Below are 542,750 nucleotides of genomic sequence, written 5' to 3'. Positions count from 1 at the left end.
GTTAATTGTAATCAAAAAAATGTGCTACTTGAATGATGAAAATAATTTTTCCCGATAGAACTTTTTCTGTCTTACATTCAATATTTACAAAGCAAAATTTACACATCTACACAAATGCTCATTCTTTGGTACATCCGGATGGTAATTACCGCATACTGGTGTTTCTTCTTTCGTTTTCCTTGAGTTCGGTTTTGACTGCGAGTGATGACGGACGTTCCTGCGCTTACTCGCGGTTAAGTTGGACAACTCGTTAAATGCAGTATTAGCGGAAGACATTGATTATGATCGTATGGAGGTAGTGTCGCGCAATGATGTAAAGCGGAAAAGCATAAGTGAAACCAGTGATCTGATTGAACGAACAAACAAATCATGCAAGCGTGACGTCCGTTTAAGTAATTCCTTGGGCGAAGACATGTCCGGCGACGGACGAGGCCGGGTGGCCGATCAACAACGTGGAAGTGGGTATGTACCAGGTGGGAGCGCACGTTACCCTGATACCTGTAGCGGTCCTTTCATTGTAGTAGTGGAATCCCTTGATAGTAATATTGGAAACTTCCACCCGATTTCTTTAGGTAAAAGATTGCACCCTAATCGTTATATATTGCAAATCCAACAAGCAGGTCCAAAACGGCTGAAAATGTACTTTAGTACGGCGACAGCTGCCAATCAATTTCTGGACTCTGATACTCCAGGCAAGATGAACCTGCGAGCGAGCATCCCCATGGGTCTGACGAGGAAACAGGGAATCATATATGGTGTTCCTTTGGATGTTAGTATGGAAGAGGTCCTCGACGGATATGAAAGCGCTACCCATAAACTCCTGCATGCGGAACGTCTCACCAAGCATATCCAACGCGATGGGCAGGATCTTCGGGTACCCATCAAGCTCCTCAGTCTCACCTTTGAAGGGCAAACGCTGCCTCCATATATTAGTATTTTTAAAGAAATATACAAAGTGACCCCTAAAGTCTAGAGCGTCACCATGTGTTATCAGTGCCACCGATTTGGTCACACTGCCAAAAACTGTCGTTCCACGACTCCTCGGTGTGCTACCTGCCTTCTTGTCCATGGACAGGCCTGCCCGACAGTTGGTACACCACAATGTGTTAACTGCCGGGGACCACACTTGGCTCTCAATAAAAAGCTCTGCCCCATGTGGGAACGTGAACGTGAAATCAAACGGCTAATGGCTTATCATAATCTTTCGTATGCAGATGCGACAAAGATGTTACCACCCAGTCCGTGTGTACCGGAACAACAGGTCCATTATCCTATAATAGGGTTCCCTGTTCTGCAACCCCATCTCCCACATACAGTTTCCACCTACAACAGTACACCTGCAGAGGTTCCCGCACCACAGCCGACGTTTGCTCATGTGACCCAAAGCACCATGCGACGTAAGACTGTGCCTACACGGCCCGATGGCTATACCACTTGTTACAAGGCGATCCCACCCGTCATTCCGCTGGACTCCCACACAAATGGCGACATTCGCCAATATTACGCGCAGTTCCGTCCTGAAGTGCCAGACATCACTATCGGACCAGTACACAATCCACACGCAGGTGAACACAACCTTGAACAACCGCCATCTACCCCTACAGGCACCGAGCACACTGTTCCTAATGAGAAAGTCCAGAATATCGTTGATATGATTGAGGGCTTGGTCAGCACTGCAAAGACCGATCATACGTTCGCCGTCAACAAGGATACCTTGATGGAGGTTCTCCTCCGCATTTTGAACCTATAATTTAATCTTCTTGTACCATCTCACTTCCTTTCAACCTTAAGATACTACAATGGAACGCTAGGTCATTGATCGCTAATCGATATCCCATGGAACACTATCTACACCTACACAACATTGATATTATATTGCTATGTGAAACCAGACTTACGGACAAATATACAGTCAGGATACCAGGATATCACCTATACAGATCTCACAAACCTGACCGGGGTACTGCTATTTTCGTGAATAAAAATTTTAGTGTAGCGGAAATATCGATTCAATATCCACACCGTGCTGACAATATTGATGCTGTCGCTATTCAGATCCATCACCGACACTTCGTATGGGCCATAGTGTCGCTCTATGTCCACCCCAACTCCTCCATTGATGCTGATACATGGGACCTTTTCTTCCGCCAATTTCCCACCCCTGTAGTGATAGGTGGGGATTTTAATAGCCACCATTCATCTTGGGGTAATGCTTTTTGTGATGCAGCAGGCCGGACGTTGCTTGAATTTCTTCATACCTCGAGCTATATGGTCATGAATGACAAACGCCACACTCGGTTAGGTTGCTACCAACAACAATCTACTGCTATAGACCTAACTCTCATTTCTACAGATCTCGCGGGGCAACTTACCTGGACTGTCTTAGAGGACAATTGGGGGAGTGATCATTTTCCCATATTGTTGACTACGCAGGTCTGCCAACCTTTACCTCCTCAACAGTCTCCAGCAACAGCCCAGTTTCGTACCCGTCAAGCTGACTGGAGTAAATTCCGCGGCCTTCTGGCCGATATCGCCCCTTTTGCGGTCATAGGCCCAGGAACGGTAAATGCATGTTACGACTATTTCTACACGCAAATCTTGCATGCCGCTCATCAAGCCATCCCTATAACGTGCCAGACCGCTTGTCGTAAACGTAAACCCACTTGGTGGGATGATAAATGTCAGACTACAAATACTGCACGCCTTATGGCCCTTAAAACTTATAAACACTGCTCCACTCTCAGTAACTACATCGCATTACAGAAAGCACAGGCGGTGGCGAAACGGACATGGAAGGGGGTGAAAAAGGAAAAGTGGCACGCCTTCTGCACATCGTTTTCGCGGTCTACTCCCCTGCCACAATTATGGAGGAAGTTTAAACAATTTCGGTCTAGCAAAGATTTCTCTTATGTGACTCCTATCCCTGATGTCATAGTACCGGCCTTTATGCGGCATATTGCCCCGGATTATGTTCCCAATGCAGATATACATTTCACTCCGCCTAAGCCGCCCCTGAATAGGTATATAGATCATACTGCCTTAATTATGCCTTTTACGCAGCAGGAACTACAAACTTGTATACGTCATACTCCTAACACGGCGCCGGGACTTGACAAAATCCCATATGTGATGATCCGGAATCTCCCTGAGAACTGTACTTCATACTTATTACAACTATATAATCACATTTTCGTTCATGGTGTAACTCCGTTAGCCTGGCGGGAATTCATCGTACTTCCTATTAAGAAGCAGAATAAACCGCTATTAGCCCCTACTTCTTACCGGCCCATTGCACTCCGCTCATGTCTTGCAAAGGTTTTTGAAAAACTATTGAAAAATCGGTTACAGTGGTGGTTGGAAAAGAATAAGCTCATCCGGCCTGAGCAGTTTGGATTTCGGCCAGGTATTGGATCACACGAGGCCATTCTATCCTTATTGTCCAAAATTCATGTTGCCTCCAAGCTAAAGAAAATATGTACCGCGCTCTTTGTCGACCTGGTATCCGCTTTCGATAATGTTAACTTGACTGTATTGTATGAGTAGTTGTGCCATATTGGAATTCCCACTCAAATTATTGAATGTGTACACGCTCTTTTTTCTGTCCGTCACTATTACCCAATCACGTCACAGACACCATCGTCTGCACGCATCGTCTATACTGGCCTTTCACAAGGCAGTACATTGAGCCCACTCCTGTTCCTTTTGTATACCCAAGACTTAGTTTATCACATTGGGTGTACTTCCTATAACATTACTTATGCAGATGATATCGTGATATGGGCCTATAATACAACATATCAGGGAGCTCAGGACACGCTGTGTGACACTCTCCACAGGCTTCAGGCATGGACTGATAGCAATGGATTAGAAATATCCCCAACGAAAAGTAAGGTCGTGTTTTTTACGAGGAAATATAAACCGCACAATTTTCCACCCTTCCAACTGCTGGGTCAACCCTTACCGTTTGTGACAGAAATTAAATACCTAGGTGTGGTATTTGATCATCGTTTGACGGGTAAAGCCCACATTAAATATCTAACGCATAAATGTCGGAAGCGCATTGATCTGTTAAAAGCTCTAACACACCGCACGTGGGGTGCGGAGGTAAAATTATTAAAACTATTTTATGTTACCACTATTCGGTCGGTGCTCGATTATGGCTGTTGTGTTCTTTACAACCTCTCTCCCACCAGGAGTTATGAACTGGAGAAGATACAGAACGTTAGTATGCGGATCATTTTAGGTGCCTTCCCTTCGACGCCTATCTCATGTATGCAATTCGAACTGGGACTTTTGCCACTAACCCTCCATAGAAAGTGCTTCCTGGGGAAACTTTGGATACGCTCAAGGGCATCTCATGTTGCCGGTTATATGCGGGCGGTGGACAAACTGGATTTGGATATTCCGGACGCTCTTAAACGAGCAGAGTCCCATATCGTTTCTACGCCCTGTTTAAACAAATATACTTTAACATATGATATTACGTTTCAACCGCTGCGAACTCAGGTCATAGGTAGTAAGGGACAACCGTCATATCTAACCGCTCAGGAGTTCTATGAAAGCGTGAATCATGTGCATTTGCATCGAACTATATATACAGATGCTTCCAAAACCGACACATGGGTAGGAGCTGCCTATTACGATAGTCACACTAAAACTACTGGCTTATATAAACTGCCCCCTATAACTACCATTTACTATGCTGAGGCGTATGCGGTATATAAGGCATTGCAATATGTGCTCCGGAAAAAAATTCACCAATCTATTATTGTGACAGATTCATATAGTTTAATTCAGTCTCTCAATTCCACCCCTCTTCCTCGAGAACCTGTGGTCTGGCTTATTAAGGAACTTACACTCACCTTGTGTAGACTTAACATCAGTGTACAATTTTTCTGGATACCTAGTCATATCGGGATTCACGGGAATGAAATGGTAGACCGCCTGGCCAATTTGGCTCGATGCTGTGGTAGTACGGTTCCGGCGGTATTATATAATGTCCTTCTCCCTTACCTCGACCGGCTCATTATGGAGGAGTGGGATGCCGTATGGCGACGCTATGCCAGGGATAACGCAACCGTTTACGCGTCCTTATATCGACGTAGACCGGTCAGCACGGATATCGTCTTTGATAATCAGCCGCGTCACCTCGCTGTCTTATCATTTCGACTCCGATCCAATCATACTGCTGCCCCTGCCCATTTGCATAAACTCGGTATTCAAGACAATTCTGACTGCACATGTGGTGCTGTCCTGGCGGATGTTAATCATTTACTATTTGAATGTCGTTGTGTCCGTTCGCGGGATAACCTCTATGCTCAACTTAAGAGTCTTAATTTGCCTTTGCCCATGGCGTACCCTTCCTTGTTGTTTACGTCTACTTGTGAGGTCTGTATCGTGCTGTCCCATTTCCTATTCGAGAATGGCATCCACATATGAGTTAATGGTAACGTCCTTGGGTCCCCTGTCCTTGGTGACCGGTGTATTATATTGACATTTGACCTTATTCCATGGCCTTCTTTCCATTGGTCGATGGGCCTCGACCGAGAAGATAGTTAGCAATGAATAGTTCCTGCTAGGTATTCCTACTATGCCCCTCCGCCTACGTGCGCTCCGCCTGGTATATATTTCAGTTGGATCCCGCTGGTGTTGATCTCTAGAAGAGGTGGTTTTTTGCAGCGTGATATTGAAGACATCTGGTTGTGAGGGACCATAAGACGTGTTGACCACGTGCGAGTATAGTTCTGGTTGTGGGCGAAAGCCGTTAACCAAAAAAAAAAAAAAATTTCGTTTTCCTTGCGAGAACAAAGGTTGCGTACGAAACGGAAGGAAATGTAAGTAATCATTTAATATTTCTGTAATTGTGCTTCCATGTGTAATGAGAAACGATGAGTATCGGCCGTAGAAATGCGCAGGGCGTTTGCCCCATTTCATTCGCCAAGTTGCTGCATACTCGGTACAAAGATATTGCAGAAATTGATAGGCTGCGATGTGAGAAACACGGAATTTTTGGCGAATTGGCACAAACATTTCTCAGAAGTAATTGCAAAAAGAATAGGTTGTTATTTATGCAAAAATGGCGGCAAAATATTGGTAATGTCAGGACATATTTCGAAGATCTCTGTAAGTCAGATGTTTCACCTATGTTAAATAACAGTCATAAAATGGCAAGTTCTATTGTGAAACACGCGGCGTGTGTCTCGGAAGTTAATCAAGCTAATACTTCCGTGAATTCTTTGTGGGCATTGGTGTGTAGCGATATTGGTGTTTTTAACAACAGAAAAAATAGGTTAAGACTGTATGAGGGTTGGAAAAGAAACAGAAACAACATTTGTGAACTGGTCGAGACAATTTTCACTAACTCTATTGTTATGTCCAATGTAGGTAGTCACCATTTGCCAGACTATGTAGCTTCACCTGAAAATCTTGAAAAACCAGCCCAAAAAAAATTGCACATTTCTTCAACAGCTGTGCAAGGTGGTACATCTAATAGCAACACGGTTAAACATCTCGAAGGAGCCACAGTAAGTGCAGGAACAGGAAATAGCAATGCAAATTTGGTGGATATAGGAAGTTCAGAAATCTATAACATGGTATGTTTCTCTTCCAATGATATGTTGGACCATTTGCAATGCACTTCAGAGAAAAATGATAGTTTGTGCGGTACTGAACGTTGCAAAGTCATAAATAATAATGAATATTTCCTAGATGGTTCATTGGCAGTTCGTGTAGATCGCTCAGTAGTCACTGACAATTTGGATAAATTGCACATCAATTTCCCAGATTCAATACCGATTTACATAGAGCAATCCGTGCAGTATGATACTTCAGATTTTGCAGATAATGTTCCTAATGAAAATTGTAACGTACAACAAAGGTGTCATACCCCTGACCTCAAAAAACCAGAGCATACCACTGCACTTGAAAATAGTGTGAACGGTGTCCCAAACATATTACAAAGTACTGATATTGTCGGAAAGCCTGTGTATCGATCAAAAACCTTAGATTTATATCCGGTTGCTTATGGTAGTTGCACTATAGTCAATTCAGAGTTGCCTACTCTTTCCTCAAATGCTCGGCTATCACGTTTTGATAAAGATAAAATACACTGTTCTTTAAAAGCTGCCCTAATGGAAAAGTTAAATATAATTTGTGTGTATAAGTTTTGTTGCTTTCAAATTCGTTCTAAGGGAAATGCAGTTGACTATGCATCTTGTAAAGATAAAAATTGTAATAATATGTATAGGATTGACATGTCGAATCCAACACCAGGTACGTACGTTATACATGTTAGGGCTAGAAATATGCAGGGAGACAACCATGATAGGAAGACGTGGGATGTAAGAGGTTGGCAACGTCAGCAACTGAAAAAAAAACTGAAAGAGAAGAGACCAACCACGTATCGCTATGAGACTATCGACAGTATGGATGAACATATACTTAATTTGGGAAACATGCAAGATGTGAAAAGCATGAGTGTGGTAAAGAAAGTAAGGTGTGAGGCCCTTGCAGAAGATGACTTAGATAAGGATGATGTTAAGGATTTGTTAGAACAGTTTTTGCAGGGTGAAAATGATGGATCAAAATATTTGCAGGAAATTTCTTTACCTTTGGGAGTTTTAATGTTTTCTAAAGATCAGTTTGATGTTATTAAAAAGTACAAAAAAGATATTTCAGTTTTGTTTCTCGATGCCACTGGATCCGTAGTACGAAGGCCCACAACTTTCAAATCTGCAATTTATTATTATGCCGGAGTAGTTAATATTTCAGGTACAGTTTTGCCCCTTTTAGAATTTATTTCTGCTCAGCACTCTGCAGCAGCCATATCAAATTATTTAATAAAATTTAAGCGTTGCATTTTAAAAGAGGTAGGTTCATGGCCTGTGTTCAATAAGGTTGTTGTAGATTATAGTTTTGCGTTAATGAAGGCCATAATGTTAGGTTGGAATGAAATTACGCTTGCCAGGTATCTGAAAGTAACGCATAACCTTTGCCAAACAAATGACGATTCTGCTTTGCATTCTCTCGTGACTGTTCATATTTGCTGCAGTCATTTTGTCTATTTAATAGCAAGGCGATTGAAAAAAAACAATACACCTAAGAAAGTTAGGCCATTCATATTGAAAGTTATATGCATGCTCATAGTTGCGAGAAGTATAGATGAGCAAAAAGCAATTTTTTCATTATTAATAATTGTACTTACGAACCATACTGTTACAAAAAATGTCATAATTAGTCTTGAAGCACTGTCTAACATTTCAAAAAAGGAAAAAGTCCAAAACATTCTGGCAGAATTAATTCCTGAAAGCATATCATTAAATGTGAGCGTTCAAAATGACGATATAGAATCATTTTTTTTAGAAAATTTACATAAAAATAGTCCATTTCATAAAGAATTTAAAGAAATTTATGACATTATTTTGGAAAAAAATTCGCATGCAGCAGAAAGTGCAAGTAAAAATATTTATTTCATGCCTTCCTTTGGAAAAGAACTAGTTGATCGGTACATGCCCATGTCACCCTTGTGGTCTCAAATTCTTCCCAACTGTTCTCAACGGTATAGTAATTCCAATGTTGAAAACTGGTTCTTTCAAACAAAAAGTAATATCCTGAATGGACTCACGCATTTGAAAGTAGGTCGTTTTGTTAGACACATGTGTGCCCGTGTTAAAGTAATTTGCAAAATGTTGAGGAATGATATACCACGAACATTTGCTAGGGAAAGGAAAGCAAACAGACAAACAACACCAACAATTTTAGGCTGTAGCGAAGTTAAAGATTCAGACCCAGATGATCCGGACAGTATCATTGTCGAAGAAGTTTGGCAAAAAACGTGTAAGAAACCAAAGACGTATTTTGAACCAATGTGTGTCGCAGACAGTAAAATGGCGTTGGTTCCAAGTGTACCCACAATTTTAAAATACAATAATAAGGGGTCTGTCAAAGCATGGCATTATACTGATTTAATGCAAACATGTATTGGATTGTACGGAGAAGATGTATTTGCAGAAGAGGATTTTAAGACATTGTTTGGAAGTACGTGGTTGACAGGTGCCGCTATTGATGCTTGTGTTGCCTTACTACTAACAGAATTTAAAGCTGAAGATATTATATACATACCTGCTGAATGGCTTGGAAGTTTTGTCATTTTTGGGCAAACTCTTGAGCAGGGAGCCGAAATAAACAACATTAAATTAAGCTGTGCTAGTAAATGCATCATTCCGTACAATACCAATCAGCACTGGACACTGATTACGGCAGATTTTAATAAAAAAATATTTTCCTACATAGATCCCATAGGTGAAGAGGATAGTGTTTTACCAAACAAGACTACTTCAAAGGCAGATGAAGCATTTAAAGTGTTCAAAAAATTGCTGTCCGAAAGAAATAAATTCAGCCCAGAAAAAGTAAATACAGACAACTGGAATTCCAGAAGTTGCGCTTATCACCAAATTCAAACAGATTCCAATAATTGCGGAATTTTTGTGATATTTTTCATTCAACAAATAATAAAGGGAGCCCCATTAAATGAGAATTTCAAACCAAACATTATGCGAAAAGAACTCGTAAATAAACTATGTAGCTTTACACAGTCGGGTAAAAAGGTTAAACTCACGCTAGATAAACTTGATGTAAAGAAGGACTATCCTCATCCATTGGCTATGGATAATGGTCTCTTTAATAACACGGAGTACTATCGTCATCCAATATTTGAAGTTGTAGTAGCTTTGTTCAGTGATATCTGCCGTAATACAATAAGGGTTCGGGGTTCAGATTACTGCACTTTTTTTTAATGGGGGTGAACTTACTAACACTGCCGTAGATGCAGGTATCTCAGTTTTCATTAAGAGATTAAAAAAAATTTGATAACATATTCTACCAAAACATTGAATATATCACTGTCTTCGAAAGTAACATATGTTTAGATAAACCGCATGCTTTGGAACTTTTGTACATCATAAAGCTACGTGATTTGAACAAAAAGAATTTATTAATAATGCCTTACTGCGTAAATGATAATCACTGGTGTCTGTTACTGGCTAACTTAAAATCATTTGAGCTTTATCATTTGGACCCGCTAAAAGGCAATGGGGGAAACAAAATTCTGAGTCGATTTGTTAATTTTTTGCAATATCGAAATAAACTATGTCAAACAAAGATAAACATTAGTAGATGGTGTGTCAAAAATATAAATGATAATATTCCAGTACAAAAAGATAATGTTAGTTGCAGAGTTTTTGTAATATTTTATGTGTCTGTGTTTTTAAAACAAAATAAATTTGAAAGTGATCTGAATGTAAAAAATTTCCGTAAAATGTTAGCTGAATCAGTTATACAGGATTCTGATGTAGTCACTGACCTATGCTTCTATTGTGGAACTAAAGGAAACCGAAAACAAACACGATGGATAATGTGTCAGATTTGTCGTAGGTGGGTTCACTACGAGCAATGTTTTAAAAATAACATAAATTTTGAAGATATATCTAGGCCAGAATATAAATTTATATGCAAAATATGTAATGTGAGTAACCCATTTCCGCAAAACAGTTTCCCATAGTATCATGTATATTATTTTCAAGTGAAATTTTAAATTTGCCAGGACCGAGTGAAAGGGTAACTGCGACAAATGTTACTCCTATGCCGAATGGAGGCGTGTCGTATGTTACATTTAGGGTCCCGTTTATTTTTTTTTCAAATGAAATGTTAAATGTGACAGGGCTGAGTGAAAGGGTAACTGCGACAGATGTTACTCCTATGCCGAATGGAGGCGTGTCGTATGTTACATTTAGGGTCTTGTTTATTTTTTTTCAAATGAAATGTTAAATTTGCCAGGGCCGAGTGAAAGGGTAACTGCGACAGATGTTACTCCTATGCCGAATGGAGGCGTGTCGTATGTTACATTTAGGGTCTTGTTTATTTTTTTTCAAATGAAATGTTAAATTTGCCAGGGCCGAGTGAAAGGGTAACTGCGACAGATGTTACTCCTATGCCGAATGGAGGCGTGTCGTATGTTACATTTAGGGTCTTGTTTATTTTTTTTCAAATGAAATGTTAAATTTGCCAGGGCCGAGTGAAAGGGTAACTGCGACAGATGTTACTCCTATGCCGAATGGAGGCGTGTCGTATGTTACATTTAGGGTCCCGTTTATTTTTTTTCAAATGAAATGTTAAATTTGCCAGGTCCGAGTGAAAGGGTAACTGCGACAAATGTTACTCCTATGCCGAATGGAGGCGTGTCGTATGTTACATTTAGGGTCCCGTTTATTTTTTTTTCAAATGAAATGTTAAATGTGACAGGGCTGAGTGAAAGGGTAACTGCGACAGATGTTACTCCTATGCCGAATGGAGGCGTGTCGTATGTTATATTTAGGGTCTTGTTTATTTTTTTTCAAATGAAATGTTAAATTTGCCAGGGCCGAGTGAAAGGGTAACTGCGACAAATGTTACTCCTTTGCCGAATGGAGGCGTGTCGTATGTTACATTTAGGGTCCCGTTTATTTTTTTTTTCAAATGAAATGTTAAATGTGACAGGGCTGAGTGAAAGGGTAACTGCGACAGATGTTACTCCTATGCCGAATGGAGGCGTGTCGTATGTTACATTTAGGGTCTTGTTTATTTTTTTTTCAAATGAAATGTTAAATTTGCCAGGGCCGAGTGAAAGGGTAACTGCGACAAATGTTACTCCTTTGCCGAATGGAGGCGTGTCGTATGTTACATTTAGGGTCCCGTTTATTTTTTTTTTCAAATGAAATGTTAAATGTGACAGGGCTGAGTGAAAGGGTAACTGCGACAGATGTTACTCCTATGCCGAATGGAGGCGTGTCGTATGTTACATTTAGGGTCCCGTTTATTTTTTTTTTCAAATGAAATGTTAAATGTGACAGGGCTGAGTGAAAGGGTAACTGCGACAGATGTTACTCCTATGCCGAATGGAGGCGTGTCGTATGTTACATTTAGGGTCTTGTTTATTTTTTTTCAAATGAAATGTTAAATTTGCCAGGGCCGAGTGAAAGGGTAACTGCGACAGATGTTACTCCTATGCCGAATGGAGGCGTGTCGTATGTTACATTTAGGGTATTGTTTATTTTTTTTTCAAATGAAATGTTAAATTTGCCAGGGCCGAGTGAAAGTGTAACTGCGACAAATGTTACTCCTTTGCCGAATGGAGGCGTGTCGTATGTTACATTTAGGGTCCCGTTTATTTTTTTTTTTCAAATGAAATGTTAAATGTGACAGGGCTGAGTGAAAGGGTAACTGCGACAGATGTTACTCCTATGCCGAATGGAGGCGTGTCGTATGTGTCATTTAGGGTCCCGTTTATTTTTTTTTCAAATGAAATGTTAAATGTGACAGGGCTGAGTGAAAGGGTAACTGCGACAGATGTTACTCCTATGCCGAATGGAGGCGTGTCGTGTGTTACATTTAGGGTCCCGTTTATTTTTTTTCAAATGAAATGTTAAATTTGCCAGGGCCGAGTGAAAGGGTAACTGCGACAAATGTTACTCCTATGCTGAATGGAGGCGTGTCGTATGTTACATTTAGGGTCCCGTTTATTTTTTTTTCAAATGAAATGTTAAATTTGCCAGGGCCGAGTGAAAGGGTAACTGCGACAGATGTTACTCCTATGCCGAATGGAGGCGTGTCGTATGTTACATTTTGGGTCTCGTTTATTTTTTTTTAAATGAAATTTTAAATTTGCCAGGGCCGAGTGAAAGGGTAACTGCGACAAATGTTACTCCAATGCCGAATGGAGGCGTGTCGTATGTTATCTTTAAAGGTTTTATTAAGTTTCATTCTTGTTTATTTTTGCACAGTTACAAAATATTAAATTGATTACAGATTTGTTTCGAATACTTAATAATCTGCTTTTTTAAAAGCTGTATGTTGGTAGTAGATATTGTATATTGTTTTATGTCTTTTTTTTTAAAAGAGATAATTTTCACAAAATCAAACAGTCCTGTATTTTGAAACAATTCAAATGTTGGTTTCACGATTCAGTATTCTTTGCTTTACGGTGACATGGTAATAGGCCTCTTGGGGAACTCGCCATGTAAAATAAAGAGTAACGAGTTGTGTGCTATACCTCCTGATGTATACCACCTGTGGTAAACTTCTAAGGTGACTTGGAAACTGGCACAGGTAGCAGGGGCCGTTTGGTTTTGTTCCTGTGACTTAATGCACTTGCATCTCTAGGGTCTCCCTCAGAAGTGAAGTGTTTGTATAAATCAAAACCTAATTTTTCTGAATTACGGCTCAGTCTCAGGCCGAATACGATATTTCCTTTTCTTCTGGATCAATCATTTCATCAATGTTTTTTTATGACGTCACGTTAAAGTATCGTCCGTAAACAGACTTTACAGACAACCAATTTTGTTATTTCTTGTGTTTCATGCATCTAAGGATTATACTATCTGAAAATAACATTGTTCGTAGGCACATGAAAACAAATTTAAACTTAACATGATATTATTGATTGTTGATGTGTAGATGGTCCTCATAAATGCGGAACTTCGTATCGGATGTCTTCTGGCTATAAAAACTTGGGGTCTCCTTTTCAGCTAGTGGAGCCTGTGACAATGAAGACAAATGGTCACCTGAGAATTGGAGTATTTTATGTCCATTGAAGTCGGAACTTAGATATAAGCATTTGAAAGTTCAAATAACTAGGAATATCATGACATAGATAGAACAAAATAATATTGGTCTTAAATTGAGAAGAAACATTTTTATGTGCGTAGACGTGTGTGGATAATGTCGCGGTCTGGAAATTTCATTATTTTTTTTTCTTAAATTTTATTTTACTTTTGTATCTCGTTAGGTTAACGTGTTGGTGTACGTGCACGTTTCCAGGCTCGGCCGGTTGATTTCGACACGCGGGTATTGGAATATAGGTTGCTGCGACATTAGTTTACAGGCACCGCGGACTTTTGCGAGGCTGCGTGGTTAGCTGATTCTCGCGGGTCGCTGGCCAGGGCCCGCTGAGAGGTTGCAACACGCCGTTCCAGAAAAACCCGCTGTGTAACGTCGATTTTGTTTGTTCTGCCACGCGAGGCTTTTGTGTACTCGTTTCGAGGACTCTGTCCTGATTAGTGTTGCCATCTGGCGTCCGACTTTGGAAACGTAGACTGAAAAAAACAATCGAGCAGCGCAAGAGGGAGAGGGGGAAACTCGCTCGCGCCTGCGCAAAAGGAACAGCCTACTTCACTTGTTTTTCATTTTTTCCTTGTGGGAAGGGGGGACAGCCAGTTCCCCCTAGGCTAAGTTTTCCCGGTGTTCGTGTTTTTTTTTTTCGGAGTGGCCCAGTTTTGTAGTTAAAACCTCCTTCCAGGGAGGGGCCGAGGCTTTTTGCCTGGGGACCTCTCTGGAAGCCGGGTCCACGTCGGTTTGAGACAACTTTTCTCCGTCTCCAGTCAGAGGGTAAGTGATTGGCCGTGATGGATAGGGAGATTAAGCTTCGGGCTGGACGATCTTCGTCCTGTACTTAATCTTTTAAGTAATAATGTAGTATTATTCCATCCCTATTATTTATTATTTGGTTTTTTGGGAAAAATCGACGTCTGGTTATAAGCATGTATGTAGTGGTAACTGGGAAGTGTACTGTTCCTCAGCGGAGCTGCGGCGACGGCCATGTTGTTGTAGCGATAATTGTTTGCCGGCTGACTTCACTGTAATGTGTATTTAATGTATGTATTTATTCGTTAATGCCTTTGTTAAATGATTTATTATTAATTTGTTAATCAAATATTTGTTTAATTATTTTTTTTTATCCTAGTGAATAAACTCTGTGCTTGAATGAACTAATCACGTCTCTTTTCAGTACATAAATTATACCCTACACTTTCTGTATAGGGAGAAGACTTGATCTCGAGTACCCTGCCTACCAACGAGCTACAGTACCACCCCCCCCCCCCCCCCCAATGTTATAGGTTATTTATTATTTTGTGTATAGATGTACGCGGGACGTCTGACGGAGTCACGTCACAATATAGTACAAATGAATAATTTCGTGTCCATAGCATTAAAAAACCTAAAAAGTGGACATAGACAACAACAATTTTCAGCCGGCGAAATGTTAAGATATTTTACATAACTTTATTTAAAAAAAAATTGAAAACACACCACCCAATTATCGCAACTGCATTAATTTATTTCTGTCGTACACATTTATCAAATACTACATTTCTTATAATAAAAATTAATAAAACATCAATAAAACTACAAGCCGCCCTTCAAAATTACTGTACACTGATCTCTATTTATGTCTAACTTATCTTTACTTCCATAGACAGAAATTCTATGAAATACCTTAGCACAAACAATAGCGTGTTGTCTTAAACATATAACTTAAACTATATGGATACATACACCACAAAACTTAATTAAAAATTTTTCCTGAACTTATTCCTGTAACAAACGAAATTTACAAAACAATTTTTACAGCCTATTAAATGAACTTTGTCTAACATATACATTACTTAGAAATGTAACAAAATTCTAAAATTTACTAAATCAAAACTGTTCATAAACAAATTTTCAAGTCAAATATTTACCGTTCAAATATTCTATGTCACCCCACACACAATATAAACCACAATTCGACTGTGTATATATGTTTCTTAGCAAACGTGCCCCATAATAATCTCCACACTGTACCTTGTATTATTATTACTTAAAAATTGAAATATATTTGAACTGAAAACACGTAACCCATCATTAGTCTACCCCAATGGAAAAGTCGCCAGGTAACTGTTCAACAGCTGTGCTTGTCGTCGACTCCAGGGTCACCAAAGCCAACAACCATCAGGGTGCCGTCGTCCGGGGTCTCGGGCTCGAGTCCCGGTGTGGCTCCTAGTGGGAAAAGGCGGTCCTTGATCTGTGTTGTCCGGGTGGGCGCCAGACTAGCTCGTTTCTAGTCGTGAATTTGTGGTCGTGGATGTATGTGCCCCTGCGTGGCCCACTAGGGCCGGCGGCGGTGTTGCGTGAGATGATTTTAAATAAGAGACGTGGAGTTGAGGTGGTGGTGTCGTACCTTTTATTCAGAGGAGCGAGTCGTACACAATACAACACTCTACAGAGGTCCCCGGGGGGTTGTTACTTGTTATTCCGTGGCGCCGTATTGTTTGTGTTCCGCGTTACGTGGCCTCGGATGCTGTTATGTCTCAGACGTCTCACTGGGTACGCAGGTAACGTAATTTCGTAACACAAAGGCGGGACACAAAATACGCTGAATTAAGGGGGCGCGTACAGGTTACGTGGCACTCGTTACTCGGGTAACGTAAGTTAGCAATACAAAATACGGGATACAAAAATACACTGAATTAAGGGGGTGCGCACAAGTTACGTGGCACTCGTTACTCGGGTAACGTAAGTTAGCAGTACAAAATACGGGATACAAAAATACACTGAATTAAGGGGGCGGGCGATTGGAGACGGCCAATCCCGTATGCAAATGTCTCGGCGCGGGTGTTGTGCCCACTGTGGTGAAACACGCACCGCAATTAAGTTTGTCCAAGTTCCCTTGCGGGTTTGTGGTCAGCGCCGTGCGCGTGACCTTAAATAAAGTTCTGTACGTTGCGGGAGACGGCCCGTGCCGTATGCTGAAGAGCAGCCCCGTTGACCAAGTGTGGTGCGGGGTGTCCTTAAGTGTATGCGGCCGGATTAGGTCCTGGACCGAAAAAAGGGACCGGGTACTCACGGAGAGGTTAAGTAATAAAGGGGGTTTTGTTAATTAGTGACTATATTTACCGGACGTTACTTTCAATGTAGACAAAGGATGTTGCCTCTCCGTGGGACGTAGGTCCGCCCCGGTCCATGAGCTGCGCTGAACTGCCGAACTGGCATGGCGTCCGTGGGAGGCTCGGCCTCTCTCGCGCCAGGCGTGACCTCATTACGCTAGACTCCAAACGGGTGTGTCTGGAAGAGATTTTACTGTCGCTAAAATCCTAATTTAATGTTTCAGGAGGAATGGGTACGGTTCTTCTCTTGTCTACTCAGGTTTCCGCGGTTTTGCCTTTAATTGCTGTTCGGCTCGCCTGACTCGGGTGGGCCATGGCCAGGGGTGTGTTCCGTTAGCGGGAGCGTATACTGGCGGGTGCAGGTCGGGCTCTGGGGTGGTCGTCGGCCAGACGACGTCAAGGGTATCCAACATACTACATATGGATCGCACTCCACCAGAACGTAGCAGCACCATGACTGGCTGAAAAGCCCTCAGTCTACATAAAAACGAGTCTGTAACGATTAAAATATGTTGCCATGAATATGATACACTGGATTGCACCCACATGTGTGTACTTTAAGGTGTACTAAGCGTGCATAATGTAGAAAGTCTGTTTTTAATTTTAAGGCGTCATAAACTTGGCGATTTATTCTGCAATGGAGGTGAAAATCACAAGTTCGAAGGCGTCTTAAAAAAAAACCAGAGTACATAACCCCGAAGCTGATACACTGGATTGCACCCACATGTGTGTACATTAATGTGTGCTAAGCGTGCATAATGTAGAAAGTCTGTTTTTAATTTTAAGGCGTCATAAACTTGGCGATTTATTCTGCAATGGAGGTGAAAATCACAAGTTCGAAGGGGTCTTAAAAAAACACCAGAGTACATAACCCCGAAGCTGATACACTGGGTCGCACCCACATGTGTGTACTTTAAGGTGTACTAAGCGTGCATAATGTAGAAAGTCTGTTTTTAATTTTAAGGCGTCCTGGACTTGGCGATTTATTCTGCAATGGAGGTGAAAATCACAAGTTCGAAGGCGTCTTAAAAAAAACACCAGAGTACATAACCCCGAAGCTGATACACTGGGTCGCACCCACATGTGTGTACTTTAAGGTGTACTAAGCGTGCATAATGTAGAAAGTCTGTTTTTAATTTTAAGGCGTCATAAACGTGGCGATTTATTCTGCAATGGAGGTGAAAATCGCAAGTTCGAAGGCGTCTTAAAAACAAACCAGAGTACATAACCCCGAAGCTGATACACTGGATTGCACCCACATGTGTGTACTTTAAGGTGTACTAAGCGTGCATAATGTAGAAAGTCGGTTTTAAATTGTAAGGCGTCCTGGACTTGGCGATTTATTCTGCAATGGAGGTGAAAATCGCAAGTTCGAAGGCGTCTTAAAAAAAAAACCAGAGTATATAACCCCGAAGCTGATACACAGGATTGCACCCACATGTGTGTACATTAATGTGTACTAAGCGTGCATAATGTAGAAAGTCTGTTTTAAGTTTTAAGGCGTCATGGACTTGGCTATTTTGCCGCGTTGGAGGTATAAATCAATAGCATGATCACACACACACCACAAGAGTGACATTGTAGGTTAATTTTTATCAATATTTTATAATTACGTTACAGTTTATATATATATATATATATATATATATATATATGTGTGTGTATATATATATATATATATATATATATATATATATATATATATATATGTACATATTTTTTAATTGGAAGGTTAAGTTGCATCAAATTTTAACAATTTGAGTTAGGCCTGTATTGCACCAACGTCTTTCGTCGTTTACCCGATTTTTATGGTACGGTATTGTAACTATGGAACCTCTTGGGAAATGAATCCAGGATTCGAAGCTAACTTATCCTCAGTGTGCAGCTGCCTGTGAAATTGGTTCAGAAATGTGTTGCCTACGGTTGTAATGAAAAATCTGTCAAAGGAGCATCGGTGTCGTTTCACAGGTAAGTGTATTTATCAAATTTATGGTGTATTTTGGGATTTTATGTCAAAATTGTTCTGAAATATTTATACTACTTTTACGTTTTGGTTGCATGATAGTTTGACTTAAAAATTAATTTATATTTACGTTAAATGTGGGGTATATGTATGGTATAACTATTGGTTACATGTTTTTATCGGAATTGTGTGTTATATTTGTGTGTTTAGTTTTCCTGGAGATGAATTGACGAAGAAGTGAACTCTTTCTGAGGCGGGAAAGTTTTGTGCCATCCAAGCATTTCAGAATTTGTTCTAAACACTTCTCCCAAGATTGTTTTGACAAGGAAGTTTGTTCCAACTGTTTTTGACTTACCGGCACACTTACAGCCTAAAAATGCCAAGAGGAAAGCACCTACCGAGAGAAGCCAAATTGTGGCTGTATCCGAATACATAGGGATGCGTCCTTAGCACACACATCCCTACATCCCTTACCAAATGCAGCCACAATTAGAGGACGCATTTCTAATGAATGGATAATATCCGAATACTTTTACTGCTAGCACCACCTGTTGACTGTCAGTCGTACTAATGTTCACGCAGCCATTTTGTGTAGGGATATCTACGAATATTCAGCAAAACGTAAATAATAAATACCTACCAATTAAAAAAATAATGTAACGTGTATGTTATACATGTTAGCGATCCAAATTAAATACATTTTATAAATTGTTAACTTTAAAAATACTTATGAGTTTTGAATTATCCTTTAAGTTTAAATTCGTATTTTTATTATATTTATTAACGTCTTCATTTGTCTCTGTTTAAGTTATCACTTTCGCTTATAATGCTTTAAACAAATCTTATGCTGAAAATCTGAAGTAATATTATACACAAACAAAATAAAACCAGATTCCGAAGCTAATGGATGTAGGGACGCGTTAGTGGATGCGAGTGTCGCATCCCTAGAAATCTCGAATTAGTGGATGCGTGAAGGGATGCATCGGCATCCCTTGTGAGAATTCGGATTCAACACAAAGATGGCTGCGTCCACTACGATGCACTTTTAGTGGATCCCTTAGCTAAGGGATCCATTAGGCCAGTATTCGGATACAGCTTGTCAGCCGCATGAAAACGCCACCACCTCGCAGCAATCCACTACCAAGTATGTGATTCAGAAATATTTTTTAAATTTTATATATATATTTAAATTTATTTAAATTTTAAGGTTTAAGACTATGTTTAAAGACATTTAACTATTAGCCGTAAACTTAAATATACAATCATTACAGCTTTTGGCCTAAAAGTAGGGATTGGGTTAGGTTAGGTTGCTCCTGAACTAGGTACTTTGTATTTTATCTTGGAATGAATTTTCAAAGTTCTTCAGGAATATATCAAGAACTGTGTTACATTATATATTTACATCCTCACCTTCGAACAAGTTCCCCCAGTTATTGCATGACAATGAAGGTATTGATTTGAAATTCAGTAAATTTTCTAGTAATATATTTTCATGTTTTTTGTTTCGAGTCTATACATTTCACTGGCAAGTCAATTATTTGAGCCAAGTGATCTGAGCATCCTAATACAACATTTTCTACTTTAAGGAAAAAGATGTTTGTAATGATGAAATCCAAGGGTGTCGCCAGGGGTGGTGGGTAGGGGGGCAGTTGCCCCCCCCCCCCTAGTGCCCTAGAGATTCAACAAAGTGTAGCAAACTGCAAAAAAATACATACTTTTCCCACAACTTGCCCCCCTCCAGGTCATCGGCCGGCCATCGGCTGGCGACGCCCTTGATGAAATCTATTGTATTTTTTGATTGTGCTGTTTAGCACGTATAGCCAAACACTCTTTTTCAAATTGCATGTGCACATAATCTCTACAAGCCTGGTACCTACATAATATGTTCATAGGTTAGCAAAATAATAATTACAAACATAATTTTTTTTTACAGGGATATTCATACAGTTGGAAAAAAGTTAAGATTGGCATATCTAGGTGACTTCAATGAGAAGAACCTGACTTCCCAGCAGAAGTAAGAAGTGCCTTGGTGCTGCAAAGGAAATAAGATTAAAATACCATAAGAAACTGAAACTCCTTCATCAGCGGTGTAAACGAGCCACTGCAAAAATAGTGAGCCTTCAGGCAGTTATCTCGCATCTGCAGGACAAGAAACTGATGGGTGATGTTGCTGCAGATACACTACAGGTAATGCCACTTCAAATAGCTCAGCTCAATACCTATTAGCACCTGGACACCTGAACACATTGTCACTAACTATTAGATTTATTCCCTCAGCTTTCCTTTTGTCTAAAATATATCATAATTCAATTTTTAGTAATAATAACACAATAAGTTCTCTCTGAAACTTGGTTAAAGAGATATGTAAGGGTTTGAATAACCAGGATCTAAACTATACTTATGGTCAGAACTGTATATGATTATTCACACGTTTATAAATTTAGTGGTCTGAGTTATTGAGAAAATTATCAAGTACATTATGCAAAATTTCAAACTACATTTTTGTTAGGAGAAATGACAATTTGTAATGCGTCTGCTAGTTGCGTCCTTTATTGAAAGACCAGCTTTGACAGAAAATTCCTAGTAGACATTTAAGCTGTTATACATTATGCAAGTTAATATATTATTTGCAGATGCTGAAACAGCAATAACTTAAACCAGCTGTAACAACCCAGATTACAGCCTTCCTCATGCAATCTAGTAATTATCTTTTATTATAAATTTTTTTTTGTCAAATTTCAGGTTAGGTTTTCAAATTATGTAAAGTATTTCCTTTTAAAAATTTTTGTAAACGTAATTCTCTTGGTTTATTGTTTTTATTTTTTACAATGCATAAGTTTATTTTTGAAGTATTTTTTTTGCTGGCTTCTTTGTGTGGGAAGGCGTGCTGACATGATTTTCCTTCGTTATTTCCACGACCGAGGCTTTGTTTCACACGCTAGGCATGTGTGTCACGGTCACGGGAGTGTGAGAAAGATACAAAATTGCTGCGTCGTGGGAACAGAAGTAAGCATTTCGTGGGAGCTTCTGTTTCTATGCGCAGTGATTGGCTGAAAATTACGTCAGCGAGCCCATGACACTGCCCGCACGAAGGAAAGGAAAACTGTAAAATCAGACATTGTCTGAGCACCGTGCCGAGAGGTCGTGGTCGGGCGATGGCTCGCATCATTTAACAATGTAATATTGAACTACAACTTAGCGGCTACGGTGCGAGCGACGCCTAACAACCTTTTTTTTTTTTTTCTTTGGACATTTAAATAAATTAGAAATTTTTGACCGTAGTCTTAGGCAAAGCTCACAGCGAGGCAACAAAGTGTTTTGTCCAGCCGTCGCTGCCCGGAACTGATCTGGGCAATATAATGTAGTCGTAGTAAGAATCTACGTGTTTTTTCTCCTTTATGGAGGTACAGTTTAAATTTTTTTTGTGTGCTCTGTTATACGGAATATGGTGCGATTTTATCATGAATAAAAGAAACAGGTAATCCATCAAACATTGAGCAGTAATTTCTTCGTGACCTGCTTCTAACCTGTATGTTCCACTCATCACCAAATTTGAGCTAGCCGGAGGTGGTGGGTGTTGACACAGTTTCTTTTAACCTAATTTTAAAGGTAAATTCTGTTGCACTATAACACAATTAAGATCATTGGTTTCAGAAATATTTGCCACCTGCTGTTGCGGATCTCATCCAGCGATGGAAGAAGGGGCCAACCAGAGAAGCCTATCCTCCAGAGCTGAGGACGTTTGCTCTGACACTGAATTTCTACTCGGTAAATATGTAGTTAAGCGGTATTTGCGAAAAAAAAATGTTAAAAATCTGAAAATACTTTTATTGTATGCTCTTCAACTTCCTCTTTTCATTAAAAGCGGCGGAGATAAGAAATTCCAAATACTTTAGGAGATATTGCCGTTCTTATTTTGCTATGCAAGACCTGTGTAATCATTCGACCATCGCAATTTTTTTATTGCCATGTGTTTGTGAATGCCTAATTAATGAAAATGGTTGATTAGGTCAGGTCAGTTACATTATAAATACTTTGAAACTAAGCGTACATAAAAAATAATATGAATTAATTTCAATGGTTTTTTAGTTTTAAAGTATTTATAATGTTACTTACCTGACCTAACAAACCGGGACAAAGGATGAACAGTAACAACTCACGTAAAATTATTTTGTTACTTATTACTTGCGCAACAATATCCAAATAACAAATAAAACTTTAAAATTAGAAACGTTAAAAGCTCACCTAAGTTGGAGGCGGTAATTAAACACTGTTTTAAACAATAAATGAACTAAAAAATAACATATTGGTTCATTTGAATTCTGGCCTATCACGAACAATCACGTGACATCATTATCCAATAAAAAAATAGATACTCGTAAACAAGAAACAATGTTGAATGCCACATGAATGCACTGGTATTGTGATGAAATTTAAAAATTCGATATCTCCTAAAGTATTTGGAATTTCTTATCTCCCCTGCTTTTAATGAAAATAGGAAGTTGAAGAGCATATAATAAAGGTATTTTCGGATTTTTAACATTTTTTTTTCGCAAATACCGCTGAACTACATATGATGAAATTAAAAAATATATCTCCTAAAGTATTTGGAATTTCTTACCTCAACCGCTTTTAATGAAAAGAGGAAGTTAAAGAGCATATAATGAAGGTATTTTCTGATTTTTTACATTTTTTTTCTCGAATACCGCTCAACTACATATTTACCTTCTACTCTCCTAAGGCGTACAATTATGTTAGAAAAATGTTCATGAAGTGTTTGCCACATCCTGTTACACTGCAGAAGTGGTATTCAACTGTTGATGGAAAGCCAAGCTTCAGTACTGAGGCTTGTACAGCATTGAAACTGAAGACAGCAGAAAATGTTACTTGTGGTAAACCTACATTATGTTCTTTGATGTTAGATGAAATGGCCATACGTAAACATATAGAATTTGATGGTCAGAGTTTCATTGGATATACTGACTTCGGTACAGGGTTGGATGATGATTCCCTACCTGAAGCAAGGGAAGCATTGGTGTTCATGGCTGTTGCTCTAAATGGTAGCTGGAAGATCCCAGTAGGGTATTTCTTGATTGCTGGTCTGCTTGTATAATAGTCTACCTCAGCATGTTAAAAATATCAATAGTAAAAAATAATTTGCAATAGAGTTAAAAAAAAATAGCAGAAGAACTGTTTTTCTATTCCTTCAAAGATATTGAAGACTATGAAAATAAAAAATAATAGTAAATATTTTATAGGGTAATTTCAAACCCACTTGTAATTTATGCTATTACTATCTTTATTGCATACTAATTATGTTATATATGTTCTGTTTCACTTTTAATTATACTTTCAGTAGTTTCATATGCTGTAATTAATAACTTATAAGTAAAATGTAATTGTATATTTTGTTTTGTGAAATTGTATATTTTATGTTTTTGTTTTTTGTGATATTGTGTATTTTGTGTTTTGTTTTTGTGAAACTTTATATATATACATATATATATATTATATGTACTGGACATTTATCATACCCCAGAAATGGGGTCAAAGGATATGAAATAAAAAATAAAAATATAAAATAAAATGGTATGACAATGGCAAGACAATGCTTGAAGATTCTTTTTGATTGTGGCATAGTTGTAGCATCAATGACATTTGATGGTGCTGCATCAAACTTATCTATGGCTGAACATTTTGGAGCCAAGTTTTCAGTACCTGATATGAAAACTTGGATCACAGATTCTCATACAGGTAAGCCTATAGGTATACCTGTTTCTTGACCCATGTCACATTTTGAAACTTGTCAGGAACTGTTTGGCCAGCAAGGGTAGTTTAGTGGATGAGAATGGAATTATTCTGTGGAGGGTTATTGAGGAATTAGAAAAACCTTCAAAGGTCTCAAGGTTTACATGCGGCAACAAAATTGGGAAAACGCCACATAAATTGGTCTAGCGAAAAGATGAAAGTGAAGTTAGCTGCACAAACATTCAGCCAGTGTTGCTGATGCTTTAAAATTTTATAGCCAAGATTTACAGTTGGTTGAATTTGAAGGATCTGAGTCTACCTTCAGATTTATAGAAGTTTTCAATAATTTATTAGATATTTTCAACAGTCGAAATTTGCTAGCAAAGTGTTACAAAGCACCTCTATCTGAACAAAACATTGACAAAGTGAAGGAATTCTTGGTGTCGCAAAGAATTATATATTGACATTATGTGAATCATCAGGTGGGAAACCAATGCATTTGAGCAACAGAAAGACAGGTTTCATTGGATTCCTTGTATGTATTGAAAGTTTATTGTGTTTGTATGATTATGTGGTAAAAATAAAACGATGACATTTCTGTTGACATACTGTCGTCGCCCAGGTTTTTCCCCAGGAACAGTGCAGCTGCCCGGCTGCTCGTGGTAGAGGGGGTTCAGGCCTCGTGGCCTCCGGGGAACGTCAACCTGGTGCCCGAAATGACTAATACCAAATTCAACGGTCGACTCATGATTTATTAACCCACCAACACGGAATACTTGGGGCTGGCCCCGTTCCTGCCTGCGTACGTCTGGGGTGAAGCCCGGCTCCGCGGGCTGTGCCACGCCGTTCCGTACCGCACCGAAAGTCCGTGCGACGCTGGCACTGACACGATAACTATTACTTCCCGATGTTCAGGATAGGTTTTAAGTCTCTGTAGGTTGCAAGTCTTCTCCCGCGTCTCAATCGTGACCGCTTGTTAGACAACCGCGCCACGAGAATCTCCTGCGATTCACACGACTACTCCGCGACTACTCCTCGGGGCCGTCTGCCCAGCGACTGTGCGACTACTCGCGACCGTGTCTCCCTCGCGACTGACTCGACTGAGCGCTCCGCGCGTGGCGCTTCCCCTCCCGGCGCGTCTCTCCCTCCCCTCGACGTCTCCCACGGAGCACATGACGTTTCGCAGGCAGGGCGGGACCTCAGTCGCCCGGTGTACAAATACAACAATACCCTTCAAAAATATAAAAGATTACAGTCCGCTGAAAAAAAAAAACACACACTGGTATATCATTATGCCTAACTGGCAGGAGAGGCGTTGCCTCGTCATAACGGCCTGTAGGGAGCTAGGTAGGCACTTGGGTCGACGTCAAATGCCCCCCCTCCCACGAGGCCGCTATGCGCGGCAACGTCTCTCAGTTAGGTATCACTCGACGCACTTGGGGATAATTCAAACACTGTGTGGTCACACTGGGGGTCAACCACGCACTGCTCCGAGGAGGGTAACAGGCTCATCACGCTGCACCTGGGTATGGGTACGTCGTGGCGCACTGGCATGGTCAGAGTGGGGCACACGTAATCTTTCAGATATTCAGGGGCCCTGCGGGTCCTGGAGAGACGAGATGGTGTAGCGGGTTTGTTTACTACGAGCGCGGCGGGGCCTGCCTGAGGGGGAAAATCTGCGTGCGGACTCGCCTTAGGTGTGGATGCAGCCTGTGGAAACAGGTCGAACAGGGTGGGGGTCGGGTCATCCGAACGGCACTCACCCCCGGTCCACTGCATCTGTTGGCGCAGGCGGCGCTCCTCCTCGTCCCCTGTGTTCGCCTCAACATCTGTTCCCAGACACTCAGAAATGTCGCAACCGCCCCCAGAGATTTGGCGGGGAAGGCCCTGCTCCTCACTGACCCCCTCCCCTTCATCATCCGACTCTGGTTCCGTGACCATTTCCCGTGACCCGTCCCGGTACGCCTGCCGCCCCGTGTCAAGGGCGGGCCACCCCTTCCAACCCCTCTCCAGAGAGTCTAACGTTGTCTCCAGGTACTGCCACAGCTCCCGGCTATAAGGCCACTGCTCTGCCTCCTCCCCTTCAGCCCTGCCTGGTGTCCTGTCTCCCGCAGCCGCGGAAGTCACGTCTCGTGTCTCGTCATCCGGGATCACGTCCTCTGTCGCGTCTGTTGGCCTTGTCTCCAGTATGTCCGTGGACGTTGGTGCTGGAGTGATGTCTGTGGGAGTAACGTCTGGCACATTTTCCCTTGCCTCCCCCGGGGCCTGGGGGCCTATCGGACCACGTGGCTCTGACGTCCGGGACGCTCCCTGGGGCGTGTTCGCCGGCAATGCTGGCGGCCAATCCGGACTCCCGGGCTGCTCTGTGTCCGTTTCCACGTCCGTCGCACGTCTGAGGTCGTCCCTATGAATTTTGGTACGCCCTCCATTGGGCGTCCGTACTATGTACGACGTTGGTCCTGCCTGACGTAGAATGGGCCGGGGCCCCGCCCATTTTGGCGCTAACCCAGCGCAGAACTTTTTGGCTCCGGGTGACAGGTTGTGTTGGCGCACAAACGCCTGCTCCCCCGGCGCTAGCACGGGCGGTGGCCTATCCGTCTGTGGCGTGTGCTTGCGGAGGTAGGTTTCTTGATGTTGCCTTGCCTGCTCCCGTTTCTCCGACAGCTCTGCCCGCCGCGACTCGCCCCACTCCCCTGCTGTAGCGGCCGCCGCCACGCGGCGTTCGCCTGGCAGCGCCAAGTTCTGCCCCTGGACTAGTTCTGCCGGTGTGTACCCCGTAACCGCATTCGTCCTTCGTCTCAGACTGTACAGGAGAGCCGGAATATGCAAGTCCCACTTGCTGTGGTCCTCGCCCAATCGGAGACGGAGCTGCGCCTTAATTTCCTGGTTCCGTCTCTCGGTTGGGTTGGCCCTTGGGTGGTATGTGGGGGTAGTATGATGGTCCACCCCCCATCTTCGACATGCCTGCTTCCATCTGGCACCCGTGAACTGGCATCCATTATCACTCAAAACTACTGCCGGGTATCCAAACCGGGGAAAAACCTCCCCGTCCAACAGGGCGATTAGTGTACCCGAACGGACGTTGGAGACAGGGTAGGCCTCCACCCACCTGGTGAACAAGTCTGTGACTACCACGAGGAACCTCCTTCCCTTGCTGCTCCGAGGATAAGGACCCATGATGTCTAGCGCTATGGTGTGGAAGGGGTGTTGGGGCCGCCTCGGTCGCTGCTGCTCCTCACCATCTGTCCTCCTCGCCTTGCAGTGTTGACAGCGGAGACAATTTCTCACATACTCCCGGACGTCCCGGGCCACCCCCGGCCAGTGAAACGTGGTGCGCAGCGCCTCCGCCGTCTGCTCTGCGCCGGGGTGACCCGCGAGCCGGTGGTCATGGAAGTAGGCGAGGATGGCGGATCGGGCTCCCTCCGGGGCATAAATTCGCCATGACTCCATATCCCCAGGTGCCCTACTCTGCAGGACCCCGTCTACCACCCTCTGGTACGATGTCACCTGGGCGCCACACGCCTCGACAGCGGCCCTGGCGGCGGCGTCTCCCCGCTGTACCTGCTGGACAGCATTGATGAGGTCGGCTAGTGTGTCTACAGACTCGCGACCGAGTCTCTGGGGCTGGTGAGTCACAGCGTACAGGGCGGCACGCCCGGATGACTCCCCTATAGCTGAGGAGTGACCCTGTGGAGGAAGCAGGTCCTCCCAGGATCCTCCGTCCTCGTAGACGTTTGCCGGGTCAGGGTGCCGGAAAAGCTCGCTTTCCCCGGCACATGCTCGACTTGGAAGGCATAGTTCTGTAGCGTCATGGCCCCAGTGGCGTAGCCAGGGGGGGGTTTTAGGGGTTCAAACCCCCCCCTTAGCACCAAACCTTTAATTAATTTCTTATTCATCACTCAAACAAATTTCATATTCAAATTAATAAAATTTTTACCATTACAATATTTAAATTTAAGTACCGAAAACTGCTAAAATAGCACTATTTTACACCTTAAAATCCAAATTTCCCCGGGGGAGGACCCCCGGACCCCCCGCTTCAATACGGTGGAGATGGGGGGGGGGGCATGCTTCTTAACACCCCCCATACACAAATCCTGGCTACGCCACTGCATGGCCGACCTGGTAAATTTATATTTGCGGCCCTGCATCGTGTTTAGCCATTTGAGGCATTGACTGTCTGTCCTAAGGGTGAACTCTTTGCCCTCAAGGTAGTGCCGGTAGCGACTAACCGCCCACACTACCGCCAAGCATTCCTGCTCATTTACGTCATAGTTCCTCGCGGCCGGCCCGAATTTGGAGCTGGCATATTCCAACACTCTCCGCTCGCCGTCGGGGCCGACCTGGTATAGCACCGCCCCCATACCCACCTTGCTGGCATCCGTCTGCAGGTACAGGGGCTCCCCTGATGCCATACGGGCGAGGACATGACTTCCCCGGAACAGGCGCTTGACGGCCTCCAGGGCGCAGTCTGCCTCGGCTGTCCACCTGTACTTTGTCTTGGGCGAGAGCAAGTCGGTGATAGGAGCAGTCACCGTCGCGAAATCCGGAACGAAGGAGCGTAGCCAATTTAAGAGGCCCATTAAGCGCTGCAACTCCTTCCTCGTGCGTGGTGCTGACTTAGTTTCTATGAGGTCTAAGTGCTTCGGTAGACGTCGGCAACCCGCGGCATTCACAATATGCCCCAGGTATTCGTGCTCCGCCGCCCCGATGCGACACTTATGTGGTGCGCAGGTGAGGCTGTGCCTGGCCAACCGTTCGAGGACCAAAGCAAAATGTCGTGCATGGTCCTCCCACGATCTGGACCAGACGATCACGTCGTCCAGGTAGGCCGTGACGAATTCGCCCACGAACCCATCCAGGACGCGGACCATCATGGTCTGAAACGTCGTGGGGGCGTCCATCAGCCCGAACGGCATGGCGCAGAACTGGAATCGGCGACCATCCGGGGCGGTAAAGGCTGTTTTGGGGCGGTCCTCGGGTTTGACAGGGACCTGCCAGTACCCGCTCTTTAAGTCTAGTGATGTGAAAATAGTGGCGTCCCCCAATCCCGCGAGGTAATCTGCAATGTTTATGAGGGGTGGGGGTGCAGGGATTGTTACTGAGTTCACCGGCTTAAAATTCACACAAAAACGAAGAGACCCGTCCTTCTTGGTTGCCATAACCACTTGGCTGTTGTAAGGGGACTCGCTTGGCTCGATCACCCCGTCCCTGAGCATCTCTGTAATCTGCTCCTGTATGGCCACCCGCTCGACTGGTCCAAAACCATGGGGCTTTACAAAAATGGGTTGGTGGGGCCGGGTAGGTATAGAATGCTCCGCCATTGTCGTGCGTCTTAGCATGTCTGTGGCTGCGAAGACTTGAAGGTGCTGTGACAACACGTCCTCGAACAGGGTGACAAACTCAGGGGGCACGTCATTGGTAATGTCCGCCAGTCGGACTGGGTTGGCTGGAGGGGCGGGAACTGCTCGACCCACGCCGTACACCGTGCGACGGCCCCGTTGACCCACGTGCAGCCTACCTTGTCTGATGTCGATGGTGGCGTCCTCCTGGACCAACCAGGGTAAGCCCAGGATCAGGTCATCTCGGAGTCCTTGGACGACCAGGGCGCTCGTCTGACTAGACTGGTCACGTATGCCGATGGTTACCTGGGCGCGCCCAGAGGTGGGCGCGCTGGTCCCCTCGGTGGCCAGTAAGACGGTCCCCTCGTACTGCTCCAGGTCCCCCTCCGGCACCAGGTGGGCAGCGACGTACGAGTGGCTCGCCGCCGTGTCCACCAGAGCATGGACGGGGTGCCCGTTCAGGAGCACCGGGACTCGGAGCAGAGTAGCCTCGTCGTCCCCCAGCCGTCCTAGGCAGGCAGGTGCGGCCCAGCTGGCTGCCGGTGCGCCTGACGGCCGGGTGGGTTCGGCCGTGCTGGCCAGTGACGTGATGCCGGCGGCTGCTGGTACCGGTACGTCGCTGACGTCCTCTGGTGGTGCCAGCTGTGCTGGTACACCCTGATGTGCTGCGGATGACGTCGCGACCTCTGATGACGTTTGCCCGTTCGCCCTGTTCCCCGTGAATCTGGCTGAAGATTCCTGTCGGCGACCCCTCTCTCTGTCCGCCCGGCAGTGACTGATTCGTGATCGTCGGGCGGGTGCGTTGGGGACAGTGGCCGACTAAATCGCTGCCCCCTACTGGAAGTTTCCCGGCCGGCGTCCCTCGGCCTCCATCTTCCGCCACACTTGTTCCCGTGTCGGATAGTCCACGTGCCAGTGGTATTGCTCAGAGGTGCAATATTGACACCGCGGTGGCCTGCTGTCACTCGCCCTTCTGTCCGCATACCGCCCGTCCCGCCTGGCTGCTTGTTCCGGTCTAGCCTCGAGTTGCAGTCTTGAGTGACGTGGGGGAGGCTGGGCCCCATAGGGCACCAAGGCCATAGCGTCCCCTGGCGCCACCTGTCCCTGAACACGAGTCTCGCGCCTCGGGCGCAACGGCGTCCTCTCCTCCCGGTTGGCACGCAAGTCGCCTTCCACCTCCCTTGCCCGCTCGACAAACTCGGACAGCTCCAAATCGGTCGCGCCCCGCATGAATGGTCTCAAGTCCGGTGACAGCTGCTCGCAGATGAGTGGGAGGATCTCGCTCGTCGGCCTCCCAGTGTCCAAACGGCGATAGAGTCGCATTTTCATGTGCACAAATGCCTCGACGCTTTCACTGTCCGCCTGCGTCGTGCAGTACAGCTGCCGATGACAGCTGGCCCGCGCCTGTGGCCCGTTGAAGCGCCTCTCGAACGTCCGCACAAACTCCTCCCATCCTGTGAGGTAATCGCCGGTGTCCGTCCACCAGGTTCGTGCACGGCCCCGTAGCTGCCCGCTGACCTTGGGCACCCAACTGTCCCTCGGCACACTCGCCAATCTGTCCCGGCATGCGGCTAGGAAGGCCCGCGGACATTCGTGTAATTCTCCCGAAAACTCCGGCAACACGACGGCGACCTCTGTCACTCGCATCACTATAGGTGAATGTCCGTGATTCTGTCCGTCACTCTCCCGCGTCACTCCCGGATTCCCTGTCTTGTTCCACGGACAGGTGCACACTTCACTGTCCTCCGTTTTTACGCCGCCCAGTTTTGCGGTAAAAACTAGCCCGCAACACGCGCACCTATCTCCCCCTTCCATATTTGTTGCGTCGGAGTCCATGCCGCCACTGCGTCCCTCCGACCCGGCTGAACCGGCAGGCCCGTCCATTATCGCTCGCACGATAAGCTTTGTAAGCGAATACGCGCCGACACTCAACACCGCCGTGCGACACTTCACTCGCAGCTCGCTATCTCGCCGCGCGATCTGATCCCTGCGTGAGACGCGACGTGCTATCGTCCGCAGCTCGCTATCTCGCCGCGCGATCTGATCCCGGCGTAAGACGCGACGTGCTTTCGCCCGCTGTCGCGCCGCACTGGCGCGCCTGCTTCCGCTCCCCGTGTCTCTTGCTTCCCTGCGTACTTTCACGGCCCGTCCTACGACTCTGCACGTCACTGAAATTACTCACTACTGTGTGTAAAATAATGAGAGGCCTCGATCTATCTCCGTTCCCTGTGCTAGATGAACATATACTGTTTCAGCAATCCTTACATAACCATGATAAGATACAACTTTTAAAGTCCATACTTACCAGATAGTACATAAAAATTAGATTGTATCACACAGGAAAACAATATTCAGATCCTTGTATCAGGAGAGAGTTAGGAGTGTGTGCACCAAGTTAGTGCTGTTTAAAAATCAGTAAACCTGTGTACGTAAGTATTTATTTGGTGCATATTCAGAACCATTGGTGGTAATTTTAATTATGTGAAACCACGAAGTCATGCATTTCGTAACACTAACACTAAATAGTTAATGCTACTGAGAAATTCTTTGAACATTCACAAAAAATTTTCCGTGCAATATATGGTTTTAGATTGAGAATCTATACTGCCCAGATCTGTCATTCTATAACCTAACGAAATATTTTTTTAGACATTTGATAAAAGTACAATTAGTTAATTAATATACTTTAATTTTAGCAACTTTTTTGTATATTTCATCCCAGCTCAACATGCCGAACGAGACGCTATCATAACATTATTGTAAATTTAAAACTTCATTATGCCAACACTGAGTTAACATTTTAGGTTTTCAAGTTTATAATTATTCTATAATTGAACAAAACACGCAATATAATAGTGTTAAAGTAATTCTAAGTAAAACACATTCGAAAAAAAAATTATGCTGTGAGAAGGACGATTACTTAACACTTCGCATTAAGCTACAAAATACGCCGTACATCAGTAAAATGATATAAATAAACCACAGGAATATTTAAAGCACCTTTATTGACGTGTAAGTAATTTAATTATCACTATATCTTACAGCAAATACACGCATATGTATTCTAATTAATTCAGAACCATGTTTCGTATCACGAATTGCCATTACGTTGCAAACAATAACAAACCCGAGTGGCCCACAATCAGCTGTTTTATGTTGACCTCAAGGCGGTTGTTTGGAGCGCATAGACGACGCAGGGTCTATGATATACATATGTCGTTGCTCATAACACATGTCAACTGAATGTTATCTAAGCATAATAATTTTACACAGAGAAAGTAAGCTCTACCTAGTAAATTGTCTAACCCCAAAGTGAGGCTTTGACCTCCAGCAAGTAGAGAGAGGTGCCCTACAACATGTTCTGGAGTACAGCCCCCGAGTTAGTTAGTTGTGCTTGCTCACTACCTTACTCAAACATCTTGGAATACCGCCTTGAGACAAAACTGGCTACATGGATGCACAAATCATTAAAAAATTCTAACAAATGGAACCAATAAATGAAAAGAATTTCAAAGCAAACAGCTTAATAAGTGTTCCTATCTCCCACCCCCTCCAACAAAAATAAAATTCTGCTTATGCTGGCGATGCAATATTTAGAAAGATAAAATTGTGGCAGTCTATCGGCCTTTCTGCACATAAAAACAAATGAGAAAAAATAAAAGTGGTTTGTATCATAGGAATATTAACAATTTAGTTCTTTGGATCGCGAAGACAAAAACAAAGGTAAATATGTATTGTACGGATTAGCGCCAAAAAAAATCGTACAAATATGAAATAACTTTCATTATATGCTCTTTTACGTCCTCTTTTCAAAACCGCCTGCGGAGATTAAAAATTCCAATTACTTTTGGAGATATCGCCGTTCTTATTTTGCAATACAAGCCCTATATAATCATTCAACAGACGCCATTTTATATTTTGCCGTGCGTGCGTGAATGCCTAAATAACAGAAATTTTCTATTAGGTAAGGTTAGTTACATGATAAATACTTCAAAATAAACGGAAATTAAAAATAATATCAATTAATTTTACTTGTATAGTTTTAAGTATTTATAATGTTCTGAAAAGAGGACGTAAGATAGCATATAATGAAAGTTATTTCATATTTGTACGATTTTTTTTGGCGCTAATCCGTACAATACATATTTACCAAAACAAATGCCGGGAAATAACTTTGAGCAATGGGAAGCTCGCATTTCACTGGCCGATCAGTCTCCTGTGTAACTTAGCAGCCAGAAGATAACAACCTACATTTTGCGAGATTTCTGACGTAGGAAACTTGCACTCCTGAGAAATAAAAGTGAGTGATTCTTTCAGTGTTTCCCAGTGATGTGTAACATCTTACCACGGTAATGAGCAAATTCAAGTGTTCTCGTTTTGCAAATAAGTGAATAGTATTTAACTTGGACACAAAATTTAATGTAGATTTTTAAAAAAAAAATAATGCCGAATGTGATAAATATTTGCCAATTGTGTTTTCAACTATATTTCTGAAAGCAAAACATGCATAGTTTCCACATCTGCCGCTGGAATTTGCTGCTTGAGCAGCTATGTGGACTACCGAATCATTCGATTTGGAGACCGAAATTTTAAACTATATAATAAAACTGACCCTATAGAAGCGAAAAGATTGTTTAAAAAAATACTACTTGTTATGCTGCGTTGCTGTGCACTTTGGCTTGCCACAGACACCAGTGAGACAACAGCTATCGGCGATGCGGTGGTGAAGGCGAGTGAGAGCTGTTGCTCCAATGGGAGAGTCAAAGTGTCTTCGTCTTGGCCAACCCATTTAGGCACACGTCGGCGACAGAGCATCGCATCCTTACCATACATGATCAGCCTGTCTAGGAACATCCCAAATCATTATCTGAGAGAATTTGAAGAAAATGTTGCACTGTGGAGTGATAGAGCTTCCCACAAGCGCATACAATGCCCTGATAGTGTTAGCCCCTAAAAAGATGGATTTAAGTTCGCTGAACAGCAAAACTGTGAGTTCACCGCCCCCACAGTTCTGTCTCGAAGATGTGTTAACTGGCCTGGGACACGCCCACATTTTCACAACCCTGGACCTGCATTCCGGCTACTGGCAAGTGACTGTTAGAAAGACCAGAAGAATACTGCATTCACATTCCTGAATGGGAAACAATTCCAATTACGTGCCATGTCTTTCGGGCTTAAGTACGAACCAGTAAATTTTCAAACAATTATGGTCTGCGTGCTTAAAGGGTACCTAGGCCATATTGTGATAGCCTACCTGGACTATGCGATGGTGTATTCAAAGAACTTGAATAATCACATGTACCACCTATCACTGGTCCTGAAAAGGTTACAGACACGCCACATACCTGTGCCACCGTAAATATCACAGAGGACTGGGTGAGGTAGTTTTCCTGGAACACATGATGGGTACAGACAGAATCGTTCCCATCCTATGCACCTAGAAATAATCGCTGTGGAAGAAACACCAAAAATGCATAAATAATTGCAGAATTTTTTAGGACTGGCCAAATGGCTTACAAATTATATCCCAGACTTTTCAACCACTGCAGCTCCCCTGACAGTCTTACTGTCACTAAGGCAGTTATACAGGTGGACCCCAGAGGTACAGAGGGTACTCAATGACCTCAAGATGGCCTCCCCCAACCTTCATCCCCTGCTGTGCATATAGCCAGTATGTATGCTGTACGTTCAAACAGACACAAGCACAGAGGGGGTGGGAGCGGTGCTTTACCAGGTAGACGACAAAGGGGGTCGTCAAATCATATATTACAACAGCGCGAAGTTTGGCCAGATTGAAAAAAACTACCATACAATGGCGGTAGTTTGGGCCTTAAAGTATCACCTCACCTGGAAGGCAGACAGTTCGTGCTGAGGCCAGAAAATCAGTACCTGACATGGTACGGAAACACTAGGGGCGAAAAAACCAATTGTTCAGGTAGGCACTGTTGTTTAAGTCTTTCACTGTAGAGCATCCTATGGGCATGGAAAATCAGCTGCCCAAAACCCTCTTCTATGAACCAAATTACTGAACCGACACAGAGGACAACATCAAGTGGTAAAGAATTTTACCATCCAGCAGGGAACCACAACACCACCAAGCTGCCGACAATTGCATACTACTAAATTCGGGAGTGGACAACGACCCGCCTCTGGAAGACCTGGTTAAGTGAAGTTGTGGGTACTACACACCAAGAACACATCACGAAACAGAACGATTCCAAACCCAATAGTAGGAACAAGCCAAGTTACAAATGGATGGTGGAGGATGAGATGGTGTACACTAAGGGGACCAGACCAGAGCAGGATTGGTACATATAAGTCCACCTGAAAGCATGGGAGGCGATGCTGCAGTTCATGCATGACCAGAATGTTGGTATTATTCAATTTTGATGTGTATGAAAATTTGTCATTATGTTTAATGCTCAGTTGGTGGTACTGATTTGTGTATTACCTGGAAGAAGTGATTTTGCAATAAACGAAGTCTTGGTGAATGTTACATGTCGTCTGCGTGTCTGTTTTGTGCTCCGACTTTCCCATAACAGTGGTTATGCGCCCAGACAAGCTTGGTTTAATGTGGCTGTGACTGCTTGAAAGTCGTAATGCATGTTAGGAGTATATTTGCCATTGCAGTGGTCGGTATATTTGCAATTGCTGCTGTTTTTTGTGATCGTGTGTGGTGTGGGCAGGTGGCCACGTTTCCTGCAACAGTTGTAGGATTTCCACAACTTACGAATACTAACTTCTCCAATTGGCTATGGAGAGTAGAGAGGTTTTTGACCAAAGAGGGAGTAGACGACGTGATAAATATCTCGGACATCACCAAAGGGGAATTGTCAGCGGAAGAAAGACTCCAGTTTGATGTGCGTGATAAAAAGGCTAAATGGGTCATAGCTCAATGTGTATCAGATAAACACCTGGAGATAGTGAAAGGACAACCTCAGCTAAAGAAATTATGGTTTCGTTAAAGAATGTTTTTTTTTTTTCGGAAGAGCCCCATTTCCAAATTATTTGTGATAAAGAAACTCTTGAAATTGAAGTTTTACTAAGGTGAGCTGCAGGAACTATGCTTAGCTAGTTAGAAGCATTGGGGGCAGTTTAAAACAAAACAGATAAGGTCTACTATCTATTATTGACTATGCCGGGGAAATTTAGCAGTGTTATCACAGCCATTGAGACGATGGTTCAAACATAACTTTAGAGTTCGTGAAGGGACAACTCCTAGATGCAGAACTTCGAATGGTGGACGGTCATATGTCACCATCCCAGGTGTCCGGCTCTTCGTTTGCAGCGAAGAGATTAAAGGTGAAGTGTTTCGGCTGTGGTGAATATGGTCATTACAAGAGACAGTGTCCAGTGTTAAAGCGGAGAGGTTCGCTTTCCTATATGCCTCGGAAGGGTTTCCGTGGCGGGAGACATGATTTACAAAAGGTAAACGTTGCAGATGGAATGCCACCGGTGCTGAACAGAATGATGTGGTGTTAATAGCTTCAACCTCTTTGATGAGTAACGATGAACAATCTCACGCCATTACTTTTGTGTTTGACTCTGGTGCATCCGAGCATATATTAAATACTGATTATAGGTCTCTCATTACAGGCATTGAGACATTAAAGGAACCTTTTGCTATTGTTGTAGCAGATGGAAGTAAAATGCTCATTACAAATGAAAAGGGAAAAATTGTTTTTGATAAATGTACATTGACAAATGTTTTGATTGTAAATAACTTGAGATACAATCTTCTTTCTATATCAAGGATGTGTGCAGTTGGGTATCAAACAACCTTTCTTAATGATAAGATGATAATAACCAATGAAAGGATACCTGTTCTCGTAGGCCAAAAAATTGGTAAACTATATGTAGTAGGGCTGAATTGTTCGGTAGTTGTAAGTGAACCTGTGCCCAGTGTAGGGATGTCTACTTGGCATGCATGAGAGGTTAGGTCACCCAGGTGAGGAGGCAATGAGGACATTGGGTAAGATGACAGGAATTAAAGGTATGAAAGCAGTAAGAGATTGTAAAGTATGTATTGAGAGTAAGTTGACGAGACAACCATTTAATTCGATAAGCCCTAAAGGAAAAAGGTGTCTTGAGATAATATGCAGTGACTTGTGTGGTCCCGTTAAGCCTACTACGTTTGATGGGTATAATTATTTTCAGACAAAAACAGATGCATATTCTGGTTTTTGTACGGTGTTTATGTTGAGGAGTAAAGATGAAGCCTATGAAAATGTGAAAAGCTTTATGAAATCAGCAGAAAGGCAGTTTTCTTTAGATAATCGGAAGGTTTTGAGAATACAATGTGATAATGGGTGTGAATTTTGTTCTGCAAGTTTTCAAGGCTGGTGTTTCAGGATCAGGAAAGGTATTCAGCTGGAATATACTCCTGTCTATACACCTCAGTTGGATGGATAAAGTGAGAGAATGAATACAACTTTCTTAGAGAAATCCTGGTTTTTGATAGGACACTTATCTAAATACCTATGGGGGGAAGCTGTTAGGACAGCAGAATTCTTGTATAATAGAACCCCTAGGTACAATGGCCTAGTACCAGCTGAAACATGGTATGGGGGAAAGTCAATTACCATAAGGTCAGGTTGTTTGGGAGTAAAGCTTTCATTAAGGACAATCATCCATCTCTGGGGAAATTGGATAAGAGAAGCATTGAGGTTTATATGGTAGGGTACGCTACAAATGCTTACATGTTTTTTGACCCAAGCAAGAGACAAATTGTGGTGTCAAGAGATGCAAAGTTTCTGGAGGATGAGACGTACTATGAATCACAATATGAGGCAGAACCATTAAAAGTAAAGGTAAATGGCGTGGACAGGTTAGAAACAGTATCATGTGATATTCAAAAGAAGAGAACGTCTGATGAGGGTATAGAGGAAGGAGGAAGGAGATCGGAAAGAACTAGGGTACCTCCAGTGTGGCATAAAGACTACATTACTGAGGACTATACAACACAAATAGCATTGATGCATGGGGGTTTCTCGACCCTAATGTTCCCTTGACAGTGTCTGATTTGAAAGATAACAGAGACAAGGAGTCATGGGAAGACGCAATTCACGAGCAGATACGTGCCCTAGAAAAGAACCATACTTGGGAGATAGTTGAAAAACCAAGTGGTAAGACAGTAATAGACTCCAAATGGGTTTTCTCAGAAAAAGAAGTAAAAGGGAAATTAATCAAGAAGGCAAGATTAGTTGCCAGAGGATGTTTTCAGGAAGGGAAACCATATGAAGAAATATATGCCCCTGTAGATAGGATGCCTACTATTAGAATTTTGTTATCACTATAATTACAGATGGGCTGGGTTATTGACCAATTAGATGTCAGAAGTGCATTTTTGTATGGAGAACTAAATGATCCAGTTTTCATGAAAGTTCCTGGAGGGATTTGTGGGTCTGAAAAAAATAATTATTTTTTTTTGCAAATTAAGGAAGGCTTTGTATGGTCTGAAACAATCCCCCAGATGCGGGTACGAAAGATTAAGCAAGGAACTATTAAGACTTGGCTGTAAGCGATCAAACTCTGATCCTTGCTTTTTTTTAAGAAGAGCTTATACATTTTGGTCTATGTTGATGATGTAATGGTTTTTTCTGTTGATAAAGAAAGTAATAAAGACCTTATAGTGACTTTAAAAGAAAAATTTGAGATGAAGGAAATGAGTGAGGGAACTGGAGTTTTTAATTTCCTTGGGTTAGAAATTATTTGTACAGATGAGTGTATATCTATTAGGCAACAAAAATTGATTGAAAAAATACTTAAAAGATTTCAAATGAAAGAGTGTAAATTCTCAGACTTGCCAATGGAAATTAAATTAGACTGCAACCTTCAGATAAATGTGACAATAATGTGCCGTATAGAGAACTTATTGGGATTTTGATGTATGTAATGCTGGGTACTCGACCATATTTGAGTTTTCCTATTGTATATTTCAGTAAGTTTCAGAATTGTTTTGAAACAGTCATTTTAAGTATTTGAAAGACATCCTAAGATATTTAAACAAAACAAAGGAGTATGGACTTAGATAGTCTAAACAAGTGTGCCGTCGTCCGGGTTCTCGTGTTCGAGACCGGGCGTGGATCCTAGCGGGAAGACTGGCTCTTAATGAAAATGTGTCCGGGAGGATGCCAGGCTAGCTCTGTGTCTAACCAAAAGTTGGGTCGGTGGGTGCGAATGCCCTTGCGTGGCACGCTAGGACCGTCGACGATGGTTGTGGTTGTTGGGATCCCTGGCTATTGACACGTTACAGGCCCTAAAACACGCTGATTCCTGGCTGAATTAGGGAGGTTCACACAACAATACACACGAATTCGGTTTTGTACTGTCGGTGACACGTCGCGCACGGAGTGTGTGGAGTGGATGTTTAATTGGTTCGAACAGTTACAATTACAGTTTACACTTACACGATGCACATTGAATTACCCTACGAAATTACATTAAATTAACACTGGGCGCTCTGACGTGCCGGTACTAATCTTAAACCCTCACACCAGTCGAAGTTAAGGGGGAGGTCGATTGGAGGCGGCCAATCCCGAAAGTTGCTTAAGTGGCAGTACCCGGGTCCACCTGTGTGGACTGCGGCTCACAGTTAAATTAGTTTCAAGTTCTATGCGTCGTTGTTGCCGGTGCCTGTGCACTCGACGATTATAAAAAAAGTCATTGGTGGCGGGAGTCGGCCCGTGCCGTATACTGAACTGCCCCGCGTAAAGTTTAGTGCAGGGAGTTTATGCTTAAGCGGCTGGATTATGCCCTACACCGTAAAAATGACCGGGTACACACGAGGAGTTTAAGCAACGAAAATGATTTGAATTAATGACTATAGTTACCAGTAGTGAATTTCAGTGGAGACAAAGGATGATGACTCCCGGTGGAACGCACGTGTGCCCCGGTCCGCGAGCCGCTCGGTACTGGCGTCTGGCCTTGGCGCGAGGGGAGGCCTCAGCGTTCTCTCGCGCCAAAGTTTCTAAAGTTCCGTTATTCGGAAATTATTTCAATTACAAGAGACTGAGAGTGACTTGAAATTCGTACATTAAATAACAAAGATTATCCTAATTTGCAGATACTCTCTAAGAATTAGATTTAACAAGTTTACATAAATTAAGTTTAAATAATACGAGTCACACCAGAGACTGTTCGTCACTTGTTGCCTGTTCCAGTGGCGAGTTATACACAAAAAAACAGGGAGGTCATAATTACGTTACACAATACTCTAATAAATTTAGGCTGAAGGCCGCAAGGGAGAACTCCTACGTCGCACTTTCCTTGGGCAATGTTTTTAATAAAAAGTGGCGTAACTATTAAATTGTGTCTGATATCTAATGAACTGGGGTCGAGGTGGCTGATTAATTTAGACATGGCCCTTGATTCTACCTTGTCCTCCGGGGCTCGCCTGACTCGGTGGGCCATGGCTAGGGGTGCGTTCTGTTAGCGGGGTCGGATGCTGGCGGTTGCAGGTTGGGCTTTGGGGTGGCCTTCGGCCGGACGACGTCAAGTGTGTAATGTGATAGAGTCATACGTAAATGCAGACTATGCAAATGATAAAAGTGATAGGAAAAGTATTACATGGTACTTCATTAGGATATTTGGTAATAATGTGATATGGAAATGTAAAAAACAGAGTTGTGTTAGTCTATCCAGCACTGCTGCTACAGAGTGTATCTTTCTGAAAAAGATGTTGACAGAACTTTTAGAATTAAAGAATATTGAAGTGATTATGTATGAGGAAAATCAATCCTGTATAAAATTGGCATGTACTCTTGAGACAAAAAGATTTAAGCATATTCATGTGAAATACAATTTTATAAAAGAGCTTGTACAAGAGAATATTGTAAAACTTGTGTAGTATGTTGATTCAGATAACCAAATAAGTGATTTTAACCAAACAGGTATCCTACTGTTAATGTTAATTTGACAGATTTGTTTCTGAGTTAGGGTTGTCAAAATTGGGGGAAGGTGTTGGTATTAGTCAATTTTGATGTGTATGATAATTTGTCATTAGGTTTAATGCTTAGTTGGTCGTACTGATTTGTGTATTACCTGGAAGAAGTGATTTTGCAATAAATGAAGTCTTGGTGAAAGTTACACGTCGTCTGCATGTCTGTTTTGTGCTCCGACTTTCCCATAACACAGAACTTAGCGGGGCACCCAGTAGGCCACCAGTTGCAAAGAGCTGTAAGTTGGCACTAGCACAGTCCAGCCATGGCCTGCGACATGCGGAAGTATGTACTAATATGCGAGACTTGTTAGGTGCGCAAGGCATAGTGGAGTAACAGGATGAAGTAACAACAGCCTCACTTTCCATGTAGTACCCCTACATGTCTAAAAGGAAGCACTTTGTCTTAGTTATCACAGACCTATTCACTGACTGTGTGGGCAGGGCTGTAACTAGGGGGGAGCAAGCGGGGCATACGCCCCGGGCGCAAAGCTGTGGGGGCGCCGAAATCGCTTGCATTGCAATTCCTACTACAACTGGTAACTGGTAAAATGTTTTTTTAACTTTCGTGCCAGGAATGTCTAATCTGATTTACAATATAACGTCTCAACATATTTAATGAACAAGTCTAGTGATTATACGGACTACTTTATGGACATAGTGGGTTCATGCATGGAAGGTACAGTAGCACAGAAACTGTTACATGTAGGTATGGAAAATATTTAAATAGCACCATTTTTCCGTGAGAGGGCCCCCGGACCCCCAGCTTTATTGGTTTGGTATGTGCAAAAAAAGAGGGGGGGGGGCACATGAATACATTCATGCCCCGGGTGCCAGAGACTCTAGTTGCGGCCCTGTGTGTGGGGGCCTACCTCGTCTCGTCAGCAACATTCGCGCCAGTACTATCGGTAATGTGCTCCAGCTAGAATGGTTCTGTAGGTGGTGGTATCCCCATGATGACCTTACTGACAATGGCATCCAGTTCCTCGGGAGGAAGTAGCAGGAGCAATACACAGCGTCGCGCTTCCACCAACAGACGAAGCCCGCCTATCACAGTGTATTATTTACATTTGTTTTGAAAGATTATATATATTTCAAAATTGACTCTTTTATATGCAAGGCAAGTTTTAAGTAATTTTTTTTAGTTTCTTGCAAAATGACTGACAAGTATAGTTTTTTTTAATACATTTTCATAACATGACAAGCAGAAGTGACGGAATGTAACCCCTGTCGTCGTTCCTGACCAGTCAACTACTGAAAACAGTCCATGTTTCACATATCTACTATTATTATTTTATTTTAACTGATTTAATGATTATAGTTTTTCGGCAATCTGTTTTAAAACTACAAAATTTTTTCTCGATCTCTGTGTACCTCTCGTCAGGTTTTGAGAGGAGGGCTGCACCCTTCCCCCAACCCTTCCCCCATTATCTGCTGTGAACCATTGGTTGGTGGGCCGAAAAAATTCAATTAACTGGCAGAAACCTGTTTTTTTTTTTTTTCAGATTTAAAACTCAGGTTACAATTGGATGCTAAAACAACTTTTATCGGACAGATGGCCAGTGCCAATTACTGTGTAAATTTCCACACAAAGAAAGTGTGGTGACATCCGTTGGTGAACCCCGAGCAAACAGGTCAGTATAGCACATTGCCGCCTCTCCCTGATGTGAGCGACCAGAATTCCAACTTAGTTCAGGGAGATTGAGTTCAGCGCGATAAGCACAAGCCACCCAAAAAAATCGATTATCATTCAGGTGACACCTCATATATATTGTTATTTGACTCAGTAAGCAAGTTTTAGAGAAGGTTTTTTTGCAGAGAACACTAGTTATTAAAGTAACCTGATTATGACCGCATGAGTAGAATGAGGGCATGACGCTCGGTATACTGGTAATATTGTATTTATTGATCAGAGGCCCTTTTGCATGCGCTGCTCAGTGCATGGCCTGGTTACTTTGAGAGCCGGGGCTCCATGTGACATGCTTGTTAAGTTTATGTTAACGTGACTACACTGAGTTACATGTTAATCTGTGAATGTTTATTTACGGGCTCTCTATCCTTCGTCTATAAATTGATAGGACAGACACTCTCTATGTCATGCATTGACTTGAAATGTAAAATTCCACACACATGGTGTGACTCCGCAACACTACACATAACTAATGAGACAATTGCAAAATACACAATAAGTTACATGTAGCGGCTATCCCCCAATAACCACGAAATAACAAATACAAATACTCTAAACACAAAAGACAAACGAAATGACCACTTGACTCGTGGGCTACTAGTGTTATTTATTAAACATAAAGATTGCTGTGGCTTAACACCGTAAGTTAAGAACTATGCCATGTGGATGGAACTAAATGTGGGCCCCAAAAGCCCTCGGGCCATATCAGTTGAAAATATTTGATGCTGTATTTCGCCAAACCGGTAGCCCTGCGCAGACGAAACTCAGAACGTCTCGATGACTAAGTCCTAATCGTTGCAGTCTGGGTCACGATGCGCACCCAGACAAAAATGCAAAATAAATATGTACATCTCACACGAGGGCAGACATAATTTACATAGCCAGTGAGTTCCAGCTAGCCTTGCAGACTGTCCGCGGGGCCAGATGCAGAAGTATTAAAAACTTATGGTATTACAATGGTAAATTCAGAGAACAAAGTTTGATTGGGTTCGCGGGCGATACATGCCAGGTATGCTTCAAGAATGATGGTTTACTAATGAGGCATTGGATTCTGCAAGACACCACAAGCTCTTTCCCAAATAAACATGCAAAATGCAAAAGAGTAATTTTAGACCATGCTCTCAGCCTAATCGCTCTAAGACAGATAGTGTTCATTATTTATTACATAATTAATTATTGTAATGAAAATTGTCTAATAAATTACTTGTTTAATTTTGAACAGTATTAATGAGGAGCAAATTAACACTAAAAAAAAGTGGTCGATTCTGCTCTGGTGATATCAATATGCCGGTGAAGGTTGAAGCACATAGCAAAACAATCTCCTGCCTTGCATTGCACTGGGCGCATTTGAGTCCAACATGCTCGGGCGAGGCAGTGATATGCCAAAATGGCCTGTGCGAACTAAATGACAACCGACTGTTTGGCATCAGTATTATTTATTGTGGAATAAATCAAAAGGATCCTTGCAATACTGATAAATAATACCTATAATTAAGAACTAAAAATTGTGTGTGTCTATAATGGTTTGGGTTGGTTTTAAACCAAAAGATAGCTACTCTAACAACTATAAAGGGATATTATATATATATATTCTTATCCCTGTTAGCGGGACAAGGCCGTGGTGAGTCTTAGTCTGGGCATTGCGCACCTAAGTGTCGCTGTCGAAGATCTACAGCCGTGCGACGCACCTGGCCGAGATGGGCTGTGGCCGTGGTTCTCTGGGTCGATCACCAGCCATGCAGGGTCCCGGCGGATGACAGTTATGAGGGGGCAATCGTCACAGCCACCATTATGGCCTCGGCCGACACTCCAAAACGACGACCAATCCCCCCCCTCCACAAGCTACTTCGATGCCTACCTCAACATGGCCGCATCTCAGAGCAACCATTAACAACATTCCCTTTCTGATACTCTATGCAAATATTGCATAGCAAGAAGGACGGTAGTGCTCCCATTTTTCATAGATGGCAGGTCACGAAGAATGGGTATTAAGTAAATCATCCAAATGTCATGGGACATCCAGAGCCATAATAGACATAATAAATGTAGTAATAATATGTAATATAATTGTAGAAGCTAATGTATGATAAACCTGAATTGGTTTAATTGAGTTGCTACTTTCTTCTACCTTCCTTCCTTATCTCTCTCTCTCTCTCCCCCCCCCCCTTATTCTCTCCCCTGGAGCGGCCTTCGGGAGCTCGCTCTAGGATCCCCGCTCTCCCCTGGAGCGGCCTTCAGGAGCTCGCTCTAGGATCCCCCTCCCTCCACCCTGGAGCGGCCTTCAGGAGCACGCTCTAGGAACATCTCCCCTCCCCCCTGGAGAGGCCTTCAGGAGCTCACTCTGGGATCCTCCTGTCCACGACCCCTGCTAATCCTTACATGCCAAGCAAGAGGGCTGGTAAGAGGCACAGCAAGAGGTGTGGCGCCCATCTCAGCAAGGATCAGGAGCAGCTGCACACATACCATCTGGGCTACTTCTTGGCACCTGAGAACCCAGTGGTGCCCAGCCCAATGTACAGCCCCCTGCATTCCTTCGACTTCGCGCTGGTCCCCTACTCCCCCAAGCACCCACCGACTACTGAGACGCTGTTCTCCCATCCCTCGAATCTCCTCTCCCCAGTCAAATCACCCACCTGCCCCCTCATCCTCATCGATATCCTGCCCCCTCATACCCGGCGTCCACCGGGATGCTGCATTGCTGGTGATCGAACTAGAGACGCACGGCCACAGCTCGTCTCGGCCAGGTGCATCGCACGGCTGCAGGAGATCTTCGACAATGACACTTAGGCGCGCAATGCCCAGGGTGTTTTGACCCCCACCTGAGACTCACCACGGCCTTGTCCCACAACCAGGGATAAGACAATTTGGCGCCCAATGTGGGGCACATTAGTCTAGAAAGACTGAAGGACCCATCACCTGCTACCAGAGCCCCATCCACTTCCAGGAGTGCAGCAAACACCTGGTGGCACCTGCCCCTGCTACTCTGATGGAGGTTATAAATATGCTGCAGCAGGCTGCCATGCACAGGAGGGACCAAGCCTCCCCTGTGCATGTTACGGAACCCCATTACATCTTCTGTATCTGGGGAAGATAAATCAAGACATCGAGCCCCAAGACTTTATCCACATATGTCGCCCCTGCCAAGAACAGCTGCGGGATCGGAAACCGACGCCCGTGGTACCACAGCGATGCTTCGCCCCCGACTGCCCACAGACGGCCATATTCTTTACTACCTGCCAAAGTTGCCATAGAGAGTATCATTTGTCATGCTTGTGTGGGAAGACACCCTGCTGAAACATTCAGAACTCTCCTTCAAATGTGGAATATGTAGAAGTCCACAAGAAATTCCCAGAAGTACTGAAAACAAGATAGCCCCAAGACCCTTCCGGGGCCAGGACCATGAGGACCCTGTCCAACAGCTGTTGACTGGTAACAGGCCTTACAGTCCCAGGGTACTCCCCAAGCCGAGTGGGTCGATCACATCGGAGGGATACTAATGGGGGATGCTAACAAGTGGTGGAAAACTCATGAAGGGCTATACGACACCTGGGAGGATTTCACCTCAAGTTTTGCAAAAGGGTATGGTAGCTCACCCCGAATTGCGGAACTTACTTCACAGTTGTTCAGCCACAAGCAGAAAGAAGGCGAGGACATAGAAAGCTTCCTGATCCGCAAGAAGAAACTTTTTGAATGGCTCTACCCTGACAGGGATGCCAAGGAGTTCATTGCCACGGCCCTGGAATTGGTGAAACCCAACCTGCGGCCATTCCTCAGACACCCACCACCCAAGGACTGGTCCGAACTCAAAACTCCGCCTCTGGGCTGCAGCAGTACAACGCGACTGCCAGGAGACCCGAGGCAACTCTGCGAGCAGAGTAGGGGCTCTGCCCACCCGGGAGAAAGAGAATTTCGCCGATCGCCAAGAGGGTCTAAAATGCTGGTATTGCCCCGAAAGGCACTTTAATGCAGACTGCCCTGTCCGACGCCACAAGCGAGGTACCCAGAACAAGAAAGTACCACAGGGAAACGCCTAAGGGGAAGGAAACTCACCTCCAGATCCTCCCCCAAGAAAGTGGAGGAATTCCTGGACCAGCTTGCCTCATCAGGAGCCGCAGAGGGAGCCAAGCAAGTAACAAGCATCCAGCATGATTACCCTTGGATCCTACCCCGCCTGTCGCTACATCTGGGGAATCACCAGATATATGCTCTGCTAGATTCTGCAGCCACCACCAGTTACATGGCAACCCATTGGGTCCAACAGACTGGCAGTACGCGCAACTGGCACTAGGAGACCTCCGTATTCCACTTCAGGGCATGACCTCCTTAAAATGCCACATCGGAGACAGGGAAATGACCGATCCTGCTGGGTAGCAGAGGACCTCCACGCAGACTTAATATTAGGGCAGGATTAACTCATCGAACAGAAAGCGCTAATGGATTTCGAAGCACAGCGGGTATGTTTTGTATAGCTCCACACCAAACACTCTACTGGGTAACCCGGAGAGTAACCAAGATGGCCCCAAAATTACTATCATTGGCTGATCTACAGCAAGGATTTCCTGAGGTTCTTCAACAAAAACTGTTGGATACCCTCCAACCCTATGGAACTGTATTTATACTCCAAGGGAATCTACCACGGAATTTAAGTGCATGCCACCAGATCATGCTGAAGGACAAACGCCCAATCCACAGCCGACCAGGGGCTCCATCACACCACAAACGAACTTTGATTGCAGAGCAGGTGGCAGAAATGCGGGCGGCTGATATCATAGAGCCCAGTCTGTCTCCCTTCAACTCCCAAATTGTGATTGTAGCTAAAAAGGGGACAAGACTCCATGATTTTGCATCAACTTCCAGCCACTGAATCAGGCCACAGTGCAGTGCCACCAGCGGTAAACATCCATGATACCCTCAAAGCCATTGGAACGGCATGAGTGTTTTCCACCCTGGACCTCAAATCCGGATATTGGCAGATACCCATGCATCCCGACTCCAAACATTTGATAACATTCACCACACCTACAGGGGAACATTATCAATGTTGGCCTCAAGAATGCCCCGAGCACCTTCCAACAAATGATGACCCAGGATGTGCTGCCCGACCTTATTGGGCGATGCTGCTTCGCATACCTTGATGACATCATCATTTTTTCAAACTATTGGGAGGAACACCTCACCCATTTGGCACAAGTACTCGAGTGGTGTCAGATACACCAGCCTGATTTGCCATCTAAGCAAGTGCCACTTTAGGAATAAACAGTTGCAATACCTTGGACACCTGGTGTTAGCAGAGGGGAATGAAGCCACCCAGAGAAGATAGTGGCTATTATGGAAGCCGAAGCTCCACGAACCCTACATCAAGTCCAGAAGATACTGGGCCTCTGCAATTGGATAAGGGAATTTGTACCACACTTCTCCAGTATCTGCCAACCCATTACCGACTTACTCAGCCCCCAAGTGTGCTTCCATTGGGGAGCCGACCAGGAGAACGCTCTAGCAACTCTCCGGGAACAATTCGCCTAGATCAAGAAGCTCGGCCGACCTAACACAACTCAGCCATTCACCCTACAAAAAGATACCAGTCAACGAGGACTCGGAGCAGTACTATACCAGGAACCAACGCCCGGGAGCCGAGAGGTTATATCATATGCCAGTGCCAAACTCTCACATACCGAAAGAAAATACCACAGCAATGAGCTGGAATGCTTGGCAATCATGTAGGCTAGAAAGTGCTTCCAAGCTTACCTGAAAGACTGGCATTTCACTCTGCGATCATACGATAGGGCACTAACCTGGCTTAGCTCCATGAAGGACAGTAAGGCTAAACTCGACCGCTGGGCTTTACTGCTACAGGAGTACGACTTCACCATTGAGCATTGTCCTGGGAAGGAAAACAAGTTCGCAGATGCCTTTTCCAGGGCGCACACCGGTCCACAGCTGGAAGACAATTTCCAAGACTATGAGAGGATGGTCGCAGCCACGGATGGAAGAGATGAGCCTTCGACAAACCGGAACCCCGGGGAAACCCTCTACCAGGCCGTGGCACGGGGCCAACAATCTGACCCAGGGATTTGCAAGTTAGTGCAATGTCTGCAAGGCATCCGGGACACCCCGTCGTCACAGTGGTCACCCACCGGTCAACAGTTTGCCCAGACCCACCATCTACACCCAAGCAGCCTAGTGAGATGGCCAGAAAACGGGAACAATCCGCAGCTACTAGTTCCCCAAGCCCTAAGACCAAAGGTGTTATGGGAATACCACGATGCGGACCTCGCCGGTTATCCAGACATGGCTGAGACAAGGAGGGCCATACAGAAGGGATAATCCTGGGAGGGGCTTAAAAAGGAAGTGGAAAATTACGTTAGACAGTGCCATCTATGCAACAGCACCAAAGTCCACCACCCCACCGCGCCCAACCACTTTCATCCTCACTGCCCCAAGAAACTATGGGAAATAGTAGCCGCTGACCTCATGGGACCATATCCTAAGAATACTGAGGTGAACCGCTTCCTGTTGGTAATCACAGACCTGTTCTCCCGATGGGTGGAAGCCTTCGCACTAAGGACCTCTAAGTCACCAAAGCTAATCCAAATCCTGGAGAGTGAAGTCTTCTCCCACTGGGGATACCCGAAAAGATTCTTACAGATAATGGGAAACAATTCACTGGAGAACATTGGAAAATGGCCTGTAAGCGATGGCGAGTAAAACGATGGACAAACGCACTCTACCATCCCCAGGAAATCCCTACGGAGCGAAGGAATCAGTAAATCAAGAAAGGACTACGCCTGCGGCTCAGGGAGGACCACCGTCAATGCGATGAACACATCCCAGCGAAATTATTCTCACAGCGAAGCAGGCACAATGAAGCGATAGGCTGTAGGCCCAGCCATCTGATACTGGGGAACAACCTATCCTGGCCAGGTGACTGGGAACTCCCTGCTTCCCAAGCCCAACACAACGAAGTAACCCACGTAGAAAGACCCTGCCCTGGAGCCAAAAACAGACAACAGGTCGCCCTAGACCATCAGCACCCATACCACCAAAGGACCCAACCTGCACTTCCTGAAGAAGTGCCGGAAGCAGCACTTCAAGTAAGGGACCACGCCTACTGGCGAACGCACCCCCTGTCATCGCAAGAGGATAACTTCTGTGCCAGCCTCTCCCCTAAATGACAGGGACCTTACCGAATAGTGCAGAGACACGGGCAAGTATTTTACCTAGAGCTGAATCCACGGAAAACTATCAAAGTTCACCAAAAAACTACGAAAGGCATGGCGAGGAGGCCCCAGCGAGACACCTTATCCAGATCCAGCTAACCACCCAGAACCCCAGCAACATGAAGCCTAAGCAACTGAACCTCAGGACACTCAGCCCACCGTCTGCACCATTCCAAGCGGACACCATAGTCCGGACAGGCGACTACGACTACAAGGACACCTTGTAAAACCGGCACGGTACCGACTGACCTAAGGTCCAGTGGTCCAGTACAGTGGCCTGTGTAGAGGGGCCAGCCCTGGGACTGAAGACCAGCGTACTGACCCCAGGCAAGTAAAATGAAAAAAAAAAAAAAATATGTAAATAACCAGCCGAGGCCAAAGAAGGGGAGTGGGGGTTAATTGTCACATCCACCATTATGGCCTCGGCCGACACTCCAAGCCAACGACCAATACTACTTTGTTGCCTACCGCAACATGGCCGCATCCCGGAGCAACCATAAACGACATTCCCGTCTGATACTCTATGCAAACATTGCATAGCAAGTAGTACGGTCCTGCTCCCGTTGTTCATAGATAGCAGGTCACGAAGAATGGGTATTAAGTGAAATTATCCAAATGTCATGGGACATCCAGAGCCATAATAGATATAATAAATGTAGTAATAATATGTAATATAATTGTAGAAGCTAATGTATGATAAACCTGAATTGGTTTTATTGAGTTTCTACTTTCTTCTACCTTCCTTCCTTATCTCTCTCTCTCTCCCCCCCCCCTTTATTCTCTCCCCTGGATCGGCCTTCAGGAGCTCGCTCTAGGATCCCCCTCCCTCCACCCTGGAGAGGCCATCAGGAGCTCACTCTGGGATCCTCCTGTCCACCACCCCTTCTCTTGTGCTGATCCTTACATGCCAAGCAAGAGGGCTGGTAAGAGGCATGGCAAGAGGTGTGGCACCCATCTCAGCAAGGATCAGGAGCAGCTGCCCACATACCATCTGGGCTACTTCTCGGCACCTGACGACCCGGTGGCGCCCAGCCCAACGTACAGCCCCCTGCATTCCTTCGACTTTGCACCAGTCCCCTACCCACCCAAGTACCCACCGACTACTGAGACGCTGTTCCCCCATCCCCCGACTCTCCTCTCCCAGTCAAACCACACACATGTCCCCTCATCCTCATCGATATCCCGCCCCCTCATACCCGGCGTCCACCAGGACCTTGCATTGCTGGTGATCGACCCAGAGACCCACGGCCACAGCCCGTCTCGGCCTGTTGCGTGGCAAGGCTGCAGGAGATCTTCGACAGTGGCACTTAGTAGGTGCGCAATGCCCAGGTTTTTTTTACCCCCACCTGAGCCCCACCACGGCCTTGTCCCGTAACCAGGGATAAGATAATTTGTGTATATATATATATATATATATATATATATATATATATATATATATATATATATATGTGTGTGTGTGTGTGTGTGTGTGTGTGTGTGTGTCTGTGTGTGTGTATGTGTGTATGTGTGTGTATAACATTCATCCACTTTAAAAACATACTACTTAATTAAAATTGTAAATAAAAACTATTTTTAAATTTTATCACATAAAATTATATTATGAAATATTCGTTGATAAAAAGTATAATTTCTACATTTATTTGGTGGAAACGCAAGCAGAAATACATATTCCTTTAGTACATTCTAAATTTAGTTAAATCTGATGCGGTCCCAGCTGCCTGATTTCCGATTTAATGAATTTAGAATTTTAACTCGAGGGCGGGTTTTTTGCCTCGTGTCTGCAGGCAGGGACGCATCGACAAAGGATGCCGGGCTACCCAGGATGCTGTGATGATTAAACGAAAACACTTGAGTCCAACTGAATTTATTAACACGTCATATTATACATGGTGCCATTACGCCAATGGCCGTATCATTGTCTACCTTTTCATCTCCGCACACGCAGCCCTCGATTGGCGGCACTGGGAAGCGTCTTGCGGAAACAGCGAAATACCCAACCAAGTTGGTGCAAGCTATCCTAAGGCTAGTGATACGAGAGTTGGCAGCGCGGGACACGTCGGGGGGATAATCTTAAGAGCTCGCCGGACGGCGGAGTAGTTGAGCACAAGACTAAATAATTAGAATGCCTACACTTTACCCTAAAGAATTACGAAGTTACAAGTACACGTGGCGGACATTTCCGCACTTAGCACGCCCTTGACACAGGTGGACACCACATGTGGCTGATGGCCGAAACTAACCCTAGGATTACCACCGTATGACTAATCCCGACAGGGAAGCGCTCTGAGGAGCGAAATAAATCCGTTAGGATGTAGAGTTCAGGTTGGATTGGAAATATTTACCAGAGTTCCATCCTCGCTGTGGTGTAGCGGGCACGAGTGCTGGGCGCCAGTGGCGGATCCAGGATTTTGGTTTGGGAGGGGTTTGACCCAGCTGAGGCTAGGCTTTATCAAGGCAAACACTAAAACAATAGTGGATCCAGATGCTATTGGATGGGGCTTGAGCCCCTTAGCCCCCCCCTCTAGATCTGCTACTGCTGGGCCCGGATGCGGCGGTTACAGTGTCACGGAAAACACACACGCGGCCACTACACATCCCAGAAACACATTCGTTATTAAATGTCGGTGAACGCGTTTAGCTAGAGAAGCAGCCCCGCGTGGGCAAAGTCCAAACTCCTAGCATGGCATGAAGCACGGGCCCATCGGCGTGGTACCCTTACAAAGAGAAATTACGTAAAATGAGATAAATGTTCATGGCTGAGCCATAATCAACTAGTTAAGGACCGCGCGAAATCTCGCACGGTCGGTTAGGGCCGGCAGTGGAACGGATAAAAACGGATTAGGAAAATTTACCTATTGAACACTACATGTTGGTTTTGGCGCGAAGATGAAAGCTCCACGTGCGCAGGGCTACCGGCCCTGATGAGTGCTTGACTGCGACTGACTTCGCTCCCTGGCAACCCGGCCAGGGAAGGATCGACTTCCCGCGGAAAGTTACGGAGCGCGGGAAGATGGTGACGGTCAGCTTTGTAACACAAAAGCACCTGGAACAACATGAATTAATTAGTTAGGGCGGTATTCCAAGACGTTTGAGTAATGTAGCGAATATGCACTGCCTTGTTGGGCAACTGCCGTACCCTAACTCTCGGGTCATATTCCAAAACATGTCATAACTGAACCCTTGTAAGGTATCGGATCGGCAGCCGTTTTAATAAACGAGGACTTATGCGAGGCTATAAACAGTTGTACTTCGTGGAATCATCATAATTTTAGCTTATTTTTTTAAAACTATGGAATTATAATGTGAAATAAAATATTTAATTTTGAATGTGCAAGAATAAACTATGAATTTTTGGCCGTATTTATGTCTGCTGTTTTTAAGATATTAGGGGGGAAATTGTAATCGTAAAAGTTCCGTTAAAGTTCATTAAAAAGGAAAAAATATGTATACAGTTATGTATCTAATCGGCAACAGATAGGTCACCAAAAATCAGTGCCCTAAAAATAAGGGACTGGCCTTGTCTTATCGTGCACTTGGAATATGGTTAGGATACATGTATTTCATATTCAACACTTAAAACCTTATTTTTGTGTCTTGGAATACGGCCCTTAGAGTTTTTAAAAAAATTAAAAGTTTTTTTTTCTCTCTGAATTAAAATTACATGTGCACTATGTTTTGATGGCGCAGCACCACACCTGGCCGGGTGCGTCGCACAACACAGCCGGCCGTGACTAATGTCACGCCGTTCGGCGCACTGCTCTAACTCACCCTTCCTGGCACGCGCGGGCGTGTTCTTTGCACTCGTCCTGATCAAGTGTTGAGGACACATAACGACCTGTGCGATCAAAGGGAGCCCCGATGGGCGGCGTCAAATCACGCATTTAAATTATTATTATAACCATTATATTTAATAAATTTTTCTTGCTTATAAATAAGTAGTTATAAAAATGTGTATTGTTTTGTTTTCCCATATAAGCTGTAACTATTGTGCGGCCGTTTTGGTGTGTTAAGAAGTTAAATGACCGAAATCGCATAGGATTTAGATTTTAAATTTTTTATCTGTCTTAAGTCTGATTTCACCACCAAGTATAAGGGCTTAAACAAAGGTTTAACAACACATCAATTGTTTAGTAAAGTATAATATTACACAAATAGTAACCAGTTTAAGATAAATAACCAAATCTTCATTTAAACTGTGTTTGAATTGGTTTATCTTTGTAACAGGAATTTAGCACACACCAAAATGCCGCACAATAGTGTCGATTGATTCTTGATGTTATAATAAGACACTTATTTAACCTTCAAATTTATCAGCAAGAAAAAACAGATAATATGTTGGTAGGATTATGATTTAAATACATGTTTTAACCAACATTTCACGGCACACTTTCCTTTGTAGGCGCTATGGGGAGGAAGTTACTTTAATTCTTGTGAGAATCATTTAAGATCACATGATATTTGGAACAACATACATGACACTTATATATTTCTTGCATGTTTACAGTATTGTTTCTTTTATTCATGCTGCTGGATGGGATGGTGCGTTTCGTCAGCAGGCACTTGTATTTGTGAAATGGGGACTGGGCCTATCTGCCGCCGGCGGCCCGATGTAATTAACAACATAGATTATATTTAATACTTACTAACCATCATCAGACAGCATCAAGCACCAATTACACAATGTTTTGAGCGGGACAATATGGCGAAGGCGAGGTTAAAAAGAGACTTCATCTTTGTCACATCATGCCATCTCATGACATTTCTTAAATCCATCCCCCTTTGTTTATATTTTAACAATTGTCAACTTGAAAATACTCAATGCATCGTCATAGGTTATGATGAGGGTGGGAGGTAATATGTACATTTCGGTGTCGGGATGGCCTACGAATAAGCATGATACTTGGACTTTCGGTATAGTTCTAGGGGTACGATCTAAATCTACCTGACCCCTTTTAAATTTCTCATAAGTATAAATAATTAACAAGGCTAAGCTCAAAATTTTGAAATAAAATATTTTGCTTTTTTAGTACATAAAATAGACGAAAAAAATAATGTAATATTTTCATAAATAATTTTAAAGTACTTATTTTTGTTTGAAAAACAAAATATTGTGTGAGGGAATTTATAGATGTTGGTTGGCAATGTTGATGATTGTATTTACATTTGAAGCGGATGAATATAAGCATTTTTATTAATTATGAATATTATTTCTTCTAGAAAGACTAAAAAATAAATAATTGAGAAATATTTAGTGTTAAATACCAATGTTTTGTTCAGTTTTTATTCTATTTGCGTCAAGTGATTGAGTTAACATAGCCCTATTTTACATTGCGGATTCATTTTCGTTCACCTTGCGTATGCGTCAACACACCTGTAATGACTTACGTGATTTGTTGCATAGCGAGAAGTAAATTTCGATACGTTTGTATGTTGGTTGTATGTGTATGTGTGTGTATGCGTTTGTGACATCAAATTAAAATGGCGACGTTGAGTGTGATTTGGTTACAAACACTCGCGAGAGTGTAAGTGTGTAGTGTTGTCGTATTTTATACGTTTGTGTTCCAAAACGGAGCATAATAAATACTATGTCATGAAACGTTTTTAGTTTCAAAAATTTGTTCGTTTTGTTTCTTCCAGACTTGAAAACAGATAGTCAAACATAGCCCACCTGATGAATGTGTCAACTTTAACCTATGTCTGCTGTAATGTTGTGGTTTTGAAAGTAAATTTATTTTAAGAATGTTGTAAATATTTCAGAAAACTGTTAGTTTACTTATATGTGTGCGTTTCGTGGGTACTCATGTGTAAACATTCTTGTGCAAGACAATAACACTTCCTGTACAACCTGTACAGGTGGATTTTTTGTTTTGCGAATAAAAGAAGTTTTTTTAACGAATTATGGCCTTCAATGAGGTGAGTGATAAACATTTTATTTAGTATTTATGTTTTACGTCCTGTAAGTTAATTATTGAACTGTCACATTCATATGATGGCTGAGTTGTGATTTTCAGACGCATACACATGTTGGTTTAAAAGCGTGCAGTTATTCAATTTGATTATGTACTGATTATGTATTTGAGTTACGAACTGTTTGTGCAAATCAAATATAGTATGATATTATGATTTCTGGGGAATTGGGAATGGATCTAAAAAGAAAAACACCCATAGGTTTTTTTTTAACTACCAAGTAGATTTATTTCTACTGTGTGCGTTTTTGTTCAGCCTAATTGAGATCTTTCAGGAGCTATGAGCACAGTATCCTTAATGCTCAAAAATAAGATACAATATTGCTTGAGCTGTTGCTGAGGTACTAAGTGCATTTTGTCTGTTTTGCTATTTTACACTGAATGCATATTCTCCAATGCATACTGAAACATCAGTGATAAATTTACCTAATCTAATAATAATTGCTTTTAATAGGTAATTATTAACAAAGTGTCTTTAAAGGGAGAGAAGTTATTTGCAACATATGGAAAAGTTTGTGTAACTACCTATAGGAAAATAGCCAAAATAAAATGTTTCTTGGAGTTTTTCATATTAACTTAAAACCTTGGGTAATTTTAAAGGAAAACTTGTTTTAAAAATAAAAATAAAAATAGATTTTTTTTTTTTACTTGTTGACATGTAAAACATTCTCTAAGAGAGCATTGTGATACTTCAAGTCGTTAGGTTAGGCTGGGTTTATATATTACAATTACCTACTTTGATATTGTTAGAGTGGTTTGTTGAATTAGGTTAGTTACATTAAATTTTTTAAAAAAAATTAAAAAATTAGTTGTTTAGGTTACCTTACTCATCTTAACCAACTATCATTACTGTCCTTAAGTTTTTTAATGAAGCTTACCTAATATAACCAAAGGTTCACACAATTTTAGAGTAGTTTTAATGTACCTAACTTAAACTAACCACTCATTAAAACAGAAAACTATTGGTAAATTACTTGGAAGTATCTGGGTTTATAAACTATGTATGGAACACAAGAAACACGAGACAAAAATTTCAGTAATGATGTACTCAAATACTTGTTTATAAACTATGTAAGACACAAAAATTCAGCGCAATTATCTGCCAACTTTTGACTTCTTGCATTTCAGCTGGTGTTTCCGCCTTCCATTTTTGAAGTGAAGTGTTGATGAGAGAGACTCTAAGTGCAAGGAAGTCCATGATGTTTTCATTATAAACATAACAATTTTACTTTGTTTTTTGCATAATAAAAAAAATAGCATTAATTTTTTTTTTATTATTTCAAATGTGTTTATGATAAACATGAATTAAGTAAAAAGAAGCTCGGGAAAGAATTTTGTTTTCCACTGTTTTACAATTTTTCATTTGTAGGGTTGCTGATGCCTCGCAACTTTCGTGCTTTATAATTACAGAGGTTTTCTTGTGTTGGTTGTATGTTGTGTTGGTGTGCTCCTTGCATGGCTTATACACTTGGCCTTAGAGAATAATTGTAAAACATTTTTACTGAGTTTACCTTAGTAGTAGGTAGAATGAAAATTAAAAGTCTGCTGGTAATATGATTCATTGGAAACTTTAGAAGTTATGCAATATGTGCAGATCACGTTTACAGTCTTTAGATTTTTATTCAGTTAGTGGGGTTTGAAAGTTGTACATTAAATAATGGGGAAGAAGCCCTACAAAATTATTTGCCCATGATTCATTATTTTCTCTCGACGGTTAGTTTGTTGATATTGCTTTGTGCAATTGTAGCAAGCCCTGTTAAATAACATGTAGTTATTTTTATGTATTTTTTGGTTTTGTTACAACTGGGAAAACAGGTTTGAAAAGAATAGCCAAATTATAAAAATAAATTTTTATTACTAATATTTACATTATTGATTAAATTACAACACTGAAAATGTCTGTACTCAAATTAATCACTCTTTCATTTAGTCCACAGTTCACACTCCGCACTGGAGCTCGACTCGACATTAGCTCTCCCTACTGTTCGTCTCTTGCCACCCACCTCTGTCCCAATGCTTTGCCTCGCACTACTCACTCGTCCATCGCACACACAACACAGTCCCGATGCACCAGTCTCAGCACACAAAAGCCGTCGCTTGTTATCCGCTTTCGCTTACCAAGGGTCACTTGCCCTCTTCACTTCACTACCTCGGAGGCTGGCATCGCCATTTTCATAACCCTCAGCCCCCTTCTGAAATGGTCTTGCACCCCTTTGAAGTATCGTGTCATCAGGGTCAACTTGACACCTGAAGCTCCCAGAACGATGGTGTCCTAGTTATGTCTCTTCTTGCAGGCAGGGCTCTGGAAATGTGCTGAACCCTCCAGAGGTGCGGAGGGTTCATTGAGAAGGGGGGAGGAGATATGGGTAACAAAGAGTTGTGGCCAATCCGATCTAGGCATGCTGCAAAACTAATGGACCACGGGCTAACTGGCCGGCTGGCCCACTCCACGACCCCGCCTCCAGTATACTTGTAACAGTATACATATTTGTGTTAGAAATGCTAATGTTCATTGTGGAAAAGTATGTAATAGAAACATGATTTCCTGGTATAAAGGCAAATAGTAAAATTTTTCTATGATAAAGCATATTTTACCTCTGGTATCAGTAAAATAATGGTTACCCACTGGAGAATACTTTAAGATTGAAGAATTTTGCAAAATAATTAATAAATTGGTAGGAAATTTGACTTTTGAATTCTCACCATTGAACATTCATAACATACAATTTTATTCTCTGGTCCTGTCTGGAACTTAACATAGAGTGAAATTGAGAAGGCCAGCAATATAGCAATGGTGTCAGCACAGACTAAAATGAAGAAGTCAAGTATCTTAAAAAATGAATCACAAGGTGAGGAGTGGGGAAGAAATTTTTAAATCTACTCTGCGGTGTCAGAAACTACTCATATCAAATTAATACAACTAAAAACTGCTTATTTGTGTTGTGTTGTACACATTCTGCATAATCCTGTTTCTATTACTCAAGAAGGACGAAGAACTGCTTTAGATCAAGCACAGGCTAGCAAAGCCTTACGGATCTGAAAACAGTCTGCATTAAATTGAGAATTGTAGAGTTATTGCATTCTGATTCCATTCTTGAAATTTTCTTGGCTAGGAAAAAAAAGTAATCAAAGTTTTTAAATTTGTTAAGTATTGTTTAGTTTTAAAGTGAGTTAACGTTCAATTTTTGCCTTATGTTTTTGTCTTATATATTGAGTCACAAATATTGTTTTCTGAAGAGAAACATCAAAAAAATATTCTTAAAATGTTGTTCAAATTTACGTAGTACTGTACTGTTTACATAGCAATATAATTTATTAAAGTTTTACAGTCTTAGAATTTTTTTTAATTGTTAGTTCTTTGAAAAGTTTCACATTAAGGGTTAACAAAATGATTTGCTCCTGGGCCCTGAAATTCCCTCCTTTACGACAGGTGAGTCCAGACCTTCGGCTATTATGCAACAACCTAGTCTAACTATGTAAATGCAGGTTTAATCTAGCAATTTTTATTACATAGAGCATAAAAGGGTTGTACTGTGTAAGATTTAGCCTAGTAAACACTTTTGCCAGCCAATTCTAGAAATGTATTTGAAAGCACACTTTTGGCTTTTTTTCTGCTCTGGATCATTATTGGTCATTTTGAGTCCAGTATTCCTAAACCCACAGTGGTATCTGGTTTCTGGTGCCTGTTACACAAGTGTATAGTTGTGAGCAAACCTAACGTTCATTTGCCAAATTCATGTTTCTACGAGATATGTTTTTAATCATACAAATAAATTAATAATTTTTCTATCTTTTAAATGTGGAGAATGGATCATGATAATAATGAAAAAGCTCCAAAATAAACTTTTAACTATTTTAGAATTCACAAAACTTAAATTTCACATAGCCTTTTGCTATCTTGATATTTTGTTTTTTGATGCCTCACTTCAGTTCAGAGTGGTATATTTAATATAAACATATGGAGACTGCCCATATAATTCACGTGGAAATTATTTCAGAAAAAGTTTTAACATTATAACCAAAAAATTAATATTTTTTTTTGAAATAATACTTGATTATATTTTGTGTAACATTTGCCCATGTTTAATTTTGCTCAAATCATATATAGAAATCATAATATAGTTAAAAAAAATAGTACAATATTTAAAAAAGGTACCTAATGAAATTGGTTCACTGGGGACCTATTGGTAGTCATACTGTTTGCATTCTGCAATGAAACTCACAAAACAACATAATTTACCCAATAAGTGAATCCCCAACATTTCCGTAATAAAGAAAGCCAATTGCCTCGCATGTTTATATTGTAAATTATTCAAAATCCCTAGAGAAAAGTTATGGGATGGTTCATCACCAAATGCCATTGCCTATTCTATTCCTTATTCTTGTACGTATTTGTGTTGTGTATCTTGGTCACTGTCTCCACCCCTAGTGTTCTAGGGGTCACCGACCTTGACTTCTAGTCCTGAAATGTGAATTCCTAGTCCCACCTCGGACATGGGTGTGTTTGGTGGAGCTCCCACGAAGCCTCCTGCATGGTGGAGCCATTAATATCCTCAAAAATATTAATCTATCGCGTTGTCAACAAGGTAGAAAGCTATAAACAAAAAATATATATATACATTTAACCTTTTACTGTTAATATATAGCATACAAATACTATGTTATATGTTAACCCTTTTAAAAACAATCACTACAAAAAGAAAATTATTTGTAATTTTTAGGCATTATTAATGTCATGTCTTAAATGAAACTGCAATCAATAAAGACATTGAATTTACTTAAAATATGAATATTATAAAACCTAAACATTTAAGCAGTGCACCCCAAAGTTTTTACTTTTCTTGGGTCATGTTTCAGTGGTGCGACAGCGAAAAATTGCACTCAATATGAGCTGTTGGTTAACATGTACACACTCCTAATTTTTTGGTTGCCTTAGGCAGTTTTCTTTCATTAATTTATCATCAATATGAGCATACATTAATGCTATGGGACTTAGTCCATGTTAATTATGCATAATAAATACACAAAAATATATACATACCTAAGAACTAAAATTACACATATGGAATGCAAATACAATTTTTGTGCTGTAGTAGTATATCACTCTTTGCAGGTTGGAAACCTATATTAGTCTATTTGTCTTGGCCATGAGAGAAATAATCATAAACAAATTAATATTATAAAGTGATGTCTTCAGCACTATATCAGTAATTTGTTTTGTAGATTAAATATACCATCATAGGTGGTACATTTATATCATCTAATATTTTGGTTATGATTTCCAAGGGCATGTTCACTTTGTCACATCAAATGTACCTCATGACTGGCAATAATCTTTAATTTCTGATACAACTTTAAATAATTTTTTTTGCCATAATTTTTTTTCTCTGCATGTTTCAGTTAATTAATGTGTCTTTATGAAAAATCATAATGAAAATCTCTAATCTAGGTAGTTTGAAATAGCACTATTGCTGCCAAATTACATAATCTTCCTATAAAAAATATATTTTATACCATATTGTTTTGTAAAGAAATAATTATTTTGTTTATTTTTTATGTGACTTAAATTCTCAAAGACAGTGAGGTAATGCAAGATGGAAATACAATACAGGATGTACCAAAAATACACTTCAAACTGGCTACTCATGCAAGATATGTAGAGAAGGCAAAAAAATCAATGAACGTAGGGTCAATAATGCTTCTGTTTATTACTATATGTGTTACAGTGTTCAGAATGCACAGTGTACAGAATACCTGAAGGTATGGTTAGTTGTGTTATTGCTGATATAGTAAACAGAATGATTTCAGGATGAATTCTCATTGACATTTATGACTTAATTTTATGTTATAATACATATGTGCACTCAATTTTGACGCTTAATTTTAGATACAGGCTTTGCATGTGTGTAACAACATGTACTTGACATGAATCCTACATGTAGGCTTGTAGAAACCATGTTCCTTAAAATACTTGCAGCTTGGACACTCAAGGGAAATATCAGTATGTAAGGTAAATGCTGCTAATAAAATATTATTCTTTCATTCTTAGTTAAAATTATCTTCTCATGTATACAAATTATTTAAATTTTTATTGTATTTATTCACACTTTTCTTTTTAATTGGATATTGGGGACAGCTAAACTCATAATGCAGCTGGTAGCAGATAAATGAATTAAAATTTTTGGAACAATATTTGGTTCATATTATTTATTGTCATTTTACTACTGCATTTTTGTATAAACATTACTCTCCAGTATGTTTGTGCAAACTGGTACATACTAAAAAGGATTTACTGGATGCAATTAAATACAAAGTGTTTGCAAGTTTTTGCAGTTCTGAAAGACGATTAAAATAAATTAGTAGAAATTTTTACTGTATCTTTTACATGCTTGAGGGTTTGAATTTCCATGTCTTTTGTAACTATAAAGAGTATTTTTCATTAATAATGGCATGCCTCTATAACACAGATACTGAAAAGGAGTAAGTTCAAAAACATTCATCCTTACAACAATAACTTGTCTTTTTAACCTGATTCTGAGTAAGTACCCATATACTAGGTGTTTTTGAAAGGTAAGGTAGCAAAACTGAGTAATATAGTAAAATACGCTCTGTAATACATAATATTGTCATGTTTTTGATGTATTTACTGTTTTATGATATAAAATAGGTCATTCATTGTCGAAATGCTCTATTCACAAATTTTTTTAAAATGGGTTATTCTGGAGTGCAGATAAATTAATATCATATTTATCAGGAAAACCTATTTTTAATATTTGGTTACCTTTCGAACATTTTATTGAATTTTTATTTGTGAAAGGTAAGTTTCCCACAAAATTTTTTGCCGCCTTCATAAGTTATTCTTTACTTCCACCGTTCATTGCAAATATGTAAATGTATATTTTTATGATCAATGAAATTAATTATAATAAAATAAAATCCTACAGTAAATTAATTACAAATAATTATTTTTTTCCTTGCTCCTGCAGTTTCTAAAGCCTGCTGTACTTTATGTACATTTGGAAGAAAACAATTATTATCCTTCAAGTGAATTTGCATTTTGTACATATTCATTGATTTATTTGTATGTCAAATGCAAAAGTCACAAAATAGGATTAAGGTACAGAAAAAATTATAAGTAATTTATTATATCATTCTATTGAAATTATTATCACTCTAATATTAGATTTTGAATAAATCAGAGTAATTGATTTCACCTGCTATTAATTTAAGCAAGCTTCTAACATATATTTAGTTGTGAGAGTAAATTATCCAATTTAATGCAGTACAAAAATATACTTGTGTAATAAATGTAACAAACATGTCAGAATCAATAGATTATTTACAGTATGGGAAAGGAACCTTACTTTACATAATATAATATTGGTTATAAATATCTACATGCCTGAGGGTTGTTTTTTAAACACTCCAGCAACGAAAATTGTGCTATGAGTGGTCATGTTAAAATTTAATGTCCCGCCATTTTTCTAAATAACTCTCGTGAAGTCCATGGATTCCATGTTTCTCCATGAACCATTTTTTGTTGTTGCATGAAATACAATATTTAAAATGGAACACTGAGCTTCTATATAATTTACAATTGAACAGATTTCCACAACCACTACAAAGCCTTGTCGCTATCGCAAAATAATTTATTTGAAATGTTGTTTCCCCAAAATTTTCAAAGAAAGGTGTATAACAGCGACAAGTTTTTCAGTGGTTGTAGACGTTTGTTCAATTAAGCATCATCCAGATGTCCAGTAGTAGCTTGGCTTCTGGGTTGTAGCCGCGTCCTTGGCGAATAATTCACCGACGTTTCGGTCGACATTGCAGTCGTAATCATCAGGTAGCAGTTACCTACTGAGGTTCTTACAATTTTTTTCCTAACCTAACTAAATACTAAGTGTGTTGGGGAGGGTTCCGGGTTAGGGAGGGAGACTAAGTGCGTCTCAGGCAGAAGCCCATACGCTCTAAACATGCAGGGGTTAGCCATGCAGGAGGGGTAGCATGCATCGTGTGCTAGGAGGGGATTGGCCAGCCATGGCAGCGATTTGCGCCATGACTAACTTCCCTCACTGACTATACTAGACTAAAACTAGATAATTTGAACCCAGGTAAAACCTGCATAGACACAGGGAAAACCCTGGGCTCTGACATGTGGGATGAAAAAATTCCATGCATTAAAATCAAGCAGGATGCTTACGGGAGACAGAAGGATGGATCTGGAAGAAGAGTTGGACAGAGTAGAAAAGAGTCTACCATGCAGGGGGTTAGGGGCTCGGACATTGCTGTCCGCATTGGTTGGGATGGCACTGGTTGTTTCGGGGGCGACTTTAGTCGTTTCCCACCGGGCTGCCAGCCAGCCCAGAGGTTCTTACCGCCGTTTCCTCATATGCTCGGCCGGGAGCGTGTGACAGCGATACCGGGAACTATTACGTTCCCATAACTCGCTATGTGGTCGCCAATATAAATAGTGCAACCCCGTCACTTTGATCGAATCATTGGAAACGTCGGCGGGGCGCGATGTGTGTGATTTTAAGATTAAAGGTGGCTCACGGTCCAGAAGAAGTAAAATAGCTGTCGCATGTTGCTTGGCTCTATTTTTAATAGTGTAGGTGTCAGGCGGGGGGAGGTCACCCTTTCCCCTCAGTTAGTTGGCTAACTGATGCATGAGAGTGTCGTGATGTCTGTATTTAGAGGCGTGTGGAGTGTGCGCAAAAATGGCCTAATTAATTTCGTTGTGTGAGTGTAGTGTATAGCTCCAAGGCCGCACATACCCGGCTGACCAAGCAGGCATATCATCGTGTAAGTTTACCGATGTGTAGGAGAAATTACATAGATTAGTAAACACCTGGCCGCCTTAAGGACCGAACTATTGCGTTCCAGTATAGTTCGGTCAAAGTTAGGCTAAACCAGTATTGCTGTAGTTAGCCCCCAGGCTGTTGTCGTCTAAACCTGAAAAATAGAGAGTGAAATTAGTAAATGAATGTCATCCTATTCTATTATTGTTCGAGCAGAGAGATGCCCTCGTCCAGTGGTTTTTTTTTTTTTTTTTTTTTTTCGCAATTCAAAAACCCATGCCTTCCGAAACGCGGCCGGCACTGGAGGTGAAGCCTCCCAGGCGGGTCTCGCCCTTCAGGCATACGGAGTCAGCCCTAACACACAGGCAGTGGACCGCTGCATGGGTCAAAACCTACACCTGCATGCTTCGGACCATTTCGAATTAGCAAGAAAATGAAAGTTACATTAATGAATTAATTAATAATGGCTGGGGAAAACAACTAGCAAGGACTAGTGGAGGAGGTGGGGGAAGGAAAGATTTGGTAATTAAAGGAATTTGGGCCTGCGGTCGAGTTGTCGCTGGTTTATAATTAGAGCCCCGCTGGGTCAAAGGTAGTGTTGACGCAATAAAATAGAGCCCCGCTGGGCCAAAAGTAGTGTTGACGCAATGTTTACGAGTCCTGGGCATGTCAATCATTGGCTAGTCCAATGTTGATTATTTGCACCGCAGGACGTAGACAGGCACATCGGGGCCAGAGAGAAACGTCTGCTATGTTTGCTAAGTTGCCCTGCGTACATGGGATGTGTGGATTCTAGTATAACCTGGCTTAGGCAAGTCGCGGTTTTTTAAACTGTCGCTGTGCAGCTGGGTCGTAGTCCGGAAGTGAATTCATATAAGTATTGGCATGTTCAGGGAGCTGGCCATAAAAAGACCTGTTTTGCCGTTTTATATATTCCTCTACATATTCTACTTTGAGTAGCTGGTGTACTTCTAGTGTGCTGGTGTACCAGCCGCAATCTGCAATGGCTCTAAGAAATTTATTTTGAGTGACCTGTACTTTATCGATATGGCATTTTGCTGCATAGCCCCAGATTTCGCAAGCATATAATAATTGAGGGCGAACTATTTGTAAATACAGCTGTAATTTTTTCTTTCTAGGAAATTGGGGGGCCTTAAACATTGAGTATAGGCTGCGCAAAGTGCCTCGCGCAAACTGTGTCACCTTAGTGGTGTGAACTTTCCAGGTGAGCCTGGTATCTAGAGTTAAACCTAAATATCTAGCCGATTTAACAAATGGTATGGCTTGATTAAAAAATTTTAATTCGCGGTCGGGGGCGGTGTATTTTTTAGTTAAAATTAAAGTTGTGGACTTGGCTCCATTTATTTTAATGCGCCAGCGAGTGTACCATTGTTCGAGTGAGGTAAGCTGCCTCTGAACTTTGGTTAAAGCAAACTTCAAATTCGGGGATTGATATATTATTGCAGTGTCGTCTGCATATAATTGCACGTGGGCATGTTCCCGCGGGATGTCGGCTGTGTAAACATTATAGAAAAAGGGTGAGAGTGGGGACCCCTGCGGCACACCTGCTGTCAGCTCCCGAGTGGATGATTTCGCCCCCTCTATTGATACAAAAAATTTTCGACGCCATAAATAGTGGGCCACCAGATGAATATACGTGTCTGGAAAGTTAAATGTAATTAATTTTTGAATTAAGCCAGGTATCCAAACTTTGTCGAAAGCTTTTTCCGCGTCTAGCATCGTTGCGACAGTAAATTTCGCTCGTGAGTTAAAACCGTCAGTGGCCTTTTCAATGAGCTTAATTAGGGGGTGAGAGGTAGAGTGGCCCCTTCTAAAACCAAATTGGTTATCTGGAATGACTTCGTGTTCGTCCGAATGGTGTTGAAGTCGTTTGAGTAAAATTTTTTCGAAAATTTTACTCATGCTATTTAGGAGGCTAATAGGTCGCCTGTTTTGTGGTAGTGACGCATTTTTTCCCGGTTTCGGAATGGTGATAACTTTAGCTAGTTTCCATGACGCTGGGTAGGATTTAAGAATTTATTATTTTAAGAAAGTATTGTATAGCCTGAAATGATAATTTCTTTAAAGTATCAAAATTTATTCCGTCAGGTCCGCCTGCTTTATTTTTTGGTCGCGAGTGAATAGCTTCTAAGAGCTCTTTAATTGTTACGAGTTCCGGCTCGGCTTGTGGAACGATTTGTAAATAGTTATTAACAGCTACTGTCGTGGTCCTAGTAAACTGAGGCTCGTTTATGTCCTCGTTTGGTGAAAATTGTTTTTCAAAAATGTCTGCTATAGCATTTGCTTTATCTATCGCGTCATATTTAATGCCCGCGTTTGTAACAATGGCCGGTGTGGAGATAAATTTATTTTTCCCTCGTAAATTGCGTGTGAGCCGCCACATTTGCCGAGGTTGAGTTGCGCACTCTGTTATTAAGTTTCCGTATTTTTCTATTTTTAAATCTTTAAGTTTTCGCGAGACTTGAGCTTTAAGGCGATTGTATTCAGTCCTAGCTTGCGGTGTTCTCGTTCGTTGATAAGTGTTGCGCGCCTGCCGTTTTAATACGATTAGCATGTCTACATCTGGGTAATTTATTCGCGTAAATTCTCTTTTATTCACGATTTTCGTGTGTTTTTTGCGCACGTCTGTAATTGTATCGGTGAAAAGTTTTACGTGAGTTTCGAGCTCATCTGCTGTGTCTATCGCTGGAGTTTCTGTAAAAGTTAATTCCAGGTCTTCGCGAAATTTGTCCCAGTCGGGAATACCAAAAGTGCGGCTAAATATCGCTGCGCAAAATTGAGCATTAAAAGTTAATTGAATAAGTACCGGAAAATGGTCTGAGTCAAGCTCATCTAATTTTTCTGAAATAACCTGCGCACCTGGTATGTTTGTAAGAGCTATATCTAATATGTCAGGCATGCCACCATTCGTTGGATAGCAAGTTGGCGAGCCTGGAGCAAAAATTTCGTAATTATTTGCTACCGAATGATCTAATAATTTTCTGCCTGCTGGGTTAGTATTTTTGCATCCCCAGTCTTCGTTTTTGCTGTTTAAATCGCCTGCGATGAAAAAGTGTTGCTGTGGATTAATTAATTTATTTAAATCCCTAGAAAGTAGTGGCTTATCTGGGGGTTTATATACTGCCGACATGCAGACATGCGCATTTTTATTACGAATATTTATGCTGGTGGCCTCTAGGTGCTCTAAGCCAGTTATTTCTATCGGATGGTGATGAATCCCGTGTTTAATTAATATAGCTGTGCCGCCCCCACGAGTGGCGCGGTCAGTGCGGTAAGTGGTGTAACCACAAATATTAAATCGATGATGCGGTGATAGGTGAGTCTCGGTAATGAATGCCACATCAATCCCATATATTACAAGGCACTGTTCCAACTCGTACGACCGAAGGCGGAGACCACATGCATTAAAGTTTAGGAGTTGTAGTGTTTTCCCCATGTTTACTGCCATTTACTGGAGCACTGTCGCGAGTGCTTCCAATAGAATGGTTTGGCGGTATTTAATGCTCTCGGTGGAGCGGATGCGTGCGTAATACGGTTCGAGTGCCTTCACTAAATTCCAATAATCGCACATGCGCAAGATCTCTGCGAGTTCCGCGAGGCTAGTGATATTATTATTTGGCTGTGCTTCTGGCGCGGTTTCTGTTCTATGCTGCTGGCTCTTCTCGACGCGAGCCTGCACGATTTCCGTTGCCGTGCGCCGCGGTGCGCTTACGCCTGACGTAGCTGCCGCGTATGACGTGGAAGCTACTGCCTGTGTTTGATTTATGCCCGGTTGGCTGGCCTGCTCGCTGGGCCGTGCGTTTCGCGGACTGCGCTCTGTTGTTGTTGTTGTTGCCCGGTGCACTTGTTCCCTGGTGGGCGCGGGGGGAGGGGGGAAACTTTCCCGCGTCGGTGCGGCCGGCTGTGCTCGCGAGGCTGTGCGCGCAGCTTTCTGTGCTGCCTGTTCCGCGGCGGCCTGTCTCCGCGACTCTACGATCTTCAAAAACGCGGGGCACTGTCGCCAGGCCGCGGTGTGGCCTGTCTCTTTACAGTTCGAGCACACCTTTGGTGCCTCCTCTGGGACTGGGCATTCGCTGCGGGGATGCGAACCCGCGCACCTGATGCATTTAGGTACTTCTGAACAGTTTCCGGTGGTGTGTCCGAAGGAACTACACCTCTTACAGAGCGGGACGTCTTCCGCGCGAGTCGTGTACCGCTCAATCTTTATACCACTTGTGTAGTATAGTTGTTTGACGGCGTAGATGTCGTGCGCGCTAGGTGCCACGCACACCACGAATGACGGTGTTGGCTCGAAAAACTCTTGCCCTGAGTTGCGGTCTGTTAGCCGCCGACTGAGCTGTTTGATGAAATTTACTTTAAACCCGAGCGCGGTGAGCTCCTCAGAAATCGCATCAACCGGCGTGAATTTACTCAAATTCTTTATCACTACTTTTTCCCCTCGCTCGCTGGGCTGGGAGAAAGTGTGGAAAGGCACATCGTTTGCCTTAAACCAAGCGGTCGCTTTGTCTTGGTCCAATTTGCCATCAACAGTTATGCGCACTTCTTGACGCTTCGTCAGCGTCATTCGGTTTTTGATGCCGAGTCGCGCGAAGGCAGGGCCCAAGCTGCCGATTGCCTGACTGTTGCGGATTACGAATGGTACGCGTTTGTAGCGCGGAGCCTCGTCAGTCGGTGTCCGTTGTTGCGGTGTCGGTACCGCTTGTGACGCATCGCTATTACGAGTGGTATATAGGGAAGCGGCTACTCAGAATCCGGCGCGAGCAGCACAAAATACCTCTAGCCTGGGCGGAGTTTAGCCTTGGAGGAGTGGCCTACTAGGAGCGCGTCCTGGCGAAATGATGTCGGTGGAGGGGATAGACTCGGTTTACCCTCCCTCACTCCGTGGTCATTCCCTCCTCATGACGGCGCGGTACGGGTCGGGATGTCTCGACAGCATTGCTACCTGCCTGCCTGCCTTCCCCGTAGGAGCGGAGCGCCGCGCGAGCTAACAGTGGCTACACACGTTTCATTCAACTCAAATGTCAAATAACGCGAAAAGTATGTTTATCGTAATGGTAGCATATTTTTTACGCGTGTTTAGTAGTTCATAAGTAAAAAAAAAGATAAAATGCATTACTTTGTTTTTGCTAAAAACACCAACTTTTACATGAAATGGGAAAAGTGACATTACATCGTAATTTTCGAAGTCACGTGGATATTAAACGTTACATATCCTCCAAGAAACATTAACTTACCTTATTCTGCAAACAAATCTTGCCGAAGTTAAATATATTTCCCGAATCGATGTTATGTATTTTTTATAACTCGCATCTGTCAATGATAGTTGTAAAAGCGTTTCGAAATACATACATCTTATGTATTATTTAAAAAAAAAAGTGTTCGTGACTTTATAAGATGGAAAAATCTCCTTTATAATTGTTTCACTTGTGTCATGGCAATGAGTTATCATGCAGGTAGCATATATTTTATTTGGACGTGGTAGAAAAAGGCACTATACAAGAAATCGTTACATAATTACACATTAAAAAACATGTATTTATTTCACATGTAATTCATACATTTTGTTTCACACCAATAGACAATGTTCATTATGTTATAAAAGACAAAGAAATTTAAAAAGAGCACTATAAATTAAACCAACGTGCGCACGATTTACTTCCAAGAAAGACAAATTAAAAAAAAACTGTACGGTATAATAGACATTTCAAACACAAATATTTTTACATCACAAATTTTTTTTCAAAACTGTTTGCAGAAAAGTCCAACAATCTTAAAAGTATGTAGATGGCCTTTAGAGAGGTACTTAAGAGAAACAAATGCTTAAATAGAAATAATTTTACAAATCCGATACAGTAAACGACAACAGATTATTTAAACAAGTTTAGTAGAAATACACACAAATTGGTTTTACCTGTGACGCACAAAAAATGTACATAAGCTTTATATTTTTAACTAGACAGGCATTTATACTATTTGATTTAATGCACACACACTTTTAAAACAACAAAACACAGAATTTAATTTTGCTTACCACTGAAGCAAAATATTTTTATGGTCGCTATTATACATTATTTAACGAAATTTATTTCGTTTCTCCTTTTTGTTAGGACTTACAAGACAAGAAGTTTATGCATACCGAACACTCTTTTTAGGAAATTCTCTTGTTTCTCATTTACAAATTTTACAAATTTCTCAATTGGCTGCCAAATGAATTATTTCCTTCAAACTAAGTAACAGTTACGACCACCTCAGTATTTATTCAGCTAAACAAGCAATGTCTTCTATAATTTTGAAGCACCATTGCTCACTTGAGCATTTAACCATTCTGGAAAGATTAACTCAGCTTTAAAACTTACATTATAGGTAAGACATTTTATTTTTTTACATGTCCAAAATAATTACGGTAATGATTCTATAGGTAGGCACTGAACGTGACCACACGGCCTATACTTTCTTATGCACATGTAGGTGCTGGCATACTAAAAATGAAGGTTCATGGAAACAATGAGCAAGAATAATTTCCAGTATGAAAGGTGACAGTTTATGAAGCTAAGTGAGCAGGCGACTTAGATTGATAAATCAAACAGGTCACTATAAAAATTAGTTTGAATGATTATCCAAGACCAACATTTTCTTGAAAGTTCTGCAAAAGCTTGAAAAATGTTCACGTTTAATGTAATCAGGGTGTAATATTCGGTTTTGTTTCGGACTATCTTCGTTTTCCCATGCATTTTATCTTATGGCTTCTGATAGCCTCTGTTATGTGCGGTGGATCCCGAATTTCCATATTTCTTGTGTGTCTAGGATCAACTAATTCCGGAAGAACGCATAGTGTGTAAAATAAAACGAGTTTTGGCTCCATTTTTTCTTTCCAGAATGTGTCGTCTCTGAAAATTTCCAATAGGTACTTTTAATTTCTTTTGGCTCGAAGTACAGATGCCTAACTAGCAAATATCCCTTCTGGTTATGTGAAGCTGATTCTGGACTTGATAGAAATATTCATGATCTTTTTTAAATGAAATGACAGTAGGACTTTCTTCAGAATATTTCAAATACTTTATTTTGCCTTCTCGCATGGCTTCATTTATGTCCATTCCATATGCCGAAGCAGGACACTTAATTTCTACGAGACGGCCTTCGCCAACAAGGACATCGGATGTTGCGGCAAGAAATGGGTGTTCTTGGTCAATAAAAAGACCAGCTTTACTTATATTAATTTTTTCCTGGTCTTCTAGCTGTTTGATAACTATTTCTTCGGACTGCCTGCCATGTTGTACTGATGGAACATTAAGTATGTCATGAGAGTATATTATGGCTCTTACTAGGTTCTAGCAGGTTGTTGTTGGCTTCAAATAGGTTCAAACGTTTTATTACAAAAATTCTAAATCAGCGATAAATGTTTGTTCTAAATACCTCTCTTTCCTGTTGAATACTGCTCATTTCATACGTCATTTTATTAAGTTTTCAACGATGTTGTTTTCTATGATGATGGTGTCAGACACTTCCGTGGACCAATGAAAAACACCGGCTTCCGTTTCCAGCAGTTGGATTGGTGGCTGAAGTTTGGCGTACGATTTGGTGACTGTCCTGCAAAGATTAAAACAAAATATATTTGTGACATGTCGAGTATCAAAATTCCAAAAGTAACGAAATTTCCTATTTTGGCTCTAATATTTGAGTACAATTTTATAGTTGTGTGTTCCGCTCAAAATGTTGATGAATTTCTCTTTAAAGGTAGTGACATATTCAGTTAATTCTATAATCCTGCCTATAAACACTACCACTGTTCGCAAACTAATCAGTAAGTGTGGGATATGATGTAAGAGAGTTTTATTGTACACTAATATGACAAGTCTAATTCCAGAATGTAAGTACAGAACGAGATACGGGCATACACATGCATGCACGTACAAACTTGCATAGAAACAAGTAACATTCAAAAACAAGAAATGCCTACGTGGAACAATAATAATTTATGTCATCATATATTTACTGAATGTTTTGTTTGCAGGAGAGCCATATTGTATATCGTCCTTTACTAGAAAGCCTACAAGGGGAAAATTTTTCGCACTCAATATTTTTTATAAGGAAACATGGAAAATCACCCAATGACGCAGTTGAATATTACAACATACAGCAGTAAGGATTCCTGGCATTTTTCCAGCCAAGCGGCTACCACAAGTAACAATAATTTGTTGATAGTCGAACGCATTTGTAAACTGAGACACGCTCAAACAAGGGAAATGAGGTGGGGGATGAAGAAACTGTCTTTTGGAACCGAACACAGTGAGTCATCAATAGCTTGCCTTCCATTCTCGCAATTATTCCCCCACCCTCATAACTTCGCCCATACTGATTTATTTAATTATCTTTCGGCTTGTTTTATAATAGCACTAGTATTTTTCACATCACATGGACTTTTCTAGGACTGGATTAATGCCCTATTAGTTCACTTTTTAAAATTACTAATTGAAATTGATAATCGATGACGTATGTATGGTCGTCAAGCCATAATAACTTCCAATGACTTACATACAAAAGTAATAACGAGTATCTAACTTTTCTTTAATCTGTCCGTAACACTAGGCGTATATATATTATTTTCCTAAAACAAATCCATAGAAGTTAATTACTGGACTGAAAATTATTTATATGAAAAATTTAAGCCTTTCATTAGACTCCGAACGTAATAAAATGCTAATTCTAAATGTTATCGTTAAATACAGTTCGCAGTTTGTGTAGTATAAAGCACTGGCTACTTACTCCTCATCAGGATTCAGAACCATATTTTCATTCTCTGCGTTGCTTTATCTTGGTAAAGAAAAATGAGCCGTCAAGTTAGCCGTTTGGGGATCAGTTACTGTGCTGCACCATATTCTTCAACTCTTCGGATTTTTCTAAAAAATTTAATGCATTGTACAAACTAATTTGTAACATATGTTTCTTAAAATAGTTTTTAGCCGGGTTTGGAATTCTCCGGTGTTCTTTTACATTAATAAAAGAAAAATTAATATCGGTATCGCTATATCTTACCTTTGTTTCTGGTACTCCATCAGAGCTGTTGCTCTTCTTTTCTTCCGTTTCGCACTTAAATAAAGTCGCCCTAACTTACCGATTCGTTTGTCTTGCTTTTTTTTCATGCGTACCGACTAACAGATAATTGCGTCTTTTTTATATTATGCGAAAGCTCACAAACAGCATTAACGAACCATTGAACGAATCAACAGACTTAAAAATCTTGTACAATGTAGGTTGCTACCGAGTGAAGATTCTTTTCAAGCTACTCGCCATGATAGTCCAGGAAAGATATGAAAAAAACATGGACAAATTGCAAGAAAAGTTTTTTTTACATCAAAATTCACAGAAAAATTCGTAGAATAACATATCCAAAATCCACCGAAATCCACTTTCTTTTGGTAACTTTTTTCCGGGTTTTGTTCCGGAAAAACGCGAAATAAAATAATAACTCAAAAACGGTGCATCTGACGACAAAACCTGTAGAGACAAAAATTAAAGAACATTATCTTTTCCATAACATATCCAAAGTTCAAGAAAATCATCTTATAAATTCTGCTTCGTTTTCCGGGATTAGTCCCGGAAAAAATATTAAAAATGAAATAAATCGAAAATTGTGCACTTTACAGTATAATGGGTTAGGAAAAAGATAAAGTAAACAATGTTTTTCATAATATATGAGAATTTAACACAGATCAACATTTAATTGTTTTTTTTTTGTTTTCCAGGAAATGTTCCGGAAAAAATTTATCTAAAGAAAAAAAAACGGAAACCGTGCACCGTACTTCAAAATAAATCGTGAATTAAATTAAGGGCAACAAAATTGCATTATATAATTGACCTTTATCAAAATGTGCTTAAAATTTATGTACTATTGTCCTGGTATATGTAGTTACTATTTATACGATTGAATTCCCATTCCCTTGTACTGAGTGATTTTATGTATCCATGTGTTATAACTCTGCAAACGATAAAATATATAAAATTAAATTAAATATGTCATTGACGGAGGATATTTACTTCATCAGTTACCTTGGTCCCATACTGCAACATACAACGAGATCGCTCAGCTGTACGTGAGTTTCATCTTGAAAAATTATGGATTAGCAACTACTGTATTTGATGGATATGGGAAAACTCACAGTACTAAAGACACAGCACATATTAGAAGAGCAAGAGGTAATGCATCACCTGTAGTTGAATTCACAGGAGAAATGCAGCTATCACTCCGTAAAGATATGTTTTTTTTTTGAACGAGCGAAATAAAGGACAATTTTTAAGGTTATTAGCAATACATGTACGCGAAGAAAATGTCCTGTTGTCGAAGCACCAGGTGATGCAGATATTTACATTGTCCAAGAAGCTTTAAATGTGCAAAAGAACAATTGACAATAGTTATAGGAACAGACACAGATTTACTTGTCCTTTTACTCTAATATTTTGGCTCACAATCACATAACTGTTTGTGTTTAAAAAGTGAACAAAGGCAGAAGAAAACATATCACATTAAGGAGCTAAAGCTGAAGCTCGGTGATGAAATTTGTAGTAATATTCTTTTCTGTCATGCATTCATGGGATGTGACACGACATCACACATCTATGGTATAAAGGGGAAAATATTGGATCTTCTCCAGAATGACAGTGCCTTCAGGCAACTTGCGAAAGTATTTTCAGATAGCATTCCCAGTGTGTCAAAAGAAGACACTGTAAAATCGGCAGAACAGCTGTAGTACGCCTGTACAATGGGTCAAGAAGTGACACTTTCGACACTTTGCGTTGTAAAGTGTTAAGTGAGAATGCAGCTACTAGTTCTAAATGTGTACAACCAGAACAGTTACCTCCAACTAGTGCTTCAGCTCGTTTCCATTTCTTAAGGGTTTTCTATCAGATACAAGAATGGAAGGGAATTAAGATGAATCCAGAAGAATGGGGATGGAGACAATTTGCCAATTTCGACAGACAAGCCAACAGTTATGGAATGCCTTTTGAAGGTAATCAGGTGCACTTGCAACGAAGATGGTTGCGGTGCATCCAACTGCAGTTGTAGGAAACACGGCATCCCATGTTCTTCGGCTTGTGGAAACTGTCATGGATCAACCTGTAAAAACCGGCGCGAATTACCTCCCGAGGACTGCAATTACTGTGACGGCTTTTTAGGTAGGGTGTTCCTACATATCCATGCAAATTAGCCTGTTTTCCTAACCAAATACAATGATATTTAATGCTGTGACCTTATACTTGTAATATACCATTTTGTTCAGAAAAATATAATCTTTTCCAATATAGATTCAAATTTTCATTTTTCTCATCGAATAACTAGAAAATTATCAACAAATTGCTTGTTTTTACCATTTTTTTAAATATATTTTGCGTCACGATTTCCAAAATATAAAACTATATTGGAAAAACTGCATTACTTTTCTCGTCAGATTAATAATCTGGAAGCTGTAGCTATCATAATTCTCGAGAAAATAGGCTAGTAGTGGACGCATGTATAACTGGTTTTAAAAATGGGTATATAACGCTCTTAAACAGGATGATTCTATTAAATAACATTTCGAGCTGATATGCAGGTTATTTTCCGAATTTTTGGATCAGTTTAACATTAATAGAAATATAAAATCACGCTGATGTTTGTTTAGGTAACCTATATTTTAAATTAAAGTACTTATGTATGTTACCTAATGCATATTTATTCAGTATTGTGTGTTACAGAGTGCATCCCAATGTGTGTATATTTTTCTATTTCTTCTCGATACAGGTCACTGGAAATCTTGTGTAAATTTAATTGTATGATATGTTTTGTGAGAATGGACGTGTCAAATTTTTCTTTCAAACAATAAGCAGTTGAAATGAGTCTGATTTTTTTTTGGTAGATTTCAAAAACGTTTTAACACATCACTAACTGAAAAAGGAATATAATTTAAGTGACTTTAAAATACTTGTATATTATGGAAATTAAATATAGTTCGGATCCGACAATTTTACATGGGATACAATGCTTTCTGTTATTTTGCCTACATATTCAATACTTTTTCCGTGGCCGATCACAAAATAAAATCTATATACCAGATTTCAGTGAATTTAGGATCTGGTATAGGAAATCTTGTGTGCTTCTGTTTGTCCCACCGAAACTTTTTCAATACGATGTTCCGTTTTCGTTTTATTGAATTTTTAAAGATTTTCCAGGACGAGTCACAAAAAAAACTCTTTACATATGTAAATATATATTTATATATATGAGCAGATTTTGTTGAAATGAAATTATATTTAATACAAAAAAGTCTTTAATTTTAGTCACGAATTTCTTTGACGTACGATACGTTTTCGTTTTGTCCTTTTTTTTTTCAGGAAATTTTCTGGAAAACCAAAAACCTATTTTGTGTTTATTTTTGTGAATTTGCAATATACTATGAAAATCGTTGTTTACTTTAACTTTGTCCTGAAACATGCTGTAAAATGCGCCATTTTCAATTTATTTCAATATTTTAGGTTTTTCCGTGACGAATTCCAGAAAACAAAACAGTAGTTATTAATGAATGTTTGTAAAATTTTGATATGTTATGGTAAATTTGGCTCTCTTTAATTTTAGTGTCTATACCTTTCTTCGTAGAACGCACCGTTTTACAGTTATTAATTTATTCCGCATTTTTCCGGGACAAATCCCGGGAAAAACGTTACCAAAATAAAGTGGATTTCGGTGGATTTTGGATATGTTATTCTACAAATTTGTCTGCAAATTTTGATATAGTAAAACCTTTTCTCGCAATTTGTCCATAAATCGACCCCTTTTTCTCATAAAATGCCTGGACTATGAATCCTTTAGAGAAATGGTGTTGCTGTGAAGCGGGAGGAGGAAGAAGGGAGGAGGAGGTTTATCACCGTTACAGATCAGCACTTCCCCTACCGCGGGCGACGTTGAGGCGTGTCAGTGTCATCCCCACCCTGCTCGTCTTCCCGGAGCTTGGCGTCAACTTTCCCGTCGAGCAGCACAAGGCAGACACTAAAAATGCCAAATTAGCCAGTTTTCCTAACCAAATACACAGATATTTAATGCTGTGACCTTATACTTTTAATATACCATTTTATTCAGAAAAATATAATCTTTTCCAATATAGATTCAAATTTTCATTTTTCTCATCGAATAACTAGAAATTCGTCAACGAATTTCTTGTTTTTACCATTTTTTTAAATATATTTTGCGTCACGATTTCCAAAATATAAAACTATATTGGAAAAACTGCATTACTTTTCTCGTCAGATTAATAATCTGAAAGCTGTAGCTATCATAATTCTCGAGAAAATAGGCTAGTAGTGGACGCATGTATAACTGGTTTTAAAAAGGGGTATATACCACTCTTAAGCCTGCGTTGTCTACGCTCAACAGTGATGAAGCCACTGTTGTCGTCCTCGGTTGTGGTGGGCTGGAGCCCTGACGGTTTTTTAGACTGAACAGAGTGTTCAGTCTCTGAGTCGCTGCCCTCATGCGTGCGCTTCGTCGCGGTGCCGACCTCCATCTCCTCGTCGCTACTACTCATCGCAAGTAGGTGCCCCGCCTTGAAAAAAGCAGGGCACACAACAGGCGTATCGTCCGACCTAACTAGCGTGGTATTCCTATCTGTTCGCCGCGTCCTAGCTACCTATCGAACCTAGCACCTTACGCACTGGCCACTGACCTGAGCTTCCTTTTTAGGAACGCCAGGCTAGGCAAAGAGAGAGGCTGACCCTTCTCCGACCAGCACGCGGTAAAGAATGTGAGGTTCTTACAAGTTATCCTGCCTCTATATACTCTCGCCTGAAAAGGTGCTTCCCGATTGGCTGCAGCTGTGGACCAATCAGAGCCTTCTTTTCTTCTGGTTGGCTGGGCTGTTTTGCTAATCAGGGGCGTCTGATGTTGGATGTGGAGCTATGTTTTAAGGATTTCTAAAGAGTGGGGTTCATATTTTGCTTAATTTGTAGCCATCTTCTCTATTAATGTTTGCTAGGTGTTTTGATATTTCTACCGATTCTCGAATTTATCTTTTCTTGTATTGTCGGATGTTGGATATGGTGGTAGGTAACTGCTCACTGATGATGGCGACTGCAATGTCGACCAAAACGTCGGTGAATTATTTGCCAAGGACGCGGCTACAACCTAGAAGCCAAGCTACTTCAGACAATGGCCGTGAAAGCCTGCGAACATCAGATGTCCAGTGTTCCAACTTAAAAACGTTCTGAATTATTCTATATATAGTTACGTCCATCACACATTCACTGACTGTAATGCTGTGAGATAGCGCCTGCCTGCAGAATGCCTGCGTGCGACGGGAAGTCGCCCACAGGAGTCTGCAGGTAGCCGCACTTGCTGTTTTACACACAGCAACACTTTCATATTTTATATATTTGAAGACGTGCATTTGAATTTATCACCAAAAGATGGGGTCAGAATTTAAAGAACAGCTTTAATTTTTATTTAACTTGTGAGATTTTAATCGTTCTTTTACTTTTCTAATTTGAATAATTAACTTCGCGAATTAAGTAAATATTCAATTTACCTCTGTAAATCAATTTTGATTACGCGAGTATGTCAGTATAATTCATTAAATATTATTGAATGAGACAATTCACACGCAATGAAGTTATTCAAGAGGTTATTCATTAAAAACTATTTTTTGTCAAATACTTTTTTTATCATTATATATATCGGAAATAATTTTCATTTGCTCAGTTTTATAATAAATTGAAAATATTTCGTGTATATTAAATTGTTATTTTATATTAATGATTTTTCAACGGGTGCCTTGCCCTTAGGCGTCTTACAACTAACTAGTATGTAATAAACCAGGTAATCAGCTCCAATTTCAAAGGCTTATAAGTTTTGGAAACCATCATAAGTCGTATGGATATGTTTTAATTTACATTTTTCATAATGAACCTGCTGCTGAGGTTCGTCAGTCGAATTCCAGCTCATTCTGTATATGGTGTTTTGACACGCATTGCGGTGTTATTGCGGTTCCGTCGAAATGATTGTATTATTCTAACCTAATTGGCGTTGTGGGTAGAAAAGGGGGAGGGGGCAGGGCCCTCTTGCTTGTGTTTGCAGAACCGTAACTGTGAAACGTAATAATAACAGCTAAACTATGTTTTAAGGAAAACATTCTGAACATCATATATTTATCCACTTGTTGCACGCATATAGGTCTGATCGGCCTAGTAGTTTTAACTTGAGTTTTACACTGCATACATGTCGGATTATCATTACGATCATTATAACGGAAAAATAAATTCCCTACGACGGATAAAATTTTTTTTTTTCTTTTGTCATGTCTGTACATTCTCACTCACAATTTCCGTTAACATACCCCCTCCCCTTTAAGTGCAAGTGGTGGTGCAGGGTTTTCCAACTGAACTTCGCTCCCCTCCCCCCCTCTACGATTGCTCTTCTAGGGAATCCTACAGACTTGCGCCCCTCGTCTACTAGGGCGATATTGCTCCTGCAGGACGGCAAGCAGTGAACCTATCGTAGCTATACACATTATCTGATCTTAATAGCACTTTAAAATATTTTCTGTCTTTGTTGCGGAAGGAAAAAAAAGGGGGAGGGTAGCAAAATTTTTAATGTTTTCTAAATGTGACCATTTAATAGTTTAATTATAATTATTTAGTTTGTGTTCTTTGAACACATTCTGGCAAACTCTGTGATACAGTCGGCTTGGACATGGATGATAATGAAATAAACATTATAATAAATTAAAAAAACTGCAGAATACAATGTGGAAAAAAAAAAGTGAAAAACCTATTTGTTTCAGCCATTGATGTTTTAGGAAGACTGTAATTTATTACTCGTGTGCGAATCTGTTAAGGGGCCCGCCTAGTCAGGGGTGTATATGGGTTATTAAAGCTGGATAGGTGCGAACCTCGCTGGTACTTCTAGCGCGGTGTCGCCTCTAAGCGCAATGCTTTTTACTGGCGTGCTGTCTTCTCGTCGTGAATTGGCCAACTGTGAGATTTCAGCGGCAACCATAACATTGTACGGCGGAGAAATGAAGATAAGGTGTAATGCAAGTCCCTCTAGTGCTATTTAGAATTTCTGTACCGGGCGCTTCGTGTCTAAAAATTATTCTGAAAACATGCGTTTATTTAGCCATTTTCACTCTCCTAAAAATAGTTTAATGACAAAATGCGGAAACAGAACTACCCATCCGTCCTCAACGTATTCTTAGATGCTTTTCGTAAAGAGAACCCAGTCGGATGTTTTGAGCAGTTCAGGATTCACGTTGTTTCTTCGGAAGCTCTGCACACCGTATAGGCGAGGCCTTGGAAAAGTTGATCACGTGGGGGTAGAGCTGGACTCTGGCGCTCGTGACTGACGTAGTTTGGGCACGCGTACAACCACTACGTCAACGATAAGACGTGATTTATGACCAGCCATCGGTAAGCAAAGACGTGTGTTTCCAAGTTAGCGGATTTCAGGCATTAACTGTCGCACCGGATTCGGTTTATCACCACCTCGGGAGTTTTTTTTTATCGGCCAAGGGGGGGAGGGGGGTGACAACGGCTCGATTAGATAATTGTAATGAAGCTGCATATTTTTCGTTTATCGGTAGAGATAGCGCTTTTCATCGTTCCCCCCCCCCCCCCCTTCTCACCACGCGCGAGGCACCGCTGCGACAGTCGCGGTCGGTAGTTGGTCGGCGCTGGTCGCAGCCCACGTGACCCGCGTGACCCGCGATATGCCGTCCAATGGCAGCTCGACGGAACCTCTGGGTGGCCGTGCGCTGCTGCAAGACCAGCGGCTGGAGGTGAGGCGCAGCGCTCTTCACATGATGGCCAGAATATTGTCACCCTGTCGCCCTGCAAAACATGTTTTTTTTTGACGTGACAACGTCTAATGAATGGATGAACGCCGGCTGCACGCACGAAAGTGTCCCGTTACGTACATTGTCCCGTTACGCTCATTGTACGCTTGCGCCGCATCTATCTCTCTTCCACTCGATTGGAAGAACCATCGATTTGACTTTTTCGAGCCACATTAAACTTGAAACACTCCCATTCGTTTCCTACTTTTCTTATCATCGTCCTATCATTAACAGAATAACACAGATTGGAAGAAGTTAAATAGCAAACATGTATACAAGTTATAGTTAAAATAATCTCTTCGTTAAAGTAATAAACATATTTGAATTAATGAGTGCAAATAAAAGTAAATATATCAATTAAATTGTATATTTCATTTCACTCCTTCTTTGTATCCATACAAAATAGTGATAATTCAATAAAAATAATTCAATTTTATTCATAAAAGTATGCAATCATTTCATGAATGTTTTGTTATGATGATGTAACGTTAAACTATCGTCCGTAAACCGACTTTACAGACAACCAATTTTTTATAGATGGAAAAATCTTTCAAAGACACCGCCTTGAGGGATGATGCATGATGGTCGGTAGTGTAGGATTTCCACCCACTAAAAAAAAACCCTCTCCTCCACTTTCCCAAGTATCGTAGGGGAGACTGGCCTGGAATCGCGTTATCATTACTTCAACCCAGTCATTGTTGCGTCAAGCGACGTTCGCTCCTGTTTCACTGGTCTCTCTCTCTCTCAGATATTTTTTTTCCTTTGAGAAATGCACCGCACGTAGGCAGCGATTTCTTCCCAGTTTTCTTCTCTTTGTATCATGAGGTTCACTAGGCTCGCAGGATTGAGAGTCTTGTCTTTTTGTTGCTTCGGTGTGTGGCTCTGTGGTTCTTCCATCGTTCGCACTCGAAAAACGTGTGCTGCCAAATGTGTGTCCCCAGTATACCTCACAACACAGTCGGAGGGGTTTTATTGGACGGAAAAATGGCTTCCGATTTTCTCCATCAAAAATAATTGTGCAGATGACGTCCAATATGTTTCAAATCCCGTCACACTATCAAAGTTTATATTTTGTCCCAAGCTATCCCGAACTGTACAATTTTTAAAATCTATATTTTGAAATTAAATAATGCATCACAGCTCTGGACGGAATTTTTAAACTTATTATGTTTGTGCATTTTTTAAAGAAAAATTTGAACGTGAATAAATTTAAATCAATACTAATCGTTGTATAATAAAATAATTTTTCTAAGATTTTTTAAAGTTATAGAAACATAATTTCATTTTTACACATAAAAAGGTTTTCGCATACGACAAACATATTAACCTTATTTTAGTTGTAACCATATTTCTTTTTACCACTTTAACTGGCCATGTGCTCTTCGCCATTTTAAAGAATAATTTAGACGGGAACTGATGCCATTTCCGTTTTCGCTTGGCACGATTTCGATTGGCTCGATTTTTGATGGCTGGTCGCATCCAACACCCAACTTATTTTGGAACCCGTCCTATATGAAAATTATTTTATGGGAACTCAAGTCATCCAACTTGTCAAACAAACGTGGCTGATCCAGAGACGTTTGCGGTGACGTCATAACCCTCCAACTTCATTTGACACATAACATTGGAAGGTATCGGAAGTGAAAATTTGACAGTGTGACAGGGCCCAAAGAAAACGAAATTGTGCATCCGATATGTCCAGTCAATACAGTAGCTGTCCCAGATATATATTTTTTTTGAAAGGGGAGGGGGGGGGGAGGTGACCTGAGGGTTTTGCACGGGGTAGAATATGCCTTCCAGTTAAATGCGAGTCTGAAATATTGAAAAACATAATTTTTAAAAATGCCCCACAAAAGGCGATTTTTGACGTGACGACTAATAAATCGATGAACGCCGGCTGCACGCACGAAAAAGTGTCCCGTAACGCACATTGTCCCGTTACGCTGTGTCCCTTTACGCTCATTGTACGCTTGCGCCGCATCTGTCTCTCTTCCACTCGATTGGAACAACCATCGATTTGACTTTTTCGAGGCACATTAAACTTGAAACACTCCCATTCGTTTCCTACTTTTCCTATCATCGTCCTATCCTTAACAGAATAACACAGATTGAAAGAAGTTAAATAGCAAACATGTATACAAGTTATAGTTAAAATAATCTCTTCGTTAACGTAATAAACATATTTGAATTAATGAGTGCAAAGAAAAGCAAATTTATCAATTAAATTGTATATTTCATTTCACTCCTTCTTTGTATCCATACAAAGTAGTGATAATTCAATAAAAATGATTCAATTTTATTCATAAAAGTATGCAATCAGTTCATCAATGTTTTTTTATGATTTTGTCACGTTAAACTATCGTCCGTAAACCGACTTTACAGACAACCATTTTTTTTTGAAGGGGGAAGGGGGGAGGTGACCTGAGGGTTTTGCACGGGGTAGAATATGCCTCCCAGTTAAATGCGAGTCTGAAATATTGAAAAATATAATTTTTTAAAAATTCCCCACAAAAGGCGTTTTTTTTGAACGCATTTCTGTTTTGAAAGCCCCGTCTACCTGAGAAGATGTGCAGAGCTTCAGATAAAACCACGCGATTTCCTGAAACTGCTCAGTGGTGTCTGCTCACGAAAAACATTCGAGAATACGCTGAGGACGGATGAGTAGTTTTGTTTCCGTGTTTTGTTTTCAAAACCGTTTTTAGGAAGAGTGAAACATTGCTAAATCTCTGTGTTTTCAGAATATTTTTTAGACATGTAAAGCCCGGTACAGATTATTAAAAAAACACTCTTAAGGGCGCCGCCTATGTCCGTGGGAAAATCACTTCGCGCGCTTGGACGGGCTCATCTTCGTGCAGGAATCGCGGCAGACGCTGGAACTACTCGCCGTGGCTTTCCGCCCCTCGAAAGGCGGGATGTAGTGATGGGTCGTTCGTTAACGATTCGTTCAAAAAGAACGAATCTTTGAGAGAACGAAATCTTGCGATTCGTTCGCGATGTAAAGAACCGGCTCTTTGAGAGCCGGTACCTTGAAAGATTCGGAAGAACGAAAACGCGGAGAGAACGAGAGAACGAGATGAGAGAACCGGTCACGCGCCCGGTCTGATTCGTTCGTAAGATTCATGACGTCAGGAGTCTGAAGAATTAGTAATCACAGCGTGCGCATGTTCACAAGAGCAAACGATAACTGATCAAATAAAATAGGGTAACATGAAAAGTATCTATACCTGAAAATGTCAACTGTTAAGTAGTGGTTTAAAATTGCTTTTTCACATTCACATACACAAATTTGGAAATAAAAAACTAAAAAAAAAAACCGTATGAATTAAAAAATAACAGGGAAAGTAACTACAAATGTTCACACTTACCATTTTTGGGTTAATTAATGTAGGGGAGAGTTGGGTAAAACAGGGTAGTTGGGTAGAACGGGGTACCACTGTTATTTTCCGTACACGTGGTGCTATCTGTGTGTACGTTTGGTAAGTTACTCCTCTATACGTCGTCACTAGAGTGAGGTAGTATGAAGTGTCGCACAGTATTCTTTCGTGCGTAATAATGGAAATTACAAATTTATGAAGTTTCACTAAAATGTTTAGCGTGTATTGGCTATACAATATTTAATCAGTGGTTGCAGATATATTTTATGGTAAGTTGTATTCAAGTAAAGTATTATATTTGCTATGTTGTGCCATAGTAACCGATGTAATTGACGGGTGTTAAGATTTTCTGTTGTCTTTTTGCTTGAGAACCTGCATGTAGGGTAAAACAGGGTACACAGGTAATGGGTAAAACGGGGTAGTACCTCGTTCTGTCCAACCAGTTTCCTGTTTTAATCATCTTTTCGATCAATTGTGCAAATGACTTTTATAATTAAAAACAGTTTTGTTATGCATACTAAATGTTATACAGAGTTACCTACAGTACATTTATACAGTCAACCAAAAGTCTTGTATCGGTGAGGAAAAAAATTGGAAACGTAAAAATGTTGTAGGCCCATGTAATTAAATTGTAATTTGACTTTATCTTTTTTTCTATTTTTAAAAATAAAAACCATGCTCGAAAAAACCATGTCGTCCTATTGTGTTTTCCCCCACACTGCACCCATAGGTTGCAGCCCTTAGATGTTTCCTTCATGTCCCCATTGATGCAGTATTATAGTGATGAAGCAAGGAAATGGGTTCGTTTACATCCTGGACGTCCCATTACAATTAACCAGATCGGGAAACTCTATGGCGCTGCATTTATGAAGGCCGCTTCTATGGAAACTGCGGTAAATGGTTTCAGAAGAACTGGAATATTTCCCCTTGATGCAAGTATCTTCCCAGATTGGATGTTTTAGCCAGCGGCAACAACTGACCGAGCTAACTCCAGGCCTTCAGAACCGAGTGGAAATGACACTGTTGGTGATATTCCACTGACTGCTGCAACAACTGACCGAGCTAACTCCAGGCCTTCAAAACCGAGTGGAAATGACAGTGTAGGTGATATTCCAGTGACTGCTGCAACAACTGATCGAGCTTACACAATGCCTTCAGAGTCCCATGGAAATGTCAGTGTTGGTAATATTCCTGGGACATCTGGTTTGGTATCTTCACCAACTGAATCTCGTTTAGGCCTATCTGATAAAAACAATCGAAATGCTTCATCAAACAGTAGCTTCACAATTCCACCGACTACAGTGATGCCGATTTCCCATGTCAAAAGGAATCCTGCAGAAGGAAGAGGACGACGACGTGGCAAGGCAGCTGTGCTGACCGACTCGCCATATAAGAACGAACTAATTATTATTCAGTCAGCTTCACCAAAATCTTTAAAAAGGAAAAATTCTGGTGTGTCTAAATCTCAAAACAGTTCTAAAACACATAAGAATAAAGAAGACAGCAACAAATCCATACCAACAGTAACTTTGCGTGTGTCTGATGATGATGACGTTCCTTGCATTTATTGCGCTGAACAGTTCTCCACTTCAAAATCAGCCGAAAGTTGGGTGCAATGATTAAAGTGTCATTCTTGGAGCCATGAAGGATGTGCTGGTGTAGACACAGATGACTGTAGGCCATTTGAATGTGATTTCTGCCAGTTTGGAATAAAGACTCTGGCCTTATTTTGTGTTCTGATGGGCCTACTATGCCATATTAGGCTAATTAAACAATCATATGTTTTGTCAGATATTTGGGTTCACCGCATATGCAAGTTTGTATTATACATAGTAAGATTATGCTTTTAGACTAACCACTTCCTCAAAATTAACAGTGTTGTGTTATTGTTGTTCAAACAATGTTTGTGATTTTCCGCAAACCAATGTTTTTGTGAAGTTTTACTGCAAATACAGAGGAAAATGTAAGGTGAAGGCTTATAATTGATTTTTTTTTAAATTCTCATATTTTTACTGACATTTGTATTTATTTTTCATACTACATGTTGTTCAGAATTTTTTATAGTGCACATGTAAAATCATTTTAAAAATCTGCTTTCTGTACCCCGTTTTACCCAACCAGTTGGGTAAAACAGGGTAGTGTGCATACATTCAAATAAATAAATATCTCTGCAAGAATAATATTTCAGAAGACACGGTACTAGTTGCAGAATTAAACTCACATTCTAATCTACGCATGCTGATGTTTTCAGACAGATACAGCAATATTAAAACAATAAATTAAAGCGATTTATACTAAGTACCCCGTTATACCCTACTCTCCCCTACTTCATTTGTTTCTCTTCATACTGAATTGCAGTAGTATTAAATTTTTGTCTTTTTTCTCTAAATGTGTTGGTCTACATGTAAACACTTTACTGTCACTAGAGTGTAAATAGCATATATATTAATATTTGTAACTTAAAAAGTAATAAAATATAAATAATCTTGTTTCATATACGCAACTGTGATTCACTGGCTACGGAAAGCAATGTTCAAATTCAAATACAAAAACACGTACGTAATACTCTAAAGGATGAACGAGTTACGACACCTGATAAAAGAGCCAGATCCCATACACAGAAAAGAACGAATTGACCGAGATGAACGAATCGTTCTGAACGAATCATCTCACGGTACTGATCCAAAAGAACCGATTCGGTCAAAAGATCCGTTCTGCCCATCACTAGCGGGATGGTGTCTTCCCCCACCCGACCGCCGAGCAGACACCTGGGTGGGAGAGTGCGGGGGCAGGGGAAAGGGCGCGAGGCAGATAGTGAACGTGGTGTCCGCTTCCCGGCACCGAGCCGGCACCTCGAGACACTTGGCTGGCGCATGCGGCGGAATGTCATTGTTTAGGATTTCCGCGCTGAACTAAGGCCAGATTACACTTCAGAGAATCGTGAAAGATATTTTTATGCCATGATACTTTCTTTTGGAATGAAGAAACTATAATATAATTATTATTACCCATTAAACGAATGCTCTGTTGCTTTTAAAGTTGTGTTTGTATGCAATATTTTGCAGCTGATGAAACAATCGCCGTTTATTGTTCTGCAGTAAAATACATCTAGCATATTTCATTTCGGACGCTATTGTTTTCAGCCGTTCTTATAAATCATTAGGTCCGTTCTACAGTGAACGCACAAAAACGAATATTTTAATATACTTGCAACAGTGGACGCAAGCGGACACGGAAACGCTTCGGCATGAGATTGGCAACACAACTCTTGCGATTGCGTTTGAGTTTCCGTTATGCGTTTCCGTTGCTTACGGTTCCGTGTCACTGTAGAACAGGCTTTAGTAAAAATGGTTAACGAATAAAGATATATTTTCCTATTCAAACTCGGAAAATATAAGTGGCCTTTTATAATGAATGCCGTAACTGCATGCAATGATATGAAAGGCTTAGAATGATAGTGGAATAAGGCACATTACCAATTTTTAACAAAACAATTATTTGTTATGATATTTAAAAGACAGAACCAACTAAGTGCTTGAATGATTGTGAGAAAGTTAATAAATATTAAATAATTTAGAGGGGCTTTCGTATGAAACATATTTAATGTAACACTAGTGCTTCGGAATATAAGTGACTTACACCATTATCAATATTAGCCTCTCATATGTTACGTAAACGATGATTGCCTCACTCCTTATATGGTTGGCTGTGAATTAACAAATGGTGTTTCAAATTTGTGGTACTTTAAAACAACTATCTACATTTGCTATCAAATGAGATCGTTTTGTTTCTATTGCATTTAATAACAAATAATTTAGATTATTACCGACTGAACTATTAAACTTGCTACGCATTAGCGTACACTGATTGGCTAAATTTATTCTTATATGTTCGTCAGCCTGTGTGCTGCTTAGCGCTACAGCTCACAATTTTTAAGAGATAGTGCGGAAAACGATGTCTAGAAAGAACATAGCGAATGCAATTTTATTTCAGGACAAAAAAAAACTGTAAATTTCACTGCGGGTCATAAATAAACTTATGAAATATTTTATAAAAAATTAAGACATGTTTAGTTTTTGTTCTACTGTAAGTTAACTAGTAGTCTAATGTTTATTCGTTTGTGTACTCGTATAGGCCTTTCTATATTGCCTGAGTTTATTCTTATGATTGTCTTAGATTATTCAATGACCTAGTGAGTGTACTAAAGGATTAATTTGTCATGTAATATATGACAATGTTACTCAACGTACTACATCCCTATTTATTGTCGTCGGTCTTAAGTAATGTAAACTCTGTAATGTGTCTAATCTTAATGTATTTATATATTATTCTTATTTTAATATGGGTAATACCATGTGTGTTTGTGATCCTTCTTAATGTAACAAATACTATAATGTATGTTTTCTTCATATTCCTACTTAATTTTAAAGTACCAGATGTGTGAATTTAATATTCGTTCACTATTACAATAATAATGTACTACAGAGGCACATGTATCCACAAATGTAAACCTCTTGTAGGCACTTTGTAAAGATTGGTAGTAAATCGTAATTAAACTTTTCCTTTGGCAGTGTATACAAAATGCCAAAATAAAATGGAAGGGTATGTAATGAAATCACTTGCTGCAAAGTGTGTATGGATATGTGTATATTTTACAACATATGTATATAAATATCTTTCTTGTAAATTACAACATTCATAACAAAATATATTATTCACACAACACCTAATGCTCATTCAACAATACCACATTTACATATTTTATTTACATTTTATATCTATGAGAATTGTTATGTTCATTCTTAATACAGGTTATACATCTATGTAATTTGTACCACAAAATAAGACAGTTGTCACCATGAATCAGCTTAAGTAAATGGTAAAAAACTGGCTTAATGTTTTGAAACTGTTGAGACAATAGCTACAATACAATAGCTCTGAACATACATACTAATTGTTTACACAAAAAAATATTCCACCTTACATATTTAAACATACAAAAATAAATATATTCATACAACTATTTCAGATTCAGTATAACAAATTATTTCGTTTCGAACACTCTTGATAAATAATACGGTGCAAATACAAATAATGAAACTAATGTTAATACATCAAAACCAAAAATAAAAATAAACAGCTGCTCGATACTAGTAGTAAACTATCAGCGCACAATATAACATGTAGAGTGAAACAAACATTTTACGTATATCTTTTAAAACGATTCACAATGAGATACGGCCCATAATAATATAATCTAAGTGCAAAGTTATAAGACACTGCATGCCAATTACACTGTTACATTATATTGATTTAAGTATTTCACAGCATACACAAACATAAGGTTTTTTTTCTGTTGGCACGGAAACTGGCAACTGGGCACTTGTCTGTATAACTGTATCATTTCAAACATCTTTCGTCAAACTAGTACGCCAATTTTCTATGTTTCAATTGTTTATTGGACTAGAAAACAAAAATCTATAGGCCTAACTGTAATCTTTATGAAATCATTTTTGTTGTTAATATCCTTCTTTAAAAATGGGAATTTACCTGTACTGTTTGTGGTAATTTTGGCTTACATGTAAGGCTATTGTCCATCAATTGTTTACAGTGTATTATCAGGTTCCCTGATTTCCATATTCCTAGGATAACGTGGATCTATTATTTCCGGTAGAAGGCACGTCATGTAAAACTGTGTCAGTTTGTTGATCATTTTTTCTTTCCAGAAACTGTTCTCTCTTTCAATTTGTTGCACTAGTAAGCCACGTGGTGTCCAAAGGACGAAATAACAGTACTTACGATTGGTAATATGCAGTTGTCCCTGCACTTGGTACATGTAAGCATGTCCTTTCTTCAGAAACATTTTACCATCCACAATGTTACAAAATGTTACTTTTTTCTGTTCCACTGCTTCTTGTGGAGACATTCTGGCAGCTACGGCAGGACATTTTACTTCAAGGATACCATCATCTCCAACAAGACCGTCAGGTGTTGCTGCCAGCCATGGGTGTTCCTTATCGACGAATAAGCCACAGCGAGCCACCTTCTTACCAAAGTTCACTTCAAAATCCTGAATGGCGCTATGCTCATTTTCCAATCCATACCTTGTGGCCTCCGTCCCTGAAAACCTACTGTACAATATATTGACAACGGATTTTGCTCGCTTAGTGGATTTCTTCATGTTACAGATTCTACCGAAATTTGATGCTGTCAGTCGCTTGATTCTTTCTGATTTCCAGAGAACAGAATCATTTTGCCCTTTGGTAGCGATTTGTAGATTTTCTCGTTCTTCATCCGTTTTACAAAGACTAGCGAGAAATTCCTGTGTCTGTCTTGCATATTCGTCTGGTTCCATGTCAGGTATGCGTTGTTCTACACAGCCATAATCCTTGTCAGGACCTGTCACATACAACTTTCTGCGCTTAAATGTTTGTGGGTTTGTCAGCCTCCTGAGCTTTCTTTTCTCTGATGAACGTTCCTTGCGCTGTATGTGAGCTTTAGTGATGTTTCCAGGACTACTGTTTGTTAAACCTTTATGGATAAAGGACTGTGTTTGAGGACCTGAATTAAAAGAAATTACAGAGAGCTCGCTTCTTGTTTGGTAGCCACCACTCAAACAAAAGTTTACTCGTTTACTTGAAACATGCTTGCAAACCACATTATTGAAAGACTCTGCTGTATTAGTATTGACATTATGTAAAAGGCTTACAGCATGATGTGCAACAATGTTTCGAGCTGCTATTATTTCTGACCATATACCTGCCTCTTGAAGAGGCGGTACAAGGTTTTCCTCGTTTTCTTTCAATCCGCTACAGAAATAACCTCTAATTGCGCATCCTGAGTGGTCACCAAATACGTGAAATGGACCATTGTAAATGTCAAGTTTTAACTCCTCAATTTTTCTGTGAATTGGAAACTCTTTTTGAGCACGCCTATGCTGCACAGCTCCGGTGACTGCAGCTCGAAGGCGGAGTTGTTTGTCAGATACAGCCTTTCGTAGAACAGGAGAAACGGAACCAATTTCGTTTTTCGTCTTTTGAGCAATACAACGTATCCTTCGAAGGTAATTTCGCAGTATGTGGTTAGTACATTCAATTTTGGTGATTGTAAAATTTGGACCATATGGCTGAGCCTTCACCAACTGGGTCATAATGCTGCTATCGCCATCTCCTGAAAATGTTTACAACACGCTACGTACTAATGTGATAAATGTATAGGTATTTATTTATATACGAAAAAAAATACAAGGCCATGTTGCAGCGTTTCGAAAATAATGAGTTAAATTTATCAGTTAGTTTCCAATGTAATGAATTGAGAAAATTCTAGACTCCGTGAAATGAAACTGTGAACAAATCCTTAGAAGCTATTTAAATCTACCACGTATAATTCGGCCGCATGCATTATTTTGTCATTCTTTATCTCATTTTCGGGCAAAAAATTGGCGTTAACTTATTTAGAAATATTGGAAAAAAACTGTTATGTTTATTGGTATGACAATACTTTAATAAAACGTTTAAGGTGGTATTGTTAAAACTGGGTGATTTTTCTGTATAGACAAAACATTGATTAAAAATTATTGTTTTTGAAGGGCCGTTAAACGCTGTAACATGGCCTTAAACAAGATAAGACTTCAATACTCTATTTCTCACAAATATTAAAACTAAGGCCGCATACTTTACAATATTTTTGGGTCCTTTTTTCGGCTAAATGGAAAACTTTATACCTTGCATACCCTTTAAAAATATTCCTAAGAACCATACCAAGACATAAATCTGCAGTTAAGCTCTCAAAGAAGTACATATATTAACATAGTGGTAGGCTCTGAATTGTATGGCTATGCTATTTCTGGGGTATGAAATACAAGTGCAAGACAACATTTCTTTAATTAACACAACTACTTACATACAATGGCTCACTGAAAAATACCTACAGAAAACTACCAAATCATTTTTAACTCGAAATGGCCACATATGCACGTTCTTCTTGTAGGCATATCAGAGCGCTCGGTTACTGCTCTGAGGCTAACTATTTTCATATAGTTCACAATATTTAGTACCTACTCTTCGCGAGGTTACATTTATAAACATTGTAGAGCTAATACCTTTCTGTATATTTAGGAAGTAGCTGTTACAAAAGCGCTACATTTCAGTTCGTTACAATATGCAGCATTGTATGAAAACATATGAAACGTGCGACGTCGGAAATAAAAACATTAAATACCACACGGCATTGAAATTATTTCGAAAATATACTATCGACACAAATACATAATAATTAATAACATCTGAAATTAACTGATCACCTTGTGACTCACCAATCAGCTGATGATATTTCAGGTTATGCATGGAAACACTGCATTTGAAACCTTCCACTATGATGTCAGATTCCATGGCATTTGAAGACTTGTTCCAATTTTTGAAACAGACGTGGTCCTTTGGCGTCTCATTTTTACTGTTTGCTCGTGAACATATGCAGCAGTATCGATTCCTAGTGCTTGCGAAGATAACTTTTTTTGTTTCTTTTCCTACTATGCAAGCCTATAAGAAAAAAAAACAAGCATATTTAATCTGTTCGCTGTAAAACTTAATGTAAGGTAACGAACATTGTATAATCAGGATAATTACATTATTTCGAATGTCTGGCATTATGCCAATAGGCTCTAAGTATATGGCTCTATGCCGGTAGGCCTAAAAGACTTTCATACTAGCAAACAGGTCTATCACAAAATAACTATACAATGTTTGCACTTATAAAGAATTTAAATTGTCGCATTTATCTACAAAAGAAGGAAATATTAACAAAATAACTATTACGTGTTGTTCACACTGTCATGAACTTATTTTAGTTACTAATAATACATAATTACTGATATAACACAGATTGCCTACAAATTATTATTCAACACGCAATAAGATTACGTAATACACAAACTTACCACCCCAGAAAGAGCATCATATTTGTTTCCATACGATCGTTTACACCAAGCTCCATCAGTGACAACTGCTATGAGAGGAACTCCGTCGACATCCACACTGCCATTTTCTACTGCCAATCTTGCTTCTTCTTTGCCAGCGGCTTCCATACTTTGACATGCGACATCGTGTATAACAGAAGATAGGGATTTTTGACATTTGTTGAAAGTCTCCTTGGCCATGCAAGGCATTTCCAAAGTTGAAGTTATGTCTTGTAACTGTGTAAAACTTTGGCCCGTTAACAACATACTGTTCACCCATGCCATGTTACAGTTGACTTTATTTGTTTGGGGGTCCTCCGAGAAAATAGATTCAACAGTACCACACATATTACACTTGAAATCAAATTTACTTATCATTCCATTTTTATGTTCTTTTATTAATCGCATATTTTCAAACGAACACTGAAACACTTTGTTATGTTGGCTGATGCGCGACATTTCTTTGAATAGAAAGTCAACATCAAACAGTCGACGGCCTTGTATCGGAAAGGTTGATGATTCAGAGCTGAAAGTTTTTTTAGGAGAGGTTTGTTCTGGTGAAGATGCTGGTGACGAAAGTTTCTCCACGCCTTCAAGAAGCTGAGCGTAGTCACATGTGACCGATTTTGACTCTTGTTCCGTGTCTGAAAATATTCCAGTAACATCATATTCTTCTGTAGGATAATCAGTAGTTGTGACTTTCTGCGGTGTCGCCAATATTTCGTTTGTCCAAAACGAACAACCTGCTCCATCGATGTCTACTTGATCATGTGAAGCAGTATCGCCGGGAGAGGTGGAACACCTAAAACAAAACAAAATTAAAGATATGATTTTCCTTGAAATAATAATCAAATACGCTATTAAAATTGTAAACAACTATTATTGTTGACATAATTAGTAGGCTAAAATTAATAATATATTTCATTAATTATGTCGCAAAGTTTGGCTCAATGTTCCAATTGTGAAATTACAACATTGCTGTGTAAAACAAAAATACCACGTCTCAGAATATTTTAATTATATAACCGTTAAAACAAAATAATTTATTAACTGTAGGCGTAATGGAAGATATGTTAAACAGTATTTGAATACAGCAAACAACAACACTTCCAACCGCTCAGCGATGGTAACAGTAAAAAGCTATAAACAAATAATATTTTGAAAACGCTCACATAAGTTATATACAATTGTTACTAGGTATAACCCTTCAACTTTCTTTTAACATAAAATGTAACTACGCAACTGAAGTACTATTTATAAGTGTTAATAAAGATCTAAATTTTAATCATAAGTAATTAAAATAAAAAATGAAAGATTATATTCTTTTATTTCTTCCATATTCCTATGTTTGTAGAATACTGTTACCTACTTTACAATTTGCTAACGAGTTTATCGGAAGAATGATTTGATCCGTGTTGTCTGCAGCCGAAAGCCGATGACCTGACCACTACGCTACCATTTCTTATGATAGTAGTTGAGTTAGATATAATATTTAGGTTGAATTTAAAAGTATGTGGACTGAAAACACTAATATTATATTATGAAAAAATACCGCCTCATAAATTGAGCGCGAAATCTTACAAATTAAATTTGCGAATTAATATGTTTCACTATTTCAATTATTGGTTTAACAAAGTTAATATGTAGTTTTCTACAGTTTACTGATTGAGATGTTTCATCAAATTGAATCTGTGAAAAATCGTAAGTAATAACGAATATTTACTGATTCCGATGTAGAGTCAATTAATTTTCAGTTCTCAGTCATAAAATGATGGAACGTATTTATGTAAGCTATTATAAATACATACACACACGACATTTAAGAGAAATGTGTCAAGAACAGGCATATTACTTTTTTATTAATTTTCATTCAGTGCAGAAGTATTTGGAAACATTTAAGGAAACGTTTCATGAATCTCATACGGGAAAGCATGCTATAAAACTATGCAGTAATGTAGTGGACTATTTTATGTATGTGTATAGGCCTACGTAATATTCATATACAGGTATTCATGCGTTATAGACGTTTTATCCGTGCTAGAAAAGTAAGAGAGACACATTCTTTCGGCATTTTGCCCTTTAATTATTCTTAAGTAATTGTTGAAAAAAACTATTATTCAAACCTTGCTGGAGACAACGTTATGTAGCAAGTCTCACTGTCTGTCTGGGTTTTCCTTTCAACAGCATTTTCTATATTCCCCGCGTGTTTGGATGTACTGAAAGACTCATGTGAAGTATAGTTGGAAAACCTTGTTTCATGGTTTTTCACGTAACGCAGCCTGTGAAAGAAAGAACATTTAAATTTAATACAGCTTAAATGGATAGTAAATGAATATAAAAAAATTATGCTATATAAACTTTTCAACTGAAAGTGAAGGCTTACATGTTTCTTAATAAATGTACAACACACTTACCTGCCGTCAACTAAACGTAAAACTTTCCCTTTGTTCCATTTCCTTTTCTTTCGAACTGCATTCAGACGCAAGTGACGTTTTTTACCTCTTCTTTTGTCTTCATTCAAAACTTGCTTTCTCGCAGATTCCATACCTTTGTAAATCAAACCTTTCTAAATGGGTATAAAGGCTAAACGTTCTACTGGCACTTGACGCGAGTCAATTCACCCACACACATTCACAAGTATCAGAGCACGCACGCAGGATGATGGATGTACGAACTATTATCTCGCACCTCGCACTGTGCGTCTGTCAAAGACAGCTACTGCCCTAGACTCAGGTTAGCGACACGCAGCAGCTGGGCACTCCCCCTACCAGCCGGATCTTTTCCCCCCGCATACCCACCTTCCCGCCGCTCAAGGCTACTTCCCCTCCCGGACTGATAGCGGCCGAGCGGAGCGCGTGGTGGCGCCACTTCACTGGAGTGTCTTACTGGCATGCAGTGCTTTAGAACTGCATCGTAGAACCATCGATTTTCATCTACGAAACTATATTTTTTTTATCACGCGACGCAAGACAAAGGTGCATTCTACGGGTCTATAATTTTCCGAAGCCCGGGAAAATGAATCTTCTTACCTAAATCTCGCCGCAAAAAGTGCCGTTTTAGCCATTTTCACAGTCAAAACTTACCTATTAGTAAGGGAAAATAGAACGTCTCACTATTATAGGCCTGTAAGCTGTTCCTTAAATGCTTTTCGTAGCCAAACCGCAAAACAATACGTGGAATAGTTTTCGAATAAAAGCCGGATTTCCAAGGCTCTGCACGTCTCTGCGCTCTCCAAGTAGGCGGCGCCCTTAAGGGGCCCGCCTACCTGGGCACACATACGGTGTGCAGAGCTTCAGGAAAAACAACGCGATTTCAAAACTACTCAAGATATCCGAGTGGGGCCTATTTACGAATAGCATTTAAGAGTTCGCTTAGGCCCGAAAAGTACTTTTAATTTCGGATTAAGTTTTTAAACTGTATTTTTAGAAGCGTTAAAATGCCTAAAACGCGTGTTTTCAGAGTAATTTTTAGGCATACAACAATCAGTACAGACTCTTGAAAGCACTTAAGGGGCTTGCATAACACCTTTATCTTCATTACTCCGCCATATAATGTTACGGTCACCGCTCAAATTTCACAGTTATCCTGTGACGACGAGACGAATGCGCGCCAGTTCAGAGACTCGCGCTTAGAGGCTATACCGCGCTGGAAGCACCAGCGAGCGTCGCGCTTATCATCCCGCCTCACTAACACACATACACCCCTGACGAGGCGGGCCCCTTAAGGACTTTCTTTACAACTTAATCTTTATTTCTCCGCCGTTAATGTTATTGATGCTGCTCGGATATCATAGCTGTCTTGTAATCCCGCCTCACTGACACAGATACACCCCTGACTAGGTGGGCCCCTTAAGTCAACAGGAGTTAAATAAACCAATAGCACTTAAAATGTATAGCAATATATTTTTACAAAAATAAAATAAGAAATTAAATTTTCACACTTCAGTAATCTATTTGAAAGATAAAACAGTACAAATGAAATAATTCACTTGAACGATAAAATCTAAACAGTAAAGTACCCCGTTAAGGGGGGGGGGGGGGAAGAGAGGATGGTTCTCACTAAAGATTTACAATTCTTACAAACATGGCATCGAAAAAAACCTGCAAAGAGCCTCACAGTGGTCGGACTCTACTTAATTCGTTATTTTCCTAATCGAGCCCTCGCTCCTGAGCGTTGCATCTTTCGTTACACTCGAGTCATCGCCTCGACTTACTCTTATAGCTGTTAAGCAGTTTCACTTAAAAAAAAAATACTAACTTACTTCTAAGCTCCTAGTGTGTCCCGGAGAAGATTTATTTTTGTCACTTCAGTTTTTAATTTTAGTTCTGAGGTCTCCCGTTGAACCACCACTGATGTTTTGTTTACCACGCCACTGTAAAAAAAAATGCTGTTTTTCAAAGAAATTCTTTGGATGCTAGCTGCCACAATATTTAATTGTGATGATCAAGGGCGTAGTCAGGGAGACAACATGGCTGCCTACAGCCACTCATTTACAAGCTTCGGATGACTAATATGTGGCTCATTTTATGGCCACTGAATGTGCATTTTGATTTGATACAATTTCTTGACATTGCAGTTTTGCACTGTTTGTCACGGGAAAAAAAAATTCTCTAATGCATAATAAGAAATGAAAAAGACATAAAAAAACCGAAATCAGCTGAAATCAAACAGATAAACCCACGATAATCCTAAACAGGAATATCAGACAGCACAATAATTCCGTGGAAGTAATTCAGCACAGACGAACACAATGGGCTAACAACGACGAGACAGTTTCAACGAGAACAGTAAATGTAGACAGACAACAAAACCTGGACAACGCAGTAAATATAAGAACACAACGATGAAGATAGATATTATGGATAACACAACGACAACACCGACGAAGACAGTTGGTTTCGTATGACAAAACATTTGCGACGTTTCGGGAACTGTGTTCGTGTGTCCTGTTATTACTTTTTCATGACTAAATTCCTACAGCGGAATTCTTGTGCTGTCTGATATTTAAGTTTGAATGTGTTTGTCTGTGCTGTCGTCATTGTGTGTTGTCCGCAATACATGTTTAGCAGTTAGGCCTATTTAGGCTTTTCTATGGGTTTATTTTTTCATTTCTTATTTTGCATTCATAAATTTTTTCCCCGTAACAAACAGTAAAAAACAGCAATGGCGTATGTCAAGAAATTGTATCAAATAAAAATTACCCATGGCATAAATCATTTAAAGAACGAATATGCATATATTAGAACATAATCATCGGCAGTGGCATTGTATGGATATGCCTTTCATAAGTGGCACTTCAAATTTGAAAACTTCAGGTTATTAAGAAGACGCTAGCCTGAAAAGGCGTTAAAGAGAATCTCTATTTGAAAATTTCCCGGAGGAGGACCCCTCGCTGTAATGGGGGTACACCATACCCCTCACCATCCCCTCCACAAACTGGCTATCAACAATACATTCTTTTAGCTTCTTTCGTCCCCCCCCCCCCCTTTTCCATGCTACAAGAAAACATTTTCAAATTTTCAGTGAAACGTACAAAATGTATGTTATAACTTATTAATTGTTATAAATTGGGATACTCGCTACACTTTGTATATTAAAAAGATTTTTTTTGAAGGTATACTTCTTTAGACGCGTTATGAAAGAGTGATGAGAGTGAATTTTTACAATGCGCGCGCACCATGCAATGAAATTTTCACAGGATGAAAAAAGGGCTACATACATTTAAAGAATTATATACGTGCTTTTAAATCTTATACTTTAGCTATCGAGATCGAATTCTGGTCCATATCTTTAAAAAAATCATTTATATATTGTGAATATTAGTGATGGAAATTGTTTGTATAAACTTTTTCAAATGCATTCATATAAGGGAAGTTATTTTCCCGTATGTATAATTAGTTTGCTTTATAAATTATCACTTATGTTAGTAAATAATTCAAATTAATAAATGGGATTAAACATTTAGTATATTTATTGATTTTAATTATTAATTAAAATTTATCTCGATAGTTTTATTAAATGAAGTAATTAATCTTATGCACGAGTTTGTATTAATATTGAATACTGAGTATTGATTTAATTTTTTAAAATTTTTATTAAATTTATATTTTACCAACCGTGTTTAAAAATCACTGCAGTCCTTTCTTATTTTGTGTGTATTATTTATTTGCATGCAAAATTAAAGTTTTTTGTTACATCAAGTAAGTATAGCTTTTAACGCGGGTACATAAGAAGTACACGCACCCATTTTTTTTTTTAATGAGTAGTAAGTAAGTCCAGTTTCTGAAATCTGGCAGTTTTGAAATAACTAGGATAAAGAGAATGTTTTCTGTGTTCCGAAGAAGTTGGTTGTGCAAAGCATATTTTTAATGTGATTTATTCTTAAAAAACCTTTCTGCTAGTACAGTTACAGTTGTGTCTCATTGTTAACTGCTAAATACTTATGCCTATTTGTGTCTGTTGCCATTTTGTTTCTAGCAACTCTCTCAATATTTTGGCAATTATTTTCAGTAAAAAAATATTTGTGGAATAATGTTCTTAATTGTATATACACTTTGCCATAAGCAGGTAGGGTTTCTTAGGGTACTCTGTCTTCACTTCCCCCCCCCCCCTCCGGTCCAAACTCCTTCACCATCCAATTCATGCGTACCATCGAAGCTTTATCCTCATAACATTGTTTTTTATCGTAGCTAATGATCTCGGTTCCGACGAGGGATTTAAGCCCCAATCCACAGTCAAGAAGCGCAATTTAAGTCACAGGAACCCCCATGAAGGAACTCGAAAATATTTTCTATTGACTAAAGGAAATTGTAGTAAATTTGTTGCACCGTTTTGTTTTATTTATGATGTCGAAAGTGATCACTCTTTATATCATAGACCTAACTTTTTATTTGCAATCAATACAGATAATCTCGATGTGCTTCGGTATTGTTTTGCGTATGCATGAGAAGTCATAACAATTAAATAAACATCTTTGTAGTGTCAGCGGAAAGATTGCTTACCGTACACTTAAGTCATTTCTACATTTTGGAGTGATGTAAACATAAAACAGCTGATTATGAGGCAAGTTTTCGTAAAATGGCTAAGTGTGTGTCCATGGTAACTCACGTTACGGTTTGACAATTAATTTGAAGTATATTGTGTTATTATTATCATCATTCTAAGACAAGGAAAATGTTTAAAAATGTAAGAAAACATCCATTTTGTATTTATGAAGAATATCCTCAATTTTCATGTACTTCTGATTAATATTGCACTTAATAATAAACCAAATTGTCTAGTAACTCACGTTACATAAAAGGGACATCACATTCTCAAATTATATCTCCGATGCTAATTTTCTGCTCATATAGTCAGTTTAAAAATTAAATGCTATTTATCCTGCCAAATATACAGTTACAAATTTCAATCAGTAAAGTTACAGAATCATATAGCCTATAATACCTCAATTGTCAAAATAAAATGTAAGCACTAACATGTTGGTAACTCACGTTACGGTAACTAACGTTACATTTTGTCTTCGTATCAATTTTGGACTTAAAACTTTAAAGCACAAATAAAACAAACGAAAAATTAAGTAAAGGTGCTTTGTCAATGCATTAGGCCTACTGTATAAATGAGTTGGTATTGTGTTACTACAACTTATGTAATAAAAATTTCTGTTTTCTATCATATATGTATGCACAGTCTAATCATTAGAAAGAACTACTTTTCTTTAATGTTAATATTTTCCTTGAATTTGTAATGCATCCGCTTTCCTCGCATGACAATTTCTGGACAATGTAAAACTTTGACAATTTGAATTTCTTTGACAAAAGTGATGTATTCTTCATCAATTTTAAAAACTTGCTTGCTGTTGTGGACACTTTTAAGAGACATTATATTGGCATTATACTGCTCATCGATTTCGCTTTAACATATTGCCACATATCGAAACTTAATATGCGAGTTTTTCTCTTCACTGAATTCAACAAGAACAAAACTTCCATTTGTTATTGCAACTTTTGAGATGGAACCCACCGGTTCCACATCATCATCATCAGATGAGTTATCTTCACTGTCATATATAAGGTTATAAACCGGAACTCTGTGATTTTTTTCAAAGTTTGAAGGAAAACTATAAATTGACTGTGAGATTTTGTTTGTGTGGGTATAGGTCTTCAAGCATTTCTTTTCCCAAATGATGCAATGTGCTTTCGTAATTCCTGGAACAGTGTCAGCCTCCTCAAATATGCTTTTCACGTCCAGTTGCTTATTCAGCGAATCAATTTCGTTAACAAGACATGTGCAATACAGTGACATTACTGACTTGCTTCGCTAAGCTGCAAAAATCAGAAGCATTATAAATAACACATTTTTCACTCAACACTGCCTGTCGAACTTGCCTCTTAACAGATTCTCCAATAACGTCTACCGGTCCCTTACCATGCATGTGATGTTGCAAAATAATTCCACATGATTTTCTTCTTGTGTCTCTTTTCAAGAGGCTTCAAGCTGGCAGCAATAAATTTATTCTTGAATTGAGAACTTGGTCCATCTGACCATACTCTGACTTCGCTTACTTCTGTGGGAATCTCATCAAAAATTCTGGGCATGTAGGCAACAATGGTATCTTTTGAATGGTTTAAATTATCAGAAACAATAACAATAGGGTGATGCTTTCCTTCATAGCACAGACTACAAGTGAACAAAGATACTTGTGGCTGGTTCCAATGATAACTTTGTATTTCCTGTTGGGCAATGCAAGTGTAATTTTCCGAGAAGTCTACCTGTACCAGTGCAATTTTCTTTTCGTGGTGTGGAGAGGTAGTCTTAGATCGGTCAATTCGATAACTATTAGTTTATTCCCTTTTTGTGTATGAGTGTTTTAGAAATTCATTACAAATACTGTTGATATATGCTACGAGTGTTTCTGCGCTGTCAACCTCTACAACCTTGCGTAGACCTTCTGGTAGCTCTTTCCAAACATGCCACTTGACATCACATGATGCACCATTCTCCTCTAACAGTTTTGCCATACACTTATGGAGCTTATTTTTACAGTCTTCACAATTACTTAGCCAGCAATCTTCTCTGTGAGGTTGACAGAGATATTTATCCCAGAAATTTTGAGTGTACTTGGGAAAGCAAGGAAAAGTAGAATGCAAGGCATTTATAGTCAAAATGAAATTTTCATGGTATTTGCATAAAAAAACGTTGTGTGGCAACATACTGGAATATTTTACATGTTTAGGTCGCAGTTCGCTAAATTTGCTTTTACCTATAATTATTATAGTCTCTCTATTCTCTTCGCAAAACAAAGCATGAGTTTCGCGATTTGATGAGAAAAGGTGTCGAGTTTGGAGCTTTTGTTTAGAACCATCACTATGCTTTACTGTTGTTACATCTTTCAGACCAGGGGCTAGTCTACTAATGTCATCACGTTAATAAAACTCAATGACTACTAATAGTCTTTGAACTTAAAGACAATGAATTTGTGTGCTTAGTTTGATTAATATCGTTGATGCCTGGGATGGATTCTAACAATTTTTTTACTACATATGCTTTCTTACGTGGTGATTTTGGTAGTGCCATTTTAGCAAGTTTAATGGCTTTTCCCGATGAACATGCACTCTTATACATGACACATGGAGAAGCTTGACTTCTCTGTCTTTCTTTCTTTAAGCATCTATGTCTAGCTACTCTCTTTTTTCCCTTCTTTCTTCCAATCTTATAGCCTCTTGTCTTCTTTTTTTGAGCTTTGAAAGCTGTTGTTTTTCCTTGTCTCTGACTTTCTTCATTTGTTGTCTCTGCTTCTCTTTGTATTCTTCATACTTCCCCTCTTATTTTAATTTATGTCGCCGCCTTCTCATCTTTTCTGCTGCACTTAACGCCATGTCTCTGTAAAAAATAATTCTGTAACATAAAATTATGTTTTCAGAATAAATTTGCAACCTACATTAAGCCTACCACAAACCTATATACTTTATTAACGAACAAGACCCTATTAACCTTTATTAATGAATCTAAGATGCCCGTCTTGGCTTTGACATATGCTTCTACCGGTCCTGTAATAAAATATTGGAAGGAAACTCTATAGCCAGCAAATGGGTCATGATATTAAAAACATCATTCTAGGCCTAGGTAAATGGTAACTCAAGTTACACAAATGTAAGACTGAAATATTAATATTGAGGTTATGTAAAAAAAATTATTTCAGTCTTGGAGTCACTTTGAACAAATATCTTGCAGTAATTCTGACAGTTCTTTTATTTCATATAAATATTTATCATTTTAAAATTAAAAATGTTTGTTTTTGGTAACTCACGTTACATTGCATGACCTGATATTGATCAAGCATTAAGGATATATACTAAATTCAAATAAATCAAAATGAAATATTTATTTACACTTACATTTTATCCTAGTTATTTTCATGTTACATCCAGTTATCTTCCGTCTTTCATAAAAGTAAAGATAAATTCAATTACAGATCAGGTTAATGTATCACTTCAACAGTACTGTGTACTCACAATCAGCTGTTAATAATACAAGTAAACATTTTTCCCCTCGAAAATATCAAGGCAGCCAAGATACTCTCTGAAAAACATTAAATTGTATGCATAAAAAATATTTTTGAAAAAATGTTTTAGTCCACTTTCTTGTGGACAGACCCTAAATGTGTTTTGTTTATTTTTTGTTTATTGCTGTTAGAAGATGTGGAGTTAAAAAAAAAGTTTGTCAATCAGGCATGACAAAACATTCTTGTTCTACAGCCATTTTCACAAAGCCTTTCAGAATTTTATATTCTTTATTTTAATATTTATTCCTTTTCAGAGTAGGTAATTAAATTAAGATCCTCAAATAAAAAAAATGGCTCTCATTGAATAATGTCCATGTGTCGTTGAGGTAAGAGTAGGTACTTCTCCGTATTTCACCAAGTTTTAATAGAAAATATTAGTTTATAATATTAATGAAAGTTCGATTACACAGATATTACAATATCAAATCTGTATGATTAGTGGACCAGTGTGATTGCTCAGCTTCACGCGATAGAAGGTGCTTGGGCGCGGAATGCTGGGTAGAACTCGAGTCTTGGGCGGCAAACGCTAAGCCAATCACTCGCGTCTAATTCGGCGTAAGCGACGTGCAATTGGCGTGATTGGCCAATTCCCGCGCGGACGTGCGCGGCGCCGCGCGACTGCCCGGAACGAGTGTTAGCTGCCCCCCGCGGCAGCGAAGTGGAATTGGAAGAGCAGGTCAGGGTGGGGTGACTTCGCGAGACGTTGATGGCACACGTTGACTTCGTGGACAATTAATGTGAATATCTTATGACTAGAGACCTGCATAATTCGCGGATTCATTGACCTCTAGGAACTAGGATATACTCCACAGTCCTTTAAATACTCGCGGAAATGACACATGTTCATTGGATACTGACGCGTGAGACGTCTAAACTAGGCTGTCCGTATTTCGGCACTTTCTTGGTTTAGTGTTTCCCATTGGCTCACAGTTACCCGGATAAAATGTGGGCCAATCGCAGAAGCGGTACGAAGGTATAGTTGTTTTGATGCTAGCCTATCGCGAAATGAATCCGCGAATTTTGCATGTCTCTACTTATGACTAGAGACCGCTAAAATTACCGATTTCAATGGCCTGTAGGATAAACTCCATGATCCTCTATGCACGCGAGAAAATTACATTTGCTCATTAGCTACTGGCTCGTGTCACCTGTTAACTGGGACGTTAGTGATTCGATACTTCTTTTGTTAAAGTTTTTCATTGGCCAAGTGCCATTCAGATAAACTGTGGTCCAATCACTGATGCTGTAAAAAAGACAAACGTTTTTGGATTCTAGACTATCACGAAATGAATCCGCGAATTTTTCCTGTCTCTACTTATTATGACTAGAGACCGGAAAAAATTCCGGGATACTTTTCCGCGTTATGCTAGAATCCAAACACATGTAACTTTGCATTGCTTCTGTGATTGGCTCACAGTGGATCCTCAGCCAAAGAAGTATCGAATCGCAAGCATTCCAGTTGGCAGGTCTCACACGAGTCAGTAGCCAATGAGCAGGTGGCATTTACCCGAGTTGTAGGGGATCGTGGAGGTAATTGAAAAACCGAATTTTTCCAGTTCTTACTTTTGAACCATGCACGTACTGTTTTGTCTTCAGTTCGGAATGACTGTTTACAATCATCAGTCCTAGTTGCGATGTGGTCGAGTGTACCTACACCTCTAGAAAGTTCTCTTGGGGGGAGGAATAAAGTCATCAGTTGATGCACTGTAAGTTTACCCAAAAGAATGCCACAATGACTAATGCATAGATGAAAAAACTTACTTGCAGCTTTTAAATAAAATCTATCCTAAAATCATGAAAAATGACACAATACCCGTCAATACACTGTTAAAAAATTTTACCTTCAATTTTTGAAGAATGCTGGTTACAAATTATCCAGGGATATTCGTAAATTTATGACTAGCTTCTAAAATTAACGTACACAGAGTTCACTAACTTATTATATGAATCCAAAAGAATATTCTTGGTGTATTAACCAAACATTAAAAAAACTGGTTAAGTCTACAGTAAGAACACACCAGGCGTGTGTTTACCTTTGTTTGGAACGAAATATACAACTCAGAATTTGATAAACAGCGTAGTTTCTGCGAAGATTCAGATTTGAAATTACGGATAACTCTTCGTTTATTTCAGTTCATTTCTTTGTTAAAAAAAAGTCCGCAAATTTACTGTAATTTCTGGCAATGTACCATTACGAAATTCTTACATAACATTTTCTGTTCTTGAACATTTAGTTCAATTACTGTAATACATTTTCCACCATTGTTTTGATAAAAAAAAGTGTTAAAATGTAAGTCATTGAAACTTTGTTTATAAGTTTACAAGTTGTGAAATTGTACAGGCTTAGTAAAGGTATGTAAACTGAAGGAAGTTAACAAGTTGTGAAATTGTATAGGTTTAGTAAAGGTGTGTAAACTGAAGGAAGTTAACATGTTGTGAAATTTTACAGGTTTAGTAAATGTATGTAAACTGAAGGAGGTTAACAAGTTGTGAAATTGTACAGGTTTAGTAAAGGTGTGTAAACTGAAGGAAGACTCGGCCGGTGGATCGGCCATCCCCCAGACAGATCAGTTCCGCCCGTGGACCCACAGACCAGTTCGGCCGGCAGCCCCATGTGCGTTTGTTCTGCCTGCCAGGCCAGGCCAGGCCAGGCCAGGCCTGTTCTGGACGACCAGAAGGCCGAAATGCACTTGCCACCAGCAGTCCTGGTGCGCAGCTTGATTAGCGCGCAGCTTGATTAGCGCGCAGTTGGCTGGAGCGAGCAAGGTGCTGCTATTACATACTTGAGACGAACAGCAATAGCACGGTAGGCTTCACATTCGCAGAGATGACCAATGTTGAACGGGCAGGGCGATAAAAAAAAATGGACGCTTGTACTTACGTACGCGCGTTCGAAGTTATACTTTAAAAAAAAAATTTGCGTGCAAATAATTAATAGGAATAAAATAATAAAATGCCTGGAGTGATATTATAAGTATTAATATTTAAAGTATTAATTATATCAAATTAAATTTTTAAAATAAATACTTGGTGTTCAATATTAATATAAATATGTATAAAATGAATTATTTAATTTAGTGAAATAATCGAGATAAAATTTTATTTGTAATGAAAATCAATAAACATGCTTAATTTTTAATTGTAATTTATTATTTTTTTATTGTTTACTAAGTAGTAAAGTAATATGTAATGCAAAACAATTATACATACGGGAACATAACTTCACTTAAACAAATTAATACACATGAAAAAATTTATGTATTTAATACACTTGAAAAAATTTATAAATAGAATTTTTATCACTAATAAACGTTTTTCATCATATGAACCCGCATTCAATAGCAATCACTGAAGTATACGAGTACATATATGATTTTTGATTGTATATTTTTTATGTAGTCTTTTTTTTTTCGTCCTGTGGAAATTTCGTTGCATGGTGCGCGCGGATAGTAAAAATTCACTGTCATCATTTTTTTTTTCATAACGCGCATAAATAACTATAAATTAAAAAAAAATCTGCAGAAGGATCAGTGTGCATTTACCAAGGGCGCTCTAGCAACAGACGTGTACCGAACAGGAAGACCTTCGTACGGCTTAACCAGAGTCTGCTTGAAGGTGGGAGTTTCGCACCTCCAAACTGCTCCTGACTCGTCGCCTGCATACCGCGGGAGTTTGCGAACGTCACAGCGCTGCGATCGCGCGCCCTCTCAGCCAATAGAGCGGTCCCCTGAAGCCCGCCAGATTCAAATTGGCGCGCTACTGTTCGCACCTGCAATTGCAGGGTACGTGTTTCTTAACAAACAAGGGATTTTTTTTTTTGCCATTCCCTGCGACACAACAATTTATCTTCCGCAATCTGTCAACACTGTAATATATATATATATATATATATATATATATATATATATATATATATATATACATACACATACACGTGAGCAAGGCCGGGACACGTGCAGGTGCAGAGCTGGCTGGCGGCTGCCGCAACATGAGATGCACCGCGCGCGCCTGGAAGATAACAAGGATTGTCGCTTTCCCGCCTCCTTCCCACCCACTCCCCGCACGGCGCCCTGTCTTTGACACGTAACTGACACCGGACAGCTGGGAGTTACGCGAGCCGCCGACACGTGTTTCGATAGATTTCTGCCGTTGGGTCGGCGCGGAATGGCGCGACTGGCCCCGGCCGCGCTCGCGAGTTCTGGAAATTGCGGCTGATAGATAAAACGAGGACGGCGGCCTCGAGAGAGTTAGTCTGAGGGGAGTGGAGAGAGAGAGAGAGAGTGAAGTCGGGAGTTTTCCCGCGGCGGAGTTTCCTGGCGATAGAGCAGCGAAGTCCCTGGACGAAGGTTCCAGGGCGAAGAGTTCAGTTCCGGGCGATAGTGTCGCGGGCGCGGCGGAGTGCGGCGACGTAGGCCCGAATTCAGAGTTGACCTTCGAAAGCGCATCCAACTCTCATTCATCTGGCAGACTCTCCACCTCTCATACTTCAAAAACGCCTTTCGAATGACTGCCAGCTGAAAGCTTGTTCCCATCCACTTTCAGTGAAGATCTGGCAACATGGCACAAAAATTTTCTTAGATCAAGTACTTGGAGTGTGTGTGGAAAAGCGCCCTATTTAATTTCGATTGTCTTTTGTTTGCTCTCCCGCTGAAAATAATATTTTGTTTGGATTGGACACGAGGTTAGGGTTACCAGACACTGATAATAAAAAAGGACGACATTCATCTCGCAAAAGGAGGACATTTCACTAAAAAGGAGGACAATATATATATTTTTTTAAAAAAGCCATGAATTAATTACAATGGAGTACGATATTTTACAATGTTTTTGCATTTAATACAGTTTCAGTATAAAGAATCAAACAAACTACGCATATACAGCATATTAAAAACACGTGCTTCTGCATGTGCTGCTACCTGTCAAGCTGTCATAGTACTACTTACTAGTGGGATGACTCTGCGGACAGCGCGCGCTTGCCCAGAATGTAACTGCAGAAATTATCTCACTTTATAAAAAAGCCGGACATTTTGGAGCATTAAGGAAAATCCGGCCGGACGCAAAAAAATACATAAAAAGGAGGACATGTCCTCCTTTTGCCGGACGTCTGGTAACCCTACGACGAGGTTGAGAAATGTTCTTAAGATGGATACGTTGCCTAAAATTATAGTGTTTTCTCCAGATGAGAAAGCGATTATTTTTGATCTCGTGAGAAAGCACAAAACCGTAATGAAAACAAAACAAAAAAATAACAGATGCAGTTTCTTACAGAGAAAAAAAATTGTGTTTCGAACTCTTGATCCCGACAAAAATAAAACGGGTCTGCTAAATTTCTTATATAGCTTCGCGGAACTGGATTTTCATTTTTAAGTTCATCAAAAAATTCAAAAACCTCGTCAATGTGATTTGGAAATTCATCCAAATCTTCTGCCATCGCTACAAAACACATGTCTGATGCACACTTTGCGGGCGAAACGATTTCTTTAAAAACGCATATTTAATTCCAAACCAAATTTTACATATCTGCCATATGACAAAAATGTTTTAAACAATTACAAACATACATGAACACGTTTTTATGTGGGAATTATATATTAAAACCATCAACTGCTCCGCCGATTTTCAACTGAACAGGCATTCGAATGAGCTTCAGACCACATTCACTTTCAAGTGGTTGTCTCTCCTTATCCAACAGTCAACCAACCACTGAAAAACGTCTCTGCCGAGCAGCTTCAATGGAAAAGCCTTTCGGTGTGTGGATAACCGTCGAAAGAGCTCTCTGAATTCGGCCCGTAGTCCCGCGGCGGAGACCCACGAGGGATGCTGCGGCGAGAGTTGCGCCAGAGGTGCGGGCCAGCGAGGAGTGTGGAAACTGAGTGACTGGGGAAGAAACATTTTTAAGTGCAATTGATTATTTGCCATTTTAGAAGATTATTTGTAAGTGACATAAGAAGTGGCCATCAATAAAACTGTTTAGTGATAAAATCGTTAATTGGGCTATCCTTTACGAACCCGTAAATGGTAACAATATATATAGTTGACTTTTTTTCCACGAATAGTATACAATAATTCTATTAGAAGTAAAAATTACAATTTGCTGTTTATGGGTATTTTGTATTTTTAAACTTAGAAATTAATGTTTAATTCAAAATAACATCTTGGTTTTAATTCATTTGAGATTGGACGTGGGCGCGAAATTTACTTTATTTAATTTTACACTTAATATATTCATATGTTATTTCCGTATGAAATTTTAAAATCATACAGAGGGGGAAAGAGCAGAATGGATGGATATAATATGTTACAATGTATGAGTTTTATTTTAAGTTTACTTCTTAACACTATTCTGCAGGTTCAGCTCATATAAACTTAAAGAAAAAAGTGAGTACTAGACGGGAATACTAAATCTCAAAGCGGGGTAAAAATTTGCATGCTTATGAAGCCGTGTTCCGATTTCCCATCATCTCGTGACCAAGCTAAGATCAATCAAGTCGTCAGTGTTTAATTTTGTTTTACAAACCTACCTGAATTTAGATGAAACTTTTAAAATTAGATACAAATTGAATAATAAAGCACATTCTGGTTTTTAGGTTAATGGGAAGCGACGATTACTGACAAGTTTAGTGACCGAAACCTGAATCTCCTCAATATGGCAAATCCTGACGTGACTTTCAAACTTTTACTGGTCTATTTTTAGCAGAGGTTATGCAACGGTACGATGCTTTGTGTCCACTCCGCTTTCATTTATTATTAATTTTTTTTTAATTGACGTATGAGAAAAAAAATTGATTTGTTCTCTTGCGTATGAATTTTGTTTAAAAACGAGACATTGATTTATGTATCGAAAGTATTATGTTTGTGCGAAGGCGTGTAGTTTTTTTTTTATATATAGCGTTATCCCAATACCCGGATTAAAAAGAATGGACGAGATGAAATAAACGCACCTGCTACTCCGCGCGTATTTTGTTTTCGGTCCCGTAATCAAAAGAATTCGGCGTCCGGGTGGGGTTTGGTGGTTGGGGGGGGGGGGGTGTCGTGTTTAATGTGGCGGGTTGGCGGAAAAGCGTAGTCGGGCTCATTAAGCGAGTTGCGCGCGCCATTCGTTAGCCGAGAAAAGGTTTTCCCGAGTATTTTCCGTGCGAGCGGTTTCCTGCCGTGCCGCCGAGCTGCAAGGCTGCCGTCACGACGACACGACGGGCAACTACACGCTCAGCAGCCAATGAAACACAAGGTCGCCGTGACGTCACCCTGATAAAATACGCGTCCCGACGCGACGGCCCGCACGGAATACATCCTATTTCTGATTGCGTCGTGTCGTGCTGCCCGACAGAAACCTTACAGAACTAAACTTCCAAAAATATTTACCTGCTTGGTAAGTCTTTATTATGAAAAATATTTCGTTTTACGTGTGGGTACACTTTAATATTTGTAGCTTTATATAAACGGATATCATCGTATATAATCGTGTTTATTATCAATGTTGTTATTCCAGATTGGTGGTAAATATTTAATTTAAGAATGGACGAGTTCAGCGAAGAACTTTTAATTAATAAATTCCAGACTCGTGCTATTCTGTGTCACATTGGGTTGAAGAACTACAGAAATCAACAAAAAAAAAAATAGCATGGGTTGATTTAGCATGTTATTTTTCTCTTCTACGCAGGTTTTAGCGCATTTTATACTTTATTTTATGGAAGTATTTGGCTTGGAACGACAGCCAAATCAAAAATCGTCGGGTTAATGTTCGTGGTATTGTGGCCCTACGCTATTAAAATGTGCTGGAACACTGCACGACGGTTTGTCTTGTCGTATTGGTGGTGGCATTACGATCCCAGCTTAAGGTATCTCTACCCTCCACCCCCATCCCTCTACTTTTTTTTCATTAATATCCTCTTTCACATTTCCCTTACTTTTCCGCCGCTTTCCTCTTTGCCGATAATTGTTTTCTGGTCTCCCGTTCTTTGTTTATGCGGTGTTTACAGGGCTGCCACCTGTGTTCAGTGCGAATGCGCGCACGGAAATTTGTTAAGAGTTTTTTTTTGTTTTCAGTTTTGCCAACTGTTTTCAGCGAGCACGTACAAATAGCGGAGTTATAGTCTTCTAAAGAGGAGGTAAATGAACTGAGAGACGCCATATTGTTTTCAACAACTTGTTTACCGTAACAGTTTTTTTTTTTTTCATTGTTTGATGTTAAATCGTTAAGGCTGAAATCACACGATTTAAGATTTTCGTGCTATTGCAGTTATAGTTATCCAATAATGAATTCAATCATAAACGCCAGTGGCGTCAACAGGGGAAACAATTTTTAGCATTCGTCCACCTTTGATTTCGGGCATACCACTAGAACAAGTACTGGGCTTAAATGAAGCCAAATTTTGAATGTCCAACGATAGAAGATCATATGAAATTGTAACTGTTTTAACCAAGATGGCGCCTTTCGGTTCCTACTCTCCACTTGGACAGTCGCCGAATCGCTGTGGCTGAAAGTAGAAAGCTTTAATATTATTACACAAAATAAATTGTTTCTGTCAGGTTTTTTATTCGGGCTTATTAATGACCCCGCCTACCTGGGCACACGCATGGTGTGCATAGCTTCAGAAAAAAAACACGCGATTAAAAACCGCCCAAATTATCTGAGTGGTGTCCGTTTACGAAAAACATTCAATAATACGCTAGGGCGGATATAGTAGTTCTGTTCCCAGATTTCTTTTTTAAATTGTATTTTTATATTGGCTAAAACGCATATTTTCAGAAATATATTTAGGCGTGAAAAATCCGGTAATAATTCTTGAGAGCATTGAAAGGACTTGATTACATTTTCTTCATATCTCCGTCATATAAATTCATGGTTACCGCCCTAATCTCATAGTTGTCCCTTGCATGACGAGAAGACTGCGCGCTAGTTCAGAACCTTGCGCTTAGAGGCGATACCGCGTTAGAAGCACCAGCAAGCGTCTCACCTACCATCACGCCTTCACCAAAACAAATACACCCCTTAAACGCCTTTCCGTGTACAGGCAGGCTGACATATATTATTACAATGTGATGGGATGGGATATATGTTGGCAGCGAGGCCCATTATAGACGGGTGGGTGACACACGTAACAACTCAGGGACCTGGGTTGTTGTGTCCGAACTGACAGTTTGGAATGATCAGTCTGAACTGATGGACTGACGAACTGATGGCTTTCCAGCCCTCAGTCCAAACTGCCGTGTGTGGGAACAGCGTCTCGCCAATCCAAACTGTCAGTTCATACAGTCAGCCCGTCAGCTGAGTGTCGTGGCAGGCATCTTTATTTATACTCTTTGGTTGCTTTGTTATTTCTTTCCTTTCTTTTTTATAACTAAAAGTTTAACTGCAATTGCAACATCCAAAGTTTCTTTAATATTCTACGATGATACGATACATTCACAGCAACAGCAACCGCAAGACTGATCGTGTGTGCAAAGGGCCTCAATTCAGTCCGAACTGTCAATTTGTGTGCTGAGCAGTGCGAACTGGGAGCTGAACTGATCGTGCGTGTGTTGGTGGGGGCGGGGGGGGAGGGGTGGTGGTTGCAGGAACCACCTGAGCATTTGCCTGGTGTTATTCGGGGAATATTTGGGGCACGGAAATGCAGTTTGTCCGGGAAGGGGGCTTTGCACCTTGGTCTTCCGTAATGTGATATTGTGTTGCCGCTGCGTCATCTGGTTTTCTGATGAAACGTACTCTGGATCGTAAGAATAGCTAAACATAACTTTTTTATAGTTAAATAAACGATTGCTCGTAGTTAATAATTAAATATCTTTATATTTCATTGTGCGATTTTAAAAAAATGTGCGTGACGTGCACGTGCGACAGAAGTAAAAACTTCTTGCTTATTAGGTACAGACAGAGATAAATTATTGGAATTTTTTTTTGTATTGAACAAGAGACAATAATTGAGGATAGTAAGGATGCGGGCATGATCTCAAGTGAAAAAATGCCTTTTACTGCGATATGTAATCTCGTATCAGTTCAATGGCATTTTTTTAGCGCCTCTTTTGGCAGTTTATTCCCACGCTGCCTTTTGTAATACTTCTTATCTGCTTCTGCCTTTTTATTTTTTTTAAGTATGATGTTAAATTACAATCTCCAGCTGAATCAGATGACAGAATGCAAAAACACTACAATCAAACATAAATTACACTTACAGATTCTATCTCACAATTCTATAAGTTTTTTTGACATTTAAAATCACAGTGTTCACATATGAAAAATAAATTACATTTATAAAGCTAACATCTTAAACCTATAAAGTATTTTTTACATTTTCACTCACACTATTCTCTTAGAAATAAATTATGCCTATAAAGTTAATTGTGCAAATCAATACTCTTTTCCACATCAATAAATAAATTGTAAATACTTTAAATTAAATAAAAGAAATATATTAGCGTCAAACGTTAGCCTTTTCGGAAACTGAGGAGTAGACAAACACAAGCAGCGTGATGAGAATTCCGTATCATCAATGCTGCGTCATTTCTACCTCTTCCCTCCTGTTTCCCTTCCGGCCGTTACAACTACGTACGTACCTATTCCCCCTCCTTGGCGTCTTTTATCACTATACCGCTAGCGCATGCGTTGGAGTGGCGTCGCCGCTGACGCACTCTGATCTACCGGTTCCCCCGCCACGTACTAGCTATTCCCCTCTTGAAATCGGAATTTTCGTAATGCTCGACAATTGTAGCCTACTTAGCAAAGAAGTTTCACTTAAAAATACAACCGGGGTGGGAACAAGTTTGGTGGGGGGGGGGGGGGTTATTTGTTGAACGTACAGTTTTCTGGCTTCTCGCCATGTTCGAGGGTCATGCTCGGTATTTGTCTTCAAGTAGGAAACGTGGCGGACGTTTCCGCAAGCCGGTTTGGTTCCTGGAGGTGCTTGCTTCTGGTCGTTAAGCCCTCATTCTTCTCTGACGACCCGCGATGTCGCGGTGGCGTCAAGGCTTAACTCAACCAACAATTCGACAAGGGCGTATGTATGTAGTAGTATCCTAAATTAGTTTGCTCCTAATATTTTATGTTTTGCACATGATTTTAAATAATTTACTAATATAACCCTATTAAATTGTTTATGAAATTCCCACTCTCCTTTTCTAAACAAGCCCTTAATTAATGTATTTTATGAACAAAGGCAAAATTTAATGCCAGTCTTAGCGTGTACTAGTATGTAACTTGTTAAATCATCAAAGAAATAGGTTTTCCCAAAACCATGGCAACCAGAGTTTTTCGGGGTTATGTGAAAACCTAACTTTTATTGATTAAATTGATTATATACCTGCTCAAAAAAAAAGATTTTAGGATAATTACGTACATACAAACGGTTAATCCAAAAACTGTGCATAAAATGAATTCATCCTTTCAGCATATGATCAATGACATAAAAATTACCCTAAGATTATAAAACCCATTAAATAAGAACAGTGGAAAAAGCATTTTATAAAAAAATTATAAATGGTTTTATTATCAACTTGTTTTAAATCATGTGCAAAAACACGAATTATTAGAAGCAAACTGTTTTAGGGTACTGCTCCTATATAATGCCCCATGTTCGTTTTTAACAACCAGTGAGCACCAGAGTAGCGTGTGAGGTTTTTCCCGAACTGCGTAGCTACGCACGCACAATATAAAGCGTGTCTCACGCAGAATTTTCATTACAGAGTAAATGGCTTTCACTGTTGCCAGATTGATATTCCCTGGTTTGTTAACATAAAACAATCTATCTTTATCGTTGTTCATTATAATCAGTGTTAATGCATTTTTAATTTTATAAATTATTGATTTTTCTAATATATAAACGTGTATATTGACAGTACTATTACAGGTGCAGTTATTCCAAAAGAAAAGAATTATAAATGTTAAACACTTAATATTATTTCAGAGGAGAAACTATTTTTAGCAGTCTGTCACTATTAATAACCATTAATTCCATTAAATTATCTGATTTTCTTAAACAGTCAAAATTTTTAATATTAAATTATACAAAAAATTGTTAGCAAAATAGTTGGAAACTAAAATAGCGTCTTTCTGTTACGTCTCCTTAGAAGTAAAAATTTAAAAATAATATTAGATGATGCTTTTGATGAAATACAAGAAAATGTAGGTATTTATAAAAGACTCATTCCAAATTTTTCTTTACAAAATTCTATGTTTCAGATATATTTAAAAAAAAAATCAATAAACTATATAGTTGTGTTTAAATAAAAACCTTTCGTGCTCTATGGTAGCAGAAGACTCACGTAAACAGAGACAGCGGTGATGGCAGAAATCGTGCATTGGAAAGAGTAAATTCCCATGAAAATGTACACAATATTAAGGATGAAACATGACATTAAGGGGGGGGGGGGGTACTTCAAATATTTTGTTTCTATGATTTTTTAAATTTTTAAAATGATCCAATTGAATCTATAATATAACTTTAATTGGTAGTTTATGAACGGTTTTATCATTTCAATAATTTTATTTCAGTGATTTTGAGTATCTAAATGGTCAATTTATATTTCAAAACCTAGTATGTATTAAGAGCATTAAATCACAGAAGTCGTAATTTTTTGTATAGCTCAGATACAAAAAAGTATTAGTTATTCCTAAAAACCTTGACAATCATCGGTTTCTAGGCCTTTTTTAAAACAAATTTTTTATTTATTTACGAATGGTATCTGAAAAATTAAAAAGTTTTGACGATAAAGACCACGTACAAACGTTTAATTCATATTTGTATACAAGAAGATTACCTGCTTTTTGTCCATGCTAAGATTAAAATAAATTGGCCTCTATGTTTCTCATAACCTTCAAATAAACACTTTTTTAAATTGATTACCTTATTTATAAAGAACGACCCATCGTTATGTTATTTATTTAAATAATGAACAAAGTTGAATTAATAGAAGCATAATTTAGGATACTACTCCCTTAAATCGTGCTATTATGAAACTGTAGAAGAAAGTTATAAAGGTCGGTGATTCTATACTCAATTATTCAAGAACAAAAGTTGGGTTGTTTGGGGTAGAGAAGGGGTGATGATGGTTGCACAGTGGAGAGAGAGAGAGAGAGAGAACTTTGAAGGGGGAGGGTGTGAGGGGGAAATGTACTTACCCTGCCCTCTTAACCTAGCCTAGAGTATTGCCATGTTTTTGCATGTGTTCTTCATACCATAGCTGAACTAAATCATCGTATAACATGCCATACTATATTGTACACACTCAAAAAGTATCTTACTTTTACCGTTGGCCGCTACGACATTCTACCTTCTCTATCGGTCTAGCAAGATATTTTTGTGTGTTTATTACCCGCTTTTAATTATATCTTCAGAGCGTGTTAACACCCATGTGCCTAACCCTGAAATGGCAGACATAACAACGGTTCCAACCAGTTTAACTTTCTAAAGAGTCACCTAAAGACAAGAAAGTGACGAATGAGACTTGGTATCTGATCAGCTTGACGTAACCAACTACTTCCCCCCCTTTCCTACTTAACAACCTTGCTATAAGTAGGGTGTTCACGAACATGTTAGACGTGTACTTTGAGAAAATTCGTTCGAAAAAGCTGAGAAATAATAGTTCTCATCTTACGTGATTCTTCCATCGTACGATTAGTTCCATTCCGTGTGGTTTTTAATGTCAACATCGTGCAGTTTCGTGTGTAACTTAGCACAGAAGCCTTCACGCCTTAGACACAAATGTTAATGTATTCACAGTGAAGCAAATTATCGATATGTTGAGTGAAAGTCGAACTTGATCTATGGGGAAAAGTTAATAGTTGAAAAATACCCACTTTACATGATAAAATTTTGGGAATTGTAAAAATTTTATCATAGAAAAGGTTTCTTACAAAAATTGTGTATATATTAACAAATTATAATTAAAATGGCAGCTATTGTTGTGATTAGCAACTGATAACAAAGAGCTTTTCAACTTTTTGAACTATCCCCTTAAGACTACTACCCCATTAGGTTTAAATTTTTGAGTAAGATTTAAATGTTCTCTTTCAGATCAATAATGTATATTTTATTTTACTCTGGTCACAATATTTTTATAAGGCATCACAGAAAGTGTCAAATTAGGCCTCACAATTTTGTGTATTAAGTTTTTTTCTAAATAATTTGGTTATTCTCACATAACTTTGCAGGAAGAAAATGTGCCTCCCCCCCCCCCCCCACCCCCGCCGCCAAATATAAAGTGTTACGGAGCCAAATATATTTACAAAGACGTTAAACGTAAACAATATTTGAGGTTAGGAACTATAAACAGCATTTTTGTTTTCTTTTCATGTTTGCTATGGCAGTATATACATATTGCAACATTGACGAAACAAAATTATTTTATTGCATATCTAACCTAAATAATCATAAACAAATCAGCGATAGTTTTAAATGCTTGAAACAAGAAAATAAAACACTGAAACTAAATTTAAGTTATCAGTGAAAAAAAATTGACATATTTAGTTTATTCAACAAATACATCCAGATTTCAGTGGTTCCTTGCACAGCGGCGGTCAAGTCAACGCGGATTTTAAGAAATGTTGGTGCTAGTCATGGGATGCGGCACATACGTGTTCCGAGTGTCACACTGTGTATACGCGATCGGTCGTACTCAACCCGGTTGAGTTCAACAATTTTTCTAATGGGTAAGTTTACCCTGACCGCATGGTGATGCAATTTATAAGTCCATTGCTAATATAATCCTGTGGGAACCCAAGAAGTTAATGCTAATACGCTAATATTACGTTTAAGTTGAAACCCCACCTGTTTCAATAATTAATAAAATTAATGAGGAACTTATAATTTTACGAATCATTTTACAAATTACTCAGGAATCTTAGTTAATTTTAGTTACCTCCGTAAAATAACGGGTAATGATTTCACTTACATTGAACACGAATCCACAGTGATTAATATTGGTATACCACAAAAACATTCAAAAACTTGTTAAGTGAACAGCAAGAACACCCTACTTCCTCGGATCTTGCCAGTTTATACCCTGTTTACTAACACCCTTCTTCCTCGGCACTTGCCTGATTAGACACTGTTTACTAACACCCTTCTTCCTCGGAACTTGCCAGTTTATACCCTGTTTACTATCACCCTTCTTCCTCGGAACTTGCCAGTTTATACCCTGTTTACTAACACCCTTATTCCTCGGCACTTGCCTGTTTATACCCTGTTTACTAACACCCTTCTTCCTCGGCACTTGCCTGTTTATACCCTGTTTACTATCACCCTTCTTCCTCGGAACTTGCCAATTTTTTACCCTGTTTACTAACACCCTTCTTCCTTGGCACTTGCCTGATTAGACACTGTTTACTAACACCCTTCTTCCTCGGAACTTGCCAGTTTATACCCAGTTTACTAACACCCTTCTTCCTCGGCACTTGCCTGTTTATACCCTGTTTACTATCACCCTTCTTCCTCGGAACTTGCCAGTTTATACCCTGTTTACTATCACCCTTCTTCCTCGGAACTTGCCAATTTTTTACCCTGTTTACTAACACCCTTCTTCCTCGGCACTTGCCTGTTTATACCCTGTTTACTATCACCCTTCTTCCTCGGAACTTGCCAGTTTATACCCTGTTTACTAACACCCTTATTCCTCGGCACTTGCCTGTTTATACCCTGTTTACTAACACCCTTCTTCCTCGGCACTTGCCTGTTTATACCCTGTTTACTATCACCCTTCTTCCTCGGAACTTGCCAATTTTTTACCCTGTTTACTAACACCCTTCTTCCTTGGCACTTGCCTGATTAGACACTGTTTACTAACACCCTTCTTCCTCGGAACTTGCCAGTTTATACCCAGTTTACTAACACCCTTCTTCCTCGGCACTTGCCTGTTTATACCCTGTTTACTATCACCCTTCTTCCTCGGAACTTGCCAGTTTATACCCTGTTTACTATCACCCTTCTTCCTCGGAACTTGCCAATTTTTTACCCTGTTTACTAACACCCTTCTTCCTCGGCACTTGCCTGTTTATACCCTGTTTACTATCACCCTTCTTCCTCGGAACTTGCCAGTTTATACCCTGTTTACTATCACCCTTCTTCCTCGGAACTTGCCAATTTTTTACCCTGTTTACTAACACCCTTCTTCCTTGGCACTTGCCTGATTAGACACTGTTTACTAACACCCTTCTTCCTCGGCACTTGCCTGTTTATACCTTGTTCACTAACAGTGTAGGGGCATAGCGAGGGCATCAATATGTGTGCCGTTAACGCACCGTCACGCTCCGAATGTGTGTGTGTGTGTGTAGCGATCGCCCGTTCCGTACGTGCTGCTGCGTTTTGAGATAAATCAACGCACGGGAGCGATTTCGCCCGGACTAGTGAGTCGCAGTTACGCGAGTGACGCTAGCCGTGATTTACAGCGGTGACGTAGCCTAGCTTGGTCTTGTTCGACCCAGCACTGCATCTTGATGAATTGTACCGCGGTTGCAGGAAGCAGGAACGTTCTACTCGCAACAATCTAAAGCATTAGCTACATATGTAATTTTAATGCCAGACTCCCAAGTTAGTTAAGTGTTCGTTTCCGAAATGGGATGAAACCAAATGATTTCTTTTAAATGGAACAGTAGGTAAAATTTCAGTTTATTAATTTTTTCATACAATACATTTCTTAAATTTGACTTGTGTACGTAGGCCATCTGTATATTAAAAAAAAATCGTAAGGTGAAAAGGCGATTAGAACTTTTTTTGGTTAATTTTCTTTTATTTGTGACATTGCCCAATTACTAATCCATCTTTTATCGTCGTGAGTAAGGAAACAGCTGTTCAGACTTTGATGGATGGGCTTTTGCAGCATTAAATTAGAGGCTTGGAGTGTAATGGATTGGGAGGGGAGGATGTATGTGTTCGTTGTATTGCGTAATAACAGTCGTGTAACCGATTAATATACTTTATTGTGGTCTCAGTCGCTGTGTGCACAGAACTGTAAATACTGTATTTAGCAGTATTTATACTGATAAGTGGCGCTAGGATTCAAAATGCCTGAAAGATAAAAATAACCAGGGCTGAATACAGCAAACAACCAATATTCTTTGACTCTGTATTATTTCAGTATATTTAAATACACATCATGCATCTAAGTACTTTATTTGTTAAACCATTCTTTCTATTTCCGTCCATATTATGTGCTCTTTTCAAGTAGGTTCTTGGATTCAGCGTCTGCCATGTTCCACGAAATTTGATGCCCAGCTACCAAATCGATCAATTGTTCATTCCTCTACCGCAGGGAATCGAACCGCAGACATATTCTAGGTTGTTCACAGGAAACTTATTTCAAGCACAGCAAACTTTCTCCACGCACCCAACGCAGTTAGCCACGTAGCGCACGACGGCTTATCATGGTGACGGGGTCGTCACCACAACGCCGAAATACCATAACGCCGAATGTCAAAATTGACCACAACGCCGACAGCTAGAAAACTACTGTGTACCGCAACGCCGAAATAACAACTGAATGAATTTGTGTGTGTTTCTTAAATGTACTTTAACGCCGAAATACCACAATCAAACCTAACCTTACCTAACCTTACCTAACCTAACCTAACCTAACCTAACAGTCTAACCTAACCTAGTCTAACCTAACCTAACCTTTGTTGCAGTCCTGCAATGACATTTTTCGGCGTTGTGGTAATTCGGCGTTGTGGTACACAGCAGTTTTCTAGCTGTCGGCGTTGTGGTCAATTTGCCATTTCGGCGTTGTGGTATTTCGGCGTTGTGGTGCGTCCCCACGGTGACGTATGACGTCGGGAGGGGCGCGTCATCCTCTGTAGGAAAACACTGTCGGTTTGTTCCACGGCCTTAGTGGCAGAGTAGTGCGATGGCCGTTTTCTATCCTCCGCTACTGATAAAACCCGTCGCTAGGAAAAGTCGCCTTCAGGGTCCTCCCTAGTAAATTTTTTTTATCACTTTGGGCTACTGGCCACGTGTTGCAGCTATTGAATGGGCGGAGCGAAGTATCTGAGCTTCTTTTGTGGAAGGGGAAGAAGCAAGGGAGAGGCTGAATGGGAGGTTTGGTGGGGAAGGCTCTTTTGTCATTGTATCTGCTGGAGTCCAGTTGCTGCGTTATCTGCGACCAAGGTATTGGCAAGGCGGGTGACTGCCTACAGTTACGTACACCAATCGTATCCACTTGCTTGCTTTTCGACAGTATTTATTAATTGAAAGAAAAATAAGTTTAGTGTTACGCTGCAGACTATATCCATGAATTGCAAACAACTTTAATTCGTGTTTAAAATGTTTTTTTTTTAAATTAATGTACTAAATAATTAAAGCTATTTACATTCATTACAAAAAATATCACCAAAAATCAACGAATTTCTCGTGGTTTCATAACGTCGAATGCTACTTAATAAAGTTTATTAAATCACTAAAATTCTCCAAAAATTTTAATTCCGAAATAATATTTAAGTGATGAATGGCTTTTCACGCACAGTCACATATTTATAAAAATATTCCGGACCGCGACGAAAAATCACGTTCTTCTAATAGATTGTTTTCTAAAACTGGGAATAATATGAAAAAATTAAATGTTTTTACTAGCATACATCAAATTAAAATTGCAATATTTAAACTACAAACAAATTTTTAAACTACTTCCTGAATAAAGTGCAAGCCAAACTCACTTTTCAATTCTGTAAAGAACAAAATAATGCCGGCAAGTAGGTACATGTGCGCACCGACGACACATTGTCAATTTTGTATTCTAGGTCTCAGATCGTGTTTAGTTACACAATATACTTTACGGACACGGCATATTAACTATATTCCGGCACTTTTTACATGTTTACCATTTGATTTTTCAGCATTATATATTTTTAAAACGACTTTAATGATGCACAATAAGATTAATATTTGAACATAAACAAACTGGGATCCCGTTCAGAGCTTTAATAGAGAAGGTTAATGTGTGGTATTGATTTTTCTAGATGTTGCAAAAGCGGTCTACGGGTGGATTCAGACGTCATGCTTACTCAGTCACGTTGAAGTCCACCTGAGTTCACATATGATCCAAGGAGTTCGGGTGGTATGGTCATGGAAGAACTCAGTGTGCACTGACTGTTGTGCTAAAGGTGTCAGTGAATGTATAGTTGGAATAAATTTTTAGCCTAAGTAGGTACGTTATTTGGCGCGGCACTTAGGCTATTAAAGAAGGTTCAAAAGATGGCTGCATCGATGTTTGATAAGAACTACTTTTTTTTCTGAAAAAGTATCTCCAGCGACACCCCTAAATATACCACTTCTATTGTTGGATTTTCTATACAATTTATCAAAACATTTTTTTTTGATTCGTCACTGTTACTAGCTGGTCTTGTATCATACGAAAAATTGTATGTTTTGTCTATTTATTAATGACATTTAGCTCAGTGTCAAAACGTTAGTCATACATTGGTAAAAATTATAATTTTATTTAGAATTTAGTATAAGCAAGGTAGAATACAGTGGCTAATTTTAATTAACATTCTAAAACGGGATCAAGTTTTTTGTTGCTAAGAGAAGTTCAGATTTTTGAATCTGCTAAAATTGAAAAAAAAAAAAAAATACAATTTTTTCTAAAAAGTTAAATAGCGCTTTATAAGATCATACACATCCTTCCAGATATATTTTAACGCCAACATTTCAAATGTATGTTTCACTTGTGATAAAATATAATTTAACTACAGCAACACGCTTAATGGAAATAATACACTACAATTAGTGATTTATGTTTTTTTATGCCGTTAATAACTACACCACACACGAGCAGATTTCAATAGACATAAAACTAAGGAATGCTGCATAATATCTCGGTTGACAGGCACCTTCTTGGGAGTGCCCACAGTCCGGTAAGCCTTCATTTCACAGACGAGAGAGCCACACCCGAAGTTCCCCGAAGTTCATGCTCGCTTTTTTTTCCGTTCTATCTCATTGTATAAACCGGTGTGGCATTAAATTTTGCGGTCGATTAGGATAGGTTAGCTACATTATAAATACTTCAAAACATTGTGGATCGTTGGTTATATTAGGTAAGTAGGGGAGAGTTGGGTAAAACTGGGTAGTTGGGTAGAACGGGGTACCACTGTTATTTTCCGTACACGTGTTGCTATCTGTGTGTACGATTGGTAAGTTACTCCTCTACACGTCGTCACTAGAGTGAGGTAGTATGAAGTGTTGCACAGTATTCTTTCGTGAATAATAATGGAAATTACAAATTTATGATGTTTCACTAAAATGTTTAGCGTGTATTGGCTATACAATATTTAATCAGTGGTTGCAGATATATTTTATAGTAAGTTGTATTCAAGTAAAGTATTATATTTTCTATGTTGTGCCATAGTAACCGATGTAATTTACGGGTGTTAAGATTTTCTGTTGTAGTTTTTGCTTCAGAACCTGCATGTAGGGTAAAACAGGGTACACAGGTAATGGGTAAAACGGGGTAGTACCCCGTTCTGCCCAACCAGTTTCCTGTTTTAACCATCTTTTCGATCAATTGTGCAAATGACTTTTAAAATTAAAAACAGTTTTTTAATGCATACTAAATGTTATACAGAGTTACCTACAGTACATTTATACAGTCACCCAAAAGACAACTGACCGAGCTAACTCCAGACCTTCAGAACCGAGTGGAAATGACACTGTCGGTGATATTCCACTGGCTGCTGCAACAACTGACCGAGCTAACTCCAGGCCTTCAGAACCGAGTGGAAATGACACTGTCGGTGATATTCCAGTGACTGCTGTAACAACTGACCGAGCTTACACAAGGCCTTCAGAGTCCCATGGAAATGTCAGTGTTGGTAATATTCCTGGGACATCTGGTTTGGTATCTTCACCAACTGAATCTAGATTAGGCGTATCTGATAAAAACAATCGAAATGCTTCATCAAACTGTAGCTTCACAATTCCACCGACTACAGTGATGCCGATTCCCCATGCCAAAATAAATCCTGCAGAAGGAAGACGACGACGACGTGGCAAGGCAGCTGTGCTGACCGAGTCGCCATATAAGAACGAACTAATTATTATTCAGTCAGCTTCACCAAAATCTTTAAAAAGGAAAAATTCTGGTGTGTCTAAATCTAAAAACAGTTCTAAAAAACATAAAATAAAGAAGACAGCAACAAATTCATACTAACAGTAACTTTGCATGTGTCTGATGATGATGACGTTCTTTGCATGGATTGCGCTGAACAGTTCTCCACTTCAAAATCAGCCGAAAGTTGGGTGCAATGCTTAAAGTGTCATTCTTGGAGCCATGAAGGGTGTGCTGGTGTAGACACAGATGACTGTAGGCCATTTGAATGTGATTTCTGCCAGTTTGGAATATAGACTCTGGCCTTATTTTGTGTTCTGACGGGCCTACTAAGCCATATTAGGCTAATTAAACAATCATATGTTTTGTCAGATATTTGGGTTAACCGCATATGCAAGGTTGTATTATACATAATTAGATTATGCTATTAGACTAACCACTTCCTCAAAATTAACAGTGATGTGTTATTGTTGTTCAAACAATGTTTGTGATTTTCCGCAAACCAATGTTTTTGTGAAGTTTTACTGCAAATACAAAGGAACATGTAAGGTGAAGGCTTATAATTGAATTTTTTTTAATTCTCATATTTTTACTGACACTTGTATTTATTTGTCATACTACATGTTGTTCAGAATTGTTTATAATGCACATATTTAATCATTTAAAAATCTGCTTTCTGTACCCCGTTTTACCCAACCAGTTGGGTAAAACAGGGTAGTGTGCATACATTCAAATAATGAAAAATCTCTGCAATAATAATATTTCAGAATACACGGTACTAGTTGCAGAATTAAACTCACATTCTAATCTACGCATGCTGATGGTTTCAGACAGTTACCGCAATATTAAAACAATAAATTAAAGCGATTTATACTAAGTACCCCCGTTATACCCTACTCTCCCCTATAGCTACATTAAAAATACTGTTAAATCATTTTATGGTTGCTTAGCAAATAACTTTTTAATATGTATAGGTATCCAGCGCATGATTTCACAGTATCTTTAATGTAGCTATCCTAACCAAATCAACCGTCCACAATGTTTTAAAGTATTTATAATGTAGCTAAACTAACCTTTTACAATGAACAAAAAAAAACCCGAAGATGCACGATCGAACGTTTGGCTCTCTCGTCTGTGAAAAGAAGGCTTCCCCCCACAGTCCCGTCAGGCTGGCAGCCCCATTGACGTCAGTGTTGCCTGCCAGGCATGGAGGCCGCGAGCTCCTCTGGCGTGACGGGCGCAACCCGCTCGTGTTGGTGTGCGGCGTGTGTCGGGAGTGTCCCCGACGCATCTTTCTTCGACCGTGACTCAACTATACCGCCATCTTCGGGAAGGAGCGCCCGAGAACCGGACAGGGACACGGGAGTTGGTGGCGCGTCGTGACTCCAAGAGCGATACCAACCACGGACAAGTTCCCGATGCCAGAACTTGTGTTCGTCAGATATCCTGTGATTGCGGATGCACAGACATTGGAGAACCTGGCCGAGTCCTTTCGAAACTCTGGGATAATGCTAATTCACTCGTACAGGAAGAACACCCAGTCAAAAGGAAAATAATTAGAGTTCAGCATTTATTGTCAGCAATAAAAATGTTACCAGTTCACAAAATATTGAATTGAAAAATATTTGGATACCTTAAATACAAAATTAAACTAATTTATCACGAAACACAATTGCAAACTAACTACCATCACAGCAAGACACCAGCCAATCACATCAGCTCTTAGGTGCACGGCCAATCAGAGGACTTCCCGTCTGTCATTGGCCGTGCTAGGAGAGGGGGGTTGAAGGTACATAAACCACTTGTTTTCCAGTGTCCCCTGTTCCAGTGTCAGTCTGTTTGTGCCAGAGGACGGAACAGATCGCAGTTCACTTAAAGCTTGCTGCGTTCGTCTGTGGTGTCGTCGGTGTGTTGTCTGAATACCTGTTTGATTTCATCTGGGTTCGCATTTGCGTCGCGTTATTGTCGGTATTTTTTTCTGTTCATTATCATTGTTGGTTGGGTTACTTTGTCTGTCGCTGTTTTGTCCATTTTTTTTTGCTGTAGCTGTCTCGTCTTAGTCAGTCCACTGTGTTCGGCTGTGCTGTAATATTTTACCATCCACGGCTTTACATTTAACATTGGCTGAATTTGGATGGTTTTCTGTGTGTTTGTGTATTAATATTTGTATGTCTGTTCACCGGGTTTTCTCTGACATACAGTTCAAACTAGTAATAATGTATGCCCAAAGTAAGTATACAAATCAGAGGTATATCTTGTTAAAACGTCAGAACGATAAAACGACAAAATCAATTTGGTTTGTGAAACCGAGCCTTGGGTTTGCTGCTTCTTCGACTATCCGATGTTCGTGCAGAAGAGGACCTTCTACCCCGACAGCAAATCTGCCGTTGAAGAAATTCCGAATTACAGAGGGACATATAGTCGATCCCGCAGGTCTTCGGATTACGAATTTATAGCAGCACTAGTTGAATTACCCGGCATTGCCCGGGCTAAATCACCGCTTGGAGCTTTGTTTTTTTTTTAAAAAAAGATTGGTTCTCAGTTGATCCTTTTGTAATGTAAAGAACTTCACTGCTGAATTTCAAATCTTTAGGACATATACTTGAAAGGCGGTACCCGCCTAGGTAGCTGATTAAGATCTGAAAGTGAGTAAAGAATGAAAATTAAAAGACGTCACCAGGAGAAGCAGAAGGCATCAACAACGCAATAGCCGTTGTCGTGGAAACGAAAAAAAAAAAAAAAATTAATACTCTTATCATTGAAAAATAGGGAACTTTTAATCTTTAAACACCCTCCCCCCCCCCCCCCCCCAATTCCTCATTCGGAGCTGATTTTCGTGAAATTCTTTCTTAGCGGATCCCTACGTAGCAAAAGGAATACACGTACCAAGTTTATAGTTCCTGAGAAATTCGTGATGAGTGAGTCATTGAGTGGTATTTCGCTTCATACAAACTTTAAAACCTCTTTCCTTCATTTACGGATGTAATTTCAAAGAAATCCCTCATTAGGGCACCCCTAAGGTTCTTAAGGAATATTTCCTCCAAATTACAAATCTCTAGTTCCACCTTAAAGCTAGGTTTTCTGTCAGTCAGTGTTAAAGAGTTTTATTAAGTAGATGATAATTTGGGATACTAAATGGAACACGTTTCAATGTCGGCTGCCGGTAAATAAAATATATATTTCTTGAGGTCATTCAACTCGCGAAAATGTTTTTCCTGTATCCAGTCATGACACATCTTTCCACCTCTTTCTAGCCAGACCTCTTCATACTGGGAAGTGTAGCGGTACTTTTTGTTTTGACTCTCAGCTCATGAGTTAATAGTGGCGTAGTCGTGGAGTGTTGAGGCTGAATACGTACCGCGGCGAAGATGGCGTATGATTGCGAGGCCAGTCAGATGGACGATCTTCTGATTTCCGGCTCTCTCGTGGGCACTAATACAGGATAGCCCAGAATAAACAACATATTCTCACCTGAAATGACATTAAAATAAGCGGGGTTTCCACATTTTGAAAAGTATGGGGAATTGGAATTGGTCAAGGTAGGACAGGGATTTTACTTTTAAATCTTGGAAAAGTCATGAAAATTCTCTAGTGAGGGAGATTGCCATCACCCAGACTGTGAAAGCCAATTTTTATATGATTTTTAGTGCATAGTTATACACACTATAAAATGGCTTATGTAATGTTCTGTTTGAAACCAAAAAAAAAGTGGATAACTATGCCAATTAAGGGAATGTCATAGGCGGGTTTTTCTTTATTTATTTTTAAAAAATGACAACATAGGTAAAATCTTAAAACATATATATATATACCTATAGTGAGGGAAATTGGAAAATTTGGTCAGAATAGCCAGATAAATTTTATCACAAATTTGTGTGGACACTCTGTGAAGTGTTTGATCAAAATAGGAACAAAGTTAAGTTTTTGATATAAATGAAATCAAACGAATCCAGGATTTAAAAAACTCTATAGTTTCCTATGCATGTTCAAAATGTTATTTTATTGTAATTCCGAGTGATTCTCCCCCCCCCCCCCCCCTTTTCGTCAAGCTATTGTTAACTGTTTCCTGATGTTAGCCCCTCAATGGCCGCGGTTCTAAGGCTTTGCGCTCACGTGTAATGATTAGTAGGTGTTTAGATTAATGACCCTGAATGCGGTAGCCAAGTAGGTAGTTAGGAACTCACCTTAATCCTGGGAGGTCTTGTCACCTTTAGCCTTTGTTCATTACCGTGCGACGTTTAACTCTACTTACACCTTTAAGGGCCGGTTTCACAAAGTCTGGTTATCGTCCGGTTATCTTCTGATTAAAATTTAAGTGCTGGTTAGCAGAATTACCTGTTTCTCAATATAGGGTTAACAGTAATCGGCCGATTAACTGATGGTAACCAATGGTTAAGTTAAACACAAGAAGAGGTTCTGATTAGTTGGCTACTGCTGATAGTTTTGAGGTTATGTATATTTTTGAAGCTGTTTGAAACCACATAGTGTGCAAAACAGAGATAATTGATTGAAGTGCCGCAGTGATGATGGCGAATGAATTGAACATTTTGTTTGAAGATGATGATGAAGAAATTGTTGATTATTTAAATAGACCACGAATATTTCGAGTAAGGCCAAATCACTTTCAAATGAATGACAGTGAATTTGCAATGAGGTTTCGGCTTAGCAAAAATACGGTCCTAGCACTGTTGCTTTGTGCCATATTTTTTGTATATTAAGCGCCCCATGCTTTTTTCTCATTTATACTAGTATTGCTTATATACTATTGTCATAAATTAAATTTTAAAATTTTTTTTTAGTTTGATAATCTTTAAAAGCATATTTCTTTAGTTTTTTAAACTATATTTATTTTTAACTTTTTAGTTTGATATTCTTTAAAAGCATGTTTGTTTTTGTTTTTTAAACTATATTTATGTATAATTATCATAGGGAAATGAGTTACCGACACTACCTATTACCATCTGAGATAACTATTTGGAGTTGCAACGTCACAAAGAAATGGTAAAGTCTCTCCGAATCATTTACAGTTAGATGTATGGATATAATCTTAGAATTTACCGGGAAAAAAAATTTTTTTTTTTCGGCGTGGTCGGGTGTAGAACCCACGAACGCTGAATCCGAAAGCTGACGTTACAGAAGTCGCGCGCCTTAGACCGCTCGGCTAACGAACGTAATGAAATTGGTGGGACATTTTACAGTGATGAGCCACAGTTACAGACGGACAGACAAACAAACATACAGGTGAAGCTAATATAAAGCATGTAAAATAGAAAGACAGTTGGAAGTGTTTGACATTGTTTTAGGTAAAATTTTCCACTAAAGATATAAGTAATTCCGTTTCCGAAGCAAGAAAATTTCCGGATCGTGGCCGCTTATTTTCGTCCATATTGATGTTTGTTTGCAATTTTCTCTAACCGAACCTTAAACACTGGCCAAAAGTAACAAACGAAGGTAGCACGACAGCCAATCGCGATCCAATACGTCATCGCCTGGTTGCCATATTTCCCTTAACCGTTGTTTAGTTAAACACTTGTTAAAAATACATTGGGAAACAGTCAAATGATAATCAGTACTTTAATGTCCTGTTTAAATTAATCGTTCGATTGGATAACCGAAACTTTAAACAGACTTTGTGAAACCGGCCCTAAAGCTCTTGCCTTATGTGCCATGTCGGTTATTATCATTAGTGTTATTAAATCAAAGAGGATTCTTTTTAAATGTATTACGATAGCAATCGTGCATTCTGTGTTTCTTCACAAATGTCACTAGTTTATTACTAAATATTATAGTGGCAAAATGTCACGTTGCGTGACATTTAACTGTTCTCAGCTAACTCTTAGTAAATATCTTGTGATAAAATTTGGTATGTGAAACCGAGCCTCTAAGGCCGATACACATTGCATTTGACTGTGTTCTTGTCCCATTTCGAGCCAAAAAAAAATCGTCTTTTCATACAACTTGCATACTATGTTGGATACATCTTCCAAGTATAAGCTAGTACTATTTAACTATCTAATAATTTTGTAATTTAAGTGATGCTAAATCTATATAAAAAAAAAGTGAGCTAGTCTTTCAGTACTTGCCAGTATAATGCAAAATACGGACACGAAATTAACATAGAATTCTTTAAAATATGACGAGCGTAATGAATATAAAAAAAACTGTGTTTAAATTACATTTATTGACGCGAATCACACGTGGTTTCAGCACCCGCCGTTAGAATTCGTTGGTGGAGCAGCTACGTCGACTATTGAGGAATTTAATTAGCAGACCGAAATTTTAAACTATATTATAAAACGGCTCCGATGACATTAAAAGAATACTAAACCACGTTTGTGGACGTGCTTTTCGACAAGAAATTTTATTAAAATACTGCCCATCTTGTTAAAATTCATTAAACATTTAATACATTAAAATTTCCTTTTGACTTTGTAAACTTTTGTTAGCGCCATCCGCCACAGATGGCAGCACCGTTGTCACACATTTCCGTTCCATTACTTCCGTCGCATTCATAAAATTACTCCCACCAAATGTGTACTGAGAGCCAAGATGTTAAAATTAAAAAATAATTGCATAAAACATGCAACTTTGCACACGATATTCAGTTAACTGAATATAATATTTAAAAATAAAACCATAGCAGATTACGCCGTAGTTTTATACACGAAATCAAGTCAAAACGGGTTCGATCACATCATTAAATTGTATTCGGTTTACAGGAACTGTTATGTAATTTCGCGCAACACTTCCTCTAGATGAGGCCAGGAGTATTTTGCACGTTTCGTGTTCAAACCACCTTAACCTTGAACCCTATGAATCTCTCCTAAGAGCCTGCCTAGTCAGGTGCTTATTTGTGTTAGTGAGGCGGGTTGATAAGTGCGACGCTCGCTGGTACTTCTATCGCGGTATCGCCACTAAGCGCAAGGCTGGGAACTGGTGCGCAGTATACTCATCGTGCATAGGAAAAGTGTTAAATTTGAGTGGTGACAGTGACATGAGATGCCGTATAAATTGAGATAAAGGTGCAATGCATGTTCTTGAGTGTTTTTAAGAATCTCTACTGTTTGTTTACCCAAAAATTATTCTGAAAACAAACGTTTTAGTCACTTCACTCTTCTTAAAATAAAATTTACGAATTAAATACGGAAACATAACCACTCATCCACGTATTATTAAATTTTTTTTTTTTCGTAAACAGACTCTATTCTGATTGTGGCGTATTTTTTTTAAATAGCGTTGTTTTTTTTTTCTGATGGCCTGCACACCGTGTGTGTGTTTGGGGTGGCGGGGCCCTTAACTAGAGGCTCGTTATGTTAGCTTTGCGTTATCGATATATCCAGCTGTCGGCCACAATTAAAAGTTTTCACATCAATTTTTGTGACTTAAAAAGTATAAATTATTGTAACGTGGATCCAACTTCAACGTAACGTAAAGGTAACGTAGCAACGACAAAGCAAAGCAGCTGTATTATTTTGTTTATTTCGTGTTATGTATTCTGTATTCATTTCCTCTTTTAACAATGTCGACATTTACTTGGGATGACAGCATTTGTTAGTAAATTCTCTTCTTTATGTGAGCATAAATGTTTAATGGCGAAATATACGAAATAGTTGCCAACAAGAGTTACTTTAAATGTCCTCATTTATTACGGTATCGCTGAAGTGTAACAATTGTTTATGTTTACGGAATGCATTTTCAGAATTAGAGTCGAAAGTCTTTTGATACAAAAATTTGCACGTTCAATTTTATAATGCCTTCAGCATGATTCAAAATATTTTCAGTAGTTCTCCATAGCCATAAAACACTAACTGAAATGTGTACTTAGTTAATTATTTTATTGCAAAAAAGATTCGTGTTCATTTTACAAGCAACTTACGTTAAATTTTCAACAGCTAATATCAGGACCTATAAATAAAACCTTTCTAATTAATTGATTCTTTTCATAAAAAATATATATTGAAACGTGAAATTACTTATGGTGATATGTTTTTAAACTGTAGAGGAATACATTTGGCCTAAGTCTCGGAAGTTGCAGACGGAGATGATTTACTGGACATGATCAGTCTGTTTGTGCCTGATGACAGAGGCAGAAGCCAGTTCCTGAAACGTTGCAGTTGTTTTGTATTAGGAAGCCTACTGTGTTCGTTTTTCTTGTCCATTCGTGTGGTTTCTCCATGACACGGTGAAAGCCAGAAATTGCTATGACCTCAGAAATGTTCTATATCTGATTCCAAGTGTTCAGAATAGCTTAACTACCATGTACTCCGCCTTAAATCGACCTCGGATCTGACGTGAAATCCCGGATGTGCCCGATAGAGCAGATCGAACCTTGATGTTATTCTTTTTTTATTTGTTGCGTCCTTGGCATTGAAACGCACGCACAGGACGTTTATTTCTTCTTCTTCCCCCCCTCCCCCCCCCGTGGAGCGCGTGATGGCGCGCGCTCGCGGCGTCGGAATATAACTTGCGTTGGCGGTGACATTCGCCCACGTGAACGGCGTGGGTGGGCGACTACCCCCTCCTCCTTCCTTCATCCAGCCCTCAACGCATTCCCTTAGCGATCACGCCCCCCCCCCCCCCCAAGAGGGATCAATACCCGCCCGCAATGCAGCAGCCCCCCTGTACCCTCTCCACATTCCCCTTCCTGCCCCTAAAGGCTGTCACACTGTCAAATATTTGTCTCCCTCTGTATTTGAGAGTTGGTGTTGTACGGTAAATGACTTCCAATTTTCTTCATCAAATAAATTTGGAAAGATAATCTCAAATGTGCTTTAAATAATGTCACACTACCAACGTTTACTTTTGGTCCCAGCTACCTAAAATTTTTCATTTATAAGCTCCATTTTGAAAATAAATAATGCATCACACTGCTGGATGGAATATTTGAACTTGTTATATTATTTGTGCATTTTTAACATGTATAAATTTAACACACAGCATTTTTTTAAAAGTTATAGAAACGTAATTTCCTTTTTACCCATAACATTATTTCGCATACGACATTCCTATTAACATTATTTTAGTTATTTCACTTGTATAACCTCTTTAATCTCTCACGTGTTCTTGGCCATTTTAAAGATTCGTTGTGACTGAAACTGGTGTAATTTCCGTTTTATATATGCAAAATATTTGATGGAAACTCGTCATCCAACTTGTCAAAGAAACATAGCTGCGCTAGTAGTGATTTCGGTGACGTCTTAACTCTCCAACTTTGACACAACATATTGGAGGGTGTTGGGAGTGAACATCTGATAGTGTGACAAGGCTTTAAAGGGACGTGCGTAATGCCGTGACCTTCGAGGTTCTTCGCCGTCACGTCACTGCAGAAAAGGTCGCCTCATCACACCGCGCTACCGTCGCGTCCACACATCACTACATGTCCATCTGATGACTCGCGCAATTTTCGCTGGACACCCGAAACTTTGGCCGAACTGTATGTTTGCTCTGCGGAGACAGGTTCACAGGACTGAACTTCACGGCAGTGACTGTTTGACGACGGAAGTTGTAATCCGTACTTGCTGTGCTCACACACACAGTGTGCAGAGCTTCAGAAGACACTGCGTGATTTAAAAAAAAATATGCTCAAGACATCAGAGTGGTGTCTGTTCACGAATAGCATTTCAGAATAATATTGGTAGGTATAAAACTCCCGGGGTTGAAATATTTGAAAGCGCCCAAGTGTTTTGCATTATATCTTTATCTTCGTTTTTTCTCCTATCTAATGTTACCGTTACCGCTCAGATTTCACAGTTGTCCCGTGCATGACCAGAAGACTGCGCGCCAGTTCAGAGCATTTACAGGAACAACCAGCATCCGTCACACTCACCAACATTGATTCACCCCTGACAAGGCGGGCCCCATTTCCTCAATTATTTTGGGGGGTTGGTGATACGACGAAGGTGAGCTGTAAAGTGACCAACTACGTCACAGCGTGCAGTGGACTGTCATATCCCTCCCTCCACCCCCCATCATCACTCTTACTTTTCTTCTCCCAGTTTATTACCTTATCTAATGGGGAGTTACAAAAATCAAGGTATGATAGTTCTTTTCTGTCGACAGTGCCGAGAGGTCAGATAACTCGTCCCCTGAACGGATCACTACGTCTCCTATATGCCTTTTGTCAACAAAGGCATGCCGTAGTGTGTTTTTAGCTGACTAATTGAAAATGTTATTTTCCATTTTTAGTTTAATTTTTGTGAAAATATCCACTTGTAAAGTATTTCGATTGATTTTTTCTCATTATGGATCTGATTGCAGATCGATCGGTAGGCTTAGTGCAGGAAAGACCAACTGTATATAATCCGTCTTTGAAGGAGTATCGTTACAGCAATTTGATTTCAAGAATACGTGAAGGAATAACGTGACGGAAATTCTGTGCTGTTTCTTCGCCGTGTGGCGTCGCGTCTGATTCTGTGTGCGCCCAGACTTGGTGAAGGCGGGATGATGAGAGCGACGCTCGCTGGTGCTTCTAGCGCGGCATCGCCTGTAAGCGCATGGGGCAACCGTGAGATCTGAGCGGTGACCGTAACAATATGTGGCATAGAAATGAAGATAAAGGTGTAATGAATGCTTTATTCTGAAAACACGAGTTTTAACCAGTTTTACTCCTCTTAAAAATACAGATTAAAATATAAATACAGAAGCAGAACCACTCACACTTCCTCAGCGTATTATTAAATGCTTTTCTTAAACACCACTCGGATATCTTGCGCAGTTATAGCACACCGTACGTGTGCCCAGGTATAGGCGGGGCTCTTAAACAATGAACTTCACCATGAAGGGAGTTACAGTTACGATATAAGAGAAATCATATAAAATGTTACCTTCGATATTGTAATGATCACACGCGGAAGAGAGAGGGCTGGAGTCTCGGTTGTGGAGATATGCGGGCGTGAACCTTGTCCCGTGCGCAGGGAGGGTTTTAGCGGGTAAGGAGCGACACAGAAGCAGTCGGCGGCCGGATGTAAGATGGGTCCACTTTCCCGCGGCCGTTTTTCCTCGGTTGTGTTGTGTTGTGTTACAGTTGCTCGTTTGGTCCGCGGGGGGGGGGGGGGGGGACGTGCGTTCTCTCGGGAGAAAGGAGGCCCGGCTTGGTTCTGGGCAAGGGGGCGGGTGTGGCTCGTGAAAACACGGACATGCATTTCGATGAGGAGAGCTATCTCCCGCGACAGCCGGCCATTTTCCCGTCCGGAGTGGAGCAGTCGAGTCACGCGATCCTTTCCGTTTGCGAAACTATTCTTTCCCCTCCTCCTCCTCCTCTTCTTCCTCCTCTTCTTCCTCCTCCTCCTTCCCAGCTCATCCCCCCCCCCCCCTTTTCGTTATGCAATGTTTCGCTGTTTCACGTCGATTAGAACTGATCCGTTTGACTTCCTGGGAAAAAAAGTAAAGAAACCAACAGTCGCCCATGTCGGTGTCGTAAGAACAAGCTCAATTGGAAAAACATTTTTTTTTTGGCCAGGAGGCGAGACTCGGTAAAATCACACAGTTGTTCAGATAAAAAAATTATCCCCCAGAGAACTCAGCGACTTTCTGGGAATCGTTGCGGTATTGTAAGGTTTTGCGTGTGTGTGTTTTCCTCCTGAAATTAAGTTTCTAATGATAAAAAAAAAGTAGTTTAAAAGGAAAAGTATAGAAGTTGTCAAAAGATTAAATGCGAGTTTTTGACTTGTTTCCTGTCTTGTTCGTCTGTTCTTGAGGTTTCTCTGGGACATACAGTGTAAAAACAGCAATGGCAAATGTCCAGAAAAAAAAATCGCTGTAAATCAATTTTCCCCCATTTCAAGAATCATTCAAAAAAGTAAAAAAAAAAGTTGTATTTTCCTGATGTGTTTGATTGGTCTGGATGATAAGTGGAGGTTCGCATTTATCTGTCACAGTGATTATTGTAGAACTATCTGAGGCTTTACAAAAAAATTGAATAAATTGTGACTAAGTCATTCAGTACTTTCCAGAGATGTGTAACATCTAACCTCGGTAACAAGAAAATTCATCTGTCTCATGTTGCAATATACTTATAATATTAAACCTGGCACGAAATGTAACGTAGAATTCTTTAAAATAATGCCGAGCGTGATAGATATTGTTTTCAGCTAAATTTCTGGACACGAATCACACGTAGTTTCCGCACCCGCCAGTATATTTCTCTGCCGGATTAGTTACGTCTGCTATCGAATCATTTAATTAGCAAAGCTTAATTTTAACTATAGAATAAAACGGCTCCGAAAAAAGCGGAAACGACTTGGAAAAAAAAATACTAAACCCCGGTTTTGGACCTGATTTTCGGCAAGGAATTTTATTAATTATTGTCCATATTTTTAAATTCGCTGAAAAGTTAATGCTATGAAGTTTCCATTTGTCTCTGTGAACTTTGGTTCGCGACATCCGCCACAGATTGCAGCGCCGTGGCTACACATTTCCGTTCCATGCGTCTTCCGTTTCATTCACGAAATTACTCCCATGAAATGTCATATCCGGAGAGCTAAAATGTTACACATAAAAAAACCCGTTGAAATCAATATGGCGTTTTTAGGTTTTCATCCCTACCCTTCAAAACTGAACGTTTTACTTTTTTCGTGCGTGATCTCGTACCGACCTAAAGGTTCTCACACACCGGAGCAGTGGCGGGCGCGGTGGCGGTAAAACGCGACGTATGTAATGAAACGGACATGTTCAGACCAGGGCCGTAGCCAGGGGGGGGGGGGGGGGGGGGGGGGGGGTTAGTGGTTCAACCCCCCCCCCCCCCCCCTTAGCATCAAATATTTAATTTTATTTCTTATTCGTCACCTACATAAATTTCATATTAAAATTAATAAAAATTTTACCATTACAATATTTAAATTTAAGTACCGAAAACTGCTAAAATAGCACTATTTTACACATTAAAATACAAATTTTCCCGGGGGAGGACCCCCGGACCCCCCGCTTTAATACGGAGGAGGGGGGGGGCATGCTTCTTAACACCCCCCATACACAAATCCTGGCTACGCCACTAGTTCAGACCAGCCGCGAACACACGAGCGCGGACGCGGCCTGTGCTGCGTTCACCCCGCGGTGGCGGCCAGAACGCAGCAGGTTGCGTTAGCCCGCAGGCCGTCTTGTGTAGTGGTGTGATATCACACAATGACAAGTGCTACAGTGAAGGCAAACATTGTGTTATGTGATATGTCAGATCCTGAGTACAGGAATATCAGAAGAAAAGATGTGGTTTGGAATGAAATATGCAAAACGCTAGGAATAGATGGTACGGTTGCTGCTCATCTTCGATTACAGCTGCAAGAAGTAATGTTTCCTCTACTAGGTCCGGCCGGTCCATTTATGCGCAATACAGAGACTCGTGTGCTACCGCGCCCGCCGCAGTGTATGCCACGTTGATCGCTACCGCTACCGCCTCGTCACCGCCACCGCTAACGCAGGTGCGTTCGGAATAGTAGGTACGGGCGTAGCAGGCTGTTCTCTCCCCCCCCCCCCTCAACACTTCCTCGTGTGGTTCGTTTTCGACGGAAGCGGCGGCCATTATTCGTGTTTTTTTAATGGCGGAAGCGGTTCGTGTCGCCGACGCAAGCTTCCGGCCTTTGGAAAATGTGGAGCGCGTTATGCTCGACCCCGGACATGGAGGGCTTTTGAAGCGACCGTCAAAGACCCCTAAGGTTAATGCTTGCAGCGTCGTTTCGGGAGAAAACTAACCCGTCTTCTTGCTCTTCGATTCTCGCTTGCCTGATGATCGATCATCTCTGCTGTGAATCGTTCCTGATATTAACTTGAATAATATGAAAAAATAAAAATAATTTATTGCTTCAAAAAAAATTCGCGCAAATAATTTTGTCAATTATTTTTCAAAATACAAACTTTAACGTTTTGGCTGCCTACCCCCCCCCCCCCCAAAAAAAAAATATATATATATATATATATATATTAGAACACACACTCGACTACTGACTTGAAACTCTCCAGGATGAAAGTCGAATTTACTGGTATTTCATTCAATATTTATTAAATACATGAAATAAATTCATCCAACTTCATTGCGGCGTAAAAACTTCTCAAATACGAGTATACCAGTAATATTGCCGTCAAAATCAATTTTCACAAACCTCTCTTGCAGAAAATATAAATAATTTCATGAAGTAGCTAGCCAGTAGCGTTGTCTTTTAAACTGGAACATTTTAAACCTGTAATCCATTTAATTATATTTTAACGATTTGCCAGAATTTTAAAAATGTGACTTGACAGCTATGGTGCAAAATATAAGCAACGGATGTATATTTTAAATTTTTTGTTTTGTAAATGACATAATTTAAAACGGTCTTTATGGGTAGCAGCGATTTGCGTACATTTTAGGTGGCAAACGTCCGTAGGGAGAGGTCATTAAAGTTTAAAAAATAATAGTAATGACGGTTTTTATAGTTTTATAAAGAGTGGAAAGAAAAAAAAACGAAATATGCACTCAATTCAATAGTGTCTTACGGGGAGAAATAGGTACTGAAAGACGCCAAATTGGTTTCAACCGTTTTTATGTCATAACAAATTTTTTGAGGTTTAATACAGAAAATGGTAGAGATCATACGTTCAGAGATTTCAAAAGGCCAGGTCATTATTTAACATTTCCATTACACACGGTACACTTGCCGACTTTTTGAGTGTCTGAACTTCCACGAAATGAATATATCATAATTTTATATACTATATTATATCATACTTATGTAATAATTAGCGGTCAAAGTTGCATCTTAAGGTTTTTGTGCAGTATGGACAAGGATAATATGATAATAAGCTGGAAATTAGAAATAAACCTTTTAGGTTTAAAGTTAATTGTACTGACCACTAAGTGATGTAATTGAACTTATTTCAGAAAAAAATTTTTTTTAGCTAGTCTTTTAAATTCTCCTGAATATGATTTTAAAAGGTTAAATAAAATGAAACAAATTTTTCTGAAGGAAATTTGAAACACACCACGCACTGTTTTAAACCAAAAAAATTTCCGTTGTTTATTCAATTTGGTTCTTCTTGTCCATACTCCACAAAAATGTAAAAAAAAAAATTCGACTTTGCCTGCTAATTATGCAAAAAGTAAGGATTACATATTTTTGTTCACTTTGTTGAAATTCGGCCACTAAAAAGTTTCCGATAACAACCTGTTAAAATCTCAAATAAATACCTGGAACGGGACCTACACCCTTAAACAAAAGTAAATTCAATACTAAACGCCAATCAATGAGGTTACAGGGAAAACTAGTTGTAGCAGCCAGTTACAAGACGGGAAATTTATATGGCATAAAAGCTGTTGAAACTAATATGGAGTTAATTGGGTTCCCATCCTTCGCAATTAATAGGGACGTAGTGCGATGGTTGCTATTAAAAAAAACTTTCCCGCCCATCTTCACAGCGTATAATTTCTAGTAGTAAAGGGAATGCGGACACTGTGCACGCGTTTAATGATGCGTGAGACGTAGCACATGACTTATGATTAGAGACCTGTAAAATTCGCGGATTCATTCGGTGATAGGCTAGAATTCAAACACATATACCTCTTAGATAATTTTGCTATTGGCTTACTGTTCATCTGGACGAATCTCAACCAGTTATAAACCCTCAACCAAAGAAGGATCGAATCACGGATAAACCAGCTGAGATGACTTACAAGTCGGCAGCCAATGAACTTGCGTTATTTGCCCGAGTGTACAGGAGTATGTGCAGTCTATCCTGAAGGCCATCGAAACCGCGAATTTTGCAGGTCTCTACTCATGACTTGTTATCGGAAGTGGAGGTACATAGCAAGCTCACAGGCTCGGCTTCACCGTAAATGTTGATTTTTTTTATTTGTACAAATTCCAGATTTTTATGAGAAAAAAAATGTTTGGGACGTTGAACCACGGGACCCGCCTTGTCGGTGGAATATTTGTGTTAGAGAGGCGGGCTGATAAGTGCGACGCTCGCTGGTGCTTCTAAGCGCGATATCGCATCCAAGCGCAAGACTTCTAGTAGTACATGGGGCAACTATGATGATTCGAGCGGCAACCATAACATTGTACGGCGGAGAAATGAAGATAAATGTGTAATGCAAGTCTCTCGAGTGGCATCGAGAATCTTTATGGAGCGTTCCATGTCTAAAATTTACTTTGAAAACACGCGTATGACCTATTTTCACTCTTATAAAAAAATATACTTAAAAAAAATTGGTGTTTGTAAAGTCGGTTTACGGACGATAGTTTAACGTGACAACGTCATAACAAAACATTGATGAAATGATTGCATACTTTATGAATAAAATTGAATCATTTTTATTTTAATAATAAAAGAATAAATACTTGAAATTATACTAGTAATCAGATTTTTAAAATGCAAGAATAATTAACCTTTATTGCCGAAATTGTTGTTGTAATAAGCAATGAAAAACACATTAACTTATCACTTCACTTTATAAACAGTCGAGTGGAAGAGAGATAGATGCGGCGCAAGCGTACAATGAGCGTAACGTGACACTTTTCGTGCGTGCAGCCTGCGTTCATCGATTGATTAGTCTTTGTCACGTCAATAAAATTCCTATAGCAGAACTAATTGTCCGCCCTCAGCGTATTCGTATCTTTTATTCGTAAACAGACATCACTCTGATATCTTGAGCAGTCTTCAAATCGCGTTGTTTCTTGTGAAGCTCTGCACACCATGTTACCCAAGTAGGCGGGGGCCTTGAATTGGTCGGGTTTATTACACCCCCCCCCCTCCTTTCTTGGTTATCCAGAGCTGAGGAAACTCGGCATAAATTTTAATTATGAATATTTTCCCGACTTTGAAATGGAGCACGTAACGGGTAGATTGTATATGACGCCAAAAATGTTCCTAAATTGCTACATAGTGCAATGCTTATACTGGATAAGTTGGAATTCAACCGCCACACCTCGGCTGCAGGTTCCTCACGAGACCACAAAAATTGGCAGCTGTCGTAAAGTGGTTTCAGTTTCAAATTAATATTTCTGACGCGTTGTTAACCTCGGAATCATTCCAAAGAAATAATTTTACGACAGCTACAAGTTTATTCGGTCGTTGTAAAATTTGTTCCGTAAAAAACTATTCAGACATACTGTGTTCCAGTGGCGCCCTTAATGATACGCTAAGGACGGATGAGTAGTTCTGTTTTAAAAAAAACCGTATTGTTAGAAGTGGGAAAATAATTAAAAACAGGTTTTTTTTTTCTCAATTTAATATTTAGGTATGAAACTTATATGGTAGAGATTCTCGCAAGCACTCGAGGGACTGTAACTTCGTCTTCATTTCACCGCCTTATATGTGATGGTGAACGCTCAAGATCTTTTAAGTTGCCCTAATACGCACGACGTGTAGTCTGCGGGATAGTTCACAGCCTCGCGCTCAAGAGGCGATACCGCGCTAGAAGCACTAATACACCCCCCATCCATTGGAAGTTGTTTCTTTTGACCCGAGCGCCGGCGTGCATCTCCGCTGCTGGACCCGACCGGGTGTTTAGGCACCTCTCGCGCCCTCGTGTAGGGGGGGGGGGGGACTGTATCGACAGCCGCGTTATCTCACCCCCCCCCCCCTCTCCCACCACCTCCACCTGGGACGAATGTTTACGGCCACTTTGGTTAAAAGCCCGCGCGCGAGGCCGCGCCGACATGGCAAGCGGTGGTCGGGGAGTGCGGACCTTTGGTGCCTGGAAGGGGGGGGGGGAGGCCTATCAGCTCGAGTTTCCGCGCCGGGGCCAGATAACACAAGGTGCCGCGGTCTTGCCCCCCCTCCTTTTTTTTTTCACTCCCACTCTTCCACACCTCCTCTTCGAGCGCTGGTAAATAAACTCCTTTTAGCCCGCCTGAACGGCTGTGCAGCCAGCCGACCGCAGCTGCGACCCTCCGTGGCTGGCCCGAGGACAGCCGCGACGGGCGGCGACGTGCGGAGTCGGGGCTTCTGGCGCCGGTCGCCGCGATGTCTTCGCCTGCCCAGACATTCCTCCGCCAAGTCTGGCCAAGTCTGAAGACAATCCGGCAGTGCGTTAGACGTGAATAATAATCATCACAGAATCACCATTAACTCTTAATAATGTTACGCAGGCTGAAGTAGCTTGGCTTCTGGGTTGTGACCGTGTCCTTGGCGAATAATAATTCACCGACGTTTCGGTAGACACTGCAATCGCCATCATCAGGGAGCAGTTACGTACCGAGGTTCTTACCAGTTGTATATAAAGGCAGGACAACTTGGTAAGAACCTCGGTAGGTAACTGCTCCCTGATGATGGCGACTGCAATGACGACCGAAACGTCGGTGAATTATTTGCCAAGGACACGGCTACAACCCAGAAGCCAAGCTACACTATTAACTCTTGCCAGATAAGTTTTAATTAATAATTAAAATCAATATATGTAACGTTTGTTTAATATGATTTTTTAATTTTTAATTATTATTTTAAATAAAGGTGATAATCTATAATGCAAACAAATTATACGTACGGGAAAATAAATTCACTAATATAAATATATTTGAAAAAGTTTATACAAACAATTTCCAATACTAATATTCACAATAATGGACCAGAATTCAACATCGATAGCTAAAATATAAGATTTAAAAACACGTATATAACTGATGTTCTCAAAAAAAATTCATTAATAACGATAAAAATTCAAGTGGGTAAACATTGAAAGTGGAAGAGACGGGGGATAGTCAGCCATGTACCCGACCCGCCGGTTTTGGGTTGTTTTTTTTTATTAATATAAATAACAATTTTAACAATATAAATTAGCATGTGTTATTAGAGTTTACAAAATACTTACGTAAATTACTTCAGGTACACACTAAAGTACAAAACACAGACTGCTTTCAGCTTATTGTAACTAACCCTAAAAACTCATACGTATTATAGATAAATAATATTTTATTTAGGAAAACTAAGATGTAGACAAATAAACAGAACGTTTTCAGTAGGCTTAATATTAACAAGTTAATTATATTAGAAAATCTTTTCCAGAGAACCCACCAAGAAGCAGACTGTTTGAATAAAAAAAGGCAATGTCAGACACCCCGAAAAAACACATGGGTTTGGTTAAAAAAAAAGTTCGGAATTTTGCGAATACTAGTTGGAGGCGCATTAACAATTCCTGCTTTTCCCATGGAACAGCTTTATGTTACCTGTGATAGTGTCGAGTGTTTAAAATTTACGTTTTCGCTGAACACAATAAGTCGTTGGATAAAGTAGTTTAGAGATGTGTTGCAATAAAGTTATGAACTCCGGGTAGAACCGTGTAAAGTTTATAATTTAATTTGTATGCTATTACTTTGCCCTTGGGGCGGTTTCTTATTTCTGTAAATTTTAACACTCTGTCTTTCATTTTTAACAGAACAACAAATGCAATTTTGCAGAAACAGTCCTTAAACAATAAAAATGAAGAGAAAAAGAAGAGAAAAAAAATCAAAGTGGTGAGAGACCTAGCCGTGAGCTATGGGCCTTAACCACGTGTACCACACGTACGAACCCTGTTGAAAAACGTTAGTATAAAATAATAATATGGTTTGCCCTCACTTTTTTTCATATTGGTCGTGTCCTGCTTTTAGAGGTGAGAACTTTGAAATCAAAGCTGCAACTAGATGATCTCACAGTAGCCTAATTCGTGGTTTTCATTTCAAACAAGTCAATATAAATTTAATATTTATCTATGCCCATTGTTATTAGTTTCATTGATCCTTTGTAAATATTTTAAAAGTTTTTGAAAAATATTGTTTAATTGTGTGTATGATCATGTTCAGTAGTTTAGAATTTTGCTACAAATCATAACAATGAGCAACTCTTCGGTTATGATGTATTGACTCTTTTTTTTTTTTTTACAATAGAACTTTTCTCCCTTAAATCAGCATTTCCTTTTTACAAAATACCATCTTAATTTCAAAACTCATATTCTAAGAATCGTACCTAATAAAGTTTGGGGGAGGGGGAAATAAAATATTAGCAGGGGCCGTACATTTTTCGTGAAAAGATTGTGGGACTATCTGAGAATTAATAATACTGCAGCATAGCCTGTGTTTCGTGATTGGTCGGGTTTCTGTCAGGCGCATGGCCACTGACGGACTCACTAATCACAGCAGTTCAGTGCGGAAGTAAACGAGTCCTAAATGGCCCCCGTGAAATAAATCGATGGCTATATACCTGCAAAATTCGCGGTTTCGATGGCCTTCAGGATAGACTGCACATACCCCTGTACACTCGGGCAAATAAGGCAAGTTCATTGGCTGCCGACTTGTAAGTCGTCTCAGCTGGTTTGTCCGTGATTCGATCCTTCTTTGGTTGAGGGTTTATAACTGGTTGAGATTCGTCCATATGAACAGTAATCCAATAGCAAAATTATCTAAGAGGTATATGTGTTTGAATTCTAGCCTATCACCGAATGAATCCGCGAATTTTGCAGGTCTCTAGCGATGGCTTCTCTTGCATACGGCCGCCAATCTAGCGCGGGCACATCTTGTTGCAGTCTAATGAGCTTTAAGATTGTTCCATCCCCCCCCCCCCGCGAAGAATACGTGCGTCTAGTTATCGGCTGTTCCCGCATTAAAACTTGCTGGTTGAAACGTTTTGGGATGGTGTATAGGTAGGGGCAGGCATTTTTCGTGAATAAATCTGAACGCCTATTAGACTGCAACAAAGTATATCTGCACCAGCGGTTTCTGCGAGAGAAGTCGTTGCCTTATTTGACCGAGCCAATCAGGACGCGTTTGCTTCCGCCCTGAATTACTGTCATTGGTAGAGACCGGAAAAATTCGCGAGTTAATTTCACGATAGGCTAAAATAAAAATAGTTATACCCCAGTGCTGCCTCTGCTATTGGCTTTCAACTCACCTGGATGACTCTGGGCCAACGAGAAACACCCAACGAAAGCTTTATCGAATCACAGGCTGCTACGTTGGGACGTCTCACAAGACAGCAGCCAATGAGTGGGTGACATTTGAACTAGTGTACGTAGAACTATGGAGTTCATCCTACAGGTCATTGAACCCGCGATTTTTTCCGGTCCCTATGTATAGGTAGGGGCAGGCAATTTTCGCGAATAAATCTGAACGCCTATTAGGCTGCAACAAGGTGTATCCGCACCAGCGGTTTCTGCGAGAGAAGTCGTTGCCTTATTTGACCGAGCCAATCAGGATGCGTTTGCTTCCGCGATCGAATTACTGTAATTGGTAAAGACCGGAAATATTCGCGATTTCAATGTTCTAAAGGATGGATTCCACGATCCTCTATGCACTCTGGCAAATTACATCTGCTCATTGGCTAATGACTAGGGACCGGAAAAATTCGCAGGTTCAATGACCTGCAGGATGAACTCCACAGTTCTACGTACACTCGGTCAAATGTCACCTACTCATTGGCTGCTGTATTGTGAGACGTCCCAACGTAGCAGCTGTGATTTGATAAAGCTTTGGTTGGGTGTTTCTAATTGGCCCAGAGTCATCCAGATGAGTTGTGAGCCAATAGCAGAGGCAGCACTGAGGTATAACTATTTGTATTTTAGCCTATCGTGAAATTAACTCGCGAATTTTTCCTGTCTCTACTAATGACTCATAACACCTGCTAAAAGATATGCTTGTGATTCGATACTGCTTTTGGTGAAGGTTTTTAATTGGCATAGAGTTCTTCAGATAAATTTTGGACCAACCGTATTGGGCAAACGTATTCAGAATCTAGCTTTTCGCGAAATGAAACCCCGAATTTTTCAGGTCTGCAGTTATTGGTGTTGTAATAATCGACGTGGAACTGAAATAAACTCACCCAACCACGAAACACAGACGATGCTACGGTGTTTTAACTTTCAGCTAGTCGCGGGATCTTGTCGCGAAATATGCATGCCCCTTTGTGTAGGTTAAGCTGATAACCGTTATTTCTTCGCTTTTTCCGCGTCGCGCTAGTGAGGTTCTTTTACGACAAAGGAGCGGCGGACAGCGCGCGCGAATGTGTGTGTGTGGTTGTGACGACCTTGCTGAACCAACAAATGCTTGTCCCGGCAGCAGAAGTGGTCTTGCGTCACGTGTTTGTTGACAATTCTGTCGCGTTGGCTTGGGAGCGCGGGGCCACTGACGTAAAGCGCCCTTGGTAGTGTGTGTGTGTATGTGTGTGTGTGTGTGGAGGGGGGGGGGGACTGCGCACCAACTACGCAGCAGTTTTACGATATGGTTTCACAAACAAAGAGGTTGCGAGTTATCTGGTTGAAATTCCTGGCATTAGTAGAAAATCGAAGCTGATTTGAACTCTTATAAGTAGAGACCGGAAAAATTCGTAGATTCATTTCGCGATAGTCTGAAATTCATGTACATACACCTTTAAGCTGCTTTTGCTATTGGCTCGCTGTTCGTCTGGGTGACTTTGGGCCAATGAGAAACCCTCAACCAAAGAAGTTACGAACTGGCGTTATTTGCCCGAGTATACAGTGGACTGTGTAGACTATCTTGAAGGTCACTGAAACCGCGAATTTTTCATGTCCCTACTTATAAACCATTTGGTGTTGCGTTGATAACACCTGACGTTCTGCTTATTGTCTACCGACTTCGTTAATCGAGGCGGTGTGGTAAACATCTGCATTCCTGCTTCTCCGTTCCAGAATGGCGTGCCGACGTTGGTATTCTAATAGACGGTAGTCAATCCTCCATGGTGCATTTGGTTCGAGTGCTGATGAAATTGCATGTTAAACTGCAGGTGAGCAACTGCTCACGAACCAAGCGTAAAACATGGCTGCAACGAGGAAATTACTTCAGGTTTTAAGGCTAGGTCTGACTCGTCGTGTTAATCATTTCATTTCATCGGCAATACTGTCGTTTGAGGACTTCTATTAATGTATCTCGATATCTCTTTCGCTCATTTTGAACTCTTGTTAATGTAACTCGATATCAATTCGTCTTAACGTTTCTCAACATATATATTCTAAAATTGTCTAGTAACTGTAAAAGGCAAGAGTTGAAAAGCTGTCATCCAAAAACAAATGCAAGAAATTGGTCTGAATGAATTTGCAGGAAAATCCTTCAGTTGATAGTAATGACGAGGTAAGGGTATTATATTAACCCACTTGGCGTGTAGACCGAGCCTTAAAATGTAATATGAAGTTATTCAACTGTTTTGCATCTATATCGTAACCTTAAAATGCAGGATGGCAGCTTTCCGTTTTGGTCCCGTTCATCTCCTTTATCGCTTATCAGCGAAAGGATGGTTTACATTGTTTTTCATGAGTTTTGACTTTTAAAAAACTACAATTGGTAGGTAATCTTTGGGTTTTATTCGGAGTAAGCCGTTATATGAGGAATTGGTCATTCGAAAAAGAGTTTTCAGATTAATTAGGTATTAGGCACCTGGTAGAGGTTCTTGAAAGCATTCAAGGAACTTGAATTACACCTTATCATTTCTCCGCCATATAATCTCATAGTTGCCCCATACACGACGAAATAACCGCGCGTCAGTCCACAGCCTTGCCCTTAGAGGCGATGACGTGCTAGAAGCACCGGTGACCGTCGACCTTATCATCTCACTACTAACGCAATAATATTTTTGATTATGAGAGCCCTTTAAACTAGTGTCAGTGCGCAATTGCAATTACTGAAACCGCGTGTCCTCGACATTAGGGTGTTTATTTCATTGTCTTCGTAGCTCGTGCGAGGTCATAATAGCGTTATGTTAAGAAAAAAAAAGTATTGTTTCAGATGTCTGCATTTCGAACCATTTCCCACAGTCATCTTTGTCAATTATTGAGTGTTCGTTTTATTTCGGAGAAGTAAAATAATGGTACATTTTCGTATCGTGATGACTTAAAATTGGTACCGCACCATGAAAACGTCGTGTTAACAACTTACCCTGCTACACTGTTAAAATTATTCATCTCAAATCCACGAAGACCGTTGGTTACAAATTATCCGGCGATCATCATCAATTTATTTTTAGCTTCGTATATTTACTGGTACGAAGTTCACTTATTTTGAACTTGAACATATATGAATGATCTTGGCATATAATAAAACATGCAAAACTGGTTAAGAATCTACAAAAACACACATTCCTTCAACTTTTGCGTTTACTCTGTTTATACCGGAGAACAGAATCCCGCAGTTGAAATTCTGCGTAGTATGTACAAAGATCAAGTTATTTGAAATTACTAAGAACTCTTCGTTTATTTCATTGGAATTCTTCGTTGAGAAGTCTCTTAATTTACTATAACTTACAGCAGTGTACTCGTGCTCTGGGACGGAGATAAAGTCAGTTGTGTGCACTTGACGGGGTTGCGTCATCATGCTGTGATTCTAGCATGCTGAAGCAGTTGCGGCCAGGGTCGCCAACTTATGGACTTTGTCACTGCATGCAGACACATTTCCACGCGACAATTTTTTTTTATTTTTACCGATCAGCGAGGTTTCCAGCGACGGGACCAAAATTGTTTGAATCGGCGATTTTTAACGACTTGTTTATCTGGTGTAAAATTTTTAATTAATTTATTTAGGGAGTTACATAAACGTCTTCCCACTCGGCTAGACTGTCAAAATGTTGAAGATGATGGTAGTTGCCATTTTATCTTCAGGAATAAATAATTTTTTTTATATATATATTTACGGGATATATCTGTACACCCAAGTGGTTCAAGACGAAATTCGTGCGCTAAATCTTAATATTATTACTATTTTTTGTTTGATGTGATGTTCTGTATAGATTCTCTGGTCACGCGCCATACGTTTATTCTGTAGGTTTCTATAACTGGGAAACTCACACGAATTTTCTTTCATAATCCTCGAAACATTTCTTCATAAAAATCTATAGTAATTACGAAACAATATATATTAAACTTTTTAAAAATGATTCTTGCTTTGGGGGATATTGATTTAAAAAAAAATTTATGGACCATAGCCATTGCTGGTTCACACTGTACGTAATAGAAAAAACAAAGACAAATAAATACACGAACACGAGGACCAACCAAAGATCAGCTGATGTCAAATGTCAAACACCTCTATAGAACAGAGAATTCCTTAGTTCGAATTTAGTCATATTTCTCTGTGCTGTCTAGATATTTAATATTTGACATCAGGTGATATTGCATAGTTCTCCGTGTGTTTATGTATTTATCATTGATGTCCATTATATTGTTTTTTTTCTATGACATACAATTTACCAGAATTGGCGTAAATAAAAAAAAATCATGGTGGCGTGGCCGCTACGTGCTTTAGAAGTGAAACTTCAGACAAGAGAGATAGGGCACTATAATATTTGAAACACGCGTAGTAATGCATTGAAAATAAATCTTGCTTTTACTAGCATCCGTCCGTGTCTTCAGTGAAATCTGAGAATGATTTAATGGGTTTGTGATAGCTACTCATATGATATACGTAACCCGATTGGAAATATCTTGACAAATTGTCACAATTCTAATGCTAACACTGGATCCAACCTCAAGAGTTAATGATGTAACGCAGCGAATTACTATTTTCGAAAATATGCAAAAGTAGGATAAAGTATGTAAACATTTACAAAAGTATTGGAAAGCATACGAAATCATGCGTTGTTGCTGCCATCTGTAACCGGATGTGAATATATTTCAGTTCAAAACCTTTTTCTTTTAACCCCGCGCCATTGAGTAATGTTCGTTACATAAGTTACACACGTTAACTCCTTTACCTACTCACGCTACCCTGTGATTCTTATATTACTCTACCAACTATATAAAAAAAATCACCTCAACAAAATCAACATGGCGTTTAAGACGAATGTTGACCATCCGACTTCGGAAGCACAGCATATTCAGACGAATGCAATATAATATATTAGTGTTCATGAACAGTAGTCAATCCATAGCTTACATACAAATATAATTCCCTTTTTGGTATACTGTGGCATTCACTATCACTAGGGACCGGAAAAATTCGCGGGTTCAATGCGGGATGAACTCCATAGTTCTGTGTACACTCGGTCAAATGCCACCCACTCATTGGCTGCTGTCGTGTGAGACGTCCCAGCGTAGCAGCTTGTGATTCGATAAAGCTTTGGTTGGGTGTTTCTCAATTGGCCCAGCAGCGTCATCCAGGTGAGTTGTGAGCCAATAGCAGAGGCAGCACTGAGGTATAACTGTTTGTATTTTAGCCTATCGCGATGTGAATTCGCGAATTTTTCCGGTCTCTAACTATCACTACCAACCTGCACTCTGCTAAAGCCACTTGGTTGTCCTTGTTGACGTAGGCGGTTTCCCCCTGTGGAACGTTCCGCCGCAGGTGTCTTTAACGGCGCGATCGAAAACGGGCAGAGCTTCCTGCTCGGCGCAGAACTACCGCGACCGAGCGGTTAATCAACCCCCGGGGCGCAGCGATTCGTCTCACGCGCCACGCGTGACGTGACTCGCAGAAGAGGCGCCTTCTCATTGGCGGCCGAAGCCTTTGGTTGGCCGGACGTGTGCGAACGGGGGCTGCGTCGGCCGACCGAGAATCGTATGGCCGACAGGCAGCGGACGAAAGTCGTTTAACCGATAAGCAGCAGACATAAAGTATTCACGAAAGTGTATCATATACAACATATATATAACAACAATAAAACAAATTGGGTGGAGCTCATGAACTTTTTGTTTAATTTATGAGTCTAGGAAGCAAGTTATGTTTGCACGGGTCTACCAGTCAGTAGACCGAACGTCATTTGCTGGAGAAATGACTGCCAGTCAAATGACTTTCAGGTATGCATATGTCGGTATGAGTGTTTATGCATATATATATATATGTGTATACATATATAGGTATGTACAAATGCATATATGTGTGCATCTGTGTATGTGTATATGCATATACTCACATACCGGAAAGTCATTTGACTGACAGTCATTTCTCCGGCAAATGACTTTCGGTCTACTGACTGGTAGACCCGTGCAAAAATAACTTGCTTCGTGGACTTACAAATTAAAAATAGTTAATGTGTTCCACCCATTTTTATTGTTGTTGTTTTGTCGGCGAACAGTATTTAATCTCCAGTGGGTTCGAACCAGATTATCCTGCCTCACTAACACACACACACAACCCTGACTAGGCGGGTCCCTCAAGTGCATTTGTTCGTTTCTCTTGTACTTCTGCCTATTTCATATTAACGGGACACACGGTTCTACTTCCAGACTATTGAAATAATGTAATTTTTATGCGATTAAAATTTTTTTCGTCGCACCCCTCCCTCCCGGGTTATTACCTTTCGGAGTTCCCTAAAAAAATCTGGCTGCCTGCCCAAAAGAAGATTTGCTTGAATTATAGGATTAAAACTTTCCAGTTTATAAAGTCACTGCTTCTCACTACGTCATTCTCACTACGTCATTCTCACTACTCAGTTTCAACTTCTCTGAGAGAGGTATTCATTAAACTTTATTTTAGTGTCAAAATTCTTGAATATTGGAGAATTTAGACACCTTAGTTGTGTCAGATAAATAATAATTATTGAAGTGAAGTGGCCGACGATATACTGACTTTATATGCCGGAGGGTTTCCATTTTGATAGTCGTTTAGTTTTCCTATTGGGTAAGCGACCAGAATTTTTGAAGTGTAGTATTGCTATTTATGCAATAATTTTTTTCCCCCCTGAAGTGAAACTTTTTAACATCCAAAGGGAATAAGGTAGGTTAAGTATAGGTGATGGATCACGTCATCATAACGTAATGTAAGATTTACGTCCAGAGAGTTAGGAACATTGCAACGCAAATTTATAATATTCTATCTGTCTTTATTACCTGCCGAAAACGGCAGATGGCAGCAGCAGCCACCACGCTGGATGGCATGTTCACATTATAGCATACTTCCATACTTCCATACTCGCATACGTTCGCACTCGGACACACATCCACACATTCTTACACTCTCGCGTGCCTGTACATCCTCGTACATGCGTTTCAAATGTTTGTGCACTCTAAACATTTCTTATCTCTAGTTCTGTGATGGCGTGACCTCTAACACGCATGGCTTTTTTAGTTACACAAAAATGTCATTATTTAAGACTGTTCAAGTAGAGCAGTGTTCTATTTAAATATTACACAGCGACCTGCCAGTCGGCTTAAGTGGGTTTACGTTTGAAAAAACTTAAGTACGTCGACGAGCAAGCGGTTAAGTAATACTGCTAAATGTGTTTGATTGACTGAGTGGTCGTTAATTCCATCAAGGGAAATCAGGCAAGAATGCAGCTATGTTATTATAAGCTGGATTTTTGAATTTGTATTAATCGTCTGCATTTTAGTTGCGTTTTGGTTAGGAATCGCCGATTTAAAATTAGTTCAGTGTATCATTTTCATCGATTGTGAAATTGTTTATGTACCGCACCTACTTGAAATATGAGATACATGGCTACGATAGAACCAAAAAACTGCAATTAAGCTCGTAACCTAGAATTCTTACACAAATCAGTATCACAATTATTTAACTTTAATATATAAAAACTATTTAATGTAATGCTATTATCATTTTTTCAATACCAACACAAAATGGCTGTACAGTTTAAATTTTCATTAATTGGGAATACATTTGTATAGTCTCGTGCGATAGAGAAAAAAAAACAAGAAATACATCGGAATTGTAATTACCGAAATCACAATAACTGAGTTTTTTTTAAATATTTTGTGCAATTTTCTTTTAATTATCTTATAGTTTCTTTACATTATGATGATAATTTCTTATTTCGTACTATCTATATCATGACCTTCATTCCCTGAAGATACACAGTGAATTGTGTTCGGCTGATTGACGCTTCCCACAATTCTTAAGGAAAAGAATAAAATTTAACCATCTCTGTTAAGTCCTAAAGTCAACATTTATGATTCGCACACGACCTGTCAAAACTCATGCACGACTATCCTAAACCGCCCCACTAGTGTACATGGTAGAGACCGGAAAAATTCGCGAATTCATTTCGCGACAGATTAAATTGAAATAGTTATTCCTCGGTGATACCTCTGCTATTGGCTCACCACAACTCACCTGGATGACTCTGGGCCAATGAGAAACACCCGACCAAAGCTTTATCGAATCACAGGCTGCTACGTTGGGACGTCTCACAAGACAGCAGCCAATGAGTGGGTGGCATTTGACCGAGTGTACTTAGAACTATGGAGTTCATCCTGCAGGTCATTGAACCTGCGAATTTTTCCGGTCCCTAGTACATGGTAATGCTGGGTACACTAATAATTCTTAATTTTCAATCGTGAACCCACCTTCACGGTCTCTGACGTAGCGCGGGAAAACGTAGGCGGCGGTGGCGCCTCTAGCGGCCGATGGCCGCATCTCCGCCGCCGTGACTCAGCGGCGCTTCCAAGGCCAGCCGAGCAACAAGGTCTCTACAGTGTTGCCAGCTGGGGCGAGAAGTAGCTGTATGCTGGCACCTTACTTGTAGAGCTGGACCCAGCAATGATACGCACGTCCTTCAAACACTTCTCCACCAGCCTAAAGGCTTAATTTAAGTAGTGGTGAAAATGCCCATTGTATAGGTGCATGAAAGTTTAGCTGAAATCATATTTGTACGCTCTAATTTTTATCAATATATTTTCAGTTTAAACCAAACGTAATTACACTTCTATGCCTCGGTCCATTTTTGTATCAAACTTCAAACTTTGATTTGTGCACAAACGTAAGTTAAAAGCATTTAATGGAAGCATCTATATAAAAAAACTTCAAAACATTTTAATATATTAAATATTTGCAATCCTTTGCTAATATTTTGGAGGATATAATTCCATCCATCCATCCATCCATCCATCCATCCATCCAGCCATCCATCCATCCATCCATCCATCCATCCATCCATCAATCCATCAATCCATCAATCCATCAATCCATCCATCCATCCATCCATCCATCCATCCATCCATCCATCCATCGATCCATCCATCCATCGTTCCATCGATCCATCGATCCATCCATCCATCGATCCATCCATCCATCGATCCATCGAAAATTAAAGCTTGCGAAACTTTGATGAACGGGAATTTTTTTCGGGACTTCTGTTTGGCTTTGGCTTTGGCTTTAGGCTTGACGGACGGATGGGAAACGGTCCAACGCGACGGATCAAAGTGAGTTCAGCTTGAACTTCAGACGGACTGACTAATAAAATTTCAACCTCAAAAATGTTCGCCAAGCCATTGCCATTGTCTTGGGACGTTTAGAAGTTTAACTATTTGTTTAGCTGCTCCCATAACATTTTTTTTAATTTGCTTCGAACACGTTTTGAAGTTTGATATTTGAAACAAAAATCTACCAAGACAAAAAAAAATTGTGATTAATAGTGTACGGTAATTTGAATAGATACATTAAAAACATCAGAGCAAAACAAATGTGATTTAAATTAATTGCAAACTTACTCAGCTTACATGATCGTCATTTGGCAGCATCCAACTGGAAAAAAAAATATTATGACGGAAGTGGGAGAGCGGAGTGTCATTAATCGGTCGGCTAATTAACGATTAACGGATAGCGGACGGACGGATTATTGAGAGCAGACTGTAAGTTTCAGTAGTTGACTGGCAGCAGGGAAATGGGGGGGGGGGGGGGGGGCAATAACTATATTCTACAAGCCACTGGCTACGAAACTCATGATCGCACAAAAGATCTTTCAATGCGGTTGATCATGTCCGAGCGCACTACTTGTGCATGGTGGAAATATTTATGCTCTGTCTTAACTTCTCGCGGACCAACCTCGTTTGTCTGGTGCTTAACCTGCTTGCTTGATGCTTGCCACATTGAATCCCGCATTAATGTGCCCAGGGGTTTCCCTGTGTCAATGCAGGTTTTACCAGGGCATCAGTCGCCGCCATGGCTGGCAAATCCCCCAATTAAAGTGCATGACGCATGTTACCCTTCGTGGTTGAAACCTCGCATTGTAGTCCTGAGACGTGCTTAGTATTCTCTAACCCTAACCCTGACCCTTCCCAACCTACATCGTAGGACAGTCTCAGGGATGAAAGCCACAACCACAACCAGAACAGTTACGCGAGCGATCGGCAAATTTCGGATAACTTCGGAACTGTTCGGGTGTGGCTCTCATCCTTGCGAACTGTAGGCTTCCCAAAACGGTATGTTTGTTTACCGCAAACTTTTAGTTTAGGCGTTATTTTTACAACTTGGGCTATTTGGTCTTTTTTTATCTCTTACCTGTAATGTATGTTTAATAATGCATTCTTTTGAATAAGTTTATTTTGATTGGATAGTTGACCAGCATGAGAAGGGTTCTGTATTTAAAACCAAATAAATCGTTGCCAGTGTGCACAACATCATCCACCAATTTGTTACAACCAAGAAAAGGTATAAGGTTTCAAAAATTTATATAAAAAGCGATATTAAAATATTTAACAACTCTCACATGAGCATGTACAATTTTATTTTCTCCGAGGAAAATAAAGTCGCCTTTAACTAATTGCAGTGAAATTTTTTTTGACACCTTAGTGTTTTATTTCAGCTAATTTTTTTTATAAGATTCTCGGGTAAATTTCATAAAATACACGTGGCAACACTGCCCGGGTAGAGGGGGAGCCCAGACCGAAGCTCACGTGTCGCGCGCACACAATCAGACAGACGCGACACGACACAGCGCGAGAACACACGGTGCCTCGCGACAACTAAACACAGTATCTTCCTTACGTTATTTGTTCCCACATTCTTGAAATGAAATTTATTGTCGTAATATCCTTCCAAAGATGGTGTATTAAAAAAATGGTCTGTAAAGTCGGTTTACGGACGATAGTTTAACGTGACAACGTCATAATAAAACATTAATGAAATGATTGCATACTTTTATGAATAAAATTGAATCATTTTTATTTTAATAATAAATAAAAGAATAAATACTTGAAATTATACTAGTAATCAAATTTTTAAAATGCAAGAATAATTAACCTTTATTGCCGAAATTTTTGTTGTTATAAGCAATGAAAACCACATTAACTTTTCACTTCACTTTATAAACAGTCGACGTGTAGATGACTTGTAATTAATTTTAAAAACTGGCGTTTAGCTATAAAGTTTAAATATAATTATGAACAAGTTTTCATATAAATAAACTGTAATCAAATATCTATAATCATTTATATGACTCACCATAATTTTTTAGTGAATTGTAAAATAACCTATTATTACTGCACTCGCCGACAGCGTAACGGAATACAGCGTAACGGAACAATTAGCGTAACAGGACACAGCGTAACGGAACAATGAGCGTAACGGGACACAGCGTAAAGGAACAATGTGCGGAACGGGACACTTTTTCGTGCGTGCAGCCGGCGTTCATCGATTTATTAGACGTCACGTCAAAAAAATTGACATTTCCTGTATTAAACATAGCGTCCTGCTCAGTTTTGAGGAAAATTAAATTAATGAAAAACAGTATTTATTCAGATAAGTCATGCCTTTGTTGACGTAATTGTTCTCACTCGCGACGAAGTTGGAGCTGTCACTCGATGTTGTCGCCTCGTGTCTGATCGCGACAGTGTTGTGGCGCCGTGCCGCGTCTGATTCTGTGCGCGTCGCTTGTATACTTATACCTGGAGGTCAACTACTGTCGGACAAAATGTAGTGTCGTGTCGTGTCGTGTCGTGTCGTGTCGTGTCGTGCCGTGCCTCGTTCTGTGCGTGCCAGGCCTTACTCGTCACCGGTCCACGTGACCGCGACGGAATAGTTTCCAACAGTGAGGTCAGTCGGTTGAGACCAAGGCCAGTGAGAGACTACAGTGTGTGCCGCGCCTAGATTGCAGTAAAGGGCAAGTGGCGACCTGTCTTTCCAGATTGTAACCACCCGACTCGTTAACATTAAAAATATTCTCTTGTATACTATCTTTAATAATAATTAGTGTTACTATTTTTTTAAGTTTTAATAAATTTTAATTTTAATTTTGTAAGACCATAAATTAGTGTCTGTTAACGGTTTATCACAGTTTTAGTCATTCCGATAAAATTCATTTATTTCTTAACAGAATAAACTATATAAAGCTGTCTGTCACTATTAATAACAAGATATATATAATTTATGTGCTGTGCTGAAAAATGTAAAAAAAAAAAAAATTGACAAAATTAATTGAAACCAAAATGACGTCTTTCAATTACAACTCCGTAGTAATGAAATTTTAATATCATCAGGTTATTCTCATGATGAAATATAACATATTACAAATTTTACTTTAAAATAAAAAATACGATATCTAAGATACATTCTAATACATTTTTATTACCTTGCAAAGTTGTTCTAAAACTATTATGCTCTCTGGTGTATATGTGGCAACAGAGCATGCCCATACAGAACAGCGCTAATGCCAGAAATCGTGCATTGGAAAGAGAAAATAAATGCCCATTTAAATGCACAGTGCGTTAGTTGTTCACATTGCGGTAACGAACGTTTTTGGGGCAGTTCAGGTGTTACCGTGAAACGACGTAATTTCTAGTCTCTTGAGTGTAAACAATCTTGATTAGTCGTATGGGAATTTAGTGCATTGATCATTTGAATTCGTTTAAAAATTTCTAGGGTTCGGTGTACTGTTGGTATTTATTAAAATACTTTACAAATAACCTACAATGAAGACACCACACACATTCAGCATGATAGAATTCCGAAAAATTATGTTGTAAAGTTTTGTATAATATTAACTTGCTGTTAAAAAGAAATATGTTATGCAAATGTGAACTTAAGAGCTGTTTACATATTATTATTATTTTTTCTTACATTGTAGAAAGATACGAGACTAAGGCCCTTTCTAGAATGTCACGGAAACGTAGATGGATCGTCTGGAACATTTCTCTATTGCGTCTGCTGCTTCCGCAATACACGGAAACGTAAAAAAATGGCAACTGATGAGATTGCATTTCAAGGTTACGAAATAATAATTTAATTAAAATAATATATACAATGGCGCCCCTGGCCAGAATCGAAAATGGCGCCCCCTCTTGGATGGGGTGTTCAGTAACGCGAAACCGTCGCGGCGGCGCCTCCCCCCCCCCCCCCCCCCTTGTAGCCCAGGAAAAGAAGGTTTTATGTCGGGAAAAATTAGAGACAAGCTGATATTTTCGCAAGTGTTAGGACCTAACTAGAGGTATATTTTCCCAAAAGTCCCCACCCCTCCCCTTTGTGCTTCCCACCCTACCCATCCTTAAACATCCGATTTGCAAGCATTTGGATTACCCTTCATATCTACGTTGTTATTTATCAGAGTCAAATTTTTTATATGTAGTTTTATTCCTTATATTATTATCTACAATTAAGTTATTTATAGTTTTGTTCTAAGATTAGCCGTTAACTAGATATTAGCTGAGGAATTTAAATTTTTACAATTTTATGTTAAGTTTGTTAAGAATATTTAAGCTTAAAATTTTATTTGGGACAATTTCATGAAACACTTAAGATAAAAAGTGTAGAATGATTCTTTAGCTTTCCAACGGTATTAATTTTTCATATTTTGGATGACGATAACATGTGTATAACGCTAGATTATGTGAGGAAGGCGCTGCATTTTGTTCTACCCTTGGTGCGTGCTGCAGTGGGTGGCCTCAGGAGGCTAAACAACAGGCTAACAATCAAGAGCGAGTGAACTGGCATTTTGAGTCATGGAAATGTCCCTAACCACCCCCGACCATAAATTTCTTAAGACATGTATACTGCCTTGAGTAACCCGTCTTCCAGAGACTAGTTCTTGGAGTAGTTTTGAAGCGTGCGGTAACGTTCTAGCGTGTATGTGCGTGATTTTCTAAAACTTCCACTTACTCTACGTCACATAATAACGTGAAGTACTAGAAAGTACGGTGTTCATTTTTAATAACTGAAGAAATTTTGCAACAGCTTCTCGCAAATCTAAGAAGGTAAGAATGTTTTCAATAACAAAAGCTAAGTATTATTGTAATAAAAAACCACTTCTTCCCGTGGGCTGTTGCTATTCAGTGGTTATAGTGCTGTTCTCCTACCAAGACGATTTGGGTTTGGTTCCCGGATAGGACCACTCCTTTTTTTTTATTTTTTTATTTGTACCACTGCATGTTCGGCTGTCGATTTTTTTTTTCCTTCTTCGGAGCCTTGTGCTATCCTCCACCCTAGCACTCCGGCCCTGCTTCATTCGCATATTATCATCGATTGTAGATGCTCCACGTCTTAAGATCCACCAGGACATCTTTTAAAATATTATAAATTATAAATGTCGGCTTTATTGCAGTTTTCTTACTTTTTTAATTTGTATCACGTAAATGTGATTTCTATTGCAACACAAATATCAAATACCGTTAGGCCTATTGATGTGTGTGTCAATACACTGTTTTTGAAGTTAAGGAAATTAATAGATCATATAACTTAAATATTTTTACATTTTTGTGTGAGATTTGTAGTAAAATCTTTTCAAAAATTTAATTATAAACTGATTCAATTCAAAATCGTGACTATTTATCGTAATGTTTTTATGGTTCTTCAGAATACCAAACTTACATTTTAAGTAAATAATTATACTATTAAAATGCGCATTTGTCAGTCTATGGTAACTTTTTACTATTCGACAATTGCAAATCAACAACTTTCTAAGTGATGAGTAATTACGTCTTCGTATGTTTCAGGACTGAATATACCTACCATGTTATAACAAGAATTCATACTAACCAAAATTTAAATGGAACATTTAACCTCTTCATGCATAACGGTGTCAAATGACAACACCCTATCTTGTCCGTGATAAAAATAGAAGCTCGAACCAAAGAGATCCACAAACGCATGGCGATGTCACTTGACAACAGCATGAAGTTTACCAGCCGTTCCAGAGATCGCAGCACATGTCTCAGCCGCTCCAGCAGCTTTAATAGTGAAGTTCGTGCTGGTATGGCGCCATCTTGTGGTTTATGAGAAAATGAAAATATTTTTCACACATTTATGTGCGGTTTAGAAGTAAGTAAAAATTATTTTGGTATGCATGCAAATGTAAATATAGAGGCTATAATTTTTAACCACAATAATTGTTATTGTTGATTATTAATAATTTGTAATATTATTATGGTGGCATATGCCACCACCATGCATAAACGGAAAATAGTGACAAATTATTGTAAAATTATGATCGTGTCATATGCCACCACCATGCATAAACGGAACATATTGACAAATTATTTTTTTAACTTTTTATTTAATTTATAGCCATATTTTAAAGGGAATAACCAAATAAGTGTTCGGATTTTATATGTACGGTGTTGAAATATGTTTTAGGACTGTTATGGCGAATTTAAGAATGACAAAGGATGAGGCCTTACACTATTTCTTTTCGCTTGGAGAATCAGATATTCCATCTGGATCTGAAGCCAGTTTCTGCAGCGATGAAGATGGTGAGGACTGTGGTGAAAGGCAAGATTGTTCAGGTATTTTTAATTCTGATTATGAAGCTGCACATATACCGACTTCCAATAATTTGGTTTCCAACACAAAAGCTGCAGTACCCCCAGCCCCACCAACTGCAGATCATGTTAGGGAAAGAACTGTGTGGCATGCTGGAAGAGACAATGCTTTCAGTAGTAATGTTCCCCCTCCAGCATTTACTGGAAGTCACAGTGTGAATGTTCAAGGAAATGTTCCTTATGATTTTTTGAAATCATTTTTCCCAGATGACTTGATTGATAGAATTGTATTTGAGACAAACCAATATGCCTTCCAGTGTGGTAAAATAAATTTCAAAGTGACGAAGAAGGAAATACAAACTTTTCTTGGCATAAATATTATCATGACCTACATTCATTACCCAAGTGTGAGAATGTATTGGAGTTCAATTCAGGGTATGCGGTTTGACTTGATCTGTAATGCAATGTCTCTAAATCGCTTTGAGGAAATAAAACGCTTTCTTCATTTTGTAAACAATGAGTCTAAGCCTACAGATGAAGCTTCAGATCGTTTCTGGAAGTTGACACCTGTCATTACTGCCCTACATAATTCATTCCATGCTGGCCAGAGCCCTGAAGAAAATCTTGCAATTGACGAGATGATAATACCTTTCAAGGGCAGGAGTAGAATGAAACAATATATTAGAGGGAAACCAAAAAGATGGGGTTTCAAAGTCTGGGTTAGAGCAAGCTCTTCTGGATACATACAGTGTTTCGAGTTTTACAGTGGGAAAGATAAGAATAGTCGCAGCACTTTGGGCCCAGTTGGTGATACTGTAATGAGGTTATGTCATGATATCAAAGGCAAGAACCACAAACTGTTCATAGACAATTTATTCACAAGTCTACCATTGATTCGCAAACTAAGGAGTGATGATATTTTGGTTTTGGGGACCCTCAGAATAAATAGGGCTCCAGGGGTTGCAGAGAAACTAGTTCCAGGAAAACTTCTACAGAGAGGAAGTTCTACAGTTGCGACATCTGATGATAACATTACAGTGGTTATATGGATGGACAACAAAGAAGTTCACACAATATCTTCTTTTGCTGGAGCTCAACCTGAAAGTGAGGTACACAGATGGGACCGTAAAGCAAAGGCCATTTTGGAAATACCGCGTCCATTCTCTATTGGAGAATACAATAGACACATGGGTGGGGTCGACTTAGCTGACAGAATGATTGCTCACTACCCACATGGATTCAAGTCAAAGAAATGGTATTTGCGTGTATTTTTCCATCTCCTGAACATGGCATTGGTAAATGCGTGGATTTCATACAAAGAAGCAAAGAATGAAAAAATTCCATTTGTGACCTTCAAAGCATCTGTGGCACATACACTTATTGCTCTTGGTACAACTGAAGTAAGAAAAAGAGGTCGACCGTCTTGTTTGGAAGAAGCTGTACTATCAAAAAAGAAGACGGTACCACTCACAGTAACACCGCAGGTGCGATTTGATGGCTATGAACACTGGCCTAAGAAAGCAGAAGGACGTGAAATGAGATGCCGTAATGATACATGCAAGAAGAGGACACGATATATCTGTAGCAAGTGTCAGGTGGCTGTTTGTCCAGACTGCATGCAAAGTTTCCATACACAGTAAAAAGGGTAAATTGTCATAGCAAAAATATTTCAACTAAAAAAATGACTGTTATTTCTCAAGTAATATGATTTGTGTTTAATACTGCGTGTAACTTTCATGTTCTAAGTGTTATGTCTTTATTCACATTCTATTTAGTCAGATACTTGTTTTAATTGTATTACGTTTGTAATTATTTTATCAATTGCTACGTTTTATACATCCTGTATAATGTTGTACATAAATGCATGGTGGTGGCAAATGACAACACATCAATAAATCATAAATTATTAATGTAAAAATTCTGAAAAAAATTATTTACTTCATTATTTTAGTAGTTCTTTCAGAAAAATTCAAAGCAAAATTTTTGTATTTACAATTTCATAATTCATGCATGAAGAGGTTAAGTTTACTTTGTATTCTATGCGGTAAAGATGCGGAAGGAGATACTGTTGTTGTTACAAAAGGGTTGAAGACAATAACAGAAGCAAGCATTCTATGAAAGGATGGGCTCCACGAGAACTTGAAAGGAAAATCAAGTGTTCGAGTACACAAACCGTGTAGGTAAAACTATACGAGACCATCAAGTATTAAAGCTGCAACTACATCATCACTAAGTCCTCCTTCAAAATTATCGCCTGTTTTGCGAAGTGTAGGAAATAATTTTGACTACAAAAATGATTGCATTTTTTTTTGTGGGGAAGAGGCAATTGTCGATTCTGCTTTGTATCGTAGGAAAAAAGTTCGTATGGTAGCAACATTAGAAATTAAAGATAGTTTGTTGCAGAGATGTGAAGATCGGAGCGATGAATGGGGAGATCAAGTGAAAGCACGCATTTTAAATGTAAGTGACCTTGTAGCCCCAGAAGCACGATACCATAAAAACAGCCATGACACTTTTTCAAAGACAAACCCAAGTGAAGGATTTGTGGGCAGACCAATGACGGATAAAGAATATTTTTTAATGTTGTGCAGTTACATTGAACAAAGCGATGAATGCCAATATTCAATTCAAGAGTTGCAAGATATAATGGCATGCATTTCAGGGAAAAAAGGTACATATTCCGACAAACACCTGAAATATCTTCTTCTAGAACACTTTAAAGAACGCAATATGGTATCTAATGTCTCAGGTAGAAAAAAACATTGTGTGTTTGTCTGATACTGTCCATAAAATTTTTGAGACCTGGTACAAAGAAAGAGATAGGAACCTAGATGGGCCATTCCATTGTCACGGGTGGGACACTTGTGCAGCATTTAATTTATTCAGGGATTTAAAATAAGCTTCAAAAAATATTTATTGTATATTATCTTTGCAGTGTGTGAACTACAGTCACAATGCTATTTATTGGTTAATGGTTTACTTTTAAATCTTCTTATGATAATTAAATACTAGTGCCTAAACATTTGTCACGGGTGGGACAGAAAAAAGACATAGCCTTAGACACAACAAGTTTCTCGGAAAAAACTGTGAATTTATGAGTGTAACACAATTGAACTCATAATAATCTTATATGGGAGGCATTGATCTATACATTACCACATGAGAGGAGGAGCTAAAACACTAATATTGAAAATAATATACAACTTTGTTCTGTCACAGGTGGGACCACTCCGTGTCACGGGTGGGACACAATGAGAATTAATCAAGTAAATAAAATTTTAGACCAACTAAAAACTGCATGTTTAACAGTGAATAACTTTGAAAGACAAATTCTACACTTGTGAGAAATTAAAAATAATATAATCAAAGTAATAGTAGTAACAAAAACAAAATGCCCAAAATAATATGTTGTTGGCAAAAGTTTTCTTTTTAACTAAGTTCATGTTTGTTCATAGACATCCAACTGGCAAGGAAAGTCATAAATAACACTATTTCTTATGTTTTTCACTTCAGGTGTTGGCAACAGAGAAAGAACCTGTTCAAATTGCACATAGGAGACATATTTTTCATCGGCCCTAAATAGTTTGCCACTCTCTCCAACAGTTCTCATGCACATGATTTTCAGTTCTCCATCACCTTCTACTTCACTTTGACAAATGGCTGCATACTTATACTTGACAGCATTCTTCTTGCTGGTCGTGACGAATTCTACGAGCAAAAATGTTCCTGGCACTACATTGGCAACATCTGGTTTTGCAACAAATTGAAGAACATCTGGTTGTTCTTGGGAATCTTTGCAGCACTGGCTATTATCATCGTGATTATTTTCAGAATCTGAGTACACATCTGAATATCTTAGTTTAAAGACTCTACATTTCAATACTTGCATTCTTTTTCTTTTGCCTGTATTTTCTTTTTCTGTCAGCATCTTTCCGTCTTCTTTCCTTACACAGCCGAATAGATGACATTTCTTTCCTTTTCATCTTCTCTCGCCGGATCCTATCTCTTTCTCGTTCCTTTTCTCGATGACTTCTATATATTTTCTCATCCTCTTTAAGCTTTTTTCTGAGCTTTCTCATCCTCTCAGCTGATGTAGTTTTCCCCATGCCTGCACAAACAATACCCCAGAAAATTGTAGATATATACTGCAATACATTTTAAAGACAAATTTAAACCAATTAATGAGATCAATAATTATTACCTACAATATTGGACTTGAAATTAAAACTGCAAAATGAGTTACTGTACTATTGGCATAATTAGGAAAAAATGTCAAAAAGGAGGGCATTGTCCTCTTTTAAAATAATAGGTATAATCTATGAATTTAGCTGACAGTTAGTTAATGCATCACCAGCGCCACTGATCTTGTCACGGGTGGGACAGGTCAAAATGTTTATATATATACATAATTGTACTATCTTCATCTGTCCAAATTTTTTGCAACATGATTCACTCAACTAAATCCTTACTTCCACAACATTATAACCCTAACCTCAAACTGGGTTTTACACAAGATACACTTAAGTAAGTTTTTTGTCACGGGTGGGACAACTAAGCACATGCTTTTCTTTTTTCGATAATATCACAAAAATGGCTTACCTTACAAAACAAACTTCATATGCAGCTTGAAGAACAAGATATTAACTTCACTATGAATAAACTGAGAACACTGAAAGTAAGTAATGAAGTATCTACAATGTTGCCAAACTAGACAACAAAAATTGTGTCACAAGCTGACAACTTTCAACACTTAAGACACAACCAATTACTTTCATACATTTAAATATATTTTCAACTTTTTTGTTTTGGCAAATTAACATAGCATATATTTACTTCTCATTTCCCTGAATAATAAACAATTATTCACATTTTTAAAATTTTGGCTCCAGGCTCACTTTGTTATGGAATGGCCCAGATACAGAAAAACTTAGGAATGTATTGGCTGCAGCTGACATCATTAAAGAAGATATTCAAAAGAAGGCATATGATCATGAAACATATCCAGGTACCAGTGACATTACATGTGGAGGAGAACATTTAATACCAAATACATTAGCTGCTTTCACACAAAGAGTTACGAAAAATAAAAACGTTTCAGAGTTTTAAATGGTAGACAGAAAATGTGTAGTCATAAACCATGCTATTATATCAGCTGTAAGACCCAGATCATTTTTGTTACCACTTCACATTGGCTTAGCTCTAACACTACATCGTTATCTTCTATGGGTATTTGTGCATCCTATTAAGAAGCTTCCGTGTACATTAATGCTCTCATAAATTCAGGATCACTAAATGTCAATGAAGATGCTTTCATACAGCATGATTTTGATAATGCTGATGTCAATGTTCGAACACTGGATGGCGTGAACACGTTTCATGCAATGGGCGGGGTCCAAACTATTACCCCAGATTCTAGTGTTGAAACTCAAGTAAAGGTTGCATGGAAATCTTCTGGAACATTTAATCCAGAAAGCATTAGGATACGATCTTACCCAAAGAAAAAAGCCCACAACGGACTTAGTAGCATTACTGTGAAAGACTACAACGAATTAAAAGCTGAGCTGAAAAATTCAGACTTCACAGTAGCAACCATGTTTCCTCTAAACTATATTTGGCTTTCTGGAATGAATGTCCAAGCAGGATGGAATGGTTTCATGAACCCCATTAACAGCAGAAGGGGAAAATGTGACTCAACATATGTCATGGCTCTTCCATTTATTATTTTGGATAAGTGTGTAAGAGAAGCTGGATGCGAGAGAAACGTACTTAAGCCAATTACCACATCTAAGCCTTTTGCACCAAACGATCTGTTGCACTTAGTGTCATGTTCATGTAAATCTGCATGTGGGAACTATTGTGGATGTCAAAAGACAGGTTTACATTGCTCATCTATGTGTGAACACTGCAATGGTCTTTCGTGTAACAATGCAACAGCCATAGATGAAGATGAAGATGCAATTGATGATGTATAATTATGTATGTAGGCGTTGAGTCGAAAACGTTATGAATAGATCTGTTTGTAAAATACATTGAAGTATTTTTGTTGTAAGTAGAAATTGTCTATACAAATTAAATAGCATGATGTGTAAATAATAGCAAAGTTTTTAAATGAAAAATGCACATAAAGAAGTGAATAATTCAGTAAATGTCACAACAGCTTGAAGTGGTGGGTGGGTGGGTGGTCCGTGATGCGGTGGATGATACTGATCGCTCTTTATCACATACTGTGAATAAGCAGTCATGTATTTTGGTTCACAGCTGCGGTTGTTGCCCAGTCCGGGACACAGCGGGTCCATAGGTGGTGGATAATTGAACGATCCTATGTGGGTTAGGGTTGACGCCCCTCCGAACCAAAACTGGCAAAAATAATACATTAAACCAACTTTGTTTCTGTATTCTGAACTAAAATTGTATATATAATTTATTTAGAATAATTAGGAAGAATTACAAGTAACGTTTAAGGCCAGCGGAGCGAGCTTGAATAGGGTGCGGCAGATTGCTTTTAAGTCCGGGTTGCGAGAGGCGAGTTCTTAAGTCTACTTCATGCTATCGTCATCCAAACTATGAAAAATTAATACTGTTAGAAAGCTAAAGAATCATTCTACACTTTTTATCTTAAGTGTTTCGTGAAATTGTCCCAAATAAAAATTTAAACTTAAATATTCTTAACAAACTTTACATAAAATTGTAAAAATTTACATTCCTCAGCTAATATCTAGTTAACTGCTAATCTTAGAACAAAACTATATATATTTTTATTGTAGATAATAACATAAGGAATAAAACTATATATAGAAAATTTGACTGTGATAAATAACAACGGAGATATGAAGGGTAATCCAAATGCTTGCAAATCGGATGTTTAAGGATGGGTAGGGGGGTAAGCACAAAGGGAAGGGGTGGGGACTTTTGGGAAAATACACCTCTTTTTGGGTCCTAACACCTGCCAAAAGTTCAGCTTGTCTCTAATTTTTCCCGACATTTATACATTTTTTCCTTTCATTTCCTGGGCTACTGCTCCGGCGCCCCTGGCGGGGGCCATCCCTGCCACCCGCTTGCTACACCACTGCATGGCACGGGCAGAATTTACATATGCAATCAAAATAAACTACAAGGGCAAAATAGAACACTAGATGTGTTTCGGACTTATTTTTAACGTATTTAGGACGTAAAACAAACAGGTCTACCACCGCAGCAAAATACTCGGCTTCTGTTGGTCGCACGGAGCGACGTAAACAGAAGAGCTCAACATTGCCGAGCTGATCCGTACGGCTCCGTCTCTGTCTGCGTGTTGCCGTAGAAACTGAGATCCTACATGTTCTTTCTCCGTTTCCGCGGCATTGGTAAACGGACCTGTCTGCCCAGAGGATTGGAAGAGAAGTGACATTTGAGAGACGTGGCATTTGCGCGGGCTTCTTCCCGCGGCGAGTGTTTTCTTCACGGAATCGACCACCCACGGTGTTGGCCGGTTTAGATTTTGCGTCACGGCGGCTGTCATCCGCCCGAAGACCAGGCGACCTTTGCGCGAGGTCGCTGGCTCGCCGTGTCCGGACCACATGCTGCCGGGTTCCTGTCTCGCTTCCGGCAGGCGTGCGGAACAACCATCACGGCCCGCACCGAAGTGGTAGATTGCACCGACGTTTCGCCCTGAACTTTTACAAACGATTCCTTTGGAAACCAGTTGCCAAGATATTGCAACTTCGTGCAACACATGGCTATGGTTATTTTTTAGCACCATAAAAATACGGGTTTTCCGAGATAATGCTGAGTATTTCTTTCGAAAATTGGCGCGTAATTTTATATTTTTTTACGTTTAATTCAAGCATGAATTTTTCAAACCATCGAAAATATAATAGAATATTCAATCATTTGGCTTTATTTTGTTTTATTGTGCTTATTAATGTGCGCAGTTGATAGCGGAAAGTTATTCAAAGAACGGTTTACAAATAACTTATAACTATTGGCGGTACTAAACCCAGTATTACAGCGATCACTATTTTCTAGTGGTAGGTACTGTTGTTTTAATGTAAATTTACAAATATATGTAATTTTTACATGAATATTTGCTCCATTTACAAAAAAAACTACAGTCTAGTAGGTGGTAAGGCTCTGTATATACGGTCAGTCAGGAGAGGCCTCTTGGTGGTATACACAGAACCTTACGCTTTAGTTGATTTCTCAACCCTGAAGACGCCTTGCTGCAATGCTAAGCGAAACGTCGGTACAATATTCCACTTGGACGCGGCTTAAGATAGTTTATTAGACAATGGGTGCGAAAGTCGGCACTATACTTTAACACTATCTTAGTTACAAAGAAGTGTCGTATGATTTTTCATATTATGTAGTATCTTAATGTCCTGAAACCAGTATGTAATTTCATCATACATTAGTAAGTCGTAAATTATCCCTGTTTGTTTCTTACTTACATGAAATAAACGCAGTGTTTTCAAATAACTGTGCATTAATTTGAAGCAAATTCTCTTGCTTATAATCTATTATATATAATTACAAAGTTTTATCAAACAAGTATATTCGTTTTCTTTTATCAGACTGGCAGAATTGATTTTGTTATGTTGATGGTAATAACAGTGCAAACGGTATAGTTTGCGGGAAGATATTTTATAGTCAATTCTGAATTTTAATGTTTACTGGAATGTGTTTTGATAATAATGTGTATTTTAATACATCTATAGGCAGATGAGATGGAGAAAAATTTTAAAATGGACAGAAAAAAACAGGAAACACTCAGGGTAATCGGTTAAAGTAAGAAAGTGATAACCCTGTTTACACTTGAATAAAATAATATCAGTGTAGTTATTAAACGTTGCTGGTAAAATATTTCCCATAAAAATAGTGAAATAAAATTTGGGTGTGTATACTAATGTACGCTCGTTAGAAGTTATAATTACGTGGCGTAATAAAAAAATAACTTTAATTTTGCATGCAAATAATTAATAGAAATAAAGTAATAAAATTACTGGAATGATATTGTAAATACTGTTGCTATGGCATAAATTCAGTCACTTTAAAAAAAAAATAATAAATACTGACTATTCAATATTAATATAATTCATGTATAAATTTAATTATTTAATTTAGTAAAATAATCGACATAAATTTTAATTAAGGCATTGTCACGAAAGTGCTGTATGTTTATTCTAATTAATTATAATTATTTATTAAATAATATAATCATTTATAAAGCAAATAAATTAAACATACGGAAACATAACCTCACTTGTATAAATACACTTGAAAAAGTTTATAAAAACAATTTATTTTACTAATATTCACAATAAATGTATTTTTATTAATATGGACCAGTATTCAATATAAAATTAAGTAAAAACTACATAAATAATTTTTATGTAACCTTTTTTTTTCATCCAGTGAAAATTTCTTTGCATAGTACGCGTGTATCGTAAAAATTCACCCATTATTTTTTCATGAGCCGAAAAAAAGTATAACTTTAAAAATAAAACAAACAACTGCGTTCACAGCTCCTTTCGAGAGTTTTTTCGTACTTAGGATTGAAGGTGGTTTGTTATAGTTATGAATTTCGGTAAATATTTGAAAACAATTACGAGTACATATATTTGTGTAAACTGATATTTAAAAATTTTTTTATGACTTCGGTGTGCATATAAATCAGTAATTGCAGAATGAAGAATTATGCGATGATTTGGCCGGTAATCGAATGTGTTTTGTTTTTTTCTCGTAGCGTGTACCAATCAGCTGGGGTATACTGGTATGGATCCGATGCACGGCCAAACCGGCACAAAATTTCCCATTTACGTCTGTAATAATTAATTACAGGGTGACAAAGAATGCAAAATTATTCTCTGCATTTGTAAACATATTTCGCTTCAAAATATTCTACTTATGCAAGTACCAAAAAATTAAAGAAGGTTGCTGCAACAAGGGCCCATGCTCCAAAACAATGCTCTGAGATGCCAAGGTGCAAAGTTTTCGTGGAGGCACACATTAAGTCGGAGCACAGTTACTCCAATAAACACATGCGTACAGAAGTTATTGAACAATATCCTGTAACTTACTAAATAAATGTTTTCCCAATCTTTCACCACTAATACACAAACACACAAAAAATAGTAAGTAATCTATTTATCTGGAAAAAAAATCTTTTTCAACAATTAAAATGGTTCTCTTCAATAAGGGCTCATAACATCATCACATAAAACTTTTCATACCAACACAACAAATTAAAATTTCTGGATAATGTTTGGTGACCATAGAGATTAGGATATGTGGAATTCTTTTTTTTGTATTCTTCCCAAATAAAGGGCCCGTGGTCCCATAGGCCCTTATTGCAGCAACCTCCTCAATTTCGAGACCCCAGCTGACGTCCCTCTGCTTGCCAAGGCAGGGTTGTGCAATTGCCAGTCCCTTCCCCGGCCGGGAATCGAACCCGGGTCCTCTTGGCCGCCAGCCGGACGCATTAGCCACTTTTTTTTTTTTTTTTTTTTTTTAAATGTTTGGCTGGCTGGTGATTTCCATCATCATCAACCAGCCAACCATCCCCCCTTTATTTATTTATTATTTCTTATAGTTCGAGTGTTTAGTGTGACAATTGTATTGACTTGGATAAATCGGTGACAAATTTTAACATTTACAAATTTACACCCATGCATTACCCGGGACTCGAACTCAGAACCCCTCGCACCGCTAGCCAGTGCGTACCCGACTACGCTACGGAGGTCGGCTGCCACTGTACCAGGCGGGGCGGACATTTTAGTTATAGTTCACGCTAAACTTGCATCACTCGTTAGGAATTGTACTTGTTCGTCTTGGCCTTAAATTGAAAACGAGATTCCTTCGGCCACAGCGGAATTCCGGACAGTGTTCGTGTACGCGAGCTGGTTGGTATTCCGTGGAATGCCGGTCCCCCCCCCCCCCTTTACCATCCCTTTCTTCCCTTTCTCAAATTTGGCGCCTGGGACACACAAACCCACTCCACCGCGACTTGGGGGGCGTGCGTGACCGCCGCCCGTTTGGTCACAATTAAGCGCGGAACACATTTAGATTGGACGATAGTCTGCGAGAGAGCCCCTTCGGCGAGCCACTATTCCCTCTATTTCGAGTTCTCCTTCCCGGAAAGCCATTTTCGGACCGCGCCAACAATTTTGGCTATTTTGAAGTTGTCGATTAGTTCCTTGAAACGAGTCAATGCTCTGTATGGTAAATTTGGAGTTCAGAGATTCATTGGTAAAATTTGAAGTCTAAGATTCATTTTGTTGATGTTAAAGAGTTAATGCGTAGTAGTATTTGAAGCTACATTTTTCTCTGTGCTAAAAACGTTTTGATGATTTTTTTTCTTTTCTTTAATGAGTACACATTTGTTTCGGAAACTTACCAGTGCAGCTACTGTAATTTGTGTAGTTTCCGTTTTTTTTTTTTTTAATGTTGAGACAACGTTTTACTTGCAAAATTTAAATGGATGGTGATCATATATACGTGTAAATCAGTCTTGAGAGTGGCAGATGTTATGAATCACTGGTATGAGTAATGACTAGAGATGATGGTTTATGGGGTTTTAAATTTGACTGTATAAGAAGTTCCAAAACGTAATGTTCACCTTTTGCAATATTTCTTTCCTTATCGGCTCTTATCTTTGAAAGAAGCTGGTTCCACTTTAAACACAACCCATAAGGCGGTAAACGGATAATCAATCCACATGGAGTATGTTTATGTGCTAGCATGCATTATTCTTGTTTTCGTAGCGTTCTTAAAAATCGGTCGAAGAAACAGTAAGGTTATTAATTAAAGTTCTTTATTAGGATGTCTAGAGGTTTGGTGACAATTGATTTACTAGATGAAAAAAAAAATATGGATGTGTCAAGTACACAGCAGAGGGTGCTATTGAAGTAAATTTTTTAAAAATTCATTTCTTAATTTCTTATACGTAATTTCTTGATTAATATCTTATATGTTTCAATTTGTTCTTTTTTATACTTGCTTGCATTTGTTTATTTAGTTTGAAATGTAATTGTGTTTACTTTCTTCGTTGTGTTAACTTAGTTGTATACGTTATTTTGATTTTATTATCACTTTACTCATGTTCTTTGTAAGTATATGTCTAGTAAAGTAGTAGACAACTTCGCCAATAAAATAAATAATTAAATGTTTTGTAATGTAAGCTTACAATTTTTCTTAACTATGAAACACTCAACTCATCTAGGAGTATAATTGAAATATAAAGAGATTAGTTATTAATCATTATAATCTCAATAAAAAAGTGGGTTACTGAGTGATCTTGATCGCTAACGCGTCTCACTCAGTTGTGAGAGTCGTGTTAGATAACCGAGTGGTCCTAAGCCCACTATAGTCACGAAGATTCCATGCATAATCGTGTGACGTAAAACTCTATGTACAAACAAAGCAGAAGAAAAATAAAGTTGGCTCGAAGCAGGACACACTCCGAGTATATTTAACTGTGTTCCCAATATAAAAAAAAAGTACCGGCAAACCATCCACACGTCCTAAAGCACACTAATGTGCGAAATGGATTCACAATCGAATTCTTATGTGTTAAATTTAGCCAATTAAATTTCGCCATAAATATAACTTATGTTGGTAGTGTTAAGAATTAAAATATTTAAGTGTGATTTTTCATGCGACAGCTGACAAAAAGCCTGTAAACAGTATTTTCCAATTCACACATTTTATTATGTTTAGACAGAGCATGCAACAATTTTAGTTAAAATTCAAGGAACCTAAAATAAAAATGAAAAAAATTAATATGAATTTATCATGAGTCAGTTATATAAATAAATATCGTTATAATTCTCCGTTCCCGATTTCTGCCAAAATTGTATACTACTCTGCTCTCATTGTCTGTTGCGCCATGCGTCCGTAGCATTTCCCTCCCATGTACACTACCTCTCTCCCATGCATACGACCGTTCCGTGTGCTGTTGTGAGTGGTTGAACTGTGTCAGCAGCTATCGCGATAGCAACTCGGGAGTCTCGAGTGTAACCACCTTACCTTCGTGTCAGCATATATCGCGATAGCAACTCTGGAGTTTCGAGTGTAACTTAACTTTGTGTCAGCAGCTATCGCAATAGCAACTCAGGAGTCTCGAGTGTAACCACCTTACCTTTGTGTCAGCAGCTATCGCAATAGCAACTCTGGAGTCTCGAGTGTAACTTAACTTTGTGTCAGCAGCTATCGCGATAGCAACTCGGGAGTCCCGAGTGTAACATCTTCGTGTCAGCAGCTATCGCAATAGCAACTCAGGAGTCTCGAGTGTAACTTACCTTACCTTCGCGTCAGCATCTATCGCGATAGCAACTCTGGAGTCTCGAGTGTAACTAACTTCGTATCATCGAGACACGTCGCAATGCGAATGAAGAGTTTATCGCGACCGTAAATTTCGTTCTTTCTTTCAAGACAGCTATTGTCGCGTCATCCAGAAGTAGTGTCGCCTAACTGTATCTTAAACACTTCGTATAGCTGTTAAGAGCGATACGTTGTGTATTCGTAGTCTCTAGTCAGCGAAACGAAAAAGAAAAATTGTGTGGCCGCCATGGCCGTTGCAAGTGAAACTTCACAGATAGAGGAATTGGATATTTTTAGGGCACACGTATATGAAACACGTGTGATTTTTCGTTAGTTTAAATTTTTATGAAACAAATTTTTTCATTCAAAAAGTACCCAATAACACACTACCGTAAAAACACACGCTATTGGAAAGTTTCCATACAATTTTCCACGAGTCTAATTGAATTAAAATTAATTTTCTAAAGAGGAAACTAGTTGTTTCGAACTACCAAAAAAAAGGCATCACTTCAGCGTCTCTTCACTAACGTAGGGGAGGACGGGGCAAGTTGACGAGCGGGGCAAGACGACGAATGACTTAGTTCCACGTCATGTTATTAGATAGCACCACCTAACAGACACTACTAGCGCTCCACACTGGTGGGCACTAAAGAATCGCACAGTGAAGCCGCTGCCACCATTTAGTTGTTTGTTAGATGATGTTCTTACATTTGGTCTGACATATTGTAATTTTCAAGAACTTCGAAGTAATATCTCATGGACAAACAGGTAAGATATTTGGTTATTCAATGCCACACATTATTACCTTAGACAATATACTTTTATTAACCACTATATATTGTTAACCTTTTATATTTTTTCCTAGCGAAAAAATCCAATACTAATAACATTGCTGATCGGGGCAAGTTGACTGGGGCAAGATGACGAGTCGAGTGCTTTTTTACAGTTGTTTTTTAATTGTTCATGCTCTACAGGCTTTCATTAAACAAACATTCTAATTAAAAAGTATTTAGCCTACCTAATTGTATTTTCTTCCTAGGAAATGCCTATTCATGGTGGAAGATTTCGAGAAGTTTTCACTGAAGAGCAGCTAGAATATTTAAGGAACTACTCGACAACAGCAACGGATAACATGTTTTTTGGGATGACAAAGCAGCAATGTAGAAAACTTGTGTTTTACTTTGCAGAATATAGTGGAATTTCGCATCCGTTCAATGTGGAGACCAGGATGGCAGGTGAGGATTGGTTGGCTAGTTTTATGAAAAAATGTAAGTTCAGTTTTCGGAGACCAGAGGAAACATTTATTGCCAGAGCAATGGGCTTTAACAAGCCAAATGTTGACAAGTTTTTCTTAATTTTGAAATAAGTGCGGGAAAAACATAGATTTCCAGCTTCTGCTATTTACAATGCAGATGAATCTGCACTTTCCACTGTATCTAATAGGCTACCAAAGGTTATTTCACCCACAGGAATTAAGAGTGTTTCCAAGATCGTTTCGGCAGAGAGAGGAAGAAATGTTACTATTATTTGTTGCATTAATTCTTGCGGATATTACCTGCCCCCTTTTTTGGTTTTCGCAAGAAAACGGATGCGACCTGAACTTGTGGAAAGAGCCCCTCCGGGAACCGTTGGACATTGCAGTGATAATGGTTGGAGCAATGGAGAAATATTTGTGTTGTTTTTGAAACATTTCGAACTACATGTGAAACCAACCAGTGAATTTCACGTGCTGTTGCTTGTTGACAACCATAAAACACACGTAACACTGGAGGCTATAAACTTTTGCCGGGAAAATCACATCGTTATGGTCGGATTTCCACCCCACACTACCCATCGTCTTCAAATGCTGGATGTTTCCTTTTTTGGGCCATTAAAAACCTATTACAGTCAAGCTTGTGACAACTTAATGGTCACTAATCCAGGGCAAGCCATAACTGACAAAAAAAATTGGTGAGCTACTAAGCACTGCTTATTTAAAAGCAGCTACAGTCGGTAATGCAGTCAATGGGTTCCGAGAATGTGGAATTGAGCCTTATGATCCCCTTTTGTTTACTGAGCATGATTTAGCAGCAGCGAACCCCACCGATCATGATCTTGCTATGGAAAAAGCAGTTAATGAACATCAGGCAGAGAAAACTGAAGAACCAGGACCTTCAAGAAATGCTACTTCCATTGAGCCAGGACCATTAAGAAATGCTATTCCCATTGAGCCAGGACCTTCAAGAAATGACATTTCCATTAAACCAGGATCTTCAAGAAATATTTCTCCGATTGAGCCAGGACCTTCAATAAATACTTCTCCCGCAGCTTCCATTGAGCCAGGACCTTCAAGAAATTCTACTCCCGTTGAGCCAGGACTTTCAAGAAATGCTACTCTCATTAAGATAGGGCCTATAAGAAATACTACTCCTGTTAAGCCAAAACTGTGCCGAAGTGTTTTCGATTTCAAACCATTGCCTAAAGAAAGATCATATGTGAGAAAAAGGATAAGTCATAAGCAATGTGCAAGTGTCATCACAAGCTCACCCATGAAAGCGATGCTGGTTCAGAGAAAAGCTCAGAGGATAGAACAAGAACGTTTGAAGCAATAAAGACATGAGTCTCGAGATGCAAAAAAAAGGAACTGTTACTAAGAAACTGTAGTTCGATTCTCGAGAAAAATCCAAGAAGCTCCAACTTTCGCCAGGCATGACTTCAGCTCAAATATCCGAAGTGCAGTGTCTTGTGTGTGATGAGATTTATGTCGACTTTCCATCAGAAGATTGGATCGAGTGTTGCAAATGCCACATATGGTGGCATGAGGACTGCTCGAACTTTGAAGGAGGAAAATTTGTTTGCGATTATTGTTTATAAAAACACCAACTCTGAATTAGTTATGTAAGTTAACTATTAATTGTAATTTTCAACAAACCAAGCCTTTAATAATATGCCATATATGTAAAAAAAAGCATGTAACAATGTTAAATTAGTTAATTTACATTAGTTTGCATTCTAAGAATAAATATGTTTAAACTTGTGCAGAAATGTCATCTTACCCCGTAGTCAAAGCACATTTGCATTATATTTTTAAAAGGGCAGAATTTTGGAGATAATATAGAAATATAGATTTTTCCATGTAGTTACACCATGACAAAAGACTATTCTAATCGTGTGTGGAAAGAAGGAAATCGTATTTCCAAAATTAAAATTATAAAAAATGACGAACTCTTAACATCGCCAACTTGCCCCGTCCTCCACTACTTAATATTCACATTTCCCCTCTCCGCCGTTGATGACCTACTTTTAAGCGTTGTACTTTTCGTTACCCTCTAAAATAGTCTTCGCCTCGTTTTAACCTACCAACTGTAAAGAAGTTTCACTTTAAAATAATGTTTTAATCTGTATTATCAGGGTCCTGAGGGGTGGGATGCATACCCGCTGGACCAACTCTTTATGCGCGCGCAATTCGAAATTCCACCAGGCTCCCCCCCCCCCTTCCGCGATACTAAAAACAGGGATGCTCTTATCGATCGCACACTCCTGTCACTTGAAGTTATAAATATTTGTGCCGTCAATATTGCCTCGCATCTCGTGTTTCATTTCCTTCCCTCCCCCCCGAACTTTTATATATCTGGGCGAATGACATCTGCCTTTTGGACTCGTGTGCGCCCGTAGATATGTGGTCCAGGTGGGGGGAAAAACCCCCGTTAAATTTTCATGAACACTCGATGGTTGTCTCAAATCTTCCCGCGCTATATTCTCCTGTTTCGCTTTTCAGCCCCGTGCGAGGACTCCGTTTCGAACATTATAAACCGGTGCTATTTTGAGTTATAAGTCACTCCCATTTTAAAATTTAGAACCGAGAAATATGTGGGGGGAAAAAAACAGGACACAGAGAAATAATTTTCTGTTTACTAAATTATAACATCTTTTTTTTTAAATTACAGAGTTGGCCTCAAAAAGGCAATCGTTAAGGGGTTCGGCTAGTCGAGAGGGTATTTGTATTAGTGAAGTGGGATGATAAGCGCGACGCTTGCTGGTGCTTCTAACACGGTATCGTCTCAGAGCGCAAGGATCTGAACTGGCGCGCAGTCTTCTCGTCGTGCATAGGGCGACTATGAGATACGAGCGGAAACCAATAAAGGTGTTATGCAAGTCCCTAGAGTCCTTTCAAGAATCTGTACCGGGTGTTTCATGCCATAATTGTTCTGAAAACACAAGTTTTAACAATATTCGCTTCCCTAGGAATACAGTTTAAAAAGAAATTACGGTTACAGAACTGCTCATCCGCCTTCAGCGTATTCTGAAATGATTTTCGTAGACACCACACCACACCACACCACACCACACCACACCACACCACACAGCTCGAGCTGTTTTCAAATCGCGTGGTTTATTTTTGAAGCTATGCAGACCGTATGTGTGCCGAGGTACCCACTCCAAGATTACTGTTTTTATTATTTTATAACATAAAATAATTTTACTATGTAAATGACCTTTTTTAAAAAAACCTAGCAGAAGTTCAAGACAACAGAATTAATACGAGTTTGTTTAGATGGTGTGCCGCCATTTAACTGAAACTTTGTTAATTTACAACTCACAATATTTTTCAGTGCTTTTTTTAATTTAAAACTGGTAATTTTCCTCGATGATGAAGTGTTTCTTCATTTATTGAAAACGTTTTTAACGTTGGTTGTCTTAACGTTGCCAAATAATCTTTTTAATCTGGATAATTTTGCTAATAACTCCTTTGAAATCACGTCAGGGTGGACTTTGTATCTAAGCTGTAATAATTCACCGACCAAAAGTGTAAAGAAAACCATCGCCTGAATGTATTGGGAGATACCATCGCAGCGATTCTTTTCTGCTATTGCAAGTGTAAAAAACGGAGGGTGTACACAAATGTTTCTGTAAAGTTACAAAAACTTTTATTACTTAAAAAAAAACTTGGTTGCTGTGTTTACAAATTTTTGACGTGTAAACATCTTAGCTCTCGGAATTCGGCATTCGGTAGGAATAAGTTCTTAAATGTAACGGAAGTCTAATGAACGGAAATGTGTAACCACGGTGCCCAAGTCATCAAGAGGCGGAACCACGTGTAGCAACATAAACCCGCATATAGTCACTTTCGTAAACATTGGGGGACATACCAACCGTATTGGTGTGCCAAATGAAACTTTTGATAGTGAAACTACGCCTGACTTTACTTGGTAAACTAAAATAGTTAAAGTAAAAAGTTATTACAATTTTCAAAATACGTAAGAAAACTGCCACTACAATGATGATTATACATATTCTCCTCGCAAAATCCCAATAGGCTCGGTAGAACAGTGGTAGAGCGTGCTCTTATGAAGCTCAAGGGCGAATTTTTACGTGTTTTAAACCTCGTCACTGGAAAAATATTTAATTGTTTTATTAACTTATTATAATATTATGTAATAATAATTTCGAATCAGCTCAGTAAGGTTAAGGTTTGTTTGTAGTAAGTACTCACACACTGACTTCAGTCTACGCGAAAACAAATGTGACATACTTATACTCAGAGTTATGTGTTTTGAAATGTTTCAGTATTTTAATAAAATTCCTGGTAGAACATAAGGTCCAAAGGCGAGGTTTAGGATTTTTTAAAGTCGTTTTCGCTTTTATCGGAGCCGTTTCTTATACTTTTAAGAATTGCGTCTGTTTCATGCTGATATCTGCGCATGATGGTAGGTAGCATCGTTTTAAGATTCAGGTAGCGTATTCTAGCGGCGGGCGCTGGAATTATGTGTGTGATTCGCATCCAGAAATTTTGGTATTTGAAACACGAATATTTTATTAATCATTATATTTATCACAAAGAGGCATTATTTAAAGGATTCTGTCAAATTTCGTGTCCGAGTTTCGTATTATAAATTTATTTGCAACATGAACTACATGAGAACACATGAATTTGCTCGTTACCGTGGTTAGATGTTTACAACATCACTGGCGAGTACTGGAAGACTAGCTCACTTTTTTTTTTATATTATGTACTGTTGAATAGATTAGATCTTGGAGCTTTTGCCCAACGGAACCTTAAAAGATTCAATCCAGCGTTGTGTTATTTCGTTGCTTCTCTTAATGGGATAAGCACCACAGGATCGGGTTTTAAAGTACCTACTGGTTCTTCTGAAATATACTGGAGTCGAGTCACGGACTTCACGGACTTCCGTATGTGGATTAAATCTATAGAAAGAGCAGTTGTTTTCAGAACCGGTTCAGAAACTGGTTGGTTTGCTGTAAGCTGTTAGGTTGGCTTAGCTTCTGAGCAGTGACAGCAACATTCTTCAAGGCGGTAAACGGTTTATCAATCCACATCGAGGATGTTTGGTTATGTGCTAGCATGCATGATTCTTGTTTTGGTAGCGTTCGTAAAAATCGGTAAAAGAAACGGTAAGCTTATTAATTAAAGTGCTCTAACTAACCTGAAGGACTGGTCACGAGTCACAAAAAAGTCACGGAAGCTACAGCAAAAATGCTGAAAGTTTCCTGTACCTTATTTTTTTTTTGCAGACTTGCATCTGGTATTTTGACGCCTCACTTCATTTTAAGTCGTACATTAAATATAAATAGTTGGCGACTGTCCACTTGAATTATGTGGAAATTATGTATCTCTGGAAAAGGTTTTAACCGTCTGTCTATACTATTATTAAAACTGTAACTGTTTGGTTGTTCGAGCATCACGCAAACAGTAATGAAGAGATTTTGATAAGACATTTGATTAGATTTAAAAAAACAGGATACATATTTTATCTCGCTGCCATGATGGAAGCCGGAGATATAACAATAAAACCACAATTTTATCAGAACAAAGTGCAACCAACATAAGGTGAGCTCCCATTTCCAGTTCATTCATATTAAAAGGGGGTTAGTTTTGTGTGGCATCTTGCACTACAATGCCACGTGGGTGGAGCTGTAGTATACCAAAAATATTAAAAATTAAAAAAAAAAATGATTTGAAAGAATTCCTGAAATGTTCTTTTGAGTTTCCGTTGGTTTTGCTTCGATCTTGATGAAATGTTGCACGAGGAAGGTTAACTAGACCTAGACTCTAGGTGATATTTCGAGGAAAGCACACCTAAAGCAGAATTGAATTATTCTTGATGAAATTTGGGCATTTAATTGTTAATGCCTTCTGCGTATCCATGGCAACTGTTTTTGCAACGACAGTGGCGTACCCACAGGAGGGGCGTGTATAATGAGCAGTGCGAGTGTGTTCTGTCGGTAGACTGCCGTAGCGAAGCATGGGTACTCGGCTAGTGTAACATAAAAATCTACACGTTCCTGCAAATAGTTTATTTTTTGTATTAGTTTAATTATGTATAATTTAAGTTTTAAAAAGTTGTGAAAAATTATATTGAAATATTTTTGAAAAATTATGAAATAGATTTACCAGGTATTTAAAGACACTCTCTGGCCACGATAGCCCTACATACACGTAGGTTATGTTTGACGTAAACACGTGGAACTGTTCCGAGTTATCTGGGCGAACTTCGGCGACTTTTAAGGTGAATTACATGCACGAGGCTTCACGCCTTGAAAATTAAACGTGAAACTACTGAAGATCAGAGAAATTTCCTTCAAACTGCTCCAAACAAACTTCATGATGGAACTAGTTTTAAACAGTTTTCCAGTGGTTTTTACAGTTAAATACTTACAGTGCATATTCGCTTGGATACCCTGGATGAGGCTGAATCCGAGACTGGCAGACACATAGGTACAGGATGATTGTAAACGCCTTTGGAAATATAAATTTCTGATGTTTAGTTTTAAGAACAATGAAAACTTCTCGAGATGAACAATGAAATTTAGAGTTTTTTTTTTTTTTTTTTTTTTTTTTTTTTTTTTTTTTTTAGAATTTACGCTTTCAGTAGATTAAAAATGAATGGTGGCGAAATCCCGTAGAAAATACGTTCTATAAATGGTTCATGCAATGGGGAATTTAGATTTAATAAAATTTCTTGGACATACGCCATTGCAGTCATACTGTGTGTGTCAGATGACGACGGGAACAAATGCCAGTTCCCGAAACGTCGCAACTGTTTTGCTATAGGATACCTACTGTATTCGTCGGTGTTGTCGTTGGGATTGTCCATAATATGTTTTATCTTCATCGTTGTGTTCGTATATTTGCTGCGTTGTCCAGGTTTTGTTGTCTCTCTGCATTTACTGTTCTCGTTGAAACTGTCTCGTCTTTTTTGTTAGCCCACTGTGTTCGTCTGTGCTGTTATTATTTTTTTTATGAAAAAATTCCTTTTACTGAATTCTTGTGCTGACTGATATTTAAGCTTGAATGTGTTCATCTGCGCTGTAGGCGTTTGGTTGTCCGCAATACCTGTTTAGTTTCATTGTTGGGTGTATCTGTTTTCGTCAGCTGATTTAGGCTTGTTTTCTGTGGGTTTATATTTTAATTTTAAATTATTATTTTGCATTTATAAATTTTTTCATGATGAACAGTGCAAAACTGCAATGACGTTTGTTCAAGAAATTTTATTTAATCACGTAGCGAATGCTTTGTTGTTATTTTATAAATAATGTAGGAGCTCGTTGAATTTTTAAACACGTATCGAATTCGCCCTGGGATGGAACGAGGTTGCGTAGTGGTAGGACACTAAGACTCGCGTTCCGGAACACCTGGGTAATCCTGTTCTGGCAGCATAGTTTCCCTGAATCACTCATGACGGTCCGTCACAATAAATAGGCCGTGGTTGATTTCTTCTATATGTGTGCCGTCGTCTCGAATGACCACGCTGTCGACAAGACAGACTTTTTATCCTCTTGGGAAAAGAGTCACGAAAATTTGAAGAACATTCGTGGTCACCGGCTAAGATATGTTGAAACTAGGAAAGCATTCACTTGGCCGGCTTAGTTGGCGGCATAGTGAAACTAGAAGAGCATTTTAGTGGTCGATGGGCAAAGGTAATGTTGAAACTTGCGGGTTGCTTGCGAACACTCAGGCAGACATGCGGTGTCGTGTGTGTTTCGTTATAATCCGCGGGACTTGTGAGTCACGGTTAAATTCATTGACGTCAAAGACAAGCAACCACTGATTACTTAAATGTGTGCGTCAGGTAAACTATTTTTTTTTTATTTCAGTGTTACGTAAATATTTATTGACGTGACAACGTCTAATAAATCGATGAACGCCGGCTGCACGCACGAAGAAGTGTCCCGTTCCGCACATTGTCCCGTTACGCTGTGTCCCATTACGCTCATTGTACGCTTGCGCCGCATCTATCTCTCTTCCACTCGATTAGAACAACCGTCGATTTGACTTTTTCGAGGCACATTAAACTTGAAACACTCCCATTCGTTTCCTACTTTTCCTATCATCGTCCTATCCTTAACAGAATAACACAGATTGGAAGAAGTTAAATAGCAAACATGTATACAAGTTATAGTTAAAATAATCTGTTCGTTAAAGTAATAAACATATTTGAATTAATGAGTGCAAATATAAGTAAATTTATCAATTATATTGTAGATTTCATTTCACTCCTTTGTATCCATACAAAATAGTGATAATTCAATAAAAATGATTCAATTTTATTCATAAAAGTATGCAATCATTTCATCAATGTTTTGTTATGACGTTGTCACGTTAAACTATCGTCCGTATACCGACTTTACAGACAACAAATTTTTTTAGATTTAAATTTGTTTCAAGCATTTAAAACTATCTGTGCTTTGTTCAATGATAATTTCATTTAAAAATGGGTTAAAATAATTTCGTGTCGTCAATGTTACAATACCTATGTTTAGCCATGGGAAACATAAATCCATAGATATAAGTACTGCGGTAACAGTTCCTTACCTCAAATATGGTTTACGTTAAACTTCATTGCAAATGGGTTTGGTTCCTAACACACCCAGCTGTGTTAAAAGAAAGTCGTGCTCCTAATATTTAACATTATTTAATACTTATACTTAAATTACATCGCTAACCTCTTATTCGTTTTACACCACCAACTAATACACACGTGGTATATTACGTTGCACCGGTGCGATAAATACCGGCCGAAATGTGTGTATATACTCAATGATTACGGTACATACCGTCACAACGTTATCAATAATTGTGTCCGTACTCACACGGTAACCTCCACGACCTTTCTTGCTTACCGTGTCTTGTGTCGCGACTTGTGTTCATAGTCACCCCGCTGAAAAGCATTTTTGGCGGCTTAGAAAAAGTTGAGAATCTCTATCGAAGGCTTATTGAAAATATAGCATTTTAGCAGTTGATGGCTGTATTGGTGAAACTAGAAACGTATTCAGTGGTGGGCTTAGTTGGTGGCGTAGTGAAACTACAGACGCATTTTAGCAGTCGATGACCACGTTGGTGAAACCCGTAAAGCACTCTCAGAAGTGAAATTAGAAAAGCATTATCGGTGGCTTATTGTTAATATATCATTTTATCGGTAGACTGATATGTTGATGAAACTATAAAATCGTTCACAGTGGCTTACTTGGTAGCAAAGTGAACCCACAATTTAGCGGTCGATGGCCACGGTGGTGGAAGCAGGAAAACATCGGTGGCTTAGGGAAAGTATAAAAGCATTCTCGGTGGCTTAGCAGTCGACCGTTTATATTGGTGGAACTAGAAAATCATCTGCAGTGGCCAGCTTATTTGGATGCATTGCGAAACTTAAAAAAAAAAAAAAAGTTAACGACAATGTTAACTAGAAAAGCATTCTAGCGGTCGCCAGCTAGTTGGTGAAACAAGGAAAACATTTTTTGGTGGGTGGATCTTCACTTCCTTACGACGTATTGATCCCCGCGCGGGCGCATTTGGCACGAGCTCTTGCAAATGTGCGCCAAGTTTTCCTCGACTCTCCCTCCTCCCCCCCTCCAACCCAGACACCACCTCTCCATAGTACGGCCAAGAAATATATCGACCGTGACCTCGACCCAAGTACCCTGATCGCAGACGCTTCTTTCGCCGCCAGTCCCCTGAGGAATCCTTGACCGCGTTCTGTTTTCGGCATAAACGATGCTTGGTTATCATAGTGTAATTATCACCAATCGTGCTCTGGTTCAGGCATTCTGAAAATAAAATAAAAGACTCCTACATGCTGTACACAACAGTGTTGGCATGGCTTAAGGCACGTGGCAATACCTCTTCCCCCCCCCCCCCCTCTTTGTTCCTTATCTTTTACTTCGGCTTTTACCAGCTTGCAATGGGCTCATAAAAATCAAAGTGTTGCCTAATTGTGATTTTTTTACATAAATATTATGAGTTTAATTTTATGTAAACATTCAAAATAAGTATGAAATAAATTTTGAATAAAATACATATAACTATGGTTACCAATATTGAATTAACAGAGGTTTATGAATTGTGGTTTTTATTTTTAAAATGAACACGATAATTAATTAAAAAATTATTATTCTCGTAATTTTCTTCTTGCCTGTTACATTTTACTCAGTTCTTGCCTGTTCCTCCTTGTTTTTCCAAGTTATTACAAGTTCTAACCATTTTAAAGCACTGCCAAGACATTTAAAGTCATTTTTTGTTGCGAATTTTTCGCCAGCTGCATGCTACATGATGTTTGCTATTTGTCAAAAAAAATTGGTAAGTACCTATTCACGATTGCCACGTTTGGTTTGACTTAGTTTGACTGATAGCGTCACGGCTTAACTCATAGAAGTTCATCTTCTGTTTTTCCTAGAGTGCTAAGTGCATACAGTTGAACATGTATGGCTACGTTTTTAAAAATGTTTATTCGTAAAAAAAAATTACGAAATAAACAATAAAAAAGAGCGCGTGTAACTCCATAAAGTAATAGGAGGAAATTTAATAAACAATTCAAACCTCGACTAGTAAGTATATCATGAACAAAACGGTAGAGAGGGTGAAGGAGAAGACAAATTTTCAAACCAATAGTATTCACTGTTAAAATACAACATAAAGATCAGCTGTTAGTGTTACTGTTTCTTCAAACAATTCTGCCATTTGAGAACACGCCAAATCTGAACGAAATATAAAATTCATAACATGTAGCGTTATCTATGCGAGAAATGCAGGGACTGTCTCATTAGCGCTCTCTGCGCTGTTATTCTCTGTCCTTTTCGCGTTAGAAACGTTTCATACGTTTCACGAGAACGTTGCATTAAAATTCGGCCTTGAAATTTTACTCTCATCGCGCCCGAAGAAGTTTCGCTTCAAAAAACCCCTGAAGGATGTGGAGGATGAAGTCTCCTCGATGAATTCGGCCAGTGTCTTTGTGCACGGAAGAAGCAAACGTCAGCAGTCTTCGCCGCCAGGGACCTTCAGACCTTCAGACAGGCTCTTAAAATCCCGGAAGCCAGATCGTTTTAAATGTTCGTAGCTGGTTGACTGACTTCTTGCCTAGATCCAAAAATATAACTATTCATTGGTTTTGACAACAACATAAATTTTAGCGGTAACAAGTTCCTGTTGTACAGAAATGACTGGGTCCAAGAAAACGGGATGGGTTTGAACTAATACGCGTATATTTTGTCTGTGGTGCGTAGCACAACATGCGCTAGATAAATAAAGTACTTGGTACAGATTAGTCTGCACTCACCGAAAAAATAGCACCTGTGAGCCCCGAACGCGTGGCAACATTGCATATTTACAATATGCAATATGCGTGGCAGTTAGTTGAACTCTACAGTTTTGTGGTGAAACAAGTCTTGCGAAATAAACGCTGTATAGCCAGTGAATACAGGGTACATCTATAATGCACGCCAAAACTGGGTACACGTTCAGGAAGCAGCCAATGTGGTCGGTTTTTTCTAGTTTTAGATACGAATATTAATATCTCAAAAAAGCATTGAAGTAAATAAAATGAATAGCTTATCTCAATCTGAAATAACTGTTGCTTCAAAACAGTGAATGAATTTTTGGAGTGTGGAATGATTCTGTAGTTTTCGCGCTTACCTTATACAAAATAACAAACCTACAATCTCTGTTTATAGTGTTTTATAAGTAAATATGTATTTAAAATAATGAACCTGTATTTATCACACAATCTCTTGGATGTTACTTCATTTATTCCTGATAAATAAACCATAATAAACTGATAAATACTTCCTGATAAACCATAGGTATATGACAATCATAAATATTAACTATTTACATATACATATCGTTTATTTTTATTGTTATATTGAAGTATTTAGTTAATATTTCCAAAATAAAATATAGCTTTTGTCCATCTGAAAAAATTACCTTCATAGCAGTGAAAGAATTTTTGAAATCGGTCCCGTAGTTTTCGAGTTTACGTCTTACAAGCAACCCACACTCTCTTTTTACATTAGTTAGTGTGGCTAATGGCTCATACATCCTTGGTACATACCAAAAGGTAAATATGTAGAATTGATGTTGCGTTACCAGGCGGCGAATGGTGCCAAGTATGAATTGGTTGGGAAATAGAACTTCGACGTTTCTCGTGAGTTTTCATTGAACTTTAGTGTGGAATTTCACACGCATTCGTGAAACAATATTTTTTTTTCATTGTGTTAGGGCAAGAGATATTTTAGTGTGTTATCTTAATTCTCACGTTTCTTTTTGGTACAGGAGCCATTTTTTTCTGCTCAGTTTAGCTGGAGCATCACCGACGGAAGTAAATTTTAGTAGTTAATTTTTTTGCATATATGGTCGCGGTATTGTTATTATTCGGTCAGAAACTTGCAAAACGTTGACTTCTGAGACAGTTTCTTTGATTTTTTTTTTTGGCATATTTAGAAGTCATCCGCATATCTAACCTCACAAACAGGAACGATTACAAGAAAAAAAAAAGAGAGAGAAGGAGAGTGAGAAAGCGTGTGAGAGAATGAGAGTGTGTGTCAGAAAAAGGAGAGAGATATATCATTAATAAATAATTAAAGATTAGGTTTTCCCAAAACCACAGAAATCTGAGCTTTTCAGGGTTTTGGGGAAATCTATGTTTTTTAAATGTATGAATGATGTACTAAAAAGTGTTTCAAGACGAAGACTACATAAATGAACGGTTAATACAAAATGTACACATGATTTCATGCTTTCTATACGTGCTAGAATTGGTAAAAAAAAATTGTCCTGAAGTTCGTAAAAAAACTGTTAAATAATGACTTTTATAAATAATTAAAAATGGTTATATTATGAAAAACACAAAATACTAGAAGCAAAATAATTTAGACTACCCTCTTGTTCGGAACCTTTTTGGTACCGACTCATTGCTGATGAGTGCGAGTCAGTCTGGAGGTTGAGCCATAGCCCGCGACCATATTCACATCAGCCTGATGTGTTAGCGATCACGTACACCATGGACCTTTATTAATTTTAAACGAGGAGTTGTTTTGTTTTTCTGTTGCTTAAAACATATTTTAATGTACCTGGAGTGAATGAAACACTTTTTCAAGTAGTGATTATTAAATTGAAACTGCTTGATAACTTATGACAAACCAAGCAATTGTAACATAATTTTCCACATTTTTTGTGGAATGATGCCTTTTGCCGTGAAATATTTCAGACCTTTAAATTACTGTTGGAATAAGAAGGCATATTATTACATTATGCATTGGGGTGTCGAGTACCTATGTTTATTACCTTATTTTTGAACAAAAAAAATTCAATTTTTAAATAAGAAAATAAAAATCCTTGTACAAAGAAAAATTTGCCCTGGGAAACGCGATGGTAATTTATTCGGCCATCGGAGAAGGCCAACTTTGAAGGCTGACCGGCTGACGCTTCGAGACGATAAATTGTAGCTTCGCGTGGGAATAAAAAAAACCGATGATGTTCGGAAGTCGACTCTCTTCGTTGTTTGTTCCATCACGATCCTCGTTTTTACCGGCCTTGTTCATCGAGCTGTGTCTGTGTCGACGTCGCCATGTTAGGTCGATGGGTCGTTATTGTTTTGAAATTTGGTTCGACGTCTCGAGGGTGACATCTCAAAGCCGATATTTTCGAGGCCTGTGTTTCGAGACTGACGTGTCGAGAACCGACGTGACGAGGTGGAAATTTTCCCAACCGTGGCTGAAATCGTCACTGCCGACTTGTAAATGTTTTAATCGACACGCGAAAGATGACGTCGGAGAGAAGGCAGACCCGGATACGACAGATACAAACCCTGAATGCCCCCGGTTTGGCGGGAGATGGATTTGGCAGCAGTGATTGCGGTCTGATTGGTTGCTTTTAGCCACCCATTATTCGAGTAGATATATTTTGCCTAATATCCGCTTGTCGTAACTTCCCTTAGTTTATTATCTTTTATAAATCCCATAAAGCCACGAACCTTATGCCTTAAAAAAATTAATTTATAAAACAAGATTTTAATGTAATATAACACAAAACCTAACATCATTAGCACTCATAGCCATATGGAAGGTGAAGTATAAAAAAAAGGGAAATGACCCATATTGAGTTTGCTAATCATGTGCAGTGTTTTACTATTAACTGATGTTCATTTTTGTACACGGGTAACATCTTGATGGTGTGTCACTTCTTTTGAGCGTGCGTTCAACGCAAATAAATTTCACTTCAGTTTCCACCACAAGTTGAATGTCGTCTTCGTTCATACACATCATCCAGCTTACACTAACAAGGTCATGATTTTGATCTCGATCGATAACGTTTTTTTTCTTGCATTGTTTTATTCGAATGTTTTCCATTGCCCATTTCACCAGCACCTAGAAACTAATATTATATACATATAATACATATTCTTGTGTTTTGTGTGTATTGCGTTATACTTCTGTATTTAGTGTTCCAGAACCATAACAATTCCTAGCGCCTGAGAGACACTCTTTTCATTCACCCGAGATCTTTCTGATGATTTCGTCTCGGTATGTTCCCGCGCCAAATCAAGTGCATCAATAGCCACAAGAAATTCAGACATAGATATGTTCTACTATTACATCCATATTTCGGTACCTTTTCCTAAGATGAACCACAGTAGTTAGTGACAAGGCCACTTTCTCTTTCTCTCTCCCTCTGTCGCCTCCTTTCCGTCAAAGCGATCCGGTTTTGATTTACGCTGGAGATATACTATTGGATTTTTTTTTGAAAAAAACAGGGTGTCTCCATGTCACGAAAGTCTCGAAAACGTCCCGAAATAAACGGTAACTATGCAGGAAATTTCGAAACTTGAATTCTATTTCAGACTTGGGGTTGGTGGAGACTGGATTTGATTGAATTCTTAAAATTAAAAAAAAAATTAAAAAGAGGCAAATTTAAAAAAAAAAATAGTCAGGGAAATTTTTTTATCAGATTTGTGTGGGCACCCTGTTTTAGCTTTCTGATTTTGAAATCGGCACGTTGCAACACATAGTAGATTATTCTTATTACGTTTAATTTGGCCTATCGTGTGAAAAAAGACTGTGATAAAAAATTGTAAAAAAATTGTATTAAAATGTAGGTAATGAAAAGGTTATAAAAATGGTTCACCATAGGTATTTGGATACTCTTTGCGTTAGAGACACGAAAATTTGCGAATTCATTTGATTTTAAGTCAAACCCAAGCACGCCTATGATTATGCATGCGGGCCGCTTTTTTTAAAACTGCCTTTGAGGTGCCTTTTGCCAATAACAAACCCGTTGCATTCGAGTGGATTAAGTTTCATCAAACCCAGTAGAGATTGAAGTTGGATCCTTAATGAAGACAGCTGCTAATGAACGAATTACTAAGGCTCGAATAAACCCGAAAGTCTAGCTTTGAATTTTACTCACAAACTTTCCGGATCCATAATTTTCACCCCGAAAAAGATTTTTTTAGCTATGGCCTGTGAACGATTGTTTTTTTATTGTGTTTCTGTACGCTGAACTAAATCTGTAATATTTTAAATTTCGTTTTTTGCGTAATAGCAACCGCTCTATTTACACCACCCACTTCCCCCCCCCCCCCCAAGAATTGGTGTTGTTTTTTTCTTTCTTAAGTATTTGAGATAGGAACTGAGAGCCGTCATTTTGGTTTCAACAGGTTTTGTGCTATAAAAATGTTAATGTCAAGTATTGAAAGTTGCCTTTGTTAAAGGAGGTATCACGCATTAAGATATTTACATTGTGTAGGTATATTGACAGTTGTAGTGATTCCGTAAAAGAACTTAACTTCTAAACGCCGAAGTCTTCGCAGGGAGGGAATATGTATTTGTAACAGCCAGTCATTATTGTCGTCAGGCATACCATTGAATTAAATACTATACTTAAACAAAGACAAAATTATATTATAAAATGATAGAAAATTGTTAATAAAACTGTTAAAGCCAAGATTTAAAAACTGCTCAAGATATCCGAGTGGTATTTACTGCTTACGAAAAACAGTTAGGAATACTCTTACAAATTCTGTTTTCTGATTTCGTTTTTTTTAACTGTATTTTTAGAAGAGTGAATATGGCTAACACGCGTGTTTTCAGAGTAATGTTTACGCGAAACACCCAGTCAAGATTCTTGATAGCACTCAAGGGACATGCATTATACCTTTATTTTCAGCCATTATGATGGTATGGTTACGGCCCAAATCTCACAGTAGTTATATGCACTACGAAGAGACTGGGCGCCGCTCGGCAAAAAAAAAGGTGTAATTTTACACCAATGCAGGTAGCAGCGGTATCTCCACTGATGTAGGTGTATTTTTATTCCACAGGTGTAAGTATATTTTTACCTACACAGCATGTATTAAAACACAATTTTGTTTGCAAAATAACACCATCAAAGTAGTTGTAATTTTACGTATCACTGACAGGTTATTTAACAGTTAGCATTAACATTCACAGATATACTGTATGCGTGATTTTACACGGTTTTGATGAGCAATTTTAATGTAAATTTACACGTACATCTGCTATTTAATTATGCAGTGAATGTATGTGTAACATAGTGTAAAATAATACCCCTTGTATCTGTGTAAAATTACTCTATAATTCATAAAATACAATCTTTAAACCCATTTTGCATTTTTTATGACATCATGAAAGATTCTGTAGTTTGGTATTAGGTTTAGCTAGTATACCTACGTGTAGAATTTTTTTTTTATAAAATACCGTGTGCGGTGTCGTGGGCTCAAACTATGATCGCAGATGCTCATCTCGTGATCCGAAAGCAACGACCTTCACCATAAGTCTAATTAATAAGTTGGAGGTTCCGGAATTAAATAAGGTATATAAACTAAGAATAATTGTTTAAATTACACTCGGAGAGTTTTTTTTAACTTACCATACTTAACGTGTAAAAATTGTACCTACTTCAATGTGAAAAATAACTTTTTTTTACAATGTTGGCACACGGGGATACAAGTAAGTAAACTAACACTTGTTGATAGTGTTTTACAATGCATGCTGATATATTATTATTATCATAACACAAAGGGTTATTTTACTTTATATTAATGTAATATTACTAGAACATTTTGGGTGTAAAACTATGATAAGAATCGTCCATTTAATTGTTTTTTTTCTTTCACAAATTAAGTTTCCAACATCAATATTTATTGTAATTTTTTTTACACACCATTAAATGTTAGACGTACAAACAATATCTTGGGGAATGGTAACAGGATAGGAATGAAGAGGTTATCAATTTTGACTTAACAGAGATGGTTATATTTTTCCTTAAGAATTATGGGAAGTGTCAATCAGAGCGAAATTAATGTTTCGTTGGTAATTCAGGTTATAAAGTAGTACGGAAGGAGTAGGAAACTCGGAATTACCAGCCTCATGTTAAGAAATAAGATACTTGGAAGAATATTGCGCGAAACATAAAAAAAAAAACCTGATTGGAATATTTATTTCGTATTAAGATTAGGGATATTAATTATTCTGATGTGTTTCTGGTTAATATTTGCTATTAAATGAATATGTAATGTTTTTTACAACTCATTGATATATTTTATAACTATAAGACAGTTTATGATGATATTAACATTAGAGAACTAGTATTTGTATATTAAAGTTATTATAGATATTTATCTTCGATTCTGATTTGTGTAAAGATTCTAGGTAACGAGCTGAAAAATTGAAATTTGTAGGTTCAGTCGCAAGTAGGTAAATAACCAATTTTACCATTGATGAAAATGTTACGTTGAAGAATTATCAATCGGCAACGATTCCAAACCACAATACGAATCCAAAAATTTAAACTTAAATAACATGGTTGCTTTCTCGCCCGTTTTTACGACCACTAATTAATTCATGAAGTGGATATTACTTAACCACGAGCTCGTCGGCGTGCAAGTTAAGTTTATAATTTTTAAGTTTTTTTGACGCGACAACGTCTAATAAATCGATGAACGCCGGCTGCACGCACGAAAAAGTGTCCCGTTACGCACATTGTCCCGTTGCGTTCATTGTACGCTTGCGCCGCATCTATCTCTCTTCCACTCGATTGGAACAACCATCGATTTGACTTTTTCGAGGCATATTAAACTTGAAACACTCCCATTCGTTTCCTACTTTACCTATCATAGTCCTATCCTTAACAGAATAACACAGATTGGAAGAAGTTAAAAAGCAAACATGCATAAAAGTTATAGTTAAAATAATCTCTTCGTTAGAGTAATAAACATATTTGAATTAATGAGTGTAAATAAAAGTAAATTTATCAATTAATTTGTGGATTTCATTTATTTCCTTCTTTGTATCCATACAAAATAGTGATAATTCAATAAAGTATGCAATCATTTCATCAATGTTTTGTTATGACGTCACGTTAAACTATCGTCCGTAAACCGACTTTACAGACAACCAATTTTTTTTTTCATCGTGAACCAATCTTCACAGGGCGCCGCCTCGCTGGGTTTCCAAGATGGAGGAAGGCGTCTGCCCTCGGGGGAGGATTGACGCGTCGCCGCGATGTCCTACCCCTTCCACCCCGAACACTTGGCAGGGGGAAGGGGGTGGTAGTCTGCCGCGGAATGTTCTCTCCCCTCTCTCTTCCCCAACCCCCTTTCCTAGGAAGACGCAGACGGGTTCATAAACGACGCCAGAAACGCAATAACGCAACGCAAGCGTATTTTATCAAATTCCCAGCTTTCTTGCGGGTTTTCGACGGCCACATTAGAGGTCAAGTGTTCCGAAAACGTTTAAAGACGCAGTCGTTAATGTGCACAGAAGGCCACGTTGAATATATTATGCGCCAGCACCGTGCAATGAAATTTTCACAGGATGAAATAAAGACTAAGTACATACAAATAAAAATGATGTATGTGCTTTTAAATCTTGTACTTACGTGATTGATAATGAATACTGGTCCATATAATTAAAAAAAAATGTATTGTGAATGTTAGTGATAAAAATTATGTTAATAAACGGTTTCAAGCGCATTTATATATAGGTTTATGTTCCCTTATTTATAATTTATTTGCATTATAAATTATTACATTATATGCGAATAAATAACTAAAATTAATAAATAAGATTAAACATTCACCATATTTATCGAACTTCAATATTAATTATAATTTATCTTGATTATTTTACTAAATTAAATAATATATTTTTTACAAGTATTTTTTTATTAATAATGAATACAGAGTATTTCTTTTTAATTATTCATTTTATATTTAAGAAAATGTATTTATTAGAAAGCTAAATTAAAGTTAGTTTTTTTATTACGCCAAGTATGTAAAACATATAACTTAAAAAAAAAATAAACATGAGGTTTTCACTTGTTTAACTTTGGTAGGTACAGTGAAAATGTCGTATGTTTCTATGAAGTTAAAAATAACTTGAATGAACAAAAAAGAAGCTCCAGGGAAGCCATTCCGTTTTTTCAACTGTTTCGCAATGTTGAGCTGCCGGGTGTGAGCGGGATGGGTCGGGACGCCACGTGGTGACGCGGTGGCGCAGGCGTGGTCCGGGGAATCAATAGGCCCCCGGCGCGGAGGAAGGAAGGGCGCAGGACCCTTCGCCGTGCCTTGCCTTGTTGCCAGCCGGCGTGGGGCAGTTCGCGACGGTCTGTCCGTCGGCGCAGTCCTCGCCGGGAGAGAGCGGCCCGGCCGAGGGGCGGATGTCAGGGCCAGCAGGTGACCGCCGCCGTGACCTATCGCCTCTCAAGTCTCCTCACACCTTTATCTTTGGTCATTTCACTAGGAAAAAATTAAAACTATCTGCCAAAATATTTTCCCGGTGACTGAACAAATAGCACAGCGTAAGTTGCGCGGTATGTTCGCTTGTCGGAATTCAACCGATAGATAAACTTCCACTGCAGGTTCATCAGCCGGGGGGGGGGGGGGGGATGGAATTGAAAACGTACATTTAACTTACGGTTTAAAGTCCTTTTGAAGTTTGGGACCGAAAGCATTTTTTGAACGGATGCAGTTATTTAAGATGTAACGCTGGGCGTCTGTGTGTCATATTTTAACGGAAAAATTTTCTGCATCCGCAGCGGAACTGGTCGCTGTCGTGAAGTGATTTCTTTTTTTTTATAATTGGGGTTGACACCCCTCAGTATTTCCAACATTTATCGTGTTTATGCTTTCAACTTATTTGTCCCACGATGCAGGCCTACCTGTAGTTGATGTTGGGCAAATTTTTGACTTATCCTGTTTGTACAACTGGATGCACTTTGGGAGCTTTGTTTGAAAAAAAAAATAATTTGTGGTCACTTTTAAGAAGAATAAATGTAGAAAATAACGGTGCCGAATAATGCGAATAAATGTAACTTTAAAATTTTATCCGTTGTGAAAATAGCTGTAAAAATATTATTTTTTGCTTGGTTTCTTCTCTCACAGGCCGACTGCGTCCAACCATTTGTTATCCGAACCAAGTAAGTATAAATATTGTATTACAATGTACGTAATACGTTTTCTGCCTCCTACGACATTGCGTTAGTATTTTATTTGTACCATTACGATAAAAGTATTGATTTGGCAACATGTTTAAGAAGAATTTCCTTGTGGAACGACAAAATGTTTTTTTTTTACTGCCCAGGACCCAGCATATCTTAGTTCGTGTCGCCAGTATTACTACCAGAAGCGAATTTACACATAGGTTGGCCTTCCGAATATTTGCGACTTAAACTAAGTATCAAATAATATCTTGCTCCTTTACAGGAAAAGAAGGTTATCGTTGACGGAAAATCCGGAAAACGGCGAAAATACAGAATTTTGAACATTTGTCTCCAAACCGGGAAAACCCACGGAAACTAACAATATATTATTTGCCTAACAGTATATGTAAGTTTTCGTACTTCTCGTATGTAGTTGTATGTTGATTCCTTTAAACCGTGATTTATTTTAATCGTAAATGCGTGTGTCGCTAATAATCCCTATACCTACCTACATGTGCTCTTTTAAAGAGAATAGGACCCGTTCGTCTTGGATTATGTATTTCTTTAAAACCAATTTTCTGGGTTTAATGTTTATATATGTGCGTGTGTGCCCCATCAAGACTTATGGTATCGGTTCTTTTAAAAATTCACAATGAGCTAGTTGCAGTTTTTTTTGTCTCAAATGTAACAATAAAAAGCAATTTTTTTAAATTATTTATTTATAACAAATTATGAAACTCAATCTGTGGGTACTAGTTAAACTCTTGAGAGGATTATTTACCCCACGGAAAACAGACAGGTTTTTTCTTTCTCTCTCTCTCTCTCTCTCTCTCTCTCTCTCTCTCTCTCTCTCTCTCTCTCTCCCCCCCCCCCTGCATTAATTCACTTGTAAAGAAATTCACGAAAGGATCCAAGAGATTCGAGGTGGAGGGTATCTCTCACTTTAAGACTTGCTGTTAAACCGCTGAGTTGGGTGGTTTATGTTATTGTTATTAGGTACTTACTAGGCTATTAATAATGGTATTTTCCTGTTTTTTTTTCTCGTTAGCGTTTGTTGTTTGGTCTCAAATTTTCTCACCAAATACTTACTAAAATTTGTTTTTAAAGGTCACTCTAGTGGTGATAATTACGAACACGTACGTGACGGTTGTCGCTGATGGATGGTATTTAGTAAGCATATTTTAATAAAATGTGAGAGGAAAATTATTTTAGAGAGCTTGAGTGATAAATGTACAGGAAAAGTCTTTAAGGATAAGGTTGGTGTCACACTATGCGTTTCTGCCGCTGCGGGTAAGACTTCCGCAGCGTTTTTTTCTGCTAGATATTCTTTCGACCACTTTTCTTTGAGGACTGCACAGTCTAAACACGCACACCCTGCTAACCCCCCCCCCCCCTCCTTCCAGCGATTGGTGAAATTTTGACCTTGACGATGAAGTTCATCTGTGACGTACTGGGTTTAAAGCGCTCTTCCACCCCCACCCCCCTTCCCAACCCCCCAAAAAAAAATTCATTGAGGCACAGAAAAGCCTGGTCGCTTTCAGAGTTCGTGGGTGAATCTTATTACTTTTTTTTTTAAATTAACTGGCTTGTGAAATCTACCCTTAAAAATACGTGCATACTTAAAAAAAATATTTTTAGTAAAATTTAGAAATTTTTTTGTTAATATTCGCACTCATCCACATTGATGTCTAGACAGCTGTCTTTCTTCGGCCGGTTCTCGTTTAAAAAAAAAAATCCGTCTTTAGAAGAAATAGGTTTTGGCATAAATGAGACTATTGACTGCAAGCTACTTATTAATTTGATGTTTAACGTTTTATCAAAGCCGTAACGCTTAAATTATTGGAGATCTTATATTAATATGTATAGTCGTGTACGTATGTTACAGCTTCTGTGACAGATTTTTGGGTATAAGTCACCATGTCCGACGCAATATTGATTTTTTTTTCTTTTGCCTAACGTCATTTAGTTATTTTTTTGATAACATGTTTCTGTTTCTGAATGGAGTCTGATTGCAGGCGAGAATCGTTTGCGTGTTAATTCTGTTAGTAATTTTTTAGAAGTGTTCTATAGACCCATCTCGAGTGACAAAAATATGGTCTTTTTCATTAAACCGCTTGAATACGATTGTAAATATAAGAACCATTTTTTTTTCGCCCGTGTTATAAATAGTATTTATTAAACTATTGATTAATTTTCAAACCTGTAATGCTATTTTGTTAAAAATAAAATAAGAAATACACCGTCCTTCGTGTATGGTTTTTAGCTAACTGAAAAATAAATAATTTAAAAATAAAACCTTATCAAATCAGGTCTTTTTTTTCCAGTTTACAGAAAATTTGACGCTGAAACCATACCTTGACCTTGAACCCAATAAATCACATTCTAATCTGACAGCTCTCAAAAGTTGTATCAGTTTTACCCATTTCCCCAACTGGTTCTTGCAAAGCATCACATTATGTTTTATGTTTGTTTACAAACACTGTAGACAGAACAGCAGTGGCTGGTTGTACTTTTGAGAACTCTCAAAATGTAGACAAGTTACATTACATAGACTATATTCGTTTATCGGGTGCATGTCAGAACTGAATGTATTAATTGAAACGTGTTATTTAATTAACTTTAATTTGTGTTTTTATATAATAAACCAATAACCACTCCACCAGGAAACAGGTTGGATCGGATTCAACAGTTTTCCAGTGATATTCCATGCCAGTAGTGCTAACATTTTCATATTTTGCGTGCGATAGGGCCGTTGGATAAGCCAGTACATCGGACACAATACGATATTTTGCAGATATCGAAAATGCATTTTGGTGAAAAAACTTGGGTGATGTATCGCATATCGAGATATTGGCAATAATTTCAGTATCAATATTTTCTTACTGAATTTTTATTCTCTTTTTGGGTTTTGTGATATTTGCAACAAAAAAATTCCGATAGGTCGTATATATAAATACCGAAATTTGCTGTTGTAAGAAAGTTTTGCAACTCCATTACTGCCGAAATCATTATTTATTGCTGATAAAGTGGCGGTATCAATGTCCTGCGGTTATTGGGAAACATGATTCTAAATATATTTAAATGGTTTTGACAATTGCATAGTAAATGTTTAAATAAGTTAAAATTAGCTTAAAATTAAGACAAATGTCGTTTCGAAGATTTTTTTTTATCATAGAGGCTTTTCTTATGTGATATTAATAATTTTACAACCAAAATTTTTAATGTTTGTTTATGCTTTGGTTTTAAGTCCGTATTTTATGAAGAAAAAAAAAGTTTGCAATTTTTCGTGTTGACTTATTTCTGACATTCAAATCTCCGCATTGAAAATATCTAGTCGACTAAACCAACCCCATCGAATTCTTTTCAGATTATAATATTGAAAATATTTCGTCAGTGGCAAAGCACAGCATGTCCCCCCACATTCGATTACGGGCCCTGGACCCAGGATCGGAGACGGCCCCCCCACACCCCCACAATTTCACAGTCACGTGCCACATTATAATTGCATGGTTATTTCTTACCTACACTCTTTTTAAAATGTTTGTTAACCTGAAAATACAGGGTAAAAATATGGTTACTATTTTATAAGTCCAAACTAAGCTTTATTTGTAAAATTATTTCACTTTAAAGTAACCACAGCGAGTACGTATATTTATTTCACACACTGAGATAAAAATAAACGGGGCTTGGCCCGGGCCCTGTATCCAGGGGTCCATCCAGCCCCACCCTTGTGGGGTCCATGTAGCACAGTCTGAATGCTATTACAAAACTGCAAACATACATGTGTTTGTCTATTTGTTCGAGCATCACGCAAAAAAACTATTCGACCGATTTTGATGAAACTTTTGTGATTGAAAGCCTGTGAATAGACATAAAAAAAACATTGTATATATTTTATCTCGCTACGATAACGGGAGCTGGAGAAGTAACAATAAAACCACACTTTGCAGCAAATATAAGGCGATCTCCCATTTCCAGTTCATTCATATTAAAAGGGGGTTAGTTTTGTGTGGCATCTTGCACTACAATGCCACGTGGGTGGAGCTGTAGTATACCAAAAATATTAAAAATTAAAAAAAAAAAATGATTTGAAAGAATTCCTGAAATGTTCTTTTGAGTTTCCGTTGGTTTTGCTTCGATCTTGATGAAATGTTGCACGAGGAAGGTTAACTAGACCTAGACTCTAGGTGATATTTCGAGAAAAGTACACCTAAAGTAGAATTTAATCATTCCTGATGAAATTTCGCCATTTCATTGTTAATGCCTACTGCGTATCCATGGCAACTGTTTTTGCAACGACAGTGGCGTACCCACGAGGAGGGGCGTGTTTAATGAGCAGTGTGGGTGTGTTCTGTCTGCAGACTGCCGTAGCGAAGCACGGATACTCCGGCTAGTAGTTCCATGAGTTAAATAAACGAATTAAATTATTGTAAACGCAGAGGCGAATTTAAATTTAATAATATTCATATAGCTATACGTGAACTATTAAAATGCTTGAAAATCTCTTTTAAGAGCTCCATAATTTTTATTAATGCATAAAGGTACAAAGAATGTGCATTTGCGCCGAGTATTATGGTTTTTCAGTTATTATTACTGATATAGACTTCTAGCTACCGAGATACTGAGTGTTGTGCAATTTATTACGAATCAGACGTCTCAAAATCAGCGTTTTGCCAATAGATATCGCTCACATATCTCTTGTAATAGGAAGGTAAAACTTTTGTTTAGTACCTAACCTAAATGTGACGCCTGAAACTTTTTATCTTTTTAATTGTTGAGTGGTTTGCAAGCCTGTGTAATATTTAAATTTCTTTTTAGATGGATTATTTCGTAACTGTACAGGAGCGGTGTTGATTATTTTTTTAGAGTGTAGTATCATAGCGTTTAAAACGTGTTGAATTGTATGAATACATGTGGTTGTTGATGGGTGTGCCTGTAAGTTGGCAGTACTGCGGGATGTTTCTCCGGAGCCCTCGGTTTGCAAAGAGGGGATGTTCCCCCTGCGCCGGTCGGCGGGGTCAGCGGTGTTGGGTCAGCACCGCCGTCAACCGACCGGGAGAAAGTGAAAGGGACCGGCGCGAGTCGCCTTATTTTCTTTTCGGATTCCTCCTTCCGCGTTCTTTTCCTCCGTGCAGTTGCGAACCCTGCCTCTACGTCATAGTCGCAACGGCACACGGACATGAACTAAAAAAGAAATACATGGTCGCGTGACCGCCACGCGCCAAGTAAGACGGATGGGCAACTTCTAGGCTACTGTAATATTTTAAACACGCGTACTCGTGCGTTGAAAATGCCAGTGTCTGTCCGTGTCTTTAGTGGAATTGATTAATGAATTAGCGGGTTTATGATGGCTAAAATATGATACACAACCCTGTTGGAAATGTCTTTACAGATTCTCGCAATTATAATGCTAACATCTTATCCATCCTCATAGAGGTGAGTATGTAAACGGTTACAAAAGTGTTGGAAAGTACCTATACGAAATCTGCCACGTGTAACCGGCTGTAAAGTTGCTTCAACTCAAAACATTTTTTTTTAAATCCCGCACCAACGAGCAATATTTGTTACATTACGTTACACACGTTAACTCCGTTTCCTTTTCACTTCCGTTACCCTGTGATTCTGATATTACTCTACCGGCTATAAATAAAAGTTTAAATTAAATTTAAGAACAAACTGGCCTTTCTGTCTGGAGGACTTGTTTGTACCCGGTAGGGTACGTCGAGGCGAGGTCTCATACAGAGCTTAGCCCTGGAGTGGGGCGCTCGATGGCGGAGAGGGTTAGGGGAATATCGATCGCCTCACACTTCTCTCTCTCTCTCACTCTCTCTCCCTCTCTCTCTGGCAAGCGTTGGTGAAACGTCTTCCGTTACGCTGGAAATAAAAATGTTTTCTCTTTAAATAATGAATTTAAATTCAGTGACAGTTGTAAAAATGCATATAGAATCCTCCAATAGTGTTAATGTGCCCTTTTTATTGTTAGTGTTATCGTTTAATTAAATTACTTAACATTTTATTTCATCGTTCAAGCGGATTATTGAATGTGAGGTTTCACTTCTGTCGGAAGATACCTTGACGGTCTATGTGCGTTCAGGTCAAGAAAGACACAAAAAAAATTTTTCTATAAATAAACAGATACGGTACTGGAAATCACGTAACTTTAATTTCGAGCAGCGTCTTTTTTTTTAACGTATGATTTCAGTTTTTCGGTTTATAGTGCCGCACATAATAAATAGTTGGACGTACTTATAAAAATTCGCACGTTCATGGGAATGGTAGGGTGTTTAGTATTAGTTTGAATTTTATTTACCATGTTATTTAAAAAAAAGCGTTAGAAAATCTTTTTAAAATGTCATGAAAATGTCATGAAATTGATTCACTAAACATGTTTAGACATCCTGTTACTATCCAAATACTTTTTTTTTTAATAATCATTACAGTGATAATGTTCGCAGGCTTTCACGGCCATTGTCTGAAGTAGATTGGCTTCTGGATTGTAGCCGTGTCCTTGGCAAATAATTCACCAACGTTTCGGTCGACGTTGCATTATTTGCCAAGGACGCGGCTACAACCCAGAAGCCAAGGTACTTCAATCATTCCAGTGGTTGAGCGTGGAACCCGCCGAGAAGATGGTTAGAGGAAAGGTAAAGCACGTAGCTGGCTGCGAAGGGATCGCAGCAGCCGGCGCGTGTTCGCGCATGTCGACGTGTTCCGCTTCCAGCATCTCCCGTCCCGTCTCTCGGCGCTGTTTGTCCCCCGCGTCTGTCTGCTCGGTCTGCCTCCTGGCCGTCAGGCGCCGACCTTTGCCGAGCTCTTGAAACATCCGCGTTCCTCCGCGCGGCCCGAAGGCCGCCGAGCGCCGCGCGCGGCAGGCGTGTCTGAGCACGGGGAAACCGGGGTGACTTCCGCCCGCACGCGGGCGCGTGTGTGAATATCTATACAAATATAACTGTAAGTGTTCGTTCGTTCTAAATCTCAAATCCCAGAAAGTTCCTCACCGATTGCTTTGAAACTGTTACGCGATGTTGCATTCGAATACGCGCGTGTTTTCGTACCCATGCCACACCTGTGACTTGTAAAAAAAAGATGGATAAAAATATAGACGGATAAAAACATTGATTTGTAATGTTTTCATTATTATAGAGTGACATATGTATATACAGGTATATAGAGGAGTTAAAGAGAGAGGTATGCATATGTATATAATGTAGATGGAGATATAGAGATATACAGAATTAGAGGGAGACAGAGAGACGCTTTGTATATGTGTACCTACTCCAAAAAAATTACAAAAAAAAATTGTTTAGGCATTTGCAACGCATGTTGAGCATTTAGCTAGTCTGTGTATATACATACATAATTGTATATATTACATACTTGAAACATTTCCTCTGGCTCACCAGCCATGAGCTCTAACCCCTAACCTTTTAATGACTTGTTTATATTTGGACAGTTGTAGTGACGGTGACAGGTGTTTGGAGTGAAGCTGGACTCAAAATGATCCGTCGCGTCCCTCGTAATATTTTGTTTGCATTTAGTTGCTGCCAACTAACAATTACGGCTTACATTTCTGAGAAAATATCTATCTCTATTAAATGTTTACAAGTTTGACGATTATGTACGCTAGAACTTTATAAACGATTAAACAGACTCTAACATATTTATTTAAATATATTTTGGAGTTACTGTGAATTATTAATTACTTCATAGGCAAGTTAAACACATATTACGGAAATAGTTCAACAAATAAAGTATTTAATTTTTTTTTTTAAATAAAGGCAATTCCTTTCAGACATTTTCGAGGTTATTATTTCATCCGTCAGTCCGTCCATCGCAAGTTAAAGCTTGACGAGGTTTTTACGGACAGACCAGGCGGATGGAATTTTTCGGCTACCTGCATGACGGACGGGTGAAACAGATTATTGGGAGCCCACCTAAATGTGGACACTTATAAATGGACACCAATGTCTTAACCCGGGACTCGAACCCAGAACCCCCTTCACCGTTAGCTGGCGTGCGCCCGACTGCGCTATGGAGGTTGGCCTTGGTTAAAACATCTGACAAAAAAAACGAATTATTGAATAAGCGCTTAACGTCTCATCGTCGATATTATTAGAGACGATGTTGGGGCGATGAGAATGGAGCATTCATGGTGAGAATGGGCGGGGTAGTTCATTTAGAAAACCCACCAGATAAGGATCAACATAACTTAAAACAGTTATAAGTTTGATTATTTAGGAAAAATCCACATATATTAGAATTGTCATGAGTTAGAAACACGCAACGCCGAATCACACTACTTAGAAATGTCGTAACTTAGAAAATTATATCTTGCAACAATCACAACGTAGAAACAAACAACTAAGAACGGTCATTACTTAGAGACACGTAAGTTTAGAAATACACAACGCTGAACTACAGCACGTATAAATGCCAAAACTTAGATACACACACAGAACTTGGAACTATTACAACTTAGAAACGCACAACGCTGAATCATACAACTTATAACGGTCATAACTAATGACACACAACGCCAAAACACTTAGAAACATCATAAATTAGAAACACATCACTTATAACAGAAACATCATAAATTAGAAACACATCACTTATAACTACCATAACTTAGAAAAAACAATCATAAGTTGAAAAAACCAACATAGAACAGACGTAATTTAGAAAATTATTTCTCGTGCGTTTCTACGTTATGTTTTTCCAAGTGTATTGTGAATATTACAGTGTTACAAGAAGATTGTTTAGCGTCTAGCCCCCAAAGAATTTTGTATCTGTAGTTGCTATTACTGTTACAGTGCGTTTTCATAATTCTTTTACTACTGATAAGATAGTAATATGCGTTTTTTTATCTTGTCGAATTTTTTTTTGTTGCAAAAATGTACCGTTGATAAATGTTGCTACTATATAACTCGATGATAAGAATGTGTTATCTTGATCATCACGCGTTGCTTTATTCTGCTTTGTTCTCATTTGCAACAGCTGCTATTTTCATTCCGCAAGCAAGTAAAGTTATTTATAATGGACTAGCGGACCCGACAGACGTTTTTCTGCACGAACTTACTTTTCGTGCGATTGGTAGTAAGTATTTCTACGCTGTGGATCCACTGAACCACATGTACACCAAAAATGGACCGCGAGTAACAGAGGAATATGACGCATTACCAATAACATACGATGCAAATTTGGACGATTTTCATTTTGATTAAATAATAGCAAACAAAGAAAAAACTCAAATCATTTCCATGAGTCATATTTTTATTAGTGTAAAAAATAAGTTTTGAAATAAATGTTGATTTTTAATACTGAAAGAAATAACGTATGTATTGTTTTTATCTTAATTAGAGATAATGAACAATGTTTTTCGTCAATCCCTGAAGCGTATGAATGAACAAACTTGATGGTTTGCCAACGCGAGAACACGGAACATATAATTGGCGATATGAGAAGCACGGATTTTCTAGATCCGACCCACAAGTGGACATTGTTTGGCATCGTGACAAGCCATTGCGAATGCCAAGCGAATTGGAAATTGCAGCCGTCTGAATTGAATGGGCGAGTGTGAAGGGAACATTGGGATCCGTGGCAGGAGAACAACTTCACCTTGAAACTTGCCGTTCAAAATGATAGCTTCAAGAACATTGACCACGATTTTTTGACGTGAATACGTCTAAAAAATTGCTTCTATAGTGGGAGGCAATTCAAAAAAAGGAATGATAACAAAATGGGGGGATACAGTTTGGTGTTGCAGCTGCTACATATCTATCATATCCATCCAAAATTTAATTACACCACTGGATAGCTAAAGGATCAATGAATTCGTTACGCTAAGTGAGGACTGTAACGCATCGCGCGCGGTGGAGGGGGATGCGCCGCCATTTTGAGGTCATTTTGTTGCGTTAAGAGATTTCCATTTAGTATAACTTTTGACTCTGAGAACCTACGACGTTCGAGTTTCAATCGATTGCATATATAAAACATTAGTGTAAACTAGTTACAGTGAATATATATGGTGTTAAAATAAAAAAAATTACCTGTTACGTACATGTATTCACGTACAACACACGGCCGTGTCCATGACACAGCCACACCCAATTTTTTTATGATCAATTGCTTGCCATTGCATAGATAAGGTGCATTTAAATTCAGAAGTAAAATGATTGGTGAACGAATTCGGCTCGTGTATGTAGCAGAAAAATAGAACACGTTCTATTACGGTTTTGGCTAAGGCTTCGGGTGTGAAAACTTTTATACCTAGAGCCAGACCCCTTGGAAGGGTGCTGGAATGTTACCTGCACGAAAGCAGGCGAGCTGACAGAAATTGGTTTTGTGTGGGGCTGGCTTAGTTAGAGGCCCACGCTTTTTTAGAGCTCGTGTGCATTTAGTTTACATTTTCTGCCCATCGGTTCTTTTACATCCAGTGGAATATTTGTTGGGCGCGATGCAGCACTTCTCCAGGATCGGCAGGCCACGGAATGAGAACGAACTGACCGAAATGAACGAACGGCTTTTGTCCTCTTGTTTGGTCTCGGTTGCTGCGTCGCGGGTTGATTCATGTCAGGGTCGAGCGAAGCACGCAGGCCTTGAACGAGATGGGCTGGTTCGGCATGACATTCCAGGCAGCTGAACTTGAATCTTCAGACTCGGCGATTCAGAATCTTCAGACTCGGCGATTCAGAATCTTCAGACTCGGCGATTCAGAATCTTAAGACTCGGCGATTCATCACATTTCTCCGCGTACTGCGATTTAAACATGGAAAAAAAAAAAAAACACAAGTTTGCGTTAGCGAGTAAATTATTTGCTAACCGAGTGGCTTAAAGCTTTCGTAATTATTGGCCGGTGTTAATTGTGTGTGCTGACTGATCTGTAGACTAAATTGCCATAGACCAATGCAAACCCCCCCACCCCCCCTTTTTTTTAAGGATTTCTTTCTTGAGAAAATTAATTGGCCGTGATGTAAAGACAATTTTTTTTTAATAATTCACGTTTATTTTCAATTTTAGAGTGGTAAAAAAATAACGAAAATGGAACGCATTTAAAGCACTGTTTATATAAAGGTGTTTTGACTAAATTACGTGGAAGGAATGTATAGTCATGAAAAAATATCAGCACAAGACGAACACAGCCTGTCTGATATCTGAAGTTTGAATGTGTTCGTCTGTGCTGTGGTCGTTGTGTTGTCAATAATACTTGTTCTAATTTCATCGTTGGGTCCATCTGTTCGACATCAGCTGATTTAGGCTTGTTCTTTGTGGGTCTGTGTTTTAATTTTATTTCTTAATTAGCATTCTTAAATTTTTTTCCCCGTGACAAACAGTGTAGTGGGATATGTCCAAAACTATATATTAAACCCCTGCCACTCTCACTACAGCTGTCTTTACCGCTACAACTACAGCTGCTAGCCAATAGGTACACGCATTGATAATAGAGTTACATTCTAGTACGTGGTTAGGCTGAAAATGTCTGCCCTGTTACGGGATGTTCTTTTATTTTAAAGGTTGAGTGTAATATTTCATAATTAATTACGTTAAATTTACAGAGAACACTGTTTATAAACTATCTATGAATATTGTTACTTTTTGCTTTCGGATATCGGATGATATTGATTCACTAACTGATGTACCCGTGCTTCACTAAGGGCGTCTGCTGGCAGACGTGGGTACGCCGACGAATTATAAAGTATTAACTATGTATAAGAGATTGCCAGGAGACGAATAAAGCTTTACAAAAAAATATTGCCGTTGCCATGGTTACGAAGAAAGTATAAAAAATTCTATAGCGAAATTTCATCAAAAAGAATCAAAATTCTTCTTCCAAGGGGTGATTTTCTCGAAGAATAAAAAAACACGTAGACAGTGATCTTCCCAGTGTTTTGAAGGTAAAGTGTCACGTGTGCAACATTTCATCGAGATCGGAGTAAAAATAATTTGTATAAGAAACAAAATAGATGAACTAAGCCTCTAAAAGCTTAGTCTACAAAACGTTTGGTACATTTATAGAGTAGCGGCTTTTCCGGAAATAAATAAAAAATAGAATTCCACTGGATTCTGAGAAACTCGCGGCTATAGTTAAATAAGTGTATCGTGTGCATTGGCGAGCTAGCCGCCAAGTTGTGCTTTAATAGCGTGCTAGAGAAACAATCAGAAATTTTTCTCACGGAAAAAACGTCTAAGCTGCGATATTAAACCACAACATAAATTTACTTCATAATACGCCATACGTAATCTACGCCAGCCGCTCTACTTCACAGTCTACCTGGATAAATTTTTCTTTGGAAGCACGAAAACGCGTGTTAGATTACTCATTAATACAAATTCACACTTGACACAAGTAGTACTAAAACAGATACACACACGCAGTTAAACATCGCGGTAATGTCATACTGACGTCAATGCATCACTTCGCCTATGAAAGTGAGTTCCTCGAAATCTAGTAGCAAATTTTCAAATGCTGTTTTTAGAATACTCTAGAATTAATAGAGTAAGGGCTGTAGTGTTGAAAAACACAACTTTTCGTATTTTTTCTACGGAAAAGCAGCGAGACTAGAAATTTCCGTAAGGTTTTATGTCTTCTCACACGTGCACGTTTACACTGTTAATAACAGAACACAACGTAAGTCTTAATCCGGCGTAGTTGTTTCGAAGATACGCGGATCTACGAAAGAAAATTTCGTTTATTTGGATGAGTCCTCCTTTGAAAACTCCGCAAATTTTCTTTAATTTTTGACAGTGTATAGCTAAGATATAGGGATCACTCGTGGAAAATGAATGTACATTTAGCGCTTACGAGTGAGGATAGCTTTTAGGGTTAGAGTTCACGCTCCTGTTTTATCAGTTGACCGTTAGTAGTTAAATGGCCTTCGGATAGTACTTATCGTATAATTCTATGTAACCCTAAAGCGTTGTTTTCCGGCCTAGATTTTATAATTGATTTTTTTTTCAGCAGTAAATCAATAATTGAGTCACATGGCCAGCCTTTGACGTCAAACATGTTTTGTGAAGATATTTCCATCTGTTACGCAGTTTCAAAACCACACAAAAATACGCACAGTGAATGGTTTCAGATGTTTTGCGTTATATTTAAAAAAATTCGTATGTTATATTCCAAGTCATCCACTCCAGTTGTAGTCGCACGGTCAGGCGTATCTTCGTGTTTGAAACGCGCGCACACGATGTCATAGATATGTATACCAAAGGGATGCTCGTATTTTTCGAAACTTGTATTCGGCCTTAGCTCATGTTAACACATTCGAGTTAAACCTTGAATTTCTGTTGGCATTTAATGTCTTTTTACGCTTCCGGGCGATGTCTATAAACAGCGACTTATACTTCCGGTCATTTTGTGTTATATCACCGCACCTGTTAGCCGTGGGCGGTGCTAGAAGGAAAAGAAGGGGGGGGGGGGAGTAGTATAGGAATGGGCATACTGGGACTGGGTTCTGGGTGTGGATTGTGATTGTCGGTGTCCGCCATATTGGATTGTGACGTCACGGCGGCCATCTTGGACGAGCGTAACGGGACACAACGTAACGGGACATAACGTAACGGGACAAGTAGATCACGGCGGCCATTTTGGATCCGCCATCTTGGATCCGCCATTTTGGATGACGTCATTGTGTTCTCGAACATTCCGGCGATGTGTTTTCCGCCATATTGGATTATGACGTCACCGTTGCAATTTGGACGCCATCTTTAACTTTTTTATTTATTATCCGATTTTAATGAAATTTTTTTTAAAAATTATAAAAAAAATTAAATAATAAAATTTTAGTAAAATAGTTATAAGAAATATATTTTTACGACACGGAGTTCGGAGTCCTCGGTTCGAACCCGGTGAGGGCAAAAAAAATTAAAAATGGCGACAGGCTCCTTCCTCAATGGTGGGTGCTAGCAGACTGACCCCCACCACTTCCTACCATGTGCATATATGAACTTACACCCCCACCCCCCTCCACCCCCCCCCACCCCTCCCTTCCTAAAATATTATTTTTTTTCGCACATGACGACCAACCCCTCCCCTTTTTTATTTTATTATTATTTTCATCGTAATAGCCACCCTCCTCCACCACTCCCTCCCTCACCCTACCGTCATTCCCACCCCTACCCTCCTCCTCACCCCTATTCTACCTTTTAGCCTATAAATACCGGCCGCAGGACCCGGGAGCCGTCAGTGTTTGCAGTAGCTCCCAGCCTGAAGGAAAGACGATGTTTGCTTGTTGTGCGAGCGGAGCAAAGATCTTGTCGGCCATCTTAGCTTATGGTAAAGTGCGCACGCTTGCGGCACTGGATAAGGAGACGGAGTTACCTTACCTACCAAAGGAGTTTCTCCTGGTATACGCCCCGTACGAGATAAGATACGTGTACGAGTTCCTGCCGGTGTACCTGCAGCTAGACCCAGACATCCAAGACTGTCTACCATGCACCGAGTGCGACAGAGGAAGCTCCAGCGTCCCCGACACACCGCACATGAAGTCATGGTGCAAGAAGCGACGAGATGCGCGGCGGCGGCAGCAGCAGCCTAGATCCTGAGCGCCGTGCCACAGTCGACATCTAGGTACCACTCCAGCATTTCTGCAGAGCCAGCATCTTAGCCACGTCACTCCAGCCTCGTCGTATGCGTAACTGTGAGTAATGACAATATGACACTCTTTCTTGTCAACGTCCAGTGTCTTACGTCCCAAAAGGGGCCTGTAGTGAAGCAACTGTCCGTGACGTCCGTCATTGGTGGTGACGAAGTCAAGACTAACGAATACATCTTTAAACCACCGTGTGACTGGACTAAGCTAGACAGATTCTCTCAACGCGAGAACCGACGTCTAACCTATGAAGTGAACGGACTCTCGTGGAATGAAGGTGATGTGGACTATGAACAACTTACATCCGTGCTACGTGATCTCGTCGAGCCGGAAGACGACGCTGTTTACGTCCGTGGTAATGAACAGAAACGTATTGTGAGTGATCTGTGTAGTGCCAATGTAATTGACCTACGTAAACAAGGCAACTGTCCTGGCTTCAAAACACTGTTAAAAATGTACGGAAACCAAATTGAAAAGTGTGATAAATTCTATAATGGTTTCCACTGTGCACATTGTAATAGCCAGTTACTGAAACTGTGGCTCTATGAGCATCCTTATTACTACAGTGATGTTTAAATTTTTTTACTCCTTTTTGTAATTGAAAATGTTTCCAATGTCATCGACTGATGAAATTATGTAAATAAAAAAAAATGATTACCAATGTATTTGTTTTATTCTTTTCACCTTTATTTCATTGTAGTTCTTTTTGTAAAGTTTATTTATTATACTCTTTCGAAAAAAAAATTAAAATATAATAATCATTTTACATTATTCTCATCAATTAAATTCCAAGCATAAATTATATTAAAAAATTAGCAATTTAAAAAACAAGGGTATTAGTAGTATAGAAATAAAACTCAAAGTTCAAAAAAAATTTTACAGATATATTTTCGTTAACATATACAATTAAATATATATCCATATTTTATTTAACATGTATGCATGTGTGTTTAGATTCGCAAGTCTCTCTCTCTCTTCCCAGCAGACCATTCTCGCCCCGACGTCTCTCTCGCCATCTCACCAGCTCTCTCTCTTCCTCACGCTGAATCTCTCTCTCTCTCTCTCCATCTCAGCAACTGCTCACCTGCTAAATACTTAAACAGAATATTAGTAACCAAACAAAAAGATTGCATCGCAGCTCTCTGTGTTCGGAACGGGCTTGAGACCGACACCGCTAAACAGGCTGGTCACGCACAAGCCCCTTGCCTCCATATGCAATATACGTCACATATGTAGTCAAGTACTTATGAGCAACATCTCTATTTAGCCGTGGCCCATTACAACGATGCAAGCCTACCAGAAAGAACTAGCATATGATACATTGACACAAAGCACGTGCTTAAATTAGCATATGTCACATACAAACGCTGAAATTGTCCAGTAACAACGATGTATCAACGCCGAAATCTTGCATGCCAACGACTGTGGAACCCAGCGACGTAACAGTCCAGCGTTGACACACAACGCCGAAATCTTGCATGCCAACGACTGTGGAACCCAGCGACGTAACAGTCCAGCGTTGACACACAACGCCGAAATCTTGCATGCCAACGACCGTGGAAACCAGCGGCGTAACAGTCCAGCGTTGACACACAACGCCGAAATCTTGCATGCCAACGACCGTGGAAACCAGCGACGTAACAGTCCAGCGTTGACACACAACGCCGAAATCTTGCATGCCAACGACCGTGGAAACCAGCGACGTAACAGTCCAGCGTTGACACACAACGCCGAAATCTTGCATGCCAACGACTGTGGAACCCAGCGGCGTAACAGTCCAGCGTTGACACCAGCATCACGACACCATCGATGTTAGGAGCCCATCGTCTTGACACCATCGACGTAAGGAGCCCAGCGAAGCATTAAAAAAACGCATTGGTGTAAAAAAACGCATCAGTGTAAAACGCATTGGTGTAAAAAAACGCATCGGTGTAAAAAAAAATGTATTGCACCAAAATCAACATAGGTGCATGAAACCACCACTTCCATCCCAACCAACCAACCAAGAAAAAACGTAGCACCACAAATCAACGTAGGTGCAAAACACCACCACTTCCAACCCAACCAACCAACCAAAAAATGTAGCACCACAAAACAACGAGGATGCAAAACACCGCCACTTCCATCCCAACCAACCAACCAAAAAATGTAGCATCGCAAACAACGAGGATGCAAAACACCACCACTTCCATCCCAACCAACCAACCAAAAAAACGTAGCATCACAAACAACGATGATGCAAAACACCACCACTTCCACCCCAACCAACCAACCAAAAAAACGTAGCATCGCAAACAACGAGGATGCAAAACACCACCACTTCCATCCCAACCAACCAACCAAGAGAGCACAGCACCACAAAACAACGAGGATGCAAAACACCACCACTTCCATCCCAACCAACCAACCAAAAAACGTAGCATCGCAAACAACGAGGATGCAAAACACCACCACTTCCATCCCAACCAACCAACCAAGAAAAAACGTAGCACCACAAAACAACGTAGGTGCATAAAACCACCACTTCCATCCCAACCAACCAACCAAAAATGCAGCACCACAAATCAACGAGGATGCAAAACACCACCACTTCCATCCCAACCAACCAACCAAAAAAACGTAGCATCACAAACGAGGATGCAAAACACCACCACTGCCATCCCAACCAACCAACCAAAAAAAATGCAATCTTCGTCGCCAACCACAAATGCTATATCGCAGCGAAGCTGACACATTCTAGTGACGTCAGTCGCCTAGTGAGCAGACGAGGATGCAAAACACCACCACTTCCATCCCAACCATCCAACCAAATAAGCACCACGAATATTGTGGGTGCATGAACAAAACAAAACGCACCACGAAACAGCGTGGGTGCAAAAAATTAAGGTAAAAAAGCATCAGAAAACCATAAAAATGTAGGAGCAAAAAAAAAATCAATAAAAAAGATAGCACCACGAAACAGAAAACCAAAAAGTCTAGGTGCAAAAAAATTTAAAAAAAAAAGAGCACCACGAAACAGTGTGGGTGCAACACAATTACAACGAGCGGACTCAGGAAACCAACGATGAAAAATCCAACGGTGAAGGCTATGTACAACATCATCAACAGGTACATGAGTGGCTAGCAAGTGGCAAACACCGGCTCTGTGCTCGCACATTCCGGTTCAGATTCCCGTCAAGGTCTTTTTCTCGGCTACTACAGCAGAAGCCTGGGACCCCGACAGAGAATCCTGTGCGAAACGTACGAGCACAGACGCAAGTTTCAACATTTCATGTTATAAGGTTTTTTATGTGGAGAAAAAAATTCATTAAAAACCATTCAGTCTTTATAGCATTCTCTTTTTTTTCGCGTATGTATATAATTATATTCAGGCCATATATCCGTACGGTAATGTATGAATTCCATCGTCGCATATTATGCGTTTATCGTCGTGCCATGTTAGTGCTAATTTATTTGAACATTCTGTATATAAGACCATATTATGTGAACGTATGGACCGGACGTTTGCGCGCTTCTCCGTGTGCTGCTCCAGGACCTCGAGGAAATCTTCAAACGATATTTTATTTCTCACCACACACTTCTGTATACCTTTGGCCCTTTTTGTGATATTACTATTGTATTTGTAGGTGTACAGCTTTGCCCTTAGGCCGACGAACTCCTCCATTGCCACTCCACTGCACTCGTCTTTGAACTTGCCTACTACCTTCTTGTTCGTAGGGGAGTAGCAGGGGTGGTCAATGGGATAGCTGCTGGTGTCAAACTCGTCCAGGAGCGCAGCGTCGTCGGCCAGGTCCTGGTAGAAGTCGCGCGTCTTGATCTCGTATATGAAGCTGTCCGTGTCCATGTACGCCAGCGTGATGTCATCCTTATATTTTTCTTTCATTGTGTCGTAATGAAACCCATACATTAACGTCTTGGACAAGTCCAGGACCGCGAACCCCGCATATATTGGGCGGTCAAGAAAGATGGTTTCTTGCTGTAGTCTCACCAGCGTCAGAGACTCATCAAGGATGGTTCGGTCCTGGAACGCTGGCTTGACAATAACCTTTCGGAGCCTCGCCTCGCTGCATACGAGCTCCATACGCTGCCGCTTGAATTTATTTTCCATGAGCTTGCCAAAGCAGGAGTTATTTGCCAGCTTGAAGAATTCCTTTTCAAAGTCGTTTGTAGCTGCCTGACGTTTCAACGTATTTTTCGTAATGAATGGCTCCATCCAGGCACGCTGCTTGAATTCGAGGACTCTATGAATTTTCTTGAGTCTCAGTCCGTGCTGGATGGCCTGTTTCAGGTTTCTAAAATGAATTATATAATTTTCTTTGGATTCCAGTGTTGTGATTAATTTAGTTTGACGCGATCCGGGTGGGCACTGGCTGACGGGCAGGAACGGTAGATCTTTGTGGTCCTCGTGGAGGGCAGACGGATACTCCACATCGACTTCAAGGATGTAGCCCGTCTGCCCCTCGTCAGGTATCGACATCACGTCGATATCAGCGCCCACCCACTTGAAGCCGCTGACTGGAAGAGGCAACGACATGGCCCACCCATACAGATTGTTGGCGTCCAGGTACGCAACATGAGTTGATGGTTGGCTGGGATCGTAGGTTTGGGGCAGGCAGATGTTGTTCGCCTTGCAGTGTCTCTTTATCACTTGCGCGACCCCACCCCTGATCCCAGCTTCGACGAACATGTACATATCGTAATCTATCATCAACTCAAGTCGTACCCCCGTCTGCCTCAACATTGCGTCGAACGCGAACCCTGGTGCGCTGACGTAATGGCTGCAGTCAAGGCCGTACGTCTGCAGGCACAGCCGACGAAAGTTCTCAAACACGTCAGTCAGCAGCAGCACGTCCGTCTTGAGGTAGACGTTGCTGTAGTCGCCCAGGGTCACGCAGCCGAATGTTTCCCACACTGCCTTTGCATGTTCGTAGTCATCATTAGTTATGTTGCTGTCATTTAATATATTATAAAAGTTATCTTGTGGTGGCAGTTGCGGCTCGTCCAGTTTCTCCCAGCTGGAAACATAGTCATACGGGAACACACCCTTCCTCGTGACGAGGGCCATTTCGTCACGAGTAAAAAATTTCATGGTGTCCGTGAATTGGTCGGCTGGCAGGTACGAGGCAAGGGACGCCAAACTGTGAGCCATGAACCTGAAACTATCGACAAACTGTACGGAGAATTTGTTGCCCAGACTTTTCGAGAAGGTAATCATTTTTTCCTGCGTGTGGGGGATGATGAATATTTCCTTGTTGTCGAAGCCCAGCTGTTTTATTATGAACTTCTCATCATAGGCCAGATTGTGGAAGTAAACCACGAGTTTCTTGGGCCGCCTGCGCAGAAGATTGCAGCTGTTGCAGGCGGCGCCAAGGTACTTCCCACTGAAGTGGTCGTGGTCTCGGACCTTGTAATTACCCATGGTAAATACTGCATTGCAGTAGCAGCACTGATGGGCTGCGGCGAAGCTGGCATACTCCTGTGCCGTCAGCGTCGTCATTGGCAGGCTTGTCTCGTATATGTCCTTAACCTTTTTACCAATGTCAACAATGGTCTCCACGAATTTTGCCTCAGCATCGGGGCCCCTGTACAGAATCGGCTCTTGCGGCAGCGAGGAAGTGAGCGTGGCTGGGATCACGCTATTGTCGACTTTTACATAGATACAATAGCTGTATGCCTCGTGTTTTTGGTACGCATGAGTGCTTGACTGCTGGGGGTCCTGCTGGCATGTCTGTACGGGCACTAGCATGGCCTCAAAATCCGCATAAACAACGATTGGCATCTTGGACATGTGGTGATAGTTTTTAAACTCCAGGACTGGGGGCTGGCCGTTCTTGTCTGGCTTCGGCATCTCGACGCGCACGGGAGCATGGGTTTTGCAGAATTTCTTGTGCGCGTCGAGACACTGCTGCCCTGACAGTCCTGATTCACGTGGCAAATCATGATAATAGGTGAAGCACCTCTTGCAGACATGTATATTCGCATGATGGGCTGTGATCTGAGGCCGGACGAGTCTTGAGAAATTTTTTATAAAGCAGAAATGAGAGTTGTTTTCTTCGGACGTTAGCAACAGGAGGTCGAAATGGTGTTGCTTTTCCTCCTTCCCCACACGCACCGGCGCGATCTTGTTGTCCTCGTCAATGCTGTAGACGTTGACGGACACATCAGGATTGTTCCTCTCGAAGATCTTGATTTGGTGGAGGGGGGTAGGGAACTCGAGTCCTGAAAAATCGAATTTTCCCTCCAGGTCGTGGTACCTCTTGTCCACACGTTCAGCATGTACCCCCTCCACATATCGCGCCAGTATGGCCCACTTGAAGCATTCGTTATCTTCCAGGTTCATGGGATTTATTACTGCTTTCCTGTTCCTGATGGCGGCAGGCAGGTCAATGTAGGAGGAGACTCGAAGAGGGACAAGCCTGTTGAAGCGGAGCTGGATTCGCTTCACGACAGACAAGGTCCATCCAGATCCCTTGCTGACGTAGTCCTCCTCTTCTTTACATATTTTCAATATACTTTCATCGATGGCCTCTTCAATATCGCTCACTTCGTAAATAGGAATATTTTTGGTTTTGAACGCTCTTTTGTCGACACCTTCATCAAAGGGAGCAGGCTTTGCATAGTCGCACTCGAGCCAGATATTGAATTTTACTGGACCATTTTCATTGACTTCATTGGTTGTCTGATTTATTAGGTTATTCTTCATTTGGACCATGTAAGTACAAATATCTTTTGTCGCACCATTATTTTCTGCAACATACGTCTTTAAATTTCTGCGGAACGCAGTCTCCGCCTCAACGAACCCGGTACCGCCTGCCTCCAAGTCAACCTGAGCCTGGTCAGGCGCTTGCGCCTCCAAGTCTACTCGAGCCTGGTCGGGCACACTCGCCACGTATTGCGGACGAGTGCTGGGGCCGGGCTGTTGCAGGCCGGAGGTTGCGTCCGTGCGCCGTCTCTTAGGAGCCAGGCCCTTGCACGTCTTGCTGTGCACAAACAGCGTATCTTTACGCATAAATTCTCCCTGGCATTTCGTACATGTGAATGTAATGCGGTCGGGATTGAACAGGCACTGGCTCTGCTCGTGGCGTCTGGCATGGTGGCTATGTTCAAATTGCTGCCCGTAGTGAATGCACCTCGAGCCTGTGCTGTGCTCGACGGTGCCCTCACAAGTTCGCATATGGCGGGTCAAGCTGTCTTTGCGGCTAACTATCTTGCCGCAAGTATGGCACTGGCTGGCGGTAGTACAGTCGGGATTAGCTGCACACACTTTCTCGTGCCGTCTAGCATTTTGGGTATTGGTAAAACCTTTGCCACAGAAAGCACACCCATTCCTTGGTGGTGTTGGTGCACATACCTGTGCTGGCCCCGATGTCGAGGGATGGACGGCTCCGGAGGCGGGCTGGCAGGCTCCCGAAGTCGAGGGCTGGCCGGCTGCCACGGGAACACCAGACGCGGTCCTCTTCATGATGAAGTCTGTAACACCAACGGAAAAATTATAGCAACAAGAATATCATAATTATCACACACAAACACAAACATACAGAAACGTGCATAAATACAACCACGCACACACACACACACACACAATTTCAAGCATGAATGCACACACAAACAAATACACGTGCATAACTACAACCACACCTACACACAAACAAAATACACTTGCATAAAGACAATTACACGCACGTACAAACACACACACACACACACACAACTACATACACCTACACACACACGCAAACACACACGCAAACACATGCGCGCACAAAAACACATGCACACAAACATGTACGAGCATACACACCAACATGTACGAGCATACACACCAACATGTACGAGCATACACACCAACATGTTCACAAGCACACATACATGTATACAAGTCAAAGTTGAAATTTAAAAAACAATCAACTCACCAGAAGAACACAGGAACGACTCTGTGTGTACTGCACGCACGCACAACGAGGAGGGCTGGAACGCCGTACAGCACACAGGAACCTGTAACACAGAAAAGAGACCACCTGGCTTAGCACTCGAATTTTTTTTTTTTTTTTTTTCAAGACAGCGCAAAGACACTGACGTCAAAATTACTATGTTTTATGTACTGACCGGAAACGTGGCAGAACCGCACGGAACTCCAGAGGGCAGACAGGCGTTCTCCAAGCGGATCACACTGGGAAGTAGCTCGACGCAAGGAGAAGCACTGAATACCTGCAACACATACAATATTTTTTACGTAAATGTACTCCTTTTTTTTTTATTTATGTGAAAATATATTTATGTATTTAGTTGCGATTAGATATTCTGTATTTTATTAAGTATAAAAAAAATTCTATTTTTTTTATGAAACAAATTTATTTTTTCTATTTGATTATGATAGCGAGTGCGCGTGCATCTGTTATTTTTTTTTTTTGGGCCAGGCGAGGGGGCAGGCAGGACGACTTGAGCGCTCCATGCGGCGGTGCGCTGTAACTAGCCAGACGTAAGCCGCACGGTGCGGCGGAAACATCGCTCCGCGCACCACGGGTGAAGGGGTGAAGCAGGGAGGGGGGAGGGCACGCTCTGCGCGCGCTGACCCCGTCGGTAGGACACGGGTGTGCACGACATCCATCTTGTTTCAAGCTAAGACGTTCATGCATGAATAATAACTAACATGTATGCCAGGAGAACAAAAATATTATTTCAAGATGTAATATACTGCAACTGATGGCTCTAATAATTTCGACTAGAAGAAAAAATTGTAATAATCGCGACTGTAAAATATTAATACTGAACCTAACGCAGACGTAACATCTAAAACAGTTCCACTCGCACACATCATCTAAACAGTACCAATCATGGACGTAAAAAAAAATAAACACACTCAAAAGTTCTTAAAAATTTTTGGAAAACAGATGATTACTACTCCTCGTGCGTACGTCTTGCTTCTTTATTATTTCTACTCTCTCTCTGCCGGCCGGCTGGCCGGGGAGCCGGCGGGTGTCGCGTCAGCCGTGCGCGCGCTCGCTCGGGTGTTATCACTACGTCACGTACTAGCTGGCTCAGCAGCGGCCTTCACCCAGTGGCCAGCTGTTAGGCTTGCTGACTGAGTGAAGGACGTAGCGAAGGCGTACACACACGCGAAACCGTAATGTTAAAATAAAAAAAATTTCAAAGATGAAAACGTTCGGAAAAATTTTCAAAGTTGGAAACGTTCGGAAAAAATTCAAAGTTGAAACGTTCGGAAAAATTTCAAAGTTGAAAACGTTCGGAAAAAAATTTTCAAAGTTGAAATTTACGGAAAAAATTTACAAAGTTAAAATTTACGAAAAAATTTCAAAGTTAAAATTTACGAAAAAATTTTCAAAGTTAAAATTTACGGAGAAGTTGTACTTACCAAGCTGCTGGAGTTGAAGAGGCGGAAGGAGTCGCAACGAAGCTCAAACGGGAACATACGGTGACGGCGGCAAGACCAAAAGTGAAGCCCCCGACATCTCACACGTCAATTTATAGGTAAATTCCCCCCTTGAACACAGACTCTAGCCAATCAGGCCCTGCGGAAACTGCAGCATGGTCAGGACGATTTTTTGCAATCAGGGGAAGGGTGGAGGGAAAAGTGGGCGGAGCGAATGTTGCGGGAATCGGGAGGGCGGCTGACAATCCCCGCCTAGGGCCGACGGCACGGTGGGGATATCCACTGGCCAATCAGATTCACTCAGCTCCTGGCGGCTGGAAGATTCACCACGATACTCGGTTTGCTCCAAAGGAAAAAAATTATTAAGTTATTGAAAATTTATATATTATGAAACTTTATAGAATAGGTTATTTTCATCACTTTCATATTTACATAACTGACTGTAATATATATATATATATTTTTAATTTTACGATTATCTTTTCAATATCAATTTATTATTTTTTTAAACGGAAGGGGAAATAAATAAAAAGTCATTACAATAGTTTTTAATTTTTTTTTATTACTTCAAAACATCTAGCAAGGCAGAGAGTACAGAACACAGGGCGGTACGAATGGTTTTTACAGAATCAAATTCGTAAAAGTCCGTAGCATTATCACTGTAGATCTGCGGCGTATCGACGCTCAATCCACGTTTCTTGATGCTGCGGCGACGGGTTGTCGGTTCGAGTCTGGGAGAGGGTCGACGACGAGTCCTAGTCTTGAGTTCAGGTCTGGACATGACGCTGCGCTTCGAAGCGACGAGTTTGGACAGGTCGCTGCGCTTCGAAACCTCGGGTTTGGACTGCTCACTGCAGCCCGGGGTGCCAGGATTGATACCGCTACAGTCTTCTGGCGTGCAGTCGGATGCGTGTAGAGTTGTACCGAGAATTTCTTCCTTGGTGCATGGAAGAACGGATGTTGGTCTGAGGTTAAACACGACGCACTTTTCCGCTCCGCAACAGTTTATTTGTTGTTGTGATGGCTCATGACTGCGTGGTGAATGAGCCATTAGGAAATGCAAGACTCCACCGTAACATATTTCCGTATATGTGCGTAAATTTTCTTCTTCATCCAGGAAACTGTATTCAATACAGCTGTAGTCTGGTTTAGCACTCAGGTACTCGGTTTCCGGGTTAAACGTCGTCATCGTGTCCGAACGTCAACTGATTGATAGAGCATGGTTTTCGAGCTATTTATAGTAAAAAAATAAAATTCAGGTGTGCCAATATTTGACAAAAAAAATCGGGTTTGCCAATATTTAAAAAAAAAAAGTTATTCGCACTGCTGCGCGTGCCATTTCTGCATTAGCTGCGAGTTTGAACAGGCACAGACACGTTCAAACTTGTCGTTTGGATGCTTGGCTTCGTACATTGCACAGAGTTTGCGCAGGGAAGGACAGCCGTAGTCGGTCTGTATATCCACGATTTCAGCTGCTCCGTCGTCACACAGTCCTCGTAGCCATTTCTTCTGTTCGGGTCCGGCAACGTAGATTATTTCGTTTTGCAGTAGTAAATCTTGAAGTGTGTTTTTCACTTGGTGGTACGGAATTTTTCCTTCGTCCCACTCTAGTCCGTGATAGTATTTACATAACCATTCGTTCGACCGTTTACTTTTTTCGTCTAGTAGTTTCCACGGATACGGAGGTCGGAAGCTGCGGGTTCGAGTCCGGCCGTCGTGAGTGACGGCAATTTCCTTGAGCACGAATCCATTTTGGCTCTGGAAACCTTGCAGGTTGCAGTACATTCTGAAACCGACTGATGATGGGATGATACATGCAGACGTATTTATATCTAGTTCAATATTTTCACGAGACCTGAAAACGCGTCGTAATTAATTACTCTGTCGTGTAGGATTAGACAGTACGCCGTTGTGAGTGGCGGTACGTCATCTTTCGTGGAAATTTCCAATCGACAATCAATCATAGAACTGCGAATCGATTCGTCTTGTTTGCTCACGTCAAATACGATTAGCGGAGCTAATGTTTTATAGGTGTCTGGACTCAGAATCGGGTGCGATTCTCGTCCGTGGTACGAAGATTGGAACTGCGTGTACATGTGATACGGCAAGGAAATACCACCATTTTCAAAATCAATGTTCATGTCCACGTACGGGTAACTTTCGCTGTTTAAAAATAATTTTACATTTTCCATAAAACAGTGGTCAAACACCGACCTGTCGGCTTTCAAGTTCATTTGTCTGTCTGTCTGCAAAGCTAATATTATATATCTAGGTTTTTCCGTACTGCTCGACGTCTTGACGACCCAGTGATTGCGTCTATTCTGGGTCAGTAAGGGGCACGTTACGAGATTCCAGCTCCTGAACGCAATTTCGACCGTCTTGTCCTTTTTCACGTAACTTAAAAGTCTGACTCTTTCTTTCGTGCTGACGGTTATGTGCGGAACAAACCACTCGGTGCTCGTGACGGTGACTGCGACCGGCTGGGGGTCGTTTCCGGGTGCTCCCACGACGGCATTCAGGTGCGTTGTCGCTAGAATTAACACGAGTTCTTGGCGGGCTTGAATCAATATTTTCTTGTAATCCTCCGCGAAGCCGAGAAGCATCGAAAGCGGTATGCTAACTTCGAATTTTCCAGATTCGAAGATGGGAATTTTGAAATCGGGTTCCATTCCAAACCCTGCGATTTTGGTCGCGCTCAGGTCGTTCGGTGTTAGAGACAGGTAATTTTTCATCGTGGCGGTAATGCCCAAGTCCCACGATTCATCGATCGCAATATTATTCAATTCGAAAATAACTCGTTCGAATAAATGTAATATTCCGTTTCGACCGAAATATGCAGTTGTGGGATGTGTTCCGTCCGCCTTTGTCAGCGTGCCTCTTATACGAATAAACGATTGGCAGGGTAGAGTATAAACGTCTTGTTTCTGTACCGGGATGCGTATTTCCCTACCGGGTATGTACGGCCCTTGGAGGTAGGGAGCGTAGCAGTGATATTCAAATTTATTTACATCGTCGCTAAACTGAGCTTTTTCTGACACGTTTAAATAATCTTCCATGCTTGTGAACTTTGTAGCCTAAACTGCGGAGATACTTAACGTTAAGAGGTGTTAACGCGCCGCGGCCTCGCAACAGACGGGTCCTGGGTTCGTGTCGCTTCTTTGATTTATAGGTCTTGAAAATCAGTCCCATCGCTTCAAGTGCAGACGTAGTGTAATTTCTTCGTTTCTAAAATTTACTAGTTTATCGTTTTGATCGACAATGTCCACTACCACTTCGTGTACTGTTTTGGCGAGCACAGGGGCGTAAATGATACTTTGCGGTACTTCGACCAGTTTATATCCGGGCGAAACCGTCGGCGAAAACTCGTGTACCATGTTGTTTAGTTTTCCGTCGAGGTACGTTCCACTTGCCAAATTACAGTTTATGCGTATTACATTTGTCGACATGATATTTACAGGTCGCGTGGAGACGTGCAAGGTCTTGGCTGCGTATATTTTCGGTTCGAATCCGAGCATGGTACCTATGGTGCCAGGTTTCGTAAAGTCGACATTTTCACTGCAGTAAAGTTCGCACTGTAGCGTGTTTGGATTATCTCGCAATTCGAATATTGTGTTTGGAGACAGGGCTTGCTTGATGTAATTTGTAATATCGCTCAACTCGTATGCACCGGTAGGTATGACAACTTCCCGAGCTGTTGTTCCATCACTTTTCAAGAAGCACATTTTGCAGTTTTCCTCGTCGATATTAGGTATGGCATTATAAGTTTGAAAATCTACGAGTCCGATACACCATTCCCCGACTAAATCCAGAGGCGGGTAGAATGTGGCTCGTAGCTGCGAGCTACGACCTGTCAATATGAGTGTTACGGACATGACTGATTGTTTTTCGCTACTGTTCATTTATTTTATACTTAGGAATCTCAAGCACAAGTGACCACAGTTTGTTTGATTAGGCCTCTGTTCCGTTTCGTAATTGTAAAACAACGTAGTGGTCCGACCCAGGTACCACCTAAGTTCGGGCGGAGGGCGTAAATTACCGAAACTGTCGTAGTAAGTTGCTTTTTTTCCCGTCTTTACATAGGCCACCCAGTGCGTGCCGCGACCCGCCGACGTGTCTAAATTAATTATGGCGCACTCACGTGTGTTTGGCTTGCTGGGCAAAGTGTCTCGCATAAACACGCCGCGGAAATTTGGTATTTTAAGTTTTCGAGCGTACTTTATTAAATCTACGTTGGTGAGCGGTCGTTTCGGTAGGGAACTTAGGATTTTCTCTTTACACGTTTCTTTTTCATGCCTCGGCCTGCCTTGTGAGGCCGTAGGTACAGTCCTGCGCCGTTTTTTTTTTTACCGATGGCAATGGCTTCCATGCTTGAATTATGTCTACGTGCTTCCTCCAACTGCTTTCGCTGGTTCTTGCTAGTGTTGACTGCTCTAGCGATATTTGCCGCGGCTGCTGCGATCCCGCCTAGTGCACCTATCGCAGGCACCAGCAGCGGTAAAAACCCGCCCTTTTTCTTATTGGATCTTTGTATCTTGCGCTTCTTGGTCTTGCGAGACCTGGTCCGGCGACGAGCACCCATTCCTAATTTCGTCTTTGCCTTCATGATTTTAGATACGCTCCAGGCCGCGATTTTCTCTCCTAGTCCCGCGGCAGGCGATTTGCTTATTACCTCGGCTTCCTGTGCCAATATCTGATCTGCTCTGTGCCTAGATTCCAGATCCTTGCTTAATGAATATGCGATATCGTGCTGCTTGCACTTTTCGTCGAGAGAATTAATGCCCACGTCACCGCGAGCTAACCTTTTCGCTAGTTTCGTGCCGGGGCCGCAAAATCTGTAGCCGGGAATGTGTAGCTCGAATGGTAGGTTGTTTATCAGCGAGTTTACGAGTCCCGCGCCGATGTGTTGTTTGTTCCTGCCTCTTCGAGACATTACATGCAACTGACCTAAAATCAATATATACGATTGCTCTTATAGAATTTACGTCAGTACGATGGAGGTGGTCAAGCAAGATGTTTGTTTGCCAGTGTGCATTACGCAGGACGATGAAACTGTCGGTCGTGAATCACGACATGGTATATTATTACCGTCCACCGTACGTTGCATCATAGCGGGGCCGTCAAACTGCGGTAAAACATGCGTTTTACTGAGTTTACTGGAGGAGCCAAACGGTCTTCGGTTCGAGAACGTTTACTTGTATTCCAAGTCGTTGCAACAGCCAAAGTACCAGCGCTTGGCCGCTGTTCTACGCTCGGTGGATGGTCTGGAGTATTTTCCGTTTAGCGATAATACCGATGTGGTGTCTACCGACGAGGCAAAGCCTAATTCCGTGTTTGTGTTCGATGATGTGGCTTGTGAGAAACAAGGCATAATACAAGAGTACTTTTCCATGGGCAGACACGCCAAGGTAGACTGCGTATACCTGTGTCAGACGTACGGTAGAATACCCAAACATTTGCTGCGTGATAATGCGAATGTCATAGTTTTGTTTCGCATGGACGAACTTAATTTACGTCACGCTTACGACGATCACGTAAACACCGACATGTCGTTTCAGGAATTTAAAGACATGTGTTCCTTGTGTTGGAAAGAAGAACACGGATTTCTAGTCATCGTAAAGGACTGGCCTCTATATAAGGGCAGGTACAGACAGGGTTTCGATCAGTTTATCGTCAAACATGAATCATAGCATTTCGAAATTTGGACGTAGCAGTCGAGCTCCGCGTACCGAACTATGCACCGTGAAACACGATGATGAAATACGTAAATACATTTCGCTACTCGGCCAAGAAATAAAACGCGCAAAGGACGAAATAATAGTGTACCTCGTAGCCATAGACCAGCGCGTGGAAGCTACTGATTCTCGAATTCGCGACATGATCGAAGTTTCGAATGCACAAAGACGCGACGACCTAAAGTCGCTTCTGTCAAAACTTAATTCACGTCTGGTGTCTAAAGGTGCTTCGAGATAAACAGTATGGATGTTAACACCGATTTGGCTAAGCAACTGCACGATGTCATCGAGGCCATACGAACAAAGTACTTGCTCGCCAAGCAACATAGATTAAGCGACGAGGTTCGAAGAGAGGAAAAATTGAAGCCCTTGAGTGCCCGTCTGGATAGTTTCATAGCCAGGCGAGGGGTTGTCGAAAACGAGAAACCGACTAAAATCGAAATAAAGAGGAGCCGTCAACTACGTCCGCGGGCAAACGAAAGCGAAGTCCACAATTAACAGACGATACCAACGTATCTACTAGCGAAGACGAAGTTCGTGTCGGTCGAACTCTTAGGAAGAAACCTCGAAATAAAAAAGGTTTCGAAGTCGGTCCTCTCGCTAGCGAGTACCTGGCCTCCTCTGTGCCTCGAAACAGCGATGCGACGTATGGCGTGCATAAACGAGGTAGTAAATGGGTCCTTGGTTCGAAGGAAGTACATTTCGTGTCCGGCGATAATATTGAATGTGGCAAAGAGGTGATAAAACTTACTCGCGGATTATGCGAACTTTTGTTTCGTAAAAAACCGCGACGATATTCAGAGGTGGATTTGCGAAAATATAGAAGATTGCAAGATGCTTCCAACGCCGTTTACGCGAAAAATGACCCGAAAACAGGTCGATTCAAAGATTATGAACATGAGAAATATCCTTTGATAGCTAGTCTTTTCTTAGACATCGAAGGGGCCGGAATTTATAAACTCGACACTGGTAGAAAATTGGACTATGTATATTATGACGACCCCAATGAAATAGTTGATCGTCTTAGACTGCTGCAGGCATCTCAGAGCGTGGGAAATAATTCGCACAGCAACGAAATCACTTCCATACTTGAAGAATTACGGGAAGCGGGATATATTGAATAGTGATCATGTCAAAGTTTGCCATTGCGGGCGAGTTGCATAAACCCGCAAGACTTAATTATCCGCGACGAAAAATAAAAATCAAAGGATTAGACGACAATTGGCAGTCTGACCTGATCGAGATGATTGAGTATTCGCGTGTGAACAAGGGCTACAGGTACATTCTCATAGTCATAGACACTTATTCAAAGTTCCTGTGGGCTAGACCCTTAAAACGAAAAACCGCCGTGGAAGTTACGAATGCCATGGCGGATATTTTGAAACATAAACGAAGACCTTCGATACTGCAGACTGACGACGGGAAAGAATTCTACAATGCATCATTCAAGACATTGATGAAAAAGTTTGACATTACGCATTATTCTACGTTTAGCGGTGTCAAAGCGTCAATGGCAGAACGTGTGATTCGTACGATGAAGAATAAACTGTATAGGAATTTTACAGCGAACGGTAATTACAAGTGGCTGAATTTACTTCCTAAACTCGTGCGAGAATACAATTCTACTGTGCATTCTACCACGAAAATGAAGCCAAAGGACGTAAAGGACAATCGACTGCTTCGAACTGTGTACTCCAAGACGAATATACTAGATTCGCGAAAGAAAAAAGCGAATATCGGCGACATTGTGCGGATTTCGAAAAATCGCGGAATTTTTCACAGACCTTACAAGGGGAATTGGACTGGTGAACTATTTCGTGTATGTAGAATAAAAAATACGTATCCGCGTACTTATTTTCTCGAGGATCTGAAGGGAAAACGTATAACAGGGGCGTTTTATGGAGAAGAGATTATGAAAACTAAATATCCAGATACTTTTCTCGTTGAAAAAGTGTTACGGCGTAAGAAGGGTAAGGTCTCAATACGATGGTTGCATCATGGACCAGAGTTTGACTCGTGGATTGATGAAAAGGATATTTTAAAACAATGAGTTTGTGTAAATACTTGTGTGTGTAAAACATATTTTGTGTGTAAATAAATCTTTGTATGTAATAAATTGTATTTTTTTTATTTCTGTACGTGTATACATGCGTCATGCGGGGAGCGTGCGAGAAGCGCGGCTGCTCCGTTACGCGGTCGGCCGGACAGTGAGGCGACTTTTACCCCCTCCACAGCGCCTGTGGCATGTGGTGGGGGCCTAGCGTCCCCTGGCCGCGGCGGTGGAGGCGGGGTGGAGGTGGTGGGAATCTTACTTTGCAAAAATTTCCCTCCTCTCCCCTGGACCAGGAAGGTGCATCTTCCCCCTCCATGTGGCTCGCCGAACCGTGGGACCCGGCGCTGGGGGCAGAGACCTAACGTCCTCTTCAAGGACACGTGTGCTGGTCGCCACGTGCTAACAATATATTAAAAAATTATTTTATAAAGAATAACTTTTAATATTTATTCCAAGTATAAAGAATTTATTTTCTTTACATGTATAAAGAATTATTTTTTTTTTACAAGTATAAGGATGTATAATTTTTTTTCCAAGTATAAATATGTATCATTTTTTTTACAAGTATAAATATGCATAATTTTTTTTCCAAGTATAAAGATGAATAATTTTTTTTTCCAAGTATAAAGCTGAAAAGAATTAATTTTTTTCCAAGTATAACAATGTATAATTTTTTTTTCAAGTATAAACATGAAGAGATTTTTTTTTGTTTTTAAAAACAATGTGTGTATAGTGACTTGGGGGATTTATTAATACGATAAAACACAAACATTAAAAATTTTTTTTTCCATTTTATTTTCTCTGCGTTTCATACATACATATATATACATCGCTCACACATTAGTTTTTGTCCCAATTCCCCCTCCTCCCTACCGAGTACCTTCTTCGTACCGTTTAGACGTAGATTTTTTTTTATATTCATTTGTTTAACAAGTTTTTTTATACATACTTTAACATCAAAAACATTATAAGAATTTTAATTTAGTTTTGTAGATATACATTTTTTAAAAAAAATATTTCTTGATTACAAAGTTTTTTTTTTTTACAAAGATGCAAAAAACAAAATAATTGTAAGAACATGTCAATTTTTTTCTTCGTTCACGTTTTGATTAAAAAGTTACAACATCAAAATAATAATATTTATAAAGTATATGACGGTTGAATTTTGCATTGCCTATGAATATGCATTGCCGCGTTAAAGTTAGCGTCGCACAATAGTTTTGATCTGACCACGGGACACAGTTCACGACAGCAAGGTGTCTCAAACTTTGAACAATAACCTAAATCATCGTGGTACATGTACGTACAATGTTTTAGTCCAGCGCACTGTTCACTGTAGCGATATTTACGATTACCGATTTTCGATGTCTTTAGTTCATCAATCGAACACGGAAAATACGCTTGCGGATGGCATAGTTTGATTACACAATTTGGGTTCGTACAGTCATATGCGATTATAGGTTTCACGGTACCGAAGGGATCCTTGGAATCCCATTTAAGCCTAAAGTGCGTGTCGTCACGACAAGATTCAAAATACGTAATTTCAGTGGTGAACACGTCGGTAGTGGAACCGTAATAAAACACTTGATATTGAACACACTGCTGTCCTGATCGTACGAAAGAATAGTTTTCTTGACCGATGTCGAACAAGGTACACTTTTCAGTCTCGTGAGGGCGTGGGTCCGGACAGAGGTCCCAGCACCACGTGATGACATCTTCGTCATCGTCGTTGTCGACGACGTCGTCGACGTTGTCGACGTGATCCACAAAGTCTAGGTACCTGATAGAAGATGTCCTCTGGGCGAACCACGTTGACGATCTCCGGGGCAGCTGTCGCGTCACGACGGCTGAGACGTCCTCGTTTGGGACGCGCGGCTGCCACGGCCCCTCTGCGAAAGATGTCCAAAACGTGTCGGACGATGGCGACATCGATGGGCTTCGACGATGACCCTCGTCGACGCTGTCACCCGGCGTCGACATGTTGTTACGGGGATGCCGCGACGATGGCGCCTCACTCTTCGATGCCGGAGTCTTGTGCGTCTTGCTGCTGCTGCTGCCGTAGCTCTATGGCCGCCTCCACCGTACACAGGATGCGGTGGTGTAGGTACAGGATGAATTCCTCGCATCCGGGAAATGCTTCGAGGGTACTTATGATGGTTGCAGTTAGTGACTGGCGAATTTGATCGAACGACATCCCTTCATAACCTGCGATTAGTTCACCGATGAAATCATGCATTTCAGCAAGCGAAACCATGATTATATTTATTACGTGAAAAAAAATAAACATCAGTCTCCGCGACACGAAGTAAGTACTCGGCGTCTCCGCGGCACGAAGTAAGTACTCGGTAGCGGAGGAGGAACTGAGGCAAAAAACTGAAGGCTCCCGGGTCCTGCGGCCGGTATTTATACTTTAAAAGGTAGAATAGGGGTGAGGAGTAGGGTAGGGGTGGGAATGACGGTAGGGTGAGGGAGGGAGTGGTGGAGGAGGGTGACTATTACGATGAAAAAATAATAATAAATTAAAAAAGGGGAGGGGTTGGTCGTCATGTGCGAGAAAAATAATTTTTTTAGGGGGGGTGGGGGGGTGGAGGGGGGTGGGGGTGGGGGGGTGGAGAGGGGTGGGGGTGTAAGTTCATATATGCACATGGTAGGAAGTGGTGGGGGTCAGTCTGCTAGCACCCACCATTGAGGAAGGAGCCTGTCGCCATTTTTAATTTTTTTTGACCTCGTCGGGTTCGAACCGAGGACTCCGAACTCCGTGTCGTAAAAATATATTTCTTATAACTATTTTACTAAAATTTTATTATTTAATTGTTTTTATAATTTTTAAAAAAAATTTCATTAAAATCGGATAATAAATAAAAAAGTTAAAGATGGCGTCCAAATTGCAACGGTGACGTCATAAACCAATATGGCGGAAAACACATCGCCGGAATGTTCGAGAACACAATGACGTCATCCAAAATGGCGGATCCAAGATGGCGGATCCAAAATGGCCGCCGTGATCTACTTGTCCCGTTACGTTATGTCCCGTTACGTTGTGTCCCGTTACGCTGTGTCCCGTTACGCTCGTCCAAGATGGCCGCCGTGACGTCACAATCCAAGATGGCGGACCGACAATCACAATCCACACCCAGAACCCAGTCCCAGTATGCCCATTCCTATACTACTGGGGGGCGTTGTCTTTCAATAATATTTTGTTTGGGATATTACTAGGGACTGGAAAATTTATCGTTTTCAATGTCCTGAGTATAAACTCCACGATCCTCTATGTACTTGTGCAAATTACATCTGCTCAGTGGCTAACTAACCAGTGACACACGCCAGCTGGAATGCTTGTGATTTGGTACTTTTTTTGGTTGGGGTTTTTCATCGGTAGAGTCCAATCACTGAATCAGCATGAATGTGAACGAGCTTGGATTCTAGTCTGTCGAGAAATGATTCCAACAAGTTTTCCGGTCTCTAGATATTACCAATGATTGAATTTCAACTTGAGTTTCTCGAGTTCATGATGTAATGGCTCAGCGTTGTTGCTTGTGAGATTTCGTTTCTGCGATGGGACGATCTCCTAAAGGGGGTTTTACTTTTGAGGCCGGTCCACACGCAACGTTTTGTACACAGTTTTGACTGCGCAGACAAAATTGTGCAAACAAAAGGTTGCAGTTTAGCAGTGTCCACACAACACAGTTGCAGCCAAGTTTTATCCTATCAGTTGCGAAAATTCCTTACTTTGGTCAATTATTTCCGGTATACCGACCACAAAGAATTAATTTGTTTTTGTGATTTTATCTCTGTTAGCCTTGATGTCAACCTCTTTTTATTTTTGCACAAGTGCTTCATACGCTTGACTTGTTTTGTCCCTATCGCTATATTCTTTTGATTTGACTCGACACAAACACGGAAAGGACTTGTACAGACCAATGAACTCTGTTAGAAATTCACGTGAACGCTGTCGCAAATCGGCTATCGTTGAACAGGTAACACAGTTCCGGCACAAATACCGAGGGAGAACTGAGTGAACCCCGTGTACGGAGAAGACGGAGGAAGTGTCCACACGCTACAAGTCTGTGCAGGTCGACTAAACTGCGCGGACATAAATGATCTTGACCACAGTTTTCCTTCTCCGTGTTCACAAAACTGCGCAGTTTTCCTGTCTACACGCTACGTCTTGTCTACAACGATGTGACCTGCGCAGGTAAATCTTTGCTGAAAACGTAGCGTGTGGACCGGCCTTTACGAACATCGCGTAAAATGTTTTCGTTACATATTTCGCCGCCAGATACGCGCTACGTCGTCGTCTTGATATTCGAGGGAAAGTCAGGCACGTAGTCTGTCTGTGCCTGAGGACGGGAACAGATCTCAGTTCCCGAAAAGCTTTTCATTTAACGTATTGCGTCGTGGTAGCTCGCTAGAAGATCGTTTTATGCGTTTCCCGCAACTGGGTGGTGATTACATTACATTCGACTTTCGCGTGGTCTAAACTTTGGAAATGTCGCTTCGTTTAGTCTGTGTCGATGTGACTCGTCTCAGATTTGACTGTACTCGAAAGTACGTTTCCCAACTGTCCGCTGCAAAGCATCGCGTGTGCTGTTGCTCACTAACACAGTTGACAAGATCAACAGTGGCAGTAGGATAAGCAGTCAGAATGTACTACTTTTTAAAACCGTCAAATGTAAGACAGTTAAATGACAACAGACCCAATAATCTGGATTCCAAAATGCCGTGGGCGGGGGGGTTGGTTGTTCACAATTGCGAGTGAGGTCAAGCTTTGAAGAGATTGAACTAGGCGGCACACTGACGTTGCGTTTGAAGAGTTTTCAGATAGGGGCGATGGAAACAACCCCGGGGGAGGGGAGGGGGATGTTTGCAGTTGGCCGCTCTGTTATCGGATTGGTCCCAGAGGTCGCCCGCTCCGTACGAAGCGAGCACACGCGCTCTAGACCGTTTTTTTTTTCGGCACAGCACAGCGTACCTGGATAAAACAGGTGCGTTGGGGGTTTATTTTCCCCCTGGTAGCCTACGAGCCTTTGAACACTTTTAACGCTTAGCAAAATAAAGAGGACGTGAGAGAGATAGTGAGAGAGAAAGGTGCATGCTGGGCTATCGTCTTTTTTTTTTTTTGCCTCGCGTGCGTTCCCGTCATACTTTGCGCTGGGGGGGGGGGGGGGCATTTATCTTGTGTGGTTCACGAGCTGGGGCATAATTTGCTTTCGGTGCGTGGGTATCTATTTTTTTGCGACATCGGTAAGGTATTTTATAGGGCTCCCCACCTTTGTCAAATTTAGACATCGTGTAGTTAATTTTTTAGTTACCTGCATAAAATCGCCTGGGTGGATTCCATGTTATTTTAGAAAGTCAAGACTGACATTTATTTGTCGATTGACTGTTGCCATAATTTCCCCCCTCCCCCTTTTATATATATTTATTTGTTTTTATAAATGAAAACACGCTTCTGGTACTTTAGTGTGTGTCAAATATCTCATCAACGAATAGGAGCAGTGATGATTAAATAAAGAGTACATTTATTTGTTTGTTGCAAACCAATGACGCGAATTTTGTATATCCCTATTAACTAATGGCATACATAGTGCTTTACAGATAATTCGAACACTTTAGAATACTTGGAAGTGTTTTACTTCGGCCAAGATAGTGTTGAAATGTAAAGACACATGTGATTAAGTAATGCGATAGGCTACGTGTAAGTTAATTTTGTTTGGTGCATTTGTTGGCAGAAATGGTTGTTAGAAATTCATTACAAAATGTTCCAATTAGCTGGCGTACACTATTAATACAGTCATGTAGGCCTAAAATAAATTAAATGTAACAGTTTTTGTTTAATTTTTTCAACCATCGTAAATTGACTTAAACTAAGGTATAATATATATCTAGCATAATTGTTTAGTTGCAATGCTTATCCCAGGAATTAATATTGTTACGATTTACCGCGGGTTCGTAAAGGATAGCCAAATTAAAGATTTTATTACATTACACAGTTTTATTTATTGCCTCTACTTATGTCACTTACAAAAATCTTCTAAAATGGCAAATAATTAATTACACTTAAAGAAATGTCAATTCCCCAGTCACTCGTCCCACACACCTCGCTGGGCCACACCTCTGGCGCAACTCTCGCCGCAGTACCCCTCGTGGGTCTCCGCCGCGGGACTCCGTCGCCGCACTCCGCCGCCGCCGACACACTTCCCCTTCGCTCGGGACTCCGCTCGACTCTTCCGTGCCAGCGACTCTATCGCCCGGAAACTCCGCCGCGGGAGAACTCCCGACTGAACACTCCGAACTGACTCACTCCCTGACGTCCTCGGGCATATATATAGGCCCCGGCGCAATTCGAGAACTCACGAGAGCGGCCGGGGCCAGTCGCGTCATCGCGAGCCGTCCCGACGGCAGAAATCTCTCGAAAACACGTGTCGGCGGCTCGCGTAACTCCGCAGCTGGCAGGTTTCGGATGTCAAACTAACAGTGCCGCGCGGGGGGAGAGGAGGGCTGGAGGGAGATAAAGCGGTGATCCAGGTGCGCACAGCACATCTCATGTTATGGCGGCATGTGATGCAGCCCAGCTAGCTCTGCACCTGCGCGTGACGTGGCCTTGCTAACGTTCGTAACAATATATTAAATTCCACAGTTGGAATGTGAACGCCGTAGTTGTCAGGTTGACACTGCCCAGCGCGTTAACATTAAAAGTCTAATTTTTATTTGATCAATAATTAAAATAAGTTTACATATCATCGTGTCATTTGATAACATTATTGAATCGTAAACATTCTCAAAGAGAAAAAAAGCAATTCTAAACAAAAAATATTATTTTACAGAATAAAATTTTTGTAGCCTTTGGTTTTTACTAACAACAATTTATTTCATTACTCTAGTCAAACAAAGCCAAAAAAAAATTAGTATTAAAATTTTTTTTAAAAATAATGATGGGAAAATGTTGGAACCAAGATAACGTCTTTCAGTAACGTTTCCCTAGACGTAATAATTGAATATTGTTATGGGTGGGGAAACAGGTTCCTAAGAATAGCCCAGTTAATTTTTATACAGTTTAATTTACAACTAATATTTACATTACTAATTAAATCACCACACCTAATGTCAGTTCAAAAATCACTCGCACCTAAAAGACCTGCTCACACACCTCGCGGGAGCTAGGCTCAACAGTGGTTCGTCCCTTACTTCGCACCTGTCCACACACACAGTCTCGCGATACTCGTGTACACTCGCATGGTCCCGTCGCTCCGCGTCGCGCCGCTCGCAAAGAGGCGTCTCTCGTCCTCCTCGCCGAACTCGCACTTCACTTCCCCTGTTGGAACTCTCGGAACTCCCGCGGAGACCGGCGTCGCCTCTTTTATACCCTCGGCAGTCTTTCTGGAACCGACTGGAGTGGTTGTGACGTGTCGCGTTATCCTAGTCCGACCCGACGCTCGAAGCATCCAGAATACCGGCGCTTATTCGCGCCGCTACGCGGTGGCCTCAGTAGGCCCGCGGAATTTTCTGGCCGCTAAGGGATAGAGGACGCTTGGGCATGGGGGTGGCGAGGATGGCAATTAAAAATGTTGTGTCTAAAAATGTGTTCTTAGGGGTATATTTGGCAACAGAACACACTAAAGCAAGGACAGCGCTAATAGAAGATACAGTGCATTGAAAAGATATAGAGTATTTGCACACTGCAAACTAAGGATGAAACACACTATAAGCAGCCGAATGTTTGCAGGCCTACTGGCAGCCATTGTGTAGGGGCGTGGTTTTACCAGAGGGTCGCTTCGCCAAGCTATACGGAAAGTTTGTGGGTTATTTTGGTCAAATTTTCCCCAAGCGGTTATGTATATTTTATCGTGTATTGTAATCCTGTGTGCTATGGTATCCCTTGTATATTTATTCGTGTTATGTACTGCAATAAGAGACAATGGAAAAAGCGTCTGGCATTGCAGCTGTGTGTATGTATAGTGTTTATTTATTTACTAATAATGTTATTGTATTTCTTGGCTTATGCCAGCTGTAATCTACTTCCGATAAATAAAAAAATTTATAAAACCAAACCAAACCTATGCGGAAAGAGAGGGACTAAAGCCAGGCGCTAGGAAAACGACCCTTCAAGATTTTAAACAACAACAGTACAGAGATCATGAAAAGCTTCTGTTAATCGCCAGAGTCATTACCGTTTACAGTGAGATATACTGGATCTTTGCTATTTAAAATGCCAAATCGGATATCGTGCATATGGTAAACAACTCGCCATACGCGTGGTTAGTTATTATCTTGTCAGCATGGCTGTACTTGCGCCGGCGTGATGCACAAGCCTGTACTGCTACGGTCCTATTTTTGGAAATAGTACATATTCATAAAGATCTGGGCCACACCATATTTTTGTGTTTCAATATTGCACATTTGGATTCGTTAAAACATTGATTATAATTTAAGTGACTGAAGTTAATAGTTTCTACTTGTGAAGTGTTTTGCATATAGTTTAGAATTTATTTTGAGAATACCTGCAACTGTAGTAATATGTCAGTATACACTATTTTCTACTGTCAGAAAATATCAGTATTACACGATAAGCAATTGAATTATTTTCTTTAAAAATTTACCTTAGCGTCATTTGGGAAGTCGTCAGAAAAATTTTAGACAGTGCTTTCTAATTAATCTGTTCGCTTCGTTGGCTATATTGATTTGTCAGGTTGACAAATCAATACAAATATTATTTTTTTCGTACGTACGTTTTCTGGGAAATCAGTATGAATCTCACATTTTTCTTATGACTTCCTTAATGGCGCTCAGGTACATTTTTACATTAACTAATTCAATTGTTGTTGGCAAAAAAAAAGAAACGAAAATGGCGTCTGCTGGTCCTGTCTCTCACCCTTGACGGCGCGGCGTAGCGAGAGCTACGAGAGAGTTTTCTCGTTTGCCCAAGATCCCACCCCACAACCATCATCATCATCATCATCATCATCATCATCATCATCATCATCATCACCACCATCACCACCATCACCACCATCACCACCACCCCCCTCGCGAGACCCCAACCTCCTGCGCGGGGGAAAGTTGTATCACTGGCCGTAAGTACCGCTGTAATAGCTTCAGTGGGAACCGCCATTCCTGTTGGCTCAGACGGGGCTCCCGTTAAACTCCGTTTTTCGTTTTGAAGTGGTTGCATTTCCTGACAGCGGTCTTGCTGTTGCATCTCAGGCCGGTCAGACTGGAAACCGTTCCTGGTCAGTAACTTGCATGCTCTTTCTGGAAAAGGTTGTGGAGAGGGAGGGGGGGGGGGGTTTGGAAACAAGAAAAAACAGGAGCCCCGCATAGTTATCCGAAAAGATTCGATAAATTACAGGAACCTTTTTTTGTGGTTTCTCGGCACATAGTGTTATTATTACTGTGTTTCCTCCCCCCCTCCCCACATTTTCCCTTCCTAGTTGTGATTAACACTTTACAAACAAAATTTAAACATTTTCTCCATCATCACAAAAATATTAATTTTCTGTTTATCTTTGTTTGTGCGCAGTTATCAGTTACATTTTTTATTTTATGGTTAAGTGTTATGTAACTGAAACAACATTAAGGGGAAAATTTTACCGCTGTAAATATTAAGATAATATGCTCAATTTATATAGCGATATTTATTGTTATCAACTTTAGTTAATAAGTATGTAGTTTTTAATCATAACCATTTGCCATTTTTATTACCTTTTAAAAAGCTAATAGTTTTTCCAATCTATTGGCCTACCTACTAAAATGTATCTCATAACTATTCGCGTTTTATCTGAGATTTAAATTTTTTCGATTGTAAGTAGTTTTAATGATAAAAATTTTTGTAACAGTAAAAAGAGACAAAAATACCCAAAAAATACAATGTAAAAATTATATGTATAACGTATTTACATGTTTGCACCTTTAAAAGAAACCAGGAACAATAAATGGGTTTTTCAAAATGCTGCCATTTTAACATGCTACCATGGCAACTCAGCAAAACATAAAAAAAAAGTTTTATTTTATGCTGACATTAAAGTTTTAAGCACGTTTTGATTGCATTTCGTATAGTCAGCTCCAACAAAAATTAGTTTCATTATTGTTTGTACCGTTGTAACGGAATTTTAGTCGTATACGCGCTTTTACAAGTAGCTTCTCATGGAATACAGGTGTGTGTGGGGGGGGGGGGAATTGGATAGCTGTTCGTTTACAGACTATGGTAGTACTAGTACAGGATAATGCACTCAACAATTAATTGAATTAGCATGCAGCCAAAACAAGTTTATTCCTAACGGACACACGTACAGACAAAGGTTGCTTGGCTTCTGGGTTACTAGCCCTATCCTATCTAACCCTAGGCGAATCTTCGTGTTTGAAACGCGCGCACACGACGTCACATATATGTATACTAAAGGGATGCTCGTATTTTTCGAAACCGGCATTCGGCTTTAGCTCATGTTAACATTTTGGAGTTTCAACTTGAATTCATTTTGGCATTTAATGTCGTTTTATGGTTCCGGGCGATGTCTATAAACAGCGACTGATACTTCCGGTCATTGCGACGTAGTGCCTTGACCACACTTGCTAGCCGTGGGGGGTGTTGGAGGGGGGAGGAGGGGCGGTGTCGTCTTTCAGTAATATTTGTCTTGGGATATTACTAGGGACTGGAAAAATTCGCGGTTTCAATGGCCTTAGGATAAACTCCCCTGCATAATGTTGAGTTACCTACCTTGGATACTGTATAGTCGCGTATTGAAAAGTTTACTTAAAACTCTGTAGGTTGGAAATAAAATGTGTAGGTGGAAATTACTTTTACATACAAACAGTGAATTTTTAGTTAGGCCGTCAGTTTCCATTAAGTCCAAACAAATTAAATGCCCATATTTATGTATTTAATGTATATATTTCTTATTAATTTAAAGGGCTGAACTCCCTCTAGAGGGGTTGGAGGTGGGGCAAATAATCACTTAGGTCCCTTACAGTGATGCATATGTGTGTTGGTATGTCACCTGCTCTGTCGAAAGCTTCGCTCATGCAGATTTTGTGGAAAATATTTTATTAGATAGCTAACCATCAAAACTATTTATGTTAAAAATTTTTATAACATGCGTGTAGGATTTGCATTTGGCACTGAATAATCAATTTATACGCAGTAAGAAAACTAAACCTAATGCAAACAATATGGATAAAGAATTTGAAAACCAGAGCCTATCAAGAACCCACTGCAACCTTCAAGCAAAACCAAATAACTTACGGAGTGCAGGAAGTATTGTTATCATGATGAAGGCCGTTAGGCAAAGTGAGTTACTGTATAAATTTTATAAAAAATCGTTATTATTTGAGAGTTAATGACACAAACAGTTTCTGTTCATCTCATGGGATTAGTAACATTGGTCAAATGTGTTTAGGCCAAAACATACATTAGATTTTTGTTCTTCACTTTAGCGTACTACCTATTGTAGCCGTTACCAACGTGCGACTTCTTGAAAAATTGTATATTATTTTTCGTTTCATGGTTCATAGACCGCAAATCCATCGTCAACTCAAAAGAACATGATAACTGCCGTAATTTTTCACAAATGACTTCCAAACCGATACATAAAACAAATCATCGAAAATCTCGGTCGAGTTCGTTATTGGGCAATATCCGACTAAAGGAGCAGAAATAGGGAAGTTTTTTTTTGAAAAAAAAAAAAATCGCTGTTACTCCCAAAATATGATGAATATCACATCCGTTTGAACGTAATATAACTCGTAGGGGTAGTACCAAAAACTTTCGTCTAAATACATTTTTGATGCGACCAACTATAACTGCAAAAGGTGAAAAAAAAAAAAAAAAAGGTTGAATGACAAAAAAATTTCATAACTCCGTTAGTAGGCACATTATCAAATCCGTTCAAATTGTTTGCAAACCCTGCAAATATTACCTTAAACATTTGTCTGAAACAATTTCTGATAGAATCAACCACTGCAAAGGGTAGATAAAAAGGGGTTAAAATACGAAAATAAATCCATTACTCCCTTAGAAAGCACACTATAAAATCCGTTCAGATTGTTTGAAAATCTTTTAAAGTTTATCCAAAACTTTTGTCTGAAACGATTTGTGATGATACAAACAATTATTGCAAGTGATAAAATTACCTGGGGATTGAAATAAAGAAAATAAATAAATCTTCACTACAATGTACGTTATCGTATTCATTCTTATTTTTGTGTTAACTTTCTAAATATTGTCTAAAACTTTTGTTAAATTAAATTGTTATCCATCAAACCATTACTACAAGGGGTGGAAATAACAAGGTTGGAAAGTATACTATCAAATCCGTTATAATTTAATGTATGAATACTAAAATTGATCTAAAACTTTGGCTGAAATAGTTATTAATGAAACGAATTATTACCGTAAAAACAGGGGATGAAATTAAAAAGAAATCAAACTTTCTTAGAATTAAATCTGTTCGAATTTATTTAAAACGATCTTATTATTATCTTACTTAAACCATCTTATTATTATATTAAACCTGGGTGAAAAGCAAATTTTTATGCGACCACGTTATTAGTCTGAGGGATGAAAAATACTATCTGAAGGTCAAAAAAATTAAATAATAACCTTAGTTGGCATTATATGTAATTATTTCTAAGCTATTAAATGCTGGATGCATTGCGTTCAAAACATTCATAATATTTTTGCTGCACGGAAACTGAAAAAAAAAAAAGTTTATTCCATAATTTTGTACTATTGGAGAACATAAATACGTTATGTACATTAAGTTCTTAAAATATTCCAGAAAATTTGAAGTTTCCAAAAATTTTCCAGAAGATATAGGTACTTCAAAATATACCTACGCGTGTAGGCTGTGCTGAAAGGGATTTTTACAGTTGTAGTCATTCCCAAAAATGATTTAAACACTAAACGCTAATAACTTATAGCAGTCAGTCTCTATTAACTTTAGACATTCCATTTAATTATATATTATGCTGTAACGAAGCCGTCTCCTAGGCATATTGAGGCGCCAGCCCACTTCGATGTAAAGGGTCTTGGGTTCTATCCCGGGTAAGAGCGGAAGTGTTTAATAGTAATTGTACTTGAAGTTGGTTTCTAGGCCGTAGTTTAGCCGGCTACGGTATAAGCGGGGACGTTAATAAACAATATAAAATAAATGTAAAAAATCTTCATAAAATACAAGATCGCCAAGTAGATCTTTCCATTCCTTTGTAAATTGTATTGGTACTGGGTAAAAGAACAAAACAAAATCATTAACGGAAATAAAATTAATAAATCCGTGCTGCGGCCAAACTACATAGGCTACAATAATAACTTCTATACATAATTATTTTTTCTCCTTTCCCGACTTCAATTCGACGTTTTCTATAATTTTTTGCCATCACATTATTCCAATAAGGTAGAGAATTGTTTAGGCTGTTAGCAGTTTCACGGGAAAAGCTGTTTTGAAAATTTTTGCTGTTTGAAAAAGAAGTCAGTTATGTCGGTTGATTTTATGTATTTATTTTTTTATCGTTTACGGAGAGTATTTATTTAAAAATAATCATCCTTTTTGTTTTTGTGAAGTATTTTTCTGCTACAGTGTACTGCATATAAAATCTTTTGTCACTCAAGTGTTTCCCAATTTCCGTGAGAGACGTATATGGCTCGCCAAGGTTTATCCCCTTCAGCGATGACCTGAGAGAGCCAGCCCGCTGTGTGCTGTTTGCGACGGCCTGAAGAGGCTGCGACCCTAACTTAGCCCCAGGGATCGTTTGAAGGGTCAGGGTTTGGCGCAGGCAGACTAGCGGGATCTAAGGGGCGGTACATAATTAATTGCTGTCTTCAGCAAGGTCGCCAACTTGGGGGGAGCCAAGAGAGGAGGGAGTGAGCCAGCAAGATTACCAGCGAGATCCCTTAACACCCGCAAGAAACTTGTAGGGCAGGATTGTTCGTCTACTCAAAGCATAGTAAACCACCTACATGTTATGTTCTTTGAATTATTCTTGCAATGGGGAACATTTATTTAAACGTTTTTGATTTCTTTCTCAATTGCGTGTTAACACTGTATCTAATATAAAACCCCAATAACTGACAAAAAGAGATGAAAACGCTAACACACTGAAACCAATGTGAAACGTTAAATGTATAAATAAACAGCACAGATAATTCCTTGGAAGGAATTAACCAGGGAAAAATAAATCACAGAACTGTGGGGTACGTTGTACTGGTACTAGCCTTATCCTTTGATTATCCTCTTGTATCCATTCGTCAAACTGCTGCAGCTGAATTCCTTCCTGAACATGTCTTTCCATATATAGGAGGCTTCCTTATTTTCAACAATGTCATCAAGACTGTCCGGGTTAGTCCGTTGGATTTTTACCTGGTATTCGGTTGTAATGTCAATATATTTATGGCAGTGAAGTAATTGGTGCTCTGGCGTGTCTTCCTGGTCACAGACGATGCAATTAGGTGATTGTGAAATGTTGAATGTCTATAGCTTGCTTTTAAAATTCCCATGTCCTGATAGATTTTAGGATTCATAATGTTCCACAGTTATCCAAGGGTGTTTCTCATTCGGTCTTGTACATTCGGAAATGTATCGTATGTGTATCTTCCTTTTTCAGAGATACTCCAAAGTTCTTGCCCGGATTCCAGAACGAACCTTTGTAATTCTCTTCTATCTTCTGTCGTGAATCTACGTGCAGCTCCAATTTTTGCAATAGATGCGCGTCGTATTATTTCCTGGTCTACAGGAGAGGATCCTGCTATTACTTGCAAGCATCAGTGGATATTGTAGCGCCGATATTTAACGTGAATAAACAACATAATCTTTGTTCATACAACTAGTACCGCAGTCTGTACCGAGTAGCGTCCTTGGTTCGTTAACTCTATGTGAGTCGGTACTTAGTGACTCGGAGAGTGTTGTATTGTTATTTACCTTTACGTTTAATTATTTGAATTGCTTCTCACAATGAATTTATTAAGCGACTATTGTTTTGCCAGTGAGTGGAATATATTGGTATTTAGTTGTTTATTTAATTGGAAATACATTATGATCACAGCTAATTCAGTGCAATTATTTTTATTCACTTTGACAGTATGGCAGTCAGATTTTCATCATTTAGAGAATGTTTTTAAAATTATTTGTATGCATACCAGTGGAATTAACGAAGATGCATGCCAATATTCTTATAAATCACTTTCTTGACTAATTTCCAACTGTTGGGATTACATGCACAGTGTATTAACATAAAATCACCTATGTTTCATTAACTATTTATTGTAGTATTATCTACAACCAAATATTTGTGCACACAACATTCCCGAACAACTGAATGGACATCTCATAAGTAGTTAAGACGACCGCGCAGGCGCACAAATATCAGCGTGCTCCCGGTTCTGGAGAAAACCCAGAACAATGTTCTAATATAAACGGGCATTGTTCTGGGGTATGTTACGGGTACACTTTAAACTCGCCACAAGACCAAAGCTCGTTACCAATAAAATCCTGAGAAAGTAAACTACTTCAGTTCTCCGTGCACCAGACATAGATCGGTTGTTAGCTCACAGGGCCATCTCAGTGAGTTGCTGTTCATCCAAAGTTACATTGTCTTGAGCATCGGTGACAGCTGGTGACAGTGAAGTGACTGTCAGTATTCTTTAACTAAGCATTCGAAGTGTCGACACGCCCCACCGACTCTGCGGACGAAAAACCAGTAGCTCCGCATCCTCTGGTGTCGGGACCAGTAGGTACTCGCTCACGGACTCCTCATCCGGACAGGGGCTGTGGCCACTGGGAGGTGGACGGCTTCATCTCGCTCGCTCCCGTTACTCGCTCCTCCCTGGCGAGCAGGTCCTTCTTCTGTCGGCTCGCTGTAGCGACCGGAAAACCACTCGTCCGCTCGGCTGGGACTCGTCGACGACACGGCTCCCAGTCCCCAGGCCGCCTCAACCGCAGTTACTCGCTCGTCACCCAGTGTCTCGCGCTACGTCACGTGCGCTGCTGTAGTCACAGCATGACGGCTCTCTGCGAAGGTCTCTTCAAGTCCTATCTGTTTGTGCTCGCCAGTCCCTTCTGACGTCACACGACGATTTATTTGCTGCGCATTTCACCTTCGGAATGTCTGGCTCACCGCCTAAGTTACATGGTCCGAAGGTTACACTAGGCGAGTCTCGTTCCCTGCCGATATTTTCCATGGCTGTAAAATCGTCATGCATATGAGTAACGAACGGAGTAGAAGGCGCACGCCCCGTTACACACTTATATATATATATATATATATATATATATGTGTGTGTGTGTGTATATAACATTTACTGAGCTTATAAACCAATACCAGAATATGATACTGATGCACGATAGGATAAATAATTAGGACTCAACATTTCTTTAATAATTTAGCGGTGTATTGACGGGTTTGTTGGAGTTACGCTTCTTTTGGCTCATTGAGGGTTAAATTTTAGTAAGCAACGTAAATACAATGAAGTGCGCGCCCACCATTTACATAAGTTTGACACGGAGAAGAAGTCTAATGCGCATGCGCTGAATCATCGAGACACTGGTTGATCAGTATCCGAACTCTCCTGTAGTTATAACGATCATCGTCGTCGTGTAAGTGTAAATCTTTGTGTATCTGGTGATACGTAAAAGTATATCGTAAGGAATGTATACAATTGTGCTGCAAACTTTTTATCTATGCCAACAATTATGTAACCAAATTTCGATATTTTTTTTGGTATGTAAATTTTAATTTCAAAAGGTTTTAGTGTATTATATTAATCAAAAATATGTATAACTTATAACGCGCATGCATGAGCACAAGCACTTTTTTTTTTACGTTCCATTAACTTTGTGAATTTTATTGGCGCAGTTTTCCGCGTCATCAGATCCGTCTCTTGCTCGATTCCTCTTCGTCTCATCTCCAGAACGCGTCTTTCTTTGCAGATTGATTCCCTCGAATAATCCAGCCAAAGTTACGGCTCGTTGGTATTCTCGGCAGAAGGCTGAGCCGTGTCGCCGGGAATTTCGTGTTATTTCCAGTAAATACAGCGAACCAGACGAGCTGATTTGCCTGCAGAATATACACTACCAGAGAAACCGAACCGCACATTTCACACTTGGGAACACCACTACCTTCTCAGTATGCCGCGAAGCCCTCTTCTTTCGTATTGATTTTTTTTTCAATAAGTACCTAGATTACCAAGACCTTCTTCGCCCGCGATGAGGTTGTGACTCCAGACCACTATCTAGATATTTGATATCTGTATCACGGGACGGATGCTGGGCGCACGAGCTCTCAAAGCGCTGAGGGCGCTAAGGGTCACGCTGGCTCGCGCATCACACGCCTCTTCGCAGGAACAGAACTGGCTGCAGTATTTGCGTCGGTAACTTTAAGCGTTGACTCTAGAATTATATGCTAGACTATTAAAGATAAAGGCTCTCCTTACTTTCCATTACCACTAACAGTAGTAGTTTACAAATTTACATACCTAAAAACGCCTGAGAAAACTCCCATTTTAAACCTTTTTCACAGTAAAAAAAAATTGGTTTTCTGTAAAGTCGGTTTAAGGACGATAGTTTAACGTAACAACGTCATAACAAAACATTGATGAAGTGATTGCATACTTTTATGAATAAAATTGAATCATTTTTATTGAATTATCACTATTTTGTATGGATACAAAGAAGGAGTGAAATGAAATCTACAATATAATTGATAAATTTACTTATATTTGCACTCATTAATTCAAATATGTTTATTACTTTAACGAAATTATTTTAACTATAACTTTTATACATGTTTGCTATTTAACTTCTTCCAATCTGTGTTATTCTGTTTAGGATAGGACGATGATAGGAAAAGTAGGAAACGAATGGGAGTGTTTCAAGTTTAATGTGCCTCGAAAAAGTCAAATCGGTGGTTGTTCCAATCGAATGGAAGAGAGATAGATGCGGCGCAAGCGTACAATGAGCATAACGGTACACAGCGTAACGGCACAATGTGCGTAACGGGACACTTTTTCGTGCGTGCAGCCGGCGTTCATCGATTTATTAGACGTTGTCACGTCAAAAATACACTTTGAAGGAAATCATGGAAATAAACTTGTACAAAGCTTTTTAATGCTATTTGTAATCAGGCCTATGCAAGAAATCTGTGAGCGCTTTGCAAAAGGTGCGTCGACACACCTGGATTTCTGCACGCCATTGGCCAGGCGGCCACCTCAAGGGAAACCTCCTCAGTTCGCTCTCCCGAAATGGGCTATTTGTGAATCGACCTTCGTTTGTCCTTTTCGCAGGTCCAGCAGGTTGAGCGAAGGGTTGGTTGTGATAAAGAGTAGCCACACTACATGCAACACCCATGCTTTCCAGAAGCGGAATCCCGAAGTTGCACGAACGCGGATTTTTCGGGCGTGTGACTGAAGACGAGTGCGTTCTAGGTCTTCCAATTCTGTAGGGAGCTTGATTTATTTTTCGCTTTCATTGTTGAACCCCCCCCCCCTTTTTTTTTTGTAATTTTATTTTTTAATTTTATGACTATATTTAACTACAGGATCTAAACTATGGACGCTTGTTGGAAGACAAAATTCGTTGTCGCAGCCTGAAATAATTAGAAATTTCCTCCCGATAGTTAATGGATCTTTTCAGTCACACTAAACGGTAACGACGTAAAACTAAAAGCATGAAAAAATATTTTTAATGCGTTTTAATGCCAATAATTACACAATATTGATATAATTATTTACCCAAAAATGTAATCGATTATTATTTTTATTTCCCCCAAAAATGCATAGAAGTTATTAACGTTTACAATTGGATGGAAAAAGCAAGATTCAAATGTGGAACCACTTCTACAAGCTTTGGAAGTGCACCATATTTGCATGGTAAATTTCCCATATAGTTAAATAGGTTTTAAAATTTCATTAGCAGCTTAGAAATTTTCATGTATATAAAATGTGTGATAAATATTACAAAATTTCACAGCGAAAACTGTTGTTTAAGTTTACTTAAATCACCGCAGGCATTGCTAGGATGGTTCCTCTATCTCTCTCGCGTCCCTACGGTTTTTTTTACGTGATTTTAAAACTGCTCACGATATCCGATGGGGTCATGTTTAAGAAAAGCATTTAAGAATACACCGAGGACGGATGAGTTATTCTATTTACGTATTTTATTTTTAAAGTGTATTTTTAGGAGAGTGAAAATGGCTAAAAGCCCGCGTTTTCAGAATACTTCTAGGCGTGAAAACTCCCGGTACAGATTCTTGAAAGCACTCAAGCGACTTGCACTACACCTTTATCTTAATATAGTTACCTCTCATATCTCGATAGTCGCCCAGTGCACGGCTGGAAGACTGATATTAGAGGCGATACCGCGCTGCAAACATCAGCGTACACAAGTTCACCTCTGACTAGGGCGGGCGCCAGTTCAATGGATGATTTAAAAATGCCGTGTTCGCCTCGGGCCACTGCTCCAAGGACTCCCAGGACTCGTGGAAGCTGGCGGCGTTCACAGGGGGCGTCGCTGCGCACGTGCCGCGGAGAGAAGGCGCCTGATTGGCCCTGACAAGGACTTAAGTAGAGCGTGGTGACCAGAGGTTCGCACAGTTTCTCCGCCGCCGGAGCCTCTGTGCGTCCCCAAGCGCGCGCACTAGCAGCCGATAACATCTCAGCTCTCGCTGTACGGCGTTTTGGCGGGAGTCATTTCGCGAACGAAACGGAGGTCGCGCGTGGAACGGAAACGTGTAACCGCGGTGCTGCCATCTGTGGCGGATGGCGCGAACCAATGTTCACTAAACCAACGTTGTTGTACTAACTACATACTTAACGAATTTTAACCAGATAAGCAGTATTTTAATAAAATTCCTCGTGGAAAATCAAATCCAATGCTGGGGTTTAGTATTTTTTCAAGTCGTTTTCGCTTTTATCGGAACCGTTTCATTTTATAATTTAAAATTTCGGTCTACTAATGAAATGATTCAATAGTCGACGTGGCTGATCCGGCAGGGAATTCTAGCGGCGACTGCGTGTAATTTACGTTTATAAAATATGGTTGGAAACACTTAATTGCGTACATTTTTGACGCTGGTAATTATTTGAGAGAATTCTACGTTAAATATCTTGTTCGATTTTCGTATTTTAAGTGTATTTGCAATATGAGAACACATGGAATTTACTCGTTACCAGAGTTAGATTTGCTCGTCTCTAACGAGTACTGAAAACGCGCTCACATTTAGAAAAAAAAAATTATATAAGTAATAAAAAAAATGGTTTTGTCTTGTCTACGAGGTACATTGCAGACCATGGTTGGCCAACCTTTAAAAAATGAACGGCTTGTTACGAGCATTAGCAAAAAAGCTAGCGAGTTTGGTGTTGATATCTAAAAGAACATACAACCTTCCTGCTAACTCGCATCGTGTATGGATATCAACACCAAACTCGCGCTGGGTAAAACAATTTTTGGAAACCCCTGCGTTTCAACTCAAAGGATGGATGAAAATTTTTGAGGCGACGCGCCCAATATGTAGACAACCACCGCAAACTCGTTTGTTCAGTTGGCAGCCATGGAAGAATGGTACAGTGCCACGCATTGTGTCCTGCGGTGTTGACAGTGCGATAGAGAAGCGAGCAAACAAACCATGCTGCTTAGGTACTACTCGCGAGAAGAGGAAATCGCCGTGAGAGGGAACAAGGATTCGTCCCAGGTAACTAGAAGAGTTTTTTTTGACGTGAATACGTATAATAAATCGATGAACGCCGGCTGCACGCACGAAAACGTGTCCCGTTGGTTACGCTCATTGTACGTTTGCGCCGCATCTATCTCTCTTCCACTCGATTGGAACAACCATCGATTTGACTTTTTCGAGGCACATTAAACTTGAAACACTCCCATTCGTTTCCTACTTTTCCTATCATCGTCCTATCCTTAACAGAATAACACCGATTGGAAGAAGTTAAATAGCAAACATTATAAAAGTTATAGTTAATATAATCTCTTCGTTAAAGTAATAAACATATTTGAATTAATGAGTGCAAATAAAAATAAATTTATCAATTAAATTGTAGATTTCATTTCACTCCTTCTTTGTATACATAGTTCAATGAAAATGATTCTATTTTATTCATAAAAGTATGCAATCATTTCATCAATGTTTTGTTATGACGTTGTCACGTTAAACTATCGTCCGTAAACCGACTTTACAGACAACCAATTTTTTTGACGTGAATACGTCTTTAAAATTGCTTCCGTAGTGGGAGGTAATTAAAAATTACTAATGACAACAAAATCGGGCGGATACAGTTTGTTGTTGCAGCTAGCTTCATATCTATCATCTCCATCCAAAAGTTTAATTACACCACAGGATAGCTAAGGGATCAAAGAATTCGTTACGCTAAGTGAGGACTGTGACGCATCGCGCGCGGTGGAGGGGGAATCGCCACCATTTTGAGGTCATTTTGCTGCGTTTCGAGATTTCCATTTAGCATAACTTTTGACTCGGAGAAGCTACGACGTTCGTTTGAGTTTCAAACGTCAGCTCTCGTCAAAATCTATCGATTGCATATTTTAAACATTGGTGTAAATTAGTTACAGTGAATATATATGGTGTTAAAATAAAAACATGATTATAGCATTTATAAAATTGCGTATTGTCTATTTTGTGTAGAAAATATTACCTGTTACGTACACGTATTCACGTACAACACACGGCCGTGTCCATGGCAAAGCCATACCCCATTTTTTTTTTCAAGATTTTTTTTTCATTAGAAGGGCTTAGGAGTAAAGGAGGAAGATGCTGAAGTCCTCTAAGTTTAATGGCGTTGCCGCTGTAGGCTTATAATAAATACGAGAATTAAAAATTAACGAGTTTCATTGCCACGAATGTCAACAGAAACACGAAGTACAAAATTAATGGAAAATTATCACGAGACATGCTATAACGGGGGATGTTTAGGTCGTAACCGAATCCAAGCACACATTTATGTACTTGCAACCTCGCTTATTTCTCTTGCTCTTGTGGTTTACCAGAGCCAGAGCTGCCAACCATTACGGATTTTCCGTAATTATTACGGATTTTAACCCCGAATTACGGAATTACGGAACATCGATGGTTTATTACGGAAACGAGGGTTTGTGCTGCATGGTAACGGAGAAAATTCCGTTTCTGCTGTGCTTGTTTCGTGAACGCAGTTTGAATACATCGCTTGGTTGCACAAATAACGGAACTAGTAAGAGTGCGCATGTACGATGTACTGTCGAAATAAGTAAATTAATTCTCGTGTTTTCAAATAATAATGGGATGGTATTACGTCCGTTGTACGATACAACTAGTACATATTCTCGGACTTATCGTTTGAAGGCTACTTAAATCACGATAATTTTTGTACGGTACTTTGGCTAACCTGTGTTGTGTTAATTTATTTCTTGAAAGCCATTTTTTCCATATTAGTGTTTTTGTCGTGTCTACAGACGTGGATTTTTTTTATGTTTTTCGATAGTGATGTGTTCTTCAGTGCCGGTTTTAGAAATGAAGCGTGTGACAGAATAATGTGTATCTGGGGAAAAAAAACACGCAAGTCTTAGGAACTTTCGACTTAAATATTCAAAAGAATGGCCATGCTTGTCGTTTTCAAATGTTTGGAACGCCACGGTTTTGTAATGTATGCACGTGTGACTTTTCGATTGCATATGGTGGAAGGGATGACTGTAGACGGCATATTGAATCAAAGAAACATGCAGAACATTTTAAAGCCGTGACGAGCAATAAATCTATATCTTCGTTTTTTCGCTACATCTGAAGAAACGAAAGTAACGAACGCAGTTACTGTTTACAAGTCCTTGTGTTTGTCTTGCTGTTTGTTTACATGACATTTCTTATTCAACCAGGATAAAAAAAAAGCAAATAAAAAGACAGTTGCTTTAAAGTTTAACTTTGAATACTTTGAATTGAAGATTCAAAATATCCAGTAAAATTATTAATATTTCTTACATATTCAGATGATTGTATTGTTCTAATAGATTTTTTTTTATTCATTAATATGCATTGTATTCATATTTTTCTTTTTCTATTGCATATTATTGTCCTTGTTTTATCTTGAGAGTGTGTTATAATGCCCCAGGAAAAATTTATCGTGCATGATTTACGCGTACTTTTTTCATATACCTAATTGCCATTACTGATGGGTGTGATTTGAGGTTGGCAGCTCTGCAGAGCTTTTCGGACGTACAGACCTTTTGGCTTCTATAAGTAGTTTTTCCCAGCTAAACAGGTTTCAAACATCCACAGTTAAAAACACACGAATTTATGACAATATTAAAGTTTATACATTTATTTCCAAAATTACAATTGTCGCATGTGTTTGTTGAAACTTCCTTATTAATGAGCGAATTAAAAAAATTTTTTTTTTTTTTTAAATCATGGTAAGTGGGGAGGTGAAAATTATGTTTCGAGTATTTTAAGTCCGAAAGTGTTGTACCATACATAACCTACAAAAATATCCTCGAAATGGAGATTTTTTTTTTTTTAACCTGAAAATAGGTGAGAAGTGCGCAGGTTCGCTTACTTGCGATCCTGCACACTTCACTTTTAGTTCGGACAGCCGTAGTGACGTCATTTACGTGGAAAATTTAAGTGCAAGTGTATAATCAATGGGAATTCTGTCACGGCCTTGGGATTGAAAGCACGGAGCGATGACTTCTTTTCATCTGTTACTTGTAAAAAAAAAGCCAAGGAAATGTTTAGGTATAGCAAAAAGTTTCGCATGTTTAATTTTTATTGGTCACACCCTTGAATTTATTTTTCAGGCTTTCCGCAGCTGAGTAAAGTACTTTATGCCCAGTTTTTAAACTACGCAAGAACGCAAGAAGAAGGAAAATATCAACAGAAACGTTTTAAAAGACCCTAGTTATAAACTACGTGCGGTGCAAACGTTCAACGCAAGCATCGGCTCAACTTCTTGCGTTTCGCCTTTTATATTTGGAGTACAGTGTTCCGTAAACTCCTAAAGACACGCGTCATGTGCATAGAAGGCAAACTATGTTTTTATTTTATGCATCACGTTTGCACTTGTTAAATTTCCGCACAGTGAACGAAAATAACCTTTTAAAATTAAATTAGTGAATATTTCGTATATTTTCATGATTAATATAATATGAATCAAAAAACGAATTCTAGTGTGCAAGGAATTGGTTTTGTACTGTTTTACGATTTCGAGTTTTAGGTTTGGTGATGTCTTGGGACTTTCATGCTTCATAAACGACAGTGATATTCTTGCGTTGGTTGCGTCGTTGCGTCCCCTGTTTAGTTTATAAACGCGACCTAATGTCGTTGTTCCCGTGCAGTGGCCAGAGCTTATTTTGAGTACAAGCATGCTCGTTTGTCACCTGTGTCCAAACGTCATTTTTCAGCCTCAGATGCGAGATGCTATTCATCTTCTAGCCAAATGTAGCCGGGCCGTTCTCCCCCTCCCCCCTAAGCTACCCTTCCATTATTGTTTTTCTTGGAGCGGACTGATGTTTAATTTTTACAAACCAAAATTCGATAACTAGCTGTCCGTCGTCTTCATTTTACTGTTTATTTTCTCGGTTTCGTTTTTCCTTGTTTCCCTTGTTGCCAAGGAACATGATTTTAATGTCCATGATTTAACTTTATGAATTGCGCATTTCTTTCATAATGAAACCGTCATGACATCTACTGTTTCGTAATTTTCACTTGCGTTGTATATTTGAATGAACTGTACACAATGTTTTACCCGATTATCTTGATTGTATACTATTTTTTTTAGTATACAGATTAGAGGAATACATACATATCTGTCTGGGCTCTCGTAGACGGAAATGTTTGGAAATAGGCAAGACTCAGGGTATTGAAAATTTCTTCAGAACCTGGAAGAAAAAAAGGAAGAGGGAAATTAACAGTATATTGGTTAATAAGCAGGATTTAATTTTTAATACTAGTGCATTCATTTTTCTTAAAACAGTTTGTATTTTAATGACAAATTCATATGTAGTTGAAAAACCCAACTGTTTCTGTTTTCCATAATTAATTAGATGTAAGATAAACAATTAACGAGTCAAACGCAATCAGTTGTCGATGGTCATTGCCCTCGGTAACAGGCACGTAACTAGACTAGTTTCCACCCGGGGCAAGAACTCATCTTGTACTACCCCCCCCCCTTTTTTTTTTCTCCCAAGCCAACCAACCATAACCTCCCGACAACACCACATATTAATTCCACTACAGTATTACAAATATATTTGTGATTTAACTTAGATTGTAAATAGATAGATTTATTTGTTGTAATTACATTTTTAATACATCCCAAGTTGGATAGAACGCGAAAAAAAACAGGTTTTTAAAAATTCGATGATTTACATGTATGTATCTTTCAATTAAAATAATTCAGATCATCTGCTCTCCAACATTTTTTATTTTCTTACATTACGATTTTCAAGTAATCATCTATAGTAAAAATGACTCTGCCAGTTTAGCCCCCCCCCCCCCCTTCTCCCCGAAATGCGCGCCCGGGGCACTAACTCCGTCTGCCCCCCTCTAGTTATGACCCTGCCTAGTAACAGTAAAATATACGCCGTTTCTAAGTTTGTTTCAAAGTCAGGGTCCTCATATCAGAGATAAGCAGCGCTGTTTCCATGCCATTGATGGAAGTAACAATGCAAAACATTGGGCGAGAAATGCTCTTATGGTCAGTTTGACCGAATGTGGGGGTGAAAATTTTATAAGTATTTATATGTAGTTTAATATATTTGTGTTATCTTGAATTATGAGACAGGAAAAAAAAAAGGGAAATTGTTTAAAGCCAAGAGAGAGTGGGAACCCTGTTTGCGTACGTGATAAAACGCGCACGTAAGAGTTTTGCGGCGGCAGCGTAAGTAAAGCAGAGAATCGCAGGAACACGTATGTGATTATTTTTTTCCGAGTCTGGCGATTTCGTTTTTTTTTACAGGAAAAAAACTTACTGTAGTAATAAGTGACAAACTTAACATGATTTAATGAATAAAAGTTTTCGAATTGTGCGCTCTTACTGTTTCGTAAAACTTTTTTTTTTCCCGCGGAAAAGTGCTGAAAGTGGAACTAGCAAACTTTTTTTTTTTTTTTTGCTTACGGTGGCTTGAAAAATAAAAAGCTGTAGTTTTCTCGTTGCTCGCCCGGGCGGCATCGTGGTTAGGTCTTTGAATGGCGTGGTTTTAGTTTGGTTCCCACTGATCCCACGGGCAGCCAGCCTTCTTTTCACAGACGAGAGAGCCAAACGCCCGATCGTGCTTCTTCGGTTTTTTTTTTGGTTCATTGTAAATAAATATGGCGGTGTTGATAAACGGATACTAATGGTCGATTAGGTTAAGTTAGCTACATTATAAATGCTTTAAAACATTGTGGACGGTTGATTTGGTTAGGATAGCTACATTAAAGATACGGGGAAAAAAACATGAACTTCGGTGAACTTCGGGTTTTGGCTCTCTCGTCTGTGAAAAGAAGGCTGCCCCTGCGGGTTTTGGCTCTCTCGCCTGTGAAATAATGCTGCCCCTGATCCCACAGTTCCCTCCCTCCATCTCAACCACCACCACCACCACCACCACCACCACCACCACGAAAAGAGCCTCTGCTTCGACCCCATATGGAATATGGACCGCACGCAGCGTGGGGTCTCCAATTATCTCCCAGGAGGCGCACACGCACTCGAATCCAGGCATCTTTTTTTTTTTACATTTCCATTTTCTCTCGTATTTCCATTAGCCCGCGCACTCGCTTTCCGAACCCTCTTCCCCTCGGCAATTCATTCCCGGCGGTTAAATGACTTGAAACTCCACCCAACGCGGCAGTTGATCGATGGATCGATCCATCGAAAGGGGTCGATCGCGCGCGAGACGCCTCGTTTACTCGCCGGATCGGCCGTTTGAAATGCGGGAGATTGTGCGTGGTTTCAGATATTCTGCTCGCGGAGTATCTGTGTGTGTGTGTGTTGTCGTGTCGTTAGAGTCCACGATTAGTTTTGGGGATTACGAACAAGCGGTGGGATCCCACGAATATACTCGCTGCAGGCCTCCAGACTAAAGAGAAGTTTATCGATATCTCCCGTTTAGGTTTTTTCGGGAAAAGAGAAAAATCATGTCCCTGATGCTGTATTTTGTCTCTCACCCGCTAATATTATTGTCCAATTAAAAAAAAAAAATAATTGAAGTTTTTTTTTAAAGTTTTAGAACGCCTTGTGCGGGAAAAAAAAAGTAACCTTTAATTATACAATCTAAAACGACACCACACTTATTTAATGTTTATCGGTGAAAATCGTCTCTTAGTGCTTGGTATCACACATGTTAATTTTTGTTTCTTAATTTTCTCGTCGTTATAATTATTTAAGAGACATTCCTACAAATTTAACACGATGTCTCCCTTGCATTTTTGTTGTTCTATAACAAGAATTTTAAAACAGATGTTCACTAAGTGTAATTTAATTGGTGTAAACTGTCGCGCAAGTTGTAATAGTTACGAAAAACTTGCGCGCCTTAAAAAATATTTGATTACACTAAGTGAAATTGTGTTTTAGTATTTGTTACAGAACAACTACTGCAAGAGAGGTATTTAGATAAAATTAAAATTTTTATTCCTTAAATAATTGTTATTACGAGAAAATAATTTAAAAAAATTCAACATGGCCGATGGAGTGGCCTGCCTACCGGGTCCACACTCTTGTGTGCAGAGCCTCAGGAGAAACGAAACTATTTGGAAAACTACTCGAGTTATCCGAGCGGTGCGCCGAGGGCGTATGTGTAGTTATGTTTCCGTTTCCGTTTTTTTAAATTGTATTTTTAAGAGAGTGCTTGGACATGAAACCCCTCGGGGAAAGATTGTAGAGTTGCAAGTACACGCTAAAGACGAAACTTAGGAACGGAACTTGTATAGTCAAGTGCAATGGCTGTTAAAATATATTCGTAATCAGACACATTAAATAACTCTCGAGCGGTTTGTAAATGGCGCGTCAACACCTGGAGATCTGCACACCATAAGGCAGCCCTAAACACCCAGTATCTGCAATTATTGTTTTTCTATGATTTCATGTTCATTTTGATTATTTTTGATTGATATGTAATTTAACTTTTTTGATTATAAAATGTTTCATAATTTAAAGAAATCGAAAAGCAAATATAAATTTAACGTTAGCATGAATTCTGGCCATGATTGAATTAACCGTTCGCCTGTCGTAAAATTATTTGTTGTTAGGATACCATTCGTAAACCTTAAAAAAAATTTGGTTTCCCCGAAGTCATAGAAACCTACGTTTTCCGGATTTTGGGTAGACACATTTTTTGTTAATTTTTTAATGCTAGATAAAAAATAATGAGTTTCACGACTGAAGTATAATAAAAAAATGTTGACCAACACGATTTCTTGCCGTATTAAAATATAAATTGTCCTTGTAGGTCCTCTAAACCAGTTAACTAACACGTATATACCTGATAAAACCATTTACAACGTATCAACTAAAATAATACTTAAATGGTATGCGTTAATGGAAGCAATTTCAGGTCGACAGGGAACGTGTTATTTCTCTGTTAATTACGTATTGAGTGAATTTGCATTAATGTGCGTTAATTTTCTGATACTTATTTACTGGATCTGTCATCCGGAAAGCTTTTGTTAAAGTGTTTATTTGTTAAATATTATAACGGTAGAAATGTTTTGCATCCCAAGTTGTCGGTTCCTTTCTTTGAATGGTTCTTGACATGGGGTAGATTAATTTAAAACAATTGCTTGGACATACGCTGGTTTTTCTGACATAGGCTACATTGTAACAAGAAATGTCCAAGTTCATGAAAATAATTGAAATAATCTGTATATTACATAGATATTGCCTGAGCAACATCTTATGAATGCCGGATTCGTTTAGGTTTAAAAATTTAAAATATTGTTTTGTAATAACTTGGTGCATTAATGTTTTTAGTTTGTGGTAGCGAAAGATGAAAACTGGTGCCGTAGTTAGGTTGTTTGAAATGACTTAATAGAGTTTATAAATTATGTTTTAATGGCGTGTTGACTTGCGGAGAGAATTGTCTGTCTTTAAGTGCCGAAGAGCGCTTCGTGTAGCCTTGGAAGTGTTCGGCTTACCATTGCAAGCCACGGAGAGTGCGCAGGTATTCAGTGCTGTCGAAGTACGACCACAAGTTCCGCAGCTCGTAATTACGAACCGCGCGTTTGCTTATTTATGGCCGGTATATTTCCATTAGTTATTCAGTCAGACCATTCGAAATTAAAGCAACATTAAGGGTGCAAACATATCACGATTATATCTCCGTGTGGAGCACGTACGCTTCCAGTCTGGCGTGTTTGACGTTCGAACGAAAGATTATCTCCACATTTATGGGTCAGATAATTGTAAATAATTTATAATACAATCTTCTGGACATACGCCATTGTAGTTTCGCACTTTTTGTCGTGGAAAAAAATTCAGAAATGCAAAATAAAAAAAATAAAATTGTAAACATAACCTTTCAGAGAACAAAAAAGCCTAAATCAGCCGATGCCGAACAAATGGGCTCAACGCTGAAACTAAACAGGTATTATGGACAACACCACGAAGACAACACAGACTAACACATTGAAACTTTTAATGTCAGACAGCACAAGAATTCCGTCGAAGAAATTTAGTAATGGAAAATTAACAGCACAGACGAACTCTGTGGGCTAGCAGCGGAATTTTTGTGCTGTGTGCGTGTTTGAATTTATTTGTCTTTGCTGTCCATAATACGTGTTTAGTTTCATAGTTGCGTTGGTTTCATCTGTTCGACATCAGCTGATTTAGGCTTGTTCTTGGTGGGTTTATGTTTTCATTTTTAGTTCTTGTTTTGCATTCTGAAATTTTTTTCCATGACAAACAGTGCAAAACGGCAATGGATATTGTCCAAAAAAAATTATTAAATCATAATACCCTATTGCTAGGGCCATGCGTATTTCGCAAAAAGATTCCGAGATTAGTTATAAGTTAAAACACTGTAGCATCGTCTATGTTTCGTGATTGGGCGAATTTCTTTCAGGCGCATGTCGATTGTTACAACACCAATCGCCGTAGTTCAGTGCGGAAGCAAACGCGTCCTGAGTGGCTCGGTCAAATAAGGAAATGACTTCTCCTGCAGACGGCCGCCAATCATAAGTGAGAAACCACTGTTGCAGTCGAATAGGCGTTTAGATTTATTTGCGAAAAATGCCTGGGCCTACATATTGCATGAATCATTTAAAGAATGTAAACAACTCTAACCTTCAGGATGTTTGCTTAGTGTCCCCTTTATTATAGCAAGGACTAATTAGTACTACAAATACTTTATTCCTATAATAAATTCTGATATATGGCTACATATAATACTATATTATTTTATATATTGTGCTGTTACTATTTTCATAATGCACAGAAAGTTATGACTTATTTTAATGATATTATTATTTATGAAAACTTATTATATTGACTGTTATTATTATTATGAAATTTTATTATTTAATTTGTATATTGTTCGCCCGCAAAAGTTATTTAAATATATTTTTTATTAATTATGTATATCTACGAGAGCTATGCTCTATGACCTGAAATGGAATTATATGGACAGTCAATTGAGTATACCCCTCTAAGGACTAATGAACTTAACGAATAAACGATGATTTTATTCGGGGTATTACTTAAAGAAATTTTCATTGTTGGAAATTTTCGTTTTAAATTTACCGCATTTTTGTGTTTTCAATTGTATTAATAAGTGTTATTTACGGTATTTATATTGTAAATTACGCTAACCGATTTTGGTTTCGGCCAATGAGAGGCCGTGTTTTAGATGTGAGGCGTCTAGAACGTATTAATTAGGAGGTTGGTTGTATGAAGGCGTCTGATGCCGACGCAAAGGCGCGAGGCCTATTTTAAATTTGAAATATAGCTAGCTAGATTATGCCATCCGACACTCAGGATGAGCTTAAACGACGTATAAATAAATAATGTGTAAGATTATAAGGGCATATTCTGACGGATATGTTATTAGGAGTGAAAATCTGTAAGTAAAGATCTTGCATTTTGTATCGCCCATAGACATACCCAGCTGTATGTAATTTCGTCGTAAATAACTCCGATTTGACTAAAAACTGATTAGTTTTCACGTAAAAGGTGTCAATTATCCTGAACTACGTCATGAATTATTAGTTCCAAGATTTAAATTATTATTTTATTTTGTGATACCCAGAGGTGAAATGGGAGTACAAGTTTCGTGTCTCTACCATATAAACTGAGTTAAGCCAAGGCAAATACGAACCCAAATATAAACATAAACAGTAATCATACTAGTTATTAATTGTGCTATGATTTCAAACATTTTCTGGTATGTAAGAATGCGTCCGTAAAAACATCATTTGATTTATTTTCTGAACATACACTAACGAACTTTTGTGAACGATTCATGTGTGCTACGTATTTTCCTGATGTTTTAATTTACATAAGCGCATATCCACGAGTCATGTTCAGTATCGTTAGGATTGTTTTTCTGTGATTTTTTTTTATCTAATTATATTAATATTGATTTTTATCTCTACACATATGTTAGTTGTCCCTGATGAATAGCAATTTTTATTATTAATAAAAACCTGAATTCTATCCCTATGTGTTGATATATGTTACCTAGCTACCTGTGTCCAAGAGTGTGTGTTTTATGATAAATAACATTTTTTTTGCATGTTTCTAAGGGTCAGAGTACAAGAGCATAACAGTACCATTGACACATATATATATGTCTATATATATATTTTGAAAAATAGTGACAGCCAGTGTATATCGTCCCGACAACACACACACAACAAAAGGGTCTATATATAAATAAACGAGTACTATTAATGGTACTGGCACCAGCAGTAAGAACACACCGAAGAAGTTTAGCAGCAGTATAGTATTTGTTATAACTACGGCCTAGTAGTGCTATTATTTTATATATTAGTGGATGATAATTTACAGTAATTCAAGGATGATTGTCTTTTCGTAGTCAACCGTAATAAAAAAATATAACTAAACAAATAAATAAGCGTTGTAGATTATTGCCACAAGTTATTTACAAAGACGACGTCGTTTCCTTTATTTGAAGCACACGAGAAGCCTGCACGCAGTTTCATTTAGTTGCATACTTGCATACTTGCATACTTGCATACCTCGCTTAATGTTTAGACACACTATGCGTCAGTTGGGGAACACGCACGCTTAAGTATATACTTCAGTCAAATGTGATCCGTCTTGTCCGTCTAAAATCCGTCCACCCACCATCCGTTCGTCCGTCAACTAGCCGAGCGAGTTTGTCATCATATATATTTTTTATTTCAATGCTGCCAATTGATAAGAGTGCTTATATTTTGGAGGAAAAAAAATCTTGTGAAGGCAGATTAGTTAGACTGTCATGTAAGCTAAGCACATATAAACTCGATTTTTTATAGCTTTTATACATATTTATATATGTACCTCGGAGCCATAATACACTGTGTCACAAAACCCATATTTTTCATAAGTGCAGTTTAAAGAATTTCAAAGAGTACCTCCCTTATTTACTCAACTAATTTCTACCCAAAATATGTGAATGTTTGATATATTGTAGATCCCACTGTAAAGAACGTCAAACGATGGTCAAGTTGATAGTTAAAAGTGCATTTGGTCCTAAAGTGGACATATTTCCCAATGCCTCTGAGGTACCGATATGTTGTAGCAGTAACGGAATTTCTGTGTCAAATTGTTGTTCTCCAAAAAATCTAATTTCAAAATGTGTTCAAACATTAGTTAAAATTTTGTAATGGAGGCAGCCAAACAATTAAACTTCATAACCTGTTTAAGCCAGTAATATTTAATAGGAAATACCTTGCAATCATTCTGGAGGTTATATCTTAATCTGTTCTGTCCGTCGAGAGTTAAAGCTTGTCGAGGTTTTGACGTGCGGAAGGACGGACGAACGAATGTAAAATTAAGGGCGCTGTGATTGGCTTGAGGTCACGTTATTTGCGGACGGACGCGAGTCCAGTTGGCCGGAAGAGTAATAGTTTTTTGAAAACAACTATCATGTATGCTTGCTTTTTATTAAAGTTGTGTTTTAAAATCTAGCCAATAAATTTATTTCTTATTTTTTGTTGCATTTTTTTATAAAAGAGTATTTGAAAAATGTCGTTATTGAACTGTTTGCGTCGTGCGTTTCTCGCGTTATTGCGTTTCTTACGTATCTGACTCAAAATACTCGTATTCAGTATCAGATTACCGTTTTGCCGCACCGCCACAAGGTAGTAGTCCGTTTCTTTATTTAGAACATGTCATCCGCTGCAGGCTTTGTTGATCGACCGAACCCTGTGAGGCAGTTTCCTAAGCAGTCTTCATTTACCTAAGACGACCGTAGGAACACGACTTGGCAGTATTCTCACGACGTCTGGGAACTGGAAGAAGGACGGCTGAAGGGTGGGGGAGGAAAGGCGATTGCGTTTTACGTGACGCGATTTTAGAGCAGACTGTCAAGGGCAAAAATGTGCTTGGGGGGGGGGGGGGCGCTGGGTCAGCCCACGATGGCCTGTGACTAATGGCAGAAAAGGAGGAGAATGGCGGAAAATACTTAAAAGGGAATTTTTTTTTGTGTGGACGACCTTCTAGTTTTTCAACGGTTTCCGTCGTGGGTTTTGAAACATAATCAACACTCTCCGAATTTTGTCAAATGAAATTTTTTTACTATAAATATTAAATCGAAACATTCCAGAGAAAATAAACAGTTTAACTTCTATGGTTTCAATTTGAAACATGTCTATATAACCAGGAATTTTAAAAAAAAAATCTGGTGGAGAAAAAGTGAACAAACTACCATATCAGTCGCGTACATTAATTATGGATATTATTTGTCTCTACGCACGATGTTAACATTGGTTTTCGATTTGGTATCAGAACTGTCAACTTTGAGCTAATGCAAACAAAGCAATGCGCACTTTTTACAAATTTGCACTTTAACAGACGTCGTCTTAGTTGAAATTATCAGATGTAAAGTACTTAGTAGTGAAGCTGAACGTATTCAAATGCACTATCAATGAAATACCAAACATGATTCCATTGGAATTTTTAAACTAAGACGAGAGAAACTAAGGGCCAGAGGACAAATAATTTTGTTGGCGGCCCCCTCCCCTTCCCCATTACTTAAATACAACTTTTCTTTTCATATCCCACAACAACAGAAAATACAATAAAAACATTGAACTTACCATGGATATAACAGTAATAATGAATCGTGTGTATCGTATAACTTGTAAAATTTCCAATGAATTTATTAGTAATGGACTTGCAATTTTCTTCATATTATTAGGTTAAACACAACCCCCACCCCACACTCCCCATTCCTACGGAGAGTGCTACGAGATTATCTAACTCTGTGTTGGGCACATTGAATAATTATTTTATTTTATTTATAAACAATTTGTTACGTGCATAACAAAACTTAACAGAAGAACAAAACAAACAACGTACAAGGACAGGAACAATAAAAGCATCCAAACCTTTCAGAAAACGTAGTTGAGAAAAGCATAATTTGTATAATACATACATAGCTACGTACATAACTATTGAAAGTATTGAGGGTAGAAATCATGAATATGGTAAAATGTTTCTCAGTTGGTTACGTGAAAATGAATTAATTATTGGTAGTGTGAAAGTACGTATAACTTTAAACAAAAAATAACTAAACTCTTAGTTATTAGTTTATAAATATAAGTATTTCTATTTTGTGTTCACAAATTAGATGTTAAAAAATTGTTTGTCTGTAAAGTCGGTTTACGGACGATAGTTTAACGTGACAACGTCATAACAAAACATTGATGAAATGATTGCATACTTTTATGAATAAAATTGAATAATGTTTATTGAATTATCACTATTTTGCATGGATACAAGGAAGGAGTGAAATGAAATCTACAATTTAGTTGATGAATTTACTTTTATTTGCACTCATTAATTCAAATACGTTTTTTCAGACCTGCCAACTCTCACGATTTTGGTGTGAGGCTCACGATTTTAAGGTCCATCTCACGCCCTCACGCCAAAATAGTGTTTCCTCACGATTTTTCGGGGCCCCAAGATTTTGTTTGTAAAAGTTACAAAACAAGTTTTACGAAAGCTTACAGTAACGAGTTTCCATCAATACTCGAGTCACGTAAAGGAAGCAATTTTGTGTTTTGTAGCATGTGCCGTGCTGATTTTTCTATTTTTCTATCTCGCATAGTGGAAGAGGAGACATTGTGAAACATGTCGCTACAAAAAACACAACTAACTCGTGAAGTGTATTGCTTCCAATAAAACAATTAATTTTGCTGTGAACAGTGATAATAGTGTTACGCGAGCAGAATGTTATTTTACAGCTTTTTTAGTTGCGGCCCTGCATGATCACTACACGACAGCGCTAAATTATGTTCATCTAAATTAAATCTGCAACCTATAATTTGTTGAAATAAATTTTGAAGCAGTGGCCATGTAACACATGTACAGGTATGTCACTTAAATTTAAAGATTCTCATTTGTTGTTTTTTATATCTAACCTGTATTTATGGGCCTGAAATTTTTATTGAGGACCTCATGATTTTTTTAATTTGAATGTTGGCAGGTCTGGTTTTTTACTTTAACGAACAGATTATTTTAACTATAACTTTTATACATGTTTGCTATTTAACTTCTTCCAATCTATGTTATTCTGTTAAGGATATGACGATGATAGGAAAAGTAGGAAACGAATGGGAGTGTTTCAAGTTTAATGTGCCTCGAAAAAGTCAAATCGATGGTTGTTCCAATCGAGTGGAAGAGAGATAGATGCGGCGCAAGCGTACAATGAGCGTAACGGGACACAGCGTAACGGAACAATGTGCGTAACGGGACACTTTTTCGTGCGTGCAGCCGGCGTTCAGCGATTTATTAGACGTCACGTCAAAAACTACTATGAAATTGGGAACTGTTTATCAAGTATTTATTTTATCCAGTGTAGCCCGGACCCCCTGGAATCAAGAAGTCCCTTACTGAGGAGGCCAGCTTTCGCTTGCAAAATCGTGACTGTGAAACCGGGTTGATAAACGTAAAAACGACAAAAACGTGTTTTTTTTAATGGAAAACTTTCTGTATGTGTTAAGGTTTCCTGCTAAGCGTATGCACATGTGAGCAGTGCACAGCTTGCAAGCGCACCCTATCCAGCGATGACTCTGGGACGTTGCGGGCCAACCTTGTTTATCCGGGAATCCTTCTTTTCACAGACGAGAGAGCCGAACGCCCGATCGTGCATCTTCGGTTTTTTTTTGTTCATTGTAAATAAATATGGCGGTGTTGATAAAAGGATACTAATGGTCAATTAGGTTTAGGTTAACTACATTATAAATACTTTAAAACGTTGTGGACGGTTGATTTTGTTAGGATAGCTACATAAAAGATAAGGAAAAAAAAAGCATGAACTTCGGGGAACCAGTAGCCAGGATTTGTGTATGGGGGGTGTTGAGAAGCATAGCCCCCCGTATTAAAGCGGGGGGTCCTGGGGTCCTCCCCCGGGAAAATTTGGATTTTAAAGTGTAAAATAGTGCTATTTTAGCAGTTTTCTGTTCTTAAATTTAAATATTGTAATGGTAAATTTTTTATTAATTTTAATATGAAATTTGTTTGAGTGATGAATAAGAAATTTATTAAAGATTTGGTGTTAAAGGGGGGGGGGGGGGGTTGAACCCCTAACCCCCCCCCCACCCTGGTTACGCCCCTGCGGGGGAACTTCGGGTTTTGGCTCTCTCGTCTGTGGAAAGAAGGCTTCCCGTGCCTATCCCGCCGTGCAGTCGGCTCGCGCAGTCTCGCGCGCCGCAGCTGTGATTGGCCGGAGGTGCGACGGCGTGCTACTACGGTGCCGTGACGCGGGCCCGACAGAGGGTGGCGCGGCGACCCGACCCCTGGTGTTGTCTTGCAACCTGTCCGGGCGGTGTCTCCTGCCGCTGCTCCGTCCTCCTTCGCGCCTCGCGGGCGTCGCGTCGCAGGCTGGGAAGTGGACCACGGAGTACAGACCGGAAAAATTCGCGGATTCATTTCACGATATGCCAGAATCCAAAGAACTGTACATTTATATTGCTCCTGTGATTGACTCACAGTTTATCTGAAGGACTTTTAGCCAATGGGAAACCTTCAACCAAAAAAGTATCGAATCGCAAGCGTTCCAGTTGACAAGTGTCACGAGTCAATAGCCAACGAGCAAGTGGCATTTGCCTGAGTATGTAGAGGGTTGTGGAGTCTATCCTAGAAATAATCGAAAGCGCGAATTTTTCCAGTCTCTACCACGGAGTTGTTCCTTACACTGAGAAAAAGGTTTGTTTGCCTTTGACAAAATATTTGTTTGTACATGGCGAAATAAACATATTTTGTTGATTCGAACAAATATTTTGTAGTTGTAGGAAAGATTCTGTTGACCCAACAAAATGATTATGTCAACTCAAATATATATATTTGGTTAGGTAGTAACAAATCATTTTTGTTACTTACCGAGTATGGTCAAGCTAACAAAATGTTTTGTTCCACCAAGTAAACATTTGTTTCGCCATATATAAACAAACATTTGTTCGATTGAAACAAACCTTTTTTCTCTGTGTACCCTGCCGCAATTTCAGTGCTTCGACACCACCTGTTGTTGACATGGTTTTGTTTTTAATCTCCAGCTCTTTAATCTCCGCTTATTGTTTTTGTATTTTTCAAATAGCAATTTTCAAGTTCTCCCAAAAATCATATGCAGATTTTTTTTTTAGTATTTAAAAAGCTAGTTAGATTAACTGCGTTTTTAATTGTACCGTTCGCACAATAGCGTTCAAGTACGAGATAGCCCATATTTTATTTTCTCACTGAAGATGGTCTTGTGAAGGCAGATTAGTTAGGGTAAATGCGGGATAGACGCCACAGCGGGAGTGATGCCACACTCAGCGTAGTTCTCAGTTCACTTACTAGATGGTGCGGTCATTGCATCCATAGTATCCCTACAGATTGCACAGTAATCCTCTAGCAGTCAGAGGCGCTTCTGTGAACGAGTAAGAACTGCGCTGGCGTTTATTCACTCGTAAGTATTGTTTCTAGCTTTGAAATATTTTATTATCTGTTCGTTATTTTGCATTTATTAAACAAAAATTAAAATATATCTCAATATTATAGTTGTATGTGTTTGTTCCGTTGTTGGAACATACTATGGTAGTATATTTTGATATATCAACACCGTTAACACACTTTGGTGTAGTATGGCATCTTTCCTTAGATTTTGGGAGAGATGCCATAGCTTGTTATGGGCAGAGATGCCACATCGGCTATATAAAATCACGCCTAGGGAGGGATGCCACATTTTTATATGACTTTATATTCTATGGAAAAAATTAATAATTTCTCTACATAGTAAATAAATTTACCAGATTATATGCTGGATTAGGCCTAAAATGGTACTGGTATGCTATAATTATTATGTGTTAGTATCAAAATTGTCTTGGGTGAAGCTAAGATTAGTGGCTCATATTCAGCGTTTAGCCAAAGCTGGTTTTGCTCCTGATCGACAGACAGTTCGTCACCTGGCATATCAGTTTGCTGAGAAGATTGTAATTAAGCACAAATTCTCCCATGTCACAAAATTGTCAGGTTATGCCTGGCTATCTTCATTCTTGGAGAGGAATTATGAAATATATGTGCTTCAAGCTGAGGGATTGTCGGTAGCCAGGGCCCAACACATGTCTCGTCCAGAAGCAGATGGGTTTTATAAGGTGCTGAAAGAAGTCATGGTTAGCCAAAATTTGATGGATAAGCCTCAAAATATTTTCAACATGGATGAAAGTGGTATTCAGTTGACAAACAAACCAGGGAAGGTTTTGACAATGAAAGGTGCCAAGGATGTCCACATTTGACTCCTCGTGAGAGAAGTGAAGACATAACTGTAATTGCATGTTGCAATGCAGAAGGAGTATTTCTACCACCAGTTCTTTTGATGAAAGGAGTGAATAAGAAAAAATAATTCTTAGATGGACTCCCTCGTGGATCAGATGTTTACATGAACCCAAAGTCGTCGTTCATAACCACAGAATTGTTTTTCAAATGGTTTGAGGAGCATTTCCTACCCCAGAAACCTCCTGGTGAGACTGTTTTGAATTTGGATGGCCATGCATCACATTACAACGCATTCGACATGTTGAGTCTGGCTGACAAGAATGATGTGATCATAGTATGTTTGCCTAGTCACACAACACAGGCTCTCCAGCCACTGGATCGTACATTTTTTGGTCCGCTTAAGGTCTTTTACAACAACGAGGCCAAAGTATGGATGCAACATCATAAGGACAGAAATATCTCTAGATATCAGGCTGGATATCTCATTGGCAAAGCCTGGGAGAAGGTAGCATCAGTTGGTAATGCAGTTGCGGGGATCAAAGCAACAGGAATATATCCCCTTAATCCCGACATTGTACCAGAGCACTTTTACGCAATATCTGATGCATCTGTTTCCACATTGACAACTATCAACACGCCACTTACTTCTAGCAGCCCTGTTTCATCAGCTCCCACAACTTATTCTACAGCACTTTCAGCTGCCATTCCATCAACATTTCGACCCTCAAATCCAACCATCAGGATCTTCCACATTTGTTTCGACTTCAACCCCTGAAAGTGAATCTCTCCATACACGAACGAAATATCTTCATGAGGTTAGTCCCGTGCCAACTGCTCCAGTTTCTCTCAGCAAGAAAAGAAAACAATCTGCAGCAGTTTTGACATCGCCAGAACACATTCAGAAATGCAAAGATTCCAAAGAGAAGAAGCAAAAGAAACTAGAAAGACAGCTCAACACCAATAAATGTAAGAAGAAGGTACCAAAGAAGAAAAGTAAACATGCGAAAGTCGAAGAAGCAAGCGATTTTTCAAATTTGGTATCAACGAGACACTTGCTACAAGTGAAGATGACGTGAGTACCAACAATTGTGTAGAATGCTGGGAAAATTACTACACCACCAAAGAGAAGGCAGACTGGATTCGGTGCGAGGTGTGCCACAAGTGGCTCCACGAGTCATGTACGATGTATGGGCTCATGTGCAACACTTGCGGAAGAGAAGTGAAGAGACAGGACGTGAATAAAGTAAAAAAAAAAACATCAAGTGAGGCATGTTTCCCGATTTCCGTGGCATCTCTCCCTTAGCCTGTGGGAGAGATGCCCAAAAATAATTTTCATTGTAATTTAATTTTTATAGGGTTTTTTAATTATGTTATTATCTTTTAATATTTTATCCAAGTGAGTACACTTCTCTGACATTATTTGAGAATTTTTTTAATGTATTAAAAATAATTTTATAGAATTTGTGATTTTTTTTTCAAAATGTGTGGCATCTCTCCTGCAATTACCCTAGATGATCATGTAAATTAAGCACTTATAAATCTATCATTTTTTAGCTCTTATTTTTTGTGTGTATAATTACTTCTGTGTCGGTCATTTTTTGTTTCTAATATGAAACCCTAAAATTTGTTCAAACGGAAGTTTAAAAAAAGCTTGTTATGAAGACAAAAAAAAAAAACAAATGATCTTCGAAACCTCTCAAGTGATTGCAAACTTTTTGGAATTTACTATTTTCATCCGTTAGTTAATCAGAACATCGGAAAACTTTCGACGGACGGAGGGATGAAAAAATAAAGGGTTCTGTGATTGGCTTGAGGTCATGTGATTGTCTGATGGACGGGAGACCAGCAGATAACGGTTAATTATTTCGAAAGGGGATAAAGAAACTGTACTAAACATACAAAGAAACTGAGGTCAACAACAAAGGGTTTGGACAGTTACGTTATCATTCTCAAATTGCACCACCGCCTTTTGTGGTTTTTGATTCCATTTTAAAGAATCGTAGAGATGGAAACGGATGTCAGTTCCGATTTCCCTAGGCACTATTGTAATTGGCCAAATTCATAAAATATCCAACATATTTTAAGACCTGCCCTATATGAAAAAAATATTTAATAGAAACTCAAGACATCCAACTTTTCAAGCAAACATGCCTGTGCTGGTGACTTTTTCGGTGAAGTCATAACTAGAGACCTGCAAAATTCGCGGTTTCGATGGCCTTCAGGATAGACTGCACATACCCCTGTACACTCGGGCAAATAACGCAAGTTCATTGGCTGCCGACTTGTAAGTCGTCTCAGCTGGTTTGTCTGTGATTCGATCCTTCTTTGGTTGAGGGGTTATAACTGGTTGAGATTCGTCCAGATGAACAGTAAGCCAATAGCAAAATTATCTAAGAGGTATATGTGTTTGAATTCCAGCCTATCACCGAATGAATCCGCGAATTTTGCAGGTCTCTAGTCATAACCATCCAACTTTATTTGACACAACATATTGGGAGGTGTTGTAAGGGAAAGTTTGACAGTGTGACGGCCTTTACAGTGCCTGCGCACTCGGCGGCCAGACATGTCGCTGCGACCCGAAGGTGGTTGCAGCTGCACACGCGGCCAGCTGGCCGCCGATGACGTCATTTGTGTGATTCTGGCTGCACTGGGTGAGACATCTGTTTTCTTCAAAGGCCGGTGTCACACTATGCGTTTCTGGCGCTGCGACTAAAATTTATGCAGCGTTTTTTGTGCTCAATATCATTTCGACCGCTTTTCTCATGGTGCACAAAACAGGTCTATCAAGAATGCACTTTTTTTTTGGCTCTGTATTCTTTTTACTGCTTTTCTTATAGTGCAAAATGCAAGTTTATCAAGAATGCGTTTTTTGGCCCAATTTTCTTTCTACCGCTTTTCTTATAGTCCCACAATCCAGGTCTATCAAGAATGCAATTTTTTTTGTTCAATAGTCTCTTCGTCAGCTTTTCTCATAGTGCATAATGCAGGTATACCAAGAATGCACTTTTTTGTTCCATGTCCTTTCGACAGCTTTTCTTTTAACAATTCAGGGCTATCAATAATGCCTTAAGTTAATTTATCGAAACAGAACATGTGAACGTTTGATCTAGAAGAAATCACCAAGTGGATCCTCGAACCACTCCGGTTCAACAGTATATTGCAGGGTTGCTGCAACGGAAAATCTGGAACACGTTAAACTCAGGGAATTTGTAATGTATATAAACGACGCTGTATTAATGTGAAACACAAATAAAATATCCAATTGTTGAAACAAATATATTAGTTGTATTTTTCGGATTGGCAGTGTTTGTTTGGTAAAAAAATTATGAAGGTGTAAACTGTGTGTAGTAATACATCTGTATCATGCCAGATTCTGATAACAGCGGAAACAATGTTAGATGGGACAGGGAAAAGCCAGGGAAAGTGGTTGAAGGAATGGTTTGGGAACTCTGATAGTTGTGACACCGGCCTAAGGCCCCCCACAAGCTACCAGTCCAACTGCCAGTTCGAACTGACAGTTTGGACCGAATTGAAGCCTTCCCCAGTCTTGATGTAGCCGTTTTATCGTTTCACCGTAGAACATGGAAGAAAATTTGGATGTTGCAGTTGAAGATGCACTTTTAGTTGGAAAAAAAGGGGGGGGGGGGGTTGTCTGTAAAGTCGGTTTACGGACGATAATTTTACGTGATAACATCATAAGAAAACATTGATGAAAAGTTGCATACTTTTTAATTTTCAAATATTATTTACAGTTTTTGCAAATTTAATTTAAATAATTTGTTAAAATATAATCACGAACAATTAGTTAAAAAGCCCGCCTTAACCTGTTCGATATTATAGAAGATTTTCTCGCACGGTGGTTGGCCGGTTCATGCACGCTCGTCTCAGGCGGAACGTGACAATTTTTCGTGCGTGCAGCCGGCGTTCATCGATTTATAAGACGTTATCACGTCAAAAGGGGGGAAAATAGCAAAGCAAACAAAGAGTGAAATCGATGTCTGCCGCGACACTCAGCTGATGGACTGTGTGGCGAGACGCTGTCCCCACACACGGGGAACTCTCTCGAGTTGTTCACAGTTCGATGTGATGGGAAGCCATCAGTTCCCAATGATCAGCACACACACGATAGTCCCGACTCGTAAGTCCAGTTCGGACTGATCAGCACACAGACGGCAGTTCCGACTGATCAGTACACACACGATAGTTCCGACTCGTAAGTCCAGTTCGGACTGATCAGCACACAGACGGCAGTTCCGGCTGGTAAGTCCAGTTCCGACTGATCAGCACACACACGGCAGTTCCGACTGAACAGCACACAGACGGCAGTTCCGACTGATCAGTACACACACGATAGTTCCGACTCGTAAGTCCAGTTCGGACTGATCAGCACACAGACGGCAGTTCCGGCTGGTAAGTCCAGTTCCGACTGATCAGCACACACACGGCAGTTCCGACTGAACAGCACACAGACGGCAGTTCAGACTGATCAGCATACACACGATAGTTCCAACTGGTAAGTCCAGTTCGGACTGATGGGGCGCGAGGTGCACGCCCTGGCCGAACAGTCGCGGTCAGTGTGCCGGGGGTCTCGGGGTCTCGCCTGGTAGGGTCGCCGATGCGAGCCGGAGTTGGCACGGGGCTTTCGGGAACAGCAGCGCGGTCTTAATTCGGGGCGACGGACGTCAGACGCGACCTTGCTTGCGCCCCGTCGGGAGCACGGACAAAGGTGTGTATTGTCGTAGCTGCAGAGTAGGTAAACATAGAAGACGTCACTCCCATGTTGGCGAATGTTCCTCATTGGATAGTCTCGCTTTATGTACCAACCTGAGTCAGTAATGACACGAATCGAAATCATAGAATATTACGAAGAATATCTTTTGAGTATTATAAAACGAGTCGCCATCCGCGTCTGTCTGTTCGCTTACTTCTTCCAAGCCACACAATGGATTGTGATGCTGTTTACACTGTCATTAATATTCGTTGTGACGGAAACATGTATTTTCCGTTTTTATATAGGCGCGATTTTGATTGCTGATTGCATCCAACATCCAACATATTTTAGAACCTGTTCTACAGTATTATGAAAATAATTTGGTGGAAACTCAAGTCATCCAACTTGTCAAACAAACACGACTGCGGTATTGGCGTTTTCGGTGACGTCATAACCCTCCAACTTTACTTAACACAACATATGGGAAAGTTTTAGAAGCTAAAATTTGACATTGTGACGGGGCTTTTAGCAGCATTGCTTCAAATTTCACTTATAAACGTGAAAAAAATATATCCCTGAATGATAAAATACATTATTTAGCTTTTAACTGGTATACCATTTTTATTGTATCATTTGCTCTCCTTTGTAGGCTTCTATCTGAACAGTCCATACCTATAGTTTATATTGGCATTTACACTTTTTTTGGTCCGTCTTTCGTTTTATATGCATTGAAATAATCTGCTGTTGGATCTCAAGGGGGAAAAAAAAGCTTCGCTTTTGAGTTAAGGTTTTTAATTATTATTTTTTTTACGTTTGAAAATGTGGTTTTAATTACTCGATTTAGAAGACGCGTAATGCAGGAAAGTTCTCGCTGCGTTTGACCAGGAAGATTCGATACATCGATATATTTAATGCTTGTTCCGAAGCTGGTTATGTTAATGCAGCTAGATGAAGTTCATTGGTCGCTGTCGCGATTTATTAAAAAAGAATTGAGAATTTGTGATACATATTTCTTTAGACTCGCCCGAACACTGCGTCATTAGCAGAAACTAGTCCCCCCCCCCCCCCCTTTTCTGAAAGAGCAGTTAGCAATTATCGTGACAAGCGGCAAATTAAAGCAACGTTTAAACCTTTTTATCTTCAATTGCCTTGCTCTCGCTTTTTTACACTGATAATATATGGAAAGTTTGGTTTTTTTTCTTATGAAATATCTCATACAAAAGCTCTTGCTTGCTGTTATTTCCTTATTTTGTTTACTAGTTGAAATTTTTTTGTTTCTTTTAGGTGGATTTCAAAGAAATACTATCTATTGTAGCCGTTACCATGGTGCGACTTTCGGAAACTTTTTATGTGTTTTTCGTTTCATGGTTCATAGACAGCAAAACCATCGTCAACTCAAAAGTTTATATATGTAACAATTTTGTAGACACGATAACTGTCGCAATTTTTTCACAAATTACTTCAAAACTGTTATATAAACTAAGTAGTGAATAATCTCGGTCGAGTTCGATAATGGGCAATATCCGACCAAAGGGGTAGAGATGGGGAAGTTTTTTTTTTTTGAAAAAGAGAAAAATCGTTGTAATTCCCATATTATGGAAAATATCACATTCGTTTGAACGTATCATAACTCTGAGTAATACCAAAATCTTTTGTGTGAATAAGTTTTTGATACGAGCAACCGTAACTGCAAGGAGTTGAATAAACAAGGGTTGGAGGACAAAAAAAATCTTAACTACCTTCTTAGGCACAACATTGAAACCATTACTGCAAGAGGTGAAAATAACAAGGGTATTAAGACTAAATGTCAAATTTTTTTGTTTCAGTCAAAGGTTTTACATATAATTGAGGTGTTTTACAATAAATAATAATTGTGATAGGATATTATTATTTTTGAAATTGACATTTAGTCTTTATACCCTTTATACGCCTAACTTTCTTAGTATCAAATTCGTCGGAATTTATTAACAATCACTTTAATTTTACATTAAACCTTTGTCAAAAACATTTACACGATCACGTATTAGCGCAAGGGATGAAAAGTAGTGTTTGAAGATCAAAAATAATTGCAAAACTTCCTTAGTAGGCATAGTATGAAATAACTTTAAGACGTGCAATGCTGGCTGCATGAGTTTAAAAACATTCAAAATATTTTCGCTGCATGGAATATGAAAAAATGTTAAATCCATCTTTTTTTTTTTACATTGGCAAATATATAAGATGTTATGCAGGCTAAATTATGTTCTCAAAATGTTCCGGGAGTTAATAAACGTTTCCAAAATATTTCCAGAAGAAATAGGTTCTTCGAAATCTACATACGCCTGTAGGCTGTGCCGAAAGGGATTTTTTAAAATTAGTTGCGACCGAAGTCAAGCGAATATACAGGTTTTTCTTCTTTTTTAAAAAAAAAAGTTGTCATGGGGAAAACCGCGGGGGAAAAGTGCTTCGGTCGACGACCGAAAGTAACCTGATTCCGATCAAAAATGTGTACCTATAAGTAAAGGAAGATCAGTATTTTTTTGAAGTGTGCTTCATCATAAACCTAGTTTATTATGTAGCTACGTACATACTAAAGGAAACTAGGAACGTTAATCGTCCGTTGTGTTTTAATGTAGGCATCAACGTTAACTTAAGGGGGATTATGCCTCGCCATCTTGCGATTTCAAATATTTTAATACCACTTGCAATAAAGCTTCCGTACAACATATTTTGGGTCGACATGGCAAGGACTAAGCTTTGGCTACTTATTATCATGATATGCCCGCGTGAAATAGTTGTTTCCTCGCGGCGCTTACAGACAAGAGCCTGTTAGTAAATATATGGTTGCAACAATGTATAGGAGTCTGGGTGATATGATTTATGCCTTGACATGCCAAACATTTGGAATAAATAGTTAAAAATTAGAAATACAGCAGAAACATGGAATAATCCAAAATGGCGGGACCTAATCCCCGCATACTGTATTATGTTTAGTCATGTCTGTGATAATCACGGCTTGAGCAAGATAGGCACAACTTGTATCACGTACACATTTTTTTAAAAGGGAGATATCAGGGCCTGCCACTTTGGAATTTATTCTGTTTTGTTTTCTAAGATTTTAATTTTGAGCAGTTTATCCAAATATTTTCCTTGTAAAGGTGTCCAGAGCTTCAGAAGAAACCACGTGATTTGGAAACTGCTCGTGATATCCCAGTGGTTTACGAAAAACATTTAAGAATCCGCTGAGGACGTATAAGTAGTTCTGTTCGCATGCTTTGTTTTTTAACTTTATTATTAGAAGAATAAATCTGGCTAAAACGCGTGTTTCAAGAATCCTTTTTTGACATTAATTGCCCGGTACATATTCTTGAAACCACACAACAAGGAACTTGCGTTGCACCTTTATCTTCATTTATCCGCCATATAATGTTCTATAATGTTATGGTTACCGCTCAAATCTCATAGTTGGCCAATGCACGACGAGAAGGCTTGCGCGCCAGTAAAAACCATTGCGCTTTAGAAGCGATACTGCGCTAGAGGCACCAGTGAGGGTCGCACTTATCATCCCTCTTACTAACACAATTACACCCCTTACTAGGCAATTCTCTGAATTCCTTGTTACAATGCTATTTACTCACATGTTGTTGTTTGCAACCTTCGGAAGGAAAAAAAAATATTTCACGCGAGCGAGTACAACTGTTGTAATAATTACACTAGTACACAAGTTTTGAAATAATTTATTAACGTGTTTTACATAACAAAAATATAGTATTGTTCATACATGTAGCATTAAAAATAATTGTTATTTTTAGAGAATTTTTTTAATATAAATGGTATGTATAGTAAAAACTCTTCACGTAGACAAAAGTAAACTTTTGTGTTAGATTGCCTATAAACTGTGTATTTGAGAAAATTATGCAAGAAAAAAAGAAAAAAATCTAGGTTCTCGGTCATGTCGTACTGAACTGTACTGTGGTAAAATATTTTAAACAAGAGATTGAGGCCAAATTCCCCTTAAGTTCATCCTTGTACAGGATGTTTGTGAGTAAGAAGTTCTTTGAAATTAGATTTTTATGTGCTTTTTTTTTCTTTCTGATTATAATCAATGAAGTGCTGGCGAATACTGTTTCGGAATTTTTTCCAACGAGAGACAACCAAATTTTTAAAAATTCTTTTTAGCACAGTGGGCACATGTATTTTTAGGAAGGAAAAATGAGGCGGATTAAAAACAGCTAGAGCACATTATGGACAGTTTGGGGCATATTGCAGCCTCTGATATTCGCCATGTCAGAAAAGCTTGTGTGGTGTGTTTTGTGGACGTTAGATCTTCGAGTTCGATCACAAAGAAATTTTCATTTCAGCAATTTCATGTCTGACCATACGGCAAACGTTTGTTTCCATCTCATTTTCGAGCGAAAGTGCAATAACAGTGAGATAATGTGCGCTATCTTAATCATCCTTAAACATCACGTAACCCATTCATTAAATGGCGTGACAGTTACATATTTGTTAAGGCTATCTTAATATTGCGTGAAAGTAAACGATCATTCAACTGTTTTAAATATCTTCGATAAGTAAGGACATAAAAAATACATATTTGGAAATGAATGTCTGATGACAAGGAGACGGAGACAGTAATTTTTTAAACGTCTGTTCATAATGGATTAGGGAAGTTATTTTCCATTGGCCTAGAAACGTAGAAAATATACGGTAAATTTTTCGTATTTGTCTCGGAAACATTATCGTATAATTATTCACGAAGCAAATTTACGTAGCGTTTTGTAATTTTTAGAAAAAATAAACACGCGCCATTGTTCAATTATGATGCTGTAGGGTTTTTAAAAATATTTTTTTATGTGAGCTTACAATTCTTTGGTGGTTCTAATCGCCTGCTATATATATATATATATATATATATATATATATATATATATATTTATATATATATATATATATATATATATATATATACACACACACATACAACTTTTAAAATAATTTTTGAACCAATGTCCGTAAACATGTATCGTTTTCTAAAATTAGAGGCGCGAAATCCTAACCATCTTATCCTCCCTTATTGGTAAATGAATATTGAAATTGGATGGATGCTTTTGTCCGTGCAAACTACTTCACCGTGTTTACTTCTCCTCCCCCGTTCTCTATGTAGGATTAGTGTTCTATAAGTGTGTTTTTGAGTGCACCATTGACATATGATGGCATATTACTGTTTTACATCTTTAGGTTATTTGGATCCTACACCTTTGGACTTGGGTGGTGCGGTATTGCGTTTTTTAGATGTCGTTTAGAAAAAAAATGGGTACATGTACTTATGTGCGCGCATTAGAAGTTATATTTACTTGGCTAGTAAAAAAGTAACTTAGTTTTGCATGCAGATAAATAATATATATATATATATATATATATATATATATATAATAAAAGGACTGGAGTGATTGCTAAAGTAAAAATTCAATAAACTTAACAAAAATTCAATAAATACTTTGTAGTCATTATTGAAATAAATATATGTATTAAATTAATTATTTAATCTAGTAAAATAATCGAAGTTAATTATAATTAGTAATGAAAATCAATAAATATGCTGTTTGTTTATTCTAATTTATTAATTTTAATTATTTATTAAATAATAATGTAATAGTTTATAACGAAAGTAAATTATACACACAGTAACAAAACTTCACTCACATAAATACACTTTGAAAAAGTTTATAAACACAATTTCTATCGCTAATATTTACAATAAATAAATGTTTTTTTTTTTTTAATTAATACCTTATGTATAATTTTTAAAAGAATATAAATAATTTTTATTTGTATGTAGCTTTTTTTTCCTTTGAAAATTTCTTTGAGGTGCGCGCGCATCGTAGAAATTCACTCGTAAATTTTTTTATATCCACAAAGCGCCTAAAGAAGTATAAATAGAAAAACAAGGCTCGAATAAAGAGTTTGTACCACAATTCAGAAGTCATTTTTTTTACAAATTTTTTATGTGTGAAATTAACTTCAGTGTATTCATATAATATGCTTTCCGTAGACACCACTAGAATATCTTGAGGCAGTTTTTAAATCGCGAGGTTTTTTTTTGAAGTTGTGCACCCCGCGCGCGGCCAGGCAGGCGGGACCCTGAAATCAGTGGAAATTATTTATAAAATAATAATGCAAGTGGATTGTACGTTGTTGGTGTATCTGAAGCTGGTGTGTTGTTTGTCCGCACAGCGGCCCACAGCTCGGCCCGGCCGCGCCTGTAACGGCGAGGCCGTTATCTGCGCGATAAGCGCGATGACTCGCTCTCTGCGGCGATCGGCCGGCCGCCGGCTTATCTCCCGCGTGAGTCACCTGCCGCTCGTCGGCGCGTACTGCCGGGGCCGAGGGCCGACGCTAACACGCTACTCGGCATCCCTATCAGCTAGAGACCGGAAAAATTCGCGGATTCATTTCACGACAGTCTAAAATTCATATAGTTACACCTCGGTGCTGCCTCTGCTATTAGCTCACAACTTACGACGACTCCGGGCCAATGAGAAACACTCAACCGAAGCTGAGTCGAATCACAGGCCACTACATTGGGACACCTTCACAAGACAGCAGCCAATGAGAGGGTGGCATTTGACCGAGTGTACGTAGAACTATAAAGTTCATCCTAGAGGTCATTGAACCCGCGAATTTTTCTGGTCCCTACCTATCACGAAATCATCAAAACACCAGCTTCAGTACATTCGACACCGGAGGTTAGGGTCGACACTCCCGTCGCCTGGTTCGATGCCCCAGCACGGTATTCGGCCTCGTGGTGCGTCCACCTCAAGTTTCCGGAAGAACGCTGGTTACAAACTATGCAGGGATGTTCCCAGATCAACGGTTATCTTCGTGTGTTGACGGGTGCTGAGTTCACCTTGTTTGAACGCGAATCAACAATAGTAATCTTATTTAAGTAACGAAACAATGCAAAAAGTTTTGATTCTACAGGAAGGACAAGAATCTTCTTTTTTGACGCGATAACGTCTTATAAATCGATGAACGCCGGCTGCACGCACGAAAAAGCACGACTCATTGTCACGTTCCGCCTGAGCCGAGCGTGCAAGAACCGGCCAACCACCGTGCGAGAAAATATTCTATAATATCAAACAGGTTAAGGCGGGCCTTTTTAACTAATTGTTCGTGATTATATTTAAACAAATTATTTAAATTAAAATTTGCAAAAACTGTAAATAATATTTGAAAATAAAAAAATGTATGCAATTTTTCATCAATGTTTTCATATGACGTTATCACTTAAAATTATCGTTCGTAAACCGACTTTACGGACAACCCCCTTTTTCCTTCTTCCGCGAGTGTGTTGAAAAGCCCGTAAATGTAATGTGATTCCTGAAATTGTGAAGGCTGCCCGAAACTGCTTCAGTAAGCAACTGTTCTGAGCGGGGCCTGGCCCGACCCGTGGACTCGAGTTATCTCTGGGTCGTGCCCCTTGTTGCTAGATGGCACCTGGCGGCAGGCCCCTAGCGTAGTGTGGTCGAACCGGAGCGGTCGCCGGTTCATTATACTCTACACTCAGCGCTTCCCAAACGTTGGGTCGCGACTCGATCCTAAAACTATCAGAAACCATAGAATAAACCATCAGAACATAAAAGAAAAATCGAAACAAATCGAATTGTGTGCAAACACATATCTATTGCTAAATATATGTTTTGCTACAATGTGCTTTATTTTGTCAACCATTTTCAAATCAGAGCACAAATTGTTTATCACTAATCAATCGGTAACTTAAAAAAAGCATTATATATATGTATGAAATATTTGATGGTAAATTGTATATACATAAGGAAGGGATATGATAAAAATAAGGTTTTTTACTCCACCATGGACCGATAGACCGTGAAGGTATTCCTTTAAGAAAAGGTGGGTCGCCAGCTGAAAAAGTTTGGGAAGCACTGCTCTACAGCATTTTTTTACATGTTCGATTTGGATATATATTTACTCAGTACATTTTTTGAGAGACCTGCATTGTGCACTCTATGAAAAACGGCCGAAAGAATTTCCAGCCAAAAAATTAAACTGCATAAGTTTTAGCCGCAGCGCCAGAAACGCATAGTGTGACGCCAGCCTTAAGAGATTGCCATTTTGGAGTTTATAGTGACGAAAGTGGTGGGTGGGTTTCTGCAACACCGTTTGTCAATAAACATTAAGACGATATCGTGAAGTATAAATTTTATACCCGATTTAAGTTGAAACACCCGAAAATATATTTTAAATCCTAATTTGATCGGAATCAGGTGACTTTTTAGTAAACTCCCCCCCCCCCCCCCCCCCGTTTTTTTCTCGCGCTGTTTGCTGTTAGAAATCATGAATATTGTTTTATGATTCCATGTTTATTAACATTTCTTCGAAAATGAACAATGAATGGGTCTCGCTTCGTTAGGGGATCCCACATCGCCATTTTCTGTAAATTGGAAACGTTCCAAGCATTCCACAGCTGTTGGAACCGTAGCCAAGTGACTGTCGCTGCGATTTGGAGTGCAGACAGGGACACGTTGTCCAGCCGGGGGACGCACCACAACGCCGAAATACCACAACGCCGAAATGCCAAATTGACCACAACGCCGACAGCTAGAAAACTTCTGTGTACCAGAACGCCGAATTACCACAACTCCGAAATACACTAACGCCGAAAAATGTCATATCAGGACTACCACAAAGGTTAGGTTAAGTTAGACTAGGTTAGGTTAGACTAGGTTAGTTTAGGTTTGATTGTGGTATTTCGGCGTTAAGGTACATTTAAGAAACACACACAAATTCATTCTGTTGTTATTTCGGCGTTGTGGTACACAGCAGTTTTCTAGCTGTCGGCGTTGTGGTCAATTTTGACATTCGGCGTAGTGATAACGACCCGTCCAGCCGAAGACCAGTAGGCGCAGCACAGCACGGTTTGGGGGGGGGGGGGATGCAGAAGGTGTAGAAGCACGTGTGTGTTGACGGCCGGGGAACGGCAGGCGCGCGGCGGGTCACCTGGTGCTAGTGCGAGCCTCGCTGGACTCGGCGAAGGAGTGTCGCGCGCGCACCGCCGGCGGGCGCCTGCTGCGAGCCCTCGTGCAGGTGCTGCGAGCCGCCATGGTGCTGCACAAGGACGGCGCCCGGCCGGACAACTGGAGCGCCGCCCTCAGGACGGTATGGACACCTCTCCATCTGTTAGCTGGGCCCCTGACCACCGCCAGACTTCATTACTTCACGACCTATTGCTCAGTAACAGAGTTTCAAACTCTGCGATAACATGATAAAGCATGTTCTATATAAATTAGTGGGAGATACAAAATACAGATATGTGCATGCACACGGCTGTGATGCATTTGTTTGTTGTGTAAACAATGTTACGGTCACAGCTCAAATTTCTCAGTTGTCCTATGGACGACGAGAAAACTGTGCGCCAGTCTATAGCCTTGCGCTTAAGAGGCGATACTGCGCTAGAAGCACCAGCGAGTATTGCGCTTATGATCCCAACTCACTAACACCCTGACCAGAAGGAAGGGCCCCTTAAACATTAAGTCTTCCCAATTCCAACTAGACCCATCATTAAGTTTGAGCAAAACCACTTTACAAGTACCTACAGTGTAACAATGTTTTCCATCCACCGTTCACTGCAAGGCATTTACAATTCGTCGTATTAATATTTTAATATTGCGACCAATACCTACACTCATGTGACATATTGCTCTCGTAATGACTAAGCCTTTGCATCATCCGGTACAATTATTTTTTTAAAAACAAATGTTAATTTGTATACTTTTCCAAAAAAAAAAAAAAAAGAAACTATAAAACGAAAAAAAAAACTATTGTGTTTGTTTCGTCTTTTCGTTTTGCTGTGTTTTTTTCTCGTTTCAACTGTTGTGCTGAATTTTTTGGGTTCGGTATTTTTGTGCTGTCATCATTTGTGTTTTTTTTTCGTTCCGTCAGTCCATTTTTCTTTGTTTTTCTTTATTTGTTGACCATATTCCTGTTGTGGAGTATTGTGTGGCGTTAAATCCTGACAACAGCAAATTTTTTGCTTAATTTGTGTTTTTTTTTGTAGTTTTCTTCTACATACATACATGTGCTAAGCAATGGCGTATGTCGAAAAGCCTACATAAAGTCATAAATTTTTATATCCTAAAAACTGTTGAAACAAAAAAATATGTCCTTCCCCACCCCCTCAATAAAAAAACTGCAAGACCATTACTGGTGTAATATAAACTTTCCAATAATATTTATTGTAGAGCGATGGATAGTTTCATAGATAACAGTACCACAACTTAAGCGCTTTCTCTTTTTTTTTTCCTGGATATCCCCCTTAATTAAATTTCATGATGCAGACAACGAGCTTGAAAGGCTTTCATCTTCGTGGAAACCTCATTTCTGGAGATGGTCAAGAGTAGGTGAATGGCATCGGGAATGAGTTCCTGGTCAGAGTGCTGTGGTCTCGCTCTTACGTTCGCGGAAAAAAAAATCATTCTTCGCGAATCTTCATTGTGTGGCATTTTACTTGTACTTTGCGTTGAATTAAATGGAAGATTGAGAGTTACACGTTGTTGCGAATTAAGAGGAGAAACTGGAGGCAACCGAAAATTACTAAGAACGTACCCTCCCCCCCTCCAAGGTCTCTAACCACATTGCGGAATGCTCAGAATTTATAATGACTTAATTACGGGAGTGTTTCGTGCAGAAGGTAGGGTGAGTCGAGGCATGTTAACGTCATCAGAGCGTAACCAAAGCGTACCGCTCAGACGGTAACTGAAAGTACAACGATTGGGATGGTGAGAGTCAATGGCATGTTTGCATTATAGTACACTTGCACACATTCGTATACATTATTATGCCTTTATCTGTGTAGTTTCGCTTCTAAATCGCATGGTTGTCACGCTCTCGTTTTTTTTCCTTCTAAAGTTAGCCATAGATCGCGTTATTTTCACGGCTGCGAGATCTAGACTGGATTACTAAATCGACAGTCTTTTGGGGCTGTGGGTATCGAAATTGGTCCCAACATCCTACCTTTTCCCCGCCATAGAACACTAATTTTTTTGGTGTGTTTTTCCGAAATTTAGATTTATACACACACGCACATTGTGATGAAAATTTGTAACACATATGGTACGATTTATATGTTTTAAAAATTTTCTGTACAAATTTAGGAGATGATGATAATAATAATATAATAATAATAATAATACAAATAACAGCAAATTTCCCTTGAAGATATCTGCATCATGGCATGTTTTTCACAGACTTCGACTCAAATACCCAAAAGACAAGTCAAAATCTGTTCCCTGTAAAGCTGGACTCAAATGATCCGTCGCAATGCAATGAAATAAGCGCGCATTACACAACTGAAATTTTACAAGTTGAAAGTTCTTTGCTTATGCATGCAGAAACTGTTATAGCCACGTGTCAAAGTTCCTTAGCCACGAGGGTGTGGTAACATGTACCCGTACATATTTACTTTAGTGAACACCTGTCCGTCAGCAGGCCGAGCGATTCACAATGATGCGTACGTCTGTCTAATACTTGTCCATCTTAACGCTGCCAACAGACTATCAGTAGTATAGAAATGGGGCTACTGGCACAGGCTCCAGGCGGTGGTGCCGGTGGTGCCGACCGCCATCTTGGATTGTGACGTCACGGCGGCCATCTTGGATGGTTGCGACCTTGACCCTTGACCTTGACCCCGGCGGCCATTTTGGATCCGCCATCTTGAATACGCCATTTTGGATGACGTAATTGTGTGTTCTCGAAAATTGTGTGTTCTCGAAAATTCCGGTGATGTGTTTTCCGCCATTTTGAAATATGACGTCACCGTTGCAATTTTTGTTACGGTCGCCATCTTTAACTTTTTTATTTACTATCCGATTTTAATTAAATTTTTTTAAAAAATATAAAAAATTCAAATAATAAAAATTTAATGAAAAATATTTAAAAAACAAACATAACGACATGGAGTTCGGAGTCCGCGGTTCGAACCCGGTGAGGGCAAAAAAAATGGCGACCGATCCAACCCTCACAGTGGCTGCTGGCAGACTTACCCCCACCACTTATGTCAAAGTACATATATCGTCACCTAGTATGACGTCATGTCTGCCATCTTGAAAATCCGTAATTTTTATGTTAGAAAAACAGGAAAAAATTTTAAAATCATTAAAAAAACTAACTAATCAAATTAAATAATAAAAATATTTATTTTTTCAAAATTCATTAAATAAATTTGCAACCAATAAAATGATTAATTAGATCGACTTAGGTCCTTGGTACGATTCGGAATGAAGATCGTTGCAGATTTTCACATGTCGTCGCAAACTATCATGACACCCATCGCAGCGAAACTTTATACAAGATGGATTCTTCTTACATTTACTCCGCTCATGTCTTCGTGCATCATGGGAAAATGCGAATGACATATCACAGTAGCTGCAAGGATACCGGGATGATGAAGACGAGCCTTTCAGACCCGATCCAGATACTAACGTTGCAACAGTAGTACCATTTCCAGGCATACTCTTATGAACATCAATGCATCGTTGTTGCACCGAAACCTTTACTTTCTGCCGCACAGCAGGACCTTTGCATGTCTTCATGTGCGTATTCATATTATCTTGTCTTGGAAATTGCTTGTGACATTTCTCACAAACAAACATTTTACGATAAAGGTTCTTGACACATTCTCTCTTCTCATGCCGTCGAACATTGCTGTTGTTTGTGAAAATCTTGTCACAGTAACGACACCGATGTTCGTTAGTTGTTGAATCACCAGACATTGAAGTCTCCATCGAGGGCGAAACGAAGTTCGTCGAGTTTTCCTGTGTAGACAGCACCACAGGAATTAAAGTCTCTTCTGCTGGTGGTACCGCGACTGTTGAAGTCCCCTTCAATGTTGACATCGTCGTTGCCGTCGGGATCTGCTCCTTCTTCGTCACCGCTGACGTTAGGGTTCCCGTAGACGATGGTACAACGTCCATCAAGTCCGTCGTTAAAGTCGGTAAAGATGCCATCGAGTTCACAAGAACAGGCAATTACACGACGTATGCACCAGAAGAATCAAACTAGGTGATCCTTACACCGCCGACGTCAGTAACAAACTGAGCGACCTGCTGTCTAGGACTCTTTTATATACATGCACCGGTTGGAATAATACGCTAGTCAAATCAAGAACAATTTACTATAATACTCGAGTCAAAACATCATTTAAAAAAGAAGCACACCAAAATAAGGTAACACATTTGGAAGAAAATTCGACAAATGAAATGGACACGCAATGCACGCACTTGCAGCTTTCATCACAAAGTTAACATTTAAATTTCATTCAAGCGAAGTATCTGGCCAATGTCACATCATATTAACATCCTATTGGCCATACTATCCTTAAAATTTCACAGTGTTATAAATCACACCAGTTATAGAAGGACTTAATAGTTTTTAACACACATCATTTCAGTCATTGATCGTTAACAAATTCGAATTTAAAAATGCAAAATATACATGCTAAACGAAGAACGAGGTACGTAAATATTTTATATACTTTATGGACACTGTAAACACCAAGAGAATTAAAGTACATATGAGTAGTATGTAAATGGGGCTACTAGATCAGGCGCCAGGCGGTGGTGGTGGTGTCGGTGTCCGCCATATTGGATTGTGACGTCACGGCGGCCACCTTGGATGGTTGTGACCTTGACCCTTGACCTTGAATTTGATCCTCAAAAATCGCCAAAATTGGGCAAAATTTGCCCAAAATTCCTCAAAAATCGCCAAAATTTCCATTTCTGTGGAAAAAAGTTCCGCCAAAAAATCTCAAAAAATTCCACAAATTAAAAATTTCTCATTTCGAGGGAAAAATTTCTCGTTTCGAGGGAAAAATTCCCGTTTTTAGTCCTTAAAAATCCCAGCGGCTGAAAATTCCTAAAACTGGCTTAAGCATCCTTAACTCAAGCCTCAGTTAAGCCATTTCTAGGAATAAGGATACCATGACCGCCATCTTGGATTATGTCGTCACCGTTGCAATTTTCCTTACAGTCGCCAGCTTTAACTTTTTTATTATTCGATTTTAATAAAAAAAATTAAAATTTATTAAAAAAATTCAAATAATAAAAATTTAATAAAAATATTTAAAAAGCATACTTTTTCGACACGGAGCGCGGAGTCCTCGGTTCGAACCCGACGAATGCAAAAAAATAAAAATGACGACCGATCCTTCCCTCGTGGTGGGTGCTGGCAGACTGACTCCCACCACTTTTTATCATCATCTAGTATGACGTCATGGCCGCCATCTTGTCTTCGATGCTGGAAGCCATCATCATATTATCGTCGGCTAGAGTGCACCGATGACATGTTAGTTTAATTCGTATCCGCTAGAGTGCAGTAATCATTTATTACTGTGACATCCGCCATCTTGTCATTTGGCCGCCATCTTGAAAATCCGTAATTATCTAGCTAGAAGTTCGGGAAAAGTTCCAAAATTCATTAAATAAATCACTCATTAATTTACATATTGATTCGATCGATTCCCATCCTCGGTTCGATACCCGATCGTTGCAATAATGTTTAATCTTATGTAAAAAAAATAATTTTAATAAACCATGTTCAACATTCGTAAAGAGACTCTAAATTCTCTACGACCACCATCCTATCAGACATCAAGACCACCATATTGGAAATGTGTAATTTTAATGCTAGAGATCCGGGAAAAAGTTCAGAAATCATTAAATAAATTTCCGATCAATATACTGATTAATTAGATCGACTAAGGTCCTTGGTACGATCTAGGATGATGCAAAAAAATTAAATATAACATCAATTTAACATAATAGTAACAGGTTCAAGGAATTAAACACCGCAAGTTCTTTTACAAACATAATATTTATTACATAATTTCTATTCTACTACAGGATCACTTACAAAAGCCAGCAATCTTATAATCATTTAGTTCCGCAGCGGTGTGAAATGACTAATTCTTAGCTCCAATCGGTTTATACTAGACAGAGTCCAGCCAGAACCTTTACAGACATAGTCCACCTCTTCTTGACAGAGTTTCTGGATACCGTTTTTAACAGTTTGCTTCACATCGTTAGAACTGTAAATTACTGCAGCCGATGTCTTGAATGCACACTTCTTCACTTCGTCATCGAACGGATATGGCTTTCCATATATACAGTCCAACCACAAGTTATATTTCAAAGGTCCGTTTGTTGCTACTTCATCAGTAAGCTGATTGATTATCTTCTGTCTGATATCGTCAAGAAAATTACAAATGTCCTTCGACTCACCGAACGTATTTAGATAATAGTAGTCTTTCAACGTTCCACGAAATGCAGACTGCGCCAAGTAGAAGCCATAATCGTTCACTTGTAATGCTCCGAACACAGTCTTAGGTTTAGTTCCATGTTCAGACGTCATAACAATCGGTTGCTGGGCATCTGTTTTTTTGGTTGTACGCTTTCGTGTCTCCAATCTAAAGCGAGGAGTCGAAATGTCGGCAGGTAGTTCAGAAGTAGGAGCACAGACTCCACCTTTACATGTTTTCGCATGATGTCGCAAACTGTCAATTCGAGTAAACCATTTAAGGCACTCATCACATCGAAACTTCATGCGAGAAGGATTCTTCGCGCATTTGCTCCGCTGATGTCTTCGTGCATCATGGGAAAATGCGAACGACGTATCACAGTAGCTGCAAGGATACCGTGGTGATGAAGACGATCCTTTCAGACCCGATCCAGATACAGGCGTTGCAACAGTAGTACCATTTCCAGGCATTCTCTTATGCACATCGATGCATCGTTGTTGCGCCGAAACCTTTACTTTCTGCCGCACAGCAGGACCTTTGCATGCCTTCATGTGCGTTTTCATATTATCTTTTCTGGCAAACTGCTTATGACATTTCTCACAAACAAACATTTTAAGATATAGGTTCTTGACACATTCGCTCCTCTCGTGTCGCCGAGCATTGCTGTTGTTTGAGAAAATCTTGTCACAGTAACAGCACCGATGTTCGCTAGTTGTCAAATCAGCATCCATTGAAGTCTCCATCGAGGTCGTATCGTCGATCGTCGTGGTTTCCTGCACATCCAGCTCAGTAGTCATTAAGCTATATTCTGCTGGTGGTATCACATCTGTTGAAATCTCCTCCAATGTTGACGTCGTCGTCGTTGCCAACGGGATCTGCTCCACCATTGTCGTCGCTGTCGTCAAGGTTCCCATAGACGATGGTACAACGTCCATCGAGTTCGGCGTTAAAGTCGGTAAATATGCCACCGAGTTCTCAAGAACAGGTAATTACACGACTTATGCACCAGATGAAATAATCTAGGTGATCCTTACACCGTCGACGACAGTAACAAACTGAGCGACCTGCTGTCTAGGACTCGCTTATATACATGCACCGGATGGAATAATACGCAAGTCAAATCAAGAACCATTTACTATAATACCAGAGTCAAAACAACATTAAAAATAGAAGGACCATCAACGAAAAGGCAGCACATTTGGAAGCACCGACAACGAAAAGGCAGCACATTCGGAAGCACCGACAACGAAAAGGCAGCACCGACAACGAAAAGGCAGCACATTTGGAAGCACCGACAACGAAAAGGCAGCACCGACAACGAAAAGGCAGCACCGACAACGAAAAGGCAGCACATTTGGAAGCACCGACAAAGAAAAGGCAGCACCGCCAACGAAAAGGAAGCACATTTGGAAGCACCGACAAAGAAAAGGCAGCACCGCCAACGAAAAGGAAGCACATTTGGAAACACCGACAACGAAAATGCAGCACCGCCAAAGAAAAGACAGCACATTTGGAAGCACCGACAACGAAAAGGAAGCACCATCAACGAAAAGGCCGCAACGCCAACGAAAAGGAAGCACATTTGGAAGCACCGACAAAGAAAAGGCAGCACCGCCAACGAAAAGGAAGCACATTTGGAAGCACCGACAAAGAAAAGGCAGCACCGCCAACGAAAAGGAAGCACATTTGGAAGCACCGACAACGAAAAGGCAGCACCATCGACGAAAAGGAAGCACATTAATTTGTCACTGACTCCAATATTCATTGGCTCCAATATTCATTGGCTCCAATATTCATTGGCTCCAATATTCATTGGCTCCAATATTCATTGACTCCAATATCCATGAGCTCCAATATCAATTGGCTCGAATTGCTCCAAAAGGTTCCATCAGCCTTTTGGCTCCGATAGTCATTGGCTCCAATAGTCATTGGCTACAATATTCATTGGCTTTAATAATCATTGACTGCAATATTCATTGGTTCCAATATTCATTGGCTCCAATATTCATTGGCTCCAATATTCAATGGCTCCAATATTCATTGACTCTAATATTCATTGGCTCCATCAGTCATTGACACCTACAGTCTTTTGGTTCCAAAAGTCTTTTGGCTCCAAATATATTAGGCTAGAATTCTTCGAGTCTAAGAGACTGTGAGACTACATGGCTACGAGTCTAAAATGATCTAGCTGGTTACGAGTTATACATGGCTTGCGAGGCTACAGAGATACGAAGTTTCTAGTACACAGGTTTACATGACTGCGAGGATACAGGACTACAAGTCTGCAAGAGTACTTGACTACGAAGGTACTCGTCTACATGACTCCAGTTACCGCATCTGTCTTCGACAGAATTCTCTCTTTTGCTCCAACTGCTCCATCAGCATTATGTTATAAGATTACAAGGCCTCTTGCTTACGTAGCTTCAAGTCTACGAGCCTCCAATGCATCATGACTACGAGCCTACGAGCCATGAGGTTACGAAGCTATGCGATTGCGAGTCTTCTAGGTTACGTGATCGCGAGGCTATAGGACTACGAAGCTTCCAGAACGCATGGTTACGAGACTGCGGGGCTACAATTCTACGAGGTCCTAAGACATCCTGGCTACGCGACTACGAGCCATGAGGTTACGAGACTACGTGACTACGAATCTTCAAGTTTACGAGACTGCGAGGCTACAGAGCTACGAAGCCTCTAGTACAAATGTTTACGTGACTGCGAGGATACAGGACTACCAGTCTGCATGAGTACTTGACTACGAAGCTACTCATCTACAAGGCTACAATTACAGCATCTGTTTTCGTCAGAATTTTCTCTTTTGCTCCAACTGCACCACCAGCATTATGTTATAAGATTACAAGGCCGCTTGCTTACGTAGCTTTAAGTCTACGAGGATACTTGGATACGTAGCTTCAATTCTACGAGGTCCTAAGACTTCATGACTACGCGACTTCGAGCCATGAGGTTACGAGATTACGTGACTACGAATCTTCATGTTTACGAGACTGCGAGGCTACAGAGCTACGAAGCCTCTAGAAAACGAGTTTACGTGACTGCGTGAATACAGGAATACAAGTCTGCATGAGTTCTTGACTACGAAGCTACTCGTCTACAAGGCTCCAATTGACACATCTGTCTTCGATGGAATTTTCTCTTTTGCTACATCTACGCCATCAGCATTATGTTGTAAGATTACAAAGCTACTTGCTTACGTAGCTTCAAGTCTACGAGGCTCCAATACATCATGACTACGAGACTACGAGCCATGAGGTTACGAGACTATGCGATTGCAAGTCTTCAAGGTTACGTCATCGCGAGGCTATAGGACTACGAAGCTTCCAGAACGCATGGTTACGAGAATGCATGACTAATTGGCTGCATGGCTACGAAACTTTATGTCTCTAACTGACTACAATAGCACTATTCAGTGGTGAGAGTTAATTTATTTCATGCAAAGGTACTTGCTGCAAGCAGTTCCGCTTTTCAACATCAGATGACGTCACGTTTTGCTTGCAGGTAAAATAATATTTATTTATTTTATGCGGGATGCGGGTTGTTCACTATCGATCGCATAAGAAGAATGGCATCGATAGTCTTCAAGGAGAAGGAAGTTCGTCCTTCCTGCTAGTGCTTCTCAGATTTCTCACGGTCCGCCATATTGGATTGCGACGTCATGGCTGCCATCTTGGATGGGTGTGACTTTGACCTTTGACCGAAACCGCAGGAATGATCGCAAGCACACAGATTAACCATCAAAATATTGATAAGAATAATCAGGGGCACACAGAGAAAACCATCATAATATTGGCAAGAATAATCAGGAGCACACGGAGAAAAACGACACATGTTTTCTATGATATCATAAAATTACAGAAAAAAAAAATGTTTAAAAATGAAAATAAATTAATAAAAAAATTTAAAATAAAAAGAAAAAATACATAAAATTCTGGCTTGTACTAGAACTCTATCTTTGCTCAACAATGATAGAGTTCTAGTACAAGCCAGAATCTGGAGCCTCGTAGACTTGAAGCTATGTAAGCAAGTAGCTCTGTAATCTTATAACATAATGCTGATGGCGTAGATGTAGCAAAAGAGAAAATTCCATCGAAGACAGATGTGTCAATTGGAGCCTTGTAGACGAGTAGCTTCGTAGTCAAGAACTCATGCAGACTTGTATTCCTGTATCCACGCAGTCACGTAAACTCGTTTTCTAGAGGCTTCGTAGCTCTGTAGCCTCGCAGTCTCGTAAACATGAAGATTCGTAGTCACGTAATCTCGTAACCTCATGGCTCGAAGTCGCGTAGTCATGAAGTCTTAGGACCTCGTAGAATTGAAGCTACGTATCCAAGTATCCTCGTAGACTTGAAGCTACGTAAGCAAGCGGCCTTGTAATCTTATAACATAATGCTGGTGGTGCAGTTGGAGCAAAAGAGAAAATTCTGACGAAAACAGATGCTGTAATTGTAGCCTTGTAGATGAGTAGCTTCGTAGTCAAGTACTCATGCAGACTGGTAGTCCTGTATCCTCGCAGTCACGTAAACATTTGTACTAGAGGCTTCGTAGCTCTGTAGCCTCGCAGTCTCGTAAACTTGAAGATTCGTAGTCACATAGTCTCGTAACCTCATGGCTCGTAGTCGCGTAGCCAGGATGTCTTAGGACCTCGTAGAATTGTAGCCCCGCAGTCTCGTAACCATGCGTTCTGGAAGCTTCGTAGTCCTATAGCCTCGCGATCACGTAACCTAGAAGACTCGCAATCGCATAGCTTCGTAACCTCATGGCTCGTAGGCTCGTAGTCATGATGCATTGGAGGCTCGTAGACTTGAAGCTACGTAAGCAAGAGGCCTTGTAATCTTATAACATAATGCTGATGGAGCAGTTGGAGCAAAAGAGAGAATTCTGTCGAAGACAGATGCGGTAACTGGAGTCATGTAGACGAGTACCTTCGTAGTCAAGTACTCTTGCAGACTTGTAGTCCTGTATCCTCGCAGTCATGTAAACCTGTGTACTAGAAACTTCGTAGCTCTGTAGCCTCGCAAGCCATGTATAACTCGTAACCAGCTAGATCATTTTAGACTCGTAGCCATGTGGTCTCATAGTCTCTTAGACTCGAAGAATTCTAGCCTAATATATTTGGAGCCAAAAGACTTTTGGAACCAAAAGACTGTAGGTGTCAATGACTGATGGAGCCAATGAATATTAGAGTCAATGAATATTGGAGCCACTGAATATTGGAGCCAATGAATATTGGAGCCAATGAATATTGGAACCAATGAATATTGCAGTCAATGATTATTAAAGCCAATGAATATTGTAGCCAATGACTATTGGAGCCAATGACTATCGGAGCCAAAACGCTGATGGAACCTTTTGGAGCAATTCGAGCCAATTGATATTGGAGCTCATGGATATTGGAGTCAATGAATATTGGAGCCAATGAATATTGGAGCCAATGAATATTGGAGCCAATGAATATTGGAGCCAATGAATATTGGAGCCAATGAATATTGGAGTCAGTGACAAATTAATGTGCTTCCTTTTCGTCGATGGTGCTGCCTTTTCGTTGTCGGTGCTTCCAAATGTGCTTCCTTTTCGTTGGCGGTGCTGCCTTTTCTTTGTCGGTGCTTCCAAATGTGCTTCCTTTTCGTTGGCGGTGCTGCCTTTTCTTTGTCGGTGCTTCCAAATGTGCTTCCTTTTCGTTGGCGTTGCGGCCTTTTCGTTGATGGTGCTTCCTTTTCGTTGTCGGTGCTTCCAAATGTGCTGTCTTTTCTTTGGCGGTGCTGCATTTTCGTTGTCGGTGTTTCCAAATGTGCTTCCTTTTCGTTGGCGGTGCTGCCTTTTCTTTGTCGGTGCTTCCAAATGTGCTTCCTTTTCGTTGGCAGTGCTGCCTTTTCTTTGTCGGTGCTTCCAAATGTGCTGCCTTTTCGTTGTCGGTGCTGCCTTTTCGTTGTCGGTGCTTGCAAATGTGCTGCCTTTTCGTTGTCGGTGCTTCCAAATGTGCTGCCTTTTCGTTGTCGGTGCTGCCTTTTCGTTGTCGGTGCTTCCAAATGTGCTGCCTTTTCGTTGATGGTCCTTCTATTTTTAATGTTGTTTTGAGTCTGGTATTATAGTAAATGGTTCTTGATTTGACTTGCGTATTATTCCATCCGGTGCATATATATAAGCGAGTCCTAGACAGCAGGTCGCTCAGTTTGTTACTGTCGTCGACGGTGTAAGGATCACCTAGATTATTTCATCTGGTGCATAAGTCGTGTAATTGCCTGTTCTTGAGAACTCGATGGCATATTTACCGACTTTAACGCCGAACTCGATGGACGTTGTACCATCGTCTACGGGAACCTTGACGACAGCGACGACAATGGTGGAGCAGATCCCGTTGGCAACAACGACGACGTCAACATTGGAGGAGATTTCAACAGATGTGATACCACCAGCAGAATATAGCTTAATGACTACTGAGCTGGATGTGCAGGAAACCACGACGATCGACGATACGACCTCGATGGAGACTTCAATGGATGCTGATTTGACAACTAGCGAACATCGGTGCTGTTACTGTGACAAGATTTTCTCAAACAACAGCAATGCTCGGCGACACGAGAGGAGCGAATGTGTCAAGAACCTATATCTTAAAATGTTTGTTTGTGAGAAATATCATAAGCAGTTTGCCAGAAAAGATAATATGAAAACGCACATGAAAGCATGCAAAGGTCCTGCTGTGCGGCAGAAAGTAAAGGTTTCGGCGCAACAACGATGCATCGATGTGTATAAGAGAATGCCTGGAAATGGTACTACTGTTGCAACGCCTGTATCTGGATCGGGTCTGAATGGATCGTCTTTATCACCACGGTATCCTTGCAGCTACTGTGATACGTCGTTCGCATTTTCCCATGATGCACGAAGACATGAGCGGAGCAAATGCGCGAAGAATCCTTCTCGCATGAAGTTTCGATGTGATGAGTGCCTTAAATGGTTTACTCGAATTGACAGTTTGTGACATCATGCGAAAAAATGTAAAGGTGGAGTCTGTGCTCCTACTGCTGAACTACCTGCCGACATTTTGACTCCTCGCTTTAGATTGGAGACACGAAAGCGTACAAAAAAAAAAAAACAGATGCCCAGCAACCGATTGTTATGACGTCTGAACATGGAACTAAACCTAAGACTGTGTTCGGAGCATTACAAGTGAACGATTATGGCTTCTACTTGGCGCAGTCTGCATTTCGTGGAACGTTGAAAGACTACTATTATCTAAATACATTCGGTGAGTCGAAGGACATTTGTAATTTTCTTGACGATATCAGACAGAAGATAATCAATCAGCTTACTGATGAAGTAGCAACAAACGGACCTTTGAAATATAACTTGTGGTTGGACTGTATATATGGAAAGCCATATCCGTTCGATGACGAAGTGAAGAAGTGTGCATTCAAGACATCGGCTGCAGTAATTTACAGTTCTAACAATGTGAAGCAAACTGTTAAAAACGGTATCCAGAAACTCTGTCAAGAAGAGGTGGACTATGTCTGTAAAGGTTCTGGCTGGACTCTGTCTAGTATAAACCGATTGGAGCTAAGAATTAGTCATTTCACACCGCTGCGGAACTAAATGATTATAAGATTGCTGGCTTTCGTAAGTGATCCTGTAGTAGAAGAGAAATTATGTAATAAATATTATGTTTGTAAAAGAACTTGCGGTGTTTATTCCTCGAACCTGTTACTATTATGTTAAATTGATGTTATATTTAATTTTTTTGCATCATCCTAGATCGTATCAAGGACCTTAGTCGATCTAATTAATCAGTATATTGATCGGAAATTTATTTAATGATTTCTGAACTTTTTCCCGGATCTCTAGCATTAAAATTACGCATTTCCAATATGGTGGTCTTGATGTCTGATAGGATGGTGGTCGTAGAGAATTTAGAGTCTCTTTACGAATGTTGAACATGGTTTATTAAAATTATTTTTTTTACATAAGATTAAACATTATTGCAACGTACGGGTATCGAACCGAGGACGGGAATCGATCGAATCAATATTTAAATTAATGAGTGATTTATTTAATGAATTTTGGAACTTTTCTCGAATTTCTAGCTAAATAATTACAGATTTTCAAGATGGCGGATAAATGACAAGATGGCGGATGTCACAGTAATAAATGATTACTGCATTCTAGCGGATACGAATAAAACTAACATGTCATCGGCGCACTCTAGCCGACGATACAATGATGATGGCTTCCAGCATCGAAGACAAGATGGCGGCCATGACGTCATACTAGATGATAATAAAAAGTGGTGGGAGTCAGTCTGCCAGCACCCACCACGAGGGAAGGATCGGTCGTCATTTTAATTTTTTTGCATTCGTCGGGTTCGAACCGAGGACTCCGCGCTCCGTGTCGATAAAGTATGCTTTTTAAATATTTTTATTAAATTTTTATTATTTGAATTTTTTTAATAAATTTTAATTTTTTTTATTAAAATCGGATAATAAAAAAGTTAAAGCTGGCGACTGTAAGGAAAATTGCAACGGTGACGACATAATCCAAGATGGCGGTCATGGTATCCTTATTCCTAGAAATGGCTTAACTGAGGCTTGAGTTAAGGATGCTTAAGCCAGTTTTAGGAATTTTCAGCCGCTGGGATTTTTAAGGACTAAAAACGGGAATTTTTCCCTCGAAACGGGAAATTTTTCCCTCGAAATGAGAAATTTTTAATTTGTGGAATTTTTTGAGATTTTTTGGTGGAACTTTTTTCCACAGAAATGGAAATTTTGGCGATTTTTGAGGAATTTTGGGCAAATTTTGCCCAATTTTGGCGTATTTTGGCGATATCTAAGATGGCCGCCGTGACGTCACAATCCAATATGGCGGACACCGACACCACCACCACCGCCTGGCGCCTGATCTAGTAGCCCCATTTACATACTACTCATATGTAAGAATGATTTTTAATAAAACTAATATTAAATTGTATATTTAATCACAATAATATACATCAGATCAAAAAAAGTAAACCCTACATTTTGTAGTTCATGTTTCTTTGAGGATGTATAAATTTTGAACATATCGCGAACCAAGTAGAAGTTTTAGCCTATTCTCCAATCATTTGGATGACCAATTTGGTCTCGCGTGCTACGGCTCTAATCTTCTTTACATATATGTTATTATTAGTCTTAAAATCTTCAAGTCCGTGCCACTATCACAGACGTAAAGGCATCATCACGGTAGCTACCAGTTATAATACCAGGAGCTGCATCAATATCACTCATTTTATGATATCGTCTCCTTATTTCTGGTATCAGAGATGTACCACAATCTATGATCTTGTGAGCTTCACAATACTTTCTATTGTTTTCTAGACATGGTTAGCTCCATTCTCATTTTCTGTAAAAGCCTATGTGTCAAGTTTTATTATTTATTCCTTCAACCCATCATCCCAAACCCAATTAAATATTTAATTATATAGATCAAAAATCATCAAAGTTCCTTTCATTTAATCATAGGAACCACATCATCCTTTTCCACCTTTATTATAGTTTCTTGAGCCCAAGAGTCTTTCATTATATACCATGCAGTGTTCTTCAAGAGTTGTGGTATACCTCCATTCCTACATACAAATCCATCCTATCAATGATTTGTTTACACATTAGAAAAAAACCTTTACGTTATTTTTACATGTTTTATTAAATTATCACTTTGACTAAAATAATTAACACTCATAGTAATTTCTACAAAGAACTCTTTTCCCAAGACATTTTAACCATTTTAACCATTTCATTTGATGAATTTGTTTCCAAATGTGTTACCTTATTTTGGTGTGCTTCTTTTTTAAATGATGTTTTGACTCGAGTACTATAGTAATTGGTTCTTGATTTGACTAGCGTATTATTCCAACCGGTGCATGTATATAAGCGAGTCCTAGACATCAGGTTGCTCAGTTTGTTACTGTCGTCGACGGTGTAAGGATCACCTAGTTTATTCTTCTGGTGCATAAGTCGCGTAATTACTTGTTCTTGCGAACTCGATGGCATCTTTACCGACTTTAACGACGAACTTGATGGACGTTGTACCATCGTCTACGGGAACCCTAACGTCAGTGGTGACGAAGAAGGAGCAGATCCCGAGGGCAACGACGATGTCAACATTGAAGGGGACTTCAACAGTCGCGGTACCACCAGCAGAAGAGACTTAAATTCCTGTGGTGCTGTCTACACAGGAAAACTCGACGAACTTCGTTTCGCCCTCGATGGACACTCCAATGTCTGGTGATTCAACAACTAACGAACATCGGTGTCGTTACTGTGACAAGATTTTCACAAACAACAGCAATGTTCGACGGCATGAGAAGAGAGAATGTGTCAAGAACCTTTATCGTAAAATGTTTGTGAGAAATGTCACAAGCAATTTGCAAGACAAGATAATATGAATACGCACATGAAGACATGCAAAGGTCCTGCTGCGCGGCAGAAAGTAAAGGTTTCGGTGCAACAACGATGCATTGATGTTCATAAGAGTATGCCTGGAGATGGCACAACTGCGGCAACGTTAGTATCTGGATCGGGTCTGAAAGGCTCGTCTTCATCACCCCGGTATCCTTGCAGCTACTGTGATATGACGTTCACATTTTCCCATGATGCACGAAGACATGAACGGAGTAAATGCAAGAAGAATCCATCTCGTATAAAGTTTCGCTGTGATGGGTGTCATGAATGGTTTACACGTATTGATAGTTTGCGACGACATGTGAAAAAATGCAACAGTAAAGTCTGTGTGTCTACTGAAGAACTACCTGTAGAAATTTCGACTACTCGCTTTAGATTGGAGACTCGTAAGAGAACAAGCAAGAAAACCGATGTGCAGCAACCGATTGCTATAACGTCTGGACATGAAAATAAACCTAAGTTTGTGTTCGGCGCATTACAAGTGAATGATAATGGGTTCTACTTGGCGCAGTCTGCATTTCGTGGAACATTGAAAGACTACTATTATTTAAATACTTTAGGTGAGTCGAAAGACATTTGTAATTTTCTTGATGATATCAGAGAGGACATTATCAATCAGCTTACTGATGACGTAGCAACAAACGGACCATTAAAATATAACTTGTGGTTGGACTGTATATATGGAAAGCCGTATCCATTCGCAGACGAAGTGAAGAAGTGTGCATTCAAGACATCGGCTGCAGTAATTTACAATTCTGACGATGTGAAGCAAACTTTTAAAAACCGTATCCAGAGGCTCTGTCAAGAAGAGGAGGACTATGTATGTAAAGGTTCTGGCTGGACTCTTTCTAGTATAAACCGATTGGAGCTAAGAATTAGTCATTTCACGCCTATGCAGACCTAAATGATTATAAGATTACTAACCTTCGCAAGTGGTCCTGTAGTAAAGTAGAAATTATGTAATAAATAATATGATTGTACAAGAACTTGTGTTGTTTTCTTTCTCGAACCTGCCACTATTATGTTAAATTGTTGTTATATTTAATTTTTTTATTTTCATTCCGAATAGTACCAAGGACCTAAGTCGATATAACTAATAATTTGATTGTTTGCAAATTTATTTAATGAATTTTGTACATTTTCCCGAGTTAAATCTAAATAATTACGAATTTCTAAGATGATGGACATGATGGCTTATAAGATGATGGTAGTAGAGGATATTAAGCCTCTTTAAGAATTTTGATCATGATTTATTGAAATTATTATTTTTTAAATAATATTAATATGTTTTGCATCAACCAAAGATAGAACCAAGGACAGGAAACGATCGAATCAATCAGTATATTGCTTACAATTTATTTGATGAATTTTGGAATTTTTCTCGAATCTCTAGCATTAAAATTATGGATTTTCAAGATGGTGGTCGTAACGAAAAGTGAAACGGTATTTCTAAAGATTTCTATTATTTAATTAGATTGATTAATTTTTTTAATGATTTTTTAATTTTTTTTTAAGTTTTTCTAACATAAAAATTACGGATTTTCAAGATGGCGGACATGACATCATTCTAGGTGACGATATATATACTTTGACATAAGTGGTGAGGGTCAGTATGCCAGCAGCCACTGTGAGGGAAGGATCGGTCGTCATTATTATTTTTTTGCCCTCACCGAGGAGTCCGTACTCCGTGTCCTAAAAGTAAATTTTAAAAAAAATTTTATTAAAATTTTATTAATTGAATTTTTTTTTTATAAATTTTAATATTTTTTTATTAAAATCGGATAGTAAATAAAGATTTTGAAGATGGTGGCCGTAACGATAATTACAACGGTGACGTCATAATTCAAAATGGCGGAAAACACATCGCCGGAATTTTCGAGAACACAATTTTCGAGAACACACAATTACGTCATCCAAAATGGCGGATCCAAGATGGCGGATCCAAAATGGCCGCCGGGGTCAAGGTCAAGGTCACAACCATCCAAAATGGCCGCCGTGACGTCAAAATCCAAGATGGCGGTGGCACCACCGCCTGGAGCCTGTGCCAGTGCCCCATTTACATACTACTTGTATCTTTTATAGATGTATTGTATTGACGATCATGAAAGTTAGGCATTTAATAAATAATCAAACTCAATTTTTCTCGCTCTGATATTTATTACAATATTTTTAGTTGTTAAAAATAAAGTTTGCCGGCAGTAAGTATCTTGCAAACATTTAGGAGGTTATTCCATCCGTCCGTCCCATCGAATGTCAAGGCTTGGTAATGTTTTGACGGACGGACGGATGGATGGAACTTTACGGGCCAATTTGATTGGCTGCAGATCACGTGATTGATGGACGGACGGATGGGACGGATGTTTGTTGAGTCCAGCTTAACTTGACAAGATCTCGAAAGTAGTTTCAGTGGTGCCCATCTTCCTAACTGTCACTTGCAAATCTTCACGCAATGTTTGTTCACGACATGAACACTGTCGACCGATGGTCCTACCTGTGAGAACTCTCAAAGTTGAGACAAGTTACGCGAGCCAGATAATACCACGGATTAATGGGAAATATATTTATAATTTGTAAACTTATTTTCAAGTCCATGATAGTGGGGATCCGAAAATAACCAGAATCGTAATGATGTGTATCATTACTCGTAGCAGCAGTTTTCGCCGCTAGCGAGGAAACGACGAGTGTGGTTTGTCTGGCGCTTCTGTATGTGTCTCTAGTGCATTCGTGACCAAGGGTGGATCCAGAATGAAGGGCATGGAAGGGTCGAAGTAAATTTTCTTATACAATTTTAGTACATTTAGATTTGAAATATTTTTTACATTTTATTTGTAGTTTAAAAACGTTATATTATTTATAACACTGCAGTAAAATAATAGTTTAGTAAGGTTGATAACTCTGATGAGGAATTAGGAAAAAAATATAAAAAATATTTCAGGGTTTGGTTTGGGGGGGGGGGGGGTTATCCCCTCTAGATTCGCAACTGCCCGTGACACAAAAAAAGTCTTCTGTTTATTTTTTATTTTTTGCTGGACAAGAACGTGAGAATTAGCCTTTTTTTCGTGTCACGAGTGCACTAAACAAACACACGTACGCACGGACGCACGCACAGAAATGCCAAAGAAAGCACATTTTTCTTTTTCAGTTGACGCCACTTGACAGACTGCCTCAGACGAGTTGGAAGAACTGGTGCTACAAGTACATAATGCGGAACATTACGCTTCCGGTTATTTTCTGTTCCCCCCCCCCCCCCCTCTCGTACGTTAGTTTGATTTTTAATTATTCTTGCAATGGGGAAGATAGATTAAAAATAATTTTGTGGACAAGCGCCATTGAGATTGTTGTAGAAAAAAAAAGCCCATGAATTCACTGCTGATATCAAATGTTAGATGCATATATAAAACAGAGAATTTCATCATAAATAATTTAGTGAGAAAGAATTACAGAAAAACATGAACCTATCTATAAAACCCAACATATTATCATATACTACTTTATTCATCCGTGTTGTCGTTGTGATGGTACAGATTATCTGTTAAGTTTTATCGTTTTGTTTGTGTCTCTTTTTTTTCCTCTGTATTTACTGTTCTTCTTGCAACTGTTTTGTCAATGTCTCTGTTTTCGTCGGGGCTGTAAATTTTTTTTCCCCCTTCTACGGGATATAACATTTGACATCAGCTGCTATCGGCCGGAAAAATTCGCTGGTTCAGTGACCTCTATGATAGTGTCTACAGTCCTCTGTACACTCGGGCAAAAGTTCCGTGCTCATTTGGGACTTATCTTGGGAGTATGTGATTCGATACGTCTTTGGCCGAGGGTCTCCCATTGGCCCGCGGTCATGAAACTGTGAACCAGTAGCAGAAGCAGCACAATTTAATTTTAGCCTATCGCGGAATGAATCTACGAATCATCCCAGTTCTCTACTTAATGTATTTTACGGTCAGTGCAACCAGCAATGATTAGAGACCGGAAAAATTCGCGGGAGACAGGCTGGAATCCAAACTCGTTTAGCTTAATGCTGCGTCAGTGATTGGACCGCAATTTACCTGAAGGACTCTGAACCAATGGCAAACACTCAACAAAAGAAGTATCGAATCATAAGAATCGCAGTAAACAGGTGTCCCGAGTCTGTAGCCAATGACCAGGTGATAGTTGCCCGAGTACATAGAGAATCGTGGAGTCTATCCTAGTGGTCATTGAAACCGCGAATTTTCCAGTCTCTAGCAATGATGTGGTTTGTTTTTAATCATACGTTAGCGTGATAGGTTCCAGAACGGTATATCACGGCGCGAATCTCGGGGAAATCGCGCACTACTTTTTTTTTGTTAGCATAAAGACGGCTTTCTTCCCGCGGCGCGGATCCTTCACGGCGCGACGAGAGTGAGATATGCGCGCGGGGTGGAAGGGAAAGCGGGTCGGCCATTTTCCGCGTGGCAAAGCGCTCCGCGGTCACGTGCGCATGCGTCTTCTTCGTCTCTCGGACGCGATGGTCGGCGGGCCGAAAAGCCGAGCCCCCGCGCGGGAGGCGACCGTTCGACTGGCCGAATGAGGAACAGGGCCGTCGAGAGAAAACCAAGGACCCAGGTTGGTTGGGGGGGTGAGGGGTGATAATTTTCTCGTATTTCCTCCCCGAGCATGAGACACCCGGTCCATGCTTTACACCTTTATCTCCATTTACCCGCCGTATAATGTAGTGGTTACCGGTCAGATCTCATAGTTGCGCCATGCACGACGAGAAGACTGCGCGCCAGTCCAGAGGCGACACCGCGCTAGAAGCACCAGCGAGCGTCGCGCTTATCATCACTCCTCACTAACACACATACACCCCTGACTAGGCGGTCCCCCTTACTGTACAAATTTTTTTTTCAAACGCCACAATATTTAAAGAAATGAAGTGCCACTCCACGTGCTTCTGCCGCTGCAGCTTTTTTTTTTGGCGGAATATTCTTTCGACCGCTTTTTCTTGAAGTGCGAATGCAGGTCTCTCAATAATTCACCCTACATTTATCAAAATCGGCCATGCAAACAATCGATCTAGGAGAAATCGCTGAGTAGAAACTGGCAACCGGTTCGGTTGGCACAAGTCGCCAGCCCAGGTTAAAATTTCTAATACGGTTTTGAGGTAGTTGGTTAATTCACCGCCGCAATCGCCACCATCTCTAGGGCATCGACTTGTGGTGGTCCCTAGTGGACAAGTGTCGAACTCTTCAAACACCCCTTCCCCCTCCTGTTGAACGACGTTGAGCTGCAGTGAATGATGGATGAGGGGTGCGGGGTATGACAGCAAGCGACAGCGCTGCGCTCTAACGTGTAAATAACAACTAAGACGATACAGGGCGTTACGACAGCGCACTGCAGCGGTGAAGTTCCCAAGCTGCTCATCATACGCTTCTGAAAAACGTAGAGTAAATCCTATCCACTCGCGACTTCTATACAGTATATATATTCAAAGCTCAGAGTCTTATAAAATTTCTAAAATCAAATTATATTAGGTAATTTTACAGCTTGGCTTCACAACCGCAACCAGTTCCTTTCTTTATTTTAATATTTCATTTTAAAATACAACTGATTATGCAATAGTGACCTAAAGACTGTAAACTGTTTCCCTGACTATAATAATTGTAAACGTGATATGCAGGTGTCGTATGACTTATGAGATTCCCAATGGATTAAGTGTTTTCGCCCTTCCATCAGGGTAAACTCACGCATTGAAAATGAATCTTGAAACTCTACCGAACTAGGATCCCGGGGCTTTTACCCATCCCCCTCCCTCTTTTCTATCTCCCGCTCCTTCCCCCCCCCCCCCCCCCATCGCAAGGACCTGATGAGAAGAGACCGTGTGGGGAGTCGCGGCTGACGGAGGAATGTGTTCAAGGCCGCCAGCTACGCTCTGTTAATGATTGAATTAATGAAGTAGGGTTTATTGTATTTTAATGCAATTTTTTTTTATCGAGAACAATTTCGCTGTATTGCATTTATCACCCTGTATAAGTTAATTTCATGGGTTTCCACAACTGCATAACGTCCATCGTATTTAAGAAATATTTATTCTTAAAAATTCTTCAATTAGCGAGGGGAATAAAAACAGCTCGCATCATTTATCCTCAACCTTTTTCTTCTCACTATATTTAGCGGTGGTTTTTCCCCCTACTATATAAGCATCGTAAATTAATTTTGTTCTTAACTTTCGTGCTGTTTTGTTCTAAAAGTTTTCTACTATTTGTAAAATAAAGATCATCCATATGTTTATCGCTTAGCAGAGGTTTCGTGTTTTTTTAAATTACATTTTTGAAATATTTCTTCACAATTATCTGAAATTAGAATAAACAAAAAAGGTGAAAAGAGGGGGGGGGGGGCTGCAGCGTAGCCGACTGTTTACGTTTCGCTGAAATCGGGGGCTTTAGAGACTGAGAAGACCGATGAAGTGAGGATGGAGCGTTGTTGGAATGAATGGGTGGGGTGAGTGGGGATAAAATATAGCACTGGACAAAATGATGTGAGCGAGTCTTCCAGTACTCGTCTGAGATGTGTAACATCTAACCTCGGTAACGAGCAAATTCATGTGTTCTCATGTTGCAAATAAACTTCATAATACGAAACTCGGACATTAAATTAAACGTTTAATTCTTTCAAATAATCCCTAGCGTAGTAAATATACGCAAATTGTGTTTCTACATTCCTGGACGCAAATCACACGTTTCCGCACCCGCCACTAGAATTCGTTGCCGGAATAGCTACGTTGACTATCGAATCATTCGATTTGCAGAGTGAAAGGTTAAACTATTATGATGCTCCGATAAAAACTTGAAAAAAATACTGAACCCCATGCTTTGGATCTGATATTTGATCAAATATTATGTTAAAATACTGCCCATCTGGTTAAAATTCATTAAACCGCCAATAGGTACTATAAGTTTTCCTTTGGATTTGTGATCTCTGTTTCGCGATATTCATAACAAATGGCCGCACCGTTCCATGCGACTTCTGTTCCATTCACGAAATTACTCCCACCGAATGCCGTATACAATGAGTAGAGACCTGCAAAATTCTCCAGGATAGACTCTACTACACTCTACACACTCGGTCACATGCCACCTGTTTATTGGCTGCTGACTTGTGAGTCGTCTCGACCGAGTGTCTGTGATTCGACACTTCTTTGAGCGAGGGTCTCTAATTGGCCTTCATTACTCCAGATTAACAGTGAACCAATTGCAGAAGCAGCGCTAAGGTATAATTATTTGGATTGTATCATATCACGAAATGAATCCGCGAATTTTGCATGTCTCAAACAATGAGTTAAGATGTTTCACATCAAAACACAATGGTTCCCGTCGCCGTCCGTCGTTACTTCCCCCACTTTCGAGACATATTTCTGGTCTAAGGCCGGGTTTATGAGCTACGCAAAGGACGCAACGGAGCAGCAACGCAACGCGTAAGAACATCTCGGTCGTTTATAAAGCCAAAAGTTGCAAGACTTCACCAACCCCACAAATTAAACTTGTAAAATGTAGAATACAAATTTTATATTCCAGGCTTCTTTTTATGATTCATGTTTGTCAAGAAAACATAAAACACAATGAATTGCCAATAATTTAATCTAAAAGTGTTATTTTCTTTCACTGTGCTTTAATTGAACTAATGAAAATGCGATGTATGCAATTAAACACAATCGTTGCCACTGATGCACATAACGTCAGCGTCTTTAAACTTCTTGAAATATGGAAGGCGTAAACGCAAGCCGAAACGTAAGATGTTGAATTTTGTTCGATACTTGCGTGGCGTTTTTTTTTATAAACGAGTAACTGGCAACGTTGTTGTTTACCTGTTTGCATCTTGCGTTCCTTGCGTAGTTCATAAATCCGGCGTAAGTCAATCAAGTAGTCATCACATTGTTCCTAGAATCCATAGGTGGCCGTCAATTATAGGGGAACAATCGCTAGCGCATCAGGCAGACTAATGAGCGATCAGATTATTTCGCGAAACAATACACGCTCCTTTTTATTAACTACGCAAGAAATACAAGAATCAGAAAAGTAAATATCTAAAATTTCAATAACCCGTTTATAAACTACGCAAAACGAAAACAAAACGCAACTCATGCACTGGTGGACCTTAATCTTAATGCCCCCACACACGATCAGTCCAACTCCCAGTTTGTACTGCTCAGTCCGAACTGACTGTTTGGACTGAATTGAAGCCCTCTACATGCACGATCAGTCCAGGTGCTCAGTTCAGACCGAACAGTCCGAACTGACTGTTTGGACTGAACTGAAGCCTTCCCCACGCACGATCAATCTTGTAGTTGCTGTTGCTGTTGGATGCATCGTTTCATCGTAGAATATGGAAGAAACATTGGATGTTGTAGTTGCAGTTGCACTTTTAGTAAGAAAAAAGAAAAAAATAACAAAGCAACCAAAGATGTCTGCCACGATCTCAGCTGATGGACTTGATGTTTGGACTGGCAGTTTGGACTGGCGAGACGCTGATCCCACACACGGCAGTTCGGACTGAGGGCTCTCGAGCCCACACTCCGATTTGATGGGGAGCCATCAGTTCGTCAGTCCATCAGTACCGACTGATCAGTCCATCGTCCTTGTTCACACACGGCAGTTTCGACTGTTCAGTTCCAGCTGATAGGTCCGGACTGACAGTTCGGATTCATCGTGTGTGGAGGCCTTTACGTTTCCGACTTTCATATTTGAATAGAGTTCCGAAAACTTTCAGCGATGAGGACGTTATTTGTTTAGAGTGCCAAAATGCTCTTTTTATTTTATACGAAAGAATCACGTTTTCACATTTCAAACTTTCGCACAGTGAAAGAAGATAACACTTCTGATTATAACAATTGTCAGAATCTTTTTTTTTTGTTTTCATAATAAATATGAGTTATCGAAGGAAGTCCGGGAGAAAAATTAGTTTTCTTCTGTTTAACAATTTTAAGTTGTAGGGTTGGTGAAGTCTTGCGATTTGCCTGCTATCAAACGGCCTTGATTATCTTGCATTTTTGCGTTATTATGTTCATTGAGTAGTTTATAAAACTAGCCTAACATATGCACATTGTGATTACACCCAATGTTTATGTAACTATTTTCTACAATTAACCTTTGTTATCAGCTCCTTCATTTATTCCACTTCATCACAAAAATTCTTTGTTTATTTGGCCGATAATTTTTTTTAATGTAGAATTTTAGCTAAGTACTTCGAACTTTTACATTTTATTTACTTTTTCGTAAAGCATATTTTTACTTTAACTTTTAAACAACACTTTGCTACCCTTGAAACTCTTAGAATCCCCTGTACAGAATAATAAATCACTCTTTATGGGAATCAAGTGTTTCATCAAGTGTTTTTACTTAAACATGTCGTGATCCATCGACTCAGTTGCTAGAGCTCCCAACTGATGGGTTCCGTATTCGATTACCGGCCGGGTACGGGGATTTTTTTTTTTTCCCCACTTATAAGAAAGATTTCTCTCCCGGGTTCAAGGATCGGGTGTTTCGTTGACCTTTGACATCTGTGCCGCGGAAGTCAGGAGCAAACCACGGCGGAATCATGTCGTCTAGTACAGCACGATCAATTGCGATGGCTGGGGATTCCTGACCTGAGCTTGGACGGATCAACCCATCATCCTCTTGTCTTCGCCTTTCCCAAGTAAGCGCGTTCTTCATTTTTTTTAATGGCCTCGTTTGACAAAATGTCGCTCCGGCGCGGCTCGGGAGGAATCCAATTTCCCCCTCGGGCGCCGTCACTCGGTCCGACGCGTCGCGCCGCTGTGTCGCGACTAATGAAATTCCCTTTCCCCTCGAACCTCACCCTCCCCGTTTTCACCCCTTTTACCCCTTTCCAACACTTTCCTCTATCGCCGGTGGGATTTTTCCCGACGTCATATGATTTAAGCTGGGTGCACAGTTGAAAATGTAACAGTAACAGTAGGTCGTCTGCACAAGACTTGAAGGCCATGTTTTAGAACCTACTGATTCACAACAACACACAGGACGATCGTTGGCATGGGAGGGAAATGAATGTTGTTTATTTCTGTCACGGACGCATGGCGCAACAGCCAATGAGAGTGGAGTAGGATGCAGTTAAGGCGGGACTCAAGAGGACTGTTTGAAGTGGCGGATCCAGGATTTTGGTTTGGGAGGGGCTTGACCCAGCTGAGGCTAAGCTTTATCAAGGCAAACACTAAAACAATAGTGGACCCAGATGCTTTTGGAGGGGGCTTGAGCCCCTTAGCACCCCCTCTGGATCCGCTACTGACTGTTTGTAATTATCAATTGTGTTGTGGCAAGAAATCGTCGAGATATTACAATGCTCAGGTGTATGTAGTTCTTGCTTTTTTTAAAAAAAACATTGATTACTATTGCTCATTAAAAGTCACTAGCATTAATGTAAAGAAATTTTAACAATGTTTAATGGGGAGATTTGGTAGTCAAAAATATTTACAGAACCCAAATTAATTTATATGTTGGAAAACTGTGTTCACAAATTGCTGGGTCAGATGTCGTGGGAATATTTGGTAGTTACTATAGGTGTTTACTAACACTACCAACAGATGTCGGATGCATCGGCTGAAATTAACAGATATCAATTATTGTGAACCGATTTCTCGGCCTGCTGTGCATTCGCGTGCGTTTTTTTAATTGTGAACCCGACGAGTAATCAAAATACATTTTTGGCCGACAATTGAATGCTTCATCGAAGGCTTTCAATATTTTTACCCTACATATTTTTTTCTGACCCCACTGAGAAACTATTAAGTTGATGATGATGATGATGATGTTGATGATGTTGATGATGTCCGAGCTCTAGGACCTCCGGATAACGGCGCGATGGTAGAAGCGACAGCGCTCCTGAAGAGTGCTTTTCCTGCGGTGGTTCTACATTCCATTCCGCAGTACGGAAGTCGAAGATGCAACATCGTGTCGTTTTATCTGAAGAGACAATTTTTTGAGATCCCAAATCATGACTAAAAAAAGGAGTTACAGCATGTACTTTAAAATCTATTATAAAAAGCTTAACCAAATTGTTATTTTTTAAATTGTAAACCTACTAACTACAATAACATATTTTTGCAAGTAAGATTCTAAAAAATTTATTTATAGTGGTACGAAAAAATCTTTTTAGTGTAGGGAAGTTACTTTCCATTGTGTATTGTACATCTTAATTTAGCAAGCCAGAGTATTTCGTAGTTTTTGGCAGTTTTTCACTACGGTGATTTACATAAATTGCTATTCATGTGGCGTTGAAATGATTTCAACTCTGTCATTAGTATGGGTCGTCTGTTTAGTTTATCGTTAAAACCATAAAAGAATGCCCAAGTTTCAATTTTTTTTTACAAATGTTCAATATGTGCAACTTTAGCTATACGCCACCCATTAAACCCAAATTCAAATTCTTCCCACACTTTGGAGTAATGGAAGCAATAATAGCCTCTTCATTTCTGAGTCTCAACTCTGGCAAATCATTAGGTAGTGGCATAACGTAGATACGATCTTTTTTAAAGCTCCAAAGGAAAAAAATAATCGCATGACGTTATGTCGGTTGAACGTGGAGGCTTGTGAAAAAGAGCTCTGTCGGCTTGACTATTACGACCAATCGAACGGCCAGGGATTTCGACGTTATAACCATTCTCGTACAAAGCGATTGCGATGGAGAAGTGCTCTCTTGTTGCCAAAAAAAGTTTAAAAGTCCACTTTCTGCTAATTGGTGAACGAGCCATTCTTTCGCGCTGCAAGCGAGAAAACAACAAAGCATTACTCGCGCATGCGCTTATCTGATCCAACATTCTACAAAGCTTAACAGTTGGATACTATTAAATTCTATGAATGGGTTGAACGTATTGTATATTGAATTGACTGTGTTGAGCTCATTCTATTATTAGTCTTTAATCACGCATTCTATATTTCGGTACATTCTGTAATCCGGCACCAAACGTGCCACTAGCGTTCAGATTTTTTCGAGTGGATTCTAGCTCTTGCCTGCCAGGTCCGACTGCTGCGAGGCCGGAGTTTTTATTTCGCTCAGATGTGTCGTTATCAGTAGCGTAGCCAGGATTTGTGTATGGGGGGGGGGGGTTAAGAAGCATGGTCCCCCTCCATTAAAGTAGGGGGTCCGGGGGTTCCCCCCCGGAAAAATTCGGATTTTAAGATGTAAAATAGTGCTATTTGAGCAGTTTTCGGTACTTAACTTTAAATATTGTAATGGTAAAAATATAATTAATTTTTTAATAAAAAAATTGTTTGAGTGATAAAGTAACAAATTAATTAAAGATATTTTAATCAATCCAAGTGCTTTGTCCACGTCCACTCAAAATCATAAATCATGCTCGAAGCTCGACAATACAAATAAAAATGTTTGGGTTTCGGCAGAACTGGCCTATTCCTGGAAACAATTAGCTTCAGCTTGAAGAGTTACACGGTCACCACCTGCTTATAATTACCGCGCTGGTTAATTAAATAGGTGTAATATATTTGAAAGCTTGGGACCCGTCACGGCGTCACAACCTTATAGCTTCTGCTCGTGACAGGGTAGGGGAAGGGAAGGAGAAACGGCAGGGCTCGCTTACTCTTTCTCTCCAGTGCAGTGGCCGGTTATAGCAGTAAGACACCCAGGCTTTTAGCTAGCCTGCTTTCAGATAGGAAAAAAAGGTGGGCTAAGGGGGGTGGGGGTTAGAACCCCTACCCCCCCCCCCCTGGCTACGCCCCTGGTCGTTATTGTCGGTTTGCATTTTGGCATAGTGTTTCCGGTTTTATAGCGGTTACGTTTCACATTTCTGTTTTTTTTTTAATGACTAACGCTCATCGGTATTTTTTTTATTTTTATAAAATAGCTTGTTTCAACTTGTTTTAAATAATTTAGTTCTGCGTATAACTTATATTTTGAAATATTAGTTAAAACTGTATTGAAGTTCTGTAATCTGTTATTGACGTAGTCCCGCCTTGAAGTTTTGACTCTAATCTGACATCGGTGATATTATTTACTACCCAAGTGATGCCGTATTGGAGCCAGCGTTGACACCGTTGTGTTTGTGTGAGAAAAACGTATTTAATAATCATTAGTTAATATCAAGACGGCATGCGATGTCTCTTCGTATAAACAGAAGATGATATTTTGGAAATGACGTTTCTCAGGTAAGTATATCTTCCCACAAAAAAAAAAAAAAAGACCGGCTGCCGTAATTCCATCTGCTCCGCCGCAAGTCGATGGTTGTGATGCCACTCCCGTTACTGCCTCTCTCTTTCTCTCTCTCTTTCTCTCTCTTTCTCTCTCTTTCTATCTCTTTCTCTCTCTTTCTCTCTCTTTCTCTCTCTCTTTCTCTCTCTTTCATGCCTCTCAGAGATATGTATGCCGCGCGGCGAGATGTGCATCATCACAGCCTTTTAATCTCAGCCTTCCTCTCTCTCTGTCTCTGTCCCTCTATCGGTCTCTCTATGTCTCTCTTTATCTCTCTGTCTCTGTCTCTCTCTTTTTCTCTCTATGTCTCTCTCCCTCTCCCTTCTTATTTCTCCCGCAGTACGGTGCAGTTTGTGGCGTCCGTGTAACCAAGACCAGTCTGCTGTGTTCGTGGCGGCCCCCCCCCCCCCCACTCAAGCCGTACCCCGATGAGGGGGTGAATTTGTGGTCGTTATTGGAAGAGACTTACCAATCCGTGACACACTTGACTGCCAGGCCAGGCTGCGCTGTTGTGCGCGTGCCCCGTGGAGACTAGTGATGTGGTTTAAAATTATCGGGAATTTCAAGCAGCGGCCTGTTATTTTTGTTGCTACCGATTCCTCGCTGTTATTTTAAAAAAAAAAAGTTGCTATGGGCGAATGATATTTGACGGTGGGGTTTCGTATCAAAAACTTATATTTTTTGATTATTGAATGTCATAAAATTCTATATCGTTGAATCATAAAGAAGTGCAAGAAAATAAGCTTTGTTGGTTGGAACTGTACGTACATTGTTGGGGTTTTTTCTCGTTCCGGAAGTGCAGTAACTATAATATTATAAATATATATATATATATATTTTTTTTCACAGACGGAGATTCTTTAGAACAGATCTCTATTGAGTTCAGTTTTTTACAACGTACCAATTGTAAACCAGCCTAGAGCTGAATTTAACCGTGAATAAATAAATGAATAAATAAATAAATAAATAAATACTGCATCTAAGGGTGAGACAGACTATAGGTGGTAAGCAGGGGCGGATTCAAAGGGGGGGGGGGGGGAAATTGGGGAAATTCTCCCCCCCCCCCCCAAAAGCCAGTGGCAAAAAAAATGGAATGCTGTTTTTTTATCACCGTACCTACATCATTGAATATATATAACTTATAGAAGTCGCGAGGGGATAGGATTTATTATTCCAATTTTCGGATCCAAAACTGAGGTAGTTGTTAGCTCCGCCGCTAGACAGCTCTTCTTTCCACAAGAGGGTACTCGTAGTTACCAGCTTCCACGCCAGAGCGCTGTAGCGTCGCTTTTTTCAAGGTCGTGCGCGTAATTCTCTGTTACACTCTATCGAGAGGCGGTGCCTTTTGTTGAAATCCGAGCGCTTAGATACCGGCGGGCGCAACTGAATTGGAGGAGTACGGCCACCGGGGGAAAAAAAAAAGTGCGGTTAAAAGATGCCAACATCAAAAATTAAGTTTTAATAATAAGAAAACTACAGAAATTTCTTAAAGCGTATCAGATTGGAATGTACAGTATAGTGTACATTCCCACTGACATTCGTAGTTCAGAATTTATAAAATGTTGTGTTAACGGAGTGGCGCATTGAGTAAAATGGCAAAACATAATTTGGAATAATTCTTGACAACGTTGAATGATTTTGGTAGCTATGAAACAACTATGGCTGCGATGACTGTTCAAACGCGTGCACGTGTTGTTATTAGTAACTGAAACTAATGGTATGATGTCATACTTTGTGGCTATGCAGTTTATAATTTTTTTAACATAAGATGAAGCATTTCTACATAATGTTTTGGTTGTTTCGTAATTCAAAATAAATAATCTTAAACGTTATATGGTGAATATTCCCAGTAGCGAATGACCACAAAAAAAATCAATTTTGCCAACATAGATCTGAAAAGTTAACGATTTACTATGTTAAGTTGCTTATAAATAACGCACATTTCCCGGATCTCCAAAGAAAATAAGAGTGTTTGTTATAGCATTGAGTTCCCACTCTTTATATTCCTTGCTTTGAGGTTAGATACACAAGTTAAGCCCGGGCTACATTCGCAATAGCAAGCAAACAGCACAGACGCACAGAAGTTCAACATACACTATTAGATATGAGCTGCCACATTGGCAAATAGCACGCGCACAGAAAAATAGCACAGGATCGGCGCACAGAAAGTTCATTAACTTTTAACTTTTAGGTTATTTTCTGTGCGCGACCATGGTGGTAGCCAATCAGCAAACAGTTTAAGTACTTCTCTAGTGGGCTTATAAAAGAACAATTGTCACGAAAGTATTGGTGCTCTTGACTTGAGTAGTTTGTTATTGTTTTCAAACATGCGATAACATAAAAATGGAAGGCACATTTGATAGCTTTTTGATAGCTGTAATAGAAAGTAAAAATATTTTGTATGACAGGGGATCCGCAGGATACAAAAATGAAGACGCTAAATTAAATGCTTGGAAGTCTGTGTCTGAATGTGTTAAAGAAGCCGGATTTGAAATAAACAGTGATATATATTTTTGAATGCTCATTGTGTTTTGTATGTAAACTTTGAAATATTTAAAATATTTCTGGGTTTAACGAAAACCGTACCACAATAACAACACACGAATCTAAACAAACGTCACGTATGCCAACTTCAGTGACCAAAATTGTGAACGGGAGTTTTACATTTAAAAAACTTTTTTGAATGCTTCCGGTATTATTTTGTGTTGTGTTGTGCGTGAATTTAGCATCAAGCTCTGTGCTATCTCTGTGCGTGTGTGCTATCTGTGTGCTGTTTGCGTGCTATTGCGAATGTATCCCGGCCTTTATGCTCGTAAAAACGATGCGCAAGTATTTTGAATACAAATATATTTTCTTTTAATAACCGAAAGGTAAATATTATTTCCATGAAATATAATACAATTCTTTAAACACAGACAACATATAAGAGCTATTTTTTGTTTATTATTCCATCTGGCGTGATAAATATTATATTTTAAAAACGGTTTGTGGATTTTTAATATAAAATAATTATTTATTTATGACATCAATTTAAGTTGTTCGAAAAATTCACTTTGGTATGAATTAAACCAAATTCATGTTATCCAGGGCACAAAATTAGAAACTACCAAAAAAGATTATTTACATTGCTGTTTTGTGTAAATCTGTGCACGGACTTAGTAAGTGACATATTTATAATTCCTCATTTTAGCAACCCATTTTAACACAAGAGAAAAATGATTTTATACTAAAAAATTATTATTTTAAACCATTAATTAGCAGGAAACATGTATGAATAATCTATTTAAATTTGCATTTGAACAGTGAATATTATTTTGCAATAATAAATATTTTTATCATCGTATATTACTGATGAAAAGTTTGTATTTCCATCTAATCAGAAGTATTATGACACAGTTAATTAAATTGCTTTACAAGTTTTTATTCACATGAAAATCATTAAAAATTGGTTGGGAAGTTATATAAATATACAAAAACAAATCATTATACATACAATTTTATTATCTTAGTGGATTTAAATTAATGGTCTCCCAGTGACTACTGCGAAGAAAAAAGTCTTGCGAAAGGTTTCCTCGTAATTGAAATTCGTCAAAAAAAACTATCTCTCATTTTTGGTGACATTTCTGACAAGTGGTACGATGAAATTTGAGACTGGCAAATGAATGTTGTGAAGCAATAAACAAAATATCACATTCGTGAACTACAAATGCATAATTGTTTTTATTTTATAATAAAAGTGTATCTAATAACCCGTGGCTTTGCTCACGTAATTTCCGGGTATTGCTGATATTCTACCATTTTAAGAAAATATGTATTAAATTTCAAAGATTTTTGAAGAATTATACACAAAGAACTGTCAAGTATAGAACATATTTAATAAATAAAAATATTTTTACGACTTATTTTTAATTGGTTTAGCGTAAGTCTATTTTAACTTTTATTTAAAATTAAGTACCTACCTTATTTTCTATCTCCCGGTTTAGTGACTTAGAGAATATATTTTTCCTTGATGAAATCTTAACTCTTTTCCATCTGACGAAGAAGCCAATTAAAAAATAAACTAAGACTCGCGCACTTATTGTATGTTAAGACTGCCATCGTTTTAAATTACTGTAATTTTTTTAGTTATAGTCATGCTTAGTATAATAACATAATTGCCTTATTACATTTCAGTATTCATGAAACCAATGCATTTTTATTTGAAATGTAGAGCTGTTACCAAATTTGTTATCTCGCATATTGATCTTTTGGTATGGCTAGTATTACTTAAACTAAATTTTTGAATTTTCACTGATGCACTGTTTTCCCTTTTCTATGTGATTTAGAAAATATAGCAATATACGTAAACCAATTAAACCAAAATCATCCTGAATTTTTATTACCGAAAAAAGTTAATTACAAAAAATTTTAATGTGCGTATTTTAATATTGAATTTATATATATCTTGCCAATACTGATTTAGTGGGTTACATTTTTTTTATTTTTAAAAATAATATCTACCCCTTTTACTACTTAATAGATAACGTTGAATAAGAGAAGGTTGTTTAAGGTATGTTGATTTTCTTTGCCAATATCTAAAAGTAAATTTGTACAAACGCGAAATATAGTTTAAATAAGTATTTTACTTTTAAAATAAAACCATATTTTGAACGTAACACTGACTATTGGCCCAATACAAAGTTTTAATAGCTAATTTTCACTTCACTCGGGTACAGAATCCCATCATTCAGTGATTTCCGTGGCTAGCTTCTTTTGGGATTTCATCATTCTCAAACGACGGTAAGGGAAGCTCCTCTTCAAGGTCGCCTAACGATGCTGATAAGACCTGCCGGGTAATTTGAATCGTTGGTCTGGGATTTTCGGTGGGGGGGGGGGGGTGAAGGATGAAACCTAGTTCTGCCAAATACCGCCAGGGGCGTATACGGCCGATACCCAGCGATGAAAGCGATCGCAGCGGCGGAGCTTGGAACTACAATTCTTCTAAGAAACCGGACAGAAAATTTAACCTGGGCTCGCGACTTCTATACATTATATATATTCAATGCCTACATTCATTTGTCAAAGGATCTGAAAATATTTTTTGTATCAAATATTACAATTTTATGATTTTGTCGAGGAATTTATTACAGCTAAATTGAGAACATTGCTTGGTAACAACTGTATAATTATAGCATGTATCTTGAATGGGAAATTTGTGCTTTTTTGTTTTTTTGAAGGATTTCTCAATTCGGATGTGGCAACTCTGCTTGATAACTGTAGTGTCTGAGATTGTTTCGCGAGCTTTAAAAGAAAACTAGCAGAAAGACAGTGATAGAAAATGTAACAGTGAGTGTTCAGTAAATCGTGTTTTTGTGAGGTGTATGGTGGCAAGCATTACTCGAGCATGGTGAGAGTCTCTTAGACTAGCCTACTGTAGCTACACAGATGCCTTTCAGTGAAGTCAACACAAGTTTTTGCGATATACCAGGCGCAAGCATCTCATTATTTTATACAGTACAAGTCAATTAAGCATTTTAAAATAAATTAGAACTTTTTTGTACATCTGATCGGACCATAAAATTAGTTTTTAAATGACAATAATCCTGCCAGAATGTGTGTATCAATATCTAACACGCATTTTTTTTACATGATTTTGACTTTTTTTCAACTTAACATTAATTTAACCTGAAATATTTAAGTTATTTTAATAACTTTTGTATTATTATGATTTTTTTAAATTGTGAAATACGAATATTATAGTGAGAAAAAATAACGCATGTGTTACGTATGTAGAGAGAAATACATTGTCGTAAAGATTTTACTAAAGTTGTATTCAGCTCAAAAATAAAACCCGTAGTAAATATTTTCAGTTCTATTTATATTAATTTTGCGCAAATTAGCTTTGAATAAGATCCCATGAACCTGCTTCAAGTGTGGTGGAATTACGTGATACTGCACTGACGATATGCTATTGCAACTAAAAGAGCAGACTGTTGTAGCATCTAGCGGCAGACTTGGAACTAAGTATAGTTTGTTACACCATGACCAGTGCCTCACTTCATGACTTCATCAGCAAACAACTCTGGCTCTCTGGCCACAGTCCCAAACAGTAAACTTTCTAAAATTTATGAAAAATTATTTATTCAAATATTCTAACTTTCAAAAATTATAAAAAAAGCAAAAACAATAAGCAGAAGCAAACCGAAATGTTATGAATAGAATAGAATTAATTAAAACAAAAAAATAACATCTGAAGTTAATAATATTTTTACCAGTATGTTTAATACACCAACCACAGTTAAAAACTGTTTAAAAAGTCTCATCTGGCGAATATTAAATTGTAACCTAGCTAAGAAATTCGCATGTAAATAATTTCTTAGTCAAATGCAAAAAAAAACAACTATTAAATGTGCATTTATAAAGTAATAATTAATAAAAAAGGGCAGTCAGCAGAATTCAACTTAACTGTGATACAAAGTCAAAGGTGACCACGTATTTTATAAATATTAAAAAGCATTATAAATATAATAGTTTATATAAAGACCTTAAAACAACTACTAACCGCCCAAGCCAACTGTGATCCCGAGGAGGGGAGTGACGGGAGCGCTAGTGTCGCAGTGTGAGAGGGGTGGGGAATGAGGAGAGGTTGGCAGTAGGGGAATACCGTTAGCTGTTGAAGCAAGGAGTATACACATGCGTTCATAAGTGTATGCAACGATGGCCATGAAGCGCAGTCGTGCAGTAAGAAATGTTGTGATAAGGTGAAGGTACAGTTGTATGAAACAGCGAAACACAGTGTCTACGAAGATGTCACAGTGTGTACCAAAGTGTCTCACAGCATCACATCGTACCGTCTGTGTTATAATAATTATTTCACTTAGCACTATATTTAACATAAAAGTCGGTATACATATGCCTATAATCAAAGAAAATATTGTTTGTGTGATTAATTAATGAAAAAAATGCAAGAAACATTTCAACTCAGTTTCGTGCATAGTGCACGTAACAAACGCCCACTCAGGCATTTAGTTCTTCAATTCCTGATATGTTACCATTGGAATATGTGCTGCTGTTGTCCGAAAAGTCCCATTCACTGTCTGAGCTGGACTCGCCAAAGTTAACAACAATTTTCTCAATTTCGTGCTCTATTAGACAGTCACCTGTCCAGTACTCTGCTTTTGTATGTTTTACATGTTAAATAGCATTTTGCCATTCTTCTTTGGTGACGCTATTGATTGCTTCTGTTGTGATGTTTTCAATGGTACGTGATGATTGAGCGACATTTTTTTCAGCAACACGTGATTTCACAATGTTCCATACATAATAGCATTAAGCTCACAGTGGTATGGTGGTAATCTTATTACTTCATGCCCATGTTCTTCTAACATCTCATCTATGCGAAACCTGGGAGGTGGACGTCGACCACGAACGAGCTGGAGGAGTTCACATTTTGTCATATCATTGTCATGCCGAATGTTGTTGTTCTGTAACCATTGGATGATATCTTGTTTTCTTGTACCGGCTGTTGGTGGCTTATTTAATTGGACGGAATGATAAGGGGCATTATCCATTACAACCAACGAATTAGTAGGCAGATTTGGAATAAGCTTGTCTTGCACCCATCTGGAAAAGTAACCGGCTATGTAACTGGCTATGTATAGTTTTTTGTTTTGTTGTACTGCCCTATGCCATTTGTCAATACACGTTATATTGACTTGATGTAAGCTTTTGGACATACGCCATTGCTTAGCACATGTATGTCTGTAGAAGAAAACTACAAAAAAACACAAATGACAAAAAACACAAATTAAGAAAAAATTGCTGTTGTCAGGATTTAACGCCACACAATACTCCACAACAGGGATATGGCCAACAAACAAAGAAAAACAAAGAAAAATGGACTAACAGAACGAAAAAAAAAAAAAACACAAATGATGACTGCACAAAAATATCGAACCCAAAAAATTCAGCACAAAAGTTGAAACGAGACATAAACACAGCAAAACGAAAAGACGAAACAAACACAATAGTTTTCCAAAAAATAATAAACAAAATAGAAACGAAAAAACCCCCACAAATAATGACAGCACAAAATATTGAACCCAAACAATTCAGCACAACAGTCAAAATGAGACAAAAACACGACCAAACAAAAATATGAAACAAACACGACAGTTTTCTAAAACAGAAACTAGCGACGTTTCGGGAACTGCTATCTGCTCCCGTCCTCAGGCAGAGACGCACCTGTGCTTCCATACCATATGCGTCTCTGCCTGAGGACGGGAGCAGATAGCAGTTCCCGAAACGTCGCTAGTTTCTGTTTTAGAAAACTGTTGTGTTTGTTTCATATTTTTGTTTGGTCGTGTTTTTGTCTCATTTTGACTGTTGTGCTGAATTGTTTTGGGTTCAATATTTTGTGTTGTCATCATTTGTGTTTTTTTTTTCGTTTCTCTTTTGTTTATTATTTTTTGGAAAACTATTGTGTTTGTTTCGTCTTTTCGTTTTGCTGTGTTTCTGTCTCGTTTCAACTGTTGTGCTGAATTTTGTGGGTTCGGTATTTTTGTGCTGTCATCATTTGTGGTTTTTTTTCGTTCTGTTAAGTAGTATATAATAGCCGGAGCTGGCACAGGGTCCAGGGTGAGGATTGAGGAGTGGGATTGTCGATCCGCCATCTTGGATTGTGACGTCACGGCGGCCATCTTGGATGGTTGTGACCTTGTCCCTTGACCTTGACCCCGGCGGCCATTTTGGATCCGCCATTTTGTATCCGCCATTTTGGATGACGTCATTGTGTTCTAGAAAATTCCGACATTGTGTTATCCGCCATTTTGAATTATAAAAAAATAGAAGCACCATCAACAAAAAAGGAAGCACATTTGGAAGCACCTTCAAAAAAGGAAAAACAATAGGAAGCACCGACTACGAAAAAACAGCACATTTGGAAGCACCGTCATCGAAAAGGCAGCACATTTGGAAGCACCATCTACGAAAAGGCAGCACATTTGGAAGCACCGACAACGAAAAGGCAGCACATTTGGAAGCACCGACAACGAAAAGGCAGCACATTTGGAAGCACCGACTACGAAAAGGCAGCACATTTGACAGCACCGACAACGAAAAGGCAGCACATTTGGAAGCACCGACTACGAAAAGGCAGCACGTTTGACAGCACCGACAACGAAAAGGCAGCACATTTGGAAGCACCGACTACGAAAAGGCAGCACATTTGACAGCACCGACAACGAAAAGGCAGCACATTTGGAAGCACTAACTACGAAAAGGCAGCACATTTGGAAGCACCGACAACGAAAAGGCAGCACATTTGGAAGCACCGACAACGAAAAGGCAGCACATTTGGAAGCACCGACAACGAAAAGGCAGCACATTTGGAAGCACCGACAACGAAAAGGCAGCACATTTGGAAGCACCGACTACGAAAAGGCAGCACATATGGCAGCACCAACAACGAAAAGGCAGCACATTTGGAAGCACCGACTACGAAAAGACAGCACATTTGGAAGCACCGACAACGAAAAGGCAGCATATTTGGAAGCTCCATCAACAAAAAAAAAAAGGCAAAAAGGAAGCACAAGTTACGAGATCTAAGTCTTAGTTAGAAATCAGAATACAAGAAATAAAAACATTAAATTCTTATAATTTAAATTATTTATTTTATTGCTTTACATTATACAAATGCAAGTAAAACAAGCCATTATTGTATGTAGCCAGAATTCCTCAGTTCCTTGAGTAGGAAGGATATTTCTTTGATGCACGAATAGTTTCCTGCACAAAGCGAACCATGTAGAAGTCTTAGCCGGTCAACCAATATGTTTGGATCTTTCCATGATGTGTAATCATTCTCTTCTACCACCATCTTCCTTGCACCTTTATAATAAATATTATGATCTCTGGTGTCTTCCGTTTTACCACCAACCTCAGGGTAACTTTCATGTTTGAGACGGTGATCATCACAAGCTTGAACAGATTTATTTAATATATTACATCGTTTCCACCGTTTCGGTCTCAGGACACCGCCACATTCTTCGATCTTGGCAGCTTTAGGTGCTTCATCATAGTCTATGTCTTTGTCAACAGCCTCAGAGCCACTGTAACAATCACCGTAGAAGGAATCGTCTTCACCCAATTTACCGTAATAATTCGATGTTGATGATGTTGAAGTGTCTTCATCGTTTTCATGCTTCCTTTTTAGGAGTCCATCATTTTTACAAAGTAGGAAAGATCTACTTGAATTCGGCTGGAATATATTCTCACTTTTCACGTTAAGGATTCTTCCATTCTCTTCATTCTTCCGTAAATCATCAACCTCCTTCAATTTAAGTTCTTTGTCGAGATCGGAAGAGCCAAGAAAATTATTGTCGTAATGCAGATCACTCTTCCTTAGGCTAGTAGATTCATCGTTGTCCTCTAGCTTGTACGCAGGCTTGGCGCTACAAGTTCTGCCATGTCTTTTTAGGCTCTCTCTCCGCGTAAACGACTTGCTACATCGAACACAACTTATCATATTGCGCAGTGGATTTTTAACACAGTCATTCTTCTCGTGTTGTCTTTTATTCTTTCTCAAGATAAACTCTTTACTGCAAAACTTACACCTATGTTCTTTCGATACAGCGTCAGATCCCAAATCGGAATTCATATTAGTTACTGAGACTAATGCCAGATACCAATTGAGTGTTTTAAATTAGATCCAATACTTAAATAGAAATTTTTTCATATTTCATCAGCGAGAATTAATATATCTCATGCAAAAGTACTTTATGCATGTAGTTCTGCTTTTTAACAACAGATGTCGCCACATGTTGCTTGCAGATAAATAATATTTAGTTCTTTTATGCGGGATGCGGGATGCTCACTAACGATCGCAAAAGAAGGATGGCTTCGCTAGACTCCAAGGAAAAGGAAGTTCGTCTTGCATGTTGGTGCTCCACAGATGTCTCATGGCGTAATATTAATTTGACTGAGTAATGATATTTGTTAATTACACCTGATAAAAATATTGCAAGTTTTGATTTAGTAGCAGAAATAATCGAATTAAATGTAACTCCAAATAAAATGACATGTCTCAATAGACCAAAAAAAATCCATGCAGAGAGCGGTTTCTCAGAATAGTCAGAAACACTTGAAGAAACCACAGGAATGATTGCAAGCACACGGAAAAAACCACCGAAATATTGACAAGAATAATCAGGAGCACACGGAGAAAACCATCATAATATTGACAAGAATAATCAGGAGCACACGGAGAAAACCATCATAATATTGACCAGATTAATCAGAAGTACTCGGAGAAAACCACCACATGTTTTCCTTGATATCATAAAATTACAGGAAAAAATATTTAAAAATAAAAATAAATTAATAAAAAAATTTAAAAAAATAAAAAAAATTCATAAATTTCTGGCTTGTACAAGAACTCTATCTTTGCTTAACAATGATAAGTTTACAAGCTAGCAGAAAATGCATTTTTTTATTTTTTTAAATTTTTTTATTAATTTATTTTTATTTTTAAATATTTTTTCCTGTAATTTTATGATATCAAGGAAAACATGTGGTGGTTTTCTCCGAGTACTTCTGATTAATCTGGTCAATATTATGATGGTTTTCTCCGTGTGCTCCTGATTATTCTTGTCATTATTATGATGGTTTTCTCCGTGTGCTCCTGATTATTCTTGTCAATATTTCGGTGGTTTTTTCCGTGTGCTTGCAATCATTCCTGTGGTTTCTTCAAGTGTTTCTGACTATTCTGAGAAACCGCTCTCTGCATGGATTTTTTTTGGTCTATTGAGACATGTCATTTTATTTGGAGTTACATTTAATTCGATTATTTCTGCTACTAAATCAAACCTTGCAATATTTTTATCAGGTGTAATTAACAAATATCATTACTCAGTCAAATTAATATTACGCCATGAGACATCTGTGGAGCACCAACATGCAAGACGAACTTCCTTTTCCTTGGAGTCTAGCGAAGCCATCCTTCTTTTGCGATCGTTAGTGAGCATCCCGCATCCCGCATAAAAGAACTAAATATTATTTATCTGCAAGCAACATGTGGCGACATCTGTTGTTAAAAAGCAGAACTACATGCATAAAGTACTTTTGCATGAGATATATTAATTCTCGCTGATGAAATATGAAAAAATTTATATTTAAGTATTGGATCTAATTTAAAACACTCAATTGGTATCTGGCATTAGTCTCAGTAACTAATATGAATTCCGATTTGGGATCTGACGCTGTATCGAAAGAACATAGGTGTAAGTTTTGCAGTAAAGAGTTTATCTTGAGAAAGAATAAAAGACAACACGAGAAGAATGACTGTGTTAAAAATCCACTGCGCAATATGATAAGTTGTGTTCGATGTAGCAAGTCGTTTACGCGGAGAGAGAGCCTAAAAAGACATGGCAGAACTTGTAGCGCCAAGCCTGCGTACAAGCTAGAGGACAACGATGAATCTACTAGCCTAAGGAAGAGTGATCTGCATTACGACAATAATTTTCTTGGCTCTTCCGATCTCGACAAAGAACTTAAATTGAAGGAGGTTGATGATTTACGGAAGAATGAAGAGAATGGAAGAATCCTTAACGTGAAAAGTGAGAATATATTCCAGCCGAATTCAAGTAGATCTTTGCTACTTTGTAAAAATGATGGACTCCTAAAAAGGAAGCATGAAAACGATGAAGACACTTCAACATCATCAACATCGAATTATTACGATAAATTGGGTGAAGACGATTCCTTCTACGGTGATTGTTACAGTGACTCTGAGGCTGTTGACAAAGACGTAGACTATGATGAAGCACCTGAAGCTGCCAAGATCGAAGAATGTGGCGGTGTCCTGAGACCGAAACGGTGGAAACGATGTGATATATTAAATAAATCTGTTCAAGCTTGTGATGATCACCGTCTCAAACATGAAAGTTACCCTGAGGTTGGTGGTAAAACGGAAGACACCAGAGATCATAATATTTATTATAAAGGTGCAAGGAAGATGGTGGTAGAAGAGAATGATTACACATCATGGAAAGATCCAAACATATTGGTTGACCGGCTAAGACTTCTACATGGTTCGCTTTGTGCAGGAAACTATTCGTACATCAAAGAAATATCCTTCCTACTCAAGGAACTGAGGAATTCTGGCTACATACAATAATGGCTTGTTTTACTTGCATTTGTATAATGTAAAGCAATAAAATAAATAATTTAAATTATAAGAATTTAATGTTTTTATTTCTTGTATTCTGATTTCTAACTAAGACTTAGATCTCGTAACTTGTGCTTCCTTTTTGCCTTTTTTTTTGTTGATGGAGCTTCCAAATATGCTGCCTTTTCGTTGTCGGTGCTTCCAAATGTGCTGCCTTTTCGTTGTCGGTGCTTCCAAATGTGCTGCCTTTTCGTTGTCGGTGCTTCCAAATGTGCTGCCTTTTCGTAGTTGGTGCTTCCAAATGTGCTGCCTTTTCGTTGTCGGAGCTGTCAAATGTGCTGCCTTTTCGTAGTCGGTGCTTCCAAATGTGCTGCCTTTTCGTTGTCGGTGCTGCCAAATGTGCTGCCTTTTCGTAGTCGGTGCTTCCAAATGTGCTGCCTTTTCGTTGTCGGTGCTGTCAAATGTGCTGCCTTTTCGTAGTCGGTGCTTCCAAATGTGCTGCCTTTTCGTTGTCGGTGCTTCCAAATGTGCTGCCTTTTCGTTGTCGGTGCTTCCAAATGTGCTGCCTTTTCGTAGATGGTGCTTCCAAATGTGCTGCCTTTTCGATGACGGTGCTTCCAAATGTGCTGTTTTTTCGTAGTCGGTGCTTCCTATTGTTTTTCCTTTTTTGAAGGTGCTTCCAAATGTGCTTCCTTTTTTGTTGATGGTGCTTCTATTTTTTTAATGTTGTTTTGACTCTAGTATTTTAGTAAATTGTTCTTGATTTGACTAGCGTATTATTGAAACCGGTTAATGTATATAAACGAGTCCTAGACAGCAGGACGCTTAGTTTGTTACTGCCGTCGACGGTGTACGGATCACCTAGTTTGTTTCTTCTGGTGCATAAGTCGCGTAATTGCCTGTTCTTGATACTTCGATGGCATCTTTACCGACTTTAACGTCGTACTCGATGGAGGATGTACCATCGACTACGGGAACCATGACATCGGCGCCGACGATGTTGGAGCAGATCCCGTTGGCAACGCCTCTGACAACACTGGAGGAGACTTCGATATGTGCTGTTCCACCATCAGCTGAAGTTTCATCAGCATTGAATACTTCAATTAATGAAGAGCGTACTTCGCATCAGTGCAAATACTGTGGTGCATCATTTACTATCACCTCAAATGCTCGCAGGCATGAAAGAAGCGGTTGTTCTAATAATGTTCAAAGAATACAATTTCAGTGCAATAAGTGTAATAAACTAATTTCACATCTCGATAGCTTACATCGTCATTATAAAAAATGCTCCGAGACGTATAATGAACATGGTTATTGATTTGACTCATGTGTTGTACCGGCTAATGAGACTATATATAAGTGCTATGAACTTCAGTCCGTCTATGGCTGTGGTGATGAACGGATCGGATAGACATTTAAAGTCATGTAAAAAGGCTTAGTCCGTACAATAAGAAGACTGTTTGAATCGAGGAATCCAAAAGGCTTTGGTAATTTGTCAGTGTTTTTTTTTGTATTTGTAGTAGTGTATTGAATTTATGTAATAAATTTTTTTTAAAAGAACTTGTGGTGTTTTTATTTTCTCAAACCTAACATTTTTTTAGTATTTTTTTTAAATTAAAGTTGTTTTGTATCGGCCAGGGATCGAACCAAGGACCTTAGTCGATCCAATCAATCATTATATGGATTACTAATTTATTTAATGAATTTTGGATTTTTTCTCGCTCTTCTAGCTACATTATTACATGATTTCAAGATGGCGGCCGAATTTCAAGATGGTGGGGGCCACCTCCATAATAAATGATTACTGCACTGTAGCGGGTTAGAATAAAATTATCCAGATGGAAATGTACTCTATAATACAAGTACACACACAATATGGCGTACTCCAGCAGGTGGTAGCTCCTGGTAGCATGTACTGAACATAAAATGTCGGATCCATGATGGTCAACAAGGACAAAGTAAAATTTCAAGGTCAAGGTCAAATTTCAAGGTCAAGGTCTAATTTCAAGGTCAAGGTCAAATTTCAAGGTCAAGGTCAAATTTCAAGGTCAAGGTCAAAGGTGTGGTGACCAGATAATTATACTACATGGTATCGGCACACTCTAGCAGACGAAAACAATATGGTGGTCTCCAGTGGATGAAGACAAGATGGCGGACATGTTGTCATACCAGTTGATGATATATACCTTGGTACTGGTGGTGGTAGATCAGTCTAGGTAGCTTTCATGGAGGAAGGATCGACCGTTTACTCTCGCCGGGAATCGAACCAAGGACGTACATCGATATAATCAAACAGAATTCAAATACGTTAATTTTTTGATGAATTTTGGAATTTTTTTCATTAAAATCGGATAATAAATAAAGATTTTCAAGATGGCGTCCAAATTTCAAGATGGCGGACATGACGTCATACTAGGTGACGATATATATGCTTTGAAAAAGTGGTGGGAGTCAGTCTGCCTGCAACTACCATTGAGGAAGGATCGGTCGCCATTTTTTTTTGCCCTCACCGGGTTCGAACCGAGGACTCTGAACTCCGTGTCGTAAAAGTACATTATTTATAAATATTTTATTAAAATTTTATTATTTGAATTTTTTTATAATTTTTAAAAAAAATTTCATTAAAATCGGATAATAAATAAAAAAGTTAAAGATGGCGACCGTAACGGAAATTGCAACGGTGACGTCATAATTCAAAATGGCGGATAACACAAAGTCGGAATTTTCTAGAACACAATGACGTCATCCAAAATGGCGGATACAAAATGGCGGATCCAAGATGGCGGATCCAAAATGGCCGCCGGGGTCAAGGTCAAGGGACAAGGTCACAGCCATCCAAGATGGCCGCCGTGACGTCACAATCCAAGATGGCGGACCGACAATCCCACTCCTCAATCCTCACCCTGGACCCTGTGCCAGCTCCGGCTATTATATACTACTCTGTTAGTCCATTTTTCTTTGTTTTACTTTGTTTGTTGACCATATTCCTGTTGTGGAGTATTGTGTGGCGTTAGATCCTGACAACAGCAATTTTTTGCTTAATTTGTGTTTTTTGTCATTTGTGTTTTTTTTGTAGTTTTCTTCTACAGACATACATGTGCTAAGCAATGGCGTATGTCCAAAAGCTTACATAAAGTCATGCACTCCCATTGCACAAATCTTTCAAAAATAACACGTTATATTACAGTCACGCACGCTTCGAAACCTTGCTCCGCTTTCAAAGGATCCGTGAAATACTTGAACAGCGATACGTATCCGCGCACTGTGTCGTGACTTATGGTGACAACTCTACTTGCCGTCCCACCCGCGACATGACGCGCTTCGACCATTGAGGCGGACTAGGTAAAGGGAGGGGACAGTGTGGCGGAAGGGATGACGGCGGAGGGAGGGGTTCGTCTGACCTTGGGTAGTTCACATTTTTCCCGGGACCACAGTTGGCTTGGGCGTGTAGTACATCCAAAGCATTACAAATTACAAAACACTCCATCGTTTCATATTATAACATCAAAGACACATTTAAATTGCTCGCAGTAAGTGACATTTTATAACTGTTTTCTTACTCTTCACAAATTACCACAGTCTAATACTGTTACAAAATTATGTATATGATATGTGCGGATTTATACAGTTAACCCAAACATGTTTAATGCTGTGTCTCGCGCAAGTTCATTAAATTAGGGGCCTACCGCCTACATAAATTTGCGGGTATGATGTATACTCGAGTGTTCCACCAAACTAAATATATTATTGTCAGCTGCTGAAGTAATATCCACAAGGTGTTGGTAAATTAATATATCGCAAATACTTAACACCTGTTTAAAATTACACATTACACTCGTGTCCAAGCTAATTTGTCGTGAAGGGGCTAGCTCAAAATAGGCATGGCAAAAGTGCAACAAATTGCCAAACACTTTCTTGTGTTGGTTTCACTGTTTCACAGAAACTCAAAATGTTGATTTGCAACATTCTTTTGTACTAGTTTATGATTTTTTTTTCTAAACAGGCTGTTCAACAAGGAGGAAAACAAAGCTTGCTATCTTCTTTCTTTGGGCCACCTCAGAAGAAGTCACGTGTGGAAGTGAATTCTGAGGATGCCTCAGAATCAGTTGAGCAGCCCACTGATTTTAATTGTGGTAAAACACACAATGATATTGTTTTGGAAGATGATTTTACATCGATTATCAATAATGATGAGAAAGTTGCATCATCTTCAAGCTCTTCTGACCAATATCATATCCAAAAGCCTTATCCAGATGAGGTTAACAATGGCATATTACATTCAGCATTACTTAGCTCTTCGTCTTCTGTTGGAAGTGTTTCCAGTGACATTGGCCACTTTGTTGGAGGAAATATTGATGACTACACTAATTCCGTTCTGCTAGAAAATCCGTGGCAACCACCAGAATCTTATGTCTTTCCACATTCCACCCGTGTTGTCTCTGGAAAGCCTGTGCGGAATTTTGTGAGGCGGAGTCATCTGCAAACCTACAAAGAATGGCTGGTTCTATCAGATGTTAAAAAAGGTCTGTTTTGTAAATATTGTCCATGGTTTACAACTAGGAATAAAGGTGGGTACTGCAGAAATGTTCCTCTCAAAACTTTAGTTACAGAACCTCTTACAAATTTTAAAGATTTGATTGGAGCTAAAGGTTACTTGGAACAACATGCAAGCCATCAATACCATATGACTGCAGTTGCCATGGGGAAGAACTTCCTTAAGACATATCATAATCCTTGCTCCGAGGTATAGAGCATCCCACTCTTAGATTGCAGTGTGGAAGTAAATGGGCGCATTCTCTCTCTCTCTCTAACACACGCCGATTGCCGTTAGCACTGTCCTTGTTTCTTCGTGCATTGTTGCCAAATATCAAACGAAATTTAAAATTTAATTTTTGGACCAAGCTTTTTTTCATATTGTATAGAATCAAAATACGCATCAGGCAATGCTTATTTTGAATACTTAACAATATTTTAAGTGTCCGAAAAAATTAAAAAACATAACTTATTCGCTGCGAACTGTTTTGAAGTATTCCGATATGTTTCACATCAAAAAAAGAAAACCTACATGTGTATTTCATTCAGATTTTTTTTATTAGTAAATTAATGCCTTAGGACGCCACCGAACAAATGTTAAGACAAAAACTGTACAGGTTTCACTTAAATAATTTTTTTAATATATTGAAATGCATTTTCTCACAAACTGAAACATCAAAAAGTTGACCCGCGGAAAAAATTTTTCTATTAAAGATAGATGGGGGACGAAAGCGAGAAAAATGTTCACAATGAATTGAATTAGTTTTTAAAAGCAGCCCCATCTCAATTGCTTCTACAGTTTCCGTGGAAATAGCTGTTAAAGATGTGTCTTATCAGTACAAGAGCGCGCGCTGCAGTCGTAAGAGGAAACAGGGTCGTGTGTTTAGATAAGTGGGGTTCTGTCCTACAAGCAATTTCAAATACATGGCTTCCTTAGTCAACAAAAAATATTATAATCGATTCTTGAACATAATATGTAAAATGTATGAAATAAATACGAAGGAATTCAATAGCGATCATGGTACAAAATTTTGAATTACTTTTCTATCCTTCTCAACACCAAGCATCTTATCAAACATTGTTTTAGACAAAGTTTTGGAAAATAACTATGATATTATTACAAACAATTTAAACAGATTTGATAAGGTGTCTACTAAGGCAGTTACGTTTTTTTGTCCGGTGAAAATTTTTTTCGAACCCATGCAGTTATGGCTGGTCGTATCAAAAATGTATTTAGAAAACATTTTTCGGCATTAGGTAATCCGAGTTATCATACTGTTACGATCGCGCTTGGCTGCAGTGCTGGCGTTGCCGCGCTCGTTCGGCCTGTCTGCGCCCCCTTCCACCTGCATCCTCTCCCTGCTATATCGTGTCATACTATCTCGCTACATCCTGACCGTCGCAGCGCGCACCTGCCTCAGATCGGGTTACTTAAAAGAGGCCGCACTGCGGAATAAAAGGACTCAGACGCCTTTATCGGCGTTCTTAGAGCAGCCATCGCGTCCTTCGAGGACTCACGACGCGTTTCTGGGCATTTCGACGGCGAAGGTCGCGCGATATCTCGGAGACATGCCCGATTGTTCTGGACGGGAACCCAAGGGCTATATAAGGTGGTTGAGTCTGAGTCAGTCAGTCAGTCGGTGACTGAGTGAGTTCTCCCGCGGCGGAGTTTCCGGGCGATAGTGCCGCGGGTGCGGCAGAGTGGCGAAGTCCTTGGACGAAGGTTCCAGGGCAGGGAGTGAGAGAGCTCAGTGGAGTCGGGAGTTTTCCCGCGGTGGAGTTTCCGGGCGATAGAGTCGCGGGCGCGGCGGAGTCCCGAGTGAAGTTGCGAGCGAGTCGTCGTGTGGGATCTCGGCGAAGAGTGTGACGGCAGCGGCGGAGTGCGGCGACGGAGTCCCGCGGCGGAGACCCACGAGGGGTGCTGCGGTCAGAGTTGCGCCGGAAGTGCGGCCCAGCGAGGTGTGTGAAACGAGTGACTGGGGAATTGGCATTTCTTTACCTGTAATTAATTATCTGCCATCTTAGAAGATTATTTGTAAGTGACAAGTAGTGGTAATAAATAAAACTGTGTGTGGAATAAAATCTATTAATTGAGCTATCCTTACGAACCCGCAGGGAAATCGTAACAATACGTTAAAACGGATTCGATATTATTCATATTATGGGAGTTGTTGCGATTTTCCTGTTTTTCAAAAAATCTTCCCCATTTCGAACCAATTGTTAGGATTTTTCCCATAACTTACTCGACCGAGAATTTCCATTACTGTATTTTATTTATCATTTTGGACATGACTTGTCCAAAAATACGGCATTTATCGGGCCCATGAAAATGTGATATATATATATATGTGTGTATATATATATATATATATATATATATATATACACATATATATATGGGATTTTTAGAACAGAAAAGCAAACTATAAGAAATTTTCGTCTACAATAGGTAGTTTTTATTTGAAATTTACATAAAAGTGGCATTATTACAATTTTATATGTGTAATAGTATAAAATATTATAAATTACGATATGATTTCTTAAAATGCTTCTTGTTCGATCCAAATTACAAATACACGCATCTCCTGAAATTCGTAATGTGTTAGAGATTTGGCAACAGCGCGCGCCATAAGCCGTGTACTGCAATCTAAGAGTGGGACGGGCTATAGTAAGTCTTGTCAAAGAACAACATTTGGAAGAGGCTGAGGAAAATCGGAAAAAACTACTACCGATTGTGAAAACAGTTATATACTTGGAAGACAAAATATTCCTTTCCGTGGTCATCGGGATGATGGTCCACTTACTACCGATGCTCCATCTCATAATGAAGGAAATTTCCGGGCAATGCTTCGTTTTCGGGTGGATGCTGGAGATAAACTACTTGAAAATCACATTAAAACTGCTCATTTTAATGCTACGTATATCAGCAAAACTGTGCAAAACGAGCGTATCGACTGCTGTGGACTAGACATATTAGATACAATTCTCAAGAGAGTTAGATTATCTGGGTTTTATGCTATTATATTTGACGAAACCAGTGACATGTCAAATAAATCCCAAGTGAGTCTTGTCCTTCGCTATGTACATTTTGGTCAGAAGATGGTTGTAGGGAAGATTTTGTTTCATTTATAGATGCATTTGGTGATATGTCAGAAACCACAGCTCTTCAAACAAACAACAAATTTGCAATACTTGAGAATGGTACCGAAGATAATTCAACAAACAAACCAGTCACAACGGCTACTGAAGAACTGTATCTTACAGGAAAGTCACTAGGCCAAATTATTATTAGGAAAATAAAATCATTGCAGCTTCTTCCCCTCCAGTGTGTAGCAATTGGTACTGATAGCTGATCTGTCATGTTATCAGAAGACAGAGGTGCAGTAAAGGAAGTGCAGAGTTTGACAACCAATGCTGTGGAAATGCCATGTTACAATCACAAACTTAACAATTCTCTATCTCAGTCTTCAAAGATACATGTGGTCCAAAATGCAGTGGGTATCATGAAAGAAACTATCTCTTTCTTTTCTTTTCCAAAACGCAGTAAAACTCTTCTTCAGTTTCTTGGGAAAAAACTAGCTCATTTATCAGATACAAGATGGGTTGAACGACATGACTGTGTACTTCAGTTTGTTTTTGATTTGCCAGAAATAATAGAAGCTCTCGAGAAGATTTCTAGCTGGAAAGACAAATCTGTAGCTGGAAAAGCAGCATCACTTATAGCTGCTCTATGTGAAAGTAAATTTTTGGTTGTTGTCTTCTGCCTCAGTAATGTTCTGGCCCTTACACTTCCTTTGAGCAAACTTCTTCAAAAAGAAACACTTGACCTTGTACATGCTTCTAAGAGTATTACAAATGTTATTTCGGTCTTAGAGACTCGTCGTGCGGATTGTGACAATTACTTCAAAGAAATTTATGCCGAGACAGAGAAAATGGCAGAGAAACTTAATTTTGAGCTTCGGAAACCCAGGACTGTTGGGCGACAGGTTCATCGCAGTAACTACCCGGTACCAGTAGAGTCGCAATCTTTACAGGATTATTACAGAATTTCAGTATTCATACCACTTCTAGATGGCATATTACAAGATATCAAGACATGATTTTCTTCTAAAGTCCTTGATATATTTAGACTCCCAGTTCTACTTCCACAGTTGATAGTGAACACAACCTTAGCTGAAATAAACGATTCAATTCGGTTCTTGGTAAACAAGTTTTCTCAATTACTAGAGGGCACCAAAGAAATTCAGCTAATAAAGTTAAAAGGTGAAATTTTTCACTGGCAGCAGACATGGAAAACTGAAAAAGCTCGTGGTCCCGAACTTCCCAAAACAGCTATTGATGCACTTGCTGCTTATGACAAGGACACATACAACATTATTTATACACTGCTTCATGTTCTTTGCACGTTTCCAGTCAGCAATGCCAGCGCAGAGAGAACTTTCTCAACGTTACGTCGCACTAAAACGAGGCTCCGAACTACAATGATTGAGAGACGACTTGAGGGTCTCGCTCTTCTCCATATTCATTATGACATACCAGTGGACGCTTTTCACGTGATTCAGCGTTTCTCAAAATCTGGCAAACGCCGTATATTTCTCTAATTATATATTTTTACTTCATGATGATTCTTAAATTGCAATATGATGCAAAATAATTTATTTCATATGCTTTTATTCAGCAAATATTACATGTTCTATGTCATGTCATATTTATACAATGAATATTATTACATTAATATAAAATAATACACAATACAGTGTATATTTCATTAATTGAAGTGTTTTTATTCAAAACCAGCTCAATCTATTTTTAAAGATTTACGGGAATTGCCAAACATATTTTACAGCCAAAAAACAATGTTTAAATTTTTTTAATTTTATTTTATTGGAAACGAGGAAGGTCTCTAAGAATTTAAAATTGCAGTACTTTCAAATTAGCTAGATTTTGTAATTAGCCAGTTTTGAAGTAATCCAGTTAGATAACCAATTTCTTTCATGGATAATTTGCAATTACTCCCACTTCATTTCCCCATGACTTTGTAAATGCCCCAATTATTACATTCTACTTGAGATAAATTGTTCCAGTAATAAAACTTTTGCTTCCTAATTTTAATATTTAATTTTTCAAAATTAATTTTTGATTTTTTTTTCTTCTGGTTAGTGTTATTATATGCCTATGTTATATTCTATAACAATTATTTTATGCCCAGGATTCCATAAGAACCATGTCAATACCGTTCAATGTTCTTCGGGCACCAGTTCCCCCCCCCCCCCCCAAAACTGATCACTGGATCCGCCCCTGGTGGTAAGTAGACTTATGTTCGCTCACACGAGGCTGTGCTGTCGGTGATGACATAGCTCATCCCTACCTTTGAATCCTACTACCGAGGACTCCCGTTCTCTTCACTGACTGCTGCTTGTAAAAAGTCTCTCAATGTCTCAAAGTTTTTTTCTTTGCAAACGTAGAAGAAATAAAACGCGTTCAAAGTTAGCAAGATGTGGATTTTTTTTTACGCTTTCACCCAAATGGTTCGAAATTCTCTGCAGAGAAAATTTGTAGAAGTGTTCTTTCAGCTCACGTCAAACACAATTGCCACACTTTCATTCGAGAAAGAAGATAGTTTGTAACTGAAGATGCGTGATTCAGCGGCCTCGTCAATACACCAGGGGGCAAGGTGTGGTGAAATTGCTTTTTTCTTGGATATATGTTCGTGTCGGCATTTATCAAGTGTCGGAAGTCAGTAGCCGAGAAATAAATCTTCCACCTAGCTCCATTCTGAAGAGTCTAGTTTAACTGTTGTCGACGAGAATTCCCGTGTGTTCAGTTTAGTCGAACATAGTGCATAATTTATATCACTGCATATATATTTATTTAAATGACATATTTAGAAGAGAAATCTCAAAGGCGATCTTTGTTTACTGCCATGTACGTCAGAAGTGTGGGAAAAGTCATCTGAAGTTACGGCTTGTATAAGGATGAGGTGTCCACATTTTGGAAATTAGGGGAAATCTGGGGAAAGTCAGGGAAGTAGTAATTGTTCAGTGAAAGTGAGGGAATTTACTCGAGATCCCGTAAAAGTCATGGGAGTTCCCCACTGATAGCAATTTGAAGAGAGAGAGAAGAGAGAGAGAAGAGAGAGAGAGAAAGAGAGAAGAGAGAGAGAAGAGAGAGAGAGAAGAGAGAGAGAGAGAGAAGAGAGAGAGAGAGAGAGTCAGTCATGTTCCAGACTGTCATCACCTTGATTGTGAAAAAGAAGCTAGAACTTCATCCAACCATGGCGTGGACCATGAGCTGGACGAAAATACGGAATTCACGCAGTACCTATCTGTGTAGTTGATGCATGCGTGTGGGGCCACCTCCCCATTTGCGTTTTACGGCGTGGTTTTCGTAACACGGCCCCAACGTAGCAAACGCGGTTTCGAAGACGCCGTTAAAAACCAAACCGCATCGTAGATAGCTAGCGGCTCCGAATCTTCTGCCAAGCGACCGTGTTCGCCATTTTCCACGTTTTTTTTAGTATCGTCCGCGAACGAGCGGGCGTTGACCGTTACCCGGCCGGAGATAATGGCGGAGTTTGTGGAAGGAGAGGGGGGACACAAAGAGAGCGACAGTGAGATGTATAGAGAGAGAGAGAGAGAGAGAGAGAGAGAGAGACAGAGAAAGGACCGTTTGACGGCGAACCCGAGACGGCTAGTACTTGGGTTTCCTTCGGTGAGTATCGCCTTTCATCCCCCCCTCTTTTTTTCTCTTCTTTCCTGTTTTGCTACGGTATTCACCAAAGAGATATCATACACCCAGCATGGAAACAGAACGCGTCTTCAGTCGTTGTTAAAAGTAGTGGGATCTTCTTCAAATCGGAAAATTTCCCACCAAACCAGTTGGAATTGCTCAATAGAAATCATTTAAATCCCACTATTCCAATGTCGGGAACGCTTTTTTTTCCAACTAGTTCCTCTTTTTTTCACATAGGTACTTATTAATTTTGGTTGCAAAATTACAGAAATAAATGGTAAAAATATTCTCCAGGGACCTCGCAAAGTCAGAAGATTTTCTGTAAATCCACGGAACTTTCCTAAATTATTAGTCTACTGTTATTTTATTATTTTTTGTCTAGGAAATATAATTTTTGAAAATCAATATTTTTTTTATAAGGAAAGTGCACTTTATGAAAACAAATGAAGTAAAAAAAAATTGTTTGAATTTGTTTGGTTTTAAGCTCGAACAAAAAAAAAGTTTTTGTCTTTATCTAAACTTCACCCAACGACGCCCAATTACGAAATATTGTGGAATGTCGTAATTTATATAGCTGCATGTCCGGACAATGGCTTTTTTTAATGTTAATATTGAGAACTTTCACGTGGTTTCTTTTATTTCTTGTGTTATACGCCACATTTTTGTACCTAGAGAAGTAAGTACATGTGGTTTAATTGTCTTAAGTGCGATAGTAATGAGATTTTCGAGCTTCGCCAGGCATAGGAGTACTTCGGGTACTCTCGACAATATTCGTCATCGACACCCGAAGCTGCGGTAAACATGGAAAGTTCCGTGCCCATGAAGAGTTTAATTTAAAGTGCTAAGGGTTAGAGATAAATGAAAGTGCTAAGGTTTAAGATTAAAGTTGGCGTGCCTAGTAAATTTTGTGTTTGTTTAAATGGGTTTTTAACAATAATGTGCATTGGCATCTATCGGTAATCTTGCCAGATCGTCGGCTAAAGCCAAAGCCACATAGTAAGCTACGTTATGTTCGCTATGTTCGCTATGTTCTCTATGTTCGCTATGTTCTCTATGTTCGCTATGTTCGCTATGTTCGCTATGTTCTCTATGTTCGCTGCGCCAGGTGACCAGACAGGATAGTCCAGTTCGCGATGTCGGAGAGACGAATGTCGTGGAATTCGATTGATGATTCCGACGGTGATAATATTCTACTGGGTCTCACAGTATGTGAACTGAAAAAGAAATGGGTTCTTGAATTTAATATAACAACAAAAGAATTTGTGAGTACGAAACAAAATTTATGGATTATTTCAGGATAAATTAAACTCAGTCTGATAGCATTCCCCTTGATTCAAATCCCAGGCATTGTCCTGCATTGTCCTTCTATTTTTTTCCATCGATTTATTCCATAAACATGGATATTTTCGTAATCTTTCAACTGACCTTTCCGTCGACTTGGCTATTTAAATCGCAATACTGACAAGAGATAAATTAAACTTCGTAAAAAGCAAACACAATCCCACACGAAAACATATGTTTTTGTTTATCTGCGCATGCGCGAAGTCAGCGACGTTTCAGAAAAAATAGCTGAGAACAAAACACCTGGTGACGTCGACAACATAGCGAACATAGCGAACACAGATTGGCGTGGCCAGTGATACCTAAGATGCAGCTGGCTATATTTTACTCGCTTAGCGAACTTTGCGAACATATCGAGCATAGCGCCGTGACAGGGGGGGGGGGGGAAATAAGATGGGTCAGGGGAAGCAAGGAAAACTCAGGGAAATTGACTGAAGAAGAGAGTAGGAACTCTGATGATAGATGCTTGATTTATTTCGAAGCTACACGTGGCGGTATATTTTACCACCAAGATAGATACCCTTCAAACACGTGTGCGTTTCTTCTCGTATGATTGGACCATTAACCACACAAGCCTTATGCTAGAATCACAATGCCCCGACGGCCCCGACACGACAGGCCCGACAAGTTCAATAGCCAATGAAATACAAGCTCGCCGTGACGTCAGCCCGACAAAATACGCACCCCGACGGCCCGCAAGGAATAGATTCTATTTCTAATTTCGTCGTGTCGGGCTCCCGACAGAAAAGAAAACGGCAACGGAAAGGAAACAGTACAGAACTAAATTTCAAAAATATTTACCTACTTGGTAATTCTTTTTTACTGAAAAGTGAAATTTCGTTTTACGTGTGGGTGAATTTAAAATTTTGTAGCTTGCCTTAGCCTGTTTGTATAAACATAAACAGATATCATCGTGTTTATGGTTAGTGACGTTATTTTAGAATCCATTTTTTAACATTTCGTTTCTTTTTAATTCTTCGCACAGCTAACATCAGGACTATTTTTCTGTCCCTCACTGACATATCTTTATCTTGTTTCCTTGTTACTATAACAAACTACTATTTGTTTTACGAATCAACTTAACCTTACTTCGTATCGCAGACGACTAAATGTTTTTTTGCACTTCAACTGTCAATAATAAATAAAAGAGCCTACTTTTTTTTAGCGCTTTCTATAATGCATTTTAATTGAAGTATTTAGCTTGGCACGATTTGCCGAAGGCCAAATTGAAAATCGTCGGGTTATTTTTGTCGTGGTATTGTGACCCTACGCTTTTAAATCTGTCGTGCTGAGATGCTGCACGACAGTTTGTCGGGCCTGTCGTGTCGGGCCCGTCGGGGCATTGTGATTCCAGCTTTAGAAGACTCTCGAGCAATTAGTAGGGGCAGGTATTTTCAACGAAAAAAAAAAATCTTAATGCTGACTAGACTGCAATAAAGTATGCCCGCACGAGCAGTTTCTTCCTTCTGATTGGCGGCCGTCTGCAAGACAATCCGTTGCCGTATTTGGCCGGACCATTCAGGACGTGTTTGCTTCCACACAAAATTGCTGCGATTCGTTGCCGACAGTAGGCATATACATGAAAGAAACCCAACGAATCATGAAACGCAGACGATGGGTGCAGTGTTGTAACACACAGCTGGTGGGGAAATTTTTTCGCGGGAAAAAAAAAAAAAACATGACCCCAAGCCATTGATAAACTCCTTGCTCTCGGGAGTGCGTATTTCTTGTGATACGAGTCAAAGTAAAATATCGTGCCTTGTAGCCATCCAGTATTTTATCAACAGTTTGGCGTTTCTCGAGCACTTGTGTAGCGAATTTCAGCTGATCTGAACTCTTTGAAACATTTGCTAAGTAGGTAATTTATTTCTGCCAAGAATACAATCACAATGAGATCTCTCTTGTCCTAATATATAGTCAAAACAGGTGTAAGGTCCATCTTAACGTTCGGTCTCTCACGTGATTTGTTTTTAATTTTCTCGTTATTACTAGGGATGGGCCAATCAAATCCTCAAATCCTATCAAATCATTAGTACTCGAAGGATTCGATATTCGAGAAAACAAAGCTAGTTAAAAAAAATTCATCACTGACAATCTCTCAAGGGTAGGTACTAGGTCAACTGTTTACTTCATACTTATCCTGTTACCATTCCGCAAGATATTATACTTTTAAACATGTAATTAAATATAAATAAATTTTCGATATGTATTGATTCCGAAAACTTTGTTTGTGAAACGAAAATTTAAAGGCTTCATTGTTTCATCTTGTACATTAATTTATTTTGGACTCTTGAGACCAAGATTCGGATTCGAAGATTATATTGGAGGTACTCTTTGGGATTATAATTTGAAATTCGTATTCGAGAAAGTTATTACTATTTTTAAGGTATATTTCTTAAAATTTAACACGATACCTCTTTTGCATATTTCCCACAGATTTTAACGGTGTAATGGGTGTGAAAGGTCGCACATATGATGATAATAATTAAGAACACTCGCGCGACTTTTAACGGCTATTTCGGTTGAAAATATTAGTGACATAACAAATGAAAGTGAGATGTCGTGTTAAAATTTCCATAAATAGCCCTTAAATAAGAGTAGGCTATGATGAATGAAAAAAAAATCAGCATGGTGTATGAGTCCGAGTCTTAAGGGGATTGGTGCAGGACAAAAAACAGACATTCGTCAGAATTTGTTGGAAATGAGCTTAAGTGTTTTATAAATGCTTGTTTATTACTACTGTACGGCCAGCCAGCACGTATATAAGCTAGCGGGTGAGATTTGGCAAGTTAGTGGCGAGAGAGCTTCCGTGAGGGGAGGTTGTCGAATATTGCAGCTCTGAGGCCTGCCATCTAGCGGGAATCTTTCGAAGGTCTTCCACAATATCGCCTTTCTCTCTCTCGCTCTCTCTCCAACACGGAAACCCAACCAGCTCTTATCTTCGCTTCCCATCTCATCCTATACTTCATTCTCGGATCAGGTAGCCGCCCTTCCCCGCGTAGACTTTCGTGTTACTGAAAAATTTGTCCAAAGCTGAATTTTTGTACTGTGGTAGAGTTGACTATGCTTAATAACATACCGAAAGTTTACCGCTGTAGACCTTGTGCGTTATCACCGAAAATTTGCATTTAAGTCCTAGGTGACAGCAACTTGCATCAGTCCATTAAAATGCTACCCATTTATACAGTTTTTATTTTTGACTGTCCGTAAACTTAGCAAAATAATCTAGAAACTGTAATACACCCATTAATGTTAGAAAAAATTTAAATTTTTAATATTTAAGATATGATATAAAGCGATTAATTCACGACATATATATTTTTTTATCTTTGCCACCCAGATAAAAATACGATTTACACCGATTTGAAGAGCCCAATGCGAAAAAATGTCTAAATAAATGTTTTTAATTATACTTTTAGCTTTAAGATAGTATATTTATAAAGAGTCTAGCATAATTAGTTGCCTCATTAAAGCTGCCCGAGCGTTGCAGTGTACTGCGGCCGTACTGATCTTTCACGGCCGGCGGGCTTTGAAACACGCTGCGTACTGCGACACTCAATAAACTTGGTCTGATTTAGGGATTACTTAAAATATAGTTCATGCATATGATAGGGTGTATTCATGTTACATCTATTGAGATATACATATTCTTTTTTCTTATATGTATGAATGATTTTTGATACAATACAATTAACAATAAACAATTTCTGCTGGGAACTTGTAAATCAAAATTCCAGAGGACCTCTGGTTTTATATGTGTTCGTATTTTGTTACAAAAATTTTATTATTAAAAATTATTTTAATACCAAAAAATATAATTATTTTTTATTTCTAATACATTAAGTATATTATTTTACATCAGAACTGTGCAAAATTTAATGTAGCCTATATTATAAAATATATATATTTAATGGTATGAAATTAGTTTACTACATAACAATTGAAGAAAACGATACACCGTAAATGTGCTTATTGAGTTTTGTCACTTTTATAACATAATTCGTATGATAATATTATTTTTTTCCAGAAAATAAATAAAACATAAGTTTTGTTGTAAAATGTATTGATAGAATTACATATTTAGTATTTTTTTTCTAAGTTAATTCATTGGAGTGCTGCGCCTAGCTTACTTCGTTGAATTGCTAGTGGCAAAGAGCGGTGGTGGATGTTTTTTCAAGAGTTTGACCGTATTTTATGACCCCAGCTGTGAGAGGGTGTTCGTCCCAGAAATCCTAACGGTCAAGGAAAATAGCCTTTCTCTGTAGTCACGTACGGGTCTGCTACTCGCTTAATATCGTCAGTTTATCACAACTTTCCGGGAAGTTCTATTGTTGTTATTTATTTATAATTTAGAAATTAAAGAGTCGATCATACTAATATTTTTACCTAAGCAAATCGCATCCTGGAAGATTTTTATCTACGTTTGCAGCAAAAATCACTTGCAGTTAGAAAACTTTTATTCTTTCAGAGTAAAATTCAGTCTGGAATTACCATACATTAAAAACCTTAGTTTTCTGGAGCAAAAAACGTCCCAGCACGAGCGACTTTAACACTGCTGCACACACACTACGCAGCTTGAAATACATCAGTGGTCAGACTATTGTACCAGACACTCAAAATATACATATTTAAACCTTACAAAAAAAACACAGACAATATTTATGAAGTGATTTTTACGCTACGCTCAACATATTTATGTAACATGTAGTCAAATTTCTATAAAAAAAAAATATTTCTTACCTTTTATGATTAAAATTACCAATTTAATAATAGGACGTTTAAACGTTGAGGTGTTTATCACAGTTACCATGTAGGACATTCTTTTATATTACTTTGGTGCCATAATGAGAACCGGCTTAAAAAAGTATTAAAGTTATTAAATTTACGAAACATTTTTGTGGATCATTGTAGAAATTATCATTAAGGACTCAACTGCTCATTATTAGTGTGATCACAAGGTTTCATCGGTAAACTTTTGACGTGTTACTAAGAAATGTTCATTCTACTACTGTACAAAATTTTTGCTTTGGGATAATTTTCCATGCATTAAAAATTTTTGTTTCTTAACAGCGAAATTCGTTCCGACCCGAGCCTACTTCGACAACCTCGCAGTAGTATACACTACGCGGCTCGGATCGCTTTAGTGGTCAGACTAATTGTATGAGACACTTAAAAAATATACCAATTTAAAGATGAATAAATATGCAACAACGTTTACTCTAAGCGATTTCCACGTTGGGCTCTTTAATTTTATGTAAGATGTATTTATATTTCCTTAAAATTGAATGAAAGTGAATTCGTTAACTTTAATGATTTAAAAGGTCTATTTTATAGAAACATGTTTAAACTTTGTGCTTTTTATCAGTATCCTCAGATGGGGCAATGTTTCTAGATTATTTTGGGTTCCATACTGACGGTCTACTCCATAAACTGCATTTGCAATATCCATTATTGAGGATCGTTGCAAAAAATTGTCATTTTGGACTTAACTGCTCGTTTTTGGTGTGACGCACAAGGTTTGCGGCAGTACTTAAACTTTTGTCGTGTTACTAAGAAATGCTAATTCTACTACTGTACAAATTTTCGGCTTTGGGATAATTTTCCATGTATTTAAAACCTTTTGTTTCTTCACAGCGAAATTCGTCCCGACCCGAGCCTACATCGGCAACCTCGCAGTAGTATACACTACGCGGCTCGGATCACTTTAGTGGTCAGACACATTGTACCAGGCTCTCAACAAATAAACTAATTTAAAATTTAAGAACTAAATCGTGATCGTAAAATGGCCGCCATGGTGATTTGCGAATTTATGGAGAAATAAAAGCAGCTAAAATCTTATGTAGTTTCCAAGAGACATTATTACATCACCAATCGTCTAAAATAACAGGTTTACAAAATTTCAACATATTCAGTAACTAGTCAGTTTTTTCAAATGTGTTAGTATTAACAATCTGGACCATATCTAGTCGGTGAGGTCTGTATTGTTACAGACTATCTGTATTCTGGTATTTGGATTTTGAAGCTACTTAATGATTCGCTTTCAATGTCTATTAAAATATACCTAATGCTAATTGCAGGAATATTTCTACTCGATTTCAAAATTATAATTCCTGAAAATTTGTAGCGGACACATTTCAATGTAACACTTATTGATTTTCGAGTTATGTTGAAGTTTCACATGTCACTTCGTGTACACGAGATGGCCCCTGCTCTGTTAGCAATGAGTCATCACAACCGGTGCCGTCTGTACGAGCGTCTTCACAAGTTATCCTGAAATATGTTCTTAAATAATAATTCAAGTGAATTCTTAAAATCCTACACACCTTATCTTAAGTGTCGTAAATAAATCGTTATATTTAGTAAATCCATATAATATAGGAGCCAACATGGCGCGAAGCGATGGACGCGATACGAATAATATTTTTTTTTTACCAACCACTACATCAGTAAATATTTGTGGTTTCCATTCGCTATGAATTCAAGCATGTAACATGTGTACTGCTTCTTCAATTCGGCCACAGTCAAATGGGAGGCTCTGAATCACTGAAAACTCCTCAACCAAATCAACGATGAATCACAGGCATTACAACAAACAGTTGTCACAAGTCAAGTAGCCAATGAGCAGGTGACATTTTTCGAGTCCGTAGAGGATTGTTGAAACTATCCTACAGGTCAATGGCAACGCGCCCTTACGCGCATGGTTAATGCATGAGTAGAGTGTAAAGGCGTAAGCCTGAGACATATCTAGGTCCTCATCTAACCGCGCACACTTAGATTTAACTCAGGATAGGGTGAAAAATATTTAATAATTTTGCAGTCCTAACAGTCACCAACGAATAGCCAGCAAAATACATAAATAAGCTCACGAATATTGTTCGTGAATGAAGGCGATGCTGATACTTTGGAAACGTTACCAGCAGATATTAAATAATGTTTAACTATTATTTACGTTGCTTACTTCTTAAAACTGCATTCATGTAAACTGATTTTGTGTGAGACTATGTTGAGTGTTTTCTGCTACACTTAGTTTTCTGAAAAAAGTATATTGTGGCTTAATAAACTTGTTAACATTGATGCCTGTCATAAAAAAAAATCAAACTTAATTATACGGATACATGTTGAGTATAGTTTATGAATGGTTTACGCATTGCTGAAAAAAAAACATGTTTACAATTTTACACATCTTTTTGTTGTCGCATCGTGTCCATCGCGTTGTACATACGCAACTCTGAAAAATAAATATATGGTAAAAAAAAGCTATATTAAAATAATCTCTTATTTTTTTTATTCTTTTTTCGAAGCGCTCTAATGGCTTTCGATAGTTTTGTTATTTTGTGTACTCTGCTTGGTGGAGGTTTCTTCTGCATTTTATTCCTGAATAAATCTTACGCTTGCAACAAAAAACATCTAGCTAAATCACTGTGCTAAATAATAACAGAGAATAACCATTCAATTATACGCCGAGCTAAACCAAACACGTTCTCTTATCTACTGAAAATGAGTACGTTGACCTTCATATCAGTTTCCCGCGAAATCCCGTCTCCTCTTCGTAAACAGCAGACAGCTGTGGCAGAGTGGGAACGAGCTGCAAAAAGTTTGGAAAACTGTCGCAAGGTGTCACTACTGTCCAGCGCGCTCCATAATTCCTCGTATCCGAGCTTGCACGCGGCTCAAATTTCTACAGCTACGTTTTTACTTTAGGTCCGACTGCAATAAGCTAAAGACTAAAATAAAGTCAATCATTCAGCCGACATATATGTAGGCGTTTGAATTACAAATGAAAACGCGAATGTTATTAAATTCGCAAATGAATATCACGCAATTTCGTAGCAGCTCAGTTATTAAAATTCAAATTGTAATTACGTTAAATTAATAATGATTACAGATAAAATAATGGTCACAGTCATATCTCCCGTGTCTGAAAATTTATCTGCGAAAGTTTTACCACTGAAATCTTTATAGTTTTTTAATAAAGCTTGAATTTAAAAAATTCCCGAAAATCAGCAATAACTTAATTAAAATAAATAATAAAAAAATAAATTTTACACCAGAATGGTTCAAATCTTCTCTAGCAGCTGAATCATTAACAAATATATTGTTTTTTTTAATACGATGCTGGTGCACCAATCCCCTTAAGAGGCCGTGTCAGTAAATTTTTATTTCCAATATTCTGGTCTAGAAGTTCTCTCTTTTAACAGTGAGATTTAGTGGCTTATTCAACCGAAGTAACTGTAACCGCAGCGCGTGATAAAGCTACTATACCGCCAGCTTACTCGACGAAAAATGTATCTGGTTCCTCGACAATCTGAGAGGATGACAATCTGACCGGCGCACAGTGGGAGATTTGCCCGAAAACGTGGTCAAAAATACAAAAACCAATGTTATGTCATACAAACTTCATTATAGGGGTTTTCGAGGTCGCTGATTACGAATTTAATGTTAAAATCAATAAATGGTCGTTCATATTATAGTGGCTAAAATAACAAAAAATACATATAATTTGTAGTCTATAATATGCATATTAAATGTTTGTAATTTTATTTAAAATTGCTCATCATGGTAAATAATATTTTGTATATAACAGATATCTCATTCCGATTTATTGTTACAGTCAGTGGAACAAGTGATTCAATTTTCTGCTCGATATAGTTTTTTTTTCTCTTACAATGCATTGAGTGTTTTCATGGAGAAACTGCAGTCTGATTGGCCTACAAAACCTGGGAGATGAAGGCCTCGGATTCTTCCATTTAACAATTTCGTCCCAAGATTTCAGTTCAGAAGAAACAAGTTGCAATGGTACAAAAGACGTTTAGAACACATTTGCATCCGAATCAGAATCGTTGTTGAATCTTTGCTTGTACTCAATGTGTCCCGAGCTCCCATCACATTCCCATTTACAAATTAAACTTAATACACGCACATCGTCAGGATGTAAACTTTGTATCACTTCTTCTTGGACTAGTAAAATACATTGACAGGTGTGATCTAACAGACTTTTAAACTTTACTTCTGCACTTTTCTCAGTAACTAATACTCGTACGTGGTACACAACACCTCGATTTCGCTTCCCTTACTGCCTCATAACTGGGATACAATTTGCAGTTGTGTTTTCGCGCTGTTGATCTAATTACACTGTATTGATGCCTACTCAATTTAGCTTCAACCATTGTAGACAAAGCCTCATCTGCAGATATTGTCTTCTCGACTTGCATACTATATAACGAGTCCGATATTTCGAAGCTCTTGTTGGGGTAGTTGTGGTTATGTCTTTTACTATGTTGGCAGCATCTATATTACCAGACAAATGAAGGCTCATCTGAGTGGCATAAGACAGCATCGACATGTCTACATTTGTACGTAGTTGCTCTGTTCTCCTTCGTTTCGTTCGTTCACTACTTGAACAAAATTCCACGGAAGGGCATCCACGTTTCTTTGCCGACTCTCCAGAACTGGGATAACTTACCGGAATACAAATGTTCTTGCTGAGCCATGCTTGATTTTTATTCAGAAAATATTCAATGTTTCTTGAAGATTCTTTCCATTTAGTGTTTAGCTTAGAAAAAAACGTGGACAAAGCAGGCCTTGCACTCGCAGGTATTGTTATAATGCAACCCCGTTTCTCAGACAACACTTTCTGTAGGTGTTCCAGACTAGTTCTTGTATCTGTAATTAAGAAGCCCTTCAGCATCAAGAATAGCTCCCTCCTAGTATATGCCAGTTCTTCTTCTCCTGATCCTAAAATGAAAACTTTGCATGACTGCAATGCAATGGCACTTATTAAAACCATTGGGCAGGTAAAAAAGTTCAGATCGGGGAAAGAGGGAAATTGGTTTGCAAGTAATGGAGTCCTTTCTTGGATTATTATCTGTATGAATAGAGTAACATAGATTAAAAACAATTTGTAATATTAAAAACATAATATTCACAAATTATTAATACCATTTTGTTGAATATAATTACAATAGTGTAATAAAATGCACTGATATTTTTATGTCATTCTGTTATAGTGAAAAAAGAAAATACCAAAGAAATAGTCAACAAAATTCTACCATAATTAATATGTCAAAAATTGTTCATTATTTGTGCTGTTTTTGGCGAATTCGTTTACAAGTTCTTTGTTCAGTGCTCATTTGCGTTCGCAACAGTAGACCCTTACGAATAATGTCTTATTCGCGGGATTCATTCTTGGTTATGGTCGATCCGGAATTTCTTAAGGGGGGAAATGTAACTGACTTGGCCCTAGAAGAGCTAGTTTTCTCGGAGTGCTTCCCATTTCACTGTTGTATTCCATTCATGCTTCGATTCTACCCCAAATCACAGTCACTGGCACTGAAGACCTAGGCTGTTAAACTTCGCTCAAATTTCTCAATTGTTGCCATTTCTTCCATCCCATCATTCCATACAGTCTCGTGAACTAATTTAGGAAGATTCTTCATCTCATTAGATAACAATCATTGAATTGTAAAACAACACAAGACATAAACTTAATAAATTCCTTATGGGTTTGTGTGTACCCACCCATCATTATATGGTTATTTTACAGCTGGAAAATCTAAAACAATTGTCCTTCTTAGTGAACAACTTTGAAGGACTTTAGATTTGTTTCTTACCAGCAGTAAAAAATTCTGTATCAATAAAAAATCGCACTATACCAACACTACATGTGGTTTTCATCAAAGATTTCCGAAAGGCTAGACCACCACTAGTAAACTTCTCCAGACTTTAACAGACATCAATGACGATGTCGAGAATGAACTGACAATTAGTGAAGCTTATGAAGGAATAAGAAAAAAGGCATCTGGTATTAGACGGGCTATGCACATTGTCGACAATGATGGGTCGGCTTAGACCCGCCATAGCCTCAGGGAGTCGCCACCAGTGCAGCAATGAAGGAAAAAATATCGTACACAAAGGGTAGCACATATTAGCAGCTAGTTATTGTAAATTCGTATTACTAAAACAATAAACTAAACGCTCTATTTCGAAAGAAAGGTGCATAATGTGGCATGCCCAACTAAAAGCCTCGATGTAATATGATAAAACTAAATTTTCATTATGTTCACAAAGTAGCTTTAGAAAATAAAACAAAGAAACATTACAGCTTTATATATAACAGCATAAGGCAGCGATATAGACGCCATATCTCCAGGAATTGCATCCATTTTTCAGAACTCAAAAATATAAATTTTTACGGTCGCGACATTCACTTTAGTACAGCATGGAATTATCTTCAACATAGTTAGGTCCGCCCAACGCACTCGACCCTCACTTGTCAGCTGCCGTGAAACCTCAGGATGTGGGAATTTCTTATTGCCATATCCGGTTTCCAATGCAGGGATGATCTAACATTACTACCACATCGCCAGTTTGGTCGGGATTTTAAGTTCGAAATTTGCATTTTGACCACGTTTTCGGGCAAATCTCCCACTGTGCGGCGGCTCACTAGGAAATTGCGGATGCAGGGATTCAGAATCAAGAAATCTCACATTTACAACTGTAGTATGAGTCGTATCTAAAAATTTTAATACTTTAAATGTATCGGAATACAATTAATCTTCAAACATTGGTAATTATTCTTTATCTGGATGTAATATTCCGTGAAAAATAATGTTAGTTGACATTAAAAAGTATACGAAATTCATAGTGTAACGTTTTAAAAGGATAATACCTAAATTCTTATGCTTAGATATTGCATATGCATTACACACAATCTAAATACAATCTCACTAAGTCAGACTACCTAATTTTTTACAATGCACCATCATACAGTTTAACAGAGGTAGGAGAACCTCTTATCGATGTTGTTTCAAAGAATCTAAATTTACAAATATTACTATTTATCTTATTATGATATGTATCTTTATGAATAAGAATTTACAAAAAAAAAATGAATTGATTACATTACACTTTAACATTACAAAAGACTAAAACACTAACAAAACTTAGTTTTATATATTGCTGTAGCATATTAGAAGACGAAATAACTCACTAGACTAACATTAAGAGGGCTGTATCACAAATTTACTTTACAGAGGAGAAAATATCTTTTAAAGATATTTCATTACCTCATTGATTACATAATACTGCCGTTGATGTGATCGTAGATATAAAGTATTGAAAAATTAGATTTCATTATGTTTATGTAAATATTTAGAAAACGTTATTGCTTATAGATGCTCATTATTTAAATAATAAAGAATCTTTTACTTTTATGTACTGGACAAACAAAATACTTATAAGTTAATAAGCTTAGTTGAATAACATCTTCAATTTGTATTGAATTCAATGTAAAAATTGAAAATCATGTACAATGAATGCAACTGATTGAATTCAATATATATTTGATCTTGTGAAACGGCCATAATGGTGATGTAGATAATTATAGATACTCACATGCATTTTGAGAGTCCTTATAAAGCCTATTACAATTCTATAAGTATACATTAAAGTGCTTTTAAAATAGACATGTGTAATATAATTAAAACTTGTTTAAATAAGATCATAACAAAAAAAATAAATGAAAATCCTTCAACAGTAAGTTATGTTTTATAAGATTTTAACAAAACACACATACCATAAGAGAATATTAATCATGCCACATAATTCAACACAAAATATTCATTCCAATAGGCGCTACGTAAAAATAACTTCTATTTTTATGCTGATAACTTTGCATTGTTTTATATATATCATTATTTCTAACTTTTAATATTCTCCACACATTAACTGAAATTAAGTATTTTCAGAGTCTTAGCAAATGTTGGTCTGTACCACATACAGTTCGTACGATATCTCTACGTGAAACACATACAGTTCATTATTAGTAATTTCAATTATATTTCCATGAACATAATGAAATTAGTATAGGGCCTAGGTTGTTCACTGTTGAGTACTTCTGAAGTATTTTCATTGTGAGTTAACATACATACCAAATGCCATTCTTCCAGTAAAGTTACAAAGAAGACAACAAGATAATATATGTATAATATATATAATATGTATAATATATATAATATGTATGTAGTACCATATTTTAAACCCCTATTAAATGAATAATAACTCAATCTCTTTTCTGGACTATTAAGTAATAGTTTTTGAATACTGTTATTTGTAACTTAAATAAAATGAAAACTAACAAATTAGTAAAATATATATTTACGTGCGATATAGTGTGACCGTTTTACTTGGACGGCAAACGAATATAATAAAATGTCTATGACAATGTTAACTTTACTCATTATTATGGGAAGAAACAAAATGGGCAGATAAGCATATTCTACGCTGACATTTAAAAATGCTCAATTCAAAATGAACATTTCTTCCCGATGACAAACAAAAAAGTTGTATGGTCGCGAATAATACATTCGTATGGCGTCACATCAGCGGAATATTCCCTTGGCATAAATGTGTGAAGTCTGTGACACAAAAACAAATGAACGAACAGCTTTTTTTTTATCGGATGTGCAATCGGAGACCCTTGGGGTGGTTGAAGAGTGTCATGTCGGTCGCCAGACCAGATAGTAAAAGCTCAGGGGCTTAGGATAGAAAATGCCTATCTCCAAATTATTAAGTATAAATGTCATGAAATAGTTAAAGACTTGATTACACCCAGGTTTATAAACCCATCATGATCATGAAGACACTGATCGGAAGGTAATGTACAATACATTTCAATGGCCTTTTCAGTTTTTGCTAAATAATTATAAATATAAGCGAAATTTCACTGTATCTGGACAAATCAAAATATTGATTATATTTTTTTCATCACAGAAATAATATATGATATGATAACTAAATTTGAAAAAAGCAGTTATGTTAAATGTATTGTATACTTTCAGTAGGCAAAATTTCTGGCCCCTACCTCTTATAGACTTTGAGAAAAACTGCCTTTTAAAATAACATTGATATAGATAGGAGCGCAAATTTGTGACACGGCCTCTTAAATTTGAATTTTGTGTCGTTAGAAGGGAATGACTAATAAATCGGCTACAAACTATTCCGGTTAGGTGGGATGCACTATAGATATTTATAGCTAAAATATTTTGTGTCAAATTGGTTGGAAGAAATATTTTTGACAGGGCTAAGGAATGTAAACTCTGGATTCTCATTGATAGAGACCGGAAAAATTCGCGGATTCATTTCGCGATGGGCTCGAATTAAAATACGTGTATCACTGCTTTTGTTATTGGCTAACTGTTCACCTGTTCAACTCTGGGCCAATGACGGTCAACTCAGTTCAGACGGCTCGCAAGTCAGCAGCCAAAGAACCGGCGTTATTTCCCCGAGTGTACGCAGAACTGTGCAGTCTCTCCTGAACGTAATATAAACTGCGTGTTTTTTCAGTCTCTACATTGGCTCATTCAAGAGCCGTGCAAGTTCATTTGACCTGACAGAGCCAGTAAGTTAAGGATGGGAAACAACGACCTGTAGGATAGACTCCACAGTCCTTTGCATGCTCGGGTTAGAGTCATCTGTTCATTGGCTGTCAGCTTGCGAGATGTACCATACTCATTGGGCCAGAGTCCGCTAGAGAAACACTGAGAGAACAGCAGAAATAGCTCAAGGCATGTATTTGAAATTCAGCCTGTCGCGAATGAATCCGCGAATTTTTTTTTTCCGTAGGTACCTGCCAAATGTTATAACCAATACATTTTGCTGATGTAATAAAAAGCGTAATAAACCCAACAAACAGTCGAATTCTCCTTGCCATAAAGCATCGTCTCTGACAGTAGGACTGTTGTGTCTAGCTTGGTAGTTTATTACTCTAATGTACTGCAAAGTTGTAAAATCTTCGGTAGAAAAAAAATCCCTTTTTTTTAATTACCGGAACAAAATAATTCATTGGTTTCTCTTTCTCCTCTTACGAATAAACAAGTGTTTCCACAGACATCTAGAAAACGGATAACTCAAGAGAATATCAAAGATGTATTTAAAATCTGGAAAACGCTGGGAAAGTAATACTTTAAAATCTGGAAAAGTCTGGGGTAGTAATAATACCTTATTTACGCAAACGTATTTTCGGTTTCTTAATATGACGCATCTTAGTGTGTTAAAAACGGTAAGGAATTTAATCATGAATTCGTGTGCTGTTGGTAATCCGTATCTTTTTTTAACAATAAATGTTGATAAATGTTATCAACGTTAGCGATAAAAAACGGTTATTGATTTGGAGCACTATCAGTCTTTAGCCTGATCATTATCAATAATGTAGGCGTATCGTTTTAAAGTGAGATCAGGAAAACAAATATATCTGTTTTTTTTTTCAGACTGGCAGAGTTCACGTAATGTTGATGGAAATGAATAACATTGTGTGTGTTGTGTAGGTGTGTGTTAGTTGAAATGTGTATTCCTAAGTAAAGTAACGACGATTTTGTAGAGCCGCACTGTAGATAGGTCACTGACTCTTAATGTCCGACACCACCAGAGTAAACTCTGGAAGGAGGAGGGGGGATGAGGTTGGCGAGTGTATTGACCCTTAGTGGGCGCAATTCGGATCTCTGCATCCTTGCACTTACCATTCAAGGATTTGCCTCATTACTCAAAAAACTAGTCCACGCCCCTTCGGTTCCGTAAACGGGCTATTTTTTTTCCAGTTCATGGATCTGGCCTTTTCAGCTTCGGTCGCTGGATGCTCTTCACTCTTGTCTAGCATCGAACCTGAGACCCCCAGAGTGCAGTGCCTCAAAGGGACTGTCGGGCAGGCAGGCAACCCGCTGTACTCGCTGATGACCCAACATTCTGCCGCGCAAGTCGATCTTAACGCGCTTCTCGGCAGAACCATCGTTACTTTTTGATATCTGCTAGACATCACTCCATCTGCACGTGTCCAACTGAAGGCGCGGGGGGGGGGGGGGTTGTGATAAGTTTCTGCGCAGTGGCCACACGACACGCCTCCAGCGACGGCAAACTACGAGCTGACGAGGCGAACACACACAACCTCGCCCGCCGCCGACCACCTTGTAATGATTCCAATATTAACTTCCCTTACGCAAATGTCACATGTGTTATCTTCTAAGGTGGGGCCTATGGGACAAAAGGGATGTCGGGCGAGACGGGAAAATAAACAGGGAAGACGCACGGGGAATTTACCGTGAGTGGGAGTGTGGGAACCCTGGTGAATGGCGGAGAAGCTGCGGAAAGCCAGGGTCCGCACGTCACGTCGGCGCGAGGCTGGTTCCACGCGGGCCGCTCGAAGCGTCCCGTGTCGGGCCATAGCGTTCCGTGGCCGCCATGTGTGTTTTAGGAGGCCATATCTACGGGCAGTGGTGTATCGTGAAGGGTGACGGAAGCACAGACCCACCCTTCTCCCTACCTCCTTGGAGGGTAAAATATGCAATGGATAAAAAAAAAACCTGAAATAAATTTTGGGCTATTTTTGTACTAAACAGTGGTGTGACACCCCTACTAACTGTGTGTGTGTGTATATATATATACACAAACACACCAATCAAATGTAAGGATTTTAAAGAAAACAGGGGGTAAAGTGGTTCTCTCTCTTCTCTTTCTCTGTCTCCGTTTTCGAAATGAAATTATGTGTATGTTCCGGATATTAAATACTTATCAAAGACGGACGTGTAACTATTAATAACGTAATGTGGATCTAATTGGTATCTAGAATAAGTTATTAGGAACTAGATCTTAAGTCTTGTTACCAATATTTGATTTGGTGGGTGGGTGTGGGAGGGGGGTTAATAATACTTCCAGTGCCTCTCCCGGAAGTAAGTCCCGTATCGTCCACTCCCTGCGGGAGTTTCACCATGACCGTGTTCTCGAATTGGCCAATTGAGGAGTAGTGTTTATTGTTGCTGGGCCATTCCACTTTCCCAACTCTTTCCCAATTTTTAATGTACTGCCGTTGAGTTTTCAATTTGTATACATCATGAGCAAAATAAATTAGGATACAGGATTGACACGAATGAACACGCTAAAATATTGTTTAATCCAGGGATGTGGTCTCCAATTCTTGATTCGGGACACCCCTGCGTCACGCGGGCCGGTACTGGGTTGATCGTGTCGCGAGCAGCGGCGTGTGAAATTGTGTGGCGGGTCCGCCACCGCTCCCCTCCATTACCCTTCTTTCCCCTCCGCTGTTTGCAGGAAGTTGGTCGTTGGGGATGTCGCACTCATTTTTTTTTTTCTTCCTTGTTGCAGGTGAGTACTGCAGCCGTGTTCGGCCGAGGGCGACGAACCCGCCCGCCTGTGTTCGGCTCGCTTTCCAACCCGCCTCTGATAGCGCCTCGCGAGGGCCTTATCGACGAACGGTACGTGGACAAGCCCCCTCTCCTCCCGACAAGCCTGTTAGCAGTGGCGGATCCAGAGGTTCACTCTAGGATTTCAGAATAGCCAGAGAGAAAAAATGTCTTAAAATTACTAAATTTGTATTTAATCTACTCACACTACACATAACATCCAACCACCATGAATTTATGATTCTACAAGAAATACATTAATTATATTAAAATATTTTATTGGCTTCAGAAACAATCATTTTGGCCGGCAATATTAATGTAGCAGACAACAGTTTATCCGGGGGGGGGGGAACTTGCCCCTAGTGCGCCCCCCCCCCCCCCAATTGGATCCGCCACTGCCTGTTAGTCGCCTCCACCGAGCGTGAGTCACGGCAGATGCGGGGGGTTTGTAAAATGACGCCACGTTAAGTTCGGACGCAGTTGCGCGAGCTGGAACCAACTTGAAAAATAAAAACCTTCATTGTTCTACAGCCATTTACACAAATGCTTGCTTAAAATAAATAAATAAATAAACCCCTGCTTCACAGCACAGCCGAATCATATTAGGCATCATTATTATCCTAATAAAAAAAGCGTAATCTTACAAAAGATTCTTTTGGAAGCCATTTGTACAGCACACATTTTTTTTTTGCACATATGAAATAATATTTTCAAGATAATATTGAGCATTTCATACGGTATTGGCGCATTAATTTGATATTTTAACTAATGTTTCACTCAAGAATAATATATAAATTTTAATCACGGAAAAAAGGTAATCGAATATTCAATAACTAGACTTAAGCTTATTAATGTGTGCATTTGATACTGAAAAGCTATTCAGGGAACGGTTTACAAATAAATTTTAACTATTGGAGCTACTGGGACAACACAAAACATAAATGCCAGGGTAAGAATCCGAACCCAGAATTGCTGCGAACACTTATTTTGAAATAACAGAGTTTTTTTTTCATGTAAATGTACGAATTCACAAATATGGTGTGTAATTTTACATGAATATTTCTGTTCCATATACAAAAAAAAATGCAGTGCACATTGATTATCTTTCAAAAGTGTTTTTTTTGGAACAAGATTCCAAATTTAAGAAATGTCAGTTTGTTCCTTTTTGCATAACTGCGCCCAGTCAATGGACTTGAGTTTGAAAATAATTTTGTGCAGTGGTGCGGTTTTACTGTGCGCAGTGTTATTTTAAACCAGGGGCGCAAATCTCTAGGGTTCTGGGGGGGGGGGGGGGGGGTGCCCGACACATGTCATCTCTGGATACGGTGCTCGTATGCTGTACACTACCCATATTTTGGCCTGCATGCATGCAATAAACAGAAAACTTTTCCATAAAACATAGATTTGACGTTTACGTTTATCAATCCCGTTTCGCAGTCTCGATTTTGCAAGCGCAAGGGGTCTCCTCATTGAGGGCTTCGTAATTCCAGCCCCCAGCCCCCCCCCCCCCCATTTCCCATTGTATCTACGCTCATACTTAAAACTGGTTTTGATGTCGGGGCTCTAAAATTGAGTCTGCTTTGGGGAGTTGAGTACTGCTTTATATATAGTAACTAGCAGACCCGGCCACGCGTTGCTGTGGCTGAGTGATTTAAAAAGGATTTAAAAGACAAAATTAAACACAGATTAACATAACGTTTTCAATTCTATTTTATTATTAAATACTCTGATTACCTTTACTTATAATAAATCACAGTTCATTTTATTAATAAATACTCTGATTATATCTGTAGATTGACAGCTGAAGATAGATATCAATAATTGTAAACACGTGAGAATAAAATCAAAAATAATACAAAAAAAGCGAGGTTACGTAGTAAATTGATCAACGAAAATGTGCACAACATGGAGAAAAATAAAATTTGATTTGAAACGTAGCGCCATCTATGAGATATTTATGTCAGACAGTACAACAGTTGTCTGTAAAAAACTGATTTAAGGCGCCATCTGTTTGAGACTTATGAAACTTACGATTAATAACACCAATCAACATTGATAATCAGTTTATTATTAATTATAAATTATTAAGACCATTAATCGAAATAAAAACTATCCTTTCTCTCAAGTTGGAAAAAAATTACACATAAATGCCAATTTTCATCGAGGTTCACTTGGTGAAGAGTTCACTGGAAACAAACATCAGGACACTGGATTTATATATATTAAGAAAAATTCATCCTTTAAGTATTCGTAACATTGCACGGAACATTTGGCTTGCCAAATTATGTAAGAAAAATGTGATTTTCGTTTTATAATCTATGATTTTCAGAGCCTGTGTTGACTAATATAGTGGTTGGTGTGGGAGTCACTGCCTATAAATGGGTCTTTTTTCTCTCTTTATTTATTCTGCTCCTTTTTGTTTTATGGCTTAGTCATGCTACCTTGAAAAAAATTGTCTTTTTTTTACTAACAGGCTATAATTTTTCGAAGGAATGCTTTTAAGATTAGTTCAAGACCGACTTCAAATTTGGTGCTTTTGGAATGCAAAATTAACTCAAGTCTTTTTTTTTTAATTCTAAAATAAATTAATGTTTCGATCGTCAGATGTCAGACCCACAGACTCGCTCCAATATTTTTCATTGTGTAAGAACCCTTCGTTCATTCGAGGACATTCTTAGTTGTTAATTGAATGCTATTCCTAACGTCCATATGCTACCATTTCGTCATTATGATATTTTTAACGTATTATGTTTTATTTACACCCTGCTGGAGTTTACGTCCAAGACATTCGCAAGTAAACGTTACTATGTTTCGACCACTTCAATCAACAAATGAACGTTATTTCAATTTTATTTAATTTTTTTTTGTTCCGCAAAGTATTATAATTTTTACTTTCTGCACTGGTGTAGGGTAAGGAAAGAGGGACAGAGAAAAAAAATCGACCAGATGAGCTTTCGTGCCGTTTCAGACGACTTCTTCTGCCGTCGCAACCCCTAGTCTCGGGGGAGTGATTAGAAAAGTTAAATGTTGATTAAAAAAGTTCAATCGGGTAGACGTAATGAAGAAAAAGGGGGAGGGGGTGGAAGTAATAAAAGAGGAAGGAAGGGAGTCTTTCCAACTCTCCTACTTCATGGTCGTGTCTGACCTTGGGAGGTAAATAAGGTGTTGAGGGGGGTGGAGGGTGATTTTGGTGCCGCAATGTTGTAGTTCTCCCAGATTTTGTCCCTGCTCTACCTTAAAATATCGATGAAGACATACACACCAGGTGGAAATGAACTGCCCATTATAAAAAAAAAAAGATAAATTATATCCCTATCTCCGTACTAAATTTCGATTAAAAAAACAAACTTAAAATGTGATTTTAGTGGATCTCCTTTAGAAGGAAAGTCATATCTGGTGTGAGGAATATGCTAGCCACTGAGCAAACTGGAAAATTATATTATGTCTTCTATCTGCTCTCCCCCTACTAGATAATGAACAACCCCGACGACAGTCTTTTATCTCCGGCCATGGCAGCGGGGATGTGGTAACGATGTTACCAGGGCAGACTAGGCCAGGTGAGTCTGCAATGGCTCGCCAGTGCCTTCTGCAGTGCTGAAGCTAAGGCACCGGTCAAAATCCAGTTCTGGGGAATTTTCTCAAGTGAAAAAAATTAATAAATAATTAAATCTCGACCCGTGGTGTTTAACCAGGGCTGCTGCAGACAGGGAAAACATGGTAAAAAGGGAGAACTCAGGGAATTGAAAACAAAATGTGTCCTGATAACCTGGGAAACACAGGGAAATTGTCAGTATCCAAATACAAAACATCTTTTGCAATTTCCATGCTACGCAGTATATTGATTTCTTGAAACTGACTGTATTTTAACTATAAATTAAATTGCTATTAGTTATCCGTATCTAAATTTCACTAACATTAACTTGTATTAATTTGATGAAGAATAAAATACACATTGGCCAAGTCTTACGTTTTGTCAGTCAAATGTTTTCATTCACTCTATCAGCAGTGGTGACCTTAGAGTATGCGGGCCTGGCCGTTTATATTGTGCGGAGAACCTGCGTGAAGGAAGTTTAAGGGAGGTTCCTAAAAAAACAAAAAAAAAACACGAATAAATGTATAATAATTTAACAGTTCCACTATGGTTTTGCTAATTTATCTTAAGTAATAGTTTTATAAATGCTAACGATCGAAGTCCGGTGAAATAATATTCTATGAGCCAAATAATAATTTATAGTTTTTCTTATACAAAATAATAAAAACTAAATAGTGGAAATAACCTGGGTAGAAAGAATGCAATTACTTTTTTTTTAAAAATATATATACTATCGAATCCATTATCATTATTGTAAAATGCCTAAACGTTGTCTACAACCTTTGGCTTAAACATTTTTTGATGAAAAACAGGGGTTGAAATTTTCAAAAATAATACTTTCTTAGTTTAAAATTCGTCGAAATTTATTGATAACCATCTTAATATGACCTTAAACATTTGTCCAAAATAAATGTATACGACCACGTATTAGTGCAAGGGAATAAAATTGGTGTTTGAAGATCAAAAATACATAATTGCATAACTGCCTTTGTAGGAATAATATGAAATTCGTTAATAGTGTATACATTAAGTTAAAAACATTAAAAATATTTTCGCTGCATGGAATATGAGTAAATGTTGATTCGATCTTTTTTTTTTTTTAATATTGGCGAACATATATGATGTTATGTGGCTACATTAAGTTCTTAAAATGTTCCAGGAGTTTATACACAATTTAGGCTGTGCTGAAAAGGATTTTTTTTTTTAAATACAGATTAAAATATAAAGTAGCTTGGCATCTGGGTTGTAGCCGCGTCTTTGGCGAATAATTCACCGACGTTTCGGTTTGACATTGCAGTCGCCATAATCAGGGTGCAGTTATCTAGTCAGTAGGTAACTGCTCCCTGATGATGGCGACTGCAATGTTGACCGAAACGTCGGTGAATTAATCGCCAAGGACGCGGCCACAACCCAGAAGCCAAGCTACTTCAGACAATGGCCGTGAAAGGCTGCGAACATTATCAGGTTAAAATATGTATGTAAAAATTACCGCGTATTGTTTAACCAGGTATTCATAGACTCCCTGTTATAACTGGAAGCGATGGAAGCGTTGCGCTGTAAGTCTCCAGTCTCTTGTAAGGCTGGACAGCCTGGCGGAATGGATGAACGGTGTACCGAAATCTCTCTCTACAAGTTTGACTTCCGGAGCGTCTTGGCAAGCCTCTGCTCTGTCTTTGAGACGAGTAGCTCCCTCGGTTAACATCCCCCTCCCCCATGCCCATTACACATTCAACCCTCTTTTAAACAAAACTTTCCCCTTCTCTCTCCTTTTCACGTTCTCCGCCGTGCAAGAAACGTACCATTCACCGACCTGCGAGTCACAAGCCAGAATATCCGCGATCGTGCATCTGCGGATATACAGCGTGTTCTATAACTCAACGTCGAGCCGAGAACTGTTGATAGGCCAATCAGTCACGGTTCTTAATATAAAAAAATTTAAAAATGTAATTTTTGAGTTATGAGTTTTATATCCCATTCTGCACCTTATTATTAGATACCGTGACTAAAATGTTTGGTACGCAATTATAAATAACGAGACTACTTTGGGGTTGCTGTTGAAGGGGGGGGGGATTATTTGCGCGGCTAATGCGGCAACACTATTTTTGACTATTCACACTAAAAAACATTTGCTGACTTAGCATGTTATTTGCTTTGAGTAGCCATTTTTTTTAAATAACTTGCTAAGTTATTAAAGTATTTTTTTGCAGTATGACTGGACAAATTTGCGTGATTAAAAATATTTTACAGCATATATATTCCAAACATATATTTTTTCCTTAAATGTATAGTATGTTTGTTTTTATTTTGAATTGTTATAATAGTAGGGTTAAGGTTGCTTAAAAAAAATATTTAGTGACAGTATTAATTTTATGCAACGTGGTGATTTAAAAACTTTTGAAAATTTGTCTATAACTTGAAAGCTACTACACTTTTTTATTTTTGTTTTTTAAATTCAGAACCGTAACTGGTCCTATCAAGTCGACTCTACGTTAAGTTATGTTACACGCTGTTTATATATTTTCTGCCGTTTTAAAAGTAAATGGTAAATCACTTTGGTAAGATATGTTACATAAAAAAATCCTTTGCGTAAATTCGTTCTTTATTGTTATTTTTGGGTAGGGTTGGTGTATCTTAGGACATAATGTTCGGGACTGAACGTTAGGCTCTATGAACGTTAGGCTTCCCTCGTACAGTTCACGTGTAGGAGCATATATTTATCGCGAAACGATTTAGAGACTTAGCTGAGAATTAAAACACTGAAGCATTGTTTGTCTACAGTGTTTTGTCGAGTTTCATGCAGGTACAATTCAACTGTCAGCGCACCAATCACAATAATTCAGTGTCCGAAGCGATCGCGCCGTGGATGGCTCGGTCAGATAAGGTAATGGCTTTTCTTGTAGACGCCCGCCAATTACAATAAAGAAACATCTGGGGCAGGTATACCTAATCGCAGTATACTCGAGCGTTCAGATTTTCCCGCGAAAAATGCTTGCTTTATTCTTGCGCTGTTGAATCAAACTCGCCTGAGACGAATGCCCTGGTACTTCGGGTTCCACGCGCGTATTTGCCTTCTCATTCCATTGTGAATTATGAGTAGAAGATAGTCTAGTGTACATTAGTAGGGGCAGGCATTTTTCGCGAATTAATATGAGCGCCTATTAGACTGCAACAAAGTATACGCGTACCAGTGGTTTCTTTCTTGTGATTGGCGGCCGTCTGCGAGATAAGTTGTTGTCTTATTTGACCGGGCCAATCAGGACATGTTTGATTCCGCACTGACCCACCGTGACTGGTGTTGTAAAAATCTGCATCGACCTTAAATAAAATCACCCAATTAAGAAACACAGACGATGCTACAGTTTTTTTTTAAATTTCATCTAGTCTCGGAATCTTTTCGCGAAATATGCATGCCCCTATACATTAGGCGAATGAAATCAACATCAATCACGCTAATGAAATCAACATGATTTTTTCTACACTCTGTTCGAGACAAGTTGAGACTTTTTTTTTTAACAGTTCCTTCACAGAACACTGAACGTTGCAAGGTGATAAACAAAACAAACACAGATTCATGTAGTGCCATACTAGCTTATCGTATATCAATAGTTATTTTGTTATTTCACAAAGTTGTTCGTCAGTCAACGAATGGATGTTCCTTGCAACACCTGTCAACAAATCTCACCTTATGACGAGCAGTGTGTATCTTCATAAAAATGTATGCAAAAAAATAAACCCCCAGTGTTTCTAATCTTCCGATTTTTTTCTTTGTTTATGCTTTAATCTACGTAATCACGCGAATATTTTGTTTTAGTTTACTTGAGACTGTCAGCAAGATTTCGATGTTGCTGATTAAAATGTCAAAACGTCACTGATTAGTTCGAATTATCAAATGAATGAATTTGGGTTAACATTCTTTTCTACGTCGCGGTCAATAGAGGTTGCTTATGAGAATATGGAGCATCAATTGAATGCAACGATGGAAACGCGAGTGCCCCGAGGGAAAAAAAAACTCGAACTTTCCACATGCAAAACAGATCTCTAGGGTAACGGAACTCAGGTCACCTTGGTGGGAGACGAGTTACTTGACTACTCAGCCTCCTTTGGCCTCGATTACTAGCAGAATCCAGTTTAAAACACAAATTGTGTAAGCATGTGCTTCAAACCATCGTTACACACACACACATACACACACACACCTAGCCCTGCATTGCTCCGAACAAATTAATGGGTTTATTGCGTTGTGTAAAATCCTTTTAAGTTTACTGCGAGCTGAGGGAAGTTCTTTATTATGTTGTGGCCATATATTTAAATAAAGGCTTAATTATTGATTTAGTGCCAAATTAAACCAGCAAATTTTCTGTTTTGCCCAACAACACTTGTACACCACTAAACATAAATAAATAAATGGTTTACACCGCCTAGAATCCTGGGTAAGTGTGTCACCAACAGTTAGTGTACAGGTATACCCAAAACAGAGACAGAAATCTGGAAATCATACACATCACACTTGCAGGATGACTAAGAGGAGCACAACATTGTATTATTTGTAGTGTATGTTTGTAGTAATTTGTAGCTTCAACGTAAGTTAAGCCAATAAGTAAAATCCACCTCAGCTTTAATTTACGGTCATGTCTCGGAGTGATGCAGCAAGTTCGGTTAAATGCGAACCGAATTAATGGCTGTACATTGTTAGCAGGCTTCTGCTGCTATTGTGTGAACCGGCTAGGCTTCATGGTTTGCGAGCCGCTTCAAAGTTGCAGACCTATCCTCCGACGTTTCCGTTGACACTGCAGTTGCCGTCTGAAAGGAGGTGGTTTACTTTGCGATCGTTCCGGATGCACGGATGTTGTGGCCTTACTGAAGGTTCACTGTGTATTACTTTACTCAAGAGCCCGGTATGTCACTGTGAAAGGTTCTGTACACGCTTACTCCGAGTCTGTGTACAAGCAGCTGTGGGTCTTTCTGTAGAATGGTTTTTTGCCAAAAGCTTTCACCCGTGGCCAGCGCACAACCAAGGTGAGTGGAGTTTCAGACTACGTGAATTAAATGTTAGGGTGTTCCAAATTCTACTGGGTAGGCTTTTGTGCTGTGAAAACATGTGTCACTATACCCACAGCTTCAGCAATATATTATTCTATGCTATTTTCATGTTAATTTATGTTGTAGTCCAGTGATTCATTTCTTATTTTTATTTTTATATCGGCTTGGATATTTACAATTATGTGGCCCTAAGGACGTTAAGGTGGTATTATTCTAAATTGTTTTGCTTCTAATGCTTCTTTTTTTACACATAAATTTAAATAAATGTTTTATGGATGAACTTAATTGCACATGTTTAGACTATGTGTGACCCAGCATGTACTGAAATCATGACATCATGTGATCCTACATATATGAATTAATGGTTTATATGTAGCCTTCGTCTTGAAAAAAATTATTTTTAGTATATCATTCAAAAATAAATAAAAACGAGGTTTTCTCAAAAAAACTTTAAGTTTTAAAGGATTGAATTGAAGTGACTGTGCTCAGCGATACTCTAATTTTACTTATTAACCATCATTTGTAGCCCTTTTCACAACAATCCAATAAGTAAAATTTCACAAGTTTGTTAAAATATACAATTAGTGTTTCACAATACAACTCTTGTAAATTAAAAATAAAAGCGAATTTTGATAAGTTTACAAGTGATTTACTTATAGGCGAATAAAAAAAACCTGGATTATTGAAATTGTAGAATACGTTATTATAGGTGACACTTTTTGTTTACTACTTATTTTCTACCTACCTCTAAAGTTAGGTAGTTACATTTATAAGTTAACTTATAATTCTTCTGGAAAGATGGTGTGGCCTACTACTTAAATCATCTCTACAATTGAAGTATAATCATAAGCAAATCTACACAGAAATTAATCAGTACAGCAATGGCAGTTACCAGTACGTTAATTAATTGGCTTATGTGGACACATTTTGTTAGGTACAAGAGTGGTTATGTTACCAAATAAGTTTGTGCTTTACAAGTGTACAAACCACAATTAATTGTCTCAACAGCTGAAACTTTTAATACTTAGTGACATACTTATGAAATTTATGTGTGTACGTCTGTTGGTAAAAAAAAACCTCGTGATTACGAGAGCTTATTTTTTTATTTTCTACGATTGCTGATAACGAGACTTGTGTTTGTGTTGTGTGGGACGAGTGTTGGGGTGTTGCGAATGTGTCGATGGTGCGAGGTAGAAAGTGACTTCGACGTCACAGTTCCCAACTCCGTGACATTTACCGTGGGCGTGGCTTCGAAGGGACCTTTTAATGCGGGCTTTATACTGCCGACTTTCCAGGCCCCCTTCCCCCCTTCACCCCCCCTCCTCTACCCCTCTCCATCCTTTTCCTGTTCGTTTGGCGGCCAGGTCGTTAGCTTAATGTCCCCAGCGCTGGCATTTCAGAACACCTGTTGCCGGGGCCGGCTCTACTCTTTGCAGGAGCCCTGAACTATTTTTTTATGCGGGGACCTTAATATGTTTGGGGGGGCCTTAATAACCCCAGAGGAATATTAAAAAAAAATGAACTTTTAAACAAAATTTTTAAGCCAACCTGAAACTTATTCGACGATGATTTTCTAATTTATCTTAAAAATGTTCGTACTGACTGTTTTATCACATTTGGGTTAATTTTTTATAAATTCTAACTATCAAATTCCGAACAAATAAGGGACTATATATTTTGAAAGTTTTTCTAATGATTTCTCGTGAAATCATTATAACTCAATTGAAATCGATAAAGGTATTGAACCAGCACTTTAAATAATTTGGTAATAACAATTTAATTCTTTCTTTTACCAATCATGTTTATTAGTTTTAGACATAAAAGTAGACAAATGTAGGAAAATAAAAAACGAAAAGCCGTTGTGAGATAATTCGAAGCGGGGCTCTGAGTGTGCCCCGCCTTGTACTGCTTGTGCATTGGACTTCCGGCTGGTCGTGAGTTGCTCGAGTATTACCTATGACTCTGGTATGTTGTCCAGATTTTTGAAGACATTTTTTTTTCGAGTAGTGTTTTAGTGCGTAGTCGGACACTCTGTAAAACGGCGTATGGAAGGTTCTGTTTGAACTAGTACTCTGTTATCCGGGGATCTTCGTCACTAGTACACTGTTATCCAGGGATGCTAATAAATTTGCAGCTATCTTCTTTAATGTACGGACACTGAGAATGAATATATTTTTTGTATTAAAAATCTCCTAAAAAAAAACTCTACTTTTGTCCACGTGTTGGTTTATCTTTGTTTAGAACGAAACATACAAATTGGAAATAAAAATAAGGCGTAGTTTCTAAGAAGATTCAGTTATTTGAAATTACGAAGACCTCTTAGTTTGTTTGAGTTAAATTATTCGTTGAAAAGTTCGTAAATTTTCTGTATTTTATAACTGTGCAGAGCTATAGCGATGATGGAGACTAGATTATCTTTATTAATTATAGAAAACTGTAAAATATATAATTATTTAATGACCACGGAAATATGTAATTTTTAGTCATAATTATTATTATTTAAGGTCTATGGCTGTACAAATATTTTCAGCATATTTTTACGACGGGGCCTAGCGACGACGAGGCACGCCAGCTTGCGGGAGGGACGTGATGCAGGTAGCCCCCGCCCGCCCGCCCTCTCCTATCCTACCCGCATGATAATACGATTATCACGGTACCCCGATCTACCTCCATCGAGGGTTCGGCATGTTTCCAGAGCCCAATCTGTGTGAAGTGGCGTAACTAGGACGCCGTTGTTCTTGGAGCTTCGAGAGTTACGTCGGGGATTCTGATGACGCGACACTTCCAAATGGCTGCGGGACCTTTCCAGAGCGAGTCTGAGATGTATATAAACGGCGAGGGCGGCCTGCGAGATGGGTTGATTGATGTGAAGAGGGTTACCGACCCCTTGGCGAGCGATAGTGGACGACGAGCGACGGGCTTCGTGCTCAAGACTGGTGCATCGGGGACCGAAGCATCCGGGACTGTGGTGGGTGTGCGTCGGACGAGAGAGTAGCTTGGAACAGAGATGCGCGGTGAGGTATGAGCAGCAGTGAGAGCCACCGTAGAGCTGAGCTCCTGTGGGAAGCTTAATAAAAGAGTGATTAATTTATGGCCGGACAATCAATTGTTATTATTTAACAGTGTAAATATTAATAAATTACACTGTACTTAATTAACTGGGATGTCCTTACCGGACCTGTGTTTTCCACTCGTTACAAAACGTTTGGAAGTGTTTCCCATCGCGCTGTATTGCTTCATTGCTCCAGTGTGCCGAATACGTGGCTCCAAATAGGAAAGTTTTCGAAAACAAAACATGATGCACAGCCAGTTTGGCGTAATCCATGCTTATACTACTTCCGGGCAATAACAGACGATCAGCTGTTTTAACGTTAATTTTTTGTGTTGTTTTCTTGTTGTGTTTACTAGCGTTTAGTTGGAATGGTCACGGAAGGGAATTTACATTTACCATGATTTTTTCGCGTGTTTTTTTGTTTTTCTTGCGTTGGCAAGTCTAATGCCAGTTGGAAATTGCCGATTGGCGTCGAGGTTTTTGTTGCTTCAGAAGTGTTTCGTTCGGGAGAGTTGAGTACACTGTTGAAAAAATTCCCACTTTTCATTTTCAACTATCTGAACATTTTTGTAAAATTACTGACATATTCGTAAATGTACAGGCACACTGATCTGGCTTACTTTGTTCGTTTGTTGTGATAGGAATATGCACATGCGTTTAAGGGCCCCTGCCACCATGCTCTTTACCGTTGTGCTACAGACATAACCTAAATCAACGAGACGTTACATCATAAATGTAATGCAGCTAGTTTAATCAAGAATTCTTATAGTTGTGATTATTTCAATTTTTTTTTAATTACTCAAGTTTACAAAATATATTCCAGGGTAGTTTCACAATGACAAAGATTCATTTGACACACCAGTATTTTTGGTACGTATCCCGATGTTCAAAAATGCAAAAAAAATATACGTATGCATGAGCCCGCTATGTTGACAGCTGCGGTTCGTGGGTAAAGCAGAAAATAACGCTATTTCCCAGCATTCAAGAGTAGATGTTCCTTCTCCGTCCGCAGTTGCTCGGAGCTACGGCAAGTAGGTGGGAGTCTTTATTTATGTCGGCTTCTCTCTCTTTTTTTATTTTTTATTTATAGATAACCGATACTGGCGGAAGACTGGCTGTCGTGGGCGAGAGTCACGACAAGACGAGACTAATGCATGTAAGAGTCGAGCCCCTGGGCACAAATACGGTGTTCAGAGCTTCATTAAACAAAAACACTCGATTTTAAAACTGTTTTAAAATATACTAGTGGTGTCCGTTTACGATAATCATTAGAGAATACACTGCTCAAGGGACTTGCATTATACCTCTCTACCTTCGTTTTACCCATGCTGCGCCAGTCCACGTTCTTGCGCGCTAGAACCAACCAGCGAGCATCTCACTTGGGCGAGTGTTAGTGAAGCGGGATGATAGGTGCGACGCTCGTTGGTGTTTCTAGCGCGGTATCGCCTCTAAGCGCAAGGCTGGCAACTGGCGTGCAGTCTTCTCTTCGTGCGTTTGACAACTGTGAAATTCGAGCGGTGACCGTAACATTATATAGCCGAGAAATGAAGATAAAAGTATAATGCAAGTCCCTTAAGTGCTGTCAAGAATCCGTACCGGTTGTTTTACACCTAAAAATTTCTCTGAAAATACGCTTTTTAGACATTTTAACTCTTATAAAAATGCAGTTTAAAAACTTATTCCGAAATCGAAAGCACTTTTCGGCCCTCAGCGAATTCTTAAATGCTTTTCGTAAACAGACCCCTCTCTAATATCTTGAGTAGTTTTGAAATCGCGTGGTTGCTTCTGAAGCCCTGCGCACCGTATGTGTGCCCGGGCAGGCGGGGGTCTTAACTCTGATGGGAGATGAGAGTAGTCTCCAAACCACTCGGTACAGACCTGATGCTCATACATATGAGTCGTGTCGGGTACGATCCTCGCCACAGCAGCGTGAACCGTTAGGTCGGGTTTATAAACAACGCAACACGCATCCATCGCAAGAAAATCACACCATTTTATGAAGCACGCAAGTCGCAATCAATAATTATTTAAAATTGTAAAACAGTAGAACAACAAATTGATGGTTGATATTAATCATGAACACAATTAAGTTGTCAATAATTTGGTTTAAAAGTTTTATTTACTGCCACCGTGTGTACGTTTAAGTGAAAACATTGTGTATTTATTGAACAGAACATCGTAGGCTTCAAATTAAAAAAAGTCTTGAGTTTTCGGAACACTTATTTTCCAATATGGCCGTCGAAAACGCAAGAAAATTGGAAGTTTAGCAATACTTTCATTGCGTTATTGTGCCTTGCGGAGTCTGGAAAGTGGTTGCTGAACATTTGCGTCTTCCGTATTTGCGTTATTGCTTAATTTACAAACTAGGCCTTAGCGATCGCGGTCACTCATGACCTTTACTTAATTTGTAAATACGCAAACTCACGTGACTCCTGGCCAAAAAAAAAAAATTGTCCATGGTATAAACTTTCTTCTCCCTTCGTGCCTTTTCGAGGGACAACTTATAAGTCGAAGTACATCGTAGCTTTTACTTGATGATCCATATGGACAGGTATTTTTCTTCTAGTGTTAAAAGGGGGGGGGGGGAGAGAGAGAGAGAGAGTCAAAGTTCAATAGACTACAGTAAAGTATACCCGCAGCAGCGGTTTCTTCGTTGTAATTGGCGGCCGTCTGCAAGATAAGCCATTGCTTTATCTAACCAGGCCTTTGGACTGCGTTTGCTTCCGCACAACATTGTTGTGATTGGTGTTCCTTAATGAAACTCGACTAATCACGAAACACAGACGATGCTTCAGCTTTTTTAAAAAACATATTCGGTGAAATGTTTCGCGAAAAAAAAAATACATTGCGCTTAAAAGATTCAATGTTTGGAATTGAGGAAAAAAGATTTGTTTTTGTTTTGTTTTAAAATATGTATATTCATTAGGGCCATTCATTTTTCGCAAAACGATTTCGATACTAGCTAAGTTCCTCTCAGATACGTGTCTACTGTCCACACACAAATAACAGCCATTCAGTGCGGAAGCAAGCGTGTTCTGAATGACCCGGTCAAATAGAGCAATGTCTACTTGCAGACGTTCGCCAATCACAAGGAAGAATCTGCTGGCGTGGACATAACCTTATTTCAGTCTGAGAGCGTTAAAATCTTTTCGCGTAAAATACTTGCCCCTAACTTTTACTGTCATTTATAACAGTGTATCTTCTGTACTGTATAGCTCCACTTAATGGAGGGAAAAAAAATGGGAGGGGATGAAGAAACCATAGATAAAAAGTGTAGTAATGTAGCACGACGTTCTTCAACGATGATTTCTGGCGCATTTTCCCAGTAGAAAGTGGCTGACTTTCGACGATATCCCCCTTCCCTTTTCACCCCTGTCCCATTAACAGTGGGTTTGACTGAATAAAAAATCTACTGCTCGCAAGTCATTGTTCCATGCTCTGGTCTGGAGATGAAAAGAGCTGGTGACGGGGAAAGATGGGAGGGAAACGAAAGGGTTGAAAAAAAAAGGGGGGTGTTAAGTCTTGGTGATGGAATGCTGCCAGCTTGTTATGCGTATTTTTGAACGGAGTATTTTCTACCCCTTACATGCAGCAGTTAACACTTGCAGTGCATTCTAGCTGACGTAGTCTGTTCGGAATTTACTTTCGACAACAACAGCACAGAATGAAGACTAGACTGATCTGTAACGCCACCTGGAATATCGTGAACATAAGCTGCATCCGGATACTATACTAATAGATCCCTTAGCTTAAGGGATGCACTAAAAGTACATCATAGTGGACGCGGCCATCTTGCGCTGCTTTCGAATTGTGACAAGGAATGGATGTCCATGCATTCCTACATACATCCACTAAAATATAATTTTCTATGCGTCCCTATATCCATTAGCTTCGGAATCGCATTTGATTTGGTTTTCATATAATTTTGCTTCAGATTTTTGTCGTACGATTTGTATAAAACGTTATAACCGTAAGTTGTAACTCAAATAGAGACAAATAAAAACATTAAAAATTACCGAAAGGTGAACTTAAACTTACAAAGGTATTTAATGCTAATTATAAGTATTATTAATATTTTGATATTTATAAAAATTTTATTATGATCGCTATCATTTATAACATCCACGCCACATTAAATCATTTAACTCAGTCGTTATTTCATTTTGCTGATATTCGTAGATATCACGAGTCAAAAAAATGTTGCGTGCACGTCAGTATGAGCAATTGTCAACAGGTGGTGCTAACAGTAAAAGTCTTCAGACAACGTCCGTCCATTCGAAATGCGTCCTCTACATTGTGGCTGCATTTGCTAAGGAATGTAAGGCTGTGTGTGCTATGGACGCATCTCTATGTATTAGGATGCAGCCATGACCTTTGACAAGCAGGGACGTAGCGAGGGAATTGGTCCGGGGAGCTGGACCCTCCCTTTCAGGATTTCAAAGAAACAAATCAAGCGAAGACAGAATGTGTAAATTAAAGCAACTTAGCTACAAGTGACAAAGAGATTTTTTTTGGAAGGATTATCGTAATGCTTAGTGGGCTACAAACATGTATTTCCTCCACATTATATCACGACGTATACGCCATATACAGAAGCGGCAGCAATTTACGGTTTGCACACGTGTTACTAGTGTAAGGAAATCTTTCATCTAGACTTGACATGTTTGTTTCATGTATTTGATAACATTAATATTTTTGTATGTATGACTTGTTTAAACGAAATAAAACAATTTAACTAAAAACAATTCAATAAAACTCCAATTAAAAAATGTTTGGTGTATTCTTTTTTCAAGAAAAATCATTACTTAATTTTGTATGTGTAAACGTTCTCTTGCCAGGTAATATATTGTGACAATCAATTTTCTTTTAAAATCCAAATAAAAAGAAAACACGCTCGTAGAAAAAGAAGCAGTGGTCATACTGGACGCCCTCCGTCGCAAAATCGTGGCCACGCCGTCTCGAGCCAAAAAGAAAACTTTTGACAGCTGCGGCGAATTTGTTTCGTGCGGCGACTCACGTGTGAGTGCGAGGCACGCACTGCTTTCGAGAAGTGTCGAGATTCGAGACGAGTGGCACTGCACAGACTGCGAGTGCATGCGAGTGCATGCGAGTGCATGCGAGTGCTCCCAGCAGTTGTCTCGGAGGGCCTGACGTCAGGGCTGGCTCAGACCAGGGTGTTCACAAGGGAAAAAATATTTCGTACCAACTTTGGCGAGAAAAAAGTACTAGATTTGAAAAAAAAAATAGTACTAAAATATAATTTGTTATGGTTTTTAACAATTTAGGAAGTTATGACATTGCAATGCTCAAACTTAAATATCACACCACACACACATACATTCCATAGTTTTTTAAAATAATCACGCTTAATAATAAATCATATTGGAGTTACTATAATATTTTTATAATTGGAATTCGTTTCTATTTAAGTACACTTATTTCGTTATAAATGGGTTCTTTTGCTAATTTTTGATGGTTTTCTTCTTCATTTTACTTATCTAAGTACTTTTGGGTACAAATAATTTCATTTCTATTGTATCGAGTGATTTTGTTGATGTATTAGGTTTCCGACTCATTTCGTTATATGTGGATTTATTTCATTTCCATTGGTAACGATTATGATTATTTCGGTTATTTCACATTATATTGTTCAAAAAAAAATTCCAAACATTTGAGTCCTTTCCTTGATTTATTTCGTTAGAATACATGCATTTAATAATTGGAATTAGGATATATTGAAGTACACTTATTTCGTTATAAATGGGTTAATTTGATGCTTTTTGATGTTTTTCTACTTCATTTTATTTATTTAAATTCTTTTGGGTATGTGCTAGATCTTAGCGTAAATGTGCTAGACCACTAAAAAAGTTACAAAAGTGCTAGATCTATAGAGCATCCCACTCTTAGATTGCAGTGTGGAAGTAAATGGGCGCATTCTCTCTCTCTCTCTAACACACGCCGATTGCCGTTAGCACTGTCCTTGTTTCTTCGTGCGTTGTTGCCAAATATAAAACGAAATTTAAAATTTTAATTTTTGGACCAAGCTTTTTTTCATAGTGTATAGAATCAAAATACGCATCAGGCAATGCTTATTTTGAATACTTAACAATATTTTAAGTGTCCGAAAAAATTAAAAAACATAACTTATTCGCTGCGAACTGTTTTGAAGTATTCCGATATGTTTCACATCAAAAAAAGAAAACCTATATGTGTATTTCATTCAGATTTTTTTTATTAGTAAATTAATGCCTTAGGACGCCACCGAACAAATGTTAAGACAAAAACTGTACAGGTTTCACTTAAATAATTTTTTTAATATATTGAAATGCATTTTCTCACAACCTGACACATCAAAAAGTTGACCCGCGGAAAACATTTTTTCTGTTAAAGATAGATGGGGGACGAAAGCGAGAAAAATGTTCACAATGAATTGAATTAGTTTTTAAAAGCAGCCCCATCTCAATTGCTTCTACAGTTTCCGTGGAAATAGCTGTTAAAGATGTGTCTTATCAGTACAAGAGCGCGCGCTGCCGTCGTAAGAGGAAACAGGGTCGTGTGTTTAGATAAGTGGGGTTCTGTCCTACAAGCAATTTCAAATACATGGCTTCCTTAGTCAACAAAAAATATTATAATCGATTCTTGAACATAATATGTAAAATGTATGAAATAAATACGAAGGAATTCAATAGCGATCATGGTACAAAATTTTGAATTATTTTTCTATCCTCAACACCAAGCATCTTATCAAACATTGTTTTAGACAAAGTTTTGGAAAATAACTATGATATTATTACAAACAATTTAAACAGATTTGATAAGGTGTTTACTAAGGCGGTTACGTTTTTTTGTCCGGTGAAATTTTTTTTCGAACCCATGCAGTTATGGCTGGTCGTATCAAAAATGTATTTAGAAAACATTTTTCGGCATTAGGTAATCCGAGTTATCATACGTTAAAACGGATTCGATATTATTAATATTATGGGAGTTGTTGCGATTTTTCTGTTTTTCAAAAAATCTTCCCCATTTCGAACCAATTGTTCGGATTTTTCCCATAACTTACTCGACCGAGAATTTCCATTACCGTATTTTATTTATAATTTTGGACATGCCTTGTCCAAAAATACGGCATTTATCGGGCCCATGAAAATGCGATATATATAAATATATATATAATTATATATATATGGGATTTTTAGAACAGAAAAGAAAACTATAACAAATTTTCGTCTACAATAGGTAGTTTTTATTTGAAATTTACGTAAAAGTGGCATTATTACAAATTTATATGTGTAATAGTATAAAATATTATAAATTACGATATGATATCTTAAAATGCTTCTTGTTCGATCCAAATTACCTAGACACGCATCTCCTGAAATTCGTAATGTGTTAGAGATTTGGCAACAGCGCGCGCCATAAGCCGTGTACTGCAATCTAAGAGTGGGACGGGCTATAGTACGCAAGTACTATCTGTGGACACCCTGGCGCAGACGCGTGGATGAGCGCGCGCCCGCCCATCCCGGTGGAATGCCAACAAAGGCGGGAACGTAACGGTGAGGTGGGAGCCGCCGACTCCGAAGCCTTGTTCCGTTACTGCACCACTCGTGCGATACCGGCGCGCGGTCCGAAGCGCAAGCCATTCATGGACGTGCTATGTCGGGGTTTGTGCACTATCCTGCGTAGTTAATCTTGAATGGGTTGTGCTATGTTTCGCACCAAATGAAATATATTGCCCAATCGGGAAAATACTGCCCAGTGTTTTGGTAACATTGCGCAATATCCCGTCGCTCCCGTCAGTTGCTATTAACAGGTGGTGGCAGACAAAACGGCGGAGAAGTTTATTTTGGAATTTATCGATGTGTGCTATGGAATTCCGGCTCTCTGGGACGTAAAGAGCAAAATGTGTTCTTTTATCTGACTAGAAAACACTGTTCAGTCCATTTCCTTCCATTAAGTTTCTTCTTCTTTTGTGACAGTTTCGCCCACGGCGATCAAATTGCAGCAAAGTTCACCACACGAAATACTGGCAGGGACTGGCCGATTATATTGTACCGTCTAGGGGCGTCTCTCAGTATTATTGGGCAATATTTTGCACACTAATATTGCACAAAAGTATTATTGACATTCACTGTGCGAACAAGTAAAAAAAGTTAGGCAAGCCTTTTAATACGAAATACGCCTGCATCATTAAAACAAATACTAATGCGAAAACGCAAGCAGAAACTCAAGAAGTTTAAAGCTGACCAATACTTGCGTTACTTTTATGCGTCTTGCGTAATTCATAAGCAGGTATTTTAAAATGTGGTTATATTAAATTTTTTTTGCGTCCTCCGCATCTTGCCTTTTTTGCGTTTTTTTTCGTCGCAGGAAGTTGGTTATATTGAGGTTATCGAGTCGATGAATTGGCGGTCCAATTGTGAACGTGAGATGTGCAGGTTGTAGGCCCCACCATGACCCAACGGTCAGTTCGCCCATCAAGGTGATCCGTAATCGATTCCCCGGCGGACCATAACCCAGTACTTCGCAAGTGGGAAACGTGACGGACGTTTCCACGAGCCTGTGGGTTTTCTCGGAAGATTCTTTTGCCCATCATTATTTGCAAGTGAGTCGCCAGTTGATACTGAAGAACAAGAAAATTTGTACCCATGTTACTCCCGAGACCAGTGAACAGCATAATAGATTGCTAGAAACCGGAAAAATTCGCGGGTTAATTTCGCGATAGGTAGAGCCACGGAATTTTCGCGCATTAATTTAGTCGCAAGCTAGAATTCAAACCTCCACACTGTCGCACTGTGTTCATGATTGGACCGCAGTTATCTAGACACGCCCCTCTCTACGACCGTGAGCCAACGATATCCAGCTAGGAGAGAAGTAAGCAAATCAGGTAGTGCCAAATAACAAGGATAAAAATGTTCTCGCTAAGAAATAAACCAATGGGAAAGTAAACATGGGTCGAGCACACCTATAACTTTGAATTCTATCCTGAGGCCAGAGAAATCCGCGAAATTTCCGGGACTCTAGCGATAGGCTAAAATACTAATGGCTCACAACTCACCTGGATGACTCTGGGCCAATGAAAAACACCCAACCAAAGCTTTATCGAATCACAGGCTGCTACGATGGGACGTCTCACAAGACAGCAGCCAATGAGTGGGTGACATTTGACCGAGTGTACGTTGGACTATGGAGTTCATCCTAGAGGTCATTGAACCCGCGAATTTTTCCGGTCTCTATAGGTTGCATATTGCAAACGGAACATTTAGTGAAAAATACCTATTTCGAACGGAGTGTAACTAAACGTCAAAATAGTTGTAAGGTAGCCATTTCCGTTTCTCTTTTTCAAACTAACACAAGTGTGTAACTAAGGGATATGAACATTCGAGAGTGCGCATTGGTGCATTCGTGTATTCGTGCAAGTAACGGAATACCACGGCCTGGATGTGACCAGCTGGTATTGTCAACTGCGCGAAGACCAATACCCACTTCTCTGACTTTCGTGTCCCGTGGGCCCGTGGCGTGTACCCCGTGGTTACTGTTATTGCGGAAGTTTGTGTGCGGAACCGTTGAATCCGACCCCTCCTTTTTTTTCCATCCCCTCTCCTCTTTTTCCGCCATCTTCCTGCGGCGACATTCGTCGAGGCGGCAACTTTCTCCGAGCCTGTGCCGCGGTTCTGAGACTGGTCAAGCTGTCGAAGTTGTGGCAGGCCTGCGTCTCCAGTGGTGGTTCCCGTCCAGCCAGGGGCCTTGCTACTAGCGCTGTTCTTGTCTCCATGTGCTCTGTTTACAGATATATGCAAAGAGAAAAAAGTTATGGACACCTTTATAACTAAAAAAAAAAATTAATCAGAAAATTTACATTTTTTTTAAAGAGAAAAATGGGGAATGAGATTTGTTGGAAATACATTTTACATACATTTCATCAAGGGCATAATCTGATAATCCATTCTCGTTTCTAAGGAAATTGATCGGGAAAACCGCCAGGTTCAAACATTTTTATCACATATTTTTTTAGCACCTTTTAGTATTAAAAAAAATTGAGCTCTTATCGACCATAGAAATTAATCAATGGAATGCCTTGTTATTAATAGTGACCGACTCCTACAAATAGTTTCTCCTGTAAAATAATAATTGGCGTTTAGAGTTATATTTTTTCTTTCATAATGTTCCTATAAAAATTTAATATCTATCAATTTATGGTCTTAAAAAATCAACTAATTCGTAAAATTTCGAACGTACTAAACCCTATCATAATTATCGATGGTATACGAAATAATAATTTAAATGTCGATGGGCTGGCCAGTATCAGCCCGGCAACAGTTGCTCTGTACTGCAATCTAAGAGTGAGACACTGTAGTGCGATAACGCCTCTAAGCCCAAGGCTGTTGGACTGGCGCGCAGTCTTCGTGTCGTAACAACTGTTAAATTTGAGTGGTTATCATAGCATTAGCCTAGATAGCGGAGAAATGAAGATGAAGGTCTAATGCAAGTCCCTTGAGCGCTTTCAAGAATCTTAACCGGGTGTTTCATGACAAAATTTTATCCTGAAAGCACGCGCTTAGGCCATTTTAACTATCCTAAAAGTACAGTTTAACAACGAAATACCAGAACAGAACTACTCACCGCCCTCAGCGTATTCTTAAATGTTTTTTGTAAACAGACTTCGCTCTGTTATCTCAAGCAGTTTTTAAATCTGAAGCTCTGCACACCGTATGTGTGCCCAAGTAGGTGAGACCCTTAAAGGTTGGGCTGTTTTGAGAAGCTGAAATATTTACTTTAGTTAAAACAGTTGTAACTGTTTATGTTCTGCCCTAGACCGTTTGTATGCGAAGTTTGGTAATTGAATTATACGTGGCTGTTAAAACTAGTTAACAATTAGTGTTTTACTTAGTTGTGGTAAAATAACTTGAGTGAGATTCGATGTCCCGGTTGTTCGAATCCTTATGGGAAAGAAAGAAAGAAAAAATACAGCCTGAGCAGTAATTCGACAAAGTTATACTGCAGGTTTTGTTACGAAGAAATGAGATGAAAACATACGTACGTGAGTGCCTCCCAAAGCTTGTGTGTATGCATTTGAAATTAGAGCTGACAACTGGTTTAATTCAGTTGGTAAGGAATGTAAGAAGGGATACAGAGCGTCTGGATATTGTTTGATTGAAGGAAGTTTTACAACCACTACACATACTTGTCGACTATCGTAAAATGAATTAATTAAAAACCACGTTATTCTTCCGCGTCAGAAGAATGCATGGGGCATAATGGTGTTACCCCCTACTATTGGAATTAATGATTCCAGTTGGTTCGGTGGCCCGACTAATTTTTTTTTGTGGACAGCTAAAAAAAATTTAAAAATTAAAATTTTTCACAGACATTTCAGGGTTCCTGCAAACTGGAAGAATTTGAGGGGGGGGGGGGACCCAGGGAAAACGCAGAGAATGGAAAATGTTTATTAAAAACTTTAATAATCCAGGGAACTGAACAATGCCTTAGTTACATGACAGTATCAGTAATTTTTGATACCATATAGTATCTTGTCTTAACACCGGCTTGTGTAGGTATTTTAATCATAAATTAGTCAGTCATCAATACATAATCTTTCACTAACATTAATTGAACGCAAGGGATAGGACGGAAAACCACTGCGCATTAATTTGAAGCACGGTCAAATATTTTTAGTCTTGCGCCAGATCACTGTCAATAATGTATCGTTTCAAAGTTTGATCACTCCAAAAACATTCTTTTCCATTTTAGACTGGCAGAGTTGGTTATGTAGTGTTGATGGAGATGATAGCAGGGAAATATGTGAATTTTACAGAAAAAAGATTAATGTTGTCAATTTGGTATGTTTTGTATGTTTGTTTGAGTTCGTTTTGATAGTAATTTGTAAGTACCATGCAGTTTTCGCGGAAATATTTCCAGACCAGTGGAGTGTTTAAACTTCGTAGCATTGTCTGTGTTTCGTGGTTAGCTGGGTCACGTGTCTACTGTCAGCACACCAATCCTAGCTATCTAGTGCAAAAGCAAAACACGTTCTGAATGTCCCGGCCAAATAGCGCAATGGCTTCTCTTGCAGACGGCCGCCAATTACAGGGGAACAATCGCTAGTGCAGGCATACCTTATTGCAGTCTAAAGCTACGGCCTCGCAGGGCGCTATGCTCGCTATGTTCGCTATGTTCGCTATGTTCGCTATGTTCGCTATGTTCGCTATGTTCGCTATGTTGGCGACGTCGCCAGGTGTTAGGTTCTCGGCAATTTTTCTAAACGTCGCTGACTTTGCGCATGCGCAGATAAACAAAAACATATGTTTCCCCGCGGAATAGTACCATACTTCTGCGTTTGATTTTTATGAAGTTTACTTTCGCTCAGTATTGTGCTTTAAAATGTCAAGTCGACGGAAAAGTTAATTGAAAGTTTACGAAAATATCCCATGTTTATAGACTATATCGATGGAAGAATATAGAAAGCAGGGTATGCAGGTCAATTCATGGGGTTTTATTACAAGGGAATGCTATCAAACTGAGTTGAATTTATCTTGAAATAATCCATAAATTTGGTTTACCAAAGATGAAATTCTTCAATTTTTTTATATTAAATCTATGAACTAATTTGATGTTATTTTTACGTACTGTAAGAGCCAGCAGAATATTATCATCGTCGGAATCATCACTCGAATCCCACGGCATGCGTCTCTCCGACATTGCGAACTAGACTGTCCTCTCTGGTCACCTGGCGTAGCAAACGTAGCGAACATCGCAAACGTAGTGAACATAGAGAACATCGCGAACATAGCGAACATAGCGTGGACTCGGCTTAATGAGCAATCAGATTATTTCACGGAAAATACATGCCCCTAATACTGTGTACTGTAACTGTAAGGGCAGGTTTTTCTCGCGAAAAGATTTCCAGACTTGCTGAAAGTTAAAACACGGCAGCATCTTCTGTGTTTCGTGATTGTTTAGTTTCTTTCAGGACCATGTTTACTGTTGGCCTACTAATCACAGCTCCTGAATTGCTCGGTCAGATAACGCAATTGCTTCTCTTGCAGAACCGGCCACCAATCACAAGGAAGCAACCTCTGGCGCCTCTAACGAGTGTTCGGAATTTTTTTCGCGGAAAAAAAAATATCAAGGCTCTGGTATCCGTTATCTCTCTGGATGGACGGATGAGAAAGGTGGTTAATGTTCATATTCGGTGTGGTAAACAGTTAAGGAACGGGCAGTGTAAAAATCTTAGAAGTTTCACAGAGGTGTGGTTGCCCATCACAAGCCGGCGCGCCGGGTCTGTGCCAGCGCGTAGAGGCGAAGAGGCGTGCGAAGTGCGAGCAATTGTCGCCCTTAGCACTCGGCCGGGCTGGCGCCGGCGCTTATAACTCTGACGCGATGCGATGAGCGCGATTTTTTTTCCTAACCGCAATCACGTTCAACACTTCCGCGAAGTCAACGTGATAAGAACAGCGGACGCGACGTCATTGAATTGAATGTTTTTTTTATATAGTTGGTCAGACTGGTCGGTGTTTTTGTTTTGTTTACGAAATTTACTTGTGAAATCTCCAAAATCGTGTTCTCGCGCGGTTATGCAAGCGTTCACGCCTGTGGTGTGTTTGTTATACATGCACCTAAAGTTTGTTTGTGTTATTGAGAGGCGGGATGGTGCTTCTAGCGCGGTTTCGCCCCTAGGCGGAGGCATGAAAATGAAGGTGGTAATGCTGGTCCCTTGACAGAGAGAGCATTCTTTCCGTAAGAAGATACTTCACTGGGATATGTTGAGCAGTGTTATGGAGCTCCGCTCGCCGCGTGTTCTGCCAGTCGGCCGCGCGTCGCGCTGTTGTGCCTGCCTCCAGTCGGGAAATACCATAACGCCGAATGTCAAAATTGACCACAACGCCGACAGCTAGAAAACTGCTGTGTACCACAACGCCGAAATAACAACTGAATGAATTTGTGTGTGTTTCTTAAATGTACCGTAACGCCGAAATACCACAATCAAACCTAACCTTACCTAACCTAACCTAGCGTAATATAACCTAACCTAACTTAACCTAGCCTATCCTAGCCTAGCATAACCTAGCCTAACCTAGTCTAACCTAACCTAACCTAACATAACCTTTGTGGCAGTCCTGCAATGACATTTTTCGGCGTTAGTGTATTTCGGCGTTGTTCTACACAGCAGTTTTCTAGCTGTCGGCGTTGTGGTCAAATTGGTATTTCAGCGTTGTGGTGCGGCCCCCCTCCAGTGTAGCCCCCCCTCCACTTCACGGTGGTGGGCGCGACGTGGCGCGGTGACGCAACCTCGGGAGGCGCGGAGGCCGCAGTCGCGAGCGGACGGCCGAGAGGTGCGCGCGTGCCGGGTGTAGCGGGTGCAGCGGGTGCAGCGGGTGCAGCGGGGATGCGAGTGCGCGAGTGCGGCGTGCCATGAGGGGCAGCCAGGGAGGCGGCGGGCTGCAGCAGGAGCACTACTCCGCGCGCCAGCAGTGGGGGCAGTACTCCAGCCCGCGCCTGCGCTGGCAGACCTGGACCCTGCCGGCGGCGCCTAGACTGCCCGCGCAGCAGCAGCAGCAGCAGCAGCAGCAGCAGCAAGGCCCGCTGGTGAGGAGAGCCTTCCTTCTAGCCTGCGTGGAGTACATCACAATATCACTGGACAAAAGTCCAAAAAGATTCTTCTTGACATACGTTTAATTATATGCGATGACACTTGACATATCACTTGTATATAACCTCCAGTACAGTTTTGAAAACAAACAGTTGCCATGTTGGTACGTGTACTACAGTGAAACCCCCCTCCCCTTTTTTGGCTTCACCCCCCCCCCCCCGACTAGGATAGGACCTTACGCTCCGTCTGTATATATCCATAATCTCTGGTCCTGACCACTCCCTTCCAGGATTTAAACAAAAACGAATTAGAATAAGAAAATTACAGCTATGTAACTTAGCTGCATGAATTAACAGAGAGATTGTTTTTTGAAACCTTGTTGTAAACGTCAGTGGGCTACAATATGTATTTCCTCCCAGTTATAGTCCGACATGCCTTGTCATGTGTATTTAATGTATTAAATATCAAATGGGTTTTTTTTTTTTTTAAGGAATAAAATATGAAACACAGAAATATAAAATTTTCAGTTTTCTCAAGAAAAAATCTTTATTTAATTTTATATGTGTAAACGCTCGTGTTTAAAAAATGTCTGCTATTCTCTGAGATTATAGTTTGGCGATAAATTTTAATTTTAAATTCAGCTATAAAGGAGGCTTGCTGGACCCCTCCATCTACGGCCTTGAATCTGCACGTGTTTTACCGACACGATGACCCATCTGTTTAAGGGTGCACTTCCCTCGTTTTCAAAAAAATAACTCAATTATACTAGGTGCGTTCCAAAAGTACCGACCACTAAGCGCTGTAGCGGGTCCTCGAGACAGAGATTCCAGCCACCAGTCTGTAGCTTTATGACCTTCAGTCGAGTGAGTTTCAATTACGCCCGTGTGTGTTTACTTCCCGGTCGTCAAGGAGCAAGCGCCCTGCCACATTGCCCTGTTCATACGCGAATTTATGGCTGAGAAGATAGTACCAACACTTCCCCAGCCACCATACAGTCTAGATCTGGCTCCCTGCGGTTTTTTGAAGCTATACTTATTTAGGCGCGTTTTGAAAACAACGATGAGAGTGATTTTTTACGATACGCTCGCACCTTCAATAACATTTTCACTGGATAAAAAAAAAGCTACATACAAATAAAAATTATATACGTGCTTTTAAATTTTATACTTCAGTTATTGATTTATATTGAATACTGGTCCGTATCATTAAAACATTTTTATTGTTAATATTTTTGATAGAAATTGTGTTTATAATTTTTTTAGTATGTAGTTTTAAATGTATTTATATAAGTGAGGTTATGTTCCCATATGTATAATTAATTTACATTATAAATTATTACGTTATTATTTAATTAATTAGATTGAACATTTAGCATTTTATTAAATTTAATTATTAATTAAAATTTATCTCGATAATTTTTACCAAATTAAATAATTTTATACACTTGTTTATGTTACTATTGAATACTGAGTATTTATTTAAATTATTTAGATTTGTTTGAATTTATACGAGTCCAACAGTTTTTATAATATTACGCCAGTCCTTTTATTATTTTATTCCTATTAATTATTTGCATGCATAATAATAAATGTTAGTTTTTGTATTGCGCCATAAGTACACGCACCCATTCCTCCCTCCTCACCCCCCCCCCCCCCCTCCCAATAGCTGAAACTGCATCTCAAAGGGACTCATTTCGTGAAGAGCGCTCTGCACAGTCGTACAGAAAATTACTTTGTCCATTTCTGTTAAGAGTTTTAAGAGTGGAAAAATATCGTCGGAACCGATGTGTAGCTTTCTGAAGGCGCATACTTTGAATATGAATTTTTGAAAACCACTCATTACTTCTTACTTTCGGAACGCACCTCGTACGTATGTAGGTTTTCGTCCGTCTTGTTTAGTCATCCCATTACCCTCACCTAAACTGTTTTAACATTTCCAAAGAATGCTGGTTAAAACTTTACCCAGAGGTATTTATAAATTTACTAATTTTACTTGTTTAGAACACAGCAAACACACACACACACACACACCACTTTCTTTCTCGTACCTATCTGCCTTTGTTTACAATGGAACATAAAACATGGAAATCCAAATTTGACGTATTTTTTTTAGGAACATCCAGAAATTTTGATATTTATTTGAGCGTGTATTTAGTTCCGAAGCATGTGTATGTAGTGCAGTTGTTACAAATAAGAACTTATCGCTTGTGTGGCCAACAGTAAAACCCTCTCACACCGGCCTTAGTAAGTATAGTTGTTTCCTTGTGTAGTCAGCCGTACACCCTCATGCTTATCTTCCGCTTATGGTGGGTCCTGAGGTTTTCTATCCCTCATCTTACTTTGTATCCCCTCCTCTGTTGCTCTTAAAGCACATCTTACGGAACCCCGTCTATTTCAAGAGTCAAGTTTTGTCTTTCTTCGGGTAGTCGCTTCTTCGAAACAACGTTTCCCGCTGATAGGTTCTATGGTACCTACCCCGTAAAACTCTACAGCGACTCCTTGAAAATCCTGTGCTGACTCCGTAGTATTGTCACCTCGCTTTAACGTTCATCTTCCATCAGTGGTAAGTTCATCATTTCTACGCCCTCTTTTTCTGCGTTTTCAGGAAGGCCATATTGTCCATTACTCGACTTCCCGTGGTAGTCACCTTTCATTCTTAACGGATCTGTACTTAAAAGCCTCCAACAATTATTTTTAGTCCAATACGTTGTACCCCTTCATCGTAATTATTCTCCCGATTCCAATCTGTTTTAATGCCGGCTTTATTTTCTTTTCTTTAATGATTTTCCATCTCTATCCCAGATGTTTTTTTTATATTAATTTTTGAGATTCAAAACTACAGTATATGTGTTACTCCATACGTTTTTTCCCCAACATTTTAAAATTTATTCTATTCGTTTTACGTATGTTTTCCTTCTTCAGTGCCGTACCCACATTCTATCCATAACATGCCGAAACACGCAACTATTTGCCATGGTACTTTGTTAGCTTGACTGAGTGTGTGTCAGGTTATGTTGACAGAGTGCAGTATTTAATGCCGTGTAGAGGGATGATTTCCGTAAGATATTTCCAAGTGCACGTCGTACTTCGCGCAACTGTACTCATTTTTTGCTCGTCGATCGAGTCAGCTGTAAATTGGTTATGTTGACATGTTACATTACCCTTTGGCATTTCTTTGAGCTTGACATGTTACATTACCCTTTGGCCTTTCTTTGAGCTACGCAGATGCCGCCAACCCACGGCCCGCGAGCCATGTTCACCTCGCCGCACTAGCAGCAACGACTAAACATACCGAAATATACCAAGATAACACATTTGGGACTGGCCCCCGAACAGTACCGAACATCCGAAGTTCGTCGCTGGCTCGTGCAACTTCGCGGTTGGAATTAATATATATGTGTGTGTATGTGTGTATATGTATATATGTGTGTATATGTATATATGTGTGTATATGTATATATGTGTATGTATATATATATATAAATAACAATTTTTCAAGTTTCCATTTATTTTCGTGATTTTAGAGTATTTGGAATGTCACTAAATAACTTTTACAATGTTTAATTTTATTTATTTAACACACCACAATTAACTTACGTTTTACTTTTGCAACAGAAAAATAAGTAAAAAAAAAAATAAGCCTTGTAAGAAGCGAAGTTTTCACACGTCTGACTCTTGGTCAACGAATGTGAGGTTTTCCTAATACATTCTTACCGGATTTCAATGTAATAATTGCTGTAGTAATTTTCCATCACGATTTGAAGTTGTAGTTGTCGGTATTATTAAAACGACCGCGCGCGCGTGTGTGCGCGTATTGATGCGCAAGATTTTTCAATTTTTGTCAATGGTTGAAAGATTGGCAACCCCTGAGCTAGAGGCTGCCTTCTTGGCTAAACTACGCGGAACTACGACAGTAATCAAGAGTGTCCAGTATGTCCATTGGTCACCAATGTCACGGAAGAGAAACGAAACTGAACTCGTCACCAAAGTCACCCATATGTCCTGAAATATAACAGTATCGATGTATAAAGTTACGAAACTTTAATTTACAACAGATTTTTTTTGCTAATTTGCATTTTTTATGCTTCAAGTAGTATAGGAATGTATGTTCTGGCACTGGGTTCTGGGTGTGGATTGTGATTGTCGGTCCGCCATATTGGATTGTGACGTCACGGCGGCCATCTTGGATGGTTGTGACCTTGACCTTTGACCTTGACCTTGACCCCGACGGGCATTTTGGATCCGCCATCTTGGATCCGCCATTTTGGATGACGTCATTGTGTTCTCGAAAATTCCGGCAATGTGTTTTCCGCCATTTTGGATGATGACGTCACCGTTGCAATTTCCGTTACGGCCGCCATCTTTAACTTTTTTATTTATTATCCGATTTTAATGAAATTTTTTTTAAAATTTATTAAAAAATCCATTTAATAAAATTTTAATAAATTATTAATAAAAAATATACTTTTACGACACGGAGTCCGGAGTCCTCGGTTCGAACCCGGTGAGGGCAAGAAAAAAAATAAAAATGGCGACCGATCCTTCCCCCTAGGTGTCTGCAGGCAGACTGACCCCCACCACTTCTTACCATGTACATATACGAACTTACACCCCCCTAAAAAATTATTTTTTTCGCACATGACGACCATCCCCTCCTCTTGTTTATTTTATTATTATTTTTCTTCGTAATAACCACCCTCCTCCACCACTACTCTAGTTTTTTCCCTCCCTCCCTCAATTTACCGTCATTCGCACCCCTACCCTCCTCCTCACCCCTATTCTACCTTTTAAAGTATAAATACCGGCCGCAGGACCCGGGAGCCGTCAGTTTTTGCCTCAGTTCCTCCTCCTCCGCTACCGAATACTTACTTCGTGCCGCGGAGACGTCCGTCGACGCCGAGTACTTACTTCGTGTCGAGGAGACTGATGGTTTTTTTTTTTTCACGTAATAAGTGGGGTACTATCGGTATAAATTGAGGTCAACATCCTAGACACAGCAGTCAACAAATAGTCGAGTGGGTATAGAGCTACTGCTACAAATTCAAGCAAATGCCGTTCGATCTGTCTGCAAAGTACGCGGAAGTAACGCCGGGATTCCGCCGTGTGAACTACATCACCAAGGATGGATACTTCCAACTAGAGGTCTGCAACTTCGGTCATCACTGGACCAGTGATTGTGACGAGGAGGCTCCGGACATCATCGAGACATCCTGCAACAAGATAGATTGTGTCGTCCAATATCTAAGACCTGACAGTACATTCCCTACAACATTCGAAGCACTTAAGGCTGCATCAGCGACTGAAACTATAAGCTCGGAACCAGACTACTCCTCAGTAAGGTGCGAGTTGCGGCGCAACACCGATCCGGAGGCAGTAATTAGTTGGAAGGAACAGTGTGACGGGTTTATTCACAACACCACCTACGTTAACCATCATTGGTACACATCCTGCAGCTTTCTACTGTGTAGACTCTACCGCTTCACACCCTTCAGTTAAATTTGTAAGCTAAGAAGAAATTTGAAGGGCTCGTGCGGTTATTATGTCTTCGCGCCATGTCATTGATTTCAACAGCTTGTGGTGTATTAGGACCATACCTTCACAACTGGTATGACATCGAGTGCTGCAGACGACAGGGACGTCGCTGGTCGCGAGACGAGCCACGGGGTCGATCCCCCGATCGTGTCCTCTCACCAGTGGAGTCTGCCCGTCAAGTGTTTGGAGAGGCGGGCTCTCGTCAGTTCGTGAACCATGGACCATCACGTGAGGCGTCATTGTCCCACACAACCATTGCTGGTGCTGCCCGAGAGCCTGGTACATCTCGTGACGGATCTCCATCTTTGTCATCTCCCACACCGTCGAGACCATTAACGCCACTATCGTCAATTGCATCACGCCGAATGTCAAGTTCTACAATGTCTACACCGTCGTCATCGCTACCTCATCATCATCCCGTGTCGAAGTGTACTGATAGTCATCGCTCCATACCAGAGTCCACAGAAGAACAATGATCTGCGTGACGACAAGTATAGCGTGAAATATTTACATTGTTCAAGTTTTGTCACTCCTGTTGCGTCAGTTATTGTCCCGTAGCTATACCAAAACTTTTTATTTGAATCAAGTCTGAACTAAATAATCATAATCATCAGTGACTCAAAATTACATGTTATATTTTTTATCACCGATAAAAATTTATATGTGGTGTGTAAGACTATAAAGAAAATATACAATCAGAACTATATGTAATGAACTACACTTCATCATTGTAATGCGTCCTCTGTAATCGTCTGGTACCGGACGGGGAATTGTTGGAAATAAAATAAATCCAATTTATGTGTGTATGTTATATTAATCCGCAATCACTATACTAAATTAAAGTTTAAAAAAATATATTAAATATTCTTGTTTCACTTTAAATACTATTAGTTATAAAAAAAGTAGCAGGGAAAAAATTTACAATTTAAAAGTTATTTACATTTATAAAAAAAAAGGTGATACTTGAAATAACACTAATGTGTTACATTTATAAAAAAGTTGATAATTAAAATAATAATGCGTTACATGTATAAAAAGTGATATTTAAAATAAAAATTTTCTACATTTATAAAAAAATTCAATATTTCAAGTTTAATGAAAAATCTTTCATATTAGATACTGAATAATTTTTTCAAAAAGCCAGCACAGAGGCGGCGAGAGATCGCTCGACCGTGACGAGGTACCAGCACGAGGTGGGAGTGGAGCAGGGGAGGAGGGAAAAATTTGCAAGCGTGCATGTCCGCTCACCGGCGGAAGCGCTAGCCCCGCCTCCACCAGGGCCGCATGGAGGAGGAAATCTACCATTATTCCTCCGTTGGACGCGGCAGAGAGCGCTGCGCCGAAGACACCGCTCCGGACATACACACAATATACAGCAATTAAAAAATTTTACTACGTACATTAAACAAAGGAAACACATTCAACCATAGAAGAAAAAAACAGAAAAAAAAAACGGAATGTACACACAGCACAAACAGGAAACGGAATGAACACACCGACACACAGGAAAATGGAATTTACACACAGGAAAACGAAAAGTACACACAGGAAAACGAAATGTACACACAGGAAATCGGTACGTACACACAGTACAAACAGGAAAACGAAATGTACAAACAGGAAAACGAAATGTACACACAGCACAAACAGGAAACGGAATGAACACACCGACACACAGGAAAATGGAATTTACACACAGGAAAACGAAATGTACAAACAGGAAAACGAAATGTACACACAGGAAAACGAAATGTACAAACAGGAAAACGAAATGTACAAATAGGAAAACGAAATGTACAAACAGGAAAACGAAATGTACAAACAGGAAAACGAAATGTACAAACAGGAAAACGAAATGTACAAACAGGAAAACGAAATGTACACACATGAAAACGAAATGTACACACAGGAAAACGAAATGAACAAACAGGAAAACGAAATGTACACACAGGAAATCGGAACGTACACACAGTACACACAGGAAACGGAACGATCACACATACAGTAGCGGAAACACAGACTTATTTGGAAATCAGGATACAAGAAATAAATCATACTTTTTTAAAATATAAATAATTCATTTTATTTTTCATTAGTACACACATGACAGTTAATCAAATGATTATTGTAAGTAGCCAGCGTTCCGAAGCTCTTTAAGTATGGTCGATACTTCCACGATATGCGAGTAGTGTCCTCTACGAACAGATGCCACCATCAGTTTTAGCCGGTCAACCAATATGTTTGGATCTTTCCATGATGTGGAATCAATCTCTTCTGCCACCATCTTCCTTGCACGTTTATTATAAATATTATGATCTCTGCTGTCCTCCGTTTTAACACCAACCTCAGGGTTACTTTCATCATCGAGCCAGTGATCATCTCAAGCTTGATCAGATTTATGTATTACATCACGACGTTTCCATCGCTTCGGTCTCAGGACACCACCACGTTCATCGGTCTTGTCAGCTTTAGGTTCTGCATCACAGTCTTAGATCACGTCGCCAGCTTCAGAGTCACTGTAGCAATCACCGTAGAAGGCATCGTCTTCACCCAGATTACCGTATAAGAACTCGTTATCGTCGATGTCGAAGTGTCTGCATCGCCTTCATGCTTCCTTTTTAGGAGTCCATTATTTTTACAAAGTATGGAGTATCTGCTAAATATAGGCTTGAGTGTATTTTCACTTTTCAAGGTGTTGATACTTCCATTAGTTTCAGTCTTCCCGAAACCATCAGCATCCTTCAATATTTGTTTCTCGTCACGATCGTCGTGCTACGGCTTCCATCATTTCTATATTAATAATATTATTTGTCTTAAAATCTCCGCGTCCGTGTCACTATCACAGACGTAAAGACATCATCTTCGTAGCTGTCATCAATATTGCCATGAGCTGCATCAATATCACTCATTTTATGATATCGTTTCCACATTTCAGTTGTCAGTGATTTACCCGCAATCTATGATCTTGTGAGCTCCATTCTCTTTTTCTTTAAAAGCCTATGTGTCCAGTTTTATTATTTAATCCTTCAACCCATCATCCCAAACCCAATTAAATCATCTTAGTATATAGAAAAAAAATCAACAAAGTTCCTTTCATTTAATCTTAGGAACCGCATCATCCTTTCCACCTATATTTTAGTTTCTTGAGCCCAAGAGTCTTTCATTATATATACCATGCAGTGTTCTTCAAGAGATGTGGTATACAACCATTTCTACATAAAAATCCATCCTATCGATGATTTGTTTACACATAAAAAAACCTTCACGTTAGTTTTACATGTTTTATTAAATTATCTTTTCAACTAAAATAATTACCACACATAGTAATTTCTACAAAGGACACTTTGTCCAAGACATTTTAACCATCATCTCTCTGAAAACAACCATGTTCCATCTATATCACAAAGTAAACAAGGGTTAGAGGAGATGGGACAAACAAGTGCTAGTCACTCATAGGGTAAGAACCATGTGTTCGATACCTATCTCAGTCAATGTAGCATCTATGTATTTCTCTTAGCTCATGTAGAAAAATATGTTCCAATGCATACGAATTTAAACTTGTTCACGTACGACTAGTCAAAAGTACATAAATTCAAGCACGTTAACCTAAAAAAAAATTCTCAAGGATAGAGGCAGAGACTTCTCGATCGAGACATGCCTACCATCACCTGCAAATGAACATTGACCCCTCGCGCGGGAGTTGCAAGCTTGCAGAATGCTGCGACACTCATATGTTTTGCTCGAGACATGCATACATCACGCCGCTAGCCTTCCAACTCAGTGCACGTAAAACTCCAGTGAAATCGTAATCAAGCTCATGTAAAGTACTTGACAGAACCACTTCAAAGTATACATCACTGAACCAGAGCAGAAAATCAGCCTACGAATGTATATCTTGCTACCTACAAAAATAAATGTGTAGCACATATACGAGAGGAGTCGATTCCTACATAGCATACTCCTTACGCTGATAATTATAAGCGGCAAAATACTTCAAATCATGACCCCGGCTAGTATACATTTTTTTGTGAACCCTAAATTCATGTTAGTAATCGGTACAAATGTGTGATTAATTCGGACGAATAATCGCTTACCAAGTATCCAGAATCTTACTGTTACAGCCCAGCCAGTGCACCAGAGTACCCCGAAGTGTGGTCAATTGATAATCATTCTTTAATTTTTTAATATCACCTCCGTAGTGTACACCGATATATGACAGGTTACGATTTAAGACCATACATTTCCCACAAGTCTGTTAGTTTTATTTCGGGAAGTAATAAATTATTTCTCAAAAATAATAAATCAAGTTCTTAGTCAGATTTGCTCTAATGCTACGGTATTACCTGTACCAGCACTTTACCAAAACATCTCCCATAAAAATCTTAAGAATACAGATGGCATACTCAGACAAAAATAATTCTAGCAAAAAAAAAAACAGTCTTCATCATTATTGGTAAAAAAAATAATACAAACAAACAAGACATAGCGCGCATTACAAATTCGACCAAAATTACGTGTCACATGTAGTTTATTGCATTAAGATAAACGATGTAGGTTAGGGAAAAATAAATAAAAAATTCTTTAATTCTATAATTTATTTAAAATTGTACATTTATACACAATAAAATCTGACATGGTATAAATATCGTATACATTTCTCAGTCCGTGCGACAGTCATTTTTATTAAAATAAATTATTATAGTTCGTATTAAGAATGACAAAATACAAATAATTCATACAGATCACGATACATCAGTTCAGGAGTGTAACACCTTAGAGGGCCTGAAATTATGCTAGAGACCTTTACAAATTTTATAATGTTTTTTCAAGTAAAATTTTCGTGTAACCTGTATACCGCACTTCTCACACAGAAATTTTACACGATCAAGATTTCTTCTGCAGTCATGCTTTTCATGGATGCGTGTACTTCGTAGTCGTTCAAATCGTTTACCACAGTAGCAGCACTCATACAGATATTCATCACAATTACCATCGCTTCCCCGATGTACAACTTGCAAATGAACTTTGCTTTTACAATGCCTAATCAAATTACTTTTGTTTGTGAAATGTACACCACACGGGTCACACGGAAATGACACACGATTAGCGTTTCTTCTACAGACATGATTTTCATGTCTTCTTGCATGTTGACGGTATTTAAAACTTTTGTCACAGTAACAGCACCGATGTTCGTTAGTCGTTCTTGAATCACCAGTCATTGAAGTTTCCATCGAGGACGAAACGAAGTTCGTAGAGTTTTCCTGTGTAGCCAGCACCACCGGCATTAAAGTCTCTCCTGCTGACGGTATCACGACTGTTGAAGTCTCCTCTTGTGATGACGTCGTCGTCGTTGCCGACGGGATCTGCACATTCTCCGCCATAGCTGACGTCAGGGTTCCCGTAGTCGATGGTACAACATCCATCAAGTTCGTCGTTTTAGATGGTAATGATGCCATCAAGTTCACAAGAACAGGTAATTACGCGTCTTATGCACCAGAAGAATCAAACTAGGTGATCCTTACACCGTCGTCGTCGCCAGTAACAAACTGAGCGACCTGCTGTCTAGGACTCGCTTATATACATGCACCGGTTTGAATAATACGCTAGTCAAATCAAGAACCAATTACTATAATACTCGAGTCAATACATCATCCATTGTTATTACTAAAAAAAAATTAGGAATTTCAAGGAATAAAAGTTTAAATTATATATTGAAACAACTAATCTCTCATCCTACATACACGGTTTATTTAGACTTACTAGAAGGATTAAGAGTCTCTGAACAATGGAACTTTCAGAAACCAAACATAGTTTCAACTACTCAAATTTAAATTTTATTATGTACAGCTACACATAACCTCCAACTGACTCCAAATGTCTACAACACATTTCTAAAATAATTTATACGATACCGGGCTAGGTCCAAAGTCAATTATTTTTGTACCTCTCATCTACAGTTCAGAGGACCTTCAGTGTTGATATAGCTACAGCCAAGACATGTCCAGTACCATACATCTTCAAAGCCTTCAGAGTCGATCCTTGTTAAGCCTTATGACAAAAGTCTCCGAAACAAGAGACCTACTCTATAAGTTTACTATACACTTTTATGCTTTATATAGCACACATCGATAAATATCTTCGTAAATAACCCAAAATATTATCAGACCACTAGCATTCGATTTATGCACATACAGTAGGACACCAACATATCCATCAACACAAGTCCATTCTACATTAAGCTCCTCACTTATTTTCATCAGTCTACACTCAGCACACAAAAACTAAATGAAGTCAATTAACAACCTAGTATTTATATACATCCAGTCATTTAACAGCATACCGATGGCTAGTTAAATAAGATTGACAGTGAACATGTTAGCAAAGTTTAAATTTATATAGGACCAGGGACCCATTGAACCTTCAGAACCGAGCTACACATACTCAGTGCTGGATGCAAGTTAATTCTACACTCATTTTCCATCATCGAAACTCAATTCGTCACTCATTTTCCGTCATCGACACTCAATTCAACACTCATTTTCCGTCATCGACACTCAATTCAACACTCATTTTCCGTCATCGTCACTCAATTCTACATACTCTTTCCTTCTTCAACACTCATTTTCCTTCATCTACATAAAATAAAATGTAAACTTTCCAACACCCACCCCCCCCCCCCACACACACACACACCCCCCCCCCCCCCACACACACACACACACACACACACACACACACACATAGATATATATTAAAATAGTCATCCGCAACTCAATTCTTTAAAGTAGCAAACACATGAACTTTATTAGGGCAGGAATAACGACACATTTTAATAACAATTTTTAAAATTATAATACAAAAGTATAAAATTTCATCAGTCAATACACATTACTAACTTATTATATATACCCTGAAATTCTAAGTTCATCAAGAATAGTCCACGTTTCTTTGATAACTGATACAATTTCGTCATCTTGCGAAACAAGTAAAAGTCGCAACCTGTTCGTTAACACGTTCGGGTCTTTCCACGATATATAATCAATTTCACTTGATGCCACCATCTTCTTCGAATGTTTGCTGAACATATTCTGAAAATCGTAATAATGATTATGATAATTTGTATCAACATCATCGGTGATGTTCACATCTTTATCAAACACACTGACATCTTCATCTTGCATATCCCAGTATTTCGAATTTTTTGACATTGGAGTACCATCATTGGCATCAAGCTTACTTGCTAATTTTCCAAAAAAATATTCCAAAGTCCGTAGAAGTCTACTATAAGACGACTTGCACTTTTTCTGGAGATGTTACTTTCATTATCTTCTACCTTACTTATATCTTCAACACCAGTTAAGCTATTTCCTTCCTCAAAACCTGGAGATATTTTAACACAATCGCTTTTAAGACTAGGTAGATCAATTTCATTGTAAGACATACTGTCCCCGAGCATAGCGTCTCCATCTACGTACTTTATCTCCTGCACGAGCTTGGCTTTACAAGTTTTATCATGTCTTTTTAAATTATCTCTTCGTGTCAACCGTCTTCCACACTTGCCACAAATTAGTAATTGACGGTATGAGCTTTTAACACATTCGTTCTTTTCATGTCTACGAGCATTATAGATGTTATCAAATTATTTGCTACAGTATGTACAATGTCCTACAGATCGAGATCGATATTTGTGTATCGTACCTTCACTAATCTGTACGTACTCCATAATGGTTGAATAGCAACTAAAAGTATTTCTTAGGTACTTCGTATTTTTATGTATGAACATTTATCAATTATTTACGAAAAAAGATTTTTTTTTCTCTCATTTTGAAAAAAAAATCATGTTCCACGCAGTTTTACTACCCACCTTCATATTTCCTCATATGTTATGTTGTAAAAGCAAACAAAGTTGGTTGTAGGTTATGGAATGCTCACTCACGATCTCTTGAAAAAGGTGTACCTCCCTAGATCTCAAGAGGAAGAACATTGACCTTATTTAAAAATTAGTGAATAATATCATGGTCTAGCAGGAATCACAAGATAATCTATTCTCATATTAGCAACCATCATGTATCAGTTGTCTGTATAAGCAGTCAATGTTTTGTGTGGGATGCAGGATGCTCCTTTACGATCGCAACAGAAGGGAGGCTTCGCTAGAACTCAAGGGGAAGGGAAATCTTCGTGAGTGATAGCGTTTCTCAGTTGTTTCATGACGTAGTGATCGTCTGATTAATGAACTTTGGTTTTTGTGTGATTTCCACCTGTTAAAATTATTTTTTAAGTGTTGATTTGATAATATGACTTCGGAAATTTATACGAAACTCTGAATAAAATTACCTGTCTTAGACACCAAGAACAATACAGTTTGTCCTTCATGTTAATGCTTATCAGCTGTCTCAAAGCATATTATTTGTCTGAGTAAGGTTATTATTTTTTAAATCCACCTGATAAAAATATTGTAAGTGGTGATTTATTGACAGAATTTCACTTATTAAATCTAATTCTGAATAGAAATGACATGACTCATTAAGTAAAAAATTCTTCATGCAGAGATAGATTTTTCACAAATAATCAGGAGCACTCGGAGAAAACCATCAGATGTCTAGCCAGGAATAATCAGAAACACTTGGAGAAAACCATCAATATATTGACAAGAATAATCGGAAGCACACGGAGAAAACCACCACAAGTTTTCTTTGATATCATAAAAATACAGAAAAAAAAATTTAATAAATAACAAAAAAATTAATAAAAAATTTTAAATGACAAAATAAAATACAAAAAATACATAAACAGATTCTGCTAGCTTGTGAACTTCTCATTGTTGAGCAAAGATATAGTTCTAGTACAAGCCAGAATTTTATGTATTTTTTGTATTTTATTTTGTCATTTAAAATTTTTTATTAATTTTTTTGTTATTTATTAAATTTTTTTTTTCTGTATTTTTATGATATCAAAGAAAACTTGTGGTGGTTTTCTCCGTGTGCTTCCGATTATTCTTGTCAATATTATGGTGATTTTCTCCGTGTGCTTCCGATTATTATTGATAATATTATGGTGATTTTCTCCGAGTGCTTCTGATTATTCTTGTTAATATATTGATGGTTTTCTCCGTGTGCTCCTGATTATACCTGACTAGACATCTTATGGTTTTCTCCGAGTGCTTCTGATTATTCTTGTTAATATATTGATGGTTTTCTCCAAGTGTTTCTGATTATTCCTGGCTAGACATCTGATGGTTTTCTCCAAGTGTTTCTGATTATTCCTGGCTAGACATCTGATGGTTTTCTCCGAGTGCTCCTGATTATTTGTGAAAAATCTATCTCTGCATGAAGAATTTTTTACTTAATGAGTCATGTCATTTCTATTCAGAATTAGATTTAATAAGTGAAATTCTGTCAATAAATCACCACTTACAATATTTTTATCAGGTGGATTTAAAAAATAATAACCTTACTCAGACAAATAATATGCTTTGAGACAGCTGATAAGCATTAACATGAAGGACAAACTGTATTGTTCTTGGTGTCTAAGACAGGTAATTTTATTCAGAGTTTCGTATAAATTTCCGAAGTCATATTATCAAATCAACACTTAAAAAATAATTTTAACAGGTGGAAATCACACAAAAACCAAAGTTCATTAATCAGACGATCACTACGTCATGAAACAACTGAGAAACGCTATCACTCACGAAGATTTCCCTTCCCCTTGAGTTCTAGCGAAGCCTCCCTTCTGTTGCGATCGTAAGGGAGCATCCTGCATCCCACACAAAACATTGACTGCTTATACAGACAACTGATACATGATGGTTGCTAATATGAGAATAGATTATCTTGTGATTCCTGCTAGACCATGATATTATTCACTAATTTTTAAATAAGGTCAATGTTCTTCCTCTTGAGATCTAGGGAGGTACACCTTTTTCAAGAGATCGTGAGTGAGCATACCATAACCTACAACCAACTTTGTTTGCTTTTACAACATAACATATGAGGAAATATGAAGGTGGGTAGTAAAACTGCGTGGAACATGATTTTTTTTTCAAAATGAGAGAAAAAAAAAATCTTTTTTCGTAAATAATTGATAAATGTTCATACATAAAAATACGAAGTACCTAAGAAATACTTTTAGTTGCTATTCAACCATTATGGAGTACGTACAGATTAGTGAAGGTACGATACACAAATATCGATCTCGATCTGTAGGACATTGTACATACTGTAGCAAATAATTTGATAACATCTATAATGCTCGTAGACATGAAAAGAACGAATGTGTTAAAAGCTCATACCGTCAATTACTAATTTGTGGCAAGTGTGGAAGACGGTTGACACGAAGAGATAATTTAAAAAGACATGATGAAACTTGTAAAGCCAAGCTCGTGCAGGAGATAAAGTACGTAGATGGAGACGCTATGCTCGGGGACAGTATGTCTTACAATGAAATTGATCTACCTAGTCTTAAAAGCGATTGTGTTAAAATATCTCCAGGTTTTGAGGAAGGAAATAGCTTAACTGGTGTTGAAGATATAAGTAAGGTAGAAGATAATGAAAGTAACATCTCCAGAAAAAGTGCAAGTCGTCTTATAGTAGACTTCTACGGACTTTGGAATATTTTTTTGGAAAATTAGCAAGTAAGCTTGATGCCAATGATGGTACTCCAATGTCAAAAAATTCGAAATACTGGGATATGCAAGATGAAGATGTCAGTGTGTTTGATAAAGATGTGAACATCACCGATGATGTTGATACAAATTATCATAATCATTATTACGATTTTCAGAATATGTTCAGCAAACATTCGAAGAAGATGGTGGCATCAAGTGAAATTGATTATATATCGTGGAAAGACCCGAACGTGTTAACGAACAGGTTGCGACTTTTACTTGTTTCGCAAGATGACGAAATTGTATCAGTTATCAAAGAAACGTGGACTATTCTTGATGAACTTAGAATTTCAGGGTATATATAATAAGTTAGTAATGTGTATTGACTGATGAAATTTTATACTTTTGTATTATAATTTTAAAAATTGTTATTAAAATGTGTCGTTATTCCTGCCCTAATAAAGTTCATGTGTTTGCTACTTTAAAGAATTGAGTTGCGGATGACTATTTTAATATATATCTATGTGTGTGTGTGTGTGTGTGTGTGTGTGTGTGTGTGTGTGTGTGTGTGGGGGGGGGGGGTGGGTGTTGGAAAGTTTACATTTTATTTTATGTAGATGAAGGAAAATGAGTGTTGAAGAAGGAAAGAGTATGTAGAATTGAGTGACGATGACGGAAAATGAGTGTTGAATTGAGTGTCGATGACGGAAAATGAGTGTTGAATTGAGTGTCGATGACGGAAAATGAGTGACGAATTGAGTTTCGATGATGGAAAATGAGTGTAGAATTAACTTGCATCCAGCACTGAGTATGTGTAGCTCGGTTCTGAAGGTTCAATGGGTCCCTGGTCCTATATAAATTTAAACTTTGCTAACATGTTCACTGTCAATCTTATTTAACTAGCCATCGGTATGCTGTTAAATGACTGGATGTATATAAATACTAGGTTGTTAATTGACTTCATTTAGTTTTTGTGTGCTGAGTGTAGACTGATGAAAATAAGTGAGGAGCTTAATGTAGAATGGACTTGTGTTGATGGATATGTTGGTGTCCTACTGTATGTGCATAAATCGAATGCTAGTGGTCTGATAATATTTTGGGTTATTTACGAAGATATTTATCGATGTGTGCTATATAAAGCATAAAAGTGTATAGTAAACTTATAGAGTAGGTCTCTTGTTTCGGAGACTTTTGTCATAAGGCTTAACAAGGATCGACTCTGAAGGCTTTGAAGATGTATGGTACTGGACATGTCTTGGCTGTAGCTATATCAACACTGAAGGTCCTCTGAACTGTAGATGAGAGGTACAAAAATAATTGACTTTGGACCTAGCCCGGTATCGTATAAATTATTTTAGAAATGTGTTGTAGACATTTGGAGTCAGTTGGAGGTTATGTGTAGCTGTACATAATAAAATTTAAATTTGAGTAGTTGAAACTATGTTTGGTTTCTGAAAGTTCCATTGTTCAGAGACTCTTAATCCTTCTAGTAAGTCTAAATAAACCGTGTATGTAGGATGAGAGATTAGTTGTTTCAATATATAATTTAAACTTTTATTCCTTGAAATTCCTAATTTTTTTTTTAGTAATAACAATGGATGATGTATTGACTCGAGTATTATAGTAATTGGTTCTTGATTTGACTAGCGTATTATTCAAACCGGTGCATGTATATAAGCGAGTCCTAGACAGCAGGTCGCTCAGTTTGTTACTGGCGACGACGACGGTGTAAGGATCACCTAGTTTGATTCTTCTGGTGCATAAGACGCGTAATTACCTGTTCTTGTGAACTTGATGGCATCATTACCATCTAAAACGACGAACTTGATGGATGTTGTACCATCGACTACGGGAACCCTGACGTCAGCTATGGCGGAGAATGTGCAGATCCCGTCGGCAACGACGACGACGTCATCACAAGAGGAGACTTCAACAGTCGTGATACCGTCAGCAGGAGAGACTTTAATGCCGGTGGTGCTGGCTACACAGGAAAACTCTACGAACTTCGTTTCGTCCTCGATGGAAACTTCAATGACTGGTGATTCAAGAACGACTAACGAACATCGGTGCTGTTACTGTGACAAAAGTTTTAAATACCGTCAACATGCAAGAAGACATGAAAATCATGTCTGTAGAAGAAACGCTAATCGTGTGTCATTTCCGTGTGACCCGTGTGGTGTACATTTCACAAACAAAAGTAATTTGATTAGGCATTGTAAAAGCAAAGTTCATTTGCAAGTTGTACATCGGGGAAGCGATGGTAATTGTGATGAATATCTGTATGAGTGCTGCTACTGTGGTAAACGATTTGAACGACTACGAAGTACACGCATCCATGAAAAGCATGACTGCAGAAGAAATCTTGATCGTGTAAAATTTCTGTGTGAGAAGTGCGGTATACAGGTTACACGAAAATTTTACTTGAAAAAACATTATAAAATTTGTAAAGGAAGGTCTCTAGCATAATTTCAGGCCCTCTAAGGTGTTACACTCCTGAACTGATGTATCGTGATCTGTATGAATTATTTGTATTTTGTCATTCTTAATACGAACTATAATAATTTATTTTAATAAAAATGACTGTCGCACGGACTGAGAAATGTATACGATATTTATACCATGTCAGATTTTATTGTGTATAAATGTACAATTTTAAATAAATTATAGAATTAAAGAATTTTTTATTTATTTTTCCCTAACCTACATCGTTTATCTTAATGCAATAAACTACATGTGACACGTAATTTTGGTCGAATTTGTAATGCGCGCTATGTCTTGTTTGTTTGTATTATTTTTTTTACCAATAATGATGAAGACTGTTTTTTTTTTTGCTAGAATTATTTTTGTCTGAGTATGCCATCTGTATTCTTAAGATTTTTATGGGAGATGTTTTGGTAAAGTGCTGGTACAGGTAATACCGTAGCATTAGAGCAAATCTGACTAAGAACTTGATTTATTATTTTTGAGAAATAATTTATTACTTCCCGAAATAAAACTAACAGACTTGTGGGAAATGTATGGTCTTAAATCGTAACCTGTCATATATCGGTGTACACTACGGAGGTGATATTAAAAAATTAAAGAATGATTATCAATTGACCACACTTCGGGGTACTCTGGTGCACTGGCTGGGCTGTAACAGTAAGATTCTGGATACTTGGTAAGCGATTATTCGTCCGAATTAATCACACATTTGTACCGATTACTAACATGAATTTAGGGTTCACAAAAAAATGTATACTAGCCGGGGTCATGATTTGAAGTATTTTGCCGCTTATAATTATCAGCGTAAGGAGTATGCTATGTAGGAATCGACTCCTCTCGTATATGTGCTACACATTTATTTTTGTAGGTAGCAAGATATACATTCGTAGGCTGATTTTCTGCTCTGGTTCAGTGATGTATACTTTGAAGTGGTTCTGTCAAGTACTTTACATGAGCTTGATTACGATTTCACTGGAGTTTTACGTGCACTGAGTTGGAAGGCTAGCGGCGTGATGTATGCATGTCTCGAGCAAAACATATGAGTGTCGCAGCATTCTGCAAGCTTGCAACTCCCGCGCGAGGGGTCAATGTTCATTTGCAGGTGATGGTAGGCATGTCTCGATCGAGAAGTCTCTGCCTCTATCCTTGAGAATTTTTTTTTAGGTTAACGTGCTTGAATTTATGTACTTTTGACTAGTCGTACGTGAACAAGTTTAAATTCGTATGCATTGGAACATATTTTTCTACATGAGCTAAGAGAAATACATAGATGCTACATTGACTGAGATAGGTATCGAACACATGGTTCTTACCCTATGAGTGACTAGCACTTGTTTGTCCCATCTCCTCTAACCCTTGTTTACTTTGTGATATAGATGGAACATGGTTGTTTTCAGAGAGATGATGGTTAAAATGTCTTGGACAAAGTGTCCTTTGTAGAAATTACTATGTGTGGTAATTATTTTAGTTGAAAAGATAATTTAATAAAACATGTAAAACTAACGTGAAGGTTTTTTTATGTGTAAACAAATCATCGATAGGATGGATTTTTATGTAGAAATGGTTGTATACCACATCTCTTGAAGAACACTGCATGGTATATATAATGAAAGACTCTTGGGCTCAAGAAACTAAAATATAGGTGGAAAGGATGATGCGGTTCCTAAGATTAAATGAAAGGAACTTTGTTGATTTTTTTTCTATATACTAAGATGATTTAATTGGGTTTGGGATGATGGGTTGAAGGATTAAATAATAAAACTGGACACATAGGCTTTTAAAGAAAAAGAGAATGGAGCTCACAAGATCATAGATTGCGGGTAAATCACTGACAACTGAAATGTGGAAACGATATCATAAAATGAGTGATATTGATGCAGCTCATGGCAATATTGATGACAGCTACGAAGATGATGTCTTTACGTCTGTGATAGTGACACGGACGCGGAGATTTTAAGACAAATAATATTATTAATATAGAACAGAAGGAAGCCGTAGCACGACGATCGTGACGAGAAACAAATATTGAAGGATGCTGATGGTTTCGGGAAGACTGAAACTAATGGAAGTATCAACACCTTGAAAAGTGAAAATACACTCAAGCCTATATTTAGCAGATACTCCATACTTTGTAAAAATAATGGACTCCTAAAAAGGAAGCATGAAGGCGATGCAGACACTTCGACATCGACGATAACGAGTTCTTATACGGTAATCTGGGTGAAGACGATGCCTTCTACGGTGATTGCTACAGTGACTCTGAAGCTGGCGACGTGATCTAAGACTGTGATGCAGAACCTAAAGCTGACAAGACCGATGAACGTGGTGGTGTCCTGAGACCGAAGCGATGGAAACGTCGTGATGTAATACATAAATCTGATCAAGCTTGAGATGATCACTGGCTCGATGATGAAAGTAACCCTGAGGTTGGTGTTAAAACGGAGGACAGCAGAGATCATAATATTTATAATAAACGTGCAAGGAAGATGGTGGCAGAAGAGATTGATTCCACATCATGGAAAGATCCAAACATATTGGTTGACCGGCTAAAACTGATGGTGGCATCTGTTCGTAGAGGACACTACTCGCATATCGTGGAAGTATCGACCATACTTAAAGAGCTTCGGAACGCTGGCTACTTACAATAATCATTTGATTAACTGTCATGTGTGTACTAATGAAAAATAAAATGAATTATTTATATTTTAAAAAAGTATGATTTATTTCTTGTATCCTGATTTCCAAATAAGTCTGTGTTTCCGCTACTGTATGTGTGATCGTTCCGTTTCCTGTGTGTACTGTGTGTACGTTCCGATTTCCTGTGTGTACATTTCGTTTTCCTGTTTGTTCATTTCGTTTTCCTGTGTGTACATTTCGTTTTCATGTGTGTACATTTCGTTTTCCTGTTTGTACATTTCGTTTTCCTGTTTGTACATTTCGTTTTCCTGTTTGTACATTTCGTTTTCCTGTTTGTACATTTCGTTTTCCTGTTTGTACATTTCGTTTTCCTATTTGTACATTTCGTTTTCCTGTTTGTACATTTCGTTTTCCTGTGTGTACATTTCGTTTTCCTGTTTGTACATTTCGTTTTCCTGTGTGTAAATTCCATTTTCCTGTGTGTCGGTGTGTTCATTCCGTTTCCTGTTTGTGCTGTGTGTACATTTCGTTTTCCTGTTTGTACATTTCGTTTTCCTGTTTGTACTGTGTGTACGTACCGATTTCCTGTGTGTACATTTCGTTTTCCTGTGTGTACTTTTCGTTTTCCTGTGTGTAAATTCCATTTTCCTGTGTGTCGGTGTGTTCATTCCGTTTCCTGTTTGTGCTGTGTGTACATTCCGTTTTTTTTTTCTGTTTTTTTCTTCTATGGTTGAATGTGTTTCCTTTGTTTAATGTACGTAGTAAAATTTTTTAATTGCTGTATATTGTGTGTATGTCCGGAGCGGTGTCTTCGGCGCAGCGCTCTCTGCCGCGTCCAACGGAGGAATGATGGTAGATTTCCTCCTCCATGCGGCCCTGGTGGAGGCGGGGCTAGCGCTTCCGCCGGTGAGCGGACATGCACGCTTGCAAATTTTTCCCTCCTCCCCTGCTCCACTCCCACCTCGTGCTGGTACCTCGTCACGGTCGAGCGATCTCTCGCCGCCTCTGTGCTGGCTTTTTGAAAAAATTATTCAGTATCTAATATGAAAGATTTTTCATTAAACTTGAAATATTGAATTTTGTTATAAATGTAGAAAATTTTTATTTTAAATATCACTTTTTATACATGTAACGCATTATTATTTTAATTATCAACTTTTTTATAAATGTAACACATTAGTGTTATTTCAAGTATCAGCTTTTTTTTTTATAAATGTAAATAACTTTTAAATTGTAAATTTTTTCCCTGCTACTTTTTTTATAACTAATAGTATTTAAAGTGAAACAAGAATATTTAATATTTTTTTTAAACTTTAATTTAGTATAGTGATTGCGGATTAATATAACATACACACATAAATTGGATTTATTTTATTTCCAACAATTCCCCGTCCGGTACCAGACGATTACAGAGGACGCATTACAATGATGAAGTGTAGTTCATTACATATAGTTCTGATTGTATATTTTCTTTATAGTCTTACACACCACATATAAATTTTTATGGGTGATAAAAAATATAACATGTAATTTTGAGTCACTGATGATTATGATTATTTAGTTCACACTTGATTCAAATAAAAAGTTTTGATATAGCTACGGGACAATAACTGACGCAACAGGAGTGACAAAACTTGAACACTGTAAATATTTCACGCTATACTTGTCGTCACGCAGATCATTGTTCTTCTGTGGACTCTGGTATGGAGCGATGACTATCAGTACACTTCGACACGGGATGATGATGAGGTAGCGATGACGACGGTGTAGACATTGTAGAACTTGACATTCGGCGTGATGCAATTGACGATAGTGGCGTTAATGGTCTCGACGGTGTGGGAGATGACAAAGATGGAGATCCGTCACGAGATGTACCAGGCTCTCGGGCAGCACCAGCAATGGTTGTGTGGGACAATGACGCCTCACGTGATGGTCCATGGTTCACGAACTGACGAGAGCCCGCCTCTCCAAACACTTGACGGGCAGACTCCACTGGTGAGAGGACACGATCGGGGGATCGACCCCGTGGCTCGTCTCGCGACCAGCGACGTCCCTGTCGTCTGCAGCACTCGATGTCATACCAGTTGTGAAGGTATGGTCCTAATACACCACAAGCTGTTGAAATCAATGACATGGCGCGAAGACATAATAACCGCACGAGCCCTTCAAATTTCTTCTTAGCTTACAAATTTAACTGAAGGGTGTGAAGCGGTAGAGTCTACACAGTAGAAAGCTGCAGGATGTGTACCAATGATGGTTAACGTAGGTGGTGTTGTGAATAAACCCGTCACACTGTTCCTTCCAACTAATTACTGCCTCCGGATCGGTGTTGCGCCGCAACTCGCACCTTACTGAGGAGTAGTCTGGTTCCGAGCTTATAGTTTCAGTCGCTGATGCAGCCTTAAGTGCGTCGAATGTTGTAGGGAATGTACTGTCAGGTCTTAGATATTGGACGACACAATCTATCTTGTTGCAGGATGTCTCGATGATGTCCGGAGCCTCCTCGTCACAATCACTGGTCCAGTGATGACCGAAGTTGCAGACCTCTAGTTGGAAGTATCCATCCTTGGTGATGTAGTTCACACGGCGGAATCCCGGCGTTACTTCCGCGTACTTTGCAGACAGATCGAACGGCATTTGCTTGAATTTGTAGCAGTAGCTCTATACCCACTCGACTATTTGTTGACTGCTGTGTCTAGGATGTTGACCTCAATTTATACCGATAGGACCCCACTTATTACGTGAAAAAAAAATAACCATCAGTCTCCTCGACACGAAGTAAGTACTCGGCGTCGACGGACGTCTCCGCGGCACGAAGTAAGTACTCGGTAGCGGAGGAGGAGGAACTGAGGCAAAAACTGACGGCTCCCGGGTCCTGCGGCCGGTATTTATACTTTAAAAGGTAGAATAGGGGTGAGGAGGAGGGTAGGGGTGCGAATGACGGTAAATTGAGGGAGGGAGGGAAAAAACTAGAGTAGTGGTGGAGGAGGGTGGTTATTACGAAGAAAAATAATAATAAAATAAACAAGAGGAGGGGATGGTCGTCATGTGCGAAAAAAATAATTTTTTAGGGGGGTGTAAGTTCGTATATGTACATGGTAAGAAGTGGTGGGGGTCAGTCTGCCTGCAGACACCTAAGGGGAAGGATCGGTCGCCATTTTTATTTTTTTTCTTGCCCTCACCGGGTTCGAACCGAGGACTCCGGACTCCGTGTCGTAAAAGTATATTTTTTATTAATAATTTATTAAAATTTTATTAAATGGATTTTTTAATAAATTTTAAAAAAAATTTCATTAAAATCGGATAATAAATAAAAAAGTTAAAGATGGCGGCCGTAACGGAAATTGCAACGGTGACGTCATCATCCAAAATGGCGGAAAACACATTGCCGGAATTTTCGAGAACACAATGACGTCATCCAAAATGGCGGATCCAAGATGGCGGATCCAAAATGCCCGTCGGGGTCAAGGTCAAGGTCAAAGGTCAAGGTCACAACCATCCAAGATGGCCGCCGTGACGTCACAATCCAATATGGCGGACCGACAATCACAATCCACACCCAGAACCCAGTGCCAGAACATACATTCCTATACTACTGCTTCACTTTTGTTTTTTCTTCACAAATTTAACACTAATACTTTGGCGACTGTTTTAGTTTTCTCCTTGCGAATAGTACTGGTATCTATTTCGTATTATGTTTAATTTTACTTGGTATATGTGTAAAAATTATACTGTGACAAAAAAAGGACAACTATTTTTAGAGGTTGAAACATTCCTGAAGTTGGTTTACCGGGTAGGTATTTGTAGATACTCTAAAAACGTTTACAGACTCTGTTAAGGAAGTAAGTTTCAGGTTATAATATTACATTTACGTTAAACTTGTAGCCATTTCAATGCCTTACCATTCACAAACTGAAACATACATGAATCGCATAGTTTTTGCATCGTTATATGCAAAATTTACAAGTCAAGCAGTTTTCGATAGCAAGTCTACAAATACGGGGAATGAGATAGATACATTATTAAAATTTTTATATTCAAAGTCAATGCTACTGATTAATTTTTATGGTCTCGTTTTTTATCAGAAAAATTATTTTATTTTAAAATATTTTAAACTCCCTTAAATATAGAGATAAAATTAAATAACTACTTTTTTAATAATTTCAAACCATATAATGAAGTAGCCAGTAGCATTGCCTTTAAACATTATTATTTTTTCATTTGTGATCGATTTAATTCACTTAATTTTTCCGACACAAAATAGTTTATAATATAACTTTGGCAGCAATTTTTGTAAAAAAAACAAAAAAAAAACATTTGCATTATACACAAGTCTTCACTTTGTGAAAGTTAAACCACTATAATATTCTACAGGTTAAACAGTGTTTAACGTAAATATTAAATTATATGACAAGGGCCCCGCCTAAATGGGCACACATACGATGTGCACCGCGCGATCAGAAAACTGCTCAAGATATCCGAGAGTAGTCTATTTATTAACGGTTACAGACTTTGAAAGCACTCGAGGGACTTGCATTACACAATAAACTCCATTTCCCCCGCCGTACAGTGTTACGGTCACCGCTCAGATCTCACAGTTGCCCCGCGCGCTTGACGCTAGAAGCACCAGCGAGGACGACAGACAGTCTGGTCGGCGGGAGTGGAAGGAAGGTCCTCGCGGAAGCTCGTGTGTCGGGGGACGGCCCCCATGCGCGCTCGGAACCGTTAGCGGAAGCAGGAAGTTAACCATCTTCCCGCAAACAGGTTTGCCTGTCTGCCTGTCTGCCTTGCAGCCAGGGGCCAGTCCCACCAACCAGCGGGTGGCCACGTCTGCATGATGACGTGGTCAAAGGGGGCAATCATTTCTTACCTTTCGATTTCAATTGATTTTTTCATGACTTTGTTCTTGTCTGTAAAGTCGGTTTACGGACGATAATTTTACGTGTTAACGTCATAAGAAAACATTGATGAAAAATTTCATACTTTTTAATTTTCAAATATTATTTACAGTTGTTTTGCAAATTTAAATTAAATAATTTGTTTAAATAAAATCACGAACAATTAGTTAAAAGAAATAAACTGAAATCAAATCAATGTCAATAAATTGTAAATTTTAAATGACGAAATTGGACAAATAAATCAATTTTTTTTTTAATTGCTGCTTTTTAAAAGCCCGCCTTATGTATATTATAGAAGATTTTCTCGCACGGTGGTTGGCCGGTTCTTGCACGCTCGGCTCAGGCGGAACGTGACGATGAGTCATGCTTTTTCGTGCGTGCAGCCGGGGTTCATCGACTTATAAGACGTTATCAGGTCAAAAACTTTCAAAAATTTTATAGTGTCATGGGCATAGAGCCTTCTCTACTACCCCCCTCCCCCTCGGTATCAAAAAACTCCCTCACTTTGGGGGCCCAACAGCGCTCGCAAAATCGTGACCGTGAAACGGGGTTGGTAAACACGAAGGTCAAAACTATGTTTTACGGAACACTCTCTGTGTGTTGTTAAAGGTTTCCTGTTTCTCGCATGTACGCAGGCCAACATACGGGCAGAGCACAACATACAAAAGCAGCCTATCCAGAGATGAAGTGGCGGCCCTCCCTTGCGAATCCTGTAGATCTGCACCCCTGGTGTCATGTAATAACGCAATCTCACAGGGAATTGTTATTTTATATTTTTTCAACTACAAGTATATATATATATATATATATATATATATATATATATATATATATATATTGGGCCCCCGGGGTGAGGGGGATATAAAAATTCGTTAATATTAACTAGCCACCGTGCTATTTCATAACATAAGCTTTTTTGTTTTTCTTTTCACGACGGTTTAGGCCTCTCACTAAAATATGAGGCTACTGGAAACTTAGTGGTCCAGGGTCCCGAAGAGTCTTTGGCCGGCAACTGGGTGAACCGTTTTTTTGTCAACTCGTGGTCTACGCCGTGTTGGTTAGACGTCCAAAACATTGCGTCAAGTAACAGTGTTGTGGCAGTGACTGTCCTTTAACGACGGAGATTCTAATTCGTAGGGACCGGAAAAATTCGCGGGTTCAGTGCTCTGTAGGATGATCTCTATAGTTCTACGTACACTCGGTCAAATGCCACTCACTCATTGGCTGCTGTCTTGTGAGACGTCCCAACGTAGCAGCCTGTGATTCAATAAAGCTTTGGTTGGGTTTTTCTCATTGGTCCAGAGTCATCCCGGTGAGCTGTGAGCCAATAGCAGAGGCAGCACTGAGGTATAACTATTTGAATTTTAGCTATCGCGAAATGTATTCGCGAATTTTTCCTGTCTCTACTAATTCGTATCCTCACTAGCAGTCATCAGACGCGATCAAGCACCGTTTCCGCAATGTTTTGGACGCGACAGTTTGGCGATGGCTTCAACGACGTCATGCCATTCCGTCTCCTGACAACTTCCAATTCCATGTAACCAAAAAGTGAAATTTTACATGTTTGTGAAAATATCTCGGGACAAAGTATTTCAAAAATGTACTTTAGTAAACTTGTAATGACAAGTGAATTTTTTCAAGTGTTCAAGTGATTTTCGGGTAGGTTACAAAAAAAAACATGTTTTATTAGAAATTGTAGCTTAGCCTACAGAATGGTAGCATACTCAACACTGTAAAAAATTGTAGTTTTATAAGGATAGTCCTTGATATTCTGTTGCCAACGATATTACTTGTAAATTTGCAAGATAATGTTTTGTATCTTTTGCAATTTTACAAAGCTGTGCCTTGTAGTTTTACAAGTGTTATCGTTGGCAAATGAGTTTCCAAGGATTTGCCTTGTAAAAGTACAAAATAAATTTACAGTGGAATGAAAATGAAATGACTTTTTTTTCTAAATTCAAAAATACATGCTTTTTTTATGGTAGTACTGAGAAGCCAAAATTTATACTGAAGATTCCTCTCAGGCATTAAAAATACGAAGCACTTTCCACGGGAAAACATTAATTGGTTTATAAACAGTTGACGAAAATAATTGGTGTCATTAGCCAGAATTTTATCGTCTAATTTGGGTCGTAGAAAATATATAATTAATTGAAATGCTTACGTCAACGTTGTTTCGATTTTTATCGCTGTTTTGTGAGAAGAGAAATTACGCTAAGTGAGGCGTGTGCAATGCTCTCCTTTCGTCAGATGTTTGGTAACCAAACAGTCCGATAGACATCGCGGACTTGCAACACTGAACCGGAAGCAGATAGTGATCTGTGGTTCGGCACATGTGGACTGCCTCGGTCACACGATGCCAGAAATACAGGGAAAGTGTTCGCTTGTGCGAGGACTTTTTCATGTCAGGTTCACACATTATGTTTCTTTATGTATGTAAATGTTTCTATGTTGAAAGCAATAATTTTGGTAATCCCTTCACTTGTGATGCTGGGAATTATGAAATTTGTATTATATTAGCATAGCGTAAGTAATCAGGGGCGTTCGTAAGTGTGGAATAAGGGGGGGGGGGTGTAAAGCAGGGTTTATGTTCTCCCTAAATTATAAATAAATAAATAAAAAATAAAAAGAGCTGATTTTTTAGAACCATTTATTTGTAAGAATTTTAATGCGCTTGTAACGGTGATAGTTATCTGTTAGTAAATATTAATGTTACAAAATACTTCATTCTGTAGTAGTTATCTAAAGAGCTCTGCGCAAAATGGGAGACAATAAAGATTTATGTACTGTTAAGCAATCTCTAGCAGATAACATAGTTAACGAACGACGCACACATTTCTTACCAGCATTTTATGTAGATTTCAAAGAAATCTACTTTGCTATTTTAGCTGTTACAATTGTGCTACTTTCGGAAAATTTATATATAGTTTATCGTTTCATGGTCCATAGACCCAAAAACCATCGTAACCTTTTTGTGGACACGATAACTGTCACCATTTTTCTCAAATCACTTTCAAACTGATGCATAAAATCTATTAGTCGAAAATCTCGGTCGAGTTCGTTAATGGGCAATATCCGACCAAAGGTGGTAGAAATGGGGGAGGTTTTTTGAAAAAGAAAAAAAAAACATAAAAATCGCTGTAACTTCCATAATATGGAAAATATCACACCCGTTTGAAGATATCGTAGGAGAAATGCCAAATCTTTTGTCTGTATGAGTTTTTAATACGACCAACCATAACTGCAAGAGGTTTAAAAAAACAAGGGTTTGTAGGCATAACGTCGTATTTGTACAAATTATGTATTAATGTTATAATTTTTATCTAAAACTTTTGTCTGAAACAATTGTTGATAAGACAAACCATTGTTGAAGGGGGTGGAAAATAACAAGGGTAGAAAGATAAAACGTATCTTCTTTTTAAAATAGATATTCTTTCAAATCCATTACAATTTATTGTAAAACGCATAATATTTATCTGAAACCTTTGAGTTGAACAATTTTAAATGAAATTATTACTGTAAAATGGTTTTGAAATTAGAAAAAAATTAATACTTGTATTAAATTTGTCGGAATTTATTAATAACCATCTTAATATTACCTTTTACAAAAAAAAATATGCGACCTCGTAATACTGCAAGGGATGAAAAATGGTGTTTGAAGTTCAAAAATAATTGCGTAACTACCGTAGTATGTATAATATGAATTTTTTTAAGACATTTAATGCTGGATTCATAAGTTAAAAACATTCAAAATAATTCGTTGCATGGAATATTAGAGAATGTTAAATCGATCTTTTTTGGATACACACGATGTTATATCGGCTAAATTAAGTTTTTGAAATGTTCCTCGAGTTTATAGAGTTTTCCGAAAGATTTCCAGAATAAATGAGTATTTCGAAATCTACCTACGCCTGTAGGTCATTAAAATAAGTACTTGTTTATTATAAAAAGTATGTTATAAATAATTAAATATGATTTATTTTGAAATTTTTTTAAATCATGTGTTCAATAATGATATATTAGAAGCAACTTATTTAGGAAATTACGCTGCTAAAACTTCTGACTCATTAACGATCATGATGACAGAGGTCCAGAGCAGACGTTGGTCCTTTCCAAAGTTTGGGGTCCCACCAACTGAGTTTATTGATGCCTCTAGAAATATTTCAAGCCGCGTCCCGAACATACCCGAAGTTCGCCGCTCGCTCGTGCAACTTCGCGGTCTGAAGAAAAAAAATCGCCAGTCTTGAGAAATTTCTGCAATTGTTCACGATTTGGGAATACTTTAAATGTTTCGAACCTAACCAGCTAACCAAACTTTAATTTTTATAGCGTGTTTCATCCCGAGTTTATAGTGTGCATTTGAATGGGCATTTACTCTCTCTCTTTCCAATCCACTATTTCTGCCATTAGCGCTGTCCTTGTTTCAGTGAGCTCTGTCACTAGCTATATGCCAGAGAGTAAAAAACATTTTAAACACAACTTTGTAAATTAATAAAAAAATTTTTTAATGTATCTGAAACATTGTACACGTATATTGCTAAGAAATATTTGCAATGAGAATTTTGGAAATATATTAGATTATCTTATGATATTATATATTTGTGTCTGAGGAGGCGTAATTGAAAGAAGCCATCTTGGTGTCAACTGTTTTTGTAAGCAATATTTTTTATCAATTTTTTTTGCTATTTTAAACATAGCCTATTTTATGGGATGTCTTGATATGAATAGTGACAGACTGCTATAAATAGTTCCTCTTGGGAAGTAATAATTGGCGTGTAGCATTGAATAATTTTTTTTTCTGTCAAAAGACTACATTTGTAATAGTACCGTCAGTAGACAATTTTTTTTATGGTCTTGAAAAAGTCAGCATATTAAAACTAGTTATAAATAAAGATATTATGGAAATAAGATATTAAATGTTAACAACCCTGGTAGTATCAATCTGGCAACAGTGTTTGCCTTTACTCTGTACTCCAATCTAAGCGTGAGACAGGCTATAGGTTCGAATTTGGGGGAGAATGTTATTCATGTAAAACAGAAAGAAGGAAACAAACCAAGAATCCACAAACGCTAATTTTAGGGCGTCAGACTCGCAGTCAGTGAACAATATGCCTCCCCGATCCAAAAGCGCTGTTGCCGTTTCGCGAGGTATGGATTTATCCCCTTTCTCCGGCCGAGAATAAAGCTACGGCCCCACGGGGCGCTATGCTCGCTATGTCCGCTATGTTCGCGATGTTCGCTACGCGAGTAAAATATAGCCAGCTACATCTCAGATGTCACTGGCCACGCCAATCTGTGTTCGCTATGTTCGCTATTCCGGTGACGTCGCCAGGTATTTGCTTCTCAGCTGTTTTTCTAAAACGTCGCTGGCAAACACGCGCGGAATTTTGCTGTACGCCCGTGTTTGCTTTGAATTAGTATCATGTCGACAGAAAATTTTATTGAAGTACGGAAGTATCAATGTTCATGGAATAAATGATGGGAAAAATATAGAAGGCAAGGGTGTGCAGGACAATGCCTGGGATTTGATTTTCAAGGGAGTGCTATCAAGCCGAGTTGTATTTATCCTGGAATAATCCAAAAATTTGATTTCGTCCTCACAAGCAACTGCTTCATCAAATGATGAAATACTTCAATTTATTTTGTTTTTATGTTAAATTCATGAACCCATTTAATTTTACGTTTACGTACTGTGAGAGCCAGCAGGATTATCATCATCGTCGGAATCACTCGAATCATACGGCTTGCGTCTCTCCGACATCGCGAACTAGACTGATCTGCCTGGCCACCTGGCGCAGCGAACATAGCGAACATAACGTAGCTTTCTCTGTGGCCTCGGCTTAACGGTGACAAGATAGTCTCTGTCGAGCGACGGCGGTTCCGCCTTCCCCCTCTCCCCGGCCCATCATGCGGAAATGTTTGCTTCCAGATGGAACGGATTGTAAACAATCCGGCGTGCTCCGTCTTCGCAGAGGTTTCTCGATCCGGTGTGTCGACATCAAAACTTGAGGCGAGATTTCATCCTGTCACACGTCCAGTGCTTTTTTTTTAATTTCAAATTTAGAAATATTTATATAAAAATGTCTATAGATGTCAAAAGACCTGCCTGCTTGGGCGCACATACGGTGTGCAGAACTTCATAAAACAACCACGCAGTTTGAAAACTGCTCAAGGTATCCGAATGGTGTCTGTTGTTATTTTTCCTTTTTTTTTTTTTTTAAATAGTATATTTTTAGAAGAGTTTAAATGGCTAAATGATTTTTTTTTATTAAACGTCAGAGACATTCACGAAAGCGCTTAAGGGAGTTGTATTACACATTTATATTCATTTCTTATAGTGTTTCATTACCAATCAAATCTCAAAGCTGGCCTATGGACGACGAGAAAACTGCGCGTTAGTTTGGAGCCTTGCGCATAGAGCCGATGCTGCGTTAGAAACACCAGCGAGCGCCACACTAAAAAAGGACTTTTCACGAAAGTTAAGAAATGGTCCTGAAATAAACAGTAATTTATCTGGTTTGCTGGAAGGCATGAAACTTTAATTCCCGGCAGACGTTTGCTAACTTGAATTTATTTTGAAGCCTCGCTCTAGTATGTAGTTACTCGCTAAATATAAATAGTTGGAGACGTGACTGTTATAATCAAGTGAAAATTATCTCAGTAAAGGTGTTTAGCCTTCTAGCATAAATAATTAAGTTACTGTAAATAGTAAATGTAGTTCGGATTTAAATTGCTAATGTTTGATTTTTAATAGTACGGCTAAACCACGTCCACCCGGACTAGCTGGGACTAAAGGAAATCAGCACAATCGCAAATTTGGATAAACTGGGCAGTGTGGGTAATAAGCAAAACAAAATCCTTAATAAGCAGACTTACCGTTTATTACGATAGAAAACTAAGTTTTACTAGTATTAATTACCAAACATAAAAATAACATTTCACATAATTTCTTCATCCACTTTCTTCTGTTTCAAACATGTATGGCGTTTGAATGAATCGTGGTCAAGCAAACACTTAATAGTTCAGCTGAATGATCAAAGTACTCCATGACGTTTGTCAGGTGGTGCGCTGTCTTAAATTATTACCTGTCTTAGATTATTACCATAATCCTACCATCTATACAGTGAATATTTGACGTAATTACAGTTACGTTGTTGCTAACGTAGTTAAACATTTAATAAAATGTCTACAAATCTGATCCGGATTCAACGAGGGCCGGATAATCGAGGTTTTAATGTATATACATATAAACAGTATGTCCACGTACTGGAAAGTCATGGAGTTGGAATTGGTCAGGGGAAGTCAGGGAATTTACTTAAAAGTCATGGAAATCCACCAGTGATGAGTAAATTTGAAGGTAGAACTTCGTGCTCCAGTCTGCCATCATCCAGAGAATTTTCATTTTTTGTTTTATTATCGTAGGCTAGATATGGGAACGTAAGAGGCGGGATTTAATTTATTTTCCAGAAAACTGTAATAATAAAGGTAAGTTATGATAAAAAGTATCAAGGAAATTTGAAAATGTGGTCTGGGACATCCTGATAAATCACCCCAAGAACACGCGAAGCGAACGCCAGCCACTCGGGTCTCTCGCGGGGCGGAAGACTGCTTCCGAGCGGTCGAAATGCTTGGTTGGGGGGGTGGGGGATGTTCTTTAGTTGACGACGACTCGGCCGGCCGTCGGAAGTCCATGCAGATCAGCTCCGAGGTCTCTGGGGAGAAGCTGGCCAAGATGACATGCCGTCTACCTTGACCGTCTTTTATCCCCTTTACGGAGACGGTGCCAATTTTTAACAAGAACAATCCCCTGAAATTCCGAAAAAGTTATTGTGAAAACATACTTAATAAGAGATCCCCGTCAAAGTGCAATATATTTCTCGTTGGTAGAAGAGGCTACGGATTTAAACTCTGTCGAAAGAAAAAAATATCAGTCCGTCAACGTTTATCACACAAAATAGTTGGTGGAAAGTTGATACTTATATTCAACTGTAAAGTTATAATAGTAGTACCGTTTTGTAATGTTGAAATTTCTTTGCGTTGTAGTCAATTTATGGTTGTTTGTGCCATTTTGTTAGTAAAGGTGAAGTGGTGTGCATTGGTTAGTTCGGCACAAACTTGACTCACGAAGCCCTGAGAAATACATCATCGTCATCATCGTCATCATCATCATCATCATCATCATCATTATCATTACCATCATTAACTGCTTCCAGCCCGTGGCCGAGTCAGCAAGGTAAAATACTTCCATCTTCCTCTATCCCTTCTCCTTCGTCATCCTTCACTTTATCCCAGACTTTTCTCTCCTGCACTCCTTTAACGAATTGCTCTCCCACCTCCTCCTTAGTTTTCTTCGGGATCTTCTTCCTGTGCACTTCAAATCCATCATTCCCATCTTTTTCCCCCATTCTCTGGACATGGCCATACCATCTAATTCTTGCTTTTCCAATTATCTCATTCAAGTTCAGTACTCCTGCTCTTGCTTGCGCCATCTTATTCGTGACCCTGTCTCGCCTCGTAACTGCCAACATACTCCTCATTAACTTATTGTTATTGCTCTGTTCTTCCCAATATGTCTCTTATTTACAGTCCAAGGCTCTGCTCCATTAGTGACTGTGGGCACATAGTAGGTATTGTACACTTGTTTGCCGAATATCTTGCACACCTGTAGACTGCAGCCCCTTATTGTCCTCTCTTGACAATTTCATTCTTACACTTCCTAGATTCTTCAGACGATGCGAGAAATACGTAAAGCTCCATATTTGTCAGAAACTAGATATCGGATCCTATATTCCCGACATCACGCATCAGCGACTCTGCGAGAAGGTTTTCGTAATGTTTTACGTGACTTAATGGACGTTTCTAGCGGCGTGGGAAAAATGAAAGTGAGCGGATATTTCGCCGAGGAGATGGTAAGGCCATCGATCAGATGCCAGCTTTGTTGGCAAAGGGGAGGGGGGTGACGGAAGAAAGTGTGATTGAAGTAGTCTCATGGACGGGGCCTGTGATGTCTCTGTGGGGGAATGTCAGATCCAGTTAGAACTTCCTTCCTTCTTTCCTTCTCCGCTCGTCTACCGGCCTGCTTTTAGAAATCTAGAGTCGGCGTCCACAGCCGAAGAGGGAGCGTATTCACAGACGTTTGTTGTGGAAGTTTTTAACAAAGTTGTCTCCCGGGAAATACCTCGCTTTCACTTCTTTCGCCTGAAAGAAATCATGTGGTCCGAAAATCCAAGAGAAACGCTCATGTTATAAAAAAAAAGTCTGTACTATTAAATATGTTTTTTTCAGGAGGTTAAAAAATCGTTTCGGTATTTGTAGAAACAGTTAATTGATTTCCTATAATATAATGAACAAAAATTTAGCAAATTCAATGTTACAGAAATTTTTTTTGTAATTAGAGCCTTCGTGTTATTTTTATGCTAATGCTGAAGCTTTTTTTTTACTCACGGAAAAAGTTAATTTTGAAGAGAAGTCCTTTCTAAAACGAACGTATCGTATGTCTTCACATGAAATTCAATTTTTCAAACAATTTTAAACGTAAGGAGTTTTTAGTCTGAGATAAACATCCACAGTAGTCAATACAGAATTTTTTAAAAATGTTTATGCTATGTTAAAAATCTGTATTTTTAAAAGTCGACATCCAATATGCCATGCATAGAAGGTTTTATAGCTTTACTTTTTTTTTTACATTTGGAAAAATGTAGTTTGGTTTTCGGTTGTAAAAATTTACGGTGTATTTTATTACTGCTGTCACGCTCACGCGAATTTAAGCACGCTGGGTTATTCTCGTGAAAGCTCTCCCTTGCCTTGTATAGCGCGGTCCAGAAGTCTTGCAGCTGGGTTCCGCAGCCCAGCCCCACCCCTTAGCAGTTTTCACGTCCTGTTTTCTGTCAGCGCGCCTGCTACCACTTAGGTAACATTTCAGCAGCCTTCCAATGAGCCTGGATCTGGGAATAAAAGTTTTCATACCTTAAGTTTTATCCAGAACCGTAATATAACGTGTTCTATTCTTCTGCTGCACCCAGGAGCCGACGTCGTCAAGATGACGGACTACCGTATGGCAACAAAACGGTTAAGATGGCGGACTACCGTGTAGCAACAAAACGGTCAAGATGGCGGACTACCGTGTAGCAACATATACCCGTACATAGTCAATTTTGTAAACATTTGGGAACATAACCAAACGTATTGGTGTGCCAAATAAAGTAATTTAAACAAAAATAATATTCTTTATTAAAACACCTACGTTATTTAGGAAGTGATGTCCATAAATTATCAATAAATAAACTAACACTTCATAAAAATGTTAGCCAAAATGAAAATACGAGATGGTTTTCCTTCACTTTAGATTTAAGTTTATTTTGGGAACTACTACTAAATTTGACTGTGCGTGTTTCTTTGTTTCTCTGGGTAACAAAAATGGTTAGTTACAACTTTTCAAAGTAGTATAATAAGTAACTAATTAACATATATCAAATATATGAATTGGTAGCATTTTGAACTATTAAAACGAGATTAGCACAATTAATACTGTGAATTAGCTATATGATCTGTCTGATTAATGAAATATTATAAATATATCGTAAATAAACTACAATAAAGCAAACCCAAATTTCTTTGTTTGCTTAAAATACTATATTATTAAATTTTAAAACCAAACTAGCAATGAAAATTCAAACTCGTGGATTTAAAAATTGCTCTCTTTTTTAAATTCCAAACCAACTTATTTTAAGTGAGGTATAGAATATATATATATATATATATATATATATATATATAATCACCTGTTTACATCATTTTTAAAACAAACAGCTGTAATGTTTTATATATTTTCAGTATTTGTTTAAACGTGACAGCAACATGTTTATCCCACCCCGACATGCTTGCTTTGGTCGGCAACTGTCTTGGCTGAATTTCTGTTAGCATACTATGTACCATGTGTACGGAGTAACGAATTATTTATTTATTTCTGCTATACAAACTTTTATGCCCACTTTTATACTCGTGTGTATAACAGAAGTTACCATAGCAGAAATTGGACATCGTGTGGGGTAGGCTTCACGGGATGCTTGCGACGGCCGTACGTAACCTATCAGTAGGCCGAGCAATGGACGGCCGTTTAGGCATGGCCGGTTACTCATCAACTGTTCCAAAAACATTGACCATTGTAATGATGCTGCTGCATTATAATACTGTAAACTTTATTATTTTTTTGTCAGTGAATGCAACTCCTTTCGTTGGCAACCACGTCATATTTTTTTTTACTATTAAAAAAATATAACATTTTTATTCAAGTCTTCTTTGTGGTTCTAAACGATTTCTCTAAGCAAGCTGTAACACTCCAGACCTTCGACTAGCTCAACATTGGTCTAGAGTGCACCTACATGAATAATCGTAGAAATTCGTTAGGCGCTGAGAAAATATTTAAGTTACGAAATAAATGTCACTGTCGGTTGATTGAAAGTTTACTGGAATAACGCCGCTTCGACACAAACTGATTTTCACCTTCTTTTTTTTATCATCCTGTACAGGAATCACGTGTCATCATGGCCGCCACGAAAACAGAACGAAAAATAAAAAAACTGGTAGCATAAAATATCTGCACAAGTGCACAGACTCCCAAAACACAAAATTTACTCTTCGAGGTTACCGAAGGTTGAGAATTGAATACTAATCGCAAGAAAATCCCGTGGTTGCTTGCTGAAGGTCTCCGTCTCGGTAGAACGACGACGTTACTCGATCACTGCTGTGGGCTGTTGTCGACGACTGTGGTCTTAAGGGGCCTCCCTAGTAAAAATGTTTCGCGCGGTGGGCCACTGGCCACGTGCTACTGCCAGTGGTTGGGCGGGGCGATATACCTGAGACTGTCGCCTGCGCCGAGGTGGAGGGGGGAGAGGGCGTTTCAGCGAGGGGGGGCGGAATAATGGGAGGGTTGTCATTGTGTGGAGTCAAATATTGTAATAGGATAATATGGGAAACTCCGGCCAATTAGCATTGGCGAAGCGCGAGACACCAGACTGCAGCGCATTCTAGCGGCGTGGACTGAAGAAAGCCCCGCGTAATTCAATTTTACGTGCATATTAAAGGCAACATGTTTACACAATTAAGTGCTGTTTTTACCAAAACTAGAAATTCAAACACATTTAATGATATTATTCATACAGAACTGTTCTCAGGCTTTATTTAAAGGTATGTGTCAAAGATAGATATGTAATTATGTGCAAAATATAATCTATCAAAATAACTGAACAAGTAGTAGGCCTATGTAGTATCTAATTGGTTTTCCAGCTGTTTTATTTTTAAGGAAACAAGAACAACTAGTTTTAGTAACGGAAGTAAATTGTATGTATGAAATTAATTTCTCACCTGAAAATGTGACTGCATTTTAAATAAAAATCCTTAATTAAACCGGGAGAAACTGCTGCAAACAAATAATGTTACAAGAATGGTAAGGAATTATAATAAATAATTACTTTATAATAAGAGACAAAAATATAAAACAAAGGGGTTAAAATTGTGAATGCGCGAAACGCGAAACACTTACTGCGTTGGGTCCGCTGGAAATCTGAAAAAAAGACTTTGAGCAGTTAGTAACGTTGTAATTTTTGCAGCGTAACACCGCACAAATATTTCCGGCCATTCTGAATTACTGTTCACATAATAATGTGTTTATTTATTCGCAAATAGAACCATCATCTTATAGCACCAAACACACTTCAATGCCTTTTACCGCCGTTTCCAAAGCGTAGGTTCAGTCCACGCCGCCAGGTTCGCTGAACAACATGTCTCGCATTTTTTTTGTCAGTTTCCCATATTATCCTATTACAATATTTGATGGAGTCCATTTGCTACTTATACCTGCGTTATCTGCGAACAAGATCGTGGCAAGAAAGGTGACTGTTTTTCCCTTTCGCTACATTCAACCAAAAGATAATGTTCTCATATTGCCTTGCTTGCTTCCTGACAGTGTTTATTAACTTGAAACATTAAATTAGTGTTGCGATCCAGTCCATATCCATGAAATGCAAACAATCGTCAATTCTGTTTAAAACATGTATTTTTATTTTAATTAACGTTCTACATAATTAAGAGATTTACATACATTACAAAAAATGCTGTCACCAACATTGTGTTTTCAGGGGGGAAGAAATGCAAAAATTATATCATTAAAAAAATTTCCAACATTATACTTTCGAACTGACATTTGTGTGATGAATGGTTTTGCACGAACAGTTATGCTTTCATTCATAAAAGTATTCCGCACCGCGACGAGAAATCACGTCCTACTAATAATTGAGTAATAAAACTGGGAATAAAATGATGAAAATAATATTAATTATTTTTAATCTTAGACACAAATCAACTTTTTAAATCGCAATAACGACAAATAAATTTTTAACTTACTTCCTGAATAAAAAGTGCATGTCAAACTTACTTTTAAATTCTGTAAAGAAAAAAAATGTCAGGAACAAACAAGTGTTCCCACCAACGACACATCGTCAACTTTGTATTCTAGGGTTCACGTCGTATTTAGTTACACTAAATATTACTGCATATTACTATTTTCTGGCTCTTATTACACGTTTAGCATTTTATTTTATCTTTGCATATTTTTTTAATGACTTTAAAGTTGCATAATATGATGAATAAGTATACACGAATGAACTGGAATCACGTTTCGAGTTACATACAGACTGTTCACTACGAGCAGTGTACATTTCTTAGCTGTTGCAACAGCGGCCTACAGGTGGATTCAGACTGCAGGCTTAGTCAGTCACGCTGAATCCACCTGAGTTCAGATTTTATCGAAGACAAGTGCGGGTGGTATGGAAGAACTCAGTGTGCACTGACTGTTTTGCTCAAGGTGTCAGTGAAATGTATAGCTGGAATCACGGGCGAAAATTTGTAGGATTCCCATGAGGCCCACGGGATAACGTGAAGATTTTGCAAATGCAAGCGGGGCCCCCTCAGACGGACTTTTTTATTTCAGGGAGGTTCGGGCCACCCTGAGATTCTCCCCTCCTCCCGGAATCTACGCATGCAGCTGGAATTAATTTTTAGCCAAGTACGTCATTTGGTGCTGTATTTAGGCTGTCAAAGAAGATACGAAATATGGCTGCTTTGATAATTGACGATAACTCCTTTTTATTGTGGAATAGTACTTACCCATCTACAAATAAATCCCTAAATATACCACCACTACTGTTGGGGATTTTCTATACAAACTATCAAAATAATTTTGGTTTCGTCACTGTCACTAGCTATTATTGTATCATACGAAAACATGTATGTTTTGTGTATTAATTTACGGTATTCATCTCTGTCAAAAAAATATATTTTTCGATAATAGAGTGTAAGCAAGGTAGAATACAATGGCTAATTTTAAAATAAAAATGGAATAAAATATTTTTTGCTTGCAGTAGTTCAAATTTTTGAATTAATTTAGTTGTTTGTTTAAAAAACCCTTCTAAAATCAAAGAAACTACCTACTTCCTTAATAGATAAATAGTGCTTTAAGATCACACGCTTTCATAAATATTTAAACGCCAACATTTAAAATGTAGATTTCACATAATGATAAAATCTTATCTATTTTCATGGTCACGCCTAATGGAAATAATACACAACAATTCGTCATATATGTTTTTTATGCTTTTAATAACTACTCTACACATGAGCAAATTTCAATATACATAAAACTGAGGAGCTCTGCATTACATTTTTAATCTGTGTACGACACTAACAGAAATTGAAGCATAAAACAACATTTTAATTTTTTAATTAATAAGTATTTCATCAACGTGAGCTTTGCTTTCATCTCAATGAAGCCACTCTACATAGAGGAAGTGCACATGTATTCAGTCTTAACATTAGACCCTCCGGATCACAGAGTAAACGAATGAATGGAATTCATAACATTACGCAGGGTTTTATGACATATTTTCCCTTCTACTCAATCGCAACATCTCACTTAGCGCGTAAAATGGTTTCAGTAAACATAACATAAAAAATATTCCCCCCATGTACAGTAGAGGAAACTTAAATGTTTGGAACACTGTAAACTAATTGTATTGTCATTTCTGTAGTCGCTCGAAGTGGCAAACTATGTATCTTTGTTCAATAAAACGAAATATTAAAACAAACAAACAATAACATTACGTTCAGACAATTCGTTACGTGAAGTGAATGTAATAAAATACACAAGACAGTTACACACACCATTACCAAAACACAATCCCATAAAAATCAAAATATTACATGTCGACTTAAAATTATTATTATTCACCATGATAATTTCTTGCGGGTAGCCAGTAACAAAGGGACACAATTTTTATTCATTTAATTAACTTTGACAAAACTTGTAAAACCTGGCATGAGCAAAGTAAGCTGATTCACAATTTTATTTTGCGTCAAAATATTAAACATCAACTAGTAATGAATTAAGAGTATGCTTCGCTTGGTAGAACACCGAATATAGTCATCTCCAGGTATTAAACTGAATTTTGAAAGAGGGACTCAAGTTTCTGAAGAAGTTGTTAACTTTCCTGATGATCCATCGACAGTTCGTAAACGGTCTCATCGTCGGGATGTCGAGCTTGGGACCTTTTTCCTCACCATAGTCCCGTGATCTGTTCTACCATTCGCACAGCTATCCCAACCTATACAAATAGCCGAGTGATACTACTCCCGTTGCTTCTATCATGGAGCTCGCCCGCAGTCGTACTTCCCTATCCAGCCTGCGTAATACACGCGTCCTACCTGCTAGCCGCCAAGAACGCGTCCATTTGTGAAAAAGCCTCACCCGCCAACAATACTAACTAATTATAATATGCAAACCATAAAAACATTACATATGCGATAAAACAAAATTTGCTGCTGTCATAAGCCGAAGAAAAAGAATCAATTTGAAATATAACATAGACAGATAAATCTAAAATGGAGTTATCGATAGTAATGTTTTAATAAACAGAATAATATATGTCGTATTACACTAAATACGTGTTCTTACTGACAACCGAATTTAAAAATAAATTAAATTACTTTTTTTTCTTTTTAAACCATAACCGCATAGAAGAAACAATACTTTTGATACAATTTTTTGCATAACTATACGACTGGACTAAAAGTACATTGTACGTAATAAGTATTTGCTTATAGGAATTAATGCTGCAGAATATACGAATAGATTCAAATGCATAGAATTTAATATATTGTCAAATTTATTTGGAAATATGCATGTAACAAAAGATTGAATTTGAAATGAATTATCTGTTTTTAACTACAAATATAATTTTATCATATCTCACTTTCATTCAAACTTAAGAGTGTCATTTTCAACAACAAAATAGCCACAACTACACTTAAAAATATTTTAACTTGATACTTATATTGTATAACTTTTGATGAAATTAAATGTTAAGAGGTTCATTTAAGTTTGTAAGGAAACATAAATACAACGTTCAAAATAAATAACAAAAATTTTGTGTAGTTAGGAGCTCCGCGTCATGCAAATAAAGGAAAGTTAAACTTTTCAGTATACGGCTGCAATAATTATAGAGGAAAATGTTATTTATTCTTTACTTTTAATTCCCGTTTGGAGAAAATAAATCGAAAAGTACTATACCGAAAGTATAAAGTTGAAGTTCAATATCGCTTGTCAAGTAAGTTCAAGAACAAAATTAAAAAAAAAGAAAATTTGTTTTCTTGAATCTACTTTTTTCAGAAAAGTATACATACATACAATATTATTATATTATAAAAATAAAATTTTTTAGTCCTTAAGTATATATTACTGAAATATTTTTTAGTTAATTAATTTTTTCATGCGAAGAAATATTTAATTGTTAAAATCACGAGAACATAATTTATTATATTTATGTATTCCAAAAGCTTATGTTAAAGATCGACTATATGCTATTCAATTTGCCCAAAAATTTTACTGAAATAGGAGAGCATTACAAAAACACAATTTAACTAATGTAGGTATTATAACAATAAGTTATGTTCATAAACTATATTAATGGGAAACAAATATTTATCATTTAATTATATGCAACTATTTTCCTTTGAGGTAAAAATTGAGGTATATTTAATGTAATAAGTAAATCCTCTCATAAAATTTACTGAAACTAATATTCTTCATTGTCCGTCATATTATGATTCCAAACAGTTTAAATCAACTGAAACATGAAATAAAATAGTAAGGTTAACCATGAGGTGTGGAAGAAATTAGAGACTACTTTGTAAAATGTTTTAAAAATTTCTCATGAAATATTGTGATTATTATGTTCGTACATAATGTAAAAAAAAATTCAATACATGAAATTCAACACATACTTTGTATTGCAAGTTATTAAACATATATTTTAAAAACACATGTGCGTATCTAAGTCGAATTGTTATGTAATACATGATGAACATTACCGATACAACTTCCCTTACAAATAACTTTCACCCAAAGATAAGGCCGCGGACAAATTAGGTATACACACTGGTCGCACGAGGAGCTGAAATAAGTAATATAAGAAAGCCGGCCGGAGTAATTCTTTTCAAGCCAAAGCTAAAAGTAATGGATGTTGTTTGTCTAAAGCAGGCAGTGAAATGACATACAAGTTTACAGAATAGCCATATAAGATCTGTGACGCTTCTTATCCCGTCAGTGGACTGTACGCGAAGAACCAACTGCATCATGGCCCGCCGCAAGTTTTATACTTACGTATGAATACACTTGTAAACGTTGGTTTGTATACTTATGTATGTTGCCGACATCGATAGGTATTCTTTGGCAGCTCGATGTGGATTCATTCGAACACGTTTGCGCTAAACTCGACATATTTTTACATGAGAGTGACATCGCGCACTGAAAAAAGTTGCAGGTCTGTAACGCAACAGTGATACAAATATTACATAGTTCGAACATTTTCTGGAGCACGACATTCACTTTGGGTAATGCTAAGCTACTTGATAGGTACCCTTTACCCGCTTTAAAAGTGATAACTTAAAAAAAAAAGTGTACATGAAAGCAGACTCAGCCATATGTTTATTGCTGTTGTATTTGTCATAAACCTACCCTACGTTCAATACGGCCTGTAAGTAGAACCATGTTTTTTTTTTTTTTTTTTACTTGTGTACAAGCTGTGGTTGTAAAGCGAATTTATATTCTTAGTTAACTAACGTCTATCATAAAATATTTGGAATAAGGCTACCTTAATTTTTTTTCTAGATTGCTATATTGTTATATATATATAAGTATTACTTAAACGGAAATATCTGGTAATAAAAATAAATGAAAAAAAGCATGAAAGGTTAAGGATTATTTTTTTTCAACAACAAATAATTTATGGTTTAACTGCTTTGTGTACTATATAAAAACAGAACAAGCTTTCAAAATTTCAAAATTTCTTTGATTATCCTTTATAGTTATGTTTGGTTTTAACTCATAAATATTTAAGTTGATTGCCAACGTCACGAATGTACAATAATTTATTTCACACCGCTCCGGGTTGCAGGTAAAGTAACAGGCGTGCAATTTGATCAGAAACGCGTTCTACTTATTCAGGCCCTTTAATTGGGCGTGACGGACCATGTGCCAAATATGTAACAATTATAAGTAGGTGAAGTATAAAAAAATAAAGAACTTGAATGCAAAATAATGCATATAACAAAAATAATTTGCAAGGTTCTTTCGTGGATGTTGTAATGTGTGGGCAATATTTACTTAATTTTGGTTTTTGGATAAATTAATTGTGGTTTAAATTTTTTAAATAATTTTGTATAATTGCTGTAAAAAATTTATTTCCTGCCCTTATTAATTAATTGAGCTGTAGAAATAAGTTTATCTGAAAATTTACGTCATCTTTATTAAACATTGCCACTAATTATACTTTTTAACTTCCAAATGGTTTTTGAATTTTGTAATTAATAACGTACCATCCATAACTACATATGTGAGCGATCGGTCACTGACCTCATCTTCAATCCTCCTCGTGATTCCTGCGCCAGGAGGAACATTTACATAATTCTGACTAGCTTATTTAATATAGAACTTCCCTAGTTTTTATTTTTTATTTATCATTCCATGAACATTTTTAAAACAGTGCAGACAATCAGATATCTATCTAACCAAAAAGCATAGCAAAATGACATTTAGTTTTCAAAATACGATTTTTCTTTTAATTTAAAATACATTTTATATAAAACCTACATTTTTAAGTATCAAAACTTTTGTAAATAGTTAACCATTTGGTTAATACCAGTATAAAATTTTTCCCCGGCATTGTAAGATGTGTAAAATTATTTTGGAAAACTAAAATAATTTTAAAAAATATTGGGTGGTATAATAATTGTTTCTTGAATTTTTATTAAAAATAAAAGGAAAAACAATGAAGTGTATTTTCATGTTAAAAATTAAATATAAATTTTGTCGAATTAGCTAGCGAGACTGTAAAGCCACCAATAAATAGTTTGTAGGACAACTTTCAATGTGTTGATTGATTAGTTTCAATACTTTATTTCGTAATCCATGATCTAGTATGGTAAGCTTTAGGATATTTGTAGTTTAAACAAAAGCAATGTTTTAGAGATACACGAATATAGTCACAGAGTAAGTCGAGCACATGGTACTGTGGCGAGGCACACTAAAAGCAATTCTGAGAATTTCTTTCGGTCACGGGATTATCTTTTACCTGTGCAGGTTGTGGGTTGTCTCCCTCTCACGCACGCACGCACACACAGGTAGCCTGCCTCCCCTCCGGCCACGTGTTCCTCCACCCGGCTACCTGAGCTGTGTGGCCTGCGAGCTGGCTTCGCCGAGCGGCAGCACGAGACGGTGGAAAACTTTCAGGATTTGCGGAAATTGTGGAAAAGATATCTCGGAATTCAAAGCGATGACTATATGTTTTAAATACATGAATTTCTTCAGAAAAAAATTATATTTTTTTCTAGACTTGTACTTTTTTTCTGTCATTCTCCTAAGCAGTATAAAATGGCCCCAAAGTTGGACAAGTTGGTGATTTTTTATTTCATATTTTGATAGAAAAAAACAAAAATGTAAAAGTATACAGACAATTCGTGTATTATCTTCTCGTGGGTGAAAAATTTTCAGATTCGTAGTGTCGATTAATAAAGTCCCATCATTATTTTAAAAACATAGTGTTCCGCTAACTTCTGATGCTACTAGGGAGGCCCCTTAAGGGCGTGCCTCCCATTTCAGATCATGATTTTATATTAATCACTGATCTACTTTTAAACTTTTTTTAATTGATTAACTTTGACGAAATGAAAAAAAAATTATACAGCGCATACTTTTTGCATAATTAGCTGCCAAAGTCACATTTTTAACTTTTTTGGGTTGTACAAATAAGGAGAATTTAATTTATTGCAGAACTGAAACTTTTTAGGTTTAACTGCAATGCCACTGGATACTTCATGATATGGTTTGCATTTATATCACAATATTTTTGCTGTCAAAATCGTAACAAATTTGAGAATTTAGAAATGCCAGGTAAAATTAATTAATATTTTCTGAAAGAAATTCAAACCATTTCTTACTTCTTTACTGTAAATATGAAATCTTGACCTGAAATGGGAGGCACCCCCTTAACGAATTCGGCGTAGCCCCGACCACTGCTGCGAAATTCACTCTTCGCCACATAAGTACATGACTTGCGAGCCTCCGCCCTACGCGCTACCCACCGGTGCCTCGTACAGATGCCTACTGTCGCCATGGCTGTCCTCTTCCGAGAAAGACAATGGTGCCCTTGTGACATAACTTCCATCCAATCGCAAAAGTACACAGAAAACTATCAGCCAATACTGGCGCATTGCAACAAGTCACGAGTACTTTTTCTCACGCTCAATCAACCTCTTCTCTCTCTCCCTAATTATTAAGTGACTGGCAAACTATTGCATTACACCTTTATCTTCATTTGTCCGCCACTACGATCACCACTCGAATATAGTATTTATGAACGACGAGAAGACTGCGCGCCAGTCCACAGCCTTGCGCTTAGAGGCGGTACAGCGCTAGAAACGCCAGCGAGCGTCGCACTTATAACCGCCTCACTAACATAAGTACACCCCTGAATAGGCGGGCCTCTAAAGCTATGTCAGTCAAACTTTAGCAAAAGCATAAACCCGACTAGTATCAGGTTCGTCTGAGCGTTCGTAATTTTTTTTCCCCCTTTGGTAATGTTGTTGCATTGGAGCGTTTCAGTCGGCTGTTCAGTAGACAGGCGTGACGGCTTCGAGGCAACAGACGGAATATGCCGCTTCAAGGTAGCAAGCACCCTGAATACTGCGTTTTTGTTCCTTTGCAATTTTTACTAATATTGACTGTACAAGCATCCAGGCAAATAAGTGGTCATTACAAATTTTTCCCTGGCAAATTTTGTGTTGGTCACTAAAAATGAAGTGAATTTAATACGTCTGTACAGCTGGGTATTACTTCATAAAAAGAGATGTAATTAGCAAAAACAAACCCAACATGGCCAATGAAGCCTGGCCTTAATTCGGAACTTTGGCTCTGCTTAAATTGAGCGAGAAACCAGCATCTGTCGAAAGGGCGCTAAAAGAAATTGTTTTTAATGATGAAATAATGATTTAGCTTGCTTGGCACGTATCTATCCTCACGTTTTACCGATATATGTCCTTACATTTACGAAACATTATCCGGAAATGCAACTTAGGTTCACGGGAGATATTTGTTGTTACAGACTACCGATAAAATTTTATTTTGCGTGCTTTTTCAGTAGTGACTTACACTTTAGTGTGATGTTACACTGTTAAAATTTTTTTTTTTTCGTAATTTCAGATAACTGGATCTTCGTAGAAACTAAACTGTATTTCAACTTCGAATTCTGTTTTTCAAGATAAACAGGGTTAACACAAACGTGGAAGAAATAAGTTTTTTTTTTGCTTGAGTCTTAAGCATTTGTTTGAGTGTTTTTTTCTTATATGCCAAAAATATTCTTAGGGGTTCATGTTCAAAGGAAGTGAACTTTGTACCAGTAAATATACGAAGATAAAGATAATATTACGAAGATCTTTGGATAGTTTGTAACCAGCGTTCTTCGTACTTATAAAGTGTAAATTAAAAATTGTATTATTATGGTTCGTATTGTCAGGAGTATGATTCAGTATGTGCGAGCCGGGTATCCAGCAGTTGTCTTGAATGACGTCACAGCTGACTCGACCAATGCCTGCATGCCTGTAGGCTTTCGGCGATGGTGTTTAGGCGTGCGTGTGTAGGCGAGAGGTTACTGAAATAAGATCTCAAGCTGAGGCTAAGGATGGCAACGATATATCGATGTATAGGAAATATCGACATATCCAGGCCGATCTTTTAGTGTTATCGATGTAATTCAAGCGAAATGCCGAAAGACCGATTCATCGATGTTTTGGAAAGTTTTGCCATCCTTAAGCTGGATTCTCGAACATTTTCATGTAGACGTGAATCATCTGTACCGTATTGTGTCCGATGGACACTGATCGCTGATTGGTCTACGTGACCCTCTGACGTCATGGGTGGTGTGGAGAGTCGTCCGAACCCCCCCCCCCCCCCTAGCCCGAATACAGTGGCCAACTTGAACTTTTGTCCGAGTCGGTATCCTTTGGTAGAATATACGAAGAAGAAGAAGAAGAAGAAGAAAAATAAGAGAACTCGTAGTATTTGCTGTTTCCGGTGCTATAGGCGTTATAGGTAGCCAAGAAGGCCAAAACGAAATTATGATTGGTGCATGATTAATGTGTGAAAGTAACAGAAACAATCTGAAAACACTCATTTTGTCGCCCTCTATTTACTGCACTTTGGCGATTACTTTAGAAATCAGTATATTCAGACATCGCAGTTGTAGACATGACAGTTTTCCATGCGACAATGTGACGTCATTCACTTAGGGGTAAGGACGCACACCGCCCACAGGTTTGGACTGTTAAATACGGGCCTTAATTTACTACCCGTTATAGTGTTGGACAGCAATTTACTGACATATCTTTGAAAATCACCAAAATCTAAACAATCTATAATTGTTTGGATTTGAATGTGAATAAAAACTAAAATAGCTGATAATTTTATATTTGTATTTTGTTTGCTGTTTCTTCGAGCACCTTCAGGTATCCCTACTTCCCTACTTAATATATTATAAATGCGAAATTGTGTTTTTTGGTTTGACCTTTCATCCAGCAACGAAGCAAAGGATTGACATGATTTTATTTTGCTTAGATATAGTATAAATATAGACATGTGCTACTTTTTATCCCTGAAAAGCGTAATTATATCTTCATGCCAAAATGGCTTAATCAAATGCAATACAACAGTGAGTGTTTATCTATGCGGTCGTATAATGTCTGGCAACTGGTTGTCCAAGAGTATTGAGTGCTCAAAACTTATACATAACGGGCGGAAAGTGATAAATCATATAATGGTGTTTACAGAAATATATTGCAGTAAATTAAGAATGGCAAACAATTAAAATTCCGCGACTCTACCTTGTCAGTGAAGCGCTAAAGTGCATTACAAATCACTCTCTTGTATATATATTTATAATATATATAATTTATTGTCCCTCTTTATTCATTTCCCTCCGGATCCAAGCCTAAAGTCCACACAGATGAAGTCAGGTTGGTACTTAATCTGTTCTAAAAAATAAAATAAAAAGGCCTACGAATGACCACTTTAAAAATTATCATTCTTGTACGATTTTTTTATGAATTAAATTATGCACCTGACAATTTATTTTGTCTATTTTTTTAGTAAAAATGTTTGGAATTAATCAAATACTTTCCGTTCAGTGGTTAGATATCAGCAGTACCATGAAAATTCCGCGAGTGAAGCCGCGTGTTATTGGATAGTATTTTTACATTTATGTTGGTTTGTGCCTTTATTCGTATACTTAAGGGTTTGCGGTGCAAGTGATGCGAATATCTAAAAAAAAGCTGCAAGAAAATGCATTTTTCGGTATCATCCTTGACTTCCTCAGTTGAGAGAAGTACGATAAGTCACGTGCTTCCAAAATGCGAACCACGGAGTTCATGTGCGTTTCTCGATTTCAAAATTGAGGAATGAATGTTGAAATTAGTAGACATAATTTCAGGAACAACTTTATTTTGTATGCAGATTTTTTTTCGTGAGATATTCGGAGCTTGTTGGCTTTTGTGTTTTGCCTGAATAATTGAAAAACGTTTACTTTAACGCAAATAAAATATATTTTTTAGTTTTTTTAAACTAAGTAATATAGCTTAAAATCAACGATCCCACTAAAGAAACACAATAATTAACAAACTTCCTTATGACAGAGCCGGAAACGACGTAATATTTTTAATGTTGCTCACCTAACCTAACTAACCACATTACAGTTAATCTTATCTAGACGAGCGAAAACCTTTCTTACCGGGGGTTTGAAAATTTGCGTGTATTTTAGTATTTTTTGTTATTATACTTGTTACCTTTGAACAGCAACATTTTGTTTGACAAATAAACTGAAGTATGTGGTTAAAATATAAATGGAGAGATAGTGCAGCGTTCGTCAAATAAAAGAAAAATTAACAAAGTGGTAAATATCAGGACGCCATTTGTGTTCTAGCACGATTTTCGCAGCTGATAAATTATAGGTTAACCCGAAAAAAGTTTCGCTAAAACTGGTTTCAGCATTTAAAAAATTTATACTATTAGTTGTAGCTATTAGTTCCATATTAAATATGTATATGAGCCTATTGTTTGTGAGTAGGTACACACACACACACACACACACTAACGCAAATTTGAATGAAAAGTATTTCGTAATGAAATTTTTAGTTTTAAAATTTAAACATTGAACCAGTCGAATGAGGTTAATTTCAGCCGGCAGGAATTATTTACTGACTGATTTCAGTCTTTTAGTAAAAAAAAAAATGCAGACACTTAATTGTTTTAAAATACATCTTCTAAAAGTTGATGTTTTTTGAGTATTAATTTCAATATTTTACTATAACTTCTAACATGCTGACATAATTTCCGCATGTTCTTTTTTTTTTTTTTTTTTCATTTTGTTTGTTTATTTGGACTAATTCGTCGTTTGAGAATAAACCACTTGCCTGCCTTTTATATCTTGCGTTTTAACACAATTATTGGACTAAATATGCGCATGGACTTAATCTTGTTAAACTTCCGCAGCGCCGGAGCGCGCGCTCTTTGTTGCAGATCGAAATTGCAACCCCTGAAGAAGCGTAACTTGAAAAATCGTTTAGATGCGCGAACGTGGATTATTCGCGGGGTCTCTGACTCGGGGTCGGTGAACGGAGTATTGCCAAGCATTACTGGTTTTCCGTAATCACCGCTGATTTAGACCTAGCCCAGTTACGGAAACTACGGAGTGTAAAGTACTTATTCCGAGAAGAGAGAAACTTAAGGACATCTCAAAATCAATGTTTCTTACTATAAATATTGGTATTTTAGCGTTTGTAACAAGAAAATTAATCCTTTGTAAAGTACTTAACGTAAGTATGGACCCTGAATCTTATCTTAGATTTTTAATTATTTAAAGGTTTGCAAACCTGTGTAAATTTTACATTTCTTAATGGCTGGTTTATCTCGTTACTGTTATATAAGTGGTGGTAATTATTTTGTAGTCTAGTATCTCGCGTAAGCCCTTCATAGTGATTATTTCTTTAAGTGATTCGTACAATGTGGGAATTTTCATTTAGTACAAATTCTTGGACATGCGCAAGTGCAGTTTGTAATGGGAAAACAATCATAAATGCAAAATAAGAAATAAAATAAAAATGAAAAGATAAACCCACAGAAACCAAGCCTAAATAGGCTGATGTCAAACAGACCCAACGATGAACGTAAACAGGCATTATGTGAAACATAAGGACGACAGCACAGACGAACACATTAAAACGTAAACATAAGACAGCACAATAATTCCGTGGAAGGAATTTAGTCATTATAAAATAATAGCATACTAACACACTACAATAATAACAATAAATGCAGGCACACAGAAAAACCTGGAAAACACATCAAATATACGAACACAACGACCACAACACCGACAAACACTGTAGGTTTCCAATGACAAAAACCGTTGCGACGTTTTGGGAACTGTTATCTGTTCCCATCAGGCACAAGCAGACTGATAATTGGGTCTTATCTGTTCGGCATTAGCCGAATTTAGGCTCTTTTTCTGTTGGTTTTATTTTTTTATTTTGTATTTATGACTTCTTTCCCATGACAAACAGTGCGAAATTGCGATTGCGCGAGTCCAAGGAATTGCATTAAACCTTTATAGTGATTGTTTAGCGAGTGTCGAATTGTGTGCATACGTGTGATTGCTGTTGGGTAGGGGCATGTATTTTTCGCGAAAAACATCTGAACGTTAATTAGACTGCGATAAGGTATACTTACGCCAGCGATTTCTTCCTTATAATTGGTGACCACGTGCCAAAAAAAAAATTCTCACTTTTTTTGACCTGGCCATTCATGGCGTGTTTGCGTCCACTCTGAATGACTGTGATTCGTGTGCCGACAGTAAAACTGTACCTGAAAAAAACTCGGCCAATTATAAAACATAGACGCTGCTGCAGTGTTTTAACACTCATCCTGTATCGAAATATTTTTCTGCGAAGAATACATGCCTCTACTGGTGGGTGCGCCTTTAAAGCGCCCCATACACTAGCGGTCCCAACATGCTCGCCCCGAGCCCACAGTGAGTGTGCTGTCTGGTGTCGCATCATCATGTCTTTTAAGGACAATAAAGATTTTTGGGAGGATTTCATAAATTTGTGTCGCACTCTTCGACCAGTGTGGGATATAAGGAGTAAGAAATATGTCAATAGGCATATAAAACGAGAGTGCTACGAACAGCTAGTGAAAAAAGCCAGAGAAATGTTTCCAAACGCCGACGTCGACTTTGTGAAGAAACAAATTTACAATTTACGTGCAAGCTTTCGTCGTGAACTGCGAAAAATTAAAACATCCAAACAAAATAATCCGCCAAACAGTGCAATGCTACTTGCAGCCATTGTGTAAGTACAGCACGGACTGTCTTTAAAGAGAAAGAGACGAGCATGCTCGTGTAGTGTGTGGTAGCGGCCATGCGCCGAGCATATCCGCTAGTGTATGGGGCGCTTAAGTGAACGTCCGTAGTCCCCGGTTGTGATCCGCGACGGACGTGTGCAACCAGGTCAGTCAGCTGGGAAATGCGGGCCGCTTGGACCCCGTCCAAGAGACCGCGCCCCTCTTCACTGGCAGTACTCTGAACGGTCCGGCGCGGAAGGAGACGAACCTGCCTGCAAGCAACCGGTAGTGCTAGAAGAACAACTATACCCGGGTTAACTTAGCATTATTCAAGCTAATAGCGTCAAGTCCCGAATAATCACTAAAAATATTGGTTGTCTGTAAAGTCGGTTTACGGACGATAGTTTAACGTGACGTCATAATAAAACATTGATGAAATGATTGTATACTTTTATGAATAAAATTGAATCATTTTTATTGAATTATCACTATTTTGTATGGATACAAAGAAGGAGTGAAATGAAATCTACAATTTAATTGATAAATTTACTTTTATTTGCACTCATTAATTCAAATATGTTTATTACTTTAACGAACAGATTATTTTAACTATGACTTTTATACATGTTTGCTGTTTAACTTCTTCCAATCTGTGTTATTCTGTTAAGGATAGGACGATGATAGTTTAATGTGCCTCGAAAAAGTCAAATCGATGGTTGTTCCAATCGAGTGGAAAGAGATAGATGCGGCGCAAGCGTACAATGAGCGTGACGGGACACAACGTAAAGGTACAATGTGCGTAACGGGACACTTTTTCGTGCGTGCAGCCGGCGTTCATCGATTTATTAGACGTTGTCACGTCAATAAATTTTAATCTGGTAAACTACCCATGTACATCTGGGTCTACCAGAATCTGGGTGGTTAATGTAAAGTGTTACGTAATTTTTGACCATCTTATAGGTTGTTAGTTATCAATCAATCATTTGTTTTTGTTAAACATCCTTTAGTCAGCGTTGGGTATACCTAGGTGTTCACGGGTAAACGACGAATGCAAATTTATTTTTGAACTTTACCTAACAAACTTTTATTATGTTAAGTTGGCCCGGGCAAACCTAGGTTTACTTCTTCTAGCGTCACCCGTAACATATATACATATATTTACACTGGTTGTCATAAACTCGCGGTAACAAGGCAATATAAGCTGATGTCGTGATATCAAATGTCACATGCCTAGACAGCAGAGATTATTTTGTGAAAGGAATATGGTATTTAATATATTACATTATATACCTATATTCAATGAATATAGTGAGAAAAAGTTATAGCTCGGATGCACTCAGTGGGCTGATGACGATGAGGCAGCTGCAAAGAGCAAATTCCATTGAAAGAATCTTTCACCATTTTGGAAAATGAAAACATCGCGTCTTGTATCGTGTCGGTATCATTAATACTTCTAAGCTATATATTTTGTGATATGCTATTTGAATCCTCAATAACACAATCATTAGCAAATCTTTAGTGTTTGACAGATTTCATAATCGAAGAAAAACTTTAGAAGTGCTTCATAACCGGAATTCAGAAATTGAAACAACTACTTCTAGTTTATGAGGCCTGTAATATTGCAAGCTACAAATACTTAAAAATATTTTTTTGTGTTTGCCACCAGCTAGTCATCACAATGCATGTTTATAACTTCGGTAAAAAATAAGTCAAGGAAAAATTCCTTTGTATTCTTAACATGTAAATATGCTCTTTCTTTGTTAATAAAATAAACCAATCAATGGGTGTAATTTTCTTCAAAAATTTACTTTTTTTATTTTTGCCTATATTTTGTTTTATTCCAGGCTCTTAAGATTTAGATTCGGAGTGTTCGAAGCCTTCTTTTAAGAATCGAATTCGAGATGAGGATTTGACAAATCATAGAATTTTAAAGTAAATGATCGAAATGTGTCGTGTCTTGTACAGAATCATCGAAAATGGTTGTCTGAATTCTAAACTGCTATTTAAAAAAAAAAAAAAAAAAAAAAGGATTTGCGCGTGGTCGTCTTAAAATGCTCAGAACATTTAAAGTTTTAGGCTTGGCTCAGGGCACTTCGTTGTGGGCGCCATGTTTAGCTCTGATGATATGTTAGATTGTATTGAAGATCCCTTTACGTCTTCTGAATCTGGTCCACAGTTACAGTTGCGAATACTGCAGCGACCTTCTCTGTCTCGCTCCAGGTCATTACTTAATGTTCCATACAGTTAAACTGGCCGGCTTTTTGAGTGGCTATACTTTTACAAAATGAACAAAAATATATACATAGCACTTTTTTTTTCATAACTATATGGCAAAGTTGTATTTTTAACATATTTGTGCTGTATAGGAGAGGAGAGTGAAATGGAATATAAAACTGGAACGTTCTAGGTTTAAAGTCAACTTAACTAGCAACTTTATAATTTGGTTTAATTCCTTTCAGAAAAAATTATTTAATTTTGACTAGCCTTTAAAAATCCTGAGAATTCTTATGATTTTAAAAGGTTAACTAAAACTCAATAAATTTTTCTGAAAGAAATTTGAGCCATACCATGCAGTAGCAACGACAATTGCCTTTAAATCGAAATTTCTAAAGTTATTTATTTCACTTGGTTCTTCTTATCCATACTACACAAAATGTTAAAAAATAATAATAACTTTGCCAGCTAATTAATTAGGTATGTAAAAAGTATTTACTACATTTTTTTTTCTTGAAGTTCGGCCCGAAATGGGATAAACCCTTGGATATTGGTTATCTTCTCAATCGTTTTTAGCACATCTCCACAGAAAAGAGCTTGACTGAGTTTTAAAACGCCGAATGCGTGTGGGTAGTGTAAGTGTGGCTGCGAGACTACTAGACTACCCTCTTCACTCCGCTTTTGTTTGAGGTGGACCGCTGCGTAGCTAAAAATGGCGTCCATATCAAAATATACTGTGCCAAGACTAAAATTTAAAACTTTTCTGAACATTCTTAAGACATCACATGTGTTGATCCATTTAATACCTTTACAATAACGGTTTAGAATAGGTTGTTAATTATATTTTAGAAAAGCAACCTGGAAAATAATAAGTATTTCTTTCAAATTACACCTAGCTGAAATAGTTATGTTTAATTTTCAGGGGCGGTTTTTCGTGTTTTTTGTACATATTTTTTGACTGAATGACTGACTTTCACAATTACTACTACTCCGGGGAAATTGTTGCCCTGACAAGTTTGCAATGTGGTTTACATTAACAGTTTAGATCTCGGCATGTTTTATTCGCGAGAAGGATTACTCAGGGTGGTGAGGTGGTGGGGAGGTAGGTAATACATTATAATACTGTTACGACCTAATGTGGGAAAAACTGGGTTCGAAAGGGATAGACCAATTAAGTTTTTTTACAGTTTATATTAAGTATACTTACATTACTAACAAACAGTTGTACTTAAAAATGTGGATCACCAATTACTCGCACTTAAAAATGTTTATTCGCAAGTAACTCAAATGTCTTGTTACGTTCCTCAGTTCGTACTCCTCACTGGAGCTAGGCTCAACAGTGGTTCGCCCCTTACCACGCGCCTGTCCACTGACACAGCCCCGCACCACTCAGTTAAACTCTCGCGGTTCCGTCACTCCTTGTCGCGCCACTCTCGAGGGGGTCTCTCACCCTCTTCGCTGATATCGCACTTCCCTTCACTCGCGGAACTCGCTCGGAACTCTCGCGGGGAGCGACGTCGCTGCTTATATACCCGTGGCGTCTTTCTCGAACCGACGAGAGCGGGCGTGACGAGTCGCGTCATCCCGGGCCGACCCAAAGCCCGAAAGGTGGGGGGAGGGGGTAGCGAGGATCCTTGTAATCCCGCCAGGCACGCGTGGCATGCCTTACGTCAATGGACGGCGCGTGACGTCAGTGGCCGTGCGTGGTCGCCAGCCAGCTCCGAACCTGGCGCGCATCGCGGTCTTGTCCCTCGCGTTCGTAACAATATCTGCTCCGCGCAAGTTGGCGGTGGTCCACTTGATCGTTAAGTTATTTTTGTAGTTCTATTTCTGAGTAGTTAACATTCACAAGTTCGTTTCCTTGTGACGTCATTGATATTTGTTGGCCGCGTTCCCTTTTCCCACTGTCAGCAGCTGAGATCATTGACGAGTGTTCCTCTGCATGCCGAGACTGCTGATGTCCGCAAGGAGAGTTGCTTCTGGCGTCCGGGTGGCTGAGGCCGAGCACGCACACACGACACGACACGACACGACACGACACGACACGACACGACACGACACGACACGACACGACATTTTTTCTCATATTAGTTCCAAAGAATTTTGCGTGAAAAAAAAAGATACCTCGCATTCTTTAGTTCGGCACGTTCTGTAATCCGGCACCGTTTTTAGCTGTTCGCGTTCGGTTTTAAATATCATATTTATTAATCTTTCTATGATATTTCAGTTGGAACTATATTGACTATCGATAATCCGACATGGCGTAGCTCCAGTATCGCCTAATTTTAGAGCCTTTTACGTTCTGTGTAGACTAAAATAATGACACCTATTCGCAGCGTTTTCTTCTCTCGTTTGAAATCCCGAGTTCGTGCCAGTTAAAGATTTTAGGTAGCGAAACCGGTGCGTAGTTCAGATGGGAAATATATGTTTTGCAGTTTAACGGGGATGTCTGATTTTTCGATTTTATGTTTGCCGAATTGTGTTATTATTTTTTTAACTTCGACATATTTATTCTTAGAACCTTTTAGAATCTTAAATTACCGCAGCGAAATACATTAAAAGTTCTTTTGCAAAAGTTTCTCGAATTTTTTTTCTTCCGAAAAGACACTGCGAAAAGAAGGTAAAATGAAGGGGGTAGACAGAGGATTTAGGGCTTCGTGTCTTACTTGAATACTTTATTTCTACGTTGTTACGGCAAAAAAAATTAAAGATACCGTCCCTGATGATTTAAACCAGATAACTTTGTTTCATTATTTCTTATTTTCCTCTCTCCGAGAGTTTTGCATTCCACCGCATTGGATTCATAAGCGCCACAAACTTTGTTAGCTTTATTAAAATATTATCATACTTTGTACAGGTATGAATGGAAGATTAATCTTTTCTAAACCTCTTACGGTAAGCCCATTCTTCTTTACAGACATTACGTCTTGTGGTAATTTATGTGTTAACTCATATATCACAAAGCGTGGTAGTGCTCATCCTTAATAAACTCGCATAGATGTATTCGTTCTATTAATTGAATTATTCTGAAATACGTTTCGGAAATTTCATCGTTTGCGTAATTCATATTTTTTTTTACATTTAACGATGTTAATTTTTTTAAGATAGGACGTTAGTGATGTTTTGCTCGATCATTTCATAATTTCTTATATGTATTAAAAGTGAAGTAAAATTATTTATCACATTAATTACTTGCTCTGTGTTTTTTATATATATATATATATATATATATATATTTACAATGCTAGTGTCATTCGTGTCTTCAATATATCCCATTATGTGTGTATGTATATATGTATATAAAATTACAATTCTGTATTTAAAATATATTCCAGACATGGGGTGGAACATTGTGGGGAAAAAAGGGGGAGGGGGGCTCCCACTGGAATTTAAAAGGCCTTCAGTTTGGAGCTGAGGAAGCTATCTTAAATGTGAAACGGGAGAGATAAACGTAATAATAACGCCAAAACTATGTTTTATTGAAAAAATTTCCATGTGATGAAATTTTCAGCTTACTGCATGCATATAGGCCTAGACCACGTAGTGCGATGACCTGTGTCGATTAACTCCACGCTCAGAACCCCTGTTGTGCGACAAAAATCTCCTTCACACCACGTCCTTAACAGATTTCTCGCCTCTTCCCAGACCATTGGACTCGTATAATTGCTGTGTTCACTATTAAGTGGAGGTAAAGAAATGAAGGTAGGTTAGGCTTTCGTAGTCAGACACCAACTGCATCTTGACTTATAGGTTGGCCGGCTTTTCGGCTTGTCTTGTCGCAGCAGTCTTCTAGAAGAATGAACAATGAAGAATGGTATCAAACAGATATTAAGGGAACCTCCTAGTCAGAGGTTGTATTTGCGCGAGTGAGGCGGGATGTAAGTGCGGCGCTCGCTGGCGCTTCTAGCACAGTGTAGCCTCTATGCACAACGCTCTAAACTGGTGCCCAATCTTCCACGAGATTTGACTGGCTGAGAAATGAGGATAAAATGTGTAATGCAAGTCCCTTGAGTGCTTTCAAGAATCTGTACCGGGCGTTCAATGTCTAGATATTGTTCCGAAAACAAAGTTTTAGTAATTTTCACTATTTTTAAGAGTACAGTTTAACAACGAAATACGAGAACAGAACTATGCATCCGCCCTCAGCGTATTCTTAAATGCTTTTCGTAAACAGACCCCACTCGGATGTCTTGAGCAGTTTTCAAATCGCGTTGTTTCTTCTGAAGTTCTGCGCGCCGCGTGTGCGTCCGGACAGGCGGGGCTTTCAGTCGAAGATGGCGGCCGCGGCAAGACGCGGTGAACAGTAATGAAGTTTGGCGCGGCGCGCAGGAGTCTTCGAGACTCTGAGTTAGTTACCTCGACGCGCCCCGGACCCTGTTCGCGCGCTTCGCGTCGTGGCGTCATCGACGTCTGGGCGCGGGGGCGCGGCGTGGCGAAATACCAGCGAAAGTTCCTCTCGTTAACCGCAACTGTCGTCGGCTGGGATGGGTTTTGAAGAAACAAGAGATCGGAGATAATGGGTCATCACTAGGGACGAAACGTAATTAATAAACTTTGTTACTCCAGTATTATCAATTTTTGTACATTTATTCCCTCGCATGTATTTACTGCATGTCCTCTCCGAGTGTTGTAAACGAAGAAATTTTTCTATGGAACACAATTCACATTTCAACAAACCTCTTAAATGTAAAATATTACAGTATGCAGTCATGCATGTGTTTTCTTACCTTAGTATTAGTAATATTCTCAGTGAAATGAAAACCTGGATAGCTAAGAAGTATGACACAACTCGTAGTTGGGATGGAGTGTCAAGTTTTAGTTCTTTATCTCTCCTTTAAATTTGCAGTCGGGGAGTTACGAGGTTCGCTAGTTCGACCGACGACATGGTGAATTGCGATTAAACCGAAATAACACCGAAATGAAGGTTAATACACAATTTTGTACCGAAATCTAAGTGTGTCCGGATGTTGCCAATATCCATGAAAAAAATTATCAATGGATTTGTTGAGAGGTCAATATTAGCTGCCAGGAATATAAGCGTTGGCGCCAACAATGACAAAATAATGTCTAAATTACCAAGCGACATCGTATACTACCTTGCCATTGATGCCATAATGGATCAAGACCCTCAAGAATTTTTAAATTCATTGAATCCGTTGGGGCTACCCCCAAATTCGTTGAAATTAAAAATTGTTTTTCCAATTATTTTATTACGTAACCTTAGACCACCAAATTTATGTAACGGAACCAGACTTTAAGAGAATCTTCTTAGATACAATGTCATAGTAGCTATAGTTTTGACTGGGTCAGCTGTTATGCAAACGGTATTAATACCTCGCATTCCGATGATACCCACAGATTTACCATTCAGTTTTAAAAGGTTACAATTTCCTGTGAACTTATCGTTTGCCGTTACTATAATAAAGCTCAGGGACAAACTTTTAAGAATGTCGGAATAGGTTTGAAAGAATACTGTTTTTCCCACGGACAATTATAAGTTGCCTTTCTAGATTATTTTGCGGAGAAAATATTACTAAAAATATTGTATACGCTGAACTACTGTAAATCATTTATAAATAATACGATTTCTTTTAAATAATTTAGTTTGTGTAAGATATTTGTGTTAATTGAGTATATAAAATTTATATGTAAAAAATTAAAAACAATTTAAATAAAAGAAAAGTCTTTAAAACATGTAACTTATACAAATAACTTGTATAAATTATATTACTTGCAGCCAGTTTTAGTTATATAATTACATGTTAAAATTACATTATGTTGGGAAATGGTAACGGGATAGGCAGGAAGAAAAAAAGATCAATAAACTAGAGAGTTGAATTTTCTAATTTTTATTATTTACTCTTAATATTTTTCTGTGAATCTTTTTCCTCGGATATAAAATCTTTCGAATACTAGAGATTTGATGGTATTTGAGGATTTGAGGAATTCGTTTGGCCCTATCCCTAGTAAAAAGTCGTTTCACTTTTAAACTGTATTTTTAGGAGAGCGGAAATAGCTAAATCGCGTTGTTTTTAGAGTTATTTTTTTAGACATTAGACGCTCATACATATTATTGAAAGCACCCAAGGGACTTGCATTACACATGTATGTTCATTTCTCTGCCATGTAATTTTATGTTTACCTCACAAGTCTGTTAGCTGCCCTATGCACGACGAGAAGACTGCTCGCCAGTTCAGAGCCTTAGAGGCGACACCGCGCTAGAAGCACCAGCGAGCGTCGCACTTATCATCCCGCCTCACTAGTCGAGTTTCAGCTTTATGACTTTATGGCTGAACTTTCACAGAATAAAAAAAAATTATTTGTATTGCATACTTTTTGCTTAATTAGCTGGTATTTTTTAAGGTTTTTGTGCATTATGGATAATGAGAATGAAATGTAATATAAAACTGGAAATTTTTAGTTATATGGTTTAATTTCTTTCCGATAAAATTAGTTGATTTTACTTGATTTTTAAATCAAGAAAATTTTTATGATTTTAAAAGGCTTTAAAAAAAGGGTTTCCTGAAAGAAATTTAAACCAGACCACGCAGTAACAGTATTTATTTATTCTATTTGGTTCGCCTTATCCTTACTGCACGTAAATGTTGAAAATTAATCTTTGCCAGCTAATCAAGGAAAAGTATGCACTGGGTTTTTCTTCGTCTTGTTGTAGTTGTAGTAAAGAAGTTGTACTGTGTTAGACGTAAATGTAAGAAATGACTTGGAACGGGACATAAAGCCGCGGCGCTGTATGGAGCGAAGCACGTTCAGCTGGACCTGGCGAGGCTCAGTGGTCCCGCGGCGGGGGGCGTGGCCGGCCAGCCAGACCTTGACGTAGCGGTACCTGGCCGAGGGCCCGTCAAGGCTGGCGGCAGCCTCTCTCCCCCTCTACCCCCCGCCCGCACTCGGAGGTGCGACCTTCACGGCCAAGCAGGCTCGCCCACACTTCAGGTGCACCAACCCCGGGATAAACTGATATCAGAGTTAGCATAGAGTGAGAGAGTGTTGAGACGAGTGACTTTCTTACAAAATGGCGGGAAGTAACGACTTCTACTCACCATCGATGATGTACAATAATTTTATTTCGTATACCCGCAGCAATTGAAATTTACGTAAACCATTGTAATTGCAATTTGCAATAAAGCTTCCCTGCCAATTTTTTAATTTTTTATTTTGACTCGGCCTATGTCTTAACCTTTGTCTACTTGTTGAAGTCAGCATTCGTGAACTGGTGTGATTATCATGAAAGTTGTAGTCCCCCGCGTGAAATGATAAGTTATTTCCTTGTGGCGCTTACATATTAGAGCCTGATAGCGAATGTGTGGTTTGCAAAAAGGTATAGAATAATTGGGAGATGCGATTTGTGGCTTGGCGTGCCAAAATTTAAATAAAGATGACAAAACTAGAATTATATCAAAAATATGGAACAATCCAAGATGGTGGGGGTCTAATTCCCCTTAATTTCCTAACAAAGATAGCAAGCTTTCGCGGCCATTGTGTGAATAGGTAACTGTTAAAACAAGACATTTAATTAAATTGTGTACTATGCTCTAAAAAAAAAAGCCAAATTTTCTAATATTAAATTATGTAAAAAATTTGTTTGACAAAAGTGGCATGAAACCAAGATGGCGTCTTTTAGTTAGTCTCCCTAGAAGTCTTAGAAGCCTTAGAAGTCTCCTTAGAAGTAACATTAAAACATTTCAGATATGCTCTTGATGAAAAACGTGATGATGTATTTCCATTCCCATTATAAATTTTCATTCATAAAATTCAGTTCAATACATTCGTATTAAATTTAAAGATAGATAAATCCTTAAGTTTTGTGATAAAATCGTATAAAGACACTTTTAGGGCGCTTACATGGCTTAAACTGACTTATTATACATGACTAATACATTAAATTAATTTACTATAATATTGTAGATATTAAAAAAGGCCTACAGAAAATTTATCGATATCATATGTCTTATCCTCTAAGGATGATTCACATTAACCATTTTCGTCTTTCAAAGTTGGTTAAAAAATAATGAGATATTTGCGAGATTATGTTGACTGTAATAGCTTTAATCCTTTATCCAATCAAATGTGTTAGATACCTTAGGCCACGGATGGCGAACCACTGACACAAGTGCCAGTGTGGCGCGCGACGAAATAATTCGGGCACGCCAATAATGAAATAATCGATGTACCTGATCGAAAAAAAAAAAACTTTATTTTGTTTATATCTGACTTCATGTGACCTTCGTACGGTGTCAGAAAGGTAACGGTGAGCGCTCACTTCGTCTTCGACTTCATTTGTTTTCTTTTGTACGTTTCAATTACGTTTTTCCAACAGTTTTCAACGTTTTGCCAACAAAAAAAAATCAAGATAAGTGTCAAAGAGACTTTCAATTTTGGTTGACTGAAAAATATGGCATTATTAATGAAGGGTATAATTCAGCGCGTGTTTTGTGTTCTGGAACATCATCTGTAAAACGGCGATATGAAACAAATCACTAAACTCTTTGTCAAAAAAAGCGAATCAGAGCGAAAGGAATTTATTGCACGTGCATTGAAAGAGAGGAATATACTGTGGAGTCTATGGTGATATGGAATAGCCCGTTGTGGAATAGTGCGTTTGGGGGGGGGGGGGATGAACTCTTTAAAGCGACGTTTTTAAATCAACCTGGAACTTAAATTTCGACGATGATCTTCCTTAAGAAATTTTGATATTCATTCCTGAAAAATTATAAATGTGTAATTTTTGTAAATAATAACGGTCTGAATCGGCGAAACCGCGTCGTTATATGAGGCAGTAAAATCTTTGGAAGTTTTCCTAATACGGGATCGTGGCAACTGAATCGAAATCGAAATGTGTCGACCAGCACCTTGAATCACACATAATAACAATTGAACACTTCGTGTTCCCGTTAGTGCGGACGATTGCTGACGCGGAGCTAGGCAGACGTGCAGATGGGCGGCGCGTGTCTGAGAGGAGGACGACTCTCTCGCCCGTCAGCCGTGTCGTGACTAGGCTCCGTTCCGTCGCCGGGGTTGTCCGCGTGTACCGTTGTCTCTGCCGCCGCCGCTGGCCCAGAAACGCGAGGACAGCCGTCGCGGCTTCAGCCCTGTTGTTATCCTTCACGAGTGTAATGTCGCCTGCTCATCATCGTGTTGTTCAAACATTTCGAGGCTAATTCGTTGCCTGGTCAGATACATCTTGTGTTAGTGACGCTCGCCTCTAAGCGAAAGGCTGTGGACTGGCGCGCAGTCTTCTCGTCTTGCATGGGACAGCTTTACATTTTGAGAGGTAATCACAACACACATGGGCGGAGAAATGAACATAAAGGTGCAGTGAAAGTCTCTTGAGCGCTTTCAAAAATCCTAACCGGGCTTTTCTTGTATGGAAATTATCTCCAAAACAAGCTTTTGTGCTCTTTCCGATCTCCTGTAGAGACAGTTCAAAAACGGAATGCTGAAACAGGAATACCCATCCACCCTCAGCGTAATCTTGGTGTTTTTCGCGAACAGACCCCCGCCGGGATTTCAAATCGCGCGGTTTCTTCTGGAGCGCTGCACACGGTGTGTGTGCCGGGACAGGCAGGTGTCCACCTGGCTGGGTCGCCAGAACTGCTAGTGTTAACGCGCCGTCTACAAACCACTCGAGATTTATTAAAAGTGCCCGATTGAGACTAGCATTTAACAGCCATTACACTTGTCTATACAAAGTTTATTTCCATAGTTTCGTCTATAACTTGCGCTTTTCGGACAGCGTCTATACAAGTTTATTTCCATGGTTTCGTCTATAACTTGTGATTTTCGTACAGTGAAAAAAAAGGTTAAAGAGGGTGATTTCACATACATTTTTTAGGTACGTAAAATTCAACCCACAGTGTTGTAAATGGTATAGGGAAGTGCAGAGGGCCTTTATCTTTAACATTCCAGCATGCGATTATAGGGTTACCGCTACTAGTCCCGTAGAGACGCGTTATCGATCCGAAGACAGCACGTCAGTCCTGTGCCTGGCGCGTAGAGGCGAAGATGCGTGTGATGCGCGAACCAGCATCGCCCTTAGCGCCCTCCGCCCCTTTAAAGCTCGTGCGCCTAGCCAGGAGCCAACCTTAAAGGTTTCGATATCGGACCTCTTGTGTTGTCTAAGAATGTCTTGGCTTCAGAAAATGCCAAACGAAAAGAGACCATATGACTAGACTTGTTAAAAATGTTCATTTTAGACGAACGAAGATTACCCGTCACAAATTATCCAGTTATTTTCGTAAATTTACTAGTTTTGGGTACTAAGTTTGCCTTGAACATGAACTAGCAAGAAACATATTGGAGTAATGAAAAAACCGTCAAAAAATTGTCAAGTCTACGGTCAAGCTTTCTTCCACATTCATGATTTCTCCGTTCACAGCGGAAAACACAAATTGGAACTTGTAATCCCGTAAGAAGGCCTTAGTTTACTAACTGTTACATTCAACACTATACATGGTTAACATTTTTTATTTGGTTTTAATTTATATTCATTTTTTCGTTCATACATTTTTATTTTCTCTCCCTGTTTACTTTTTATATTTATTTATAAACAGCAAATTCCGTTAGCCGAGATCGCAAATAACCGTGAGTTGTGAATAACCACATAAAAAAAAAATACACTTTCATGCTCGGCGAACTAACGACTTACCGCTCAGATTTTTAAACGTTTTGTTTATTTCTATGTTGCCGTTAGGTGGCAGGCTTCGTGTCTTTGACATCTGCGACCTTACAGTAGAAAATGTTCTGCTTCGTGTCTTAGGCATCTGCGACCTTACAGTACGAAATGTTCTGTTATCCATCGGGACGTCATGCCATTACGGTCGATCTCCAAGAAGACTGCCAATGGGTATTTTGAATTTACTGTTTTGTGGAGTCAGTTAGGATTTTGTGGATTTAAATTATTTTCGCCTTCACGAGGTTAATGACTGTGTCAGTGATACTTAGTTGAGATAAAGTGTATTGCAATGGATGTCCTAAGAGTCTTAATAAACATAGGTTATGGGTGGCGTCGAGATAGGCGCGTAAAGAAGCTACTTGATGGCTTGAGTATTAATTAATACTCATTTTTATATTAACTACACTCTAGTATAAGTTGATGACTGGTAAATCTATGGAATTTGCTGAAAAATCAATGGAAAATGTGTATGAAACATTGGACGTTTGGGACTAAACTGATATGTGGAAACTAACAGATCAAGGAGCAATGTTAACAGATTTGCGATCAAAATTTCGCCATTTTCATATTTGTAATGCATGCCGTAGTTGTGTGAATATGGGCTGTAGGCTGCGTCATTGTGAAAGCACCGTGTCGCTGGAGTTTACGGGATACGTGACGCACGCTCTTAGTTTTAAGTTTTAAGGTGACGCCTAGACAGCGGGCCCGAGGCTGCCCGCACGCGACGTGCCGTCACGCACAGTGCGGGGCCCCGCTATCTTCCGCTTTGGCCCCGCATCTGAATCGCTGTTTTGTATGCGGCGCGGGCTGCCCCGTGCTGCTATGCCTTGGGTTGTCGGACGTTGCCATTATCGGGGTGGTTGAACCATCCGCACCATAACAGACCAGCCGTGGTACTCGTTACATATTTTGATTTTATAGTGTTTTAAATTATGAATATATTTTTTTTACTTTTTTAAAATAAATATAATCAGTGTCCATCTAGAACGTAGCTTTACAATAGTGGAATGGTTTTAGAAATCGCTCCAGTAATTTTTGAGGTTACTTTTTTTTATAGACAAACAAGCAAACTCACACACACTATATTAGTGTAGATAGCAACACTTGTGTCCATATTGAGACATAATTGTTTTTTATGCATATGTATCATTTGTAGTGCGTTTCTAAAACGTAAAACAAACGGCTTTTTAGTTTAATTTTTTCCTTCAAAATTTATTCATTGGGAACATTAATAAACACGATATATATTTCAATGTCGGATCAGAAACGTATCTGTGTGGAATATCCTCTGCGTGATTGGTCGACTCAAAGACGAATGTATTGATGCAGTTAAACGACACTTGACAGTGACACCAGGGACGGATCTAGACTTTCCTTTACCCGAGGCCAAAATTGTTATAAGAGCCCCCCCCCCCCTTCTTTACCTATTCCCAACAGCAGGAAATATGCCATGAATCCATGTACATTATATGTAAAATTAATGATAAAATTCGCTGAGTTTATTTTTTCCTTGCTAGAGCTCTCCTCTACCTTCTATCAGATCACGATGGAATATTTTTTTTGACGTACTGATGATAGCAAAACAAGTTAAAATCGGATTAAATTCTGAGTAGCAATTCCAGTGGTGCACATGCGGCACACAGTTTTGTGAAGTTTGATGTCCGAGCTCAGAATAACCTACTGCACTGTCAAGTCTCGGCATGCGTCTTGTTCTCAATCCTTCTTACCTTACTTCCTCGCAGGATTTCCTTTATCATCAACGGGCTCTAAGCAAGCATGCTGCACGAACCCCGATAACCTGAGTAGTATAGATCTCTATTAAAAAAAATAAACATGATAATTGAAAATGAGCACATAAATGTACGCAAATTGCGTTTCCAACTAAATTTCTGGACGCGAATTACTTGTAGTTTCCGTACCCGCAGCTAGAATTATCTGCTGGCTACGTCTCAGCTACGTCGACTGTAGAATCATTCGATTTGCGGAGCGAAAGGTTAAACTATATAATAAAACCGCTCCGATAAGAGCCGAAAAGACTTGGAAAAAAAAACTCTACCTCGGCTTTGGACCTGCTTATCGACAAGGAATATTATTAAAATACTGCCCATCTTGTTGAAATTCATCAAAAAGTTACTTCTATAAAGTTTTCCTTTGGCTTTGTGAACTTTGGTTCGCGCCAACCGTTAGAGATGGCAGCACCGTGATTGTTACACATTTACGTTCCATGCGACTTCCGTTGCATTCACGAAATCACTCCCGCCAAATGCCGTATAACGGGCGCTTAGTTGTTACACTTGAAGGACAAAATATTAGTAGATATTGTGGAGTCATTATTTTTCTATTCGCTTTTTATTTCACACTTTGTGCAGTCGACAAGAATTTTTATGTCCCATCCTGAGCTCCCTCTAACCTAGCGTCCGGGGCAGCCTCCTTGTAACTCTCTTTATGATCCGTCCCTTTGAGACACTAGCCTTTCAGCGAGGTGTGGTATCACTACCTATCCTGAGGATAGTTCTTGTGAGTCAAAGCCCGTCCAAGATAGCGTCAGAACGTGGAAATGAAAGAAAGATACGGACTAAGTGTTACGCAGTAAACCGGTTCGTCCACCACGTGACAACCAGGAACCGTTTATCTCCGCCGAGTAATCTAGAGTTACCAACGCGATTGAATGATCGATTTTTGTAGTTGTTAGAAACTGGCGCCCTGCTTGTTTTATAAGTAGTCGTTTGCCCCCTCCCCCCCTCTTTTCCACCCCCTTCCCCTCCCTTTTCAGCCCTCTCTTTATGGCCTCTAGTGTGGGAACCCTCGAAATCTTTTCGCAAAAAAATACATGTCCCCTTTAGGTAGTGTCTCACACGCATTTTTTTTGTTGCAATCTTTGTCGTTGCTAATACTTAAGAGCTATTTCTGTAGATTTAACACTATACCTCTTTTGCATTTGTTGTTCTGCCACAAAAATATTTTCAACATCAGTTCTAGTGTTATATAGAGGGTGTATAAAATCTCGCCGGTGTTTGTAATTATTGTCATTTCCGCAACGTTTTACTACGCCAATTATATAACACTTTGTAAATATCTCTTGAAAATATTTATGACAGAACAAAAAATCCAAGAGCAGTATAGTGTTAAAATTACAGAAATAACCTTCAATAAGTAGTAATGACGAGAAAATGAAGAAAATAATCAACATTATTATAAAATTAAAGGCAAATTTGCAAAACTATTATCCGTTCAAATGTAGCCTTAGCCTTGAAGCATTTATTTTTAATGTATCATTCATAGTTAAATAAAAAGGATAGGTAACCCTGAAAAACGTTTATACAGTTTTGGGAAAACCAAATTGTTATTGATTTCATTAATAATAAACTTGAAATAAGTCGTTTCCGGATAAAGGCTACCTTCGAACGCTTATTTAAAAAAAAAAATGTATATGTATATACCACGTGATTTCATGTTTTAAGCACATGCTAAGACTGACATAAAAATTTGCCTTTAAGATAATAGTGGCCATTAAATAAGGACTTGTTTGGTAGGAAAAAAGTGTGATATAAACAATTTAATATGGTTATATATTATATTATGAATTTATTAAAAGAAAAAGATAATGTGCAAAAAATACAAAACATTAAAAGCAAATTAATTTAAGGATACTGCGCACTTAAAGTGGATAAATAATTCAAAGATTTTATAAGTCCAGGTAAAGTTAAATAATTTTTTTTGTGAAATAAATTGAACCATGTCAAATATTAGCCAGTTAAATTGACATTAAACCGTAAAAGTTCGAAATTTATATTACATTTCATTCTCCTTATCTCCACTCCCCAAAAACGTTAGAAAAACAACTTTGCCAGCTAAGGATGCAAAAAGTATGCGATGTAATGATTTTTTTTTTTCGTTTTGTGAAAGTTCGGCCATTAAAATCAGCAAGTTCGACGGGTGTGGAACGTAAATATAAAATAATGACGTGTAACGGTACATACCCGCTCGTTATTAAGATGTATTGTATCCGGGGGGGGGAGAGGGGGAACATGAAACCCCAGCACGTGTGACTCGGCAGTTTCGAAATGCATGACGAGAGCGGTGGAGAAGGGATGGCCGGCGGGAGGCGAGGTGGCGACACGCGCCCTGGACCACGCCCTGGCGCGCCGACTGCAGGACTGCAGGACTCCAGGACTCCAGGACTCCAGGCTGCAGGCTTCAGAGCAGTTCCCAGGGGATGGGGGGGGGGGGGGGGGGGGGGGCTCGCCGTCGGGGACGAGAACTATTTGATCCCCGCATGACCCGGCCCAGGGTTTTCCTTGTGTCTATGCAGGTTTTACCTGGGTCACATTAGTTAGCTTTTAAGTTAGACGTTCAATGGGGCGTCAGCCATGGCTGGCCAGTAAACCCCAATTAGCACATGATGCACGCGCCCTTGTCCTGCATGGTAAAAAATCCGCATTGTAGAGTGTATAGGCTTCGGCCTGAGACACACTTAGGTCCTCCCCTAACCTGGACCCACCCCTTACACACTTAGAATAATTTAGGCTAAGAAAAAAAACCCACACCTCACATCAGGCTCTCTTGTCTGACTCGCCACAGCTGTGTGCTCTCGATGTTGCAAATACACTCACAATACGAAACTCCCACACGAATTTTAACGTACCTATAACTCTTTGATATAACGCCGAGCTTGTTAAAATTACGTGATGCGTGTTTTCAAATACATTTCTGGACGCGAATCACACGTAGTTTCCGCGACCGCCGCTAGAATTCTCTCTAGGAGCAGCTACTTCGATTATCAAATCATTCAATCTGCAGAGCGAAATTGTATACTATATAATGAAATGGCTCCGAAAAATGAGCGAAAGAGATTTGATTAAAGTACTAAACCCCGGCTATGGACCTGTTTTTCGACAAAATAATAATTATTAAAATACTGGTCATCTCGTTAAAATTCACTAAACAGTTATAATTTAAAGTTTCCTGTTGGCTTTGTGATTGTTGGCAGCACCGTGGTTATTACTATTGACTTTCGACGCATTCACGAAATTACTTCCACCAAATGCCGTATACCAAGAAATAAAATATGCCAGGCTAGCAGGGAATCTTCAAGTTTCCCGGACAGCGGGGAAAATTTAAATGCATTTTAAAAACACAGCGAAATTGACAAACTGTTAGATACCAAACTGGACTGGTAATACTTAATGTCATTGTGTTACTTTATGTGTTAATACCAATGTGTTTTAATAACTTTTTCATGCTAGTTGAAAGCTCAATTGTTTTCAGTTTTTCATCATTAATTTAGTATAACAGAAACAACGAATTATATGTGTATTGATGTAATGATTTGAAGCACGATAAAATATCGATATTCAATCACCTGGTCACAATATGTAATTTATAGTTCCTAAGACTGATCAAATACCTATAGCGGTTTTGTATTCCAGACTGGTAACTTTGGTTGCATAGCATTCATAGAAATGATAACAGTGCAAATGGTCAATATTACATGCTATGTGTGGTTTGATGTGTGTTTAGTTAATTTTTTTTTATGTACGAGGGGGTACCAATAAGTAACGCACATTTCAGTTTTCAAGTAGGAAAATAATTAGTAGAAATGAAATTATTCACTAGAGAGGGAGCCCCCCAGGCCATCGGCTGGCGACGCCATTGATAAGTTTGACGATGAACCTAAAAGGGTCGCACCGACGGAGCGCTAGGAGACCGGGATTTTCAAACTGATCCATCGTTGGGACGAATGCCTCAACATGCAGGAATTAGTAATAATAAATGGATATTTTTTCTTTATTCCTCTCATTGATTCCTTTTGCTCTTTTTTTATTTTTGACATTATGTGCGTTACTAATTGATACATGCTGGTAGTTATCTTGTAAGTTTGGTTAATGAGACATGGAAAAATATATTTGGTTAGACAGCGTCATCTGGGGGGAATCAAGGGAAAGTATTTAGGTTTAAATAATGGAATCCCACAACACGTGAGAGACAGTATTATTTGTACCTCGTACTTGATACGTACAGAACAGTCAGCTTTGCAAAGTAACGGTGTCGAGTAAAATTTTTGACTACAGAGTAACGGTGTCAAGTATAGCTTCGAACGTCGACCTGTATTGTGGCTGTTCAACAGTTGTCAACAATCTGCGTGCGACATGTTTTCGTTGTTTATTCGGGTCAGTGTAACGCGGAATTTCGTGTCTCATTGATTTCATTCGAGCTGTCCTTTCGTATAACTAACAGGAACGTCATGCTTGATGAGATTTTCGTGTTTAACGGTAAGGGGTGTTACATTGAGGTGTGTATTTGTGTCAGCGAGGCGGGATGATAGGTGCGACGCTCGCTGGTGCTTAGAGCGCAGTATAGGCTCAGTACTGTCGTGCGTGAGTAACTATGAAATTTGAGCGGTAAAGACTACGTAATAAGACAGAGAAGTGAAACTAAAGGTTTAATGCAAGTCCCGTTAGTGGTTTCAAAGATCTGCACCGGGTGTTTCATGTCTAAAAATTATTCTGAAAACACGTCCTGTAGTCATTTTCACTTTCCTAAAAATACTTTGTAAAAACTAAATTTGGAAACATCCGCCCTCAGCTTATTTCTAAACTCTGAGAACTTGTAGTTTTTTTTATATCGCATGGTTTTTGACGTGACAACGTGTAATAAATCGATGAACGCCGGCTGCACGCACGAACGTGTCCCGTTACACACATTGTCCCGTTACGCTCATTGTACGCTTGCGCCGGATCTATCTCTCTTCCGCTCGATTGGCCTACACGTGAACTGTTTCGTCGACTGTTTATAAAGTGAAGTGAAAAGTTAATGTGATTTTCATTGCTTATTACAACAACAATTTCGGCAATAAAGGTTAATTATACTTGCATTTTAAAAATCTTTTTACCAGTATAATTTCAGTATTTATTCTTTTATTATTAAAATATAAAATGATTCAATTTTATTCATAAAAGTATGCAATCATTTCATCAATGTTTTGTTATGAAGTTGTCACGTTAAACTATCGTGCGTAAACCGACTTTACAGACAACCAATTTTTTTTTCTGAAGCTCTACACGCCGTATGCGCGCTTAGGTAGACGGTTGCTCTGATGCTCTACTTGGGAGAGCTGCGAACCACCGCTGGCGCCCGTGTTTATCCGGGCTTGTCTGGTGGCCTTCCCCCCCCACTAACCACTGAGGAAGTTCCCGTCTCTGGATTGCCTTATTAGGGAGCGCCTCGGTCGGACAGACCTGTTTCGTTTTAGCCTCGAGAAGTGTGGGTCCAGTTCGTCTGTCGTCCCTCTCTCTCGTACCTCCTAGCACGCTGCCTGATTCGACCAACAAGTATTAAAGGGTTAGTGGTAGGAATGGAAAGACGCCATGTTGGTTTCAGCTTACTTTGCCAAGGGAGTGGCAACGTCTGCATCATTACATTGTAACTGGATGTAGCAGTTTTATTGACGTGACAACGTCTAATAAATCGATGAACGCCGGCTGCACTCACGAAAAAGTGTCCCGTTACGGACATTGTCCCGGTACGCTGTGTCCCGTTACGCTCATTGTACGCTTGCGCCGCATCTATCTCTCTTCCACTCGATTGGAACAACCATCGATTTGACTTTTTCGAGGCACATTAAACTTGAAACACTCCCATTCGTTTCCTACTTTTCCTATCATCGTCCTATCCTTAACAGAATAACACAGATTGGAAGAAGTTAAATAGCAAACATGTATAAAAGTTATACGTTGTTAAAATAATCTCTTCGTTAAAGTAGTAAACATATTTGAATTAACGAGTGCAAATAAAAGTAAATTTATCAATTAAATTGTAGATTTCATTTCACTCCTTCTATATATCCATACAAAATAGTGATAATTCAATAAAAAATATTCAATTTTATTCATAAAAGTATGTAATAAATTCATCAATGTTTTGTTATGACGTCACGTTAAACTATCGTCCGTAAACCGACTTTACAAACAACCAATTTTTTTTTTAAGTTCATCTTCTGAGCCATGTTGGTCAGACGCCCAAAACACTGGCTGAAGTGTAGTGTTTGCATTGTGGAAACACAATGGAAGTGCCTGTGTTTAGGTACGGAGATTCTAATTATTACTTAATAACCATCATCAGATGCGGTCAAGCACAATTCCCGCAAGGTTTCGGAAGTTAAAATATGAAAGTGAGCAACTACGTCACAGCATGCCGTATCCTGACAATTCCTAGCTCCATGCGTTTGCCGAACATGTCCTTTTTGGCCAGACATCTGCTTTTGAGGTACTTTGTGTAGTATTTTGTACTATATATATATATATATATTTAATTTCTTTAATGTTTTATCGTATTATTAATGACTTTGATGTAAGCGTTTGGACATACGCCATTGCTAAAGCACATGTAAGTCTGTAGAAGAAAACTACAAAAAAAAACGCAAAAGTCAAAAACACAAATTAAGCAAAAAATTGCTATTGTCAACAGGATATAAACACCACATAATATTCCATAACAGGAATATGGTCAACAAACAAAGAAAAACAAAGATAAATGGACTAACAGAACGAAAAAAAAAACCTACAAATGATGACAGCACAAAAATATTGAACTCAATTATTAATGTTAATCTATATAGTTGACAACAGTTTGGTTAATTTAGCTGCAGTTCTCAGGATTTCAGTGGTCGTTTTCTTTTCAATAGGTTAATATCTCTACTAACGTAAATTGAAAAGTAATTTCGGTTTCCTTCAGCTGTGTGTGAATATTTTGTAAAAAAAAAAAAAGTATTTTATTGACGTGAATGCTTTCGCATAAGAATTAATGTAAAAGGAAGAACGCTATTTTAATCCAGATTTAAAGAAAAATTTATATGTGTTTAAGATATCAAGGTTTCGCTGTATCGATTGCCAATAAATATCAGGCTATTTGTATTGTATGGTTGTGGTGTTTGCATTATTTTAAGTTTTATTTGATTATTTATTAAAATAAATAGTCATAAATGGCCTCTTATGGATTTTTTACTACGCTTTTATTAGCTTGACCTGAATGTATGAATGAATGGACTATGTAATCAAATCTTTCCATTACATTTTTACCCACTTTTCGACGTCCAAATGTGTTGAAATTTTGCATACGTATAAAGAACTCCTGACAATACAATATTTTGATAACTTTAATACCTTAGGAAGGGAGAGTGGGGGATCAGAGGGTAAAAAAAAACTAATTTCGATCTATGGTTAATAACCATGCTTTTTGTGTATCCATGAGGTCGGGGCATTTTGGGAATTTGCCCTGGTTCGACTGTTGGAGTGTTTGCGATCCAAAAGGTCGGGTCATGGTGGATTATGTGCCCCGGGAGGGGGGGAGGCAATACCCTTGAATTTCGAAAATTTTAAAAATATATTCTTATCTATTTAGGGTGTTTCTGAAGTCGGATTATGGTGGAAAATGAGCTCGAGTTTAGTCTTTTTTCCCTCAGAGGGGGTAGGGGTTAATGACCTGTATTTCGAAAATTTAAAAATGTATCCTTTTTTGGTTTGGAGTGTTTCCGATCCAGTAGGTCGGGTTATGGTGGAAAATGTGCCAGAGAGGTGTTAAAGGCCCAAAATCTTGAACGCTCCCGTAACCCGCCTTGGAGGCTGATTTTAGGCAATTCCCTTGCTCAGTTAATGTGTATGTAATATAAAGAATGTTCCTGCTGAGTTTCATGTCTGTAGTAATATACTTGAAAGACAACGTCAAGAGCTTACATTTTACCTAGAACTCACAAATTTAGATCAGTCTTTTTCTTAAATTAGTTTTTCAAAACTATAAATGTGTCTTATTTAATTTCATAATATTTTTTAATTGGTAAGCTAAAACCATTGTTGTCTTAATTTCAATTAATTAATTAATGTCTGCAGTTCTGTGGTAGTGCTAATGTGCTGGGGTAAACAATGAAGTAAGTACAAAATGGGTAAAGACAACTGTATCTAACATGGCGATATTTTATTTTGAGACTTAAAAGAATAATATAAACTTAAGGTTTTAAAACAAAAAAAAAGCTTTTATCATTGAATGAACTAAAAATAAAAAAAAATAAGTTTTTTGTCTAACAGCCGAATAATGCACCACACATCTGTAAAACTAAATGCGTGGGGTGCTTGATATAATTTGTCTTAAATTTTCTTTCACTATTTTTAGGATGTATTCATTACGAAAATTTTAGGATATAGTCGTTATGAAAATATTAGTATATATATATATTACGAAAATGAAAGAAGAGATCACCCCAAGCTTTTAGTTATACAGAGTTGTTCATTATTCGGCTGTTGGACAAAGACTTAATTTGATTTTTTTTCATTAAACTATAAAAAGCTGTTTTTTTTAAGTTTTTTTAGTTTTTAAACTACAAGTTTATTTAAGATGTACTGTTTTATACGTTGACAGTTTGGTAACCCTAGTTTGAAAGGTTTTCATGGCGTAACACGTTTCTACCTCTTGATATTGACAATTTGCCTTCGTTAAGGGGCCCGCCTCGTCAGGGGTGTATGTGTGTTAGTGAGGCGGGATGATAAGCGCGACGCTCGAAGGTATTTCTAGCGCGGTATCGCCTCTAAGCTCAAGGCTCTGAACTGGCGCGCAGTCTTCTCGTCGTCAATTGATAACTGTGAAATTTGTGCGGTGACCGTATTTTTATATTACGGGGAAATGAAGATAAAGGTGTAATGCAAGCCCCTTAAGTGCTTTCAAGAATCTGTACCACTTGTTTTACACCTAAAAATTACTCTGAAAGCATGCGTTTCAGCCATTTTAACTCTTCTAGAAATACAGTTTCAAAAAATGATACAAAATTAAAAGTACTTTTCGGGCCTCAGCGAACTCTTAAATGCTTTTCGTAAACATACCCCACTCGGATATCTTGAGTAGTTTTGAAATCGCGTTGTTTTTCCTGAAGCTCTGCACACCGTCTGTGTGACCAGGTAGGCGGGCCCCTTAAGAGAGGTTTTATTTAGAAGTTTTCAAACACCATGTACAGTATTATTACCGTCGTCGTCATTCCCAAAGAAATAGATCTAATACTAAACGCCAACGACGTCGGAAGGTAAACTATTGTTGCTGCCGAGCTTTACGTCAGACATCCCATAAAATTATACACTATGCTTTAACGAAGCCACATTTGGAAAATCAATCAGCAAAAGAATTATGGCCTAAAAACTTTTGAAAGAATACAAGGCATATCTCATTTCTTATCTATGCTTCTTAAGTATGGACAAGATTACATGGTGACTTGCGATAAAACCGAAATAACAGTAAAACACGCAACACCGAACTGCAAGTTAATACACCATTAGCACCGAAATCTAACTAAAAACGTGAAATTAGTAAGAAATTTGACAAAAATTAACTCAAAACACATAAATGTTATCTTTTAGGCCTACATGGCAAATTAATTTAATGTTATTTTTTACCATAAATTTAATACCAAAATGTTTAAACTAAATGGACTGGAAAAAAATTAATATGTTGTTTGATCTTGCATGTCTTACTGTTACATATTTTAAATTAATCACGTCACATTTTTCAAACACTCAAATGTTTTTGAGCAGTTATTTTTTCTAGACATGCTTATTACAAATTATTTTTTTTGTAGTACATCATGTATCAACCTTGATGAGACTTTTCTAGTAAAATTAGTATTAAGAAATATTTTTTGTTCATATTTGTTTAATAATGCACAGATTTTTTATGAATACAGACAATGTATGATATCTTTATGATTTGTGCAATGGGAGTGCATAACTTGATGTAAGCTTTTGGACATACGCCATTGCTAAACACATGTATGTCAGTAGAAGAAAACTACAAAAAACACACTGTTTTCGTACCATGTGCGTCTCTGCCTGAGTACGGGAGCAGATAGCAGTTCCTGAAACGTCGCTTGTTTCTGTTTTGGAAAACTATTGTGTTTGTTTCGTCTTTTCGTTTTGCTGGGCTCTTGTCTCGTTTCAACTGTTCTGCTGAATTTTTTGGGTTCAATATTTTTGTGCTGTCATCATTTTTTTTTTTTTTCTTTCTGTTAGTCCATTTTCTATGTTTTTCTTTGTTTGTTGACCATATTCCTGTTATGGAATATTATGTGGTGTCTATATCCTGTTGACAACAGCAATTTTTTTGCTTAATTTGTGTTTTTGTCTTTTGTGTTTTTTGTAGTTTTCTTCTACAGACATAAATGTGCTTTAGCAATGGCGTATGTCCAAAAGCTTACATCAAGTCAGACAATGTATGAAATCAAAACAATAAGACCGCAATCACCTGTTTCAAAAACGATGTTTACGTAAGAATAAACCCATAAAATCCTGTCCCTAACCATATGGCTGTAGCAACAAATCGTGGTGACCATCCGTCACGTATGTGTCGACACGAACTTTGTCTCGATCGGTTGGGTATATCTGTCGAGTTCAATTTACATAGTTTTTCGTTGAAAACTGCATATTTTGGTGGTTAAATGTTTCTTTTTGTCGTGATAAGAAACAAACGAGTTATTCATGAATGAGTGCCGTTCAAGATTTTGAAATGGGAAAGGACGCCGAGTGATTTTACTATCGACAACCGGTCACATGTGACGCTCCAATATGCAGTTACATTCAAGCTACATGTTGAGATGTGCCGTTATTTTCATCGAGGACTATTCTAAGCTGCTGGGAGGAGCACTATAAATCTCAAAAGGGCCAAAATGGAGTTATGTCTACCGTCTGCTAACAGAGCCTGTTCCTATGTTCTTAGTATGTAGTATTAGTCTGAAGTACAATTTTTTACTACTTTCTATTAAATCCCACTGTTTTGAATCATACTTTCCGATTCCTATAATGTTAGAAAGTACAAGTCGAAATTTGACTTATGCCCTGTTTTTCCTGGTGGTAGAATTGGCACGGGTGTTCCACTATATTATTCCACTTCATTTTTTGTTTTTGTAAGAAAATTTCGTTGCCTTGCATAGACAAAGGATGCATCAGGGACCAAGCGTAAATAAAAAGATAAAATCTAAAAAAAAAAAAAACGTGACGAAAAAGCTATAGGTGTTAAGAGGTTAAATTTCGGTAAAACGTTAGAAAAGTATTAAAATAATTATAGCAAAAATTATTGAATCCTTAAAGAATTTTAACTCATTATGTATTTTCTAAATCGGTCAATCTACACGGCCGTTCAGTTTGTCTAACCATCTACAAATAACCAAGTATAAAAAAATGTTTGTGTGTTCTTCTGTTTTGTAAAGCTAAATAAGGAATATATAGATATAGTGGGTTAGAGATATAGAGAGAAGTATAGAGGGAGATATACAGATATATAGAAAGTGGGAGCGAGGGATAATATATATAGATTTGTAGAGAGTTATAGATATGGAGATAGATTACGATATAGATAGAAACGTAGATTTAGATATAGAAAGTGATGTGGAGATATATGGATATCTAGAAAAAATATAGAGAGATATATAGAGATTTTTATATATAGAGAAATAAGAGGGACATAAAGAGAGATATAGCGATGCTTTGCATTTGTGTATCTACTTCAAACAAATTATTTAAAAAAAAAAAAATGAAAGAGGCATAGCAACGCATTCCGGGCGTTAGCTTGTGTTAAATAATGCGCAATAAAACACGAAATATTATTAGAAAAATAATTTAGAATAATACCCCCTTAACTCGATCTGCAACCTTTTATTCACATTGTAAATTGAAGAGATGGCTGGCGCGCGTTGTATCGAGTGTGTGGTACTCTTCTCGCTCAGCGGTCCTGGATGTGAATGCTCTCAGCCCGGATGCTTTGAACCGTAGACCGAATGTGCGAAGTAGACTGGTTCTTCGTCCTCTGCGCAGGAGGCCGTCATTGGCTAACGATTGGCCAACGTAACTGTCAAATCCAGCTGATGTGAACAAAGCTTCGTGGGTTCTGTTCAGTTCTAATTCGTCGTAGAATGTATTACAGCGAAATCTCATTACAACGTACTTGAAAAATCCCACCTTATTGGTACTTAACTGTTACAAAATGAAAAACATTTTGTTGGGATCTAAAATATATATCGTGGGCTTAGTGGAAAAAGTTGGTAAGTCCACTTTTTTGTGAAAATGAGTTAACTTCACAGATGAAGTTGTAAGGGCAATATCTTCGCCAAGAAAACGTTTGGAAGTCCAAATAATGAATACTTGTGGACGTTTTCTTCTAGCTTTATTTCGGCAAGTCCATTATAACGCTATTCTAGGCAAGCAAAACTTGGTAAGTGAACTAACAGTCTTTTTCCAGAAATTGTACTTACCGACTTTTTCCACTAAGCCCACGATATACTTTAAAGTGATAAATCCTTAAATTGAGGTACTTTGTAATGAGGTTTCACTGTAAACAGAACTTATAAACTGTCGGACACACGAAGTATCTCGAGATTTCATAACACCCAATGACGCAGAAATGCCGTCAGTGATGGACACCCATAAGGACCCCTACTGAGCAGCGTGTGCACGCAACCTATATGTGTATTTAATCCATGCTTCGGACGCAACAATCGTTAACAGGAGCGTGGCCTGCCGTCCACGCCCAGAGTGTAGGCGTCGCGTCGGGAGCATCTTTGTGCGACTCTTGTGTGTTCGCGGGCGTTATTCTGCCGACACCCAGCATTGTATTCAGATTCAGCAACAGCGAGAGATTTACAAAAAAAAAAAAATAGTGTGCGAGTCTTTCAGCACTCGCCTGTGATGCGCAACATCTAACCTCGGTAACGAGCAAAGTCATGTGTTCTAATGCTGCAAATACACACATTACGATACTTTGACACAAATTTGGACGTACATAGTGTTCTTTTAAAATAAATCCGAGCCTGATAAATGTACGCAAATTGTTTTTCAAATTAATTTCTGGACGCGAATCACGCGTAGTTTCCGCACTCGTCGATAGAATGAGTTTCCGTAGCAGCTACGTCGACAATCGAATCATTCGATTTGCTGACCGAAATTTTAAACTACATATATAATGAAACGGCTCCGATGAAGCGAAAAAGACTTCTTGGACGAGATTTTCTACAATGAATTTTGTAATTATCAAACTATTGACGGGGTGGATTAGCTCTTTAATGTATAAGTCTAGTATTTGTAGTAAATTTTATCGTGTTATTGTGCGGATATATGTTAGTACTGACGGGGTGCTTGGATGTGCCACCATAAAATATGCAGGGAACTGGTATTCGCATCAAACTGCGCTCGAAAGTAGGCGCTCTTGGTGTTAAAAAGATATGTTACAAAAATTTTGTTTCCTCTTATGGTCAGTATTTCTTTGTCACTTTAGAATAACAGATCTCGTGATTTGGAGTGTCTTTATGTTTTTTTTTATTTCACTTCGCTGCTATTTTTTTGCAAGTCATTTTATTTGGACAGCAATTTCCAAGCGACAGATGTTCCTCTCGGTGGACACGGGTTTGTTGACGGAACTACTCTCCTGAATGGACCCAGGGATCGGCCTGCTTTATTTTTTACGAGTTTATCGAGAGGACTTGTCGGCTTCCTGTTGAAACACAGCTGTGTTCCGACACACTTCTCCTGCTTCCCGTTTCAAAGCTGCATGCTTCATTTTTACCCATTTATTTTTTACTGGCTAACGGCTATCAAGTTTCAGTGTGTAGAGTGTTTGTCATATTCAGAGAAAATAAATGTTATATTGTGACATTTTGTGAAACATGTATTGGTTGGAGAGCAGGTGTTATGATTCTGCACAATGGCGTGGTTGAGTAAAATGAATTCCTGCTTTGTTATATATTTTTTTAACTGACTAACACGACACTTTTTTACAGCGGGACTAAATAACCCATTCATGTGCGTTGCATAAATATGGAATTCGGGGAATATATATCATTGCATACGTAGATGTGAGTGAATAGGGTGCTTGTAAAAGTAAATAAAGGTTTTTACACTGTTATATGAGGGATACATGAATTAACATCTGCAAGCGTATGGTTGCTTTTCGAATTGTTTGAAATTTTTTTCAAGTCATACGTGTGATATGTGTTTTTTTTTCTCACTGTTACATGAGTGTTAATTGAATTAGCATATGCAAGTGCATGTTTACTTTTCGAATACATTTTCGAATGGTTTGAAGTTTTTTTTTCAAGTAGAGACCGGAAAAATTCGCGAATTCATTTCGCGATAGTCTAAAATACAAATAGTTATACCTCAGTGCTGCCTCTGCTATTGGCTCACAACTCACCTGGATGATGTTGGGCCAATGAGAAACACCCGACCAAAGCTTTATCGAATCACAGGCTGCTACGTTGGGACGTCTCACAAGACAGCAGCCAATGAGTGGGTGATATTTGACCGAGTGTACGTAGAACTATGGAGTTCATCCTGGAGGTCATTTAACCCGCGAATTTTTCCTGTCCCTAGTTATACGTGGTTTTTTTTTTAGTTATCCGAGTATTTGCCTCTGGAAAGTGCGTGTTGAGATGGTGTTTGTCCTGTGACTGTGTTATGCAGAAACGCATGAGCTGCCTTGCGGCGGGACTCAACATTCTCGCCTCTCCTCGTGCCGCACGTGCCACGAGTACACTCGGTCCTTGCGACAATCGACACCCAGAAGTATGAGAAGGGAAATGACAAGAACAGTTCTGTAGGTAGGCTTACAAAGAAGCATTTGGCCACCGGCAACAGAAACCAACACAGGACAGCTTCATAACTTTCGTGCGACAAGTCTGCAGTTGTCGCATCAGTCCAATTGATGGCGCAGTACGAGGGGGACCCCCAAAAAACAGGATTTTGGTCATAAATAATGTATTTATTACTTCTTTTTTTTACAGAATTTCTTCAGTCACCATCAAAGTACTCTCCGTTAGATGCGATGCACTTGCCAAGTCTTTCCCCCCCCCCCCCCCCCCAACTGTTTGAAGCACCTGTGGAACTCTTCAACTTTGATATCCTCCAGTTCCCTTTTGCGAAAGTCGTAGAAAAGCTTCCATTTTAGATTTTTATTCGTTCTTGTGAACAGGAAAACGTCGCACGGGGCTAGGTCTGGCGAATACGGAGGGAGGGGAACGACAGAGCACCCCTGAGAGGCCAAATAGCGGTTCACTGGTAAGGCCGTGTGTGCGGTGGCGTTGTCGTGATGAAAGGAATCAGTCAGTCGTTATCGTATCATACTAACATTACGACAGGGAGAAAAATACACGCCACGCGTTTTAGAAGTGAAAGCACAGATAAAGAGGTTGGAGAATGTGTAAGAACGTGTGCAATAATGCGAGGGCACAAGTATGCAAGTGCTCAAGTATGCCAGCGTGCTGCGATGCGAACAGTCCAGTCGAGCGCCCTACTCCGTCATTGAGTGTCTCACGTTTCGTTCCCTGTGGGCGTTACACTTTCGTTACGCTTGATTATCTTACCGGATGAAAATAAAAACGTTTCGCTTAAAAAAATTTTCTATTAGTAAAACTTTTTATTTTATCATTATGGATATGTAGTGTAAAAATAAACCTCCAATGTTTAAACAGTCTTAATAGAAGTGAGAAATGTTCGCCACAAAGGAATCGAATACATGATTTAAATATTAACTAATAAAAAAATACCTATTAGTGTAAACCATGACCCACGCTCGTCTGTGTTGACAGCATAGAGCTTGTCCGGTGTTGTTTTCTAGTGCAATTGATCGGAGATTATACAGCCGGTCCCTATGTTGCAGGTACAAATTGGTTTCAACATTACTTATTGTTGTCCCTCTACCAAAATACCAACAGTCCATGAGCTTTGGAGAATTTACGTTTCTACAGCCGTATATTTTTCTCTAATTTCCGTGATATGTATCTTGAGTTTTCTCTTACTTCCGTGATTATTTATCTTGAGTAAATCATAATTTAGCCTGAAATTCTTTAATTTTTTTTTTTACTTGTGGATAGGCTCACAAAAATATTTCAAAGACGAGACTTTCAGATATGGTTATGCAATTAATGTGCAAATTTCTTTCTAAGGGATGGGCCAAGCTATTCTTCAAATCCTCAACTACCATAAAATCCTTAGTATTCGAAGGATGAGATATTCGAAGAAAAAAACGACGTGATAATGCAACACGCAATATACGTAAGAAAATCACACTCGTTTGTAAAGCACGCAAGTGTCATGACGTCACCAACCCTGTAACTTGAAATGATATCACTGTAGATGATGAATTTCTTCCCCTGGGCTTGCTTTTTTTTTTTGTTAATTCATGTTTATCACAAAAACATACGAAACTGTCAATAATTTTATACAAAAGTTTTATTTTCTTTCTCTGTGCGAAAGTTTTATCAAGTGAAAACATGATGTAGCCTATGTAATGAAAATAACAGCGTGGACATACGTCTGCGTCTTTAAAGGTTTTCGGAACACTTCACTTCCGATATGGAAGGCGGAAACGCATGCTGAAACGCAAGGAGTTGAATATTGGGCGATGCTTGCCTTGAGTTTTTGCGTGTTGCGTGGTTTATAAACGAGTATTTCAAAACTTCCTTGTTGGACTTAACTGCTTCCTGATTTTCTTACGTCTAGTTTATAAACCCGGTCCTAATCTGGTCTTGTGTTGCGTAAGGCACTGGCGTACTATTATCCCCTCACGTTTGCTTTTACAAAACAGTTTCAATTCAAAGAGGTGCATGTATCCTCCCCCCTCCCTTTTATGTATGTGTGTGTGTACACATACATACTTCCCCCCCCACTTTTTTTTTTTTTTTTTTTTTCAAAACGTAGGGTAACGGGGTTGTCACGAGGCGCTCGCTCGTAATACGTCAAAAACCTCCCCGCGGTATAGTCTGTGTGGCGCAAATTCAAAGTATTTCTTAAAAGTACTACCAGTGGTCTATACTAAGGGGTTAATAGCCTTTATTATTATGCTGCTACTAACATTGAATGTTTTTGCTCATGATTTTAAATAAATTCATGATATGACCACATATAATTGTATACAAAAGTTTTTTTCTTCCTGTTTTAACAAATCCTTAATTAATGTTTTTATGAACTTAGAGGCACATTTTTATGTCAGTTCTTGCATGAACTAAAAGTAAAAAAAAATGTGGTATACGGTTTTGGATTAATCGTTCGTAAGTAGCTTTCTTAAAAAAAATATTTTTATTATATCAATCATGAAAATAAATAAAAATTAGGCTTTCCAAAAACCCTGAAAAATTCAGGTATTCATGATTTTGGGAAAACCCTTTTTTTTTATTGGTTTACGAATGATTAACTAAAAATAAAGAGTTTTGTGACGAAGGATACTTACGAATAGTTAGTCCAAAACTGATATTCTATTTAACGCTTTCAGTATATGCAAGGACTTAAATAAACATTGCTTTTAGGTTCGTAAAAAAACCATTATTTAGGACTTGGATGTTAGGAGAAAAAAAAAAGACTTTTATAAACAATTAAATGTGGTTGTATTATGAACTTATTTAAAATGCAAAAAAACACGAAATGTTCACTGTCGTTCTTGTCGGCGGTGTTTGCTGTTGGGCAAATGGATGCAACTGTTTTTTTTTTTTTTTTTAAAGAAATTGTTTACATTTCGGACGAGGTACGTGGCACGGACTATACGAGCCGTGTTGTACGCTTGTATGTATTTATAGTGATGGGGGGAGGGGGCAGACAGGATGACAGCCTCCCATCAGCCCAGCAGCGAAGAGGAAGCCATGCAAATTGCAACGATGGTCGCAGCCGTCGACACGTCGCTTGATGGTGGGTGGATGTTTTTGAGGGGGTGGAAGGGTGGTGGTGGTTAATGTATTGATTCCGCGTAGACAAGTCCCTCTCCGTGGTGTTTGTTTTGGAACGCGCTCTCCGTCCGTGGGAAGATGATGTATAAAAGAAGATCCGGAAGAATAGGAGAGCCTTTTCTTGTATGCTGCTATATTTGTTTCTCATCATCATGAGAGTGTGGCCAACTTTTTAACTTCTATTTCTACCATGTGTCCGTCGAACTCGTTTTTCAACTCTGCGAACTGAAAATTTTTTTTACTTGAAACTCAACCACTGAGAACACACAGTGGACTTTACTTGAAGTGGCATCATTGTTTTGAGAGGCAGAATCGTCACCCAGATTCGTGATGGGAAAATGGTTAAGATTCGTTCGCCGAGTGAAGTGCTCATTCCTGTTCCTAAACTTTTCGAAGATTTCATTGGTCATGCAAAATTAATGTAAAGTCATTATTTTTTTGATTAAAGTAAAATTAATTTTAGAGAAAATAGAAACTGTTTTTGTATAAACGAAATTATATTTTCTGTACATTTTCAAGCCCTGGTTAAGGCATTCTTCGATGTTACTTATTATTTAGCTCATAGTTTAATAGCTGCACCTTCCTTACGCTGTTGATCTTGTAGAATTTTTACGTAAAATTATTTAATCAAAATTTGTTGAATTATTTTTTTTTAAATTGGTGTCAGGGTCACATTTTAAATGGGAAAATTAAAAGGGTACAGAAATGAAGTCTTTCAGGTTGGTTACTTCATAATCTAATTAAAATTTCTTTTCAGATTAATAAAATATGACTTTTTTTAAGTTTAGGTTTGGTTACTAGTACACCTTAAAAAAATTAATAAAATACTTCTGCATTTCTTTTTTGATGTGTAACATCTTCGCTCTTGGTTACTGCATTTGGTAGGAGTAATTTCGTGAATGGAATGGAAGTCGCATGGAACGGAAATGTGTTACCACGGTGCTGCCATCTGTGGCGGATGGCACCAACCAAAGTTCACAAAGCGAAAGATAAACTTTCATTTAACAAGATGGGTAGTATTTTTTTCAAAACTTTTTTCGATTTTATCGGAGCCGTTTCATTATATAGTCTTAACATTTCGGTCTGCTAATCAAATGGTTCGATAGTCGACGTAGCTGCTCCAGCAGCTAATTCTAGCAGCGGGTACGAAAACTACGTGCGATGTGGTTGAAAACTCAATTTGCGTGTATCTATCACGCTCGATTTATTTTTAAAGGAGTTTCGTATTATAAGAGTATTTGCAACACGAGAGCATATGAATCTGCTCGTTACCGAGGTTGTACTGAAAGGCTCGTTCACGTTTATTTTCATCGACCATACAATGGGCCACAGCCCCCCACCCCCCACCCTAACCAAGCTGGAAAGGGCTTGATTCCTGGTGGGTAGGAGACGTGGCGGACCTTGCTGTGAGTATATGGCCTTCCACACACTGCATTGAGTCGTTGATCCATCCCATAGTTCCACACCTCGTGCGATGTCGACGAGACGTTAAGGGTCCCGCCTACCCGGCACACAGACGGTGCGCAGAGCTTCAGGAAAAACAACGCGATTTCAAAACTACTCGAGATATCCGAGTGGGGTATGTTTACGAAAAGCATTTAAGAGATCGCTGAGGCCCGAAAAGTACTTTTAATTTTGGATCATGTTTTTAAACTGTATTTATAGATGAGTTAAAATGGCTAAAACGCATGTTTTCAGAGTAATTTTTAGGCGTAAAACAACCAGTACAGATTATTAAAAGCACTTAAGGGACTTGCATTACACCTTTATCTTCATTTATCGGCCATATAATGTTGCGGTCACCGCTCAAATTTCACAGTTATCCTGTGACGACGAGAAGACTACGCGTCAATTCAGAGCCTTGGGCTTAGAGGCGATACCGCGCTAGAAACACCAGCGAGCGTCACACTTATCATCTCGCCTCACTAACACACATACACCCCTGACGAGGCGGGCCTCTTAAGGCCTAATTCACTCATTAATTCGCATGCCTTATTCAAGGAACAATAATGTCATTCTAATTAATTTTAAAAAAAGGTGGTACAGGGAGCAGTGGCAGAATGTTAGTGATTAAAGGAGCATCAATATTCTCGCTTAGAGTACGAATTTGGTGATTTTATTTATGATTATTTAAAAGTTTGGTTTCCATCGAACCGTAACATGTCAATAATTAAAAAAAAATACTTTTAGCATTTAGTGAGGATCATAAAAACCTAAGTCCAAAGATTCAATTGAGCCAGGCAAACATAAGCACCCGTGGTTTTTCCACTATTCTCCAAAATCAAAATGTTTATTGGTCGAGTGGTTAGTATCACTCGCTTCCCACCAAGTCGATCTGAGTATGATTTCATACCTCGTCTCGTCTCTTGCTTTCTCCAGGCTTGCCGGAACGTCAGACCTGTTCCTGGGGTAGAGAGCAGCCGGATCCAATGATTGTCATCCATGTAGACCCTGCCTCAGACGGGAAACCACTTTTACAATACGCTTTTACTAGCTTCACTTGTAGCTAACTAACGAACTGCGAAAACAAATCTTGGAAGTCGATTTTAACCTACTTCTAATTGTCGTATCGATTTTAAATCTTTCAAGTACATGTAATCTGGATGACAATGCAATAATTTGGTACCATCGAACTGATCTGATGATGGAGCCAGGAGGTGGATAGTGGAACTCTTCAATAGCTACTAGTAAACCCCTCGAGTTTAGGGTCATTTGGTCTGTTTTAACGTGTCACACATTACACTGGTGACGAAGATCATCCGGATTACACGTTCTTGCAAAGTTTAAAGCCAATTCAACAATAAAAAATAGGTTAAAATCGACTTCCATGATCTGTTTAAATAGTTCGTTAGCTAACGTTGTTTGTCGGGTTTTGGGTTTTCGTTTTGCATTCGTCCCGAGACACTCGGCTAGTGTTTTTTTTAAACAATATTTTTTTATAAAAAGTTAATTAATATGTGACCAGGACTACAAGCTATTAGTTAATGCTAGGTTTGATGTAAAAAATATGCCTTTACGTTTATAAAAAAACTTGATAAACCGTTAACGTTTATAAAGTAGCTTGGCTTCTGGGTTGTAGTCGTGTCCTTGCCGAAATATTCACCGACGTTTCGGTCGACATTGCAGTCGCCATCATCAGGGAACAGTTACTTACTGTAGGTACCTCGGTAGGTAACTGTTCCCTGATGATGGCGACTGCAATGTTGACCGAAACGTCGGTGAATTATTCGGAAAGGACACGGCTACAACCCAGAAGCCAAGCTACTTCGGGCAATGGCCGTGAAAGCCTGCGAACATCGTTAACATTTATTAAAAAAAAAAAAAAGAAAAAAAAAATTGGTTGTCTGTAAAATCGGTTTACGGACAATAGTTTAACGTGACAACGTCATAACAAAACATTTATGAAATGATAGCATACAAAGGAGTAAAATGAAATGTACAATTTAATTAATATATTTACTTTTATTTGCAGTCATTAATTCAAATATGTTTATTACTTTAACGAAGAAATTATTTTAACTATAACGTTTATACATGTTTGCTATTTAACTTCTTCCAATCTGTAATATTCTGTTAAGGATAGGACGATGATAGGAAAAGTAGGAAACGAATGGGAGTGTTTCAAGTTTAATGTGCCTCGAAAAAGTCAAATCGATGGTTGTTCCAATCGAGTGGAAGAGAGATGGATGCGGCGCAAGCGTACAATGAGCGTAACGAGACACAGCGTAACAGGACAATGTGCGTTACGGGACACTTTTTCGTGCGTGCAGCCGGCGTTCATCGATTTATTAGACGTCACGTCAAAAAAAAATACGGAAGAAAAATAGTTGAGGATGGTACACCCTGAAGCGGCGTGTGTGTGCGGGTGACTTGCGTGTCGTGTTCGGCGTGTAATCTGTAGCCCTCCGTGTCCCTGGACGCCTGGGGCTTGATCTACGCCCGATTGTCCGCATGCGACTCTACCTTGGTGCACGTGTTCCTTCGCACGCGCTCTGACACACCACCTGTCCGGGCAGGCTTCAGAGGGGTCATTACCACAACGCCGAAATATCACATCGCCGAACGTATAATAACGCCGAATACCTTAACGCCGAATGCCAAATTGACCGCAACGCCGACAGCTAGAAAATGGCTGTGTACCACAACGCCGAAATACAGTAACGCCAAAAAATGTACCACAACCTAACCTAACCTAGGCTAGCCTAGCCTAACCTAACCTAACCTAACATAACCTAACCTAACCTAACCTAACCTAACCTTACCTAACCCTACCTAACCTTTGTGGCAGTCCTGCAATGACATTTTTCGGCGTTAATGTATTTCGGCATTATTGTACGTTCGGCGTTGTGGTATTTCGGCGTTGTGGTGCGTCCCCGCTTCAGAGCACACGTGCGGTGTTGCGCCCCGCCAGCAGAGTGTCGAGTCGAGACGGAAACACTCGGTACGGATTCAGGGGACCTGCGTTGCACATTTCTCCGCCATTATAGTCTCTCAGTTGCCTCCTGCACGACGAGAAGACTGCGCGCCAGTCCACTGTCTTGCGCTAGAGGCACCAGCGAGCGTTGCACTTGTCATCCCGCCTCAACCGAAACAAATGCACTCTTGACTAGGTGGGCGTGTTACAATTTATACGGATTTCCCACTACATAAAAATAGCTTCATTTTTTTTTGCCACAGAAATGGTTTGAATTTCTTTCAGAAAATATAAATTAATTTTACCTGGCATTTCGAAATTCTCAAATTTGTTACGATTTTGACAGCCGAGAAACGTGAAATGGGTTTTTGTGATAGAAATGCAAAACCGTATCATGAAGTAGCCAGTGGCATTGCAGTTAAACCTAAAAAAAAGTTTCGGTTCTGCAATAAATTAAATTCTCCTTATTTGCACAACCCAAAAACGTTAAAAATGTAACTTTGACAGCCAATTATTGCAAGAAGTATGCGCTGTGTATATTTTTCATTTCGTGAAAGTTAAACAATTAGAAAAGTGTAAAAGTTGATCAGTGATTAATATAAATATAAAATCATGACCTGAAATTGGAGGTACCCAAGGGCGTCCATATGAAAGATTGTAAGGGGGGGGGGGTGGCAGAATTTGTAGGGGGAGGATGGCAAACCATCACAAATGACAAAAAAAATGGCCAAATATGGCCTTAAAGGACTCAAAATTTGCCCAAAATGCTTAAGAACACCTATTTTTTTTATTTGCCTGAAATCTAGGGGGAGCCATGGACCCACCCTGCCCATAGGTATGGGCGCCCTTGGAGGCACCCCCTTAATGCGCGCATGTCGGCGCCGCGGCACGCTCTGCGGGTGCCTCGAGAAAGTGTTCGCGGCGGCCAGGAATGCGGCCATTCTGTGTCAAGGTGCCACTTCTTTCCTTTCCACTCTGACTCCCACCACCTCTCTCTTTCTCACTCACACACACACGTAAAGTCGTGGTGTGTAATCCCTGTCGCTGGTGTGTGGAGGATCCGACTGGTCGGAATTCGTTGCGTCAGACCGCTGCGGTGGTTCGGGAGCGGGTTCCGATGTTATATCCTAGCGTGGAAATAAAAAAAAAGTGAGTGAGTCATGTGATGTGTAAGCATCTAACCTCGGTAACGAGCAAATTCATGTGTTCTCATGTTGTTCACGTTGCAAATAAAATTATTTACAGACAATTCGAACGGATTTGAATGGTGCGCATATTGAGGGATTTATTGGTTTTTTTTTTTTTTTGTCTTTCAACCCCTGGTATTTTCCACCCCTTGCAGTAATAGTAGTTCATATACAAATATTGTCGGACAATACATTTTTTTTTGTTTTATATTAAAAATAAATAGTTTTAACAATTAACATGGTACGGAATTTGTGATTTTTTTTTTCAACCCCTTTCAGCAATGGTCCATCTTATCAAAAAATTGTTTCAGGCAAAGGTTTTCGATAAAAATTATAACGTTTACAAAATATCTGAACGAATTCGATTTTGTGCCTACGAAGGGAGTTATGATTTTTTTTTGTCCTACAACCCTTGTTGGTTATACAAAAAAATATTTCGGACGAAATTTGTAGATAATATTTTTAAGTTTTACAGTTAAAAAGAATAGTTTTAATATTTTTTAAAAGTAACGGATTGTATGATTTTTTTTTATTTATACCCTTTTTTATAACCCTATGCATCAATGATTTGGCTTATCAAACATTGTTTCATACAAAAGTTTTAGATTAAAATTATAAGATTTATAAAAAATTCGAACGGATTTGTTAGTGTACCTACTAAGGGAGTTATGAATTTTCTTTTAATTTTTACCTCAATTTGTTTCTACCCATTGCAGCAATGGTTCTTCTAGTAAAAAAAATGTTTGGGCAAAAGTTGTAATTAAAAATTATAAATTTAATACAACATCTGTAGGAATTCAATGTTTTGCGTACGAAGGGAGTTATGATTTATTTTTCCGCCGACCTTTTTTTTTTTTTTTAAACCTTTTGCAGTTATGGTTAGTCGTATCAAAACCTTATTCAGACAATTTTGGTATTACTCCTACGAGTTATAATACGTTCATACGGATGTGATATTTTCCCATATTATGGGAGTTACAGCGATTTGTCTGTTTTTTTTTTTTTTTTTTTCAAAAATATTCCCTATTTATACTCCTTTAGACGCATATTGCCCATTACCGAACTCTACCGAGATTTTCCACTACTATATTTTGTGTACGTATTAGTTTGGAAGTGACTTGTGAAAAATTGCGACAGTTACCGTGTCCACAAAAAATTTGATATCTAATATATAAAATTCTCGTGTCACAGTTTTCGTTGCCATACTCCTCCGAAACGGCTTGACCGATTTTGATGAAATTTTTTGTGCTTATCCGGTATCTATGAGAATCGGCCAACATCTATTTTTCATCCCCCTAAATTTTAGGGGTAGTCCACCCCTAAATTTTTTTTTTATTTCCAGTTTTTGGTAGGAAATCACCATGGCAACGGCTGTTGCTTTGTTGATGCTTCATTCGTCTCTATGGCAACGGCTATTTCATTGTTGAAATTTTGCAAGTACTTTAAATATCAAAAATTGCCCTTTTTTTTTTCAAGTATATATATTTTACAGACTTGAAACTTCACAGTAATGTTCCTTATGCTACGCAGGATGACATTTTCCGAAAATTAGATCCCATAGCATAGGTGGTTAAAACCAGGCAACAGTGGGTACTTTGTCTGCATGAGAACAGTATTTTGCATTGTTCATGCCTTCTGCGTCTCCATGGCAACAGGCATCGCGCGGCAGTGGCGTACCCACAACGAGGGGCATGTATTATGAGCGGCGCAAGAGTGATCTGCCTGTAGACTGCCGTAGCGAAGTACGGGTACATCAGTTTTATGTTGCGTGCACGAGTCGGGAAACCATCGGTACATTATACAGCATTGTAATAAATTTTCACGGAATTTTTTATTATTTACCATTACTGTAAATGGGAGATGTGGCATAATTCTTTTTCCATTAGTATAGCCGTGCGAAGCCGGGTCGGGCAGCTAGTATGTATATATATAAATAAATATTTATATAAACGTTTGAGTTTGCGATGGTTTTGTGGTGTATGGACCATAAATCGAAAAATTATATAAAAAAGTTTCCGAAAGTCGCACCATGGCAACGGCTACAATAAGGTAGTATTTCTTTAAAATCTACCTAAAAAAGAAAAGTGAGGGAGTCTTACAGTACTCGGTAACGAGCAAAATCCCGGCTACGTTGAGTAGAGTTACGAGCAACATTTTGTCGCCCCTACTCCAGTTTGCAATTTTTTGTTCCTCGCGCTTACGCTGCCTGTATTCGCGCATGTACCTACACTTCTCTTGATTTGCCCATTCCTGTAAATTATATAATAAAAGGGTAACAAAATCTTACAGATTAAAGAAATTATTATTAAGAAAATTGTTTGTTTTATCATTAATTATTTATTTTATTATGTGTCAATTTTAAAAGGTGAGATAAGACGGAATTAAAGGGAAATAACCTAAAAATTTAAAACACTATACCTATTTTGAACTTGTTAGGTAATACTCACTTTATATAAATAACTTACAGGAATGAATTTGTATCACAAACTATGTATTAACACAGCGCGTATTTATGCGTCGCGCTGTTCAAGACTACTGTTAGCGGAACGAACGGTAAACAGCTGTGTCTTCTTTCTCTCTTTCTCTTTCCAAACGCCGTGGAAGTGTTCGCGCTCGCTGGCACGCCGCAGCAAAAGCGCCAACTGTATGCCGCGTGTGTGCTTCTCCCTACTTCCCGTTACACGTTTCCGTCGCATTAACTAGATTGCTCCGACGGAAAAGCGCCTGTCGGTGAGATGACATTTTGGCAAGATGACTTGACGTAGAGCCTGTCGGTGAGATGACTCTTGGCGTAGTGCCTGTTGGTGAGATGACTTTTTGGCAAGTTGTCTCTTGACGTAGCGCCTGTCGGTGAGATGACTCTTGGCGTAGTGCCTGTCGGTGAGATGACTTTTTGGCAAGATGACTTGACGTAGTGCCTGTCGGTGAGATGACTTTTTGGCAAAATGTCTCTTGACGTAGCGCCTGTTGGTGAGATGACTCTTGGCGTAGCGCCTGTCGGTGAGATGACTCTTGGCGTAGTGCCTGTCGGTGAGATGACTTTTTGGCAAGATGACTTGACTTAGTGCCTGTCGGTGAGATGACTTTTTGGCAAGATGACTTGACTTAGTGCCTGTCGGTGAGATGACTTTTTGGCAAAATGACTCTTGATGTATCGTCTGTCGGTGAGATGACTCTTGGCGTAGTGCCTGTCGTTGAGATGACTTTTTGGCAAGATGACTCTTGACGTAGCGCCTGTCGGTGAGATGACTTTTTGGCAAGATGACTCTTGACGAAGCGCCTGTCGGTGAGATGTCTCTTGACGTAGCGCCTGTCGTTGAGATTACTTTTTGGCAAGATGACTCTTGGCGTAGTACCTGTCGGTGAGATGCCTTTTTGGCAAGATGACTCTTGGCGTAGCGCCGGTCGATCAGAAGACTCTCGGCCAACTTGCCTCACCGCCGGCTCGACGCGGTACCTCGGATGGCGACAGCGACGGCGGCAGGCGAGACAAAACGGACTGCAGACTCCGTCTCGACCTGGTTCCGCCTGTTTGACCGCTCTAGAGGGGGCTGGGGGGTTCCCTGTCCCTGCAGTGACTTGCAGTTCCGTGCGCGCTGTCCTCTGCGTTAAAGAACTGTTGTCGCACGCGCTCTCTTGCGCCAGGCCACCGCACTGCAGGCGTTCATCCAGGGGCAGAGCCAGTGTTACAACACCTCTTCATCATTGCATTACGTTACAGTTATAACAGCGCCGCAGGTATAGTACACCGTGTCGCAAAATGGTAACATTTAAAGAGAGCAAGTTTTCGTTTTCTTTCAACTTTAATTATTTTCAGGTCTCTTCGCTAAACTAAAATATTTCCAATATATAGTTTTTTTTTGGTTATAATTTGAAGAAGAAAAAACTTTGGGGAATATTGTTGTAGTCCTTTGTATATGAAAATGCAATTCGAACGTGCAACACCAATTAATATAGAAAAAACGTACATCATGGGCATGGTTCCAACAATATTTCTTAAAAAAAAGTGGACAAGGTGTTCTCTACTTCCGAGGTACAGATACAAACCAGTGGCGGATCCAGGATTTTGGTTTGGGAGGGGCTTGACCCAGCTGAGGCTAGGCTTTATCAAAGCAAACACTAAAACAATAGTGGACCCAGATGCTTTTGGAGGGGGCTTGAGCCCCTTAGCCCCCCCTCTGGATCCGCTACTGATACAAACAAATCAGCAAAACCATCGTCTCATTTAATGTTCTTAGTTGGCTTAAAAAGGTTTCTCTGTGAGGGGAGAGGTATTCCATACCCCCGAGACTCCTTGGTAGGTTTCCTCTCAAAAAATAGAAGTGAACGAGCCTTTCAGTACTCGCCAGTGATGGGTAACATCTAACCTCGGTAACGAGCAGATTATGTGTTCTAATGTTGTAAATACACTTCGGACACGAAATTTAACGCAGAATTATTTAAAGTAATGCCTAGCGTGATAAATACGTATACGCATTAACTACATTTCTTGACGCGAATCACACGTAGTTTCTGCACCCGCTGATAGAATTCGCTGCCGGAGCAGCTACGTCTACTATCGAATCGTTCTATTTTCAAGAGCGAGATTTGAAACTATTCAATAAAAAGGCTCTGATAAAAGCGAAAAAACTTAAAACAACTTTTAAATTAAAAAAAAAATTGTCCACGGGTTTGTACTTGATTTTCGACAAGTAATTGTATCAAAATACTGCCCATCTTGTTAAAATTCATTGAACAGTTGATAATTATTAAATTTGCCTTTGTCTTTGTGGACTTTGGTGGTTCGCACCATCCGCCACAGATGGCAGCACAGTGGTTGTTACACTGGACTTCCGTCCCACCAAATGCCGTATACACATCAATATAAGGTCCCCGCATACCCTAGGGCCGCCATAGTTCATTGCGACAAACTTCTCGCAGGTATTTCGAACCTTAGCTACTGAACTATACTTAACTGAGCTGTGCTCCTTGGTAGTCGGGGAAGGGGAGGGGAGAGAGAGAAAGAGATAGAGAGAGGAAAAAATATATATATTGCAAAATATCACTGAAGGAAGTATTTCATTTTGGGTTACAACACCTGCATTTCAGAAGCCGCTTTGCATACGGCTACTACTTTAATATCGATTGTGATATACGTGTTCAAAATTTAAATATATATTTCTTTTTATTTTGTTTGTTTCGATTTCCGCCCCTTCCACTTTTCACAAAATAAATAAATTCCTGTAACCATATGCTTGATTGTGGTGGAAGTCATCTTTGGAAGCAGCAGTCTTCAGGCTTCGGTAGCTAACAGTAACAGCTCATCTTCATTCATTCATCATTCATTCATCATCATTGGCACTGTTCGCCTTTGCCCCCCCCCCCCTCGAAGCTGCGTGAGGCACGAGAATCCCCCGCATTTCACACACAGTGAGATTAGATCCGTTTTCCCTGACCTTCCGGTTCCACGTTTCCGGTTCCTCTGCGGGCGTGACCGCCAGCGCCGCCACTCCCGTGTGGCGGAGGTCGTGGGTTCGATGTGAAAACCCTCGGCCCCAGGGGCATATCCAGCTCAAAACGAAACAAAGTGTGTGTGTAAAAGGGGGGGGGGGAATCAGACCTCGTTCATGGGGAAGGAGGGACCAATGTTGCCAAATTTTTGAGCCCAGAGTTGGACAAACAATTGGCGCGAAACCCATTGAGATCTCGAAGGTTCCGTACCTTAAGCCTCTGGGCATAATCGTTCAACGCAAAACCCTAATCTACGTTTCCGTGAAATTCGATCGTCATTTTATTATTTAAAAAAAAGTTTAATGCACAGAACTGTTTAACAGCGTAAACTACTCTGTTATCTTTCTGTTTTGGTAAAACTATTGTGTTCGTTTGTCTTTTCGTTTTGTCATGTTTTTGTCTCGTTTCAACTGTTGTGCTGAATTATTTTGGGTTCAATATTTTTGTGTTGTCATCATTTGTGGTTTTTTTTTATCGTTCTATTCTGTTTTGGAAAACTCTTGTGTTTGTTTCGTCTTTTCGTTTTGTCGTGTTTTTGTTTCGTTTCAATGGCTGTGCTGAATTTTTTTGGGTTCAATATTTCTGTGTCGCCATCATTTGTGTTTTTTTTTTTCGTTCTCTTAGTACATTTTTCTTTGTTTTTCTTTTTGTTTGTTGACCATATTCCTGTTACGGAATATTTTGTGGTGTTCATATCCTTGTTGACAACAGCAATTATTTTGCTTAATTTTGTGTTTTTTTTGTCTTTTTTGGATATTTTTATTTATTTATTTATTTTTATTTTTTAGTTTTTCTTCAACAGAAAAAGTCCTTAGCAATGGCGTATGACCAAAAACTTACATCAAGTCGTAAACTATCTAGCACGTAAAAGTGTTCAATGGGGTTCAAGGTAAATGTGGGAGTCTCTCTTGAAACTTTTTTTTTGTAAACTGAAACCGAAATGTTTTTTTTTTTAATTAAGCTTTGAAATAACCCACAATTGTATTTTCTAGTTGATAATTTTCTGTTGCCTGCAAATCATGTCCAAAGTTGGACGGTATTGTAACATAAAATTAATCGCATCAATGTTATAAAAAATTGCTGTTTAACGAATTCTATTTTATACATGTGCGAAAAATGGGACTATTGAAGATTGTAACCTGTAACCTCAATTATTATGCTTCGATGGATTCGTGTTTTTACTCTTATTGTTTGTAGAAATTCCTTTAAAAAAACTACTGGCAATTTATAAATAGCTTTATCAATTAAATAAGCGTGTAGGCTAACTTAGCGCAACAAGTCTTCAGGGATAGGTTTGTAGGTGCACAGCAACTAACACGTAGGTAGGTCGTAAACAATGCGTCTATGCCCTAACAGTTGGTAGGAGTCACAAATTTATTCTCTGCAAACCTTGAATTATTTCAAGCGATACTTTTTAAAGAAAAAAAGATGATAGGGTATGTCGAGGCGTGACTCAGAAGATCGTGAGGAAAAGTGCAAATCTCAGGAGTGGGACGCTGTGGTTTTTAAGGCATGGCCGGGGGGGGGGGGGATCATGCTTTACGAATAAAATATTCAGACTTGCACGGTTGTTCTCGTCATGTTTGCTACAGTTTGTGAACCTCCATTGTGTACGTTATTGTTTCGTTTCATCTTTTAAAGTGTATAATTGAATAATTTATTTCATAGTTCAGGTGTGAAGGCTCTCTTTTAAAGCTTGTGGCGGCCCATGCACCCAATTTTTTTTATCAAACTTAAGTTTTTTTATATTTTTTTAAATTTAGTTTGAAAGTATTTATTATACTCTTAAAAAGTGTTTTCATAGCTCCTTATAAAAAAAATGTCTTGCTATAAAACTTGATCGATGCGCCGTGCTTATACCGCCGTTTTCATAAATCGCTTTTCAAGAATTATCATCTAAGTGCGAAGTCTGCGTTGGCCCGTTACAAAGTCGAATATGCGCTTAGTGAAAGCGCTTGGGTGGACTTTGTACTCATTTTTTTACCACCACAAGGCCGCGCTGCAATGATGGGAGTGTGCCTTCCCTTCCAGTGACTTCAGAGTCAGACTCGCTAGTCGAAAATAACAAAACCTCAGTTTTACGTGTTTTTTAAGAGTTGGTGAGGGGTTGGGAAAGTTACAGATAAATAAAGTTTGGGGTTTTACCTCGCACGATTGCGCACAAGATGGTTTATAGTGGAGACGGAGACCTTCAGGGTTATTTTGGCTCCCAGAGCTACTTGGGAACGGGACTCGTGCTCATTGATTATGCATGACCTTCAGTAGGACCGGGGGGGGGGGGGGTCTGATGTTAGCCCAACAGCGAGAGAAGCGGGGCAGAAAGAAGGTAAGGGGAGCTTACAATACGTTTCACGTAAACAGACATGAGAAATACACATCATTACTGGTGGAAGGTACGTGGTGGTTCTGCTGGGAGAAATACATAGTTTTTTTAAATCTTATTAAATCCCCGTTACAGCGAGGTCTTTGTAGAAGGTAACACGTAGTGACACATACCAGCAGGGTGGGTTTTTTCCGGGTATTTTCAACAAAACGTGGTTTTATGTTCCTTCAAAAAGTCTTATTTTTGTCGGGTTTTCTGAAAAATTTTATTTTTAAACAATAACATTTTCATATTAAACCTATCGAAAATCATCTGTTTAGTTGTCCACACTCTAGTTTTTTTTTCTAAATGAAATTTTATCTATTACTTGTATAAAATTTTAAGGGTTTTGTACTTTTTTTGAGAATCTGTAATGTACTTACAGACTTTGTATGTGTTATTTATGTTTATTGGAAGACATCTTAATTTTTGTGATCGAATTTTTATTGGTATTATTATTATTGAAAAAAAAAACAAGTGGGTCATAGACTGAGTTGTTTCAACTGGGTTTCATTGAGAGAAAAAAATACCGCTGACCAGGTTCATGGCTGCCAACCTTGCATACCAGTACTATAGGGGTTATGATTGGCCATGGCTTGCAGTTACTATGTATCCCAGCATTTGCCGGGACTGATTTGTGGGAACCCAGAAACAGGATCGACAAATGATGGACGGTGACTTAATGAAAGTGTGTGCAGAGTGTTACCGTATGTAATGACCACGTGAAACGAGACAGTACACCCAGAATAAATAGAAAAAAAAGCGCGAGTGTTTCAGTATTCGCCAGTGATGTATTACACCGAACCTCGGCAACGAGAAGATTTATGTGTTCCCGTGTTGCAAATAAACTTATAATATAATACGAAACTTGGGCACAAAATGTAACGTAGAATTCTTTAAAATAATGCTGAGCGTGATAAATATACGCAAATGTTGTTTTCAACTTCATTTCTGGACGCGCATCACACCTAGTTCCCGCATTCGCCGCTAGAATTCGCTGCCGGAGCAGCAGCTACATCGACTATTGAATCATTTGATAGCACACAGAGATTTTTAACCATATAATGAAACTGCAACGATAAAAGCGAAAAAGACTTCAAAAATTCTAATCTCGTCTTTGGGCCTGATTGACGACAAGAAATTTTATCAACATATTGCCTATCTTGAAAAAAAATTAATTAAACAGTTAATACTATAACGTTTCCATTTGTCTTTGTAAACTTGATTCGCGCTGTCCGCCACAGTTGGCAGCGCCGTGGCTGTTACACATTTCCGTTCCTTGACTTTCGTCGCATTTACGAACTTGAGTACTTTCACTAAATGTATACTGAGAGCTAAGATGTTACACATCAATAATAACATCACTCTAAATCTACAAATTTAAATAAGTAGAGACCGGAGAAATTCGCAGATTCATACGCGATACGCTAAAATTATATATATATATATATATATATATATATATATATATATATTAATATTTCACTTACTTATTGGTAGAGACACGGAAATTTCGCGCATTCATTTAGTCGCAAGTTAGAATGCAAACCTTCACACTCTCGCACTGTGTTCATGATTGGCCCGCAGTTACTTGGACACGCCCCTCTATGACCGTGAGCCAACGACGCCCAGCTAGGAGAGAAGTAAGCGAATCGGGTAGTGCCAATTAACGAGGATAAACATGCTCTCGCTAAGAAATCAACCAATGGGAAAGCAACCATGGGTTGAACACACCTACTCCCTTAAATTCTACTCTGAAGCCAGACGAATCTGCGAAATTTCTGGGTCTCTACTTATTGGTACTGGAAAAATTTAGTTTCGATGACCTCTGTAACAGTCGGGAAAGTAACGCCAGTTCATTGGCTGCTGACTTGGGGGTTTCATTTCAACTGGTTGGCCTGTGATTCGATACTTCTTTGGTCGAAAGTTTTCTGATTGGCTCACACGCTCACAGGCGTCCTCCAGACGAACTGTGGGCCAATAGTAAAAGTAGCTTACTCGTACGTAACTGCAAATAATTTCAACTGGCTCGTAAATCAGCGGATTTCACCATGAAACTGCGATGAAATAGCGTAACCCGCTTTTAAAAATTAGTGAAGATCCACTTATGGAACAGTGATTTTATTTAAAAAAGAAACTCATCCAATAGAAGAAGCAGTTTCAACTAATTCGAATGTAGAATAATAGGCATTCTTACAGACGTAGCCTCGTGCTAGATGCCTAGAAGTGGTAATGATGACTCTGGGACGTGAAGGCGTAGGATCAGACAGTATTAATGTAAATGTCACGGCAGTCGTAAAGGGATTTATTTTCTGCGAGTGTGGCAACTCTGGGCGGCGGGCTGCGCGCGACCCACTTGGCCACCATTGCGTGACGGAAGAACGCTGTCTAGTCCATGGAGGTATGAAGTCACAGGCGTGTGCGCTCTTTGCCATGTTGCCATTGAAGTCAACCTCACCCCTCTTTTCCCATCTATGTAGCTGATTTTTTGACGTGACAACGTCTAATAAATCGATGAACGCCGGCTGCACGCACGAAAAAGTGTCCCGTAACGCACATTGTCCTGTTACGCTGTGTCCCGTTACGCTCATTGTACGCTTGCGCTGCATCTATCTCTCTTCCACTCTATTGGAACAACCATCGATTTGACTTTTTCGAGGCACATTAAACTTGAAACACTCCCATTCGTTTCCTACTTTTCCTATCATCGTCCTATCCTTAACAGAATAACACAGATTGGAAGAAGTTAAATAGCAAATATGTATAAAAGTTATAGTTAAAATAATCTCTTCGTTAAAGTAATAAACATATTTGAATTAATGAGTGCAAATAAAAGTAAATTTCTCAATTAAATTGTAGATTTCATTTCACTCCTTCTTTGTATCCATTCAAAATAGTGATAATTCAAAAAAATGATTCAATTTTATTCATAAAAGTATGCAATCATTTCATCAATGTTTTTTTATGACGTTGTCACGTTAAACTATCGCCCGTAAACCGACTTTACAGACAACCATTTTTTTTTCTAAGCGTAGTTCAAGGTCGCCGCCTATCCGGGCAGAGCTTCTGGAGTACCCACGCGATTTGGAAACTCCTAAAGAATATCCGAATATTTTATGTTTATGAATACTCTGAAGGCGCGTTCTGTGTCCGTATCTCGTTTTAGGTAGATTTCAAAGAAATGCTACCTATTGTAGCCGTTACCATGGGGTGCAACTTTCGGAAAATTTTTATATAGTTTTTTTTCTTTTCATGGTCCATAGATCCCAAAACCATCGTCAACTCAAAAGTTTATATATATATAAATAATCACATTTGTGGACACGATAACTGTCGCTTGAATAGAAATGAAAGCTACACAAGGTGGAGCTTCAGATAGCCAAGCGATTAGGAAATAAAATTTTTGTCGCGGATCGGTCAATACTACAATATGTATTTTATTCTAGCGTAATTTCCAAGCTGTGATTGGCGCAGCTGCAAGAGTTCGGATTTGTAATGCGAAGTTCGCGGGTTCTATTCTCATTGCGGAAACTTTTTTTTGCTTCATTTCAATTTTTATGATACACAAATAAACAGAAATAATGCATAACGTATTGTATTTATTTATATTTTCACAAAGGCATAGGGGAGTCATAGTTTTAACAGGCGCATAAGTATGAAAAATTTGGGATTGCGAATAACTTTCCGAGAAGGACAATAATAAAAGCTTACGCGAGGACTTCGTATTTCTTTGGTTTAGTTTTACCTTCGAGTAGCCCTCGACAGTTTTACATGAACAATAGGTTCTTCTTGGAAATGTATTCGCTATCCCACATGTTTCCCGATTATACGCCTGTTAAAATAATGACCCACTATGCCTTTTGTGAAAATATAAATTAATATAATGCATTTTATGCATTGTTTCGGTTCATTTGGGGCGTAGGTATTATCGTAACAATTTTAAAGAAGGCAAATTAAAAATGTTCCCGCACTGGGATTCGAACCCTTGATCCTCGCATTACGAATCCTAACTCGAGTCGCTGCGCCAACCACTGCTAGGAAATTACGCTAGCATAAAAGATGTACCGCAACAAAATTTTTATTTCGTTAACGCTTGGCCGTCTGGAGTTTCCAACTGCGTCACTTTCCTTTGTCGTCAAGCCCTGCATATATTATGAATCCGGATTAAATCAGTGATGACGGGTATCCGACGTCCTATTGTTAGTGGATTCAAATATATTCCGTCTGCATTGTCTCCGAGTGCCAGTTGTAAATAACGCTGATGGCCTCGCTGGCAGATTGTTTTGACGGTTCCGAGGGAAAATTGCGAGCCAATTGTCCGCTCCAGTCGCAGATGTCCGCTCCAATCGCAGATGTCCACTGATCAGTCCGTGGTGTGCGCACGCCCAGCAGTGCGCGAAGAGAAAAGTTCGTCTGCCTCGAAATAATGAATTAATTATTCAACCACAATTGAAGGGTCAGCCTCATACACCCGTTGGTTATGTAATTTCTTGTCATTTAAATTTTATCAGTTTGGTTGTCAACTTTGTCTCTAAGTATCATCGTCTGTTTGTCGCTGTTCTGTCCAACATTGTTTATTGTATTTTCGACTGTCCTTGTTTATTACTGACTCGTGTGCCACGGTGTGCTCTTGTCTTGCAATAGTTTTTTTTTTGGGCTATTTCCTTCCGCGGAATTTTCTGTACTGTTTATGTTTTTAATTTATTTGACATAATGCTGATTTCAGAATGTTTTCTGTGTGCATGTTCATTTTTGTATTTTTTATTATTTATTTTCTTTCTGTCCGTTATTGATATTTCTTATGACATACAATGTAAACAGCAATGGCGTGTGTCCATTATAACATCTTCAATCAATCTTCCCATTTCAAGAACCATTCAAAGAACGTAGATATTTTCCTGTTAATTATTCCGCTCTCTCTCTCCTCTCTCTCTCTCTCTCTCTCTCTCTTTGTCGTTGGGCAACGAATTATCTCACCAGGTATTTACTAAAAGTTATTTCTGAGCTGTAAGGGGTCACGCAAGTGATATTTATGAAAGCTTGCATGACATTTTACAGCTATTCAATTTGAGACGAAACATAAAATGTTAGAGAGCTATCGTGATAAATGCGAAGGAAAATCAAATAATAGTAATGCCAAGATAATGCAATAAACAACTAGGTCTTGCGACCGACACTTGGTGCTGTTGTTGAGGAAAAACAGCGTCCTATTTTGGTTCAGCTTAATAAAAACAGTATTTACACTTTACATTTTTTTATATATCATCCGCCGCCACAAACATTCATATTTACCAAAATCTCTTGTCATTCCCCTCCTTATCACAGTCCCAAAAACAGAATGACTAAACATGTGCTGCGGCGAGTTTGAAAACTAAACCATCGGTTATCGACGTTGTTAGACAAATGGCCAGACCTTCTAAGGTGGTAGTGGTATTCACTATAAGTTTTGGATTGAAAGTGGTCTGAATTAGTGTGTTGTTTTCTCTTTGCCTTTTAACTTAAATGTGCAACGTGATTTTTTTTTTTAGCTTGACAGCGGATCTTGCTTTACAGCGTTATTCAGTTTAAATCGTCGCAAATGATGGCCCTGTCAGCTATGGGGACACACATTGCAAACGTTTTCGCGTGGTTCAAACCCAGTTCGCTTCATCTACCTCAGCCACGGGTGTGCGTCGTGAGTACAAAATTAGCGTTTATTTTTTCTTTTCCTTGTAATTGATGTGTGCGCAAAACATGTTATTTTCTAAGTTTTTTTCCCTTTTGCTGATTGAACGAGGAAGTGAGGTTAATGTCATGACTTCCTCCAGCATTTGACATGCCGGTGCTCAAAATGAGTGAAAGTCGTTGTTTAGAAGAAGATGGCACGCTTTCCACGTAAACGAATTTTGGTTGAAAAATTTTTTTTTTTTTACGAATTTCACCCATTTGTTGGATATTAATGCAATGAAAGTTTAGTGGTTCTCGCTTTGGATCGTTTTCGAATGAGCGGTAAGGTATTTGGCATCTCTGCGAGTCTTTATGCCAACTGGCCAGCCGTCACAAGTTTAATAATTTCGAATTAATGGACATAAAAAATTAATGTTTTATATGGTTTAGGTTTATAATTTATTTAAGGGAAAATATTTAATACAATTACTGGCACTTCAATTTTATTTATTTTTATGCTTCAGTAGGCCTTAAATGTCCAAGCAGGTTACTGACAGTAATTCTTAAATTAGGTCATTTATTTAGTAGTTACGTTAAAATGAAGTTAAATACTGGAAGTCACGATAAGACATGCGGATGGAATGTTTATGCAATTTATTTGTTGCTGTTGGCTTTATTTATTAGAGAGTGAAAAAAAAAAAGAACGCGTAAACATTTTAAGTTTTACGTATCGGATTACGCCGAGGCATAATAGCAAATGTTTGTTGTGTTCTCTCTCTATTTTATCTTCTCCCTCCTCCCTCCTGGCTTTCATCTTTCTCTTCTCTACTCTCTTCATCTCACTTCTCCCTCCTCTCTTCTCTCTCCTCCCCTTTTTCACCCTCCTCACTTCTCTCTTCTCCCTCCCCTCTTTTCCCTCCCCTCATCTCCTTTTTCCTCGTGTCCCTCCTCTCTTCTCGCCATTCTCTCCTCCCTCACTTCTCTCTTCTCCCTCCCCTCTTTTCTCTCTCTCTCTCTCTCTCTCGGCGTGACGTATCCCGTGCTCCCGTGTTCGCGCCAGGGTCGCCCGACACGTGTCCCGTGTTTCCCCCGAGAGCGCCCCACGCACCTGGTGCGATGTACGCCGTGCCCCGTTAGCGGTTCATTAGCGCGTCGGCGAGTGACTTCCTGCCGCCGCGCCGTCGCCAGGGAAGATGGCCGGGGCGCCTGCTGACGTAAGTTGTCCCGGTAACAACCGCGCGCTTATGAAACTTTCGCCGTTACCTCGTGACTTTCGCGAGACTTGCTCGTGGTGCGCAACCCGAGGCCCGCGGCCCAATTCCTCGACTGCTGAATATGCGAGCGGTTCAGATGCCACATTTACAAGTTCGTGTGGAACTGGAGTTTGAAGTTTGAAACATTATTGTTACTGGAATAAAATAAATAAATATTTATTATATCTAGGTTATTGGGTAGTCAAAGATCTTTACTTTAATAGTACGATGTAATGAAATAAGAATAAAATAAGTATGCTTGTGTAGTGATCAGCATCATTATTTCATTGTAACTACACAACATGTAGATAAAAAAATTTATTGTCCTACAATCAGTGAATGAGCAATGAATGTTGAAAAACAATCCATCATTATGCTATATTAGTTTTATAGCAAAAGTAATAGCATTATTACAGGGCAAACTTTCATTGGCATCACTTTGTTTACCAGCCAAATATAAACTTTCGCCGATTCTTCAACAGGTAATAACGCTTTTCCTTTGTGCTTTTCATATATATATATATATATATATATATATATATTATTTAACCATTTTTGTCACACTTTGTCAATTCCTAAGATATTTAATTTTTTTACTTTACCTTACAATTTTTTTAGATAATTCGTGTGGTAATAATCTTAAGCTAAAGTTATAGTATTAATATATAATAATTATTTTAAAACTATAAAACATATTTATAGCCATGAACATTGGTGTCTATTAGAATGTACACAATGACTCGCACATATGTTTGATAAACGCCATGTATCATTGAGTTATAAATTGTCCACTTCAGTGAACGAATGGACAGAAAGGGTTAAATTTTAAATTATACTTTTCAATTGCTAAAAGAAAAAAAATTTGGTTACTTTACTGATAACAATGTCAGTTGCTTGCGCGCATCTTTAGCGGATTTGTATTTTTCGCGGGGGAAAATATCGTACTGCTTATTAGAATGCAACAAGGTTTGCACGCACCAGTAATTTTTTTCTTGTATACAAGTTCACGCCCAACGTCAAGCAGAATAAGTGCGAGGAATTGACAGGGTTGGCAACCCTGTGTGTAGCTCTGTAAATAAATTGTACGATACCACAAAAACGCTGTGTATCGTAACTACTAGCGTTCTGTTTACAAAACGAAGCGTTAGGAAATACGCTTCAGCGCGAATAAAAAGTCTTATATGACACAAATTAGTTTGAAAACATTTCTTTCTAGGACATACTATAGCCGACGCTTTTGTAATGTAAAATGATTGTCATTAAATTGTAGAACCATATTCATTATATTACGTAAAAATAATTTCTTTGGATTTTAATAACTTTGAATTCAGTGTTATTGTTTTTCATTTTTGTACTTGTAAGATGTAAATAAATTAGCGAAACCATTGTTGAAATTGAAGTTCCGGGTTGGTTTAGAATTGTCGATTTAAAGAGAGAGAGAGAGAGAGAGAGAGAGAGAGAGAGAGTGTGTGTGTGTGTGTGGGGGGGGGGGTTGTGGGTTGTGTTTCAAATTTTTCTTTTGGCGGATATTCTACTCCCCCTCTCCCCCCCAGTCAACCCTCTCATTCGGTAAACCCAATTTCCAAAGTTCAGAATCTAGGTACATAAAATTAATGTCCCTGTTTCAACGTTATATTATAACAGTTTAATTAAGACTATTTATAAGAAATAATACATCAAATTGTAGGTTTATTAACCTATGTTTTTTTACAAATGTTCAATATGCACACCTTTTGTTATACGGCACACATCCAACCTAAAGGCAGACTCTTCCAACACTTTGGTCAATACGTCTAGAGTAATGGAAGCATTAGCCTCTTCAATTCTGTGTCTCAACTCTAACACATCATTAGGTAGCGGCGGAACGTAGACACGATCTTTAATGAAGCCCAAACGAAAGAAGAAGAAAAAAATCTCATGGCGTTATGTCAGGTGAACGTGGAGGCCAGCGAAAAAGAGCTCTTGTCGTCTCGACCATCACGACCAATCCAACTGTCAGGGACTTGGACGTTCAACCACTCTCGCACAAGGAAATTCCTGTTGCCAAATAAAGTTTTACAGATTCGCCTTCTACTAGTTTGTGAAAACAGCGAGAAAACAGACAAAGCAGTATTCGGGCACGCGCTTATCTAAAACTTGAGGCCGGGCCCCATCAGAGTCCCAACTCCCACTGCAAGCACAAACTCCTGTTACTTTCCACAAGGTAAATACTTGCCCAGATGGGGCCTAACCTGCATATTAAATTCAAAATCAAACAAAATCAAAGTGAAATCAAACCTATGCTGAAAAATGTAAGGTGGCAGAACATTGACCGAACACATCAAATTATTTTCCAAAGTTTATTGTTAATCTTTATATCTCATAAATAGTACAAAAATAGTTAGATCTGTTATGACTAGATAAATAACAAATATTTTATCATTTACACACAATAAATATATCTGACTTTAATGCTTTCTTTGGTTTTTCAAACTCTAGGCTGGAAGAGCCAACATTTATTATAACATACATTTAAATGCTTCATGTCTTTAGACCAAACATAAACAAACTATTACAACTCATAAGGAAAAGGTCTTTTGAGAGCTAAAATAAATTATTGAAAGCAATATGGCCGCCAACAACAAGCAAAATGCACAGGAGGTGCAGCAAATTTTACCAAGTGCCAATCCACATTATGAGCACCTAACCTACACTTTAAGTTTAAATAGGTGCATCATTTTCACACAAAACACAAGTCCAACAGTTACTACACACAAATCTCAAAGTTATTTTCATCATTATCAACATTTAAACTCTACTGGCCATTTCATAACAAATAATTACAACACTCATACTTAGCTCTCCAAAACACCTTGCCTGCTGTCAATCTCTCTCTCTCTCTCTCTCTCTCTCTCTCTCTCTCTCTCTCTCTCTATAATGCCTCATGATGATGTTGGTGATGGTCCTGCTGCTCCATGCCTAACTGATCAAAATTCCGAGCTTATATACCCATTTCTCACCCCCCTTCCCTCCTATTGCCCCACCAAATCTCTAGATTAATAGAGATGATTTTCGAATGTTCTAGAAGGATCTTCATACCAGTTCACATAATCGATAAACAACCAATTCCCGGGATTTATTCTTCTTCGTGCTAAATCCGGGGTTGGTAACACTGAATTCGATGTTGTGTAGGAATGAAGTCTCCACTTTGTCTATGGTATTTTGTTTGAAAGTGCACTGTCTTCTGCCGCACACAGCCGTAGCCTATCTATGAGTCGTGACGTCACAAGATGTCAGTTTATTCCTACACGTCAACATGAAAGGTAAGCTTCTTCATGTCCTTAAATGTTTTGTGGTGCAGGGTCGTAAATTACCGTCTCGTGACCACACACGGTCACAAACTCTTTAATTGTGACATCGAACCAAAAACTCCACAACGCTTATGGTTGATACTACATAATTAAATTTAATATCTGGGACTTTTTTTTATGGAAATATTGTATAGCGGCCTCGCAAAAGTGAACGGCCCAGGGCCAAGCGAAGTCCGTGGCCGCCACTCCGCCGGCCAGAGCCCGTTCATCCCATTAGCGGCGATCCTGTTAGCAGGAAGCCGCGCATGCGCAGTCGGCCAGGGCTCGGGCGATAAACCCCCCCCCCCCCCCCCCAATCCACGCTCCAAAACGAGACTTGTGAGCCACGTGAAGGGCGCGCGTGAACGTGCGCGTTTTAGAAACTATTTTGTCAGTGAAATATGAAAAAAAAAAAATACTTTTCACTGATAAATTAAATATACGGTTTATTTTCATTTCAAGCATTTAAACTATCGATGATTTGTTTGATGAATATTTAAATTTGAAGATGCAGCAAAATAAATTTGTGCCGTCCTGTATACTGCCATAGCAAACAAAAAAAATAGATAAAAACACTACCGTAACATTTCGTAACTTCAAGTATTGTTTATGTTAAGTTTCATTGTAAATAGTTTTGGCTTAAACTATCGATGATTTCTTTCATGATGACTTAAATTTAAAGATGGAGAAAAAATGATAAATAGGTAGGTACTGCCGTAGCAAACGTTAAACCATAGATAAAAACACTACCGTTAACAGTTCGTAACCTCAGATGTTGTTTATGTTAAGCTTCATTTTAAATCGGTTTGCCATTTTAACAGTTCCAGATACGATGAAAAGAATATCGTGTCACTACAATTACACATTATTATTTAATGATTTTTATAGTTGGATCACATCGCTAAATTCGTATTCATGTCAACACCACCAACTGATACACACGTGCTATATATAACGTAACACCGGTGCGATAAATCTGTGTTTTAAATTTTTTATTAATTTTTTTTCTGTAATTTTATGTTATGAAAGAAAACTTGTGGCGATTTTCTCCGTGTGCTTCCGATTATTCTTGTCAGTATTATGGTGGTTTTCTCCGTGTGCTCCTGATTATTCTTGTCAATATTATGGTGGTGTTCTGCGTGTGCTCCTGATTATTCTTGTCAATATTTTGATGGTTTTCACCAAGTGCTTCCGATTATTCTTGACAATAATTGATGGTTTTCTTTTAGTGTATCTGATTATTCCTGACTAGCCATCTGATGGTTTTCTCCGAGTGCTTCTGGTTACCGATGAAAAATTGATCTCCGCATGAAGGACTTTTTACCTAATGAGTTATGTAATTTTATTCTGTGATGCAATTAAATTGTGAATTTCAGCGGCAGAACCACTTTGCCCCCTGTTTGCTTTCACGTTCTTTCCATTCGTTGGTGGGATTCGTAGATCTGTCAGGGTCTCGGGGGGTGGGGTGAGGTGAGGTATATAATCAATTCTTCTGCGTATGCCCCTGGGAGCGATAAAATTAATCTACTCCAGGCCGTAAGTTAACTTAATTTTTTTTTGTAAAAATGTGTATTTCTACTTTTTTAGGGCTACTGTATATTGTACAATTTTTTGTGACTTTCCATTAGGTCAGAAATGCGTTAAAGTAGCCTTTTAAGCCTTTTTTTTTTTTTTTAAATCGTACAGTATTCCTTACTGTCCAAAACTCTTCGGGAACTAGCCTTTTCAATATTCAAACACTGCACGTTGTTAAACGTTTTTTGACTTGGCATTTCTGTATTTCCAGTGCTGCGAGAAGTGCTTTTGAAAACGTTATAAATGGAAAAAATATATATATAATTTAAAAAAAAAGGAGTAAAAACGCGTGGAATCTGACGAATCTGGAGGTTTGGCCCTGTGTGCCGAGTTAGTTTTTTTTTGACGTCACTGTTAATTAAGTATATTCCGACAGATATTTAGCATTTGTTGTTGGAGCTATGAAAAGTCACACAAGTGATTATAATTACGGGCACTTATATTACTTTTTAACACTATTAACTGATATTTAGTAAGTGTCTTTTGAGAAATTCCAAACGAAGCATACCATTAAAAACACAGGAGCAGGTAAAACCACGCTGTTTGAAATCCGAATAGTGTCTGTTTACGAAAAGCTGAGGGCAGTTTCGTAGCCGAACGACTGTGCCTCGGGCAGTGGCGTAGCGTGCCATCTCGGCGCCTGGGGCGGGAGACCCATTTTGCCGCCCCCATTCTATAGGTGCTTAGTTAAAATTAAATTTCATATGCAATGAGGTACCTTTTATTGAAGTTAAAATAGGATGAGCGGTTTTACAAGCGGATTCTACGGGCCTTATGAGCAGCGAAGTCAGAAATAACTTTGTCAAAATCAATATTGACAGCCAATTCTTGTTCAATCGACAATATAGCCAAGTTTGATAGTCTAGCGGAGCTCATAGTAGATCTGAGGTAATTTTTTATTAGCTTCAACTTTGAAAAACTTCTCTTACAACTTGCAACACTAATCGCCAAAGTCAAATATATACGAATCAAGATGACTATATTTGGAACCAAAATTCCGAGATTCAGTTATTAAATGAACTGGAGGAGCTCCAGTGGTCCTTTACCACTTATATCTTCCTCTGATTCAGAACAGGCAACAACAACAAACTGCTGAAGACGCTTCCGCTCCATCTGAAACTCGTCCTTGTCGATGTCTTCTAATACATGGGAAAGATCATACTCGAACTTGCTGTCCAAAAGTTTCGCTGGCATCAAAAATCCGAACTTGTCCGATATTTCTTGAATTTGCTGGAATCGAGTCGTCATTTCTTGAATGATCTTGTCGAATGATGCGATAATCTCTCGACGGATTTCCTGTTCGTGAGACAAAGCTGCATCTTCAGAAGATTCATCGCCATGCATGCGTTTTTTCTTGCGAATTCTTCTCGTTTTGAGTTCGATTCCGAGTTTTTCGCAGAGAGTCTTAGCAAAGTCAATTGCTTCTTGCACGAAACGGTCTCTACTTTCCACTAAGAGGGTTTTCAAAGCGCAGAGTTTCTGAGCACACTTATCCACACTTTAGTCCTCGTTGCTGCAGGTAAATCTGTGCGTCATCTACTTCAGGTAGCACTGCAGCCCAAAAGCCAAGAAAAGTTAGGAAGTTAAATGACTGCATGGCTGTCAGGAGAAGACTGGCTCCCGATCTTGTTTCGGAAGTTTGAGATGAATCTGTTAATTGTTCCAGTACCTCAAGAACTACCTCAAACTTATTTTTAAGCATCTTGACAGCTACATGTTGGTTTTCGCTGCGCTAGACGGCGTGCGAGCAGAACAGCTGATTGTGTGACGTCAGGTGAGACGGGCGAGCGGAGTCGCCTGGTAGGCCCAGGCGGGCGCGCACGTGAAGTAAAACGCGGGTTGGCCATGGTGATGGTTCCACATCGAAGTAACTGTATACGAGTGTTCCTTTTTGAATATGAACGGGGTTCATATATATATAATTTAGAACGCTTTGGTACGATGAACGCGATTGGTTGGTGAGGCGTGTGTGAATATCGCGAGGATTTTCCAAGGATGAATTATGTGCGCCGAAATAAACTCCAAGACGGTATGGCGAAGGATTCGTCATATCCGTACAATTACCTCCAGCTACGGTAACGTATAATGGCAAGGGTTTGCCATTAAAAACACTCGTGAGCAAACGAGTGTATTTGGTGACCAGACATCACGACGTCAAAAAGCCAGTAAGTGCCAGCCGTGCCACTGCCCCGTTGACCCCTTTGACCCCTGGTGCGAAACTATAATTTGTGGATTTTTGGGATTTAAATTAACGGACTAATAAAACTGAAACTGGGATTTTACGTTCAGCGTGTTTCACCCAATCCCTGCCAGACCTAGAAGAAAAAAGGCGTCGACCGTTAGAATATGACTTAACTGAGAAGGGCTTGTAAACCCATAATTTGTAATTTGCTAAATTTTTGGTATATTTATTTGCATGTTAAGTTGTCAATTTTTTGCTAGATTTCGCCTATGTTAATTGGTATTTACAGCGGTGATACGCCCGGTGCGTATCTATTTTTGTATTTGTATTTGTATTAATATGTTCTTATATATTTTTAATGCCTTTTTGGAAATTATATTTAATTTTCGGAGCTCCGAAGTATATGATCAAATTATAATTTTTTGGGGAATGGTTAAAGTATTTTTTTAGTATTATTATATAGCAATTTTTTTATAAGTAGTAATAGGTTATGTATTTTATGATGGATGCACCGATTTGTGATGAAACGATTTTATGATAGATATATTTATTAAATGTTGTCATATAAATTTTGCGTCTTTTTAACTTGCTGCCTCCTCTCACTGTTCGCGACCTTATTAGTATTTTTAAGCCTGATATTAGTTTGGGTTTTAAAATTTTTTTGGATTTACCTGCGCTCGCGGTACGGGGCAATATAGGAGTTTTACTGTGTCCCGGTTTGCGGAAGTTGTTTGGTTTGCCCTGGGTTAAGGTCAAACTTTATAGTACAATGCGTAGTACTAAATTCAAAGAGAGGCATCGACACGGGCCGACGCGTGAAACAAAAGATTTTGTATGAGTAATGAACATAATAAGGAGTGCCGCTCAACTCGGCTCGCGCGCGCCGGGCGGCGCGGCGTGATGCGATGTTGCCGTTCGTATGTAAACAAACAAACGTTATAAAGAGCTCTGTCAGTGATTTCGCAGTTTTTCTTTTAAATAAATATTAAAAAATAGTTGGTGCGCAAAATTTTAGATAAAAATGGAACATTATAGTGTGTCTGACACATGTAATGAATGAATCATAGATCAGATCTCAACCCGCTTCACCGGCGACCCGCCCCCGCGGGCTGCCGCCCGGGGCGGGCCGCCCCCTCCGCCCCACCCAAGCTACGCCACTGGCCTCGGGACAAAAGTACCTTTGAAGGACTCTTGCTGTCTACCTCCGCCTTTGTTGCTCCTGCTGGTCCTCTTGTCGTCTGGCTCGGCTGTGTTCTGTTTGGAGTTTAGAAACTACCAACGTGAACGTGCAACATCTTAGCTCTCGATACACGGCATTTGGTGGGAGTAATTTCATGACTGCTACGGAAGTCCAGTGTAACAAACCTCTGTGCTGCCATCTGTGGCGAATGGTGCGAACCAAAGTTCACAAATACGAAGGGAAACTTTATAGTATTAACTTTTGTAATGAATTTTAACAAAATGGGTAGTATTTTAATAAAACACCATGTCGAAAATCAGGTCGAAAGCCGCGTTTTATTTAGTTTTTTTCTCTTTTATCGGAGCAGTTTCATTTTATATAAAATTTCAAATTTCAGTCTACTAATCCAATGATCCAATAATCGACGGTGCTGCTGCAGCAGCGAATTCTAGCGGTGGGCGCGTAAGCTACACGTGATTCGCGTCCAGAAATGTAGTTGAAAACACAATTTGCGAATATTCATCACGCTCGGCATTATTTTAAATAACTACGTTCAATTACGTGTTCGAGGCCCGTAATTTCTTCTTATAAGTTTATTAGTAGCATGAGAACACATGAGTTTGTTCGTTACCGAGGTTAGATGTTAGGTACACATAACTGGCGAGTACTGAAAGACTCGCTCACATGTTTCCCCCTTGCTTTTTCTCGAAACATAATTACTTATTGGCTTTGGTTCTATATACAACTACAGTAAGACATGAGTGATTTCATAAGGTCTGGTATTTGTACGTATTAATAAGTTGACTTTGCTGTTTTCCAGTACCGAAAATTATGCAGGTCTACATAGGCGTGTGGGGTGTCGTCCTTAAAACTATTGTCAGTTTATATGGGGCAGTTTTAAATGGTTTCTGGTATGGTTCTAACATTTTCTGTATTTTAAGATGACGATACTTGCATCCAAGATGGGTTGTGAGTACAGAACGTACATTTAAGTATGGATTTTTCATTTACTTAAATTTTTATTAATTGTTTGTTCGCAACATACCTACCAACAGTATAATCTTTGAGATAGGCAAAACAAAAAAAAACACAAACTTCCCTTAGATAAACACTAACATTAATTCACATTTCAGTAGACGAACAATTATACAACACAAACAAAATATATAATGCTGCTACATTGAAAATAAAAATAAATATACGAAGTTTAATATACAAAGTAAAAGTGTAATAGTTTAGACGAACTTCCAGATAGTAAATATATTAAAAGCAAAATGAATAAAACAACGTGTCTGAAAATAATGATATTTATGTATGTGTTTTTTTATGATTTACGAATATAAGAATAAAAAAAATGTAAACTTTTGTCTGGTTTGTAGAAGTTGCTAGTTAAACTGCAAATTATGACTTTTCGATTAAAATTGTTTATTAGTAAAATACGCCGTTGCAATTACCTATGTTCACAAAAAATTCATAAATAAATATCCCCGATTGCAAGAACCATTCAAAGAACGAGTGACACTTTGGTCGTGAATAGTAAGTAATGACCCCAAAAGACCGTTAATCTTAGCGATTATTACCAGAAAGTATTTACAATGAAAGTTTATAACAGTTACAAAATTAATAATATACTCAGGGGCGTAACAATAGAAAAAAAAATGATGGGGGGATGGCGCTAAACTAGCAGTGTAATTTTTGCTATAGATATTTAACTGTTTAGAGCCCAAAAAAAATGGAGGAAGATGAACTTAGTTATTTGTATTGAAAGATGAATATCCTATGTATGGGTATTTTTCGCGTAATAACCAACTTCTGGTGTGTTTAAAAATGAAATAAATATAATTATTTACCATAAAAGTTGAATGAAAAGTATTTGGAAAAGTGGCGATGAGAGGTGTTGTCGGGAGAGGATGTGTGGACTGGTCCGGATGCGTGTTGAAGGGAGCGAGTACTGATGGGAGTCGGCGCGGTCGTGTTCCAGAAGGTGGACCCCGAGCTGATCTTCACGAAGCAGGAGCGCATCGGCAAGGGCTCGTTCGGCGAGGTGTTCAAGGGCATCGACAACCGCAGCCAGCAGGTGGTCGCCATCAAGATCATAGACCTGGAGGAGGCCGAGGATGAGATCGAGGACATCCAGCAGGAGATCATGGTGCTGTCGCAGTGCGACAGCCCCTTCGTCACCAAGTACTTCGGCTCCTACCTCAAGGTACAACCCCCACCCCTTCCCGGGCCGGCTCCCGGGTATACCCCTTCCATTTTGAAACATCCAGTACATGTAACAGTGGCGTAGCCAGGATTTGTGTATGCGGGGTGTTAAGAAGCATCCCCCCCCCCCCAATCCGTATTAAAGCGGGGAGTCCGGGGGTCCTCCCCCGGGGAAAATTAGGATTTTAAGGTGTAAATTAGTGCTATTTTAGCAGTTTTCGGTACTTAAATTTAAATATTGTAATGGTAAATATTTTATTAATATTTAATATAAAATTTGTTTGAGTGATGATTAAGAAATTTAATTAAATATTTGGTGCTAAGGGGGGGGGGGGGTTGAACCCCTAAATTCCCCCCCCCCCCCCCGTGGTTACGCCCCTGACATGTAACACCTTGATCTTCATTTCCACACCTATGAATAGGGACCGGAAAAAATTCGTGGGTTCAATGACCGCTAGGATGAACTCCACAGCTCTATGTATATTCGGTCAAATGCCTCCCACTCATTGGCTGCTGTCGTGTGAGACGTTCCAACGTAGTAGCCTGTGATTCGTTACAGATTTTGTTGAGTGTTTCTTATTGGCCCAGAGTCCTGAAGATGAGTTATGAGCCAATGGCAGAAGCAGCATTGGTGTATAACTGTTTGAATCTTAGCATATCGCGAATTGAATCCGCGATTTTTTCCGGTCCCTACCTATGAACTGTAATAGGGGGGGGGGGGGGGGGGGCTGAATTATATCCCCTCGGAAAGGGCACCTTTCATACTTTTGGTGGCGGTAGTGTAGCTGTGTAGAAATTGGAAAGGTACCGTTTCCGATTTCTTAAAATGTTTTAGTTTTAATGCAAATATGGACTGGAAATGTATCCCCTCGGAAAGGCTAGGATAAGTTAGAGGGGATAACCTGCACGATTTCAAAGCAGAAAATAATATGCATTTTAAGATATCGGAAAGGGTACCTTTCGAGTTTATTTTCTGCTGTGTCGTTGTACAGGAAATCCTGAAAGGTACCCTTTCCGAGGGGATACCTTTCAGTGCATATTTGCGTTAAAACCGAAACATTTTAAGAAGTCGGTAAAATGTACCTTTCCAGTTTCTACCCAGCTACACTACCACCACCACTACCACCACCAAAAGTATGAAAGGTACCCTTTCCAAGGGGATACAATTCTATCGTCCCTAATAGTCAACACTCATGTATCATAGTTGCCCAATGCACGACGATAGGTCTGCGGGATAGTACAGAGCCTGCCGCTAGAGGCGACACCGCGCTTATCATCCCGTCTCACTACACAAATAAACACTTCGATCGCTCGTTCTCTTAGCTAGTGGAGTGATGTGATGTTTTTTTGATGTGTGCGAAATTCAAATTCGCGCGCTTTTTGTTGGCGCCTGTAATTTTGCAGGGTTGCGTTTTGGGGCAGCACGTGTTCTTTGACAATAAATATCTGTTTTGGCATTTCCTGCCAGTCATTACCCAGCAATTACCGAACGTTCTTGATGTATATGCATTGACCGTGTGGTACAAAAAAAGTTGTAAGAAAATAATTTTATTATTTTTTTTAAGTCGTTACTTAGGTTTACCGGGTACAATTTGTAGATAACCTGTTATACGAGTATTTGATCATCAGTACATATGCAGACCAAGTAATTACTCTAGTTCTGCCAGTGGGAAGCGCAGCCTATCGGTTCTCAAATGTGTATATAGGATTGTGGAGTCTAGCCTAGTGGTCAGGTACAACACGAAAAAGTCGGGTGTCTATAATCCAGGTCGCTGAAAATAAGTTCTCGGGTTTTTTAAGTGCTGCAATCGAATTCTTTGTCGCGAATCTATTCGACAGCCGATTATTCAGATCCCGCCGTTCGCTGAGCTGACGTGATGTGACGCAAATTTCCCTCCCCTGCCCTCCCCTCCTCTCCCTCTTCGCTTCCGCTTTCGTCACGGTTCGTGACTCTTCGGCGTCGGTCGTAGACCTCCCTCATTTTCCTTCATTCCCCCTTCATCATTATCCCGTCATCTCGTCGCACACGTGAGACCCAGTTGTGTCACGGTTCGTGAAAGTGACTGGTCACGTTCCGACCAAACTCTCCCGGGTGGAGGGGGGAAGGGGGGGGGGAACTGCCCGGCCTTGACCAACCATGCTATTGAGGCCCGCCCAGTGGGTTGGGAAAAAAACCGGGTTGGCGAAGGGGGGGGGGGGGGGTGTCTATGTGGGTGCACCCTTCCCGTGTGTCATTGTTAGCATTTGTACTTACTAGCAAAAATAAGTCTTAAATTTTAATCATTTCATCAATATAATCTCATGAACTTGCATATTTGTATGTGGTAGTCAACATTTTCAGTTTGTTAGTACCTATTAAGTTACATTTTTTATTGCTGTAATTTTTTAACATGATAATTTTTTTTTAATTTTAATATTTAAACTTTGTTTTGAACTTGCACAATATTTCACGAGTCATAAACTTTTTTTTCCAGATTTGTATGTTTTTCACGTTTTGATTATTTTGCTACTTCATTTTCTAATGCAAGGTTTTCATGTGCCAGTTTTATCTCTGTCACAAACCTGTATTTTTTAAGCTTGTATTTTATCATACATATTCTTTGTTTTTTAGTTTTATTATAGATTTAATACAGTTGTCAGCAGACAGGGTCAAGAAGATACATTATTCTCACAGGAACCTTCAAAAAATTATATATAAGCCTTTTTTTTTGCATAATTTTTATTGAAAAGATTTTTGGTCACTTCATCACATGCCACATATTTTATTTATTAGTCACTGTACAGAATATTTAATACTTAAATAATAGTTAAAAAGTGGTTAATATATGTTTTTTTACCTTGGATTGGTTTCAAAAATGATATGATTTAGACAAAACGGCCCCCCCCCCCCTTCCCCGTGTGTGGATCAGGATCAGGGTCGCAACTAGTGTCTCTGGCACCCGTGGCATGAATGGATTCATGCGCCCCCCTCCCCCCCTCTTTTTTTGCTCATACCACACCAATAAAGCGGGGGGTCCGGGAGCCCTCCCACGGAAAAATGGTGCTATTTAAGCATTTTTCATACCTACATGTAACAGTTTCTGTGCTACTGTAACTTCCATGCAAAAACTTTTTACCAGTTACCAGTTGTAGTAGGAATTACAATGCAAGCGATTTCGGCGCCCCCACAGCTTTGCGCCCGGGGCGTATGCCCCACTGCCCCCCTCCTCCTCCCCATGTGTGGATCAGGATTGTCTGGGGAATGTAAAATATCAAAGAAAACGTTAGGGCCAGTCGTCAGGTAAAGCTGGTGTGGCTGAATCCACTAGAAAGTGGTGCCTCTGCCTGTGATGCTCGAAGCTGCAGGAGCGCGCCACGGCAGCTAACCAGTCACGCCGCGGTGCACCCAGGAAGAGGCAATGGGAGGGGATGTAGCCTCGTTATAGGCGTGGCTGGGTGTTGCCTGGCGAGGCACGAGGCACGAGGCACGAGGCACGAGGCACGAGGCACCAGGCACCTCTCTCGTTCTGCCTCGGTGTCGCCTCCCCGGTCGGGGACAATGGCGGGCCCCTGCCCTCGCTGCTGCCGGTCGAAATGAGGAAGGGCTGTGGTCAGGCGCTGCCTGCCGTTTGTCAGTGTTGTCTACATCAGTGATGGCCAGATGGGCCAGATATTGAAACCCCCTCGTTTCGTTCAGATTTTAAAATTTAATTTTTTTTTAGTTACGTTGATAATTTTTCACTTGTGTTTTAATTCTTGTTTTTTTTTTGTCTGTTCAATTTAGTTCCTTGGGTTTTGGGGGGGGGGGGTTGTTGTTGTTGTTGTTGTGGCAAGATAAGGCCTCATTTGGGGTGGAAACTAGTCTAGTTACACCCCTGAGTGCAAACTGTGTGTTGTGCAGGAAATATTTAACAGTCACTTTGACATAGGATGTGCATTTCTGACAAGTATTACAGATTTTCCCTAATTATTTCTGATGAAGACGTCCAGTCATGACAATACGGATGGTTGTTTATTTATTGCGAAAACAGATAAACTTAATCACACGTCAGAGAACGTTATGTGTCTATCAGGGTTTTGTATGATAAATCTCATCCATGTACCTACTGCATATCTGGCACAATTTTGGTGTAATCCAGTTTGGTTGAATTCAGTTCATCTTCTTAAGAGTGGTATTAAAATAAATTTACCCCCAAAGAGATTCATAAATTCTAGCATGCAGTGCTTGCATTATTAATTGTTAATCAGGTATATATTATTAATCCTGATAGTTATTTACTTTAGATTTTTTATTTAGGTAGTAATGTTTAAACTGTTGACTGTTGGATTATCTCAACACTGTATAAGTCTGTTAATTATTTTCTAGAGTCTAGTATTTGGCATAAACTTTATCACGTTTCATTGTTTTCATAAAATTTATTACTGATGTGTGTGTTTGGAAGTTGGCAGACTGTGTATGTAAGTCTAGTTTAAATGTGTTTCTGAAAATCATGATCAAAAATGTATGTATATTTTCTTTCAATTTTTATCACCTTGTAGTAAAAAAAAATAATTGTTGGTTCAAATAATACTAAAATATTACTTTTACGAAAAACAAAATTCATAACCATATTTAAAATAGTATTTAGTTAGTGATTTTATGAAAAAGAACAAGTTTTTTCACTCTAAACATCAGCCTAAAATTTTTAGCAACACAGATGTGTTACAGGAAATTATTCATGTTAATGCTAAGTACTACTTCGTTTTAACAATCCCAGTTTAGTTCAGTACTCATTTGAGAAGTTCTGGGGAAGAAGTGCATTTTGAACAAAATTCATTTGAAATTTCATTAGACTAGTATTTAATCATGCTAATAGCAAGAACAAGATGATTATAATAAAAGTATTGCTTCATGTTTCTATAAGTTAATTTTTGGAGAAATTCTCACGCTAGTTTGTGTTACTTCACAGCTTGACTTAAGTACTGTGAGTCAGTTGATGAGCCGTGAGATTAATATTGCAGAGTGCACCTAATCAGCCGTTCTACCTGTTGAGGGGCGTGTCTGGTTAATGTTGCTTTCTTCCCACCCCCTTTCCCCCAGGGGACGAAGCTATGGATCATCATGGAGTACCTGGGCGGGGGGTCGGCCCTTGACCTGATGAAGGCCGGCAGCTTCGAGGAGATGCACATCGCCATAATTCTGCGGGAGGTGCTCAAAGGGCTGGACTACCTGCACAGTGAGAGGAAGTTGCACAGGGACATCAAAGGTGACTTCATATCTCGATGTACACTTACCCATTGAAGTGGAGTTCCTGTCCGAATCATCAAAAGTCCGGATCAAACTGAATTTGCCTTAAAAAGCACATAATGTAGACACAATCTTTTATAAAGTTCTAAATGAAAAAAAATTTCATGGCGTTATGTAACGTTATGTACTATGTCAGCGAAGAAGAGGTCTGTCGTCTCAACCATTATGACCGATTCAGTGGTCAGGGACTTTTGACAATTAAACTTTAAACGAAATGGACATTGAACTGAAACTCCATATTCACTCTTAGCAAATTACAGAACACAAAATTTTATGCTGAGGAGTCATTTTGTGTCAGTGGCACTGCAAGCGAGAAAACTACAAATCAGTTCTCGCACATGCGCTTATTTAAAACTGTTTAAGCTACTCTTGAATTGTGACTTTGAACCGAAACTCTACAATGCTTACAGTTTATACTATTAAAATTTATAACTTTGACATTCCTTTATGGACATACAGTATATTATGAAAAGCTGCTATATAGCGGACGGGCCCAAAATTTATTATAAAAAATTGTATGTATCACTCTCAGCAATTAGAGTTTCTCCCCCATGCTTATAGTTACCAAAATTAGAAAATGAATTGCAGTGTTTCTTTAAAATGAACCCTGATGCGATTTGTTTCAGCCGCGAACGTTTTGCTGAGTGAAATGGGGGATGTGAAGCTGGCAGACTTCGGCGTGGCGGGCCAGCTCACCAACACCACCAGCAAAAGGAACACCTTCGTCGGCACGCCTTTCTGGATGGCACCGGAAGTCATCAAGCAGTCGGCGTACGACTCTAAAGTAAGCTCGTGTGGACCAGCAGTTCCCCTGGAAAGAGGTTGCTAACACAGAGGGGACCCAGGTTTCAATCCCCGTACTGGCATTAGTTTCCCCGTGCATTCCCAAAATACTCCAGGGAATGCTGGGATGGTTACGTACTACCGCATTTACCCGAAAATAAGGTGACCCTGAATGTAAGACGACCCCCAATTATTAAAGTCAAAGTTCCAAGAAAAATTATTAACTCACCTCTTTCCTTTCCTTGCTTAGTGGAAAGTCACCGCACAGAATCACAAAAAAAAATCTAATAATTTTTTGGTTGGTTTTTTCAGTGAAAAACTCTCGTCTTATTTTCGGGTAAATACGGTATATACACCATAGTCGATTCCTTCAGTATCTCAATTCTGTGTTGTTTTACTGTCTCTAATGACTTACTGTCGAAGAGATGTTAAGCCAGTAGAAAAAGAAAATTTACTGTTTTTCCCAACACTTTTAAGGGCCCTGTGTACTCAGGCACACATGCGGTTTGCAGAGCTTCAGAAAAAAAACGCCATTTGAAAGATGCTCAAAATGTCCAAGTGGGTGGTTCTGTTTCAGTATTTTATTTTTAAACTCTATTATTAGGAAAATGAAAGTGGCTAAAACGTGTGTTTTCAGAAAAAACAATATTTCCGTTCCTAGCCATTCTAATGAGTTTCAGATGTATGTACGTAGTCCTACAATATTTTATTTGCCAACTATTCCATAATGGCAAAATGAAAAGTGTTTTCTATTGCTAATAAATTGCTAATTACATTCGTAGGAAGCAATCCTAAAATTTCACATTTTCAAGTGGCGAAGTAATTGGAAATAGGCATTCCCACGCAAACGTCATTGTCACAAATCGTGAGACAGTTAACAGAAATGTGGCAGTGTCTTTTTAAAGACAAATAAAATAGAAGCGGAAAGCATGACGAAGTTGAAAAATCATTGGCTTGCTTAAGAAAATTCAAGCATTGAGTGTACTGATCAGTAGTTTTTAACATTAAATTTGTTTACATAGCTTGATGAGTCCAGTGGTAAAAAGTTCAAACCATGTGCTTTCCTTAAGTCCCCTTGAAAAATGTTATAACAGGGTTATACTGCATTTGTGTGTACACCGTGACTGTCTCCTGAAAAAAGACCTGGTTGGGAACCCTCACGAAGCAAGTTGTAAACCCCGGCCTTGTTTCCAATCAGCGAGGGTCCTGGTGTGTGTTTGCGAGCCGGTTGAGGCAGGGCGCGCTCTCGCGTTGCAGGCGGACATCTGGTCGCTCGGCATCACGGCGATAGAGCTGGCGAAGGGCGAGCCCCCCAACTCGGAGCTCCACCCGATGAGGGTGTTGTTCCTCATCCCCAAGAACAACCCCCCGCAGCTCACCGGCAACTACACCAAGCAGTTCAAGGAGTTCGTCGAGGCGTGCTTGAATAAGGACCCAGAAAACGTCAGTGCATGTTCCTCTGAGTCGCTAGAGTCAGGGAAAAAAAAATCGCAAGCTGTAGAAAAGATTGCATAAACACAGAAATTAAAAAAAAAAAAATAGTGTCAAGGTTATTTCTCAATTAACTGTATTTCCATATTATCCGAGCTGGCCTAAAGTGCCATTACCAGCAATGTATGTTGAAACTTTGGCTTAACGACACCTATAAAATGATCTAACCATTGTTGAAAGCCTTAAAATAATAACTCTAAGATGTCATTTACTGGTTGGGTGAATAATGGAAGGACGTGAAAATAATTTATAGCGAAAAAAAGCTGGAAACACATCAGATCCAAAATTTTCTTACACAAGGATGCTGTGGTTCACATAAACTCTGTCAATCAAGACTCTCCTGTAATTGATACAGATGATTAAAATTTGCATGGTTTAAATTTTGTTTGAAAGTTGAACAATTACAATTTATACTACAAACTAGCTGCAGTACCCAGCGTTTCCCGGGCTGAACACATGGTGAAGGGGAACTGTTTTGAGATCAGATGTAGTTAGTAATTGTCGTCTTAATTTGAATGTCAAGTGTGAAAAATAATTTATATCACTTTCAGATCCCGACAGACGTTGTTCTGCCAGTTTATAGTTATTTACCTGGTCTGTATGTAATCTAGACTCTATAAAGCAATATAAAAAAAAAACTGAAAAATAAGGGATTACTAATATTGAAAAGATTCCATTATCTAGCCAATGCTCGGCATGCATTGCAATGTCTCATTCAGTTTTGTTTTGTAATATGTTTGAAGTAGTTACACATATACAAATAATCTATCCATGTCTAAATATATATTTATCTCTATCTACATCTATAGTCCTATATATCTATGTATCTCTCTATCTGTATTTATCTCTTTATATCTACATATATACCTCACACTATCTCTATGTATTCTATATGAGGGTACTGATTGCTTCGTTGTTAATATCACACGGGTGTTTTTTACTTTTATGGGAAAATTAAGAATAAGGCATCTAGTGCGTGGCAACTTCTAGCGCCTGCAGCATTGTCAACACACACTTCGTATGTGTACTGCATGTTGTATCTAACCCCCTCCAACGCATTTGATTCTAAATTGGACTTTTAGCAAGGATCCCTAATGTTATTGATAATATAATATAGCCTATAGCCTTCCTCGATAAATGTACTATCCAACACTGAAAGAATTTTTCAAATCGGACCAGTGGTTCCTGAGATTAGCGTGTTCAAACAAACAAACAAACAAACAAACAAACTCTTCAGCTTTATAATATTAGTATAGATACTACATTTTGATGAAATTTTGTATAAAAAAATTTTTCTTCATCAATTTCTTGTAATTTCTTTCAGAGATATTCAATAAATCATTGCCCATTGTTTTGTTCTGTTGTCTTTTGAATCAAGTTACCGAACCTCTGCCCACTTGTAAAGATGAAGTTGAAAATTATTGTTTTTTGATCCTGCAATATTCCAATTTGTTTTTAGTAAGCTATGGGGATAGTAGAGGCTGGATTTTATTTCTTTCTTTCAGAAAACTGAAAAAATAGTTAATTGAAAATTGGAAATTTTGGTCAGGGAAATATTATTACAGATTTGGTTGGGCATCCTGTGAATATGAAACAGACGTTTGCAGAGAGATGTTAATTTTTCATTAAATGTGAGGTGACCTTTTTATGTATGGAAAAGCAGTGTGCAGCTGTTGGATAGATGTTGTACCACTTGTTAGTGTTAACATTAGTTTATATATCTGTCAGAAGTTTTAGGGCTACATAGGTACCAAACAGAGAACCTTAAAACTAGCCATTTTGATAATATGTAATGCTTACAGCTGATTATCCATTATTTTACTACATTTTTTTTCTTCTTTTTCCAGAGACCAACCGCCAAAGAGCTGCTCAAGTTTCCTTTTATTAGGAAAGCAAAAAAAAATTCATATCTGATCGACCTGATTGACAGGTACAAGAAATGGAAGTCGCAAAGGAGCGAAGAAAGTGAGACAGAGTCCGAAAACTCCGATTCGTAAGTATTTACTAAATTTAAAGCATCTTGTAGGGATCTGAAAATATATACTTAAAAGTGAATTACTTAATAATGTGGTTAGACTATATTAAAATGTGTAGCCTAAGTATTTAACTGGTTAGATTATAAGTGGGACATCTGATTGCTGTCGCTGTTAATTTTTAATTTCAATCTACTTTGTGGATATTGTGCTGTTTTCTGTTAAGTCAGGTTCTATGGTCTTTTTCATTTATTTGTCTGTGATAAATTAAACTTATTACTCCGACACTTTTGGGACTATGGCGATGCTGGATTAGCGATTTAGCCGGATTATTGCACATCAGTATATTTTTAAACTGGAATATCAATATCAAATTAGAAATTGTTTAAATGTAACCTACCATAAAACAGGTAATACTGTAATGATAAACTCTGAGTGAACTTAAAACACCTGGGCTGACTGGCAGCCCGGCGGGAAACGACTAAAGTCGCCCCCGAAACAACCAGTGCCACCCAAACCAATGCGGACAGCAGTGTCCAAGCCCCCAACCCCCCGCATGGTATATTCTTTTCTACTCTGTCCAACTCTTCTTCCAGTTCTATCCTTCTGATTTCCCGTAAGCCTCCTGCTTTATATTAATGCATGAAATTTTGCATCCTGCATGTCAGAGCCCTGTGTCTATGCAGGTTTTACCTGGGCTCAACTTACCTAGTTTTAGTCTAGTATAGTCAGTGAGGGGAGTTAGTCATGGCTCCAATCGCTGCCATGGCTGGCCAATCCCCCTCCTAGCTAACACCCTGCGTGATCAGAGCGTATAGGCTTATATTAGGCCTGAGACGCACTTAGTCTCACTCCCTAACCCGGAACCCTCCCCAACACACTTAGTTTTTAGTTAGGTTGAAAAAAAAAATCAACAGCTGGAATCCACCCAAGCAGCACATGAGCTGCTTGTTTTTTTTTTTTTTTGGTGCAGGATTAAAGGCTGTATTAGCAAGCATGACTCAACATAAAACAAAATCTATATATATAAAAGAAAGTCATGTTAGTTACACTATTTATAACTCAAGAACGGCTGAACCGATTTGGCTGAAAATTGGTAGGGAGGTAGCTTAGAACCAGGAGACGGACATAGAATACTTTTTATCCTGTTCCCGGGGGAAAAAATAAATAAGTTAAAAAAAACTATAAAACACATTTTATATAGAAAACCAAACTAAAAAATAGAAAATCAAAAAAGTATATTGTTCACAATAATCATAACCCACTCTCACTTTTCATTTAATTAAATGTCACTTTTAATTTAATTAAATGTCACAATATTTATTAGACTTTGTTTATATTGCGCCAAAGACAAACTGAAAGAAAAGAGTTCGCACATGAGCGAAATGGTTTTATTTACAATGTGCGAACTCTTTTCTTTCAGTTTGCGATATAAACAAAGGCTTTTAATATTGTGAAATTATATAAATTGACGAAAATCTTATTTTGCAAATTAAGTCGGGTTAGTTATACCATTTATAACTCAAGAACGGCTGGACCGATTTTAATGATCTCTGATTTGTTGGATTCTTCTCCGCCCCGAATAGCAGAATAACTATTAAAATGTTGATAAAACTCACAGAAAAAAAAAATTTAAATAAATTATGTTTGTAACTCCGCCATATTCTGCAATTGACAACTCATGTCATGCAGGTTGGCCATAGACATACAAAGTTACAGATGTACAAACTGTGAGTGTTATTTCTCTATGTCCGCCAAGCAATAGCCGCGAAGCTATTCTAACGAATAAAGTAGAGAGAGTAAGAAAAACTAAAGCTTTAAACCTTTTGTTGTCGCCATGTTTGGGACAATTGTTTTTACCCATTTAGTGATTTATTGTTTACTTTTATCTTTAAAATTAATTAAAATGAATCACACAATCGCATTAACACTACAGCACTACTACAAAAAAAAACAGATTGACAGCACCTGGGACGAATGCACAATGGCGTATAAACGTGCATTGGAAGCACTGAACCGAACATTGAAAGTTCTACGCAATGACTTGAGATGTTTTGGAGGAGCAATGATTTTACTGTCTGGCGGTTTCCATCAAACACTGCCAGTAATTCAAAGATCAACTGCTGCCGACGAAATAAACGCTTGCCTCAAATCTTCGAATCTATGGCGCTATGTGAAGAAACTTCAGCTGACAACAAACATGAGAGTTGCATTGCTGAACGATACATCTGCTGAAGATTTCTCTGAGTTGACTATCGGTAATGACCGTGTTCCTGTCGACGAATTACGCGGATTGATTTCATTTCCTCAGAATTTTTGCGTTTTTGTCTCATCGATAGACGAGCTCATCAACAAAGTGTTCTCGAAATTTATTGCTAAACACAAAAATAACAAATGGTTGAGTGAGCTAGCAATTTTGGTGGCTAAGAACAAATATGTGAATGACTTAAACTTCGTAATTCAGAATCAAATCGTTGCTACTCTGCATTCATTCAAATCTATCGATTGTGAAAAAAAAGAAAACGAAGCCATCAACTATCCAACTGAATTTTTAAACTGCTTGGATGTGCCAGGCTTACCACCGCACAGTTTATAACTGTCATCGGTAGTCATCATGCTTCGAAATCTAAACCAACCAAAACTATGCAATGGAACGCCTTTAGTGATAAGAAAACTGATGATCAATCTGATTCACGCCATGATACTCAAAGAAAAATTCAAAGGTGAGGAAGATCTCATTCCGAAGATTCCGATGATTCCAACCGATATGCCCTTTGAGTTTAAACGATTTCAATTTCCGATTCGTCTTGCATTACTATTAACAATTCACAAGGCCAATCCTTAAGTGTTTGTGGTCTGAATCTAGAAAATGCGTGTTTTTCTCATGGTCTATTTTACGTGGCATGTTCACCTGTCTGCAAACCATCCGCTTTATTTGTTCTTACGCCTGATAACAAAACGAAAAAAGTTGTATATAACAAGGTGCTTCACTGAAGAGAATCAACCCGAGTGCAACCTATGCAGCAAAATACATAGCTCCAATAAAGCAAATGTCTTGCTGACACGCCATTGAAATACTTGATTTTTTTACTTTTATTTAATTTTGAGTATTCATTTTATTATGTTAATAAAATCCTAAATTTGGTTTAGCTAAAAGTTAACACGACATTCATTGACTGTTAGGCGGTACGAAGTTCGCCGGGTCAGCTAGTATTCAATAATTGAACAATCTGGCATGTTTGCTGTTTGACTCACATGTGTTAAAGTACAAATGTATAAAAGTATTTAATGTCTTATTTCCTAACTGTGTACTGTGTATGTTGAGGTACCATCATATGTGGTGCTTTTTTTCTTCTTCTTATCCACATTTAATTGGTATTTGTTATTGATCCACATTTAAATGATCTCTTGAGGACTCTGCATAGCCTACTTTCAGCTCATTGTTATTCTTATTTTTGCTATATCAAAGGTACATGCGTAACTGTTTCCAAGGGACATCAAAAATAGAGTATTTATCAATTAAGTTAGGTACAAGACACCAGACCACTCGTCTTTGTCACTGTTAACTTAACTGCATGTTTACCAGCCAACTTATATTCTCATTCCATGGTGTCAAGCAACAGGGAAAACAGGAAGAGAAAAAAAATCAGGAAATAGTCAGGGAAACATTTGTTAAATTGGGGAATTTCAATAAAATGGTTAGACAAAGTCTCATCCTGTATTGTTAACCCATTCACTTCCTGTGTATAGTTATTGTATTTTTTTTTTTTTTTTTTTAGTTCAGTCTTTGTTTGCAATGCTAGGGTGCTAAATTTTTTTGGCAAAGTTTTATTTCTGTGCACGTGAGGCTGAATTCAGTCTGTGATGTGCCTTGAAGTGGGATGTGAGCAACAATTTGTGCATATTTTGCATGTTTTTAGTTACTGTGTGAACAGTTTTGTCACAACATTAAAAAATCTGTTAGTTGTGACTACGGCAGCATTAGGTGACAGTGCAGAAATGTAGATCCATTGCTTTGTTTTCTTTGAAAACTCATAGAAGTTATATAGGAGTCATGAAAAGTCAGGGAATTCTGTTTGTGGGTTTTGCTGGACACACTGCATCTTTTTTTCTAAGTGTAAAGCACAATCTTGGTGATTTGGAAGGTTTGGGAAGGTTTGGTGTACAAGCCATTAGTTTATCCATAGACCAACTCTAGTCACTCATTTGTGACTTTACGTTAAACATTTTGATTTCTTGTATCAGACTTGTGCTTGCCAGTGACGTAGTCAGGATTTGTGTATGGGGGATGTTAAGAAGCATGGCTCCCCTGTAGTAAAGCGGGGGGTCCGGGGGGTCCTCCCCCGGGAAAATTTGGATTTTAAGGTATAAAATAGTGCTATTTTAGGAGTTTTCGGTTCTTAAAATTAAATATTGTAATGGTAAAAATTGTATTAATTTTAATATGAAATTTGTTTGAGTGATGAATAAGAAATTAATTAAAGATTTGGTGCTACGCCCCTGGTGCTTGTTGAAGTCAACTTGAATGGCAGTGTGTTGCCAGCAGATTTACAGAAAGAGAGCATTTTATTGTTTTTTTTTTTTTTTAGGCCCATTGTTGATTTTTGAAACAAGAGATTTCAGTGTTATTTTTTATGAACTCTGTTTATTCATAAAGATAGCAGAATTTTTGACGAATATGACACTTACTTGTTCAATGATACTTACTTAACCAAAACAGTGTCATTTTGACTACTACATGATATACTTCTACGATATAATAATTTGTAATATGCATGTCTAACTGCTGGAAACAATAAAAATAAATTAGCAAGTACATGTGTGTTTGGAAAATGTAACAAATGTAAAAATTAGTTACTAATAACAGTTGCAATGTAAAAAAAAAAGGTGCAGTTTTTCCCCATCTATTTAGTACATATAAATTTAGTACTAACTCCGTACTAAATAATTTACGTTCATTGAATTTAATATAATAAAAGATTAAGGTTTTATAATCTGAGGTGAGCTTTCATTAAATGTGCTGATTAATTTCATAATATTTTTTGTGCATTTCGGTGCCTAATAAAGCCATGTTTAGTATGTATTTTGATGTACTTGGCATCTTATGGCCTCAAGAAACCACCAATTGTTGGTACCATAGTTCACCGTGTTACGTGGATATTTACATGGTTTCTAAAACTGGTTTATTTTTATTTATGTGAATTAGAATAAGGTTTAGCATGTTGGCTACATTTTTATGTTTCCTTATTTTAATAATTTTGCACATATTCCTTCATGTTTCTAGGCACACACATCATGTTAGTAATTTCATTTCTGGAAATTGCTATCATATTTAAGGGCTATTCCTAAATTAATCACACTAATATTCTTGCATTTTTCTTTTTTTCACATATTTTGTCTATGGGTATTTATTAAGTGTTATCTAACAGCTGTAAAAATTAAAAAAAAAAATGTCCATGATGATCATTTGCATAGCTTTTTAAAGCTCGCAAGTGAAATTTTGTAAATATATGGTATCTACAGGCCAAGAAAGTCATGAAATAGCCTGAAAATAAACAGGGAATCACAAAATCTCAATCTCCAGCAGCCTTTTGCTGACTTGCATTTTATTTTCCTTGACATCTCACTTCAGTTACTGCTAGTATTAAATTAAATATAAATAGTTACAAACTGTCCACTGTGGAAATTATCTCTGAAAATTCTTAGATTTATAACATAGAATCAACATGTTTCTATAAATAGTATATATGTATATTTCATATTATGTTTTATTAAGATTTTTATGTATAAAAATGAAAATGACCCTGATACAAAAAAATTTGTAAAGAATGTGTAAAGTTATAAACAAAGTCCCAAAATTGGTTCACCATGTATTTTTTGCATACACCTTGAAATAGGTATCTTGTATTAAATTTTCAACTAAATGTAAAAATTTAAGAGCTATCATGTTGACTGTACTGTAATAACCCTTTAATAATAGTAATGACCGGAAGATTCAATAATTTACATAGCAGGACCATACACAGAATTTCATTTGCGGGGGGGGGGGGGGGGAAGAGAGAGAGAGAGAGAATAGAACCAATTTTCCTTCTGTTTGCTTTCAAATTATTTCCATTTTTTGGTGGTAATAGATTTTTTTAAGTTACTGTTGTGCAACAAGGGGTGAATGCCCCTACATGTGAGGAGGAGCCCTAAACTCCCAACTTCATGTCTTGTGAACATGAGGGTTGAATGAGACAGCAGGAAATGCATGATGATATGATGATTATACTCAACCTTGTGTGCAAAACCATTACAATTGACATTTAGTGATGCCCTTCCACCCCACCCTCCTCCTTTCTTTTCTTGGAAGTTCGTAATCACTTGTACACCACACCACCACACCAGCTTCCCCTCCACACATTCCTCTCTACGCTACAGTGTGTATGACGGAGAGGGTTGGTGTTCCCCCGCAGGGAGGAGTCGAAGCAGGACAGCGACATGGACGAGCCGTGGATCATGACCGTCAAGGGCCCACATTCCATAAAGCCGCCCCCTGACGAGCCCTCCAACCACAAGATCCCACAGAAGGTCCAGAACGGTTCCGGCCCGCCACTGGCGAAGTCGCCGCCCAAGGACTCCAACCTGAACCACTACCGGCCCGACAAGAGCGCGCCGGTACGTCCGGGGGCTTTCCTGCTTGTTTCGTTTGCACATTTCCAGTGCCATGCGTCTTTGACAAAATTTATTTGGAATCTGGTAACTCTAGTTCCTTTTAATTAAGGTATTAATAAGTTTACGTAAACATGCATACATGTGCATGTTAACGCAATACAATAAGTTAAATTGTAGATTACTGATTTTTTACATTTATAGTATTTAATTAAATTCAGTGAATGCTTTATAAAATCTAGCGGCTAATCTGTCATTTGACCCCGTACACAAATTAATTTGGTATATTGTATAGTCATCTTGAAGAGAAAATAAATTTATAAGGTGATCAATCACAATAAATATTTGGTTTGTAAACATAGAAAGCAAATATAACTAATAAATTCATACTTGTTTTTAAATTGTAAATACATACATAGTTTTTATCGCAGAATTCAACCACTGAAAGTTGTGTTTCTGTATGTTAAATACCGTTGGAGAAATAAATGATGGCGTAGTTGTGTACCGTATATAAAGATTGCTGAATAACTAAACCTTCACGATGGTCAGAATGCATTTGAGCAAGAATTGCTCAGAGATTTTTGATAGAAAATGAAGTAGTATTTTGTGCTTATTAACTTTTGTTGCTATGTTATGCTTACGTTTTAGGTGGCAAAACGTTTTAAGCCGTGACTGTTTTGACTGTTTTTGTGTTCCTGCCATTTACACAGTTTTCTACAAGTATGGGGTATATTACATATTTACAATACCCTGAAAACGTCTATGCTGCTATTTACATCTCAAAACACTATAAATTTACACTTTTATGGAATTAAATATATCAGTATGCCATAGACATATAACATAGTAAACTAAATTTCTACTAGTGTCAATCGATAGTATCAAATGTTGGCACAAATGGAGCAAAACCAAAATGATTTGTTTTGTAATTGGTTTTTCATATATTTGATTATCTATTCAAATTGTCAGACAGCTTAATTTTTGTTTATTCACAAGGCTATAATGAAATTTGCATCTAGTAAATGCAATTATTTTTAAATACATGGTGTGATGTTTGAAAATGCCTAAGTAATATCATATTTGAAGCGGGAGAAATCATTGGTAACCATGAAATGTTGAAAGAAAATTAAAAAGAAATGCTGGAGGTAACCTTTATTTTGAATGTGTTTACATTTGTTGTTTTGATAATTTTTTATGTAGTTTTAACATGTGCATTGAATGGTGTTAAAAAATGTTGATTCAGTTATTTAAATTCTGATAATGTAACATATTCTGGGATGTTAGATGAATATAAATAAAGTGTAAGGTATTTTAGGTAAGGTCAGATACATTAATAACACATATTTAATTCATAAATAATAAGTAATAGTTAATTAATATAGCTGTTAGCTGACCTAAATAACCAACCTTTCACTTTATATAATTTTTCCCTTATTTCCAAGAAGTCACTTTTCTGCAGAAATACAAAAATACTTTTTATATTCCTAAACAAGGGAAAAAAACCATAGTCCTCAACGACTCACCTCAAAAATTCGTATAAATACAGAACCATGCTCAAATTGACTCAAACCCAAAATTTTTCAAAAAATGTCCATCTCTATTATTTTACATTTCTTCGATGCTCATAATCTGAGTCATAACAGGAGGTGGAATCAAAGTATCAATCCTTGACAGACCTCAAGAGCAGTCAATGTATTCTCTGACCACGAAAAAAAAAAAATCCTAGGAAAAAATTTATTTAGTTAATAATTTTATATTTTGGTAAATTATATATGCTGATAATTTTCAATCAAGATATTGTATTCTATTGGTTGTAACTTTGTTATGTAATTAAATTTATTCAGGTTAGTTTTTCATTGCTCATCAGAATCATTCATTACACATTGTTTCTGCATGTGCGTGTTATTCAGCGGTGCGCAGTGTTATTCAGCGGTGTGGTTATTGTGTGTTTGAACTGTCCAGCAGCGACCGCACTCGTCTGCACCCCCGCCTCCCGTCGACAACCGGAAGGACCGGGAGAGGGAGCGGGACGGCCGCGACAAGCGGTCCTCCAAGGAGATAAGCCCCCTGGACCACAGAGGGGACCTGAGCGAGCCGGCCGACAAGAAGAGCTCGCGGCGGGCGGAAAACGAGCAGCGGGGGCGGGAAGCGAACGCAAACACCAATGGCAACAACGGCACGGGCAGCAAGCCGAGCCATTCCAGGTCCCCGTGTCTGTCGGGCGTCATCTACCCTCTCATATCGGAGGTATGCAGTGCTACGGATTTTCGTAATTATTACTGGTTCAGACGTCCCGCTACGGAACTAGAGAGTGTTATTTATTACGTAAACTGAGAAACGTAGACACAATTGTGTTAATCAGCATTTCGTACTATAAAGCCGGTATTACAAAATGCAAAAATAAGCGTTTAACTGTTGATTATGCTACACCTGTACCCTAACCGTATTCTAGTGCATGAAAGGATTTTTAGGGAACAGATTTTGGTGTGTTTGTTGAAGATTGGTTGCCAAAATTCTGTGCCATTCGCGAAGCTTATTATTATTTTTTTTTTGTTTGATGTGGCGGACCTGCGTCTGACACCATTAACTCATATAGAGTAATTTTTGTGATCATCGTGGTACACACCAAGCGTGTTTGTGTGCAAAGTGAAACTTTGTGATAGCAAAGCTATGCTGGAATACATTTGAAGGGCCATAATGAAAAATAATCGCAACTTAAAAAGTATTAGAATGACGGTTCTATTTTTGTGCAGTGATGTTGCTATCTCTAGTACCTATTTATGCTGTAACAGTAATGTCAATGGTTACTAAATGTCTGCTAGAATGTGGTGAAACCAGTTTCTAGCCTTGTGCAGGGCACTGTTAATTAAAACGGTTGCTGATTTGTTTCCTTACTGGGATTCGGTTAGGACACGTTCTGGAATACAGTCCACGAGTTAGGTTATGGTTGTGTCCCAACAGGGCATTGCTTATTCGCTTCTTTACCCGAAAGTCTTGGATATTACTACCCAGAATATCACCAGCTCATGTAGCTCCTGTAATAAGAAGGTAAACGTTTTGTGAAGATCTTAAAATAAATATAATTCCCGTAACTCAGTTTAGCTTTTCCAAAATAGAGTTGTTAACAAACCTGTGTTATTTTCAAGATCAGCTTGTTACTGTATGGCAGTGAGTTTTAATTATTTTGTACCGTCTAGTATTTGGCAGTTTATTTACCAGTTTTTGTTTTATGCATGTTTTATTGTGTGTGTACATGTGGTTACTGATGAGTGTTCTAGAAGTTGGCAAAGATGGGAATAGCAGAGCTTGGCTCTGGAACTTGGTGTTGGTGTTTTTTCAGTTACAGCTGATAGGCTTATAGCAGAAGTTCAAGCCTCCTGGGGACCCAGTACATACATTCAGTATCACATAACTCACGTTCTCAATTGTGGTTTTCGGGGCCTCTGTGGTTGAGCGTTCAGTTCATTCTTCTCCTACCTCATTGGTAGGGTGATTACGGGGTGGGGTCAAACCTGAGTTTTTGCATGTGGGGAAACTTGGCAGATGTTCCATTTAGCGGGTGGGTTTTCTCGGGGTAACTCGTATTTCCCACAACCATGCATTCCATCAATGCTTTATTCTCAGCTGTTCACCATTCATCATCTCTAGTTGGTTGGAGAGTTATGATTTCTTTTACATGTTTTGAAGGCCAACTATATAAACAAAGCATGCAAGAGAAACATATTGTTATAGCACTATAAAAAAAAAGCACATTAAAGATGTAGACTAATTTTCAACATCAAATTATATATAATTGTAAGCAAAACTATGTAAATAAGTGCCAATAATGCTGAATTGGAAACTGAGACAATTAGGTATGTTAGCTATCAGGATTCGGAAGTCAGCAGTGATTTGCCGAAACCGTGGTTTGAGGTTAGCTTAAAATTAGGGATGGAGCAACCACATCTTACATTCAACAAATCTGTCAAATTCTCGTGATTCGTGAGATTTATAACATAAGCGACAAATTTTGATATCTCAAATGTATTAATTTCTCTGCGACAGCACAAATCAATAGTATTAATGAATGACACAAACATAAGTTACTCTTTGTGCTTTAGGTGGCAACACAAAAGTTAAACATCTTGTATTTTCATGTCTTTGGTTATTTAATGAAATAGCAGGTTGGCTTTGTTTACCAGCGAGACTACCGCAAATTTTATATCTATACCAGGTTTTATGGAAGTGGAAGAAGAAAATTAATTTTCAGGAAATCATCCAAATAAATGTGAAAAATAATACTTGTTTAGGCCAAGAAATAATTTATCATGGTACGGAAAGACATCGTATGTTATGTTTTATTAACGTTTTGGTCTGTCCCTTGGTTTTCATTTGACTTAGTTTGTTTTCTAACATCCAGAAACATACACATTATATATATCTTGCCATGTTTATGCCAGGTGACAGGAGTTTTTGGTGTGCTGCTTCTGTTTCAAATGACCATATTATTTAGAAACCACAAAACTAAAATAAATTGCTAATGAACTACAGATGAAATCCTGGCTGAAAAGTATTTCAGCATTGGAGTGTATCTCAACATGTTTGCCAGTGTTTTCGTATTCAGTACTTACCCTGTGTCTACATGATTCAGCATTAAGTTAAGTTAGTTTGTTTGAATTTTATGAAGGTTATATAATGTTCGGGAGTATTTGTAGACATATTTTTTTCAAGAGATTTTTGGAATCTCAAATGTAATTTAATAATGTGTAGATATTGATTTATTAGTTTTTTTGCCCTGTTAACAGTGTGTTTATTTTGATACAAAAAATTAGCTTGTATAGCTTTTTTTGGCTATTCAAATTTATATTTGAGATTTGGTAATCTCGGATAAGTATTTGGGTATAAATTTGGATTATAAAATGAAAAAAATGAATTCACCCCATACCTACATTAAAATACTCATAAAAAATAGCTTAGTGTAATTTTTTTTTTAAATTTAGAACTATAACTGAACAGCTGTATTTATGATGTAAAACTGGAAACCAAATTGGAATTTTTCCTACCAATAAAAACCCAGAACTGTAAAACCTTACGTACAGTTTTTGTTTCTATCTTTTGGTTTAGCAGTGGTCATGACTCATACACAGAAGTAGCAGGAATTATGTTTCCACCACGTGGTAGTTGTAAGCATGTCTTTCATACAAACATGATATATGTGTTTCGTGTATTAAATAACATTAATATTTATGTATTTTTGACTTGTTTTAACAAAATCATAGAAAAGTTGACTTAAGGAAAAAGTATTAAAAACTATTGAATAAAAACCAAAATTCAGTTTTCTTTTCTCAAAGAAAAATTGTGTGTAAATGTTGGATTTGTAAAAGTCCATTGTTCCCTGAGATTTTAGTGGGACAGTTTTCTTTTAAAACTTAATAATAAAGAAAACCTACTCCTAAAAAAATTATGTAATGGTTATACCTAGGGATGGGCGTGTCGATTCTTCGGTGCTTCGATTCCACCGATTCTGCCAGGAATCGGAACCGTCGATTCTTCCGCCAAGGGTCAAGGAATCGTATCGTATTTAGTATGGTACTAAGCACTCTTAATAATTTAGAAAAAAAAAAAGTTTTTTCCTGAATGAAACCAGCGATTCCTGCTAAAACCACCTTATTTTTCTGCCAGAATTTTGTCAAAATATTTACGTAACTCACCTTGCACTTTGATTTCAAAATTCGGTAAATTGCGTAATAGTTATCTTATCTCACGTTTATATTGGTTGCAGTTTCAGCTTATACAATTACATTATAAAAGTCGTTAGGATCAAATGAAATATTTGTTTTACAAACTATAGAATCATAACCGTGTTTTAACTTATTTCGTGTTGAATTACACAATACGTAAAGAAAGGAAAAGAAACAAATTACGAATACATCATCTCATCTAGCCGAGTCCACCATACTTTAACGTTGTAAACAGCTAACAGAGTGTGCAACACAACAAAAGCAATACTATCTATCGTAATTTCTTTTGTTTGAAGTTTTAAAATGGTTAAAATTCGGTTAAAACACGTAGTATATCACTGTATTTTTATTTAATATAATAATATATTTAGCTAGTATGTCTGATTAATTAACTTTTTTTCGTTTGGTACATTTTGATGCGCTGAGCACTTACTGCACGAGATGAAACACGAAAGCCTCCATATTATGCATTATTGAATACCTAACCTTTATCTATGATCGAATACTTTATGTTGTAACCTCACTTTTGTTTCTATTAACACGTGTGGTTTCAATTATTATTTTTTAAGAGATCAGGTCAGTTTATTTGTACTATAGTATAGTACACGTATTTCTGTGATAGTACAGTACACGTATTTCTGTGATGTATATAACTCGTTTTTGCAGAAACACGTGTGAAACTGTGTATTAGAAATAAAAAAATGTCTGAAGTGTGGAAACATTTTACAATCTACCAGTTCGATGACAAATTTTCAATAAGCAATTATTGTAACACGAAAATATCTCGTGGGCCAACAAAGACCACAACCAACCTATTAAACATTTTCGGACTCAGCATAAGTACGTATCTTGCTTTGGGGGACTCCAGTGAAATTCATAATGTACCATAAGATTCTATTTTTGATTTATATACTGTTTTAATATTTCAGTTTGTTTTGTAAATACACCTCAATTCTCATTTCTAGAAATTGATGAAATTATAACCTTGTATTACTTAAATTAATTAGCATAATACAAGCAGCTGAGTTCTCATTAGAATTGCATTAAAAACTTTGACTTGAAATAGAAGTTTGTTTGGAATCATGGTATATTATATTTTTCCTTTTTTAAGTTCTTTAATGATTAGGTACATGGCAATTTTTTTGGTGGAATTGGAATCGGAACCGAACCTGGAATTGAAGCATTTTTGGAATCGGAATCTGAATCGAGAAAATATGGAATCGACCCATCTCTAGTTATACCCTTTCCTTCACAAAATCCTTGCTACAGCCAAATTTTAAGTAAATCATTACATTGTAAAGAAAACCAGATGTATGTTTTATTTGGTTCTGTTTGCATAAAATAAAGTTGATAAAATTAAAATTTTTTTTTTATATCTCGTAAAACGTTTCTGGTTTTGCAGAAAATTTTCCAGTAAATTACAAGCAAATTTTCCCAAAAATACTTTTCGAGAAAACTAACAACTCTGCTTGTTGGTAGTTGGTCACTACTTGAATGTTGGCGGTGTTCGCAGTTGCAGAGACGACATCACTACAACTCCCGAGGCCCGGAGACGGGCCACAAGACGGATGCCATAGAGGAGCTGAAGAATGCGTTTGAGCTGGCGGAGCGCGCGAACCCGGGCCTAAGTGACCTGTTCGTCAGGGAGATGGTGCAGAAGCTCCTGCCCACAGTGACTGAGTCCAGGATCAAGGGCGTCATGGATAAAATCACAAGGTAGCGTAATGGGTACTTGATTGCTCGTGTTGATTGCTAAATCAAATTTAGTTAGTATTGTATTTGTTAGTTTTTTTTTAATCTTCTTGGTAATTATTTTTATTTAGGTTAATTTATTTGTTTAAATTTTATTTTTATTACCGTATTATCAATGTACATGTGCCTAAATAAATTGGTAGATATTTGTTTATTCAAGCAAGAGGGAAAACTTGGTAAAGTCAGGCGATTTTAAGAAACGGGCAAAGGTCAGGGAATTCCTTTCCTTAGGTGGTGAGGGATTATTTTTTAACAGTGAGGTTACTGAAAAGTTTTAAGTTATAGCAGAGACTTATTTTGATTTGTACAGGTTCCAAGTACACATGCTTTCTCCCCTTTTCCAACCCGTGTCTGTGTTACAAAAATTATTATTATTATTATTAGAGATGGACGAGTTGAGGTTTTTTGGCTTCGAGTTGAGTCGAGCCGAGTTTAGCAATTCATATTTCGAGTCGAGTCGAGTTCGAGTCACAAAATTTTTGAAGAGGTCGAGTCAGTTCGAGTTTCATAATTTTATAATTTTTTGCGTCGAATATGATAAATAAAATATTACTACACCCATTGATATAAAAATTGTGTATCCAAGATACATCTGCATTATTTAAATATTTTAAATGATTAATTAGCAAATCATTATGTTATTTAAATATTTTAAATGATTAATTCAAATCATTATGTTATTTAAATATAAAAAACTAAGCTTTATTTCAACATTATTTCACAGTATCTTTAATGTACAGTAGCTATCCTAACCATATCAACAGTCCACAATGTTTTAAAGAATTTTTAATGTAGCTAACCTAACCTAATTGACCATAGTTATCATGAGTTGTCCAAAATAAACATTCACGGACACACTGCAAACGAAAAATATGGCGGCGTACAAATAAATACCGTTGCCTTGTTTATGGTATTTCCTTTTATCAACACCGCCATATTTATTTACAATGAACAAAAAAAAAACGAAGATGTACGATCGGGAGTTTGGCTCTTTCGTCTGTGAAAAGAAGGCTTCCCGAGTTACGTAACTTTTTTTTTCCGATCCACCGGCAGATCCCCACATAAACAAACAGCTCAATGGATATAGGCCTTGTCACATTGTCACATTCTCAATGTAAATACACTTTCCGCGGCAAGATTATTCGCCCGGAACTTGTTACAACTACAAGAATATCAATATGTTTTTAAATAAATATTTCATGCATTTGATTTGGCGATCAGTAACTGATTGCCAAATAAAATGCATGAGCGTTGTTATTATTATTTTTTATTCAAACAATAAGAAAGTAATTTTATCCTAAACGTTATTGACACGCAGCGCTGCGTAGCGAAGAGCGAAGCACAGCTAAATTTAGTTCCAAAATGCAAGGCTGGCTGGCCTAACACGCAGCCATTTTCACGCATCACGGCTTGGTGTTATTTACTAAATATTACAATATAATTATTGTATGTTTTTATTTTTAGGTTACGGAAATCTCTTGTTTATACGAGTTATTATAAACGGGGCACAATAAACGTGATGATTATTAATATATGTGCGTTTTGCAACAAATTTTTCTTCAGTGAAAATCCATTGACGTATTTTGTAAACAAATGCGGTACCGTATTTGAAGTAAACACATGATGAAAAACAAAATGAAAACAGTGCACGCTGTTTTCCAAGCATTTTTTTTTATATAAAATGGTCATGTGACATAATTTTGTCCTATAAACTGTCGCCACTATCGACAAAATCACGTTACGACGTCACGTTCATAAATGAAGGTAGGCCTAGGTTTGGTTGCACTTGTACCTATTATAGCGCCGTAGCACGGTAGCGGGCAAGGTTAGGTTTGCACGGGATTTGTTTTGTTTAAAGGTCATTATCATTTCTTGCTGTATTAATGACTTGGCGAAAACGTTAAGACAACCTATAATAAAGTGCTATAATGTCACGATGCTGGTACTTAACTCGAAACGTGTTTCGAGTCTCGAACTTGATAAAATATGTGACTCGGTTTTCGAGTCGAGTCAATCTGACCCAACTCGGCTCGGCTCGACTCGATAAACCAAGACTCGACCCATCTCTAATTATTATTATTATTATTGCTTATAAGTAGATCAGCACTTTGATCATGCTCATTAACTTGAGTGCTATTAGCAGTAGTGTGATAAAATAATTTATATTTGTCTGTTTGCAATAGTGAAGTGTAGTATTCCTACGAGTAACAATTTAGCATTTTATTTGTTATTGGTGACTAATATTAGTGGTCAGGGAAATTTTTTTCCCAAGTCAGAAAATGACGGGGAATTTTTTTATCACAAGTTTCCTAGCCATCCTTTTATTGGCTTTTATAACACACTAAAATGGGACCCAGTTAACTGTTTTCGTATGTATACAGTGATGGTGCAAATGACATCTTCCCCTACTATTTTACCTATATGGAAAATCGAAAATCGTTCTGCAAACTGGGAAAACAATGCAAGATGGTTTTTGATTTGGGGGGGGGGGGGGGAGAACATTAATGAGAAAAATCGATATGCTTAAAATAATTTTTCCAATTTTGATTAAAGATAACTGTTGTTGCATCTGTACAATTGATACATATCGTTTAAAGGAAGAGTTAAACTTCTCAATAACAGTAAGGCAGTATTGCATACATTTTATACAATACATACAGCAAAATCCCATAATATGTCTTCTGTATATTATTGAGGGTTTGAGTGTTACATTTTTGATTTTTCAGAACTCTCTGGCTACCCACAAACATTTTTTGATAGGTGAAAATGTTAGTAATGGTTTCAGTGTATGCAATTGAAGAGATTCTGATTGCTGGCTCAATAAATTTGTTATATAATATCCTGCTAGCACTTTTCTCTCTACCGTGATAAAAATACATTTATTGTTTTATTGAAATGTAGTAATACATTTTTTTTTCCTGATACACAAACTTTCATGCACTACATATTGTCACTGAAGAAGCAAATCCTCTTATGACATGTAATTGATAGGTTTCCAGGAATGTTGCATCCTGCTAGTATTTTTTCCTTGTGATTTTGGTAGCTGGGATTGAAAAATCACTAAAGTGATTACAAAAGTTTTATATAAAATAATCTCATTCAGGTGTTCATACATATTTATTAGACAAAAAATAAAATATTTTTGTAAATTGTTAAGGTGTTGATATTTTATCCACTCTTTTCTTCAGTGTGTATTTTAAGTATGGATGGGAAAATCAAATTCTAAATACCATTAAATCATTAGTATTCAAAAGATTCAATATTCAAGGCAAAATATTTGAAGGAAAATATTAGAGGAAATAAAGTAAATTTAAACATTCAAATCTGATAACTAGAGATAAGTAGTTAATGGATTATTTTCAGTTCAGTTTACAGGAGATTTTGTTGTTATTGGTTTTATTTTTAACAAAAATCTGTTTATTAAAACAAATATGACACATAAGGGTTTCCATGGTACTAATTTCTCCATAACAGTGTCATTTTTACTGATACATGATGAACTTTTACAATAATAAGAATGAATAACTTTTTGGAACAAGTAAATTAATATTGTTAAGTATTTCTGTTTTGAAGAATGTACTAATGTCATAATGTAACAATGAGTAATTAATAAAAGTTGCAAGGTTAAATAGAAAAACTTTTTCCAATTTTTTTTTTATAAATTACATTTTTATTGAATATAATAAAGAATGTCAATAAAGGAATATCCCAGTTTCAATCATATATTATAACAGTTTTTTTCAGCAATTCATACATCAAATTGAAGGTAAACTAACCTAGTTTTTCTTACAACTGTTCAATATGTGCACCTTTAGTTATACGGCACACATCCAACCTGAAGGCAAATTCTTCCCACACTCTGGTTAACACGTCCGGAGTAATGGATTCCATATAGTCTCTTCAATTCTGTGTCTGAACTCTGGTAAATCATTAGGTAGCGGCGGAACGTAGACATGATCTTTTATAAATCCCCTAAGGGAAAAAAATTGCATGGCGTTATGTCAGTTAAACGTGGAGGCCAGCGAAAAAGAGCTTTGTTGTCTCGACCATTACGACCAATCCAACGGTCAGGTAAATTCGACATTAAACCACTCTAGATTCCACTGGGTAGGGTTGAAATTGCAGATTCACAATTAGCAAATTGCAGAACACAAAACCTTTATGCTCAGGAGTCATTTTGCATAGGTGGCACTGCAAGTGAGAAAACAATAAAGCTGTTCTTGCGCATGCATTTATTTAAAACTTTTGAGTTACTCTTTGTGACCTTGAACCAACACTCTACAATGCTTACAGTTGATAGTATTAAAATTTGTAACTGGGATATTCTTTTATGGAAATACTGCATTTGAAAGATTACATATTTGAATTTTTCATTAGATGTAAGTTTTGATTGAAAATGCTTATTAGTTTCATGATTTTAATTGCATTTCGGTGCTTTGTGGTGTGTTAACTGGATTTTCGGTTTTATTGAATTTTCATCATATAATCTTGTCTCTATTGATGACCTCTGTAGTTTACTAGGTCAGGTTTTTCTTTAACCTATCCTGTTACCATTCCACAAGTTATTGTTATTTTAATGTGTATATATTATAATAATATAATAATAAGATTACAATAAGTATTGTTTCTGGAAACTTAATTTTTGAAACATCTGTTTAAAGGGTAGAATGATTCAACACAATAGTTAATATTTTTAATTTATTTTAAATTATTTTATTTTTGATCCTTGACACCTAGATTCCGATTCGAGGTGTACATTAAGGCACTCTCTGGGGTTTGAATTCAATATTCAGATTTGAGAAAATTGGTGATGTGACCCATCACAAATTTTAAGTGTTTGTTGTGACTGTTGTTTTGTTTGATTTTTTTCCAGAGACTCATCGTAGAAGAAGTGTTTTGTGTAGCCAATACACACTGTAACACGACTCGTGATCATTTCTCATGTGGAAAAGACCAACAGATGTTTGCAGTTATTTTAGGCATCTCCTTTCACTATGATGCAGTGTGTCTGTTCATTACATTCAGAGACATAAATAGTTTGTGTGGTCATATGCCATAAATATAATTTTAAAAAATTTCAATATTGATATCGTAGTTTAATTATTATTTAATTTTGTCTGTATTTTCAGCTAGTGTTCCATTAACTTATCTATTTAGGTTGCAAGCATTCTTTTTATATACATGCCAGTCAGTAAAAAAAGAGGCCTATTTTAAAGAACTAATTGTGCTTAAGTGTAAATATGAATATGTAAAATAATGTAAAACAAATTGTGTATTATTTTGTTATTTTTATGTATATATTAGATGTATTTTCGAACATAATTGGCAATTTTTAGTGTAATGTTATATATTTAAAAAATGTTTTGTCTATAATGACATCCATAAATAGGAGACATAAGAGAACCATAGCTATCATTTTCATTCTAGTTAAAAATGGTAAAGAAAGTTTAGGAATTATTTTTGCATCAGCAGCATTGAAAGAAATGCCATACTAGCTGAAAACTTGTATGACATCAGTATAACAATAAATTTTATGTTATATTTTTTAACTTTGTTGTCTGGATATGAAATTTTTTTCATCCTTAATGAAATTCAATTTGGTTGAATATTTATAAAAAAAAGGAAGTAGTTGTTGCATATTTGATATCAGTATTGGAATTTTAAAAACATGTATTCAATTTTCCTCTGCCTGTTTTAGGGCTCAAATTTGTGAATATTAAATAGCAATTATCATACTAGTGCAGCATTTAGTAGCCAGAAATTTATACCAAATTGTTTATAATTACTATATACCAGTATATATATTTTTTTAATTAGGGCTAACCTCTCACACAGAAAAGAGGAAAATAATTATTTCATTAATGTGGTAATGTTTTACGATATTAGTTTTTAATATATTCAACTTTTTTTTTTTTTAAGATGATATAGTGAAGTGAAAGAAAGCAAAGTGTTATATTGCTAAATGTATTAGCATTTAACTAGCAATAGTTAAAGTTACATATCTTTTTTTTTTGGGCTACAGTTTTTATTAATCCATTGGTAAATGTAGCAAGTGCTGAAAATAATACATTGAGATTCTAAGTAAATGTGCCCCATTGCAGATTAAAATAGTGATGGAGGAAAAATCTTCTTATAAATAAATAAGTTAATAAGTAACATGAAATAGGCAGTTTTAGCTGCTCCTATTTGTATATGTTACACTAGTCTTTTGAACTGTTCCCACTGAAGTATTTGCATAGCCTAAAATATATTTCTGTACTTGTTGTAAGAACCTTCAAATGTTTATGAAATGTGTAACCTGCAGTGTTGAATTTATCATAATATACCGGTTTATTTGTTTATTTTTATAGACCTGTGCATTGCCCAAAACATTTTATTTTTCCCATATTAGTCACTGCAATAAAATTCATTACAGTTATCTTTTTTGAGGCGTTAATTTTCTCATGATTGACACCAAAATTAAACATATTATATTTATTTATTATAATATTTTTGAGATTTAGAACATAGAACAATTAGCTTTGGTATGAGAGATAATTAATTAAACCTAGAGGTAGCCCTAATACTACCTAAATTATATTCCCTTGCCAACATCCTGATTTTTTTTTGGGATGTGTGTATATATGTATATGTAAAAATGCATTAGGAAAATCTGTTCATATATTTTGTCTTGATTACTAAAGTGTATTTTTTTAGATACCTATGTAAATACCATATATAACATAGAAATTTATATATTCAATTTTGTAGGTTTTCAACTTGATATGTTGATATTTAGAACTGATACCAGTTTTTAATGACTAAAAGCTAGTAAGTTTTGGTAGCAAAAAACTTTATTGGTTTAGTATCTGCATATGTTTAATTTGATTGTAATGCTAATTTAAAGGTTGTTTCGCCAGATCAGTGTTATTCCTATGGTAATTTAAAAAAAATTGTTAATGATTTTTTAAGTTTTCTGGTTGTTTCTCAGTATAATTATTTTGGATTTAATCTTTTGAGTGCACTTTTAGAGTTGTGAGATTTTAATATTAATATTTGTTAATAAAAAAAAGACAAAAATTATTGCAGATATTTTTACATATTTTAATTTGTTTTGCTATCACATGATTTTTTAGGGTATTAATATATCTGACCATAACAGATACTAATTGGAAAGTACAAATAAAGTTGCTGACAGTTTGTATTTTATTTGGCAATAATGGTAGTTGATGTTTAGTATTTTGAAATATGTTGTGTTACGTGTCAGCAACTACTGTTTGTTTGTTTTGGGATACATGCTGTCAACCACTTTCCAGTATTAGCATTGAAATGTATGCTGCATGCTCATTGGAGAAATGTGCTAATGTGTGCTAGTGAAAACATTTTTGTAATTGAAAAAAAAAATTAAAAGGCTATCCTTTATTAATAATTGACAAGACTACCTTTTTAGACACTAATGACATTACATATTGGTCAATGCTGTAAACTATCGTATAAGATATGGTATGCCATTGAAAATTTTCTGTGATAATTCAAAAACTTAGGAAAGAAGTGGTAATTCTGCTGTCCACTTGAATGAATTCAGTCAATATTTTCATCTGCGCAAAACATAACTGAGAATTTGCAGATCTTGCTGACAGTTTGTGAGTAACAGAATCTGTTTAATGCTCTAGTGTAACACTGTTTATTCACACGTGGATATTTGTGTTTCAAATGTACTACCTTCGGTATCAGTATCTTTGACTCGTGGCATTGAGAGAAAGATGAGTGTTAAAAGTAGTATTTGGGGAGGGGGGGTTTGGAAATTGAAAACGGTAATGGCTGAGTGTTGAAACGTGGTTCAATAATGAAATTAACTGTTGACTTTTTCGTTGTTTGCACAGGCTCCGCAGGAGATGTGCGGGCAAAGTAGACCGTAGAGTGTCGTCTGTGTGTGTACAGTATATTCTGTGGGAGTGCTGGGGTGGAAAAGCCCAGAGATCTGGCTGTACATAGAACTATGAATACAATAAATTTATGTGATACAGGAAATTAAGCTTTTTTATTGTCTTTATTACCTTTGTGGTATGTTTTTCAAGAGCTGTTTGCATGTGGAGTACAGAGGGCACAGAGTTGTTCCTAAGTGGTAAAGATGTGCTTCCCTGATCTCCTCGGGGAAAAGAGGCAACATGGAATTACCTAGTTCAACTGATACTCTACCACCATTATATAAATTACTGTATAAAATACATCTGTAGGTATTGCTGTCAGCCCCAGCAGTTTCCTGTGTCAACTTAAAAAAAAAATGCAGATTGCACTCCTGATGGTGAAAATACAGTAAATCACTGTTAGATATTTCTCAAGGGATTGTGTCTTCAAACAACTTTAATACAAATGACAAAAAATATATATGTATATACTCTCTTTCAAAATTTGCTAATAGTATAGTTGATGAAAACTAAGTACGTATACTACATAACAAAGGTTTGAATATTTTATTGAAAAATTTGATTCTAACTTGCATGTATGTTCTATAATCGAGTATAAAAAAAATACAATAACACACATTCTAAGTTTTGCAGTGTCCTACTCTAGTTAAATTACAAAACAAAAACCAGTTGATGTATAAATTTTAAATTAGTTGACTGTGAAAACAATAACCAGAATGTGAGATGGAACTAATGTAGCATACCGATAACTACACTCTGACCACGTAAGTGTGCGGGCTATCAAATTTAGTTTACTCCGCATATGATGAAGAGTGCGCACGCTGCTAGCGATACATAAGCACACACTATACGGGCATAAACCCAACTGAATATGATGCCAACCAGTGCTGGCTACATATTCATTAGGGGTGTGCGAAGCTTCGAGTATTCGAAGTCGAATCGAAGATAATTTTTTTTCTTCGACTTTGGCTTCGACAAAAATAAACTTTGAGTGGAAAAGTCGAAGATTTTGCCAGAAACGTTTGGCCCACTATTTAGATCAATAAATATATATATAGTACTGCCAAAATATATTTGCGGCAGGTAATTTCCCGTTTATGTATATTAATTTGTTGTTTATTATACCCGCTGACACTTTTAAAACTAAAATTTACTGCGCAGCAGAAATATATTTGTTTTATTTACATTTGCGGGCACAATTTATCACTAGGCCGAAGTAAACCAATATCGTAAAATAAAATCATGGAATTATTTATTTGGGGAAATAATAAGTTGCAACTTGCCTTAATGTTAGCACCTTTCCCGTGAAGATAATATGTAGTTTAATTAAAGTAGGTTATGTAGCAATGAGCGATGCATGCTTGAGTTAATGACTCGTTTTCCGACCTTTCTAGTACATTTGTAATTTACAGAGATTACCACAAAATGGCAATCACCTTGATTTTTATAGAGTGCACAAAATGATTCATATGTTACGACGGTTAGAAATGTAACAAACCATTTAGGAATGCGGGAACGCCATGTTTGTTTACGTTCGTCGATCGATAAAGGTTCAGCCCAAGGAGCATCTATCCTTACGGAAATGGAGGAAGCTCAAGCTTAAAACTGATAGTCACTTATTTTGACCTCGCTGTTCTGTCACAGCAGCGGCACCAAACTCTCAGCGGCGGGAATGTGAAACTCCAACCGGCACGCATGTGCAGTGCAGCTCTGACCTTCTACCCCCCCCCCCTGTTTTCCAGTAACTTTTTTTCTTGTTTATTTACTTTTAGTGCATGTCGTTTGCTGAACGTATTTTATCTGAAAGTACGATGGCAGTTAACAAGTAAATTTAATCCCTGAAAATGTGCTACAGCAGTCCTCTGGCATGTAATAAAATATACAGTAAACCATAACCAGAAACGCTGAGGCCTGAAAGTGTTATATTTAGAGCACCTGTTTGAATAGTTATAAATATATCTTGACAGCTTTGTTTTTATTGAATTTTAATTGCACGTACAATTGAATTTCGGTTTAAGGAGATATACTTAAAATAGGCCGGCTTTTAAGTAAGTTTTTTTTCAGTTTTATTATAGGTAGTAACTAATAAAAACAATACACTATTTATACTAGTAATGAAAATTATGTTATTTCAAATCCTTCGACTTCGATTTTCCTTCGACATTCCTTCGCACAATATAAGCTTCGCTTCGACTTCGCTTCGCATTTAAAAAGAGACCTGCGCACATGCCTAAGATTCATACACGCTTAACAGCGACAACCCAACATCGGATTGTAACATTTGAAAACTGGCGCGAAAGAGAATTTCCACATTGAACTACTACGTAGTTATGTATAATCAATATTTTGCATCATCGTGAGGAAGTGTTCCGTGGCAGCATTGAATATATATAATGTATAGAAGTCGCGAGCCCAGGTTAAATTTTCTGTCCGTTTTCGCAGAAGAATTGTTGTAGTAGGAAGCTCTGTCGCAGCGATCGCTTCAATCGCTGGGTATCGACAGCGCACGCCCCTAGCGGTCTTAGAACGTACTACGTTAAGGCCAAGATCCATAGTTTTGCAGGCATGACGGAAATTATTTATCCCATGAATAGCACTGTCTGTAAAAAAAATGTAAATTACAGCATTATAAAATCAAGCTTTGATTTTTGCAATTGTGGTAGAAATTTTTTATCAAAAATTTATTTGTTACTAAATTTTAATTAAGAAATTTTTAAAACTAAGTATTTCATATTTATAAGAACTGTACACGGTCTTTATTTTACATACAAATCAAATTGAGTATCCTTTACAATTCCTGTAGACCAAAACTGAAACATTACGTACAGAATTTAAATAATTTTAGTTTAAAACTTGTTATTTAACGGACGCGTGTAGTTCTTGAAATGGACGAATAATGTGTTAGTTCAGCATTACGCGGCTAGATGTCAGGCACGATGAGTTTAGAGTTTGCCCGCTAGATGTCCCAACTATCGCAGAGGAGTTGTGGCGGGACTAAAATTTATTTTAAACATTTGACTTCAAAACTGGTTTCGGTGACAGTAAGACATTGTGTTTTGAAGATAGAAAGAAGCCAATTGACGAAAACTCTTCCATTTCCTTCGAACTATATTGAGCAATGAACCATTTATTTCCTAATATTTCACAGATGTGATTTAACGATACTCTGTAGAACTTTAATTGTAAACATTTTATTATCTATCATGGCAAAATTTATTGTTTTTATAATAATAGTCATATTGCGTGAATCAAACGTGACCTTTTATATAATATACATTCAAAATATATTATACATAATAAAACTAGGTAAATCTGAAAGAAGTACTAGCAGTTGTGCGCTTACAAGCGTGCAGTGTTTGCTAACACATTTTAATTATTTGGTTTCAAAACCGCATAAATGTCTTTTCTTTATTTTACTTTTGACAGCAACACGCGTCCTCTTTCGCCCCATGGTCCGCTCTGTATCAGGTCACGTAATATTTTGAATGTTATTGTAATTTTGGCAATTTAAAATTTGTAATTTTTGTGTAGTAAAGTATTTTTTAATTTTTATTATTTAATTTTTTTATAGTTGGTTGGTTATTTCCTATAATAAACTCATCTTTTACTACTGGAATCTTTCCATTATATCTTCAAATTGCAATAACTATTTCTCTGCATAAGAAAGGTAATAAATCAAATATATAAAATTATCGTCTGATAGTAGTTACGTCCAGTTTCGCAATAATATTTGAACAATGTGTTAAAATGATATGTATGAAAATGATCAAATACTATCAAATTTACAACAGCTAGAAGCACTAAAACAGATTATGCTGATTTTTTTTTATACAAGGCAATTGATGATGAATCAATAGGAAATGTTTGTAAAGCATCTAACACGATTTGATACGATTAATCAAAATATAATGTTGAATAAAAACATTATTTTAACTGGGAATAATTTAAAAACACACCAATTATTTCAGTTTTATCTTATAGCCCAGTAAATGAAGGCCAAAAATCGCCTGTTGTCGCAACTAATTCCGGGAAAGCTGAATTTTTGTCAGATGTTAGACCCTTATAAGATACGTATTTCCTCAAAAGTGCCCGCCTCTCCCCCTTGTGCTTTCCCCCCCCCCCCCCCCCCCTTTTCGGAAGTTCTAAAATGTTGACCTTTACAGAATCGCTTGTGAATACGTAAATAATTGTGTAAAGTAGTAAATATATAGCGTATTTTGTTCTCAAAAATCTGGTTATTAATTTTGTTTATGACAATATTTTCTTTAATATTGATAGTTAATGCGTTATAAAATCACAAACACAAAAAAAAACGGGTTTTAATGTCAAAATGCGCAGTTCTCGTTCTGGATGTTTTTAAATATTGGAAATACACAAAAAATCTTCAAGTAAATTTTGTAGCATATACTTTCAGCTTTAAAATGATGTATAGTTGATATCGGGGAATTCATTGGTTACTGCTGGAGAGGGGGGGAAGTGAGCGCATGCGTATGGCTAAAACGCTCCGACCTGCTACATTTATCTACCCGGCTTCCCTACAATCTACTCTTATCATGAGATTGTTATTTTTTTATATTCCTCTGTTACATGCAGGATTTAAAACTTTAAATTTAAATAGGAACCTAAATCTAACAGTAGGCTAATTATTAATATATTGATGTATTCATTCGCAATACAAAATGGAATCAAAAATAATTGTTCGGTGGTATTTATTTTTACATATTACGGGCGGAAGGAACGAGAGATCTCCGATGAAACACTTTGGCCTGCGTGATAGTCTCAGCTCAATTCCTGTTGAAAAAAATGTGGGAGTTCCTGCTTGGTTTCGAACCCGAATCGCCTTTGACAAAGGCAAGAACTGGATCACTGCAACCCCGTTTCGAAATTATTTAGATAATAGTAAATTCGCCATAAAACGTATGAGGTTCAAGTGGCTTTTATGGTTAATATGTTTGAGCCCTGGCAGCAAGAACTGGGTTAAGTGGCAGGCACACCACGTATGCATATTCTTATTGCGTCTCGTTTATTAAGTCTTCGCGATGACGGAGCAGGAGTGGGCTACACGTTCTTGTCTTATCTCGGCAATAGCGTTAAGAGTGGTTTAGTGGTTAGGGTCGAGGCGGGCGGGCTGCAGGGCAGCTATGAAAAAAATTAAGGGACAGTCTTTCGGAGAACTGAAATTACATAGGAAGGATATGGTACTGACTCAATCTAGTCACAAATCTGTGACTGTTCGATCAAAGCGAGTGACTGTGAATCCTCAACAGTTATTCAATCGAATACTCTGTTTGTGTGATGGTCCGACTAGATTAAAAGTTTACCTTTCGTACGAACTGGCTTCTCGACCACCATCCTTATTCGATGATGTTTCTTTACGTAAAGGAGTGAAGTCATCATTCCTGAAGGTATTTTCTGAGGGCATTACCTACTGATGAAATTAAACCCCAACAAGATACAGGTACTGGTATAGTTATTGATGGAGGCTTTCTCCTCCATAGTGTAACATTGTCAATTGAAGAGACTTTTGGAGAAATCATTGAAAATTACTGCACATATATCGTCACAAAATATGGAATGAACTCAATTGTTGTTTTTGATGGGTACCCTTCAGAGCCAACAACTAAGGGAGAAGAACAGTCAAGAAGATCTGCTAAAAACTCATCATGTAACATAGAATTTGGGACAAATACAAAATGTATCACGAAAAAGGAAGCTTTTTTATCTATTACGAATAACAAAAAAAAAAAAATTATGAAACTGTCTGAAGCATTAAATAGAAGGGGAATAAGTTCATTCATAGCCGAGGGAGATGCTGACTTAGACATCGTAAAAACAGGAATTGAACATCTCAATAAATTCAATGTAGTCATAGTTGTGGGATCATACACAGATATTCTGGTACTGCTTGTAGCACTTGCGCCTGAAAATAACTCTGTATTCTTTCGAAAAGAAATCTGTGGCAAAAATCCTTACGTTGTTTATTATGACATACAAACACTAGTAAATGTGCTCAAGAGCATCAGAAAACTTCTTTTATTTGCATATGCAATTACAGGCTGTGACACCACCTCGTCATTTTTTGGTTTGGGAAAGACAAAATTTGTTGATGTGATCAAAATTGTAGCACAAAAGATGTATCTCGCGATGAATTACTCGAATTACTTTAAATGTAAAGGCTTAGGAGATATTCTAATATGAATGAAGCTCGCTACTACAATTTACATCCATGACAAGTAAATCTGCTTTAAAATCTAACTTTGGTTTATCAAAATTGCCCCCCACATCAGAAGCACGAGTTTACCTCCAGGTGCAATATTGGATGGGCAATAAACTTCCACCTACAGATTGGGGTTGGAGGCATGAATATGTAAAGGAAAATTGCAGGAAAAATAAAGTTTTAAAACCTGTTCCCAGTACCAAAGCCTTTCCCCCTGATGACCTTATTTGTCTTGTTTCCTGCAGCTGTAATACTTCATGCGGTAACAATTGCAAATGCAGAAAATCCGGTCTAAGCTGTTCTGCTATGTGTGAAAACTGTAGTGGATTATCATGCCTTAACTCTCCAAATTTCGACGAAGAAATTGAACTTCCTTCAGACGACTAGTGTCATAGTGAAGTTTGTAAATGCCAATGACTGATGCAGATGAAGGTCAACATGTATTGATTAAGGACAATTTGTTAAAAGTTAAGGATACATTACTTTTATATTAGAGGCGGGTGGGTGGACCGTGATGCTGTCATCTAAACTACAATTTAATATTTAAAACATTTTACTTGTTTAAAGTTATTCATAATCATGACAGCTACCGGTTTTAGCCAGTCCGGGACACGGCGGGTCCATAGGTGGTCGATAATGGAAGGCCCTTAATTGGGTAGGGGTATCTTTCCCCCCGAACCAAATCTGGCTATGCGTATTTAAGTAAAGAATTTCTGTACACAGAATTGCTTTAAGTATTTGCTAATAAATATTATATAAATATTATTGTAAACATAAAGTGCAAAAAAGAAAAATGTATGTTAGTTGTTTTATGAATTATTTTATATAAAAATGAATACTGTTTTAAACTAGATATATTATTCCTCAAATAATTAATGAAGGCTACGCGAACGGACTGCGAATACAAAAGGATGCACATAGTAGGTCGGTGCGCGCATGCGCTCACTTCCCCCCTCCCCTCCCCAGCAGTAACCAATGAATTCCCCGATATCAACTATACATCATTTTAAAGCTGAAAGTGTGTGCTACAAAATTTACTTGAAGATTTTTTGTGTATTTCCAATATTTAAAAACATCCAGAACGAGAACTGCGCATTTTGACATTAAAAACCCGTTTTTTTTTTTAATGTTTTTGATTTTATAACGCCTTAACTATCAATATTAAAGAAAATATTGTCAGAAACAAAATATAAACCAGATTTTTGAGAACAAAATACGCTATATATTTACTACTTTACACAATTATTTACGTATTCACAAGCGATTCTGTAAAGGTCAACATTTTAGAACTTCCGAAAGGGGGGGGGGGGGGGGAACACAAGGGGGAGAGGCGGGCACTTTTGAGGAAATACGTGTCTTATAAGGGTCTAACATCTGACAAAAATTCAGCTTTCTCGGAATTAGTTGCGACAAAAAACCTTTATTTACTGGGCTATTAATGACATGAAGCATATAGTACCCATTCTGCTCAGCCTGAATGATTAGGTCCACATTGTCAATTCTGATATCCAAACAGCAAATATCGGGGTTGCCCAAGGAAGCATTCTCCTGTCCTATTATTGAATAGGGTACGTGAATGTTGCGGAAGAATCAGTAAAAATGTGTATCTCATTAGCTTTGCCGCCAACATAATTCCTTAAATATATATATATATATATATATATATATATATATATATATATATATATATATATATATTCTCAAATGTACGAAAGTTTGTTTCAGAGAAACTTTTTAGATACTATTTAGAAGATTTTCGATCAATTGTATCATATTTGGTAGTGAATTTAGTAAGGTAGTTAAGAAATGTTCTATTATTTAGCCACTGTTTTTTTACAATCCCTTACAGTATTGGTTGGTTGTATAAAGTATTATTTCAGACTATTTATTAAGTTTGCAGAAAATAACAATGTATTTTATATTTTATGTGACAAGAATGTTATAATTTTTGTTTGTATTCAATTCTAATCGTTTGAACTCCCTGCAACAATGTTTAGACTTATCAAAAATCGCTTTATAAACCTTTTTTAGAACACATCTAAAGTTTACAAACAATTTGAACTGATTTGATGGCGTGCCTGCTAAGGAAGTTAAGAAATTTTTTTGTCCTCTAAGCCATTTTTATTTAACCTTGCAGTTATTTTGACAAAAGGTTTTTGGTATAAATTTATAGAGATATATAATAACTCTTCATACGGATGCGGGGGTTATAGCAATTGACCTATTTAAAAAAATAATAAACCTTCCCCATTTCTGCCCCATTGGTCAGATATTTGCCATTAACAAACTCGACCAAGATTTCTCTCTTTTTTTTATTAATTTGGAAATGCTTTGTGCAAAATTGCGTAGTTATCGTATTAATAAAAATTTATGTGTTATATATATATATATATATAATGTTTTGAGATGATGATTTTGGGGACACTGAACTATGTAACGGAAAACTTTGTAGAATTTTTCCGGAAGTCACACAGTGGTAACTGCTACAATAGGAAGTCTTTCTCCGAAATCGACCTAACTATTAAAAAAATATTACTTTTATTTCAATGATTTAAAGGCTAGCAAATTCATGCCAATACAATTGCATACGAACAGCATTTTTATAATCACTCTATTAATTGCGGCATGTTTTTACAAGATCCGGTAGACGTCTAATTATGCCGGATTACTGGATCCAGTTTTCCGGATTGCAATCCCTAATGGAGGGGCGTTCACAGAAATCTGCACACACAGCATGGAGGGTGAAACAACGCACTGGCGCTGACTGCCTTCCGGCTGCTCCACGCCCTGGCCGCTTGCCATGGGGCTTCTGGATCCGTACGAGCCTGGCAACCCCATCGATGTGCATACGAAGAGGGCTGTTCACTGCTTGCACCAATATTACAAACAATTGTTACTGGTAATTGCATAACTTTTTTTTGACCTGACAACGTCTAATAAATCGATGAACGCCGGCTGCACGCACGAAAAAGTGTCCCACTACCCACTACGGATGTCCCACTACGGATGTTCCTGTTTGCTCATTGTACGCATGCGTGGCATCTCTCTTCCACTCGATTGGAACGACCATCGATTTGACTTTTCAATCATATTTTCGTCGTTTGAATTATTAATATTATGTAATTTAACGATCGTCCACCGATTTTCAGCACAATCGGTACGGTTATTTAAAAGTAATGTTGAATATTCAAATACTGTACGTTTTGAACCAACAATGGTGTTTAAAGGCCCTGCTACAATTGACATGTCCCTTGGTCCCTTGGTCCGTCATGGCAGTTTGGCCCATGCTCTCATGAAAATGTGCTGCCACAACAGCTGTGTCCCAAGTTGTCCAAATGTAAACATTTTAAATACCACCACTAGAGTGCAGTAGTTTTGGGAGACATTTTAACGTTACTTTTTTATATTTCTGAAGTGTTGTGGCCGTTTATTATATTAGAGGCCACAAAATCCCAGAAAAAATTAATTTTTGTAAACAACGAGCATAATTATAGCTTTTTAAGTTTCTGTCTTTGATGTTGAACAATTCCGGGCGTAATTGAACAGCACTTATTAATATCTCGTCCACCTCGTCCGTAATTATTTCCATTTTAGCTTCACAGTAGTCAATTCACAAACAATACACAAAATTGACTTTGTTTATTTTTGTATACTACACCACTACTATTTTCCTGCGCGCTTATGTATTTACATATTTTTTTTTGGTAAATATGTATTGTACGGATTAGCGCCAAAAAAAAATCGTACAAATATGAAATAACTTTCATTATATGCTATCTTACGTCCTCTTTTCAGAACCGCCTGCGGAGATAAAAAATTCGAATTACTTTTGGAGATATCGAATTTTTTAATATTCATTTTTGGCGTTTTTTTTTAAAAAAAATTTAAAAATCTGAAAATACCTTTATTCTGTGCTCTTTAACTTCCTCTTTTCATTAAATCCGGCGGAGATCAGAAATTCCAAATACTTTAGGAGATATGGTATTTTTTAAGCCTACGATTCACACATCTTTCTGGACATACCCGAATACTCACGTTGGCAAGCCTTCTTTTCTTAAAATTAGCAAGAAGTAATTAAAAATACTTTAAAACATTGTAGATGGTTGGTTATATTAGGTAAGTATAGCTACATTAAAAAAACTGTAAAATCATTTTATGGTTGCTTAGCAAATAACATTTTAATATGTAGCTATCCAGCGCTAGGAAACCGTTTACATGATTTCACAGTATTTTTAATATAGCTATCCTAACCAAATCAACCATCCACAATGTTTTGAAGTATTTATAATGTAGCTAACATAACCTAATTGACCATTAGTTTTCATGAGTTGCATATTTATTTACAATAAACAAACAAAAAAAAACCGAAGATGCACGATCGGGCGTTCGCCTCTCGTCTGTTGAAAGAAGGCTTGCCAACGTGAGTATTCGGGTATGTCCAGAAGGTTGAGTGAATCGTAGGCTTCCCGCGTTCACCATTGTTGCTTGTTTACAAGTATTATTATTTTTTTTTTCGCGACGTAGTTGAACGACTACATCACGTAAAAAGAAAATTACGTGAGTTCCTACTGTTCATCCTTTTTCCCGGTTTGTTAGGTCAGGTCAGCTACATTATAAATACTTTAAAACTAAACAGCCATTAAAATTAATTTTTATTATTTTTAATGTCCGTTCAGTTTCAAAGTATTTATACTGTAGCTGACCTGACCTAATCTACATTTGTCCCGGTTTGTTAGGTCAGGTCAGCTACATTATAAATACTTTAAAACTAAACAGCCATTAAAATTAATTTTTATTATTTTTAATGTCCGTTCAGTTTCAAAGTATTTATACTGTAGCTGACCTGACCTAATCTACCTTTGTCCCGTTTTGTTAGGTCAGGTCAGTTACATTATAAATACTTAAAACTATACAAGTAAAATTAATTGATATTATTTTTAATTTCCGTTTATTTTGAAGTATTTATCATGTAACTAACCTTACCTAATGGAAAATTTCTGTTATTTAGGCATTCACGCACACACGGCAAAATATAAAATGGCGTCTGTTGAATGATTACATAGGGCTTGTATTGCAAAATAAGAACGGCGATATCTCCAAAAGTAATTGGAATTTTTAATCTCCGCAGGCGGTTTTGAAAAGAGGACGTAAAAGAACATATAATGAAAGTTATTTCATATTTGTACGATTTTTTTTGGCGCTAATCCGACTATACATATTTACCTTTTTTTTTAATTTCATCGATATTTGTTTACTTCTTGTATGCATGTTTTTAAAGTTCTTCTTCCAGCATGGGACACATGAATAAGGGACAAAATTATAAAAGTTCGCCATCTGCATGGGATACGGTGGGATAGGGACGAAGGGACAAGATACATGACATCACAGGGTCACGTTGACCAATCGGTGAGTAGTGTCCAACGGACATTTGCATGGGACAAGTCAATTGTAGCAGGGCCTTTACAGTTACACATAATAATTCAAATTGCAACCGGGATCTTTTGCACAATGTTTTAAAAAATATTGTAACACCTTATAAATAAGTTTGGTGTATTTGGGATGCGTATTTGTTATAAAATCGAGTTATTAAAACAAAATAATATTATTCCCCTACTACGAACAAAATTTTTATACAGGTATATATAACATCTGAAACTATTAATAATCAAATATGGCCTCGTGGCTGAGCGGTTAGCGGCGCCAGTTTTAAATCGAAGGATGTCGGTTCGAATCCTGGCAGGTGCGAAATTTTTATTTGAACTTGTAAAAATAAATACGGCGCACGTAACATTTCAAAAGTAATAAATATATTTGAATAATAAATGAAAATAAAAGTAAATTTATTAATTAAATTTTACATTTCATTTCACTCCTTTGTATCCATACAAAATAGTGATAATTCAATAAAAATGATTCAATTTTATTCATGAAAGTATGCAGAGGTAGATTTTATCATAAAAAAGATAGAAAAATTAAAAAAAAATTCTTCCTCAAAGAATATAATATTTTTAATGCCTAAATGGTTTGGTTGCAAAAACCTATTACGGCTCAGTCTCAGGCCGAATATGATATTTCCTTTTCTTCTGGATCAATCATTTCATCAATGTTCTGTTATGATGTTATCACGTTAAACTATCGTCCGTAAACCGAATTTACAGACAACCATTTTTTTAGAAATGTGAACAAATCTTTTTGTATTCGCCAGAAATGTGTAACACCTAAAATCGAAAACGAGAAAACTTATGTTGTGTTTCCATGTTGTTTATGTCACAAATAAAATTACAGTATGTAAATCAGGCTTGGAATTCAATGCAGAAATATTAAAAAAAAAAAAAACGCAGTGTGATAAATAAACTGATAAATAAAATAGTCACTTATCAAACAATATAATGTTTGGATGCAATTCTTATACGTAATTTATGAGCAAGCTGCTCGAATTTGCTGCTTGAAATGTAAACCTTTTTGCCACCATCACCCGCGGATGGCAGTGCGAAACAAACGGAAAATTTAAACTATTAGAAACGACTCTAATGAAAGTGTAAAAAGACTAGGAAAAATACTAAACCATGGCTATTGACCTGCTTTTCCACAAGGATTTTTTTTTAATTAGTGCCCATATGTTAAAATTTATTAAAAAGGTTAATACTTTCGATTTTCTGCACACTTTTAAAGTTATAATTTTTGACATTACAAAGAATTAACGTGAAACACATTAAAACACATATTATATATAACACGAAGTGTTTGCATATTTTTTTTGCTTAAACGATTTAAATAGGTCTGTAAATAATTACTACAAACAAACCTTAACTTTATTGAGCTGATTAAATATTTTAATGTTAAGACCTATGTTGGGAGAACTGCGTTCATAAGGGATACCGAATTATAGTTTCATTACAGTTTTATTAATTACTAATATTGACATTACTAATAAATAATTGCAGTAGATGGAAAAGGCCGATTCAAGCGCAGGCGCAGGATCCAGGATCCGACCTTGACCTTGAACCATAACCTTTAACTTTGACCTTGACCTTGACCATTGACAGTGAACCTTGACCTTAACCTTTAACTTTGACCTTAACCTTGAAATTTGACCCTGACCTTTAACCTTGCGACCCTCGATGTTGCCAACCTCTTGGATGACGTCATCGGCGGCCATCTTGGACGACATCATCTAATCCATGCTAATCCGTATGCCAATCTATGATAATCCGTATGACAATCTATGCTAATCCATGCTAATCTGTATGCCAATCCATGTTAATACGTATGCCAATTTATGCTAATCCGTATACGCCAATCTATGCTAATCCATATGTTAATCCATGCTAATCCATGCTAATACAACCGCATTTTGTATTTCCAGAAATTTCCACCAACTTCGGATCGTGACATCCCCGTTGCACTTTTCGTCACGGCCGCCATCTTG

The 542,750-nt window shown here is 38.7% G+C and overlaps 3 protein-coding genes and 1 long non-coding RNA gene across 17 annotated transcripts; 3 read left to right on the top strand and 1 right to left on the bottom strand.

Moving 5' to 3' along the window:
* Window positions 1-19,189: 19,189 nt before the first annotated feature.
* LOC134538743 (uncharacterized) lies at window positions 19,190-24,028 on the top strand. The gene is made up of 3 exons (XR_010076208.1): window positions 19,190-19,843; window positions 20,633-20,886; window positions 22,354-24,028. It is a non-coding gene; the product is annotated as an uncharacterized LOC134538743 (long non-coding RNA).
* Window positions 24,029-55,777: 31,749 nt separating this feature from the next.
* LOC134538740 (serine/threonine-protein kinase 26) lies at window positions 55,778-529,207 on the top strand. Of its 8 annotated transcripts, none has more exons than XM_063380213.1 (10): window positions 55,778-56,550; window positions 497,338-497,562; window positions 502,621-502,786; window positions 503,454-503,611; window positions 504,868-505,053; window positions 506,949-507,094; window positions 513,530-513,731; window positions 515,688-515,972; window positions 520,959-521,161; window positions 526,071-529,207. In XM_063380213.1, exons 1-10 carry the CDS (start codon window positions 56,536-56,538, stop codon window positions 526,081-526,083), a joined length of 1,599 nt encoding a protein of 532 aa, XP_063236283.1. In that variant the 5' UTR covers window positions 55,778-56,535; the 3' UTR covers window positions 526,084-529,207. The 8 variants fall into 8 exon arrangements, with proteins under 8 accessions (XP_063236283.1, XP_063236284.1, XP_063236282.1 ...); XM_063380214.1 differs by having other exon boundaries at window positions 55,995-56,550; window positions 515,691-515,972; XM_063380212.1 differs by lacking the exon at window positions 55,778-56,550 and adding an exon at window positions 82,094-82,218 and having other exon boundaries at window positions 515,691-515,972.
* On the bottom strand, window positions 83,414-98,846 carry LOC134538739 (uncharacterized). Of its 7 annotated transcripts, XM_063380199.1 has the most exons (5): window positions 97,017-98,846; window positions 96,726-96,881; window positions 94,585-95,404; window positions 93,964-94,186; window positions 83,414-92,819 (listed from the first exon to the last, which is right to left on the bottom strand). In XM_063380199.1, exons 1-5 carry the CDS (start codon window positions 97,145-97,147, stop codon window positions 91,255-91,257), a joined length of 2,895 nt encoding a protein of 964 aa, XP_063236269.1. In that variant the 5' UTR covers window positions 97,148-98,846; the 3' UTR covers window positions 83,414-91,254. The 7 variants fall into 7 exon arrangements, with proteins under 7 accessions (XP_063236269.1, XP_063236270.1, XP_063236272.1 ...); XM_063380200.1 differs by having other exon boundaries at window positions 96,726-98,846; XM_063380204.1 differs by lacking the exon at window positions 83,414-92,819 and having other exon boundaries at window positions 93,441-94,186.
* Window positions 161,532-168,631, top strand: LOC134538738 (piggyBac transposable element-derived protein 3-like). Its single transcript, XM_063380198.1, has 2 exons — window positions 161,532-162,045; window positions 162,361-168,631. Exon 2 carries the CDS (start codon window positions 162,368-162,370, stop codon window positions 164,123-164,125), a length of 1,758 nt encoding a protein of 585 aa, XP_063236268.1. The 5' UTR covers window positions 161,532-162,045; window positions 162,361-162,367; the 3' UTR covers window positions 164,126-168,631.
* Window positions 529,208-542,750: the final 13,543 nt, after the last annotated feature.

Source organism: Bacillus rossius, chromosome 14 (genome assembly GCF_032445375.1).
Source record: "Bacillus rossius redtenbacheri isolate Brsri chromosome 14, Brsri_v3, whole genome shotgun sequence".
Taxonomy (NCBI): Eukaryota; Metazoa; Arthropoda; class Insecta; order Phasmatodea; family Bacillidae; genus Bacillus; species Bacillus rossius.
Note: the sequence above shows the minus strand (reverse complement) of the source record. Positions and strands in the feature narration are given on the sequence as shown.

What these genes read in the sequence shown, in the direction of transcription:
- LOC134538739 (XM_063380199.1), bottom strand. Translation starts at nt 97,147, where the DNA reads ATGGAATCTGCGAGAAAGCAAGTTTTGAATGAAGACAAAAGAAGAGGT. An exon ending in ATAACGTTGTCTCCAGCAAG is followed by an intron (nt 95,405 to 96,725) that starts GTTTGAATAATA and finishes GTTTTGTTTTAG; the next exon opens with GTGTTCCACCTCTCCCGGCG. An exon ending in ATGATGCTCTTTCTGGGGTG is followed by an intron (nt 94,187 to 94,584) that starts GTAAGTTTGTGT and finishes TTTTTCTTATAG; the next exon opens with GCTTGCATAGTAGGAAAAGA.
- LOC134538738 (XM_063380198.1), top strand. Translation starts at nt 162,368, where the DNA reads ATGGCGAATTTAAGAATGACAAAGGATGAGGCCTTACACTATTTCTTT.
- LOC134538740 (XM_063380206.1), top strand. Translation starts at nt 380,771, where the DNA reads ATGAGGGGCAGCCAGGGAGGCGGCGGGCTGCAGCAGGAGCACTACTCC. An exon ending in ACTTCGGCTCCTACCTCAAG is followed by an intron (nt 497,563 to 502,620) that starts GTACAACCCCCA and finishes CCTTTCCCCCAG; the next exon opens with GGGACGAAGCTATGGATCAT. An exon ending in GTTGCACAGGGACATCAAAG is followed by an intron (nt 502,787 to 503,453) that starts GTGACTTCATAT and finishes GATTTGTTTCAG; the next exon opens with CCGCGAACGTTTTGCTGAGT.